The 514,222-nt window shown below is 49.1% G+C and overlaps 15 protein-coding genes and 2 long non-coding RNA genes across 74 annotated transcripts; 7 read left to right on the top strand and 10 right to left on the bottom strand.

The window, feature by feature from the left end:
* Positions 1–35,310: 35,310 nt before the first annotated feature.
* On the bottom strand, positions 35,311–44,797 carry RHOD (ras homolog family member D). Its single transcript, XM_061407134.1, has 5 exons — positions 44,587–44,797; positions 39,868–39,955; positions 38,906–39,015; positions 36,399–36,533; positions 35,311–35,885 (listed from the first exon to the last, which is right to left on the bottom strand). Exons 1-5 carry the CDS (start codon positions 44,716–44,718, stop codon positions 35,718–35,720), a joined length of 633 nt encoding a protein of 210 aa, XP_061263118.1. The 5' UTR covers positions 44,719–44,797; the 3' UTR covers positions 35,311–35,717.
* Positions 44,798–51,062: 6,265 nt separating this feature from the next.
* SYT12 (synaptotagmin 12) lies at positions 51,063–74,448 on the bottom strand. Its single transcript, XM_061407133.1, has 8 exons — positions 73,847–74,448; positions 67,401–67,457; positions 62,551–62,744; positions 60,471–60,863; positions 57,216–57,431; positions 55,934–56,054; positions 54,714–54,847; positions 51,063–53,412 (listed from the first exon to the last, which is right to left on the bottom strand). The coding sequence occupies exons 2-8, from the start codon at positions 67,432–67,434 to the stop codon at positions 53,239–53,241; spliced, it is 1,266 nt and encodes a 421-aa protein (XP_061263117.1). The 5' UTR covers positions 67,435–67,457; positions 73,847–74,448; the 3' UTR covers positions 51,063–53,238.
* Positions 74,449–102,522: 28,074 nt separating this feature from the next.
* Positions 102,523–105,702, bottom strand: C29H11orf86 (chromosome 29 C11orf86 homolog). Of its 2 annotated transcripts, none has more exons than XM_061407132.1 (2): positions 105,333–105,702; positions 102,523–104,779 (listed from the first exon to the last, which is right to left on the bottom strand). In XM_061407132.1, exons 1-2 carry the CDS (start codon positions 105,600–105,602, stop codon positions 104,684–104,686), a joined length of 366 nt encoding a protein of 121 aa, XP_061263116.1. In that variant the 5' UTR covers positions 105,603–105,702; the 3' UTR covers positions 102,523–104,683. The 2 variants fall into 2 exon arrangements, with proteins under 2 accessions (XP_061263116.1, XP_061263115.1); XM_061407131.1 differs by having other exon boundaries at positions 102,523–104,782; positions 105,333–105,699.
* A 13,616-nt stretch (positions 105,703–119,318) lies between these two features.
* PC (pyruvate carboxylase) lies at positions 119,319–222,148 on the top strand. 10 transcript variants are annotated; one of them, XM_061407095.1, is made up of 23 exons: positions 119,319–119,407; positions 123,825–123,862; positions 188,912–189,096; positions 200,554–200,689; positions 200,791–200,975; positions 201,353–201,518; positions 201,605–201,750; positions 201,865–201,982; positions 202,250–202,401; positions 203,843–203,961; positions 206,167–206,329; positions 208,302–208,484; positions 217,218–217,362; positions 217,736–217,825; positions 217,913–218,134; positions 218,747–218,903; positions 219,410–219,650; positions 219,775–220,024; positions 220,187–220,431; positions 220,513–220,692; positions 220,779–221,027; positions 221,301–221,441; positions 221,519–222,148. In XM_061407095.1, exons 4-23 carry the CDS (start codon positions 200,554–200,556, stop codon positions 221,765–221,767), a joined length of 3,537 nt encoding a protein of 1,178 aa, XP_061263079.1. In that variant the 5' UTR covers positions 119,319–119,407; positions 123,825–123,862; positions 188,912–189,096; the 3' UTR covers positions 221,768–222,148. The 10 variants fall into 10 exon arrangements, with proteins under 10 accessions (XP_061263079.1, XP_061263075.1, XP_061263080.1 ...); XM_061407096.1 differs by lacking the exon at positions 119,319–119,407 and adding an exon at positions 119,835–119,938; XM_061407097.1 differs by lacking the exon at positions 119,319–119,407 and adding an exon at positions 120,953–121,060.
* On the bottom strand, positions 210,422–213,735 carry LRFN4 (leucine rich repeat and fibronectin type III domain containing 4). Of its 2 annotated transcripts, XM_061407120.1 has the most exons (3): positions 213,645–213,735; positions 211,852–213,210; positions 210,422–211,244 (listed from the first exon to the last, which is right to left on the bottom strand). In XM_061407120.1, exons 2-3 carry the CDS (start codon positions 213,198–213,200, stop codon positions 210,683–210,685), a joined length of 1,911 nt encoding a protein of 636 aa, XP_061263104.1. In that variant the 5' UTR covers positions 213,201–213,210; positions 213,645–213,735; the 3' UTR covers positions 210,422–210,682. The 2 variants fall into 2 exon arrangements, with proteins under 2 accessions (XP_061263104.1, XP_061263103.1); XM_061407119.1 differs by lacking the exon at positions 213,645–213,735 and having other exon boundaries at positions 211,852–213,625.
* A 1,897-nt stretch (positions 222,149–224,045) lies between the features above and the next one.
* Positions 224,046–332,049, bottom strand: RCE1 (Ras converting CAAX endopeptidase 1). Of its 18 annotated transcripts, none has more exons than XM_061407105.1 (22): positions 314,808–314,923; positions 312,301–312,442; positions 303,664–303,717; positions 267,472–267,581; positions 259,954–260,037; positions 257,433–257,488; positions 256,461–256,532; positions 254,800–254,994; positions 251,957–252,108; positions 249,776–249,925; positions 245,198–245,319; positions 243,443–243,553; positions 241,616–241,714; positions 232,830–232,908; positions 227,473–227,654; positions 226,686–226,788; positions 226,510–226,589; positions 226,174–226,252; positions 225,516–225,683; positions 225,321–225,392; positions 225,001–225,063; positions 224,046–224,707 (listed from the first exon to the last, which is right to left on the bottom strand). In XM_061407105.1, the coding sequence occupies exons 1-22, from the start codon at positions 314,808–314,810 to the stop codon at positions 224,472–224,474; spliced, it is 2,412 nt and encodes an 803-aa protein (XP_061263089.1). In that variant the 5' UTR covers positions 314,811–314,923; the 3' UTR covers positions 224,046–224,471. The 18 variants fall into 18 exon arrangements, with proteins under 18 accessions (XP_061263089.1, XP_061263088.1, XP_061263083.1 ...); XM_061407104.1 differs by lacking the exon at positions 314,808–314,923 and adding an exon at positions 313,422–314,795 and having other exon boundaries at positions 225,321–225,366; XM_061407099.1 differs by lacking the exon at positions 314,808–314,923 and adding an exon at positions 313,422–314,791.
* Positions 254,877–257,555, top strand: LOC133241515 (uncharacterized). Its single transcript, XR_009734620.1, has 3 exons — positions 254,877–254,965; positions 256,211–256,255; positions 256,344–257,555. It is a non-coding gene; the product is annotated as an uncharacterized LOC133241515 (long non-coding RNA).
* On the top strand, positions 331,466–372,969 carry SPTBN2 (spectrin beta, non-erythrocytic 2). Of its 4 annotated transcripts, none has more exons than XM_061407086.1 (37): positions 331,466–331,845; positions 338,927–339,105; positions 344,243–344,394; positions 344,827–345,000; positions 346,061–346,152; positions 346,296–346,376; positions 346,689–346,804; positions 349,113–349,225; positions 349,347–349,534; positions 350,948–351,065; positions 351,661–351,819; positions 352,141–352,443; positions 353,597–353,750; positions 353,958–354,828; positions 356,894–357,031; positions 357,598–358,354; positions 358,936–359,138; positions 359,697–359,787; positions 360,029–360,175; positions 362,422–362,685; positions 364,091–364,315; positions 364,611–364,700; positions 365,213–365,473; positions 365,563–365,693; positions 365,946–366,150; positions 366,711–367,085; positions 367,961–368,205; positions 368,301–368,439; positions 368,876–368,960; positions 369,224–369,420; positions 369,751–369,893; positions 369,983–370,043; positions 370,127–370,177; positions 370,395–370,615; positions 371,114–371,287; positions 371,771–371,813; positions 372,122–372,969. In XM_061407086.1, exons 2-37 carry the CDS (start codon positions 338,949–338,951, stop codon positions 372,353–372,355), a joined length of 7,158 nt encoding a protein of 2,385 aa, XP_061263070.1. In that variant the 5' UTR covers positions 331,466–331,845; positions 338,927–338,948; the 3' UTR covers positions 372,356–372,969. The 4 variants fall into 4 exon arrangements, with proteins under 4 accessions (XP_061263070.1, XP_061263072.1, XP_061263069.1 ...); XM_061407088.1 differs by lacking the exon at positions 331,466–331,845 and adding an exon at positions 332,494–332,511; XM_061407085.1 differs by lacking the exon at positions 331,466–331,845 and adding an exon at positions 334,587–334,677.
* On the bottom strand, positions 368,434–383,555 carry LOC133241514 (uncharacterized). Of its 7 annotated transcripts, none has more exons than XR_009734619.1 (3): positions 373,509–375,251; positions 368,710–373,405; positions 368,434–368,602 (listed from the first exon to the last, which is right to left on the bottom strand). It is a non-coding gene; the product is annotated as an uncharacterized LOC133241514 (long non-coding RNA). The 7 variants fall into 7 exon arrangements; XR_009734614.1 differs by adding an exon at positions 383,332–383,555 and having other exon boundaries at positions 368,583–373,405; positions 373,509–374,857; XR_009734618.1 differs by having other exon boundaries at positions 368,583–373,405; positions 373,509–373,678; positions 374,042–380,270.
* A 92-nt stretch (positions 383,556–383,647) lies between these two features.
* Positions 383,648–393,551, top strand: LOC133241512 (RNA-binding protein 4B). Of its 12 annotated transcripts, none has more exons than XR_009734611.1 (5): positions 384,190–384,209; positions 384,574–384,997; positions 389,854–390,530; positions 392,081–392,302; positions 392,959–393,551. XR_009734611.1 is itself a non-coding variant. In XM_061407124.1 (4 exons), the coding sequence occupies exons 2-3, from the start codon at positions 384,586–384,588 to the stop codon at positions 390,519–390,521; spliced, it is 1,080 nt and encodes a 359-aa protein (XP_061263108.1). In that variant the 5' UTR covers positions 383,648–383,762; positions 384,574–384,585; the 3' UTR covers positions 390,522–390,530; positions 392,081–393,551. The 12 variants fall into 12 exon arrangements, 9 of the variants coding, with proteins under 9 accessions (XP_061263108.1, XP_061263107.1, XP_061263109.1 ...); XR_009734610.1 differs by having other exon boundaries at positions 392,878–393,551; XM_061407124.1 differs by lacking the exon at positions 384,190–384,209 and adding an exon at positions 383,648–383,762 and having other exon boundaries at positions 392,081–393,551.
* Positions 393,552–408,154: 14,603 nt separating this feature from the next.
* Positions 408,155–415,957, bottom strand: RBM4 (RNA binding motif protein 4). 2 transcript variants are annotated; one of them, XM_061407082.1, is made up of 5 exons: positions 415,873–415,957; positions 414,385–414,808; positions 410,423–411,107; positions 410,093–410,257; positions 408,155–408,572 (listed from the first exon to the last, which is right to left on the bottom strand). In XM_061407082.1, exons 2-3 carry the CDS (start codon positions 414,794–414,796, stop codon positions 410,431–410,433), a joined length of 1,089 nt encoding a protein of 362 aa, XP_061263066.1. In that variant the 5' UTR covers positions 414,797–414,808; positions 415,873–415,957; the 3' UTR covers positions 408,155–408,572; positions 410,093–410,257; positions 410,423–410,430. The 2 variants fall into 2 exon arrangements, with proteins under 2 accessions (XP_061263066.1, XP_061263067.1); XM_061407083.1 differs by lacking the exons at positions 410,093–410,257; positions 410,423–411,107.
* A 22-nt stretch (positions 415,958–415,979) lies between these two features.
* Positions 415,980–432,005, bottom strand: RBM14 (RNA binding motif protein 14). 4 transcript variants are annotated; one of them, XM_061407080.1, is made up of 3 exons: positions 431,544–432,004; positions 425,750–425,860; positions 422,740–423,621 (listed from the first exon to the last, which is right to left on the bottom strand). In XM_061407080.1, exons 1-3 carry the CDS (start codon positions 431,878–431,880, stop codon positions 423,599–423,601), a joined length of 471 nt encoding a protein of 156 aa, XP_061263064.1. In that variant the 5' UTR covers positions 431,881–432,004; the 3' UTR covers positions 422,740–423,598. The 4 variants fall into 4 exon arrangements, with proteins under 4 accessions (XP_061263065.1, XP_061263064.1, XP_061263062.1 ...); XM_061407078.1 differs by having other exon boundaries at positions 424,396–425,860; positions 431,544–432,000; XM_061407079.1 differs by lacking the exon at positions 431,544–432,004 and adding an exon at positions 431,050–431,451 and having other exon boundaries at positions 424,396–425,860.
* Positions 432,006–443,347: 11,342 nt separating this feature from the next.
* Positions 443,348–457,104, bottom strand: CCS (copper chaperone for superoxide dismutase). 2 transcript variants are annotated; one of them, XM_061407075.1, is made up of 8 exons: positions 456,962–457,090; positions 456,533–456,605; positions 449,290–449,427; positions 448,898–449,075; positions 448,266–448,326; positions 444,043–444,120; positions 443,868–443,971; positions 443,348–443,744 (listed from the first exon to the last, which is right to left on the bottom strand). In XM_061407075.1, the coding sequence occupies exons 1-8, from the start codon at positions 456,998–457,000 to the stop codon at positions 443,363–443,365; spliced, it is 1,053 nt and encodes a 350-aa protein (XP_061263059.1). In that variant the 5' UTR covers positions 457,001–457,090; the 3' UTR covers positions 443,348–443,362. The 2 variants fall into 2 exon arrangements, with proteins under 2 accessions (XP_061263059.1, XP_061263060.1); XM_061407076.1 differs by having other exon boundaries at positions 443,464–443,787; positions 456,962–457,104.
* Positions 457,105–457,159: 55 nt separating this feature from the next.
* Positions 457,160–460,365, top strand: CCDC87 (coiled-coil domain containing 87). The gene has a single exon (XM_061407074.1). The coding sequence runs from the start codon at positions 457,253–457,255 to the stop codon at positions 459,824–459,826; it is 2,574 nt and encodes an 857-aa protein (XP_061263058.1). The 5' UTR covers positions 457,160–457,252; the 3' UTR covers positions 459,827–460,365.
* A 22,927-nt stretch (positions 460,366–483,292) lies between these two features.
* Positions 483,293–488,901, top strand: CTSF (cathepsin F). Of its 2 annotated transcripts, none has more exons than XM_061407067.1 (14): positions 483,293–483,648; positions 483,858–483,956; positions 484,250–484,334; positions 484,426–484,487; positions 484,619–484,694; positions 485,731–485,844; positions 485,964–486,109; positions 486,197–486,293; positions 486,377–486,457; positions 487,268–487,387; positions 487,474–487,538; positions 487,802–487,892; positions 488,254–488,312; positions 488,394–488,901. In XM_061407067.1, the coding sequence occupies exons 1-14, from the start codon at positions 483,436–483,438 to the stop codon at positions 488,466–488,468; spliced, it is 1,383 nt and encodes a 460-aa protein (XP_061263051.1). In that variant the 5' UTR covers positions 483,293–483,435; the 3' UTR covers positions 488,469–488,901. The 2 variants fall into 2 exon arrangements, with proteins under 2 accessions (XP_061263051.1, XP_061263052.1); XM_061407068.1 differs by having other exon boundaries at positions 483,318–483,648; positions 485,734–485,844.
* Positions 488,902–489,039: 138 nt separating this feature from the next.
* Positions 489,040–500,812, bottom strand: ACTN3 (actinin alpha 3). Of its 2 annotated transcripts, XM_061407059.1 has the most exons (21): positions 500,609–500,811; positions 497,075–497,189; positions 496,779–496,898; positions 496,398–496,484; positions 496,231–496,318; positions 495,674–495,752; positions 495,511–495,592; positions 494,692–494,777; positions 494,297–494,389; positions 493,630–493,860; positions 493,358–493,505; positions 492,788–492,938; positions 492,160–492,268; positions 491,924–492,064; positions 491,479–491,661; positions 490,893–491,027; positions 490,623–490,802; positions 490,215–490,361; positions 490,053–490,118; positions 489,415–489,573; positions 489,040–489,328 (listed from the first exon to the last, which is right to left on the bottom strand). In XM_061407059.1, the coding sequence occupies exons 1-21, from the start codon at positions 500,753–500,755 to the stop codon at positions 489,170–489,172; spliced, it is 2,706 nt and encodes a 901-aa protein (XP_061263043.1). In that variant the 5' UTR covers positions 500,756–500,811; the 3' UTR covers positions 489,040–489,169. The 2 variants fall into 2 exon arrangements, with proteins under 2 accessions (XP_061263043.1, XP_061263042.1); XM_061407058.1 differs by having other exon boundaries at positions 490,053–490,361; positions 500,609–500,812.
* Positions 500,813–501,611: 799 nt separating this feature from the next.
* On the top strand, positions 501,612–512,848 carry ZDHHC24 (zinc finger DHHC-type containing 24). 3 transcript variants are annotated; one of them, XM_061407073.1, is made up of 3 exons: positions 501,612–501,973; positions 503,215–503,492; positions 512,509–512,848. In XM_061407073.1, exons 1-3 carry the CDS (start codon positions 501,693–501,695, stop codon positions 512,634–512,636), a joined length of 687 nt encoding a protein of 228 aa, XP_061263057.1. In that variant the 5' UTR covers positions 501,612–501,692; the 3' UTR covers positions 512,637–512,848. The 3 variants fall into 3 exon arrangements, with proteins under 3 accessions (XP_061263057.1, XP_061263055.1, XP_061263056.1); XM_061407071.1 differs by lacking the exon at positions 512,509–512,848 and adding an exon at positions 507,461–512,163 and having other exon boundaries at positions 501,622–501,973; XM_061407072.1 differs by lacking the exon at positions 512,509–512,848 and adding an exon at positions 507,461–512,163 and having other exon boundaries at positions 501,652–502,175.
* Positions 512,849–514,222: the final 1,374 nt, after the last annotated feature.

Below are 514,222 nucleotides of genomic sequence, written 5' to 3'. Positions count from 1 at the left end.
CTGGGGGACATGACGTTTAAGCAGATACCCACAATGGTTTCTCCACAGGCTGGCTTTGTTAATATTCCAAGGCAGATGTGCAGGGTGAGATAAGAGATAAGCAGATGGCTAGTGATTCCCCCTACAATCACAGTGGCTCTGGTTGGCAAGGGCATATCACGAGGCTAACTGCTTTGCCCCAAAAGAGCCATTTTCAAGGAGAACAGAGCTTGGGGATTCCCCAGGAAAGCCGCTAGAACTGTGAACAGCCAGCTATATGTATTCGGCTTCAGGGAGAGGGCAAGAGTAGTAGATGGAGAGAAAAGAAAGAAAAATTCCTTTTAGAGGCATTAAGAAGAGACTCTCTGACTGGAATAAACTGGTGTCTTGGTAAGATATTAACAAATATTTGCTTTCTTAAGCAAAGCTGGTGGTTTAGTCGCTAAGTCATGTCCAACTTGTTACCCCATGGACTGTAGCCTGCTGCGTTCCTCTGTCCATGGGATTCTCCAGGCAAGAATGTTGGAGTGATTTGCCATTTCCTTCATCCAGGGCATCTTCCCAACCCAGGGACTGAACCTGAGTCTCCTGCACTGCAAGCAGACTCTTTACCAAGTGAGCTACCAGGTTATATTAAGCAAAGCTAAGACCCAACAAATACTGAGAACCAAAATCTGTATCACCTTCAAAAAGAGAACCCTGTAATCTGATCAACTAAGTTAAGCTATTTCCAATGTCATTTCACTCCCTAAATATTAAGGAGGAAGTAGGGATAAGGAAATGACAACCCACTCCAGTATTCTTGCCTGGAGAATCCCAGGGACAGAGGAGCCTGGTGGGCTGCCGTCTACGGGGTCTCACAGAGTCGGACATGACTGAAGTGACTTAGCAGCAGCAGGGATGTCCTAAATAGTATAGATCTAAACCAAAATAGAAAAGTTGGTCTTGAAGATCTCCTAAGAGTTAGCATGCATGTGTTTTCAGTTGTGTCCGTGGACTGTAGCCCACTAAGCGCCTCTGTCCGTGGGGTTCTCCAGGCAAGAATACTGGATTGGGTTGCTATTTTCTCCTCCAGGGGATCTTCCTGACCCAGGGATCAAACTCAAGTCCTGAATTGATAGGCAGAGTCTTTACCACTGAGCCACCTGATAAGCCCACAGGAGGTAGTGTAGCCAGTGATTTAAAAGCTTTAGCATCAGAGACTGAAGTTGTACTCTTCGGACTACCAGCTACTTGGTCCTGATGAACGCCTCAAAGCCTAGGTTTTTCTTCTATACAGTGGGGAAAATACCTAACGCTCAGGATGAAATGAATAGTGTCTAAAAACCCAATGTCTGGCACATAATAGCCACAGATTATGAGCATTTACTATGTTTCTGACCTCCAGTTTTAAGGAGAGATGGCTTGAGTGTTTAAGCAGATTTACGTATCATGTAAGGAGTGACTTATTCATAGGTTTTCCTCTTTCCTTTCCTTAATCCTAGTCTCTCCTCTTCAACCCCTGACTCTGATCTCTATTTTTCTATCATCCCTGACTCTGCCTCTCCCTGATCATCACTCAAGCATACTAAAGTCTCTTTCTTTTCATCTTTCTCTCCATTCTTCCACTAATCACCTATTGTGTTCATTCCTCTCTCCAGGCATGCTCATGTCATCCACTTTCTCATCATCAAAGTAGACCTTGCTTGCCCATTTCCCACTACTCATTTTTGGTGCGCTCTAATCATGTGTGCTCTCTGGTTTTGTAACAATCACTTCCTGAACATCTTTCTCCACCCCCTCTACTGGACTGTAAGTTCCTTGAAGGCAGGGGCCAGGCCCCATCTGTATCCCTCAAAAGACCTTCCAAAGTTAGTATCAGGTACTTACTGTGTCAACCTTCAGTTCAGTTCAGTCACTCAGTCGTGTCTGACTCTTTGCAACCCCATGGATTGCAGCACGCCAGGCCTTGTCCATCACCAACTCCTGGAGTTTACTCAGATTGATGTCCATTGAGTTGGTGATGCCATCCAACCATCTCATCCTCTGTCATCCCCTTCTCCTCTCACCTTCAATCTTTCCCAGCTTCAGGATCTTTTCCAATGAGTCAGCTCTTCGCATCAGGTGGCCAAAGTATTGGAGTTTCAGCTTCAACATCAGTCCTTCCAATGAACAGTCAGGACTGATTTCCTTTAGGATAGACTGGTTAGATCTCCTTTCAGTCCAAGGAACTCTCAAGAGTCTTCTCCAACACCACAGTTCAAAAGCATCAGTTCTTCTGTGCTCAGCTTTCTTTATAGTCCAACTCTACTTAGGAAGAATAAAAATTAGGTGTTAGGTGATTATGGATCTTAAAGGATAGAAAGTTCTCAGTCTGAAAGTAAAATCTTAATTGATCAAGAAAAGAAAGGAAGACAGAAATGCCCTGCAAATTTTTGTATCGTTGAACATTGATAACGTGAGACTCTTTTACGTTTCGTGGAACACGGTTGACCCTTTCCTTGGGACTATGGGACCAAAACCCTCCCTGGCCCAGTCTCCCCTTGCTGCCATTTTCCCCAGGCATTTGGCCTGCCTTTGCGCAGACCCACCTCTCGTGAATGGTGGGGTTGACTTCGGCTGTGGGACAGCTGCAGCAGTATCTGGGATCCACCTGCTCTTTTAGCGGTCTTAGCTTTGCCTGGGGGCCAGGCCACCCTCACTTCCACATCTGAAAGGGAGAGACTTCCTGCTCTTCCTGAGTGGGACTGAAAGAGGCTGAGCCCTATGTCTCATGACACCTATGTTTAGTAGGGGGAAGTTTGTGTCACCCTAGGGTTCTGTTTGCAACCCTATGCTTGTTGGCTGGCTCAGCTGGTGATGGCTTAGATAACTGTGAGGTGCCCCAGCCACATCCCCAAAGGACTAGTTGCCTAAAACTTGGGCCTGTTCCTGGATCCTCCCAGAGGGTCTACTCTTTGCACATCTTCTTCAAGCTATTCACTGCCTTTTGTCAACTTCAGAGTCTGGTGCTCTTTCAGCTGTTTTGTGAGGGGGCTTACCAGCTGTGTGTTATTAGTCCAGTCCCTTAGCCTATGAGAAACTTCTCTCTTTTATAAAACAGATATCATGACTCCTTGCTCCGTTTCCTCCTAGGATTGTTGTGGAGTCAAATGGACTAATCAACAATGTCCTATGGAAGCTGGAAGACAATATATTTAGAAAGGATTGCTGGTTCTCTTATTTCTTTTTATTTATTCTCCTATAAGAAAGATTTGTTTTGTTACCGAGTACCTTGTGCTTAACACTAAATTAAGTGTTTGGACGGAAAAGGAGATTTGAAAAATTAGAAAGCATGGATTTTACTCTTGAAGACTTTGCATCATGGAAGAGATGCCAGGAAGACGTGACATACTAAGATAGTGGTGGTCATGACAATGAATTGCTGGAAAATAATGTAGGCAAGAAGAACTGGATATAGAATTCCACTCGGCTGTAGGCCCCATGGGACAGGAAGTTTTGTTCCTTTTTTTATGTTTGCTGATGCCATGCTGGGAGCCTAGAACAGTGCCAGGCGGAGTTGGCCCTCACACACTCATTGGTGTTTATTGAACCAGTGAAGATCAGTGATGCTTTGAAGGACAAAGAAGCATGAAGGCTGGAGGGCTTTGAACGCTTGCAAAGTTTGATTTTGACAGAGTAAGAAAGGCACATATGTTCTGCAGCAAAGGTTTGATATAATAGCGATTTTTCCAGGTAAACTATTCTTGCACCTGTCACTTCAGCTAGAGTAGAGGTGATAGAAACTAAAGTCCTTACTACTGCAAACCATACCGTGAGGTAAGTTTGCAAATTTTAGGCCAAGTACATCATTCTATTGTAGCTTCTCTTGTGATCTGGTCTTTCTGCTCCACTTGTCTCTGCCGTCTGCAGTTTCTGGGTGTCGTCTGTAGAGTCCATATCAGAGCACAGCTTTTGATATGACATTATAAAGTTAATATCACCAGCCAACTTTTTTTCAAAATGCCTCTTTAATTATACTAATGTTCTTTATCTTTGGAGTGTTTAATTTTGAAATGACAGTCTCCTTTTTTCCCCAAATGCTTGCTAAATATTTAAACTCTGAAATGTATTCAGTCTTCTTTTTCTTCCTGGCTAAATCTATTTTTGTACCCTCTGGGGGACTGCAAAAAAATATTGACTGCAGTTAAGGTGAGATTTCCACATTATGGTTTTTTTTTGAAAATATACTTGATTTGCCACAGCTTGCAGTTCATGTTTTGATTTGGTTGTAATTACTCAATCTGCTTCTATTGTTGATCTAATTATCTTCTTATTGGTAAACTACGTATCCTTAGTTAATTTTCAATTCGTCTATAATTTTATTGGTATAAGGAATATAAGAGATGTAAGATCTATACCTTAGTCCTTTGTTATTGAAACTGCTTACAAGATGTACACATCTATTGGGAATTCCTTCGTCGTCCTCTGGTTAGGACTCTTGAATTTCCACTACAGGGATGTGGGTTCAGTCCCTTCTGGGGGAACTAAGATCCCACATACTGAGAGGTACAGCCAAAAACAAAGATTGACACATCGATGTTTTTAATGCACATTTTATACTGGTGAAGGCTTATGTTTTGTATATATGTTAATATTTTTATGATATATTTAAAATGTTTCTATTTCATTTCAGTATTTAGTGCTTATTTACTATTTGCTATATCTTGTGCGTTATAGTCGACAAATTCAGAAAAGTGGGCAAATTGAATTCTCAGTTCTGGATTGCTGGAAGATAAATGTTGACTTGGCAGAAGTTTGCTTATTCTGAATTCACATTATTCCTCTTGAAGGGACCATATTCCTCTCTATATGCATTTAAGTTGCTCCTTAATACACAGGCCTGTAATTCTGAAAGCTATTGATACTAAAACAATATACTACTAATTTCCAGTGCTTTCTCTTCATTCTCTGGTGTATTTCTGATTGTCTGCAAACGTCTGTCTCACACTTGACTGGATCTCTCTATGACCATTATCCTCATCAACCACAAAATGCATGCCAATTTTTGACTGCCGGCTGGGTCTTCAAGATTTAAAGTATAAGACTTGGACCCTGCCCTCAAAGAGCTTACTATTTAGAGAAGAAAAAAAAATGACCACTTTGAAAATGCCAATTTTCATAGACAAGCAGCAGCATAGCAGAGTTGGGAAGGGAGAAGTAAAGAGGATTCCCACGGAGCCCCAGGGGAGGTAGGAGTACCCCCCCCCCACCTTCATGCTGCGTTTCTCAGTGTCACATTAACTTTCTCCGTACAGTGCCTACTAGGTCCTCCTCTATTTAAAGGGGATATTAGTGTGAATTACAGAATCTTAGAGTTGGTTGGATGGAACTCAGAGGTCATTTACCCCGACCTGCTCAGTTAAAATCTGGCAGTCTGAGTCCCAGAGATGTTAAGCAGTTTGGCTGAGGTCATGCAACTAGTTTAGTAATGAAATTGGAACCATAAACCATGTCTTCTCATAGCTGCTTTTCCTGCTGCTCCTCAAACTGATGACATTTTTCACCATCAGATCAAATGTTTAATCATTCATTCCTTCCTCCAAGAGAGCACCTGCCTGTTTGAGACAGTGTGCTTGGCACAGGGGTTGCAAGGTGAGTGCCAGTGAGACATCATTGGGGTGGGGCAGGTGACTGTACAAATTAGCCTCCAAACTGAGACCCTTTGAAACAACAAAAGGGTCTAATAATAACTATACGCACATCAAGTGTAAACCAAGACAAGCATTGCAATGGACACCAGGTCTATGCAGGATAGATAGGAGGTCTGTATGGGATACTGTGGAAGGCTTCCATAGTGACTCAGCGGGAAAGAATCTGCAATGCAGGTGACACAGATTTGATCCCTGGGTCAGGAAAGTCCCCTGTAGAAGGAAACGGCAGCCAACTCCAGTATTCTTGCCTGAGAAATCCCATGAACAGAGGAGCCTGATGGTCTATGGTCCATGGGGGGGTCACAAAAAGAGTTGGACAGGACTTAGCGGCTAAACAACAGCAAGGACAGGATACTATGAGGACGCAAAGGTGGGAGGGGCCAATTCTGCTGTGGGGGAGGGGTGTCCAGGCAGGGAAGGTGTCATGGAGGAGGTGATGCTTAAAGTTACTGAGGTTTTGAGGTTCACCAAGAAGATGGTGGAGGAAGCGTGCTTCCCATACCTGGTGTGCTCTGGACACAGCAGGACAGCTGACAAGGACTCAGCCTACAGAGGTAACCCTAGCCTAGAGAACCTCTCCCACCATATTCAGCAAGTGGATGGGGATTTGTCCTTTGTAAGGGAATGGGTGTTTGGTTATCCAGGTAGAAAATACCAAGTATCTACTAGGTAGCAGGCACTGCTGTAGGCACTGCGAACGCTGTGAACAAGACAGATGCTTTGGGAGGCAACATGGTGTAAGGGTCCAGCTGGGACCCTCTCAGTGAGCACGGCACCCTTCTTGAGCCATAGAGCTCCAGTTTCAGATTCCTCATTTGTAAAAAGGATTAAGAATTCCTCCTCGTGGCCTTTGTTATAGGATCTGACTTCGAGTTTAACATTCACAGGGTTAGAACAGCACCTGGAACATAGTAGATGCTTATAGACAAGTTTGTGAAATAAACTGAGCTTGCAGTCAGTTGGGAGCCCCATAGCAAATTTATTACATAAAGTCTATAAAGAAAATAGGAAAGCTTCTGTGAGAAGGTGACATTGGAGTTGAGACTGTATGACAAAAAAGGAACATTCCAGGGAGAGACAACAACTTGACCAGAGCCCTCAGTGGGAATGGGCATCGGTATGTTCAAAAAGCAGGCCAGAGTGGCTGAGGTGGCAAGGCCGGTCAGACAAAGCTGAGAGTGTCCTCCCAAGGCGGGGGCAACCCACGATGGTCATGGAAGCAGGAGAATGACAAGGTGAAATTTAGGTTTCAGAAAGAACTCTGAAGTGGGAAATCCAGGTGGGTTAAGAGATGGGATCAAGGCTGAGAGGCTCTGTAAAGACTGTGGTGGAGAGCAGTCTGCACCCAATTTGGAGATCCAAGAATCAGCAGCACCAGGTTAATCCCATGAAAGGAACAAGATGGCCCATGGAAAGTGTAGAAGGAATCTGGAACTCCAGGGACAGCTCCGTCTGGGAGGAACGTGCCTGGCCCATTGCCGGCGCTCAGTTACTGCTCGAAGAATGAATGGGTGCAGGACGCAGCACCCAGGGGAAGAGGAGCCCGTGGAAACAGCTGAGAAGGAAAGACCAGAGAGGTAGGACAGAGGATGAAAGCAGCGTGGAGGAGAGCTTCAGCCGGAGGGAGGAGTTGAGAGGTGAAGTGAGACAGGAGGACCAGCCCTGGATGAGGAGCCGCTGTGATGTCCCTGGCAACCTTTGGCAGCAGCGGCAGCGCAGCTGGGAGCGGCGGAGTCACAACGCAACCAGCCAAGAATGACTGGGAAGGTAGAAAAGAGGGGGCGCCTACACCCTTCTTTCAAGAAACAGGCTGTTACCAATACAATATTGTAAAATAAAATAAAATTTAAAAAAATAAAAATCATGTCAGAATCCGCAAAAAAAAATAAAAAAAGAAACAGGCTGTGAAGAGAAGAGCAGAAGGAAAGAAACATGCTTGTGTGTAGCCTACAAGAAGATGCCAGGAGAGAGAAAGGGCTTGAAAACGGAACCTGGAAATAGGGATAAGGGAGTGGGGGACAGTCAGGGTGGCCGACTGGCCCCGAGATGAGTGCCAGCTGAGAGAAGACACGCCTTCCTCTGACCCCGGAGAGAGGTCGTCAGGGAGATCATTGGCAGGTATGGCAGCAAGAGGCAGGATGAGTTTACACTTGAAAACCAGGGTGAAGGAGACAGTTGCTGTCGGCTTTGAATTTCAACCCCTTCCTGCCTAACAGAAGCCACGCCTTAGTGCTCTTTGCTTCCCTGGAGAGAGAAGCAGTGCCAGTGATAGAGGGAAGCCCACTTCCTGTGACCACAAGTCAAGACAGAGGTCAGTGAGGACCCAGGCAGGTGCCCTGCACAAAAACGGAGAGCCTCGAGTCGGGAGCAGGGCACGATGCCCAGCTGACAGATAATCAGAGCCTCTGCCGGCACCACCTGGCCAGCAGCTTCCCCATCAGAGCTTCCCCTGGACTCCCCTGTGAGGGTGAGGACGCCTACCTGATCCTCCTCTCCAGTCAGGCTTTGCTCTGATCCTCCTGCGCCCTGCTGTGCCCCCCAAACCTGGGCACCAGGCCGTCCCTGCTGCCCCCTGGGAATTCCCACAGCACCCACCCACCTGGATGGGCATATTTTTACTGCATGCCCTCTTGGTGCTAAAAGTCTCCAGGGTATCTGATTCTTCCCTCCAGGGGAGGAAGCCCCCTGAAGGCTGCATGTACTCGTTTCCTCCACTGTGTCTGGAATCAGGCCTGGAAAATAGCCATTTTTGATACATGTATACTGAGTATGGCTGAGTCCTTTCATTGTTTAGCTGATGTTATCACAACATTGCTGATCGGCTATACCCCAATACAAAGTAAAAAGTTAAAAAAAATAAAGGTGAAAAAATAAACGAAGCCATTTTCTCACTCACTCAATGTTAGTGAAGATAATGTGAGAGCAGGACCCCAGTAGATGAGAAGGATTGCCAGGAAAGAGGTGGAATTGGCAAGAGTAACCATCAATTATCAAAAGTAACTCCAAGGAGGTGGGGGATGTTGAGTAACTTTGGAAGGACCCAGCCAAGTGGGTGGGGTTAGAAGCAAGAGGGCCTGAGGAGAAGGAGCTGGTGGCAAATTTAGCTCTGGGTGGGAATGGGTTAGTCACTGATAGGCACAAAAGATTTAGAGAGAACTTTATCCTGTGCTCCAGGCAAGAGCTGGGAAAAGCAGCTTTGGCAACAGCACCAGGCAGGCAGCAGGCCATTCATTGCTGGAGGCTGGATTCCTGCAGCAAAACTCACATAGTCAGTGCTTTGCCCTGTGAGCGGGAGAGAAGGAACAAGGAGAACCTGGGGAAGGGATTTCCCACTGGACAGTGGCTAGGACTCCACACTCCCGAGGCCGGGGGCTCGGGTTTGATCCCTGGTCAGGGAACCAGATCTAAGAGTTTGTATGCTACAACTAAAGATCCTGATGGCTGAAACTAAGACTCGGCACAACCAAATAAAATTTGAAAAAAGCAAAGCTGGTGAACATTGCATTTACTAGTGGTCCCCCTCCAACCCTATTCAAAGACATTGTTCCTAAAGGTACCCCAGGCTCTCTATCTTGGAGACCCCTCGTCGGTGGTCTCCTCTCTGCGGAAACTGAAGGGGCCAGGCCCTCAGCCCCTCACCTCGTGCAGCTAGGGGTGGCTTGTGTCGTAGGTTTGACCCAGCAGGCCCTCTCTTGCACGATGTTGACACCCAAGCAGGAGACTTTAGGACGTGGGGGAAAGCGGAGATCATTCCTACTAAGTCACTGGCAATGGGGGTCACAGAGCTCCAGAGCTTCCTACCAACCCAAACCTGGTCCCTCAGCCCCCAGTCCATTCTGGGAGCCACGGCTACCACCACCTCCAGTACCCTTGCACATGCTCACAGCCATGAAATTCCTCTCTGCTTTGGTTAGCTGGAGTCAATCTCTATGGTTTGCACCCAGGAACTCTGACAAGCTGAGGGTTTCATCCTGTTAATTAAAGGCTGAGAACGCTGTCAGGCTCCCATGCAGATGCGGAATCCGTGGATGAATTTGGAAGGATTGCACTACGGTTCTTAGTGCCAGGTGCTGTAGTGAGCACTGGGCGTAGAAAGACAAGCACAGCCAGCCCTGGTCTTCACGTAAGCAACTGTGTCTGTCTTAGTTTGAGTTCATGCTAAGTTGATTGATTCATATCCGACTCTTTGTGACCCTATGGTCGCCAGGCTCCTCTGTCCATGGGATTTTCCAGGCAAAAATTCTGGAGTGGGTTGCCATTCCCTTCTCCAGGGGATCTTCCTGACCCAGGTATAGAACTCACGTCTCTTACGTCTCCTGCATTGGCAGGCGGGTTTTTTACCACTAGCAACACCTGAGTTTGAGTTCATCTGGAAGCACACCTTGAGACAAAGATTCAAGTATAAGTTTATTTGGGAAGTGGTCCTGGGGAGCCCAGACAGGGGAGGAGGATGAATAGACAAGGAAGGAAAGAAGACCCTTAATAGAGGGCCTGTCATCAAAACCACCACACAGGGGATGTCTCTAGTGGCCCAGTGGTTAAGAATCTGCCTGCCAATGTAGGGGACATGGGTTCAATCCCTGGTCTGGGAAGATTCCATATCCCCTGGGGTTACTGGCTGCATGGTGCTGGAGCGACTGTGAGGAGATACCCCATGTCCAAGGGCAAAGGAGAAGCCCCAGCAAGATGGTAGGAGGGGCGAAATCATGTTTAGAATCAAACCCCATACCCGCCAGAGACGCTCAGAGGGCTCAAACAAACCTTGTGCACACCAGGACCCAGAGGCCCCATAGAGACTGAGACAGAACTGTGTTTGAGTATCTCCTATGGAGGTAGGGGTCAGCAGTGAACTGCTCCAGAGGCAGGGGCTCTGGGCGCAGCAGACTTGGGTATGGCATAAGCCCTCTTGGAGGAGGTCGCCATCAACCCCACAGTAGAGCTGCCAGAACTTACCCAGGACTGGGGAAATAGACTGTTGGAGGGCACAAACAGAACTTTGTGTGCACCAGGGCCCAGGAGAGGATCCGTGATCCCACAAGAGACTGATCCAGACTTGTCCATGAGTGTCCGGGAGTCTCCAGCGGAGGCGTGGGTCGGTGGTGGCCTGCTGCAGGGTCAGGGGCACTGAGTATAGCAGTGCATGCATGGGACCTTTTGAAGGAGGTCACCATTATCTTCATTACCTCCATTATAGTTTGGCCCCAGGTAAATGAGAGGGAGGGAACACAGCCCCACCCATCAACAGAAAATTGGGTTAAAGATTTACTGAGCATGGCCCCATCCATCACAACAAGACCCAGTTTCCCTCTCAGTCAGTCTCTGCCATCAGGAAGCTTCCATAAGCCTCCTATCCTTCTCCATAGAGTGCAGACAGACTGAAAACCACAATCACAGAAAATTAACCATTCTGATCACATGGACCACAGCCTTGTCTAACTCGATGAAACTATGAGCCATGCCATGTAGGGCCACCCAAGATGGACAGGTCATGGTGGAGAGTTCTGACAAAATAGGATCCACTGGGGAAGGGAATGGCCAACCACTTCAGTATTCTTGCCTTGAGAACCCCATGAACAGTATGAAAAAGCAAAAAGATAGGACACTGAAAGATGAACTCCCCAGGTTGGTAGGTGCCCAATATGCTGCTGGAGGTCAGTGGAGAAATAACTCTAGAAAGACTGAAGAGACAGAGCCAAAGCAAAACCAATCCCCAGTTGTAGATGTATCTGGTGATGGAAGTAAAGTCTGATGCTGTAAAGAGCAATATTGCATAGGAACCTGGAATGTCAGTTCCATGAATCAAGGCAAATTGGAAGTGTTCAAACAGGAGATGGCAAGAGTGAACATCGACATTTTAGGAGTCAACAAACTAAAATGGAGTGGAATGGATGAATTTAACTCAGAGACCATTAAATCTACTACTGTGGGCAAGAATCCCTTAGAAGAAATGGAGTAGCCATCATAGTCAACAAAAGAGTCTGAAATGCAGTACTTGGATGCAATCTCAAAAATGACAGAATGATCTCTGTTCGTTTCCAAGGCAAACCATTCAATATTACAGTAATCCAAGTCTATACCCTGACCAGTAATGCTGAAGAAGCTGAAGTTGAACGGTTCTATGAAGACCTATAAGACCTTCTAGAACTAACACCCAAAAAAGATGTCCTTTTCATTATAGAGGACTGGAATGCAAAAGTAAGAAGTCAAGAAATACCTGGAGTGACAGGCAAACTTGGCCTTGGAGTACAGAATGAAGCAGGGCAAAGGCTAATAGAGTTTTGCCAAGAGAACACACTGGTCATAGCAAACACCCTCTTCCCACAACACAAGAGAAGACTCTACACATGGATATTACCAGATGATCAATACCGAAACAGATCAATTATATTCTTTGCAGCCAAAGATGGAGAAGCTCTATACAGTCAGCAAAAACAAGACCGGGAGCTGACTGTGGCTCAGATCATGAACTTCTTAATGCCAAATTCAGATTTAAATTGAAGAAAGTAGGGAAAACCACTAGACCATTCAGGTATGACCTTAATCAAATGCCTTAGGATTATACAGTGGAAGTGAGAAATAGATTCAAGGAATTAGATCTGATAGACAGAGTGCCTGAGGAACTATGGATGGAGATTCCTGACATTGTACTGGAGGCGGGGATCAAGACCATCCCCAAGAAAAAGAAATGCAAAAAGGCAAAACAGTTGTCTGAGGAGATCTTACAAATAGCTGTGAAAACAAGAGAAGTGAAAGGCAAAGGAGAAAGGGAAAGATATACCCATTTGAATACAGATTTACAAAGAATGGCAAGAAGAGATAAGAAAGCCTTCCTCAGTGATTAACGCAAAGAAATAGAGGAAAGTAATAGAATGGGAAAGACTAGAGATCTCTTCAAGAAAATTAAATTTATATGCAGAGTACATCATGAGAAATGCTGGACTGGAAGAAACACAAGCTGAAATCAAGAGTGCCTGGAGAAATATCAATAACCTCAGATATGCAGATGACACCACCCTTATGGCAGAAAGTGAAGAGGAACTAAAAAGCCTCTTGATGAAAGTGAAAGTGGAGAGTGAAAAAGTTGGCTTAAAGCTCAACATTCAGAAAACGAAGATCATGGCATCTGGTCCCATCACTTCATGGCAAATAGATGGGGAAACGGTGGAAACAGTGTCAGACTTTATTTTTGGGGCTCCAAAATCACTGCAGATGGTGACTGCAGCCATGAAATTAAAAGACGCCTACTCCTTGTGTTAGGTAGGTAGAATAGGGAAAAGGAGTCCAAAATGGCGGTGGCTAAAAGACAAGGAAGGTCAAAGAAAGGTCCGACGACCACAGTGAAAACTTCAGGCAGAACAAACAGCACTCCTGGCTAAGCCCAATTTGCATAGGGCAGGCCCAGGTGGAAGAAAAAACATATAAAAGGAGGAGCCAAAGCGCTTTCTCTGGGACTCTCTCTCCCGCGTGCATGCACGGGCTTGCGCTCTCTCTCTCTCTTTCTCTCTCTCTCTCTCTCTTGTGACGAGACAAAGAACCGAGGAACATACACTTGCGTGACACTTGGAAGGAAAGTTATGACTAACCTAGACAGCATATTGAAAAGCAGAGACATTACTTTGTCAACAAAGGTCTGGCTAGTCAAGGCTATGGTTTTTCCTGTGGTCATGTATGGATGTGAGAGTTGGACTGTGAAGAAGGCTGAGCGCCGAAGAATTGATGCTTTTGAAATGTGGTGTTGGAGAAGACTCTTGAAGAGTCCCTTGGACTGCAAGGAGGTCCAACCAGTCCATTCTGAAGGAGATCAGCCCTGGGATTTCTTTGGAAGGAATGATGCTAAAGCTGAAACTCCAATACTTTGGCCACCTCATGCAAAGAGTTGACTCATTGGAAAAGACTCTGATGCTGGGAGGGATTGGGGGCAAGAGGAGAAGGAGACGTCAGAGGATGAGATGCCTGGATGGCATCACTGACTTGATGGACGTGAGTCTCAGTGAACTCCAGGAGTTGGTGATGGACAGGGAGGCCTGGCGTGCTGCAATTCATGGGGTCGCAAAGAGTAGGACATGACTGAGCGACTGAACTGAACTGAACTGACTGAGGGAACATTTCATGCAAAGATGGGCAAAATAAAGGACAGAAATGGCATGGACCTAACAGAAGCAGAAGATATTAAGAAAAAGTGGAAAGAATACACAGAAGAACTATGCAAAAAAGATCTTCATGACCCAGATAATCACAATGGAATGATCACTCGCCTAGAACCAGACATCCTGGAATGCGAAGTCAAGGGGGCCTTAGGAAGCATCACTATGAACAAAGCTAGTGGAGGTGATGGAATTCCAGTTGAGCTATTTCAAATCCTAAAAGATTTGTGAAAGTGCTGCACTCAATATGCCAGCAAATTTGGAAAACTCAGCAGTACCCACAGGACTGGAAAAGGTCAGTTTTCATCCAAATCCCAAAGAAAGGCAATGCCAAAGAATGCTCAACTACCGCACAATTGCACTCATCTCACATGCTAGCAAAGTGATGCTCAAAATTCTCCAAGCCAGGCTTCAACAGTACATGAACTGTGAACTTCCAAATGTTCAAGCTGGTTTTAGAAAAGGCAGAGGAACCACAGATCAAGTTGCCAGCATCTGTTGGATCATTGAAAAAGCAAGAGAGTTCCAGAAAAACATCTACTTATGCTTTATTGACTATGCCAAAGCCTTTGACTGCGTGGATCACAACAAACTGGAAAATTCTGAAAGAGATGGGAATACCAGACCACCTGACCTGCCTCTTGAGAAATCTGTATGCAACAGATTAGAACTGGACATGGAACAACAGACTGGTTCCTAATCAGGAAAGGAGTACGTCAAGGCTGTATATTGTCACCTTGCTTATTTAACTTATATGCAGAGTACATCATGAGAAATGCTGGCCTGGATGAAGCACAAGCTGGAATCAAGATTGCTGGGAGAAATATCAAAACCTCAAATATGCAGATGACACCACCCTTATGGCAGAAAGTGAAGAACTAAAGAGTCTCTTGATGAAAGTGAAAAAGGAGAGTGAAAATGCTGGCTTAAAACTCAACGTGCAGAAAACTAAGATCATGGCATCTGGTTCCATCACTTCATGGCAAATAGATGGGGAGTCAGTAGAAACAGTGACAGATTTTATTTTTGGGGGCTCCAAAATCACTGCAGATGGTGACTGTAGCCATGAAATTAAAAGACGCTTGCTCCTTGGAAGAAAAGTTATGACCAACCTAGACAGCGTATTAAAAAGCATAGACATTGCTTTGCCAACAAAGGTCTGTTTAGTCAAAGCTATGGTTTTTCCAGTAGTCATGTATGGATGTGAGAGTTGGACTATAAATAAAGCTGAGCACTTAAGAATAGATACTTTTGAACTGTGGTGCTAGAGAAGACTCTTGAGAGTCCCTTGGACTGCAAGGAGATCCAACCAGTCTATCCTAAAGAAAATCAGTCCTGAATATTCATTGGAAGGACTGATGCTGGAGCTGCAGCTCCAATACTTTGGCCACCTAATGCAAAGAGCTGACTCATTTGAAAAGACCCTAATGCTGGGAAAGATTGAAGGCGGGAGAAGAAGGGGACGACCAAGGATGAGATGGTTGGATGGCATCAATGACACAATGGACATGAGTGAGTAAACTCCAGGAGTTGGTGAGGGACAGTGAGGCCCGGCGTGCTGCAGTCCATGGGGTCGCAGAGTCAGACACAACTGAGTGAATGGAACTGTGGGGCTGCTGAGGCAGCGTGCCCTAGAGCCTGTGCTCTGTAACAAGAGAAAGCACGGCAAGAGAAGCCCACACACCGCAACGAAGAGTAGCCCCCACTGTTGCAACTGGAGAAAACACATGTGCAGCCACGGAGGCCCAGTGCAGCCACAAATAAATTAAAAAACAACAGCAACAAAAAAACTACCACAGAGGGCCACGGAGCTCAGCCTGGCTGCGGCCTGTGGGAGATGGTAGCCCAGGCCTCATAGTGTCACCTACCCACCAGCTGCCCCCTGTCATTGGCTGAGCGCTGCCTCCAGGGGCAGTTCGCAGCCTGGGCAGCCCCCCAGGCAGAGGTACAGAATGGGGACTGCCAGGGGCTGTGGGCGGGTGCCCTGTCCAGGACAGCAGAATGCAGTGGAGAGAAAGTTCTAGGAGAGAGAGAACTAGGGCAGGCGGCACCTGAGGAGAGCTGTCAGTTCCCAAAAGAAAGTGTCATCAGACAAGCAATGTCCTTCGCTAAGGCTTTCTAGGCATGAGGGGCTGCAGGGGTCTGCAGGTGTGTCAAGACATGTCCTCTGGAGAGAAAACCCGCCCCAGGGTCCCACCCCAAAAGGAGCCAGCCTGGCTGGAGGCACCCGCTGAGCTCTGACGAGAGTGAGTGGAGGCCCGAGGGTGGCAGCATCTCACAAGACCCCCTGTTCCCAGAGGACCCCCCGCTGCCACCATCTGGTCCTCACCAGCTGCTAGAGATGCTCTCTAAACCATTCGCGTGTACTGAGGGCCCAGCCCTGTTCCAGTCTTCACGCTGATCCTAAACTCCCCATGAGGAGGTGTGACGTTTACTCTGCTTCAGAGACTGAAGGACAAGCACTTGGTCTTACCTAAGGTCACATGGCTTGAACAGACAGAACTAGCGTTTGAACCCAGATAACAGGGTTCCCAGGCCCGTGTTCCCCAGGCCAGCCTCCCCAGAAGGATGTACCGACCAGGCGGCACAGTGGTAAAGAGTCCGCCTGCCAATGCAGGAGACACAGGGTCAGGAAGTTCCCCTGGAGAAGAGAATGGCAACCCATTCCAGTATTCTTGCCTGGGAAATCCCATGGACAGAGGAGACTGGCGGGCTACAGTCTATGGGGTTGCAAAGAGTCGGACACAACTTAGCAACTAACACCACACTTCCCAGAAGGATTATTTAAACGTACAACCAGGGCTTCCCTGGTGTCCAGTGGCTGAGAGTCCAGGTTCCCAATGCAGGGGGCCCAGGTGCGGTCTCTGGTCAGGGAACTAGATCCCACGTGCTGCAACTGAAAAAAGATCCTACATGCCTCAACTAAAGGTTCTATGTGTTTCAACTAAAAGCCAGTGCAGCGAAAACAACGAAAAACGTAAGAGAGCATGCTCCCGCTCTGTTAATACACAGATGGCTGAGTGTGCAGTGAAGGACAAGTGAGGTAAAATGAAGTTCTCAGAGGGCGGGTGGCTGCTTTGATGGCTACAGAGCGATGGTCAGGCACGGGTGGAGTGTGGGGCATTGTGAGGAGCATTCACCGTCAGACCCCCAGCATGCACGAAGTTTGCAAAGGCCAAGGAAGGCCCTGCCTGGCGTCTCTTTTAAACAGAACCACAGACCAGTGGAGGAGATCAAAAAGGCCACAACAAATGCCAGAGGGAGGTGACAGCTGCCACGCAGGGCATGACAGCAGCCTGGGAGGGGAGGAGGACCCGGGAAGCAGGAGGGCGGTATGGTATGAGTCCTCCTCCAGAAAAGCAGGCCCTGCTCCCCGCCCTCCCCCTCCATATACCCGCTCCATCCTGCCTGCCAGCTTCTGTCCACCCAGCCCGCAGGCTAAAGGCACCTGCCCCCTCCAGGCCCAGTAACCACAGTTGCCTGCCCCCCACCCACTCCGTGCAAGTTTCAGCAGGCTGCAGGTGACACGAGAGCACTACAGTTAGCAGCTGGAAAATGCCCCCACGCCCCACCACCCGGATGTCCTCGGATCAATGCTGGGCATGGGGATGTTGAGTTTCAGGCAAGGGGCCAGCAGCAGCATGCTCTCAGGTGCCCAGCCGCGACCTCAAAGCTCACAGTTTTGTGACAAGTCTGAGGACACCAATCCCTGGGATGAAGTCCTGAGCCTTTGCAGCTTAGCTGTGCCTGGGTGACACTATGGCTCTGTGGGTGCTGAGGTGACGCACTCACAAAGCTGAGCCTGGTGGGGCGATCTTCTGGAGCTACTTCCAACTGCCCAGCTCAAGCTTACTTTCCTCTTGAGGTTCTCCAGGGTAGGCATGAGGCAATGCTGCTAAACTGAAGTTCTGCTTCCTTCTGAGAGAGAGAACGAGAGCTCAGCCAGGGGCTAAGGTACCTTGAGCTCCTGCAGCAATTGTGGTGGGATGGGTGGTGGGTTTGCAGGGGCTGCAGCCACAGGCCGGCAGCAGAAGGGGGCCTCCGCTGTGAGAAGCTGCTCCCTGCCTAGGACATACGACTCTCTGCAGTGGCCCCTGCACCTGAGGGACTGGAGCGGAAGCTGCCTCTAAGGGAGGAGAGGAAGGAGGTGGGGCAACAGGGCAGGCTTGTCTTCGAGTCTCAGGCAGCTTATGTGACTGGAGCAGATGCCCCAAAGGGGGTTCAGGGAGTTCCCTTTGGTCCAGTGGTTAAAAATCCACCTTCCAATGCAGGCGACGCAGGTTCAATCTCTGGTCAGGGAGCTGAGATCCCACGTGCTGCGGGGCAACAAACCTGCGCCCTGGAACTAAGCCTGCGTGCTCTGGAGCCCACACGCAGCAACTAGAGAGAAGCCAGAGCACCGCAACAAAAGATCCCGCAAGCCGTAGCAAAGACCTGATGCAACCAAATCCATAGATGTATCATCGTCATTGTTCAGTCGCTAAGTCATGTCTGACTCTTGTCGTGCCCGTGGACTGCAGCGAGCCACAGGCTCCTCTGTCCTTCACTATCTCCTGGAGCTTGCTCAAACTCATGTCCACTGAGTCGCTGGTGCTTTCTAACACTCTCATCCTCTGCTGCCCCCTTCTCCTGTTGCCTTCCATCTTTCCCAGCAACAGGGCTCGTTTCCCATGAGTCAGCTCTTCGCATCAGATGACCAAAGTAATGGAGCTTCAGCTTCAACATCAGTTAAAGATATACATATATATATATATATTTAAATTAATCAAAGTTGATGCCTGGATAAATCCTCAGAGTTGGCTGCCGCCGCCTTGTTGCTTCAGTCACGGACTGAAGCATGGACTGCAGTCCGCCAGGCTCCTCTACTGGAGTGGGCTAGCCATTTCCTTCTCCAGGGGATCTTCCCCACCCAGGGATCAAACCTGAGTCTCCTGCATTGCAGGCAGATTCTTTACCGTGTGAGCCACTAGGGAAGCCCTGGACTTGCTGGATACTCTATTACCGATGCCAGGGCGGGGGACCCATATTCTTTCAGCGGAGAGCCCCTAAAGACTAACCATCAGGGTCTGAGCAAACCCCCCTGTCCAACCTAGATGGCAAAATGGCTGAGGGCAGGTCCCAGAGGCTTGGTGACACCCCTGGTGACATCCCTCAGTACAAACAATATTTATTGAATGCCTGTGGACTGTCTAAAGCCCGAACTGCTCTACTTTCAGGCAAGACAGATAAGATGGGTGTAATTCACACATACTTGTGAAATTCAAGTTCCCAACTGCAGCAAAGACCCAAATGAACCCGCAAGAGACCTCCTGAAGTTTAAACAAACAGACACTGGCTTCAGACAATGGAGAGGTAAACAACCCCTAATGGGTTTGCTCACACATTCTCACTCTCGCTGTGCCAGGTCTGCCAGAGCCCAAGTTCCCTTGGCCCAGGAGTCAGGGTCAGTCAGTTATCCAAACACAGTTTGGAATCACATCTAAGCCCTTGGTCCCAGTGAACTCAATTCGGAGTCCCAGGGCACGGCCCCGCCCCTGGGCTGACGGCCTGCCTGAGTGACCCTGGTTTTTAAGGGCCCAGGACACCAGTTCACTCCTCCCAGGGTCTCTGGGTGTCCAGCGGAGCTGCTCCCAAGGCTCTTCCAGCTCACTGGCCCCTCTTCACACCCCATAGCGGGCCTCCTCAGCAGAAAGGATTATGCAGGTATCAAAGGCCTGCCAGGGCAGGGCACAAACTGCAGGGCTCCTGTCAGGGAGGCCAGGGCATCTGCTGGGGACAAGACAATAAGACACAGCTATCCACCGGCCAGAAGCGGCCCTGATCCCCGGACCACCTGGCTACAGCCTCCCTATTTGTTGTTCAGTCGCTAAGTTGTGTCCGACTCTTTGCAACCCCCACGGACTGACACCAGGCTTCCCTGTCCTTCACTATATCCCAGAGTTTCCTAAAACTCGTGTCCATCGAGTCAGTGATGCCATCCAACCATCTTATCTTCTGCCACTCCCTTCTCATGCCTTCAATCTTTCCCAGCATCAGGGTCTTTTCTAATGAATTGGCTCTTCGTATCAGGTGGCCAAAGTATTAGAGCTTCAGCTTCAGCATCAGTTCTACCAATGAATATTCAGGGTTGATTTCCTTTAGGATTGACTGGTTAGATCTCCTTGCTATCCAAGGGGCTCTCAAGAGTCTTCTCCAGAACCACAATTAGCCTCCTTCTGCCTCTGGCCAAAATTCTATCCAGATCAGCCTTACGGGGCAGTGGTCTCTGGTCACCTGTGCATGAGGCTGGGCCCTGGCATGGGGCATTGTGGTGGAGGTGAGAGAAGAATTTCAGGCAAAGCCAGGTAGGATGGGGGAACCCTGGAGAATTTCTGCAGCTGGGCTGAAGACGGAGCGGGGCAATGCAAGAGCCACTGGTGGGATGGTCTCTGTTGCGGCATTCGGGATGGGCTTCTCTCCACTTGTGGCAAGCAGGCTCCAGAGTGTTAGGGCTCAGTAGTTGTGCCACTTGGGCCTAGTTGCCCCATGGCACGAGGAATCTTAGTTCCCCAACCACTGATTGAACCCGTGTCCCCTGCGTTGGAAGGCGGATTCTTAACCACTGGACCATCAGGGATGTCCTGGACTAATTTTTAAATAACCTTTTTATTTTAGAAACTGTATGTTATATTAACAAAGAATAAGATCATACAGAGAATTTTATTTACACTTGCATCTTGTTTTCCCCCGTTAGCACCTTATATTTGTCTGTACAAATATAAGGTGCATTTGTTACATTTGGTGGCTCAGACGGTAAAGCATCTGTCTGCAATGCAGGAGACCCGGGTTCGATCCCTGGGTTGGGAAGATCCCCTGGAGAAGGAAATGGCAGCCCACTCCAGTATTCTTGCCTGGAAAATCCCATGGACGGCATAGCCTGGTAGGCTACAGTCCATGGGGTTGCAAAGAGTCGGACACGACTGAGCAACTTCACTTCACTTCAATGAACCAACACTGATACATTAGCAGATTTCCTTAGTTTTACCTAATATCTAATACCTAATATAGGAGATGGAGAAGGCAATGGCAACCCACTCCAGTATTCTTGCCTGGAAAATCCCATGGACGGAGGAGCTTGGTAGGCTGCAGTCCATGGGGTCGCTAAAAGTCAGACATGACTGAGCGACTTCACTTTCACTTTTCACTTTCATGCATTGGAGAAGGAAATGGCAACCCACTCCAGAGTTCTTGCCTGGAGAATCCAAGGGACGGGGGAGCCTGGTGGGCTGCCGTCTATGGGGTCTCACAGAGTCGGAAACAACTGAAGTGACTTAGCAGCAATATAGGAGAAGGCAATGGCACCCCACTCCAGTACTCTTGCCTGGAAAATCCCATGGACAGAAGAGCCTGGTGGGCTGCAGTCCATGGGGTCGCTAAGAGTCGGACATGACTGAGCGACTTCACTTTCACTTTTCACTTTCCTGCATTGGAGAAGGAAATGGCAACCCACTCCAGAGTTCTTGCCTGGAGAATCCAAGGGACGGGGGAGCCTGGTGGGCTGCCGTCTATGGGGTCGCACAGAGTCCGACACGACCGAAGCGATTTAGCAGCAGCAGCAGCAATACCTAATATATCAGTTTTTACCTTTTCTTTTTATCTTTTTCTATCCCAGGGTCTCATCCAGCACACCACACGTTTGGCTTGCTTTTTTTTTTTTTTTTGGCCACGCTGTGCACTTTGCAGTTTATGAGATCTTAGTTCCCCAACCAGGGACTGAACCTGGGTCCTTGGCAGTAAAATCGTGGAGTCCTAACCACTGGATTGCCAGGGAATTCTTGGTTTTCCTATCTCCTTGGGCTCCTCTGTGTTGCAGTTTCTCAGAGTTTCCTCATTTTTGATGACCTTGGCAGTTTTGAGGACAACCTCTCAGATAGCTTATGAAATATCTGTCCACTGGGGTTTTTTCTCATGATTAGGTTAGGGAAGGAAGATCATGGAGGCAAAGTGCTTTGATTAATTTTTGTTATAAAAATAAAATTATTTCCCAAATTGTTCATTCTCTCTCGCTTCCCTCCCTTCCTTCCCTATTTCCTTCCTTTCCTTTTTCACCCTGGTGCCTCTGCTTTGCTGCTCCCGCCCCCCTCCCCCCCTCCCCCCCCTCCCCCGCACCGAGTGCTTCCTCTGTTGGTCAGTGAGCCCTGAGCCTGGCAGCACAGCTCAGATGTTGAGAGGCGGGGCACTCAGTGGACCGGAGAGCTCCAGGAAGGCTGCTGGGGGCAGAAAGGGGGTTGGTGTATTGCAGCAGTTGAGATCATGGAATTCCTGGAGATTTGAATCCCAAGGAGCTTTGCATTCCTCACTTCTCTGTTAAGAGAACCCTTGAAAAGTGAAAGTGAAATTTGCCCAGTCCTGTCTGACTCTGCGACCCCATGGACTATAGCCTGGCAGGTTCCTCTGTCCATGGAATTCTCCAGGCCAGAATACTGAAGTGGGTAGCCATTCCCTTCTCCAGGGATCTTCCCAACCCAGGGATTGAACCCAGCGCTACTGCATTGCAGGTGGATTCTTTACCATCTGAGCCACCAGGGAAGCCCAAATATGGAATTCTTTAGGCAAGAATACTGGAGTGGGATGCCATTCCCTTCTCCAGGGGATCTTCCCAACCCAGGGATCGAACCCAGGGCTCCCACATTGCAGACGGATTCTTTACTCTCTGAGCCATTAGGGTTGCTGGGAGCACTGGGAGCTGGTAGAGAGTGGCCCCCCAAAGGGGGTGTTCAAGGTGAGCCCTAAACAGTCCTGGGTGACTGGAGTGGTGGGAGACATGGAGCAGCATTCCCACCCACAAAGATCCCTCAGTAGCTGGTGTTAAGTGATGCTACAAGCTCAGCTTCTCTGTGCACCCGTGCTGAATCAAATCTCAGGGTCGGGGTTTTGGGTGAAGTAGAAAAGGATAACTTTATTGCATTGCCAGGCAAAGGATGACACAGTGGGCTCATGCCCTTTAAATATCCCCACTTGGGGAAGATAGTGACAAGTTTTATAGAAATTGTTCTAAGAGGGTGTGATCAGCTCCTGGACACTCTTCTGATGGCTTGGTGGTGAGGTCAGCAGGAGTCCGCATTTTCAACCTTCAGATCCACCTGGTTGGGATCTACATCCTTGTGGGCAGTTAGTCAGTTCGGTTGCTCAGTCGTGTCCGACTCTTTGGAACCCCATGGACAGCAGCACGCCAGGCTTCCCTGTTGTTCACCAACTCCTGGAGCTTGCTCAAAACTCATGTCCATTGAATCAGTGATGCCATCCAACCATCTCATCTTCTGTCATCCCCTTCTCCTCCCGCCTTCAATCCTTCCCAGCATCAGGGTCTTTTCCAATGAGTCAGTTCTCTGCATCAGGTGGCCAAAGTATTGGAGCTTTAGTTTGAGCATCAGTCCTTCCAATGAATATTCAGGACTGATTTCCTTTAGGATTGACGGGTTGGATCTCCTTGCAGTCCAAGGGACTCTCAAGGGTCTTCTCTAACACCACAGTTCAAAAGCATCAGTTCTTTGGCACTCAGCTTTCTTTATGGTCCAACTCTCAAATCCATACATGATTACTGGAAAAAACATAGCTTTGACTAGATGGACTTGGTCAGCAAAGTAATGTCTCTGCTTTTGAATATGCTGTCTAGGTTGATCATAGCTTTTCTTCCAAAGAACAAGCGTCTTTTAATTTCATGGCTGCAGTCACCATCTGCAGTGATTTTGGAGCCCAAGGAAATGAAGTCTTTCACTATTTTCCACTGTTTCCCCATCTATTTGCCATGATGTGATGGGACCAGATGTCGTGATCTTCATTTTTTAAATGTTGAGTTTTAAGACAGCTTTTTCACTTTCCTCTTTCACTTTCATCAAGAGGCTTTTTAGTTCCTCTTCCCTTCCTGCCTTAAGGTTGTGTCATCTACATACTTGTGGGCAGTATATCATCATTAATCATTAACTTCTCCCATCCCTTCTTGACCTTTTGGCTAAAATCAAGTGTAGTATGAAGGCTTTCCAGGTTGCACAATGGTAAAGAACCCGCCTGCCAATGCAGGAGATGCAAGAAAGGCAGGTTTGATCTCTGGGTTGGGACGATTCCCCTGGAGTGGGGAATGGGAACCTACTTCAGTATTCTTGCCTGAAAAATTTCAAGGACAGAGGAGCCTGGTGGGCTACAGTCCTTGGGGTCGAAAAGACTTGGACTTGACTGAGCATACACATACCTGGAGGGGGTTTCAGTATCTGCAAAATAGCTCAAAGACATTGTTGTGTGTATCCTTTGATGCAGAAACAAGATCTTACCCCAAGGCTGCTCTTGACTGTTTCTACCCCAACCCCTCCCTTCCCTGATTAACAACTGCTTGGATCTGCCCATCAGAACTCAGGGAAGGTCATGGAGGCTGAATGAAGGCTGTTCCCTATAATCAAAGACATGGGGGACACAGAAAGGTCCTGTGCCCAGGAGCCCCACAGGGCCCTCCACAGTGTCATAAGCTCTGCAGCAGAGCTGCCCTCTGGGTTGGCTCTGGCCTGCAAGATGCCAATAATGATGTCACTAATCACACCCACTGGGCTCATCTGCTGCACAGTCACTAGGCTGGGAGTTATGACCCCTTCCAACCTGTGAGCCAGCAATGGTATTACCACTGCCCCTTCACAGAAGAGGAAGCCCAGGCATCACCCATTTAGTTAGTCACTGTTACTAATCTTGATCTGACAATGAATCAATGTATCTGAAACCAAGAGTGTCATAGAATAATCCAGAAAGAGTTCGTTTACTGATTCCTGGATCCCCGTTAACAATTCTGAATAAAAACCTCGCTAGCACTTTGATGGAACAGAGCTTCAGTCTGAGGAGTCACCCCAGTCCTTCAGGAAGACCTGTGTCCTGTTGGTACTGTGTGATCTTGGGCAGGTGTCCTCACTTCTCTTCCTTATTAGCACACTGGGGTGTGTGCATGGGTGTGTGGGGAGTGGTTCAGAGCCCTTGATTGATTAACTGCTGTCGTTCAGTCCATCAGTCATGTCCAACTCTTGGCGACCCCATGGACTGCAGCACGCCAGGCTTCCCCGTCCTTCACCATCTCTTTGAGCTTGCTCAAACTCATGCCCATTGAGTCAGTGATGCCATCCAACCATCTCATCCTCTGTCTTCCCCTTCTCCTCCTGCCTTCAATCTTTCCTAGCATCAGGTCTTTTCTCATGAGCTGGCTCTTGGCCACATCAGGTGGCCAAAGTATTGGAGCTTCAGTTTCAGTATCAGTCCTTCCAATGAATATTCAGGGTTGGTTTCCTTTAGGATTGATTGGTTTGATCTCCTCACTGTCCAAGGGACTCTCAAGAGTCTTCTCCAACACCACAGTTCAAAAGCATCAATTCTTCAGCCCTCAGCCTTCTTTACGGTCCAACTCTTACATCCATACATGACTACTGGAAAAGCTATGGCTTTGACTATACAGACTTTGATTGGCAAAGTGATGTCTCTGTTTTTTAATATGCTATCTAGGTTTGTCATAGCTTTTCTTTCAAGGAGCAAGTGTCTTTTAATTATGTGGCTGCAGTCATTGTTCGCAGTGATTTTGTAGCCCAAGAAAATAAAATCGGTCACTGCTTTCATTTCTTCCCCTTCTATTTGCCATTAAGTGATAGAACTGGATGCCATGACCTTAGTTTTCTGATTGTTGAGTTTTAAGCCAGCTTTTTAATGCTCCTCTTTCACTTTCATCAAGAGGCTCTTTGGTTCCTCTTCACTTTCTGCCATTAGAGTGGTAGCATCTGCCTATCTGAGGTTGTTGATGTTTTTCCTGGCAGTCTTGGTTCCAGCTTGTGATTCATTCAGCTTGGCATTTAGCATGGTGTACCCTGCACAAAATAAGCAGGGTGACATACAGCCTTGACTTATTCATTTCCCAGTTTTGAACCAGTCCTTCACATGACTTAACGCCTTCAGCTAGGAGGGGATCCGGAAGAAGAGAGTCAGCAACTCCACTGTCTTTCCTCAGCGCTGTCCCACCCCCTCACAGGGTCTGGGTCTCCTTGTGGGCTGGTTCTCCAGCAGGAAGGACCCCAGGAGGACCCCAGTTCCTCTGGATTCTCCCCTTCCCTCCTCCTCTGGCCAGCCCCCAGGCTGTTCTGACTGCAGAGGTGGGGAGGGCATGCCCCCACCTCCTGACTCACAGCACCTTACTTTCTGGCAGCACTCCCTTGTGCTACCTTGGCATTCTTAAGGATTTTAAAAAGATATTTATTGATTGATTTGGTTGCTCTGGGTCTTGGTTGCAGAATGCCAGATCTTCGATCTTTATTTCACCATGAGGGATCTAGTTCCCTGACCAGAGGATCAAACCTGGTCTCCCTGCTTTGGGAGTGTGGAGTCTTAGTCACTGTACCAACAGGGAAGTCCCAACATTCTTAAGTATTTTAATCATCTCCTGAACTATAAATTCTGGGTTGGGATCAGGGGTGAGGAGGGCAGACAGGAGACCCCTCAGTTCCAAGCTGCCTCCCCAGGGGTATCACAGAGGAGATTAAATGGGGCTGGGTTACATGTCCCCATGGGAAACACGTTGCTTCGACCTCACTCCAGCGCATGCACTCAACTATAATCCTGTGAGCAGGATCGGAATTTGAATCCTAGGTTCCGACCCTAGAACCATGACAGACTCCAGACAGCATCATTTTCATTCTAGTTCTGCTCAGATTGGCCAAATGCTCAAGTCACATGGCCTGTCTGAGCTTATCTTTTCTTCACTGAAATGTTAGGATCCGTCCTGTTCGGTGGGCGGTGGCTGGAGGGAGCGGTGTGCCCCGAGGCAGGAGCGGATGAAAGGTAGCTCTCCGCACCTGGCCTGCCCTGCGGACTAGTCTCCTCTCCCTGGGCCCTGCTGCCCTCTGCTGGTCGAGGTCCAGCTGCCTGGCCAGTGCCCAAGGGGTGGTAAGGAGCCAGGGCTGGGAGGTCCCATTCTATCCTGCCCCGTGTCCAAGTGCCCAGCTCTGCCACTCACTGCTGTGGGTCCCTCTTTCCAACTTCCTGAAAGTGTTTCCTCAGCTGCAAAGCGTGGGCTTGGAAGTGCTGACCGGGGGAGGACGTGCGGTATGTCACGTACAGCGCCTGGCCAGACAGGACTCTGTGATGCTGATCTGGTGGGCAGACAGGAGCAGGAGTTCCAGAACAACAGTGCAGCAGAGGCGTGGGTGCAAGAGGGGAGCTCTAGTGTCTTTCGTTCATTGATGCCCCACCCCCGCCCTGGAATCCCCAGCTCCCTTCCTGTTTATCTCAATGGCAGGTGCACTCTGCTCGGCAAACTTGGGACACTCCCCTCCCCTGCTGCTTGTGTCCACACTAGAGTTCCCGTATCCCGCTCACTCCCTCACCCTCCTCTTGGTGTGCAATGGCTGGAACGGGGCCTCATGTAGTAGACAACCAGTATTTCCTAATCCAGAAAAGCTATGACAAACCTAGACAGCGTATTCAAAAGCAGAGACATCCATTTGCTGACAAAGGTCCATAGAGTCAAAACCATGGTTTTTCCAGTAATGTATGGATGTGAGAGTTGGACCATATGGAAGGCTGAGTGCCAAAGAATTGATGCTTTTGTATTGTGGTGCTAGAGAAGACACTTGAGAGTCCCTTGGACTGCAAGGAGATCAAACCAGTCAATCCTAAAGGAAATCAACCCTGAATATTCATTGGAAGGACTGATACTGATGCTGAAGCTCCAGTACTTTGGGCACCTGATGTGAAGAGCTGACTCATTGGAAAAGACCCTGATGCTGGGAAAGATTGAGGGCAAGAGAAAGGGGCGGCAGAGGATGAGATGGTTGGATGGATGGCATCATCAACTACTCAACAGACATAAGTTCGAGCCAACTCTGTGAGATAGTGAAGGAGAGGGAAGCCTGGTGTGCCACAGGTTGCAAAGATGGAACATGACTTTGCAACTGAACAGCAACAATCCAACACATGGAGCGTGTGCCCTGCGCTCAGTCCTGGACCAGGCTCAGTGTCCCCTCAGCAAACATGAGCCAAGGAGGAAATTCTAACCTATCTTCGGGGCTCCCCTCCGAGGGTCCAGCCTGCCCTGCCGAGAGCCGTCTGCCGCGTACACCACGTCCACTCCCCTCTGAGGCTGCCTGTCCTTGGCATCGGGATCCCTCTCAGGCCTGGGATCACACTGAGAAGAGGGGACAGACACCCATCTAACACTTCCATGCTTGCCCCTGCTTTACAGCCTCTGCAACAATGTTGTATAGCAAATAACCCCCATGAGTGCGTGCTAAGTCGCTTCAGTTGTGTCTGACTCTTCGTGACGTCATGGATGGTAGTCCACCAGGCTCCTCTGTCCACGGGTGGGTTTTCATTTCTTTCTCCAGGGGATCTTCCCAACCCAGGGGTTGAACCCATGTCTGTCATGTCCCCTGCATTGGCAGGCAGATTCTTTACCACGAGTGCCACCGATCACTCTAGTTAGTAGTTAACACTGACTACTGAGTGAGTAGGCAACAGCTGAGCGACTTCACTTTCACTTTTCACTTTCCTGCATTGGAGAAGGAAATGGCAACCCACTCCAGTGTTCTTGCCTGGAGAATCCCAGGTACAGAGGAGCCTAGTGGGCTGCTGTCTATGGGGTCGCACAGAGTCGGACACAACTGAAGCGACTTAGCAGCAGCAGCAGCAACATTAACTCATATAATCCACCTCCCGGGGGGAGGACCTCCTCTGCCCTTCATTTTGTTCTTCACTTGTCTAGTCGTGTCTGACTCTGTGGGACCCCATGGACTGCAGATGGCAGCTGGCCCTGTCCTTCACTATCTCCCGGAGTTTGCATAAACTCCTTTTACAGATAAGGAAACTGACACAGAGACAGCCCTGGTGACTCCTCCAAGGTCACAGAACTGGTAAATCACAGAATCAGAATTGAAAACAAGGGAAATCCCTGGCTTTCCACAATCTGACCGATTTATTAGAGGCATGGAGCTTGGAGATCAAGCCCAGGAATGTAGGGTGGGTGGTCAGCTCTTCCACTCTGCTTTGGATCTCTCTGCCCCTCTGTCTGGTCTCAGGCTCTGTTGGAGCCCTAGCTAGTGGCTTCGGGGTGACTCCCGGGGAACTGTGAGTTTTCGATCCTCCAAAGGAGGGGCCCCCAAGAGCAGGAGGCAGGAGAGAGCAAAGAGGGTGGCCTGAAGTGGCTGATCAGCCAGCCACCAACCCCCTCCCACGCCCAGATGTGGGGCCCCGGGGGCGTGTCTTGGGGGGGAGCGGAGAGTAAAGCTACGTGACTCAGAGAGTGTGCCCCACCCTCCCTGCCCAGGGATGCCAGGGAGTGGCCCCTCCCAGGGAATATGACTTGGGGTCCCCACCCCTTCCCCTCGCCTTCCCGGCAGACACCCCCAAGGCTGGGTGGAGGCAGGGTAGAAAAATGAAGACACTTGATTGTCTATGGCTCCTGGCCCCAGCTGGCCTCCGGGCTGCACCTTCCCCAGGCTCCCACTCGTCTGGCCGCGCCCACCCTGCCAGGCGGGTTGGGAGGAATTGAAAGCCTGGCTTGATGGGTGAGGAGGAGAAAGAGGCAGACAACCCACAACAACAACCCCGGCTCCAGGGATGCCCCGCACCCTGCCCCCACCCCGGGACCCCTGAGATGGCTGGCAGGCTGAAGCTAGAAACCAGCCACCCGATGGTTCCCACCTCTGGTGGTTCCCACCTCTGGCAGCCGCGCAGGCGTCTCAAGCTGAGGCTGAGGCCTGCATTCTTCCCTAGCTCTCAGCATCCCCACCCTCCCCGTGGTCCACCCTCCTGGCAGCCATGGCTTCCCAGCCCAAAAGTCCCCCGGCCTTGACTTGTGGTGGCTTGTTCCTCGTGTCTGGGTGTCTGCAGCTGCCCAACTGGGTCCTGCTCCCGCCTCCGCCCTCCCGGCCACCCTGCCTGGTCCCGCCACCAACTGCAGGATCCTAAGGCATCCAATCTGGCCTCTCCCACTGCATGGGGAATGAAGACCCAGTTCCTTCACCCAGGGGCCCACGCACAGACAGCACACGCTCTGGTGTGCAGGCGGGTTCGTTTGAGTGCAGTGAAGCAGGAACCGGGAAGCCAGCAGGTCCACCGGTGTTCTGCAGAAGGTGGCCTCTGAGCCGGACTCTGAAGGATCTGGGGGTAGAGGGGGGCTTGGAACAAGCAGTGACCGGGAAGAAGGGTGGGCCAGGGTGGGGAAAGCGCTCCAGCAGGAGACTTCGAGGCTGGGCCAGCTATCGGGGTGCGACTGGAGCGTCAGGTGGGGAGGGTGGGCTTCGGTCGGGTGCAAGCAACCTCCCACGTCCCCACCTGGGAAGTTAGACCTCCTCTGGGCAGGGGTGTGCAGAAGGCTCAAGCGACTGGATCCGTGCTTTGGAAGGTGTGTGGTGGTGAGGAGGATGAAGGAGGCTGAGAGCCTGGAGGCTGGGAGACGGGAGAGGTCCAGGCAGGAGCAGCTGAGGTCCCGAAGTGGGGCATTGCTTCGCGGCATCCGTCCATTCATTCATCATAGATTTCTTCAGTGCTTCCTCTATGTGAGCGCTGGTGTTTTTTACTTTTTTTGAAGTTTCTTGGCTGTCGCTGGGTCTTTGTTGCCGCGGGAGGGCTTCTTGGGGGTCTCTCATTGCAGGGTGCAGGCTTAGTTACAGGCTTAGGATCTTGAGGGCTTCTGAGGTGGTGCTAGTGGTAAAGAACCTGCCTGCCAAGGGAGGAGACAAGAGACGTGGGTTTGATCCTTGGGTGGGGAAGATCCCCTGGAGGAGGGCATGGCAACCCACTCCAATATTTGCACCTGAAAAATCCCCATGGGCAGAGAAGCCTGGTAGGCTCACAGTCCATAGGGTTAAAGAGATTTGGACATGACTGAAGCGATTTAACACACACACAAACACGTGGGATCTTAGTTCACTGACCAGGGATAGAATTCACGTCCCCTGCACTGGAAGGTGGATTCTTAACCACCTGACCTCCAGCAAAGTCTCCTTGTAAGGCATTGTTTGAGGCACTGCATTGTGCTGAGTCGTTCAGTCGTGTCCAGCTCTTTGCGACACCATGGATTGTAACCTGCCAGGCTCCTCTGAACCGTGAACTTCCTGATGTGCAAGCTGGTTTTAGAAAAGGCAGAGGAACCAGAGATCAAATTGCCAACATCCACTGGATCATGGAAAAAGCAAGAGAGTTCCAGAAAAACATCTACTTATGGTTTATTGACTATGCCAAAGCCTTTGACTGTGTGGATCACAATAAACTGTGGAAAATTCTGAAAGAGATGGGAATACCAGAACACCTGACCTGCCTCTTGAGAAATTTGTATGCAGGTCAGGAAGCAACAGTTAGAACTGGACATGGAACAACAGACTGGTTCCAAATAGGAAAAGGAATATGTCAAGGCTGTATATTGTCACCCTGTTTATTTAACTTATATGCAGAGTACATCATGAGAAACGCTGGGCTGGAGGAAGCACAGGCTGGAATCAAGATTGCCGGGAGAAATATCAATAACCTCAGATATGCAGATGACACCACCCTTATGGCAGAAAGTGAAGAGGAACTACAAAGCCTCTTGATGAAAGTGAAAGTGGAGAGTGAAAAAGTTGGCTTAAAGCTCAACATTCAGAAAACGAAGATCATGGCATCCCGTCCCACCACTTCAGGGAAATAGATGGGGAAACAATGGAAACAGTGTCAGACTTTATTTTTCTGGGCTCCAAAATCACTGCAGATGGTGACTGCAGCCATGAAATGAAAAGACGCTTACTCCTTGGAAGGAAAGTTATGACCAACCTAGGTAGCATATTCAAAAGCAGAGACATTACTTTGCCAACAAAGGTCCAGACGTCTAGTCAAGGCTATGGTTTTTCCTGTGGTCATGTATGGATGTGAGAGTTGGACTGTGAAGAAGGCGGAGCGCAGAAGAATTGATGCTTTTGAACTGTGATGTTGGAGAAGACTCTTGAAGAGTCCCTTGGACTGCAAGGAGATCCAACCAGTCCGTTCTGAAGGAGATCAGCCCTGGGATTTCTTTGGAAGGAATGATGCTAAAGCTGAAACTCCAATACTTTGGCCACCTCATGCAAAGAGTTGACTCATTGGAAAAGACACTGATGCTGGGAGAGATTGGGGGCAAGAGGAGAAGGGGACGACAGAGGATGAGACGGCTGGATGGTATCACTGACTTGATGGATGTGAGTCTCAGTGAACTCCGGGAATTGGTGTTGGACAGGGAGGCCTGGCGTGCTGCGATTCATGGGGTTGCAAAGAGTCGGACACGACTGAACGACTGATCTGATCTGAGGCTCCTCTGTCCATGGAGTTCTCCAGGCAAGAATACTGGAATGGGTTGCCATGCCCTCCTTCAGGGGATCTTCCCAACCCAGGGATTGAGCCCATGCATTGCAGGTAGATTTGGTACCATCTGAGTCAGCAGGGAAGCCCATTGGAGGCACAGAGGATCCCAACAAATCCAGCCTGTGCTCTCCAGGAGCTGGCAATTCAGTGAGAGACCCGATTGCATCAGTGACGAGCTCTCCAAGAACACAAGGGAGTGCAACCCAGGGTAGGGGGTTGGGGTCTGGCTGGAGAGAAGTGGGTGTATGGGCTCTGGACCAAACTGCTCCCTGGCAGGGACCCTCCTCCCCAGTGGCCCCATCAGACCAGGCACGTGCCCTCTCCCCTCTCTCATCAGGCCAGGAATGTGCCCGCTCCCCCCCTCTCATCAGGCCAGGTACGTGCCCACTCCCCACTCTCATCAGACCAGGCACGTGCCCGCTTCCCCCTCTCATTAGGCCAGGAACGTGCCTGCTCCCCCCCCCCAACAGGCCAGGTACGTGCCCACTCCCCCCTTTCATCAGGCCAGGCATGTGCCCGCTCCCCGCTTTCATCAGGCCAGGCACGTGCCTGCTCCCCGCTTTCATCAGGCCAGGCACGTGCCCGCTCCCCACTCTGTGTGGTGTGGCCCCAGGAGCCCTTCCCCTGCCTCTGCACACCTGTGGCTCTCCCACCTCCTTGACCCCATTCTGCTTCCGCTCTGCCTACGGAAAGCAGTTCTTCCCAGACCTTGGCCTCCCAGGCCATGTCCTGGGCGAAGTGCAGCAATGGTCTGAGATGAACTTCAGTCCTCTTCTGGCCATGTGACCCTTTTCTTCAGGAAACCTCAACGTTTGAAGGCCTTCCACTGATTGGATGAGGCCCACACAGGTTATGCAAAGTAATCTATTTTACTCAAAATCTACTAATTGAAAAGTAATCACATTGAATAAATACCTTCACAGCCTCTAGACTGGCATTTGACCCAACAACCAAGCCCTGTTAACCTCATCAAGTGGACATTTAAATTTTTGCTTTCTGGGTGCACCGAGCAACATGCGAGATCTTCATCCCCTGACAAGGGGTCACGCCCGGGACCACAGCAGTGAAAGCGCCGAGTCCTAACCACTGGACCGCCAGGGAAGTCCCAACACTGATTATTTAAAACGTTTTTTAAATTGTATTAATTTTCGACTGTGCTGGGTGTTCGTCATTGCTCAGAGTGAATCTCTACGCTGGGTCTTAGCTGTGGCCTGAGGGGTCTATTCTCCTGACCAGAGATCGAACCCAGGCCCCTGCATTGCGAGCGCTGAGTCTTATCCACTGGGCCACCAAGGATGTCCTAACAAGGCAGAATTTATTCTTCCTATTTATCAGGTGAGAAGGTTGACTCTCCAGGACCAAGCCCATCAGTCCATCATCTTCTTTTTAATACTCTCAGCCTCCTTGTCCTGAGTCTCTTGTCTGCCTTGTAAAACTTCACACAGCATCTGATGGACTCTCAAGGGACCACGAGGCACTCATTGCCTCCATGCTCACTGGGCAGTCTCTCTTTCCAGGGAAGTGCCTTCTCTCTCTTGGTAGCTTCCCAACCACCCTGCATGCTGGAGTTAAGATCCCATCCTCCATGGCATTGCACACAGACTTGGCTTTAAGGGCACAAACTGTGGGTTCCCTGTTACACCCGTAGTTCTTGTCATGGTGCTGGGTACCTCATAGAGCTCCCTGGACACCAGGCTGTTGAAGGCATGGATGATGGAGCCTCTGGTTATCCGAGGGAGGGAGCATGATCCAGACATCTTGTTCAGTATCTCGCTGTCCCGTAAAGAATATACTGGGCAGCCCCGCCCTACTCCACACGATCAGTCCATGTTTCCTCATTTCTCCTTTATTCCTGGCACTGTGCTAGGCATCTGACAAGCATTTTGCCACTTCACCCCCACAGCAACCCTCTAGGGTGGGCAGGATGCTCTCTGGCTGCCAGATGGAATTGTTAAGGCTGGAGGAGTGTCACGCTTATAAAATCACCTGGCTCTGGAAAATGACGGAACTAGGATTCAAACCCAGATCTGAGACTGACTCCAGAGACAGAGCACTCTGCCCGTCTGCAATGCCAAGGGGCCAAGCCACATCCCCAAGAAAGGGATGAGGGAGACAGACAGCCTTCTTCAGGGATGCCCAGGTCTGGTGCAAAAAGTCAGGGTGACAAGCTTCTTTGCAAAATAACTACCAAGGGTTGCAGGGACTCACATTTCGGGAAATCAGAAATGTGTGACCTGGGCTTAGCTCACTGGGTTGGGGAGGGCAGGAAGGGGAGAAGAGAAAGAACATTCTGGGCTGGAGTGGGCTTGGGGGAGGAGCAACCAGGCCAGAAATCTAGGCCAGGAACAGTTGTTTCCCACCCCTGAGCAGCTTATGTTAAGACCCTGGAGTAGAGCCTGTAATCCAGGTGGGGTTTTCTGAGCAGATCCCTAACATCACTCCCCCTGTCTCAGCTCAGCTCTGTAACCTGAGCCAGGAGCCCTCACCTGGAGGAAGCAGTCCCACCCCTGGAGCTGTTTCTAATGAAACTGAGCGAGTGGGTGTTAGTGGCTGGTTCTGTGTGGGTGGACCGCACACAATCAGTCAAAGGTCTTAGAAGGTCTTAAGAGAAGAAACTGAGGTTTCCCAAGGAAGAAGGAATTCTGCCTCAGGTCAGCAACACAGAAACCCTGCCTGAAATTTCCAGCCTGCTGCCCTTCAGAATTCAGACTCAGGACAGCAACATCCAACATCGACCTCCAACCTGTCCTACAGGTTTCGGACTTGTCAGTCCTCAAAATTGTGTTTTTAAGCCGATTCCTTAAAATCACTCTCTGAATATATATCCCATTGGTTCTGTTTCTCTGGAGAACTCTGTACAATATTATAGACTGTACTATGTACATTACACCCATGGAATAATATCTATTGTATTTATCATAAATAAAAGCGATACTTGTGAACCTTTTGTGAGCACCCTCTGTGTGCCAGGCACCCGCCTCTTTCACAGGCAAGAGGCCCAGGTAACTTGCCCAAGGTCCTAAAGTGATAGCCTGGTTTGGATCCAGGTAGTCATACTGGACCCAGTGCCTACACAGGGTGTGTTTTTATCCCCCACATGGAACACGTGTGTAAAGGCATTTCAAAACAAGAGGCATGACGCAATGGACAAGTGATGTCATCTGAACGTGTTTACCGCTGGGATGGGCAGGGTGAAGGGCGGGGGAGGTGGTACAGCCCTAAGAAGAGCCACAAGGTGGCGCCAGGGCACACAGGCGGCTCCAGGATGTGTGGTCCAGGGCTGGGAGATGGGAGTGAGTCAGGGGTCTCCAGGACCAGCCCTCCGTAGGACTGGTGAGCCTGGGACCCCCCTTCCTCAGGCCTCAGAGGGGTTTTGCTGCAATCCAGGATCCCAGCCCCAGGGTCAGGGGGGCTGGCCTCAGGGGTGCCCATCTGTTTGAGGTACAGTTCGGTGGTCACAGCCTGGGGACTGGGTCCGGCCCAGCCAACTGGGCAGAAGGTCAGCAACCAGCTCCTTCCTGTGCTGCTAGGGCAGTCGGGCGGGGAGGGCCCCAGGCCCTCAGGTCACCACACAAAAGCTCCGGGTGATCCGCCTCCAGAAGTTGCGACCGCGGCTGCTGAGGGCCACCTCGGCTGCCTCCTGGAAGACGGCGTGGACGTTCTCCTGGAGCAGAGCCGAGCATTCGAGGTAGGCCACGGCGCCCACGGCCCGCGCCATCTCCTGGCCCTAGCAGAGAGTGAGACAGGGCTGCTGTCAGCTGGCCACTGCCGGGGGCCTCGCGTCCAGCCACCCCCTCCCCCACCGGGCCCCTTGCCACCCCAGACGTGCTCTCTTAGGGCGCCCTCAGCTCCTGCCCCCTGGCCTGACCAAGCACCCTGATGGGTTCACACAGTTTCCTGCCTCAGTTCTCGGCCAGATCTCTGCCTCTCCAGGTACCAACTAATTACCTTCCCAGCCTGACCCAGGCGTACCACAGAGACGGGCCTGCAGACTAAAGAGTTGGAGGGGTCCCCCTGGCTGTGAAGTAGGGGGGCAGGACCATCTGATGTGCACTCCACTTGCTCTCCATCCTCACTGGAAACTTCCAAGCCTGGCAGTTCTTGACCACGTCTGCTTCCCAAACACCCCCCACCCTGCTCCACATCCTGTGTGTGCTGAGAGGCTGGGCCAGAGTGGCATCCTCCCAGGGGTGCCCTCTCCTGCCCCCCACCCCACCCCACCCTAGGCTGCGTCTCCTACCCTGTGGTAGGTCACAGGTTCCAACCCGTTTTTCCGCAGCTTCTTCACCAGCATCTTGTCCTTGCGCAGGTCGGTCTTGCAGCCCACGACGATGATGGGCACCTCCTTGCAGAAGTGATTCACCTCTGGGTACCACTGTGGGGAGAGGGGTGGTGAGGACACGTGTGTTAGCCATCAGGGGAGTGGGCTGCTGTCCTGAACTCCAGGTAAACTCTGACAACGATACTTAGCACAGCCAGCTTAGGGAGTACTCTTGGCGCTAGTGGTAATGCAGTGCCGATGCAGGAGACATGGGTTCAATCCCTGGGTCAGGGAAGATCCCCTGAAGAAGGAAATGGCAACCTGCTCCAGTATTCTTGCCTGGAGAATTCCATGGACAGAGGACACTGGCGGGTTACAGTCCATGGGGCTGCAAAGAGTCAGACATGACTGAGCGACTGAGCAAGGGAACAACTCACTGGCACTAAGAAGACAAGGTACTCCAAGCCAGGCTAAGACTTTACACATAATGAGCACACGAAGCCCCTGTCTCTGTGAGGCAAGTTCTATCATCAGTCCCACTGCACAGATGCACTCACTGAGGCGCAGAGAGGCTCTGTAACTTGGCCTTGGTCACAAGACCGGAAGTGTTAGAATCTGAACCCAGAGGTTGGCGCCCAGAGCCCTGTCCCCACCTACTCTAGAATCCTACCTCTGCAAGGTAAGGGGTCCCAGGACCGTCTCCCCAGTGGGGCAACATTCATAAATAAATAGTGAGGCTCTAAAACTAAAGCAGCTCACGAAATGCTTGCAGCAGCTGTTGGCCTTTCGGAGGGGGCACTCCCGTCCTGCCAGCTGCTCTCTGGAATGCGAGGCCTCACGGCTGGGTTATTTCAGTCTGGACTATAACCCAGGAGCCTGGAACCAGCAGCGCACGCCAGCTCAGTTTCGGGGAAAACCGGCATCAAACTGTCTGGCTTCTGGAGACATATGGGGCCTGTGTGGGGTCCCAGCGACCCTCCCATCCACAAAACTGCCCTTGACAAGGGTCTTCTCTCTGACGCTGCTTTGCTAAGTCCAACAGGGCATCTCATCAGACCTCATCCTAGCTAAGCCCTGGCATCAGCGATCATTCCATCCTCTGAAAGCTGGTGGGCATGGTGCCCCAGGGCCCCACACTCCTGGTTGTCCTCAGGTCTCCAGGTGACAGCTCCCCTCCGCCTCCCACCCCCAATCCACAGCTCTTCCCCACCAGCAGCTCCTAAATGGATCTGCCCAGCCCTGTCCTCTCTCAGGAACCGCAGACTCAGACTTCTGCCTGCCCCTCCACCGGGATGTCCAAGGGGCCTCCACTGCCCACCTCCCTGCCCTCAGCCTGCTCCTCCTCGTCTTGGGAAACGGCAAGTCTACCTTCCAGGCGCTCTGAGCAAATGTCTCTCTCCCACCCATGTCCAATCCATCTGCAAACCCTGGTGGTTTGGTTCTACCTTCCAGATTCGGTACCCACTCACCTCTCACCATCCCCTCTGCCGGTACCCTGGTCCCAGCCTTGGTGCCTAGAACAGTCCTGGCACATAGAGGTACCTTCCAAATGCATACCAGTCTGCATGGAGCAGACTGGTTCAAGTCCCAGGGTTACCACGTTAATAGATGCGTATCTTGGAGCAAGGGCCCCGCTCTGGGAACGATAGTATCTGCTCCGTAAATTGTTTGTTTTTGTTTTTTTCCACTTTCTGGTTATACTGTGGGGTATGCAGGATCTAAGTTCCCCAACCAGGGATTGAACCTGCGCCCTCTGCAGTAGAAGTGCAGAGTGTTAATCACGAGACCACCAGGGAAGCTCCTCTATAACATTTCTAGGTTAGCTAAGTAAGTATGTCAGTGCCCAGAACTGTACCTGCCCGTATTAAGTCCTCAGTAAACACTGCCATCGTTGTGGTTATTGTTACTACAGCTGTCACTGGTTGTGCTCTGACGGACCCTGCAGCACGCCCTTCACACACGCCTGGAGGCGCTGGCGGTAGGAGCTGCTGGCTGGAACAGAGGAACTCCAGGGACCATGTCCCCACCACCTGTGAGCAGCCCTGGGGACCTCTACCATGATCAGCGGATGTCCTGGGCGGCCACTGGGAGCCAGCGGCCACGTTGCGGGAGGCTGGCAGTTCCTGTGACCTCGGACAGGCCGGGGCTGGGGAGAGGCAGGGGTCTCTGGGTCGCCCTGCATCCTTAGGCAGAGTCATGGTGGAAAGGCCTCAGCATTCTGAGTCTGCAGCATGGGCAGGCAGGAAGTACTGGATGGGGACCAGAGTCTCGTCCAGACCCTGCCACCAGATCCCTGTGGGACCTTGGGTAAGCCGCTCTGGACCTCCGTTTCCCCACGGTTACGCCAAACACATTGGACCACACATCATCCAGGGCCTGCCAGGTTCTGACAGTCAGCTGGATCCAGGGCAGGGGCGGAGCGGAGTGGCCTGGCTATGGGGCTTTGCCTCCCTGTCCATCCCCACCTCCACCCCGCTGCCACCTACCCGGTTAGAGATGTTGTCGAAGCTGTGTGGACTGGTGACATCAAAGCAGAGGAGCAGGACGCTGGCATCAGGGTAGAACAGGGGCCGCAGGCGGTCATAGTCCACTTGCCCTGGTAGGGTGGGGGGCGGTCACTCCCTCCAGATCTCCTGCCCACTGTCAGCACGTCCCCAACATCAGAGAGGTCACCCCAACCAAGACCAGGGGAGGGTGTGAGCTGAGCAGGTGAACTAGACCAGGGCCTAGTTCCGTGCCTCAGAGTCCAGCCCGTGAATGATCCCCTTGGGGCCGTGTCCCCCTGGCCGGCCTGTGGGATGTGCCAGCCCCCACCTGGGTGAGACCACTTGCTGAGAGAGCCCTGCTCTGGCAGGAGTAGGGGGTTTCTGAGGCCCCCACTCAGAAACCTGCTTTGCCCTAGGCTTGGGGGAGCTGGGGGATGAGAAGAAAGAGGCAGGCGGGACCTGGGCCAAGATGTCACAGCCCAACAAGGTAAGGGGGTTGTGGGATTCCCTGAGTTTGGCTTTGAATTCTTTTTTTTTTTTTTTTGACCTGTGGGATCTTAGTTCCCTGACCAGGGATCAAACCCAGGCCCTGCAGTGGAAGGCACAGTCGTTAACTACTGGCCTGCCAGGGAAGTCTCCTAGCTTTGAGTTCTGATGTACTTGACTCTGAACCTTCTTGTGGGCAAGGTCAGGAGGCTGGGGGTCAGAAGTCAAGGTCGAACAATCTTATAGGAGCTAAAGCCAGGGTGGAACGCTCAGGAGGCCAGAAACAGTCTGCCTCTTGAGAGCCAAGAGTTCCGCCTCGTCTCCAGGACCCCGTTGGCTGCTCTGGGTCAGGGGGCTACAGTGAGGAGGGTTCAGGCCAACACCCGTCCCCTGGAGACTGCTTGGCCTCCCTGGTTCAGAAGGAAGGGGGTAGGGTCCCTCCTCCCACCCTGCCCCTCCCCCAGCCCTGCACCCACCTGCCGTGTCCCAGATTTGGAGGTGGACGGGTTTGCCCTTCACCTGCAGATTCACGCCGAGCCGCTCAAACACCGTGGGGGTGTAGCTCTGGGGAAGAAGGGGTTGGGGGTGGTTAAGAGGGCAGCTTCTGAAGGGCGGTGGTCCTGGCAACCAGGTCAGAGCCCACGAATGCGCACGGCACAGCCCCTTTGGCAGTCAGCAGAGCGGATGGTTTCTGGGAGGGAGCTGGCTGGTGGCGTTGCGGCCACTTTGCAGCTGTGTGCCCCCTGCCCCGTCGAGGCACTGAACCTCCCTGGGCCCCTCCGAGACTGTAGAGTGGGTCTCCTGGAGCACCCACCGCAGGTGCTGCTGTAAGGAGCTTCACATGGAGCCCCGAGCCCAGGGCCTGGTACAGACTAACATTCTACAGGTGCCAGGACCGCTATTTTTATCTTTGTCCTCATCCAGACTATCCCATTTCTGAGCCTTCCTTCCTGCTGTCCCTGCCTCCTAGAATGACATTAACCTACGTTTGTTCATTCACTTATTCATTCATTCATTCACGAGCACCTTCTCCGGGTCTGATTCTGGACATTCAGGAACAAGTAATAGAGACTCACTGCCTAGCCTGGGGAGCTCCTAGCTTTCGGGGGTGGGGGAGGTCCCCTCTTTTGCCTCTCAACCTCTCATAATCCAACCAGGATGCTCCCATTTCTGTCTCTCTTACCTGCCCTGCCTTGCCTCAGGTGGAGGTCACCCAGCCAGGGGCCCCTCCACCCCAGGCCCGCTAAGCCTGAGCTCGCCCCCTCTCCACAAAGGCCAGATGAGTGGGAGCAGGAGGGGCTTTTACATAAGTGCAGGAAGGAAGAGGGGAGCTTGTGCAGAGGGGAGCCGAGCAACAGGGGGCAGGTTTTCACACCACAAGCCCTTTGCACTAAGCGGCATGCTGGCCCCCTTGCCTTCTGGGTAGCCAAGTCTTGCCCCCTTGCTCAGGGCTGGGCAGTGGGACCATAGCCCGGGGGGACCCTGTTTTTCCCTCTTCCCATGCCAGGTGGGGCCCCCACCTGCCCGTGACTCAGGAGGACTTCAAGGCTGCCTGCGTGCTGGTCCTCTGAGTCAGGACCTGGCCACTGGGAAGGGCAGTCCCTCAGCAGAGGGTCAGCAACGTCCTTCAAGGGCACTTAGGAAGCGGCGGTGGGGAGGGTGGGGAGAAAGGTGGGTCACAGAGCAGGCAACCAGGCAGGATGGAGAAGTCAAGGGTGGCCCTGGGGTCAGCCACCCTGGACTCTAGTCACTGGCACTTCCTCTACTCAGACTAGGGCTGCCCCCTCCTTCCCATGCCCCCTCCTTGCCCCCTCCTCTCAGGCCTGGTAGGGGACAGTGTGACATGTGCCATGGTGGCTATGAACGCTGGCTTTCTTTTTTTTTGGCTGTGCCACACAGCATGTAGAATCTTAGTTCCCCAACGAGGGATCAAACCTGCACCTCCTGTGATGGAAGAGTAGAGTCTTAACCACTGGACCACCAGAGAAGTCCAAGGAGCACAGGCTTTGGAATGAGATGCACCTGGCTTAGGACGGGCTCTGGCACTCACTGTGTGACCTTGGGCCAGTGCCCTCGCTGGTTAAAGGAGGCGAGTATCTGTGTGTGACAGCGAAGGCCGGCTGGCAGGCGAGGTCAAACGCCCACCGCTTAGGAAACTGGGCGCCAGGGGCAGCATCCACCCCTCCAGGAGGTGCCCCTTCCCCAGCCCCTCCCCAGCCTGTCACCGTGGAGGTGCTGACATCTGTAGAGCTCCCAGCTGGGCTGCCCACCGTGGCAGGACCCCTCCTGATCTGAGGCGCAGGGCGACCTGCCGTGAAGTTCTTGGGAGCCACACTTCTGGACTCTGCAAGTGTCTGTGGAGATAACACCGTCACCCACATTCTCGAGGGATCTGCTCTGCGAGGCTCTTTACCTGCACCATCTCTGATCCTGGTAACCTTAGAAAGTCGACACTATCCCCATTTTCTCTTTTTTGGCCTCACTCCACATGTGGGATCTTAGTTCCTTGACCAAGGATTGAACCTGCGTCTCCCGCAGTGACAGCGTGTGGTTCTAACCACTGGACCGCCAGGGAAGTTCCCCTCACCGCATTTTCCTGTTGAAGACACTGAGGCCCAGAGAGGGGAAGTGACTGGCCCACGGTAACATACTAGACAGATGGCTGAGGATGGGGCCAGGTCTCTCAGGCTCCAGGAGCTAGGCTCTGACCCTCCTCACCTGTCTCTCCTGAGGTCACCCACTCTAGCCCCTGGCACCAGAGCTGAGCAGGAAAGCCCCATTCACGGAGTGGGACTGGGTTCTCCCCTCTGGAATGTCATCCCGCAGACTCCATCGACACCTTCTGTCTTGTTCTTTGGACCCCCCCCAGGCAGGGTCACTCTCTGCCTGCAGGACCAATAAGCACCTAATCTTATCTGCGGCGTCCTCCTGCAGAAAGACAGGCTGGACCCAGCTAGACCAGGGCAGATGACTCATGCTTGGGTCTGACCGCACAGCGCTCACAGACAGACAGATGGACCATTATAGCATGGGAGACACAGCTCCAGAGAGGAGACCCAGGAGTTTCCCCGGGGAAGCACACTCATGGGAGTCCCTGCCGGGGGCCAGGAGGAACTCGGCTGGCCCTGGAAGGTCAGCTGGCGTGCCCTGCCCTGTTCCACCCTGACCTGCTGTGGGGGCCCTGGGCTTCTGGCCCTGTGGTTGTGGTTGTTGCCCTAAGTGTCAGGGGCCAGTGCCCAGCTAGGAGTCCCCCTGCCTCGGGAGCTTTCTCTCTACTCTCCAGCCCTGAACTCAAGGTCAGGCCACAGCCAGACAAGGCTCACTGAAGCCCTCCAGACCCCTGAGGCCCTCCAGATCCCAGCCTGCTCTTCACTGCAGGCAGGAGGCCTGGCATGTGGGATCCCAAGTCTCCTAGCTGTTGGCTCCCCGGGCTTGCAGGGCTGTCAAGAGGAGGCGTCCAAGGCCAGGACAGGAGGAGGCTGCTCTGGCTCGCAAAGCTCTGGGCTGCGGAGGATATCCTGGTCACGGCCAGGAAGACCTGGGTTCTAGGCCAGGGCTCTCACAGGCGGGCCCTGTGCCCCGAGGCCAGACTCTTCTCTCCGGCCACTGTCTTTCCAGCTATAAACTGAAAGCCTTTTCCGCTCTCAGATCTTGTGCTTCTTTAAATGAAGTGTCTCTCTTGTGCCTGGAGGCAGACGGGTCCCTGGGAATGCGGGTCTCCAAACGGGAGGACCGGTGGCAGGCCGGCCCCCTGGTGACAGGCGTGTGCTCCCTTTCCCTGGCTATCCCGAGTGTCCTTCACCCTTCAACACACACTTCGTTCACATCAGCCAGAAACGCCTATTTCCACACTGCAGCCTCTGCAGTCGGGATGGGTCTCACCCTTGAGGATGTCTCAGAGCCCAGGACAGTGGCAATGAGGTACCCCCACCCCCTCACCCCCATCCATCCAGGCCCCTGTCACAGGCCCCTTTCCCAGGCCTCAGGTCGCCCAGCTTCTCTGTGGAGCTCCCCGCAACTCTGCCATAATTGTTGGGTTTGGGTTCTCACAGGCAGCATCTGGGGGCCCGGAAACACATCCCTCCCCCCAACTAAAAAAAAAAAGTGAGTGGCCAAAGGACATGACGTCAGCTCCCAAAACCACAAAGCAAGAGTTGGCTTGATGCTGCCACAGTGGAAAGAAAGGCTGACTCCGTTAGCAGGCCCGGTCTCCCCAGCCTCCCCCATCCAACTCCCACCCCCGCCCCCCCGTCCCCCCGGGTCGGAGGGTGCAGGGATCCACTGGAGGGGGCGGTGGTGCTGCAAGGGGACCCATGGGCTCCAGGGGAACTGGGCTGAGGGGGCGCACAGTGGGTGGGTCTCACCCTGCCCCGGGGCTGACAAATCCTCCTGGACAGGCGGTGGGCATGCTGGTGGGGGAAAGACAGTCCACGTGCCCAGGCATCGACGACATGCCAGGTACCACCCGGGGCCATGTCTTAGCCTTGCCTTAATGCTACCTCACCACCACCCTTGGGTCTCTCCACCCAGGGAGGTCTCATGAGGGATCGGAGGCTCACAGAGGCTGAGCAAGGCACGGTGGCCCCCAGCTGGGGGAGACTGAGGTGCCAACCCAGCTGTCTGACGAGGTGGTTGTGTTCTGACCCTCTAAGGCTGAGCCCACAGGACAGCCATCATAGGGGCAAGAGCTGGGTGAAGACGCGATGTCTCCCAAGAAGAACGTTTGCCACTTTTCAGTGGGTCCTTCCTGCTGCAGCTCAGCCCCTGACTTGTGTGAACTCACTCATCGCTGCGACCCTGAGAGCTGGGCACCACAGCTATTCCTATTATGCAGTTGAGCCAACAGGCACAGAGAGGGTAAGGGGCCTGCCTGAGGGCACACAGCTGTGAGTCCCGAAGCCAGGATTTGAAGCCAGGAGATCTAGCTTCACCAACCCAGAGTGGTCAGTCCTCTTAGCCAAGGGGTGCCACCGAGGGTTCTCTTAGGACCCACAACGTCCCCAGGCCGCCCAAGTCAGTGCCCCGGCACACCTCCCCCGGGTAGGTGCCGTTCTTGGCACTTTACAGACGATGCCACTGAGTCACTCCTGGGGGCACGGTGAGAGCTGCCTTGGATCCCAGGCTCTGCGGGGAGGCAGGATGGGCGCCTGTCCCTCCCTCCTCGGGGGGCAGGAGGCGCCGGGGGCCGCACTCACCTCGGGGAAGGCCCCCTCCGCGAAGACCATCAGCAGTGACGTCTTCCCGCAGCCGCCGTCGCCCACGAGGACCACCTTGACCGACCGCGCGCCGCCCGGCGCCTCCTCGCTCGGGGCCTGGGCCGCCTTCATCGCGGGGCGCGGAGGGACGGAGGGAGGGAGGGAGGCAGGGCCGGGGCGCGCGGAGCGGCGGCCGCGGGGCCGGCGGGGCAGGAATGTGGAAGGGGCGGGGCGGCGGGAGGAAGTGCGGGCGGCAGGCGGCCCAGGTGAGGGGCCGGCCGGGCACATTCCGCGGCCCTGCCCCTCCCGTCCCACGGCCTGGGACCCAGGCGGCCCGAGACAAACTCTTCTTGAATCTCTGCTCTGTGGGGCGCTCAGGGTGCAGGAAGTGGAGGACCCAGATCGGCCTAGGTCCCTCAGGAGGGCACCCCGGTCTGATGCGGAGAAGACTCGTAGTTGGGCAGTGACCCCATGGACGGGGACAGACGAGGCTCCTGGCCCACTTCTCGCCGAGCAGGGAGGTGGGGGTCAGCCCTGTTGGCCCACCAGCTTGGTGGGGGGCAGGGACGGGGTCCCTAGTGCCTAGTCTCTGCGGGCCCGGAGCAGGAACTGGTGACTTTTGGTGGATGAATGAATGAGTGAATGAATGAATATGCATCCCTTCCCCCCATCTCCCTGGAGACAGAACACCCCACAGCCCTCCTGCAGGTGTTCCAGGAAAGGTGGGAAGGGGGTGACCCGGGCAGGCCCTTATGGGCGAGTCCGTGGCACTGCCAGCTGGACCTCCCCTCCCCCAGCCAGTACCAGGAAGTCTCACTAGCAGTGGGTCTCCCCTCTGCCTGGGGCATGGCCTGGTGAAAGCGATGGAACCTTCCATCTGTAAAGTGCTTAGAGCAGGGTCCGGTACATGGTGGTGATGCCATGTATAATTCTTGCTATTTCCTGTGCTCAAGGGCTTGGGGACCCTGAACTGCAGAAGCTCAAGTCTCTCACAGGGACTTCCCTGGTGGTTCAGTGATTGAGAATCTGCCTTCCAATGCTAGGGATGTGAGTTCAATCCCTGGGTGGGGAACTTAAGATCCCACATGTGGGGCGACTAAGCCCCTCGCGCCACAACGAAAGACCCTGCATGCTGCAACTAAGACGTGATGCAGACAAAAAAAAAAAACGTCTCTCACAGCCTAGAACGGGAGACAAGCGGGACATATCGGTGTGATGAGAGCTCCAGCCGTGGCAGGGACAGGCAGTGGACGAGAGACAGGAAGAGGGCCCCACACTCAGGCTGGGGGTGGTTCGAGAGAGGGGCCAGAGTCTTGAGGAAAAAGCGAAATGCAGTTAGATGGGGGAAGAGAAGAGGGTTCCAAACTGAGCGGACAGCATGTGTAAGGTATAGAGGTGTGTGTGGGGGGTTGTTTGCAGTGGCGGGGGCGGGGGGCGGGGGGTGCTGCAGTTCTTCCCTATGATGAAGGGTGAGGTTGGATGAGGGAGCTGGTCCTGGGGGTGAATCTGAGGATTAAATGGGGCCTGGATAGTGGAGCACTTTGGGTGCCAGGAATTAATACCGAATTGAACTGGAAACTCCCTGTCACCTGACCGCCTACTCCAGTTACGCGTGCTCAGTCACTCGATCGTGTGAACCCATGGACTGTGGCCCGCCAGGCTCCTCTGTCCATGGAATTTTTCAGGCAAGAATACTGGAGTGGGTTGCCATTTTCCTCCTCTGAGGGACCTTTCTGACCCAGGAATCCAACTGCGTCGTCTTCTGGATTGGCAGGTAGATTCTTTACCACTAGTGACATCTGGGAAGGCCTCCTACTCCTATTAGCAGCCAGAATTGAAATATATATTTATAAGATGGGCACAAAGGCCGCCCCAGATCATGGACTGTTTCCACTGAAGCTCAGAGAAACAGAGGGCAGGAGTCTCGGGGTTTTTCACCTTCCCCCACACAGGTCATGACATCATTCCTCAAGCAGTTCAAAGCCAGGAGGTGAAAAACCACTCTCAGCCCCCTTAAACCTCACCATGGCCCAAAGAGGCAGCTAGGTCAAGAGTCACCACCCCTCTGCTGAGCAGCAGAGTCCAGGCCGCTGACTCCTGTTCCAGGCTCAGCCAGGGCCACAGTCAGCAGGCCGAATGAAGCCTCACCTGGATGGAGGGAGCACCCCAGGACTTCCCCTCCCACCCGTCAGTTGCCCCTTCCTCCCCGAAACTGCCAAAGGGCTGGGCAGTGACTTGGCACCGGACTGGGTGTGTAGCCACTGATCAGGGCTCCCCGCCCCAAGGAGTGGTGGGGAGGAACCCCACCCCCAACAATCAGCTGTCGGCCTCGTCATCCCCTAGGCTCCCCTGATGACTGCTGTCATCAGGCGTTGGGTGGCAAGGCTGGGAGGCAGGTGGGGCCAGACTAGGGGTGGAGGGAGCTAAGAGTCAGGCAGAGGTGTTTGGCTTTTGTTGCTATGGGGATAATCACTCTAATGACATTCTTGATGTGTGTCATGCTTTAGAGTTTCACTGAACATTTCCTAATAGTAACAGCGCCCATCAATGGACTGCCGACCATGTGGAGGCTCTTCTGTCCCCTAGCAGGTGGGGAGTGTTAGCCCCATTTTACAGATGGGGCACTTGAGGCCCAAAGAGGTTTAAGCTCTTGTCTAAGATCCACAGCCAGCGTGAGGCAGTGCTGTAACTGGAACCCGGTTCTGACTGCAGAGCCGGGCTTTCTCCCAACATCACACCTCATATGCATCATTTCCTCTAGTGCTCAGACTGTGAGCTGGGCAGAGTGAGGGATTGGATTCCCCCATTCTGCAGATCTGGGAACTGAAGCTCAGAGAAAGGCAGTGGCTTGTGTCAGGCTAGCACGATCCTGAGCCAAGATTTCAACCCACGTCCCCTGATGTTAAACCCAGGGGTTCACTCTCACTCTATGCTCCTGCTTCTGCCAGAGGGAGATTTAGTCACTGGCCAGAGAGTCTGCCCTGCTGCCAGGGAATTTCCCCAAATCTCAGACATTGCTGGGCCCAGGATGGTGCTGTTTTCTTGGGGCTTGTTTTGGATGAAGAGGTGGCCCAGGTCACAGTTGGCCTGAAAAGGGTACTGTTTGCTGTTTTACAGTTTTCTGTGGCTGCTGTTCACCACCAGCTTGTGGGTGACAGCCCTTTGAGGCCCAGCAGTCCCAGGCCCAGAATCCTCCAGCACCCTGCTCAGTGGGTCATTGACCTGCAGACCCCAGGTCCTCGGCCTGAGGTGGAAGTCCTTCCTTCAAATGTAATAGCCAAGCAGGCTCTCCCAGCCGAGCCCTGAGCACCTCAGTGGCAGGGACTGAGGCCCACCCACCTCTGTCCCCTAGATGGGAGTCCTGCCCCAGACTGGAACCTAGCCGTGGCTCAGGATGTTATGTCCAGTTGACTGGCTGGACAAACAGGGAAAAGGAAGGCAAGTGAAGGAGCAAGGGAGAGACAAAGAAAGGAAGATGGGCTGATGCAAAAGAATAAACCAAAGAAATAAATGAAGAAACAACAGTTGCTTGGCTGAGTGAATTCAGAACATGACCTGAGCGCGGGGTCAGCAGACAGGTGATTACCCTCCGGCCCCCATCTGCTCCAAGGACCCCCCATGGCCCTGGCCCATCTGCCCCATTTTCCGACGGCCCACCCCCGGCCTCAGTGAGACCGGAACTCCCTGCTGTCGGGGCCGAGTCTCTGCTGCCCCCGTGTGGCCACTCTGCTCCCTGCACCGACAATACGCAGGGCTGCGGGCACTGCTTGGTGTTCCTGGCTTGCAGTGTGGGGCGTTCATGGAGCCGGGTGGAGGCACCTGGAGTGGGTGTCAGAGGAGGTGGAACTTCAGAGGCGTGGTCCTGCGTCCTGCCCTTTGGGATGTCTTGGCAGGGGACACAGATGCTTTGCTCTTCAAACCTCCCAATGTACCCCCCGCAAGTCCTTTTCATCCCAAACACCAGATCCCAGAGCTCCAGGACCCCTCCACCCAAAGCCTTGGTCTCAACGTTTACTGAGCACCCACTGTGTGCCAGACACTTGACCTGTCGCATTTCATGAGCTTCCTATGTGGCTCAGCTGGTAAAGAATCCTCCTGCAACGCAGGAGACCTGGATTCGATCCCTGGGTTGGGAAGATTCCCTGGAGAAAGGAAAGGCTATCCACTCTAGTATTCTGGCTTGGAGAATTCCTATGAAATGTGTTTAATTCCTATCCTCCTTTGATGAATGAGGAAACTGAGGCCCAAAGGAGACAGATAATTTGCCCAAGATCCCACAACTGGTATGTGGGGGTGCGGGTGCCTTCAGAGACCTTCTTGACCAATATGCCCATTCTTCAGATGGGGAAATTGAGGCTCTTGAGGGGAAGGAATTTGTCTCACAACAAGTAAGCAGCAGACTCAGTCTGTGGCACGTGGAACCCAGAAGGGCTTCTTGTCCTAAGTTTCCTTGGGTCTGGCCTCCCCAGACCCACACAATTCCGGTCGCCATTTAACTGGAGCTCAGGGCTGGAGGCACAGGCCTCTCGTCCCTGCTTTGCTATTACTGATCCCTCTGGCTGGGACGGGAAGGTTGATAGTGGGGTGGGAGGGGTGGAGAGTGAGGCAGCCCTGTGGCCCAGCCTGAGTGTGCATTTGGCTTTTTGGTCTGCCCTTCAGGTGTCTGCAGGCGTAGGCGACAGGGCGGAGAGAGGAAGGGAGAGTCTGAGCCGCTGTCACCCGTGGCTGCTGCCGGCTCCTCCCGCCCCTCCCACGTGCAGGCCTGGCCCCCCACTGCCGCTGTCAGGCGGGCGACCTGCACACCTGGCCTCTTGGGTGGGGCTCGGCCTATCCCTGAGGGCTCCCAGACAGAGGGGGCTTGGCACCCTTGAGGCCTGGGGCTGGAGGAGCAGGGGAAGGCGGGGTGGGAGGGGAGGAAGGGGCAGGAAGAGACAGGAGGATCATGGTTTGGGCCCTGCTGAATGACCTAAAAGCAGTGGGGAGAGCAGGGCTTGCTCACATTCCTCTTCATGACCCCCAAAGCTGCTTAGGGTGCCCCGCCCCCGCCCCTGGTCTCCTTCCCTCTGGCCCGCTCCCGCCCAGGACCTCACTGCCAGCTGGCCAAGGACATTCAGACTCACCCTGGACAGGAAGCCTCCCCAGCTCAGCCCCACCTGGCCTTTCCAGCCCCAGCTGGCCGTCTGGCTCCCCAGACACCTGCGCAGGTGGTTTCCCTGCCTTGAGGCTCTCTCCCTCCTCCACGCGCTCAGTCCTTCCCACTCTGCCGTCTCCTCCAGGAAGTCTTCCCTGATTTCACTCTTTCTGAGCTCCTGCAGGGCCTGTTACCACTGTCTACTGGGCGTGGGGGGGTGGGGGGCAGGAATTCTACAGAAGCTCTTCACTTAGGCCCTGAGGTGGGCAGGCCTCCTGGGAACCCTCCCCCAGTGCCCCCCTTCTGCTCCCTGGCCCAGATTCTCCTTCTCCCATGCTTGCTGTGATCTTCCAGGACAGGAGAGGGGGAAACCAGAGCAGCCTGGGATCCGGAGGGGCGTCTCTGCTGCCCCTCAACCCCGCCCTTGAGAAGCTGGGGAAGGAGGCAGTGTGGTTTAGTAGTTGAGTCCTAAGTTCAAGAGCCAGAGAGCTTGAGCTCGAACCCCAGCTCTGAGATGCTCTGGCTGTGTGACCTTGGGCTAGTTACCTAACCTCTCTGAGTTTCAGTTTCCACATCTGCAAAAAAAAAAAGAAGAAGAAGAAGCAGACAACAGTCCCTGCCTCTTGAGTCTGCAGGGTTGCAGGCCGGGCACCGGCGCTCACTGAATGCACCTGGCCCATCTCCCCTCCAAGCCCTTGCTCTGGTTCCCTTCTCCCCATTCTCCCTGAGTTTGCTCTAGCAAGGCTGATAAGTTGACCAAGGTTTTTCCACTCCTGCCCTTTTCCATATGCTGTTTCTACTACCAGGAAGGCTCTTTGGGTCTTATCCACCTTTTTTTGGCCTTATTTCTCTTGCCAGGTGGTGCTGGTGGTAAAGAAGAACTCGCCGGCCAGTGCAGGAGACATAAGAGATGTAAGCTTGATTCCTGGGTCAGGAAGATCCTGTGGAGAAGAAAATGGCAACCCACTCCAGAATCCTTGTCTGGAGAATCCCATGGACAGAGGAGCCTGGCAGGCTACAGTCCATGGGGTCGCAAAGAGTCAGACACGAGTGGAGTGACTTGTCCCTCTTGCCCTGAGGGACTTGTGCCCTCTTGCCTTGATCTTGCTGAGACAGCTTAGCGACACTCCTGAGTGGCCTTCCTTGAGACTCCTGACGGCCATTCTCCCGGCCAGGGGGGCTCAGGGCCCCTTCTCAGAGCCGCCCTGACAGCCTGAGGGCATTGGTCCTTGGGATGACCTCCCCACGGGGGAGCCTCCTGCTCCTCTGGCGTCCAAGCAGCAGGGGAAGGCGTGCTTTCAGCAACCCTCACGGAGGCCTGAGCGCCTGATTTCCCGAGACAAAGGTGATTTGGGGCGAGCGGGGCTCCCTGGCAGCCCCCTCCTTCCTGCCCCAGCTTTATTTTGGTTCTAGAATCATTCCAGTCGACATACTTGGTCCCCACCACGCCCATCCAGGTGCAGAGTCAGCATTTCATGCAGTTAGGGGAGGGGCGGAGGGGGTCCAGAAGGGGGGGTACATGACACGGCCTGCAAGGCAGAGCCACTGGGTTGAATAGTGGAGGGTCTCCCAGGCTGCAGGGGCTGGCCAGCTGCGTGTCCCCAGGCCCTGGGCTGGCCTGGGGCACGCAGACCTCCACCCAGTGGACGGCCTGGCCTCAGGGCTGGGCCACAGCCGTGTCAGGTGGGGAGAGACACTGTCTGGCCTCCAGTCCTGTGACCACCCCGGGGCCCCCCAGCCTCACTGGGGGCCCCTCAACCTACTTGGGTGAGCCTGGGTCTCCAGAGGCAGCCAGCCAGAGAACCCACCTCTCACCCGAGGGTGGGCCCGGGGGCATGTTTCCTCCCCCTCCATCCCTGTGGCCTGGGGGCCCCTCCTCACCCCTCAGGGCAAGAGGCGCACCCCCGCCTGCTTCTCTGGGGCTGCCTTGGTGACGCCTGGAAGGCACGCCTCCCCTCCAGCTAGGGTAGGGTAGGGTAGGAGCTAAAGACTCCTGTGAGCCTGTAACAGCTCCACCCTGGCATCCAGGCTGGAGCCCCCTGGGGTGCCATCCACACAGCAGAGCACCCCCTCCCCACAGGGCTGAAGCTGGGCTCCCCTGAAGCCACAGCCTGCCGGCCTCTTCTCTTGCCCCAGAGCTCCATCCTGGCCTTAAATGTTTCTCCTGATGGCTCTCCCCGTCAACCCCTTGCCTGAGAATCTCAGGGTCTGCTTCTGGAGCTCAGCCTCGGACATCTGGTGTTCTGATGGTTTGAACTGGGCTCCAGAGCCACCTCCTTCCTTCCCTGGGCTTCAAACCTGTCCCCACACTCCATCCTGACCCCCCTCAACGTCCTCCCCGACCACCGCTCCTGCCACCCCTTCTCTAAGGTCCCGCCCCGGGGACTCCACCTCGTCCTCCCAGGAACCTGTGCCCACAGAGGCCTTGCCCAGGCCCCCAACAGTCTGTATTCTGTCCACCCCATTGCCCCCCAGCCCCCCTCAGCTGAGGCGTCTCTTTTCCCCACAGGGCCTGGCCTGGAGGGACGCCAACCAACATGGTGGAGCCAGTGCCTGATTTGTGTGGGGCTAGACACAGATCTTGGGTTGCAAAGAGTCGGACACGACTGAGCGACTGATCTGATCTGATCTGAAACACAGATCTGGGTTGAAAAGAGTGGAGGGTGTCCCAGGCTGCAGGGGCTGGCCAGCTGCGTGTCCCCTGGCCCTGGGCTGGCCTGGGCTGGGGCTGGGCCTCTTTGGACTACTGGGCCTTAAGAGGGTTATGGTTATAGGGATTAGATTTCACAGAGAATGAGGCTGGAGGCGCTGTCCCAGGTGGCCTGCGGGCCACCGCTTGGCCTGGTCCCTTGGTCCCTCCTTCTGCCCAGAGAGAGGCCCTTGTGTCCATGGCAGCAGGTGGAGGACTGCGTTTGTGGCGCGGTCACAATCCTACCCAGCTAGGCCAAGGCTGGGCTGTGGCCCCGGACTCAGCTCTCTCCCTGGCCCTCCTAGTGCAGCTCCCATGTTGCCCCCCACTCCCCCCGGTCCCTCTGAGCCCTCCACAGGTCCTGGTGGCAGGGCCGCCATCTGCACCGAGCAGATCACCGGGGCAGGGGGATCTCGTTCACGTCACCCCAGCCTGTGCCTCGCACAGCATCTGGCCCCCAAGACTCACAGGGTCCCTGTGCACGGCTTCCCAGCAGGGGTGGGGTGTGGGGAGCTCTGAGAGGCCAAGGCCCCCGCAGGCCGAGGGACAGACCTGCTGGGGATCTGAAAATGGGAGCACAGGAGGCCGATGCCTGGCTGTGCTCCCAGGGTCCCTGCCCAGCCACAGCCGGTCCTCAGTGGGAGACAGCCCTGGGTCCCCTGACATCCAGCCAGGCCTGTTCCTCCACCGCAGCCTGCACAGAGGGATCATGATGGCTCACGGGGACTCCACCGGGGACCCCAGCGTTCATAGTTCCAGCCAGATGACAGAGAAGGGTGTCAGAGCTCGGCTCGTGCCGGTCTCCAGTGCCTGCCCTGGCCCTGCCTGGCTGTTAGTTTCGCCGGACGGGGTGCCACATGGACACGGGCCTGCGCAGCGTGGCCAGCATCTGGTTCCAGTGGGTGGTGCCCATGCCACTGGCTGACGGCCCGATGATGACATGGCCCACGTTGTCCCCACGGCCGTCACTGCCGCTCTCAGCCACCGTCACACGGAGAGACAGGTCCTGGGGAGGAAGTGACATGGGTGCTGGGGACCAGAGGCGATGCCAGAGGTCCCCCATGGCCCCCAGACCCCAGCCAGGTGCCAGGCACGGCTCCCCTGAATCTTCACCTCTGACCTGTCTGACCCCACAGCCCCGCCCCAATGCCTGCTTGGTGGGTGACCTTGGGTAATGACTTGGGCTCTTTCTACCTCAGTTTCCCCATCTCTAAAACGGTGGTAATCATAGTTCCTATCCGTTCCAGGAACAAAACGAGTTAAAAGTGTACAGTCAGAGCGTTATGGATGTCTGATGTTGTGCCTGAGATAATATGTTGGACTCATAATTTAGGAAGGGAGGAAAGAAGTTGCTTGAGATCAAAGTAGTGAAGCTGAGACTGGAACCCAGCCAGACTTTTCTCCTTCCTCTCCCCCAGCCCTCAGCACCCCCTCACCCCGCTTTGTCCCAAGAGTCAGCCCGCTCCAAGAGGCTGTGAAGCAGGAGAAGTGTCAGGATGACCTCCCAGGGGAAGCAGGGGGCAGAGGGGTGGCCTGCCCCAGGAGAGTGGAGGGGAGGACCAGCCAGGGACGCTGAGATGTCTGCCTGGATTTGAAACACCCAGAGTGAGGCAGAGTTCTGGGTTTTCAAATTCAGACAGTGTCCCAGGAAGGGAGACCAGGGGATTTCTGTATAGCCCCAGGGCCAAGGGGCAGGTTTGGGCTTAAGGCACAAAAAAAGACGGATGGAAGGAAAGAGTAAGAGAAGGTGATGAGCTCCCCGTCCTCTGCGGCAGGCAAGCCAGCTTACCAGCATGGCCCAGGCCACATCCTCTGCAGTCCTCCCACCCTTGGTCTGGGATATCTGTGCTGGGAAGGGGGTCTCCCTGGAGAATATTGCCTTCTGAAGGCCAAGGGCCTCTGGGGAGGTCAGCCAGGCCTCGGTAGTCTCCCCTCAGGAGACTGGGGGCCTGACCTCCGGGCCTTGGCCCAGCCCTGGCTCATCCCTAGGGCTCCCTGGGAACCGTCTTCCCCCAGATCTCAGCTTAGCTATCCCCACCTGCCAAGCCGAGCCTGACTGCCAAGGTCTGGGTGTTCCTCGTGGGCTGGCACTGTCTGGGGACTTCCCTGCTTATCCGCTGTGAGCTCCCAGGAAGCTGTGCCCGTATCCCCGGCACCCACCAGAGGGCAGGTACCTAGCGGGTGCTCAGTACATGCTGCTCGACTAGAAAGGGGATGACTTAGGGCCAACCATCACCGCCTGCAAGAGGCCTGAGGATCGAGGCTGGAGGGAGTGGAGGGCCCCTCCCCTGTGCTATCCCCCCTCACCTGGAGCACAATGGCTGGCACAGAGAAGATCATGGCTTCATTGAACACTGGGTTAGGGTCGTCCCTCTTCACAGCTGTCTTCTTTTTGCTCATCTTCCTCCCATCCTGCAGCAGGTACACCTTGACAAAGGGATCTGTGGGTAGGGAGGGGGTGGGGTGAGGGCCAGTGGCACACTCACTTGGCATAGACCTGCCCAGTCACGGCAATGCACTGGTTCCAAACTCCCCAAGCATTCACCATTTTTTTTTTAAACAAAGCTCTTTGGCTGTGCCAGATCTTAGTTGCAGCAGGCACGATCTTCAGTTTTCTTTGTGGCCTGTGAACTCTGAGTTGCGACATGTAGGACCTAGTTCCCTGACCAGGGATCGAACCTAGACCGCCTGGATTGGGAATTCAGAATAGTAGCTGCTGGACCACCAGGGGAGTCCCCCCAAACCTTCACCATCACCATTCTCTCCTGAAGTTCTGCCATCAGTCCTTGATTTCTTTCCTATTTTACAGATGAGAAAACTGAGGCTCACACGCACGTCAAGAGAGGAGCTGAGCTTTGGACTCTGGCAGCCTGCATCCCAGCCCATGTGCACGCTCCCCTCGCATGATGCTGGGGGAGCTCCGCAGAGCCATCATTTTTCACTCTATAAATGGCCCAAACGCAAACGTCAGCTCTGAGTCACCCGGCGCCCAATCAGTGGAGCCTGACTCAAGGACGTGCGGCTCTGGAATAACGAGTCGCTATCTGCTCGTCACTTACCACCCACTGGGTGTCCTTGCTACACCTGCCGGGACCAAGGGTCCCCCAGGCTCCCAGTCAGGCTCCTGCAGCCCCCAGTCTTCAGGTGCCCGGGGCAGACCTGAGACGTCAGGCCCCGCCTGATACCCACACCAACTCAGTGGCCCTGGTCCCCGTTTGGGATCTGGGATGCAGTCCAGCCTCTGGGATTGCCCACTGTGGTTTCACAACCAGTGCCCCAGCCTCCTGCTCTCAGAGTCACATCCCTCCCCCAGGAGCTCCCTGTCCCTGTCCATGGGTCCCATGTTTCCTCAGCTAGATTAATCTTCCCACCATGCAGAGCTCCTGAGCCCAGCCTAGGCCAGGGATGGTGAGCCTGGCGCTGGGCCCTACACCTGCTGATGCCCCCAGGTGCCCAGGGCTTAGCAGCTAGGGTGCAGCTCCCACCTGCCACACAGAGGAGAAGCCAGGCAGCCAGCGGGGCCTTACCTGCCGTGGTCTTGTCGTTGGCCCAGATGAGATTCTTGGCTTTCACCACAACCACGGTAAGGCGCTCGGCTGTTGGGAGGTAGCTGAGGGACAACAGGATCTCGCCCACAGCGTCAGCAGCCTGAGGACGAGTGTGTGGCTCAGAGGGCTTCCGCCCTTCCTTCTCCATTGAGAAGTTGCTGCTCTTGGGGCTCTTTACCCCAGGGCACCAAGCTGGTGGGATTGAGAGAGGGACCCCTCCCCTACTGCATGGCACCCTCCCCACCTCCCACAGGGTGTGGTCCGGCCTTGGAAGGAGGACCAGAGGTTGCCTGTCAAATGTAGCAACAAACGCATTCCCTCATTCCAGACCGAAGAAATCATTCTGTGGTGGTAGCGCTTAGAGGGTCCCAGTGGACTAGAATGAGCAGATCCTTTGCTTCAATATTGGCTCAGATGGTAAAGAATCTGCCTGCAAGGCAGGAGGCCTGGGTTCGATCCGTGGGTCAGGAAGACCCCCTGGAGAAGGGAGTGGCAACCCACACCAGTATTCTTGTCTGGAGAATTTCATGGACAGAGGAGCCTGGCGGGCTACAGTCGATGGGGTCGCAAAAACTGAGCGACGAACGCTATCACATTCACTTGCTTGAATAACAGTGATGCTCACCAAGCACTGCTACACTTAGGAAGTTGAACTTCAGCTTGGCCTGCGTCTGAAATAACTCACTGGAGGGCCAGAGAGCTACTTCCCAAACAGAACCTCTACACGAGTAGAGCTTCTTAAGGTTTGGTGGTAGGAGCAGCAGAAGAGCTGTAAGCAGTGGTCAGGGAGCCATTCATGTGCACGCAGTAACCTGAGTTTCTTTGAATGTTGCTCTCTTTCTCTAATCTCCTAAAAGTGAAAGTCTCTCAGTCGTGTCCAACTCTTTCCGATCCCACGGACTATATAGTCCATGGAATTCTCTCGGCCAGAATACTGGAGTGGGTAGCCTTTCCCTTCTGCAGGGGATCTTCCCAACCCAGGGATCGAATCCAGGTCTCCCGCACTGCAGGCAAATTCTTTACCAGCTGAGCCACAAGGGAAGCCCAAGAATACTGGAGTGGGTAACCTATTCCTTCTCCAGCGGATCTTCCTGACCTAGGAATTGAACTGGGGTCTCCTGTGTTGCAGGCAGATTCTTTACCAACTGACCTAATCTCCTAAAGATGCTGGCCACTCAGGCTGTTTTGAGGACAGTGGATTCCCTCATCTAAAGTATACACCCGTGATGCCATCCTGGCACATGCAGGTGGGCAGACCAACCTTGTTCTGGTCCTGCAGGTAGAGCCAGCCGCTGAAGGGCTGTAGCGGGAGGTCGAGGACAGACAGCTTCAGCTCCACCACCCCCGTGCTCACATTCCTCTCATCTTCATCGATGCCAAACACTGAAAACCGCAGGCTCTTCTCCTCCAGGGCTGCGGGGTCCAACGGGATGGAGAACTTCTCATCGAAGAAGATGGAGTAGGCATTCCTCTGGATCTGCAGAGAGGAAGGGTGGTGGAAGGAGGTCTGATGCTGGGGAAGAGGCGGCAGAAGATGCCAGAGGGGCCATGGTAGGGAGAGAGCACTGGATGGGGGAGTCCGGAGACCTGGGCTACCATCAGGCTCTGTTGACCCCACACCTCATTGTCGATCCTTTCTTTGGTGGCTCAGCCCTGATGATATAAAAGCCCCCTGTCTTCCTCTCAGAGGTGGGCATCTCGTGGGCTGGCATTCAAAGCTTGACAAGCTGACCCCAACTAATTCCCCTCCTCAGTGCCCATGGCTCCACAGAACCCTTGCCAAGTGCCAGCTGAGATGGCCATCTTTTTGGCACATGTTCAAGTCCAGCCCTGGGGCCAGGCATACAGTGAGGAGGGATAACTGTGAAGCTGAGAGCCTTAGATGTCCAGCCCCCATGGGGCCTGGCCCAGGACGGTCTGAATGTCATGGGGCAGATGGATGGATGGAATGATGAGGCCAGGCTGGGAAGACTCTGTTTCTAAGCCTAGTCCTGCCTGGTGGGCGCCACTGGCCTCCTCCCAGGAAGCCGTGGGAAGTCCCCCGGGCAGATGCATGAGCAGGCCCTGCTCCCCACTCCGTGGGGGGCTGCCTTAGTCACTGCCTGGCGATATTTTAAGAGAGGAGCTGTCATCCCTGGTACCTCGCCTGAAGCCGGGGAGCTGCTCCTCTATTCACTGGGATTGGCTGGGCTGGGGTGCTAAGGCGCCTGCATTTCTGGGAATAAACCTGTCGGCACCTCCAAGTGTCCTAAGCCACACTCTCCGGTCACGCTCTGGGCTGAGGATAGGCTCTTACACCGCCCTGGGAGCTACATCCCTGACCCGGTCACCTGCTCAAGCATCAAGGGCTCCTCCCCAGTCAGACAAAGCCCACCTCCTGATCCTGACCCTGGCATTCAGGCTCTCCATGATCTTCAGCCCTAAATTCCTTCCTCTGGCCAAACCAGCCTCTTGATTGTCCCCTGCCCATAGGAGTGCAGGCTCCCTGATCACCCATGTACTCTATGGGAATGTAGATGGAGAATTCTGGGGTCGAGTTCTGGATCTCCAGCTCACTTGCTGGGGTTCTCGTGGGCAAAGGACTTCCATGAGCCTCAGTTTCCTCATCTGTAAGATGCCCTCAATCCATCCCCCATCCCTGGGGCTAATGAGAGGGATGCAGATGGGCCGGGTGCTGTGGACTAGGTTCTCAGTGCACATCAGGCTGTGGCGGCAGCTGTCAACCTGTCCCCTCAAGGGATGGACCCAGAACCACCCAGGGTCCTCCAGGCAGCTGAGGCCACAGGCAGCATGGCTCTGGGCTCAAGAGAAACACTTCACGGTCCTGACAGACAATCCATGGAGAGCTGACCAAGGACTGGGCTCATATATATATATATATATATGAGAAGGAAATGACAACCCACTCCAGTATTCTTGCTTGGAAAATCCCATGGACAGAGGAGCCTGGCAGGCTACCGTCCATAGGGTCGCAAAGAGTCAGACACAACTGAAGTGACTTAGCATGCAGCATATATATATATTTATAATATAGATATCTATATATTTATATATATGTATATAGGATTTCCCTGGTAGCTCAGCTGACAAAGAATCCGCCTGCAATGCAGGAGACCTAGGCTTGATCTCTGGGTTCGGAAGGTCCCCTGGAGGAGGGCATGGCAACCCATTCCAGTATTCTTGCCTGGAGTATCCCCTGGACAGAAGAGCCTGGCAGGCTATAGTCCATGGGGTCGAAAAGAGTCGGACATGACTAAGCACTGTATATATTTGGCTGTGCTGGGTCTTAGTTGCAGCGTGTGGGATCTAGTTCCCTGCTGTCAAACCCAGGCCCCTGCTTTGGGAGCACAATCGTAGCTGCTGGACCACCAGGGAAGTCCCAGGACTTTGCAGATATTAATGCATTCCTTCCTCAAACATGATGATGCCCATCTGACAGATGGGGAAACTGAGTCACAGAGTGTTGAAGTGACTCACTCCAAGTCACACTTCAAGGAAGCAGAGAAGCAGGATTTGAACCTAGGCAGTCAGGCTCCAGGGCGCTGCTCCTAACCATCCCCTGGACTGCCTCTTTGAAGCCGGCCTCCCCTTCTCAGCCCTACGTTGGTTCTAGACCCTGCTGGAGTGAGGGGGCAGGGTGGGACAGGAGGGGAACGACAGTCTTCACCGCTGAGCACGGGAAGCAGGACTGGACACTGGGCCCTGGACCTCAGACTCCTGCTGTGGTCAGAGGCCGTGCTGGGCTGACCTTGTCCGCTGGTGCCGGGCAGTATGGCGGCTCGTGTAGACCTCGCTCTCTCTTGGCAAGGCAGGGTGCCATCTGGAGCGGAAGCCTGGAGCAGGTTGCTGGGCCCCTCTTCGTGCCCTTTCCAGCTTACTCTGCACCCTCCCCCCCCACTGCTTTCAGCCCCAGGAGCTGACCTCCCAGGGCTACATCGGCAGGCTCCCTTGGGGTTGGCCAGGAGGGGTCACTGGAGGGAAAACAGAAGCTGGAGGGAGGTCAGGGTGCTTATTCCCCCAGTCCTTCTCGGCAGGATGGCTACGAGTTGACCACGCCCCTTAACCAAAGGACATAGTCCTTATCCAGATGGCCCTCGGCACACAGTGGGCTCTGGGTAACTTCCCCTGCCCCATCCCCTCGGACCAGGGTACCACGCCATCCGGGGTCGCCCTACATACCACCACAGCTTTATAACAGTCCTGTTACCAAACCCTCCCCAAATGAGCCAGCATGAACCTGTCATCCCTTCCCTGCCAGGACCTGAAGCTGACACAATTGACAAATGGACAATTACACTGGATTCCTGTGGTAGGTTTGCTGGAGGCCCCAGACTCTCCGGTCTGTCCTCCCTATAGCCAGCACCTTCCACTCTCGGATCAGCGTCCAAACTCTCTAGCGCCCTCCTCAGATCCTGCCTGGCCCAGCAGCCCTGCCTGCCTGGGCCCGACTCCTGCGAGCCGGGGGCACACCCCGCCCCGCCCCCACCCTTTGCCCCGCCCCCAAGCCTCCACTCACCCGGGAAATGCCCACGATCTGCTCGTCCGGCAGCAGGCTGACTCGCATGAAACAAGACTCGAAGCTGGCTTCCTCCCGCTCCAGGAGGTCCTTGCCTTGCAGCACAGCCACGTGGAGGGTGTGGGAGGCGGCGTCGTAGTCCATGCTCACCTCCACCTGGCCCAGCGTGAAGTCCTGCCCGAAGTTGTTACTCACGGAGGAGACGGAGTTCAGGGAGTCGGCCGACTGGGATTTCCGGAGGGTGCCGTAGGGGGCCAGGTCCAGCTCCCGGCCCATCAGCTCCAGGGGCCCCAGCTCGCTGATGCTTTCAAAGGTGTCCTCGATGCTGAGGCTGCCTTTGCGACTGGGGGGCCCCCTAGAGCTGGCGCGCTGCGCATTCCAGGCCGGCACTCTCTAGGGCGAGAAAGGGCATGGGAGCATCAGAGGGCAATAGGCTTGGTCTTGAAGACATGTGGTTAGTCCCATTCACGCAAGACACCTCCTAGCTCTCCTTTTGCAAAAACGGGGCAAGCCTTAGAAACATCCTTCTTTAATATTACTTCATGTTACTTAGTTTTCTCTCTCTATCCAAGATACAAGAGAGCCTTTTCTCAAAATGTTTATTTATTATATGAACTGAATTTCATTAATAAAGATGTTCACTGAGATGATGTGTATGAAAAGGAAAAATAATTAGCAATCTAAGTGTCCAGCAGAGGGGAATGGAGAAGAAAACTAGACACAGACACTCAACAGACAATGGAGCAGCCTCCAAGGAAGCTGAGAAAAAGTCCACCATAAGAGAAAGCTTTCATGCTGGATAACACTAACTCTAATAGACAAATTTTTCTTTTCTCTAAATTGATCTTGGGATTTGAGAAAACAAAAGCTTGTGTACAGTAAGTATCTCCCTTGGTGGTGATCCTCGTTACCGTATTTTTTAATGGCTCCATTAATTTGCTGTTAAGTGGATAGCCATAGTTTATTTACTATTCCCCTACTGCTGGACATTTATCTTGTGTTTCACAGACGTAAACCAGGAAGCATTGAATAGCTTTCTTAAAATCTCAACTTAAAGGACACAGTCCCTTTGACAGCTTTTGACACATGTTTCCAAAACGCTCTTTGAAAAATTGTGCCAATTTACAGTCCTCCCAACAGAGTAAGAGAACATTCCTTCCAAAACCTCAAATGAGTGAAGCATGAGGGGCCCTTGTCTGGTAACAGGTTCTGGCTGTGCTTTCTGGAACTCTCCATGATGTTAGCAAAATCCTCTGCCAAGTGTCAAGTGATGAAATGTTTAGCAATATGTAGAAAGCCCTAAAAATGTTTACACTCCCTGATACAGTAATTTCACATCTGGGCATCTTTTCAAAGTACATAATTCCACACGAAGACAAAGTTTTACATATAAACCACTTACTGTATTATTTATGGTGGCATTTAGTAAATCATGGCACATACATAAAAAAGAATCTTATGCAGTCATTAAAATGATGTTTTTGATCAACAATATGAGAAAGTGCTTCAACTTTAAGTGAGATGAAAAGAGTAGGGTGTTAAATTCTATGGAGAAATGACATCCATTGTATAAAAACTATGCATGGAAAAAAGATTGGGGCGGGGCCTAGATTTAAAATATTGGAAAATAATTCACAGTAGCTTGCCTCTGGGTTGCAGCTTTTGGGGAGGTTTTTCTTGTTTTTATTTTCCTGTATTTTTCACAGGATGGTGGGGAGGATTTGTTTGTTTGGGGTTTTTTTGCTTTGCTTTTAAAATTTGGCCACACCGCATCACTTGCGGGATCCCAGATTACCCAGTTTACGCAGGCACGCAGGCTGGGGGAGTGAAGGCACAAACTCCTAACCCCTGGCCCACAAGGGAATTCCCAGGGGTGTTTTAAATGGAAAGCATTCATTCATTCACCAAGTATTCATTGATTACCTAGCTGGGCTCTGTTGGAGATGTGGAGGAGGACAAAGGACCCTGTCACAGGAGGAAATTAACCAGCAGCGAGTTGGGGAGGGAGTGAGGTCAATCCTGAGAGTGGATGGTGGAGGCGGGGGCGGGGGCTGTGCACCCATGAGCACAGAAGCCTCACCTTCTGCCTGGCCTCCGCGTAGGTCTCGCCATACTTCTGCTGAAGGTATCTGTAGTCATAGTTTGGGAACGGGGAGGGGCTGGGGAAGCTCCCCGACGTCCAGAGCTTCCACAGGCTCACGGCTGCAATTCCCAGCAGAGCCAGTGCCCCAGCGGCGTAGACACCCACCTCCCAGTCAGGGGGGCTCTTGATGACTGAAGGCAAGAGCAGAGTAGTCTCTCATTAATGGGCCTTGGGGCCTCTCAATCATTGTACATCCCCACCCAGGGAGTCCCCAGTTCAGCACTGACTTGCTTATTCATTGAATAAATATATATATATATATATATATATATATATATTTAGTCTTTATTGAATTTGTTATGACGTTACTTCTGTTTTATGGTTTGGTTTTTTGGCTTTGAGGCATGTGGGATCTTTGCTCCCCAGCCAGGGATTGAACCTGAACCCCTGCAGGTGAAGTCTTAACGACCAGGAAAGTCCCTGAATAAATATTTATTTATTCAGGTTTCGTGCTGGCTGCTGGGGGTCCGGTGTTGAACGAGATATACACTCTCTAATTTCTGCTTTTGACCACTTTCCACAAAAACACGTTTCTAGCAGGAGCGACACTTGGTTAGAGCAGGTGAAGAGCTGCGAACAATAGTTAAATATTCCTTAGGCTTTACACGGATAGGGTTGTTCTTGCCTCTCTGAGTTCTCTCAGCCTTCAGAGGACTGCTGCTTCTGGATAATCAAAGCAGACTTTTGGGATCTGGGGGGAAGCGGAAGGGAGCTTGGGGGAGAAAAAGAAATGATCCCCCTTTATGCCTCAACCTTCATCAAGAAGAACCCAATGTCCATCAGTCGATGAATGGAAAAATAAAATGTAGTACCTTCTTACAGTGGAATATTATTCATCAATAAACAGGAATGAAGTACTGATACATGCTACAACATGGATGAACCTTGAAAACATGCTGAGTGAAGGGAGCTAGTCCCAAAAGACCTATGTTGTATGATTCTATTCCTATGAAATGTCCAAAATAGGGAAATCTCTACAGACAGAGAGTAAATTAGTGTCAGGGGCTGGTGGGGGATGGTGGGGGGTGTGGAGTATGGGGATTCTTTTCGGGGTGATGAATATATTCTAAAAATTGATTGTGCTCATGCTTGCACAATAGACTAACTACAGCCCACTGAACTGTACCTTTTAAGTGAGTGAGTGTACGGCATGTGAGTTTCATCTCCATAAAACTATTACTGGAAAACAAACAACATACGAATACAAACACTCCAGCCAGAAGTGAGAGGTGGCTGTAGGCTGTGCAGGGCTTGGGGACAAATCTAGATGCTCAGATGCTTTTTGTGCACTGGTGAGTCAATAACTTTCTTATCTGAGCCTCACTGTCCCCAAATGGTAATTAACCACCCCCTCAGCTGTGCTGGGCAGGTCCTCACCTAGCACAGTGAAGTTCTGCCCATGGCAGAACCATAAATGTTAAGTCACTCTACTGGGAAACCTGGCTCTTCAATCCCCCAGAGAAGTCAATGAGATAGTAAGGTTCATTTTGCAAAAGACTGAACTGTTGGCAAACACAATCCTCTAAAGCATTCTCAGTGTTGCCTCTACACTGGATTCGACTGGGGACACCCAGGCACACAAGAACTTGCCCAAGGTCACAGAACCAGGAAGGGGTGATGCTGGGACTCCAGTTCTGGCAGCCAGACTCCAGAGCAAGCATGGGTAACCACTGCCCACCCGGCCTCTGCCTGCACAGGTCCCCAGCAGCAGGGTGCAGAGACGTGAGGAGGGTGTTTCAGGAGTGGAGGTTTCTCATCACACAGCCGTTGAGCACTTACTATGTGCGAGCACCCCCTGGAGCCCCAGGCTCAGTCCCTTAAGTGGGTCACAGTCCCCGGGGTGGGCAAATCCATACAGGACAGTGATGGGTGTCATGATGAGAACAGCCCAGGAGGGTTTTGCAAAGAGGGACGCCCAAGCTGGGACATGCAGGAGCAGCAAGGAGTGTGCAGCCAAGGGACTTCCCTGGTGCTCCAGTGGCTAAGCCTCTCCGCTCTCAATGCAGGGTGCCGGGGTTCGATCCCTGGTTGGGGAGGAGGCCCGTGTGCAAAGCTCAGAGAGTTCAGAGCACCGGGTTAACAGTGAAGGAAGGAGGCATTTGGGGCGGAATCATGCAGCGCTGGGAGGCCCCAGCCCACCCCCGCTGTGCTGAAACCAGCCAGCTCCACCAGAATTTACAACACTCACTCCAGAGAAGGGCAGGGCCCAGCCTTCAGCCCTGGCATTTATCCAGCTCTCAGCACCCTACAGGGTCCCGTCCTCCACTTTGGGGATCTTCCTGACCCAGGGATTGAACCCAGGTCTCCTGCACTGCGGTCTGATTCTTTACCATCTGAGCCACCTGGGAAGTCTCTAGAGGGGAACTGAGGCTAACAGAAGCTAAAGAACACATCTATTAATATTTCTGGGCTCAAGGCCACTGGGGTGAGAAATGGAGAGTCTGGTGTAGGTGCCTCGGCTCCCGGAGGCCACCTCGCCTCCCTGGCTCCTGTCTCCTCATCCAGAAAGAGGGCATGACACCAAAATCACCCACCATCTGGTGCATCCGGTGGTCCCCCTTGGGGGTGGGGGCATGGTTATTCTAAGGGAAAAATCTCAACAAGTTTCCTGTCTGCAGTGAGTCAGCGAGTCTGTATTTATAACAGCAGAAATCTGAAAACAGCCCCAAGGTCTGACCGAGGGGGCCAGTGGGGGCCAGTTGCGCTGTCTCAGGAGGGACTGTCACTGGGCTTTGAGAATGACAATTGAGGTCATCAAGACATCGCCGTGGCAATGCAGAGAACTGTCTCAGGCATTGTTAAGAGAAGAAAAAAAAATCAATCCCCAACACGGTATAACCACATGATTTTGATGTAAAAATCACACAGCGTGTAGGCAAGGGCTGGGCAGACCAGAGAGAGGAGAGAAGAGGCAGAAGAAACGCAGATGGAGAGACAGCGAGCAAGCCTGTGTGCTCCTGACTTCTGTTGTGAGAATGCAATTTGTGGGATAAATAAAACCACAACAAGGAGCTACGGAGGGCCCAGAGCGGGCCAGGCTCTCAGGGAGTCCAGTGAATGGGGGAAGGGAAGGGGCCGGACCTGGTGACTGGAGGGTGAGGGGTGTGTGTGTGTGTTGGGGCGGGTAGCGGGGGGCGGGTCTCCCACGCAGACGCACAGGCAGCCCAGCAGGCTCACTGGGGCCTGGGTGCTGGCAGGGGGCGGACACAGTCCACACAGGCAGTGGACATGGCAAGGGGGCTAAGCATCACCAGGCTCCCCTGAGAGTGAGGATCCCGGGGGCTGAGGGCCTGAAGCCAGCACCCTGGTTGGCACAAATGGGGGGCAGGACAGACAAATCCCCAGGAAGCTGACATGAAACTATGACAGTTAATGCTCATTTATTTATTCATTTTATTGCGTACCAGGACTGTATGGGAAGAATTCCCCTGGTGAAGTGAGGTCTGAGCTGAGACCAGGAATGAAGAGAAGCAGCCTTAGGAATAATTGTTCCCTCACTTTGCCAGGCTCTGTTCCAAATACTTTCTGTATATTAACCCACTGAGTCCTCAGAACAACCCTGAGAGGATGGTTCTATTATTATCCCTATTTTACAGACTGGGAAGCTGAGAGATAGACAACCTGGCTCCAGCTCTGTGCTCGTAATCTCATACGGGTCTTGAGCACTCAGCCAGGCAGAAGCAGCGAGCGCTCCAGGTGAAGGCACAGCATGTGGGGCGAGAGCTGTGTTTGCACAGTTGGGCACTTCACACATGTTAGCTCACAGAGGCTGGCAGCATCACCCCCAGTTTACAGATGAGTAAGTAGAGGCTCAGAGAGGTTTCATCACTCACCGAAGGCCACTCCAGGGCCTGGGCCAAGGCCTGTGAGCCTGCAGGTGGAAAGTGAAAATTCCTGGCTGGGAGTTGGGAGAGGTGGTCTGCCCTTCAGCTCTGCCCTGGGCTGGCTGGGGACTGAGCTAGGGGCTGAGCTAGGGAAGGAGGTGGAGGGATAGGGAGCTGTGGCCTGGGAGACCTGGGTCCATGTCCTGGGTCTGTTACTTGGTCACTGTCCCTTTCCTTAGCCTCCCTTCTCCCATCTGTAAACGGGCAGGGGAACAGAAGGAGAAAATATGGCGAGTGCATTTCCGCTGTGACACTATCCGCCATCAGCCTGAGTGCGTCTGGTGTCTTGAGGCTGTTCCCAAGGGAGCTGCCTTTGCTCGACAGCAGACTAGACTGGACGACCACTGAGTTCAGTATCCTATGCATCTAATATCAGCCTTCCTGGTTTTCCCTGCATTTGGCTCCAGAAACGGCCCTAGGGCAGTGGGTTCCACATGGCAGGCTCAACCTTAGGGAGCAGCAGGACAGGGGCCTCCTGGGGGATGCCCTCAAGTCCTTCCACAGGAAGGCAAGCTACTGGAACAGACAGAAGAGACCTCAGACTGGTCCCAATCTAGTGTGAAAGCGATAGTGTCAGTTGCTCTGTCGTGTCCGACTCTTTGCAACCCCGTCGACTGTAGCCTGTTAGGCCCCTCCATCCATGGAATTCTCCAGGCAAGAATACTGGAGTGGGTGGCCCTTTCCCTTCTCCAGGGCATCTTCCCGACTCAGGGATCGAACCCAGGTCTCCCACATGGCGGGCAGATTCTTTACCATCTGAGCCCCCAGGGCTGTGTGACCTCGGGCAACTCTCTGACTATCCTTATCAGTAGAACGGGGCTGTTACTGGGGTCCCACTGACACCCCTACCTCGGGCCTGGCGGGAGGGTCCTGTGAGATGGCTCACTGGCCGCTGGGACTCACCGCTCAAGTGATACTCTGCCACGTCCACGGCCATGCCGCCTGCCGCCGGGGGTGAGACTGGAAGGGAGAAGAGAGTCAGTGGAGGGGGCTTCAGAGGGTCACCACCCCCCCGCGACGCCACACATGCCCAGCATCCAGTGCTCACACTCAGGTGGAGGGGGCCTGGGCAAATGTAGTGGGCTTTTATTTATTTTCAACTTTTTATTTTGTATTAGGGTATAGCTGATGAGCAAACAATGTTGTAATAGATGCAGGTGAACAATGAGGGGACTCAGCCATACATGTACATGGATCCATTCTCCCCCAAACCTCTGTCCTATCCAGGCTGCCACATCACACTGAGCAGAGTTCCATGTGCTATACAGTAAGACCTTGTTTGTTATCCATTTAAAATACAGCAGTGTGTACATGCCCATCCCAAACTCCCTAACTATCCCTTCCCCCGATCCTTCCACCCCCTGGCAACAATAAGCTCCTTCTCAGCAATGGCAACCCATTCCAGTACTCTTGCCTGGAGAATCCCACGGATGGGGGAGCCTGGTGGGCTGCTGTCTCTGGGGTTGCACAGAGTTGGACACGACTGAAGTGACTTAGCAGCAGCAAAGTCTATGAGTCTGTTTCTCTTTTGTAAATAAGTTCATTTGTATCATTTAAAAGTAGAAGCTTTTTAAAATAGCATTTTATTTCTTTTTGGCCACTCCGTGTGGCTTTTCAGATCTTAGTTTCCAGACCATGGACGGAACCTGGGCCCTCCTCAGTGAAAATGTGGAGTCCTAACAAACCACCGGACTTCCAAGGATGTCTCTAACAAATAGCATAGAAAATGTACCTTAAAAAAAAAAAAAAAGTAGTGTTTAAAGTACTTTTCAAGCACTCTGAAACCTCATTTCAGAGTTCTTGTTGTTCAGTCGCTAAGTTGTGTCTGACTCTGCGATCCCATGGACTGCAGCACGCCAGGCTTCCCTGTCCCTCACTATCTCTTGGAGTTTGCCCAAGTTCATGTCCATTGAATCGGTGATGCTCTCCAACCATCTCATCTTCTGCCACCCTCTTCTCCATTTCAGGGCTGCCAGACGCAAAAAATGTAAGATGCCCAGGGACATGTCAATTTCTGATTGATTGTTGGTAAAAGTATGTCTAAATAGTGCATGGGACATGCTTATACTAAAAAAAAAAAAATTCCCTATTTATCTGAAACTCAAAAGCCACCAGCATCCCATATTTGTATTTGCTAAATCTGGCAACCCTATTTCATTTCCATCCTACCAACAACAGGCTGACCATCAGCGACTTGGTTACTCATTACAGCGGCCCCCTCAGGTGTTCCCCAGGACTGAGTTCAAATGCTTTTGTTTAAATGGAACCGGAAATACTACATTTCTGCAATATTCTGTTATCAGTCCTTTCTCTGCTTAGGACAGTTTCCTCCCCATCCTTTACTCTCAAGTTTTACGAACCACTGAAGGTTTGATTAAGTTATTCTAGAAAGGTCTAGAAGCTCATACAACCCATTACCTGAAGCCAGGCAACTGATCATGGTTTTATTACTGTGTTTGCTAACAAGTAAACTGGCTCGCAGACAGGTTCTAAATGGGGTGGGGGTTTGGTAAAGGAAGGCTGGGGTGATCTGTAAGGATCTCAACTCAAGGGACACGGAGGACAGGATAGTTTCCACCCTCTGCGTTCCTTTGGGGTTCTGAGAGGTGGTTACAAGCAGGTGAGTTGGGGTGCCTGCGGGTCGGGGGGTGCTGATGAGGTGGGTGGTCAGACCTTCAGAGTGTCTGTCTACCCAAGGGCAGCTGCTTTTCTGTTCCCACAGGAAAGCCAATCTAGCCTGGCTAGATCTTCTGAAAAGCCAGATAATGGTATTTGTTTAACGTGCAGTTTCTTGATTTTTAAATGTTGCAAACAATTCACAAAAAATCTAAACACCATTCAGTAGAAAGTAAAAGCTCCTGGGTGGTAACCTGTTTACAACTCCTCAAGGATGCTGTGGGCTCCCGTTGGGACTGGGGTCCAATCAGGGAGTGAGCATTTTCTAGAATCCTAGGGTTCTCCCCAATTTGTAGCTTTGAAGTCAAGAAGCGGGGTGCCTTGATCCAGACAGGGTATTCCAGCACATGTGGAAGTGCAATGGGTCCCAGGGCAGGAGGCCTAGAGAAGTCGGGGAGGATAGGGCTCTGGGGCGAAGCCTGCCCAGGTCCACAGACAGCTCCTTGGTCCCTCCCAGTTCCCTGACGATGTCCCTACTCCCATGGTGAGATGTAAGTTGTCATGGTGATGGGAGGGCCATAGTAACCAGGAAGGGCTTCACCCATGCCAGTTCAAGTGGAAGCTCATTCCTGGAACCTGGGCTGGAGATGGTGATAAGGACCTTGCCAAGTACTTCTTAAACTCAAGCGGTAAGCACTTTGCATATACATTACCTCATTTAATCCTCTAACAACCCCTTGAGGTAAGTACTATTATTATCTCTGGTTTGCAGAAGAGAGCCCTGAGGTAGGAAAGTGAAGTCATTTGCCTAGGCAACACAGCTAGGAAACTGTTCAGTGCAGGCCATTCTGTTCCGCACTTGCTCCCTAACCCCTGTGCCTTGCTGCAGGAGGGCATATTCTTTCAAAAGGTGTCTGAGAACCTGCCGGCCAAACCCGGCACTGTGTACACGCCTGAGGTACACAAGAATTAGGTACACGCCCTAATTCCTGGCAGAAGGGGTTCTGGGTATGTTGAAACACACATGTTAATATGAACACTCATGTCCCGGCCTGCCTCTGTCTTGCTGGGAATCTGATCATATTATCGGCTTTAGTTCCCGCTTACCTGGCCCAAGCTGACTTCCTGCACTGGGACAGCCCATGCCAGCAGCATATTAGAGTGAGCTGAGGACATCTTAGTGGCAAGTTCCTATAGTTGGGGACAGAACCCTGTATCTGCCATATTGGGCGTCTGACTGTCAAGAAGAAGTCTTTCTGAGGCTCCCACATAGCCCACCCTTCCCCCTCCCCTCATCACAACACCCCGGGAGCTGTGCATTCACTGAAGGCACCAATGACTCTAGGCTCAGCCAGGCCAGAAGGTCACACAGAGAACCCCTGTGAAGGGGCGGAGGCCAAAGCACCTCTGCCTGAGAGGAGGGAGGAGAGGAAACAGAGAGGCTGAGGTTCTTGGGAGGAGGGCAGCCTGAGAAAGCTTTGAACCCCAGATTTTCCCCCTCACTAGCTCTGAGCCTCAGTTGTCCCATCTATAAAATGGGGTTTATGACTGCCTTATCAGGGTGTCAAGAGGGAGGAAGGAGAAGGAAGTGAGGTGGGGTCTGGCAAACCTTAGCTGCTGTGATTATTAGCCTGTAAATCGTCCAGTGAAAGTGAAAGTGTTAGTTGCTCAGTTGCGTCCGACTCTTTGCGACCTCGTGGACTGTAGCCCACCAGGCTCCTCTGTCCATGGCATTCTCCAGGTAAGAATACTGGACTGGGTAGCCTTTCCTTTCCTCAGGGGATTGAACCCGGGTCTCCTGCACTGCAGGCAGATTCTTTACCATCTGAGCCACCAGGGTCCAGAAGGCCCCCAAGCCCCCTACTTTGAGCAGTGGAATCGTGTGGGCAGCACTACCAGCCTGCAGATGGGGTATGTTTGTCTCAAAGTGAGTTGGCAGCATTCAAACACTGGGGAGAGTTCCCATTGAAAAATGGGTTTGTTTACAAGAAAATAGATTTTCAGCTTCCCTTTAAAAGTTAGATTTAGGAATAATGGGTCTCAGCCTCCCCCACCCCAGAGCCAGAGCCGGAGCTGAGTAGGCTGCGCCCTTCAGATGGGGCATCTGCTCTTTGGACCTGGCATCTTCTACCCTCGCATTCACTTCCAGAACTTGCTGGCCCCTGGAAGCATCTCAGTTCATGAGCGTGGTAAGCAGGCTTTTGGATGAGTTAGGGAAGGTTCAGAAAGGTTAAGTGACTTTCCCAAAGCTGCACAGCCAAGAGGGATGGAGCTGTGCCTGCCATGCCGTCCAGCACCTTGTCTATTAGTAGCCACAGCCCTGTATGGACTTCAAAGATGCCCTCCCCATGGCCTTGCTCAAGACCCCTAGGGAGCAGAGCCTGTCCTCATTCCCACTCCACAGAGGATGAAAATGAGGCTCAGAGAAGGTCAGTGACTCTGCCCAAGGTCACCAACCAGTAAGCAGAGAGCTGAGACCGAGCCAAAGCTGGCTCTGCAGCCAGCGCCCTTCTTAATGGCTTTACTTACCACTCCCAAGACCCTCTGACCCCATCCCACCCACTACGACAACCTCAGCAGACTCCTGCTGGCAGCCTGGAGGTTTGTCAGGCAGAGGGGCTGCGGCTCCAGCTTGGAACAAGATGCTGACACGGCACACCCGAGGCTAGGGCAGCCCGTGACTAGAGCTGCCCTGAGTTCTGACACGCAGGAAATGGGGCACAGCGGGGGTGGGTCAGAGCCATTCCAAACCTTCATCTGAACCTCGTCCTGACACACTTCGTCACTCCATCCAACTCTCCAAAACATAAATTGCAGGGAGCTTGCTCACTGAAAACCCCTCTAGGTTCAAATGCAGTCTTAATCGTACCTACCCAGCAACACCTACCTTTTGCTGTAAGAATCAGACATAGTCCATGCTAACTGCCTCCCATGGTGCCTGGCTCGTCGTATGCAAGTGATATAAACCTGACCACTGAATGGGTAAACGGATCTCCCTTTGACAGATGAGGAAGCCAGGCTGGAGTCACTCAGCCTACGAGTAGCAACACTGGGACTGACTCCAAGGTGCGATGGATCTGGGCCTGGGCTCCTGGCCACCATGCCACCTCCTGAGCAGGCCTTTCAGGGGTGGAGATGGGTGGGAAGACCTACCACGAGACTTACTGGAATCTGACCACGAGTTGAGGACCCCTCCTGGGCTTATCAAGATGTGGCTTTCCAGGAATTTGGTGACTCTGGCAGGGGAGGGGCTCCCCCTCACCCCATGTCCTTGCTCAGTGCCCTGAGCTAGCAAGCTTTTGGCTCCCTTCACCCGGAAGCCAGCAGGCAATGGGAAGGATCAGGGGGTGGGGACAGGGGAGCCCTCAATCTCTAAGACTGGGAGCCTCTTTAGGAGCTCCAGGTTTGAGATTCTTTTCAGGGGCTCCCTCCCACTTTCTGGAATAACCATATCCTGCCACCGTCCCCTCCCTAAAGCCCACAAAACCACAGTACAAACAGGAGAGGGTGGTGGGAGCTGGCATTTCCTGGGCACATTTGTGTGCTGAGTTCTGTACCAAGGGCTCACCAGGTGTTATTTCAGCACACCCTCCCTGCTGCCCTCTGAGAGGGCTGCTCCTCTGCCCAAGGCACTGGTAAGAGCACTGAAGGGCAGGACGCTACTTGCCCGTCGTCACGAGCGCTGGGAGGGTCCAAGCTGGAACCCCAGGCTGGGAGACCCCACTCTCCCCAAGTTGCTTGGGGAAGGCTTCAGATTTCAGGATGGGGAGGCCGGGGACTTGGGTCTTGACCCTTCTCCAGACTGGCTGTGTTTCTTTTGGTGAGTCTCATGCCCTCTCTGAGCCTCAGTTTCCCTACTTCTAGTAAGAGGCATAGCTGCTGCTGCTGCGGCTGTCCAACCTGTTACCCACTCCCTAGCTTCGGGAAAAGGTGCACATTCCAGGGTACAGACTTGCCAGGTGCTTTGTGGGGAGGGTAGCCTCATTGGCTGAGGCGGGGGGCACCGAGTCCCTCTGCAGCCCATGGAAGAGGGGTCACTAGGATGGCTGGCTAAGGGATCCTCCACCCACAGGCCTGGCTCCAGGTACCCCTGTTTGGCCCCAGCTCGCCCCCACCTTCAGCCCAAATCTACAGCCCCAGGACCTCGAGACTGGCAGGCTTCCTCTCCCAAAATGCAATGGCATCAAAGGTTGGCAGAGAGACCCTGGACAGCTCCTCACCCAGGCTGGTGATAGCAGACAGAGGCCGAGGATCCTCTTGGTTCCCCGGGGGCCTCCTGGCAATGGGGTGCGACATGGGGCATTTCCTGAAAACCCAGCACCTATGCTGCGGGGACCCCCAGGATATTTGGGGACCGAAGTGTTGGGGGGGTGACCCTGGAGCTGGGAAGGAGGTGCGAGGCGGGGCCGGGGCAGCGGGGGCATGCAAGGCGCTGGGAGCGTGAGAGGTGTGCGTGCAGCGCGGGCGCCGGGGAGGCGTGTAAATGGCCGAGAGAGTGGCGTGTGTGCACACGCGGGGCGGGCGTGCGGGGCGCGAGGCGATGCGCAGTGCGCGGAGTGGCCGGGCCGGGGAAGGGCGCCCGGCGTGCGCTGTGCCGGCCGGGTGTGTGTGCAAGCGCGGCGCGGGTGTGCGATCCGCGCAAGTGTGCAGATGACCGGGGCGCGCGGAGTCCGGGGGGTCCCCGGCGCTGCGAGGGGGCACTGCGTTCATCCGCGCTCGGGGCGCGTACTCACCCGGGCTCCGCGGAGGGGCCGCCGCTCCGGTTCGGGTTCAGGCTCGGGCTCCGGGCTGCCGGCTCCCGCCGGCCTCCCGCAGCGCGCACGCACCGGCGCCAAGCCCGGCGGTCGCCGGCGGAGCCACCCCTGCAGTGTCGCCCCGCGCCCGCCTGGGAGGAGCGCGGCGCGGGCCGGGGGCTCGGCCGGGCCGGGGCGGCAGTCGGGAACTGCGCCGCAGTCCGGGCACGCTCCCAGGAGCCCGTCGCGCGCTCCCTGGCGCTCGCCCGCCCGCTCTCTCTTTAATTTAAAGTGACAACCCCGAGCGCTCTCTCCGCTCCCGGGAGCTGCGCGGCGCTTCCGGGGTCTGAGCCGAAGATCCCCAAGCGCTCCCCGGATCCCAGGGGTCGTGCGAGGCCGAGACCAGCCCCGCGCTCCCAGGCCCAGGATGAGTCGGAGTCGGGGCTGGGGATGTGCTGACCGTGAGCTCCGGGAGCACTGGGCTCCGAGTCCACAGGCCCCGGTTCTAGCCAGAGCGGCCGCACCCCCAGTTATCCTGTTCCCTTTCTAGGGCCTCAGTTTCTTTTTCTGTAAATAGGACTTGATACTGTGCGCCTCCTAAGTACCGGTCAGAAAACAGGAAGCTGCAGGTGGCCCCTTCTCTGAATGGTAAAACGTCATCTCACTCCTCACAATGACCTAATGGGGTCGTGGTCATTCCTCTCTCTCTCTCTCTTTTCCCCCTTTTTTAGCAGAAAGAAACAGCCTCAGAGAGGTGAGATGACCTTCCCAAGGTCACAGAGCCAAGAGTCAGCTAAGATTTTAACCTAGGTGGATGTGACTTCAAAGTCCATACTCTTAGGACATACCACTTAGGGGTCTGTGCTTTCTTTCCAAAGGAATGAATGAATCATTCAGGAGATATTTAGGACGCCCCCGCTGGATGCTAGGCACAGTGCCAGGTGTGGGCGATCTTCCATCTTCCGGGAACAGGGGGACAGGTCCCTCTCTGCCGGCGCAGTCTGGCAGGGAGGCGCACACGCATTAGAAAGGGCTGGGATGTGCGCTGGAAGGTGCCACGTGCTGTGGGTGCAGTAACCCTGAGAGCAGGCTGGGTGCGTCACTGGTGGGGCTTCTCAGGGGATCTGTAGGATCTGGGGTGGGATGGGGTGGGGAGGGGGCAAGGTTCTCAGGTGGCAAGCCAGAGTGCTAAGGCAGGAGTGGTTTCTGGATCATCTACCCTCTGGGACTTAGAGACTGAGAGCAACCTGTGGGGTCCAGGAGCTGGGTCTGTGCTGGTTTGGGGGCAGGGAGGGGACACCCTTGATCTAGAAGGCAGGAGGACCCCGGGAAGCCAGGGAGGCAGTTTCACTCTCACTCACAGGGGGCACCCCCTTTTCAGTTCATTTTATGGATTCTGAAGAAAAAGGAGACAAAGGGCATTCATTATGCTCCTTGGAAGGAGGAAGGGCCATGGGCTCTCACTGACATTTCTCATTTAACTTAATCTTCATAGCCAGCCACCTGCAGTTCGGGATGACTGACCCATTTTCCACATGAGGACACTGAGCCACTAAAGGGTTCCCGATTCAGGAGGGAGCATTGAATTAAACACACCATCAGCACAGAAAATGGTATACCCTGATACTAGCTTCTGTTGGAGCAGCAAAAAGGTGAGATTGGTCAACAACAACAACAAAAAATCCAAATAACCCAATTGAAAAATGGGCAGAAGACATTATTAGACATTTCTCCAAAGAAAACATACAGATGGTGACCAGAAGACGCATGAAAAGATGCTCAACATTGCTAATTATTAGAGAAATGCAAGTCAAAACTACAGTGAGGTACTACCAATACCTCACACCAGTCAGAATGGCCATCATTAAAATAAGTCTACAAATAACAGATGCTGGAGAAGGTGTAGAGAAAAGGGACCCTCCTACACTGTTGGTAGGGAGTGCAAGTTGGTACAGCTACTATGAAAAGCAGTATGGAGGTTCCTCAGAAAACTAAAAATAAAACTACCATATGACCCTGAAGTCTTACTCCTGAGCATATACCTGAACAAAACTATAACTCAAAAAGATGCAGGCACCCCTATGTTCATAGCAACATTATTCACAATAGCCAAGACAGGGAAACACCTAAAAGTCCATTGACAGACAAATGGATGAAAAAGCTATGGTACGTATATACAATGGAATACTATTCAGCCTTAAAAAAGAATGAAATAATGGTATTTGCAGCAATATGGATGCAACTAGAGATTATCATATTGAATGAAGTAAGTCATAAAGAGAAAGACAAATACCCTATGATATGACTTATCTGTGGAATCTGAAATACGGCAGAAATGAACCTATCTAAGAAACAGGAACAGACTCACAGACACAGAGAACAGACTTGTGGGTTGCAAAGAGAGTGGGGAGGGAGAAGGATGGACTGAGAGTTTGGGCTTAGAAGATGAAAATTATTACATTTAGAATGGATAAACAACAAGATCCTACTGTATAGCACAGGGAACTATATCTAATCTCCTGGGATAAACCATAGCAGCCAAGAATGTTAAAAAAGAATGTATACATGTGTATATCTGAGTCACTTTGCTGTAGAGCAGAAATTAGCGCAACATTGTAAATCAACTACACTTCAATAAAAAGAAAATGTTTGAAAAAGATGAAGGGGCTTCCCTGGTGGTAGAGTGGTTAAGAATTCGCCTTGCCATGCCTGGGACACCGGCTCAATCCCTGGTACAGGAAGATCCCACGTGCTTCCAGGCAACTGAGCCCGTGCTTCACAGCTACTGAAGTCCGAGTGCCCTAGGGCCCGTGCTCCGAAACAAGAGAAGCCACCGCAACGAGAAGCCTGCACACCACACCTAGAGAGTAGCCTCCACTCACCAAAAGTATGCACGCAGTAATGAAGACCCAGCACAGCCAAAAATTTAAAAAATAACAAAAGGTGAGGTTGAAGCTGGTCTGCTTCTGGTGTCAGTGTGGCGGGCTGATGTGGGAACTGGAGTCTGGAGTGAAGTTGAAAGGAGGTCTTGTCAATTTCATGTTAAAAAAAACCTTTCAGTGACCAGAAAAAAACAGAAGTACAGGCACCAAAGACAGGGGTTACAGGTGCCTGCCCACAGGTGAGCATCTAAGTGTGCGGTGGGACAGCCACGGCGATGCACTGCACAGCAAAGAGAGCCACCACCATCTGCAATGGGTGGATGAGTGTTACTTGTAATGTTGAGTGAAAGAAACCAGTCACGGGAGATCACATGGTGTATGGTTCCATTCACAGAGAGCTCAAAAAGCAGGCAGAACTACCCTCTGCTGTTAAAAGTCAGCATGGAGGTTACCCCGGGGGTGGTGGTGCCTGGACGGGGGATTCCAGGGTGCTGCTCATGTTCTGGTTTTGATCTCAGAGCTGGTTCCACACCCCCATCCCCCACTCCTGCTCTGTTGTGTGTGTTTGTGTGTGTGAAAATTTGTGGCACTGCACACTTCTGATTAGTATGCATTTCTTTCTTTTTAAAAATATTTATTTATCTGGCTTTGCCAGGCCTTAGTTGCGGCCTGCAGGATTCCTCTGGGGCATGAGGTGTCTTTAGTTGCAGCGTGTGGGACCTAGTTCCCTGACCAGTGATCAAACCCAAACCCCCTGAATTGGGAACACGGAGTCTTCGACACTGGACCACCAGGGAAGTCCCTGATCCATGTACTTTTCGACATGTGTGATACACTCCAGTACGACTTACAGAAACACCCGAAAACCTTGTGTGGCTGCCCATCACACTGGAATAAAAGCCAAACTCCTTTCTGTGGTTTACAAGGTCCTGCCGCGCTCTCCTCACCCTCCGATCTCCTGCCTCTCCGCCTTCTGCTGCTCCCAACACCTGCCAAGCCGTTGCCACTTCAGGGATTCTCACTTGCTGGCCTCTCTGCCTGGAAAGCACTTTCCTTGCTCTTGCCAAGACTGTTTCCTCCTCCGTTGGCACCCCAAAGAAATCACCTCCTCGGAGAGACCCTCCTGACCACCCCACCTACTCCTCCACCCACAGCACACCGTTTATTCCCTGCAGAACACCAGCCATAATTGGCAATTATTTTATTTGTTTACAGTTCATTTTATGCATCTACCATGAGACTAATAACCACAAACACGCAGCACACTTACCATGAGCCAAGTGCTTTTCGAGCGTTGTATTAAGGCATCGAATCTTCACCCCAACTCCATGGGGAGATACTATTCTTAGCCCTATTTTACAGCTGAGGCAATTGGGGCTTGTAATACTTGTTCATGGTCACACAGCTGGAAAGTAGCAGAGCCAGGGCTTGAACCCCCTGGCTCCAGAGTCCTTTCTTTTAACTCTACACTTTGACAGATCTGTTTTATTCCCCTGTAGTATATCTGATACAGTACCTGGCACACAGTAGGTACTTAATAAATGTGTGGAGTGGTCCAGTGGTTAATGATCCGCCTTCTAATGCAGGGGACATGGGTTCGATCCCTGGCCGGGGAAGATTCCACATGCCTCGGAGCAACAAGCCTGTGTTTGTCGGAGCCTACATATGCTGAAACAGGAGAAGCCTGCGTGCCACAACGAACACCCAGCAGCAGCCAAAAGAAGATGTTCTGTGCATGAATGAGTGAATGGAGTGCTAGGGAGAGGCGGTGGCGGAGGGACGGGTGGATCCCGGCGTGGGTGTTGAGGGGAGGGGTCGTGTCACAGAATCCGGAGTCCCAGTAGCAAGATAACCGGGGAACTGACAGCAGGCGGAGGTTCCCAGACAGCTGGAATTAACTGCAAGCAGCAGTCAGGGCCCATGTCTTACCTGGGTCTGGACACATCTCCTGCTCAAGGGCAGCCCACCTTCAGCCCCCACTATAAACCCTACGAGACATATAGTCATTCATGGAGCGGGGTCTGCCTTGAGGGCATACACCTTATCTGGGGTCCCTTGCAAGATGTAAGCCCCCCAGTGAGTGATGACCCACCAGGTGCCCGGGCTGGGGTGGCCCTGGGGAGAGGGACACAGCTCACATAAATCACCTGCCTCTGGCCGGAAACTCTCTGGACCTTAGAACCTCCCCAGGAATGAGAAGGTCCTGTGTGACTCAGAATCTAAGGTATGGCTACGGGGCCAGTTGGTGAAGGCCACATACTGCTTCATCCTCCCTTTGCACATCACCCTAAAGAGGTCACCTCCCTTGAGCCTGTCATGAAGTCCCTGTACCCTAGTAACTGGAGCCAGCTGCATCACTGGTTCCCCACCATCTTCTCCACTACCGGGTCCTGAAGGAACTGTCATGGCTGTGGGCTTGCTCACCCTGTCTCCCAGCAGGGACCCTCCACATTCTTCATCAGCCCCTCGGACAATTGTGACCACTTCCTGAAGATCCAAGGGCGTCTTAGTTGAGGAATCACCCTGAGGTCAGTTTGGCCCAAAGGATGCTGCACCTCTGGGATGTTGTGTGTGGAGTCAGCCCGTCTACAGATCAACGAGCTAAGACCCAGAGAAAGGAAGGACTGACCCAGGCTGCCCGGTGGGGGAGCTTCGGAGACAAGTTGGAAACCTGGGCCCCGAGGCCAGTGCTCCGGCGGCAACTCCACATTCTCCAGGCCCTGGCCAGGAGCTTGTCTGCTCTGCGTCTTGAGGCTTGTTCCACCTGCAGGCCCAACTCTTCTGTGTTTGGAGGCTCAGCCTAAGTCTCGTAGGCATGAGCTCTGAGGTCAGGCAGAATTGAACCTGAATTTCCATCCCTGACAAGTGGTTTCACATCTCTGAGCAAAATGTCCTGGTCAGTAAAATAGGGATGAAGCTGCTCTCAGCTCACAAGCTTTGTTGTTGTTCAGTCGTTCAGTCATGTCTGACACTTTGCGACCCCATGGACTGCAGCACACCAGGCTTCCTTCACGATCTCCTGGAGCTTACTCAAACTCATGTCCATTGAGTCGATGATGCCATCCAACCATCTCATCCTCTGTTGCCCCCTTCTCCTCCTACCTTCAATCTTTCCCAGCATCAGGGTCTTTTTCAGCTCTTTGTATCAGGTGGCCAAAGTATTGGAGCTCCAGCGTTAGCCCCAGTCCTTCCAATGAATATTCAGGGTTGATTTCCTTTAGGATGGACTGGTTTGTTCTCCTTGGTCTCCAAGGGACTCTCAAGAGTCTTCTCCAGCTCCACTATTTGAAAGCATCAACTCTTCGGTGCTCAGCCTTCTTTATGGTCCAACTCTCACATCCAGACATGACAACTCACAAGCTTGGAGGAGTATTAAAGGAGCTGGTGGCCGCTGCACAGCAAGTCCTCAGCGAACGGGAGCTGCCTCTACTACCCACTCTTTCTCGAGCTCTCTGTTCAGGCCTTCCCTCTTCTGCCTTCACACTGTTGTTCTCCAGCCGTGAGCTCTCTGGCCTCCCTTTGGTCTGTCCCCACCCAGCTCCCTTCTCCTCCCACCCTCTAGAGGTCCAGAGCCCTTCTTGCCAGCAAAGGAGGTCGGGACCACTGGACACTTCTGTGTTCACAGTTCTTTTTTTTCCTGGTGACGTACAGGAAGGGACTTTTTAAAGATCAGAACATTAGACACAAAGGGATTCTAGCAGCAAAGCCACACAGCTGAGATCTGTCAGGCGTGTTCCAAAACCTCTTTATATTCATTATCCCCGTTGATCCTGCCAGGCTGCTGCTGCTATTGTTTTGCTGATGAGGAAATTCAAGTCCAGGAGAGCTGAAATCATGGGCCATGTCGAGCCCACGAGTCCTGGCCCCAAATCCCAAGCTCTTTCTGTCTCCAAGGAGCCCTTTAACTTCTCTTTGCTTCCAGTGGGGACTCCCATCACCCCATCACCTGAGGGCACCCACGTTGCCTCATCCTACCTGCCTCCCTGATCTATGCCAGGTAAGGAAGTGGCCCCTTGAGCAATTGCTACCAACACAGTTCCTTGGAGAGTTGTCAACTGAGATGCGGAGAGCAAGAGGCAAGAGGCTGGGCAAGTGTTGATGAGGGTGATCTTGTGGGGTGCCTCGTTGTTGTTCAGCCACTAAGTCATGTTCAACTCTTTGTGACCCCATGGACTGTAGCATGTCAGGCTCTCCTGTCCTTCACCATCTCCCAGAGTTTGCTCAGATTCATGTCCATTGATTAGTGATGCTATCTAACCACCTCATCCTCTGTCGTCCCCTTTTCCTCCTGCCTTCAATCTTTCCTAGCATCAGGGGGTTTTCCAATGAGTCAGTTCTTTGCATCCGATGGCAGAAATATTGGAACTTCAGCTTCAGTCCTTTCAGTGAATATTCAGGGTTGATTCCCTTTAGGATTGACTGGTTTGATCTCCTTGCTGTCCAAGGGACTCGTAAGAGTTTTCTCTAGCACCACAATTTGAAAGCATCAATTCTTCGGGGCTCAACCTTCTCTATGGTCCAGCTGGGCTGCCTCCTTCCCCTGCAACTAAGAGCTCCTTGCTTGCGGAGGAAGCTGCCACTGGCATTAGGGCAGAGGAAACCTCAGAAGGAGCTGTAGCTCTGGATGGAGGGGCCCCCGCCCAGCACATGCTCAGGGCGACCTGTCTGCCAGCCCCTTCTCTGCTTCTGGGTCTCAACCTGTCCACCTACCCCTGAGGCTCAGACGCCCAGGGGTGCTGGGATTGTCCCCACCTGACTGTCAGGCCCATCAGTTCTCCGGGTCCACATTCAAGGGCTGAGACGGTCCCTCCATTGCTCCCATCACTGCCTTTGGCAGTCCCAGCCTCCAGGGAATGCCGGGAGGCCACGAGGATCCCAGCTGCCTGTGGGGGCCAGGAGAGGACACTACCCGCATCCGCGTCCTGAGACTCCCAGATCAAAAGCCTTGTTGCTGCCGCCCCCCATCCTCTCCCCTCCCCCACCCCCTGCTGTAATTCTCCAGCCTGGGTGCTGCCCACAAGGCCCCAGGTTCTCACCAGGTCCCAGTTGCTGGGGGCCAGGCTGAGCTCACAGCTCAGCCTCAGTGCTTAGACACAGGGCAGCCAGGCCTTTCCTCAGTCCTCTCCAGAGAGGCTGGTGCTGCGGGAGGCAGGGATGCTGGCCTGCGGTATCTGTGGTCCCCTTTCATCCACTCCATCCGCCGAGCCCCCCAGGCATCTGTTCTGGGCATACTGTTTGTACCCCCAGTCACTGAGTCCTGTAACCAACACCTTTTCTGTTTCAATGAGTATTTTCTGTGGAGATGTGTAGGTGAGCTTGACACCGTCGCTGACCCCTGATGGGATGACGTGGTGGGATGAATTGTGTCCCCTCCGAAGAATACCCAAAATATATCCAAGTCCTTATCCTGGTACCTGTGACGGCAACCTTATTTGGAAAAATAAGGAAATATATTTTCTGAGGTAATTAAGGACCTCAAGGTGAGATCACATTGGATACAGTTACTGTTGTCCAGTGGCTCAGTCCTGTCTGACTCTTTGTGACCCCAGGGACTGCAACACGCCAGGCTTCCCTGTCCTTCACCATCTCCCGGAGTTTGCCCAAACTCATATCCACTGAATCAATGATACCATCCAACTCTCTTATCCTCTACCACCCCTTCTCCTCCTGCCCTCAATCTTTCCCAGCATCAGGGTCTTTTCCAACAAGTCGGCTCTTCGCATCAGGTGGCCAAAAAATTGGAGCTTCAGCATCAGTCCTTCCAATGACTATTAAGGGTTGATTTCCTTGAGGAAATCACAGTCTGGTAGAGGAGGTCGACTTATGACCAACTTACAAGATGATGTGATGAAGGGAGTACAGAGCACTGTAGGAACTCAAAAGAAGAGTGGCTCATCCAGTCTGAGTAGGGAGGGCTTCCTGGAGGAGGTGACCTTTTAAGTCAAAACCTGAAAGATGACCAGGTATAGGCTAGGCAAAGGGGGCTAGAGAAGGCATCCCAAGCGGGAGAAACCGAAGATACCAAGGAGCTGCAGCTTGGTAGGCGGTAAACTCCAGAAAAGCAGGGAGGGCATCTGATCTGACCAACCTTGCATGTCCAGCACCCGGGAGGTGCCCATAAATACTTGCTGAGGGAATGAAATTCACTTGGGGAGGGAAAGGAGCCACGTGGGTTTGCGGAGGAGGGGAAGGGCCAAGCAGGGTCTTGTGGGTCCCAGAGTTCGGACTTTATCTCGAGGGCTTAAATGCAAGTCGGAAGTGTTTCTTCTGCTGGGGTGAGACGGTGGAAGCAGAGGGGTGTGGGAAGGAGATCTGGGGGCTTTGCCACCCGCATGGGTCCCTGGGCCTCAGGTCCACGCTCCTAGCCTGCTGACCTGTCCAGCCCTGGGGCCTCCTTCCCGGGGCCCAGGCTTCCCCCCAGCCCGTTCTGTCCCTGAAACTCTGTGCCCTTCCGGTGCTGCGCCCACCCCTCAGCACAACCCCAGACCCCGAGCCTCTGTCCCTACTGTCAGCCCTGCTGCTGAGGCAGTGCGGGCTCCCTCTGTCTTTTGCAATAGGTTTCTTTCTTCTTCTTCTTCAATATTTTTTGTTTGTTTGCTTTTGCTATTGTCACTCTCTGTAAATCCATGAAAGTGTTTATAAGCAATTATTTATTTACATATCTTTGTGCTGAACTTCGTTGCTTCGCACGGGCTTTCTCGAGTTGGGCCGAGTGGGGGCTACTCTTCACCGCGGTGCACCGGCTTTCCATCGCGGTGGCTTCTCTTGTAGTGAAGCACAGGCTCTAGGCGTATGGACTCTGGTAGTCATTAATGCTTGGGTTCTAGAACTCAAACAGTGGTTGCAGCCCACGGGCTTTAGTTACTCAGAGGCATGTGGGATCTTCCTGGACCAGGGATTGAACCCGTGTCCTCTGCATTGGCAGGCAGATTCTTATCCACTGTACTGCCAGGGAAGTCCTGTAATAAATGTCTTGTCACTAGGGATCTGACCTAAGAACCTCAGTGTTCCCATCTGTACAATGGGTGTTCCCCGTCCTGTCTCTCTCACAGGCTCAGCACGAGGAGCAGTGAGACGGTGCATCTGAAATGAACGGAAGCACAGACTACACAAGGTTTTCATTTTTCCCCTCTCACCATTGGAGCAGTCAGACATGTTCATGAGAGAAAAATCCTAAAACGCTAGTAAACACGAAAACAAAACCAAACGTGATTCCCTGAAGTCCTGTTACCCAAGCAGAACATCTTGGTTTCTGCCTCGAGTGTGTGTTGTGACCATTCTGAAGGGGGACCCAGCCCCGGGAAAGCATGGGGCAGGTCAGGCCAGCCCTCCCAGCCCCGGGTCAGGTTCTCCCCATCTCTAGACCTTCTTCCAGGAGGAAAGGGTACAGGGAAGCCAGGCAAAGTGCATGTACTAAGCACCCACTGTGTGCTGCGTTAGACTGGGAGACAAGTCCCTCATTTTTAGTGAGAATGTTGACTTCCCAGGTTTGTCACTAAGGGTGGGATTGTGCCAGGGGCCACTGGGAAGCTCAGAGCGGGAGGCTCCAGAAGGCTGAGGGGTTGGGAGCTTCTTTGAGAGGCTCTTCAAAAACAGCCTGGGTTGGTACTTCCCTGGAGGGGCAGTGGTTAAGACTCTGTGTTTCCACTGCAGGAGGCATGGGTTCAGTCCCTGGTCAGGGGACTAAGATCTGGCATGCTGCACAGAGAAACCAAAAAGATAGGGAAAAAAAAAAAGCCTATTGCCTCCAACCTAGTTTGGCAAGGGCCCTACAACATCTGACACCTGGGAAAATTACTCCCTTCAAAATAAGGAAAGAAAATCGAAGCTAATATTTGATCTCACAGAAATATTTTGTCAACTAGTAAACTGCAGGTCAATATAACATGATAAAGAATTCTATTTACTGTCAAGAGTAGACCCATTTTGTATGATGTGTTGGTATGTGGCCTTCAGGAGAAACAGGCCCTGGGGCCTAAAGTCTTAAATGGGCCTGGTCCTCAAACTCCTTCCCACTGCCCCAGGCCTGGAATTGTCTTGGCTCAGCCTCTTCTGAGGCTTCCCTCATAGCTTCTTCCCTCATAGCTCAGCTGGTAAAGAATCCGCCTGCAATGCAGGAGACCTGGGTTCGATCCCTGGGTTGGGAAGATCCCCTGGAGAAGGGAAAGGCTACCCACTTCAGTATTCTGGCCTGGAGAATTCCATGGACTGTATAGTCCATGGGTTGCAAAGAGTCAGACAGACTGAGTGACTTTCACTTTCACAGCCTCTTCTAGGGATTGAGACCAGAAAAACATGGGCACCATTGCCAAGAAGTCCCTGCTAATGCAGGGCAAAAGAGGAAATTCTCTGGCGGTCCACTGGTTAGGGCTCTGCACTTTCAGTGCAGGGGGCATGGGTTCGATCCCAAGTCCTGGAACTCAGATCCCACAAGCTGTGCAGCAGAGCCAAAAAAGAAAAGAAAAGAAAAAATAGGGCAGAAGAACCACAGGAATGCATCTCTTGATCACTGCTCCCCCCCACCCCCAGGGCCCTGAGATGCAGCCAAGGCTGCCCTCCCCAGGGAACACCCGGTGAGGGGCATAGGGGCCTTATGGAAGTGAGCAGGGTGTGGGGTAGCTGCGGAAAGCCTTTGGAGGTGGTGGCAGGTGTCACCAGGGGGATACTGGGCAGAAGCCAACAGAGAACTGGAACCGCCCTGGTGAGACGAAAGGGGATGAGCTCAGTGTTGGGCACGGAGCCCAGGAAGGGCTGGACACTCACTGTCCACCTCCAGCTCCATCACAAAACCTCCTGTCTTGACACTGGCTCCCACTCCCCACTTTGCTATAACCTGTCCTGCCCACCCCTCAGAGACCAGCAGTCAGAGCTCCAAAACTATGCCATGCCCTCCCCCTCAAGGCAGCCTGGGATAGAGCTGGCATGGATGCTTCCATGGAGGAGGAATGAATGACTGAAGATTCTTCCTCAGGGTAATTCTTAAGACTTTGCTCTTTCTTTTTTTAGCCTGGGAGGTGGCGGAGTATTTTCTCTAAATATCTCAGTCAGGCAGAAATCAGGTCAGATATTTTCATTGTATTTTCTCACCCATCATTTCAGCCTCTTGTCTAGTCCTCATCATCCCCTCAGGCCACACACTAAGCTTCATCCATGATGCCCTACTATTTCCCAAACACACCAAGGCCTTTCTTGATTCCAAGCTTTTGCTCAATCCAATTCCTTTTCCCTGAAATGCCCTCTATTTGCTTTGCTCCATGTGAACTCCTCTTCATCCTTCAAAACCCTGTCCTGTGAAGCCTTCTATGATTGTGCCAGCAGGTCAGTCAGTCTCCTTGCCCACAGTGCCTGGACCCTCCCTCCACCACATCACATAGAGTGCCTTTCCTGGAAGTATCTCTTTCCATGCCTGTCCCTGCTGGATGCTGGCCACTGTAAGAGTAGAAGCCATTTCTTAGTCATCTCTCAATCCTTCAGGCCCAGCCTATAACCCTAACCCTAACTCTTGTCAATATTTAAAAATCAAGAACTCATATTTTCTAAAACATGTTTTGATGTGGACCATTTTTAAGGTCGTTATTGATTTTGTTAAACAATATTGCTTTCTATTTATGTTTTGTTGTTGTTGTTGTTGTTTTGGCTGCAAGGCATATCCATATCTTAGCTCCCCCAACAGGGATCTAACTCACACTCCTTGCATTACAAGGTGAAGCCTTAACCAGTGGGCCACCAGGAAGTCCCAAGAACCCACATTAAAGAAGGTCTCCAGCGCCAGGCACAGGTTTTGGTGCATTACACGTGTCTACTCATTTAAGCTTCCAGCACCCCTACAGGGAGCTTCCCGGGTGGTGTTAGTGGTAAAGAATCCACCTGCCAATACAGGAGGTGCAAGAGACATGGGTTCTGTCCTTGGGCCTAGAAGACCCCTTGGAAGTAGGCATAAGGAGTGGGAGCAACCACTCCAGTATTCCTGCCTGGAAAATTCCATGGACAGAAAATCCTGGTGGGCTACAGTCCATGGGGTCGCAAAGAGTTGGACACAACTGAGTGACTGAGCACAGAACTCCCCTACAATAAGGACTACTTTAGCAGTCCCAACTCAGTGTATTCAGAAACATAGGCATAGAGAGGTTAAGAAATGTGGCCAGCAAGATATGGAAATAAGCTAAGTGTTTGCCAAGGGATAAATGATTAAAAATGTGATAGCTATATACAATGGAATGTTATTCAACCATGAAAAGGAAGGAAATCCTGCCATTTGTGACAACACGTATGAAATCCAAGGGCATTATGCTAAGTGAAATGAGTCAGACAGAGAAAGACAAACACTTTATGGTACCACCACGTGTGGAATTAAAATAGTCAGACTCATAGAAGCAGAGAATACAGTGCTGATTACCAGGGCCTGGGGGAAGGTGGGGATGAGCGGGAGATGTTGGTCAAAGGGTACACACTTTTGGCTACAGATGAGTAAGTTCTGGGGAGTCTAATGCACAACATGGTGATTATAGCTAATACTACTGTATTCTATACTTGAAAGCTGCTGTGAGAATAAATCTTCAACATTCTCACCACAAAAAAGAAATGGTAATTACCTGATGTGATGGAGTTGTCAGCTAACTTTGTGGATCACTGGCAATACATGAGTGTATTAAATCAACACCTTAAATTTACACAATGTTATATGTCAATTATACTTCAGTAAAGCTGGGGAAAAGCTATTTTTAAAGAAACAGAATGGTTTCTGACAAATATAAATGAGACCTGATGAAGGCGTTCATGTATTTGATGCTCCTATAATTAGATTCTACTTTTATCTGGTGGGGGGTGCTAATACAATAATTTTTCTACCAAAAGAAAGAAAGGAAGGAAGAAATAAATATGACCAAGAACAAACACTAGCAAGAGGCAGAGGTGGGATTTCAAAGAGTAACAAGTTGCAATAATATTACAATAAGTCACGAGTTGATGAATGAACACACGGAGTAAACGGACTGAAAGCAGGAGAAAATCAAACAGGAGGCTGTCCTCAGGATCGGGCGAAGCAGTCCCCTTCAGACATGCAGAGAAACCTTCTGATCCAAATCCTTTAATAAAGAAATATATTCTTCCTTCTCTGACTCCCTCCTATTATTGCCTCCCACTCCGGAACTGAGAACTCTCATGTAAAAATAGCAAACCTGAAGGAGTGTGAAGGAACTGCTCAGCAGAACACCCCACCAGGAACTCCACTCTCCTATCATGTCATCCACTCCCTACTTCTTGCTCAACCTTCAGGGCTGAGCTGAATACTTCCCCCTCCTCTGTGAAGCCTTTCCCAGAAAGTAACAGAAACTCAAGAAAACTACTGGAAAGCAAAAGAGGGGAATTTAAGAAAAAGATCCAGCGTTTCAAGGCATCTCAGGGCATCAGTGGTACCAGAAGTCCATAAAGAACAAGAATCAGAGACGGAAACACTTCTCACAAGCCCTAATGGCTCCCCTCTGTGGCTCAGCATCCGTCTTCCTCTTCTTTCTTTTCTCAGCCTATTTATGGGTGAGAAGACCCACCCACACCTACCTGGTTAACAGAATCTTTAGAATTTCTATCTGGGCCACAGTCTCAGGGAAGAGCTCTGATTGGCTGTTGTGGATCAGGTGATCAGCCCTACTCCAATCCCTTTGGCCAGGAGTGCCGTCACATGGTACAAATATGGCGGCTGGAGGCCTGCCCTCAGAGACTGAGGGGAGGAGCCAAGGGTGTTGAGGACATCTCACGGAGGTGTCTCTGCTGCCTGCTCACTCATCACCCTCACTCTTCCTGAGGAATTACTCTCTCTCTGACTGTGCTTCCTGCACTTCCTCTGTAATTCCATTTAAGCTCTGATCACGTTCTTCTGCTTGCTGAGTTGGTGCGTGTGTAGCTGTCTCTGTGTAAAAACCCACAGGAAGGTGCCAGCATGCAGTGTAGGCTGATCCTCCACCCCTGTGTTACTTTAAGGCCTCCATGCTGATCCTCTCTTCAGGCCCAACTTCATGGGTGTATAACCTGTGCCTGGTATAATATCCAGCTTTTGCCCTCTTGAAATGCTCAATAACTTTTTTTTTTTTTTTGCACGATAATTTTTGAATTGAGTCCAGGGTTTTCGTGTTACATAAGGCCCTGCAAATTAAGTTGCTGGGACTGTGTCTCTTCTTGCCCCACCTTGAGCTCTTGCTCCCAATCCATCTAAGTCTCCTTGGGCTGCAATAATAAAATGCCACAGACTGGGTGACTTAAACAACAAAAATTGACTTTGTCATATGTCTGGAGATGTTAAGTTCAAACCGAAGTGTTGGCAGGGTTGGTTTCTGGTGAAACTCCTCTTTCTAGCATGTTTAGAGCTGCCTTCTAGCTATGTCCTTAGTGGCCTTGTGCCTATAGAGAGACAGTATGTGCTAGTGTCTTATAAAGGTGCCAGAGACTTTCCTGGCAGTCAAGTGGCTAAGACTCCACACTCCCAATTCAGGGGTTCATGGTTGACCCCTGCCCCAATCAGGGAACTAGATTCCACATGCTGCAACTGAGTTTGCATGCTGCAAGTAAAGATCCTGTATGCTGCCAATAAGACCTAGCACAGCCAAATAAATAAGTAGATATTAAATATTAGCTACTATATTGAAGGTTTCCAGCCTCTCGGATTAGGGTCCACCCTAGTGACCTCATTTAACTTTAGTTACCTCGGAATACAGTCACACTGGGGGATTAGAGCTTCTGCATATGACTTGTTGGGAGACCCCGTTTTCTAACACAACCTTCTGACGCGTCTAACACGGAGCTTCTTGCGTCCTGGTCCCTTTGCCCGAGCACAGCCTCATGCCTGTTCCTTGGACCTGCTTAGTGACACTGTCCCTTGGAGTTGGCTCTGGCTTTCCTCTTTAGTGATGGCCCACCTTCTCTTGGATTCCTCACCCTGGGACAGCACCGTGCCCTATCCAGTCTATTCCTTTTTTTGGACCTACCAAGTAGGCTCTTAGTTCCCCAACCAGGGATGGCACCCATGCCACCCTGCATTGGAAGTGTGGAGTCCTACCCACTGGATCTCCAGGAAGGTCCCTTTATTTTCAGCCTACTCCTGATCTTGTCTGTTACCACGCTTTAGGGCCAGGGGATTCCCCAGGCCTGGAGGAAGGTGGAGTCGGACAGTCTACTCCACCAGGTGGGGGGCACACACACCCTTCAGAGACTTAGTCAACTGCCTGGATGGTGCTTTCCTACTTGCCTAACTCATGCGCAACCTTCAGAATGTGCCGAGAGCCCTCCTGTTCTTGCATGCTATTTCTGCCCACCTCCCTCGGTCCCCATGGCTGGGATCTGATTGGAGTTCAGACCCCATTGGAGTTCCCACCATGTCGCATCACAGTGGTCAATACCTATCAGTCCCTTTCAGGTGTCTTGGCAGTGACAGGGACTCTTGTCATCATCTTCACCCTGGTGCCTTGCACAGGTTGGCACAGAGTGGGTACAATAAATGATAAGCTCCACTGAAGGCAAGGCTTAGGCTTGTCACCTTGGATGGTTTTCCCCCAGATCCTTTCTGACTGTACCCAGGAGGTGTGTAGGAAGGATCACGTGCTGGAACAGAGAGGCAGTTGGCCACTTCTAGGTCAGATGAGAGACTGATCTTTTGGATTCTCAATCATTTGGCTTTTAAAAAACTCAATCAGTCAAAACCCCAGATAATCTAAAGACTTTGGTCCTTTTTTCTTTTTATTTCCAGTCATGATAGCCTTTAAGAAATACATGCGTTGTTTTTTTTTTAATTAAGGAAGACATATAATCAAATCCTCCCTGTACAAAAATCAAACAAATGGCTGTAGTTTAAGATCTGAAGGGACTTCTCTGGTGGTCCAGTGGCTAAGACTTCGCAATGCAGATCCCAATGCAGGGGCCCCAGGTTTGATCCCTGGTCAGAGAACTAGAGCCTGCATGCTGCAACTAAGAGTTTGCCAGCTACAACTAAAGCTCCTACATGCTGCAATGAAGCTTGAAGATCTCACATGCCTCAACTAAGACCTCTGGTGCGGTTAAATAAATAAATATATATTTTAAAAAGTATTTGAAAATTGGAATTTGGAAAATTTGTACCAGTTGAAAATTGGTACAAAAAAACTCTGTAATAACTGAACTCAGTTCCCTAGCCCACAATTCTGATCAGTAGCAGCAAAATCCCCAATAGTGTCAAGTTTACCACTGGGCACTTTCCATGTACACAAGTTTGTCATCTTTGAGAAAAGTTTCTCTACTATCTTTGACCTTGGTCAACAGTAGGAAACTCATTGCACTTTGGAACCCAGTGCAACGTTGGATCAATAATCAGGAGCAAAAGTTTCATAAGATAAAACCTGATCAGAGGGATGGTATGGGGAGGGAGAAGGGAGGAGGGTTCAGAATGCGGAACACATGTATACCTGTGGCGGATTCATTTTGATATATGGCAAAACCAATACAATATTGTAAAGTTAAAATAAAATAAAATTAAATTAAAAAAAAAACCTGATTTGGTACTCTCTGATATTTTCTATCCTGTTTCTATTTTCTATTCCATTCTGTGTTGTTTTATTTGATTCTAGTCTGTTGTCTGACTTACTGAATTTTAAGAACCACTGATGGGTAATAAGCCAGTTTCTCCCCCTGTCTTTTTCCTCTTCTTCTAGTGTTTCCTGAAAACCAAGTTTGCCTCTTGATGGGGATTGAATCAAAAGACACAGCCAAGCCAAAGATCAGGAGAAGGAAGGATTTATCACTTGCACCAAATGATGAGAACACGAGAGATCTTTTCCAAAGCAGTATCTCCCTGAACAGCAAAATTAGGGAAGTTGTAAGCTAAGCATATATACATATTCATGAAGGGGGGCTTGAATGATGTATGCATATTCATGAAAGTATTTGAATAGAGGAGAATTCAATACAGAATTGAGGCAAAGGTTGACAGAGTCCAAGTCTTAGTTGACTGTTGGAAGGTCAATGTCATCATTCTTTAGGTTCCCAACAGTCTGGTGTCTGGGGTATTAGCGTGTAGTTCACAACTCGAAGATGTGTATCAGAGTGTTGCTTTTCTTTCTTTTTTGTTTTGATTAAAGTACGATTGATCTACAATGTTGTGTTAATTTCTGCTGTACAGCAAAGTGATTGAGTTTTATAAATAAACATATAATCTTTTATATATTCTTTCCCAGTACGGTTTATCACAGGATATTGTATATAGTTCCCTGCGCTATACAGGAGTATGTATTGAGGAAGGAGACAGACGCCCCCCATCCCCCAGGGTAAAGGGATTGGAGGTTCGTTCCCTGTGGATTGAAACTCCAAGATGAGAATGCTGCTGCTGCTGCTAAGTCGATTCAGTCGTGTCCGACTCTCCGCGACCCCATAGACGGCAGCCCACCAGGCTCCCCTGTCGCTGGGATTCTCCAGGCAAGATCACTGGAGTGGGTTGCCATTTCCTTCTCCAAGATGAGAATAGCAGAACAATTAAGACAGGAGGCTAGGCCTTGCCCAAACCACATATTTTTCATTCCTGAAGTCAGGAGAACTCCCCGACTACACATGCACAGAAAGGCTTCTTGAGGGTCAAAGGGCAGTGATGTTAACTAATGCCAGGCTACCCACAGGCCTCTTCCGTAGAATCCATCTTGGCTAAGAGATGCCTGTGCACCATGGGAGGATCCTGAGTTATACCAAGTATGGACTGTGAACCAGGCAAATCAAAATTATTGGCCAAAGGAAACAGGGAAGAAATATCTCATAAAAGTAGTTCAAACTGCCATGAAGGCGCGACTCAGCAACTCTCTCTCCCCGAGTCTTCGTGTGTCTATACACACGTACTGTACTTTTTTCCTTATAACAAATACTTCACTTGTCTCACTACTTTCCATCTTTGTGGTAACTCTTTTCCACAAAGCCAAAGGGCCAGGATCTTTGTCACTGACCACTGGCCTAGTGGCTAGGATCTGGTGTTCTCACAGCCACCACCTGGCCTCAATGGCTGGCTGGAAGCCCAAGTCCCGCTCCAAGCTGCTGCAGGCCCAGGTCACCTGAGGTCAGTGTCAGATTGTTCTGTGTAGCCCTTAGGAAGGAGCTGCTGCTGCTGCTGCTGCTAAGTCGCTTCAGTCGTGTCTGACTCTGTGCGACCCCATAGATGGCGGCCCACCAGGCTCCCCCGTCCCTGGGATTCTCCAGGCAAGAACACTGGAGTGGGTTGCCATTTCCTTCTCCAATGCATGAAAGGCAAAAGTGAAAGTGAAGTCGCTCAGTCGTGTCTGACTCTTCGAGACCCCATGGTCTGCAGCCTACCAGGCTCCTCCATCCATGGGATTTTCCAGGCAAGAGTACTGGAGTGGGGTGCTATTGCCTTCTCCAAGGAAGGAACTGGGACCCTTTAATCGCTGAACTGTTGTTTCTTGACTGCTTTGACTGCTTTTCCTCCGTTTCTGCATTCCTTGGTTCCCGTAAGATCAGTAATTACTGAGAGTTGCTCAAGGGCAAGCACTGTGGCCAGGTTTAGACTGCAAAATGTCTTAGGCCAAAATTGGCTTCTCTTATGTCAAGAAAGCCATGACTGGTTCTCTTTCCCTGGGGACCCTCTGTCCTATCTGCTTACACCAGGGCAGAGCGAAGCTCTGGGTTTGGGTATGGCGCCAAAGCCAGGAAAAGTATGCCAGGTCCCCACTTGGCGCTCTTCTCTCTCCACCTGAGGGAGGCTTGCCCCGCATCTCCTGGACCTCGGCCGCTGTCTACTGTTAGCTGCCGCTGACCAGGCCTCTGTCAAGGGGCCCAGGGGCTCAGGCCAACCTCCTTGCTGGTCTCGTGCATGTGTGCATGCTAAGTGGCTTCATTCATGTCTGATTCTTTGAGACCCTATGGACCGCAACCCGCCAGGCTCCTCCGTCCATGGAATTCTCCAGGCAAGAATACTGGAGTGGGTTGCCATGTCCTCCCTCAGGGGATCTTCCCGACCCAGGGGTCCAACCTGAGTTTCTTTTGTCTTCTGCGTTGGCAGGTGGGTTCTTTACCACTTGCACCACCTGGGAAACCTGGGAAGCCCCCTGGTCTCACCTGAGGCCTCACAGCTCTCCTGGGAGGCGGGGATGGGGGGCAGGTGCTGGGGAGGTGGGCAGCAATGGAGGTGTGTGTGGGGTTGGGGCCTGTCTCAGGCCCCTAGATCTGCTCTTTCTACCTGCTGGGCACATGGGAAACCCCCAGGCCCCTCTTTCCCACTGCAGAAAACTTTACTGTGAGTCCTCCAAGGCCTGAAGCCCTTCTTTTCTCAACAAACCTCTTCTCCCACAGAAAGCTCCACAATAGAAAGCCCCTTCGGGGAGATGCTTGTATTATTTCTGTTGTGAGTTTTGAAAAGTCTAATTTGAAACCTAAAGCTGATCGAGGATTTCTTTGTTCCTCTGCACCCACCTCCCAGCCCCCACACCCACCCCCACCCCCACCAGGAATCGGTGCCAAGGAGCCAATTCCAGAGGTCAGTGTGGAGGTGGTGGGAGGGGGGAGGGAAGAGTTAAATGAAAGGGAAAACAAAAACCACTGCAGGATCAAATACACTCTACTACACAGATGGAGTGGATGCCTCCCCCGCCCATCCCCCACGCTGCTGTCTGAAGGTAAGTATCTCCATCAAGTGTTGTTTATATGTTTGCATATACATATATGCACAGGCTTCCCAGGTGGCTCTAGTGGTAGAGAACCTGCCTGCCAGTGCAGAAGACATAAGAGGCACGGCTTCCATCCCTGGAGGAGGGTGTGGCAACCCACTCCAGAATTCTTGCCTGGAGAGTCCCACAGACAGATGAGCCTGGTGGGCTACAGTCTATGGGTTGCAAAGAGTCAAAATGACTTAGCATGCACACATGCACTTATGCACACAGATTTGTGACTGTACATGTATATTTTGCTGTTATTTTTGTCATTTAGAGCCAGCCTGCTTGGATGCAAATCCTCATTCTGCTATTTCCTCAAGTGTTACCTTGAGGAAGTTACTTAATCTCTCTGTGACTCAATTTCCTCATCTGTAAAATGGGAATAGCATTATAATTAACCCAGATGACATTTAAGAGAGTCAAATATGCGATGAACTACACAGTGACTATTACACTCAATGTGCAATTGGTCTACTTCATGCTTTTTCTTTTAAAAAAAAAAACAACAAACATTTATTTATTTGTCTGGCTGCGCTGGGTTCTTAGTTGTGGCTTGTGGGATCTTAGTTATCTGATCAGGGATCCAACCCAAGCCCCCTGCACTAGAAGTGAAGAGTCTTAACCATTGGCCCACCAGGGAAATTCCCACACTTTTTCTTTATTGCAGAATATTCCATTGTGTGGGTGCACCATGTTGCTGTTGCTTCTAAGTTGCTTCAGTCGTGTCCGACTCTGTGCACCATAGTCTCCTATTAAAGGGTCAAATTTATTCTTAAGTTTCGTTATTACGAATAATGTTACAGTGAACCCACTCAGCACCGGCATTTTTATTTTAAAAGTTACAGCCCGAGGGACTTCCCTGGTGGTCCAGCGGTTGAGACTGTGCTTCCAGTGAAGGGGGCCCAGGTTTGATCCCTGATCAGAAAACTAAGATCCCACATGCCTCAAGTAAATGTGCGTGCTGCAAGTAGAGAGCATGTGTACTGCAGAGAAGAGCCCTCACTCTGCAATGAAGATCCAGTGCAGCCAAATCAATAAATAAAAAGTTACAGCCCAATTGCCTGCACCAAAGCTTGTACCAATTTATACTCTGGCCAGCACCACGCGTTTCCCTACACTCTCATCAACACCGGGCACCATCTGTTTGATAGGTGAGAGGATGACGTGGTATTGGGCAGGCTTCTCCACTGCCGAGTTACTTTTTGTTTCCACATCTCTTGTGGCATCTCTTGTAGCACTGGAGGTAAAGAGCCCACCTGCCAATGCAGGAGATGTAAGATCCCTGGGCTGCGACGATCCCCTGGAGCAGAAAATGGCAACCCACTCCAGTATTTTCACCTGGAGAATCCCATGGACAGGGGACCCTGGTGGGTTATAGTCCACGGAGTCACAAACAGCCGGACACGACTGAGACTGAGCACACTCTTGTACGTGAGCGGTGTTTATGGTGCCGTCCATGGGGTCGCTAAGAGTCGGACACGACTGAGCGACTTCACTTTCACTTTTCACTTTCATGCATTGGAGAAGGAAATGGCAACCCACTCCTGTGTTCTTGCCTGGAGAATCCCAGGGATGGGGGAGCCTGGTGGGCTGCTGTGTGTGGGGTCGCACAGAGTTGGACACGACTGAAGTGACTTAGTAGTAGTAGTAGTATAGATATGTAGCAAGCATTCCTGGAGCCCTTAGCCCATCCTAAGAGCTTCTGCAGGTCACCTCCCCGATTTCTGAGAACAAACTGTCACGCTGGCCCCCTTATTGTCTCCATTTCATGGATGAGAAAGCAGAATCATCCCTGCAATGAGCCCCACTGGATTGCCATGCCCTCCTCCAGGGGGTCTTCCCAACCCAGGGATCGAGAACCCTTGTCTCAGGCATCTCCTGCATTGGTGGGTGGGTTCTTTACCACTAGTGCCACCTGGGAAGACCACACCAGAGCGAGCAAGTGGCAAAACCAGGATTCCTACCTGATCTGTCTGACCTGCACATAACTGCTTAGATGTAGAAACTGAGGTCCCGGGGGGGACGCTTAACTGAGGCCACCCAGCAAGTCGGTGGCGCTGCCCAGGCCCTCCCACACCGCCTAAGCCACTTCCGACCCCACCAAGTCTGCGACTGTTTCACACCCACCACGCCCTGCCCTGGCCTCAGCCCACCCCACGCTGCCAACTCTAGACCCACCTCCAGTTTGTGTTCTTTGGCTACTGTGGCTTCTAGCACCCCCAGAGGAAGGGACCCAGACTTCCCCGCAAATAAACACCGCCCACAGATTTCCAAATATACAGAGATAAGTGGTCCCTCCTGCCTTGGCCAGGACGGTCTGGAAGTCCACACATCCGGCCCTTCTCTTCTGCTCCTCCTGGTGTCAGGTTCAGGGTCTCAGTCCTAGTGGGAAGTAGCACGTGTCTTCCACCGTGTGGGGGAGGGGAGGCCTGTACCAAGCCTGTACCTCGGGCATCACCGTCATCAACAATAGCAGAGTAGCTAACAGTCACATCCTGCTTTGGATACATTTTCCAACGTTCACATTTTATGAAACACTTGGGAACAGAGTCTCCCCAAACATCTTGGACAACAGCGTCTTTGTCACCAGACATAGCCCTTTTGAGAGCCATCTACCAGGCTGTCACTAGCACCCTGCCCCCAGCCTCACATCCAGGAGGGTAAATTGGGGTCCAGAGCTGTTCAGGTACGTTAACCATCTCCATGTGGTCACCACTTACACAGAGGACTGCTTTTCAAAAACTTGATTATAAAGACTCTTGCAATATACAAAATTAAGCAGAACGCCCACCATCACCAGTCCCCATCACCCCGATTCACAATTATCAGCTCAGGGCTGATTTTGCTTCACCTTCATTCCAGTCCACTTCCCTCACCTTTAAAGTAAGTAATGTATCATTTTATCCACAAAAGGTAAGAGTAATCTTAAAGATGGAAAGTCTTTTGTCAGTATATCTATAGTATCATTTTCACTGCCAAAAAAGGAATTGTTCTCAATGTCATTAAAAATGTGGTCAATATTCAAAGTTCCAGATACTTCATAAATCTTTTCTTTCTGTATAGTTTGGATTAGTATCCAAATAAAGTGAATATGGGACTTCCCAAGTGGCTCAGTGGCAAAGAATCTGGTTGAAAAGGGCTTATGAAAAATAACAAAAGATGCTCCTAACACCTCTATCACTCAGGAAATTCCTAGGGTTTTAGGAGCTCTGTGCCAGGAAATAGGGACAGAGACCAAATATATATTTCTTATTCCACACCATCAAATTCAGGGAACGTTACAAAGATGGCATTCTATTATGTAGTATCTTGACCGTACTCCAAATTTGCCAATTGTCCTGTGTTACTTTTTAAAGTGATTTTAGGGAATTCCCTGGCAGTCCAGTAGTTAGGACTCTAGGGCTCAGGTTCAATCTGTGGTCAAAAGAGAAATCTACATTAAATATATTTTTTCATTTATTTCAGTTTTTAAAAATTATTGAAGCAATAAATGTACTTAGTTCAAAAAATAGAAGTCTACACTTATGAAGAGAGTTGGACCATAAAGAAGGCTGAGCGCTGAAGAACTGATGCTTTTTTTTTAAATTTTATTTTATTTTTAAACTTTACAATATTGTATTAGTTTTGCCAAATATCGAAATGAATCTGCTACAGGTATACCTGTGTTCCCCATCCTGAACCCTCCTCCCTCCTCCCTCCCCATACCCTCCCTCTGGGTCGTCCCAGTGCACTAGCCCCAAGCATCCAGTATCGTGCATCGAACCTGGACTGGCGACTCGTTTCATACATGATATTATACATGTTTCACTGCTATTCTCCCAAATCTCCCCACCCTCTCCCTCTCCCACAGAGTCCGTAAGACTGATCTATACATCGGTGTCTCTTTTGCTGTCTCGTACACAGGGTTATTGTTACCATCTTTCTAAATTCCATATATATGCGTTAGTATACTGTATTGGTGTTTTTCTTTCTGGCTTACTTTACTCTGTATAATAGGTTCCAGTTTCATCCATCTCATTAGAACTGATTCAAATGTATTCTTTTTAATGGCTGAGTAATACTCCATTGTGTATATGTACCACAGCTTTCTTATCCATTCATCTGCTGATGGGCATCTAGGTTGCTTCCAGGTCCTGGCTATTATAAACAGTGCTGCAATGAACATTGGAGTACACGTGTCTCTTTCCCTTCTGGTTTCCTCAGTGTGTATGCCCAGCAGTGGGATTGCTGGATCATAAGGCAGTTCTATTTCCAGTTTTTTAAGGAATCTCCACACTGTTCTCCATAGTGGCTGTACTAGTTTGCATTCCCACCAACAGTGTAAGAGAGTTCCCTTTTCTCCACACCCTCTCCAGCATTTATTGCTTGTAGACTTATGGATCGCAGCCATTCTGACTGGCGTGAAATGGTACCTCATAGTGGTTTTGATTTGCATTTCTCTGATAATGAGTGATGTTGAGCATCTTTTCATGTGTTTGTTAGCCATCTGTATGTCTTCTTTGGAGAAATGTCTATTTAGTTCTTTGGCCCATTTTTTGATTGGGTCATTTATTTTTCTGGAGTTGAGCTGTAGGAGTTGCTTGTATATTTTTGAGATTAGTTGTTTGTCCGTTGCTTAATTTGCTATTATTTTCTCCCATTCTGAAGGCTGCCTTTTCACCTTGCTAATAGTTCCCTTTGTTGTGCAGAAGCTTTTAAGTTTAATTAGGTCCCATTTGTTTATTTTTGCTTTTATTTCCAATATTCTGGGAGGTGGGTCATAGAGGATCCTGCTGTGATGTATGTCGGAGAGTGTTTTGCCTATGTTCTCCTCTAGGAGTTTTATAGTTTCTGGTCTTACGTTGAGATCAGAACTGATGCTTTTGAACTGTGGTGTTGGAGAAGACTCTTGAGAGTAGAGTCCCTTGGACAGCAAGGAGATCAAACCACTTAATCCTAAGGGAAATCAACCCTGAATATTCATTGGAAGGACTGATGCTGAAGTTGAAGCTCCAACCCTTTGGCTATCTGATGCAGAGTCAACTCACTGGAAGAGACCCTGATGCTGGGAAAGATTGAGGGCAGGAGGAGAAGAGGGTGGCAGAGGATGTGATGGTTAGATAGCATCACTGACTCATTGGATATGAATTTGAGCAAACTCTGGGAGATGGTGAAGCACAGGGAAGCCTGACATGCCGTAGTCCTTGGGGTCACAAAGAGTTGGACACGACTGAGTGACTGAACAACAAGCTTATGAGGATTCGAGCATTCCTTTGCTTTCTCCCACTCCACTCCCCAACCCCACCCCCACCCCCACCCCCGCCGCCACACACACACACACACACACAGCTTCAGCTTGGGTAGGTGTTTCCTCTGGGATTTACCTCTGGATTTCTAGATAATATGCTTTTCTGGCAATTTCTTGGTTTTTCAAGTGTAGACATCATCCCTGGGCTTTCTACAATGGAAGAGAAGCCCTTCTTGATCACCTCTCAACCACCCTCCCAATAGAGTTAGACCAGGCGAACTGTGGTTAGATGTGCATTGATTACATTGTTTTTATTTTGTAACACTTCTTTATTTATTTGGCTGTGCTGCGGGGTCTTTGGTTGCAGCACGTGGAAACTTCGATCTTCGTTGCAGCCTGCAGAATCTTTAGTTTCGGCATGCGAACTCTGAGTTATGGCTTGTAGGATCTAATTCCCTAAAACCCAGACCCCCTGCGTTGGGAGCGCCGAGCTGTAGCCACTGGACTCCCGGGTAAGTCCTGGTTACATTGTGTTGACTCTGTCAATACTGTCCACGTCTGAGCCACCTCCCTCCCTCCAACACCCCTGAGATTCTAAGCTGTAATGTGGGAATATTTGGTCTGCTCGCCTCCGCATCCTCCCAGGATCACAGGGAATGTCTCTATGTTATAGAAGCCGGTCCCGGCTCCCTGGGGCTCCTCAGGTGGAGTGCCATCCCAGGTCCTTTGAGCCCTCTGCCTTGTCTGTCTGTTCTCACCTCCCCGACCCCTTTTTGTCCCCAGCAAAACTGAGTCATGCCTTGATCTCCAAACGCTCCATCTGGTCCAGGTCTCCATGCCTCACATGTGCTGTTCCCTCTTCCTGGCACGCCTTGTCCAACCCTCCACGGGGGTGAACCACACTCAGCTCTTCTGTCCCCTATTCAGGAAGCCGGCTCTGATGCCCACCTGCCAACAGCTAACCTCGCCTTTCTCTGGGCACTTCTGCTCCCTAGCTGGCTCTGGAGTGCTGGATCACTGCCGACTGTCACCCCGGGGGGCATGGAGGGCGATGCGTGTCATCCTTTCCGAAGTCCTCGCAGGAGCAGGGCTCCGAGTGAGCCTTGCTGAGTGTTGGTTGAATGGATTGCTTGTCCCTGGTGCTCAGAGCTGAGAGCCACAGCCTGGCAGTGGGTGGGGGCAGGAAGAGTTCAGCAACAGCCACAGTAGCGGGTGGGGTGCAGTGTGCAAGGAGACAGGGCCTCCTCCCACGCCCATCTCAGCCCTGGCGCTAAAGGAGAGCCCACCTCCTGGGAGGCCCCAGGACGGCCGTCTGGTCTGCGGTCGGGCCCACGTTCCTGGATCCTGACGCCGGCGGGCCTGCCAAGGTCCGTCTCAGCCAAGGTGAGCTGAGGATACGCCAGGCTCCGTGGACTCTCATGGAGAGGGTGCTTCTGTGGCACGGCCCTGGGCTCAGGGTGTGTGTGCTTTGACCCATCTCTTCCCCAAGACACCTTGAACCAGATGCTATTATTAGCATCCTCATTTCCCAGAGGAGACTGCTGAGGCTCAGAAAAGGGACCTGCCAAGGGTCACACTGGAAGAATGTCCTGGAACTTGCTACTAAGAACCAAGGGCTACCTGCCCCAAGTGCTTTACATGCATTAACTTGGGTAAGGGGGGACCGTTACTATTTCTGTGGAACAGATGAGGAAACCAAAGCACAGAGAGGTTAAGTCACTTGCCCAAGGTCACACCAGTATCACGTGGCAGAACTCGGGCATTTAGCCACAGAGCGTTTACACGCTTTGCTCTCAGCCTGACGATGAGGGTGCTGAGCAGGAGGGTGATGCTGGCATTCCCTCTCAGGACACGACACACTCCAGTTTGCAAAGATTTTGCACACTTGCCACCTCCCTGCCATTCAGCCCAAAGAAAGGCACAGCGATCATCATCCGCATTTTGCAGAGGAGAAAATCAAGGCCAGAGGAGGACTGGAGTAAGGTCACAGAGGAAGTTAGTTGCTGGATAGGGGCTTGGGTCCCAGGTTTGACACCAAGGCCTGGGCCTTCCCTGGCCCCCTGACTGGTTGGACACACTGAGTTTGGAGACCCTGACGAAGGGGATTTGGAGCACAAAGGGCAGGTGGGTGCAGAATTCCCACCTGGGAGTTCTAGAGGGGAACCTAAGTCTGGCCTCCAGCTTGCTGCGGGGTCCCTCGGTTTCCTCATCTGTAAAGTAAACAGCCTGGACCTCTGTGCCCCCGAGACCTTTCCAGCCTGAATTCGCTGCCTTCGCTCTGAGAGGTGCCTGGGGATACAGTGTCCCCTGCTTTCCCCATTAGTGCAGTGGCCGCCCCATTTTAGCTGCAGGGTAATCTTTCCCGCCTGCTTGCAGCCTCCTCCCATCTGGTGTGGCTGCAGGCCTCAGGAAGCTGAGGGAGAGACGTCCGGCCAAGCCCAGAGCGCTTCACACTGGTTCAGGAATCAGGGCCTCCTGCTCAACCTGCCTCACCACCCAGCCCAGGGAGCACTTACTCAGCTCTGCTTTGAAGCAGAGTAGCCAGTCTCTGTCTGTTTCCCTCTGCCGCAGGACTGCGAGCCCCTTGAGGGCAGAGGTCACGTGGAGAGAGCAGAGCTTGACAAGCAATGAGCCTTCCAGTTCTGGGAGCAGGCACAGAGAGGCTGCGTGTGGCAGGGATGTTGAACAGGAAAGGGAATGGAGCTGGGTGTAGAGGTGAAGGAAATCAGGCCCCTTCAGTTCCAGGCTCGGGCTCTGAGACCCCTGTGAGCATGGGAGAGGCCTGGAGGCTCTGCCCTCTGGGGGCAGCGGGAACAGAACAAAGAAGCATGAAATTGACTCAGCAAGGATGTCTTTTATTTTTTTCCCATGTAAAATTTCCATATTGTATTTATTTATTTATTTATTTATTAAAAAATTTTTTTTAACTTTATTTGACTGCTTCCAGTCTTTGTTACATTGTGCAAGATCTTTTGTTATGGCACGTGGGCTTAGCTGCTCCAAGGCTTGTGGGGTCTTAGTTCCCAGACGAGGGGCTGAACCCACATCACCTTGCAATGCCCTGGACCACCAGGAAAGGCCCTCGGTGAGGATGACTTTCTGTGATCTTTGGGCAGATGCTGGCCTAAGGATGGATAGACTCGGAGCCCCTGGGCTTCTGCCCTTCTGGAGTCCCCTCTCTGCTTGGGCCACGTTGACTGCCCATGTCGGGAGGGCTCCCTGGGGAGCCACATCCCTCCATGAATACCCATGATGTGGGCAACGTCCTCTGGGGTCTGCTTGCCAATGGCCTGCCCAGCTCGTGATAGTGAAGGCTTCTGTGCTGATGAAACCAGGATGGGCAAGGCCTGGTACGTCAGGGGAGACAGGCAGACGGGGAGGCCGGGGTGGGTGTTCGTTGCTCAGTCGTGTCCGACCCCATGGACCACAGCCCGCCAGGCTCTTCTATCCGTGGAATTTTCCTGGCAAGAATACTGGAGTGGGTTGCCATGGAGGGGGACCATTTGCTGTAAATACGTGTAGAGCCGAAGCCAGGGGCACCTGCTGTGTCCTGGCCCATTCACATGGTCTAACCCTCTGACCGTGAGGCCTTCGCCCAGCCCTCTTCCTCCATGGAAACACTCATGCCCTCTCTTGTCTGGGCTAACTCCTACTCATCCTCCAGGTGTCCGTTTCATAATCTGACAACTGCTTCATGAGACCTACAATAAGGTGTAGCTGTTGGCGGTGAGTGAATAGTCCTGCCTTCTCCGAGTTTCCAGGAGATGCTAATAGGCGTGACGGTAACAAGTGGCCTCCAAATCAGTGGCTTAACCCAGTGAAGGTTTATTTTGCATTCATATCACAGTCCAAATGAGTGGTAAGGGGGCTCTACTTCAGTGCCACTGCCACCCCGAGCCTTGGCTGGGGTCCCATTGGACGCTCAGCATCAGGCCGGCCGATGAGGAAAGATGGAGAGCTTGGAGGCTTGGTCTGGAAAGGCGGGACTCTCTGGGACAAAATTTTGCCAGGACCGTTCTTGTTCCTGAATGGCCCTGCAGGGTTCCGGGCTCTGGGGAACAAGGAAGCCTCCCCTCTGTCACTTGGGCCCTCAGGTCCCCCCTCCACCCCAGGACACACCCAGGCTGCTTACAGCTGCTCCCTCACCTTGGACCTTGGGTCTACTTGACCTGGGAGAGCCCCAGGGACCCCACAGGAAGTACCAGTGTCTCTCAAGGAGCTTAGGCCCTTTGGGGTCAGACCCTCCCCTCGGTGTGGCCCTGAGTGGGCCCCTTGCCCTCTCTGATCCTCAAGGTGAGCCCTGCCTCGGGGGTGAGCGCAAAGACAGGGAGCTGGCGAGATCTAGGCCCTCCGAAGCTGGCCTGAGGTCAGCACAGGGAGAATCAGGTTAAGACAAGTAGCAGCTGAGGCCCAGCCTCCTGGAGACCACCCCTCCCCCGCCACTCCCACCCCCCAGGGCTTCTGCTCTATCCTCTGGGAAGCTCTGGACACCACCTGCCCCCAGGGGGTTGGGAGAGCACTGGGGGCCAGTTCGTCAGCAGAAAATCATTTACTTCAGCTCGGCAACCTTTATTCCTGTGTTCAACGCAGTGTTGGGCATTGGGTGCGGGTGTGGCCCGAGATGCCAATGGCAGCAATCCCTTCCCCTATCCGGGCCTTAGTTCTCCCCTGTCAAGCAGGGAGGGACTTCCTTCATCAGGAGACTGTGAGGAGAGCGACAACACGCGACAAGACACAGGCCAGACGTGGTCCTTGCCCTGGGGAAGGGCTCATCGTTGGGGAGGGAGGCCCAGGCCCCACCCACCACTGGCAGCTGCTGAGAAGGGTGGGTCGGGCATGGCCCAGTGACCAGGCGATGTGCCAGAGCTGCTCAGCCATGAGTCTGGCTTCACCGAGCTCTGTCCTGGTGGCGGAGGCCTGGGCGTGCCACTAGGGAAGGCGGGAACAGTCCACAGAGAGGTGGTCACCCCATCCACACAGTCCAGAGGGCCACGGAGAGGTAGGGCAGCAGGCATGCCATCTCATCTGGGTGCAGCGAGGGTCCCCACCGCTCGTGGCCTCCTTAGCTGGTGGTGCCCAGCGGGGGCTGTGGGGAGGCTGACCGGCTCAGGGTCACGTTGGGGAAGCTGGTGACAAAGCTCTCCCACCTTCTCCTGATCTTCTGGAAGACAGAGGAGGGGTTGCAATCAGAGCCCACCTGAGGGGTGGGCTTCAGGTGCTGTTCCACCTATAGCCAGGAGGGGGTGGTAGACCCCAGAGACAGAAGCCCCTTCACTAGGCACCCTTTCTCCCGGAAGGCAGGAGCCCAGCGGGCAGGACCCCCACTCAGGGGTCCTGATCCTCTCTTTTCTGGGGTTAGAAGGGACCACAAGGTGTAACCCTGGGGAAGCTGTACTGACTCATCTCGTGCCTCCAGCAAAATCCACCGTCCAACACACTGACAGACTGGTCATCTCAGAACAGCTTTGACTATATCACCCATCAGCTCCAAAACCTTCCCTGACTCCCCAGTGCCCACGGGATAAATCCCAAATACCTTCAGGCCCCTCTGGAATACCTCCCTCTGCAGCCGCTGCCCCGACAGCTCTCTGTCTTCTTGGTCTATAGCCCCATCCGTTTCTCCCTCTGAGCCTTTGCTCCCCTGGGTCCCTCTGCTTGGGATCTTGCCCCTTCCCTGTCGTACCCCTCCACCCACCAGCCCTCAGCCAAACCTGCTGATACTGCCTCAGCCACCTCTGGCTGCCTTCTTGCTCCGCTTGGATCAGCTGCTCCGTGTCCCCCAGGCTCCCAGGCAGCCGCTCCTGACTGAGGGTGTCCAGCCGTTCTGGGCCTCCATCTGAGGACCGGGACTTCTCACGGCCCTGCCTGAGGCTCAGCGCCCGGCGCAGTCGGCCTTCCTTGGGCCTCCCCCAGGGCTCCTGGAGCTTGCCGTAGGAGGGCCGTGGTCCTCGCAAGGACTGACTGTGTAGCCCTGTCCCCATGGTTCTGGAGGCTGCAGGTGCGTCTGCTTCACCCTTCGGTGAGCCACTGGCCTTCTGAGATGGCCTGGTGCCCCCACCCACCTGACGGGAGCTCCCTTGGGGACAAAGGTTGGTGCTGGTGAGGTGGCTGTCATAATCCAAAGGGCAGGCCACCAGAGTCAAGCATCCCTGAGTCACCCACGCAGCACACTCTCCACCTCCCAGGGAAGCGGGTACAGGCTTCCTCTCCTCCTTCCCCCTCTTCCTCCTCCAGGCAGCCTTTCCTGACTAACCCATCCTAAAGATCTTAGCCTCTCCTGAACTCTTGTAGCCCTGGCTGTCCAAACATTTTGTTGACAGTGAGAACAGATGGCCCAACAGCAAAACAGACACGGGCTTTTAAGAAACAGGACAGCTCCAACCTAGAATGGTCAAATTCACAGAGACAGAAAGTAGCATGGTGGTCGCCAGGGCCTGGTGGGGTGGGGAGGTGGGAGGATTGGGGGAATGGGGGCGGTGGTAGGTTGTTTAATGGCTCCAGGGCATCAGTTTTGCTAGGTGAGAAACTTCCGGAGTTTGGCTGTACAGCAATCTGAATGAATATAACACTCCCGAATTGTACATGTAAAAATCTAAGGTGGTACATTTTATGTTTCTGTATATTTTTACTACAATCAGAAATTTAAAAAAAGAAAGAAAAAAAAGAGGCTAGTTCTGGGGCTGAAAGTTCGGAGTGTGAGGTGTTTTCCAGGTCTAACTCTGCCCATAATTTTCTACGAGAGAATAGGGTTAACAGCTCAGGCTCTGAGGACCAGCTGCTCCTAGGAAAACACTGGTTCCATCACCCACAGCTGTGCAACGCTGGGCGCCTCCCCCCGCCTGGTTTCCTTGTCTGTAACAGGGACGGATAACTCATGTGTTGTCAGGAGGACTAAATGCAATGACGCTGTGCCAAGCCCAGGGCTTGGCCTGCAGCAAGTGCTCAATAAAAGTAAGCCAGTGTTAGTCAGTACTCGAGGCAAATCCTTTCCCCTCTTTGTCAGTCTTCTCATCTGTAAAGTGGGTTGTTGTGAACAGTAAATGAAATCGTGAATGCAGGTCCCTCCAAGGGCAAGACTACCAGGAGCAGCTCTTTCTCCTAAGATTGGTGGGGAGGAGAAAGGTACTTGGGCTGGGCCAGCCAATCCTTCGCATCCTAGAATTTCAGGGTTGTGAGGGACCTCACACATCTGGTCCATGCTCCTTTTTGCTTTTACCACTATTTTTTCAGCATTTTTACTGGTTCTGGAGCTAATTCCTCCCTATATTTCCTTTAAACCTTATGATAGTCCTACAAAATGGGAATCATTATCTTCATTTGCTAGCTCCCCATTTTGTAGGTTGGCAAACTGAGGCTCAGATTAAGCACACCCAGTAGGCAGCAGAGCTGGGCCTCCTGCTCTGGCCAGCCTGGCTTTAGAGCCTGTGCTCCAACCACTCTGCTCTCCTGTCCTTGTGTTGGTAGCAGGGGCAGATGTCCTGCGTCCTCTGTGTCTGGGGTGATGCTGGGGTGCCCTGTCTGAGGTCAGGGAAGTGCTGGCTGCAAGAGCTCTTGTTGGCGCATCCCATACCCCTGGTCTTGCTCCTTCTCCTCTCTCAGAATTTCTAGGCCTTCCTTGCGTTCAGGATCTCTTGCTGTCTGCCAGGCTCGCTCCCCACCTTCCCCCCCACTCCCCGCCAGAGGAGCCAAGGTAGGGCCAATGTGAAGAAGGGAATTCATGAAAGGGACCCTGACCCTCTGCCCAGCCTGTCTTAGAGGTGGACTGTGACCATCACTGCAACCCTACCCACACCTCTAGCGCCTGAGCCACAGAGCAACCCTGACCCTGGTTAAAAAGCAACGGAACCATTACACAATCATCAACACCTTCCCTGCAGCACAGTTAGGTCGGATCCTCCTGTTCACCCCAGTCTGGGCTGGGAAGAGCTTGCCGATGACTCACAGGCTTCTGAGACGTGTCAGGGTGAATCACACGCTCTTGCGTCACGCCTATAGCTGCCAGATACCCTCTTGCCAAGTGTGTAATCTTACAACAATTTCCCAAATCCACAAATCCGTGGAGGACCAGGAGAAAATATATTCTCTTCCTTCCCTCCCCCCTGCCTCCCTGCCTCTGTCACCGGGTGGGTGAGCTCTCACCTTTCCAGAACCTGCTGGTTGGCAGCTCCCTGGAAGCGGGCCTGACCCTTCAGCTGGGTTAGGGAGGCAGCCCCCTTTCTGGCCCTCCCAGTACACATGGTAGCAGCAGTCACACCCTGCCACGCTTGATATCCTTTGACAGCTAGGACAACATCTCTTTTATCTCTGCCCCAAGACATGATAGAGTCAATGCTTGGCCTTCAATATCAGAGATTATTATGCGTCTATTGCTCTGTAACTATCTACCCCCAAACGTGGCGGCTTAAAGCAGCACTCAGGTATGACCTCACTTCCTGTAGGTCTGGGATCCAGGCACGGCTTAGCGGGGGCCTCCGACCCAGGGTCCCTCGCAGGCTTCAGTCAGGAGGCTACAGTCACGTCCAGGTTTGACTGAGGGTGGATATACTTCTTTGTGAGTTGTCGTACTGAGGGTCTTAGTTTCTTGCTGATTGTTGGCAGTTACCAAGGATAACTCATATCACAGCAGCTGGCTTCAGTGGGAGCCAGCAAGTGAGAGGGCTAGAGATGGCAGGTGGGCAGAGGTCGGATTCTTTGCAGAATTTAAAACTTGGAAATAACCTCCCATCACTTTTGCCGTGTTCTGCTCCTCCAAGGCAACTCACCAAGTCCAGCTGGTACCCAAGGGAGGCGACCCACAAGGGCATGAACACAAGGGGAGGCTGGGTCATGGGGGTCATCATAGTGGCTGTGACAGCTATGTGCTTTTTTACAAAACTGTTTATTTATTTGGCTGTGTTAGATCTTAGTTGCGATACATGGACTCTTCCTTGAGGCACAGGGGCTGAGTTGCCCTTGGCATGTTGGATCTTGGTTCCCCAACTAGGGGTCAAACTCACGTCCCTTGCATTTGAAGGCAGATTCTTAACCACTGGACCACCAGGGAAGTCCTGCTAGGTGCTTTGAGTGAGCAGCTTAACCTCATGCGCCTAGACTTACTCAGCTATTAAAAGGGATGCTATTTTATCTCATCAAATCTAAGATGGTGTTGATGGAAAGGTGGCATTATTTTATACATCAGTAAGAAAGGATATCCACTGCCCATTCATTGAAGATGTAGCCCCGTTTTAGAGGTCGAAGTCTGTGTGTACTGGCGGGGGGTGGTACAGAATGTATGCCTTAACATGAAACACAGTCTTCCCTAAGGTGGTCTGAGACTTAAATGTCTGGTGTCATTTGAGGTTGCTGTGAGGTTTAGATACACGCAAGGCTGCAAACTGGGGCAGGCTGCCTAGTTCTTTCTTACTACTGATCTAGTGAAATTGCTCCAAACCCACACACTGTGAGCAAGATCTTGTTTTGATGATGTCTAGGCTAGAAGGGAGGCCAAGGGGAGCAGGGTAGAACTTCCACCCCCAGAAAAGGAGGAATTCTCATGTACATCAAGGAAGGTACCTTAAAACAGACACCCAGTGCTGAGGGAGCACAGAAGAGAATGGGAGACCCTATCTGGTTTGGGAGAATCCCGGCAGGCTCCCTGGAGGAGGTGGCGATGGAGCCCAGCCTCAAGGGCGTGGAGGACTGTTGCAGTAGAGATGCGGGCAGGCTCCTGTGGGTGACCAAAGCCTGGGAACAGAAGAAAGAGTTACCCTTTGAATGGGAAAAGCCTGGAAAGGCAGACTGGCTGCTGCTCTTCCTTCCAGGGCCAGGAAGAAGAATCTAACTGATCCTGAAGACAATGGGGATGGAGTGGGCCCTCCACTCCGGGAGCCTTACCTCTGTGATCACGGTTTCAGATGAAATAACAGAGGCTCAGAGAGGTGAAGAAACTTACCCAGTGAGACACAGTCAGTAGTGGGCCCTGAATGCAGTCCTGCAGAGTCAGGTCAGCAAACAGAGTCCTCAGCAAATGTGCGTTCCACCCCCATCGGCCCCCATTTTTCACCCCAGTCTTCATGCACCCTTCAGGATGATCAGACAGAACCGTGAGCCTAATGGTTAGTGCCACTAGACTTTTCCTTGAAAATGTGATGCCCACCAGAAACAGGGCAGGGGGCTGTGCAGGTATACATTTGTTGTTTGCTTGTTGTTTTAGTCGCTAAGCCCTGTCCGACTCTTTTGCGACCCCATGGATTATAGCCTGCCAGGCTCCTCTGTCCATGGGATTTCCCAGACAAGAAGAATTAGAAGGAATACATTTCCTTCTCCAAGGGCATCTTCTTGACCCAGGGACCAAACTGTGACGTCTGCACTGGCAGGCGAATTCTTTACCACTGAGCCACCTGGGAAGCCCACAGATATACATATTTAATTTTAAGTGTTTGCGTGTGTTTCAACTGATAATATAAATTATTTCTTTGCCTGAGCAGGTCTTGTAATACAGTACATTTGGGGTGGGGACTAGTTCTTTTACTTCAGAACAATGGTCTATTGTTTTGGTCTTCATTTCTCCAGAGGAAGCTGGAATGCCAGGGTGTTAGGTTCAACAAGAGATTTTGGTCAATTTAACACTTGGAGAAATCAGAGAAAGGGAAGGATAAATATTAGCTTGGCCAAAAAGTTCATTCGGGATTCTCCATGCCATCTTGCTGCTGCTGTGGCTAAGTCGCTTCAGTTGTGTCCGACTCTGTGTGACACCATAGACGGCAGCCCACCAGTCTCCCCCGTCCCTGGGATTCTCCAGGCAAGAACACTGGAGTGGGTTGCCATTTCCTTCTCTAATGCATGAAAGTGAAAAGTGAAAGTGAAGTCGCTCAGTCGTGTCCGACTCTTAGCGACCCCATGGACTGCAGCCTACCAGGCTCCTCCATCCATGGGATTTTCCAGGCAAGAGTACTGGAGTGGGGTGCCACTGCCTTCTCCCCGTACCATCTTACCCAACAGTAAAAACGCTTGCAAAACCTCCCGCACTCTGAGCCAGGCATGGCGCTTAGGGCTTTGTGTATGTGGTCCTGGCCTCATGCCGAGGAATCAGGGGAGGATTAATCTCAGTTTACAATTTTATTTATTTATTTTGTCTGTGCTGGGTCTTCATCGCTGGGTAAGCTTTTCCCTAGTTGTGGCGAGCAGGGGCTACTCTCTGGCTGCAGGGCATTTGCTCACGGTGGTGGCTTCTCTTGGTGCAGAGCACGGGCTCTGGAACGCGCGGGCTCAGAAGCTGCGGATCCCGAGCACTGAGCGCAGGCTGAGTGGTGGAGCACAGCCTTAGTTGCTCTGCAGTGGGGGGTCTTCCCAGATCAGGATGGTACCTGTGTCTCCTGCATTGCCAGGTGGATTCTTTACCACTGAGCCACCAGGGAAGCCCCTAGTCTTAGTTTAGACAAAGCATGTATCAATAATTGCAGGGTCCCAGCGCTGGTCACATGGGTGCTCTTGCATTTTTTTCCTCCAAATATGCAGGACCTGATGACTATCAGTGGTGGGTCTGCCCCTTCTCCTGTCTGAGCCTGTCTCCTGGTCTGTAAAATGGAGCTGGGCGGGTCTAGCTAGGGTACCTCAGACTTTCCTTGTTAAAAAAATACCAGTTGCTGAGCCCCATCACAAGCCCCTGGCATAGACAGGTCTGGGCAGTGGCCTGAAAAGCTGTCTGTACAATCACATTCCAGGAGATCTGTTTCTCCTGGGAAGTCTTGGAAATATTATTGCTCAAGGCCCTCCCACCTCTGAGGACTGTGATCTTACGAGTCAAATTTCAAACCAAAGTTCTTCCTCTGAAATCTGAAGTCTAAACATTTTTGTCTTCTGTTTTATACCGAGGTGGCCAGTGGAGCAGAAAGAATACAATCTGGGGGTCAGTGAACTGGAGGTTCCATCCCAGCTCTGCCTCTGAATAACTCTGTGATCCAGAGAGGCATCGGTTTGTTTCTCCCAGCCTCAGTATCCACACCTGCTTTAAAATGGGTACAGCCTACCTGTTCAGGGATGGTGGGAGGTCCAGGGGAGTATGGCTCAGAGCTAGGAGGAGGACCTTACCCTTCTCTGCCTCAGCCTATGGGCAGAGCCCTTGATATGGACCTGGAGAGGCGCTAGACCTGGAACTACCTTGGCAGGTGGAAGGTCTGACCGACTTGTAGAGACCCTGTAGAGACCGACTTGTAGAATCCCCCTGTCTGGGGGATTCATCACAAAAGCGTGGGTGGAGTGGCCTGGGCCCCTTGAGGATGTGGGGGTGGTGAGGTGAGGGAAACTTACAAAGAAGAACAGAAGAGCTACTCCTAAACCATCCCCGGCCCATTGAGGGTTCCCTGCTGCCTAGAAAGAAGACACCATCCAGCCTGCAGAGAAGGGCTGTTCTTCAGGCAATGAGGGGGCACGTTCATCACAGCCTAACGCCCCACCCTGTCTTTCCATCAGTAAGAGTTTATCCTGAGATCTCACCAGCCGTGAGGCTGGGTTTCAGCTCGAACTGCTAGAATTTAATTAAAAAAAAAAAAAAAAGTGATTTTCTTGTGTCATCTCAGGACAAGAGATCTGGGACATCCAGGTTGTCCTTGTGAGCTCTCAGGGCAAATCTGGCTTTCTGAATAGAAAACACAGAGGGGTGGGCTGTTTCTGGGTTTATAGTGACTGCTACAGTTTGAGGGGTTCATGGCTTTATCTGGGAGCCCCCACTGACCCGGATGCTTCTGCTTACCCAAGCCTTCTCAGTCCTTCTCTTGGCCTTCCCCACAGACCCTCTCAGGTTGCACTTGCTGGCGAGCTGTCCTCGCTGACCCTCTCCATGCCTTGACCCCAACATGCTGCCCCTCACCTTTGCTTGGGCGATGTGTGGGGTCCTTTTTATCAATATCTTCATCTGATAAAAGCTTGGTTTATGTGTGTATGTATCTGTCTAGCTATCAACTTTGCCTCCCCCAGGAAGTCCTCCAAGCCTCCTCTCATGGAGTAAGGAGTTCTTTGGACGGTCAGAGCACTCTGACCATTATCTCTAGCATAGCACCAGACTGTTTTGAAATGGAGTGCTTTGGGTTTTGTGTGCCTTCACTGGTCTGGGAGCAGCCAGGGGACGGGAAAGTACCTTGTTCTCACTGTATGTCTCTTGGTGCAGCTAAAATGACTGTGGAGTGAAGGAATCGCACTGTCCCCATCACCTCATTTTCCTTCCTGGCCCTGTTGACAACCCCCTCCTCCATGTTAGCCCGTGCCTCCCTCTCTCTAACTTTCCCCTTCCCCTTAAGAGTGGTGCCGTCTGGACTCCCCTCTCTACCGGACTCTACTCGGCCTCTGGAGATGGTCCCATTCCCTCTGTAGTTTCAAACACTACGTGTGGGCTGATGATTTCCATTCCTTCATTTGCAAACTATATATTAAGCATCTACAGTGTGCCAAACTCATCTTTTGTAGAAGTGATGTTCGAGCGTGAGGAGGGGATGGGAGTACAGAAGATAAAAACCAAGAACTTTCCCAAAAGTAAGTTACTTAGGAACACTAAAGCAAGCGATTTCCTGGTGGTTCGCTGGTTAAGAATCTGCCTGCCAATGCCAGGGACATGGGTTCGATCCTTGATCCAGGAAGATCCCACATGTAGGGAGCAACTAAGCCTGTGCCCCTAGAGTCCATGCAACAAGAGAAAGCACTGCAAAAAGAAACCCATGCACTGCAACGAGAGAAAGCCCCTGCAGCAGTGAAGACCAGCACAGCCATAAATTAATAAAAAAATAATTTTTAAATTAAAAACAAACAAACGCCGGAGCAGACATGCTCCCAGACTAATAGAAGCCTTGAGCTGCTCTGCAGTTGCCCCGGGACCACTCCCTCCAGAGGCCTGTGCGCCTCCCGGCCAGCCCTCCACAGGCTGGTCTCAGCCTGTCTCTCCCACATCATCTTCCCCTGCATCTCCCAGGAACTCAGCCAAGTTCCCCAAGCTTCCTGGGCCTCAAGAATCAATTTCACAGGTTGTGGTTTGTTTAAAAAAATAAACTAAATAGATTCTTGGGGCCCACCCTGTGACTCAGAATCCAGAGAGGCCTGGGGTCCAGGAATCCCTTTCATTTTTAAAGAGCCCCAGGGGATTCTTATCACTAGGGAAGTCTGGGTAATAACTTCTCTAGGTCTCTCTGCGAGTCTCAACACTGACCCACATTAGAGCCATTTGGAGAGCTTCTAATACTAGCAATGCAATATAGAGGATTCCATTCCCTAGAGAGGGACTTAAGTGGTGTCAACTACAGACTGGCGCTTGCCAAGGGCATTTTCCATCTGCTTCGGAGACTGAATCCCGTGTGGCTGCAGCTGCTGACCATCGACGTGCCCTGAAAGGAGTCCAGTGTGGAGAAGGAGGCACTTTGTGCTCCAGGGAAACTGGTGTAACAGGTCTTTCAGCTCAGTTCAGTTCAGTCGCTCAGTCGTGTCTGACAATTTGTGACCCTATGGACTGCAGCACACCAGGCTTCCCTGTCCATCACCAATTCCCAGAGCTTACTCACACTCATGCCCATTGAGTCGTGATGCCATCCAGCCATCTCATCCTCTGTCGTCCCCTTCTCCTCCTGCCTTCAATCTTTCCCAGGGTTTTTTCAAATGAGTCAGTTCTTCGAATCAGGTGGCCAAAGTACTGGAGTTTCAGCTTTAGCATTAGTCCTTCCAATGAATATTCAGGACCGATTTCCTTTAGGATGGACTGGTTTGATCTTCTTGCTGTCCAAGGGACTCTCAAGAGTTTTCTCCAACACCGAAGTTCAAAAGTATCAATTCTTCAGCACTCAACTTTCTTCACAGTCCAACTCTCACATCCATACATGACTACTGGAAAAACCATAGCCTTGCCTAGATGGACCTTTGTTGGCAAAGTAATGTCTCTGCTTTTTAATATGCTGTCTAGGTTGGTCATAACTTTTCTTCCAAGGAGCAAGCATCTTAATTTCATGGCTGCAGTCACCATCTGCAGTGATTTTGGAGCCCCCAAAAATAAAGTCTGACACTGTTTCCACTGTTTCCCCATCTATTTGCCATGAAGTGATGGAACCAGATGCCATGATCTTAGTTTCCTGAATGTTGAGTTTTACGCCAACTTTTTCACTCTCCTCTTTCACTTTCATCAAGAGACTCTTTAGTTCTTCTCTTTCTGCCATTAAGAGTGGTGTCATCTGCATATCTGAGGTTATTGATTTCTCCTGGCAACCTTGATTCCAGTTTGTGCTTCATCCAGTCCAGCATTTCTCATGATGTACTCTGCATATAAGTTTAATGAGCAGGGTGACAAAATACAGCCTTGACGTACTCCTATCCGATTTGGAACCAGTCTGTTGTTCCATGTCCAGTTCTAACTGTTGCTTCTTGACCTCCAAACAGATTTCTCAGGAGGCAGGTCAGGTGGTCTGGTATTCCCATCTCTTTCAGAATTTTCCACAGTTCGTTGTGATCCACACAAAGGCTTTGGCATAGTCAATAAAGCAGAAGTCGATGTTTTTCTTGTATTCTCTTGCTTTTTCGATGATCAAGCGGATGTTGGCAATTTGATCTCTGGCTCCTCTGCCTTTTCTAAATCCAGCTTGAATGTCTGGAAATTCATGGTTCATGTACTGTTGCAGCCTGGCTTGGAGAATTTTGAGCATTACTTTACTAGCATGTGAGATGAGTGCAATTGTGTGGTAGTTTGAGCATTCTTTGGCATTGCCTTTCTTAGCAATTGGAATGAAAACTGACCTTTTCCGGTCCTGTAGCCACTGCTGATTTTTTCAAATTTGCTGGCATATTGAGTGCAGCACCTTCACAGCATCATCTTTTAAGATTTGAGATAACTCAACTGGAATTCCAGCACCTCCAACTAGTTTTGTTTGTAGTGATGCTTCTTAGGGCCCACTTGACTTCACATTCCAGGATGTCTGGCTCTAGGTGACTGATCACACCATCATGATTATCTGGGTCGTGAAGATCTTTTTTGTATAGTTCTTCTGTGTATTCTTGCCACCTCTTCTTAATATCTTCTTTCTGTTAGGTCCATGCCATTTCTGTCCTTTATTGTGCCCATCTTTGCATGAAATATTCCCTTGGTATCTCTAATTTTCTTGAAGAGATCTGTAGTCTTTCCCATTCTATTATTTTCCTCTATTTCTTTGCATTGATCACTGAGTAAGGCTTTCTTATCTCTCCTTGCTATTCTTTGGAACTCTGCATTCAAATGGATATATCTTTCCTTTTCTCCTTTGCCTTTTGATTCTCTTCTTTTCACAGTTATTTGTAAGGCCTCCTCAGACAACCATTTTGCCTTTTTGCATTTCTTTTTCTTGGGGATGGTCTTGATCCCTGCCTCCTGTACAATGTCACAAACCTCTATCCATAGTTCTTCAGGCACTCTATCAGATCTAATAAACAGGTCTTTAGATAGATACTGTCAGGAAGTGATTTCATGACCCCAATCCTTGCATCTCCTCATATCTGTGTGTGTTGGTCACTCAGCTGTGTCTGACTTTTTGTAACCCCATGGACTGTCGCACACCAGAATCTTCTGTCCATGGGATTCTCCAGGCAAGAATACGGGATGGGTAGTCATTGCCCCCTCCAGGGGATCTTCCCAACAGGGATCAAACCAAGGTTTCCTGCATTGCAGGCAGATTCTTTACTGTCTGAGCCACCAGGGGAGCTTATCATATCTAGAAAAGCACTAAATCCCTTCATGATGACATCAGCTCTTCATGACAAGCAGAAAACTTTTTGTAAGGTAAGTGCTTGATTGCATTGAACTTTATTTGGGGCAAAATGAGGACTGGAGCCCGGGAGGCAGCATCTCACATAGCTCTGAGAGACTGCTCCAAAGCGGCAGTGGGGGAAAGTCAAAATATAAGGTTTTGGTGAAGATACCATGAAGCACTCAATTTACAAAAGGTTTTTTGTTAGTCATGAGGATCTGATGTCACCATGAAGGGATTTAGTGCTTCTCTAGATATGAGGAGATGCAAGGATTGAGGTCATTAAATCTGTTTCTAAAAACATCCAACTATCTAAAGACCTGTCCACCAGATTCCCTGGAGCACAGAGTGCCTGACTCCACCCTGAACTCCCTTGGGGGTTATTGAAGGTCAACAGTTATAGCAGCAAGGGATTCAATCTTGTAGAGGCAGATGGCAAATGCCTTTGTTGTTCAGTCATTGGCAGTGTTCTTGGTAAGTGGCAATTTGTAGTTGACACTTATATATTGACCTCCCCCCACTAATTCTTTGGAGCAGTTTCTCAGAGCTATCTGGGGTGCTGTCTCCTGGGCTGCAGTCCTCATTTTGCCCCAAATAAAACTTCACATGCAACTCTCACTCTGTGCATCTTTTTTCAGTTGACAGTAATATTGTGCTGGAGATTCTAAGACCTCTGAGTTGGTGGATAATATGCGTAAGAACAGTTTGGGGTGGGAGGGAAGGTGGGGGTTCAGCAGTCTGTGTTTCCCACCAGCACCTTGTCCAAATTAGATTCTGTCTCTAGTATTACAGATGCCCGCACGGAGGAATGCATTTTCTAGCCACGTTGGACTCCCCACTCAGGCTTTTGCCTGGGCAGTATTCTCTATCTGGGGTAGAACACCCCTTCCAACTTTGGCCTCCAGGGGAACTCAACCTGGAGGTAGGAGAGAGCCTGGATGGAGGAATGTCTTGCTTCCTAACCAGACTTCAACTCATTTATATGTCTGAGCTAACTGTCCAAAATCCATACTACTTTTGTTCACAGCAGTCCATTTTCTGAAAATGGTGCTTTCCTGGGGGCTCAGATGGTAAGGAGAAGGCAATGGCAACCCACTCCAGTACTCTTGCCTGGAAAATCCCATGGACGGAGGAGCCTGGTGGGCTACAGTCCATGGGGTCGCTAGGAGTCGGACACGACTGAGCGACTTCACTTTCACTTTTCATTTTCATGGATTGGAGAAGGAAATGGCAACCCACTACAGTACTCTTGCCTGGAGAATCCCAGGGACAGAGGAGCCTGGTAGGCTGCCGTCTATGGGGTCGCACAGAGTCGGACACGACTGAAGCGACTTAGCAGCAGCAGCAGCAGCAGCAGCAGATGGTAAAGAATCTAGCCTACGCGGCAGGAAACTGGGTTCAATCCCTGGGTCGGGAAGATCCCCCTGGAGAAGGGAATGGCAACCCACTCCAGTATTCTTGCTTGGAGAATTCCAGAGGAGCCTGGCAGGCTACAGTCCACGGGGTCGCAGAGTCAGACACGACTGAGCAACTAACACTTTCACTTTGTTCACAGCGGTCCATATCTAGTTCTCAATTAGTTTCTTTGTTCAGACCTCCACCTGGTGGTATTGACATGAGATTCACCTGAACCTGAGCGAAGCCATCAGACTCAGAATTTCACAGGGACCAGCCAGCACTGAGCCCATGTTCCCTGAAAACGGGGTCCATCTCTTGGTTCAGCCAAAAGATCTGGAGAAGGAAGAATTTATTACTTGCAGCAAGAACACTGGGGATTTTTCTCAGAGTGAGTGATGTATCCCTGAACAGCAAAATTGGGAAAGCTTTAAGCTAAGGGTACCTACATATTCATGAACTGGCTTGGGTCGTATATGCCTGTTCATGAAGGGGCTTGAATGGAGGGGAATTCACCATAGAACTGGGGCAAAGGTTGACAGCTTCCAGTTGATCTATTGGTTGAGCACCTGGGGTGGTGAGGTGGGGCAGCGGTGAGGTGTTAAATCCTGCAAAATAGCTCGGGAAAGTGCTTTAGGCTAATCTTTATCATTGAAACAAAAGTGGAAGTTTACAACTGATTTATTATCTTTGCAGTTGTTAATTCTCTTACCTGATAACAGTGTTTGCGCCCTTAAGAGCATTATTGCTGAGACCTGTTCAGGGCCGCACTTTTTTTTTAAGTCATCTATCTTCTCTCACTGGCAGTAATTTTGGTTTGTTTTGGTCACTTCTGCATCCTCTGGTTGGCACAGAGCCCCATTTTGGAAACTTTCCGTTCAACCAAGCCTTCTAAACTCTCTAGGTCCTGAGTGGCCTCGATTTACAGACTAGGAAACTGAGGTTCAGAGAAGGGAAGTCACTTGTCCAAGGTCACACCGAGATTCCTCCCCATCGCCATCACCCCCCCCCCCCCCACCACCACAGCTGCTAAAAGACACAATCACATCAAGTCGTGTGGCACAAGCGCCATTTCCTTCCTCCTGCCCTTCGCAAACCCTTTTTCTCCGACTTCTCCTCCACCCACTAGCGCATATCTGAGTGTACCCGAACCCAGAGCCGGGTTGCTATCTGTTATGCTTGCGGCTTTGGGAGACACGTGCTACTCGAGTGAATGAATCGCATGGCCCCACCCCCGCCGACAGCCAATCACAGCCTGTCAAAGCACGGCCACTTCCGCCTATTGCGGGACGCGGCTGGGGCCTTGCGGCCCACGTGGGGCTCTGGAGACAAGGGAGTAGGCGGTGGTGTACCAGAGGCGGGCTCCCCCAGCCTCATCACCAATCAAGTGGCCCGCCGGGGACGCGAGGGGCGGGGCTAACGTGGGGCGCCAAGGCTTAAACGTGACGGGCGGGCGGGCGTAGGGAGGAGTCCTGGGCAGGGAGCGGTGAGTGACGGAGGATGCTGTCCAATAGCAGGAGGGGTTGGGCTGCCTGAGCCAATAGGAAGTCCGTAAGGCGGGACTGGGACTGCAGCAAGTTCGGTTGCGCGGAGACCGCAGCTGTTCCCTGTCAGTGGAGGCAGCGGCCGTAGAGGCGGTGGCGACGACTTGCGGCGGCAGCGAGGAGGTGAGTGCCGCCGGCGCTGTGCATCTCCCGCTTCCCGCAGCGGGTCGGAGCGGGTGGGCGTGCGCCGGCGCTGCCGCGGGGGACGCTTATGTAAGGGTCGCGCGCGCCAAGGCGGCTCGGGCTCCACGAGTGACGGCTGGAGGAGACGGCGGCGGGCGGCGCGCGACGCGGCGCGACGTGCGCCGCCCCTCCCCTCCCCCTCCGGCGGGGGACTGCCTGCGCGAGCCCTCCGCCCAGCCCTGGGACCCCTCCTCGCGGATCCCTCGCCCCAGTCCTCCAGGCTCGCCAGCCGGCGAGCATCTTCCCCGCGCGGGCACCGCCCGGCCTTGTCCGCCCCGCGCCCAGGGGGGCCGCTGGCGGCCTTATTCCTGCTCTCGGGCCCATTTTGCAGATGGAGAAGCTGAGGGCACGGAGCCTTCAGATGCCTCGCGCGAGGTCCCTGAGGGTTCGAACCCAGGTCTGTCAGAGTCCGGAGCCCAAGTGTCCCCCATCATACTGGAAGTTGCTCAGCTCTGAAGAAAGCCGCGGCGTGTAAGGAGAGGGTTTTCCGTGTTCCGAGTGCCTGCACTCTGCTTCCCGTAGGATCCTCCTAGTAACCCCTGGGGGGCATTCTTAGAATTCCACTTAGTTGCAGAGGTGGAGGCCTGGGGCGCCCAGGAGAGGTGATTAGGAGGAGGTGGGGCTGGGCTCAGTCCGTTATTTCTACAGCTTTTAGCAGTTTACGAAGTGCAGTGAGTAGCAGCTGGGCCTGGGGAAATGCCCTCCTGGGCATGCAGGCTGAAGCCCCGTCTGGGAGGACCTCCCATACAGGTTTCTCCCAGCTTGTCTTGAATTGTGTACTCTGAGTGAGTTCTTTCACTTCTGGGGATTCCTTTCCTCATTTCACAAGTGCTGGGGCCAGGTCAGGTCCCTCGGCCCCTGGCACCTTTGAAATTCTTACAAATCTGATTTTTAAGAGAGAAAGAGTAGGCCAGGAATCCCCATTCTTTAGCTGAGAAAACTGAGGCTCACAGAGGTGCCAATATTTGCCAGATCATAACCAGAGCCTCCCCAGTCTTTACCAAGAGGTCAACCTTCCGCTTGCTCCCTCAGCCCCTGCACCCACAGCCTTGGCTTCCCCCTCACTCTTCCCCTGCCTGTGTTGCAAACACTTACTCTGGGATGGATGTGCTCAGCATTTCTATCTGCTCGCAGCTACGGCTTTTCTGCTTGCCTGCTCTTCATCTAAACTCTTGAACCCTTGCTCGCATTCTCTGCACACTTGTCATGTTCAGAGCCCTAGACTGGGTGCTGCATGAACCAAGACCTGGGAGATGAGGTGCCCCAGGACTGCCAACAAACTGGTTGGGGGAGAGGAAAAGAAACAGAACGTAAGCAGCCAATCAGCATGCCGTAGATGTTTGTGGAGAGTGGGTGTGGGCGAGGTATGGCCCAAGGAGGACGTGGAGGAGGAAGTTTTGTAGAGGCTGGCACACCAGGGTGAGAGATACCAAGGCCAGGGAGAGGATAACTGGACTGGCTGGGGGCTGGATGGGCATGGATTGGGGAAGGCTCCATGGAAGAGGTGAATTGCGAGCCTTTTGATTCCACTGGGGCCAGCAGTGAAGAAGCAGTGATGGATTCGAGCGGCCAGGGTTTTACGGTGAAGTAGAGGTGAGTTTTAAGTAACTAGAGCCTACCAGAGGAAGGCTGAGGAAGGTGGAAGGAGAATGTGGAAGAAACAGGTTCCCAGTAGAGTGAGATGTTTGGTTGGTCCCCGAGCAGAGACCTCTGCAGGAGACGGAACAAGGCGAGGGCGCTCCCTAAGTCAGAAGTGAGGTTGGGTCCAGAGGCGCCAGGGGGCTTGGCTGGGCTCTGAGGGCCCAGAAGCAGCAGGCCTGAGCTACAGTTTGCTATGTTTGTATTCTGATAAGCAACCTGTGAGCAGGCGTCCTTGTGAGAAGTTTCTTAGTGGCTGCTCGGCCTGTCCTGAAGGAAAGGGCTTTGCTCACTGTAGTTGCTCAATATCTGTTGTTTAAATTAGGCATCCATTCAGACTTTCCCCAGCTTGCCCCAAGTCCCCTCTGCACCTTATGTCTCTCTCTTTCTCTACTGAAGCCTGCTGCAGCTCGATCGACTCTCACCGCCAGCATCACCCCTCAGAGGGGTTTGCCGTGGGGTTGTGAGCCCAGTGGATCCCTCCTGCCTTTGATGCACCTGTACAGGCGGCTTGCCTTTTTCTTTCTTTCTGGTCCGCTGCCTTATTTTCTTCTGTCTCACTTCCAGAGCCCTGGGTGCTGTGCTAGGTGTCTGTCCTGACACTGGCGTGGGGAGTAGGGCTCTGCGGGACTGCAGACCGAGGTCTCGTTCCAAGTTGCAGCCCATTCTGGTGCTGCAAGAATGATTGTCACAAATCGGAGGATCTGGGCGGAGGGCCTGGGCAGCCCAGGGCCGTCCACATCCCTCTCCAGCACCCTTCTGTGTGAGCGGGACACCTCACGCACCTCGGCGTTGCCCTTGAGGATAGATGGGCCTTCTCTCTGGCTGCCTCCCAGGAGCACCTTACTCTTCTGAGCGGGGCCTCCTCCCCCCCATCCGGAAAGTGTGCCTGTTCGGGGGCTACTTTCTCTCCTGGAGACGTCCTTCACAGAAGTGGGGCGTTTTGCCTGCTCTCTTGAAGCTTCACCTGGGCCCGCTTGACCCTGTCTTCCCCTCTGTCCTAACTGCCTCTAGTCTCAGCTGTGGAAACTTTGCCAAACTGTCAAAGGAGTGGGGCCTGATAGTGGAGGGTGGGAAGATGACGAAAAGAGGAAACCATGTCCTCTTACTGAAGGGAAAGGTGGGACCCCACCTCCTGGGCTTTTTCTTCCACTTGGCCCGCAGGTACCCTCTTCTGCCTCAGCCTCATCTGAGACGACTCGCTGTTGCCCCCTCTTCTGCTTTTATTCCTCGTGACCTTGTTCTCTGCAGGCCTTTTCCTCTTATCTTGTCCTGGCAAAATTACTCTTCAGACTTTTCTGCATTAAGCCTTGCTGAATCTGTTGAGTTGGACCTGGGTTCTCTCTTTTAATCATAAAGATGATAAATAATGATTTCTCGTCATAGTAAAAGCCAGCCTTTGTTGAGCTCTTACTACGAGGTGGCAGGGACCTTGCTAAGCCCCTTTTATGAGTTATTTATCACAACAACCCTACAACAAAAGTACTGTTAGCTCCTTGTTTACAGATGAGGAGCTGTGGGTGCATAGCTCCCCCAGAGCCACACAGCTAGCAGAGAGCGCAGCTGGGGTCCACTGCACACCGTCAGGCTCAGGGTACCTGCTTGGGTCCCTCTCGTGTGTTATCCTGTTGTTAACCTCTCTTAGCTCGCCTCCAACAACCTGCTTTTTGGCGCTTGGGGAGCAGAGCCTGTGCCTTCTGGCACGGTGCCTATGCAGGGTATGTGCTCAAGAAGTATTTTAATAAATTGAATGGCCCAAATATTCATTTTCAGTCTTGACCTAATCTACCAAGGCAATTGCTTTTCTCGGAATACGGACTTAGTTCATCTGATGGTGCATTGGCCTGTGTCTCCATTTTGCTCTTTCCTGGCTGGTAGTTAAAGCTGACGGACAGGTGTGGTCATTCAAAATCAAGCAGTCAGTCTGTAAACTCCAGAAAGTGGTCAGGAGCCACTGTCTGGGCTCCCATGGGCCCGAGCACAGAGTGTGCTCTTCGTGTGTGTGGAGTGGGCGGGGGAGGGGTGCTGCTCTCTGCAGGAAAGGATCTGAGGACCTAGTCAGTGAAATAGGAGACGTGATGGCTTCTTCCTTTGGGTGTCAGGTTGCAGAGAAGACAGGAACCAGGCTCAGAGAACCAGACAGGAGGCAGTGCCTAGGGGTTGGAGAAGGCTCTGCAGAGAAGATAGGCCTGGGGCTAGATGGAGTGGGCAGGAGGACCAGGCACTTCAGATCAAAGAAGAGAAGTTTCTGGAACTTCTTCTTCTTGTGTAGGGGGTGCCAGAAAACTTGCTTAAATGCTTCTTACTGGGCCCATCGGCTAAGATCTGAGCACGTCCTCTGTACCAGGCAGGGTGCCAGCCCTTGGAGCGTGTGTGGCCTCCTCAGCAACCCTCTGGCCTGGGTGGAGGTGTCGCTCCTATTTCACGGAGGAGGAGACAAGCCTTGAGTGGTCCTGGGAGTGGGTGGCCAAGCAGCGGAGCCCAGGCAGTTGTATGGCAGAGCGTGGGTGCTCTCGGCCATGTGTGGCCTGGTGTTCCCCCCAACTCCGCCCGCCCCCAGGTACCCCTCCCTGAGATCAGGGGGCAGGCCCGGGGCGGGGGGGCAGAAGCACAGCAGCAGGTCTGCTGTGGGTTCTAAGTGTGTGCTTCTGTCTCGCCTGGGTTCTCTGGGGAGCACTTGGAGAGAAACGAGGTAACACTGTCTTCTTCTTTTATTTAGATAGTGCCTGCCTCCCAAGAGCCGACAAAACACTGAGGGTAAGTCTGTGCCTGGATCCAGGTCAGTGGGATGTGCGTGGGTCGTCTCCAGGAGCAGCCGCTGTAGATGTTAGCAGCCCTGGCACGTCAGTGATCAAGCTCAATCAATAAAAAAGGCCAAGCAGTCCGATTTTTGGAAAATATAAGCAGTCTTTGTCTGTTCCCAGCGCTCTTGGTTTTCACAAGACCGTGGTGTCTGGCTCCCTGCTGGCCCCAGTTGGCAGCTAGCCTGCCTCAGCAGGAGGCCCAACTTCTGGAAGGGTGTGGCTTGGGAGGCCTGTCAGGGGGAGATGGGTGTGGCTCCTCAGGACCTCAGGAAGCCCCCCTGTAGGGCCAGGCAGCCTCTGAGGAGACCCCTTGAGTCCATGTGGAGGGCAGGCAGCTGGGCAGAGGGACCTGGGGAGGCTGCAGCCAAGCACAGGGGTGGCTCTGTTGGCTGGCTGAAGCAGCACTGGACGCGTGTCCCCAAAACGATGTAGGCGGGGGCGGTGGACTTGTCCCCTTCCCCCGGTGGCCCTCCGTGTGGCAGCGCAGCCCTTGACAGCCTCCTGCTCTTGAGGTTGCCCCCCCTGCAGGAAACGCCACTGATTGCACCGACCCTGGCGCCTCTCCTCAGCCTGAATTCCGAGGCCCCTGATGGTCTGAGAGCGCGCCCTGGCCGGGCATGGTCCTGGCTCCGTGCAGCGGCCCGCCTGCATTTCAGACGCTGATATGCCTCCCTGCTCCACCCAGAGGCCGGCCAGCCGCTGCCCCCGTTTCGCAGCCAGGTTCCTGGCTCAGGGACTGCGTTGCCCAGAGCTCAGGCCAGTGCTCAGCATGGGGATTCCTTTGCCCGGGGATTTTTCTCAGATGACCCTTCAAGACCCATAAGCTCTTCTCCATCCTGAGATTTTTCCATGTCCTCACATATCCTAGGTCTTGGGCCAGCAGTGGCTGTTTTCCACCCCGAGATGGCATTTGCTTGGGAAAGCAGGCCGAGTGTAAAGGCAGATGGCATGAGTGGAAATGCCCCTGGACCTTTGACAGACTCCACCCTCCTCAGACTCCATGGTCTGTCCTCTCTGCTCTCAGCCTCCCGTCTTGGCTGACAGAGTGAATGTTGTCACTCTTACTGGCATCCCTGTGGGAGAAGAGGGGCAGCTGGGTGACGGTCCCAAACCACCTCCCTTATGGAACTGAGAAACTGGGGCCCAGAGGAAGCTAATGAGCAAAATCCAAGATTCCGACCCCTTTCCTCTCCCTCCCAAACCCCCACCAGACTGTCATCTTTTATTGTGTGTCTTCCCTAAATCCATCCGTTGGAAAGGAAAGTTAGTCGCCAGGAAGGGCCTTCTCCCAGATCATCTAATTTGTTAAAGCTTGCTTGGCTTCTCAGTCCCTGCATCCTTCCTGAGTCCCCAGAGCTTTGCTTAATTACCGTAACTAAGACTCTGCCATTGAAGGTTCCTGCCCTCCCCTGTCCTCCTCCTCTCTGTCTCCTTGGTGATCTGGAGGGAGGTGGATGTGGCTTTTTTTTTTTTAATGCCAGAAGGCATAACTCCTGGTCATCTCCACATGCCACATTGCTGCCATTGCTCACCCCTCATCCTGATTTGCCTGCAGGCCAGGGGCAGGCTGGGGCAGGCTGGGGTGTCCAGGGCTGCTTTAAGTACATGTCCACCAGCTGTGTGTTGCAGGGGCCAGATGCCATGCCGCAGCTCCTCTCCTTATTGACATCCTGGCTGACGCCTGGGGAAAATTCCACGGTCTGGCCGTGCTGAGTCATTGCTGAGTCATGCTTTGTCTCTGAGGATGTGAGCGTCACCTCCTGCAATGCCTGTCACTGGTCAGCCCAGGATCTGGCTGCAGTTACTATATACTGAGATCCGTGTTGCTAATCTTTTCGATTTGCCCATCACTGTATGCTTCTCCAAGTGCTTTTTCTAACGTGCTGTTTTATCAATACAAAATTTATTAATCTTAAATCATTCATAATAAGTAGATTCTTTATCCTGGAAAACATTCCTCTCATAAATGAGGAAACTGAGGTTTGGAGAGACTAAGTGACTTGGTTAGTTTTGGGTGATTGGTGAGTGGCATGTTGGGGTGAGTTTTTTTTATCCCCTTACCCTGGATTTCCGTGTAATGCAAAGATTTTTCAGAAGTAACTTTGGTTGAAAAAATTGAGTTTCAGTTTGTTTAAGTCACAGACTCAAAAATCTCATTCTTCCTTTAAGGGCCAGTCTTTTACATCTAACTTTGAAGTGTAGCCTACAAATCTTTCTGTTCTATTTGTGATTCTAGAAAATGTTCACAATCATTTTAAGGGGCCTTTGGGTTAACACTTGATCCATTTGCAATCTTAACTCATATGAAGATTTTAAATTGAGTTTATGAATTATATTCAGCGTCCTTTAGTTACTGCAGTTTTCTGATTAACAAAATCTTCCATAGTCCTGTAAATCTAATAAACTGACTCTTAAATTTTCTTATACATTCCTATATTGTCTTGTCTTATTCTTTTTACACAGCTTGATTGAGGTATTTTTAACATAAAAATTGCACATTTGAAGTGTATGATTTATATTTTGACATATGCATGCTCTTGTGAAATCATGAGCACAGTTAAGATAGTGATTGTCCAAAAGTGTCCCTTGGTTATCCCTCCCACTCACTCCTCTCTGCTTCCACCATCTCCAAGTAATCACTAATTGCTTTCTGTTGTTATAAATTAGTTGGCACTTTTTGGAATGTTGTGTAAGTGAACTCGTATGGTATGTATTCCATTTTTGTCTGGCTTCATTCACTCAGCATAATTATTTTGAGCTTTGCCCGTGTTGCGTGTTTCCACAGTTCTTTCAACGGCTGAGTAATATTCCGTTAGTGGACATCCCACGATTTGTCTGTTTACCTGTTGTTGGTCATTTTAGTTGTTTCCAGTTTTTGGCAATTTTAAATAAAGCTGCTCTGACTCTCTGTGTACAAGTCTTTGTATGGTCATATACTCCTTTTCTCCTGGGCGCAGGCGTAGGAGTGGAGTGGCCGGATGGTGTGGTAGGTGTGTTTAACTTAGACTGCCGAGCCGTTTTCCAAAGCGCTCGTGTCATTTTACAGTCCTGCCTGCAGCGAGTGAGCTGGTACCTCCATCCTCACCAACTCTGGAGATGGTCAGTGTTTTGCATTTTAGCCATTTTAAAAGGTATGTAGTAGTATCTCATGGTGGTTTCAATTTGAATTTCTCTGGTGACTAATGATGTTGAGCATCTTTTCATATGCTTACTTGTCATCTGCTAATACTGATTTTAAACAGTAAAATTCCAACTTAAGAGAGGAAAATGTGCTCCACTACAGGGCAGGGCATTAAGTGGCAGAGGATAGTTGACACCTAAGCCTTAAAAAATACATTTGACATGGCAATTTCAGCTCTAAAAATGTCACCTAAGCTATAATGGGACAAGCACACAGACATACCCGGCTGTTCGGACCAGCACTTTTATGGCAAAAAGAAATGTGAAACTGGTACTTCCCTGGTGGTCCAGTGGTTAAGATACTGCACTTCCAGTGCAGGGGTTGCAGGTTCAAACCCTGGTTGGTTTGAACAACCAACATGCCATGCAGCCAAAAAAAAAAAAAAAAAGACTCTTTAAGGGCTTCCCTGGTGGCTCAGTGGTTAAGAATCTGCCTGCAGGTGACAAGGGACACCAGTTCAACCCCTGGTTCTGGAAGATTCCACATGCTATGGAGCAATTAAGCCTGTGTGCCACAACCACTGAGCCCACCCCAATGAGAAGCCTAGAGAGTAGTCCTTGCTCCCCACAACTAGAGAAAGCCCAAGTGCAGCAGTGAAGACCCAGTACAGCCCATAAATAAATAACTCTTTTTAAAAAAAGTAAAACCACCAAAAGGTACACGAGAAAAGAATTGCAACATGTAATCTTTTATTGCCTCATACAGTGCAGCTTTAGAAATAGCCCACATACCTTATCAAACTGTGACTCTGATCTGTTCCCACAGAACAGGAGCCATGATGCTTTTACTCGAGAAAGGTAAAACAAGGTGTATAACACCTTACTTTTGGTTATCTGGGAATGTCAACACCTCATTTGTTACTTGGAAATGTTATTCCAGTTTTTTTTTCTGGATGCTGGGATTATAAAATTATGTGTTTAAAAAAATTTTGCTGTGTCTTTTAAATCAGAGTTTTGAAAAATTTAGAGCAATGTGGCATTTATAACACTATTTGGAGCTTAAGATCAAGTATAGAGTATTTAAGTATCAGCCTTCTTTTACCCATATATATTTCAAAAAGTTGTTTGTGGGGACGAAAACCTCTTTAAATGCCATATGAGATTTAGATTCCTGGGGAATGGTGTAATAAGGACTTCTGAAAGATACTCCTCTGTATAAGAAAAGAAAACTGGCAATTACTGGCAAAATCAACTTGTTCAGAACTCTGTAAATTAACCAAAGGCTTGCAGCAACCCAAGGTACATTTATTCAAGAAAAATGGCTGAATCTTGTTTTCAACAAAAAATTATGAGGCATGTAAAAACAAGAAAGAATGGCATGTACAACTGGAAAAGATGCAATCAGTAGAAACCATCCCTTGAGGAAACTCAGACCTTGGACTTTAAGCAGAAGATTTTAAATCATCTGCTGAAAAATATGTTTAAAGAACTAAAAAAAGTATGAGAACAGTACCTCATCAAATATGATCAGTAAGTGATAGAAATAAAATTCTGGAGTTGAAAATTATGGTAACTAACGTGAAAAAAGTCACTAGAGAAGCTCAACAGCACAGTTGGGCAAGTGGAAGAAATGGCAAACTTTGTTTTGCCCTTTTTTTTGTTTTCTTTCTTAAAGGCCTTGCCATGCAGCTTGTGGGATCTTGGTTCCCTGACCAGGGACTGAACCCACACCCTTAGCAGTGAAAGTGTGGAGTCCTAACCACTGGACCGCCAGGGAACTCTCAGGATCAGCAAACTTGAAGATAGGTGTATTGAGATTAAACACTGAGGAACAAAAGGGAAAAAAAGTGAAGGAAAACAAACAGAGCCTCAGACATCTGCAACATACACATGATGGGAGTCCTAGAAAGAGGGTAGAGAAAAAGGAGAAGAATGAAGTTTGAAGAAATAATAGCCCCAAACTTCTCAAATTTGATGAAAAATAATAATTTAGGTACCCAAGAAGCTCAGTGAACTCCAAGTAGGATAAAATTAAAGAGATTCACACACAGACACGCCATGATCAAAGAATCTTGAAAGCAGAAATAGATAAGCAATTCATCAGAAGGGTTGTTTTTTTTTTTTAAATGATACAACCACTTTAATTAAAAAACATTTTGTCGTCATTCCACAGCTTGTGGGACCTTAGTTTCCTGACCAAGGAACATGTCAATATAGTCCCTGAATGACAATTACTCAAGCTACTTTCATACTTAACCTGTAGGAATTCTTTTACCAAGTTCTCTCTGCAAGTACTTTTAGAAATACCTAAGGAGTGCTTTGGAGAAGGCAATGGCACCCCACTCCAGCACTCTTGCCTGGAAAATCCCATGGATGGAGGAGCCTGGTGGGCTGCAGTCCATGGGGTCGCTAAGAGTCGGACAAGACTCAGTGACTTCACTTTCTCTTTTCACTTCAGGCATTGGAGAAGGAATTGGCAACCCACTCCAGTGTCCTTGCCTGGAGAATCCCAGGGACGGGGGAGCCTGGTGGGCTGCCGTCTGTGGGGTCGCACAGAGTCAGACACAACTGACTCGACTTGGCAGCAGCAGCAAGGAGTGCTTGTTGTGTGTCCCACCAAACCTGGACATAGTTGGGGCTCAAAAAATATTTGTTGAATGAAATCTACCTGGATTACTTATTTTCCTGGCCAGCTGTCTATTTACTCTTCTTCATGTAACCTAGTTCTACCCGTCTCAGCTGTGTCCTCTTTCCTCATACTGTTGATATTTTGCGTTCAGATCTACGCAAACAGATCTATCACATAACTTCTCAAAGTACATCTTTTGAAAATACTATCAGATATTTCACAAAGTTTTACTGAATGCTTGGGAATAGCAGAATGGAATTACAACACAGGAAAGAAAACAAAAGTTTGTTTTTTTTTTCCCGTAAAGGTGAATTCAACCTTTACCTCTAGAAAAACGGAACAACTACTATCATATGCTAATAACAGCCTCACTTCTACCCGTTGGCCATCAAGTTTCAACAAACACTGGGGTCTAATCTCAGCGTACCCCAGGATGCTATGGAACCAACTGCTGATGTTCTGTTGCTTTTGTTGTTAATAATATTCCTTATAGTTTTATTCTTTATTGGACATTTCTCCCTGGGACAGGTGAAGGTCATGATTTCATTGTCAGGGATGATGGATCAGAGGTTCGGAGGGGTCCAGAGACTTATGTAAGAGGCAGAGCCATGTTTCAGTTCAGTTGTTCAGTCATGTCCGACCCTTTGTGGCCCCATGAATCGCAGCACGCCAGGCCTCCCTGTCCATCACCAACTCCCGGAGTTCACTCAGACTTACGTCCATCGAGTCAGTGATGCCATCCAGCCATCTCATCCTCTGTCGTCCCCTTCTCCTCCTGCCCCCAGTCCCTCCCAGTATCAGAGTCTTTTCCGCTGAGTCAACTCTTCGCACGAGGTGGCCCAAGTACTGGAGTTTCAGCTTTAGCATCATTCCTTCCAAAGAAATCCCAGGGCTGATCTCTTTCAGAATGGACTGGTTGGATCTCCTTGCAGTCCAAGGGACTCTCACGAGTCTTCTCCAACACCACAGTTCAAAAGCATCGATTCTTCGGCGCTCAGCTTTCTTCACAGTCTAACTCTCACATCCATACGTGACCACTGGAAAAACCATAGCTCTGACTAGACGGACCTTTGTTGGCAAAGTAATGTTTGGGAAGCAGCAATTCTGATTCCTGGCCTTGAGTTCTTCCTGCTGTCCCAACAGAATATCAGAGCATGATGTCTCAGTGTCCCTGCGCACAGGTCTGAAAAGACCAACCTGAAACTCTCCGACTTCCTATTTGATCTCCTGATTGGTGATCACTTGGGCTGTCACTTGGGCTTGTGGGAGTCTTCACTCAGGGCAGGGCTCTCCCCCCTGCCATGTTGCCTAAGACCTTACGGCTTTCCTCAGCCTTTCTGGATTTTGACTGTTTTATTCTAGTCGGTTGCTAAACAGCTGTTTTTGTTTTTGCTGATCTGAACCATCTTTCCATCCCTTTTTACTTCTGGTATTCTTAAATGGCAGTTTCAGTATTTGGCAGAATAAATCTCCCGTGATCTAATCCTGACTTTTTGCAACTGACTGAATGGTTTAAGAAAGGCGGAAGTTGCTACTGTGCATTATTCCAAGGAACCGTTTGTCCCCTCCTCGAGCCTTTGCTGAGCATCTGTGGCAGGCACAGCTGCTGGATGCTGTGAAGCCACAGAGCATCTGACGACATGGCCCCGGCCGAGGTGGCTTGTCCTGTGGTTGAGACAAGGATGTGTGTGCCGAAACAGAACTCATGCTCACTCTCGTGGTGACTGGTTGAGGAGAACAGTCACAGTTGCCATTTACTGAGCATGGTTTCTGTGGCCAGTGAGATGCTCCACGCAAAGATGAGTGTAGAAAATTACCAGGGAGGTGGTATAGCCATAGTTGAGTCAGGGAGCTCGGGCTTAGCCTTTTACCACTTAGCCTGTCACTTCTGGCAAGTTCCGTAGGCTCTGCGAGCCTTGGTTTCCTCATCTGTAAAATAGGGGCAGTAAGACCTTCCTCAAGGGCTGTTGGTGGGAATGTAAATTGGTACAACCACTATGGAAAACAGTATGGAGATTCCTTAGAAAACTAAAAATCGAGTTACGATACGACCCTGCAGTCCCACTCCTGGGCACATGTATCTGGAGAAAATCATGATCCGAAAGGATACGTGTACCCCGCTGTTGATTGCAGCACTGTTTTACGATAGCCGAGAAATGGAAGCAGCCTAAAATGTCATTGACAGAGGAATGGATAAAGACGATGTGACACGTAAATACACAGTAGAATACTACCCATTAAAAAGAATGAAATAATGCCATTTGCAGCAACTCGGATGGACCTAGAGAGTGTCATACTGAGTCCAGTAAGTCAGAAAGAGAAGGAGAAATATATGACATCCCTTATATGTGGAATCTAAAAAAAAATGATGCAAATAAACTTACGAAACAGAAAGAAACTCAGACTTAGAAAACGAACTTATGGTTGCCAAGAGAAGGGATAGTTAGGAGGTTTGGGAAGGTCATGTACACACTGCTGTATTCAAAATGGATAACCAACAAGGACCTAGTGGATAGCACAGAGAACTCTGCTGAGTGTTATGTACCAGCCTGGATGGGAGGGGGATTTCGGGGAGAATGGATACATGTATATGTACGGCTGAGTCCCTTCGCTGTTCACCTGAAACTACCACAGCATTGTGAATCAGCTATTTCCCAAAACAAAACGAAAAGTTTAAAACTTGAGAAAAAAAAAAAAGACCTTCCTCCGGGGGCTTATTGGAGGGATATAGTGAAGTAATGTGAACCGGCACTTAGTGGACGCGTCCTGGTGGTGGCTATGGGGATGGGGCCCGTGGGGGACAGTTCTGGGAGGATTCACTGTGGAGAGCAGAACACGTGAGGCCAGGGGCCTGTGGGTTGCAGGGACTGGGTGGGAGGAGGACTGGTCAGGAAGGATGTCTTGGGAGAATTGGCCCAGAGTCACATCTGGGTTGGTGGAGAGGCAGACACGGCACCTAGGCAGTGGCGCAGGGAGCAAAGTCATGTGCTGAGAAAAGCCAGGCTTTGAAGGGGTGATGCTCCCAGCCTCACTGGCAGGAGGCAGGCGATGGATGATCTATGAGGATGGAGATTTGTGTCTGCTTTGTTTTCCGCTGAACCCACAGGACCCTGGCACTTAGTTGATAGAACGGATACTGTTGGGGAGTAGTGAGCATCAGGGCTGGGGGTTCTGTGTGTGTCTAGCTGCCTGTTGGCATTTTAGGCGAGAAGCCGTGGAGATGCTTAAGCTGGTGACCACTGCCCACCCCCACCCCCCGCCAAAGGTGAACGGGGTTTTGAGAAAACTCTGGCGGCAGTGTACTGGTTGACTTGGCATAGGGAGAGGCAAGAGGTCGGCGAGGGAGGGGGGAACCAGTTCTGAGAGGCCATTGCTGCAATGCAAACCTGCTGTTGCTGCGTGCATGGACCAGGGAAGGGGTGGCGATGGGAAGGAGGAAGCGAACACAAAAGAATGGTTGTCGTGGGGCAGAGTGGAGAAAGGACTTGGAGAGCTCTAATTTGCAACTCTGCCTCCATCCTGAAATGCTAAGCAGGAAAAGCAACCCATTCATACAGTCAAAGGACTGACGTCAGGGGAAGTGGTCATTGCTGTTGTTCAGTCACTCAGTCATGTTCAACTCTTTGCTACCCCGTGGAATGCAGCACACCAGGCTTCCCTCTCCTTCACTGTCTCCTGGAGTTTGCTCGAACTCATGTCCATTGAGTCGGTGATGCCCTCCAACCGTCTCATCCTCTGCAGGGGAAGTGGAAAGGCATAGAAATAGGGAGTTGGAATGGGGTGCCATCTTTGGAGATGAGCTATTAAGCCCAACTCAGAATTCCCTGAGCAGACTGAGTTTTCTTGAGACTAAGTTAATCTTGAGAAAACTCACCTGGAGAAAACACTAGAATAGACCAGGGTGGGGAGTGGCATGCGTGCTGATGAGAGGGAAGTGCACGGAGCCTGAAGTCACGAGTTAGAAAAGGTCTGGGTCTAGTCCTGTGGTTGGCCTGTCTCTGTAGTTTTTACAACCCCAGTCAGTTTTCTTTCCCTTCATGGCTCGCTTCTCCAGCTGGAGAGCGCACACAGCTTAAAGAGGCTTTCTCTCCGGTGGGCGGATGAAGGACGTTTCTGGGGCAGAGGGTTTTGGGTTTGGAATGTAGCTGTTTCTAGCAGCCGCATGGCCCCAGAGGGACGATTCAGTCACTGCCTTTTTGAAATTTTTGTCCCAGATCAGCCAGCTCAGCAGAGTAAACCCAAGTGGCTGATGGGATCCCAGTCAGGGATCTTTGATGGTTTTTAACCTACAACATTTCAGACACCAAATGTGTGCTGTTTTTTCCAAAGCCAACAAATTCTCTGACATCAACTGGGTGATCTGTACTTGAGTTTGGTTCTGATACTAACCACCTGGAGTTAGTGCAGATACCACAGGTTAAGGGTTCAGTCCCACAAGACTGTCCCTACTTCAGCCACCTGTATAGTAGCTACTACCTGTATTTCTGACCAACTGGTTATAAATAGGGGATTCCCACCTAGGTTTGATAATTTGCTATAATGGCTCACCAATTCAGTTCAGTCACTCAGTTGTCTCCGACTCTTTGCAACCCCATGGACTGCAGCATGCCAGGCTTCCCTGTCCATCACCAACTCCCCGAGCTTGCTCGGACTCATGTCCATCGAGTCAGTGATGCTGTTGTAGCCACACGTTCCGGGAAACAAACTCACTCAGCAGGACAATGCAGATAGTGGAGTGCAGTTTATTACACCGGCGGGCCCAAGGCAGTCTCCTCTTAGCCAAGGATCCTGACCAGTTTTTGTGAAAACTTTATATACCCTAAGTGTACTTGCTCAAACGCATCTCCCCAGATTGCTTGAAACTAGTCTGGACAAGGTAAAAGAGAGATATGATCAAAGTTAACCCATGATTGATGTGTCACAAGACTAGGTAAACAGTGGATATTTATCAATAGGCCTGTGGTCATATCCCGATAAACATAATGGAATTTATGACTTTGTTCTGTTACAGAGATAATTAGCATATTCTTTTAGGCAAGAATAAAGGAGAGTCCAAGTCCAAGTCCTGAGGTTCTTTTATCTGGGGTTTTGATTTTCCATTGGTATGCCATTTCTATAGACACCGGGCACAAAGTTCAGAGTCCGCTGGGAGGGTGACCATGTGTGTAGCCTAATGTTCGCAGCCTGGCCTACGATGGAGTCCAGCTCTGTCTGTTTCCTCCTTCAATGCCATTCAACCATCTCATCCTCTGTCGTCCCCTTCTCCTCTGTAATGGCTCATAGAACTCAGAAAAGCACCTTACTTATATTTACTGATTTAATTTAAAGGTTACAAATAAACTGCCAGATACAGGGGTACTTTAGGTGAGCTCTGGAAGGATCCAGGAATAGGATTTTCTGTCCCCATGGAGCTGGGGTGCCTCACCCTTCTGGCAGTCACCAACCAGGAAGTTCCTAGAACCCTGTTGTTTAGGGTATCTATGGAGATTCCATTGTGTGGGCATCATGGCCATTGGTGCTTAACTCAATCTCCAGTTCCTCTCCCTTTCCTAGAAGTCTGGCGAGAAGGGCGGAAAATTCTAGTCCTCTAGTCACGTGGTTGCTTCCTCTGGCAACCTGCCTGCATCCTGAAGCTGTATCTAGGGGCTCACCTAGAGTCAGTGTGTTACCATAAATGCAGGTGGTTGAAAAGGAGTTTTGAGAATAGCAAAAGATGCTCCTCTCACCTCATCATGCAGGAAATTCCAAGGGTTTTAGAAACTCTTGCGCCAGGAACCTAGGACAAAGACCAAACATGTATTTCTTATTATATCACAACATCACAGGATCTTTGTAGGATTCTGGGTTTGGATGGGCTGGAATTGTACCCTTGCCATGAAATCTTGTGAGATGACAGAGGACCTTCCACTCTGAAACCTGAGATTTGGTGAAACAGTTACTGATAAGGCGAAGGAAGCTCAGGTGTGACCCAGGGAACAGCTTTAGAGGCACCACGCGTGGACCTGGTAGTGTTTTAACCGGTTCCCAAGCAGCAACCCAAAGGATTAGGACTTGACTTTAAAAAGTTACATATTTTAGCTCAGTACTACTTGCGCCTGGTACAAATGTCTAAATGTAGAATAATCTTTTGCTTTCTCTATCTTATAACCTGGTTCAGCTCCTTAGAGCTGGTTAAAGTGTCGTATCCTTTTAGAGATAATGTGGCCATTTAAAATAGAGTATATTTCTGTTCTTTTTTCCCTCCTGCGTCCTCTCTGCGTGTGTGCTTTTCATTAATCAGTGTGTCTTGGAGATCTTCCCGTATCAGGACAGATGTCTGCCTCACTCTTTAACAGCTGTGTAGCATTCCATAGTTTTTTTTTCTTTTTGTCGTATGTTTATTGCAAAATATATCACACAGAAGACTTTTTTTTTTTTTTTGGCCATACCACTGGGCAAGTGGGATCTTGGTTCCCCAAATAGGGATGGAACCCACATCCCTTGCATTGGAAATACACAGAGTCTTAAGCACCAGACCACCAGGGAAGTCCCCAGAAGACATATGTTAAACAAGTACACACACACACAACAAAATGATACAATGAACATATATGTTCCCTTCCTCCAAGTTAAGGAATAAAAGGTTATGACCACAGAAGTCCCCTGAGTGCCCTGACCCCCGAGACTGTTCTGCTTTTGTAGTAATCATTCTTTTGATCTTCTCGCTAGTTCTGCCACTCATGAACAATTTCTAGATAATGTATTATTTAGCTGTACCTGGCTTTGAACATCATAGACCTGGAGTTGTGCTGTAGTTTTCGCGTTGCATTTGGATTCCCGTCCAGGAACACGTGTGACTCCTTTGGTTTTCACGGCCATGCAGCTTTCCTGAGTGAGTGCACTGCGTGCGCCCATCCTTCTGCTGCCGGGAAGCCTGTCGGCCGCTCCCATGGGTTTGCTCTTAGGAGTAACCCTGCTGTGCACATTCTTATGTGGTTTCTCCAAGTTGTAAACCGGAAGTGGAATTTCTGCCATGTCTAACTCTTCCTGGTTATGCAAAACTCTATTTGTGGTTGTACTAATTTATGCTTCTTCCCACCAACAGTATAGAGCATTGTTTTCTGACCACCTGTGTGGTGGGAATTTGAACCACAAATCTGTGATGGTTGTCTTGTGATTGCAACTTCTTAGGGTGAGTTTTTTTGTTTCTCCAACTGCTCAGTGCCCAAGAGAGAGACACTTGATTTTTCATGCAGGTAGCTTTTGGGGGTGAGGAGGAGTAGGTCAGATTTATTTCTGCTTGCCTCATTTTCTGAGGGAGCACCCTTGGCAGTCCCAGCTTCACTGGCGTAAGGTCTTCTTTGACTTCCCACCTTGGGTGGGCTCTGGGCTCTGCCCATGTACCCTTTGACACTTTGAAAGCTGAATCACAGGTTTGCCTTGATTCTGCCAGTGCCCTCAGGGCAAACTATCAATGTTTACTTGCCTGTCTGGGTTTCTGTCTCTGTTCAGATTTTGGTCCAAGTGGTGTTCCTTAGGTTCTTGCTCTTGTCTATGCTTTTAAGAAATAAAAATTAAATGTATATATATAAAGGTATTTTAGATACCTTTAGATAAAAGGTATTTTATCTAGCATTTTTAGTTGTTTTTAGCAGGAGAGATGAATGGTTATCTAGCCCAGGTAGAACATCTCTTGTTTAAAGTAGTGGTTCTGAGATGGAGTCCCTAGGGATATGGCTTCCATTCCCATGGGTCTTCGGGTTTCACATTTGAGAATAAGACCACCAGCATCACAGTGATATTTTGGAGGTGGTTTGGGCTGTTTCATCAGAATTGCAGTACATTGATGCTGGGGTCCGGCCAGGTAATCTGACTCACTCGTTTCAAACTCACATGACATTGATTTGTCCAAGAGGCCACTTTGTGAGTTTATAATGGACGATGGAATCCCTGGGGTCTGCCCCTCCTGGTTTTGTAGACATTTGAACCAGAGATCAAATTGTCAACATCCGTTCGATCATAGAAAAAGCAAGAGGATTCCAGAAAAACATCTACTTCTGCTTCATTGACTACACTAAAGCCTTTGACTGTGGATCACAACAATCTGTGGAAAATTCTTCTTCTTCTTCATTCTCTAAAGAGGTGGGAATACCAGACCACCTTACCTGCCTGCTGAGAAACCTAGATGCAGGTCAAGAAGCAACAGTTAGAACCGGACATGGAACAACAGACTGGTTCAAAATTGGGAAGGAGTACATTAAGGCTGTATATTGTTACCCTGCTTATTTAACTTATATGCAAAGTACATCATGAGAAACACTGGGCTGGATGGAGCGTAAGTCAAAATCAACATTGCCGGGAGAAATATCAATAACCTTAGATATACAGATAACACCACCCTTATGGCAGAAAGTGAAGAGGAACTAAAGAGCCTTGAAGAAGGTGGAAGAGAGGAGTGAAAAAGCTGGCTTAAAACTCAACATTCAAAAAACAAAGATCATGGCATCTGGTCCCATCACTTCATGGCAAATAGATGGGGAAATATTGGAAACAGTGACAGACTTTATTTTCTTGGGCTGCAAAATCACTGCAGAAGGTGACTGCAGCTATGAAATTAAAAGACGCTTACTCCTTGGAAGAAAGCTATGACCAACCTAGACAGCATATTAAAAAAGCAGAGATATTACTTTGCCAACAAAGGTCTGTCTAGTCAAAGCTTTGGTTTTTCCCGGTAGTCATGTATAGATGTGAGAGTTGGACCATAAAGAAGGCTGAGGGCTGAAGAATTGATGCTTTTGAACTGTGGTGTTGAAGACTCTTGAGAGTCCCTTGGACTGCAAGGAGATCAAAACAGTCAATCTGAAAAGGAAATCAACCCTGAATACTCATTGGAAGGACTGATACTGAAGCTCCAATACTTTGGCCACCTGATGCCAAGAGTCTACTCATTGGAAAAGACCTTGATGCTGGGAAAGATTGAAAGCAGGAGGAAAATGGGACGACAGAGGATGAGATGGTTGGATGGCATCACCGATTCCATGGGCGTGAGTTTGAGCAAGCTCCGGGAGCTGGTGATGGACAGGGAACCCTGGCGTGCTGCAGTCCATGGTGTTGCAAAGAGTCGGATACGACTGAGCAACTGAACAACAGCATCTGTACCAGGTGGGTCTTGCCAGGGGCTAGGTCCACTCTAGCATTCACTATGTAGATAGAGCTGCTTTTGATAGCAGGATAGCACAGTTATTAATGGCACAATGTATTCAGTGATTTTCAAAATGAAATTATCCTATTTCAGTCCCCAGTCCCCTTTGACTCTGGCTGCAGATTCCTACTTTCACATAGATCTTTTTCTAACTATTTTGGCCTTCCCATTTCTGAAATTGCCCATAGTTCACACATTTTTTGCATTCCTGGGGAGACTGAATATCCTGCTGTCATTCTGCAACTGCCAAATTGATCTTTCAGGCTGACCTCAGTCTTGTTTGTTTTTGTATTTCTTAAAAACTTTTTAATATTGTCCTTTTGTTGCCTGGGGTTTCTCTGATGGCTCAGATGGTAAAGAATTTGCTTGCAGTGCGGGATACCTGGGTTTGATCTCTGGGTCAGGAAGATCCCGTGGAGAAGGAAATGGCAACCCACTCTAGTATTCTTACCTGGAGAATTCCACGGACAGCCAGACAGTCCATGGGGTCGCAAAGTCAGACGTGACTGGGGGACTAACACACACAATGTTGTCTGAATAAGGCTACTTATTTATTTTTCCTTTTTTTTTTTATTGTGGTAAAATACATACAAACTTTCTCCTCCCACCCATTTTTAAGTATAAAGTTCAGTGGTATTAAGTCCATTTCACATTGTTGTGCAACCGACCTCACAATCTCTCCCCATTAACTCTTTTCCTCTTGTAAAACAGAAACTCTCTCCATTAAACAGTAACTTTCATTTTCCCCTCCCTGCCAGGCCCTGACAACTGTCATTATACTTTCCATCTTTTCATGTGCTCATTGGCCATTTATGCATCTACTTTGAGTAGATGTGTATCCAAGTCCTTTACCCATTTTTGAATTGACTTGTTTGTTTTTTGTCGTTGAGTTTTAGGAGTTTCTCTCTGTATTCTGGTTGCATGCGTGCCCAGTCATGTCTCTTTGAGACCACATGAATTGCAGCTTGCAGGCTCCTTGGTCCATGGAATTTTCCTGGCAAAAATACTGGAGTGAGTTGCCGTTTCCTACTCCAGGGGATCTTCCTGACCCAGGGATCTAACCCACGTCTTCTGTGTCTCCTGCATTGGCAGGCGGATTCTTTACCACCCAACCACCTGATTATTAACCCTTTATCAGATATATGATTTGCAAATATTGTCTACCTTTCTGTGGGTTGCCTTTTTATTCTGTGAATAATGTCTTCTGATACACAAAATTTTAAAATTTTCATGAAGTTGAATTTGTTTTTTCTTTTGTTATTTGTGAGTTTGATGTCATATCAGAGAATCCAATGTCCAAAGTCATGAAGCTTTTGTCCTGTTTTCTTCTAAGAGTTTTGTTGTTGTGGGTTTTACATTTAGGTCCTTGATCCATATATGGTATGGGTAGGGGTCTAACTTCATCCTCTGGGATATGGATATCCAGTTTTCCTCACACTATTAGTTGAAAAGACTGTCCTTTCCGTGATTAACACTCTTGGGACAGCCTTGTCAAAAATCTTTTGACCATACATGTGAGAATTTATTTCTGGGCTCTCTATTCCCTTCCATTGGTCTGTATGTCTGTCTATATGCCAGTGCTGCTGCTGCTACTGCTAAGTCACTTCAGTCATGTCCGACTCTGTGTGACCCCAGAGACGGCAGCCCACCAGGCTCTCCCGTCCCTGGGATTCTCCAGGCAAGAACACTGGAGTGGGTTGCCATTTCCTTCTCCAGTAACACACTGTAATTGGTTACTATAGCTTTGTGATAGGCCAGTTTTATTCTTCTTTTTCAAGATTGTGTTGTCTATTTGTGGTCACTTGAGATACCATTAGGATGGGTTTTTCTATTTTTACCAAAAAATATGCCATTAGGACTTTGATAGGGATTGCTTTGAATATGTAGATTGCTTTGGGTAGTATTGACATTTTAACAATATTAAGTCTTGAGAATGAGACGGTTGGGTGGCATCACCGATTCAGTGGACATAAGCTGAGCAAACTCCAGGAGATGGCGAAGGACAGGGAAGCCTGGTGTGTTGCTGTCCTTGGAGTCACAGAGTCGGACACAACTGAGCAACTGAACGACAACAACAAAAGTCTTTCAATCCATGAACATGGGATGAGTTTCCATTTATTTATGTCTTCTTTAATTTCTTTCAGCAGTGTTTTATAGTTTCCATTGTACCAGTCTTTCACCTCCTTGGTTAATTCCTAAGTGTTTTATTCTTCTGGATGCTATTGTAAATGGAGTTGGTTTTGTAATTTTCTTTTTAGATTATTAATTGTTCATGTATACAAATACAGCTGTCTTTTGTGTGCTGACTTTGTAAGCTGAATTCATTTATTAGCTCTAACAGTTTTTTGGTAGAACCTTTTGAATTTTTATATGTAAGATCATATCTGCAAACAGATCTTCTTCCTTTCCAGTTTGGAGGCCTTTAATTTTCCTTTCTTTCCTAAATGCTGTGGCTAGAACTCCTAGTAACTATGTTGAATAGGGTGGAGAAAGTGGCATCCTTCTTGATTTTAGGAAAAGCTTTAAGTCTTCACCATTGTGTATGGTATTTGTTGTGGTTTTGTCATGAATAGATTTTATTATGTGGTGGTATTTTACTTCTATTACTATTTTGTTGAGTGTTTTTTACTCTGAAAGGGTACTGAGTTTTAGTAAATGCTTTTTTGCATCAATTGAGATGATCGTGTGGCTTTTCTTCCTTTTTGTTAATGTGGCATATCACATTGATATATCTTTATATATGCTGAGCCATCCTTACATTCCAGGAGTAAATCCTACTGTGTTCTGGTGTATAATCCTTTTAATATGCCTCTAAATTCTGTTTGTTAATATTTTTCTAGGATTTTTACATGAGTGTTCATAAGGGATATTGATCTGTAGTTTTCTTGTAGGGTCTTTTTCTGACTTTGTTTTTAGGATTGCGCTAGCCTCATAGAATGAGTTAGGAAGTGTCCCCTCCTCTTCAATTTTTTGGAAAGTTTTAGGAGGATTGGTATTCCTTCTTTAAATGTTTGGTAGAATTCACCAGTAAAGCCATCAGATCTAGGATTTTTTTTTGTTGGAGATTTTTGAATACTGAGTCAATCTCTTACTAGTTATAGGTCAATGCAGATTTTCTATTTTTTTGTGATTTAATCTTGATGATTTTATGTTTCTAGGAATTTATCCATGTCATCTAGGTGATTCAGTTTGTTGGTGTACTATTGTTCATAGTTATCTGTCACAATCCTCTTTATTTCTGTAGGATTGGTAGTAATGTCCCCCTTTTCATTTCCGATTTCAAATAATTTGAGTTTTTTTACTTTTTCTCAGTTCATCTAGCTAAAGGTTTGTTAATTTTGTTGATCTTTTTCTAGGAAGCAACTTTTTGTTTCATTGATTTTCTTTATTGTTTTTCTGTTATCAATTTCATTTATCTCTGCTCTTAATCTTTATTATTTTCTTCCTTCTGCTGCTTTGGGCTTAGCTGCTCTTCTCTTTTTTTTTGTTCCATAAGTTATACAGTTGGAGAAGGCAATGGCAACCCACTCCAGTACTCTTGCCTGGAAAATCCCATGGACAGGGGAGCCTGGTGGGCTGCACTCCATGGGATCGCTAAGAGTCGGACACGACTAAAGTGACTTAGCAGCAGCAGCAGCAAGTTATGCAGTTAGGTTGTTGATTGAGGTCTTTCTTGTTTTGTTTTTTTTTGAAATAATTTTGTTTATTTATTTTTGGCTGTGCTGGGTCTTCCTTGCTGCACTCGGGCTTCTCTCTCTTTAGAGCAAGCAGGACCTGCTCTCTGCTGCAGTGCACAGACCTCTCTCTGCGGTGTGTTTCTTATTGTAGAGCGCGGGCTCTAGGGGCTGGGGCTTCATTACTTTCAGTACGTGGCCTCAGCAGTTGAGGTTCCCAGCCTCAGTTGTTATGGTACACGGGCTTAGTTGCTTCGTGGCATGTGGGCTCTTCCTGGATCAGGGATTGAACCGAGGTCTCTTGTGTTGGCGGCTGGATTCTCTGCCACTGAGCTACCAGGGAAGCTGGTCTTTCTTGTTTTTTAATGTAAGCATTTGTAGCTATACATTCCCCCCAGTCCTGCTTTCACTGCATCACGTAAGTTTTGGTATGTCATGTTTTTGGTTTCATTTGTCTCTGCACATTTTATTTCCCTTGTGATTTCGTCTTTGAATAATGGATTGTTTAAAAGTATGTGGTTTAATTTCCATAAATTTGTGAGTTTTCCAGTTTCCCTTTTGTTATTTTTAACTTCCATCTTGTTATGGTAGGAGAAAATAACTTTGTATGAGTTATTAACTGAGTATAAACCAGTTGAGACTTAATCAGTGTCATAATACGTGGTGTGTCCTGGAAGATGTCCCACGTACACTTGAGAGAAATGGGTATTATGTCGTTGTTGGGTAGTGTGATTTTTATGTCTGTTCCATCTGCCTGGTTTATTGTGTTGCGTAAGTCCTCTATGTCCTCTGTTTGGTTGTTTTATCTCTTGCTGGTACTGAAGTCTCTAACTATTATTGTAGAACTCTCTACATCTCTCTTCAGTTTTGTCAGTTTTTGCTTCACATATTTTGATGGTCTCTTATTAGCTGTGTAAATGTTTACAATTGTTATATTTCCTTGCTATATTGAACTTTTTATTAACATATAATATCCTTCTTTGTCTTTTAACTTTTTTTAAAATTTAGAGTCTGTTTTGTCTGATATTAGAATAGCTACTTCCGTTCTGTTTTGGTTACTATACATGAAATATCTTGTTCCCATCCTGTCACTTTGAACATGTTTGTGTCTTTGGATCTCAAGTGACTCTCTTATAGGCTGCATACAGTTGGATCATGTGTTTTTAATCCATTCTGCCAATTCCAGTCTTTTGATTGAAGAGTTTAATCCATGTACATTTAAAGAAATTACTCATAAGGAGGGACTTAAATTTCTATCATTGTGCTATCTGTTCTCTATATGACTTATAACTTTTTTGCCCCTCATTTCCTGTGTTACTGTTTTCTTAGTATTTAGTAGCTTTTTGGTAGTGAAATGTTGAAATTCCTAACTCATTTGCTTTTGTGTGTATTCTGTATCTATTTTCCTTATGGTTACCATGGAGATTACATTTAAAATCTGAAAGTTGTAACATTAATTTGAATTTATACCAGTTTAACTTCAACACCATACAAAAACTGCTCCTTTATAGCTCCCTTCCTACCACTTTTTAGTTGGTTTGTCATAAGATTACATTTTTATATGTTGTGTGCCCCCAAACTTAAACTAATAATTTTGTAATTGAATTTGTCTACTAAATTATGTAGAAAACAAGATTTGATGTTACAGAGTTACAGTAATACTAGTTTTTCTCACTAATAATTTTCTTTCTTAAAATGTATTACAGTTGACCCTTGAACAGTACAGAGATTAACCTGTGTGTAACTTAAAGCTGGCCCTTTGTATCTCTGGTTCCTTTGTATCCATGATTCAACCAACCATGGACTGTGTAATATTGTAGTTTTTACTATGGAAAAATATTTTTATATAACTGGACCCATACAGTTCAAACCCATGTTGTTCAGGGTCCATTGTAGTCTCTTAAATCATGTAGAAAAAGAAAATTATAGTCACAAACTATTGTTAGGATAGTACTAGATTTATAATTGCCAGTGTTCTTAACTTTATTGAGATCTTGATTTCTTCATATGACTTTGAGTTACTGTCTAGTATACTTTTATTTCATCTTGTAGGATTTCCTTGAGCATTTCTTAAAAGGCAACTCCAGTGGTCACAGACTTTTTCAGCTTTCATTTATCTGGGAATATCTTAGTTTCCCCCTCATTTTCTAAGGACAGTTTTTCTGGATATAGAATTTATGGTTGATAGGTTTGTTTTGTTTTTTTTTTAGCTCTTTGAATGTATTGAACCACTGCCTTTGGCGCCCAGAGTTTCTGTGTGAGAAATCTGCAGTTCATCTTATTGATGATGCTTTGTATGTGACAGTTTGCTTGTCTTGCTGCTTTCAGAGTTTTCTTTGCTTTTTGAAAGTTTGATTACAGTGAGTCTTGGTATGGGTCTCTGACTTCTTCATCTTATTTGGAGCTTGTTGAGCTTCTTGAATGTTTATGTCTTTCACCAAGTGTAGGACATTTACAGATATTATTCTTCAGATGTTCTCTCTGTCCTTTTCTCTCTTTTCCGTCTGAGATGCCTACAGGGTGTATATTGGTATGCTTGAGGGGGTCCCACAGCTCCCTTAGCCTCTGTTCACCTTTATTCAGCCTTTATTTATTCTTCCTGTTCATCAGGCTTGATAATTTCCTTTGCCTTACCTTCAATTTCAGATTCTGTCCTCTGCTGAAATCTACTTTGGATTCCTCTAGTGAGTTTTTCATTTCAGTTATGGTGCTTTTCAGCTCCAGACTTCTTTTGTTTATTTCTTTTAAGGTTTTCTGTCTTTCTTGATATGGTATTTTCATTTAATTTTTGGCTTTCTCCACATATTCTATTAGTTCTTTGAGCATCTTTAAGACACTTGTTTTAAAGTCTTTGTCTAGTTTGTATGTACATATGTACATCTTTTTCAGGGACAGGTTTTATTAGTTTTTTCCCCTTTGAATGGGTCATACTTTCTTCTTTCTTTGTATGCCTTGTGATTTTTTTGTTGAACACCAGACAGTTGATTCTAATAATGTAGTAACTCTGGAAATCATTCTCTCCTTTTCCCAGGGTTTTCTGTTTTTATTTGTTTGATTGTTGTGGGCTGTCTCTGTGCCAAGCATCAGCCTTAGGTGTAAACCAAAAGTCTTTCCAGATATTTTCCCTGGAAAAGCCCTTTCCCTGGGCATGCACAATCACTTTCTATTTTTTTCTGTAACTACAATTTAAAAAATTTCCTAGTCTTGAATGTCTGGCTCCCAAAAGAAGAAAGAACCAAAAATGAAGTAGGGGAAAAGACGGTGCGGGCTCTTTAAAATTCCCTGGCAGTCATTTCAGCTGGAGGAGGAGGGCCTTGTAGCAGTGGGGCAGGGTTGAGGGGAGTGGGGGAGTGGGGGGGAGTGGGGGGGTGGGATGCAACGGCAATGGCTGTCTGCTGCTTAGCCTGCACCTCTATGATAAGAAGCAGCAATCGTAATTGTCCTGTCCTCAGTATTTGGAGGACAGAGTGCTTTCTACCCACCCTGACTCCATAAGCTCTGTGCAAGGTACTGCAAGAACAATGGCATAGTTGCCTGCTTTGGGGTGGGTAGATACTACTGTGCTAGGAGCTGAAATTCACCACAGTTGGGCTTTCCCGATGGCTCAAGAGTCGGACACGATCTGATCTGATCTGATCTGATGGCTCAGCAAAGACCAACATCTATTGGATTATAGAAAAGCTAGAGAATTCCAGAAAAACATCTGCTTCATTGACTACGCTTTAGCTTTTGTCTTTGTGGATCACAACAAACTATGAAAAATTCTTAAGGAGTTGGGAATACCAGACCACCTTACCTGCCTCTTGCAAAACCTGTATGCAGGTCAAGAAGCAACAGTTAGAACTGGACATGGAACATGGACTGGTTCCACATTGGGAAAGGAGTACTTCAAGGCTCTATGTTGTCACCCTGCTTATTTAATTTACATGCAGAGTACATCATGTGAAATGCTGGGCTGGATGATGCATATGCTGAAATCAAGATTGCCGGGAGAAATATCAATAATCTCAGATATGCAGATAACACCACCCTTACGACAGAAAGTGAAGAGGAACTAAAGAGCCTCTTGATGAAGGTGAAAGAGGAGAGTGAAAAAGCTGGCTTGGCGTCCGGTCCCATCACTTCATGGCAAATAGATGGGGTAAAAATGGAAACAGTGACAGACTTTTATTTACTTGAGGTCCAAAATCACTGTGGACAGTAGATGCAGCCATGAAATTAAAGGACGCTGTTCCTTAGAAGAAAAGCAATGACAAACGTAGACATCGTATTAAAAAGCAGAGACATTACTTTGCTGACAAATGTCCGTATAGTCAAAGCTGTGGTTTTTTTCAGTAGTCACATACAGATGTGAGAGCTGGACAGCAAAAAAGGCTGAGTGCCGAAGAATTGATGCCTTCAAACTGTGGTGCTGGAGAAGACTCTTGAGAGTCCCTTGGACAGCAAGGAGATCCAACCAGTCAATCCTAAAAGAAATCAACCTTGAATATTCATTGGATACTGAAGCTGAAGCTCCAGTACTTTGACCACCTGATGCAAAAAGCTGACTCATTGGAAAAGACCCTGATGCTGGGAAAAATTGAGGGCAGGAGAAGGGAGTAACAGAGAAGGAGATGGTTGAATGGAATCACCAGTTCAATGGACATGAGTTTGAGAAAACCCTGGGAGATAGTGAACGACAGGGAAGCCTGGCATGCTGCAGTCCATGGAGTCACAATGAGCTGGACATGATGAGCAGCCAAACAACAATAGGAGATTCGGTTCAACCCCCGGGTCAGGAAGATCCCCTGGAGGAGGAAATGGCTACCCACTCAATAATTTTGCCTGGAAAAAAATCCATGGACAGAGGAGCCTGGTAGACTACAGTCCATGGGAGTCTCAAAGAGTCAGGCATGACTGAGCAGCTAAGCACACATGCAGCATGCGTATGATCGAGTCTAACCACAATTGACCAAATCTAACTGCAGTTTACCCTGTATGTATACAAAATAAAATAAGTAGGAGGATCCTGGGAAGGTTCCCATCTCTCAATGGTGCGTTCATAAGTATACAGGTATTATTTCCCACGTTTATATTACTTTCTGTAGAACTCCGTTTTATAATTACATAAAAAAAGTAAAAGACAACTTTCCTCTGAAATACCTGTTTCTTTTTCATCTTCTCCTTTATTCATGCTCCTTTATCCACCTCCCACTTTCTTCACATGAATTTTGCATTTTTTATTGCCTCAGTTCTATAAATTGCCTTCCGAGTTTCGCAGTTGTAGCATCACATTTCTGGCATGTTCCGGGCTGTGGAGCGTTGCCTTTTTCAGTCATCGGTTGCCCTCTCCCTTGTCCTGCCTGCAGGGGGTCTCATTCCCCCACTGGGTCTTAGCTCTCCAGCTCCCTCCCCTCTGGCAGGGAGAGGCCCCAGAAGCTCTCATGCCTCCTCTGTGGTTCTGTCCCTCTCCAGGTGGTCCTCTTTGGTCCCTCTGATGTCTGCCTGTCGTGCTGTGCTCACCACAGGCCATCAGTCTGTTCTCTGGGCCATTGTGGACATAGGTCCTTATGTTTGTTGTCATTCTCTTAGACTTTCCCCTTCCTGTTTCTTCACGTAACTTTCTTCTGTTCTTTCTGAGTCCTAATTCTACAAACATTTCTATTTTTTCATGCTCTGGTTTTCCTGCCTTCCTCACCACTCTTTCATCTTAAGTAGGTTTGACATCATCCAACTCTTCCAAATGGGCAGAGCAGAACCCAAAGTTAGCACCCTAAATTCTATACTTTATTATGAACAGATGAGCCTTCACTGAAAGCCTGTTGTGTGCTGGAGGTTGAGGAAGCACTTGCCCACCTGTCAGTCCTTGTTTCATTTAGCAGCATGAATACGCATCACAGCATCATTGTTTCATCAGAGGACCTAAAAGGTCAGCCCATGGAGTTTACCACTGATTATCTGTAAACTCCATTCTGCTGGGTCGTGGGGACAGGAAGGAGTGCAGTCAAGTGGTTTTCTATCCATGCTGTGGTTCTTCACGTTTGTAGATCGTTGACAATGGCTTTTAAATTTCCGAGGCTTTCCTCTGCCAGCTAGCCCATTTCTGGATTGCTGTTACCTTCCAGATCAGAGAATGAAAATGAAGGAGTACAGTGGTGTGATTGGGAGCCAAACTCTGGAGTGACTATAGGGTTCAAGTTCTTGACTAATTAAAGCATAACTAGGGAGGCCAGCCTGGATGGTTAAAATGTCTTTAAAATGTATTTTAAAATGTCACATATGCATGAACGTTCAAAGTAGTATTATTCATAGTAGCCCCAAAGTGGAAACAGCCTGGATGTGTATCAGGTGAGGAGTGGATAAACAAATGTGGTCTATCCAGAACTGATGGAATGGTATTCAGCCAGAAAAAGGAATGATACATGTTACAGCCATGATGAACATGAAAACATTATGCTGCATTAAAGAGGTCAGACACAAAAGGCTGCACACTGTATGAGACTTACACGAAATGTCCAGAATAGGCAGGTTTATAGAGACAGCAAGGAGACTGGTGGTTGCTAGGAGGCGGGGAGGTGGGGAAAATGGGGTAAAAGGTACCAGATGTCTTGGTGGGTGATGAATGCGTTCTGGTTGCACAGCCTTTTGAATATACTAAAAACCACTGAGGTGTGTACTTTAAAGTGGTTAAAATAGGGACAGAAAACTAAGGAACGGTTGTAAAGTAGCAAAATGAAAGCCTACTCCCATCACACTGGACTGACCCCTGCTGTTTGGCAGTGCGCCTGTACGCTTTACACGCGCTTGTACTCACTTTTTATGTACATTTTCAGGCCCACGTGCTAAACAGTTCTCTTTGGTCATGTGCTGTCTCTGACCATTTCAATTTACCATGATTCAATACAATTTTTAAAAAAAATTCTACTTCCCCTACCTTGCCAGGCACTTAAGAAGTATGCTATAAATATTTGTTGAATTACCTATGCTTGCTATTCCCACTTCATTAGTGTGGGCAGTTGCACGTTAGCTATAATTACCTATTGTTCCAGATTGTTTCAAAATATAATATCCCCTAAAGTATGCACCTTTGAGTAAGAGCTCTACATGTTACATTTGTAAGCTGTGTATATTCTTTTTTCCTGGCTTGCCTTTTCTAATCACAAAGGTAGTATCTAATGATAAGAAATTCATATCATGGTCTTGCCTGGACTGTGGCCTTTAGCTTTTAGAGGCCTCCAAACAATTCCATATATCTGCAAAGGAGCTGCTGCTTTTTAAAAAAATGTTATTGATTTATTTATTTATGGCTGTGCTCGTCTTCACTGCTGTGCAGGCTTTGCTCTGGTTGCGCTGAGCCGGGCCTGCTCTCTCGCTGAGGCCCACGGGCTTCCCTTGGCTTCTCCTGTCGTGGAGCACGGGCTCCAGGTGCGTCGGCTTCAGTAGCTGGAGCACCCGGCTCAGTAGCTGTGGCTCCTGGGCCCTAGGGCACGGACTCAGTAGTTGCAGCGCGTGGGCTTAGTTGCTCCACAGCGTGTGGGATCTTTCTGGACCAGAGATCAAACCCGGGCCTCCTGCATCGGCAGGACGATTCTTTACCACTGAGCCACCGGGGAAGCCCAGGAGCTTCGACTTGAAGTCTCTTTGCCCTGTCGTTTTCATCTTCTTCCCCGCATCTGGAGTTTGCTTGGTTTCATCATTTCCTGCCAAAACTTCTCGCTCACCTTCTCCAGGGCAGGAGCCTAGGATGCATCTTGCCCGAATACCTTGTCTATCTTGTTTGCAAATAAGAAGGGAGAAGAGTGTTAGCTTTTCTCCAGCTAAGTCAACATCCCTTTAATTCCTAACTTTTTTCTTTCTGTCTCTCTCTCACTTTTTTTTTGGCCTCGTCATTTTCTGAATTCCAAAACTGTGTGCTTTTCTGTGACCCATGTAAAACCTTCACCTGTGACACAGCTCTTGCAGAAAGGAAGTGGGAGGCTTCTAAGACGCCTCCTTTTCTCTCTGTGCACGGCAGAGACGCTCACCGGTCTGCCTTCGCAGTGGCAGCCGGTCCTCTTGCCCCGTTGCCCCGTAGCCCAGCAGCCTCGAGCTGAGACCTGGTAGCAGTGATTGGCCATTCTGTCTATGCAGCTAATGCCATTGACCTGTGCCTTGCTTTTCTCTTGGGAGTTATTTTCTAGGAGTGAGGATGCTGTCATACTCTCTGCATCCTTGTCTGAAACGCCCTTTGTAGATAACAGCAAACTTGGGCAGGACAGTTCTTCAGAGTGAGGGGAGAACCCAGGACCTGGAGTGAAACTAACAAGTCTCAGTGATGGAGAGGCCAGTGGCTCTCGGCTCCCTGGGGACAGCAGATGATTCATGCCCATGTCACCTGCAGCCAGGTGGGAATGTGGGCCGGAGACGGGAGGTGAAAGGGTGGAGCAGAGACCAGGCATTTCTCCCTGGGGGTGTGGATGCAGGGGCCGCAGAGCTGATGGCCACTGCTCTTCCTGCCTGAGCTGGTGAGCAAGAGGACGTTTTAATCGTCGGATGAAGCAGTTGTGTTTTGAATGAAAATACATCTCTCTATAGCCGCCTCTTTGTCCTTCTTATCATTATTTTGTTTATTTAGATTTCAAGCCCCAAAGCCTATTTCTGTCCTCTCCCCTCTGAGTTAAATTAATACTGTCTGAGGTCCTTTTTCTTCAGAAAGTCTGTTCTGGGGTTGTAGATGCTGGGTGGGCTTTATGCAGACGAAAGGACCCCCAACCTCATTCACAAGCACAGAGAAATTATAATTAAGAAGATGGTGGGTCTCTTTTTTTCCTATTTAACTGAGCTGGGGGTTAGGGAACAACCCCCTTTGTGAGTGATGTAGAGGGGGGTAACTTTCTCTTTGTGGAGCCTTGTCAGGCTAAAACTCTCAGGGAGAGTTCCTAAGTGTGGGCAAAATGAGGTCAGAATTCTTGGGTGATTTGTATCTGCGGGTTTATTGTTTTTCCTCATTTAGAACTTAATTTATATAAAAGAATACAACAGTGAAATAGTAATGGCAACTCCATTCATTCCGCTCTGCTCTGCTCTCTTCTGGAGGTAGAAGGTGTTACCTTCAGGAAACTGGGGCTCCAGGGGGTGAACTACTTGCCCAAAGTTGTCCAGCCACGAAGCGGCAGAGCCCAGGTTCAGACTCGCCTCTCTGCCCGTTACCCAAGCCGTGCCCTGGCGCTGGGCACTGCCAGCAGGACACAGCACTCCCTGCCGTGGCGTGCTGCGCGTGGTATGTTCCCCTTGATCGTTGCTGTGCTTTGAGTCCTTCGCAAAGCCTGTGGCTTCCTTTTATTTTCCCTCCCCCAATGCCCCAGCCTCTGAGTGATGCCTGGGGTCCTAAAGCAGGGTTCTCTGCTCAAACATCTTGGTTCTCATCTCTTTTACAAGATCATCCTTGGCCTCTGTTCTCTTTTGCTTTTGTCTCCTTTCTGGAATACTTCTTTTAGGCCATAACAAAGATAAAGATAATCCTGCCCAAGGGCTTGAAGAAATGGAGGGGAGAAATTTTCTTAGCAAGCAGCTGAGGTTTCCAGCTAGGTTCGTGGTGGCCACAGTCCTCGATGCCCTGGGGGTCGTCTTCCTCAGAAGCAGAGCAGACAGGTGTATAAATGGACGCAGGTGGGGGCCAGTCGTGCCAAGGACTCAGTACGAGGCATCCTGCCCACACTTCCTCTATCTCATTTCTCTGCACTGAGCAAAGCAAATGTGAGCCCAAGGCTGTTCCCTGAGGAGGTCAGAATTCTGACCCAGGTAGAAGGAAGACAGCCAGTTGGGCGAGGCTACCTACAGGACGGTGGGATGAAGACAGGAGGGGCTCTGAGAGGCCCGGGATTGACAGGAAGCCGTCGCTTAGAGCAGCCCTGTGCCTTTTCTGAAGTTGGAAGACAGGCCTTCTGGTGACTGCCACTTTTATGCACGCGGTTTTAGGTCCGTGCCATTTCTGCCAGGCCCTTGTACTTGTCCCAGCCCCATATTCCCAGAGCTGGGGCTGATGGCCCTGCTGGTGTGCAGCTGGGCACCTCTCTTCAGGGCGTCTCCTGAGCCAGCTGGGGTTCACCTTGTTGGCAGGTAGAGCCCACAAGCACCTCTCCCTTGCGTTTCCCCCTCCTCCTCCCCTTCACTCTGTGTCCCAGCTGCGGGCCTAGGGACGTGGGGGGTCCTGGCTCCATGGTAAAATAAGCTTAGTTGTCCCTGATAATTCTGCATACACACCCTCTTTCTGCCTCTGCTGCTCTGACTATTCCAGACAGAACCAGCCTCAATCCGAATTCATTCCCCACATGGTATTCATTCAACCAGCGCCAGGCACTGTGGTAACCTACGTCCTCACGGCTGTATCTGATGTGGTCAATCCAGTATCACATGCGGAAGTTTGTGTCACCGATCTGCCTTTGACCTAATGCCTGTTTTATAAACTCATTTTCCTCGTGAGTGACACAGTCCTTCTTCCCCAAAGGGCTGAGGCCTAGATTTCAATTTTGACCTCAACTCCAGGGGGAGCAGGGACCAGGCCCCTTGCTGCCAAGTCTCATTGTTTTCTCGGTGATGGGAGTTAGGGCCTCCTTCATCTGTCTCCTTTTCCTAGCAGTAATCCTCAGGATCGGCTGTGCACTGCCTCTGGCCAGGAGCCCATTGGGCTGTTGTCGCTACCTTGTCCCCCCGCCCCTCGCTCCTCCCCCCGGGCAACGGCTCCTCCTTCCTTCCCACCTTGTCCAGCTGTTGGAGGTCTCTGGAGAGTCCCTGACTGAGCACAGGAAGACTCATCCAGGGTTCTGCACAGATGCCCTTGAAGGGTGTGAGTGAAGGGGAATCTGAAAATAGGAAAAGCATCTGCATGTATTTACCTGTTGAAGGGCTAGCGGTTTTGTTTTTGTTTTGGCTGCGCCGCGTGTTAGCTGGGGCACACAGGATCTTCACTGCGCATGTGGGGTCTAGTGTCCCACCCAGGAACAGAACCCAGGCCCCTGCACTGGGAGCACAGAGTCTTAACCACTGGACCACTGGGGAAGTCCCGCCATTCATTTATTTTACCTGGTGGCTTGAAACAGTCCACTCCACTGCCAGCCTTGTCTGAGTCTTTCGCAGGGACTCTCCTGAAGTTCTCTGGTTTCTGTGGGTGCTGGAGGCCCATGTGGGTGCTGGAGGCTTGCGGGGCTCGGCCTCGCTCCTCTCTGAACTGCTGTGTTAGAGGCGCTTCTGGACTGGAGAGCTTGTCCTGGGCGCTCTCCACGTGGTGGGGGCTCTGCTCTGAGGCCAGGGTGAGCAGATCATGTGGAGCCTTAGGGGGCCGGGAAGGCTTTTATTCATACTCTTATTTATTTGTTCTTTTGCCTCTCATCTTCTCACCCATCACATCTCTCCATCCCCGAAAGAGACTAGAAGTATTAGCATCAGAGCAGGCTTTTGTAGACTCAGGCCTGGTGGTTTATTTACCTCCCTTCTACAGGAACTGCAGGTGGAAACAGGAGTTCTGATTGCCTTACGAGAATTTTCCTTTAATGGAGAAGTACTCAGGAGGAGGAAAGAAGATTTTACTTGCTGTTTTCCTTAACCACCTAGAGAGCTCACAGGCTTTAGAGACTGGGACATTTTGACTCAAGATTTTTCAGAGGAGGCTGGGCACTCACAGGCGGACAGGAACACGTGCTAACTTAGGGGAGAGCTGCCAGGATTCCTGTTTCTCCTCTCCCTGTAGCAAGAGGTCCTCAGACCGTCCCAGGCTCTAGGCAGCCCTTCCACCGACCTTCCCCACCTCCTGCCCTGGGCTGTGAGTACTGCTGTTGCCTGGAAGGTTGAGGTGGGGGTGAGGGTGGGGGCTGAGGTGCCCCAGGTCACCCAAGTTCAGGCCAAAAAATCATCTTTCCCTGGTTATACAGAATGCCAACAGCTTTCCGGACCCTTTCCCTTTGTCAGCAGCTTCCTTATTTCAGAGCAGCTGACGTGAATTTATGTAGGTGTTAGATTACTCTGAAGCTTAGGTCTAGCTTAGGCAAAACACAGACATACCAGACAAAGCCCGAGAACAATGTACAAAGCAGCAAACACATCAACCACTAGAAAATGTGATCAGCCCTTGCAGGCCTGGTTCCTGTTTTCCTTGCAGCTTACTTCTGGAATTTCAGACCTGACCTCTTTTCTTGGCTTATCAATTTTCCACATCCTGGAACTCCTTATCCCAGGTAGGAAAGGGGGAGGGGCCATCTCTGGAAATCTACACTGGTTTGAGTTGGCCTTTACTATAAGCAGGGGACCCATGACATTCCTCAGGGGGTCAGGGAGCTCATCTTGCAGATGGTTTGCCCGAGGTCACAAAGAACCGGGCCTGGGACCCTGGTGCTCTGCCACCATGTCTTCCGTACATTCGGAGTGCCGTGTTCTCTTCTTTCAGGGTTTATTTGTTCTCTAAACATTTAGCCAGTGCCTGCCCGGGTTCCTGCCCTGCTGGGCTTGGGATGCCAAGATTAGTAAGCCATGGTCTCAGGCCTGGCTGTGTAGGGAGCTACTCGCTGCCCATGACCAGCCACATCAGTTGGGGTGTCAGGCTTCACTGAACCGTCTTTGGAGCACAGACTGCATGAATAAATGTGCTTGGCAACCAGCAGAACAAGTGCTCCATCCGTAGCCATGAACCTGGCCTGCCCATCGCCAGGGAAAGACAGTGGGCTGGGTGGGGTGGTGCAGGCACTCAGGAAGGATTCAGTGAATGAGATCTGGGTGCCTTCCCTGGAAAGCGGGGCCCATGCACAGAAAGCCTAGGGGCTGACGGGAGAGCGAAGGAGGCGGTCTGGGCCCCTCAGAAAGCTCATTGGTTTTAGCCTGTCCCACCGGCCGTAGGGGGAGTTCTAGCAGAATCTATTGGTGGCTAAAAGCAGTGCTGGTTGATGTGTTAGTTTAGGGGATGAGGAACAGGAGCGACTGGAGCAGAGGTGGATGGCTACTGGTATGAGAGCATCTGGGAGAGACTGAGCTGCTATGGGGAGGAAGGGTGGTTAGCACTTAGCTTGAAATGCTGAAAGATGAAGCAATAGCTGGTGCCTAGGCGAGGGCCGAGAAAGGAGAGTGAGCTGAATCTGGGGTCTCGGTGGCCCAGAACCATCCTTACCCCTCCCCTGTGCTCGCGTCTGAAGGTCAGGAAATCCCACCTGATCACTCACATCAGTATATTTGTCACGGAAAGCCTCAGAACCTGGCCGGTGCCTCTCGAAGAACTGTTCCCCACGAGGCCAGCTGAGGCCTACTGCCCTTTCCCACCAGCCCCCATGGAGGGGAGGACCCCTGCACTGGGCCCTGAGTTGTCAGCAGCCAGCCCCAGCTGCAGGGGCCACTGTGTAGCTGAGAGACTTGCACTTGCTACCCAGCGGTTTACCGAGTGCTCACCCTCTCCTTGGCCCCTTGCTGCTTGCTGGAGTCACAGCAGGGAACCAGAAAGACGACCCTGATCTCCTGTCCTCAGGGAGACAGACAAGAGGGCCAGGAGAAGCCTCCCCCGCTGTGCTGTTATCTGCTTCCCAGCAGGCAGCCTCTGGGTGTGGATCTTCCCAGAACACTGTGGGCAGGTTTCATGGCTCAAACTCTCAGTGAACCGGAGTGGGGGTTCACTGTGGCAGCCACACCCTCCTTGGCTGGAGCCACGCCCCATCTCTGTCTAACCGATCTGTCTTCCAGGTGAGCCCCTTACCTTCCCGCGCACCCTAGGACCCCGGGTTACTGCTTCTAAGCAGCCCACGGTATTGCCATGGTATCGGGTGAAGGTCCTCTCCTTACATCAGGGCTGCAGTTACGCAGCAGCTGGCCTTCTGTCTGTCTCCCTGAGGACAGGAGATCAGGGTCGTCTTTCTGGTTCCCTGCTGTGACTCCAGCAAGGAGCAAGGGGCCATTCCACCTGATGGTCTTCTCCAGTCCTTTAGCAGAGACTTTGGGATATTTGTCACGGAAGCCTTAGTACTTGGCTTAGTGCCTCTCAAGGAATTGTTCTCCGTGAGGTAACATTCCGAACCCAGACTGGGATCCACATCAGTCCCTTTGTGGTGCTGTCAACCCTCTACCCTGTGCAGGGACAACCAGATGTCCTGTGGGGTTGTCCCTGGGCCCAAAGTCCAGTCTCCATTCCAGGAGGGCAGCTTCCACTGCTGACCACAGTATTTCATATGTAGGATTGTGTTAGGTTGCGTGGCCAAAATAGTTTTGACATACTCCTTTTGAGTGACTCAAGTTTTTTTATATAGTGTGGGGAATTTCCCCTGCCCCCTCTCCACCCCCGCCCCCAAGTATTTGCCTCGGACTCCACGTATCCTAGGGCAGCTGGGGGCTTCCCCTCAGGGCTTCCAGCTCTGCCTAGCTGCTCTCAGCCTGGATTGGAAAATAGGATAAAGGCCTATTGTTTGTCCCTTGGGCCTGAATGGCACTGTTTTCTTCTTTCAGCTCCCAGGCCAGCAGCTTTTCTGCCGCTGCAGTTCTAACAGTCTAGTCACAAATGAGAAATCCGTTCCCACCCTGACATCACATTGTTTTACTGGGATCCTGGGAGGATAAGGCTTTGAGCCAACATGCCGTCTTGTGTTGGTTGCTGCTGGGTGGGAGCTGATAGCTAAGGTGCTGAGAGGGGGGCCTTTCCTACCAAGAGACCTTAGTTTGCAGAAAGGAAAAGGGGGAAAACCCTTCTGTTCACATTGACCTAAGGGGCTGGTTGGTAGGAATCTGGGCTAGCTCTGACTGGCAGGAAGGGGCTGGGAGGGAATGCAGAGAACTGGTAGGAAGGCCCCCCTGCCAGGTGAACTGGGACCGAGGGCAGCTGGGCAGAGTCATGGTGATGCATTTGCTGCCCTCTTGTCTTTCTTCTTTGCCTCCTGCCATCCTTCCCCAGCCGCACGCATCCTGCTTCACCCAGTCTAGTGCTGAGCTGGAGAACAATCCTAAGACTGAAGGCACCTCTTTTGTGTCGAGGGCAAAGGAATGAAAAAGTGGCATGGGGCCGAGAGAAAACAAGCAGAGAGTTTGTCTATGAGACTTTGAAATCACAGGAAGCGATCTGCTCAGCTGCAATGCTTTGGCCCTTTAAGCCTGTCAAATAAAAGGTACTGAGGTCAGCCCGCCTGCCCTGACCCAGTGCGGGAATCACAGCACTGCGCTGACCTCTGCTACCTCCTCTGTCACAAAGTGAAGAATCCTGTTTGCTTGATTTTAAAGTTGTTTTTCCTTCTCTCAGTCCACAGGGAGTGGCCTCCTAGACCTAGTTCCTCAAGTGGGGTCCCCGGGTCCCTGCTGGTCCTCAGAGGGGCCCCTGAGTCAGATTTTCATATAATACTAGGAAATTACGTGCCTTTTTCACTGTGTTCACGTTTGCACCAATGGTGCATAAGAAATGGTGGGCAAATGGCTGGCGGCTTGAGAAGAATTGGGGTGGATCTCTTCACCTCCACACACTTGCAGTTCAAAAGAGCCAGCTTATGGGACTTCCCTGGCGATCCAGTGGTTAAGGCTTTGCATTTTCAATGCAGAGGGTGCGGGTTTGATCACTGGTCAGAGAACTAAGATCCCGCATGCAATGTGGCGTGGCCAAAAAAAAGCCAGCTTCAGTTAAGACTGGTCTTGATGAAGCAGTAAAATGAACACATTTTATTACCTCTGTATGCTTTTGTGCAGGTCTTTGACATTCTGTGTGTTGAGATGGGAAGTAAATGAACTGTATTCGTTGGCTCAAGGGAAAGCACTTCTGGGGTTTTTGAGTTACAAGCTGAAAACTTGTAACTTTAGTTCAGCTTGTAACTCAAAACCCCCTTTTCCCAGGAGATGCTATTTTTACTTGCAAATAACTAGTAGCCATGGTTATTCAGACTTGGGTACTTGACAAAACTTTCTCTTGAAAATGAATGTAGTGAGTCTGTTGCTTCAAAGAAAACAACTAACAGTATTTGTTGCCAATGGTAAAATTAGAGCTTTCAAGCCAAAATTAGAATTTTGGAAAGCTTATATCCATTCTCTTGAGCTTGACAGCTTCTCAATACTTAAAAGTTTTCTGATGAGATTGGTGATATGACACCTATGACATCTTGGCATTTTATTATAAAGTGTGTCAACATCTTGAAGATCAGCATAATTCAGTAAACTGATATTTTCCAAATGACCAGGATATGAATTTACAAAATTATGTTGGGAAGAGGCCCGCTTGGAATTTAAGAAAAGCCAGTGGATTTTAACATAACAGTAAAGTTCATAGGGTTTCATATTTCACACTATAATTTAGTATTTGTCAAGTTTTGATATAGTACCAAACATTGGTATCCACAATTGTCTGAAAAAGCTATGAAAATATTGCTGTTGTTATTCAGTCGCTCAGTGATGTCCTACTCTTGGTGACCCCATGGACTGCAGCATGCCAGGCTTCCCTGTCCTTCATCATATCCCAGAGCTTGCTCAAACTCACGTCCATTGAGTCGGTGAAGCCATCCAACCATCTCATCCTCTGTCATCCCTTTCTCCTGACTTCAATCGTTCCCAGCATCAGGGTCATTTCTAATGAGTTGGCTCATTAGCATAGTCAGTGAAGCAGAAGTAGATGTTTTTTGGAATTCTCTTGCTTTTTCTATGATCCAGCGGATGTTGGCAATTTGATCTCTGGTTTCTCTGCCTTTTCTAAATCCAGCTTGAACACCTGGGAGTTCTCAGTTCACTTTCTGTTGAAGCCTAGCTTGGAGAATTTTGATCATTACCTTGCTAGTATGCGAAATGAGTGCAATTGTACCATAGTTTGAGCATTCTTTAGCATTGCTTTTCTTTGGAATTGGAATGAAAACTGACCTTTTCGAGTCCTGTGGCCACTGATAAGTTTTCCAAATTTGCTGGCTTGTTGAGTGCTAATTTCCAAATTAGCACGTTCACAGCGTCATCTTTTACAATTTGACATAACTCAGCTGGAATTCCATCATCTCCAGTAGCTTTGTTTATAGTGATGCTCCCTGAAGCCCACTTGACTTCGTACTCCAAGATGTCTGGCTCTAGGTGAGTAATCACACCATCGTGGTTATCTGGGTCATGAAGATCTTTTTTGTGTAGTGTGTAGTTCTTCTGTGTGTTCTTGCCACTTCTTAATCTCTTCTGCTTCTGTTAGGTCCATACCGTTTCTGTCCTTTATTGTGTCCGTCTTTGCATGAAATGTTCCATGGTATCTCTAATTTTCATGAAGAGATGTCTAGTCTTTCCCATTCTATTGTTGTCCTCTATTTCTTTGCATTCTTCACTTAGGAAGGCTTTCTTATCTATCTTTGTTATTCTTTGGAACTCTCTGTTCAGATGGATATGTCTTCCCTTTTCTCCTTTGCCTTTGGCTTCTCTTCTTTTCTCAGCTATTTGTAAGGCCTCCTCAGACAACCATGTTGCCCTTTTGCATTTCTTTTTCTTGGGAATGGTTTTGATCACCACCTCCTGTACAGTGTTATGAACCTTTGTCCATAGTTCTTCAGGCACTCTATCATATCTAATCCCTTGAATCTATTTGTCACTTCACTATATAATCGTAAGGGATTTGATTTAGGTCATACCTGAATGGGCTAGTGGTATTCCCTACTTTCTTCAATTTAAGTCTGAATTTTGCAATAACGAGTTCATGATCTGAGCCACAGTCAGCTCCCAATCTTGTTTTTGCTGACTGTATAGAGCTTCTCCGTCTTCAGCTGCAAAGAATATAATCAGTATGATTTCAGTCTGATTTCACCTGTATTGATTATCTGGTGATATCCATGTGTAGAGTCATCTCTTGTGTTGTTGGAAGAGGGTGTTTGCTACGACTAACGTGTTGTCTTGGCAAAATCTCTGTTAGCCTTTGTCCTGCTTCATTTTGTACTCCAGGGCCAAACTTGCCTGTTACTCCAGGTATGTCTGGCCTTCCTGCTTCTGCATTCCAGTTCCCCTTTTATGAAAAGGACATCTTTTTTTGATGTTAGTTCTAAAATATGAAAATATTACTTCCTAAAAAAGGAAATTACTTCCATTTGCATTTTCTTAAGACTAATTATATTAAGCATCTTTTCTCATGCTTACCGCCCATTTGTACGTCTTCTTTGGAGAAATGTATATTCAAATCTGTTGCCCACTTTTAGTTGTGTTGTTTTTGTTTTGAGTTATGAGAGTTCTTTATATATCCTGGATATCAGACCCTTATCCGATTATGTGATTTATAAAACTATTCTCCCATTCTGTGGTTTGTCTTTTTCACTTTCTCGCTGGGGTCCTTGAAAGCACACAAAAGTTTCATTTTGACAAAGCCAGTTTATCTTTTTTTTTTTTTTTTGATTGCTTGTGCTTTTGATGTCATAGCTAAGAAACCATTGCTTAATCCAAAGCCACAAGGATTTATATTTGTTTCTAAGATTTTTACAGTTTTAGACCTTAAATTTAAGTCTTTGATTCATTTTGTGTGAGTTTCTGTAGATGGTGTTAGATAGGGGTGCAGTTTCATTCTTTTGCATCTGTATATCTAGGTGTTTTCCAGCACCATTTGTTGAATTGTCTTGATGCCCTGTTGAAGATCAGTTGACTATAAATGTGAGAGTTTTCTGGACCCTCATTTCCGCTCCACTGATCTCTGTCCATATCCCAGTTCCACACTGTTTTCGATTACTGTAACCTTGTAGTGGGTTTTGAAATTGGCAAGTATGAGTCCTTCAACTGTGTGCGTTTTCATTATTATTATTATTTTTTTTTTTTGCTGTTCTAGTTCCTTTGCATTTAAATGTGGATTTTATTTTTTTTAAGAGTTTTTTTATGTGGACCATTTGAGCCATTTAAAATCTTAAAAGATGATGCTGTGAAAGTGCTGCACGCAATATGCCAGCAAATTTGGAAAACTCAGTGATGGCCACAGGACTGGGAAAGGTCCATTTTCATCCCCATCGCAAAGAAAAGCAATGCCAAAGAATGTTCAAACTATATACAATCGCACTCATTTCACATGATAGCAAGGTAATACTCAAAATCCTTCAAGTTAGGCATCAGCAGTACATGAACTGAGAACTACCAGATGTTCAAGCTGAATTTAGAAGGGGCAGAGGAGCCAGAGATCAAATTGCCAACATCTGTTGGATCGTAGAAAAAGGAAGGGAATCACAGAAAAACATCTAGTTCTATTTCATTGACTATGCTAAAGCATTCAACAGTGTGGATCACAACAAACTGTGGAAAATCCTTAAAGAGATGGGGATACCAGACCTCCTTATCTGTCTCCTGAGAAACCTGTATGCAGGTCAAGAAGCAACAGTTAGAACCAGACATGGAACAATGGACTGGTTCCAAATTGGGAACAGAGTACATCACATCTCTATATTGTCTCCCTGCTTAGTTAACTTTTATGCAGAATATATCATGCAAAATGCTGGGCTGGATGAATCACAAGCTGGAATCAAGGTTGCTGGGAGAAATATCGACAACCTCAGAAATGCAGATGATACCTCTCTAAGGGAATCAAGCAAAGGAGGAGCTAAAGAGACTTGATGAGGGTGAAAGGAGAGTGAAAAAGCTGGCTTAAAACTCAACATTCAAAAAACTAAGATCATGGCAACCAGTCCCATCACTTCATTGCAAAAAGATGGGGGGAAAGTGGAAACAGTGGCAAATCTTATTTTCTTGGGCTCCAAAATCACTGCAGGTGGTGACTTAAGCCATGAAATTAAGACACTTGCTCCTTGGAAGAAAAGCTATGACAAACCCAGTCAATGTATTAAAAAGTAGAGACATTACTTTGCTGACAAAGGTCTGTATGGTCCTTTGGTTTTTCCAGTAGTCATGTATGGATGTGAGAGTTGGACAATAAAGAAGGCTGAACATCAAAGAATTGATGCTTTTGAACTGTGGAGTTGGAGAAGACTCTTGAGAGTTCCTTGGACTGCAAGGAGAACAAACCAGTCAATCCTAAAGGAAATTAACTCTAAATATTCATTGGAAGGACTAATGCTGAAGCTGAAGCTCCAGTATTTTGGCCACCTGATTTGAAGAGCTGATTCATTGGAAAATACCCTGATGTTGGGAAAAATTGAGGGCAGGAGAAGGGGGCAACAGAGGATGAGATGGTTGGATGGCATCACTGATTCAATGGACATGAGTTTGAGCAAACTCAGGGAGATAGTGAAGGATAGGGAAGCCTGGCATGCTGCAGTCTGTGGGGTCACAAAAAGAGTCAGACATGACTTAGAAATTGAACAATGACAGTTTTTTTAAAGACTTGATTTGAATTTGTTACAATATTGGTTTTGTTTTTTATTTTTTGGCCAAGCAGCATGTGGGATCCTAGCTTCCCAACCAGGGATCAAACTCTTACACTCCCTGTGTTGGAAGGCGAAGTCTTAACCACTGGACCACCAGGGAAGTCCCCTCATGTAGATTTTCTAATCATCTTGTCAGTTTCCAGTAAAGTCAGCTGTTGTTTTGGATAGAGATGGCAGGCATTGAAACTGTAGATCAATGCGGGGAGTATTGCCATTTTAACACTTAAGTCTCTGATCCATGAACGTGATGAGTTTTTCCTTTTGATTAGGTCTCTACAGACATTCAATGATACTTTTGTAGTTTTCAGCAAACCAGCCTGCATTTCTTTCATTACATTTGTTCCTCTGAATTTTATTCTTTTTGATACTTGTCTTACTGTGTATTGATTTACCTTTATCTTGCTTACCCTCATCCCCACTCTCTCCTCTCAACTAGGCTGAGTCTCCATAGGGCCTGGCACTTGGGTAGCACAGTGCACTGCAGTAAAGGTTTTATGGTTTATTATTTTTTAAAATCCACACTGCCTTTGTGAAGGAGGCGTGGTTATTACTATCCCTGGCCTAATTGGTTGAAGAAACTGAAGCCCGGTATGCAGTGACTCTCAGCCCAACACTGTTAAGGGTAGCAGAGGGAGGACCAGGGTTGTTCTGACTCACAACTCCTTCCAGTCATCATCCTGCGTGAGACTGATGCTCTATTCTTGGCTCCCAGGCTTGTTTCTGTGTCACTGCCTCTTTTATCTTGAGCCCAGGATGTAATGAGAAGAGAGAAGGATTAACTCTGATATTATAAGGACTGACCCTTGGGATCACTTTTCTGGTCATCTCTAATGTGCCAGGCTCTAGGCATTTCAAAAACCCATGACCTCATTAAGCCCTCAGAGTAGCTTTATAAGATGACTCAGAACATTCTGCGTTTTATAGATGAGGAAACTAAGGCTCGAAGGGTCATGTCAACTTTTAAGCCAAAGTGGGAATTACGTGCTGGAGCTGCAGCTCAGCACAGTTCCCAGAGCTCAGGGTGCGGCGCTGGGTGAGGGGAGGTGTGGTGCTGGATGGTGTGTGCAGTGGAGGAGGAGGAGAATGCGGGTTTCATGGAAATTGTGAGGCTCTTTAACACTAGTGTTGGGTTAGGTCCATCCAGAAACATTTGCTCATTGGCCTAGAACTGACATCTCAAAGTGGTGGGTTTGTCGAATCCTTCCGAGGGTGTGAAGAGCTCACAGAGGCCTGGAGACAGCCCCTGGGACCTTACGCCCTGTGGTGTAATCCATGGTGATTAACTGGTGGTGGAAGCTCGTTTGCCACGTCTAGGTCTTGTCTCTACCTTCCGCATGGTGAATTCTTAAAGTGCAGGGGTCATCACCTTCTGTCTTGGTTTCTCCATAGCACGTAGCACTGTTTCTGTTACCTGGTGGGCATTCCTTATTAGCTCTCTCTCTTTTTTTCTTTCAAACTTTAAACTTTTTGTTTTGTGTTGGGGTATAGCCAATTAACTATGTCGTGGTAGTTTTAGGTGAACAGCAAAGGGACTCACGTGTATCCATTCTCCCCCAAACTTCCCTTCCAGCCAAACTGCCACAGAACAGTGAGCAGAGTTACTGGATACTGCGCTATCCAGTAGGTCCCTGTTGTTATCCATTTTGAAAATAGCAGTGTGTACATGACCCGACCTTCCTCTTTGCATAAATGGAAGACAGTCTGTCTGCTTGCTTTTGCTCCATAGACGTCGCAGACTTGCAGTGCCTCTGTGGCTGGATTTGGTAGAGAACAGGGGACCAAGGCCATTAGCCATACAGGGGCCCAGCCGCTCTGGTGGTACGAGACAAGAGGCTTGGGACGGAAGCAGGATCTGCCTCTTGTTGCCCACCTTTCCGCATCCAGGGAGCCGAGTGCAGACCAGTGTCTTTCCTCTGTAGAGTCCCTGGTGGGAAGTCTGTCTGTCACACCGTGGTCAACAGCGTTGTTTCCATGTCCGAGCAACCCTTATGAACCAGAGCAGCAGTGAGTAACTTTGCCATCAGTTTACCTGAGGCAGACCCTTCCTCCCCTCCTCCACTTCCGTTTCCTAAGTTAAAGAAAACAGCCATGAAGAAGTAGTAATTGGTGGCCTTGGTGGTGTTTCACAACTGCATAGGAAGTTAGTTGCTGCAATTTCCAGTGCTGGAAGTTCTGTTCCGCTTAGACTGAAAACAGCAGGAAGGATGATTTCGTGTCTCTGTGATGCAGGTGAGGTTGGGGGAAGCCCGCCTTTCTCTCCAGCCTTGTTGTGGCAACTGGTGTCCCTGCCACACCAAGCCTCGCGTGGCTTGTGAACTCGCAAGGCCAGGTGGCCTCCCCGTCACAATTCTCCCTCTTCCCGGAACACTTCTTCCTGCTTCCCTACCAGGCCACCTGTCAGCCTCTTCCTTATCCTCCAGGGTTAGCTCTGGATCCCTTTCCTGCTGCTGTTGAATAGAACGTGGCTATTCATAATAACCAGATCCTTTGAGCTCCCACAAACAACTGTGCAAGGTATGTGTTGTAATCCCCGTTTTACAGATGACGAACCATTTTTCTGTTCCCAGACAGAGCCTTTCACTGGAATGTCATTCTGGCCTCATCTCCCAGGATCTCCAGCTGCCTATAATTTGCAGGGTCTAGGAGTGGTTCTCACCCTGCCTTGGTGGCCCGGAGGGGAGTCACGAGGCTACTTGTTGTCAGCTCTGGAGAAAGATGGAGAAGAGGTGGAAACAGAAGTACCTGTGTGGGTCAGGATCTGGATCCTAGAGGAGTGAGCAAGCTCCCTGCCTCTCTGTGCTTTCACTTAATTTGTGGGCTCCTGGAGGCTCCTGCGATGTGGACCTCTGCCTGACGTAGGGGCCAGCGTGTCCCCATTTCATTAGCAGGCTCAGCACACCACGTTAGCTGGGCACCACTCGCCATGACACGTGGAGTCAGAGAAAGCCCTCTCTGACTAATTAACCTTGGGTTCTGGACACTAAGCAAAGTGTTAGGACAGTGAGTTATTGACTCCGCTTCCTCCAAGAACGCGGCAGGGCTGAGGCCGGTTTGTCTGTTGTTTTGGTGGTAGCGGGTGGCGCCCAGGGGGTGGGCGCTCTGTTCCTGTTCTTGATTGGCCTGGTCTTGGGAGAATAGTACCTTAAATGGACTGGCCTGGGTGGGCTCAGTAGTGTGGGCAAGCATTTTAAAACCTTGCTAAGGGAGTTCCCTGGTTGCCTAGTGGTTAGGATTCGGTGCTTTCACTGCTGTTGCCCAGGTTCAATCCCTGGTCGGGGGCAAGCTGCACGGTGTGGCCAAAAATTAAATTTAAAAATTAAAACCCTTGCTCACACCAGGTCAACAGCCCGTAAGAGCCACGAGGTTGACATATGCCCTTGCGAGAAATCCAGTCTCTTGGCCACATGATGTCACCTGTTCCCAGGGGACAGCCTGAGACATCCCGAGGACTCAGCAGGAGGAGAAGGACATTAGATGCCTCAGTTTTTCTTCTCCCGGGGGATCCTCTGCCTCTTTTCTTAGGCCAGAAGGTCCCTCTCCTGCCCAGCTCTCCATCCCTGGCCTGCTCCTCCGCCCCCTGTAAAACCCAAACACACTGCCCTTTAATCCTTCCGCCAGAACCCTCGGGCAGCGGCTTTTCACCGCCTCCTCCCAGCTCACCCCTGACCTGATTTTGTGTTTTTTGCCTTTTCTCAAACAGTCTGTTCAAGGTCTAGTCGTGAGCTGGAGGTTGGCTCATAAGCAGCCTCTCTCTCCCCTGAGCTGTAAGGGAGGGGGCAATTCTGGAAAGTCATTGACAGAGGCTTAACCCAGAACGTCACTTATAAACAGGCAGCGGGCAGAGGGCCCAGACTTGGGTGTTCGCTCCGGCACCGAGGACAGTGTGGCCTCCCTGGGCCCTGCGGACCAGCTGCCGCGGTAAGGGGACCACCCTCAGCACCTCCAGGTTGCTCTCCTGGGGGGGCGTGCATGCACTGTGGCCGCCGTTTCTCTCCTCGCTAGAAGTTGGCAGCCTTCTCATACTTGGGAAAGGAGACGGCAGGTGGGTTCTGGGGCAGGAACCCGGGAGGGCTGGGCTAGACCGGTGGGGACACTGGTCAGGGGTGGGCAAAACAGAGGAGCCCGAGGAAGACAAACCCTACCGACGGTCAGAAGGGGTTCTGCCCAAGACCTAGGGACAGAGGAAGATGGACCATGGGCCCTGGAGCTCTGGGCTAGAACGCCTTTGTGTGGTGGCTGCATTTAGGGGAAAGGCCACCTGGTTCCTTTGCCTGTGTCCCTTGCGGAGATGGTGCAGCTGGCGGCAGTCAGGGGAAGCGTCCGCTCTGAGCACAGCACCAGGCCAGGGGCCTGAAGCGGACACGTGCTGAGATGCACGTCCTTGGCTCACTCGGGTCTGGATGAAGAGCGCTGGAGCCCCGAGCCGGAAGGCCTGGCTCTCCCTTAGGAGCCTGGGAAAGATCAACTCTCCTCTGGACGTGAGTCTGTGATTGTATCCTAGACAGCAGTGAATGGAAAGCAGGTGGCACCGCCTCCTGGGAGGCCAGCTTTCTGGCGTTTGAGCAGACTCACAGTTTAGGTGTAAGCAGGGAGGACTTCTCCCATTTGCTTAGAAGAAAACCTTTCCCTCAGTTTACGGGGAGGAAAAACAGAAACGGGCCCCAGATGGCTTCTGGTTCTTATCTTCAACTGCAAACAAGCCAATCTCTCCTCCAGGTCACAGGGTAAAGACTCATGGAGAAGGGAGAGACTGGCTGTGTGTGGTGTGTTTGTGTTTCAAGGAATAGATGAAGGGGACGGACATGCAGTTCCCTTTGTTTTGTCCCGAACTTCCCAGGAGCAGAAGTGAATAAGGAATGTGCCTTTTCTCCCTAGTGTCCTGGACCAGGGATGCAGGGATGTGGTTCCTCTGACTTTATTCTTGGTCAGGCAACTTGAAGAGATGCCTGTCATGAGGAGGAATCAGAGATGAGGCCGTCAGTACTTACTAATCTGGATGGATCTGGAACAATCTTGTTTGTGTATTTGGTCTCCTGACTGGAATGAAGTGTCAGTTTCATGATGGCAGGGACCTCTTCTCTCTGTCCAAGTGCCTGCTGCTACTGCTGCTGCTAAGTCGCTTCAGTCGTGTCCGACTCTTTGCGACTCCATAGGCGGCAGCCCACCAGGCTCCCCCGTCCCTGGGATTCTCCAGGCAAGAACACTGGAGTGGGTTGCCATTTCCTTCTCCAATGCATGAAAGTGAAAAGTGAAAGTGAAGTCGCTCAGTCGTGTCCGACTCTCAGCAGCCTCATGGACTGCAGCACACCAGGCTCCTCCATCCATGGGACTCTCCAGGCAAGAGTACTGGAGTGGGGTGCCATTGCCTTCGGCGTGTTACAAACTCTCAATCAATAGCGAATGAATGAATGAATGAATGAATGAGTGCCTTTTCTTTGCTTCTCATTTCACTGAACCTCTCCAACTTCATTTTCTGTCGATTCCATGCCAGACTTTTCACTTGATCAGCATCTACTTGGTGATGCCTGACCCTGACCCTAAACTAGTCAGGCTTGCAGGAAGAGGAGGCCCACCAACACCCCAGGTGCCAGGTGCTGCAACCTGCCAGGACCTCTCGAGTGGATCCTTCCTCTGAGCACGAGTCAAATCCCCTCCCCTGTGGCACCGTACCCAGCTCTCCTCAGCTGCCTTCCGCCACCTCCTTTGCGTACACCAGTGTTAAATAGTTCTTATATTTCAAACGTACTGGTCTTGTCTCCTCGCCAGACAGAAAGTTTCTTGAAGATACAGGTCATGTTCTGTATTATCCTCTGTCCATCGAGTATGTGTTACAGGCAATCAGTGCTTGATAAACACTTGATGGCTCTGGTTGTATGAAATCTAATCATTGAGGACATTTCGCAGTTTACACTTTATGAAACCGAAGTGATGGCCTGCAGTTTCAGATACAACAGGTCACTCACTCATCAGCCTTCTGTGTTGGGCAGATTGTTGTTGTTCGGTTGCTCAGTCGTGATCGACTCTTTGCGACCCCATGGACTGCAGCATGCCAGGCTTCCCATCCTTCACCATCTCCCAGAGCTTGCTCAAGCTCACGTCCATTGAGTCAATGAAGCCATCCAACCATCTTATCCTCTGTCATCCCCTTCTCCTCCTGCCTTCAATCTTTCCTGGCATCAGGGTCTTTTCTATGTGAGTCTGCTCTTGGTTGGGCAGGTAAGCTTGCTTTATAGGTGGACTGACGGGTGTGAACTGCTTTTCACTCATAACACTTCTGACATTGAATATGTGGGGTTCTCCCCCGTACTAACCAGTTCTCCAGTTCTCTGCAGACATCGACTAGGTATCCTCCCATTCAGTTCAGTTCTGACACCGTATCAGTTCTGACACTGAGAGTTGGTGCCGGTGCCACAGGCAGTCGCACATGAAGCCCCTGCTTCAGACACTAATTGTAAGAGCTGGCCTCCTGGATGTCCAGCCAGCCAGCTGTGCATCAGATTCCCCTGACTCCTCCTCAGGTTCCGTAATTTGCTAGAACTGCTCACAGAATTGAGAAGAGTACTTTGCTATTAGCAGTTTTACTATAAAGGATGCCGTGAACAGTCTGTCTGAGGTGCACAGGATGTACATAGGGCAAGATCTGAAAGGATGCGGGGTGCAGGGGCTTCCGTCCCACAGATGGGGGTGCACCACCTCTTGGCACACGGGTGGATTCACCAACCTGGAAGTTCTCTGGAAGTCCATGGCTTGGAGTTTTTATGGAGGTTCCCTTACACAGGTCTGGTAGGCCAGTCCCGCCCCTCCCTGTAGGGGAGTAGGGCTGAAAGTTCCCTTCTAATCACAGGGTTGATTCCTCTGGCAACCAGCCCCCATCCTGAAGCTGTCTAGGGGCTCCCCAGGAGTCACCGCATTAGCATAATCCCAGGTGTGATTGAAAGGGGCTAATTATGAATGAGAAAAGTTGCTTCTGTCTCCCCTGCCACTCAGGAAATTCCAGGGGCTTTAGGAGCTCTGCCCTCTGGAACCTGGAAAAAACAACAAACAAAAAAACACCCAGGTTATATGACTCTTATAGATTACAGTATCACACAGGTGCTGAGAGGTCGATTGATCCTCAAGGTTATATGGTGGCAAAGCTGGAAATTGAACCTGAGTTTTCTGACTGTCAGACCTTGCCCTTTGCGTGGAATCAGGTGGTGCTGGGTCCACAGCTGGTGTATGAGGGTGTGTGGGCCCCGCCTTCACTTTACCAGGGCTCTGCCCTCAATGCGGGGAGGCTTCTGCCTGACTTCACCCAACTGTCACCTACTCCCCCTCGCCCCCAGATCCTGGCTGTTTTTCCCCTTTATCTTGCCAAAGCTCCAGCTCCCGAGGTGCTGGCGCAGTGAGCAGAAATGGTAAGTGGGCTTCAGGACAGAACACAGAGGCGGTGCTGGAGTGAGGGGGCAGATGGGGCCAGAAAGGCCATTCTCCTTGACTCGAAAATGAAACTGTGAAGATGCTGCTGGCCATTCGGCTAGTCAAGGTTCCTGTTAGTAGCAAATGAGAGCGTCTGAAAGTGAAAGTTGCTTATTCATGTCCGACTCTTTGCGATCCCATGGACTGTACTGGACTGTACGGTCCATGGAATTCTTCAGGCCAGAATACTGGAGTAGGTAGCCTTTCCCTTCTCCAGGGGATCTTTCCAACCCAGGGATCGAACCCAGGTTTCCCACGTTGCAGGCAGATTCTTTACCAGCTGAGCCACCAGGGAAGCCCAATGGGAGTGTCCATTAAAGTACTTTAGGAGCTCGCCTGGTGGCCCAGCGGTTAAGGCTTCACCTTCCGAAAGGGGTGTCGGGTAGATCCCATGTGCTTCGCAGCCAAGAAACCAAACCACAAAGCAAACGATATTGTAACACACTCAATAAAGGCCTAAAATATCGCCCACATCAAAAAATAATCTTAAAAAAGATAAAGCACTTTATAAACTGCAGAGAGCTATAAGAATGTTGTTAAATGTGATTATAGTATGCAAGCTGCTGAACAACAGCAACAAAGTTGCCACTCAGTAACGTTCAGGTGGGATAAGGCCCACCTCCTAAGGTTCGGGAGACCTGGCTGCTGCCTCGTCCGGACCTGGCACTTGTGCGTGCTTAGTCGCGTCCAACTCTTTGCAACCCCATGGACTGTAGCCCGCCGGCTCCTCTGTCCATGGGATTTTTCAGGCAAGAATACTGGAGCGGGTTGCCGTTTCCTCCTCCAGGGGATCTTCCTGACTCAGGGGTCAAAATGTGTCTCCTGCGTCTCCAGCATTAATCCATTGGCAGGTCGGCTCCTTACCCTTTTGCCACCTGGGAAGCCCAGCAGACACTTGTAGCTATTATTATTATTGTTTTTGTAATTATCGTAAGACATGACGTCTTCCCTCAGAGAGGGATGGGGGGCACTGAGAGGGCCTCCAGGAGAAGGACCTTTAGGCTGGGACTGAGAAGGTGGGAAAGGCAGTCTGTCGCCCAGGTTTTCGTAATTCATTTACTACCTTAGGTCCCCAAACTTTTTCCATGAAGTCTAAAGTCCTCAGCTGGAATGCTTCTTCCTCCCTGGAGGATTTTCAGCAGTCTAACTTCTCGATGTTGAAGGAGACACTGTTATCTTCAAGGGATCACGCCTGCTGCTGTTGGAGGGCAGAGAGGGAGTCTTGGTTCCTCAGAACCTGCCCAGTAGGCAAAAGGGCCTGCGGTTGTAGGGGACCAGCTGGCGGCCGCCCTGCCCCCTCCCCTCCCCGGGCGTGCCCTGCAGGGTAAAGGCCGGTGTGTGGCTGTGAGCCTGTGGCCATCGCTGCAAAACTTCAAAACAACCCGGGGGAGGTTTCCTGCTCTGCTCAGCTGGGTGCTCAGTCAGGCTTTCACCACCAATGGGCACAGGACCAGTGGGCACAGTTCGCCTGCGGGAGAAGCTGTGCTGGAGGGACGACGCGTGGGTGTGATGCTGGCCCGGCTGGTGGGGGAAGCAGCCCTACCTGCCCACAGTGAGGGAAGCGTGATGGTCAGGGAGGAACAGTTTGGGGGTGGCAGGCAGGGGCGAGAGAGGGTGGTGACGGATAATCTAGGGAGGATGGTAGATCTTTTTACAAAATATTTTATTTTCATTATTTTTTATTTGGCTGTGCTGAGTCTCAGTTGAGGCATACAGGATCTTTAGGTGCGGCATGTGGGATCTGGTTCCCTGACCAGGTATTGAATCCTGGCCCCCTGCGCTGGGAGTGCAGAGCCTTAGCCACTGGACCGCCAGGGAAATCCCAGGATGGTAGACCTTAAATCTGTCCACAGCAGACTCCTGGGGAGCAGGGCCACGACTGAGACACGGCTTAGGATGATGGAAAGAATGGAAGGCGAGCGCCTTTGAGCTTGGAGACCATGGCCAACCTACTGAATCTTGAGTTTCTGTTCCCTTACTTACATAGCTGGGGCTCTACTACTCACTCTACAAGGTTCTCAGTGGTTAAATGAGGTAACCTGAAGCTCTTAGTGCCATGGCTGGCACTCGGCAGCAAGCCTGCACAAACGGTATCTGTGCTCCTGACGCTTTGCCAGGTGACTGTGGTCATTAGCATTAAACCAGCAGTAGCGGATGCCTAGGACTTGGTCTCTGGGAAGCCTCTGGACAGTTTTTGTGCTCAAATTCCAAAGCAGAGTGAAAGGTCAGATCAAGGGGCCGCAAAGGAATATCTTTTCTAGGGAATCAAGAAAAAGGAGAGAAAGCAGCAGCAGCCATAGTCAAGGTCATGTCCTGTCTGGGTTGCTGTTCACTTTCCTCCTTCCAGGAACGGAAGCTTTTTGCCACAGAATTCCCTCACCATCTCCTCAGCTCGTGGAGCCTGCATGTTGGTGATCAGTTTACCAGGGAACCAGGTTTTAACACTGAGCGAGGTTCTGGGCCTCCCTCTGTAGGGATGTTTAGGGTGTGGGTGTTTAGCAGAATAGCAGTAAAGGCTGCCGGGAATGGTTGATGGTCATGCATTGATTCTGAGAAACTGAATTAATCAGCCAAGACAATCAGGAACCCAACAAGGGAGGTTGAGGCACCCAGGGACGAGCCACAGTGGGAAGTCATTGCAACCTCTAGGCTTGGTGGGGTCGGAGAGGAAATCGTGAGTGTTTCCTCCAGCCTCCAGGGCGGGTTGACAGTGTGGAGGCAAGAGCGCCCAGCCGGGACTGCCAGAGCAGCTGGATGCATCCCGAGTCAGGACTGTGGCATCAAGGGCAGTAAAGACTGGGGAAGATCAGAACCCATGTTTCTCTGCTCCCAGGCTCCTTTCTCCTTCAGGCCTCCCATTGGCTGAACCTGCAGGATGCCAGCCAGTGGGGGGACCCAGGTGCCTCCATCCACAGGCCTCAGCTTCCCTGGCTTGGAGCAGAGAAGGGGGATACAGGGAGGTGAGAGGAGAGGAACCAACCAGGAAACCTCCCAAAGGCTCGTTCCTGCTGGAAACAAATCAACAGGTGTGACAAGCAGAGTGTGGCCCTCCTAAGGGTCATGGCAGCTGCTGCCCTTTGGGCAGAGGCTGTCTCCAAATCAAAATTAGTCACCAGTTCAGATTTAGTCATTAAGGGCAATTAGGAAAGATAATGAAATGAAAGGCATACAGATTGGCAAGGAAGGAGTAAAAATATCTTTACAGCTGACACAATCTTATATAGGAAAATCTAAGGAAGTCACTAAAATCTTTTAAAGCTAATAAAGGAGTTCAGCAAGGTTGCAGGACACAAGGTCAATACACAGAAGTCAATTGTATTTCTATATAGAGACAGTCAATGGGAAAGGAGGAAAATTCCATTTATAGTATCATCAAAAAGAATAAAATATTCAGGAATAAATTTAACAAGTGAAAAACTTCTAAGCATATAAAACATTGTTGAAAAATGAAAGAAAACAAATAAATAAATGGACTCCCTATGTTCATGATGAGAAGGCTTAATATTGTTAAGATAGCGACATTCCTTAAATTGATCTACAGATTCAATGTCATATTTTTCACAGTTCCAGCTGCCTTTACTTGCAGATGACAGAATGTGCCGAAAATTCACATGGAAATGCAAGGGAACCAGACAGCCAAAAAAATCTTGAAAGAGAACGTAGAGAACTCACAGAAAGCTTACCACAAAGCTACAGTAATCAAGGCACTGTGGCAGTCACATAAGGACTGACATACAGATCGATGGACTAGAATTGAGAGCTCAGGAACAAACCCTTAGGTTTATAGCCAGCTGAGCTCTAACAAGAGCCCAATTAATGCCAAGATAATTTAAAATAGGGAAAGAATAGTCTTTTCAACAAATGGTGCTGAAACAGCTGGACATCCAGATGCAAAAGAATGAAGCTGAACCCCAACCTCATACCACACATGAAATTCAAGGTGGATCAAAGTCAAATGTAAGAGCTAAAGGTATAAAACTCTCAGAAGAAAACACACTCATAAATCTTTGTGATATTGGGTTAGGCAGTGGTTTCTTAGATACGACAGCAAAAACACACACAATAAAATTTTAAAAATAGATAAATGAGGCTTCATCAATATTAAAAACGTTTGTGCAGCAAAGAACAGTATCAAAGTGAAAAGGCAGTTCAAAGAATGGGAGAAAGTTTTTGCGAACCATGTATCTGATCGGCACTCGTGTCTAGAATATGTATTTTTTTAAACTCTTACAGCTCAACAAGAGAGATATAAATAATCCAAACCCAGGGACTCAGAGTAGACATTTTGCCAAAGGAGATGTCCACATGGCCAGTGTGCTCAACATCATTGGTCATCAGGGAAATGTAGATTAAAACCACACTGAGATATCACTTCATACCCACTGGAATGGCTGATCACAAAGACAGATGACAACAAGTTTTGGCGAGGATGTAGAGTTGGAGCACCTACATGTTGCTGGTGAAATAGAAAATGGAGCCCCAACTGTGGAGAACAGTCTGCCTGTTCCTCAAGTGGTTAATCATAGAGTTACCATACCATCCAGCAGTATATACCCAAGAGAGGGAAACACACGTGCGCTTGAAGCTTGTACACCAGTGCTCACCACGGTGTTATTCATAATAGCCAAAAAGCAGGAACAACCGAATGTCTACTCAATGGGTTGGCAAAACGTGGTGTGTCTGTACAGTGGGATGTTCTTTGGCAATTAAATGGACTCCTGTTACCCATGACAACACGGGTCAACCTTGGGAACATTGAAAGAAGCAGTCACGGAGGAGCACATACTTTAGTATTCCCGTGTCAGTTAGGGGCAAGGCCTCGGGCCTCAGGTGTCCCTCATGCTGCCTTCATCACAGGTTCACCCAGAGGCCGAGTCCCATCAGTGGGCATACTGGCTCCGTTCTCCTTCAGGGCCCCTGGAGGAAGCGGCCCCGGAAGCAGCTCTGAGTAGTCCACGCCTCACTTGGTGCCCCCTCTATGTGCTGCGCTGCGGGCACCTCTGCCTTCCTCTTCTCACAGCTCCTGCTCCCTTCCGGCCTGTTCGCCCCTTGTTTGGGGTGGGGGCTCATCCACAGTAGCTCCTTGAGAAGCATCACCTGGAGGTCAGTCGTAGCAGCCCTGTTCTTTCTTTTTATTTCACCTTCACACATAATTGATGGTTCTGCTGGATGGAGAGTTTCAGGCTGGAAATCATTTTCCCTTTGCAGTTTTGAAGACTGCTTTGTACCTTTCTATCTTCCCAAGTTGCTGTTGAGAAATCCCAAACCTTGCTGATTTCGGGTTCTTTGTGCCCGCTTTCCCCCACTTTCTGAAAGCTTACAGCGTCTGACACGTCACGCCTTGCGTGGTGTGGGTCTGCATGCGTCCATCCTGTTGGCTCAATGCATACTTGCGTGTGGAAACGTGACCTCCTGTCCTGGGGGTGTGTTGAATTATTTCTTCCCCTGTGTTTTCCCTGTCCTCTCTTTCTGAAACTGTTATTTAATTTTTGGATCTCTTGAATGGCCTCACATTTTTTCCCCTTTCTTGCCTACTTTCCATTTCTTTGTCCTTTGGTTTCAGTCTCTAGGAGATTTCCTTAACTTAATCTTCCAACCCTTCTATTGATTTTTTTTTTTTTTTTGTCTTTCCCATCATATTTTTTCTTTCCAAGAGCTTTTCTTGCTCTCTGACTAGGTCTTTAAAAATATATGCAAGCATCCTATTGTCTCACCTGTGTAATCTCTTGCTTCTTTGAGGATATTAGTACTGTGTTTAAGTTTTTTCCTCCTTGCATTAACTGTTTCCTCCAAATTGCTTTTTTTCTGCTGCTTTTCTTTGGTCTCTGTCTTTGAAGGAATCTGTTCTCAGCTGCACAGGGATCTTTGGTTGCCTGCTCACAATTAGTAGTAGGGGCTAAAAACTGCCTGGGAGTCCAGCTTCCCACGTGCACAGTGGTGATGAGGCATGCTGTTTGTTGGGGAACCTCAGTGGCAGTATCCTGAGGTCTTCCCTCTTGGGCTGGGTCAGGTATTGGAGGAGGGGAAGGGCTGGTTGCTTGTGCTCTAGGGGCTGAGGGGGCGAGGGGACGGGATGAACAGGCTCACTTAACCTTCCCCTCCTGTTTCTGACAGAGTACCCCGGCCCTCAGATGTGCGTTGCACCCCCAGTGCAGACCCTGAGCTTTGCTCTCTCCAGAGAGCAGACCTCTGTTCTTCAGGAGAGGGCAGGGGAGGGTGGTCTCCAGCAGCGTGAGGATCTAGGGACTAACTGCTTCTCAGAAGCTCTCACCAGCTTCCACTGTACGTATCAGTCCGTTCATCCCAGGACCTGGCTCACAGTTCCCTGCCCTTTCTTGGATTCTGTGGTGGACACTGGTAGATGATCAGCCTTCCCACTGCCAGGTAGGGCCGTGATGTTCCTGTGGTCTCCCCTCCTGGTCTCCCTGTCTTTGGGGATTGACAGCTTAAAAGACAAAAACCTGTTGGGACTTCCCTGGTTGGCCATTGGTTAAGACTTTGCCTCCTGATGCAGCGGGTGTGTGGGTTCAGTCCCTGGTTGGGGAGCCAAGATCCACCATACCTCAGAGCCAATAAACCAAAACATAAAACAGAAGCAATATTGTAACAAATTCAGTAAAGACTTGGAAAAACAAGTGGTCCAATTAAAAAAATCTAAAAACAAAAATCTCTTTTACTCAGTCCATCCTAAAGGAAATCAACCCTAAATATTCATTGGAAGGACTGATGCTGAAGCTGAGGCTCCAATTTGGCCACCTGATGTGAAGAACAGACTTATTGGAAAAGACCCTGATGCTGGGAAAGATTGAGGGCAAAAGGAGAAGAGGGCGGCAGAGGATATGGACATGAATGTGAGCACACTCTGGGAGATAGTGAAGGACGGAGAAACCTGGTGGGCTACAATCCATGGGGTTGCAAAGAGTCAGAAACGACTTAGCAACAACAAAGTTTTGGTGGGATTTTGGGCAGGAGAGAAAAAAAAAATTACCCAGACAGGAGCAGGCTTTGTGCAGAGAAAAGGGCGTCCAGGTGGGGAGCGTCTCAGGGGAGGGAGTGCTCTGATGGGAGACGGGAGCGTGCTTGGACCACTTGGGAACGAGGAGGAGGCAGTTTGGCTGGTGTTAGGACCCCAGAGGCTGAGGGATGGTGGGAAGTGAGGCTTGATAGGCAGGTGGGACTAATGACGGGAGGCAAGATTCTTACCGGTGGGCAATAAAGGTCATAGCAGGGTTTTTTAAAAAGAGAGTGAAAAGAATCCTGCATTTGGGGTGTTCTCCCTGGTATACAGCGTGAATTGCTAGCTAAAGCCAGCCAGTGGCAATGAATGGTCATGGATAGGGGGCTTTTACAGTAGTTCAGGTAGTCAAAAGGGTGCCATCAGGGTGGGTTAGTGGAAATGAAAGGAAGGAGGATGTGAGTGACTTCAGAGGAAGAACTGTTGGGCCTTCTTGACCGGATGTAGGAAAGGGAAGGGCAAAAGTGACCCCAGACTGAAGCCCTAGTTCTCTGGGGACAGAGGACAAGGGGTATTGGGTTTTGGGAGTGTGTCATCTGGGATGGGGGAGGGACAGGGTAAGCTCTGTTACAGAATCGACATTTGACGTGTATGTCCAACAGCTGATTTCATTTCAACCTGCAAATGCCTCTGCTGCTTAAGAGAGAGAGGAAGGGGGGGTGGGGGTGGGGAGGGAAAAGATATCAAGGTTATGTGAACCAGGAGGTCAGTTCCCTAAAAAGCAAGGACTCATTTTCACATTGTTAAATGAGATTACCAAAAGAATCTTTATCGTGATGTTCTCACAGTTTCATTAGTGTTGCAGAATGGTTTCTGAACTGCCTTGAGTGTAGGGAGAGTTTCTGATTCATTTCTTCCTTAGCTCATCCTCATGTTTTGACCGAATTAAGCACTCTGTACAAGAGACTTTTACAACAGACACAGAGGCCTCTTTTTATATTTATATATGTATATATTGGAGTATAGTTGATTTGGGCTTCCCAGGAGACTCAGAGGTAAAGAATCAGCCTGCCAAGCAGGAGATGCACGTTCAGTCACTGGGTTGGGAAGATCCCCTGGAGAAGGAAATGACAACCCACTCCAGTATTCTTGCCTAGGAAGTCTTGTCCAGGCTCCTGGCCAGAGGAGCCTGGGGGCTGCAGTTCCTGGGGTTACAAACAGCTGGACACACCTCCGCTGCGAAACAGCAGCGCAGCTGATTTACCATGCTGTGTTAATTTCAGGTGTTCAGGAAGGTGATTCAGTTATACACGTACATCATCCACTCCTTCTAGCTTCTTTTCCCCCATAGGTTATTACCAAATGTTGAGTAGAGTTTCCTGTATTGTACAGTAGGTCCTTGTTGATGGTCTAGTTTACATATAATAGTGTGTCCTGTGTTAGTCCCAGATCCCTGATTTGTCCCTCCCCGCGGCCTTCCCCTTGGTAACCGTGAGTTCGTTTTCTGTTTTGTACATAGATCACTTGTATCATTTTTTCAGATCCCACATATAACCAGTATCACATGATATTTGTCTGACTTACTTCACTCAGTGTGACCTCTCTAGGCCCAGCCATGTTGCTGCAGATGGCGTCACTTCACTCTTCTTACGGCTGAGTAGTATTCCCTGGTGTATCTGCGCTGCGTCCCTTTCGTCCGTTCCTTGGCAGATGGGCATTTGGGTTGTTTCCGTGTCCTGGCCGTTGAAAGCAGTGCTGCAGTGGACGCTGGGGTGCACGCGTCTTTTTGAATTGCGGTTTTCTGCAGATGAATACCCAGCAGCGGGACTGCCGAATCGTCTGGCAGCTCCGCGTTTCGTTTTTTAAGGACCCTCCGTAGTGTTTTCCATCGTGGCTCTGCCAGTTTACGTTCCCACCCCCAGGGTAGGAGGGTGGCCTTTTCTCCATACCCTCTCTAGCTATGGTTTCTAGATTTTCTGATGATGGCCATTTTGACCAGTGTTAGGAGGCATCTCACTGTAGTTTTGATTTGCATTTCTCTGGTAATTAGCATGATGGACAGGGAAGCCTGGTGTTGCTGCAGTCCATGGGGTCTCAAAGAGTCGGATATGACTGGGTGACTGAACTGAACTGATGATTAGTGATGTTGAGCATCTTTTCATGTGCTTTTTGGTCACCTGTACATCTTATTTGAAGAAATATTTAGATCTTCTGGCTTCCCTGTGGCTCAGATGGTAAAGAATCTGTCTGCAATGTGGGAGACCAGGGTTCGATCCCAGGGTTGGGGGATCCCCTGGAGGAGGGCATGGTGACCCACACAAGTATTCTTACCTGGAGAATCCCCATGGACAGAGGAGGGTGGCGGGCTACCGTCCATGGGGTCACAGAGTCAGACACAACTGAGTGACTAAGCACAGCACAGCACACAGCCAATTTTATGATGGGATTTTTTTATATTGAGCTGCATGAACTGTTTGTGTATTTTGGAGATTAATCCTTTATTGGTAGCTTCGTTTGCAAATATTTTCTCCCATTCTGTGGGCTTTTTAGTTTGTTTATGGTTTCCTTTGCTGTGCAAAAGCTTTTAAGTTTAACTAGATCCCATTTGTTTGTTGTTATTTTCATTATTCTAGGAGGTGGATCTGAAAAGATATTGCTGTGATTTATGTCTAAGAGTGTTCTGCCTACGTTTTCCTCTAAGAGTTTTACAGTATCTGATCTTATATTTGGGTCTTTAATACATCTTGAGTGTTTTTGTGTGTATACAGTACTGGAGACTGTTCTAATTTATTCTTTTCCAGCTAATTGTCCAGTTTTCCCAGCACCACTGATTGAAGAGACTTTCTTTTCTCCATTGTATACTTTTGTCTCCTTTGTTGTAGATTAATTGACCATAGGTGGTGGTGGTTGTTCAGTCGCTAAGTCGTGTCTGACACTTTGCAACCGCACGGACTGCAGCTCGCTGAGCTCCTCTGTCCTCCATTGTCTCCCAGAGGTTGCTCAAATTCGTGTCCATTGAGTCAGTGATGCTATCTAACCATCTCATCCACTGCTGCCGTCTTCTCCTTTTGCCTTCAATCTTTCCCAGCATCAGGGTCTTTTCCAATGAGTAGGCTCTTTGCATCAGGTGGCCAAAGCATTGGAGCCTCAGCTTCAGCATCAGTCCTTCCAATGAATATTCAGAGTTGATTTCAACTCTTCTCTAAATATTTGATAGAATTCACCTGTGAAGCCATCTGGTCCTGGACTTCTGTTTGTGGAAGTTTGAAAATCACGGTTTCAGTTACAGTACTTGTGACTGGTCTGTTCATATTTTATATTTCTTCTTAGTTCAGACTTGGAAGACTATACTTTTCTAAGAATTTGTCCATTTCTTCTAGGCTGTCCATTTTATTGGCATACAGTTTCTTGCAGTGTTCTCTTATGATCCTCTGTATTCTGTGGTGTCACCTGTAACTTCTCCTTTTTCATTTCTAATTTTATTGATTTGAGCCCTCCCCCCCTTTTTATGGCTAAAGGCTTATCAATTTTGCTTATCTTTTCAAAGAGCTAGCTTTTCGTTTCATCAACCTTTTCTATTGTTACCTTTTCTATTATTTTTCATCTCTATTTCATTTATTTTTACTCTAATCTTTATAATTTCTTTCCTTCTACTAACTTTGAGTTTTGTTTGTTCTTCTTTCTCTAATTGCTTTAGGTGTGAGTTAGACTGCTTATCTGAGAGTTTTCTTGTTTCCTGAAGTAAGACTGTATCGCTATCAACTTCCCCCAGAAGCCTCTTTATTTGAGTTCTGTAGCCTAAAGGGAAAGTGGAGAAGGGTACCCCTCACCCAGGCCACGCTTAATGCCTTTCTTTAGGTCACTGTGGGATGCTTAGCCCGTCTGGGTGTTCTTTGAACTGTGGGTCCCAGAGAGGTGAGGAAAGGGCCCTAGTTGTAGCATTTGCCGATTTCTGTCATGTACAGACGCCCACTGGGGTCAGTTTCACGTTGCCAGTTCACTGTTACCGAGCCCAGCGTTGGAAAGGGCAGCGCCAGGGAGCCCGTAGGGCCAGCAGCACCTGTGTGGGCGGCTCACAGGTCTTCACCCAGAGGATGTGCCTGAGTGGGATGACCTCATTTCTTAGGTGGTCCAGCTTGCTTTGACTGAGGAGGCTATGGGGGTCTGGTTGTGCTTCAAAGCATCGTCTTCACAAACAAGGTGCTTCTTGCATAGCCCGGCCTCACTCGGCTGCCTCTGGTGCCCCTTCACGACCCCAGCCCCGCCTACCTCTGCCCATCAGAAGCAGGGCCAGTCCCCACTTCAGCCTCTGTACTGCTGATACTGAAAACTGACATTTATAATAAAGGCCAATTTATGTGCCAGACACTCTTCTGAGCCGCTACACACATTAACCCGTTTGATCTTTGCACGCAGGCTGTGCACATGACTGTCATTAATGCTGATTTTACAGATGAAGAAATCAAGGCCTGGAGGTTATGCAGCCTGCCCAGAGCTAGGTGGGCTTGGTGGAGCCCCGATCGGAACCCAGGCTGGTGGACCCCTGAGGTCTTCTTGCTGTGTTCTCCCTGCCCTGTTAGGTCACATCTGGGAATTCTCTTCACATGTTTTTTTCTCAGATCCAGTCAGGGTCTCAGCACTGCTGGTGCACTGGGGTTGCCAGATAAAATACAGGCTAGCTAATTAAGTTCAAATTTCAGGTAAACCAGTAACTTAATACTGTAAGTATGTGCCGTATATTGCATGGGATATACTTGTACATTTTTCTAAGAATGCAGTTTAGTTGAAATTCAAATTCTCACTAAACAGTTTGCATTTCAGTTGGCTGAATCTGGAGGCCCTTAGCTCAGTGGCTTTATCTTGGTTGAGAAGAGAGTCAGGTGCCCAGGAGGAGACTGAAGTAATCAGTCTTGCCACTCACATTTCTCTGCCAAGGTTGTGCTAAGAACTACCAGTCTCTGACTCACGTACACTTTATTTAAATTATTATTATTTTTAATTTTTTGGCAATGCACACGGGATCCTGGTTACCCAATGAGGGATCGAACCCATGCCCCCTGCAGGGGAAGCATGGAGGGAAGTCTGTCATGGCACATCTTAAACTGAAATACATTCGTGCTTCAGGTGTGTCCAACTCTGTGTGACCCCAGGAACCGCAGCCCACCAAGCTCCGCTGTTCATAGGATTTCCCAGGCATGAATACTGGAGTGGGTTGCCATTCCCTTTTCAGGGGGATCTTCCTACCCAGGGATTGAACCTGTGTCTCCTGCATTGGCAGGCAGATTCTTTACCACCACACCACCAGGGAAGCCCAAAGTAAAATATACTTAATATCTAAATTCCAAATATATCTAACTTTTGCTTTTCTTCTTTAAAGAAAGAATATTAACACAACCTGTTATAGGAAGACGCCAAGATACAGCTAAATCACAAGAGAAACTTAAGAAATCTCGTGGTGTGTGTGTGCTCAGGTGCTCAGTTGTCGGCTACAACTGTGGACATCTCTTAAGTTTCCTGTATTAGCAGGCAGATTCTTTACCCCTGGTGTCACCTGAGAAGCCCAAGAAATCGCATAAATCAGTCTAATGTTTTGTTATTCCAGAAGACGCACTTGACCTAAATCAACTCATTCAGAAAAAAGTTTTAAACCTCCTCAGAGGGAAATGTCATTTCTTTTTCTAATCAGTCTCTTTTGCTGACCTGACCAGCCAGCTATTTTTCTTAAAGCTTATCTCATCCTGTCTTTATTAAAAAGACTTTCTTAAAGTCTCATCCTGTCTCTCGGAGCAGCCGTGGCTAACCAGGAGTTCGGGTGTGAACAAGGAGCACACTTCAGGTCCAACTGCAGGTCCACCGTCCCTGGGCTGCTCCTTCCCTGGCTGTGCCTCTCAGGATGTGATGTCTTAGCCTAGAGAGCTGGGACACAGAAGCCACTGGTCCTTTCAGCCCTTGGCGGGGTCAGTGCCTCAGATGGTCCCCTGGGTCCCAACCAGCCACACCCTCCTGGCTGCCCACGGCCGTCACCGGGTTGTTCTACACTGGGACTCAGAGCAGGGGGCGCTGTTCATCCAGTTCAAGGCCCGTCTTTCACCTGAGCGGAACTCCTGGGGGTGCTCCGTCCTTTAACTCCTCGTAGCCCACCCTCCTGTCTCCATACAGCATTGGCTCTATTTCCTGAGCTCCTCCTCTGCAGGGTATGCTGCTGCTGCTCAGTCACTTCAATCGTGTCTGACTCTGTGTGACCCCATAGACGGCAGCCACCAGGCTCCCCCATCCCTGGGATTCTCCAGGCAAGAACACTGGAGTGGGTTGCCATTTCCTTCTCCAATGCAGGAAAGTGAAAAATGAAAGTGAAGTCGCTCAGTCATGTCCGACTCTTAGTGACCCCATGGACTGCAGCCTACCAGGCCCTCCGTCCGTGGGGTTCTCCAGGCAGGAGTACTGGAGTTGGGTGCCGCAAGGTATAGCCTGCTTTTACTCCCACCCCCACAGCTCATTTTCCCCGCCCCACTCCTTCCCGCATGGTCATGTAACCATTTTAAAGTACACTTTCAGTTTTAACCTTATTAAAATGAAGTAAATTTTGACCATTGAGACCACTGAGTGTGTACATGATAACACTTCCCTGTACAACTTCTGTTTCCCTGAGTTACTTTTTACCTCATTCCTTCTTCCCCAGACCAGCTGTAACTTGCCACCTCCTCCCTGTTCTTTCAGAGGTATCAGGTAATCCAGCCTTTTGGTCTGGTGTAGAGCCCCCATCCCCCTTGGAGGAGCCGCACGCCAGGAAGCTTCCTGGCCTGTGCTGTTGTCTGGAGCAGCCGTTCCCGCAGCCGCCGGGGCCTGCGTCATCCCCTGAGGACCCCGGCTTCCTTCCATGCCCCCCAGGCCTCTCGTCTTGGTTTGTGTACTCCCTTGGTTCATCAGCACGCGTCCCCCAGGGACTTCCTGGACAGACGCACACGCGGGTGGGAAGACTTCCTTGGCCAAGTCCTGTCTGAACACACCTTTGTTTTGCCCCCACACTTGATTGACAGTCTAACTGGGTAGAAAATTCTAGGTTGGAGAGTGTGTCAACTTTAAAAAGATGCGTATTGTGAGAACTGTGAGTTAAATTTTCTCTGGAGCAAAATGCGGACTGCAGCCCTGGAGACAGCACCTCAGGTGGCCCTGAGACTGCCATGAAGAGTTGGGGGGAAAGTGTGATTTTGGTGAAGGGGGATTACATGCAATGAGGCACATACTTTCCAGAAGGTTTCTACTGTCTCATAAAGCTTTGCTAGTCAGGAGAAACAGTCGTCACCATGAAGGATATTAGCCCTTTTCCAGATATGGGGAGAATTGGGTTCATAAAATCAGCTCCTGAAAATATCTAACTGTCTGAAGACCTGTCCTGCCAGTTTCTCCTGGAGCACAGAATGCCTCATTCCTGTTCTGCACCTGAACTCCTTTCAGGACATGTTGAAGGTCACCAGCTGCAGCAGCACACGATTTCATCCTTGTAGAGGTAGATGACAAATGCCCGTGGCAAGTGCCAGTTTGTAGTTGATAAGAGTTTCCCTCAGAAGTGTCTCCGTGCCACCACGACCTCCTCCTTGTCTTCGGGAGTCTAGTGTGCTGCATGGTGGCCCCTAGAGATGTCCAGGTCATCACCCGTGGCACATTAGCAAGGAGAAGGGTCTTTGCAGAAATGACCAAGTGAAGGACTCTGACAGGGGAGGTGACCCTGGCTTATCCGGGGACCATAAATGCCGTCTCAGTTGTCCTCAAAAGAGAGGTGCGGTTCTAGGAGACACACTGCGGTTCTAGAAGTGATGACAGAGGCAGAGACAGGAGTGATGCAGCCACAAGCAGAGGTGGCCCGGAAGCTGGAGGGGGCGAGGAAAGACACTGCCCTGCAGCCTCCGGAGTGGGTGTGACTGCCTGCGCCTCGGTCTGGGCCCAACGGAGCAGATGCGGAACGTCCGGCCTCCAGAAGTGAACATCTCGGTTATTTTAAGCCACCGAGAATGAATACAGGAAGCTAACAGGATGCCCCAATCTTACTTGGAGGCAGCACTCTTCGCGTCGGCTGGGGCTCAGAGGGTCTGCGCCACCCAAGGGTGCGTCCCTCGGCTCCAGGAGGCGCTGCCGGCTGACTCTGCCCTGCATCCCCCATCAGGGGCTCCCCGAGAGTGGGCTCCCTGGACTCAGTCTCCCATTTTCTCACCTCACCTCCGATTTGCCACGTGTCAGTCTTTTTGTAATACTTTCTGGGTGATGTCCTCGACTGTCTCCTGATTCTTCTATTTATTATGTTTAAAAATGTCTGCGATGCTATTTTTAATCCCCTAGAGCTCTTTCTCGTTGCCTTTTTAAAATAGCTGCCGCCTCTTAATGCAATAGCTTCTCTTACTTCTCTGAGATTAATTATAGTTGTTTTTTTTTTTTTTTCCCACTCCTCTAAGTATCTGCTCTCTCTATTACTTTCTCTTCAGAGTTCCGTGTTTTTATTCCCAATTTGTTTTCGGGGGTTATTCAGCTCTGTCCTCAGACATCTGATGACTTGGGCTGTCCCTTCATGCTAAAGCCGATTGGAAAGTCTGGGCACGGTGGGGCTTGTGGACCAGTGGTCCTTACCCTGAGAGAAGGCTGCAGGCCACCCTTTCTTCGGGCACCCAGTGCATGACAGTAGCCACGGGACGTCCACCCTGGGCTGGTGGGCTCCTGGAGAGGAGCCCTCAGGGTGCTCCCTGGCCATCCGTGTGAGAGCCGCTTTGTAGAGTGAGGACTCTGTGGTCTCCCCTGCTATCCTCGTCCCTGTGAGGTACCCTTCTGGGTCGCGTGCCACGGGGGTGCCTTTCCAGGGACCCAGTCTCTCTTCTTCTGAAAGGCATCAGTGCCTGGTGGGTCAGGAGTAGGGCTCTGGATGCCTGTGACCACTCCACCCAGCTCTGAACTTCCTAGCAGCACGCCCTGGGCACGTGACTCCATCTGTCCTGCCTGAGTCCCAGTGTCCACAACTCTAGACCGGGGAACGCAGGTGGACAGTCGCAGGGGTCGATGCGAGGATTCAGGGAGTGACTGTCCCAGACTCAGCAGGGCTGAGGCCGTTTGCTGTTCCTGTGGCTCTGCTGGCACTTGGTGGGGAGGGGGGTTCGGGCCCCTCAGCCCCTTAGATTATAGCTGCATGTGAAAGGGAAAGTCGCTCAGCCGTGTCTGACTCTGCGACCCCATGGACTATACAGTCCGTGGAATTCTCCAGCCCAGAATGCTGGAGTGGGCAGCCTTTTCTTTCTCCAGGGCATCTTCCCAACCCAGGGAATGAACCCAGGTCTCCCGCATTACAGGTGGATTCTTTACCAGCTGAGCCACAAGGGAAGCCCGAGAATACTGGAGTGGGTAGCCTATCCCTTCTCCAGCAGATCTTCCTGACCCAGGAATCGAACCAGGGTCTCCTGCATTGCAGGTGGATTCTTTACCAACTGAGCTACCAGGGAAGCCCTTCGACCCAGTGAATCCTGAGCCTCCCAGGCGGCTGCGGCTCACATTCGCTCGTGCTGTGACTGCCTCTGCATGCTCCCCACCCCCTAGCTCATTGTCACTTGCCCACATGCCGTGCATCGTCCAGTTTCACGGCCTCTCTTATCTGCTGCCCTGGGCTTTCCCATTCTTTATCCTTGAGGGTTTGTACTGTTTAAAGAAAGATCCTTTGGGGACTTTCCTGGCGGTCCAGTGGTTAGGACTCCACGCTTTCACTGCCGAGGGCCCAGGTCTGATCCCTAGTCGAGGAACTTAATTTCCCACCAGCCGCACAATGCAGCCAACAACAACAAAAAGATCCTTCCGCTGATGGGCTTCTCTGAAGGCTCAGCTGGTAAAGAATCCGCCTGCACTGCGGGAGACCTGGGTTCGATCCCTGGGTTGGGACGATCCCCTGGAGAAGGAAAAGCTACCCACTCCAGTATTCTGGCCTGGAGAATTCCGTGGACTGTATAGTCCATGTGGTCGCAAAGAGTCGGACACGACCCAGCGACTTTCCCTTTCACTGATGTTTTAGTGGGATTGCAGAAGGGTAGAAATGAACCCCTGTGTTTGATTCATACATTCACCAGACCTAACTGTTACCACAGAACTTTAAGTCAGTGAAGGGATAACAGTTTATTCTGGGGTTATCGGTCTTATATTACTGGCTATATTGTCTGTATTTTCCAAATGTTTCATAAAAGAAAGAAAAAAAAAGAAGGAAAGAAAGTGTCTCTTGATCCTAGTACCCTCTAGCTCATCCTGCACCTCTCTTCTTATTTCCACCTTCCTAACATGTTTGTCCAGACATTCAGTTCAGTTCAGTTGCTCAGTTGTGTCCCACTCTTTGCGACCCCATGGACTGCAACATGCAAGGCTTCCCTGTCCATCACCAACTCCTGGAGTTTACTCAAACTCATGTCCATTGAGTTGGTGATGGCATCCACCCATCTCATCCTCTGTCATCCCCTTCTCCTCCCACCTTCAATCTTTCCCAGCATCAGGGACTTTTCCAATGAGTCAGTTCTTCGAATCAGGTGGCCAAAGTATTGGAGTTTCAGCTTTAATATCAGTCCTTCCAATGAATATTCAGGACTGATTTTCTTTTGGACAGACTGGTTGGATCTCCTTGCAGTCCAAGGGACTCTCAAGAGTCTTCTCCAACATCACAGTTCAAAACCACAGTCCAGACATTGAGGGTTTGCAATGGACACCACCTCACCTCCCACTGACTCTTGTTGCCTTAGACACTGAACGTTCCACGGAACCCCAGCTCTCGCGACACCTCCGTGGCCCTGGCTGGTCCCGGTTAGCGGGTGTTTCTGGCCACCCCATCCGTCCATCCTGCTCTCTTCTACCAGCAGGAGGGCCCAGACCTTCTCCTGCTCAGGACGTGGCAGACTCACGCCTAGCAGCCTCTTTGGCTTCCCCAGCTGAAGAGCTCGCGGTTAATTCCAGCTCATCAGGGTCAAAGTGGAAGTTGCGTGCCTCTGCCTACTTCTGCGTCTATGTTCCTTAACTTGGCATCGCCCCTGTTCACCCCTCCCCTTAAACAGGAATCGAGAGCCATCCTCGCCGGTGGCCTCTTCACTGTTGTTTGACAGGTCCAGAGGCGATACCCTCAGTGTGTTTCTTGCCCTCATTTTCTCTTGCCTGTGTTAGAATGGCTTCCCTGGGGGCTCAGACGGCACAGAACCTGCCTGTGATGCAGGAGACCCAGGTTCAATCCCTGGGTTGAGAAGATCCCCTGGAGAAGGAAATGGCAATCCACTCCAGTATTCTTGCCTGGAAAATTCCATGGGCAGACGAGCCTGGTGGGCTACAGTCCATGGGCTCGCAAAGAATCGGACATGACTTAGCCACTATCATGCGTGTTAGAACATCTTCCTTGTTCCTCCTCCACCTCTAGTCTTTCCTCCTCAAATTCAGGCTCCTCAGAGCGGCCCCTCTAAACTGCAAATCCCTCCTCCCCTGCCTGGCCTCCTGGGTCGTATTCCCTGACATTGAGGGTGAGTCTGCGCCCCTTGCTATACATGCAGGCTGGTGACCTGGAGTCCAAGTGTCTGCCCTTCATCTCCTGGGCAGCTCACTCCCTGCCTCTGGCCTCAGTGGACGCTTGCCAGGCTGTTTGCTCCTTTGCCTTTGCTCCTGATGTCCCCATGCCTGACCTGCCTCCTTCCTTATCCTTTGGTTTATCCCCTTGGTGTCTTTCTTCAGGAGGTCTTCCTGCCGAGTCTGCCCACTCTCAATGCAGCTGTATGTTGGCATCGGCACCGTTCAGCACAGACTCGTTTTTGCTGCCACCCACTCGGCCTTCCCTGTCCCAGAGGGGGTGCTGATCACAGTCCTAGATAGCTCCACGCTCTGAAGGCCCCTGCTGTGACCTGCTTGAAACTGAGCAGGTGAGAGAAGGGTTGTTTTTTATTTTTTGGCTGTGTACCTGTCAGCTTGTGGGACCTTAATTCCCTGACAGGGGTGGAACCCGTTCCCGCTGCGGTGGAAGCCCCGAGTCCTCACTGCTGGACCTCCGGGGAAGCCCAAGGGGGCATTTTTAACACAGCGTGCTCCCCAGTCCCTAGTTTTAGGGTCTCTGCAGGTTCCAGTCTTTTGTGGGCAACACGGGTCTGTTTGTTTCCCTGGGCTGCCTTAGCAAAGTACCAAACCTGGGATGGCTTCCACCAGCAGAGATGTGTGGTCTAAGTCTGGAGACCGGAAGTCCAAAGTCAAGGTGTCTGCAGCGCCACGCTCCCTCTGACAGTTCTAGGGGAGGATCTTTCCTTATCTCTTCCAGCTTCCGGTGTTTCCCGCAGCCCTTGGCATTCTCTCCAGGCACGAGGCTATCTTCTCGCTGAGTCTCCACGTCTTCACCTGTGTCTCTCTGTGTTCACATTTCCTCTTTTATAAGGGCACCGAGCAGACTGAATGAGGCCCACCCTAACGACCTCATTGTTGCGGATTACATTTCCAGCGAGTCACCTTCTGAAGCTCTGGGCTTGGCACTCTCACATATTTCGGGGGGAACAAAAATTCAGCCCAAACGCTGGTGTCTACTTTCCTCCACCTTGAAACTGGGGTGACCTGGGTGAGCGAGGGGGGACAGAGGGGGTCCTCTGTGACTCTCCAGCTGGGGTGAGTGTGCCATGGAGGTGTTGGGGAGTTTTCTGGACCACCTGTACGCCTGCTGTGCTTAGGTGTCTCCCTGCAGAGCATTGTCCAGCCATGTTTAGAATCTAGGCTTTAGTGCCTGTCACCCCACTCAGCCCTGAAACACTGTCCTGGTTTCCACTGTCCGTCTGGGAGCTATTTTGTTTGCTGACCTTGTCCCTTTGACCTTCCTTGTCAACACTTTGGGCTCTTATCTGTGTCAGGGACAGTCCCAGTGGCTTGCATGTACTGCTCCCAGGAGGGGCCATGCCTTATTTATCTTCATCTAGGCGCTCACATTACTCTGCAAGTTCGTGTGGCCTGGAGTACTCGTTCATTCATTCACTCATTCATTTCCCAGACAGCTCATTTTGGTGTCGGGCACTGAACAGGGTGCTAGGGAGACAGTGAGGGGCAAAATAGAGAATCCCGTCCAGGAAGTCCTCACAGCATCTGGTGAGACGGTCAGTGAATTGTTGGAGCATCAAGTTCCCAGACACAACCTCGCCGAGAACGCACACAAGCCAGAGGACAGTGGATTGTGGCAGGGAGAGTGACCGAGCTTTGCTCAAGACGAATGGCCGCCTGAAGAAGGGTATCTGAGCTGTCTGGGGAGGTGGGGGTGTGCAGGAAGGCCTTCCTGTGTGGTCTGGAAGCATGTGGAGAATTTCAGGCGACTGCCTTCCCTCCGTGAGCCAGCCGGCGTTCGGGTGCCTGTGCAGGTCGGCAGTAGCGCTCCTTTCGCACCAGGGGGCAGTGTTTTCCCTGCAAGTCTGCATGTGTGCGTGGTGACTCTCCAGCTGTGTCTGACTTTGTGACCGCATGGACTATTGCCCACCAGGCTCCTCTGTCCCTGGGATTCTCCAGGCAAGAATACTGGGGCGGGTGGCCATGCCCTCCTCTCAGGGATTTTCCTGACCCAGGGGTTGAACCCGCGTCTCTTACGTCTCCTGCATTGGCAGGCAGGTTCTTTACCACTAGCACCACCTGGTCTCCCTACCCACATATGAGGCTGGGACGGGGCAGCCTCTGCTGTGCCCACAAGCCCTCTCCTCACCCTCGCCTGCCTGCCGGGATCCTCACAACCTCTCCCTGAACCTCCCCGCTTCCCCGTCCACAGGCCCCTTTGGCCCAGACGGGGCCCGTGGTTGCAGTTGTCACTGTACGGCCCTCTCCCCTCTGCCTGCCCCCTGACTCAAAGATTGACCAGGGCGATACGGAGACACGGTGGCGGGGCAGCTTGGAACTGCCTCTCGGGGTGGGGGCTGGGCCGTGCTGCCCCGGGCCCTGTGCGTTTCCGCTCCGCGTCTGCTCCTGCCTTTGGCATCCCCACGCCCCTTTCTTCTTCTGTCACCTTCCCTGTTTCTCGGATCCTCCCTTCAACTGCCCCTACTCCGAAATCGCAGCCTCGGTCTGTCCTCTCACGGGTGCTTTGATGTCAGCTGCTGCAGCCTGGCAGCTCAGGCGGTCTTCCCCTTGTATCTGTCCCGCTGGCCGCCAGCCCGGGGCCTCCATCGGACACAGTTAGGACAGCACGGAGCTGCTTGGAAGGAAGGCTCCCAAGAGCGGGCCCCATCCGTCAGCGGCTCGCTTCTGCCACAGCGTGGAGCCCTCTGCCAAGAACTCTTTTTCTGGTTCTGACCTGCTTTTTTGCTGGCAGCCAGCCACTGGGGGCCTCTGGGGGCCGGGGACAGAGCCCGGTGGGGGTGCCGGTGTAGGGGGCAGGGGGTAGGAAGTCACTGTGTGGGAAGGCGCCTCCTTAATTAATTTTGAGATTCCGGGGTCTGTTTCTGACCCACTCTCCCCTCTGCCCCCTCCCCACCTCCCGTCTGGCGCCTCCAGCCCCTGTCTGAGGTGGATACGCCGAAGGACTTGTGGCCTGGGGGTGGGCAGGGCAGGCTGTGGGCTTCCAAAGCTGACACACCAGCTAGTCACCCCCGGAGCAGGCCTGTGGCTCTCCTTTCCTCTGTCTGCCGCCCACAGTTGCCCACGGCGTCTGCAGGAGATGCTGTGTGAAGAACAGGGGTATTTAGGGCGGAAGTAATACAACCTCTCTGAGGAGCACTCCTGGGCCCGCCACTTGGCCACAGCGGTCATTCAGGTGGCCGCTGACCCTGACCCCAGCGTGGCTGCCCTAGCCCCGCGGCCGTATTGTCTGGACCACCATTTGGGTGGTGATGGCTCAACAGCGGAATTTTGCACTGCTCCTGGTTGCAAGAGGCAGCCTGGGAGATGTAGTTTAGGTCACGACATAGTGGGACTTCTAGAGACATCTTGATGATTTATTGGACAAATTGAAACTGCCCTAGCTCAGCAGGGACACACAGTTGCCAGCGCCGTTAGCCTGCTGTCTGGTGGGAAGTGCTGAGACCACTGGGATTCCTGCCCAAGTTGAGGCAGTGACACGTTTTCATCAGGAGTGGGCTTTTGGCTTTTGGTTTTCAAGTGCCTGCAGGCTGTGCTTCTGATGAAAGCCACGACTTCCTCCCTTAGTGAGGTGAGGACTCCCTCTGCCCTGACACAGCGGTCCCCAGTGTGTTCGGCACCAGGGACCGGTTTCATGGAAGACAGTTTTTCCATGGACGGGGGTGTCGGGGGCTGGTTTCAGGATGATTCATGTATCGTGCACCTTATTTCTATTAAGTCCACTTTACCTCAGATCATCAGGCATCCGAGCCCGGAGGTTGGGGACCCCTGCCCTAAAGAGTCAGCACTCTTGCTCTGGAGGGAGGCGTACACAGATCGGGGTCAGAACTGGCCTTGCTGGGTGACCTGGAGCGTGACTTGACCTCACGATGTCTGGTTCCTTCTATTAAAGCTGTGAGGACGACCTGAGTACATGCAGATCCCAGGGCCTGGGAAAGAGTAGAGACCCTTCCAGCTGTGCTGATCCCCGCGCCGCCTGGCACAGATAGAGGTGGAGCTTGGCCAGCGTTGGAGGCCGTAGAAGCCGCAGGGGCAGGTCAGCGCAGCGCAGGTCAGCAGGCCGGCCCGCGAGGTCGAGACCTCCCCCGCCTCGAGCCGCAGGTTGTTGTCCGCACGCTCCTGACCGGACCGTCGGATGGATTGTCGCCGTTGTTCCTTCTGGAAGGAGAACACTGAGCTGATCCACCCAGTGCCGGGGAGGGACTGAGCTGGAAGCAAAGCCGACTGTCTGGGGAGTCACGCTGAGCGGAGCAGGGGAGAGACGGGTGCTCCCAGCTCCCCGCTGCTCTTGCTGGTCCCAAGTGAGAGTCAAAGCCGCCTCCCTCCCTGTCTCTAACTTACACGCCCGGGGCCAAGGAAAGGGATCTGTCAGCTGGCATTTGCAAAAATAGCAGACGGGCCGCTCTGGGCCTGTCGCCTCTCTGGAACGGCAGCCAGGTAAGGGATCTTGGGGCCGTGGCTGTGGCCTTCTCTTGCTTGTCACTCTCCCACCTCTGAGATCAGAAAGGGAGATTTTTCACTCAGGTGTATCCCCAGCACTAACCGAGGCCACGTGGTGTCCCTGCGGCAGGTGACCTGAGGCTGGCTGGTCCCTGGCCACCCCTGAGGGTCCTCTCCCCGCCGAGAGACCCAGCCCGTGAGGGAGTCCCATCTGCAGCAGCCTGGGGAGGGTCCACTGACGCAATGGAACACCAGGGCTTCCCGAGGCGTCAAGTTTGGTTAACGGGGGCCTCGGAGTTTTTTTTTTTTTTTTAATTTTAATTGGAGGCTAATTACTTTACAATATTGTATTGGTTTTGCCATACATCAACATGAATCCGCCACTGGTGTACATGTGTTCCCAATCCTGAACCCCCTCCCACCTCCCTCCCCACTTGGAGTTTTTTAAGGACAATTCTCCACTAAACTGTCAACGACCTTGAGGACTTTTGGGTTCCCATCCTGTAACCAAAACCCCAAAGCAAGGTGCCGTGTGGCTCTGCAGTGAGCGCCTGGCCCTGCCCACACCGCCCTTCTGTGACGGGGGCCGCCACCGGGTCCCTACCCTGTGGTGAGGTGATGAGGATGCTCTCGGAGCGGTGCTCGAGGGGAGGCCGGCGCGCTGAGAAAGTGGCGCTGTGAGGAGAGCCTGGTACCAGGTCCCTCCAGGGTGCCAGAGCCTGATCTCAGTCTGGGAGCCCCTCTGAACACCAGAGGCAGCTCCTGCCTCTAGAACTAGGGGAAGGGAGTCGGTGCCCTGAGGCCTTCCCCACTGTTCCCTCCCCCGCAGGCCTTGTTTCCATGCGGGTCTCACCAGGTGTTGAGTCTCAGCAGGTGCCTGGCTTCCTGCCTTGCCACCCTGAGCTCTGTCCACCCGGCTCCTCCTGTCAGCCCAACCCACACCCCCAGACTCAGCACACCCCGAGTGAACCATCACACGCTCAACCCACGAGGGCCCCACTTCCCAGAAGGGAGACCTCTGGGGCGGCCCAGTCTGTCCTGAGGTTTTCTCCCAGCTGGAGCTGGTTTAGGAAAGGCCTTCGGAGGCGCCGGGCAGCCGGACCTCCTGGGCCTCAGGTCTGGGAGGCGAGGGGGATTTGACGCAGGAGAAGGCTGGGTGCTGGGTTGACCAAGTTCTGAGATGTTCTGGGAACACAGAGGTGGTTTTAGTCACTGTTGTGTCCTCAAGACCCAGGCCTGGCTTTGCCGGTCGGGGGTGGGGTCGCGTGTGGCTGAGCCGGGAACCGAGCTGCAGGGCTGCGTCCAGGCTGCGAGGGGCTGTGACCCATGCCCTCTGTCGTCCACGAGAGCCCCGTCCGGCCAGCCGCCCAGACCTGCTCCGCCTGCAGGCTGACCCCCACCACTAGCCTCGGGATGCCTCCTCCTTGGTCTGTCCGGGTCCCTGGGGATAGAGGAGCTGGGCCTTGGGCTGCGAAGCTCCTGCTGCCCGCGTGACCCAGCCTCCCTACCTCCCCTGTGCTCCCAGGCATCTGACACCCCTGCTCCGGGCGCCCCTTCCCCCAGTTTCAGCCTTGGCAGCTGCCCCAGCCTCCGGCAGCCTGGGCAGGAGAACTTTGTATTCTGGGCCAGTGACCACCTCAGGCAGAGCAGAAGCAGCACCAGGTCCTGGCTGGTGAGGGGTGAGTGCTCCGGGCCCGCTTGTCGGCTGGCGGTCTTCCATGTGTCTGCGTGTATGCCCTTGTCCAGCGAGACCCCCTGGGCCGGTGCTGCCTTGCTGGTCTGGATGGGAATGAGCACCCTGCAGGGTGGGCAACAGAGGGCCTTCCTTCACGCACCCCACACTCGTCTGGGAGGAAGGACCAGGGGGGAGATGGTGATGGCAGCCCCTGTCAGTGACCCCCAGGTCGACCTGCCCAGTCTGGGGGTGGTGTCGCCCTCTTTCACAGAGGACGAATTGGGGTGCCTGGGTCTCCCAAGGTCAGATGGCACGGGGGCAGGCCCAGCTCGCTGACCCCGGGTTCACGCTGCGTTGCCGCCGGTGGACGTGGCTGCCCCCTGCCCACTCTCAACCACCACTCTGACTTCAGCGAACGATCGTGACCTTTCCCCTTCTGCAAACATCTGCCTGCCTGCCCCCGAACCCCAGGTCAAGTCCAGGCCTGTGCTTGCTTCCCTCTGCACGGGACACGGGGCGCCAGGGCGTTCAGAGGCCCCCCACCTCCAGTGCCCAGAACCCAGGTTCTTGATTTGTAAAGCAGGACGCCAAGGAAATCCTTGCTGTCTAGAGCACGTGTGAGGGTCAAATGCAAAGAGTATGAGAGTCTTGGGCTGGATGGTTCGTGTTTCCTGACTGAGCTGGGGAGGCTCTTGGTCCTCCCTCCCCACCCCCACCCTCTGACCAGAGCCTCTAGGGATCTCTCTTTTCATTGGAAAAGGGATCAGGAAGTGTGTGGGTAGGGGTGGGGAGAGAATATGACCTATTTACTCATAAGACATGCGTAAGTGCCTGATGGTCCGAAGGGATAAACCCACCCACGTGGAAGAAAAGAGCAGGCCTCCCTGCCCAGGATGACATGTCCCTGGGGGTGGAGAGTCTCTGTGCCAGTGGAACCCGCTGTGAGGCTGCTCACCTGCAGACAGGGAGGAAGACCTGTAGCAGGCTTCCCTGGCCAACCGGTGAGGAAGATGCAGTGGGCGGTGGGATGAGCCTTCTGGGAGGCCGGCCCCCCCAGAAGGGGTTGTTTCACAGGATGGAAGCCAAAGCCAGTCACCTCACTGAGAGGGATGCTTCAGGAACTCCTCTTGGCTTTTTTCTGTAAAGGTCTTCTGTTTCCTCTATATATTTCTTTCTTTTCTGATTATAAATAATAATCCCCACTGGAGAAAATACAGAACGTATCAGTTCGGTTCAGTTATTAAGTCGTGTCCAACTCTTTGCGACCCCATGGACTACAGCACGCCGGGCTTCCCTGTCCACTATCTCCTGGAGTTTGCTCAAACTCACGTCCGTTGAATCAGTGATGCCATCCAACCATCTCATCCTCTGCTGTCCCCTTCTCCTCCTGCTTTCAGTCTTTCCCAGCATCAGGGTCTTTTCCAGTGAGTCGGCTCTTCGCATCAGGTGACCAAAGTATTTGAGCTTTAGCTTCAGCATCAGTCCTTTCAATGAGTGTTCAGGACTGATTTCCTTTAGGATTGACTGGTTTGATCTCCTTACAGTCCAAAGGACTCTCAAGAGTCTTCTCCAACACCACAGTTCAAAAGCATTGATTCTTTAGCACTCAGCCTTCTTTATGGTCCAACTCTTGCATCCTTTGGAGAAGACAATGGCACCCCACTCCAGTACTCTTGCCTGGAAAATCCCATGGATGGAGGAGCCTGGAAGGCTGCAGTCCATGAGGCCGCGAAGAGTCAGACATGACTTAGCGACTTCACTTTCACCTTTCACTTTCATGCATTGGAGAAGGACATGGCAACCCACTCCAGTGTTCTTGCCCGGAGAGTCGCAGGGACGGGGGAGCCTGGTGGGCTGCCGTCTATGGGGTCGCACAGAGTCGGACATGACTGAAGCGACTTAGCAGCGGCAGCTTGCATCCTTATATGACTACTGGAAAAACCGTAGCATAGAACATGTAGAGAAAGAGAAGGAATAAGGAAGAAAAGAAATACCTTGCCAATTCTAGAACAGGAGTGAGTGAATGCTGAGTTCCTGCTAGTTATTTTTCTTGCTCTAAATAAAACTTCATGAGATCGTATTATTTGTCTTTTTTTAAAAGCATCATATTATATCATAAGCATTTCCCATGTCATCAAAACTCTGCCACCATTTTCCATGGTTATATAATGTCCGTTTGTATTGATGCCCTAATATTGGCTCTTTAAGTGGCTTCTAGTCATTTGCTATTGTAAATAATGCTGATCTGAACATCTTTCTGCATCCATCTTGGTTCCCATTTTAGAATATTTTGGGATTGGATTCCTAGATTGGTAATGGCCTGACCAAGGGGCATACATATTTTAAAGGCTCTTGGTAGGTTCTGTGAATTGCTTTCAGAGAGCTGCCCTGATCTCTAGACCTCGCCTGTGGGCCTGCTTCCCAGTGGGCTGTTGTTGTTGTTCAGCTGCTAAGTTGTGTCCGACTCTTTGCTACCCCGTGGACGGCAGCACACCAGACTCCTCTCTCCTCCACTATCTCCCAGAGTTTGCTCAGATTCGTGTCCATTGAGTCAGTGATGCTATCTAACCATCTCATCCTGTCGTCCCCTTCTCTTCCTGCCTTCAGTCTTTCCCAGCATCAGGGTCTTTTCCAGTGAGTCAGCTCTTCGAATCAGGTGGCCAAAGTATTGGAGCTTCAACTTCGACGTCAGTCCTTCCAATGAATATTCAGGGTTGATTTCCTTTAGGATTGAGTGGTTTGATCTCCTTGCAGTCCAAGGGACTCTCAAGAGTCTTCTCCCCACCATAGTTTGAAAGCATCGATTCTTCATCACTCAGCCTTCTTTATGGCCCAACTCTCACGTCCGTACATGACTCTTGGAAAAAGCATAGTTTTGAGTAGATGGACCTTTGTTGGCAAAGTAGTGTCTCTGTTTTTAATACACTTTGTAGGTTTGTCACAGCTTTCCTTCCGAGAAGCAGGCATCTTTTAATTTCATGGCTGCAGTCACTGTCCACAGTGATTTCTTGAAGCCCAAGAAAATAAGGCCCAGAGGCCTTAGCAGCACTAAATCTGATTGTTCACAGCTCTGTTGCTAGTTTCATAGGCACAAGCAACACCCCCTGTTCCCCTTTGAACGTGGTGATTTCTGGTGAGGTGGGACTGTCAACAGTTCGCTAGCCACTTGTATCTGCTGTTCACGCTTGTCCCGGAGAACACTTTGCCTTTCTTCACTTGACCCTCATGGCCATTTGGGCTCTTTCTGCTCTGCCTCGTCCCACAGATTCCTGCCTGCAGCCCTGAGCAGAGCAGGCATCTGGTGCCCAGGATGGGGGCAAGATCCATCCCCACACTGGCTCCCTGGGGTGTGCGCCATTGACCACCAGGGCCTGCCCGCTCCAGGCTGCTCTGCCGGGAAAGCACTTCCCTCCAGCTGGGTGGGCAGCTGAAGCCGGAAGCTGGTGCAGCCGGTGCTGCTGGTAGACCTGTGAGGGGGAGCTGACAGGAGAGCGTTGGAAGCTCAGTGGTTTTCAGGAAGGTGTGGAAGTCACATGTCCGAGGCCCAGCTGGTACTTTGGCACTGACTGTGAGCAGATCCTGGGGGCTCCCGCTGTGATCTCCTCCACTGGTGTCAGCTGGACCTTGGCTTATTTCCCTCGGACCCACAGACAGGTTGAAGAGGCGGCCCTCGAGTCCTTGGCCGTGGCTGTTACTCTCCTGGGGTGCGTGCCCTGCAGCTCAGATCTGGACGTGGCTGCTGCTTCCCCCGTTCAGGTTCCTGCCCAGTAATTCGCCAAAAAATTACCTGTTTTCTTGCCCATGAGGCACTAATCGTGATCTGAAAGGACCTATTTCTGTCTGGTTTTGCCCTTTTCTCCTTCCCGGGGTCAGCCTCCTGTGAGAGCTGAGACGTTCCTGCCCTGGCCTGGTGCTGTGCCTGGCGCGGTTGATGCTTGAAGGGCTGCCTTCTCTCCCCCTGGTTGAAGGGCTTCCCTCTTTTTCTCTTTCTTCTATTTATCTCATTTCTTTTCTCCTCTTTTCTTTCTACTTGGTCTTTATTTCCCCTTCTCCGTCTTGTTGGCCACGATATGACACTGTGAGGTTTTAGCAGTATCTGATTTATTGAATAGATTTTTATGTTCTTTGGTGGTGATTTAGTTGCTCGGTTGTGTCCGACTCTTTTGTGACCCCATGGACTGTAGCCTGCCAGGCTCCTATGTCCATGGGAGTTCTCCTGGCAAGAATACTGGAGTGGGTTGCCATTTCCTTCTCCAGAGGTCTTCCCAACCCAGGCATCAAACCTGCATCTCTTATGTCTCCTGCATTGCATTACAGGTGGAGTCTTTACTACCTGAGCTACCAGGGTTGCTTATTGCGTTTCTTACTTAAAATGGATGAGTCAGGCATTTAAACTTTGTGAAGAAATAGATGACAGGCTTAGCTGGGTGGAGACCCTGGAGCAGGCGAAAAGGACCGAATGCCAGTTTGGGCTCTGCTGTAAAAGCTGTGTGACTCTGACCACATCTTTTAAAGCTTTTCCGGGCCTTGGTTTTCTTCATTTGTGAAATGAGGGGTATGGTCGATCTCTGAAGATGTTTTGCATTCTGGGAGGGAGATTGCCCTGTTGGCTTTTTAAAAATTCTTTTCATTCTGAAAAAATGTGTGTGATGTAATTTGCTCTCGTAACTGATTTTAAGTGTATAGTTAGGCCAGTGGCGTTACATCCACTCACATCTTTGTGCAACCGTCACCTCTGGCCATTTCCAGAACTTCTAAATCTCACAGAATGGAAACTCTGTCCCCTTTATTATTTTTTAATGAATGAATTAATTAATCTGTGGCTGCGCTAGGTCTTCTTCGCTGCGCGTGGGCCCTTTCCAGTTGAGGTGAGAGGGGGGCTCTGCGTGCGGTGCGTGGGCTTCTCATTGAGGTGGCTTCTCTTGTTGCCGGCGCGGGCTCTAGAGCGCGTGGACTTCAGGAGCGGCAGAGCGCGGGCTCAGCGGGTGTGGCGCTTGGGCCTAGCTGTCCTGCGGCACTGAAACCCTGTCCCCTTTAAACACTAACTCCCCCACCGCCCGCCCCTGGCCCCCACCCTCCCGCTGTCTGCCTCTGTGAATGTGGTGACTCTGGGAACCTCATCTAAGTGGAATCACGCAGTATTTGTCTTTTTGTGACTGGCCGGTTTCACTGGCCCTCAGCTGGCTTTCATGACTAATTTACTGAGTAGCCCTTGTAGAAAGGACAGTTCCTGCAGTTTGAAGAAATCTGCATTTTATCTGAGCAGAGGCTGCGCTTCCGGAGGGCACATTGTTGCAGCTTCTCTCCTGGGGAGCTCCACTGTCACCCTCCCTGCCCAGCCAGACAGACCTTGAGGGAGGGCCGAAGGGGTCAGCGTAGGGCCGGAGGTTCTAAAGCCCGGGGCAGCCTGGACTGACACTAGCCTTACACACTGCAGTCACGCAGGGCTGCTTGCTGGCCTCTGAAATTGTTGTAAAAGTTTGAAGTGTGGTGCTTTAGGATTCAGAGTATGAGAGTATGAGGGTGAGCTTGGGATGCCAGTTGGGGATGACTCTCTTCCCTTCGCTATAGCCGGTCAGCCTTCAGGGAATGCTGGGTCTGGCCAGGAACTGAGGCAGCGGTGGTGCTGGCCGCCGTGGGGCTGCTCTAAGCAGGCTCTGACCTCCCTCCCTAGATGCTGAAGTTTCAGACTGTCCGGGGGAGCCTGAGGCTCCTGGCTATCCGCCGGACCTCCACCGCAACCGCTGCCTCTCCCAATGTCCGGCGCCTGGAGTACAAGCCCATCAAGAAGGTCATGGTGGCCAACAGAGGTGAGCACGGGGGGAGCCTGCCCTAGCTTCCTGCCCCTGTTGCTGCGTCTCTTGGGACCCCAGGATCACTTCTTGTCCTGTTACCCTGTGCCCACCCCCAGGCGAGATCGCCATCCGTGTGTTCCGGGCCTGCACGGAGCTGGGCATCCGCACGGTGGCTGTCTACTCGGAGCAGGACACGGGCCAAATGCACCGACAGAAAGCTGACGAAGCCTACCTCATCGGCCGGGGTCTCGCCCCGGTGCAGGCCTATCTGCACATTCCAGACATCATTAAGGTCGCCAAGGTGAGGGGGCTAGGTGGGGATGGGGAACTCTTGAGAGCTGAGACTGGGTCCTGTGCCTGCCCGGCTCTCCCTCCCATTTCCAGTGCTCCCTGGCCGAAAGTCCCTGTGAAAAGGTGAATGAATGAGTGAATGAATGTGTGAGTGACTACATGAATGAGTGACTGAGTGAATGAATGACTGACTGCGTGCATGGGTGACTAAGCAAATGAATGAGCAAACGAGGGACTGAATGAGTGAGGAATGAATGAGTGAATGAGTAAATGAGCGAGTGAATGGAGCGAGTGAGGTGAGGCAGGTGGGAGGGCCACAGGGCTGGGGGGCTGTGTGAAGGGCTTTGAGGGGTGCTCATCCCTCTGACCACCCCCGCCCGCCACCAGGAAAACAACGTGGACGCTGTGCACCCGGGCTACGGGTTCCTGTCGGAGCGGGCCGACTTTGCCCAGGCCTGCCAGGATGCTGGGGTCCGGTTCATTGGGCCAAGCCCCGAGGTGGTCCGCAAGATGGGCGACAAGGTGGAGGCCCGGGCCATCGCCATCGCCGCAGGTGAGGGTGGGGGCTGCCTAGCTCCCGCGAGGGGCTGTCTGGGTGGGGCTGGCAGGCTGTGGCCTGACCTGCCTGTGTGCCAACAGGAGTGCCCGTGGTGCCCGGCACGGATGCCCCCATCACTTCCCTGCACGAGGCCCACGAGTTCTCCAACACCTACGGCTTCCCCATCATCTTCAAGGCCGCCTACGGGGGCGGGGGCCGCGGCATGAGGGTCGTGCACAGCTACGAGGTGAGCGGAAGCTGAGGCTGGGCGGCCACCTGCAGAGGGACCAGGGGGAGGGGTGCTGGGGGGAAGGCAGAGCTCAGGCCCCACCGTCTCCTGGGCCCCCGCCTGCCCTCCCAGGAGCTGGAGGAGAACTACACCCGGGCCTACTCGGAGGCTCTGGCCGCCTTCGGGAACGGGGCGCTGTTCGTGGAGAAGTTCATCGAGAAGCCACGCCACATCGAGGTGCAGATCCTGGGTGAGTAGGGCGTCCGGGGGCGGCAGCATGAGGCAGTGGGGGCCCTGGTCTTCCTGGGCTTTGGGAAAGCTACCGGAGCTCTCCCTCTGTGGGACCTTTCTCAGGAAGGTGGGCTGCGGGTGCCGGGCTGGTCAGACCTGAGGCCTGGTGTGCTGTTTGGAGCCACTGCTGAGCCACCCTGGGAGCAGTGCTGAACAGCCATGGTGCTCGTCTGGAGATTGGGGTGTCCAGACCCCCCGGGGCTGAGCCCGGCTTACCGCATCCCAGGGGACCAGTACGGGAACATCCTTCACCTCTACGAGCGGGACTGCTCCATCCAGCGGCGGCACCAGAAAGTGGTGGAGATCGCCCCGGCTGCCCACTTGGACCCCCAGCTGCGCACCCGGCTCACTAGCGACTCCGTCAAGCTTGCAAAGCAGGTGAGGGGCAGGGGACAGAGCTGAGAGCCACGGCGCAGTGGCCTTCTCCCCACGTGGAGACAAGGAGCCCGCTCCTGGCTCGCTTTGAGCTCCCGCGGACACAGCCTCACACCTGGCGGTCACGGGGGCCCAGGGTGGCCAGCTGCTGCAGGGCAGGGAGGCCCAGGGTGACCGACTCCGGAAGGACAGGAGGTGGAGGGCTGATGCCAGGCCCTTGGGATCTGTGCTGTGCGGTCGCGGAGGCACTGGGTCCAGAGGCCAGGCCTGGAGACTGGAAGGGCCGTGAGGAGGAGGGAGAGAGAGAGAGCCGCTGGCCTTGCCTCAGCGCCCTTCAGCACAGACCGAGCTTCCGGGGGGCAGCAGGGGCTTCCGTCAGGATTAAGGAACAGTGTTCAGGCGTTTCTTCCTCACTCATGCCCAACCGTCCCCGGCATCCTGTCTCCTGCACCCCGTTCACGCCCCAAGGCCGCCGCCTCCTGTCTGCACTCTGGGGGCTGCGGAGTGAGCGCCCATGGGCTGGCCAGGCTGGAGCAGGGGCCCTGCTCTCTCTTCTTCTGGTACCCCTGACCCCAGCCCTACTCAGAGGCCAGGCACCCTGCCCCAGCCTCGGCCTCCCAGAGCCCTGAGGGGGCGTATTTTCAGGTCCGCCGTCCCCTCCGCCTGGCGGGCCCCTGGGCCTCTCTCCTCCAGGGCTGAGCCCCCTCAGGCTCCCGGGAAGCCCAGGCCCCAGACTACAGACGCTGCTGGGACCTTCCCCAAACAGAGAGCCAGTGAGGCTCCAGTCATGGCTAACATGAGGCGTTGATTAGGGTCTGATTATAGTTGAGGTTTTGCTTCCTTCATAGGAGTTTTCTTGCCTTGAGTTTGGTCTTATTGGTTTATGAAGTGTCTCATTCTAGAACAGATTTGAGGGAGTGAAGTCTAGGGTGTGGTTTTGGTGGGACTGGAAGTGAAGCTAGAATGAGGCGTGCGTTTTGAGGTACAGCCTCATCTGTCGATGAGGTCCCTCTCAGATGGTGTCTCTGGGTAGTAACCAGAGGCGATGGCGGAGTAAAGCTGAGGGGAGCTTTCTGAAGACCCTCTAAGCGTCAGGAAGATCCAGGAGAGGCCAGGGTACACACGGGTGGGGCCCATGTCCCAAAGCTGAGGAACCGCTGGGGGCGAGGGTAGCGTCTGGGCCGGTGGGAGCTCTGCTCAGGTCTCACCTGGACAAGCTGGGCGCAGCCTTCAGAGGCTCCCAGGAGGCCTGGGGAGACGTCCAGGCCGGGCCCAGCTGCGGGGGCTGGGCGCTCACCCCCCGGGGGCAGGGCTGGCCCTCTGCCTGCCGTCGGGTGGGGTGGGGTTGGCCAGTCTGTTTTACTATGGAAGCAGCCCAGTGGGTGAGCCTGCGCCCCCACTGGGCGCTCACCACAGACCCCTGCTTAACGAGGCCGCCCCACAGGTGGGCTACGAGAACGCGGGCACCGTGGAGTTCCTGGTGGACAGGCACGGCAAGCACTACTTCATCGAGGTCAACTCGCGCCTGCAAGTGGAGCACACGGTGACCGAGGAGATCACAGAGTGAGCAGGGGCGTGGCCGGCGGGGCGGGCGGGGCGGCCTCCGGGCCAGGGCGGGTGTGGGAAGGGCGTCTCCCACATCTTGTGTAAGACCCGGTCGCGGGTTCCTGGGGAGCTCACTGTCCACTGATGGAGAATAGTTAGGGACCCGTGTACTTTGTTTTTTATGAAAAGTATTATTATACAAGCATCACATGCCATTGTGAGAGTTTGTACAAGGGAGCAAACGAACAGGCCTCAGGCCCCACTGCTCAGAACCAGGACGCTGGGAGGCTCCCAGTGGGCGGCTCTGTGTGCTGCGCATCCCCAAGGCATCAGTCAGCCCCAATTTCAGATGACAAAACCGGGGCTCAGAGAGGTTAAGAGAGTGGCCCGAGGTCGCACAGCTGGTCCTCTCAAGCCCTGTGCTGTATCTCCTAAGCCCACGCTAAGTCGTTTGGTTTCTTTCCATCTTTATTTACTTACCTGTATAAGTAGTTTGACACAATTGAGATGTTTTGTATATGACTTTTATTCTACGTTTCAAATGTCATATTTGTCTAAGGCATTCCCATTATTTTTTCAATTCTTGGAAGTGGCTGCACACTGTTCCATCTTCTGGGAGGTTTCCAACTGATCTCCATAGTCCTCTATTTTTAAACAATCAGGTGGTTTTTTACTTTTGTGGCTTTTAAGGGTGTGTCACTTAACATCTTTGGGCCTAAATCTTTGCCCACCTCTCTGAAGAGTTCTGAGGACACGCATCTTTAGTAGGATTACCTGAGCGATAAATAAGCAACATCTCACCTAGAGAGAGAGTGAAGGAGAGGGAAGCCTGGCACACTGCAGTTCATGGGGTCACAGAGAGTGACCAACTAGTGGACACTACTTAGCAACTGAACAACACCACCACCTAAAGAGCTTTCTAGATCACCTGTACCGATTGGTCCTCCCACAAGCATTGCGTAGAGACATTTCCCCAAAAAACCTGCCCATTTTATAAACAATTAATATGGCCTCTCTTCGTTTCAAAATACGTATGTTGAGTCGTCGAAGTGTTATGCCCTGGCCTTGGGCCAGTCCCTCCCACCATGGAACTTTCCTGACAGCTCCTTCTTCAACCTCTGATCCAACCTGAGACTGAGGATGCTGCTGGGGCACCTGCCCTCACCTGGTAGGTGTGAGAGCCCCCAGAGTCCTCCCTGTCTCCAGGTCAGGGCTGATTGACCACATGCTCCAGCCTCACCCTCTGGCCCTGTGAGACTTTCCCCTTCACGATGCTGGAAATTTTTCGTCAATCTTGAGCCTGCCCTGAGTCGGTCCTGCTAAGGGTCGAGCTCTTTGCTTGCTCCCAAGCAGAGGTTCTTCTGTGTCAGAGAGACACAGACTCGGGCGCAGGTTCCTCCCAGGTCACAAGCCGCGTAGAGCTTGGTTGGGCTGCAGCCTCTCTGACCCTCGGGCTCGTCCTCTGATGGGATGTTGGCGGCTCTCAGAGCATTTCTGTGGAGGTGAAGCTTGGGAAGGGCACAGCCACAGTCCACGGCGTGGACGCGTAGCGATGCAGTGATCATCATCGCTGCTGACGTACAAACACTGAGGAAGGTCTGCCAACGGCGTTTCCCGGCTGTCCTTACCACAAGCCTCAGTGACAATAAATTTACAACCCGGACTTTTTTAACAGCTGTTCCACTTGAATTTGTTGCTGTCCTTAGGAGCATGGCAGTCAGGGAGGGTGTGCTTAGAAAACCAGGCTCGTGTGGAGGTTGTATTCTGAGATCTTCTCTGGGGCAGGGTGGGGGGTCTTGGGGACAAGCCTAGCTGCAACGCAGGTCCTAGGAGGGTGGCACCTGACCACAATGGTCACAAGTGTGGAGCCTCCATTAGCTGCGGCCCCATTCATTCATTACAGACCTGTTCTCTGGCAAACCGACCCCCACCCCACCCACCACATACAGAGTAGCAGTACCGCTCTGAGAGGGAGGGTCTGACCTCGGGAGGGTCTGGGGGAGGCAGGGGGACAGGGAGGGCTCAGGGCAGAGTTGGGGGAGGAGCTGGGGGGCAAGCCCAGGGCGCTGCTAACATCTCAGCTGCTCTTCCAGCCACTGTCCTCCTCAGGCGGACCCTGCAGGGCTCCCAGCCGGGCATGGTCAGGAGGAGGCTGGTGAGGGCCAGCAGGCAGGGCCAGGGGCCTCATGCTGGCCCCCTCCCCGTCCCTCTCCCCACCTGCAGTGTGGACCTGGTCCACGCCCAGATCCACGTGGCCGAGGGCCGGAGCCTGCCTGACCTGGGCCTCCGGCAGGAGAACATCCGCATCAACGGCTGTGCCATCCAGTGCCGGGTTACCACCGAGGACCCCGCGCGCAGCTTCCAGCCCGACACCGGCCGCATCGAGGTAGGCTGCCTCCGCCGGAGCCCGCTGCCTGGCTCGGTCTGCGCGAAGGCGCTTCTCTGGGGGGCACGAGGGAGCCTGTGGGCCCAGCAGTGAAGGAGGCGCCTCACTGGAGCTGATCGGAAGCTGACTTAGAATACGCGGGAGCCAGGCGCTGTCCAGCACTAAAGGGTAGAGTATTCCTGGGAGAGGCTGCCATGGAGGCCAGAAAGGCCACCGGCTGGGACAGGGAGGTCAGCTGGGTGGAGCCAAGTGCGGGATCCCTGGGAACAGAGCCCAGGGTCCTCGACTCGTCTCACAAGGACCCAAAGCTTCGCTGCCCACTGAGCAGTCCCGCTGGCTTCGGCCTTCAGCCTGGCGGAGGAGCCAGGCGCACGAGGGATGATGACCCGGAGGTCTCAGCGGAGGGGCTGGGCTGGGCCAGGGGACCCGTCAGGGATGCATGCGGGAGTCCGGGAGATGGTGGGGACAGGGAGGAGACCGAGCAGGGGCATGGGGGGCCAGGGGCTGAGAGAGGGCCTGGGGGGCTCCCCCCACCCCCGCCTCTGGGCTGGCTGGGGCCCCTGGCCCCTGGCCCCTGGCCCTGCCTCACGCCCCGGCTAACAATACCTCTGGCCCCAAGTCAGCACTCTGCGGCCCTCCCGCTGCCCCCTCTGCCCAGGCCTCTGGGGAAGCAGACCGGCGGGGGGACAGGAGGGTGATTCTCAGTCACTGAGCCCGAGAGGAGAGACTGGGGCGGCCGGGTGGGGTGGGGCGGGGCGGGGAGCAATCTGGTTCTGAGAGTCGCATCAGCTGCTCAGCTTGAGGCAGAGCTGCTGCCAAGGCTGTTTCTGGAAGGATCCAGGTCCACAGGTTGGGGCCAGCTCCCAGGCCAGAGCGCTGTCCAGCGGGCGCCCGCATCGAGCCTGCCCTCGGCGGGCAGGGGCAGCCCCGCTCCAGCTCCACCTCCGAGGCCTGGCTCCTCCGAGCCTGGTTTACCACAGAATATTTTTAGCTGACAGTTCCTGCTCACAGCTGAGTGTTCACGCTTAAATATTTTATTAAGTTCCTTTTTATCGAGCACAGGCTGTGTCCCTTAGACACGGAAACGCGGTGCAGTGCGTGTCCCCAGGCCCCCTGCTTGTCCCTCCCGCTCCCCGTCTCCCTGGCTGGTGCTGCTCACGAGGCCCCCACCCCAGGCATTCACAGCCAAAGCCCCTTCCCCCACCCTGAGTCTCTACTGTGGGACTCCCGGGAGCCCCTGAACGTGCCCTGAGCCGCCCTCGCTTCCCTGTCGGCCTGTGGGCTCACTTGCGTCTCCTTGCGTCTGGTCCCAGCGTTTCTCATCGGCTCACTGCTCCTCCGTCTCCCTCTTGACAGGGAGGGGAGGCGGGGGACCCCGAGGCCTTCCCTGTCACTGGATGTTAAGGGCCCCCTCGGCCTGCCTCCCCTGCCTGGCTCCGTCCTGCCGCACCCTGGTCACTCGTCTGTGTATTTCCTCCTTCATCTGTCCCCTCGACCCGCAGGCTGGGAGCCCTGCTCAAGCAGGGCCTCTGTTTTAGCTGCTGTGTCCCCAGTGCCTGGCGTGAGGTGGGCACACGCGCTGTGGACTGAATGAATGAAAAAATGAATCTGAAAGGCAAGAGGGCTGGTCAAGCAGGCGGGTGGCAGGTCTGGCCCATCCGTGTCCTGCTGGCTCCGCGTCAGCCCTGTGAGCGGGGCCTCGAGCCTGGGGCTGGCGGGGCCCATGCTCCCCACCCTGCCAGCTCTCTCAGAGAGGAGGAAACCGTGACTGTGGCCCTTAGAGCCGGTGGGGTGCCCCTCGGTGGGGTGCTGGCAGAAATGAAGCAGAACTCCTCAAACCAGAGTTGGGGGTCACCTGTGCGTGACTCTTGGCGCCCTGCTGGCCCATGCTGGTCCAGCCTGGGGCCACGGGGGTGCCGCATCTCGACTCCGGCTTCAGACCTGGACCTGACTGGGCCACCTCTGCCCGCAGGTGTTCCGGAGCGGGGAGGGCATGGGCATCCGCCTGGACAACGCCTCTGCCTTCCAAGGCGCCGTCATCTCCCCCCACTACGACTCCCTGCTGGTCAAGGTCATCGCTCACGGCAAGGACCACCCCACGGCCGCCACCAAGATGAGCAGAGCCCTGGCCGAGTTCCGAGTCCGAGGCGTGAAGGTGAGCGGCTGCAGGCCCGAGATGCCCCTGGCCTCTGGGTCGTCCTTGCCACTCGCGTCCATAGCTGGAGGTGAAGTCACTGTGCAGGCTGTCTGTGTCCGAGGCCAGTGCCTCCGCATAGCCGTGGGCCTGCCCTGGGCATACGCCACTTTAGACCTGCTGCAGGGCCGGGGGCAGGGAACCACACTGTCCAGCCCACGGTGGGGGAGCTGCCCCCCAAGTCCCCACACTGCACACGGCACCCCGCAGCCCCTGCCTTCTCAGCGGCTCCCGCTCTGCTGGGTCCAGGCTGGGTGCCGGGTCTGGGCCACGTGGGCAGCGCTGTCCTCGCTCAGCCCTGCTCCATCCCCTTCACCTTTTCAAAAAGCAGGCGGGAGGGAGGAGCCCACGGGGCAGTGGCTCCTCTCAGCCCGCCTCACAGGACAGGGCTGTCTCCCGGCGCTGGGGCACCTGTGCTTCCGTGAGGAGCCTTGGGGCACCCGGTCAGGGGCTGTTTCCTGCACATGTGGCCAGGATGTGGCATGGTGGCAGGCCGCATCTGGGGCTGCTCCGGGCCAGGTGACTGGTGAGTGGGGGGCCCGGCCACCCCACCCCTCGCCTGCCCACCCCTGTGGTCTTGTCCTGCTGGTGACCCCGGGCCAGAGGACTGTCCACCCATCCGACAGGCTAGGGGGCTCCCAAGCTCCCACTGCCTTCGCGCCAGAAGGTGGAGGAGGGAGCCAGGGCCACAGAGGCCAAGGAAGGTGGGAGGCTGGCAGCAAGCTGGGGCCCCAGTGCCCCCCCAGTGCGTGCCCAGACCGGGCACCGGCCCTGCCGCCCTCCGCACTGCCCTGGCACGGCTCATGCTCTCCTGCTCCTCTTGGCTGAAGCCCTTGTTTCACTTCATTTAAACCAGGATCTCTCTTGGGCCACATCCAGGTATGTGTTCCGGGGCTGGGCGGGCAGGCACACGTGTGTCTCAGCGCCACGCACACGTGTGTGAGCTCAGCCGGCACACGCGTACACGCGTACACGCGCACCTTACCATACCAGCTCTCACCAGGCTCCCCATCAGAGGCACAGCAGGCCTTAGGCAGAAAGGTGCACCACCCCTCAGCACAGGTACAGCCCCGTGGGCTGGGGTGCCACACCCCCCTCCACAGCGGGGCCCGGGCACCTGCATGCTCTCAAAGCGCCTGGGTGCTCCTGGCACCAGCGGAGAACCACGCATGCCTGGGGTGTGTCTGCAGCTTCCTCCCAGCCGACGCTTGGGAGCAGTGGTTGTTTGAAGGCTGCTCCCAGAGGAGGCCGTCTGGGCCATGGGCTGGTGGGGACGTGGGCCCGGAGAGGGTGGGACAGGGCAGGGCACGCCGCCCCGAGCCTGGTTCCTCGAGGTGGGGACCAGAGCTGTGGCCATGGGGGCCTGGTACCCCCTGGTATTTGCCCCGGGGTGTCCAGCAAAGGGGCGTCGGGAGCAGCTGAGAGCCAAGGCCCCACTTGGGGCCTGCACCCCTGACAGGAGCCCTCCGGGGGTCCCAGACCGAGAGCAGGGCGGTACGATTCCAGCCCCTTTGGTTTGACATTACAAATCCTGAAGGCACCTTGGCCAATGGGGAAAGATGCTGTCACCAGCAGGGGCCAGTGGGGACTTTCTGAGTTACCAGCCCAGGTCCCGTTGCCCGGAAGAGCTGGGCCGTCCCCCACGGGCTCCCGCTGCTGCCCTGCACGCTCTGATGCCCACGCCAGGCGAGCGTCCTGGCTGCACGCTCCAGGAAGGGGCGTCCTCTGCATATAGATGTGGGCACATAGCCGCCTGCTCTCTGGGGCACCCTAGGGCCCGCGGGCACCCAGGCTGCTGGGCCGCCTCCACAGGGCTGGGAGCCCCTGCCTGACCCCGCTTGTCTGTGCTTCCACAGGCCCCTCAGGGAGCCGGGCAGGACAAGACCGGAGACTAGCACTGAGGTGACCCCAATAATTTTATTATAAAGACAAACAAGACTTCCACTTGGCGGCTGCAGCCCCCGCTTGGAGGCCGTGAGCACCTGTCACAGAGACCTGTCCTGTTTTGCCTGACTGGAGGCCAGAACCAGGGCAAGGGCCCCTGTCCTGCCTGAGGCACCGAGGGGAGGGCCGGGGGGGGGGCTCTCTGGCCACGCTGACCCACCAGGCCAGGAGGCCGCCCGCCTGTACCTTCCGCCCCCGAGGCGGTCTCCCAGCCCTCAGACCACGCTCTCCTCCAGCCGCTCAGCGCTGCCCCCCGCCCCCCGGCCCCCGGCCCCGAGCAGCCCCCCGTGCACAGAGTGGCTCCGTCGGGCCCAGGCCCCTCCGAGGCGCCTGGCATAACCGTAGCACCCGCCGCTGTCCCCCAGGTCCAGGGAGCAGCTGCGCTGGGGGCGAGGCGGCGGGCTGCGTGGGGGGTGCGCCTTGGGTGTGGGGCTGGGGCCTCCGTTGGTCTGCGACTGCACGTGGCTGAGCTTGAGGGGGAGACGGCCGTTCCCGGCCCCCCGGCCCCGAACCAGCAAGGCCACAGTGAAGACCAGTAAGGCAGCCACCAGCACGCCCCCCACGGCCACAGTCAGGGTCCCGCCCAGCACGTGGGCCTGCAGGGCGTGGCACAGGGGTGTGGCTGGCAGCGTGGAGAAGTGGGCACAGCCCAGCAGCCGGGTGGCAGTGAGGTCAGAGGGCCCAGCGGCGGGTGACAGCGCCAGCAGACAGAGGTCGTAGTCGGCACCCGGGACCAGGTGCTTCAGCAGGAAGTGATGGCTGGAGGCTGGGACGATCCTGCAGGCAAGGGCAGGGGATCAGAGAGCAGGCCTGGGGTCCAAGCCCCCGTCCCCGCCCCCTCCCCCTGCCAAGGGCCACAAGGCCTTGAAGCTCCCTTCACAGCCCACTGCCCTCCCCCAAGCACACGCCCCCAGGTCCCAGCTCTGAAGAGCCTCTTCCCTAGGCCCACAGGAGCCTGTGTGTTCACTTCAGAAGGCAGAGAAAACAGACAGGCACGTGTGGCCCTGGAGATGGTGCAGGGCAGACAGGTGTGCCCGTCAACACCCAGGCCTACCCCGGGCCGGCCTCAGAGGCTGTGGAGAATCACACAGCAGTGCCCGAGTGGCTAAGCCCGCGCGCCTAAAACACAGACGCCAGCACCCTGGGCCCCGCCTGCCAGCCTCGCCTGAGACCATGCAGGGCACAGCCTCCCCCTTTCCCCCCTCCCCTCCCCCTGCAGCCCCCACGACCCCCAGGCAGCTCGGAAGCTGAGAAGGGGTGCACGGAAGCCCCAGGAGAGAGCAGAGGCAGGAGAGGTGGCCAGCCCTCCCTGGAGGGGGCAGAGCCAGCTCAGAGGAGGGCAGTTCCCAAGCTGGGGGCCCCGGACTGCAGAGCACCCCCTCACCGGTAGATGAGGGTCTCATCCTCGCTGCTGTTGTACTGGAGCTGGAACATCCACACGGGGTCCGCTGGCCGCCCCGGCCCCCAGCTCACCAGCCCCGAGGTGGCGGTCACCTCCGTCACCTGCACGGCCGGCTCCGACTCGGGCGTGCCCTCGCCCTCCGCGGCCGTGCGGGCTGAGGCCGCGATGTCCGAGGGCCCCGGGCGGCCCCCCTCGGTGCTGCCGTTCCCTCCGTGGGGCAGAGCCAGCACCCGCAGTTCAACACGGGCCGTGGCCTCACCGGCCGGGTTGGTAGCAATGCAGGTATAGGCCCCCGCGTCCCCGGAGCCCGTCACCCCGATCTCCAGGGTCCCGTTGGGAAAAGCCCGGGCCCGGGAGGAGTTGCCCACCAGCCGGTCATCGGGGCCAACCCAGTGCATGGTGGGCACTGGGTCACCAAGGGCCCGGCACCGCAGCGTGGCCCGCTGGCCCTCCAGCACCCAGAGGCGCTGCGTGTGGCGGGCGATGAGGGGCGGCTCACAGGAGAACTCGCCCTCGGGCACCGTCCAGAAGTAGCGGCCAGCCAGGCCGGGCGGGGAGGCACAGGTCTCCAGGTCGTCGGGCCGTGCCAGCCGCCGCAGCCAAAGCAGCTCGCAGTTGCAGTGCAGGGGGTTCCCACTGAAGCTCAGCACCAGCGGCGCGGGCGAGGCCTCAGCGTGGCGGCCCCGGGAGAAGAGCGGGTCAGGTGCCAGCGTGGCCAGGCGGTTGGAGGTGAGGTCAAGGCGGGAGAGCTGGCTGAGCTGGGCAAAGGCGCCCGGGGGCAGCGCGTCGATGAGGTTGTGGTCCAGGTTGAGGGTGTGCAGGGCGGGCATGGCGCCGATGCCGGCCCAGGGCACCTGCCGCAGGTTGTTGTAGGACAGGTCCAGGTCCTCCAAGCTGCCCAGGAAGTCGTCGAAGGCGCCCGGCGCGATGCGGCCCAGCTGGTTGCCGCTGAGGATGAGGTGCTGCAGGTTGGCGGGGCCCCGCAGGCTGCCCGCGCCCAGCTCCGCCAGCCTGTTGCCGTCCAGGTGCAGGGAGCGCAGGCTCTCCAGGTCCCCGAAGGCGCGGGCCCCGATGCGGGTGATGGCGTTGCGGGACAGCGTCAGGTCCACCAGCCCGGTCATGTTGCGGAAGTCCGGCGGCCCCAGGGCCTGGATGAAGTTGTCGGCCAGCCGCAGCTCCACCGTGCGCCGGTCCACGTTGGGCGGCACGAACAGCAGGCCTCGGTGGGCACAGAGGGTGCTGAGCGACTCCGACAGGTTCTGGCAGATGCAGGGCAGTGGGCAGGCGGCCGCTCCACTGGCCAGCAGCAGCAGCAGGAGTGGCGGGGCCATGGCGAGCGCCCTGTAGGAAGGGCCACAGCCCAGGCACAGGTGGGGCTGGCACCACTGCCCACTTGCCCCCAGGCCGATCTTGGGTGGGGGGGCAGCTTCCAGAGCCTGGCCTGGGGGTGGGGTCAGGGTCAAAGGCCCAAGGGGTCCCCCAAAGCTGAGATCAGGCTGGGGCCTGCAGAGCCAGGCCCCCCGAATAAAGGTCACATTTCCCGAGCCGTGAGAGGGAACCCAGGCTCTGGGGACAAGGTGAGGCGTGAGCAGGAAGCGGAGGTGGCCGGGAGCGCAGGGAGGGTCCCGGAACTTCCTTCCCCTGGCGTCCCCTGGACTCGCCAGCATCCCTTCGGCGCCATCCCCTCCCCCGCCGGCTAAGGCGCCTCCCCAAGCCCTCCCGGGGCCCCCGCCCCTCCCCGGCCGCTCCCCACACTTCCCCCCACGGCCCCTCACCTGGTGTCCGTAGCTCAGGGGGCGCGGGCCGGCCTCCCCGTGGGCCCGGCCGGCCCCTGCCGACTCCAGGCGGCTCTCCCGCGGGGATGAGGCCCGGGGCTGACCAGCCGCGCTCCGCGCGCCTTCCGGCCCATGGCGCTCGGGCCCGCGGCCCCGGCTCACTCGGTTCCCGGCACCTTTTCCCGGAGCGATTCGCGGCGGCGGCGGCAGCGACAGGCAGGCGGGTGCGCGCCAACGAGCACGCGCACCGCGGACACGCACGTGGAGAGCGGACGGGGAGGGGCGCGCGGGGATCCACCCGGGTCCAGGCCGGCTCCCGAGGTCACCCGGACACGCGGCCACTGCAGCGCCCACGGGTGGCTCCTGGTCACGCCCGAGGCCCGGGCCGGCGCGGACCCGCAGCGCAGCCCCCCGGTGCTGCCGCAGCGCACTCACCCGGGCACAGGCGCGCGCGCCCCCGGCCACCCTGGTGCCCCGGCATCCTGCACCGCACGGGCGCCTGCTGCCGCTGCGCGAACCGTCGCTCTGCAGACGGGCAGACAAAGCGCCAGCTCGCGGGCCCCTTCACCATCTCCCAGAGACGAGAGTCTTTGTCACATGTCGCTGGGCACCCTCCCCAACACACCCACACATGCCCACACTCCCACACATCCCCGCACCCACCGGCAGGGCCGGGTGCAAACCCGCACTGTTGCTGGGACCCTCGCGTTCACAGACACACGGTGAAGGTCATAACCGTTCTGCATCACCAAGTCACGTGGAGGGTCCCCAACAGGCACGGGCCCTGCGGGGGGAGGGGTGGGCTGGGCGATGCCCCCCGGCCGGGCTCCCGCGGGGTGGGGCGGAGAGGGCTCGGCCTCGGGCTGGCGCCGCGCCCCGCCCCCGCTGCCGGCCCCTCCCTCCTCGTCCCTGGCTCCCCGCCCCACCGGGCGAGCTCGGGAACCAACCGGTCTCCGCCTCCGGCCCGATTGGTCTGCGCGGCGCGCTTTCCCGGCAGGCCGGCGGTGGCACGCCGTTTGAAGCTGTGCGTCAGGGGTCCTGGCCTGGCCCGCGGCCCCTCCTTCCCCTTCTGTTCCTACCGGGCCATTTCCGTGGAAGAGTGGCCCGGAACGAGACGGGGCTCCCGCGGTGTGTCGGGGGCGGGGTCGAGTTCCCCGCTTTTTGCCTCCGAGATCGGGCTCGGCTGGGAGCGCTGAGAGCTCTGAAGCAGAACGCGCACCCTCGTCTTTCGTCTGGGCCCAGCAGGGAAACAAGGAAGTTACCACCTCCCCCAAGTGTCTCCTAGCCCTCAGGCTACTCAGGGAAACAGGGGTGGTGGTTTAGTCGCTAAGTCGTGTGCAGCTCTTGCGACCCCATGGACTGTACCCCGCCAGGGTTCCCTGTCCATGGGATTTCCCAGGCAAGAATACTGGAGTGGGTTTCCATTTGCTTGGATTTCTAATCGTGCCTGGTACACCCGGTCACCTTGGGCAAGTTCTTTAACCACTGAGCCAGTTTTCTTATTCAGGCTAAGGAGTGTTGATTGTTGGTGCTTCATGGGGTGAGAGGGGAAGAGAGGAGGTGACCTGTGAGGGGCTCAGGCAGCTGGAAAGCATGCTTTTTGTTGCCACTCCTCAGACCTCCCCGGCTGTTGAATTTGTAAAATGAAGGCGCTGGATCCTTGCCCAGGTCACCTCTTGCTCAGTGGCATCAGATACTCCCTTGTCCTTCTCCCCATCAAGAACGTTTTTATTCACTCTCAACACGTTAATGGCATCCACCACGTGCCGCTCGGCGGGGAGCTAGGATAGATCTGGAACCAGAGGGGTCTGCCTGCCCGCATGGAGCTTACTCCCCCACGGAGGACGGATGGCGTGACATCCTCCAGAAATTACAGAGGAGGAGGGGTCTACCCAAGGGAAACGCAGGGTGGGACGTGGAGGCCTCTTAGCATCCTTGCCACCCCTAGGATGCGCTAGGTTCTTTAGCTGGTTGAACTGGTTTTCTTGTCTCAGATTCCATGCCTTGGCACAGCTGAAATGTCCCCATTTTAGGAGGAGCACAGACTAGTCTCAGGGACAGATAGGCAGGCTGGTCACACCCGGCAGGCATGAGGCAATGTTGGCCAGCCCCAATCTGCGGTGGCTGCCACGGATGCTGGTAGGGGAGGAGACGAGAGCCCTGGGGACAGGAAGAATCTCTCAGAGCAGCCTCAGGGCCTGGGGCCTGCTGGGCCTGGGCTTCCTATCGAAGGTGCCAGAGGATCGCGCGTGTGCAACCCACAAAGTTGCCTTCTCTGAAGTGACAGCCAGGCCACAGCCGCAGGCACACACACATTGAAGTCACGTCCACTAACCTCGAAGTCATGTCCTGGGGCAGCTCCCGCGGCGCGGGCTCCCAGGCGCTCCCACCCCACCCCTGCTTGGCCTCTAGGTAGGGCTCAGCCCTGCCATGGCTTCACGCTGTCACCCAGCTGTTTAATGAGCAGAATGGAGGGCCCTTGTGCGCAGAGCACGTGGGCATCAGCCCCTCAGACGGCACCCCTGCCTCTAAAGCGCTCCCGGGTCTGAGAGCATTGCAAATGACGAGGCTGAGCGAGGCTTTCCCACAGCTGGTCCTGTGGAGTCCTAGAAAGGGAGTGTCCGGCTCCACGTGAGGGCGGGAGATGAGGACCGGGAAGGTCTTTGAGTTCAGGCCTCCAGGAGGAGCTCAGCTAGCAGGCGGGGCGGTGTGAGCGCACAGAGCAAGTCTGGAGTGACCAGAGGTGGCCATGCCGGCAGAGCCCGGCAGAAGGCACGGCCTGAGGCCGAGGGGACACGGAGTCCAGAGATGGCTGTGATATGGTCGTCTGGTGCCCAGTGGCACAGGAGTGGTGAAGGCGATGAGCGCAGGTGTTGGGAACCAGGTGGGTGGTGAGGCACGCAGCGGAAGGTAGGGGAGGCCTGGGGGAGACAGGCCAACTTGGGACTGGAAGAGCTTGTGTGAGGAGCACTCGGGAAGAGGTGCCCAGGAGGCACTTCCACGTGGGGTCTGGAGCTGGTGGCCAGGACAGGCCACCCCGGGACAGAGTGCTGGGTGAGGAGGAGGGGCCGAGTGACAGCCCCCGTCTTGCAGGGGTGGGAGGAGCCCCAGGGGAACCAGGGAGGAGGCAGAGGGGAGCGAAAAGTCTTGGAAGCTCAGGGAGAAGGCATCCCGGCGGGTGTGGCTGGCAGGAGGAAGGTGGATTTAACTGGAAGCGGGGACGCGTGCTGCGTGCGGTGGTGGGGTCCCTGGAGGTTGGGGCCCCTTTGAGGAAGCATGGCGGGGAGGGGTGGTGCTGCAGGAAAGGCTGAATCCAAGGATCCCTGAGGAGTGGGGACCTGGGACTCAGCACAGGCTCCAAGGCGAGCAGGGTAAGGGGGTGGGCTCAGGCCCCTGACGGCCTGGGGGCTCCGCCAGGAGCGGGGTGGGGTGGTGAGGCGGGGCAGGACCGCCACTTCACGGGGAGGCTTGCGCCGCAGCCTGGGGAGCCCTGCCCCCGGGGCGGCACGTCCAGCCCCTCCTGTCCCTGGCCAAACTGCATGGTGACACCCTCCCACCCGCTCTGTCCTGCAGACCAACATCCCCTTCCTGCAGAATGTGCTCAACAACCAGCAGTTCCTGGCAGGCACCGTGGACACGCAGTTCATCGACGAGAACCCAGAGCTGTTCCAGCTGCGGCCCGCACAGAACCGGGCCCAGAAGCTGCTGCACTACCTCGGTCCGCCCGAGTCTCCCTTCTCTCCCCGCCAGATGCCTTGCTTCCGCCCCCACCCAGAGAGCCGCCTGGCCGCCCCACCCCATCCTCAGCCTGGCCACGCGCCTCCTCTTTTGCTTCACACCCCGACCCCGACCCCGACCCCGACCCCTCGCCCCTGCTCCTGATCTCAGAGGCTGCTTCTCTATCCGTGTGGCTGTCACTAGGTCCCCACTGCCTTGACCCAGGAGGCCCTGGCTCTGGAGAGGACAGGGGCCAGCTGGAAGACCCGGGGTCCTGGAGGAGTGCCCCCAGCCCCAGGCCCAGCCACTCTAACTTCTGCCCTTGACTCAGGCTTGGGCCAGCCTGCCCTGACCCTCGCCCACTCTCTCCCCAGGACACGTCATGGTGAATGGCCCAACTACTCCGATCCCCGTCAAGGCCAGCCCCAGCCCCACGGACCCCATCGTCCCTGTGGTGCCCATAGGTAGGTGAGATCCCTTCTGCCACCTCACAGCGGTGACACGGAGGCCGCCACTTGCAGGGTGGGTGCTAATGCCCCGCTCTGCCCTAGGCCCACCCCCAACGGGTTTCAGAGACATCCTGCTACGGGAGGGGCCCGAGGGCTTTGCTCGAGCGGTGCGGAACCATGAGGGGCTGCTGCTGATGGACACGACCTTCAGGGACGCCCACCAGTCACTGCTGGCCACTCGAGTGCGCACCCACGATCTCAAAAAGATCTCCCCCTATGTTGCCCACAGCTTCAACAAACTCTTCAGCATAGAGAACTGGGGAGGTAGGCTGGAAGAGGGAGGGGTGTGGGCCCCACAGTGCAGGCGGGTCACTCTCTGGGACAAGCTGGAGGTGGGAACCCTGGGGGAATCCGTGGGAACTGAACAAGGCAAGGCGTTCGCGGGTTTAGCAAATGGTGACCCGTGTCCCTTCTCCCGGACCTGGTGCCGGACCTGAGGTCGCAGAGCTGAAACCCTGGCAGCTCAGGGTGAGAGAGGAGATGCCAGCCTGTTGGCACGCTGTGGCACAGAGAAGGGGGGTAAGGGCTGTGAGGGGGGCGCAGAGAGGACACTGTGAGCCCGAGTGGTCCCAAGGGGCCAGCAAAGGAAAGTCTGCAGGGGTCAGGGCCAGGATGTGAGGGACCCTGATGGGCAGGGCGCTGTTAAGACCGGAGTCGCAGGCTGCGGGGCGTGGCGGGGCCCCCAGGACGCGAGGGACCCTGATGGGCAGGGTGCTGTCAGGACGGGAGGCCCAGGCTGCGGGGCATGGCAGGGCCCCCAGGATGTGAGGGACCCTGATGGGCAGGGCGCTGTCAGGACTGGAGGCCTAGGCCTCGGGGCGTGGCGGGGCCCCCGGGACGAGAGGGGCTGACCTGGGCCTCTTGGTCTCGGTGCAGGAGCCACCTTTGACGTCGCCATGCGCTTCCTGTACGAGTGCCCCTGGCGACGGCTGCAGGAGCTCCGGGAGCTCGTCCCCAACATCCCATTCCAGATGCTGCTGCGGGGGGCCAACGCCGTGGGCTACACCAACTACCCCGACAATGTGGTCTTCAAGTGAGCCTGGGCGGGGTGTGTCGTTCGGGCCCCGGTGCGAGGCCTGTGCACCCCACAGTGGGCCGGAAACCAAGCCTCTCAGTAGCTGTGCCCAGCCAGGGCGGCAAACGAGAGAACTGGGAGGGCTCCAGGGAGGCCCCCGGAGGGCAGACGAGCCCCAGCGCACGTGTGCAGAGCTGCGGCTGGAACCCAGGCCTCCGTCTCCTCAGCCTGCCATGCTTTGGCAAAGCAAACAATCCCCAGCAGTCCTTCTGACTCGGGCAGACGGAGCTGCACTGCACGTGACTGGCACCGGGTGGCTCTGCTGCTTGCCGGATGCTGCTGGGGTGACCCCTCCTGGCCCAGGCTGCCCCAGAGAGGCTTATCCACGCCATGGACACACCCTGGTGCCCCCGCCAGACCCGGCCCTTATCTCACTCCCCAGGGCCTGCAAGAGGGCCAGGAGCCGGCAAAGGATGTGCTGAGGGGGTGGGCTGGCGCTAACCCTGAGCACTCCTACCACTCAGGTTCTGCGAGGTGGCCAAGGAGAATGGCATGGACATCTTCCGGGTCTTTGACTCCCTCAACTACCTGCCCAACCTGCTGCTGGGCATGGAGGCGGCGGGCAGTGCTGGTGGCGTGGTGGAGGCCGCCATCTCCTACACGGGTGACGTGTCCGACCCCAGCCGCACCAAGTACTCGCTGCAGTACTACATGGGCTTGGCCGAGGAGCTGGTGCGAGCCGGCACCCACATCCTGTGCATCAAGGTGCCCGCCCAGCCCACCCCTGGGAGCCTGCCCCCTGCCCCGCCTCCCCACTGTGACGCTCCTCACCCCCGCTGGGCACACTGCGTGCCCGCCCCTCACTGTCTCTCCTCCCCGCTCCCCTCAGGACATGGCTGGGCTGCTGAAGCCCACGGCCTGCACCATGCTGGTCAGCTCCCTCCGGGACCGCTTCCCTGACCTCCCGCTGCACATCCACACCCACGACACGTCAGGGGCGGGCGTGGCAGCCATGCTGGCCTGTGCTCACGCAGGGGCTGACGTGGTGGATGTGGCGGCTGACTCCATGTCTGGAATGACATCACAGCCCAGCATGGGGGCCCTGGTGGCCTGTACCCGAGGGACGCCCCTGGACACAGGTAGGCACAGCCACAGCCCTGCCCATCCTGGAGGTCAGGGTGGCCTCTTCAGGCCAGGCCTTCCATCACCCACGTCCGCGATGAGGCCTGATTGACCTGGGGCCCCAGGAGGGGCCTCTGAGACTCAGCACACCCGAGCCTCCCCCTCTGGTGTCCCTGCAGGCGTGCCCCTGGAGCGTGTGTTCGACTACAGCGAGTACTGGGAGGGGGCCCGGGGGCTGTACGCGGCCTTTGACTGCACGGCCACCATGAAGTCTGGCAACTCGGACGTGTACGAGAACGAGATCCCAGGGGGCCAGTACACCAACCTGCACTTCCAGGCGCACAGCATGGGGCTCGGCTCCAAGTTCAAGGAGGTCAAGAAGGCCTACGTGGAGGCCAACCAGATGCTGGGCGACCTCATCAAGGTGAGCCAGGCGCGCCCACCCTTGCCGCGGGGTCTCCGTAAGGTGCCTGGCACCCTAAACCCAGGGGTCCCCTCTCCTCAGGTGACGCCCTCCTCCAAGATCGTGGGGGACCTGGCCCAGTTCATGGTGCAGAACGGGCTGACCCGAGCCGAGGCCGAAGCACAGGCAGAGGAGCTGTCCTTCCCCCGCTCGGTGGTGGAGTTCCTGCAGGGCTACATCGGCATCCCCCACGGGGGCTTCCCAGAGCCCCTTCGCTCCAAGGTCAGGAAGGCCCGGCTCCATGGTGGGGGGCGGCGCAGTGCAAGGGCGTCTGGGAGCCAGGCCTGACCATCCGCTCTGCATCCCAGGTGCTGAAAGACCTGCCGAGGGTGGAGGGCCGGCCAGGAGCCTCCCTCCCACCCCTGGACCTGCAGGCGCTGGAGAAGGAGCTGACGGAACGGCACGGGGAGGAGGTGACCCCGGAGGACGTGCTCTCAGCCGCCATGTACCCCGACGTCTTTGCCCACTTCAAGGACTTCACTGCCACCTTCGGCCCCCTGGACAGCCTCAATACGCGCCTCTTCCTGCAGGGACCCAAGATTGCAGAGGAGTTTGAGGTCAGTGGCTCTGGCACCTACCTGCGCTGCACAGCGGCCACCCCTAGGGACCCCAGCACTTCCAGGGTGCCAGGGCTCTGATGTGCCTGTCCCCTGGCCTCGTGAGCTGGGGGTTCACATAGTACCCTTAAGAGACTGGGGAGCTAGGTCTTTACAAGTGTGGAGCTGAGACTCGGGGAGGTGGGCGGCCTGCCTGGGACTGGGTCAGGGGCTGCTCTCCTCGCCCGCCCCTCGTCCCGCCCAGCTCTGAGCCTCCCGGCGGTCTCCCTGCAGGTGGAGCTGGAGCGAGGCAAGACGCTGCACATCAAAGCCTTGGCCATAAGTGACCTCAACCGGGCGGGCCAGAGGCAGGTCTTCTTCGAGCTCAACGGACAGCTGCGGTCCATCCTGGTCAAGGACACCCAGGCCATGAAGGTACAGCTGCCCCGGGCCAGCCAGGTGGTGGGGACGGGCAGGGCTGAGGCCTCACGTGCTGTCCGCCCTGCCTGCAGGAGATGCACTTCCACCCCAAGGCCCTGAAGGACGTCAAGGGCCAGATTGGGGCACCCATGCCCGGGAAGGTGATAGACATCAAGGTGGCAGCAGGGGCCAAGGTGACCAAGGGCCAACCCCTGTGTGTGCTCAGCGCCATGAAGATGGAGACTGTAGTGACCTCGCCCGTGGAGGGCACTGTCCGCAAGGTCCACGTGACTAAGGACATGACGCTGGAGGGTGACGACCTCATCCTGGAGATCGAGTGACCACGCTGAGACTGGCAGCCTGACCATCCCCGCCCCTGCCTTCAGGACACTGTGCTTCCAGGGCAGGCCCAGGCCGGCCAGTGCCCGAGGCCAGGAAGGCCTGGCCCTGCAGCTCCTGTCCGCGGCTCTTCACGGCAGGACAGACTGCCTGTGGCGGTCCATTCCCACCTCCCACCATCTGTCCTTTCCCTGCGGTCGACAGTCGCTCACGTATTCATCTCCTGCCAAATAAGGGTCCCCTCCTTGCTGGAGACTGCAGGTGGGCGTGCAGGTGGGCCTGGGGCCCGTGGGAGCAGACCTAGGGGTGCTACCTCCTGCAGGGGAGACCTGAGGCCCAGGTTGAAGAACTTTGCTCAATAAAACTGGCTTCCCCGCCCTCCACTCTGGGTCTTAGTGCCACTGAGCACAGGCAGCAGGGCTGCCCCAGACGCGAGTGGGGGGCCGTCCCCTCCTCCTAGGAAGGCGCCGAGGACACCAGTGACGACTGTCAGCCGCTCAGTCATGTCTGCCTCTGACCCCACAGACCGTAGCCCACCAGCCTCCTCTGTCCATGGGATTCTCCAGGCAAGAATACTGGAGTGGGTTGCCATTACCTTCTCCAGGGGATCTTCCCCACCCAGGGATCAAACCCTGGCCTTGAATCAGGTCTCCTGCACTGCAGGTGGATTCTTAAGTGCCTGTTGTATACACACCCCAAATGGGGTGTTAGCTAGTTACTAAGAGCCTGGGCTGGGCAAGGGGTTGTTCTACATACTTAACACCTATTAACTCAAGGAGTCAACTTTTGCCCATTTTATAGACGCAGAAATGGAATCACAGGCAGGTTAAATAACTTGTCCAGGACCCATAGCTGGTAAGAGGCAGCGTTCAAGCCCAGGCTGTTGGTAGACTTGCTTCTCAACTACACACTGCTTTATTCCCCTGGGAAGCAGGGACTAACTTCCCATCCGATTCAGAATTAGATGCAGATGCGCCTTCTGGAGACAGACAAGACCCTTGGGTGTGGGAAGCTCAGGAGCACTGGATTGAGCCCTAGGGTCTAGCCCTGTCCACACCCCCCACAACCAGGCCTCAGGAGACCCCCGAGCCTATCCCACAGTGCCCTCACCTGGGGGGGGACAGCAGCCCCGCCTGCCTGGGTCACTAATGTGCCCCCTACAGGGAGGTCAGGAAGCGAGTCGTGGTGGGGTGGGGCCCGGGCAGTTCCTGAGCAGACGTGGAAGGACGTGGAGGGACAGCCCCAGCCTGACCTCAGGGCCCGGCCCCTGCCAGCACCTGCCAAGAGTGCTGAGGGCTGCTCCGAGGCTCCGGGCTGGGCCTGAACTGCCTCTTCTGGACTCTCAGATCCCAAACATGCCCTCTGAAACCCGCCTGTGCACAATTCCTTGGCTTCCTTGACAATGGTTACACAGGCTTGGGGAGAGAAAAATTCACCAGCGAGGTCAGTACACGCCTGTCACAAGGCCCGTTCAGCGCCAGTATAGTCATAGCCAACCTGGGGGCACCCTGGGGAGTGACGTACATCCGAATCCTTTTCTTCAACTGCCAGCCTCAGGGAAGGGGACTCACGACAACCTCAAGTCTAGAATGGGACCTAAAGAGATAATACTCTATCACGAATGTTTTTACAAAGTGTGTGTGGCGGGGAGAGGTGTCCTAGAGGCAGAGGAATGAGAACATAAGGACCATTCTAAAAACAAGAGGAAGAGCAAATAAAATACTGCCAGGTTCTAGAAAGAGCCCTGAGTTACAGCGTTGCTGGGCAGGGCTGCGCATGCTCTCTGGGCCTTTGCTCTGGGTTCCTCCAGGGGCCAAAGGAGCACAGCGCGTGGCAGAGTGAGGTGGAGAGCGCCAGAAGGGCCACCCCTCCCCGCTGCCTGGGCGGACTCCTCTTCGGGTTAGAGTTGCTTCCTCTGTGGCATGAGGCTGGCAGATGCCGGGAGGTCCTGGTGGAAGGCCCGCAGTGGACGATCCACCCTCTGAGGCTGGAGGCTCCATCGCTGGGGGCAGGGCACGGGCCCAACTCTGACCCGGGTAGAAGGCAGTGGCCCAGATGAGCTGAGCCTGCACGTGCCACCTAGTCCCGCATGGTGAGGACCTGGGGCCTGGCTCAGGAAGCACACTGCAGACTGAGGGCAGCCAGAGGCCCCCATCCTGTCCAGGGCTCCAGGGACCCAGGCACAGGCGGACCTGCCTAGAGGTTAGTGTTCAGGGCAGGCTGGGGGCATGGGGCATATTCCCAAGACTCCACACAGACTAATCCCCAAAGGTCCAAGGCCATGTTACCCAAGTTAAATCTCTTTAATATCCCAATACAAAGTCCTGATGCAAAAAGACAATGAGAAAACCCTGGGAAGTTGGGGGGTTTCTGTAAATTCCACCCCCGAGCAGCTTTTCAGAGGCAGGGGGGACAGAGCAGCTCAGGGAAGCAGCAGTCCCAGGTGAGGCAGGAGTGCTCGGGTCCGGGGCCCAGCCCCGTGGCCCCTCACTCCCGGCTGCTCCTCGACCCTTTCAGGAGGGGCCACATCCTGGGATGTCTGCTCCTTTCTCTTGGTCCCTGGGATTCAACTAGCTCTGGCTTCAATCCCCTACAAAAATTCCTGAGTTCTCGGGGCCTCCCGCCAGCTCCTCCCCTGAAGTACCCCTTGACCGGGAGGGGCTGGGAAGCCTGTGAGAGTTCATAGGAGTGTGTACGGAGCGTGGGTCAGGAGCACAGGGGAGCCTCTGAGTCCCCTGCCCGCTCCAAAAGCACACAAAGGGGAAGGCTGCCGTAGAGCTTAGGGTCCGTGAGGGGCTGGAGCAGAAGCAGGAAGAGTCCCACACCCAGGGCATAGCCTGCCAGCAGGGGCCGCCTCTGCGGATGCTCCAGGGCTGCACACACGGCAGGAAAGCCCATGTAATTGCAGAAGGAGTGGCAGAGAACCGGCCCAATCAGGTGTCCTGGGAAGGGGAGACAGAGAAGCTCATGGAGCAGCCCCACTACCTCCCCAGGCCCTTCCAGGGCTAAGACCCTCATCCCCCGAAACAGGAGATCAACAGCCACCCATCCACCCTCACACACGGCCTCTGCTTCCACCTCTCAAACCGCACCAGGCAGAGGACCTTGGCTCAGCCTGTCTCAAGGACTGTGGGAGAAGAAAACTTGTTGCTCCTGGAACAAACAGATTCCCGTTTTCCCACCCACTCCTGTGGGCCCTTGAGCCCCAGGGGACCCGTGAGAGACTGAGACCAACCTGTGCGGATGAAGAGGAAAGCAGTGTAGGCACCGAAGACAGCTGTGTAGGAGAACTGGAACGCTGGAGACGGGGAGGCCTCGAGTGACCACACCTGCATGCCCTTCCTGCCCCAGCACTGCACACCCATCAGCCAGAGACACCCCCTTCCCCTGGCTGCCTGCCCCAACACCTAGGCTGTTCTTTACACCCCAAGCCCGTGGTCAGCAGCCCTCCAAAACTAGAGCCCTCAGTTCCCAACTCTTCCTCCAGAGTGACTATCAGGGGCACCCTCACACACCCAACCCAGGACTGCCCCAGGCCAGCTCTCTAGGACTCACCTGCAGACAGAAAGATGCTCCCCACACTGCTCTGGCGGAAACGAAGCTGCTCAAAAATGTGGTGAAAATGGGCTGAGAGGAAGATGAGAACCAGGTCACACTCCTCCTGCTGGACAGGCGCTCCCCTGGCCCCCATTTCCCATTCTTGGTTCCCTGCTAGGACCATCTCAACAGGACCAGGCACAACAAACTCACCAACTCCAAAGAAGAGTGGGCAGGTGAACACAGCAGGGCCCAGGCCTGTGCACGGCGCTAACATGGGCAGCATGCAGGCCCGGAACACCAGCTCCTCTGTCAGGGGGGCGATCACTTGGTTTCGCAGCCAACGCATATCTGTGAGGCAGCGGGCCCAGGAGCGAGGGGCTAGGGAGGGGATTCAAGACAAGCCATGAGAGACTAGCTGTTGAACCAAGTGACCCAGAGGCCTCAAGGGCCCCTCTCCCACAACCTTCCCTGGCCATAAATACTTGGGAGAACAGATTAAGATTCAAACTTTATCAGACCTAGTATAAAACAATATCTCAAGGAAAATTAAAGGGAAAAGCAATAGTAGCTGAGGCAAAGTGTCCTGACAGTAAATTCTGGAACCATCAAAATTTGCCCAAGACCAGCTCTCTTTTAGGAAACCAAGGTCAAGGGAAGCAACGGACAACCTTTCTTGTCCATCCCAAATACTGCTAGGGGTTCCTACAGGCTTCACTGGACATTAGGAACTAACTCCTAGAGGCCACCTGATATGTGTTCCCATTTTACTGGTGAGAAACAGAACATCTCAGGTCCCACCATAGTGCACTGATCCCTTCTCCTCATTATCCTGGACTGCCTACTTTTTCCCTTGGCCCTGAGGACTCACCTAGGACAACCTTCAGGCCATCTGCCAGGTCACAGGGGCAATCCATGGAAAGCTGCATCAGTGGGCCCAAGAAAAGGATCTGAGGACAGAAAAACAGGAGCGATCAAAGGAAAGGCTCATAATCCACTGCCCTTGTGGATTGTCCAGACACAGCCTCAGATTTCAAGCTTCCTGTTTTCTGCCAGGATTTCCCACCTATGCATACCCGAGGGCCCTGGGCCATCTCACAATTCTTGTCTCTCATCAATCAACAGCTGGGCACAATCAGGATTAGGAAAAAAAGGAGGGTCTCACTAACGAAGAGCAGAGAAGGAAAGATACAGCACGAGCACTCACCATGGTCAGCAGCAGGGGCAGCAGCGCTGCTGGGAAAATGCCCTCCAGCCTGAATCCCATCAGGGTGAGCAGGGATGTGCCTGGCTGAGCCACAGGAAAGGGGGCATCAGTCTCGCTCCCTCCCCTAGAGTCCCGAGATCGCTCGCCCGCCGCCCTCTGCCCCGCCTCCCTCGCACCTGGATGCCTGTAAGTTCCCTCCAGAGTAGCACGCAGAGGGGCGAGAGACTTGACACCACCAGGACACTGGTGAAGCGCCGCTTTATGACTGCAGGATGGTCCCTAAGAAGGAGGCAGTAAGTTCAGGGGACCCACGGCCTCCCGTGAAGGCGCGGCCCCGCCCTCTGTCCACCAAGTCCCGCCCACAGCCCCGCCCCGTGGAGGCGCGGATTCCGGCAGCGCGCGCAGCCCCCGCACCTGGGCAGCTCGCTCTTCCAGACGTAGAGGCTGCCCACGTAGGAGCAGGCGAGGCTGAGACAAGAGAACACAGACACCCAGCAGCACAGCCCGGGGCCTGGACCGCCCAGAGCCGCCGACTCGGGCTGCCGCTCTGGCCGCGACACCGACAGCAGGCGAAACCCGTCCCCGCCCAGCGCCGCCATCGCGCCTGGACCCGCGGCGCGCCGCAGTGACGCGATCCCGCGCCTGCCGGAAGCGTGGCTGAGGTCATCCGACGGCGCGGTCCCCGGCCCCGCCCCCGACTCCGCCCCCACACTGAAGCAGAAGCTGCGCGTGCGGAGCAGGTTTATTGAAAAACAGAACAGGCGACCCGGGTGGCGGCTGGGTGGGCGTGGAAGCGCGGGGAAGGGGGCAGGTTCAGGGCCCAGGCCCAGAACTCAGCCATTCGGACAGATTGGAAATTTCCTGCAGCCATAGCGCGTCCTGCAGGAGGAAAGGGGACCCGGGTGAGGACCCCTCGGCCGTGGCCGGGTCCCCGCCCTCCCGACTCGACCTTAGCTCGGTTACCTCCAGGCCACTCCCGGAGCCCGTCCTGCTTCTGCTAAAGGTCAGCGGGGCCGCGGTGGGCTCGGCGCGGCGCGAGGCGGCCTCTGAAGGGTTCAAGGCCCCAGCAGAGCGGAAGGCCCGCGTCGCCTCCATGCCTTGGCTGCCTCTCTTAAGCCTCTTGTTTTCTGTTTGCTCGCCGGTCCCTAGGAGAAAACAAACCCGCTCATCTCACTCCCCTGTCCTGTGCTTGGGGAAACCTGGGAGAAAGGGAGGAGTTAGATTCAGACTCTTTTAGCTCTCCCACCTCAGAACCCTTTCATCTGGTCCTGTCCGCATTAAAACTTGGCAGCACCGGGTCTACAGGATCAGGCTGAGGCTGCACATTGGCTTCGGGTCTCCCTGTCCCCACAGAGCTGGGCCTGGGAAGACATCTGGGATTGAACCAAGCCCTTACTTGGGGCTCGCGCCAAGTCGGTCACTTGACACGTTCCTCGTGGAGTCTGCACCATCCAGCTCCTCCCTACTTGCCGGAAAGCCTGGCCTCACCTCTCTCCCTCTTTGTTGCTCAGGCTTCAGTTGGCAGTGCAAACTTTAAGTTTGCATCTATAGCGTTTGGATCTATAGCTTCTTCCTGAGCAGGTCCTGGGAACGTAGATCAACAAGCTGTTCCCTAGGTGCAGCTCACAGGTACTAGGAAGGGTGCAGTAGCGTGTACAAAGTCCAGGGGGTAAAACAGAAAGAAGCTGTTAACCATCTCTGTAAGTGAAGAATGGTTTCCTTGAGGAGATGTCTGAGCTGGGTTTTGAAGGATGAAGAGAAATACACTGGACTGACAAGTAGAGGAAGGGAATTGGCTGAAAGAGGCAAACACGCAAATGCATTAAGCAGTATCCTACATAAAATGCAAGATGGGCATTCAAGGAGATGAATCTGAATGGGTCAGTGGGAATCAGGGCAGGCTAAGAAATGGATTTTTATTTATAGGAAACTGGAAGGCAGTGAAGACTTTTAAACATGAGGTACATTGTTAATTTTGTATTTCAGAATGATCATTTGTCAAACATGTGGCTTAGAGTCAAGTTAGAGGAGGGAAGACCTTAAGAGCCCAGAAGTGAAGGCAGTGAGGATGGAGGAGTCAGAAGTATTCATAAGGCTGAATCGACAGGCCTTGGTGGTAGACTGGATGTGAATCATTAGAATGAGGGCCATCTCACATGAATCTCAGGATTCTAATGTGAAAAACTAGATATGTCGACTGTGGTGCTACTAATCCTGACACAGACTAAAGAAAGAAGAACTGATCTTGGGTGTGTGTGCAGAGGGCAAGATACCAGGAGAGAGGAAGTTGACCATATGGGCCACCATATGGAGCAGACAGGTCTCCATCTAAGGCTCAGGAGAGACCTGGACTTGTCATACCAACTGATGAGCCTCGTTCCCAGAGGCAGCCGTCAGTGCCTGGGATGGAAGAGAGCAGCTAGGGAGGGGGGGCGGTGTGAGCACTGTTTGGGGGTGGCCAGAGGAAGCTAGTCAAAGAGAAAAGGTAAGCGATGAGGAGAACCTGGTGCATCACAGTCTCACAGTGCCAAGTGCTGCAAATAGTCCAGGTATGATACAGATAAATGCACAATCAATTTGGTAATTAAGAGGCCTTCCCAAACGAGAGCCGTGCAGTTCAGAGGCACAGGAAAAGCAGTGCCCTGGCTTAGAGAGGGAACAAAAGAGAGAGACGGAAACGGAATGCAGCTTGCTCCTTTGAGAATCCTGATTGCGGTGTGAGGGGATGGTGGGAGAAGGTCAAGATCAGGGCGATGTCCTTCTGAAGATGGACCTCCTGATGGAGAGAACTCAGAAAAGGAGCTGAAGGTGCCGAAGGAATAACTGATGGCACCAAGAAAATAGGAGTAATGCCCCCTGGAGGGGTGGGCCCTGTGCTGATAAGGGTCTGGCAGTGGGCGAAATACAAGTTGGGTGAGTTTCATGCAAAGATGGGTTCGATAAAGGACAGAAATGGTATGGACCTAACAGAAGCAGAAGATATTAAGAAGAGATGGCAAGAATACACAGAAGAACTGTACAAAAAAGATCTTCACGACACAGATAATCACGATGGTGTGATCACTGACCTAGAGCCAGACATCCTGGAATGTGAAGTCAAGTGGGCCTTAGAAAGCATCACTACGAACAAAGCTAGTGGAGGTGATGGAATTCCAGTTGAGCTATTCCAAATCCTGAAAGATGATGCTGTGAAAGTGCTGCACTCAATATGCCAGCAAATTTGGAAAACTCAGCAGTGGCCACAGGACTGCAAAAGGTCAGTTTTCATTCTAATCCCAAAGAAAGGCAATGCCAAAGAATGCTCAAGCTACTGCACAATTGCACTCATCTCACACGCTAGTAAAGTAATGCTCAAAATTCTCCAAGCCAGGCTTCAGCAATACGTGAACCGTGAACTTCCAGATGTTCAAGCTGGTTTTAGAAAAGGCAGAGGAACCAGAGATCAAATTGCCAACATCCGCTGGATCATCAAAAAAGCGAGAAAGTTCCAGAAAAACATCTATTTCTGCTTTATTGACTATGCCAAAGCCTTTAACTGTGTGGATCACAATAAACTGTGGGAAATTCTGAAAGAGATGGGAATACCAGACCACCTGATCTGCCTCTTGAGAAATTTGTATGCAGGTCAGGAAGCAACAGTTAGAACTGGACATGGAACAACAGATTGGTTCCAAATAGGAAAGGGAGTATGTCAAGGCTGTATATTGTCGCCCTGTTTATTTAACTTATATGCAGAGTACATCATGAGAAACGCTGGACTGGAAGAAACACAAGCTGGAATCAAGATTGCCGGGAGAAATATCAATAACCTCAGATATGCAGATGACACCACCCTTATGGCAGAAAGTGAAGAGGAACTAAAAAGCCTCTTGATGAAAGTGAAAGTGGAGAGTGAAAAAGTTGGCTTAAAGCTCAACATTCAGAAAATGAAGATCATGGCATCCGGTCCCATCACTTCATGGGAAATAGATGGGGAAACAGTGGAAACAGTGTCAGACTTTATTTTTGGGGGCTCCAAAATCACTGCAGATTGTGACTGCAGCCATGAAATTAAAAGATGCTTACTCCTTGGAAGGAAAGTTATGACCAACCTAGACAGCATATTCAAAAGCAGAGACATTAGTTTGCCAACAAAGGTCCGTCTAGTCAAGGCTATGGTTTTTCCTGTGGTCATGTATGGATGTGAGAGTTGGACTGTGAAGAAGGCTGAGCGCTGAAGAATTGATGCTTTTGAACTGTGGTGTTGGAGAAGACTCTTGAGAGTCCCTTGAACTGCAAGGAGATCCAACCAGTCCATTCTGAAGGAGATCAGCCCTGGGATTTCTTTGGAAGGAATGATGCTAAAGCCGAAACTCCAGTACTTTGGCCACCTCATGTGAAGAGTCGACTCATTGGAAAAGACTCTGATGCTGGGAGGATTGGGGGCAAGAGGAGAAGGGGACGACAGAGGATGAGATGGCTGGATGGCATCACTGACTCAATGGATGTGAGTCTGAGTGAACTCCGGGAGTTGGTGAAGGACAGGGAGGCCTGGCGTGCTGTGATTCATGGGGTCGCAAAGGGTTGGACACGACTGAGCGACTGATCTGATCTGATGGAAAAAAGAGATTAGTAAGTGAAGTAGGAGGCTAAGTGAGGAGGTTGGGTAGAGGCTGGGTAGATTTTTAAAAGAATGGAGGAGCCACTGAGGAGAAAGCCAGGAAGACTGGGAAGCACTGACAAACTGAAGGCTCTTCAGGGAATGGACCTGAGGCATCACACACTGTTGATCTTCTTCAGCATAGCTGCCAACGTGGGACACAGGACTCACGGCAACTAGAGTTGAAGCTCTGTAAGGCAGAGCAGCTCAAACACTCTTCTGGGTGGGTCCACCAGAGCATAAATACTCAGTAGAGAAAGCATGGGCTTTAAGGGCAGCAGGCTGAAATTCAGATCTTCCTCCTGCTAAGTACATCAGTGTTCCCCACCGCAAAGCGTCACTGTGAAAGACTGGTAACTAAAAGCTTCGCATCTCCCTGGGTCCACAGAAGGTACTGAATTAAATGTTAATTTCTTTCTTCTAAAGAAAGTGAAAGTGTTGCTCAGTCGTGTCCCACTCTGAGACCCCATGGACTGTAGCCCGCCAGGCTCCTCTGTCCATTGGATTCTCCAGGCAACAGTACTGGAGTGAGTTGCCATTTCCTCCTCCCTGGGATCTTCCTGACCCAGGGATTGAACCCGGATCTCCCAAATTGCAGGCAGATTCTTTACCATCTGAGCCACCAGGGAAGCCCTCTTTCTTCTAAGGAAACTTACTCTTTTATCTTTTCACTGCACAAATACTGAATTGTATGTGGTGAATACTAAATTGTGTTTGGTGATACACTTCCATTCTTTTAAATTGCCAAATCTAAATTTATACAAGCCTTCACTGCACAGTTCTTTTCAGGAGGAATAGCCCCCACATTTAAAATATAATTCAATAGAATGATTCAGAAACACATCTTAAGACCTTAGCATAGACACCATGCAGCATGTTGCTGTTAGCCTGGCAAGTTTCACCAACAAAGCACGATGCTGAAACCAGTCCCCCAGCTCCCTCAAGCCTAGGCACTGTTTCGTCTGACAGTACATCCCCACGGGTCTGGCTCTGTTAGCCAGACTAGGCTGGCTGGGTTCGAGTTCTGGCTCTGTCATTTACAAGCTGTGCGAACTCAGGTAGGTACTGACATCTCTGGGCCTCAGCTTCCTCATCTGTAAAATGAGGATAATAATAGTACCATAGTATCATTTTGAGAATTAAGAGCATTACTATATATAATACTTTCAGAATTCAGACTAGTGCCTGGCTCCTGCACCATACAGGTTCAGGCACCAGTGGCTAGGATTCTTTTCACAAGCACACCTGCTGCTGCAGGCCCTGAGGGGTAAAGACAGTAGAATCACTGCTACATCACACACACGCTCACCTCCCCCATAACATTCATGGAGGTTGACGGGGTGTCTGCACTCAGGAGCAGATTCCATAGCCCTAAACAGAGTAGTAACCCAACCAGGGAGAGCCACAGTATCAACACGAATGACTGAGAAAAGACACAAAAGAACTGACTGCATTGAGGGCCTCACCCCATCATGTGCAGCTATCTGTAACTATGCCAACAAATTTCCAGACCTATTGTACCAGCTTTCGGTACAATAGCCGCTGCCCCAAAATACCCTACTTGTGGGAGCCAGCCATGTCCTGGAAGACATGTGGTGTAAGGCACAGTCTGAAATTCTGAAGTCACGTTTTTTACTTCCCAGCTTTGATCCAGGGCTCCCCTGAAAAGCTGGAATCCTACCTGCAAGGAGCTCCAGGCTGCTGTTCTCATGTGCCTCGTCTGTGTTCTGCTCTGCCTCATTTTTCTCTGGGAGCAGCTGCTTAAAAAATTAGAAGTCCTAGGTGAGTTCTGCAGAAGCATGAACAAGCCCCAGTGAGGCCTGGTGGCTTTGTGGACCCCAGGGGCTTTCCTCCCTCACCTGGACCCTCTCTTCCTCCTGGCTCGTGAACCCCCTCCCCAGCTCCCGCCATCAAGGCTCCCTCCTTCCTTCCGAGCTCTCGCAGCTGACTCCAGGCAGTTCCTTCCTCCCTGAGGCCCAGTCGCTCATCTACTATCTGCTCTGCTCCTTGGGCTCTGAGATAGGCACTGCATGCCCCCTTTCATCATTTTACGTGTTCATGTCCATTTTCTACATCTTAAATTCCTTGAAGAGTAAGGAAGTGGCACCCCACTCCAGTACTTTTGCCTGGAAAATCCCATGGACGGAAGAGCCTGGTAGGCTACAGTCCATGGGGTCGCAGAGTCAGACACGACTGGGCGACTCCACTTTCATCACCTCTGTATCTCTTAACGCTAGCATAGTGCCTTGCACAGGCCAAGTGATAAACAAATGACTGACTGAGGTCAAACACGGGAAGCCACAGGGCACATTTTATAGTCTTGTATAGCCTGCAGTGCAGGAGACCTGGGCTCGATTCCTGGGTCGGGAAGATCCCCTGGAGAAGGAACTGGCAACCCACTCCAGTATTCTTGCCTAGAGAATACCCATGGACAGAGGAGGCTGGCAGGCTGCAGTCCACGGGGTCGCAAGAGTCAGACACGACTCAGCGACTAAACCACCACCACCACCATAGCCTTTCAGAGCCCTGCTATTTGGTTCAATTTGGACAGGGAAACAAAGGTCAGAACCCAATCCTCTGAGCTACTTGTTTTTCAATACAAGTATATAAAAACAGGTATCCTCTGCATCAAAATTAAAAACTTTTGTGCTTCAAGGGACACTTAAAGGGAAGTGAAAAGTCAACACACAAGAATGGGAGAAAATATTTGAAGATCATATCTGATAAGGGACTTGTATCCAGAATAAAGAACTCCTAGTTCAACTGTAAAATAACAACCTAATTTAAAAATGGGTTTGACAAAATTTGAATAGACATTTCTCCAAAGAGAGGTAAATGGCCAATAAGCACATGAAAAGATGCTCAGCATTATTGTTCTTTAGGAATATGCAGATCAAAGCCACTATGAGGTACCACTTCACACCCAGTGTGATGGTAGTAATAGTAATAAATAATAACTATTGATAAGGATGTGGAAAAATTGGAACCATTATACAGTGCTGGTGGGAAAGTAAAGTAACGCAGCCAGTTTGGAAAACAGTTTTGAGTTATCATGAAAAAGTGAAAAAAGTGTTAGTTGCTCAGTTGTGTCTTGACTCTTTGCAACTGCATGAACTGTGGCCCGCCAGGCTCCTTGGTCCATGGAATTCTCCAGGCAAGAATACTGGAGTGGGTAGCCATTTCCTTCTCCAGGGGATCTTCCCGACCCAGGGATCAAACCCAACGTCTCCTGCACTGCAGGCAGATTCTTTATTGTCTGAGCCACCAGGTTATATCATATGACCCGGCAATTCTCCTCCTAGCTATCTGCTAAACAATTATAAACATATGTCTACACACAAAAAATGTTACAGCAGCATTATTCATAATAGCCAAAAAGTGGAAATAACATGTCCATCAGCTGATAAATGGATTTTAAAATGTGGTATGGACTATTACTAAAATGAGTAATGGACTATTACTCAATTGTAAAAAGGAACGAAGTACTATTACCTTTTATAACGTGGATGATGAGCCTTGAAAACATTACACTAAGTGAAAAAAGCCAGACACAAAAATCCACTCATTGTACAATTCCATTTATATGAAATACCCAGTATAGGCAAATCCATTGAGAGAAAAGTAAATTAGTGGTTCCCAGGGGACAAGAGATAGGAGAACTGAGACTGACTACAAATTAGGTACAGTTTATATATATTTTTTTGGTATGATGGAGATGTTCTGGAATTTAGTGGTGATGGCTGGAAAACACAGTGAATATACTTAAAATAACTGAACTACTGAATTTGTATAAATGGTAAATTTTATAGTATGTGAATTATAGCTCAATGCATTCCATCATATATTGTTTACTAAAGCCAGTTTTAATTTTTAAGTAATTATACTCTAAGGAACATAGAAGAGTTAAAGATGGCCTTAAAGGTTTGAAAAAAAGAAATAGTATTAGGAAAATTTCCAAACATTTTTTTCCTTCTTTGAAAGAAAGCTTATTCTACTTCACTCCAGCCTAGAAAATCTCATGTAATAGACAAACCTTTACCTTATCTTGAAACTGGTAACACCAAAGAAATATCTAAATTCAGATATAAATCTCAGAGTTCCAGGGGAATCTTGCACACCCCCCATTCATCATCAGTTCCCCAGGTGAGGCAGCCCTCTCCACAGGATAGACCTCCTTGAATTTAACACTCTATCAGACATTATTCTGATCTACCACCAGGAAATGATACCTTTCCTTAGAAAGTTCTTCCTGCTACTGCTCCTACTTATTCTGGATTTAAGTTTTTAGTCCCCACACTCAAATGTGACAGTTAGCCCAAGATTACTGTCTTGTCTCATGGCCAACTGTCCTCTGTTCCAACACCGAGGCTTAAAATCTCCACTCCTGGAGTGACCTTTCCACAAGTATCTTCTATAAGACTCTAAATATTCTTTGATTTCTTCCATTTCTCCATAAACGACACAATAACCATAGACGGTTTCATTCTGTATTACTCAGAGGTCAGCTCTTCTACTTCGCCTGCTTAGAAGTGGAAACTGAGGGACTGGTCCAGAGGTAAAAGAACTGGACCTAGCATCATCGTTCTTGTAGTTCTTAGCCATAGCCACTAGGTGCCACTCGTGTGCCAGTAACAAGCTGTCACTAAATGGCCATTATCAGAGGGAGCAGGTAATGATCGTGAGTAAAGTAGTATGGATTCTACTTGATGCCTTTGGTCACTGTTCATCTTCCCAGGCTTGTGATCCAGTCCCATATGGTAAAAATGTTACTAGGCTTCAGATCTAGGAGCCCTCATTATAAATCCTAGACTTGTCACTTACTGACTGTGTGATTCTGGGCAAATTAAAGAAGTTGTCTAACCAGTTTCTTCATCTATAAAATGGGAAAACTACAACCTACCTCATAGGATTTTTGTGGAGACTAAAGTGGAAATCTTGGCACAGATTAGGGATTCAATGTTTCCTCCTTCCAAGACCTATGACTACTGTGTAAGACTAGCCATCTGCCAAGTTTACTGGGCTATAAATGGCCCTGAGGCTATGAGCCATCACTATAGCAACACAAAGGGGCAAAGGAGGTCAGATCATCTCCTTTTCAGATCTCACTGGGTTATCAGAGAGACCCAAGCAAAAGGACTTCCCAGGCTGGAACACTTTTAGATCTTGCCCGTTTCCCAGGTCCCGTGATAATGCCATACACCTTACCCTCGATCTATGCCTAGAAACTTGAAGCTGTGGATGGCTGTAGTGAATTGAGTAGTGGCTCCCCCAAAGATATGTTCAGGTCTTGACCACCAGTACTTGTGAATGTGACCTTATTTGGGAAAAGGGTCTTTGACATAATTAAGGATCTCAAGATAGGATCATTGTGGATTTACAGAGGGCCCCAAGTCCAATGACAGGTGTCCTTACCAGAGAAAGGCGGAGGGATGTTTGAGAGACAAAGAGGAACAGCCATATGGAGTTGTGTGACCACAAGTCAAGGAACAGCTGGGGCCACCAGGGCTGGAAGGGGTAAGGAAGGATTCTCCCCTTGAGCCAGTGGAGGGAGCGTGGTCCTGCCAACACCTTGTTTCACACTTCTGGACTCCAGACTGAGAGATAATAAATTCCTTTTGTTTTTAAGTTCCCAAATTTATGGTAATTTGTTACAATATCCATGGGAAACTGATAGAATGGGTAATAGCCTTTATTTGCTCAGGTTGTGGGCAGCAGTTTCCCAAGTTGCAGGGAAACCAGAAAGAGTATTTGCAGTGAACCAACTGATGCTTTCCTAGGAAGGTGCTTCGAGCCGGGATGTACAGCCAAGAAAACCCAGTGTGGTGAAGGTGGCACTTAGAGGGGCTTCCCTGTTACAAAGCAGAGGAGGGTGGGCAAACCCATGAGATGCTGCGGTCTCTGGGTGTCTCGGTGTCTAAACCTCCCCATCCGATCGGGCAAACAGGAGAGGGAGAGAAGCAGAAGAGGTGTTACTCTCTCAGAAACGGTGTCTGTAATTTTTTTACAGCAACTCTACTGAGATATAACTTGCATACAAATAATAAATTACATGTTTATAAAATACAATTTGATAGGTTCTGGCATATGTATTAATACATGTGAAACATCACTATATCAAGATAATGAGCATATCCATCACCCTGAAAAGTTTCTTCTGCTCTTCATAACTCCTCACTCCTTCCAACTCCTATACCTCCCATCTGTAAACAACCACTGGTCTGTAACTATACAGTAACAGGCATTTTATAGAATTGTGTATAAATTCAGTCAAGCACTATGTACTCTTGTATTTTCAGGTTTTCTCATTCAGCATGGCTGTTTAGAGATTCATCCAGCCTACTGTATATCAAAAGTTCATTCCTTTTATTGCTGAGTAGTATTCCATTGAATGGATATGCCACAGTTTGTTTATTCATTTACCTGTTGACACTGGGTTGTTCCCCGTTTGGGGCTATTACAGAAATGGTAGACGTGCCATAAACGCTGGTGCAGACACTTCTGTGTGGACACGCGCTCTCATCTCTCTTGGGTGAACACCCAGCAGCAGAACGGCTAGGCTGTGTGGTGAGTTACATAAACCTTTTCAAGAAACTGCCAACTGTTCTTCAAAGTGGTGGTACCATTTTTCATTCCTACAATTAGGGTATAACAGTTCCAGTTCCTGTTCCTGCACATTCTTGCCAGCACCTGGTATGGTTAGTCTTCTTACTCTAAGTACATGTGAAATGTTACTCAATTGTAGATTTGATTTGCACGTCCCTAATGACTAATAATGGCACCCCACTCCAGTACTCTTGCCTGGAAAATCCCACGGACAGAGGAGCCTGGTGGGCTGCAGTCCACGGGGTTGCGAAGAGTCGGACACGACTGAGCGACTTCACTTTCACTTTTCACTTTCATGCATTGGAGAAGGAAATGGCAACCCACTCCAGTGTTCTTGCCTGGAGAATCCCAGGGACGGGGGAGCCTGGTGGGCTGACTTCTATGGGGTCGCACAGAGTCGGACATGACTGAAGCGACTTAGCAGCAGCAGCAGCAGCAATGACTAATAATGTTGAGCATATTTTTGTATGTTTATTTGCTGTGATATATCTTCTTTTGTAAAATGTGTGTTCAAATATTTTGCCAATTAAACAAACTGGGTTGTTTATTTTCTTACTAGTGAGCTTTGAGAGTTTTAAAATAATCTGAATATGATGGTAAGATTTTTAACTAAAAATTCAATTTCTTTAATAGTATAAAGCTACCAGGTATAGAAGCTTTTTCTTCTTGTGTGAACTTTGGTAATTTATGTCTTTCAAGGAAATTTCCCTTTAATCTAAATTGTCAAATTTATTGTAATATTCATAATATTCCCTGATAATTCTTTTAATATTTGATGCCACTTCTCTAATTTGCGATATTAGTGGCAGTTTGTGTCTTCTCTCTTATTAATCATCTTTCTCAATGAATCACCTTTATGTTTCATTGATTTTTTTTCTCTATTGTTTTTCTATTTTACTGACTTCCAACTCTAATCTTTTATTATTTCATGCTTCTCTTTATGTTTAATTTGCTCTTCTTATTCTAGTTGGAAGCTTCACTGTATGTCATTGTTTTTATTTGTTTTTAAGGACACTTATTTGTTTTTTTTCATATTTGATTTTTGGGACACTTTTGTTGGATAAAGAATCCTAGGTTGACAGGTTATTTTTTTCAGTATTATAACTCCATTTTCTTCTAGCTTATACAGTTTATGACAAGAAACTTGCTATAACCCTTATCTTTGTAACAAAAGAAGGGTTTTGGTGTTTTGTTCTTGTTGGGGTTTTTCTGGTCTCTGTTTTTAAGATTTTCTTTTTACCACTGGTTTTAACCAATTTAATTATGATGTACCTTGGTGTAGTTTTCCTTGTTTCTTGGGCTTGGTTTAAGATTCTTTGATCTGTATAATTTATACATTCCATCGAATTTGGAAACATTTCCACCATTATTTCTTCAAACATGTTTTCTACCTCTGCTGCTTCTTCAGATTCTCTAACTATACATGGGTTAGGCTATGCAAAGTTACCCTACAGCTCGCAGAGGCTTAGTGCTCTATTATTGTTATTTTAACCTCTGTGTCCAGTTTCAGTTTCTACTGCTATATGTTTTCCTTAAGTAATGTGCCGCTGATGCTAGTGGTGTAGTCAGTATAATTTTCACCTTGGAGACATTAGCTTTCACTTTAGAATTTGTTTGGGGCCTTTTTTATACCATTCATATCTCTAACTAATATGTTGAACCTTTTATCTAGCTTCCTGAGGTCTAACTAATATGTTCAACCTTTTATCTAGCTTCCGATCATATGGAATACAATTTTAAGAATAAATGTTTTTTTACTAATTTTATCTTGCATGTCAGTTCTGGATCAGTTTTGACTGACTGATCAATCCACTGAGTTTTCTCTTCATGTGGGCTGTATTTTCCGGCTTCATAGCATGCTTGTGAATTTTTTTATCAGATTCAAGGCGGTATGAACATTATCTTGGTGGGTGCTGGATATTTTTGTATTCTTATATTCTTTAAGAATACATTCATTTGGCTGCGTCGGGTCCTCGTTGCGGCGCGTGGGATCTCCCTGTGGGACATGGGCTCCAGTGCACACGGGCCTCAGCAGGTGCAGCGCTTGTGCTCTCTAGTCGTGGCACAGGCTCTGGAGCACATGTGGGCTTGACAGCTGCAGCAGGGCGTTATCTGCTCTGTGGCTTGAGGGTTCTGAGTTCCCTGACCAGGGACTGAACCCGTGTCCCCGCATGGCAAGGCAGATTCTTAACCACTGGACCATCAGGGAAGTTCCCCCTTATAAATATTTTTGAACTTTTCTCTGAAATGCCACTGAATTAGTTGGAAACCACTTTATCCTTTTAGGTCTTGCTTCTGCTTTTGAGCTTTGTTAAGCAGAACCAAGGAGTGCTTATTGTGGATGTAATTTCTCTCCATTTCTGAGGCAAGACTATTCTTGGCATTTTACCTGTGTGCTAAGTTGCTTCAGTTGTGTCCAACTCTTTGTGACCCCATGGATTGTAGCTGCCAGGCTCCTCTGTCCATAGGATTTCCCAGACAAGAATACTGGAGTGGGTCGCCACGCCCTTCTCCAGGGGGCTTTCTCAACCCAGCCATCTCCTGTGAGAGAACCCACATCTTCTGTGTCTCCTGCACTGCAGGCAGTGTTCTTTACCACTGAGCCACCAGGGAAGCCCAGTATCTTACCTGGTGCTTATAAATTATAAGACTTTCCTCTCTGGTTGATGGCAATAAGCACTATTCCTGGCCCTGTGTAAACTTTGCTTATTGTTCCCTTTAATCCTTCTGAGTGGTTCTTAACCTGGACAGTTTTTTCACATGAATGGACTGACCAGTATTCAACTGAATACTCAAGAGAGGAACCTCAGTGAGCTCTCTCTTCTCTGCTACTCTGCCCTGAAAACTTGAGCTGCACTGGCATCCCTGGATCCCCAGCTTCATCTACTCAATTCAGGGAGACCATTGGGCTCTGCCTGGATTCCCTCTCCCTGTTCCACGGCCTCTGTGCTTTCTCTAGGTGGTGTGTGAGGGCAATCATAAAGCTCAATTCATTTGCTTTCTGTCTCTCAAGAATGACTATCCCATCCATTTTCTGAGGTCCAATGTCTTCAGAACCATTGTTTCATATGTTGTACTTTTTGTTACTGTCCAGATTTTTGGTTGTTTCAGGCAAGAGGGTAAATCTGGTCCCTGTTACTCTATCTTGGCCAAATGCCACAGCATAATAATTTCCCCCTTAATCTCTTTTATTTACTCATCTTATACTTCAATTCCAAAAAAGTCAATACTGCTGATTATTGCCAAGAAAGTCAGAAAGGTGGGCTTCAGCTTGAACACTATTAGTACCTACACCTAGAATCAGGAAACATAAAATATCCCAAATATGATTTCTCTTCACTCAGTAGAGAAGCCGGTAACTATTTGACCCCCCTGAGGGCAGAGACGCCAACTAATATAATTCTATATCTCTGGTATCCAAAAAGGTGAACAGATAAAAGTATGTTTTTTATTTGGCAAAACTAAACATAAGAATTCCATCATATCATCATCATCATAAAAGTAGCTATGTGCTGGTAGTTCACATAATTCTCTTATTCAGACCTTACAACAATCACTTTAGGTATGCATCATTTTTATTTTACTGCTACAGAAACTGAGAGTTGGAATAAATAGCTTCTATATTAATACCATGCAAACTAGGTAGTGGCAGAAATGGAATTCAAGTGACATTGCTAATCATGCTCTTAACCTCTATGTAATACTATGTTCTATGAAGTTTTTCTAAACCACAGGCTTCCTTACTGAAAGGCTACCCTCAGACTGTGCAGTCTAAAGCAGTACACCTAACCCCTGTGTATTCAGGTTTCTCATATATCAAATGGGAGATTTGCACCAAAGTACTGATTATTACTTTAGACTTACCTGCTTCACCGCCTGTGAGCAGTGGTAAACAAATCGGTGCTGGGTGACCTCATGAAATGATTTATGCAGCTTGGTCCCAAATTCCTGTGTGTCAGCTGCCTAAAAAGGGCCAGAAATAGAACATGCTGAGTTCCACTACTGGCAACCAAAGGGTGAGTACCCACAGGAAGTTTATACGGGGAGAGGACGAGACAGATAGAAAGGCAAACCAATGACATCCTCATGTTGTGTTAGAAGTTTCCCTAGTTCCTGTGGACACAGGGTAAGCAGAAGGAAGGTTGGGGATACTTGACATGGGACAGGCAGTTGTGGCTCCTATATATCTTCCAGATTCTGTTACCTAAGCGAGATCGATCACACAAGGTCTTTGTTCTCCTATCTCTATAGGAGATTATATATCCCAGAGAGCCATCTGTCTGTGAAGAGGTTATATAAACTGCTTTCCTCTAAAACAAGTTCCAAGAGAGCAAAGGTATCTCCTGAACAATGAAGGCTGATATAGGAACTTTTTCCCCCAGATAAATCTTTCAGGGAGGAAAGGAACAGTAATAAGTTTGCATCTATAAGGAATGGGTAACAACCTCAACTTTAGTATAGAATTGTAAGATATTAAAGGGGACCTGAGTAGTCTCCTAATACAACACACTGTAATAGATGAGAAAACTGAAATTCAAACAGGAGAGGTGACCTACTTAAGATCTCATAGCCAGTTAGTATGAAAGTTAGGGCTAACTTTAGGATTGCCAGTATAGTGTCCTTCTTAATACCTTGTGCTACCCACATGACCCAGAAAGGTGAAGCTGTGAGAAGAATCACTAGATTATAAAGGTGTTATACACTTTGACCCATTAACTCCATTTATAGAAATTTTTTCTAGGAGATGATTCAAAAGAAGTAAGATATCACATACAGGTATTAACTGAACTATTTATTGGCAGAAAGAATGTAAACAGCTTAAATATCTGTCAGTAGGGGAATGGTTTATTAAGATATTAAACCAACACAGTGGAATAGTGGTTAACCAGTATTTAAGACTGTTGAAACAAGGGAAAAGGTCAAATTATATATTAATATAGAATACTTTGGCTATAATTATATAATATATATGAGATAAATATGCAAAAGTTAAGTGATAAATTTTATTAATTATATTACACTATTTTCTCAAGAGAAAAGTACACAAAATGAAGCAACTGACACGGAATGAATGTGTTACCCCACTGATAATACCAGTTGGTCAACACACATTGGAAGGGAGGAAGGGAGGAAAGAAACCAACATTTATTAAAGAATCTACCATGTGTTACACACATTCACATTTAGCCCTCAACTTCATAATAGCCCTGTGACATACTACTATTTTTTCTAATTTGTAGATGAACCACAGAAAAGTCCACATAGCTAATAAGTAAATGAGTCAAGATTTGAACTCAGGCCTCTGATTCCAAACCTTGTTACATTATTCCAAACTGCCAAACATATGTAATGCTTATCGTTGCTCAGTTATTTCCAATGTATTCTGTCACCATGATGTAACAGAACACTCTTCAGTAAGAAACTGGGACTCATGACCTAATCCTAGCTCTGCTTGTAACTATCTGTATGACCTAAAGGAAACAGAAATCCTAAATAACTTGTTTTCTCATTTATAAAATAGTATATACATCCCTCTCTATTCAATGAACACATCATAAAACACTTACTTAGGTAGAATCATAGTAGGATCAAAGTAAATAGTGTTTCTAAGAGCACTGCACATATTACGAAGAGAGGCAGCAGAATGTCATTAAAACCCCACACCTTTAAGCATCTCCAATCCTTACCAACCTGAAGCGTCTGGAGGCAGGTCTTCCGGAAGGTGCTATTTGTGCTTCCAGTCATAATACTCATGATGGAATCCACAGCCACTGACAGTGAGGCCTGTAGTTTCTGATGAGCCTAGGGAACGAAACAAGAAGGGGGAAACCATAGTTTATAATAATCCAAAACTGCTGGTTCAGAGAATCCTAAAGGGACCAAATATTTGAGTCAGAGCAGGATTTCAATAATGCTTCCCCTTCCACCAACAATACTTACTAAGATCGTGACATAAAGGACACTTAAGGAATTTAAATACATTAAAAATGTTATCTCCTTTCACAGAGGTGACTTATTGACATAGATACATTCAGAAAAGACAAGCAGTAAGACACTGAGCAATAAAGCAGATATACTTACCATTAAAAAATACAACGCTTCAAGCTTTACTCTTAGTGTGGTTGTTTTTTGCTTGAAAAGGAGGGAATGTTAAGTAATAAATGTGTTACCAAAAGTATACAAGATGGAGGAATTCAGAAAGCCAGATATGAAGACAAAGTGATGCTATAAAGGATTAGCAAATGGAGGGAGAATTTAAGATTTACTGAAACAGTAGCTCTAGAAGCATGTGTGAGAAGGGGAAATATAGATAAGAGAGGTGCATTGATGTAAACTTTTATGTATAGAATAGATAAATAACGAGGTCCTACTATATAACCCAGAGAATGATATTCAATATCCTGTGATAAACCATAATGGAATAGGATTTTTCTTTAAAAAAGCATGTATATGTATGTATAACTGAATCATTCTGCTGTACAGCAGTAATACAACCTTATAAATTAACTATACTTCAGTTAAATTTCAGGCTAAGTGCATGCATGTGCTATCAATTTGTCTAGAACTTATGGTTAGAATAAAGCACTTTGGTGTGTGAAAGAGAGAAGACATTAATGGCACTATAAATTAATATACAATGACAGTTCAATGTGTAGAACTACCTAAAATAAATATTCTAGGGCCCCTCTGGTAGTTTAGACAGTAAAGAATCTGCCTGCAATGCAGGAGACTTGGATTCAATCTCTGAGTTGGGAAGATCCCCTGGAGAAGGAAATGGCAACCCACTCCAGTATTCTTGCCTGGAGAATTCCATGGATAGAGGAGCCTGGGAGGCCACAGTCCTTGGGGTCACAAAGAGTTGGACATGACTGAGTGACTTTCACTTCACTAAGGTTAGAATAATAAAGCACCTCAGTGTGTGAGAGAGAAGACATTAATGGCACTGGAAGTTAATATACAAGTTAGTTCAATGTGTAAAACTACCTCGAATTAATATAGAGTCCTGAGTTCAGTGTGTACTGTTCCTCCGTTATGTTTTCCTGTCCCCTGGCATATAGGAGTGCTGAAAACCAACTGACAGGCAGGCAGAACCAAGCCCGTTCTGCTTGTGAAGAAACACAATGAAGTCAGTCACATGTTCCAAAAAGAACATAAAACTTGCTCTCAAAAAAAAAAGAGGTTTATTGTCAGTCATTTTCCCCGTCTATTATTTTGCCCCTCTTTACTCAAATTCACCTACAAGGAGGTAAGACTAAGCAAGTGGTTACAGTGATCGGTCTAGACTAAAGCCTGAGTTCCAAGGCTAGAGGCAGTTTATAAGATCAGCCCAGGTGACAGACGAGGAAGAAGCATTAAGGGAGGAAGGGCTCTCAGCCCCTGTCTGCCAGATACTCTATCTTTCTCTGAGAGAGAGGAGGAGAAAGGGAGCTGTGAATTTCTTATTACCTTGACAGCCTGGTGATGCTGCTCCAAGGCCCGGTCCACAGCGGCCTGGATGCAACCCTGAACCACGCTGTGGCTCTCCCTGAGGATGGCCCTGAGATGAGTTGAGAGCAAAGTGTGGACTCCTAAGGAGAGGGAGAATGTTGGTAACCTTGAGTGAGAATGACCACTTCAAGACTGCTGTTCATGTGCTCTGAGTCAGGGCTAAGGATGGGAAAGAGGCCTCTTGACAGAAGAGGCCACTTCCACCCATACACAAATAATTCCTTTTTTAGACACACACACACACACACAAAACCCCAAAACTTACAAACCTACCCAATTTCCACTTACAAAGGACAGAAAGTTCACTAAAAGTGCAGAATATTATGTTTGAAGAATCAGACGAAGGATCCTCTTTAATTCACATCAGAAACAGAAATATACACCACATACTCTAAACAGTGATACCACTGACTCCGAAAGGAAAGGCAAAGCCTCCCGGAGAGTATGTCAATTCTATTTAGAGTGTCGCTGCTGGTGAGCACCACTGTCACTGTCAGGGTATCAAAGATGACTCTGAGAACTGCCGGTATAGTCTTTTTACTTTTTTGTTTGTTTGTTTGTTTGTTTTCAGCTGGGTCATCACTGATGCGCTGCTTTTTCTCTAGCTGTGCTGAGTGGGGGCTACTCTTCGTTGCGGTGCACCAGCTCTAGGCACAGGCTTCAGTGGTCGCAGCACATGGGCTCTGTAGTTGTGGCTCCCAGGCTCCAGGGCACAGGCTCAGTAGTCGTGGAGCATGGGCTCAGTTGCTCCACAGCAAGTGGGATCTTCCCCAACCAGGGATCAAACCTGTGTCCCCTGCATTGGCAGGCAGATTTTTAACCACTGGACCACCAGGGAAGTTCTGGTATAGTCTTTTTAAATGGTGGATTATCTCTGATAAAGTAACCACAGGCACCATTGCTCAGCATCCTTCAGAAAAGCTAACACGTGAGGTTGATGGGCAAAATACATCATTAAACAATACTTTAGCATTGATGATCCTGATATAGAGGAAGAATATAATAGAGGAAGACAAATTTACTTTTCAGGGTATCTGGAGAAAATGCTTCTTAATCTTCCTTTTTTGGTGCTTTTCTACTCTCTGGATGGTCTGCTCAAAGGTAAGGCTGGCGTGCTTTTCTCAGGGCTGTGTTTAAAATGGAAGTCAGAAGGAACATTTGCTACCACAAGGCACCGTGATGCTTTTCTGGAGGGGAAGGTAGTATGTGCTCTGCTCCAAAGGGGTCTGGAACTAGAGTCAACACAGACTCCATGGTCGATTCTACCACCAACTAATAGTGACCACGTCACTTCAAATGTTTCTCATTTTATTGCAGAAAGTGGCTTTTACCACTTGCTATCATGGGTATTCTGTGCAGATAAACTGGGATAATACATAGCAAGTGTTTTGGGATGTACATTGCAATACTCAGAAAATATCACTATTGCTATGACGGTATCATTTGGATTACTATTTTCTATAGTTTGGTCCTAAGAATAGCCTTAAGAAATCAGTTAGACCTCCTTTGAAAGCAGTCATTTAATTGAAAAGCTATAGTTTCATTCCTAAAACTGCTTATACCACCAGATGCCTTTAACACTGTGGCAAAATAATGAGTTAATCATAGAAAAGTTACCATGACAAGGTAGGCAGAAGGCCAATTCAGGGATTTTTTTTAAGATACATGGAAACAGACTGTAGTTCTGCACAATCTGTTTCCTAAAAGGAGCTCTGGAGAAAGCTTTCAAGGATATGAAAAAGAAGAGGGGGAAAAGAAAATAAAATCACTACATAATCTATAAAATTACTACATGTGTCTATATCTACCTACCCTTACAGTGCATCTTCTTCAAAAGCTAGTCCTAAACTCTCAGATGTCTAAGGAAATTTTATTTATTTTTAAAAATTTATTTTTTGCTGCACCCCATGGCATGCAGAACTTCCCTGACCAGGGACTGAACCCCAATCTGCTGCAGTGGAAGCACAGCATCTGAACCACTGGACCAGCAGGGAAGCCCCAGGAATTTTAAGATAATAACTGCTCTGTTTACCGATGCAGTGATGAATTTCAATTTAATCTAATACTTAGTACAACTACCTGAAATGCTGCAGGCCTTCAGAGTCAAGCTAAACAGAGGTGTGCAAACCAGTACAGTTCTAGAAGAATGATAGGTAACCCTGGTTTCTGAGGAAATATGTTTAATAGGATTCAGAATGGGGTACCAGGACTTTATGTCATCCTAGGGAAGGCTGAACATAGCAGACCTAAAAAAAAAAAAAAAAGCCTAAAAATACTAGATCTTACATCTTAAGAGGGTCTTTAGACTTGGAAGTGCTTTGATAGCACCTCGCCCAACAATCTCATGTTAAATATATGAAAAGGATCAGATAATTCATGTGACTTGCTTCCCAAAAGTCATTAAGGAATTTGATAGCAGAACTAAAAATTAACCCCAGGTCTCTTGATTGTACCCTGAAGTCCTTTCCACCATACTTAGCTGCTTCTTTTAAGAGCCTCTGTCCAGGCGAGCAGAAGCAGGTAACCAACAGCCCTAGGCATTTTCACGTTTGACCTCCTAGTTGTAAGCCTCACAGACTGCTCTCTTCTATGTTTCCATTCCAGCATCTTAATGAATGGAACAGTGGGGCACCAGGGAACACAAACTCTTCAAAGAGCTGCAAGCCGAAGCCCAGGAAAGCAGTGCTTCTCTCCTAATGAATATCTACATGGTGGGGAAAAGTAGGAGAGGCATGGAAGCTTGGCAGCAGGAAGAATCCCACAGGTTCAACAAATAACTGGCACCAGTCAATGTCAGCTCTTTTGATCTGGGGTTGTAAGCTGTCTCATTTCTCTTATGACTCAGTGGGAACAGGGCCACACCAAGCAGCACTGGAATGCCTAGAGAGTAAAGTCTTAAGAAAAAACACTGGCCCACAAAGGAAGGATAACACAGAAACAAGTCAGGAGCCCTGAAAGGGAGGCTCGTGAACATTTCCCCAGACATTCAGAAGCTCCACTTCTTGCTACTTCCTTCAGAGTTTCCGAGGGCACTGAGGAACACTTAACTTTATGTCTCAGATACTGGATTCAAATGCATAAGCCACTCTTATTTGTTCAGTCACTAAGTCATGTCCGACTCTTTGCAACCCCATGGACTACAGCACGCCAGGTTTCTCTGTCCTTCACTATCTCCCAGAGTTCGCTCAAACTCATGTCCACTGAGTTACTGATGCCATCCAATCATCTCACACTCTGTCGTCCCCTTCGCCTCCTGCCCTCAATCTTTCCTAGCATCAGGGTCTTTTCCAATGAGCTGGCTCTTCACATCAGGCAGCCAAAGTACTGGAGCTTCAGCTTCAGCATCAGTCCTTCCAATGAGTATTCAGGGTTGATTTCCTTTAGAATTGACTGGTTTGATCTCCTTGCAGCCCAAGGTACTCTCAAGAGTTCTCCAGCACCACAATTCAAAAGCATCAACTCTTATATTCAGTGGTTTTCAAATTGTACCATGTTTAGGAATCACCTGAGAATTTTGTTAAAAACATATTCCTGAGCCATACAGATATTTACATTAGCAAAACTGAGTAAATCCTTGCCCAGGAAGCTGCACATTTTCAAATACTCCAGGTGATTCTGATGCACGTGTTTCATGGAGCACAAAACAGGATGTATATCACAGCTTTAACAGAGAGAACCTTCTGATAGCAGGTTATTACCTATCTGTTAGATAAATGCCAAAGGCATCTGTATGCCTGAACAAGGACTCTTTGTCCTATTCCAGAAGTCGATGTGGCAATCCCACAAAGCCATTCATACCAATGCACTCCCACACCTCCTTGTGCTGAATTTGAGATGTTGCGTTAAGGCCAAGACTGATAGCTTTTCTTGATTGTACTTGGGAAAGCAGGAGGATGGTGAATAGTACTCCAACCTGAGAAGCTTTAAAAACATACTGAAACCTGAAGCCCACTTCAGTCCAAGGAAACCCAAATCTCTAGGGATGAGACGTGGGCATTTTTTAGAAGCTCCTCAGGTAATATATTGTGCAGCTGAGGTTGAGAACTACCCGTCTAAGGTAATACACTCTGTAGGGACCAACAGGAAGTGTCTGCTGATTTCTGGTCAACCAAATCTGGGACTGTCATCATCTAGGTGATGCTTCAAGATATAGATCTTTCTCACAGAGCATATAATTTAACTTATTTAAGTTTTTCACTGAAATGTGTTATTCTACAGAAGCACATCTATTCAGATTTATGCTTCATGTAAAGTCTCCTTTCTTTTAAAAATATTTTTATTGATTTATTTGGCTGCACCAGGTCTTAGCTGCAGCACATGGGATCTTTGATCTTTGTTGTGGGATCTTTAGTCATAGCATGTGAACTCTTAGTTGACATATGTGGGATCTAGTTCCCCAACCAGGGATTGCACTGGAGAGTTTAGGAGCATCGAGTCTTAGCCACTGGACCACCAGGGAAGTCCCCAAGTCTCTTTTATTTATTCTCTTAACATTTAAGCACATCCAAGGTGGCAGCCCCATTCTTCTATACCTACCCCAGAGTTCCATTTTCTGGCCTGGAAATTCTCTGTGGAAATCCACAAAGAGAAAAAGCAGCACAGTTTGTCCCTGGGAGCCCATATCCTGAGACTGATCTTCTCCCTCACTGGATTCCACCTGATAACTCACATCTGGAAGCACCGAACCTAGAGGATGAGATATTACAGAATATCCTAAGATAGGTAAAGCCCTCAAAAAGCTAAGTGAATAAACAACCCATGCTTCAAACAAAGAGGGGCCTGAGACAGATCTAAATTTGAACACTCCCTTCTCCTCCTGAATCTGTTTCTCTACCCACATGATGGAAGCAAATAATAGTGACTCACAAGAAGAACATCAAAATAACAACTGGGTGTGTAAAATGCAAACCGAACAGCATTCCTTAGAATTTACTGAGAAGCATTATATAATCAATTCATTCATTCCTCAAGTTACTTTCTAAGGTAGGTATCAGCAGTAACAGGCTGGTAAGATGTGGGTATCACTAGTAAAAGAGCTAACTTGTATTGAATGCCGACTTCATGCCATGTACCACATGAAATTGGCGTGAACTATCTCAACATTTAGATTTCACCACACTATAGTATGGGACCTAGTCTTAGGTTCTTTTACGGACAAGAAAAGAGGCACAGATAGGTTAAATACATTGCCCAACATGAGACAGTAGGTGATGGAACTGTTTAGACTAATCCCCAAATCTCTGCTCTTAACCACAATGCTATCTGATATTTGTATTCCCGTGTAATCTGATCCCTACAGTCACTTTCTAGCACCTTAATCTTTTAAAGTACAATCCAGGTGGTCCAATTCAGTTTAAATAAAAACATTAACAGACAATAACACATGTCATTCATTCACTTGCCTCACTTTCAGAGGAACATGAATCACCATTCAAGTTACTAAGACCCCCTAACAAGGGTCAAAGCCAGGAAGAGAAAATGGAATTTGGACTCGGGTACCAAGACAGCAGAGAAAACCCTTCACCCCCACTGATGGCGTTATATAAGTGCTGCCAGAGGTCTGAGTTAGTGACAGAGGCCATCGTTGTCATTTCTTGGCCAGTTAAACATAATGTCTTCCTCAACGCCTGGGCACCTAATCTTCACCTCCACTGTTAGCTCAGTGTCTGTGGCCTTTCTTAATATAAAAAACAAGAGCCAGCCCACAATTGTGGCCACAGCCTTATTAAGACCAAACATTCTTTCCTCACGAAACCACTTACCTACAGGAGTCCAAGGATACCTCCTTTCATGCCACCCTCTGGAAAAACTACCTACTCAAGAGAAAAGAGCCTCACCATGAGGCCTTCTTCCTAGATGAAGATTCTTTCTCTCAGAGATACATCCCTGTATCAGGAAGCTTCAATCTTCTCATACCAGTTATAACTCTAGAATAACTCCTCCCTGAATACCTCTTCCCTACTGGTGAAATTCCTCAGGATCCAGTTGAACAGACTGTCTTTTAAATATCAAAGGATTCTGGCTAACAACAGTCAAGTTCAAGAATATAAAGCTCCTAGACATCAGCTTATGGTTGCATATTCCTACTTCTCAGTTTCATTTGCTGGTCGAATTATTAAGCATCCAATTTTCAGCATGGTTCACCCAAAGCCAATGTGGTTAGGCTCTATATGAATAGGACAGTCAGTTTCCCAGGTATATTACTATACGGCTGATACTTCTGCCTTGCCTTTATGTATTATTATATTTTTTCTAAGTAATTTTATATGGATTTTTCTGATTTCATTGGGAAATGTTTCTCTTCCACAATAGGTCAAAGATGTGACTGCAACTTTAATAACCTTTTTAAAACTCCAGAGTTGACAGATTAAGGTACAACAGAAACCTTCTGAACAAATCCCTAGAAAGTAAAGGCCCATTGCCTACTTCAAGGAGACCAGGAATAGAGGAGGCAGTAGAAATGAGAGGGGAACCAGCATTAACACGTAATACCAAAACAGTTAGGCTCTGGTGGGGCTTTGCCTGTTGACACCTGTATGACTCACTTCACATGGACTCTCAGACTTAGCCAGACTCCTACCTGTACCCTCAACCTAAGCCATCAGATCACTAGGTCCTATTCTTATATATATTTGCTATTTATATTTTCTTGCATTTCTCTAATATTTTACAGAGTTCTTTATTCCTATGCAAACAAAGACAGAGAGAGAGATTTACCCCTGTCTAAACTGAGATCCCAATTGGGCACCATACACAAGTGGTGTTTCTTCCAGTCAATGAAATAAGAGGCGTCTTTGAAGACAGGAGTAGTTGGCTGCTCTGAATTTGGAAATATCAGAGGCAGACCTGAAGGTCCATACAGAAATATGTATAGTGGCTAAAGAAAACTCCAAAATGTTAGTTTTTTGTGATTATGTATTCATTTGCAAAAAACAAATGCAACACTGACCTGGTTCACACTCTCAGAAATAAACTAGCAAGTTAGGCAATTACATATTAAGCCCTTTCCACATTAAGGATAGATGTGAGTCACCAAAGATTGAACCACTAGAATCTTCAGAAATCTATTCCACGTTTAACGAGTGTGAGGTACCAGTACAGTATTGGGACAATTTGTTTATTTATTGATCCTACTCATTAAATCATAGGTTTGAATGGTATTAATAACACAGGCTAAACACAATACTATACTAAATTCTGGGGATACAAACATGAATATACAGATTTAACACCTACCTTCAAGTCAGATTTACAGTATGGGAGATACACATAAAAACCAATAAACTGTAATACTATGTGATGCATCCTAGATTAAAAACATATACCAAAGAATATTTTCCAGTGAGTATGAGTATTTTCAGATTGAGAAGGAAATGCTTCACCTTCTCCAACCTACTCTCTAACCAGGACTAAGAAAGACAGGCCCCTAAAATGGTTTCCTGCCCTTGACTTTCCAGTCCCACCCACACCCTCCCTATAACCCAGTGTTTCTCGACCTTGGCACACTGACACTCTGGGCCGGATGCTTCTTTACTGCGGGGCTGTCCCGTGCACTACAGGATGCTCAAGCAGCATCCCTGGCTTCTACCCACTCCCACTAGATGCCAGTATCACCTCTGCCTCCACTCATAAGGATCAAAATGTCTCCAGACATTGCCAGATGTCCTCTGAGGGCAAAAGTACCCAGTTAGGAACCACTGCAGAAGCTTTTTTTGTCCCCCTGGACCAAAGCTAATAAGCCCAGAATATATATTTTCTTTCATCTTTCTGTTTTAATCCTCTTTTTAATAAGGTAAACAGGAGGCACTAAGTGTGAAGATTAAAATCCAGTGGGCACGGGGACATTATTGAAAGTCACAACAGAGCAAAGGGAGGCAGTGTCTATAAGTGAAGTCTCCGTCACAAACTCAAGAAGGCGTTAACGCACGAGCTGAGGCCAACACATTCGCTGTTTAGAGCCAGGGAGCTTTGAAGTGTTGCAAACTAAGAATAAGGGTGGCGTATCTGAAGAGTCAGGATGTGTGAATGTCTTTTAATTAATTGGGTTGTTTAAACTATTTACATTTAATATGAATTCTGTTATGGTTGCATTTAAATCTATCATCTTGTTATGTATTTTCTGTTTGTTCCTTGTATTTTATTTCCTTTTTCTTCTTTTCTATTTTTGGATTCTATTTTTGCTTGGGTATTTTTAATAATTCCATTTTATCCCCCTTTTTGACTTACTAGTTGTAACTCTTTATGGTATTAACTTAGGGATTGCTTTAGGTTTTATAGTACACAACTACACCTTATCCAGTCTGCCTTCAAGGAAAAGAAAATAAAATACAAGGAATAAGCAGAACACAGGTAAGGAGATAGATTTAAACTCAACCATAACAGTATTCATAGTAAATGTAAATATCACTTAAAGTTCACACACATATAGTGTGAGAATCCTTCAAACAATATACTTGTTTACTCCTGTGTCATTCTAGCCATAGCATATACTATACCATAATCACTCACCTATGGAAAAAACACTGAGGCTCTATATCTCTAAAAATCTGACCACTTCCAAATTCCAGACCAAAATTTCTATATGGCTATTTTTAAAACATGTTCTGCAGGCAACATAAATGCAACATATGTAAAGCTAAACTAATCTTCTTTACTCCTCAGATCTGCTATTTATAATTTTCATCTTGTTGCCAGCATCATTATTCTGTCAGCCATCCATGGAAATCTTTTCCAACAGCTTTACTGAGATTTAATTTACATATCATACAAATCACCCATTTAAAGCATACAATTAAATTGGTTTCAGTATATTCAAAAAGTTGTGCAACCATCACCACCATCAGTTTTAGGATATTTTTTATCACCCCCAAAAGAATCCTTCCCCATCTATTTTCTGTTTCCATATATCTATATCTCCATATATCTATATCCACCCTGTATCTTCTACATATAGGGCTGTTGACAGCAACTTTAGCTACTTCTTGCCCCTAATCTCTCCCTAGCCAAAACGGGGAACTGGTTACCTCGTTTTGTTGATTCCTTCCAGTGATAACCTCTCCTTTCCATGCTCATCACACCTTTAGTTCATGCACTTAATATCTCTCACCCAGTTCACTTACTTATGTACTTAGTGATTACTGACTTTTCTCTCCCACCCACCCTGTACAAGGCTGCTGGCGATTCCTAAAACATTAACTGGTTTCCCATTATACACACAATAAAATTCACATTCCTTAGTGTGGCACTCAAGATGCAAAATATTCAACTCCAAACTACTTTTCCAGCCTCATGCTCCTACTTGCATCATTCACTCCTGCTCCCGTCACACTGGACCATATGAAAACCGGGTGGCACATGGGTCATATTTTATAGTTTTCAGTTTCTTGAACAAATTTGCAAGCTTAGCTTTCATATTGGATTTTTGTTTTTATACAAATCATACCAGCTTCTACATACAGAGTTTATATTCTAGCAGCTTTCCTAGGATTGAAATATAAAAATCCATTTTCAAAGACAAGGAATTTGAAAATTTTCATGGACTCTGTCATCAAAAGGATATGGAAACGGAAGAGATCCTGTTCAGCTGGTTGGAAAAGACCTTCGGGCAAGGACACAGAGCCACGGCTGGAGTCAGCGTCAGCTCTCCCAACAAGCCCATTCCCACCACATCATCAGGGATGAAGAGCATCACTGGGTGTCCCAGCACAGGATGGATTCTGCTGCAGGGTAATTCAGTTGTGTCAAATTTTGGTGTACTGTCAAAAAAAAAGCAGATAAGACAAATTTCGCCTTTTTCCCTCTTAAGAAATTATTTTAAAGGGAATTCAAGATTCTTTTTATAACCTCTAGCATATGCATAACCATATAATCCACCACATAAATTTTGCTGGAATAAGTAACTTGTGTCCCACTCAGTGAATCACAGGCAATGGAAAAAGTAGACAAATTGGCATTTCAGGAATTGCAGCGTGGCTCCTGCTTTTGCTCAAAAGTCTATTTCCTCTACTAAAACTACTCTGTGGTTCTGAGCAGAAGTTTCCAAGATAATTCAAAGATCAGCATGGTGGAGGTGGGGTATGGGTCAGCGGTCCCTGAATCACAAATGGCCTAAAACTGGCCTCGTGATTCTTAGATGTCTGCTTTTACATATGCTGCACTTTCCCCTGAAGAAGTCTTAGGTTACTATTTGGTAGGAGTGATGAGAAAAAACTGGAACATCTTCCACTCCTAGAAAGAATCTTGTGAAATCTGGTATTTGTTTACTTTCTGAGAGCTCTTTTATAAACAGAAAAGAAATATTAATAAACCTTTCCCCCTTTCTCTAATCAGGTCACCCAGGGAAATATGTCCACAAACACTGGCTTAGAGGCTTAAACTCTTTCAGTAAATCTATGATAGCAAGCTGTCTACCTGCAGGGATTGTACGATGCTAGAAGATTACTAAAGAAAGATATGGGATGAGGGTTTTATTTCCTGCAAATATTAAAGAATAAACATATTCTAATTGGAGAGGTAATTTTGAGCAAGAGTAAGAAAACAGATTGAGAAACCACAGGCAGCCTCTTCAAGCCTTAAGATCCTGTGGCTACCAGTATTGATTCAGGGGATAAAGCAGAGGCAGAAACTACTGAAGTAAGAATAAATTAGCTGGACTTAAACGTAAGTTAGGCTTAGTCTTGCTATAAATTGGACAGCACAGGAAGGCAAAGCACAGGGTTCTATTCCATTTATTTTCCACCTCCTCCATGAATTTTTCCTTTTTTTTTAGTAGTCTGAAAAAGGTGGAGGTGGGAAGAAAGATGATTTCTAAGCCTATGTAAAATGCTAACACACAAACAATAATATACAAAGAATTCCTTTGTATTCATAGTATCTCTCTACCCAAGAGTGCAAGTAACCTTTTAAAGTAATTTCTCTCTTCTCATGCCTAAATGGAATTGGAATTAGCAGTTTGTTTTGATTTATTCACAGAAGAAACTAAGGCTTGGAGAGAAGAAGGAACATGCATGCCCTCAGGTAAATAAGAATACATTCAAGGAGCCAGGAATAATAATAATTTTCAATACAGATGGCTTAAATTTTTTTACTTTCACTTTTCTTACAGAGATTCTGACACTTGGCACTAAGAATTGACAACTGAGACCATTTTCAATTTCTTCCCACATTCATACTCATAATAAGAGTAAAACATGGAGCGGGACAACAAGGCTTTCCCCCTCACCTCAGGTAATGCTGACAGTTTACGACAAGAGCAATTCCATTCGACAGGTTCAAAGTAGGTTCCTTCTCTGCCCTGCAAAGTAAAGAAAAGCTAAGCCATATATTAAAGACTCTAAGACCAATTTCTGCCTGATACAAATTTAGGTGCATTAGTACCAATTCCAGAGATGACTGAAATTTGGTAACCAATTAACCAAGGGGAAGGAGCTTCCCTGATAGCTCAATTGGTAAAGAATCTGCCTGCAATGCAGGAGACCCTGGTTTGATTCCTGGGTCAGGAAGATCCCCTGGAGGAGGGATAGGCTACCCACTCCAGTATTCTTGGGCTTCCCTTATGGCTCAACTGGTAAAGAATCCGCCTGCAGTGCGAGAGACCTGGGTTCAATCCCTGGGTTGGGAAGATCCCCTGGAGAAGGGAAAGGCTGCCCATTCCAGTATTCTGGCCTAGAGAATTCCATGGACTGCATAGTCCATGGGGTTGCAAAGAGTTGGACACAACTGAGTGACTTTCACTTCACTAACCAAGGGGAATGGCGCAGTGGTCTGCCAATGCAGGAGACTCAAGAGATACAGGTTCAATCCCTGGGTCAGGAAGATTCCCTGGAATAGGAAATGGCAACCCACTCCAGTATTCTCGCCTGGGAAATTCCATGTACAACAAGTTTGGCTGGCTACAGTCCATGAGGTCACAAAGAGTTGGACACAACTGAGTGACTGAGCGCACACAACCAAGAGGAAATGGTTATTTTTAAGTTTACTCATTCCAGTGACAGGGAAAGGCATGAAAGGTTTAATCTACTTATTCATTAAAAAACTAATCTAGAAAATAAGAAAATGTGGGGGTCTTGGAAAATAAGTTTCAAAGTGACTTTGAGTCAAGAAATCAAACTGTGAACCCACTGGAAATAGGACAATAATAACAGAAAAACTGTAGAACCATTGCATAAACTTAAGTCAGGGATTAAGGACTTACCCAAAGATCTCCATGGAGAGGATTCCATTTACCTTTACACTGAAATTAAATCTAATCTGCAAAATAAATGGGGTGTGATATTTAACATGAACCAGAACAAGGATTAAAAGCTTCCATACTCAATTCCTAAAGAAGATACTCTTTATATCATCTTCCCCTCCTCCACTGCAATTTCCCTAAACATAGTTAACACCTGTCTGTGTTCAAATTCTGAATCCTAAATACACTGAGTTCTACCTTAGAATTCTAATTAGTCACAGATTATGTACATCATGCAAAATGCTGGGCTGGATGAAGAACAAGCTGGAATTAAGACTGCTGGGAGAAATATCAATAACCTCAGATATGCAGATGACACCACCCTTAAGGCAGAAAGTGAGGAAGAACTAAAGAGCCTCTTGATGAAAGTGAAAGAGGACAGTGAAGAAGTTGGCTTAAAACTCAACATTCAGAAAACTAAGATCATGGCATCCGGCCCCATCACTTTATGGCAAAGAGATGGGGAAACAACAGAAACAGTGAGAAACTTTATTTTCAGATCAGATCAGTCACTCAGTCGTGTCTGACTCTTTGCGTCCCCATGAATCTCAGCACGCCAGGCCTCCCTGTCCATCACCAACTCCCAGAGTTCACCCAGACTCAGTCCATCGAGTCAGCGATGCTATCCAGTAGTCATCCTCTGTTGTCCAATCAGCATCAGAGTCTTTTCCAATGAGTCAACTATGAGGTGGCCAAAGTACTAGTTTCAGCTTTAGCATCATTCCTTCCAAAGAAATCCCAGGGCTGATCTCCTTCAGTATGGATGTGAGAGTTGGACTATGAAGAGTAACAGTTCAAAGCATGAGCGTCCAACTCTCACATCCATACATGACCGCAGGAAAAATCATAGCCTTGACTAGACGAACCTTTGTTGGCAAAGTAATGTCTCTGCTTTTAAACATGCTATCTAGGTTGGTCATAACTTTATTTTGGGGGGCTCCAAAATCACTGCAGATGGTGACTGCAGCCATGAAATTAAAAGACGCTTGCTCCTTGGAAAAAAGCTATGACCAACCTAGACAGCATATTAAAAAGCAGAGACAATACTTTGCCAACAAAGGTCCATCTAGTCAAAGCTATGGTTTATCCAGTAGTCATGTATGGATGTGAGAGTTGGACTATAAAGAAAGCTGAGCGCTGAAGAATTAATGCTTTCAAACTGTGGGGTTAGAGAAGACTCTTTAGAGTCCCTTGAACTGCAAGGAAATCCAACCAGTCCATCCTAAAGGATATCAGTCCTGAATATTCATTGGAGGGACTGATGCTGAAGCTGAAACTCCAATACTTTGGCCACCTGGCCAACTGATGCAAAGAGCTGACTCATTTGAAAAGATCCTGATGCTGGGAAAGACTCAAGGCGGGAGGAGAAGGGGATGATAGAGGATGAGATGGTTGGATGGCATCACCAACTCGACGGACATGAGTTTGAGTAAGCTCCAGGAGCTGGTGATAGACAGGGAAGTCTGGCGTGCTGCAGTCCGTAGGGCTGCACAATTGAACTATTGAACTCAACTGATGAGGAAATATTACCCTTTGTCCTCTGCTGTTCTCCTAATGTATTTCTTCTCCCCTTCGTAAAGAACTATCCGTTTCTCTCTCTACTGCTTCCATTGTTTTCATATATGGAAATTCCATGCTTTTTTCTTTGTTTTTTTTCTCCTATCCCCATCAGACTCTTATGTTCTCCCTCCAGTTTACTTTACTGTTGTAATTATTTTCTACCTTCAACCTATACTTTTTCTTTCTACATAATATCATGGGTAATAAGAGACTCTAGAGCCAGACTGTATCCTTTCAAATTGTGGCTCTGCAAGTTATTTAACTTCAGCACCACGGTTTCCTGGGCTGTAAAATGGGGATGATGATGATAAAACCTACTTCACAAGGGGTACTGGGAGAGCTGAATGAATGAATATGTGGTGAACACTTGGAATAGAGACTGGCTAACAATAAATACTGAATCTTGCTTAAGACAGAAATAGTAGGAAACCTGCAAGAAAAACCGGGAAAGTTATACAGCATACTTTATTGCTGTGACTTTATGAACATTTCTAACTACAGGTAATAATAAAAATTTTAGCTCTCCTGAGTTTAAAGTCAGAATTTCCTTATTTACTCTTATAGTCACTTTAGAAAAGGAGGAGATAATCAGCAGTTTATTATCCAGGTTTAAAAGAAAAAAGAAGCACAGAGGAGGGAAATGAGGTATTCAAAGTGATACAATAAAACAGTAAGGCAGTGAAAATATGAATCTAAAACAAAGTTCTCTCTATATCCACAGGCTCTCAAAGATGTCACATGGCCAATACCAAGCCTGCCTTAGAGATACAGGAACCAAACCAATTCAATATTAAAACTTTTAATCACTGTCATAAAAAGAAAGAGAACCAATCAGATGTTCCCATGCCCTACAGAGTAGAGGTCTCTTAAAAACACATGACTTAAACAAGAGAATCATTATTGTGCAGAAAGAACAGCTTACCTTGGGGAGCACAGTGATGACTTTGCGTAAAAAATTCTTTATAACCAGACTATCTGTCATCAAAGTCCTGGGCTTTACATCAGCCTATAACAAAAACATCCACCACATAAGCACAAACTCAAGGGCACAAATGAATTAAATTATGATATTTCTTCTTATAAAAATAACTACACCTCAGACATCCAGGGGGAAAAAAGTAATTTAGATTGGAGCTGAGAAGAGTAATCCTAGCTTAACTCTACTATCCTAATGAGGGTCAATCTGTATTAAGAATTTCAGTGGGGCTTTCCTGGAGGCTCAGTGGTAAAGAATCCACCTGCCAGTGCAGAAGACATGGGTTCAATCCCTGATCCGGGAATATCCCACATGCCATGGAGCAATAAGCCTGTGCACCACAACTGTTGAGCCTGTGCTCTAGAGCCCAGGCACTGCCACTACTGAAGCTCATGTGCTTCAGAGCCTGTGCTCCACTCCAACAGAAGTCACCGCAGTTAGCCCACGCACCACAGCTAGAGAGTAGCCCCTGTTTGCAACTACTAGAGAAAAGCCCATATCAGCAATGAAGACTCAGCACAGCCAAAAGTAAATAAATAAAATTTAAAAAACCAAAGAATCTCAATGGAGTCAAAGGAGCAGACATTAAAAAGACCCTATTTTTAAACCTTAATCTGTTCATCCATTTATTTTTAAGGAAAAGCTGTAAAGCAGAAGCTCATAAGTCAGAAGGTCTGTGTTCTGTGAAAGTGAATGAAACTGGGATTGAACCAGGTCTCCCACGCATAGAAGATGGATTCTTTACCAGTTGAGCCACAAGGGAAGCCCTCCATAATAAAAAAAAAAAAAAAAAGGTTCAAAGAGATTAAACAACCTTGCCAAGGTCTTGCTGATCTGGCTCCAAAGCTTTAGCTTTAACCACTTTCCTACACTACAAGCCAGTGATCAAATTCGGGTCTCCCACATTGCAGGTGGATTCTTTACCAGCTGAGCCACAAGGGAAGACCAAGAACACTGGAGAGGGTATCCTATCCCTTCTCCAGAAGATCTTCCTGACCCAAGAATTGAACTGGGGTCTCCTGCCTTGCAGGTGGATTCTTTACCAACTGAGCTATCAGGGAAGCTCTTTACATTTAATATAATGTCCTTAAAACCATAGTTAGAAGGTGTCTCCTAAAAACTAGAGAAGTTAATGAAGAGGAAATAGAGTCAGAAATCAGTAAGTTTTTATTAGTGGCTCAGAGAATACAAACTCATGTACTAGGTACATATTAAAGGAGAAAAAAGGTCCCAAATCTCAAAATCTCAACACAATAAAGAAAAAACATGTAAATAGCTAATAAAGAAGAATAAATTATTATAATACTTTTTTATAAGTTCACTGAAAAAAGATCAATAACTGTGCAATGGGTGGGGATGATTAGAATAACTATTATAAAAATATTTTAAAATATTAGAAAAATGGATGGGGATTATTAGAAAATTTGGAAGCAAATCTAGGATTATTAACATGTGTAAGTAGTAGTAAGTAAACACTAACTGTAGCATACATATCAGTCATATCCTTATTTTTAAAATGTTTATTATAAAATGTTCAAATGCAGAAAAGCAATGGTCTCTTTAAAGCATTTTCCATACTTAACACTTCAAAAACAACTTCTTGGAACAGTTTCAAACTTCTGTAACCTTAGTGATTATAGGGTGTATCATATAAAGGGCTTAATTATATCTAGCAGTAAGGCAACCAAACAAGTGAAAGTTCCTTGAAAAGCTACCAGGGAGGGTCTACCATTAATAATGATGGGAACTATCATTTACTGAACACCTGCTACATGCCAAGCAGTTTACATACAAGTAGAAGATATCCCCATTTTATGGGTGAGGATAATGAGACTAAAGAAGCTAATTAATTTGTCCAAGGTCACACATAGCTAATTAGCTCACAGAATTGGGATTCAAACCTAGATCTGAGAACTCCAAAGCCCACCTTTCACTATACAATGCTACCTCTCCAAGAAAGCTCATTTTCTGTACATAGCTATCTGAATCAGATATGATGTAATCTATCATTATTTCTTATGGAACCTTATGGGCAGTGCTTACATATGATTACTGAATATGTATATGTATTTACTCATTGATAAAACACTTAATGTTTATTATGTGCCTAGGTTTACAGAGATAAGTAAAACCATCTCTAAATTTGAAGAGGTTACACTTAAGTAGAAGAGAAAGAGGAAATAAATAATTTATATGATAATGTGAAGAAGCTTTATGATTTAAACATATAAGAGAAGCTAAAAAAATACACAGGAATGATTGGCACCTAATCCAGACTGAGAATATAAAGTGAAATAATGTCAGGTCAGCAGAGGATAGTTAACACAAAACAAATAGCTCCTTTTAAGACCTACTGATAAATTATTGAAAGAGAGAGATGGGGGGAGGGAGGAAGAGACACTACACAATCTTTTACAGCCAGTACCCAGGCCTAATGTACCTTCAGAAACAGTGAACTTATATGTTATCAGGAAAAAAATATGCTGCCAGTCCTGGGCAGCAGAAATTACCACTGAATCATATGTTTCAGTCATTATCCTTAAATACAAGTCTAATCATATGATAGATTATGGGAGGGATTTTATATTTTTAAATATAAACTTATGCAGTTATGGGCTCTATATGACTTTGTAAGAGAATATCAGTGTCTCTTTCTTTGCTTAAATAGGTAAGTACCCAGATGATGGATAATAAGAGAAACACAGAGATAGATGTTTTTATGTCTACATGTATATCTCTAGTCATTGTATCATTTACTATTATAACAAAAATGAATACAAAAATGGATAAATCTGTCAAGATCTTGCAAAATCAAATTGTTTTTTGAAGGACATATCACCCAGCCTAATGGACTCCAAGGTGCAGGACTGAGCATAAACACAAACCCAGCAACCTTTTTTTTGGCCACCTGGCACTGCATGTGGGATCTCAGTTTCCAGCCCAGGGATTCAATGCACGGCCCCTGCAGTGGGAGCACTGGAAGTGCAGCATTTTAACCACTGGACCACCAGGGAAGTCCCACCAGCATCTCTCTTAAATGAAGTTTTCCCTCAGTCTTCCCTGGAATTAGCTTTCCCCACATGCCCAAAGCAGTGGATCACTTGTTACTGCCTTTTCACGGATGTCTCCATTCACTAGCCTTTGCTGTAAACCTTGCTACCTGGCCCTTCTCCCCACCTGAAGTGTACACGTATGATGAAATCTTTTCACAACCTCCCCTTTTCCTCTCCCCATTCTCTTCATTCAAGTATCAAAGACCATCAGATATAACAGAACAAATGCTTTCAGAAATCCTTGTTCCTCTGAGGTTATACTACTCTTACCTCTCCCCACCTATCACCAACTGATTACCTGGCACTAAGCACAGCTGTCCTCTGTACTCTAAGTCCTGTCATCATCTTGGTTGACTTCCACATCCAAGCAGATGACCAGTCTAAGTGAGGACTTGGTCCCAAAATTCTCTGACCTTCTCAACTCCAATGACCTTGACCTCTACTTATTTCCAATCACCAATTTCCACAGCCAGACTGGAGGTGTACTGTTCTGGAAACCTTAAACTGAAACATCCCATTCTTATGTGAAAAGATATGAACCCAGACATGCACCTTGATTAAGTCAAATTATCGGTGCTCTCAATGTACACTTTGACTTGCTTGAGAGAAACACTGCTTTTGCAATAGGGAAAAAAAAGAAATTTTATCACTCTGATGATAATTTTTTATTCTTTCATGAACTCCTTATACCCAGAAAAATCTCTATTACACTGTATTGTAATTATTTGTTTACTTATCTATCATTTCCTTGATATTCCAAGATTGCAAGTTCCTTGGGATCAAGTAACATCTTGGGACTCTTTCTAGGACAGTGAAGCTATCGTGAACAAACAGAGGTATCTAACGGAATGAATAAATATTGAAACAGCACTAATCAATATGAGTAAGGCTTTGATTCAGATTCTGTCACTTAACTATGGAATGACCTTGGGAAAGACAGTCAAATTCTCTGAAATTCTTGTCCTAGCCACTTCACAGAGTTGTCAGGAGGCTTAAATAATACATATGCTAGGTGTAAGAATGATCACTTTTTGTTCAGACTGAGTAAAACACATGATTTCCTTTTCTAGCACTGTTTTCCTTGGTTCACTGGAATCAAGTGGCTTTTTTGGGTTTGTTTTTTTTTTTGCTACCTGACAATAATGGTTTTATAACTGTTGTTGTTCTTCTTCAGTAGCTAAGTCCCCTCCGATTCTTTGCAACCCCATGGACTGCATCATGCCAGGTTCCTCTGTCCTCCACTATCTCCCAGAATTTGCTCAGATTCAAGAAATGCAATAAGGCAAAGTGGTTTTCTGAGGAGGCCTTACAAACAGCTGAGAAAAGAAGAGAATCGAAATGCAAAGGAGAAAGGGAAAGATATACTCATGTGAATGCAGAGTTCCAAAGAATAGCAAGGAGAGATAAAAAGCCTTCTTAAGTGAAGAGTCCAAAGAAATAGAGGAAAACAATAGAATGGGAAAGACTAGAGATCTCTTCAAGAAAATTACAGATACCAAGGGAATATTTCATGCAAATATGGGCACAAAAAAGGACAGGAACATCAAGGACCTGACAGAAACAGAAGATATTAAGAGGTGACAAGAAAACACAGAAGAACAGTACAAAAAAGGTCTTAATGACTTGGATGACTACGATGGTGTGGTCATTCACCTGCAGTGTGAGGTCAAGCAGGCCTTAGGAAGCATCACTACAAACAAAGCTAGTGGAGGTGATGGAATTCCAGCTGAGATATTTCAAATCCTAAAAGATGACACTGCTAAAGTGCTACACTCAATATGCTAGCAAGTTTGGAAAACTAAGCAGTGGCCACTGGACTGAAAAGGTCAGTTTTCATTCCACTCCCAAAGAAGGACAATGCCAAAGAATGTTCAAGCGAAAGTGACAGTGAAAGTCCCTGACTCTGCGACCCCATGGACTATACAGTCCATGGAATTCTCCAGGCCGGAATACTGGAGCAGTAGCCTTTACCTTCTCCAGGGGATCGTCCCAACCCAGGGATCGAACCCAGGTCTCCCTCACTGCAGGTGGATTCTTCACCAGCTGAGTCACAAGGGAAACCCAAGAATGTTTGAACTACTGTACACTGTGCTCATTTCACATGCTAGCAAGGTAATGCTCAAAATCCTTCAAGCTAGGCTTCAACAGTACATGAACTGAGAGCTTCTAGATGTACAAGCTGGATTTAGAAAAGGCAGAGGAACCAGAGATCAAATTGCCAACATCTGTTGGATCATAGAAAAATCGAGGGAATTCCAGAAAAACATCTACTTCTGCTTCATTGACTATGCTAAAGACTATGCTAAATCACAACAAACTGGAACATTTTTAAAGAGATGGGAATACCAGACCACCTTACCTGTCTCCTGAGAAACCTGTATTTGGGTCAAGAAGCAACAGTTCGAACCAGACATGGAACACTGGACTGGTTCAAATTGGGAAAGGAGTATGTCAAGACTGTATATTGTCATCCTGCTTATTTAACTTACATGCAGAGGATATCATGTGAAATGCGGGGCTGGATGAATCACAAGCTGGAATCAAGATCGCCAGGAGAAATACCAACAACCTCAGATATGCAGATAACACCACCCTAATGGCAGAAAGTGAAAAGGAACTAAAGAGCCTCTTGATGAAAGTGAAAGAGGAGAGTGAAAAAGGTGGCTTAAAACTCAATATTCAAAAAATGAAGATCATGGCATCCAGTCCCATCACTTTATGGCAAATAGATGGGGAAACAACGGAAACAGTGATAGACTTTATTTCCTTGGGCTCCAAAATCACTGCAGATGGTGACTGCAGCCCTGAAATTAAAAGCTCCTTGGAAGAAGAGCTATGACAAATCTATACAGTGTACTAAAAAGCAGAGACATCACTTTGCCAACAAAGGTCCATATAGGCAAAGCAATGGTTTTTCCAATAGTCATGTATGTATGTGACAGTTGGACCATAAAAAAGTCTGAGCTGATACTTTTGAACTGTGGTGCTGGAGAAGACTCTTGCGAGTCTCTTGGACAGCAAGATCAAGCCAGTCAATCCTAAAGGAAATCAAGCCTGAATATGCATTGGAAGGACTGATGCTGAAGCTCCAATATTTTGGCCACCTGATGGGAAGAACTGACTCACTGAAAAAGACCCTGATGCTGGGAAAGACTGAAAGCAGGAGAAGAAGGGGCGACAGAGGATGAGATGGTTGGATGGCATCACTGACTCAGTGGACATGAGTTTGAGCAAACTCCAGGAGGAAGTGAAGGAGAGAGAAGCCTGGAATGCTGCAGTCCATGGGATTGCAAAGAGTTGGACTGGACAACAACATGTCCACTGAGTCGGTGATGCTAGTCAATCATCTCATCCTCTGCTGCCCCCTTCTCCTTTTGCCTCTGTTTGACTAACCATTAACTGCTCCAAATTGTTTACCCTTCATTCCCCTAAACAAGATATGGCACAGCCAAGGATATCTATTGTCCTGATTCCATGTTCATTTCCTTTTAGAAGAAGGATATAATTGTTCCAACATGGAGAATAGCCTCCCATGTGCTTTTTGGGAGAGTGTTTAACATATTCTTTGTCTCCACCAGTTCAAAGAAAGGAAAGATCAGAGAATTGATAATGGGAATGGAGGACTCAATTGTCACTCTCACAAATCAGGGCTACAAACAAATCAATAAAAATCTTTAAACCAACCTAATAAAAATATTTAAATAGGATCTGCACTGGGCATCCATTCTTGCTTTCTTCTTCAGGAGGTCCAAAATCAAATAGTGGTTTATTTCAGTGGTTCTCAAATTCACCTGCACATTAGGAATTATCTGGGATTCTAAAAATATCCCAAAGCCCAGGCCACACCTCTATGGACCAGATTATATTCCCCCAAATTGATCTGTTGCAGCCTTAGCCACCATTTTGATTTATTTGGAGACAGGGCCTTAGGGATGTCATAAGGTTAAATGAGGTCATAAGTGTGGACCTCTAATCTGATAGGACTGTCCATGTAAGAAGAGGAAGAGATACCAGAAAGCTCTCTCTCCACATACATACAGAGGAAAGATCATGTGAGCAAATGGTGACAAGATACCTTGAACTTGGACTTCTAACTTCATAAAGAAGCATGAGAAAATAAGTTTCTGTTGTTTAAGCCACCCAACATGTGGTATTTTTTTTTTTATGGCAGCCCAAGCAGACTAATCCAACACCCAAGACCAATTAAATGACAACCTCTTAGAGTAAAACACAAACATCACTATTTTCAAAGCTTCCAAGTGATTTAAAATCTGTTCAGGGAAGTCTGGGAACCAATACCTTATTTCAACTTTATTCTATAAAGGACCTACGCTTTTATTTTCTGTTATTACATTTGTAGAAAAATAAGAATCAAAACATCATTAATTTATAGAACCACAGCAAAACTTGCCTCAAAAATCATCTGGAAGGGTCTTAGCCCTGATGTGTCCTGAGAATGGCTGGCCTCCTCTGAAGTCCAGTTCAGGTTTGCAAAGAATCCAGGCAGTACGGATTGCATATCTGTATGAGAAGAAATGGCAACAACAGAGAACAAGCAGTTTGGATAAGCACCAGAGTTTCTGGAGTTGTCCGTTAAACTGATGAGCCAAGTAGGCTTTTCCCTGATGAAAAGATTATCTGCAGAATTTTAAATACAACTGGAAATGGCTATGAATCAGCAAATTGATTGAACATTTAGAATTACTTTATGGGGTTAAGACATTTAATCTCATGTTTTCAATTTTACACAAATTGAAAATTCACTAAATCAGTTTGTATTTTCAGTTCATTTCCACAAGGTCATATCCAATGCCAGAAATCTGAGCTGCTAGTTCTAACTGATAGTCTTATACTTTTTAATAAATCAGTTCAGTTCAGTTGCTCAGTCGTGTCCGACTCTTTGTGACCTCATGAATTGCAGCATGCCAGGCCTCCCTGTCCATCACCAACTCTCGGAGTTCACCCAGACTCATGTCCATCGGGTCAATGATGCCATCCAGCCATCTCATCCTCTGTCGTTCCCTTCTCCTCCTGCCCCGAATCCCTCCCAGCATCAGGGTCTTTTACAAAATAAGTCAACTCTTCGCATGAGGTGGCCAAAGTACTGGAGTTTCAGCTTCAGCATCAGTCCTTCCAATGAATACCCAGGACTGATGTCCTTTAGGATGGACTGGTTGGATCTCCTTGCAGTCCAAGGGACTCTCAAGAGTCTCTCCAACACCACGGTTCAAAAGCATCAATTCTTCGGTGCTCAGCTTTCTTCACAGTCCAACTCTCACATCCATACATGACCACTGGAAAAACCATAGCCTTGACTAGACATCTGGACCTTTGTTGGCAAAGTAATATCTCTGCTTTTGAATATGCTATCTAGGTTGGTCATAACTTTCCTTCCAAGGAGTAAGTGTCTTTTAATTTCATGGGTGCAATCACCATCTGCAATGATTTTGGAGCCCCCCAAAAATAAAGTCTGACACTGTTTCCACTGTTTCCCCATCTATGTCCCATCAAGTGATGGGACCAGATGCCATAATCTTCGTTTTCTGAATGCTGAGCTTTAAGCCAACTTTTTCACTCTCCTCTTTCACTGTTCTTCCTCACTTTCTGCCAAAAGGGTGGTGTCATCTGCATATCTGAGGTTATTGATATTTCTCCCGGCAATCTTGATACCAGCTTGTGCTTCTTCCAGCCCAGCGTTTCTCATGATATACGCTGCATTGCGGGGAGCGAGCTCCGCCTCTGGCAAAGGTCATGAGGAAGGAGGCTTGGCATACGCAAAGGCGGGATCAAGCCTCAGGAGTCTCCCTGGAAATTCTCGAGCAATCTACCCCCAAAACCAGAGTCTGCCTACTTTCTGCTTTGTGCTTTCACCTACACCTCTGACTTTACGGGGGGCTGTCCCCCACTACCTCTCTGAAAAAAGAGTTAGCTTATAGCTCCAGTTAATAATTCCTGGGTGTGACAGTGTTTCAACCTACAAACTCCCTTGGAAGTCCTCTAGCCTGCCTGAATAGGTTTTTCCAGCCACATGTGATTGCTCAGAGCCTCCAAACTGTGAGAGGCATGAGATGTTCTAAACTGTCTAAATACAGATTCCTTTGAGCAGTTAAAAGATTGATTAGAAATTGTATTGGTGAAGGGATTTTCACTTGTTGGGCCAATATTTGCTGCTAAGTCTCCATATCCCTTACCTGCTGTGTCCCTGGCAGTGTATTGATTAATATAATTGGTGTAAATAGTAGCTTTAATGTTTGTAACCTGGGACCCTTGAGTTAATTCTTTTTCTTGTTATAGCCCACCACACCTTTGCTCTGTAGGAATGCAACTTTATCTAATGCTTTTTGGAGGCTGGCGCCTGACTTGAGAATAATCACCTTTAGAGAAAAAGGCCTCCAGGCCAGAAGATGATGCAAATCACCTAAACTTTTGCATATGATAAGTTTGCAGGAAGAAAGCCTGGCTTACTGCAGGACTCTACCCCTTCCCCCATTATCCTCTATGCATAACTTAAGGTATAAAAACTACTTTGGAAAATAAAGTGCGGGCCTTGTTCACCGAAACTTGGTCTCACCATGTCGTTCTTTCTCTTACCTTCTGGCTGAATTATTCAGCCTCTTTTCTCCACTGAATTTCCTCACTGAGCTATCCTTATTTCAGCCTCTTTTCTCCACTGAATTTCTTCACTGAGCTATCCTCATTCTATTACTCTTTATATCCTTAATTAACGTTTAATTAAGCAGTTGTTTCCTGATCCTCGCCGACGCCGTCCCCGCTTCGAATACCCTGGATCAGCCGGGGCTGGTCCCCGGCACTGCATGTAAGTTAAATAAGCAGGGTGACAATATACAGCCTTGACGTACTCCCTTTCCTATTTGGAACCAGTCTGTTGTTCCATGTCCAGTTTTAACTGCATATAGGTTTCTCAAGAGGCAGATCAGTTGGTCTGGTATTCCCATCTCTTTCAGAATTTTCCACAGTTTATTGTGGTCCACACAGTCAAAGGCTTTGGCATAGTCAACGAAGCAGAAATAGATGTTTTTCTGGAACTCTCTCGCTTTTTTGATGATCCACCAGATGTTGGCAATTTGATCTCTGGTTCCTCTGCCTTTTCTAATCCAGCTTGAACATCTGGAACTTCACAGTTCACGTACTGCTGAAGCCTGGCTTGAAGAATTTTGAGCATTACTTTACTAGCGTGTGAGATGAGTGCAATTGTGCGGTAGCTTGAGCATTCTTTGGCATTGCCTTTCCTTGGGATTAGAATGAAAACTGATCTTTTCCAGTCCTGTGGCCACTGCTGAGTTTTCCAAATTTGCTGGCATATAGAGTGCAGCACTTTCACAGCATCATCTTTCAGGATTTGAAACAGCTCAACTGGAATTCCGTCACCTCCACTAGCTTTGTTCATAGTGATGCTTTCTAAGGCCCACTCGACTTCACATGCCAGGATGCCTGGCTCTAGGTGAGTGATCACACCATCATGATTATCTGGGTCGTGAAGATCTTTTTTGTACAGTTCTTCTGTGTATTCTTGCCACCTCTTCTTAATATCTTCTGCTTCTTTTAGGTCCATACCATTTCTGTCCCTTATCGAGCCCATCTTTGCATGAAATGTTCCCTAATTTTCTTATCTCTAATTTTCTTGAAGAGATCTCTAGTCTTTTCCATTCTGTTGTTTTCCTCTATTTCTTTGCATTGATCGCTGAGGAAGGTTTTCTTATCTCTCCTTGCTATTCTTTGGAACTCTGCATTCAGATGCTTATATCTTTCCTTTTCTCCTTTGCTTTTCGCTTCTCTTCTTTTCACAGCTATCTGTAAGGCCTCCTCAGACAGCCATGTTGCTTTTTTGCATTTCTTTTCCATGGGGATGGTCTTGATCACTGTCTCCTGTACAATGTCAAGAACCTCTTTCCATAGTTCATCAGGCACTCTGTCTATCAGATCTATTTCTCACTTCACTGTTTAATAATACAAATCCAGGAAGTGAGCTAACTTAGAACTTAAAGCAGAAAAATTCAAGAATAGCACTTTCAGGCATTGATCTAATACTGTATGGTCTGTCCTTTAAGAGGTAGTCTTTAATAAAGAAAAGCAAACTCTCGCTAATTTGTCAATTAACTACTTGGTATATTTATATACATCAATTTAGAACTCTTTACACAAAGCATCAGTGTGTCCTGGATCATAGTCAACAAACAGAACCTCAAAGTATTCACTATCTTTCCTACTTTCTGTACTCTGGCAGTAATATTATAAAGGGGGAAAAAAACCAAATTTTTCATTTTATAAAATGCTATCCCTTAGTCCCCCTCTACAATAGTGTTAAATGGAAAATTAAATATGAATAAAGATATATCAGTCTCTACAAGTTCTACCTTATAAATGAGGCTGACAGTGTTGATACTACACAAGAATTCAAAATATATCCTATAATAATGGCACAACTTTTTTCTAAAGCATTCATACTGTGTATCTAATAAAGTTTTAACCATCTCAGAAAGTATGAACTTTACCAAGATCAAGTTCTAGCTACCAGTCTTAATGGGTACTATTTTTCTTGCCATTAGTTTGTTTTTCAAGGACAATTCAGTCACAAAGCCCAAGATAATATGGCAGCAAGGTTATGCTGCACTGAAGTTTAATGAAGTTGGCACTAAACCAGGATGAGTTGCATCAGTCCTCGGTTTTACCACTGACTCACTTTCTGACCTAGGGCAATGCCCTTTTTTTTTTTTTCCTGTGATTCAATTACCTTTCTGTGAAATAATAAAAAATTTTCCTGAATCCTATAAAGTAGTAATACAATACAGAATGGGGAAAACAAATGTAGATACATGAGAAAAAGTTTTGTCAATAAATTGGAATTCTCTAGAAATCTTAACAATTTCCTTCAAGAATGAGTAGCTATTTGGGGGGAAATCAATTTTAATTAATCAAACCAGTCAATCTTCAAGGAAATCAGTCCTGAATTTTCATGGCTGCAGTCACCATCTACAGTGATTTTGGAGCCCAGGAAAATAAAATCTGTCATTGTTTCCCCATCTATTTGCCATGAAGTGATGGGACTGGATGCCATGATCTTAGTTTTTTGAATGTTGAGTTTTAAGCCAGCCTTTCACTTTCCTCTTTCACCTTCATCAAGAGGCTCTTTAGTTCCTCTTCACTTTCTGCCATTAGGGTGGTATCATCTGCATATCTGAGGTTACTGATATTTCTCCTGGCAATCTTGATTTCAGCTTGTGATTCATCCAGCCTGGCATTTCACATGATGTACTCTGCATATAAGTTAAATAAGCAGGGTACAATATACAGCCTTGACATACTCTTTTCCCAGTTTGAACCAGCCCGTTGTTCCATGTCCTGTTCTAACTGTTGCTTCTTGACCCAAATACAGGTTTCTCAGGAGACAGGTAAGGTGGTCTAGTATTCCCATCTCTTTAAGAATTTTCCACAGTTTGTTGTGGTCCACACAGTCAAAGGCTTTAGCATAGTCAATGAAGCTGATGTTTTTCTGGAATTCCCTCGATTTTTCTATGATCCAACGGATGTTGGCAATTTGATCTCTGGTTCCTCTGCCTTTTCTAAATCCAGCTTGAACATCTGAAAGTTCTCAGTTCACGTATGGTTGAAGCCTGGTTTGGAGAATTTTGAGCATTACTTTGTTAGTGTGTGAAATCAGCACAGTTGTACGGCAGTTTGAACATTCTTTGGCATTGTCCTTCTTTGGAAGTGGAATGAAAACTGACCTTTTCCAGTCCCATGGCCACTGCTGAGTTTTCCAAACTTGCTGGTATATTGAGTGCAGCACTTTAAGAGCATCATCTTTTAGGATTTGAAATAGCTCGGCTGGAATTCCATCACCCCCACCTGCTTTGTTTGTAGTAATGCTTCCTAAGGCCCACTTGACTTCACGCTCCAAGATGTCTGGCTCTTGGTGAGTGATCACATCATTGTGGTTATCTGGGTCATTAACATCTTTTCTGTATAGTTCTTCTCTGTGTCCTTGCCACCTCTTCTTAATCTCTTTTGTTTCTATTAGGTCCATACCGTTTCTGTCCTTAATTGTGCCCATCTTTGCATGAAATGTTCCCTTGGTATCTTTAATTTTCTTGAAGAGATCTCTGCATTGTTCATTTAGGAAGGCTTTCTTATCTCTCCTTGCTATTGTTTGGAATGCTGCATTCAGATGGGTATATCTTTCCTTTTTCCTTTGCCTTTAGTTTCTCTTCTTTTCTCAGCTATTTGTAAGGCCTCCTCAGACAACCATTTTGCCTTGTTGCATTTCTTTTTCTTTGGGATGGTTTGATCATTGCCTCCTGTGTAATGTTACAAACCTCCATACATAGTTCTTCAGGCACTCTGCCTATCAGATCTAATCCCTTGAATCTATTTGTCATTTCCACTGCATAATCATAAGGGATTTGATTTAAGTCATACCTGAATGGTCTACTGGTTTTCCCTACTTTCTTCAATTTAAGTCTGAATTTGGCAATAAGGAGTTCATGATCTGAGCCACAGTCAGCTCCCGGTCTTGTTTTTGCTGACCATATAGAGCTTCTCCATCTTTGGCTACAAAGAACAGAATCAATCTGGTTTTGGTACTGACCATCTGGTGATGTCCATGTGTACAGTCATCTCTTATGTTGCTGGAAGAGGGTGTTTGCTATGACCAGTGTATTCTCTTCACAAAACTCTGTTAGCCTTTGCCCTGCTTCATTTTGTATTCCAAGATATACATTTGTACTTCATTTTGTACTCCGTTTTGTATTCTTCCCTGATCTTCAGAAATGAAAAAGAGAGTCCACAGTGGTAAGTAAGGACAAGAGATGTCCCATGTTTGGGGCACGGACTGGAAAAAAAAAACATAGGCCCAATATTGCAACAACAGGTTTAAAAGCAAGAGCTACAGAGGCCACAGATAGAACAAAACATGAACAAAAGCCAAAGATTTGGTACCTGTCTACCTGAGGGTTGGTTACAAGTCAAGTGATGCAGGATAAGCGCCTTAGAGCCAAGGAATGTAAATGCAGATGAGACTCAGAACAGTATATTCTATTAAGATACAAGAGCTTTTTTATCTTGCCACTTAAGCAAAGTTTTAGTCCAAGATATATGCCCTGCCAATAAGGGCTCAGCAATCCAGAGAACCTCCTACTGGAAGGCTGCAATGTAGGATGTGTCCAGGACAAAAGGATCATGGAAAATCAGCTCTTAACTAAAAATTACCAACCAACAAAGACCAATAACGTGAAAAATATGACATATATCAACCAAAAGAGGATATACCAGAGGAAACAGAATTAATAAAACAACCTGAAAGGAACTTTAAAATAAGTGCTCTAGGACTTGCCTGATGGTATAGTGGATAGGAGTTCATCTGCCATTGCAGGGGACATAGGTTTGATCCCTTGTCCAAGAAGATTCCACTTGCCGCAGAGCAAGTAAGCCCATGAGCCACAACAACTGAGTCCTCATGCCCTAGAGTCCATGACTTTTTGTTAAAAATAGCCCTCGCGTGGGATGATTTGAGAGAATAGCATTGAAACATGTATATTATCATATGTGAAATAGATTGCCAGTCCAGGTTCGATGCATGAGACAGGGTAGGGTGCTCAGGGCTGGTGCACTGGGATGACCCAGAGGGATGGGATGGGGAGAGAGGTGGGAGGGGGATTCAGGATGGGGAACACATGTATACCCATGGCTGATTCATGTGAATGTATGGCAAAAACCACCACAATATTGTAAAGTAATTAGCCTCCAATTAAAATAAAAAAGAAAAGTAGCACTCACTCACTACAATCAAAGAAAGTCCATGCGCAGCAACAAAGACCCAGCATGCCAAAAATAAATAAATATATATATATATTTTTTAAAATAGCTGCTCTATATTTTATATCCTCAAATAGAAAAAGAAGTCATGAAATAAGAATACACTGCCATTGATTAAACAGAAATCAATGGCAAAAAAACTCTATTAGAAATCTTGGAAATTAAAGATAGTGTTTGAAATGAAAACCCTATGGATGGCAGATACTCTAAGAGCATATTTAAAAGGGAGAAGGAAACAGCAACCCACTCCAGTGTTCCTGCCTGGAGAATCCCAGGGACGGCGGAGCCTAGTGGGCTGCCATCTACGGGGTCGCACAGAGTCAGACACGACTAAAGTGACTTAGCAGCAGTTGAAAGTTCATAGAAGCATGACTCATAATAGGAAAAAGTGGAAACAACCTAAATGTCCAACAAATGATGAACAGATTAACAAAACATAGAATATTATTCAGCCATAGGAAAAAATGAAGTACTGTTACATGCTACATACTAACATGAATGAATCTTGAAAACATTATGCTTCATTAAGCCAGACACAAAAGGCCGCATATCATATTATTTTGTTTATATGAAATATCTAGAATAGGCAAATCCATAAAGACTGAAAGTAGATTAGTATTTGCCAAAGGACAGGGGGTAAGGGTAAGAGGAATGACTGCTAATGGGTACAGGATTTCTTTTGGGGATGATGAAAATGTAATGTTATGAATAGCAATGATAGTTGTACAACTTTGTGCATATACTTAAAACCTCTGAACTGTACTCTTTAAAATGGTATGTTTTATGACATCTGAATTATATATCAATTAAAAGAAGGAAAAGATAAAAGACATTAAGAATAGATTTTTAAAAGACAAAAACACTAAAAAAATTAAAAAAATTTCAGAATAATGACTGAATCACACAGCTACACATATCACAATGAAACCCAGAATAACAAGGATAAAGAGGAAACCTTAAAAGCTACAAAAGAGAATCAAATTAGCCAAAAGAAACATGAGTTGGACTTCTCATCAACAATGCCAGATGCCAGAGGATAACTGAGTACTATTTTCAAACATCTGAAGGAAATTAATTTTGAATCTGGACTTTTAGAGAGCCAAACTACTATTAAAGACTGAGAAACTTAAAATGTTTCTATTCCATCAGTTCAGTTCAGTCGCTCAGTCATGTCCGACTCTTTGCATAAGCCTTTGCTTAAAGAACTACTAAATAAACCAGCATGCCCTTTGAAAAAATGAGTTTACACTTGCACCACTTTGCTAAGATAGGAAGGACATAGAGGGGAAAGAATGACATAATCATTAACATCAAACTACCTCTTGATACAACTGTTCAATTATTAAAGAAAAGTAGATAGAAAATTTTCAATCTTGTGGCACTGTGAACATACATCAAAATCATATATTGGGACTTCTTCTTCCAATGATGAAATAACAGTACCAAATAAGTCCTCCCACCAAAAACTATTATAAAACTGGAGGAAATACACTAGGCACTGGATAATAAATAGCACAGGACTGTGACCCTTGAGAGAAGGGAAACTCATGAGATGAACCTCTGGATGTCTGCCTGGGGAAATTTTCCTCCTCATGGAGGACAGACCTGGAGCTCAGGCAGAGCACAGTGGTTTCATGAAGCTGAGGAGACGGGGAATAGAGTTCATGGTTGTGAGAGTACCTGAAATCTGCAAGGCAGGGCACTGGAGAGGAAGGAGCTACACAGAATTGGGTACCAAAAGTTGGTGTGGAAGTTCCCTGTGTTCTCCATGAGCCCTTGACCAAGGGCTGGGCTATGCATGCGCAGGTGACCACAATGGGGTGGTCAGTTACCTTCAGCCAGACATCCTGGAGTGTGATGTGGGCCTTAGGAAGCATTACTGCAAACCAAGTTAGTGGAGGTCATGGAATTCCAGCTGGGCTGTTTCAAGTCCTAAAAGATGATGCTGTGAAAGTGCTGCACTCAATATGCCAGCAAATCTGGAAAACTCAGCAGTGGCCACAGGACTGGAAAAGGTCAGTTTTCATTCCAATCCCAAAGAAGGGCGATGCCAAAGAACGTTCAAACTACCATACAATTGTGCTCATTTCAGACATCAGCAAGGTTATGCTCAAAATCCTTCAAGCTAGGCTTCAGCAATATGTGAACTGAGAACTTGCAGATGTATAGGCTGGGTTTAGAAAAGGCAGAGGAACCAGAGATCAAATTGCCAACATTTGCCAGATCATGGAGAAAGCAAGGGAATTCCAGAAAAACATGTGCTTCATTGACTATGCTAAAGCCTTTGACTGTGTGGATCACAACAAACTGTGGAAAATTCTTAGAGATGAGAATACCAGACCACCTTACCTGTCTCCTGAGAAACCTGTATTTGGGTCAAGAAGCAACAGTTAGAACCAGACATGGAACAACGGGCTGGTTCAAATTGGGGAAAGAGTATGTCCAGGCTGTATATTGTACCCTGCTTATTTAACTTATATGCAGAGTACATCATGTGAAATGCCAGGCTGGATGATCACAAGCTGAAATCAAGATTGCCAGGAGAAATATCAACAATATCAATATGCAGATGACATCACCCTAACGGCAAAAAGTGAAGAGGAACTAAAGAGCCTCTTGATGAAAGAGAAAGAGGACAGTGAAAAAGGTAGCTTAAAACTGAACACTCAAAAAAACTAAGATCATGGCGTCTGGTCCCATCACTTCATGGCAAATAGATGGGAAAACGATGGAAATAGTGACAGACTTTATTTTCTTGGGCTTTAAAATCACTGCAGATGGTGACTGCAGCCATGAAATTAAAAGATGCTTGCTCCTTGGAAGAAAAGCTATGACAAACCCAGTTCAGTTCAGTTCAGTCACTCAGTCACATCCGACTCTTTGCGACCCCATGAATCACAGCATGCCAGGCCTCCCTGTCCATCACCATCTCCCAGAGTTCACTCAAACTCACATCCATCAAGTCGGTGATGCCATCCAGCCATATCATCCTCTGTTGTCCCCTTTTCCTCCTGCCCCCAATCCCTCCCAGAATCAGAGTCTTTTCCAATGAGTCAACTCTTCGCATGAGGTGGCCAAAGTACTGGAGTTTCAGCTTTAGTATCATTCCTTCCAAAGAAATCCCAGGGCTGATCTCCTTCAGAATGGACTGGTTGGATCTCCTTGCAGTCCGAGGGACTCTCAAGAGTCTTCTCCAACACCACAGTTCAAAAGCATCAGTTCTTCAGCACTCAGCTTTCTTCACAGTCCAACTCTCACATCCATACATGACAAACCCAGACAGGGTATTAAAAAGCAGAGACATCACTTTGCCAACAAAGGTCCATATAGTCAAAGATATGGTTTTTCCAGTAGTCGTGTACGGATGTGAGAGCTGGACCATAAAGAAGGTTGAGTGCCAAAGAATTGATGCTTTTGAACTGTGGTGTTAGAGAAGACTCTTGACAGTCCCTTGCACAGCAAGGAGATCAACCAGTCAATCACAAAGGAAATAAACCCTAAATATTCATTGGAAGGACTGATGTTGAAGCTGAAGCTCCAATACTTTGGCCATCTGATGCAAAGAGCCGATTCATTGGAAAAGTTGGGAAAGATTAAGGGCAGGAAGAGAAGGGGGCAAGAGAGTATGAGATGGTTGGATGCATCACAAAATCAATGGACATGAGTTTGAGCAACTCCCAGGAGACAGTGAAGGACAGGGAAGCCTGGTGTGCTGCAGTCCGTGGGGTCACAAAGAATCAGACAGGACTGAGCAACTGAACAACAACAATAAAACCATTCTCCCTAAATTGACCTATGGAGTCAACACAATCATAATATCAGGAGACTTTTTGTAGATATTAGCAAACTGGTTTAAAAAATTTACATGAACTAATAAGCCGTTATAGCAAGCTTGCAGGACACAAGGTTAATACACAGAAGTCAACTGGCTTCCTATATGCAAGCAATGAACAAGTGGAATTTTAAATTAGAAACACATTACCATTTACATTAGCACTGTTAAAAACCAAAATATTAATACTTAGATATAAGGCAAAAAAAAAAAAAAACAAACCCAAAACCTATGTGTAAGAGCTATATGACGAAAACTATAAAGCTCTGATGAAAGAGAGTAGAACTGAATGGAGAGATGTTCCATGTCATGGATAGGAAGATTAAATAAATATTGTCAAGATGTCAGTCTTCGCAACTTGATCTTTAGATATAGTTCAGTTCAGTTCAGTCGCTCTGTCGTGTCCGACTCTTCACGACCCCATGAATCACAGCACACCAGGCCTCCCTGTCCATCACCAACTCCCGGAGTTCACCCAGATTCACGTTCATCGAGTCAGTGATGCCATCCAGCCATCTCATCCTCTGTCATCCCCTTCTCCTCCTGCCCCCAATCCCTCCCAGCATCAGAGTCTTTTCCAATGAGTCAACTCTTCACATGAGGTGGCCAAAGTATTGGAGTTTCAGCTTTAGCGTCATTCCTTCCAAAGAAATCCCAGGGCTGATCTCCTTCAGAATGGACTGGTTGGATCTCCTTGCAGTCCAAGGGACTCTTCAAGAGTCTTCTCCAACACCACAGTTCAAAAGCATCAATTCTTCTGCGCTCAGCCTTCTTCACAGTCCAACTCTCACATCCATACATGACCACTGGAAAAACCATAGCCTTGACTAGACAGAACTTTGTTGGCAAAGTAATGTCTCTGCTTTGGAATATGCTATCTAGGTTGGTCATAACTTTCCTTCCAAGGAGTAAGCGTCTTTTAATTTCATGGCTGCAGTCACCATCTGCAGTGATTTTGGAGCCCCCAAAAATAAAGTCTGACACTGTTTCCACTGTTTCCCCATCTATTTCCCATGAAGTGATGGGGCCAGATGCCATGATCTTCGTTTTCTGAATGTTGAGCTTTAAGCCAACTTTTTCACTCTCCACTTTCACTTTCATCAAGAGGCTTTTTAGTTCCTCTTCACTTTCTGCCATAAGGGTAGTGTCATCTGCACATCTGAGGTTATTGATATTTCTCCCGGCAATCTTGATTCCAGCTTGTGTTTCTTCCAGTCCAGCGTTTATGATGTACTCTGCATATAAGTTAAATAAGCAGGGTGACAATATACAGCCTTGACGTACTCCTTTTCCTATTTGGAACCAATCTGTTGTTCCATGTCCAGTTCTAACTGTTGCTTTCTGACCTACATACAAATTTCTCAAGAGGCAGATCAGGTGGTCTGGTATTCCTATCTCTTTCAGAATTTTCCACAGTTTATTGTGATCCACACAGTCAAAGGCTTTGGCATAGTCAACAAAGCAGGAATAGATGTTTTTCTGGAACTCCCTTGCTTTTTCCATGATCCAGCGGATGTTGGCAATTTGATCTCTGGTTCCTCTGCCTTTTCTAAAACCAGCTTGAACATCTGGAAGTTCACGGTTCACGTATTGCTGAAGCCTGGCTTGGAGAATTTTGAGCATTACTTTACTAGTGTGTGAGATGAGTGCAATTGTGCAGTAGCTTGAGCATTCTTTGGCATTGCCTTTCTTTGGAATTGGAATGAAAACTGACCTTTTCCAGTCCTGTGGCCACTGCTGAGTTTTCCAAATTTGCTGGCATATTGAGTGCAGTACTTTCACAGCATCATCTTTCAGGATTTGAAATAGCTCAACTGGAATTCCATCACCTCCACTAGCTTTGTTTGTAGTGATGCTTTCTAAGGCCCACTTGACTTCACATTCCAGGATGTCTGGCTCTAGGTGAGTGATCACAATCCAAATAAAAATTCCAGCAAGTTATTTTGTGAATATCAACCAGCTGACTCTGAAGTTTATGTGGAGCAGCAGAAGAACCAAAGTAGCCAAAGTCAGAAGACCAACACTATTTGACATAAAGACTTTTAAATCTACAGTAATCAGGACAGTGTGGTGTTGGTGAAAAAACAGAGAAATAGATCAATGGAACAGAATAACATGTTAGCTACAACATCAAAGGCATGATCCATGAAAGAAATAATTCATAAACTGAGCCTCAGTAAAATTAAAAAGTTCTGCTCTATGGAAGACAATCTCAGGGCAAGTCAGAGTGGAAATATTTGCAAAAGATGTATCTGATAAAGTACTTATCTAAAATATACAAAGAGCTCTTAAAATTCAACAATAAGAAAACACCCCAGTTTTTAAAAAATGAGTAGAAGACTTGAACAGGCACCTCACCAAAGAAGATATACAGAGGGCAAGTAAGCAAATGAAAAAATGCTTCCCATTATTATGTCATTAGACACATGCAAGTTAAAACAGGGTACCACTGCACATCTATCAGAATGGCCAAAACCCACTGATGACATTGACAACAAATGCTGACAAAGATGTGGAGCAATAGGAACTCTCACTCACTGCTGCAACCACTATGGAAAACAGTTTTGCATTTTTATATGAAAATACATGATCCAATAATCATGCTTCTTGGTACTTACCCAAATGAATTGAAAACTTAAGTCCCAAAATGGGAATATGGGCTTATGAGAATCCTTGGTACTTCCCCTCAACTTTCCTCTCAAACCACTTGAGAAAATAATGGTTATTTTTCAAAAAATAGGACAATATATGGTAATGAGAAGGAGTCAGAAATAGGTTCACACTTAACATGGTCATTTGTTTTTTTTAAATAAAAGCAAGAAAAGAATCCAATGAGGAAAAGAAAATCTCCAAAAAAATGTTCCTAGAATGACCAGATGTCTATAAAGGAAGAAAATGAATCTTGACATCTCCGATAGATCCCACACAAAAATTAGAGATGGAAGATAGACCTAAAAATAAAAGCTAAGAAGATTCTTAAAGAAAACAAAGGAGAATATCCTTTAACCTAAGAGCAGGGGAAGATCTTAGGGCATAGAAATAAGTAACTATAAAAGAAAAAATTTTATAAACTTCATCAAATTAAAAAAAAAAAAAAAACTTTTGCTCATCAAAAGACTGTTAAGAAATGAGTAACTTAGCCAGGCTGTAAGAAAATACTTGTAAAACATGTAAGGCAACAGGATTTCATCCTTAATATAAAAACAGCTTTAAATCTTCATAATAAAAATCATCCTGATTTAGAAAAAAGACAAGGAGGGCCAAACATTACACAGCTACTAGGATGGTGATGATGATGATGATGATGGTGATGGGAGGAGGATGGGAAGTGGGTGGAATAAGTGAAGGGGATTAAGAAATACAAGCCTTACTTATAAGATAAGTCACAGGAATGTAATGCACAGCATAGGAAATATAGTTAAAGTATTGTAATAACTTTTTATGGTAACAGAATATTAGTAGACTTATTGTGATCAATTTGTAATGTATATAAATTCAAATCACTATGTTGTATGCCTGAAAGTAATAACTGTATGTCAACTATCCTTCAGTGAAATAATAATGAAAATAGCAAAGGTTGACAAGTATGTGGTAAAACTAGAACCTCTGAACGTTGTTGATGGGAATGTAAAATAATGGAAAAAAGTTTGAGTTCCTCAAAAAGCTAAACATAGAATTGCCATACAACAATTTCACTTCTATGGATATGCCTAAAGGAGTTGAAAGCAGAGATTTAAAATAGACACTTGTACACCAATTTTCATTGCAGCATTATTCACAGTAATCCAACAGTGGAAGCAACCCAGTGTCCATCAACTTATGAATAAATAAACAAACTGTGATATGCCTTTTCAGCTGCTTCAGTCATGTCCAACTCTTTGTGATCCCATGGACTGACTGCAGCCCACCAGGCTCCTGTCCGTGGGGTTTTCCCGGCAAGAATACTAGAGTGAGATACCATGCCCTCCTCCAGGGGATATTTCTGACCCAGGGATCAAACTTGCATCTCCTGCATTGCAGCTGCTGCTGCTGCTGCTAAATCACTTCAGTCATGTCCGACTCTGTGTGACCCCATGGATGGCAGCCAACCAGGCTCCCCCGTCCCTGGGATTCTCCAGGCAAGAACACTGGAGTGGGTTGCCATTTCCTTCTCCAATGCATGAAAGTGAAAAGTGAAAGTGAAGTCGCTCAAGTCGTGTCCAACTCTTTGCAATTCCATGGACTGCAGCCTACCAGGCTCCTCCGTCCATGGGATTTTCCAGGCAAGAGTATATGGACTCTTTACTAATGAGCCACTAGGGAAGCCTGTGATATATATGTGAATTTTATTCAGCCATGAAAAGGAATGAAGTTCTGATATGTGTTATAACGTGGATCAACCTTGAAAACATTATGCTAAGTGAAATATGCCATATAAAGGACCAATATTATAGGATTCTACAAATAGGAACTATCTAGACTAGGCAAGTTCATAGCAACAGAAAGTGGATTAGAGGTTACCAGAGAATGGTTGCAGAGTTTCCGTTTGGAATGATGAAGTTTTAGAAATAATGGTGTTGGTTGTACAACCTTGTGAGTATAATTAGTGACGCTGAATTGTATACTTTAAGACAGTTAAAGTGGCAAATTTTATGTCAGATGTGTATTTTACCACAACTTAAAAACTAATAATATACCCCCAAACCACTGAATTGTGTATTATAAATGAATAAATTGTATGAAACATGAATTAGATTTCAATAAAGCTGTTTTTTTCTTAGTGGGCCAAAGACTTGAATAGATACTTCACAAAAGAAGATATCTGAGTGGCCATTAAGCACATGAAGAAGTGCTTAACATCATCAGTCACCAGAGAATGTAAATTAAATTCACAATCCACCAGAATAGTTAAAATTAAAAAACACCAGATGTTAGTTAGCAAAGATACAGAACAATCAGAACTCTGATATAATGCTGGTGGGAGTGTAAAATGGTACAACCACTTTGGAAAATTGACAGCTTCTTATGAAACTGTCATAAGAAACCCATGACATAGGTCATACCTATGCCATGACCCATCGATTTCATTTTACAGGTATTTACCCAAGAGAAATGAAAGTATGTGTCCAAAACAAGATTTACAACAGCTGTTCATAGCAGCTTTATTACAAATAGACAAAAACTGGAAAAATCCAAATGTCCAACAACAGAATGGATAAGAAGAGTGTATACATGTAATGGAATGCTAGTCAGATATAAAAAGAAATTAATTACAGGCATACCTTGGATATTTTGCAAGTTTGGTTTCAGAAAACGCCAATTAAAAAAATCTCAATAAGTGAGTCACATAAATTTTTTGCCTTCCTGTGTATAAAAATTCTATTTACACTAAGTGTTAGTCACTCAGTCACGTCTGACTCTTTACGACCCCATGGACTATATATATATATAGCCTGCCAGGCTCCTGTGTCCATGGACTTCTCCAGGCAAGAATACTGGAGTAGGTAGCCATTCCCTTATCCAGGGGATCTTCCTGATCCAGGGATCAAACCTGGGGCTTCCACACTGCAGGTGGGTTCTTTACTATCTCAGCCACCAGTTGTTATAGTTGTTCAGTCGCTCAGTTGTGTCCGATTCTTTGTGACCCCATGGACTGCAGCACATTAGGCTTCCCTGCTCTTCAAGATCTCCCGGAGTTTGCTCAAACTCATTTCCATTGAGTCAATGATGCCATCCAGCCATCTCATACTCTGTCACCCCCTTCTCCTCCCGCCTTCAATCTTTTCCAGCATCAGTTGTTGTTTGGTTGCTCAGCCGTGTCTGACTCTCTGTGACCCCATGGACTGCAGACCAATAGGCTCCTTTGTCCATGGAATTCTCCAGGCAAGAATACTGGAGTGGGTTGCCATTTTCTTCTCCAGGGGATCTTTGGGACCCAGGGATTGAACCCATGTGTCTTATGTGTCCTGCATCGGCAGGCAGATTATTTACCCACTGAACCACCTGGGAAGCCCTGTATGAGGGTCTTTTCCAATGAGTTGGCTCTTCACATCAGGTGGCCAAAGTATTGGAGCTTCAGCTTCAACATCAGTCCTTCCAATGCACATTCAAGGTTGATTTCATTTAGGAGTGACTGGTTTGATCTCCTTACTCTGCAAGGGACTCTCAAAAGTCTTCTCCAGCACCACAGTTCAAAAGCATCAGTTCTTCAGTGCTCAGCCTTCTTTATGGTCCAACTCTTACATCTGTGCATGCTGCTGTTGCTGCTAAGTCGCTTCAGTCGTGTCCAACTCTGCGCGACCCCATAGACGGCAGCCCACCAGGCTCCTCCATCCCTGGGATTCTCCAGGCAAGAACACTGGAGTGGGTTGCCATTTCCTTCTCCAATGCATGAAAGTGAAAAGTGAAAGTGAAGTCGCTCAGTCGTGTCTGACTCTTAGCAACCCCAGGGACTGTAGCCTACCAGGCTCCTCCGTCCATGGGATTTTCCAGGCAAGAGTACTGGAGTGGGTTGCCATTTCCTTCTCCACATCTGTGCATGACTACTGGAAAACCCATAGCTTTGAACGGACATTTGTCAGCAAAGTGATGTCTCTGCTTTTAATACCCTGTCTAGGTTTGTCATAATTTGTCTTCCAAGGAGCAAGCATCTTTTAACTTCATGGCTGCAGTCACTGTCTGCACTGATTTTGGAGCCCAAGAAAATAAAATCTGTCACTGTTTCCATTTTTTCCCCAAGTCACTGTTTCCATTTTTTCCATTTTTCATAAAATGATAGGACCAGATGCCATGATTTTCATTTTTTCAATGTTGAGTTTTAAGCCAGTTTTTTCATTCTCCTCTTTCACCTTTATCAAGCTCTTTAATTTCTCTTTGCTTTGCCATAAGGGTGGTGTCATCTGCATATCTGAGGTTATTGATATTTCCCTTGGCAATCTTGATTCCCACTTGTGATTCATCCAGTCTGGCATTTTGCATGATGTACTCTGCATATAAGTTAAATAAGCAGAGTGACAGTATACAGCCTTGACATACTCCTTCCAGATTTGAACCAGTCCAGTGTTTCACATCTGGTTCTAACTGTTGCTTCTTGACCCGCATACAGGTTTCTCAGGAGGCAGGTAAGGTGGTCTGGTACTCCCATCTCTTCAAGAATTTTCCAGTTTGTTGAGATCCACACAGTCAAAGGCTTTAGCATAGTCAATGAAGCAAATGTTTTTCTGGAATTATCTTGCTTTTTCTATGATCCAACGGATGCTGACAATTTAATTTCTGGTTCCTCTGCCTTTTCTAAATCCAGTTTGTATATCTGGAAGTTCTCAGTTCAAGTACTGTTGAAGCCTAGCCTGAAGGATTTTGAGCAGTATCTTGCTACCATGTGAAATGAGCACAACAGTATGGTAGTCTGAACATTCTTTGGCACTGCTCTTCTTTGGGATTGAAATGAAAACTGAAAACTGACCTTTTCCAGTCCTGTGGCCACTGCTGAGTTTTCCAAATTCACTAGCATATTGAGAACAGTTTTAAGAGCATCATCTTTTTGGATCTGAAATGGCTCAGCTAGAATTCCATCATCTTCATTAGCTTTTTTTGTAGTAAGGCCCACTTGACTTCACACTCCAGGATGTCTGGCTCTAGGTAAGTGACCACACCATTGTAGTTAACCAAGTCATTAAGACCTTTTTTGTACAGTTTTGTGTATTCTTGCCACCTCTTCTTAATCTCTTCTGCTTCTGTTAGGTCCTTAATGCTTTTGTCCTTTATTGTGCATATCTTTGCATGAAATGTTCCCTTGGTATCTTTAATTTTCATGAAGAGATCTCTAGACTTTCCCACTCTGTTGTTTTCCTCTATTTCTTTGCATTGTTCACTTAAGGCAGAAGGTTTTTATCTCTCCTTGCTATTCTTTGGAATTTTGCATTCAACTGGATGTATCTTTCCCTTTCTCCTTTGCCTGACATCTTAGCAGTATTGAACTATCCAATCTATAAACATGATATATCTCTCCAAATACTGTTTAATTTCTCTTGGCAATGTTTTACAGTTCTCAGCAGAGATCTTTTATTTTTTTATGTTAAATCTATCCCTATGTGTTTCATGTATTTTGATACTATTACAAACAGAACTATTTTAAATAGTGTGTAAAAGTTGAGATTTAAGACTAGGGCTGGCTGACTCTAAAGCTTTTGTTTTTAATCACTATATATGCCTATTTAGAGTTAATTAAATTCTATGAATATTATATGTAGAGAGAGACATTCAGTATATATGTATAGACAGTTTTCATTTGGAAAAGAACATCATCAAACAAATAGCTGTTGTTTAAAGCAGGGGTCCCCAACCTCGAGGATCTAATAATGTCTGATGATCTGAGGTGGTGCTGATATAATAATAAGAGAAATAAAGTACATAATAAGTGTAATGCATGTGAATCATCCTGAAACCATCTCCCCACCCCTGGTCCATGGAAAAACTGTCTTTCATGAAACCAGTCCCTGGTGCCAAAAAGGCTGGGGACCACTGATTTAAAGGACATTTTTAGATAATATTCCGATTCTTGAAGAACATCCACAGTGATATTCATGTATCAGTAAAGTATTAGAAGAAAATGAGATTCAGGAAGTCATTACATTAGCTCTATCATTCCATAGCCAACTGTGCAAAACGGCATTATAACAGTGAATCTGAATCATTTGTACAGTATGGTATCAAGCCTAAAAATACAACTTACACAGTATCTTATTCCATTTGTGCTGCTATAATGAAATACCACAGACTGAATGGCTTATAAACAACAAAAATTTATTTCTCACAGTTCTGGAGTCTGGAAGTCCAAGATCATAGTGCCAGCATGGCCAGGTTCTGGGCTCTCATTTTTGGATTGCAGACTTCTCATTGTATTCTTATATGGAAAAAGAACCTAGGGAATTCTATCAAGTCTTTTTTCTAAGTGCACTAATCCAATTTGTGAGGGCTCCACTCTCATGACTTAAGCTACTCCCATAGGTCCCGTCTCCTAATACCATCACACTGGCCATTAGGATTTCAAAAATGAATTTAAGGGGGACACAAACATTCAAACCGTAGCACACAGACAATGACTAAATTTATTTTAAACTAGAAGTTTTTCCCTGAAAATATGGGAAAAGTTCAGAAAAAAAGAAAGAATAGATAGTAAACACATAAAAAGTTTCAAAAAATATACAAATTAAAACTACAGGGATTTCTCTGATGGTCCAGTAGCTAAGACTCTGCACTCCCAATGCAGGGAGCCTGTGTTCGATCCCTGGTCAGGGAACTACATCCCACATGCCCCAACTAAAATATCCTGCATGCCTCAACTAAGATGTGGCACAGCCAAACAAGTATTTCACAAAAACTATATACTTGTTCATTAACTAGTAAACTGGCTGAAATAGTTTTAAGTCATTGAAATTCCTAATGCTAGCAAAGTACAGGAAGTTAATGTCTCATATTGCTGTTGTTTAGTTGCTAAGTTATGTTGGACTCTTTTGTGACCCTATGAACTGTAGCCCACCAAGCTCTTCTGTCCATGGAATTTCCCAGGCAAGAATACTGGAGTGGATTGCCAGTTCCTTCTCTAGGAAATCTCCCCAACCCAGGGATCAAACCCACGTCTCCTGCATTACAGGCAGATTCTTTACCACTGAGATACTGGGGAAGCCCAGTATCTCATTTACAAACGCTATTACATGATGCAACCCTTTTAAAAGCCATTTCAAGAGCCATAAAAATATAGACTTTGATCAAATTAAATCTACTTTGGGAAATTAATCCTAAATTTTTCAATTAAGCAAAAAGCTGTATGCATTAAGATGCTTATCCCAGGGACATTAACATTAATTATCACTTATTGAAAACTATTTACTCAGAATAATCACTATGCTACATGCATTATGTGTATTATCTCATGTAATCCTCAAAACAGCTTTATGAGGTAGGTACTTTCAAAGATCAAATAACTTGTTCAAGGACATACAGTATCAGTTCTTAATCACTACAATATACAGATATTCATAGTAATGGTAAAAAAGAAAGAAGCCTAAAAGCTTAAATATAAAATGGTTAATTAATTTATGATTTATCTTCTTACGGACAACTTATCCATTAAAAATAATTACTAGGAGACTGTCATAACATGAAAAATGCTCACATGTTAAGTGGAAAAAAGTAGTAGGACAAAATTGTGTATGTATTGTGATGACAGCTATATTAAAAATGCATGCGATGGAAGTTTATGAGAAGTTTTTACCTCTTCCCTATTTTCCCCTAATTTTCTAAAATGGGCTATGTTGCTCTGTAACAAAAAGTTCCACTTAAAAATAATTTCTCTGATGATGGCAAAAGTTAAGATTTGGTTGTTTATCATCGTTATTTCCCAAGAGACACAGCAGACAAATTAACTATTTGGTTTTCTTGCCTTTAACCAGTGAACAAAGTAGTAATACCAAGCATTTTAAAGAAATGAGGTGAATTAAGCCAAAAGATGAAAATTTCTTTGGTTGACTCTGTGGCTTGTTGTCATTAGTTAAATTGGCTAATTATTTCCACATTGAGAAACAATTCCAAACATGCTTTAAAGAAGGAAATAGAAAGCAGGACATTTTAACAGAGAATCAGCAAACTTTCAGAAATAGTGTCAAATCTTCATTAACTCCCTCAAAAAGCAGAGATGAAGAGCTGTCACTGCATAACCTGTTGGCTCAGCAGCAAGCAAATGAGTCAACAAGGATGTGCTCACTAAAGTCCCTAACAAAGGAATATGCACCCAAGCCTCACACTACTCCAAACAAAAAGATGCAGACTGAAAATGGGAGGAAAACACGATCTTCTTCCAAGCTTACACATGCCTCTTCACATAACCTTGAACCACCAAATACGACCAAAGCTGTAGATTTCTTCAAGTGGTATGAGAATGAAGTGAGAATTTGTCAAAGGAAAAAAGAAATTAATATCTAATCATTTGTTGAGCATAAACAGAGTTGATTATATGAAAAGCTAATATAGTAGTCAAACTTCTAGCAAAACAGTATACTGTAAAATAGACCAAAATACTACAGAACAGTGCCTAAGACAAAGCCTCTGGACCCAGTCTGTCTAGGCTCATATATCCCACTCAATCACTTACTAGATTTGTGACTTTGAACAGGTCTTGAAATATTTGCTATTAGTGTTATATTATCACCATCAAGAGAAAGAGAAGGCAAAAAACTCACAAAAACCAAGATAAGAACCCCAAAGAGATGAGTACAAATATTTTTAAATAAAAAAGGAATACTATGAATAACTTAATATCAATTAATTTGAAAATTAAGATGAAATACCTAACATATAGCAGGTGCTCAATAAATATGTACTGAATGAATGAATAATGAATGAAAAGAATAGAATAGAATATGTGTGTGCAAGCATGCATTTTTAAAAAGAAATATATATACAGTTGATCATTGAACAACATGCATTTGAACTGTGTGGGCCCACTTACACACCTTTTTTTTTCAATAACTATAGTATCTGCATTTTCATTTTACAGGTCTTTACTTAAGTGTAGGGGAAAGTCTGCATCTGATTAGCAATTGCAATATGTGAAATCAGAAGAACTAGGGTTTGAGTCCTAATTTTATCTAAACTGTTTCAGCTTCCTGTCCTTGGATGAGTCATTTATCCATTCATCTGTTTTTGAAGCAGAGATAATAGTATGAAGATTTTCAATTGTGTGGGGGGTTGGCACAAAAACCTCCACATTGTTCAAGGATACACCCAAAACTGACTCTGGGAGAAATAGAAAACTTAACATGAAAACTGGAGAAGGCAATGGCAACCCACTCCAGTACTCTTGCCTGGAAAATCCTATGGACAGAGGAGCCTGGTGGGCTGCAGTCTATGGGGTTGCTACAAGTAGGACATGACTGAGTGACTTCACTTTCATTTTTCACTTTCACGCATTGGAGAAGGAAATGGTAACCCACTCCAGTGTTCTTACCTGGAGAATCCCAGTGACGGAGGAGCCTGGTGGGCTGCCGTATACGGGATCGCACAGAGTCGGACACGACTGAAGTAACTTAGCAGCAACATGAAAACACGCTCCTTATCAAAAAGAATTCCTTTCTTGCCTCTACCCACCCTCAAAATACCAGGTTCAAATTTTTTTTTTTACAGGGTTCAGTTCAGTTCAGTCACTCAGTCGTGTCCGACTCTTTGCGACCCCATGAATCACAGCACACCAGGCCTCCCTGTCCATCACCAACTCCCGGAGTTCACCCAGATTCACGTCCATCGAGTCCGTGATGCCATCCAGCCATCTCATCCTCTGTCGTCCCCTTCTCCTCTTGCCCCCAATCCCTCCCAGCATCAGAGTCTTTTCCAATGAGTCAACTCTTCGCCTGAGGTGGCCAAAGTACTGGAGTTTCAGCTTTAGCATCATTCCTTCCAAAGAACACCCAGGGCTGATCTCCTTTAGAATGGACTGGTTGGATCTCCTTGCAGTCCAAGGGACTCTGAAGAGTCTTCTCCAACACCACAGTTCAAAAGCATCAATTCTTTGCTGCTCAGCCTGCTTCAGAGTCCAACTCTCACGTCCATACATGACCACTGGAAAAACCATAGCCTTGACTAGACGGACCTTTGTTGGCAAAGTAATGTCTCTGCTTTGGAATATGCTATCTAGATTGGTCATAACTTTCCTTCCAAGGCGTAAGCGTCTTTTAATTTCACGGCTGCAATCACCATCTGCAGTGATTTTGGAGCCCCCAAAAATAAAGTCTGAGACTGTTTCCACTGTTTCCCCACCTATTTCCCATGAAGTGATGGGACCAGGTGCCATGATCTTCATTTTCTGAATGTTGAGCTTTAAGCCAACTTTTTCACTCTCTTTCACTTTCAAGAGGCTTTTTAGTTCCTCTTCACTTTCTGCCATAAGGGTGGTGTCATCTGCATATCTGAGGTTATTGATACTTCTCCTGGCAATCTTGATTCCAGCTTGTGCTTCTTCCAGCCCAGCGTTTCTCATGATGTACTCTGCATATAAGTTAAATAAGCAGGGTGACAATATACAGCCTTGACGTACTCCTTTTCCTATTTGGAACCAGTCTGTTGTTCCATGTCCAGTTCTAACTGTTGCTTCCTGACCTGCATATAGGTTTCTCAAGAGGCAGATCAGGTGGTCCGGTATTCCCATCTCTTTCAGAATTTTCCAGTTTATTGTGGTCCACACAGTCAAAGGCTTTGGCATAGTCAATAAAGCAGAAGTAGATGTTTTTCTGGAATTCTCTTGCTTTTTCCATGATGCAGCGGATGTTGGCAATTTGATCTCTGGTTCCTCTGCTTTTTCTAAATCCAGCTTGAACATCTGGAAGTTCACGGTTCACGTATTGCTGAAGCCTGACTTGGAGAATTTTGAGCATTACTTTACTAGCGTGTGAGATGAGTGCAACTGTGCGATAGCTTGAGCATTCTTTGGCATTGCCTTTCTTTGGGATTGGAATGAAAATTGACCTTTTCCAGTCCTGTGGCCACTGCTGAGTTTTCCAAATTTGCTGGCATATTGAGTGCAGCACTTTCACAGCATCATCTTTCAGGATTTGAAATAGCTCAACTGGAATTCCATCACCACTACTAGCTTTGTTTGTAGTGATGCTTTCTAAGGACACTTGACTTCACATTCCAGGATATCTGGCTCTAGGTGAGTGATCACACCATCGTGATTATCTGGGTCATGAAGATCTTTTTTGTACAATTCTGTGTATTCTTGCCACCTCTTCTTAATATCTTCTGCTTCTGTTAGGTCCATACGATTTCTGTCCTTTACAGAGCCCATCTTTGCATGAAATGTTCCTTTGGTATCTCTAATTTTCTTGAAGAGATCTCTAGTCTTTCCCATTCTGTTGTTTCCCTCTATTTCTTTGCATTGATGGCTGAGGAAGGCTTTCTTATCTCTCCTTGCTATTCTTTGGAACTCTGCATTCAGATGCTTATATCTTTCCCTTTCTCCTTTGCTTTTCGCTTCTCTTCTTTTCATAGCTATCTGTAAGGCCTCCTCAGACAGCCATTTTGCTTTTTTGCATTTCTTTTCCATGGGGATGGTCTTGATCCTTGTCTCCTGTACAATGTCACGAACCTCCGTCCATAGTTCATCAGGCACTCTATCTATCAGATCTAGTCCCTTAAATCTATTTCTCACTTCCACTGTATAATCATAAGGGATTTGATTTAGGTCATACCTGAATGGCCTAGTGGTTTTCCCCACTTTCTTCATTTTAAGTCTGAATTTGGCAATAAGGAGTTCATGATCTGAGCCACGGTTCAGCTCCCGGTCTTGTTTTTGCTGACCGTATAGAGCTTCTCCATCTTTGGCTGAAAAGAATATAATCAATCTGATTTCGGTGTTGACCATCTGGTGATGTCCATGTGTAGAGTCTTCTCTTATGTTGTTGGAAGAGTGTGTTTGCTATGACCAGTGTGTTCTCTTGGCAAAACCCTATTAGCCTTTGTCCTGCTTCATTCTGTATTCCAAGGCTAAATTTGCCTGTTACCCCAGGTGTTTCTTGACTTCCTACTTTTGCATTCCAGTCCCCTATAATGAAAAGGACATCTTTTTGGGGTGTTAGTTCTAAAAGGTCTTGTAGGTCTTCATAGAACCATTCCACTTCAGCTTCTTTAGCGTTACTGGTTGGGGCATAGACTTGGATTACTGTGATATTGAATGGTTTACCTTGGAAACGAACAGAGATCATTCTGTTGTTTTTGAGACTGCATCCAAGTACTGCATTTCAGACTCTTTTGTTGACCATGATGGCTACTCCATTTGTGCTGCTGCTGCTGCTAAGTCACTTCAGTCATGTCTGACTCTGTGCGACCCCATAGACGGCAGCCCACCAAGCTCCCCCATCCCTGGGATCCTCCAGGCAAGAACACTGGAGTGGGTTGCCATTTCCTTCTCCAGTGCATGAAAGTGATATGTGAAAGTGAAGTTGCTCAGTCGTGTCCAACTCTTAGCAACCCCACGGACTGCAGCCTACCAGGCTCCTGCGTCCATGGGATTCTCCACACAAGAGTACTAGAGTGGGGTCCCATTGCGTTCTCCTCATTTGTGCTACTACTTCCATTACTATCTCGCTAATAGAGACACCATCATCTCCTTTTACAGGGTAGTTTTACCAAATTTTCACAAAACAGATACAAAAGGTTTGATAACAGAAATGGATAAATCTATCCAACTCATTTTACAAAGCTAGTATAATCTTGATACCAAAATAGGCAAGGACAGTATAAACCAATCTCACCAGGAATACAAATACAAAAGCTAAATCTAGGATATGTAATAATTATATGATAAAATTGTTATACAACCCACAAGACTTTTTTATCAGAAAGTCTATCACCATAATCATAATTAGTAGATTAAAGATTTGTGAAGTAAGCCAGAAGGAAAAACACCAATACAGTATACTAACGCATATATATGGAATTTAGAAAGATGCTAACAATAACCCTGTGTACGAGACAGCAAAAGTGACGCTGATGTATGGAACAGTCTTATGGACTCTGTGGGAGAGGGAGAGGGTGGGAAGATTTGGGAGAATGGCATTGAAACATGTAAAATATCACGTATGAAACGAGATGCCAGTCCAGGTTCAATGCACGATACTGGATGCTTGGGGCTGGTGCACTGGGATGACCTGGAGGGATGGTATGGGGAGGGAGAAGGGAGGAGGGTTCAGGAGGGGGAGCACATGTATACCTGTGATGGATTCATTTTGATGTTTGGCAAAACTAATACAATTACGTAAAGTTTAAAAATAAAATAAAATTAAAAAAAAAAAGATTTAAAATACCATATCATAATCCCAAAAGATGTAGAAAAAGCACTTTAAAAATACAATGCTCATTTCTAACAAACACTATTGACAAATTAAAAATAGAAGACAAATTCCTTAACCTGACAAGGAGCAAATACCAAGAAACTATATAAAATCATACTTAATAATAGAATTTTAAGTAATCTCATTAAAGAAAGGCAAGACACAGATGCCTAATATCACCTGTGCCCTTCTACCCAGTACTAATATTGTTCTATCTAATGCAATAAGACAACAAAAAGAAATGTCATACGAGAAGTTAAAATGAAAAGGAAAAAACAGTAAGAATTCAGAGATGCACTGATTGTCCTTACAGAAAATCCAAGAGAACCTACAGATAAATTATCAAGATTTGTAACAGCTGAAGTCATCAATACTGAAAAAATGAATACCACTCACAATAGCAACAAAAACTATAAGACGTTAGGAATAAATACAACAAAAGATGTCTAGGACTTACGAAAAGAATTACAAGGTGTTAACATAAAAGTGAAGTGTTAGTTGCTCAGTCCTGTCCAACTCTTTGTGACCCCGTGGACTGTAGCCTGCCAGGCTTCTCGGTCCTTGGAATTCTCCAGGCAAGAATACTGAAGTGGGTAGCCACTCCCTCTCCAGGGGATCTCCCCCACCCAGGGATTGAACCCAGGTCTCCTGAACTGCAAGTGGATTCTTTACTGTCTGAGCCACCAGGGAAGTTAACATTAAAAAAGCTCTAAATAGGATTGATGTCTGCAAGATGGCAGAAGAGCATGTCTCAGGCTCTCAGTCCCGCCTGGAGATACCAAACTTAACAACAATATCAAATCGCCTTTTTGAGACCTCTAGAAACTAATTAAGAGGTTGCAGCACACCAGGCAAAACAAAAAGGAGCCACCCTAAAGCAGGATCCAGGCTAAAGAAGCACATTCCATTGTAGACATCCTAGCCTCATGGTGGAAGAAAAGGAGCTATGACACTGGCTCTTAAATCTTCTCCCAGGAGGTGGTACACATTACTTCCACTCACATTTCACTGGCCCAAGCAAGTTACATGGCCCAGCTTTATATCAATGGGGCAAGAAGTGTAATTCTTTCATAGGGAGAGCAGAAAAATACTTTAAGCAAATAATAACATCTAGCAAAATGGCCTCTGGAATCGGGTAGGCTTTGGCTTTACTAGCCAGGTGCTCCTGGGAAAGTCCCTTATTCTCCTATAGAACCTATATACTGGAGATGATAGTGCCTACCTCCCAGTTGTGACAAAGTTAAATAACATTTTTTAAAAAAGAAGATCTAAATAAGTGATAAGGTATACCAACTCAGACAGAAACACTTAGTACTATAAAAATGCTAACTGCTACCAAATTAACCTAAAAATTCAGAATATGTGTGTGTGTGCTAAGTCACTTCAGTCACATCTGACTCTGCGACCCTACGGACTGTAGCCCACCAGGCTTGTGTCCATGGGATTCTCCAGGAAAGAAAACTGGAATGGGCTGTCATGACCTCCTCCATGGGCTCTTCCTGACCCAGTCACTGAACCTGCATCTCTTATTCTCCTGCATTGGCAGAGGGGGTTCTTTACCATTAGCACCAGCTGGGAAGCCCCAAAATTCAAAATAACAACAATCAAGATCACAATAAGATTTTTCATAAAAATTAATTTTAAAGTTCACAGGCAAGACACTGGTTTTAAAAAACAAAGACAATTTTGGAAAAGAACAAAAACAGTGCTCTGTGCCAACCTAGAGGGACAAGGTGGGGAGGGGGTGGCAGGGAGGTTCAAGAGGGAGGAGACATGTATACTTATGGCTGATTCACGTACTGTACGGCAGAAACCAACACAACACTGTAAAGCAATTATCCTCCAATTAAAAATTTTAAAAAAGAATAGAAGTAAAAAAAGAACAAGGAGGGGGAATTGGCTCTACCATAGAACAAGATTAATTCTAAAGCTTTAGGAAATAAGGATTCTATGATACTGGCCTCAGTTCAGTTCAGTTGCTCAGTCGTGTCCGACTCTTTGCAACCCCATGAATTGCAGCACGCCAGGCCTCCCTGTCCATCACCAACTCTCGGAGTTCACCCAGACTCATGTCCATTGAGTCAGTGATGTTATCCAGCCATCTCATCCTCTGTCATCCCCTTCTCTTCCTGCCCCCAATCCCTCCCAGCATCAGGGTCTTTTACAATGAGCCAACTCTTCGCATGAGGTGGCCAAAGTATTGGAGTTTCAGCTTCAGCATCAGTCCTTCCAATGAACACCCAGGACTGGTCTCCTTTAGGATGGACTGGTTGGATCTCCTCGCAGTCCAAGGGACTCTCAAGAGTCTTCTCCAACACCACAGTTCAAAAGCATCAATTCTTCGGTGCTCAGCTTTCTTCACAGTCCAACTCTCACATCCATATATGATCACTGGAAAAACCATAGCCTTGACTAGACAGACCTTTGTTGGCAAAGTTATATCTCTGCTTTTGAATATGCTATCTAGGTTGGTCATAACTTTCCTTCCAAGGAGCAAGCGTCTTTTAATTTCATGGCTGCAATCACCATCTGCAGTGATTTTGGAGCCCCCCAAAAAAATAAAGTCTGACACTGTTTCCCCATCTATTTCCCATGAAGTGATGGGACCAGATGCCATGATCTTAGTTTTCTGAATGTTGAGCTTTAAGCCAACTTTTTCACTCTCCTCTTTCACTTTCATCAAGAGGCTTATTAGTTCCTCTTCACTTTCTGTCATAAGGGTGGTATCATCTGCATATCTGAGGTTATTGATATTTCTCCCTAGGGACAGACATAAACACTAGAACACCCAGAAACAAATCCAAGCATATACAGAGCCCTGGTTTGTGACAGAAAAATAACACAAATTATTGGGGAAAGGAAAAGATTTAAATTAGATTCCTAACTTGTATGATGAATAAAAATAAACTCCAGATTAATCATAATAATAATAAAAAATAGAATTTTAAAACTTTGGAACTATTTAAAAGAGTATCATGACTTCAGTGTAAAAAGCAATTGTCTCAAATCAATGATTACAGCTTCCACTTTAAAAAAACTAGCAACAGAAAAGCAAAAGAAATCCAAAACAAGCAGAAGAAAGGAAAGAATAAAAGATCAGAGTGAAAATCAATGAAATAGAGCAGAAAGAATATGGTTCTAGCCAGACTGGCTAAGAAAAGAGGAAGCGAGGAAGAGAGAGAACAAAAATAAAATACCAACACCAGAAGTAAGAGAGGTGATATTCTACAAGTGTTAGAAGGATAGAAGGATAATAAGGGTATATCATGAACAATTTTATGCCAATAAATATAACAACTTAGATGAAATGAGCAAATTCCTTGAAAGGTAAACACTACCCACACTGACTCAAAATAAATAAATAACCTCCATAGACCTGGAATTATCTAAGAAATTGAATTTGTAGTTAAAATATTTCCCACAAATGAAAAATCAAGCTCAGATAGCTTCATTTGATGAATTGCACCAAATATTTAAAGAAGAAATAATACTTTCCACACAAATTCTTCTAGACAATTGAAGACCAGAAAATAAATCTCAACTGACTCCATGAAGTCATTATTACTCTGATACCAAAATAAGACAAAGTCATTACAAGAAGACTATAAGTATCTCTTATGAACACAGATGGAAAAATTATTTTTAAAATGTCAGCAAATCAAATCCAACAATACATGAAAAGGATACATAATGCATCATGGCCAACTGGGATGTATCCCAGAAATGCAAAGTTGGTTTAACATTTGAAAATCAACGTAATTCAGCATATTAACACTCTAGAAGAAAAATCATATGATCTTCTCAATAAATGCAAAAAAATATTTGATAAAGGCCCACATCCATTCCTAATAAAAACTCAGCAAGCTAGGACTAAAAGAGAACTTCCTCAAGCCAATTAAAGGGCATATTTAAATATTAAAGAAACAGGAGAAATTCATTTATTCTAACTTCTTTTGATCTTCAATCTTCTCTTTATAAAATCTTGCCATGTGTTATGCAAATTTAGCATCAAGAGACTATTTAGAATGTATCAAAAACTTACAGATTAAGTGTGGACTCACAGGATAAACAATGACCTAAGTCCACAAACCCTTCCCTGACTTCTAAACTTAATATCAGAGACTGAGGTAAGTCGCAGTTTCCTCATCTCTGAAATAGAAATGGTGACAACTTATGTCTGACCTGTCTCTCAAGAATGAGGTCATGTCTACAGAACACATATGTGGGAGAAAAAGTGTTAGATAAGTAGTGAGATTTAGAGCTGTTGACCTTGTAAGATATAACATTATAATAGACTTTAAATTTTTGAATATGAGAATCTTGGATTTTAAAAATATACACCGAACCAGACATTTAAGAGTTCACCACTCTGAGTTTCTCACTCAACACTGAGCAAGCCTGGACACATCAGCATCTCTAATGTATGAAAAGCACAACTCCTCACCTCCATTCCCAACAAATTAACAAAAGAAGACAAAACTGAAGTCTTCTCCCTGATGCCCAAATGGGGGAATGCAGGAAAAGAGGCAAAAACTGAACTATCATAACCATATAATCATACAGCAACAGCAAAGTCATCTTCCCTGCTTTCAAGGGCTGGTATTCCTATCTAGTCTTTTGAAGGGGAAAGGAAAAAAAAAAAAAACAGCTGTAAATTTTCTTATTTGGGAAAAATATACGAACATTTTTTAAAAATAACTGGCCAAACTATATTTTAGCAAAGAGCTAAATTATGTCAATAAACATGAGAGTGATGAAATATTTAAAATAAGATTAAAAAACAAGTAAAAATAATATGCTTAGAAGAGACAGTGAAATAAAGACCTTTTATATGCCTTTTTTCATATTCCTCCATCTCATCACTTTCTTCTACCTTTCTTTTCCTTCTTTTCTTCACTAAGGACATGTTAGGAAGTAGTTTCTAGATTCTGGGCAAGAATAAGTTAAAACTATCATGTTTCACAAAATAGATATCTATGATAGAATTAATTCTACATACATGGATAAGTATACTCATAAAGGAATATGTAAATGATTTCTACATAAATGGATAACTATGAAGAATAGTAGTACATATATTGATATGAAAGGATATGAATTTTTAAACACATAAGAATTTATCTTAATGAGCATCATCCTTCAAAGTACAGAAGATTATTCTAATTAACAGAGAACCTCAAATAGAGTCTGAGGTGTTTTATTTTAATAAGCAATTGGGAGTCATTAAGAGAGGAACATGGGGCTTTCCTGATGGCTCAGCAGTAAAGAATCTGCCTACAATGCAGAAGACACAGGAGATGTGGGTTTGATCCCTGGGTCAGGAAGATCCCCTGGAAAAGGAAATGGCTACCCACTCCAATATTCTTTCCTGAAAAATCCCATGGACAGAGGAGCCTGGCAAGCTACAGTCCAAAGGATCACAAAGACACTGACTGAGCAATTGGGCACAGAACAGCACAAGGGAGGGACATAAAGCTATGTTTAAATTAATATATAATTTAATAAATAATGCTACACTATAAAAGCAGAACCAAAAATTCAATTATGTTAGATAATGGACAAAAGAAAAGGAGAAGCCTCCCCCTCCCCTCAAAAACAAAAAGCTGAAAATTTTAAGCCTGGAGAATCATGAAAATGTTAGTATCACTGGAGATACTAACATCAATGGAGATTACACAGCAAGTGAAACAAAATGAACCCTGTTTTAGATACGCTGCATATGATATTTCAGAGGAACCCTCAAACGGAATAATTTAATTGACAGTCAAAGCTGGAAACACATTAGAGACACAGAAAAAATAAGCCTTGTCAACACAGAAATGACAGTTAAAGCCTTAAAAGTAGAAGATTATCTGAAGTAAACGTAGAATAATGACGAAGAATAATAAAGGGAAGAAAGGCATATTGGTGACTAAACTTTAGGGAATACCCTCTGTGTTACCAAAGAAGAACTACATAGTACTTATCACACAATATTTTATTTTCACACTGTATTTTGTTATAATGTCCTTGTGGCAAGGCAGAGATTCAATAAAGGTTTACTGGACAAAAGTACAGATCATTAGGGACAGAGAAGAAAGAAAATTTTAAAAGAACATAAACTATTAGAGAGGTAGGAACCAGGGAGATTATCTTGGTCATAGTTTATTGCTGTTGCTCAGTCACTAAGCTGCGTCCGATTCTTTGCAACCCCATGGACTGCAGCATATCAGGCTCCTCTGTCTTCCACTATCTCCTGGAGCTTGCTCAAATTCATGTCCATTGAGTCAGTGATGCTATCTAATCATCTCATCTGTTGTTTATTAATCCAGCATAAAGAAAACACCCAGAAATAGGAGCCTGTTTGTATAGGAATTGATCTAATGTATTCAAGAGCCAGAGAAAAAGTTCCCCTAGAGAGAGGGGAGACCTTATTTTTGGACACTGAAAGAAATCATCTGAGCAATGAAAAGGATTTAACAGCTAACAAATTGAATTTGGAGGCATACTATTAATTTTGTACAGGTATGTGATTCTTTATCACCAGGAAATCTGATGGTTAATCCATCAGCCACCAGAGACATACTGATGAAGTTAATTAATAGTGAAAAGATTTGTGAAAGGACCAATTTAAAGCAGTTTGCTAATGTTATAGTAATGTTAAATAACAATAGTAATAAAGGCATAATTAATGGTACATAAACCAGAGAGCTAAGGGATTCAAATCTTAATCTTAGACCATTTCCTTTGTGAGCTTCACTGAGTTATTTTTGTTACTAATTAGTAAGAATAAATAGCATTATCGAGTGGAAGCTAATATTATGAGGCCTAACAGCTGCAGAGAAGACAGGCTACAGTTGGCCACTAAATGTGATGACGGTGAGCAAATGACTCAACTTTTATTGTGTACTTGATGTGCAGTGCTTCCTTTTTATACAAACGTTAGCCACCTCAACTTTATCACAAGGATATGAAAATAGTTTAAATAAATATGCACAAAATTTGTTAAAATAACAAATTTAAATAAAAAAGACACAAACTGTCTAAAGTTTGTATTAGCATAATAAATAGATGGTTATTCCATAAACTATACTCAACACCTTCTCCCGAATGTTAACAATTACCATAAAACCATTTCCTTGTACTTAGATGGCTCTTCACTTTTTTCAAAGCACTTTCACAAATATTAGTCAAAGATTAGTCAAAGATCATACATTATGTATGATCTAACCACTCGTGCCATTCAGGTTTATGTTGCAGGAAACAGTCTTTCTCCTCTCTGGTGTTAATGACATATTCTCTTTTATTTTTATGAATTTTCATTTCTTTCAAAGCACTTTCACACACTTAAATGGAGCAGCAGCATTAAGAATGATCTTTCCACTCTTTGCATCATCTCAATGGCATAATCCAAAAAAGCAGAGAACTAAAAGACTGATAAATGGACTGGATGATTTTGAGGCAGTCAATTCATGATTCTTAAAGTTGAATTTAGATTTCCTAAAAGTCTTAGAATTGCAGCAAACTCTCCAGGACAGTAAGCCAATCCTCTCTTTCTTCCAGGCATTGGCTTTGGAAGGCAGTATAATTAAATAATTAAGATATCTTAAATGTGGGATTAAGGGGAGAAACCAAATATATCATGTTTACCAGTGTAACCCCTCTATGTCAAGCACATAGCTAAGTAAACAGTAAGTACTCAATAAATCATCATTTTGATTGTCACTACAGGGAGAAAAATCTACCCAAGCTCCCACAGAATATCTCCTATAGAGTGAAGAACAAAAATCTCAATTTATTTTTTTATTACATTTCCTTAATAATTACTGCTTTTAAATGTGTGCACATCAAGCAGAATATAAACAAATTAAAACCACAGAGCAAAAAGCTGAAGTCTATTAGAGATTCAGGGTACAGACAGGTGGAAAATATCAATAGATTCAGAGGGCCAAGAAAATTTCAAAGGCAAGTGGGAATACACCTGATGACCCTGAAATTAACAAACAAGCACTTTAAAATCCCCATGGTTAAACTAAAAATTACTTCAAAAAAGAATTTCAAAAGGCAGAATGTTTCCTATATGTTTATGTCTTTATATTTTTTTTTCTTTGATATGACCAAGATAAAGGCAGGTACTTTGGTTTTAGCAATTGAATTACTGGAAATCTAGGTATAAATTAAAATTTTAAATTGATTGTATTTTAAAAAGTATTAAGAAACCATGCCATTTTAAAAAGTCCAATGGTGATACATTTCACAAACATTTATTTTATAACATTATACCCTTCTAATGTAGCTTTTTGGTTGTTTCTACATTTAATACATGGCATATTTTCTTAAAGAAAGACAACATAAGTTTAAAAAAACACTACAATCTACTCATACTTCAAATTTAATTGGGAAGAGTTTCTTTTAAAAAATTATTTTGTAAAAGTTGTAAATTTAGCACTCAGGAAAAGACAGGCCCATTGGATAATAGTTACAAACCACACAGCCAGAAAAGATAAAAAGGAAAGCACAGTGGTTCTCAAATCATTCTGGTCTCCTTAAACTAATGCATGAACTTTGGTTGCAGATTATTCTCAAGTCAAAGGAAAAAAAACTTCTAAAATCAAGGTCACTGAAAATGCCTAAACCATACCAACTTTGACATGTGTAAAACAGTGTTAAAACTGGCCAAAATGATTTATAGTAAAAGTATTTTCCATATACTATTTCTCTGAGATAGATGGAAACAAATACTTAAGATTGTATTTCATATCTGGGAAAACTTTGCTTGAGGGTGTACAGAAAGTATTCAGAGAACAGTGACCTAGGTATCTTGCCTTAGCCTAGACAATTTTTTTCCTGTATCTATACAATTTTATAGATCATCTTTCAGTAGGATTCTAGATAAACTACAGGATAAACTATTGCATAAAACATATGTATACTAAAAAGGTATTTACTGTTCATCTGAAATTCCAATATAAGTGGGAGTCAGTTTTATTTGCTGTATCTGACAACCCTATCTTTCAGTATATATTGTTTGTTTCAGAAAATACCAAATTTATTGACTGGAAGAGACTTAATCTTGTGGAAGCTGGGTATAATTCTTTACCTTTAAGGAACTTCTTGAGGACCAAACCACCATCAATGCTTCCTGCAGCAGCAACTGCAAGAAACAGAACACAAAGTATCACAAATGAAGCAATTAAATGGATTTTATCTAAAGAATCATATGGGAGCCTGAAATCACTGCTGATAGATACAGAATATCTAAAAGTTGGTCACTAATAATGAGCATCATAGAGATCATAGAGAAAGCGAGGAATTCCCAAAAAACATCTACTTCTGCTTCACTGACTACACTAAAGCTTTTGTGTGAATCACAACTGTGGAAAATTCTTAATAGACATAGGACTATTAGACCACCTTATCTGTCTCCTGAGAAACTAATATTTGGGCCAAGAAGCAACAGTTAGAACAGGACATGGAACAACTGGTTCAAAATTGAGAAAGGAGTACGTCAAGGCTGTGTATTGTCATCCTGCTTATTTAACTTCTTTGCAGAGTACATCATGCAAAATGCTGGCCTGGATGACTCACAAGCTAGAATCAAGATTGCTGGGAGAAATATCAACAACCTCAGATATGCAGATGATACCACTCTAATGGCAGGAAGTGAAGAGAAACTAAAGAGCCTCTTGATGAGGCTGAAAGAGGAGTGAAAAGGCTGGTTAAAACTGAATATTCAAAAAACTAAGATCCCGGCATCAGGTCCTGTCTTGCTGTATCTCACTGTTCGCTGAGGCATGAGCCGGGAAGCTGCAAGAAAACTCAAGGAGCCGTAGGAACTGCAGACATGTTTATTCTCTCCTGACTGGCACGGCAGCCATAGCAGCAGCAGACATGCTGTAGTCGCTCATGACCCAGTGGACACACCATAACTCAGCCACAACACAGCCATAATGCGGACACAATGGTGTTTCAGGTGGAGCTTATGTATGTTTACAGAACAAAAGTGGCCTGTGTGGCCAAGCCGGTACATTGTGACGTGCATGCACAGAGCTCTTACAAGTGATCTCAGCTGTTACATAACCAGGTATTTACAGAACGTGGGGTGAGAGCATGAGAGTCCATGGGGCGAGAGAGCTTGACCATCGCTCTCTTGGCTAATTCATCGCTTTCTTGGCTAATTTGCTCTTTCCCTACAGGTCCCACCATTTCATGGCAAACAGAAGGGGGAAAAGTGGAAACCGTGACAGATTTTCTTGGGCTCCAAAGTCATTGCAGACAATGACTGCAGCTGTGAAATTAAAAGACGCTTGCTCCTTGCAAGAAAAGCTGTAACAAACCTAGATAGTGTATTAAAAAGCAAAGATATCACTTTGTTGACAAAGGTCCATATAGTCAAAGCTATAGTTTTTCCAGTAGTCAAGTATGGATGTTGAGAGTTGGACCAAAAGAAGACTGAATGCTGAAGAACTGATGCTTTCAAATTGTGGTGCTGGAAAAGACTCTTGAGGGTCCCTTAGGATTGCAAGGAAATCAAACCAGTCAATCCGAAAGGAAATCAATCCTGAATGTTCATTGGAAGGGCTGAAGCTGAAGCTCCAATACTCTGGTCAGCTGAGGCGAAGAGCTGACTCATTGGAAAATACCCTGATGCTGGGAAAGATTGAAGGCAAAAGGAGAAGGAGGCAGCAGAGGATAAGATGGTTAGATGGCATCACCGACTCAATAGATATGAATCTGAGCAAACATTGGGAGATAGTGAAGGACAGGGAAGCCTGGCTTGCTGCAGTCCATGGGGTCAAAAAGAGTTGGCCACGACTTAGTGACTGAACAACAACTAACAAAAAGCACCAAAGAAGTACTGGAGGCTCCAACTGTTCAGGGGCAGAATAACTTCATCAAGAGGAGAACCAAACAGCAACTCCTTTACCCATATTAAATACCAGGGCTGCCTCTTGGATATTACTATTCCTGATAGAAAAAAAATCACAGGAAGACTGCAAACTGTGGCTAATAACCAGAGTATCTCATGCCAATAAGTCATATTCCAGTATAAGATTCAATTAACATTTTTGGTCTTTCTTTTAACCAATTCAGTCTTTAGTAAATTTATTCCTTACCAGACTATCAGGTAAGAATCTTCTGTATGCAGAGTTCTAAATCAGAACATTAGAACACCTAGAACAATAATTCTTCAGGGAAAGAGGGTAAGTGAGGAAACAGGCCCCTAAGAGGGTGGGGAAGATCTCAACCACCTGGATGCTTTTTTCCCCAAATAGAACGTGCCTTCCCCCAGAGTGATGTGACCCCATAGTTAAGAATCTAAGAATCACTGCCGTAAGAACCAATGGAAACGTGTCTATACCTCAAGAAATATGTATTCTTCTGGCAGGGAAAAAAGGTTGAGAATCTAGATCTAGAGTAAGAGGCAATATCATTCTCCAAATGTGTGCTGTCCAATACAGTAGCTGTGCGTGCGGGCATGCTAAGTCACTCAGTCATGTCCAACTCTTTGCAACCGTATGGACTGCAGCCCACCAGGCTCCTCTGTCCATGGGATTCTCCAGGCGAGAAGACTGGAGTGGGTTGCTGTGCCCTCCTCCAAAGGATCTTCTCAACCCAGGGATCAAATCCAGCGGCTTAAGCCTCCTGCTAGTTTTTTATCACTAGCGCCACCTGGGAAGCCCAATACAGTAGCTACTAGCCATTAATACATGAGGCTATTTCAATTTAGTTAAATGAAAAATTCCTTTAACAAAAATTTAACAGTTTTTTAATTTAACAAAAAGCATTTTTAAACTTAGTGTTCTTCACAGGCATACACTAGTTCTGACCTAAAGGAATAGGTGACTTGCCACTGGGACAGGGATTGGGACGCTGCTGGCAGGCTGACACTGGAGATCAATGAGGAGCTAGAATGTTTACAAGAAACAAACCACAACCTGTGTGTCCCACAGTGTGTCCATGATGCTTCTCAACTGCACATCTCACACTGTTTCCTCTAACATCCTTTCTTAGTTTTTACAAGTATCCTATCAACAAATTGTTGGAAATAGATCACCTGGGGTGAACACGTGCAGGGAAAACAATCATCCTGCCTGCTTCACAGATTTTCAGCTATGCTTCCAATCTTTCTGTACTAAAGTAATAAAGTGCTATCCTTCAAATGCAAAGATGACAGAACAGGTATTTTTAAGTAACAACATTGCCCAAATTCTCTTTACAGAACAGAAGATGACTTAAGGGCTTCCCTGGTGGTTCAGTGGTAAAGAATCCACCTGCCAATGCAGAACACACAGGTTCAATCCCTGATCTGGGAAAATCCCACCTGGCTTGGAGCAACTAAGCCTATGCTCCACACCTATTGAGCCTGTGCTCTAGAGCCTGGCAGCTGCAACTACTGAGCTCATTACTGACGCCTGCACACCCTAAAGCCCATGCTCCACAACAAAAGAAGCCAATGCAATGAGAAGCCTGTGTACTGCAACTGGAGAGTAACCTCCGCTTTCTGCAACTAGAGAAAAGCCCACGCAGCAATGAAGACCCAGAGCATCAAAAAATTAAATAAAGAAAACTTTTTTTAAAAGTCAGGTTATAAAAACAAACAAAAAAAGATAATTAAAAAAAAAAACTACAAGGTTACATATGTTTGGGAAATGCTATGTACTACAGCCCATTTTTAAAGATTCACAGTCCATGCTGGCATATTAAAAGTTCGGAGATCTAAAATGACAAAATTCATTTGATTTTAACCAGAAACCCCCAAGTTTAGATGACTGCATAACTCCTTTCTCAAAATTCATATAAACATCCTGTAACACACATTTTGGAAAACACTGGAATTGTTAAAGCCTTCAACAATGATAGGAAAAATTATATATAGTCATTTCTCAGCCTCTCACAGATGGATCATTCCAGCAATAAAATTTTCTGATTTGTTGTGAGTTGCATTATGTACCTCTGAAAGAGACTGTGAAGACCTAAGACCCAACACTTGTGAATATGACCTTATTTGGACATAGGGTCTTCATGCTGCTGCTAAGTCACTTCAGTTGTGTCCGACTCTGTGCGACCCCATAGACGGCAACCCACCAGGCTCCCCTGTCCCTGGGATTCTCCAGGCAAGAACACTGGAGTGGGTTTCCATTTCCTTCTCCAGTGCATGAAAGTGAAAAGTGAAAGTGAAGTCGCTCAGTCGTGTCAGACTCTTAGCGACCCCATGGACTACAGCCTACCAGGCTCCTCTGTCCATAGGATTTTCCAGGCAAGAGTACTGGAGTGGGGTGAGGACCTTCATAGACGTTATCAAGTTAAGATGAAGTCATACTGGATTAAGGTGGCTCTAAATCCAACTGGTGTCCTTATAAGAAGGCCATGTGAAGACACATATACACAAGGGAGAACATTATATGAAGACAGAGATGGAGGCTGGAGCAATATATCTGCAAGTCAAGGAACACCAAGGCCTTGTTGGCAACTACAAGAAGGTAGGAGGAAACTAAGGAATCGATTTCTCCCTCAGAGCCTCCAGAAGGAACCAACCCTACTGATGTCTTGACTGTGGACTTCTGGCCTTCATAACTATAAGAGAATAAATTTACTTTAAACCACCCAGTTTGTGGTACTTTGTTACAGCAACACTAGGTAATGAATATGTCATTCTTCATCATCAGAGATTTCAGGCCAATGACATCACTCACTTTCAGATAAAGATGGCAGATTGAACATACATATCTACTTTCACTCCCTCCTGAAATCTCAATAAAACAATAGAAAAGGAATATTTTTAGAAGTAGTAAACCCACAAAGATACAGAATAAGAGAGATGACTTTAATAAAATTGTATTAGGTTGGTGCAAAAGCTACTGCAGGTTTGCATTGTTGCCATTTGATACTGGAAAAGAAAAAAAAGTGAAAATGTTAGTCGCTCAGTCATATCCAACAATCCTTTGCGACCCCACAGATGTAGCCCACCAGGCTTCTCTGTCCATAGAATTTTCCAGGCAAGAATACTGGATTGGTAGCCATTCCCTTCTCCAGGGAATCTTCTGGACCCAGGAATCAACCTGAGTCTTCTGCACTGCAGGCAGATTCTTTACCATCTGATATTGGGATACATTTTTAAATAAATGAAGTTATGTTATACATTGTTTTAATGCTCATTTCTTGGTTTGGTTTTTTCCTAATGACATTACTTGCTGTTTATTTTATATTTATTTGAGACTATGGAAATGATGTTAGACAAAAAGCAAATTCAAGCGATTTTCTTGAGTTCAAAATGGATTGTAAAGCAATGAAGACAACTCACGACATCAACAATGCATGTGGCCCAGGAACTGCAAACGAACGGACTGTGCAGTGGTGGTTCCAGAAGTTTTGCAAAGGAGACAAGAGCCTTGAAGAAAAGGACTACAGTAGCCGGCCATCAGAAGTTGACAACAACCAATTGAGAGTCATCATCAAAGCTGATCCTCTTACAACTACAGAAGTTGCCAAAGAACTCAATGTCATCCTTTCTATGATTGCTTGGCAACTGAAGCAAATTGGAACAAAGAAGAAGCTTGATAAGTGGGTGCTTCATGAGCTGACCAAAAATCAAAAAAATTGTCATTTTGAAGGGTCGTCTTCTCTTATTCTATGCAACAATGAATCATTTCTCGATCAGATTGTGATGTGCAATGAAAACTGGATTTTATATGACAACCAGCTCAGTGTCTGAACTGAGAAGCTCCAAAGCACTTCCCAAAGCTAAACTTGCAACAAAAAAAGGTCTCGGTCACTGGTGGTCTGCTGCCGATCTGATCCACTGCAGCTTTCCTGGGGCTTCCCAGGTGGTGCTAGTGGTAAAGAATCCGCCTGTCAATGAAGGAGATGTTAAGAGACATTGGTTTGATCCCTGGGTTGGGACAAACCCTTCTGAACCCCAGCAAAAACCATTACATCTGAGAAGTACGCTCAGCAAATCGATGAGATGCACAGAAAACTGCAACACCTGCAGCCCGCGTTGGTCACCAAAAAGGGCCCAATTCTCCACGACAACGCCTGACTGCACGTCTCACAACAAATACTTCAAAAGGTGAATGACTGGACCACCACATTTTGCCTCATCCACCATATTCACCTGATGCTGCTAAGTCGCTCCAGTCGTGTCCAACTCTGTGAGACCCCATAGACGGCAGCCCACCAGGCCCTGCCATCCCTGGGCCTTCTCCAGTGCATGAAAGTGAAAAGTGAAAGTGAAGTCGCTCAGTCACGTCCGACTCTTCGCAACCCCATGGACTGCAGCCCACCAGGCTCCTCTGTCCATGGGATTCTCCAGGCAAGAGTACTGGACTGGGCTGCCATATTCACCTGACCTCTTGCCAATCAACTACCACTTCTTCAAGCATCTTGACAAGTTTTTGCAGGGAAAACGCCTCCACAACCAGCAGGAGGAAGAAAATGCTTTCCAAGAGTTCATCGAAGCCTGAAGCACAGATTTTTACACTATAGGAATAAACAAACTTATTTCTCATTTGGCAGAAATCTGTTGATTGTAATGGTTCCGATTTCTATTAATAAAGATGTGTTTGAGCCTAGTTGTAAGGATTTAAAATTCATGGTCCAAAACTGCAATTAGATTTGCACCAACCAAATAGAAACAGAAAAGCCAGAGAACTAGTGGGAAAGAATTTAGGTCTTAAGAACCAAAAAACTGACTTATAAGCCAAAAAAGGCAAAGGTAAAGAAACAATACCAAATATACAAAAAAATCCCCCCAAACTAAAAACTGGCAGTATCAGGAAACTCTGGAAGTAGAGGTGGGATCCAAAATAAGGAGTCAGGTGAAAAAATGAATTTAAGAAGTAGGCAAATCTTTAAATTCCCTTCTCCACTCAGCCTTCTAAGGACTGGTCCCTCCTAAATTTGGTAAGGGGTTGGGGAGAAGTCATTCTGTGAAAAGATAGAAGCACGGGCTGGGAACTTAAGTTGTACATTAAAAACAAATGGACTGAGTGAACATAAACACTGAATGCTAAGATACAACCTCCCACCCCCGATCTCTCAAATTCCAGAATGCTGGCAATCTGCTTTTTATCCGCTTGGTGAGAGACTCTGAACATATGCATAGAAAAATCTAGAAGAATATATACTGCATGTTAATCATTATCTCATGCGGTAAGATTACTGAAGAGTCTCACTTTCCATAATACAAAGTGAAGTCAAAGTCATTCAGTCATGTCTGACTCTTTGCGATCCCATGGACTATACAGTCCATGGAATTCTCCAGGCCGGACTACTGGAGTGAGTAGCCTTTCCGTTCTCCAGGGAATCTTCCCAACCCAGGGATCAAACCCAGGTCTCCCGTACTTCGGGCAGATTCTTTACCAGCTGAACCACAAGGAGAGCCCAAGAGTACTGGCGTGGGTAGCCTATCCCTTCTCCAGTGGATCTTCCCAACCCAGGAATCGAACTGGAGTCTCCTGCATTGCAGGTGGATTCTCTACCAACTGAGCTATGAGGGAAGCCCCCATCCATAGAATATGTTTCTAAAATGTTATAATGTTTCATGACAAGCACATATCACCTTTCTTCCTGCCAAAAAGAATAAAAATATAAAGATCAGAGAGAATAAACAGAAGAGAAATGCTCCTTATACTAGATGGACTGAAGCGGTCCATTAGGCTCAAAATGTCTATGTAATTCAGTTTCTTGCCAAAAGCTGTGTGGCTCAAGTCCTTTGCTTGGAGTGAAATCACCCTGCCACTCTGACCGCAGTTTATTGGATCATGATCAGTGCACAAGCTAATACAACCATATGCAGAAAAGCGTCACTCTCGCCGTGTAGCTAACTACCTCTCTCAGGAATGGTGGGAACTCTGTCCAGTCAGAAGGGAGTTCACACAGAGTTAACAGCAAACCAAACTATCACACCCTCTTGAAGATGTTTACTGCTAGGTACACAAAGAGAAGACAGGTCATTCAGTTCAAGTGTGACATGTCTTATAGAGCCTAACCTACTATCCAGTCTCAACTGGGACTCAGGGTGACTCCTCTAAGGCTAACAGGACAACTTCACTCCAAAATATCCTTCAATAAACTTATACACACACACCAAAAAAGCAAGACAAAAAAGTTTTCACTTCACAAATTCAAGAAAATTAGTTATCAGGGCCACTCAATGCATCAGCTTTCCAAGAATACAGGCAAAAAATGACAAAATAATAAGAGCCAAATGGAAGAAATATATATTTTCAAATTAACTGCAAATTAAATGACAAAATAATAAGAGCCAAATGGAAGAAACATGTATTTTCAAATTAATCATCAAAGTATGCACCATTCATCATTTCATTTCTTTTCATTTTTTGGTTCTTTTCCAACTACCAAAGGCTGGGTATAAAAGAGATAAAATTCAATGTAATGTAATTTAGCTGTGAAAAAGGAAGTTAAAACCAAGAGCAAAAGTTAGATGGTTTCTGAGTAATCGGAATTTAAACCAGTAAAATAAATAATCTTCTGATAAGTCATTCTACTCACCTTTCCTGTATGACAGATTTGTAAATCTATTACCAGATACTTATTTCATAATCATTTAAGTTTAATTATGGAACAATTTAAGTTTAATTATGGAACAATTTAAGTTTAATTATGGAATAATTCTGAAGATGATAAAACACTAATTGAAACTTTTCAATAAAATATAACATAAAACATGACAAAACAGATTGAAATTAATATTTTTTCTTCCTCCACTTACTAGTTGTTACACAGTGAAGAGTATTTGCTTGGTGCTTAGAATTTAATGCTTCTATGGAAATCACTAGCTGTCCTTCTAGCAATGCTCCCTTTGATACTCCTGCTGTTTCACACCTCTGGTAAATTATTAAATATTTCAAAATCTGGAAAGGGCACAATTCAAAGAAACCACAATCGTCTTTAAAAATCATGGTAACAATAAATTTGTATGATACAGTTAATAATTCTCATTTCCAAAAAATAATATTCTTGCTTGCAAAATGTCAGATTTACATTTGTTAAGAACAAAGCATTGTGTCTAAACAGAAGACATAGCTAGGTGAGTGACATAAAAAGGAGACAGTGAAATTCAAAACAATGTCCAAAACAGGAAATGAAGACAACAAATTGCTTTATTCAAAGGATAAATTCATCTGGAAATAGTAAGTTGGAAAAATTAAGTGGGAGTCTGTTTTTCCTGTTTCTTTTTTTCTTTCCAAACAAAAGTCAACATGAAGATTATGAATAATAATGGCATCTGCTTGTGAATCTTTACTTTTCATTGTATCAACATTTCCCAGGGTTAGAATACTAGTTAAGAGCACTGACTTTGGAAGCAGATACCTGGGTTTGAAACCCTGATGAGTCAAATACTAGCACGTGACCCTGTGCAAGTTGCTTAACTTCTCTGTAGCACTGCTTCCTCACTTATAAAAGTGAGGGCAAATCTACCACATACGATGGCTGCCGAACGTAAGCAAAACAATACGTTCAAAATGTTTAACACGGTGCCTGGCAGATAGTAAATGCTTAATAAATATTAGCTATTATTTCTAATAAAGTCATCTGCACACAATATTCTAAGTTGAACAGGTCTCCAAGGTATCTTGGTAAAACATTCAATCTTGATAATTTTAAAATAAAATATATTGTATTTAATTTCCATGATTATTTATGAAAGTAGACTCCCACTTCCACACTGAGGTACCTGCAGCAAAAATTATTAACCCCCCTTTTTTTAAAGGCAGAAAGAACTCAGCATGAGAACATGGGAACTAAGATCCTAATTTGTACCAGTTTGTAAGGATGGTTTTCAGGCTTTTCTACAGTCTAACACTTTCCCTCACATATCCTCTGACTTACTGTGCTCCCTCTGTTCAGATTTTTCCGCAGTTTCTTTATCCATAATGAGAGAGCAGTAGGGAAAAGCAGTAGGGAAAAAGCCTGTGAGTCAGAAGCTCTGGGTTCTATCCTAGGTTCTGTCATCTGTAAAATCTAAACCTCCAACTTTCTTTGACAACAAAGGCAAGAAAATTGGGAAAACTCGAGGTGACTTCAGGTCAACTTCTTGTAGCCTATGGTTCTATTTGATCTGTCTCTGTGGTAAAGAATCTGCCTGCCAATGCAGGAGACCTGGGTTCCACCCATGGGTCAGGAAGATCCCCTGAAGGAAGACATGGCAACCCACTTCAGTATTCTTGCCTGGGAAATTCCATAGACAGAGGAGCCTGGCCGGCCACAGTCCATAGGGTCGCAAGAGAGTCCGACATGACTCAGTGATTAAACAACAAACAAGTAATTAAGTACTAGCTAGCAGTGGTTTTCCCAATCTTCCTGGATTCTTTGTCAAAGAAAGTTGGAGGTTTAGATTTTACAGACAACAGAATCTAGGATAGAACCCAGAGCTTATGAGTTCTGCTTCTATGAAGAACCGACTCATTGGAATAAGACCCTGATGCTGGGAAAGAGCGAAGGCAGGAGGAGAAGGGGACGACAGAGGATGAGATGGTTGGACAGCATCACCGACTCGATGGACGTGAGTTTCAGCAAGCTCCGTGACTTGGCGGTGGACAGGGAGGCCTGGCGTGCTGCAGTCCACGGGTCGCAGAGTCGGACACGACTGAGCGACCGAACTGAATGCCTAGTAATTAATCCGTCTACGGTTTACAGTTAACTACGAGGTCAGTAGTTAAGAATTCAATCAGGTAAGGCTGTGAAAACTCTGTCACGAATGAACGAAAGCGGCCACTCTGTGCGAGGTGTTCAGTCCCGCCCTCCAGAGCATCTCGGGTCCACGGTGGCCTGAACTGGGTTACTGAGGCGTCCGAACCGCAGGTTCTCATCACCCCGCTGCTCTGGGCCCTGACCCAGGAATCCCCTTCACACCTCTGGTGACCCGCGGGTCTGACCCGGCTTTCCCTCGCCCCCACTTTAGCACAAGTTGGCCTCGACTCCCCCCGCCCAGCGCGCCCATCCCTGCTGTCCGTGCGCTCTCCCGGCACAGGCTGCCATCCGAGCTCGAACCCTAGCGTCCTCTGAGGTGTGGCAAACCCTTGAGCTTCCTTAGCAGCTTTCTTAGGCGTCAGATGGGGGCGACACCCGCGCTCAGCGGACAGCCATGCCCCTCCCCACACACACTAAATACTTCTGAGCGCCCCCAGGTTTGACTGCCCAGGCGCTCCCACGCCTCGCGTCTCATCTGTACCTCACAACCCCGCGAGGGACAGGCTGACTTGAACCGAATCCTACCATTCCCGAACCTTCCTTCTCCCTCAGGCAACGCCAGACCCCTCTGCCCAAACTTCTCGGCCTCCTCACAAGACCCGTCTCCTCAGAGTGTCCTCCTTTGCTTTCTCTCCCTTCCCGGCATCACCTCGCAAACTGCCACGGCCGGCCCCTCCATTCCGCACCCGGAGCAGCAACCACGCCCAGTGGCGGGGCGCCCACTGGGGCTACGACCTCCGCCTGCGCCCACGCCCACGCCCTCGTCGGGCCGCCCAACGCCGTCCCTTCCCCTTCCCCCGCCCCCGCGCGCGCGCGCCCCGCCCACCGGCCCACCGCGCCTGCGCACTCGGCCTCCCTCCCCCAGACACGGAGCGCAGCCGGGACCTGCCTGACGTGGCGGGGAGGGCCCCGCAGTGGCGGCGGCGGCCCGTGGGCGGATGGCTGGGCGCGCGGCGGCGATGGGGAGAGCCCGCGGGTGGCAGCCGAGGCTGTGGGCGAGCAGGAATGAGGCCAGGCCACGACTCCTCCATCCTCCCGAAAGAACTTTCCCACGGTCCCGCCGCGAGGTGCAGCCCTCAGCCCTTTGCCTCCGCCTGGAGAGGGGCTGAAGTGCCGGACGCGGGATACCCAAGCCGGTGCCTGACCTCCGAACAAACAGTCTCACCTTCTGGTGGGGCTGCTCCAGGTGCCCCAAGCCAGCCTCTGGTTCCCAGACTTTAGCAAATAAAAAGGAGTTACATGTTAATTTCAGGTTTTAAACATATTTTAATCATACCTGTATCCTATGCAACATTTGGGACATATATGTACTAAAAAGGGCTTCCCTGGTGGCTCAGAGATTAAAGCGTCTGCCTGGAATGTGGGAGACCTGGGTTCGATCCCTGGGTCGGGAAGATCCCCTGGAGAAGGAAATGGCAACCCACTCCAGTACTCTTGCCTGGAGAATCCCATGGAGGGAGGAGGCTGGCAGGCTACAGTCTGAAATTCAAAACTGGACTTTTGAAATTCAAGACTTGTATTTTGTCTGGCAACCTGTCCCGAGCAGGTCCCCAGCTTAATCCCGGGGTGCCAGCAAGCGATAGTCAGGATCTGGAAAGGAACAAGCCCCCCACGTTTGTGCATTAAATATGCCAATGACAGGACCAGGGTTTCTTAGTCTCTAGCTCACAAGAGAAGCTTCGGGAGAGCATTCCCAGCTGATGGAAAAGAAGGTAGTCCTCCAGACTGGCCGGTGAGCTCAGGGCTGGTCAGGGAGGGGCAGGTAAGAGGGGCTTGAGCCCAAACTGTCAGTTTGGCAGCTGGTTCCTCAGACATCCAAAAGAAAACTAGTGAGAGAGAGTCCTGCCTGGCAGAGTTGCCCAAGGAGGAGGGTGGGGCAGGGTGTTGGCTGCTTTCCTTCAGGGAAAATTCTTCCACCCCAGCTCCAAGAAGCCAGGACTGGGCAAAACAGGCAGGGGAGCTGGCAGAGTGCCTGTCCCATACACAGCTTTGGTCCTGCTCCAGAGTATATGTCTACTGAGACCTGGGTCATAGCCTTCTTCCTGTTTGTTCAGTGCTGTGGACCACCCTCCCCACCTCTGTTGCTCACAGGTAGACCTAGTAGAGAAAAATGGCTTTTATTATATTTATGGAAAGTTCATCATAATACCATCTGGGATTTGCTAAGAGAGCTGACATTTGGGAAATCATTGGTGCCTTCCTCTCCCTCACTCTCTTCTCTCTCAGGTGTCCCCTTTAGGAAGGTGATTGCAAGGGGAAGGCAGCTAAGATTGAATGACTGACAGCCTGTTGTCAGATAGCACTGGCTCTTTACATAATGTTTATCTTACTCTCGCAAGTACCTTGTGAGATCGTTGTTATCTTCACTATTTGATGGGTGAGAAACCAAGATACTGAAGACGGCTATTTAAAATATTTCCTATGGCAAGATGGCTATTTAAAATATTCCCTATGGCAAGTGTTGGCTCAGCAGAAAATGCCCCACCTTGAGAATGACACTGGGGTTCTCAGGAAGGGTGGAGAACCAGTGCCAGTGTAGAAGTGCTTCAGATGAGTTGGTCTTCAAGCCCTTGTCCTTGGGGTGAACTTCAGGGGTGGACAGGCACTGGAACATCAAGCATCATCCTAGAGTTAACGAATGCCTAACAGAGGTAGCCAGGGACCAGACACAGGCAGACGTGAGGAAGGGAGCCTGTGATCTGAGGGCCTGCCATCAGGATTGCCGCCATATAAACCACTGTAGTCAGCAGAGTTTGATGGGGACTTGCTGTGCTAATTGGCCTTCACCTTGCATTTATCTTAAGTAGTCCTCCCAACCTTATAAGGGAGGTATTGTTGTAGTTGTTTTACAAATGATGAAACTGAAGTTCAAAGAGGAGGTTGTATGACACTGAGTTTGTAAATGGCAGAGCCAGAATATGAAATAATAAACTCTTTATTTGCTGCATTGGGTCTTAGTTGCATCACCCATGGCATGTGGACTCTTAGTTCCTCAACCAGGGGTTGCACCTGCATCCCCTGCATTGCAAAGCAGATTTTTAACCACTGGACCACCGGGGAAGCCCCTGAAATAAAAATCTCTTAACCACTCCTTCCACTTCTATACAGCTATGCAGTGCATCTCTCACATGGTTGTGACCTGCCTAACTGCTTGTCTCAGGATTCTGCAGTATAGGGACATCAACATGACCAGGAGAAGCCAACCCCTCCGTGCAAAAGCTGAGGTAATGACCTCAGATACATTCATCTCCCTACAAACTAAGGCTTGAATGAGCCACAGCTCCCACCCTTATTTCACCCATCAGTGTGTGTCCCCAGTCTGTTTGGGGTCTAGAACCTTATATACTATTGGACTGACTCCACTTTATTAAAACTGTATTTACTCAGAGCCCATCCTCAAACTAGTGGAGTGTTAGAGCCAAAAAGGATTATAGAGGTTATCAGTGATACCCAATAGATGAAAAAATTGAGGCCCAAAGAAATGAAATGATCTTTGTGAGGTTAAGTTCATTTTAGTCAACCAGGTCAATGAAGGAGCTTTTGGATGCTGCTCCGAACATGTTCAGTCTTATGAGCAGTGTCTTCAGGGGGCCAGTTCTCCCCAGTCTTTAGTTGTTGTTGTCTTTAAGTGGCTAAGTCGTGTCCAACTCTTTGCAGCCCCATGGCCTGCAGCACACCAGGCTCCTCTGTCCTTCACTATCTCCTGGAGTTTGCTCAAATTCATGTCCATTGAGTAGGTGATGCCATCCAACCATCTCATCTTCTGCCCACCCCTCTTCTCCTTTTGCCTTCAATCTTTCCAGTGTCAGGGTCTTTTCCAGTGAGTCAGCTCTTTGAATCAGATGACCAAAGTATTGGAGCTTCAGTTTCAGCATCAGTCCTTTTAATGAATATTCAGGATTGATTTCCTTTAGGATTGACAGATTGGATCTCCTTGCAGTTCAAGGGACTCTCAAGAGTCTTCATCAGCACAATTTGAAAGCACTGATTTTCAGCACTCAGTCTTCTTTATGGTCCAGCAACAACCAGTCCTTAGACTTAGTGGCATATTGACTGCTTGCATTCATCTACTTACCTCAGGATTTGGGTCACTGTTTGGGCACTGCATGCCCACTTTACACATGCTGTTTATTCTGAGAAGAAATCCCCAGTCTGGCCAAAGAGACCCCATCTGAAGAGCCCCAGATTGATTCTGACCCAAACCCAAGGGTTTGAGTAGAACCAGAACACCCAAGGAAATGCTACCAGGTGGACAGTGATATTTCAGGAACTGTGGAACTGCCTTTCCCTTTTGAGTGTGCCCTCTCTGGGTATATCATTCCTGGATACTTAGGAACTAACTTGTTCCCACCCTCTTGAATAGCATCACCAACTCAATGGACATGAGTTAGAGCAAACTCCAGGAGATAGCAAAGGATGAGGAAGGCTCGCGTGCTGAAGTCCATGGGGTCGCAAAGAATCAGACATGACTTATGGACCGAACAGCAACCACCTTGTTCCCAGGCTCCCCTAGAGCATTCAAAGGCCCTGAAGGAATGACCCTGGGCGCTTAAATGCAAAATATCCTCCTTCTCAGGCTGTTGCAAAACTAACCCCCCTTGAGCAGTTTCTTTCCCCCAGGGAAACAGTTAAGAGAGCCTATTTCTCATGCAGGCAATAGAGAAGGGTTAACTGCTTCTCTTGGGTCCTGAGTCAAGTCTGTGTCCCACCAGTTCCCATAACCGGGTTTCCTGAAATGGAGCAGGTCCCAGGTGCCTCTCCACTAATCACTTCCTTGGAAATGGGGCCAGAAAGCTCAGATTAGCTCATCCCTTCACCTTCTTGAGGCCTTCTCCACCCGGAGCACAGAATCTGGGGCAGCTTCACGACTCACCTCCCTCTGCTTCCCTCTCAGGGGTCACACAGGGATGTTCTTGCAGAGGCAGGTTAGGTTATGGAGGGCACTGGAGGCCATAGGCATGCTGCCTTTTGTGCCAATTCTTGGACTACAGCAAAGGAAAGATTATCCCCCCAGGACAGTATCAGTGTTTGTATAACTAGAGTATTTCTTCACCCCCACCCCCATGTTTTCTTCCTCTCCTTCTTAGAATAACTGATGACACCAGGTAGCTTCCTGCTTTTCCTGGCTGACAATCACCCTTTGCACTGATTTCTCATCTACTAGTAGCAGGTTCTGTGGCCATCCCAGGAGGTAGCATTCCATTCCTGTTAGTGTCCAGTTTCTCCACTTCCTAGGTAACCAATGAAATCTATGTCACAAAGTAGTTCTCCTCTCATAACTGGCTTTTTACTTTCTCTCTAGGCAGGGCTGCCTTTGTCCTGCCAGCTGGTGTCCACCGCAAGGGAAGTAGTCTTTATATAACAGAAGACTTGGGAATGAAAACAGCTGTGTGATCTGGGCACATATGGCCAAAGTAAACTTATTGGTTCAAAGCCCAGATGATCAGCTTTATTTGAAAGACACGTAGGTTGACTAGGTCAAAGATTCTTCTTCTAGGCGCTTCATTAAAAAAGGACACTGATTCCATACGTTCAGTCTTGGTTTAGTTGTACGATTACGGATGTCGTTCAGTCGCTCAGTCATGTTCGACTCTGCGACCCCAGGGACTGCACATCTGTACATGACTACTGCAGAAACTACGGCTTTGACCATATGGCCCTTTGTCAGCAAGTGACATCTCTGCTCTTTAATATGCTGTCTAGGTTGGTCATAGCTTTCCTTCCAAGGAGCAAACGTCTTTTAATTTCATGGCTGCAATCCCCATCTGCAGTGAGTTTGGAGCCCAAGAAAATAAAGTCTGTCGCTGTTTCCATTTTTTCCCCATATGTTGCCACAAAGTGATGGGACCAGATGCCATGATCTTAGTTTTTTGAATGTTGAGTTTTCAGCCAGCTTTTTCACTCTCCTCATTCACCTTCATCAAGAGGCTCTTTAGTTCCTCTTCACTGTCTGCCATAAGGGTGGTATCATCTGCATACCTGAGGTTATTGCTATTTCTCCTGGCAACCTTGGTTCCAGCTTGTGCTTCATCCAGCCCAGCATTCCACATGATGTTCTCTGTATATAAGTTAAATAAACAGGGTGACAATATACAGCCTTGATATACTCCTTTTCTGATTTTGAACCAGTCCATTGTTTCATGTCTAGTTCTACCTGTTGCTTCTTGACCTGCATACAGATTTCTCAAGAGGCAGGTAAGATGGCCTGGTATTCCCATCTCTTTAAGAATTTTTCACTGTTTGTTGTGATCCACACAGTCAAAGGCTTTGGCATAGTCAATGAAACAGAAGTAGATGCTTTTCTGAAATTCTCTTGCTTTTTCTATGATCCAACAGATGTTGGCAATTTGATCTCTGGTTCCTCTGCCTTTTCCAAGCTCAGCTTGTACATCTGGACACACTCAGTTCACATACTGCTGAAGCCTAGCTTGAAGGCTTTTGAGCATTACCTTGCTAGCATGTGAAATGAGTACGATTATCCAGTAGTTTGAACATTTTTTGGCGTTGCCTTTCTTTGGTATTGGAACAAAAACTGACCTTTTCCAGTCCTGTGACCACTGCTGAGTTTTGCAAATTTATTGACCTATTGAATGCAGCACTTTAACATCATAATTTTTTAGAATTTGAAATAGCTCAGCTGGAATTACATCACCTCTACTAGTTTTGTTCCCAGGTGGTTCAGTTGGTAAAGCATTCGCCTGCCAATGCAAGAGACACGGGTTCAACCCCTGGGTCAGGAAGATCTCCTAGAGAAGGAAATGGCAACCCACTCCGGTATTCTTGCCTGGGAAATCCCATGGACAGAGGAGCCTGGCGGGCTACAGTCCTATGGGGATCACAAAGAGTCGGACACGACTTAGCAACTGAACAACAGCAATGCTTAAGGCCCTCTTGACTTCACACTCCAGGATGTCTGGCTCCAGATGAGTGATTACACCAACATGTTTATCTAGGTCATTAAGAATTTTTTGTACAGTTCTTCTGTGTATTCTGCCACTTCTTAATCTCTTCTGCTTCTGTTAGGTGCTTGCCACTTCTGTCCTTTGTTGTGCATATTTTTGCATCAAATGTTCTCTTGGTATCTCCAGTTTTCTTGAGGAAATCTCTAGTCTTTACCATTCTATTGTTAGCCTCTATTTCTTTGCATTGTTCACTTAAGAAGGCTGATTATAGTACTCTGAAGTATTTTTCCAGGAATGGTGCTATACCTTTAAAGCTAGTAATATGGAAACTTGATTGAGCTTATTTTTCACTGCGCTCCAAGTTGACTTGATTTTCACCCTTTCTAGCTTTAAGACCACTTTTATCTTCTGTTTACCCAACTCTCATTCTCATAGCTGAGAAAAGGCTGTGAGATCAAAAATCAAAAAATCGGGATATCTTAATTCTTTTCCCATTTTACCACTTACTTTAGGTGTTATGTTCTAGTTTTCCACGACTAAAATAGGAAAATTCTCCCAGGAATATGGTTAAAATAGCATCTGTGAAACAATTTGGGGGCTTCCCAGGTGGCGCCAGTGGTACAGAATCCACCTGCCAGTGAGAGACTTGGGTTCAATCCCTGGGTCAGGAAGATCCCCTGGAGTAGGAAATGGCAACCTACTCCAGTATTCTTGACTGGAAAATTCCATGGACAAAGAAGCCTGGCAGGTTACAGTCCATAGGGCCACAGAGAATCAGACATGACTGAGTGACTGAACAGTAAGTGAAACAGCAGTGAAATAATTTGAGAGTTTCAAAATCTTTAAGTTAGAAGAAATCTTAGAAGTCATTTAATCTAGTACTTCCAAACCAGAGGAGCAATATTTTTTCCAGCTCATTTCCTTTATCTCCACCCCTCCTCCCAAACAGCCTCTCTCTACCTCCTTCCTCAACCTATTCCTGGTATTCAAGGCAGAGAGTCAATCTATTAATAGTTGCATATTTTGAGTGTTTAGGATTAGGAAACACCTCCCTAATATCATGCAATAGTCTTTCCAACTGTCCTGACAAGTTAATATCTAGTTTTTACTTGAAATGTTGAATTTACTTGAACAGATGAATTTGCATGAATTGTTGGAAATATGCCACCTTAGAGACAGTCCATTCGGGTTTTGGACAGCAGTAGTTTGGTAGTGTTCCTATATATTGAACTGAAACCTGCCCTGCTGTGTCTTCGACCCATTGTTCCCAGCCTTGCCCTTTGAAATCACTGAGAATTCATCTAATCCTTTTATAAAGGGTAGAGGGACATACCCACAGCTGTTACTGTTAACTTGACATAGTGGTTCAGACCTGTCCTGAGTGATTGTATATTACAGATGTCCTTTGCCTTGTACACTATGTTCCTCAAATGTATAAACTCTGTTTTGTGTGAATCAAATCATTTTAAACATACTGGCACGAGGTAGGGGGAGGAACTGAGAGAGTCAGACTGACATATACACACCACCATGTGTAAATGGATCATTAGTGGGTACCTGCTGTATAGCACAGGGGACTCAGCTCCGTGCTCCGCAATGACCCAGTGAATGGCATGAGGAGGGGTGGGAGGGAGGCTCAAGAGGGAAAGGATATGTGTGTACGTATAGCTGATTCAGTAAAGCAATTATACTCCAATAAAAAATAAATAAAAATTATTTTTAAAAGTTAAAAAGATAAACATACTGGGAAATGGACTGCCTGAAAGAAATCCTGTTATTAGTTCTTTCATTAACTGAAGAATCCTTTTGTAATGCAAACAACCCCCATTTAACCTTTTTTGCAAATCTAGATTTTCATACATTATGTTTTACTTAAGGCAAGATTTGCCTACATACAAAACAAGTAAAATAATGATCGCAGCAATAGCTAACATTTATTAAGTCCTTATCCGGCACCAGCTGTCACAAACCTGACATGCATTGTTTCATTTCTCATCACAACTTCATTTAAAGGTATCCCCTATTTTCAGGGGAATCTAGGCTTAGAGAAATTAAATAACTTGTCCAAGGTCACACAATTGGAAAGCGATGGCCTAGAATTTCAACAAGGTCGCAAGACTCCAGGACCTTGGGTCCTGATCACCAGAAAGTCTCAGGTTGCCAATACTAATTGAAATGACTAGCTCCTAGCTATGTGTCACAGCACAGGTAAGTCAGGCTCCAATATAGAAAACTGACCTGAGATCTATAACTTCAGAGATGGATGTAGAATCTACCCTTTTTGAGTTCTGGCACTGTCGGTTTCCCCACACAACTCACATTTTCCAGTGCAATTTGATCAAGGAGCCCCAAAGATATCCCTTCAGTTATTAGCACTAAGCACATGCTGCAAATTTTATTTCAGGTATACGGGTATCATCAGACATTTTTCTCACGGCCTATTCCCAGGAGTTTGTGGCATAAGCTTCTTAGAAGAAAAAGGTAGTTCATTATTGACAAGTAAGTGTTTCCCAGGTGGCTCGGTGATGAAGAATCTGCCTGGCAGTGCAGGAAACACAGGAGTTCGATCCCTGGGTCAGGAAGATTCCCTGGAGGAGGAAGATTCCCTGGAAGAAATCCCTGCTCCGATATTCTTGCTTGGAAGATCCCATGGACAGAGGAGCCTGGCAGGCTACAGTTCGTGGGGTTGCAAAGAGTCAGACATGACTGGGCACTCACGCACTATACATATTGACGGGTAAGATCAAAAATATTGAGAATCATGGTTGATCCCAGCCTGTTCCTAGGTGAGCTGGAATCATTCAAATGTGTTTTTAGGCCCAGTTTTTAATGGTGCTTAGGTTTGCAAGTTAAAAATAGTTTGGGACGGATGGTCCATAAATAAGTACTGTTTTGAATCCAAACTGGACAAAGATAAATGGATGTAATACTTCTATGTCCTCAAATCAGTTCCAGTTTCTCCAGTTTAGTCAGCACGCACGTAAGGGCATTGCTCAGCTCAGAACACATCCTGCGAGGCTCCTAGAACCCCAGACTCTTCCACACTGTAGAAGGGAGCTCCAGGTAGGGCTCCTCCCTCCTCCGCACCCCTCCTCTACCCACAGCCATCAGATGCCCTATTTGACTTTATCTTGGCTCATCGGCAGACCTTTGCTTTCAATTACATGATCTTTGCAAATTATGTCTGAGTTGGTGTTACAACTCTGAGTTGGCCTCCAACTCAGTCTCGAGAAATCAGGTCATTCCTTGCAAGGTGCTGGAGCTCCCCTCACAAGCCCACCGTTCTGACCTTTCCTTGTACAGCAGGCTTGTTTACAACCTCAGGTCACAGACTTAGGTGAGGAAATACATTATTTTCTTTATTTCTCAACCTGGTTCTTCAGCCTCCATTTCTACTAATGGCAGATAAATAATAAACCATGCCAATTCACGACAACGCAATCATTTCAAGTTTTAAACTCACTCTCTTAGGACTCTCCTCCCAGTCTTCTTCTCGCGGTGTTCTGTGTTGAGGTTTATGTATTATTCGGATACCAGGGAAGGGGCTTCAAGGTCAAGTGTCATCTTCTGTCTCTCTTGCCTAACTGCCAACTTGGTTTTAGCCATTGGGCACTGCAGCTACTGCAGTCGCTGTTCTCTGGTGGGTGGAAGCTGTGGTCTTGGTATAAACAGACAGCAGTGATTGCTTCATAGGAAGCTCAGTGGCTCCCACTTCAGCTCTTCCTGGTATACTGAGCCCCCAGTGGGTCACTGACTTGGGTCACAGACTCCTCAGCATCTACCGTGGGGTTCTTACCACTCCCCCACCCCACAGCAGTCCCCAAAATCACCCAGTTCTCAGCTCGCTCCCACACTCCTCTCAGGGGCTGGGCACCAGGGAACTTTCCCGAATCCCTCCAAAGGTCAAGGCGCCAAGAAGACTTGGACTTAGGGGATGAGAAGGCTGGGGGTGGTGAGGAGATGAAGTCTATATCAGGCCTACTTTACCTACACAGGTGACTGTACCACTTCTGCTGTGCCAGTTGCTCTTGTTAGCACAGGGGACTTCAGTTTTATTTATTCTGGGCCATGCTAGGTCTTGGTTGCTGCGAAGGGCTTTTCTCTAGTTGCGCCGAGCGGGGGCCACTCTCTAGTTGCGATGCTTGGGCTTCTCATTGCAGTGGCTTCTCTTGTTGCAGAGCACGGGCTCTGGAGTGCGAGGGCTTCAGTAATTGCAGCACGTGGGCTCAGTGAGTTGCGGCTCCTAGGCTCTAGAGCACAGGCTCAATAGTTGCAGCAATCGGGCTTAGTCGCCCAAGGCATGTGGGATCTTCCCCAGTCAGGGATCAAGCCCATGTCTCTTGCATTGGCAGGTAGATTCTTGACCACTGAGCCACCAGGGAAGCCCCAGCACAGGGTGCTTTGAAAGGCTGTGTCTTCTCAGAGTTCCAGTAATGAAGTGGATTATGAGCCTCTTCCGTCCCCTATTGTTTGGTGGTGGGAACAGAAAACGAAGTCCCACAGTTGCATCTGAATTCTCTTGCTCTCCTTTCCCAATCTGTTTCAATTTTGCTCCAAGCTCAAAAAGGATTATATCTTCTGTGTGGAAGGAAAATTCACGTATGCTTTCCAATTAGACAGTTGATGGCATAAACTCCAAACTCTAGGTTCATTGGGTTCTGTCTCTTGAGATTTAAGGGGAAGAAAAAAAACTAAAAAAGAAAAAAGAAATCCCTGTCAAGAATCTGGCTCTCACAATGTTTTTAAAAGACTGCAGCTTTCAAAAACATCTTCTCTGCAACAGATTTGAAAAGATCTAATTAAGAGTCAAAAACCAAGACTTTCATCTTCTGTATCATTTTTCTGCAGAGGACAGTATCCAGAAAGCACTTGCTGTTGCTCAAGTGATGGGAGATAGATCAGGGATAGAAGAAATTTAAAACACATTGTTTGGTATGAAAACATCTTAGTTGCTTCTGTTTACAACAAGGAATCACCTTCTCCCTCAAGGTCTTTTCTGTTATTCACTAATTTATTGCACAGATATCTACATGTCTGCTCTGCTGGGGATACAACTATGAACTGGACTTCCAGTGGTTAAGACGCCATGCTTCTACTACAAAAGGTGTGGGTTCAATCCCTGGTCAGGGAACTAAGATTCCGCATGCCACACAAGCTATGGGCGGTGACAGTGCAGTGATGCCAGAAGGTCCCTGCCCCAGATTTGGAACCCAGGGAAGGCTTTGTGTAGGAAGAACAGCAGGAAGTTTAGGCTTTATCCCAAAGATGTTGGGGAGCCATTGAAGGGTTTTCAGCAAAGTGATCTGTCAGATTGTTGTGTTAAGAAAAAAAAAAAAAAAAACACTCTAGGGGATTTCTCTGGTGCCTCAGTGGTGAAGAATCTGCCTGCCAATGTAGGAGACATGAGTTCTATCCCTGGTCCAGGAAGATCCCACATGCCACAGAGCAACTAAACCGCCACACCATAACTATTAAGCCTGTACCCTAGAGCACGGGAGCTGCAGCTACTGAAGCCCCTGGGCCCCAGAGCCCATGCTCAGCAGCAAGAGAAGCCACTGCAATGAGAAGCTTGCACATCACAGCTAGAGAGTAGCCCCTCTTCTCTGCGACTAGAGAAAAGCACGCGGGCAGCCAAGAAGACCCAGCAGAGCCAAAAATAAATAAGTAAGGGGAGAAAATGAAAAGACCATGTCAGCTGCAGCGTGGTAGATAAAATGGCCCAGGAAGATGAGGGAAGGGCCCAGAGCAGAACACCGTCACCAACAATAACAACAAAACTACCTGACAAACAGAAAGGAACTCACAAAAGAAACAAAGGAGGGACCGCAAGGGTTGACGGAAAAGCAGGAGAGGGTGGCAGCCCTAAACCAAAGGAAGAACACTTCAAGAAGCAGGTACAACTAGAGTCCAGTGCTGCCAAGAGAGATAAGATAGCAATTGGAAGTCGACACTGCATTGAACAGTAGGATTACTGACAACCCGGTTGAAAGCAGCTTTAGAGGAGCAGAAGTTACGTTTATATTAAATCAGTTGCACCAATGCTTATCTATCCCCTGCACTTACTGTCTGTCCCTACACTAACTTCTTCCAAATGCACATCTTCAGTCCAGACCTTCTCTTTGAGCTCCACACCCAGATACAGTTGATGACTCAATATCTCCAAGACCAGCACTCTCTTCACCCAAACCTCATCTCAGCAAATGGTACCTCCCTCCCTTCCTCCAGTTGCACAGTCCATCCACAGCAAATCCTTTTTCCTCACCACCGCCCCTAGATCTAACCCATCACCACATCTTGTCAGTCCTTTATCCCTGTGTGTTCCTCTGTCTCCATTGCCCAGTTCAGGCTACCATCTTCTCTCTCAACTGAACCATGGTGGTAGGCTTCTAACTGGTTCTCACATCAAACTGAATACCCACTCCAACATGTTCCCCACACAGCAGCTGGAATAATCTTTTTTTTTTTGGAATAATCTTTAAAAAAAAAAAAAAGTAATTTAAAGCTGCCGTGTCTTAGTTGGAGCACCCGGGATCTTTGATCTTTGATGGGACATGTGGGATCTAGTTCCCTGACCAGGGATTGAACCTGGGCCCCCCGCACTGGGAGTGCAGAGTCTTGGCCACTGGATCACCAGAAAAGTCCGCTGGAGTAATCTTTTAAAAATACAAAGTTGATCACTTCACTTCCTTGTTTGAAATCCTTCAGTAGCTGCCAGGATTCTAAAGGTAGAAACCAAAATTCTTTCAATGACCTCATAAGCCGTGTGTGGTTTAACCATTGCCTCTCTCCCAGTCACAATGCACCACATGTTTCCTCTGTTTTCCCTCCACTGGACTTCTGTTTCTCACATGCAGCCTGCAGCATCAGGCTTGCTGTCCGCCAAGACCTTGGGCAAGGCACTGCATCTCTAAATGCTTCCATTTCCACTTCTGTAAACTGGGGTTAATACATACCTCCAGATTTGATACAGAATTAAATGAAATGTTATGCATAAAGAATACAAACAGGGAACTCCCTGGCAGTCCAGTGGTTAGGACTCTACCCCTTCACTGTCAGAGCCCCAGGTTTGATACCTGGTCAGGGAACTAAGATCCCACAAGCAAACCACTTTGGCACGGCCAAATAAATGAATATAGAAATATAGTCCCCAGTTAACATTGGTAACTGCTAATATTATTCCCCATTCTCTACCTGGTTAACATTTCTCATATTTCAGATTTCAGCTCAAATTATTTGAGGGACATCTCCCTTGAACCCCCACCACCCCCCAACTCCCTGAGCAGGCTATGACTCTTAAATTCTCACAGAGCATCCTGAACTTTTCATTCATTCTACAGTTCTTTGTGATTATATATCTGAGGGTTATTTTGTTAATGTCTGTCAACCCCGCCAGCCTGTAAGCTCCAAGAGGACAGAGATAGTGTTCATTCTACTCGTGATTAGAGATCCCCAGATCCCAGCACGGTGCCTGGCATATAAACCAGGTTGGTTTTGAATGAATGTTTGATTGAAAAAGAGGCAAGAGAAGTGGAGCCAATGAGCTCTGATGGCTCAAGAAGACTGTCATTGTAAAGATTAAGGGCAAGACATGGAGAAGGATCCAGATTTCTGACTTGTTTTTTTAAGCTGGCAGATACTTGAGCATGTTTAAATGTTGATGGGAAGGAGCCAGAAGAGAGGGAACTCACCAGAAGGAATGAGAGTCATGGGGCTTCGTGCAGGAGGGAATGGGACTTGGGGCAGGCGCCAGAAGAATCAGTCTCAGAGGAGGGACGTTTTCGATGGCACAGGAACGAAAGCTGAGACTTCAGTCATGTCTGTATGTTTGGTGGCGGGAAGTCATACCAAGACCTTTCAGGAATCTTGGTAACATTAAGTCGCAAATCTGGATTCTCCAAGAAGCTCAGCATATATAGTAGACATCATTCCATTCATTTTCACCACTCATGTAAAAAGGAAGCAGGCATTTTCTTCATCATTGACTGTACTGACGCACTGCAGAGCAAAATAGCAAGTTTCCAAAGCAACTCAGTAACAGAGCTGAGACCAGCGATCTCAGTGTTCTCTTTATTGAACATGCCTCCTCCCCGTATGGTAAAAATGACAATACAGTAAAATAATAGCTGGCACTGAGTGCTTACTATGCACGGGCACTGTTCTAGTACTTCATCTGCAATAACTCATTTGATCCCCACATTATGATATATTTTAAGATAGGAAGCTGAATTCCAGGGAGGTTAAGTAGTTTGCCCAAGGCAGAGATGGCCAAAGTAGATTTTAAACCCAGAAGTCTGACTCCAAAACTGATGCTTTTTAAAGATATATATTTTTTTTATTGACATATAGTTGATTTTCAATGTTGTGTTAAGTTCTGATGTACAGAAAAGTGATTCAGTTATACATATATATTCTTTCTCATTTTCCTTTCCATTACGGTTTATTACAGGATATTAAATATAGTTCTCTGTGTTATATAGTAGGACCTTGTTGTTTATCCATTCTACATATAATATTTTGTATCTATTAATCCCAAACTTTAAAAAAAAAGTCTTTATTGAACTTGTTACAGCACTGCTTCTGTTTCATGGTTTGGTTTGGTTTTTTGGCCCCAAGCCTGTGAGATCTTAGCTGCCCGACCAGAGATCAAACCTGTACCCTCTGGACTGGAAAGTGAAATCTTAACCACTGGACCACCAGGGAAGTCCCCTCAAACTGATGCTTTTAAACCACTCTCCTATACTCCTTCGCTGCTGCTACTGCTGCTGCTAAGTCGCTTCAGTCGTGTCCGACTCTGTGCGACTCCTGCTCTAGCAAAAGGGAAAGAACATACACGGAATCAGAAGACTTGGTGTCTCTATCATGAACTGACTCTATGTGCTTGGCTTTCACTTAGGTGTCTAAACATCAGTTTGCTCATCAATAAAATGAGAATGAGAATGTTCACTTATGAGGCTTTTAAAAGAATGATGAAATGTTGAAAAGGGGAAACCACTATACGCATGCGTGCTAAGTCGTTTCATTCATTTCTGACTCTCTTCTCTGTCCATGGGATTCTCCAGGCAAGAATACTGGAGTTACTGGTTGCCATTTCCTTCTCCAGGAGATCTTCCCGACCCAGGGATCAAGCCTGCATCTCATTCCGTCGCCCACATTAGCAGGCAAGTTCTTTACCACTAGCACCACCTGGGAAACCCAAATCGCTATATACAAGATATTATCGTCTTGCTCATTGGTTCGATTCCTGGGTGGGGAAGATTGGCTGGAGAAGGGATAGGCTACCCACTCCAGTATTCTTGGGCTTCCCCTCGTGGCTCAGCTGGTAAAGAATCTGCCCGCAATGCGGGAGACCTGGGTTCGATCCCTGGGTTGAGAAGATACCCTGGAAAAGGGAAGGCTACCCACTCCAGTCTTCTGGCCTGGAGAATTCCATGGACTGTACAGTCTGTGGGGTCACAAAGAGTCGAACATGACTTAGCCACAGCTAAGATCGACACAGTCAAATTAAAAAAATAAAATAAAAGCCTGAAATTACAGCTAATGGTGAAGTATACCCCAGAAGGCCAAGTTACAGTTTGGTGGTAGAATACTGATTCCAGTTTACTGATGGAATCTGACTATCAGAGCTGGGAGAGAACTTCAAGCTCTTTTTTTAGTGCAACTCACACACCAAGCCCTCTCCCAACCCATTTGATAGTCTAGGAAGACGGAGGCCAAGTAGGTGAGATGACACAACTAGTTTGGATTAGTAGCAGGACTCTTTTTTTAAACCTTGAAATTGTTTTCAAGTGGGTTTAACACAAACGATTTCACTTTACCAAAATCTTATCCGGAAAGTACTTCAATTACTTACACATTTGTTTCACTATGTATACCTTTACCTAAAGGAGCAAAATCCTAAAATGCCATTACCCATAAATAAACAAAGCCTTAAACCAATAATTCACACAAAGCCCATTCTTCACATTGCCCTTATTTGGCCATTTCAGGCATATCCCAGGTAGAGACAGGCCCACATGTTCAGGGGCAATAAAATTGAATAGTTATATCCAGACTGCTCTGTGCAAAGTTCAACTGACTGTTATTAGTTTATCTCTGAGCTTCGATTTCAAGTCAGAAAGAACTGTACGCTACCTCTTAGAGCTGGGGAGGGGGTGGCAGTTGGGGAGGGAATCACCCGAGAAAATTCACTTTTAGCACCTACCTGGCACTCTTTACTATTTGGGTATAATTCTTTTCTCTCTTAGGAGATAGCAGTTCACCTTGGTTAATGACCTCAGATCATTAGACCACTCGGATGCCACTAAACCAAGGAGAAACCCAGCTGTGCCAGGCCTAGACATGTCCGTCCCCACCCCCATTCCCTTTTAAGACAGTGAGTAGGCCGGAATTCTGGTTGATAAATGAGAGGAGCTGAGAAGGAGCTGAGAGGAGCTGCAGTGATGACTGTTCTGAGAATCTGATCTGCGAGGAGACGAATCTCCACCACATGGTACCATGGAGATGCTTTGGGAAAGAGAGCCGGCCTCCCTGACCGAAGGAGGACCAGAGAGGGAAGGGATGGATGAAAGAAATGCTTAAAGGGAGATGGACTGACCGGAGGTGCCCAAAGAGGAAAAAATCGGGACGGAAAAGAGGCTGAATACTGGGAAACCTTCTGGGCGGTGAGTGTCGTTAAAGGAAAGATCGCATGTTCCGGGGATGTAGATTTTGTGCGAAAAGCGGAGCAGGGACAAAGGTGGGGTACTCAAACAGCGGAGACAGCCCCGCAAGCGGTGGGGGGTACCCAGACGGCCAGAGGGTGACCAGGGCCGGCGAGGAACGGAAGGCGGGGCTCTGGGGGCACTCACGGGGTAGGCGGTGGGGGGTCGGGAGCCGGCGGAGGAGCCGACGCCGCGTTCGCCCCGGGGAAGGTCAGCGACCCCGGGCCGGGGAGCTAAGCAGAGACCCGAGAGGGGCCGTGGTTGCCATGGCGCCGGGCGGGGAGGGGGTGACTCGTGCCCCGCCTGGAGCCCCGCGGGGCCGCCGGCTCCAGATGGTCCCCGGCCTCCCGCGGGAGCCGGCGGCCTGCGGCAGGGGGAGGCTATTGTCCTCCTTCCGCGGCGCCGCAGTCCCGCCGCTCGCGCCCGCGCACCTCCACGCGCCCCACCGCCGCCGGCCCCGCGCGCCCCCCGTGCGGCTCGCGCCCCGTGACAGCGCCCGCCCGCCGCCTGCCGTGCGCCCGGCCGCCGCCCGCAACCGCCCCACGCGGCCGGGCTGCGGGCGCGGCGACTCCCGGTGCGCCCCCGCCCGCCGCCCTCCCGCCTGTCGGGCCAGCGCTCCGCACCCAGGTAGGTGCCGGCGCCGGGGCGCGCTTTGTCCCGGCCGGCTGGGCGGTGCGCTTTGTGCAGACGTGCGCGGGCGGCGAGGTCGGGGTTGGGGTCCGGACGGGTCGGGGGAGCCGGGGCGGGAGGATGCGGCCCCGGGTGCTCGCACCCTCAGGGTCCCTGGGACTGGATGGAGAGTCAAGCGCCAGCCAACCAGGTACCCGTGTGCGGCCGGTGGGGATCGTGGCGTGCGGGACGCGGGCCTCTCCGGAGCCCAGAGAAGAGTCTGGAAGAGTTGGGGCTGACAAACGCGTTAGGGGAGCAGGTCGCCGGGCTCTGCGCGTGTGTGACAGTGCCCGCTGTTCGCGTCGCGGAGGCGGGCCGGCCGGCGCCGGTCCAGGCGCTGCGGGCGCGCTCGGCGGTCCCTGCCCCGAGGCTGCCAGCGCCCGACTCCCTCCCGCTAGCCGGCCGGGGGCTCCCTGGGGAGCCGGGTGGGCTTCTCCTCGCCTCTTTGGTAGCTAGCTCCACGCTCTCCTTTATGCTCCCCCACAGTGTGTGAGAGAAGGGGACACGGTTGGCCGTGGTGAGCGGAACGCTGCCAGAGGAAGAAAGGAGAATGAAACCCCTGCGGGTGGCGGGGAAGTGGCAGCGAAAGGTGTCCCTGTGGCCAAGATGTGTGCGTTCGGCTTGGAGTCCGTGGGCGCAGAGCTAGCGGGCAAGGCCTCCTTCTGGGGTGTTCCAGCGCCAGCGCCACAATCGGGCCTTTGCCATCCCTTCTGGCTCGGAACGACTTCAGCCCATTAACCCCGTGGCATTGCATGCTTGTCTGAGCTGCAGGCTTGCCCCGGTCCTAACCTGCTACATGCTGTCTCCATGGGTAGTTTCTCAGCGGCCCTCCTCCCCTCCGAGGGCAGCTACAATTCCAGCGCTAGTCGGTTCAGGCACCGGCAGGGTATCTACAAACCAGTTTTCCTTGAGGGTGAAGGGGGCAGAGTGAGTCCCAAATCTGTGTCTCAGCTTGAGGTGCGGGGCAACCTCTTGGCATATTCAGAAGAGCAAAGGAGTAAGGAGGAAAAAGCTAATAGGGATCTTAAATTTGTTCCTTAGGGAAACTGATGTAACCCATGGGTTACAGACTTGGGGGAGGGGCGTAGCAAGGGAGTGAAAAGTAGTCTGAATAATTCTGCCCTGAGTGGAGGATTCTGAAGGACAAGATGAAGCAAAAATCCATTCCCACTCTCCAGCCCAATTCTTAAGTTCCTTGGAGGAGAGTTCCCGGTGCTTTATCAAGCCTATTCCCTTGAGGGAATAGGCTGGGGTTTTGTCTCTTGCTTGTCTTGTCTCCCTGTGTGCATCTTCCTTTTGCTATCTTAGCAGCCCTGAGTTTGTGATTTCTTTCTCCTTTTATCTCTTTGCTCGTCCATTCATACTTTGAGTCCCAGAAGATTTTTACTTTGCCAAAGTCCCCACTCCTTCTCATCTGTTATCCCTCCTGCTGTCATTGGTTCAACTCCGCCTCCTAGCCCTGTCTCCAGCCATATCGCCCTCCTTCCGGGCCTCTGATTCGCCTGTGTCCGGCCATCAGCTCTATTTGTCTCATTAGATCTCAAACCCACTCCATCTTCATTTTCCTCTCTCCTTGCCTGAGGCTTCCGGCTCTTTGTGGGTCTTGGGGTTTCTCGGGGGAAGTTGTATTTGAATTTAGCATGGGATAGAGACTAAACAGACCCAGAAGCTAACCTCAGGTCACACTCACTCCTAAAACGTTGTGTCTTCTCTGCTCTCGTAGCTTTTCTAATTCTAACTGCTCCTCATCTTTGGACAGCAGTGGTCCTCAAAATGTGGTCTCTAGGCCAGTAGATTTAGTGTGCCCTGGGAACAGTTTAGAAATGCAGATTCCCAGGCCCCACCCCCAGATCTCTTGCATCAGAAGCTCTGGGGAACAGGGCCCACTGGTCTGTGTTTTAATAGCCCTCCAAGTAACTGTTATTCATGCAAGTTTGAGAATAATCCTGAACTTTAGAGATGAGGAGCAGAGGCTCTTCTCTGATGCCATTTTCATTCTTTCCTTGTGTTTTTTCTCTAGACCTAAAAAAAAAAGAAATGCATTTGATGAGAGTGGGGAGGAATGCTAGCCCATTCATTCAATATCTCTTTATTGAATAGCTATCATACTAGGAAAATACAAAGGTGAGTAAAACCCAACCCTTGTCCTCAATGGGTTAAAAAGGGAGCAGGCAGAGAGACACATAAACAACTAACTGTAATACAATGTGATAAGCGTAATAATAGCAGCATCCTGAAGTGCTGTGGGAGCACAGAGGAGGGAATGATCAACTGTCTCTGAGGGAGGTAGAGAATTAATCAGGAGGAGGATGTGGCGAGAGAGGGAATTAGGGTACAAGACAGACTCTAGCCAGAGGGATTGGATTTCTAGCTTTACATGCCAGCAAAACGGAGGGAAGGGGAGGGGGCAGCTGCCCTGGAAGACAGGCACTAGGCTGAGCAGTGCTTGGGCGGAGAACCTAGCAGGACCCCAAGCTTGCAGCTGGCGAGAGTTGGCTTTCTCGTAGCATGAACAATGTAAGCTACTCAGGTCTGGCCTCCAGGTCAGCGGCTAAGAATAAGGCGTTGGTGAAACTGTAATCTGGATTAGCTGCTGTACTGTCCTCTTGCCAGAGTCCAGGAATCCATGGAGAACAATCAGGTAGATGATTCTCCAGCAAAGAGAGAGACGTAGGTGAGCATGAGGCTAGGGGTACAGGCTGACTAAGGAAATAAGTACGGAGACCCAGATCACAAGCAAGGAATGATAAATCAGAGAAAAGAAACCAGGGTGGGATCTATCTAAAGAAACAGAAATCTATAGGACTCCGAAGATGGTAGCAGGGAACACAGCATATTGTCCAAAAGGCCAGGGGGCTCCAGAGCCCAAATGCTTGGAAACCAAAACTCAGAGGCCCTCAGAACTGCTGTGCTTAAGGACACCAGAAAGCACCCTATGGGGACCTGTGATCTAAGGACACCAGTGCCATCTTGGTTCCTTATCCATACAATGGCAGGCATCCCTGGAAACTCAGGGATGAAAAGCATGTATGTTTCGAATTGGATTTGGCCAGAGGGCCATTTTATCTGGGAGAAGGGGAGGCTCCAGCTTCACATTTTCTCCCCCAAGTTATAGGAGCAGCTCTAACAGCTGGACCTCACTGAGAGGTCTGGATCCCACACCTCAGTCCCATCAGGGGGACCAAGTTGGATTAGCAAAAAGAAGCCAATACATGTTTGGTTTTGTGCAGCTTCCAGGGGTCCTGGGGACACACAGTTTGGAAACGGGGTCACAGTCTGCTGCTTTGCGTTTCTGCTTTCTGTGGAGTACAAAGACGAAGCAGGGTTTGAAAACCTCAGAGGCCTTCAGGGACCAAGTAGGTAATAAAAATGTGTGACAAGGCTGGGAAGGAGCCAACAGGGAGTGGCGGGGTCTGGAGAGAAATGGCAAGCATAGGCCCACCTGAAGAATCCCAAATTAGTGGGGTTTTTTTTTTTTTGGTTGCACCGCACGGCTTACATGAACTTACCCCCACCAGGGATTGAACCTGGGTCATGGCAGCGAAAGCCCAGAATCCTAACTGCTAGGCCACCAGGGAGCTCCCCCAAATTAGTTCTTTTACAACAGCTCACTGGCCATACCCCTGGAGACTGGTTTTAGGAGGTTTGTGATTTCTGATAAAAGAAAAAAAGGGTCACAGAATAGAAGGGGAGCATCATATATGGCAGGGGTCCCCAACTTTCAGGATCTAATACCTGATGATCTGAGGTGGAATTGATGTAATAATAATAGAAATAAAGTGTATAATAAATGCTTGAATCATCCCCAAACCATCCCCTCCACCCCCAGTCCATGGAAAAATTGTCTTCCACGAAACTGGTCCCTGGTGCCCAAAAGGTTGGGGACTTCTGGTATATAGGGATTTTTTCAGGCAGGTCTATGCAGGGAGGGGCTTCCCAGGAGGCACTGGTGGTAAAGAACCTGCCTGCCAATGCAGGAGCCATTAGAGACTAGGGTTCGATCCCTGGGAAGGGAAGATCCCCTAGAGGAGAGCATGGCAACCCACTCCAGTATTCTTGCCTGGAGAATCCCATGGACAGAGGAGCCTGGTGGGCTGCAGTCCAATGGTCTCAAAGAGCGTGGTCACACACACTATGCAGAGAGAGCGGGCGTGCTGGGAATGTCCATCCCAGAGCTAAGTGTTTGCATGGCTGCTGGTGGGGAAGCCCTAAGCTGAGGGGCCCAGAGACACGGAATTCGAATTGGTCCTGGGCTTTGGACTGCTTCCCTGTCCCATGGTTGAGAGTGTTAGGGGACTCTAGCTCAGGTCGCACCTTGCCTACAGCATTCTCTCCTCAGGATGCCCTGACTCTGCCCTAGAATTTATTTTTATATAAATATTTACAGAGCAAATTGAAAGACTCTGCTGGGGATTAGGGGAAAGGATGGATTTTAAATGAGAAAGGAGTCCTAAGCTTAGTGGAAATGAAGCTCTCTTTCCTACTGGTGGTGGTTTAGTTGCTAAGTCGTGTCCCACTCTTGTGACCCCATGGACTATAGCCTGCCAGGCTCCTCTGTTCATGGGATTCTCCAGGCAAGAATACTGGAGTGGGTTGCTAGTTCCTTCTCCAGGGGATCTTCCTAATGCAGGAATTGAACTGGGGTCTCCTGCATTGCAGGCAGATTCTTTATCGACTGAGCTATGAGGGAAGCCCCTCTTTCCTATTACAGGGAATGAAAAGCCCAAATCTAGGAACCTGAGACCTGAGCTCCCAGGGAAATCCTCGCTGTTTTCCCTTTGGGAGAAAGGGGAGGGGTAGGCAGTCCTGGCCTTCAGGTGCCTCAGGTTCCGCTTCGTGGAACCACTTAATGACAGAAGCCAAGTTCTGCCCTGTGCACCCATGGGAACACATCTCCCTCCCCACCCACATCTCACCACCCATTCTTTCTTCTGTCCCCCCAAACCACACAGGAGGTAAGGTACTTCCTTTCCAGAACAAGAGACTGCCAAGGTCATAGCCTCAACCCTCTGAAGTGGCGCTAAGGATTAAAATAATCTTTGTATTTGAGAGGCACTAGGAAAATGAGAAATGCAGAATTTGGGGTTCAGTTACAGAGCCAGCCCCCTCCATGCTCTTGAATGAGTGCTGAAATCCTCGAGAACTTTGAACTGTAGAGTTTTGTTTAAAAAAAAAAAAAATCCCTAGAAACTAATCTGAAGCTCATTTGTTAGTTTTGAGAAGGACAGGGTTGTTTGTGTAACACAGAGCCGTGAGTTGTGCTGGCAAGCATCCATGGTCCCAGTTTCCCCAGCCTGAGCCCTGGAAGGGAGGGATGGCTGTTGATCTCTCTCAGGGAGCTCTGAGGGCTCCAGGAAGTTCGAGGAACATGTAAATATTGTGATTAACAGCTTGTCCTCCAGGGACTTCCTTGGTGGTCCAGCGGTTAAGACTCTGCACTTCCAATGCTGGGATGCGCAGGTTTGATCCCTAGTTGGGGAACTAGGATCCCACATGCTGCCCAGGGAGGCAAAAAAAAAAAAAGCTTGTCCTCCAGCGTCAGAAAGAATCCTGCTTCAAAACCTAACTCTACTCCTTCCAGTGACCTTGAACCCTGGTTTAACTTTTACGGAGCAACCTCCTCATCTATGAAATAGGGATGATAGTGGTCCCTCGCCCCACAGAGGTGATGCATGTAAGTGACGAGGACACATATCACAACTGATACTCATCGAGCACCTATTAAGTATTCTCTGTCCCAAACAAAAGAAAGAAACCGGGGAGAGAACCATTCTGTGTCCTCCGTAAAACTCCTGGGCTCTGTATCCATACTTGCTAGCAGTGCATCAGGCTTGGCCTGAGAGCAGGATCTGGGTCTTTCCATCTTAAATCGCTTCCAGGGTACAGGAAGCCACCTTGTGGGAGGCAGTAGGGGAGGTGCAGGGCTCTGAACAGTTTGTGGAACCAGGAATGAAAGGACTCTGGCTTGTACTCCCTATTGCCCATGGGGTCCCAGGCCTGCTTCTCGCATTGCCCTGGAGTTTACACACTGCTGTCCAGAGCCACCCCGATGGCCATCGCCACCTTCAGCTCCCTGCCTCCTGCCCGTCTCTGGCCTGAGGCTCTGGAGCCCTTTGTCTCCACTATGTCACTCTGAGACACCGCCGCCTTCCGACCTCACTCCATATGTGTCTGTTGTGTTCCTGTCTCTCAGCTTCTCCACCATGGCTTCTCCTCTCCCACCGGGGGTGATTTCCACTGGCAAAGAAAGCAGCCACAGTCTTTGGTCATCAGTAGAGTGGAGCAGATCTAGGGCGGGAGGAGAGGAAGACATGTTGCGTGGTGGGCTCAGTGGCTTCGAGATGCCCCTTACCAGCCCCATTTCCCCTTGCAGGAGCAGGAGGCCACCCACCACCATGAGCAGCACCCTGTCGCCCACAGACTTTGACAGCTTGGAGATCCAGGGCCAGTACAGTGACATCAACAACCGCTGGGACCTGCCCGACTCGGACTGGGACAATGACAGCAGCTCTGCCCGCCTCTTTGAGAGGTCCCGAATTAAGGCGCTGGCAGGTGAGGTCAGGGGAGGGCTGGGGGAAATGTTGAGGATGCCGGGGAGGGAAGCTTGTCTTGAAGAGTCCTTCAACTTCATGGGAAGACCGACGCTCTTTCTAAGCTACTGCACTAGAGTGGGAAATCCAGATCACTCTACCAAGCCCTACTCCGCAATGCCAGCCTCAAGAACAAACCACATGCAATCCACAAAGTGCCCCGGCTTCCTTCCCCCCAAGCAGGGAGAAGCCGTGCTGATGCTGAGACTCAGCCATGCTCCGCTCTGCGCTCAGCTGACTGCCTGGCCCCTGTCCCTGAGTCACGTTCCTTAATTCTTTTGCATTCTTAGTCTTGCTGTTCTATTTCCACCCACCTCTCCCTCCCTTTCATCCTCTCCTGTCTTCCTTGATTCTCACTGTCATCTCTCACACCTGTTACCCCTCCCTGTTCAGTAGCCGCTCCTCTCCCTCCCCACCTGTTCCTTCCACCTGCCTGCCGCCTGTTCCTCCCTTTAGTTCATCTACCCGTTCCCTGAAGCAGGTTCCTTCCACCCACCCTGGTTTCCACCGCCCATCCTCCTGGGTTGCTCTCCACCCACCTCAGCCCCTGCCTTCCCCTATGGCCTGGGTTCTCCCCTTCAAGCTCCTCTGAGCACCAGCAAACCCGTTCGACGGGCCTCCCTGCGTTCTGGGGAGGAGTTGCCATGGCAACAAGAGTGCAGCTGCCAGCTGACACCACCGGCGGCTGGCGTGGGGCTGAGTCACCCACACACCCCAAGGCCACCCACCCTGTTTGGTTTCCCTCCTCCACGCCACCCTCATCTTTTCCACTGACCTGCTGGCCTCCCAGCCCAGTGCAGTGGAAGAGGTCACAGCTACTCCTCCCCGAGAGGCAGTGCTCCCAGCGTGGTTGGGGTGGCCTCCTGGATGAAGGGAGACACTGGCGGGGGGCGGTTCCCAACCTTGGCTGCACTTTTGACAGGATCACTCAGGGATATTTCCACAAATACAGGTTCTCAAACCCCTTTCTGGACACAATGAATTAGAGTCTTTGGACCTATGGTCCAGAACTCAGGGTTTAAAGCTCTTCGGGTAATTCCATTACTTCTGGGAATCCCTCATCATTTTCTCCTGTGCTCCCCTGTCCTTCTGGTTAGGGCTACACTCAGGCTTGTGAAACACTCATCACTGTTTCTATCGCTGAGCGAAGGCAGAAGACGTGGGTCATAGAGAATACTAAGTCTTTGGGATACTTTGGTACCCTGATTTTGGGTAGGAGTAGCCTCTAGAATGTCATGACAGCTGTGTGCACATGACGTGTGATACCCAGGACTATTTCGATGTGTGCTCAATGCATGCCAACCCAGGCTGACGGTAGGCGTTTATCTGTACCACTAAACCGGGCTCTTCTGAGGAGGCCTTGCTGTATGGGCTTTACCCAGCCCTGCGCCTTGCACCAGCAGGTGCCAGAAAATACTGAATGAAGGAGGATGGGAGGGGACAGGAGTGGGCTGTAAGTGACAAGGGCTGAAGCCCACAGAAAGGTGGGACGGGAAGGCTTCCCTGGTGGTCCAGTGGCTAAGACTCTGCTCTCCCAAGGGGGAGAACCAGGGAGAACCTGGCTCTCCCAAGGAAGAGTCGGGGGACCTGGGTTCAATCCCTCATCAGGGAACAAGATCCCCAACTCAAGATCCCACTGCAGTAACTAAGACCCAGAGCAGCCAAATATATATACATATATATATATATATATATATATGGAGAAGGCAATGGCACCCCACTCCAGTACCCTTGCCTGGAAAATCCCATGGACAGAGAAGCCTGGTAAGCTGCAGTCCATGGGGTCGCTATATATATATATTTAAGTGGGAAGGGAGTCAGGTAGATGTGCCCAGCTGTGGGTGTACTGGGGGCCTGGGATGGCCTGGCCCCAGGACGGCCTGATGGGCCCCAGGGCCGCCTGATGGGCCCCAGGGCAGGGAAGGATCTGGAACTGGAGGTGAGAATGACAAACAAGGGAGGAAGATAACACCATCTATTTCACAAATGAAGGAAAGTAAGCAACCAGTATAGCCCCGTGCCTGGCTAGTACTGAGCTGGCTTGGCCCTTCCCGGGATTTCTCTTTCTCGGGGCTCTCGGAGCTGGGGATCAAAGCCCACGTCCTGAGCGGGACCTCCCAGAGTCACAGCCAGGGGGCATCCTCAACACCCCTGCAAACCTTCGGAAGCAGGACTTGACCTGGGGCGCGGGGGAGGCGAGGGATGCGGGTGGGGACCGGCCCTCTTGGGTCTGGTGCACTCCGAGGCAACTCCAGGCCAGACCGGCAGGTCTCGAGGGCGCTGGCGGTTCCCTCCTCCGGCCCGGGGGCCCAGCCCTGCCCCAGCCGGCCGGCTCCGCCCCGCCCCTCCCCCGTCACTGTCCGACCTGTTTGTCTGGAGCTGCCTCCGTCTCCTCTCGCCGCACCAGGTGCGCTCTGCCGACGGGTGCCGGAGCGCTCGGGGGCTCGGACCTCCCGCCGCTCCTTTTTCACCCAACTCCTCGAAACTTCCACCGCCCTCGGGCCACACGGCCTGCTAGCCGGGACCCCCGGCTCGCGGGGGAGCGGATCCTCGACGCCCCGCCCCGGCGCGGGCAGAGCATGGACTCTGGGCCGCGGGCGATCGAGAGGCAGCGGCACCATGAATGGGCACGGGGTGGGCAGGGCGCCCGGGTACGGCCTGAACGGGGCCGGCGAGTTTTACTGTGAGGCGGTGGAGGGGGCTCAGAACCCCGGGGGGCTCCTGCTCTCGCCCGCTGCCTTCATCAACCCGGCTCAGTACGCCAGCGTGCTGGAGGGACGCTTCAAGCAGCTTCAAGGTGGGCTCCGGGGGTGGGGTGGTGGGCTCCGAGAGGAGGGCTCGGGGGGCGGGGGCCACGGCTGGAGCCGCCCGGAGAGGGGGCCCCCACGGAGAGAGCGGCTGGGGGCGTGGGAGAGGAGCCGGAGCCAGGCCCCCGGGGTGGGGGGAGCATCTTCTGTGACTCAGACGGTTTGTGTTGGGAGACAAAGTGCCGGGGGAATAATTACAAGTGGCCGGGAAATCCGCGGACGCTGACAGAGCCGGAGAGGCTTGGACCCTCTGGAGTGGCGGCGGTGCCCCGCTGGGCGTGTGTCCCCGGGGGCGCGGAGCGCGGAGGCGCGGCCCGGTCTCCCTGAGACTCTCGGGGGTTGGGGAGGACGCGCCTGCCGGGGTGGTCCGGGAAGGAGGCAGGGGACTGAACCAACGGGGGAGGGGCCCAGGGCGTTTTGCTGCCCTGGATTTCTGAATGGGTGTTTGAGTGTGTGGAAACCGGGGAGTGTGTCAAAGGGATCTGGTGCAGACGGGTTCAAGTATGGGTCTGAGGCGGCTGTGTTCACTCTAGCACGCATAGGCCAGTGTGTTTCTCCTGGGGGCCGTGGTGTTCTGTGTGCCTGCGGATGTTTTGGACACCTGGTAAAGTTACGCTCTGTCTCTGGTGGTCGGCTTTGCACATTTTTTTTTTTTCCTAGCTGCCCCCTGTTTCCACATCTTACCCCTTTTGTGCTGCCTGTGAGCCAAAATGGCCTCAGCCTCGTGTGTCTGGCATGAGGGCAGACTCCCTGGATCCAGTCGTGGCTGGTGATCAGGTGGTCCCTGGCTCCCGCAGGGCCTGTGGATCCTAAGAGGAGGCCCACAGGGCATCAGGCCCTCTGAGCACTTGGTAGGACGCTGAGGTTGTCCCAGGTCCCCTGTTGGAGGTAAGAAAGACAGGAACAGACATGGGTGTGTCGCTGTGTTTTATGGGTGAGGTGCATAGGAATGTGAGATTAAGGGGTGAGTCTTTTCGGTTTCTGAGATGCTGGTGCTAAGAAAAGACAAGTGAGTCTTCAGCCCTGGCCACTTGGGTTGGGTCCTTGCACTGGGCCTCTCCAGGGGGGGCATGAGGAAATCCCAGTGGCCAGAGCAGCTTCCAATGGGCTGAGCCTCTTCCCTCACTTTGTCATTTGTATTTTTTCTTTTTTTTTTACTGGAAGAAATTAATTTATCAGTCGTGGATATTACCATAAATAATGAGGCAAGAGTATACTGAATACTCATATACTGAAACCCAGGCTATAAAAATGTCGGGTCCAAGGCTTAACGCTCCTGTCCAATTCAACAAACCTTTGTAAACGTCTCCAATGTGTCAGGGTCAGTGGTATTCTCGATGTCATTTATAATAATTTCAATTTTTGTTTTTCTGGGAAATGTAACAGCATCCCGTCTCTCAGCAGCAGCTCCCCCTGTGGACAGGCAGTGGGCATCTCGTCACTTTTTGTGAGATTGACACTGAACTCTGCCTGGCTTTCCCCTGCCCCACCCTGTGTTTCCTGGGTTCACTTTTTACCTGTTTCCAACTTCCACGATGATGTATTCACTCTTGACTTTGGAATGTTGGTGTCCTGGGACAGGATCCTCTTGCAACCAGTTGAATGAACCAGCCCAGAAGTAGAGGAGCCCGTCTTTTCTTTAAATTATCCCAGGAGGGCAAGCTGACTCAGGAGACCCGCAGGCTCTATAATGTCACATCCTTCTAATGACCACTTGGAAGAGCTGCTGCTGTAATTGAAGTCCATACCCTCTCCTTTGCCCACTACCAAATGGGAACAGCCATAGCTCCTGCTGGACCGACCGGAGCAACTCTTACTCTTTCCTTCGGGTTAGATCATGCCTGAATAACAGTAACTCATCCAGGAGACATTTCATGCGGCATCTTACATGCGGTGTCTCAGTCAACACCATGACTTGTTGAAAGAGAAAGTAATGTGCCCATTTTACAGATAAGGAAAGTGAGGCCTTAATGGATTAAACAACAGGATTTCACCACTGATACACAGCAGAGCGCTGATCCCAGGCCTTCCCTGCATGTCCCCTGCTGTAATTTCTTTCATCCTTCCTTCTCAAAGCCTGTTTTCCGTCTCTGTCTCTCATTTTTGTTCTTGACCCTGGTCATGAACTCATTCCAATTTATTTCCCGACTTTTCAAGTTATGGGTTTTCCCCTCGGCTATATTCCTTCCCTTCCTCCTCCCCAGACCTCACTTCCCCAACCCCACCAACTGATGTTTAGAAGCAGGCTCCCGGTTCTTGAAGGGCAGAAATGACCCCATGTTGCCGCCACAGATGAGCGAGAAGCTGTGCAGAAGAAAACCTTCACCAAGTGGGTCAACTCGCATCTGGCCCGGGTGACGTGCCGGGTGGGCGACCTGTACAGCGACCTCCGGGACGGACGGAACCTCCTGAGGCTCCTTGAGGTGCTCTCAGGGGAGACGCTGGTGAGCTGGGGTCGCCAGGGAGGAGGTGGCCTGAGAGACAGTGGCCAGGGGGACAAGCCCTGGGGGTGGCCCTGAGCGAGAAGAGTGACACCACGGAGCAGAAAGCAGTGGCTGCCTTCTGCTCAGAGGATGGTTTCAGTTTGAGAGGCTTTGCTGTGTGGATTAAACCAGGAACATTGCTTCAGGGAGACAGGAACAGTGGCCCCATTGAAAACATTTTTTTTCCCCACTCACTCTGGGTGCAATTAATTCCCTTGGGAATCTTAATCTGCTCCAAGCCTCATCTGCAACTCAGCTTTAGCTTCCCCGGGCAGTGCCTGTGTTCCTGAGGGAGGTCATGGGGAAGCCGTAGGAAGCAGGGCCCCGGGAAAGCTAGGAGGGAAGGAGGAGGAGGCCCACAGGCCCACGGCTTTGTGTCCCCTCCCTCCATAGCCAAAGCCCACGAAGGGCCGCATGCGGATCCACTGCCTGGAGAATGTGGACAAGGCGCTGCAGTTCCTGAAGGAGCAAAAAGTGCATTTGGAAAACATGGGCTCACATGACATCGTGGACGGGAACCACCGCCTGACCCTTGGGCTGGTGTGGACCATCATCCTTCGATTCCAGGTACCCGCATGGTGTCAACTGGCGTGTGCCCTGCACACCAGTGCAGCATCTCCCATGGTCACTGCACACATGGGGGGCCCAGAACCTCACACACTGGGGCAGGGGACGCTCATCACTAAACAGCACAGAGGCCAGCGTGGGTGTTGTCAAACTGCTATGGCAAATTCCCTGTGGCCTGGTCCGATGCTGCTGCTGCTGCTGCTGCTGAGTCGCTTCAGTCGTGTCCGACTCTGCGACGCCATAGACGGCAGCCCACCAGGCTCCCCCGTCCCTGGGATTCTCCAGGCAAGAACACTGGAGTGGGTTGCCATTTTCTTCTCCGGTGCGTGAAAGTGAAAAGTGAAAGTGAAGTCGCTCAGTCGTGTCCGACTCTTAGCGACCCCGTGGACTGAAGCCCACCAGGCTCCTCCGCCCAGGGGATTTTCCAGGCAAGAGGACTGGAGTCGGATACCATTACCTAGTCCACTGGAGGACCACATTTGGGGGCACAAAAAACCACAGAGAGTGTTAGAACTGCATTTGGGGTCTGGTTACCAGTCCACTCCTCTACCTCAAACTCTGCTCGCCTCTGTCAAAAGAATAGCCACCCAGCTCCTTCTTATGCTCTGAGCATCGCCAGTCCAGAGTCCTAATGCCATCACAGCTCTCCTGATCGCCTGCTTACACCCTGAGTGTAACTCCCTGCTCCTTCCAGCCCTAAGCAGAGCTCCATCAGCTTCACCTTTGAAGCCCAGCTCTCAGGAAATGTTCACTTCTCCACCTGTAGTTTTCCCCTCAGCAAGAACCAGCATCTTTGCCTTCAAGGCACTTCCTCTTCTGAATTCCCACCCCTTTCTGCTGCCTCAAATCCTTTTGACCTGGAGTTCTGTGGTCATTAGTCCGAGAAGAAAGGCCCTAGGCTGTATCCCTAGGCCCCTAATTGAGGAGTCTAAGGAGCTTCTGAGCATCTCTGATAACTCCAGGACATCTCTGATAACTGAGCATCTCTGATAACTCCAGGAGCTATTGGAAAGGAAGCTGTTCAGAAAGTGAGGGCCTTCCTTCCTTCCTTCCCTCTTAGATCCAAGACATAAGTGTGGAAACAGAAGACAACAAGGAGAAGAAGTCAGCCAAGGATGCCTTGCTACTCTGGTGCCAGATGAAGACTGCTGGGTGAGGCTGCCAGAGAACATGGCCTTGGAGGGCTGGATGCACCAAGGCTGTGCAGTAGGAAGGAAGGACGGGGGCCCAGGAACTATGAGCTGTGGATCCATCCTGGAGACCTACTCACTGTCTATCCCGGCTTCTGTTTATAGGTACCCCAATGTCAACGTGAACAACTTCACCACCAGCTGGAGAGATGGGCTGGCCTTCAACGCCATCGTGCATAAACACCGGTGAGAAGACAGGGGTTGGCCATCCTGTCTGAGCTGCTGGATGGGTTGATGACCCAGGGGCCCGCACACACACGTAGACAAAGCAGTGAGACAAGCTGAGCTCCACGGCAGTCAGGAGGCGTGAATGTTCAGAGAAGAGCCCAGAATGTGGGGGTGCTTCCTGCACAGAGGTCTTGCGATGGGAAGTCGAGGTGGGGAGGTGCAGTGGGGGTGGAGGGCTTGGGAACTTAGAGATCAAGATGGGGTGGCTTTCCTTTTCCTCTTTAGGCTCTCATGTGCCCTTGATTCCTTCTCTATTCCCTCCCCACCCAGGCCAGACCTGCTAGATTTCGAGTCCCTGAAGAAGTGTAATGCACACTACAATCTGCAGAATGCCTTCAATCTGGCTGAGAAGGAGCTGGGACTTACGAAGCTGCTGGATCCTGAAGGTGGGACAGAGCTATGTGAAAGAGCGGCTGTGGGCTAGAGACAGAAGGTGGATGACGGATGCCAAGAGCTGAGGGCGGGGAGAACGGAAGTCCCTGCTGGAGGTTTACCTGGTTTCTTTGGGGGGGGCGGTGATGGAAATGATCTGGAATTAGATCACGGTGATGGTTGCACAACCCTGTGAATATACAAAAATCCACGGAACGGTGTACTTTAAAAAGGTGAATTTTATGGCATAAAAATTCTATTTCAGTGTAGGAAGAAAGGCAGCCCTGTGTGGGGTTTGGTTCTATCCCAGCCCTCCACGAAGCAGCTCTGTAACACAGAGCTGGTTGCTTGGCCTCTCTGTGGCTCAGTTTCCTCACCTCTAAAATGAGAATATTTTAAAAAAATAAAAATAAAAAAGGACTTCACTGGCAGTCCAGCAGTTAAGACTCCACACTCCCAACGCAAGGGGCATGAAGAACTAAGATCCTGCAATGCCCCATGGGGTGGCCAAAACATTAATCTTAGTCTACAAGGTCTCTAAGGGCCCCAGAATTCTAGGGTTCTAAATTAAGCTCTGTGACCTTGAGATCTCACCAAGCACTGGTATCATGGTCAGTTGACCCTGCTGGTTGGTCCCTATGGTTCTGATCTAATGCCCATGAGACTGGGAATGGCCACCGGGCTTTGTTCTGTACCTGACATTGCGCTTGCGTGCTAAGCCACTTCAGTCGTGTCCGACTCTTTGCGACCCTATGGACTGAAGCCCACCAGGCTCTTCTGTCCATGGGGATTCTCCAGGCAAGAGGACTGGAGTGGGTTGCCATTTCCTCCTCCAGGGGATCTTCCTGACCCAGGGATCAAACCCACCTGTCTTAAATCTCCTACATCTGCAGGCGTGTTCTTTACCACTAGTGCCACCTACTTGACATGCTTTAACTAACTGAATTCTCACAACACCCCTCTTTGAAATCAATTTCATCATTACACCATTTATGGAAGAAAAGACAGGATTCTGTAAAGGTTATGTGACTCCCCCAAGGTCACACTGCTGAAGGAGCTGAGATTTGAATTCAGGCAGCCTAGCTCTAGAGCCTGTTTCCTGAGCTGGCTTCCTGGGAGAGCAGAGAACAGTCTTGGTACAGAAAAGAGCAGGACAGAAGGGCCAAGGAAATTTCCAGCATTTCCTTGTTGGAAATGCTCCTTCTGAGGTTCCCTGGGCAGATTTGGGACTTGGCTGTTTTCTCCCTGTTTTCCATCCCACCAGTAGCCCCTTTTCCCATGCCCTCTTAGTCCAAAATGACAAATATCAGCTTAACAATGATTGAAGCAGGCCAAACACAAGTCTCCTTGGAGAGCATTTGAGAAGCATAGTGATGATAAAGAACGTGGAAGTAAAACTTAGTGTCCTAAAAAAAAAAAAAAAAAACTTAGTGTCCTGTAACTTTCTGAGGTGATTTCCACAGCTCCCACCTGGCTGTGGGTCGGCCAAGGTGGTCAGGAGGGCTTCTAGTCTCAGTCTTCCCTGGAGGTAGGATACAATCTGGCCTAATTAAGAGAACCTGGGGATTTCAAGTCATAGTCAGCCTTGCTGTCCTCGAGGTAGACGCTAGTATGGCTTGAAGGACACTCACGTCCTGGGCCCACAACTGAACTTTGAGAGTGGGGTTAGAAATAGCCATGCTGGGGCCTTCCCTGGTGGTCCAGTGGTTAAGGTTCTTCTTCTATTGCAGAGGGTGAGGGTTCGACCCCTGATCAGGGAAGCTCCGCATGCTGTGAGGTGCAGCCAAAAATAATTTTTTTAATTAAAAAAGAAGAAATAGCCATGCCTGTGTCCTGAGATGGCCCTGAGAATTGGCCTCTGTCCCTGCTCCCAGGGCTCCCTGGGTCCATCCCTCTGGACATCCCAGGCTTCATTCATGCCTTCTGTCTTGGTGCCCCTAAACTGCATGACTTCTTGGACATTTTTCCAGCCCACAAGCCCACAATCCATCCCCAAGTAGGAATGCTGTTTCTTGTCTCTCTTCCTCCAAGCAACTCCTTTTGGTCTCCCCATTGGGAAAACTGGGTAAAAGCCTCTTTGGGCATCTGGGTTTTATTCTCTGCTTGTTTCTTAGAGGAAAGAAGTTAGCTTTTCATGCCCTTTTAGTCCAAATGGTTAATCTGTCATTTTTCCTCTGAAGGGAGCTGGAGAGATAACCTCGTGGAGCTGGGAGGGGAGTAAGTGATTGGGATTGGGACTGGAGTAAGTGATTCAGATTGTGGGCCTACTTCTGGGAGGCAGGATTCTAATCTTTGTCTGACCTGAGTGATCCTTTTTCTCAGATGTGAATGTGGACCAACCAGATGAGAAATCAATTATTACCTATGTGGCTACTTACTACCACTACTTCTCCAAGATGAAAGCCCTGGCCGTGGAAGGCAAAAGAATTGGCAAGGTACACTCCAGCATGGGGTTGATGGGCGTACAGTCCAGAGGAGGCCTGACCTGGGGTCCTGTTCCCCTGAAGCAGGGGCAGGGGAGGACTGGGCCGGTGACCCCACGTCGCGGTCTCACAGGTGCTGGACCACGCCATGGAGGCAGAGCGCCTGGTGGAGAAGTATGAATCCCTGGCCTCCGAGCTGCTCCAGTGGATCGAGCAGACCATCGTGACCCTCAATGACCGGCAGCTGGCCAACTCCCTGAGCGGAGTCCAGAACCAGCTCCAGTCCTTTAATTCCTACCGCACTGTGGAGAAGCCACCCAAGTAGGTGTCCCTGGGCGTCACCCAGCCTCGGCTGGCCTGCCCTGAGCTGTGCTCACACACAGGAAGCCTAAATTAGGGGGGCCTTTTGGGAGAGAAATTTGGCAGCACAGAAATTCAGTGGCTGCTCATTCCCCCAGCTCAGAGTGCCAGGAGCAGCACCAAAGCAATTTTTAAAAAAAAATAATTATCCATTACACGAAATCATGCTATGGAAATGATTGCTGTAGTACATAGAGCTGGTGCAGTCCGCTCAGATAAGATTGGTCTGGGTGTTGCAACAACCCAATCCTAGTTTAAGGACAGGGCATTGGACCTGACAGGTGGTCACTGCTGGCAATACAGGTGTGTGGCTTGTCACTTCCGTGCTGCACAGCTTCTTATCATTTATGTATTTTAGCAGTCGACTGTTGAAGTGTGGCTTGACTGTTGGGCAGTTCTACACAGAACATGCTAAAACTTCGATTTTTTATTTGTGACCTCTTTCGGAGTTAACGTGTTTTGGCTCCAAAACTAGTATTATTCCAGAAACACCCTTTTCTGCGCTTTCCGGGGAATGATTTGAGGTGTGCCCTTTGACCCAGAAAGTCCTCTTCTGGGCATTAAACAAAAATGTAGCTTTAAGGATTTTCACAAAGGTGACCTTTGTAAAAGAAAAATAAGTCATGGGACAGCCACTGAAAACAATATTGAAGAAACGTGTTTATTGACCTGAAAAGATGTCCATGGAACATAATAGAAGACAGCAGAGAGCAAAGGGTTAAGCGACCAAGGTTCAGAGTACCTGAGTTCAAATCTTAGCTCTGCCATCTAGCCCTGGTGAGCATTGGGCATCTTATTTAGCCTGCTTGTGCCTCGGTTTTCTCATCGGGAAAATGAGGGTTATGGGAGCATGTAGTGAGAACTAAGAGTTAGTGTATGCAAAGCCCTGAAAGCAGGGCCTGGCGGTCAGCGAGCGAGTCCTCAACAAATGTTAGTCATGGTTCTCATATGATCCCGTCTGCAGACTTGCCTGCCCAGGGTGACAGTGCTTGCGTCTGTGTAGTTTTCAGTTGTTTCAAAATTAGGTTCTTGGGACTTCCCTGGTGGTCCTAGGACTTGGCAGTCCCAATGCTGGGGGCCTGGTTCTATCCCTGGTCAGGGAACTGGATCCCAGATGCCACAACTAAGAGTTCGAATACCGCAGCTAAAGAACTGGAGTCCAGCACGGTCCAATCAATTAATTAAAGTAAATCCTTAAAAAATAATAAATAAAATTAGGTTCTTTTTAAACGAGGATTTTGCCAGGATTTTCTGGCTTTCCCACAAAGCTTTTCCGAGAAGAAAAGCAACACGAGACACTTCATTTTGAAACATAATGAGACCCCAGGCCCCTCAAGGGCTTTGCCTCTGACCCGACTCGGCCTCCTGCCTCAGGTTCACCGAGAAAGGCAACTTGGAAGTGCTGCTCTTCACCATCCAGAGCAAGCTGCGGGCCAACAACCAGAAGGTCTACACGCCCCGCGAGGGCCGGCTCATCTCCGACATCAACAAGGTCCACAGCCTCCCTTCTGTGTCCCGGTCGACCCACCCTCAGCCGCAGCCCCTCCTGTCCCCGCCTGAACCCTCAGCCCGGCTGCCCCCCATGGAACTCCTGTGGTCATGGACTCCCATGACCTCTCCCAGTCCCGCACGTCCTCCCCTCTGCCTCCATCTGTCTCTCTACGCAAATTAGATCCCAGTCCCTTATCTTGCTCAGCATGTCCCCAGATCTCTGGCCCTACTTTTATTTCTTTTTTTTTTTTTCACAAACAATGTAAGATTAACAGAAGTAACAGACTTCACCCCCCAGTCCCACCACCGCAGACAAGTCCAGCGATTTCCACTCGTCCCCACGCCCCTCCCATCTCTGTCCCCAGCAGACGTGTTTCTCACGTGGTTCTGTGGCACAGCCGCCACCTGCCCGGCTCCTCACACTTCCCTGCACAGGCATCTGATCGCATTCCACAGACCCACTAGACCAAGCTGCCCTGGGACCCACCCTGCGCCACCCCCCCGCCCCCGCCAATCCCCCTCAGCCCTCCCCACCCTCACTTCCTGAGCCCTGGTTCCTGGGCGCTAACCTGGTCTCCACGGTCTCCACCTTGCAGGCCTGGGAGCGGCTAGAGAAAGCCGAGCACGAGCGCGAGCTAGCCCTGCGCACAGAGCTCATCCGCCAGGAGAAGCTGGAGCAGCTGGCCGCCCGCTTCGACCGCAAGGCCGCCATGCGGGAGACCTGGCTCAGTGAGAACCAGCGCTTGGTGTCCCAGGTAGGACGCAGGGGGCTCCTGGCCCACCCAGGCAGGTCTGGAGACACGGGGAGTTAGAGAGACAGAGGTGGATAAGGAGCCCTGCCGCGTGGGGAGCTAATGAAACAAGAACTCCATGGCTCAGATGAGCAGACCAAGAACCCGGGAACTGGAGGCTTGAACGGGAATAGGGCTGATGAGCCAGGATGGGGTGGGACAGATGGGACGCCTAGAAACACCCCCTGGAGCTGGCGTCTTGCAGCAGAAGTGCTCTAGGGCGGGCAGGGGGTGAGCAGAGCGGTGGCCCCCAGCCCCCAGACCTCCCTCCCTGGCCCGCCCCAGGACAACTTCGGCCTGGAGCTGGCCGCCGTGGAGGCAGCGGTGCGGAAGCACGAAGCCATCGAGACGGACATCGTGGCCTACAGCGGCCGGGTGCAGGCGGTGGACGCCGTGGCCGCAGAGCTGGCCGCTGAGCGCTACCACGACATCAAGCGCATCGCCGCACGGCAGCACAACGTATCGCGGCTCTGGGACTTCCTGCGGCAGATGGTGGCAGCCCGGCGGGAGCGGCTCCTCCTCAACCTGGAGCTGCAGAAGGTGTTCCAGGACCTGCTCTACCTCATGGACTGGATGGAAGAGATGAAGGTACCCGCAGATGCTGCGGTCGGGCCGAGATGGTCGGGACCGTGCTGGGGGGTGGCGATGAGCAGGTTCCCTCAGCTGCTCAGCCAGGTCTTTGCAGAGTGTACACCAGTTTGGGGCCCTGTCCTCGGTTCAGATAAGCAGACTGCTCCCTGTCCTCGTGGGGCTCACGTTCCAGGGGGAGGAGACTGATGATAAAACCCTTGGCCCGTCCATAAACAATATAGCAGCTGGGTGTGAAACCTATGAGGAAACAGCAACAGGCCATGTGATGGAGTGGTCCAGGAAGGCCTCCCTGAAAAATGCCTTTTATGCTGAGAGCAGAGTGGAGCTCTGAGGAAAGAATGTTCCAGGCCAAAGGAACAGAAAGGCCCTGGGCCTGCTCATGTGTGGCACGTTCCAGTGAGAAGGGAGGCCCTCGGGGACAGTAAGAACAGGCACCGGGGGGGTGGGGCACAGGGGATAAGGTCAGAGAGGAAGTAGCCAGCTCACTTAAGGCACACAGGCCTGGTCAAGGAGTTTGGGTGTTACTCAGAGTAATGTGGAGCACTGAAGGTGCTTAGAAGGTTTTGAAAAGGGAGAGAGACATGATTCTGCATTTTCACATTTTTTTAAAATGTCACTTTGGCTGCTATTTGAAGAAGGGCTGTGGGCAGCCAGAGTAGGAGCTGAGAGACCAGTCCGAGGCTGTTGCAGTGATCCAGGCGAGAGATGGGGACGCGGATAGGCCAGGAGAGACAATGACGTTCTCTGGGGGGCTGGGGATGGAGCCACGACCATAGGAGGGTGGGGATAATTCTGGGGCTGAGAAAATGAGTCAGCGCAGAGATTCCTGGAGCAGGATTTAGTAAGAAAGTCGTTCCGCAGGAGGGGAGTTGAGTGCAGAGGCCAGGGTGCCAGGACAGAGCTCAGGGGTCCCTATGTGTGTGAGTGAAGGCTGACGGACAGACGGAAGCAGGCTTGCTCACGTGGGTGTGATCAAGTGGAGCTGCCCAAAGAGTCAGGTTGTGTGGTTGATCCTTGGAAGACAGGGCGAGGGGTGTGTGTGTGTGTGTGTGTGTGTGCGCGCGCGCGCGTGGGGCGGGGCAAGAGCCTTGGCTCAGAGGGAACTGTGCAGCTCTCAGACGGGCATCGACATGCCCGGCGTGCCCCACAGGGCCGGCTGCAGTCCCAGGACCTGGGCAAACACCTGACGGGAGTGGAGGACCTGCTGCAGCTGCACGAGCTGGTGGAAGCCGACATCGCCGTGCAGGCCGAGAGGGTGCGGGCGGTCAGCGCCTCTGCACTGCGCTTCTGCGACCCCGGGAAAGGTGACAGCCGGGGAAGGGACTGGGAAAGGGAGGGGCTGGAAGGAGGACAGTAAGAGCCGAAGCAGCAAGATGGGAAGAACCTGGGGACAGGAAAGGCGGTGGGTGGCAGAGTGAGAAGTGTGGGGTGAGGGGGTTAGAACTGGGGGGCACACACAAGAGGCGGAGGGCTGGGCCACAGCTCTTGGCCCTCTGGTGTGACCTTTGCAGAGTACAAACCCTGTGACCCCCAGCTGGTGTCGGAGCGGGTGGCTGCCCTGGAGAAGAGCTATGAGTCGCTGTGCGAACTGGCAGCGGCTCGCAGGGCCCGGCTGGAAGAGTCCCGGCGGCTCTGGCGCTTCCTCTGGGAGGTGGGAGAGGCCGAGGCCTGGGTGCGGGAACAGCAGCACCTCCTGGCCTCGGCAGAAACCGGCCGGGACCTGACCGGCGTCCTCCGCCTGCTCAACAAGCACACTGCCCTGCGGGGCGAGATGAGCGGCCGCCTGGGGCCCCTGAAGCTCACCCTGGAGCAGGGCCAGCAGTTAGTGGCTGAGGGCCACCCTGGGGCCGGCCAGGCAGCCGCCCGCACCGCCGAGCTCCAAGCCCAGTGGGAGCGGCTGGAAGCCCTGGCGGAGGAGCGGGCCCAGCGGCTCGCCCAGGCCGCCAGCCTCTACCAGTTCCAGGCGGACGCCAACGACATGGAGGCCTGGCTGGTGGACGCGCTACGCCTGGTGTCCAGCCCTGAGCTGGGGCACGACGAGTTCTCCACGCAGGCCCTGGCCCGGCAGCACCGGGCCCTGGAGGAAGAGATCCGGGGCCACCGGCCCACGCTGGACGCTCTGAGGGAGCAGGCGGCCGCCCTGCCGCTCGCGCTGAGCCGCGCGCCCGAGGTGCAGGGCCGCGTGCCCGCCCTGCAGCGGCACTACGAGGAGCTGCGGGCCCGGGCGGGCGAGCGTGCCCGCGCCCTGGAGGCCGCCCTGGCGCTCTACACCATGCTCAGCGAGGCCGGGGCCTGCGGGCTCTGGGTGGAGGAGAAGGAGCAGTGGCTCAATGGGCTCGCCCTGCCCGAGCGCCTGGAGGACCTGGAGGTCGTGCAGCAGAGGTAGGCGCCCTGCCCCCTGCCCCCCGCCCCCCATTCCCGCCTCCAGACTGGCCTTGTGAGCTGGGGGCCAGCGTGTGGGGTGAGGTCCCGCCATAACCCGCCTGCTCCTGCTACCCTACTTTGAGTCTTAGCAGGCGTCTGTTTTTGGTTTTAATGAAAAATGTTAAACATACTCATAAATAGAAACCTTATTCAACAGACTCAGCCAGATTCAATAATCATCAGCATCATGCTCTGTTAGACTGATTTTCCTTTTCAAAAGCAAATCCCCAATGGGAACATTTCACCCCTGTACTTTCCAGGAACATAGAAGTTTGTGATATGAGTAAATTGTTTTATCACTGCCTGTGCAGACTTAAAATAGCTAAGCCTTTGAAGTTATAAGCCTTTTAGACAGAGACACGGATTAATCTCTCATAAAGTAGCTTTATTTACAGAATAAGAAATCTTAAAATTTAGAAAGCATGTTTTTCTCATATAACCACCCACAATACCATTATCAGATAAAACAAAATTAGGAATTCCGTGATGTCATCTACTACTCAAACTGTAGTCAGATTTTTTGGTGGTTTTTAAAATATAATGAAAGATTTTTTTTTCTTGTTTTCAAGATATCCAACGACAGGAGTCAGGAAAGTACCACCCCTGTGTCAAATTGAGCCTCAGCCTGTTTTTATAAATAAAGCTTTATCAGAACATGGCTATACCCATTCATTTACATATCATCCCTTAGCGTTAAAGGATGCATTAAGGATGCCTTAGCATTAAAACAGCCTGGCTGAATACATGTGAGAAAGATCAAATGGTTCACCAAACCTAAAATATTTACTTCCTGACCCAGGGATCAAAACTGGGTCTCTCGCATTGCAGGCAGATTCCTTACCATCTGAGCCACCAGGAAAGCCCCAAAATATTTACTGTCTGACCCATTTGCAGAATCTGCTCTAGGAAAATATGAAATGTTTCTGGGGAAAGATATGCTTCACTTACTTATCACTTAAATTTTTTTAGTCCTCGGTTCAGTTCGGTTCAGTCGCTCAGTCGTGTCCGACTCTTTGCGACCCCATGAATCTCAGCATGCCAGGCCTCCCTGTCCATCACCAACCCCAGAGTTCACTCAGACTCACGTCCATCGAGTCAGTGATGCCATCCAGCCATCTCATCCTCTGTCGTCCCCTTCTCCTCCTGCCCCCAATCCCTCCCAGCATCAGAGTCTTTTCCAATGAGTCAACTCTTCACATGAGGTGGCCAAAGTACTGGAGTTTCAGCTTTAGCATCATTCCTTCCAAAGAAATCCCAGGGCTGATCTCCTTCAGAATGGACTGGTTGGATCTCCTTGCAGTCCAAGGGACTCTCAACAGTCTTCTCCAACACCACAGTTCAAAAGCATCAATTCTTAGGTGCTCAGCTTTCTTCACAGTCCAACTCTCACATCCATACATGACCACAGGAAAAACCATAGCCTTGACTAGATGGACCTCTGTTGGCAAAGTAATGTCTCTGCTTTGGAATATGCTATCTAGGCTGGTCATAACTTTTCTTCCAAGGAGTAAGCGTCTTTTAATTTCATGGCTACAGTCACCATCTGCAGTGATTTTGGAGCCCCCAAAAATAAAGTCTGACACTGTTTCCACTGTTTCCCCATCTATTTCCCATGAAGTGATGGGACCGGATGCCATGATCAGTTCATCTTTTAACACATATTAGTAAGGTGGGACCCACGTAGGCAGCTAAGGGGTAAGTCCCAGGAGGAATAAGGGAGCTTGTGCTGAAGGGTGAGGTCCGCTGCTAGGGATTAGTTTGACTTGTTGTCCAGCTGTTCCTGACCTTTAATTTTCACCACGTTTTTGAGCAGCTCTAGAGGTAACAGTTTTTCTAGTTGATTAGCAGGAGTGGGGGGCTCCCCCTTGATCCACAGATGCTGTGAACCATGTAGGGAAGAGATACAAAGGCCCCTATAAATAAGCCTCATGTTGACAGAGAGGAGTTCTCTTGGGCACCTAAGGGAGGTGGCCCAGTGCACCGCTGCCTCCTGCCGCTCACCTCCAGCTCTTCCACCCATCAGGTTTGAGACCCTGGAGCCCGAAATGAACGCACTTGCTGCACGAATTACTGCCGTGAATGATATCGCAGAACAGTTGCTGAAGGCCAACCCGCCAGGGAAGGACAGCATTGTCAACACCCAGAAGCAGCTCAACCACAGGTGGGGTGAGAAAGCACGCAGCAGACAGGATGGCAGCCGGAAGGGAGTCGGTAGGGATGAGATGGAGGCTAAAGACGAGGAGAGAAAGCCATCTGGAATATGTCCAGGGGAAGGGGGCTGGAGATGAAAGAGATGGAAATGGGTTAAAGGTTGCCTGGGGCTTCCCTGGCAGCTCAGTGGTAAAGAATTCACCTGCCAATGCAGGAGATGCAGGTTCGATCCCTGGGTCAGGAAGATCCCCTGGAGAAGGAAATGGCAACCCACTCTGGTATTCTTGCCTGGGAAGTCCCATGGGCTGGGGAGCCTGGCAGGCTATACAGTCCATAGCGTCGCAAAGAGCCAGACATGACAGCGATTAAACAGAAACACCAAAAAAAGGTCGTTTGAAGAGGCTTGGGCCTGGACTGGGGGCAGACAAGGAGTTGAGGGCAGACGAGTGGGGAGCAGCCTCTGCAAACAGCAGGTGGTAGCATAAATCAAGGGAGAGAGAAGCAGGAAGAGGCTGCAGAATATACCTGGAAAGGGCGGGGAAGCTGAGCAACTCCAGACACCCCCTCGGCCCTCAGGTGGCAGCAGTTTCGGTCTCTGGCGGATGGCAAGAAGGCAGCCCTGACGTCAGCCCTGAGCATCCAGAACTACCACCTAGAGTGCACGGAGACACAGGCTTGGATGAGAGAAAAGACCAAGGTCATCGAGTCCACCCAGGGCCTGGGTAATGACCTGGCTGGCGTGCTGGCGCTGCAGCGCAAGCTGGCCGGCACTGAGCGGGACCTGGAGGCCATCGCCGCCCGGGTGGGCGAACTGACCCGAGAGGCAAATGCCCTGGCTGCTGGCCACCCTGCCCAAGCCCCTGCCATCAACGCCCGGCTTGGAGAGGTGCAGGCCGGCTGGGAGGACCTCAGGGCCACCATGCGGCGGCGAGAGGAGTCACTGGGTGAGGCGCGGCGGCTGCAGGACTTCCTGCGCAGCTTGGATGACTTCCAGGCCTGGCTCGGCCGCACGCAGACCTCCGTGGCCTCTGAAGAAGGACCTGCCACCCTGCCTGAAGCCGAGGCCCTCCTGGCCCAACACGCAGCCCTGCGGGGAGAGGTGGAACGGGCCCGGAGCGAGTACAGCCAGCTGCGGGCTGTGGGTGAGGAGGTGACCCGGGACCAGGCTGATCCCCAGTGCCTCTTCCTGCGGCAGCGACTGGAAGCACTGGGAACTGGCTGGGAGGAGCTGGGCCGCATGTGGGAGAGCCGGCAAGGCCGCCTGGCCCAGGCCCACGGTTTCCAGGGCTTCTTGCGGGATGCTCGCCAGGCCGAAGGCGTACTCAGCAGTCAGGTAAGAGTCCGGGGGGCAGCGTCCGAACCAGGAAGAAGTGGGTCAGGGGAATGTGAGGGACTGATGGATGGGGAGAGAAATGGCAGCAGGTAGAATAGCTGAGCAAACAGGATGAGCAGGGGGAACACAGCCAAAAGGGTGAGGGACTCCCCTGGCAGCTCAGTGGTTAAGACTCTGCACTTTTGCTGCAAGGGGCACAGGTTTGATCTTTGGTCAGGAAAGTTCCACATGCCATGAGGTGTGGCCCCCACCAAAAAAAAAGGAATGAAAAAAAAAAAAGAGAGATGTAAATGTAACTTGACCAAACTGACATAAGAAGAAATAGAAAACCTAGCTTGTCGTAACTCTTAAGGAAATGTAAACAGCAGCTATAAATAAGATGGGGCAGGATTTGGAGCATTGAAGGCACTCCAGCCCAGCTCCCTTTTAACCTGAGATTTCCACATAGTCAGTACCATCCCTCTGTCTCTGAGCCAGAGTCTCCTGTCCCACCCTGGGCAGCGTCCATGTCTCAGATGGCCGCCCTTCGAAGATTCCTTCTGGGAAGCTGGGCAGTGAGCTCAGTGTCTCCCCTCCCACAGGAATATGTCTTGTCTCACACGGAGATGCCAGGGACCCTCCAGGCAGCCGATGCCACCATTAAAAAACTGGAAGACTTCATGAGCACCATGGAGGCGAACGGTGAGCGGATCCGTGGTCTTCTGGAAGCCGGACGCCAGCTGGTGTCAGAAGGCAACGTCCATGCAGAGAAGATCCAGGAGAAGGCAGACTCGGTGGAGAGGAGGTACCATGAGGACGGTGGGCAGGTGGGGGACCCTAAAGGGAACCAGGTGAAAACGGGATGAACACGGCACTCAGATCCACAGACGGGGGTCAGGAGCTGACCAAACCTAGAGAGGGAGGAACCAAGTGGTTGCAGAGCTTCTGGGTGGAGAAGTTCTGCCTCCCCGACACTGGGGTGAAATGAAGCCCCTAAGGTAGCCAGACACTGGACCTCAGGATTCCTGGGTTGTCACGTGGTTCTCCTGGAAGGTATTGTCCCCATAGGAGGAGGACCGAAAGCATCTAGGTTAGATAGAACAGGGGTTCCCAACCTCCAGGATCTGATGCCTGATGATCTGAGGTGCAGCAATGCAATAATAATAGAAATAAAGTGCAGAGTAAATGTAACGTGTTTAAATCATTCCCAAACCATCCCCCACACCCACCCTGGCCCATGGAAAAAAAATTGTCTTTCACAAAAACAATCCCTGGTGCCAAAAAAGGTTGGGGACTGCTGAATTAGAGGGTTGTAACCCTTTCAGAGCAAGTTCAAGGGCTCCACAAAGGCCTGTCATTACAGACACAAGAAGAATCAAGAAGCAGTGCAGCAGCTTTTGGGCCGTCTTCGGGACAACCGAGAGCAGCAGCACTTCTTACAAGACTGTCACGAGGTGAAGCTCCCTGCCCCCGCGTCACCTCTGACACTGCCTGGCCACCCCTTTCCCACAGCACTCTCACTCTCTGAGCCTAGAATAAGGCCCCTGTAGTGTCAGCTGAGCAAGTGAACCCCTGCCTGGCTTCTCCCCGCGTCCCCCAGCTCCCCCGATGCACCCTCGCCCCTTCTAGCCTCACGCTACCCTCCCTCTGAAATGCTCTCTGCCCTCCTCCATCCCTGCTCGCCACCCTGTCCAGCTGAAGCTCTGGATTGATGAGAAGATGCTGACGGCGCAGGACGTGTCCTATGACGAGGCCCGCAACCTGCACACCAAGTGGCAGAAGCACCAGGCGTTCATGGCCGAGCTGGCCGCCAACAAAGACTGGCTGGACAAGGTGGACAAGGTGAGCGAGGGGACGGCAGCAGCAAGAAGGGAGCGTCCGGGGCCTCCTGCCGTCAGCATCCCAGCCTCTGTGCAGGGGAGGGTCCCGGCTTCAGGATCAGGCTTAGAGATCATGGAGCCCTAGAAGCCAAACCTCCAAGGTCTAGAGGACAAATGTCTTAGGCCTATGGGCCAGTGACTCCAAAACTTTGAAAAAGGACAAATCAGCAGGGAGCCAGCCTGCAGCTTGGGCTTCCCAGGTGGCACTAGTAGTAAAGAATCGCCTGCCAATGCAAGAGACGTGAGAGACACAGGTTCTGTCCCTGGGTCAGGAAGATCCCCTGGAGGAGGGCACAGCAACCCCCTCCAGTAGTCTTGCCTGGAGAATCCCATGGACAGTGGATGGCCTGTGGTCCATAGGATCACAACGAGTCAGACACTACTATGCAACTTAGCACACATGCGGCCTGCAGCTTTGGGTCAGCATGATATCTATTCTTGGTCCAGAAGAGGATGATACTCTTCAACAGGGTCAGCAAACTTCTGTAAAAGGGGCAGGAAGTAAATATTTTAGGTTGTATGGGCCACACAGTTTCTGTTGAAACTACTTGACTCTGCCAGTGTCACAAAGCAGCCAAAGAGAATACATAGATGAATGAGCGCAGCTGAGTTCCAATAAAACTTTATTTATAAAGACAAGTGGTGGGCCAGATTTGGCCCTTGGGCCGCAGTTTGTCAACGGTGCTTTAGAGTCTTGCCTTCCTGGCACTTGGTCTCCACACCCAGCTCTTCTTCAAGAGCTGAGCACAGGTAAAACTTAATTTCCACTCAGTGAGTATTCCTGGACAACATCCTGTGTGCTCAGCGCTCTGCTAGGTACTGCAAGGTACATAAAAAGACTCTTTCCTTCCCTCAAGGGCGTGACGGTTGGGAAGAGGAGGAGACCAGTGTGGATCTGGTTTCTTCATTTGTTCGGCAAATATTTACTCGGTGCTAGGCCTGGTGCAAGGCCTGGTGTTCGCCGCTGAATGGGGAACAAAGGTGATTCCACTGCGTGCTCCACCCTCAAGGGATGACGCTGGAGCCAGGATCTGAGACATGCACATAAACTGCCAAATTCAGCCCAAAGCAGAACATGAGGAATGTAATCAGAGAGAGCCCAATAAGCTAAGGAGAGAGGAGATGTGGGAATCCTGGAAGCAGGAGCCTGCAGGGAAGTTCATGAAGGATGGGTAGAATTTGTACAGGCAGAGATGTTGGGGGAAAGATGTTTCTTGGTAGAGAAACCGGAAACCAGGGGTGTGGACATGGGGCACCTGTATGGGGGCAAGGATGCAAGTCCTTTTGGCAGGAGCACAGGATGTGTGAAGGGGCTATGGGGGTGAAAGTGGGCTGGGACATGAAAAACCCGGATCACCACATAAGGACTGCACAAGAGGGTGTGTGAAGTTACCCAGCTGAGCTTGGCTCTGGCGCTCTTCGTCCTGGCAGCATATGGAAAACGGCCTGAAGGCAGTGTCTCGGTTCTGTTTACCTAGTAGCAAGGCTTCCAGCGCAAGCCGCTTCCATGGGAGGTAATCCAGGGGAGCCAGTAGGGGGTGGGGAGACGAGGTGGAGAAGGGAAGGCGGTCAGCGAAGGGTCCACTACCATGCCGGTGACCCAGGGGGCACCTGGCGCTCAGTCGTCATGGGACACCTGGGAGACCGTGTGGAACAGACATAGTTATCCCCGCCAAAGCAAGCACGCCCAGTATTCATCCACCAATTTCCTGTCGCTGGTTGAGGGCGGCTTCAGGGGGCAGTAACTCCTTGGCACATCCAGGCCACCTGGCATGCAGACCACACCATGCTGGCCTCACCGTCCCAGAAACCAGAGTCCCCACGCAGAAAGGATGGGAGTGGGGAAACCAGGCGAGACTCGCTCGGTGAAGGGGGATGAGCTGAGAAATGTGAAATGATGGCCAGTGACGTGTGACCGTGTGCAGTGTGCCCCTGGGCACCACAAGCACCACGAGACACCAGAACTCACAATAAGGAGAGAGTGCAATGGCCTCTGAACCAAGATAAGTTCTGACCTTGAAGAAGCCCGGAGGGTTTACTCAGCAGCGAGGGCAGGGAAGTTCAGGAAGCTTGGAGAACACCCGAGAACTTGGTGTGGTTGCCCTCACTTCAGGTCTCTGCTGTCCTTTGGATCTCGTTCTGCTACTGGCCCGTGAAGTCCAGTGGCATCTAATTCTGACACTGACCCCTTCCTTGTCGCACACCCAGGAAGGGCGGGAGCTGACTCTGGAAAAGCCTGAGCTGAAAGCTCTGGTGTGGGAGAAGCTGGAGGACCTGCACCGGCGCTGGGACGAGCTGGAGACCACCACCCAGGCCAAAGCCCGCAGCCTCTTTGATGCCAACCGAGCTGAGCTGTTTGCCCAGAGCTGCTCCGCCCTGGAGAGCTGGCTGGAGAGCTTGCAGGCCCAGCTGCACTCGGACGACTACGGCAAGGACCTCACCAGCGTCAACATCCTGCTCAAGAAGCAGCAGGTACGCCGCGGGCCTTTGGTGGGGCTGGTGAGCGGGAAATGAGGAGATGGGAGTCAGCAGCTCTGAGATTCACGAGGCCGTGCCCAGGCCTCACAGACGTCTTAACTGGCATCTCTCAAAGCAATTTCCATGGGTCACCAGTGTTGGAATCTCTAGGAATGTGTGTCAGTCAGAGTAAAGTTGGGAGATGGACAGCACATTCTAACTTGAACAAGGAAATTTTAGGGGAAAGAACTCTTAATTAATAAAAGGCGGTTACCTCCCAATGGGGTAAAAAGTACTCCAAAGCAAGGATCAGAAAAAAACTTTTCTGTAAATGGCCAAATGATATTGGGTTGGCCAAAAAGTTCATCCTGCTTTCTCTAAGATGTTGTGGAAAAATCCAAACAAATCCAGTATTTTGAGTTTTAAGGGTCATATAGTCTCTGTCGGATAAGATGGTTAGATGGCATCACCGACTCAGTGGACATGAACTTGAGCAAACCCCGGAGATGGTGAAGGACAGGGAAGCCTGGCATGCTGCAGTCCATGGGGTTGCAAAGAGTCAGACATGACTTAGTGATTTAACAACAGCAACAGTCTCTGTCGTAACTGTTCAACTCTGTCCTTGTAGGGTAAAAGCAGCCACAGGTGATGTGTAAGAAAGAATAGTGTGGTGTGTGCCAATAAAACTTTATTTACAAAAACAGGCAAGGGACAGGGTTTGCTGACCCCTGCTCTAATGAATACAGGAATAGCAAATGTAGGGAAGAGTTAGGTCCCTAGGACTGGGGAGGGGGTCCCCAGGAAGGACTGAGATGCCCTCTCCCTACCCCAAGGCTGAGTTTCAGACCTTGTTAGAGAAGGCACAGGCCTGCTGGATGGCATAGAAATTTGCTGGGGTATCACAAACCAGAGAGGTCTGAAGCTGGCAGGCCAAGGCTGGACGGCATGGCACTGGGATGCCAGCAAAACTTGGTGTAGGATAAGAGCCACCACGTCTCCTATAGGAGCTAGAAGAAAAACAGGCTGGAACCATAAATAGAAGCCCATGCCTCGCCTTTTCATAGTGGTGTCCCTCCAGCGCCCTCTGTGGACAAGTCCTAGTATTGCACCAGCGGACCAAGGAAAAGTCTTTACAGGGTCAGGTTCCAAGACTCAAAATGGGCAAAGGTGTACTTGAAACTGAGATGGATTGGAGAAGACCAAGAGACCATAAGTTGATTACTGGCACAGATAGCACACCCCCTGGATTCTTAGATATATTGAAGTTTGAGATCCATTGATGTAGGCGAGGAAGAGATACTCTCCCTGGGTTGAGCTGTATGGATAAGAATTCATGATCAGCTTGATATAGACTAGTGTCTCTGCTGACTTTGAAGGTGGAAGCACGGTGCTAACATCTGCTTCCTCTTCCGGTTGGCAGATGCTGGAAAGGGAGATGGCTGTTCGAGAGAAGGAGGTGGAGGCGATCCAGGCGCAGGCAAAAGCACTGGCCCAGGAAGACCAGGGTGCGGGGGAGGTGGAGAGGACTTCGAGGGCAGTGGAGGAGAAGTTCAGGGCCTTGTGCCAGCCCATGGAGGAGCGCTGCCGGCGCCTGCAGGCCTCCCGCGAGCAGCACCAGTTCCACCGGGACGTGGAGGATGAGATCGTGAGTCTCTGGGACCTGGGACAGGGTTAGAGTCTGCATCGGGGTAAATGGCCCCCGGCCTTTGGCTTTCTGTCTCCTTCCTGGGTGCTGGGGGTGGATGCCAGCAGGGCTCTGTTGTCTCTTCCCTTGGGCATTGGAAGTCAACTCTCTGGCAACACCCAGGGATACCCTCTAGGCCCCTTGCCCCCAGAACCAGAGCCCTGGAAAACGTTCCACCAGGAACCCCTTCCCAGCCAACCCCTGGCTCTTACTTTGCCCTCCGGACCTCCACGGACCCCTCCTCTTTCTCATCCAGTTGTGGGTGACGGAGCGGCTACCCATGGCTAGCTCCATGGAACACGGCAAGGACCTGCCCAGTGTCCAGCTCCTCATGAAGAAGAACCAGGTGAGGCAGAGCTTAAAGGCAAAAGAAGGGGTCCCAAGAGCCTCCCCAGACTTGAATGTTTGTTTGTTTGGCTGCCCTGGGGTCTTAGTTGCAGCACGAGGGATCTTTTAACTCTTAGTTGCAGTATGTAGGATGTAGTTCCCTGACCAGGGATTGAACCCAGGCGCCCTGCATTAGGAGCACTGAGGCTTAGCCACTGGACCACCAGGGAAGTCCGAAAAGTTTGTTTTCTTGAGACCTGGAGTTTCCCTGGCTGCCCCTGATGCTGGGCATAATCCGAGACTTCAGTGGGTCTCCTTTCCTCGCCTCAGGAGGGTGGGTTCCCCTAGTAGTAGATCCTGAGGATTGAAGGGGCACCTTCGTCACATCCTTGGGCCAGAAAAGAGGGGAAGTGAAGAGGACTCAGGGAGGACGAGAAGCAGAAGTGTGAAGGGGGGCTTGTGTGGAGTAAGTGTAGGGTGAGGGGGTTCCCTCAGCAAGCCTTTCAGCGTCTCCTCTGTTGCTGTGGACAGACCCTGCAGAAGGAGATCCAGGGCCACGAGCCCCGCATTGCGGACCTGACGGAGCGGCAGCGCACTCTGGGCGTGGCAGCAGCAGGCCCTGAGCTGGCGGAGCTCCAGGAAATGTGGAAGCGCCTGGGCCACGAGCTGGAGCTGCGAGGAAAGCGACTGGAGGAGGCCCTGCGGGCTCAACAGTTCTACCGCGATGCTGCAGAGGCTGAGGCCTGGATGGGCGAGCAGGAGTTACACATGATGGGCCAGGAGAAGGCCAAGGTGAGAGCCAGGACAGAGCTCAGGCTGAGTCTTCCCCCCACCCCCCCACCCCGACCCTTACCCCCTGCTGCCCCTGTCCCCTTCCTCAGGACGAGCTGAGCGCCCAGGCGGAGGTGAAGAAGCATCAGGTATTGGAACAAGCCCTGGCTGACTATGCCCAGACCATCCACCAGCTGGCAGCCAGCAGCCAAGACATGATTGACCACGAGCATCCAGAGAAGTGAGTCCAGCAGGCAGCAAGGGGGCCAGTCCCGGGGGCTGCAGGGGGGAGGGGTAGGGAGTAGGGGGAGGGGGAGGGGCAGCCAGGTTCAGGAAGGCCAGGAGACTGCAGAGCCCTCTGACCTGTGTGTGTACAGAACCATCTAGAAAGCTGGGGAAGCGGGACGGGGCAAGTCGTTGGGGGGCCAAGAGGGCCAGGACTCCACGGCCTAGGCCGGGGGTCAGAGCGGTGTGTCCTCTCCACGCCCCGCAGCACCCGGCTGTCGATCCGCCAAGCCCAGGTGGACAAGCTGTACGCCGGCCTGAAGGAGCTGGCGGGCGAGCGGCGGGAGCGTCTGCAGGAGCACCTCCGGCTGTGCCAGCTGCGCCGGGAGCTGGACGACCTGGAGCAGTGGATCCAGGAGCGTGAGGTGGTGGCCGCCTCTCACGAGCTGGGCCAGGACTACGAGCACGTGACCGTGAGTGCGGGGAGGACGGTAGCCACACGTGGGCTTCCGGGGTGAGGGCTAGCACCTCATCCTGGGTGGAGCCCCAAGGGGCAGGGGTGCAAGACCAGGGGCTGCAGATGCTGTTCGTTGAATTTCGAGGTGTTTTGTTGAAAGAATTGTGCAGAGAGGAGGAGGCAGGACTGCACATAGACGTGGGCAAGAGAAGAGTGACCAGTCACTCTTTTCCAACAGAACTCAGCAGTATAGGGGGCATGAGGTTCCCCTCCGTGGTTTGGGGGTGGGGGTTTGGACCCTCACTGGTGCAGAAATATAGACCGTACTTAGGGTACCCTTATCGGAAGACTAAAGGTTCCAAGCACCCCTTTACTGGGGGCTGGAGGCTGGGGGTGTGTCAAAGACAGGGTCAGTGGGAACCAGTTGCTTTTGCTCACCAACTTGGCCCTGCTGAAGTGGCCCAGGGCAAGAAATGGGTTCTCAGTGTGAAAGGACTTGCCCCCCCGCCGCCCCCGAGGTAGGTACCACACTCTCCAGCCTCACAGCACTGTCCGGGCAATGGCTTCCTCCACCAGATGCTCCGGGACAAATTCCGCGAGTTCTCGAGGGACACGAGCACCATCGGCCAGGAGCGCGTGGATGGTGCCAATGCACTGGCCAACGGGCTCATCGCTGGGGGCCACGCCGCCCGGGCCACGGTGGCCGAGTGGAAGGACAGCCTCAACGAGGCCTGGGCTGACCTGCTGGAGCTGCTGGACACGCGGGGCCAGGTGCTGGCGGCCGCACACGAGCTGCAGCGCTTCCTGCACGGGGCGCGCCAAGCACTGGCGCGCGTGCAGCACAAGCAGCAGCAGCTTCCCGATGGGACCGGCCGGGACCTCAACGCCGCCGAGGCCCTGCAGCGCCGACACTGTGCCTTCGAGCACGACATCCAGGCCCTCAGCGCCCAGGTCTGACCCAAGCGTGGGTGGGGGCGACGGTGTCTGAGGACACTCAGTGGGGAATGCAGCGGGGGGACTGGAGGGTGGGCATGCCCTGCAGGGCCACATAAGCATGCGCTTAGAGTGCTTCCAGGGAACCATCTCTGGCCAGGGGACATCTAGCCACTGTGTCCACACCCAGAATGACAAGGCTCTTTGAGGGCCCGTGACATTTTCTTTTTTTAAGTTTATTTTTATTTTGGGCTGCACTGGGTCTTGGTTGCTGCGTGCGGGCTTTCTCTAGTTGTGGCAAATGGGGGCTGCTCTTCGTTGCAGAGCACGGCATGTGGGGCCTTCCCAGACCAGGGGTGGAACCCAGGTGGATTCTTAACCACCAGGGAAGTCCAGCCCCATGACATTTTCAAATGGTTCCAGGAGCTAGAAGATTCTTCCCTTTGTACTAAAATCCATCTATTGCTCCCACTCAGACATTAGCCCTACGAAAAATAAGCATAGTTCCTTCTTCCAGCCATTTAAACCCAGGAGGGCCCCCCCACCCTAGTCCCTTCTTCAGGCTGAAAATCTCCTTCTAGCAATCTCTGAGGTCCTCCACGTGCTGGACAGGCTTCTGAAAGCTCAGCCAGCTAGTGGCCCTTTTAAAGCATTGACCCCCAGGCTAAGCCCAGGCCCCCCAGTAGGGCTCCACAGGGCAGCGTGTGACAGGGCTGACTCTGAGTACCAGCCCCCATCTTTCCCAGTGGCCCCCTCACCCCCATCCCACTTCTCCCCCTGCTTCCCCGGCTGGTGAACTGGGCAGGAGGTGAAGAGCAGGGGCCAGGACCGAGGGAGGCTGCAGCCCCTCGGAGTCTCCTGGCTCACCTTAACTTTGCCCTGGGCCCCTGCAGGTCCAGCAGGTGCAGGACGACGGCCACCGGCTCCAGAAGGCCTACGCCGGCGACAAGGCCGAGGAGATCGGCCGCCACATGCAGGCCGTGGCCGAGGCCTGGGCGCAGCTTCAGGGGAGCTCTGCTGCCCGCCGCCAGCTGCTGCTGGACACCACGGACAAGTTCCGCTTCTTCAAGGCCGTCCGGGAGCTGATGCTGTGGATGGACGGGGTGAACCTGCAGATGGACGCCCAGGAGCGGCCCCGGTGAGACCCACAGTGCCTGGTGGCCTCCAAGGGCTACAGGTTCGTGGCTGGGAGAGGGTGGTGGGCAGCGGGTGATTCGGTTTCTGTGCCCCCAGGGACGTGTCTTCCGCAGACCTGGTCATCAAGAACCACCAAGGCATCAAGGCCGAGATTGAGGCCAGGGCCGACCGCTTCTCCTCCTGTGTCGATATGGGGCAGGGGCTGCTGGCCAGGAGCCACTACGCGGCAGAGGAGGTGGGTGAGGCCAGGGCAGAGCCAGTCATCCTCACCGGGGAGGCCTGAATGCTGGGTTCTCCTCGGAGTCTTCCTGCTTCTTCTCATTCTTTCTGTGCTGAAACCTTTCACCGTCCCCTCAGGGTCGTTCAGGGATTTCCCCATTTGATTTTTCTGTCTGCCTCTTGAAATAAAAAAACTACCAGTGAGGACTTACTATACGGCACGTGGAATTCTGGTCAACGTTGTGCGGTGGCCTGGATGGGAGCGGGGTTGGGGGAGAATGGATACCCGTTTATATATGGCTGAGTCCCGTCGTCGTTCACCTGAAGCTGTCACAACACCGTTCATCAGCTATACCCCAATACAAAATAAATAGTTTAAAAAAAAAGATATCGTTAGTAAGACCCCCTGGAAAGGCCCTGCTGAGTGCTCATTCGCATCTCTGCCTCCCCAGATCTCAGAGAAGCTGTCTCAGCTTCAGGCACGGCGCCAAGAGACAGCTGACAAGTGGCAGGAGAAGATGGACTGGCTGCAGCTTGGTGAGCCGCTGTAGAAAAACCACCAGGGGCTCCGGGCCCTGGGGGGCGCACCGGGGGCCTTGTACCCTGTAGTTTCCAGAGTAGGTGAGACCAGGAATCCTGGGTGTGGAACCCAAGACCTCTGCCCTGGGCTGCCTGGCTCTGCGCTGAGCTCCTGCTCTGGGGCGGTGTCCTTCTCGGTGTCCCTGTTCCCAAAGTGGCCATAGTGCCCTGCCGTTGCCCACTCTGACTTGCCACCTCTCTGCAACCCGCCCCCCCTGCAGTTTTGGAGGTGCTGGTGTTCGGGAGAGACGCAGGTGTGGCGGAGGCTTGGCTGTGTAGTCAGGAACCGCTGGTGCGAAGCGCTGAGCTGGGCTGCACCGTCGATGAAGTCGAGAGCCTCATCAAGCGGCACGAGGCCTTCCAGAAGTCCGCGGTGGCCTGGGAGGAGCGGTTCAGCGCACTGGAGAAGCTCACGGCGGTGAGGGCAACCAGGACCCCAGGAACACCAGCCCCCTCCCTCTGCCCCAGGCCCCGCACACTCTCCTGCATGAGGAGGACATTTCTCTTCCCATTGCTCCAGGCTCTCCTAGATGTGAGCCAAAGGTACCCTGTGGTCACCTCACCTCTGGGAGCCATCATTTTCCCTGGGTGGCGCTAAGAGACAGCATCTCCCCCATGGCTCCTCATCCCCACCTTCTTCTGGTTTTCTCTTCTCATCCTTCCTGTTTCGTCAGACCAGAGCTGAGACACTTCAGCTTTCCCCAGCACCCCGGACCTTCTATGTTCTGACCTCAGAATTTCTTGGCAGCTGGAGGAACAGGAGAAGGAGCGGAAAAGAAAGAGGGAGGAAGAGGAACGGAGGAAGCTGCCCCCTCCTCCAGAACCCCCAGCCAGTCCTCCCGAAGGGCACCTGGTGGACAGCCGCACGGCCCCTGCCACTGCCCAGGACGGGTGAGAGCTGGGACACCTTGGGGAGGAAAAGGAGGCTGAGCCAGAGCCACCCCACCACTTAGCGTTCTCTGTCGCCCCTGCCATTCCAGAGTGCACCCCCGCCTACCGGCCAGTGTGAACGGCGTCTGCACAGATGCAGAGGGCCCCCAGGTGAGTCCTCCCATCCGAGCACCCTGTCAGAATCTTAGGCCCTCCCCCTCTTGCATCTGCTTAACAGCATCTTGTCCTTGCAGCCCCTGATGGAACAGCAGAGACTTGAGCAGGGCGGCCTCCCAGAAGGGCCTGTGAGTTACTCCTGGGGGTGTGGGTGTTGATAACTAGGAGATAAGGGACGCAAAGGGGTGTGAGCCGGGCGGTGGGGACACTGGGGTCAGGAGAGGGCAGAGGCTCACAGGAAACATGGGGGTGGGAAGACCCGCTCCTGGACTTCAAGCTTCACACCCTTCAAGCCAGATGTCTCCCGTCTCACCTTTTGTGACACAGGCACCACTGTTTTCACAGGGGTCCAGTGCTGGGGACGAGGCCAACGGGCCACGGGGAGAGAAGCAGGCCCGGACACAGGGCCCAACCCCTCCGATAATGCCCCAGAGCAGGTCATCCGAGTCCGCCCGGGTCGCCACCTTGCCCACTCGAGGCCCGGAGCTCTCCGCCCAGGAACAGATGGAGGGGTTGCTGTGCCGCAAACAGGAGATGGAGGCCTTTGGCAAGAAGGCCGCCAACAGGTATTGGGTCTGGCCACACCACGCAGAGGCCCTTTCGGCTCCTGGTTCTAGACAGGCTTGCCCAGAACCTCTTCCTAGACTGGGGGAAGGGGTAGGACTCAGGAGCAGTGTGGGGCCTCGGTGGGGGCAGGAGGGCCGGGAAACTATAAACAAGATGGGCTAAGGTGGCGCTAGTGGTAAAGAACCCGCCTGCCAGTGCAGGAGACGTAAGAGAGGCGGGTTCGATCCCTGGGTCAGGAAGATCCCCTGGAGGAAGGCATGGCAACCCACTCCAGTATTCTTGCCTGGAGAATCCCCTTGGACAGAGGAGCCTGGTGGGCTACAGTCCATAGGGTTGCAAAGAGTCACACACGACTGAAGCAACTTAGCAATGACAGCAGTGGCCCTGGGAGTCCTGGGACCACCAGGCTGTTCCCAGGGTGGCTGGCCCCTCAAAGGCCGGCCAGGCACCTGCGTTTCCTCCTCACCTGCACCACGTTCCCCACCCCCCACCCCCAGGTCGTGGCAGAATGTGTACTGTGTCCTGCGGCGCGGGAGCCTTGGCTTTTACAAGGATGCGAAGGCAGCCAGTGCAGGAGTGCCGTACCATGGAGAAGTGCCTGTCAGCCTGGCCAGGGCCCAGGGCAGCGTGGCCTTTGATTATCGAAAGCGCAAGCATGTCTTCAAGCTGGGGTAGGAATGGACAGGAGGGAGGCTCCCAGTGATACAGCCGCGAGGGCACTGGGCCAGGCATTTGGGAATAGCAACATCGACGAGGGAGAGGCGGGGGCTCTGGTTGTGCTCACACGCAGGGTAGCAGGAGCACCACAGCGCAAGCCTGTCAAGCTGAGCAATATACAGCAGGGGAGAGTTGTCAGCAGGATGTGGGCACTGCCCTGTCTCCGAGGCCCCCGCGGGCCTGCCCCTGCCTGCGAGCCACCGGGGGCAGAAGTGAGCGTGCCCTCGTCCTCGGCAGCCAATCAGGAAGGAGCTGCTTTGGCCCCACCCCCGGTCCTGAGACTCGGAAGAAGGTGCAGAAAGGGTCTAGACGAGTTGGCTCTGAGCATCTGAGGCTGTTCTCCTGTCTGGTCTCTGGAGGATAAGGCCGTCTTGCCAGCCCTGAGCTGGCCGGTCAGAGTCTCAGCTCTGCCCTGAGTTTTCTCTCTTTCCCAACAGCTTACAAGATGGGAAGGAATATCTGTTCCAGGCCAAGGATGAGGTGAGCTGTCCCCTTCCCTCCGTGCTGCCTTGGAGCCCTTCAGATGTACTCTTTGTTTCCTCACCTCTCTCTCGTTTTGCTTGTCTGAAGTGTTTCCTTCTTTGATGTCGGACAACCCACATTGTGCCAACTGGATGTTTGTGAAGGCTGCACCAAAACATGTTCCCTCCCTTAAAGGGGTCTTTTTCTCCAGAGAGATGGGGCAGGCATCTCTGCCTCCTCTCTTACCCTTCCCCACTGAGTGCGAGCCACAGCCGCCAGTAGCACAGCCTCCAAGCTGACCAGGTGTCTTTCCGCGCCCCTTGCAGGCAGAGATGAGCTCGTGGCTGAGGGTGGTGAATGCAGCCATTGCCACCGCGTCCTCCGCCTCCGGAGAGCCTGAAGAGCCAGCGGTGCCCAGTGCCACGCGGGGCATGACCCGGGCCATGACCATGCCCCCGGTGTCACCGGCCGGGGCTGAGGGACCTGTCGTGCTTCGCAGCAAGGATGGCAGAGAACGAGAGCGAGAAAAGCGCTTCAGCTTCTTCAAGAAGAACAAGTAGTTGGGGGCGAGACTCCCAGGCCAACTGCCTCCCTCTGTCCAGGAAACTGCCAGGGACCGTGGACAAGGATCACCCTCTTGTCAGGACAACTGCCTGCTGCTAGGGTCTGTTGCCAAGGTCAACCCATCACCAGGAACTGTCTCTGGGGACAAGTCAGTGTTCCCAAAGGCAACCCTTCTTTTCTGCTATTTAATTCTAGACTGGTGGTGGGGCGCAGGCAACCCCCAATTCCACTCCTCCCCCTCCCCTCTTTCCCCAGCCTTACGCCTCTGTCCCCACCACGGGCGCAGGCAGTGCCACACCCTCTACGAGGCCATGTGGGGAATGGCTCCCCTGCCCAGGGTCCTTCTCCCACCACAGCTAGGGCATGCCATCCAGTCCTCGCCCCTGGGGACCAGCCAGGAACCTCTCAGAGCGGAAGCAGGACCTGGGGGCTAGATTGCCAGATGACGGGTCAGAAACTCCGAAGCTGCCCCTTCCCATCCTCCCTCGTCCTCTGACTCAAGCAGCCCCTCTATCTCCGGCAACTCTCGACAGCTTCCAAGTGTGAGTTGTTTGGGGCCAACCACAGCCTTGAGTCTGGCCAAGGAGGTGATTAAACAGCTCAGCTTCTCTTACTGCCTCTGGGTGTCTTTGATTTCCTGACCACAGACCTCTCTAGCCGTGCCCAAGTCCTTCCCTCTGGCCCAGATCTCCTGTGTGTCAGGTGTCCACCAGCATCCAAGCCCACCAAGAACCATATTAGTCTGTGAGCCTCCCTACCATGGTCTCATTTCCCCATGGTAATGGCCGCCACTTTGCTGGGTTGACCAGTGTCAAGCCTCTTTTTAGACCAGAGAAGTTCTCCATGACGTTAACAAGCAGTATCCACGTTAGAAGGCACTGCAGGACCGCTGCTGTGGTGCACAACTTTCTTCACTCATGATCCTCCCAACTGTTTTCAAAAATGGAAGGCGGCGGACTTCCCTAGTGGGTCAGTAGCGAAGGTGCCATGCTCCCGATGCATGGGGCCTGGGTTTGGTCCCTGGTCAGGGAACTAGATCCCATATGCTGCAACAAAGATTGAATATCCCATGTGTCACAAGTAAGACCTAGCACAGCCAAATAAGTAAATATTAAAAAAAAAATGGAAGGCAGTAGAGCCCTGTCACACCTAGTATCAGCCACGGCTCCGCCTGACGGTGGAAAGTGGATACAGGCAGTGATTACTGGCCCCGCCTTCTGTCTCTATGGAGAGGACCCCAATAAGGGGTCAAGGGAGTTCAGGTTCTCAATCCACTGACCAATAGAATGGTATCACCCTGGGAAGCCATGAGGCACGTCCTAAGTGCAAAACAAACACACAGGAAAGTGTATTCTAGATCCAGTGAGGTATTAAAGTCGATGACTTTCCCCGTGGTCTCTGGCTCGGCCACTGAAGGTTTCAGGGCAATAGTATTTGCCTTGGTGGCCTCCTATAGGAAAAGCTTTGCTCTTTCATTGTTTCCCATCTATACACAAACAACCATTTTCGGGGCTCCGAGATCTTTCCAGGAAAGCAAGCCCCATCATTAGCATAGTAGGCCAAGGGCCCTAGCTGAGCAGACCCTCCCATCAGCCATGATAAAGACAGGGTCAGGTGTGTGCAGGCCCAGAAAGTTCCCAAACATGAGCTGTAGTAGATTAGACAGCTCACAGAATAATTACCACTTTCTCTCAAGAAGAGCAGACTCAGTACTTAAAAGCAGACATGTGATAACATAACTGGAACACTCTGTCGTGAGACATCAGCACTACACGGATACCTTCTTTTGTTCTCCAGGTATAACTGAGATCTCCACTGTAGGAAGAGAAAGTCACACATTGTGGGGTGCTCGGGGAGGCTGGGTGGATGCACTCCTTGGTGGCAAGCCTAGGCATTGGGAGAGAAAGCAATAATTGGAGATTTTAGAAGGGAAAAAACGTGTATTAGGGTGAGAAAACAGTGGAGAAATTAGCGTTTTAACTCGTAAACAGGGCAGCCAAATGAAGCAGTCCTGCAGAATGCAGTCAGACACAGTGAGTGGAGATGTAATAAAAATATGGTTTGAGCATTTACATACACACGGTAGCTGAAGCTACCTGAGTCCACGAATCGTTAAGGACAGGACGTAGAAGAGGATAAGCATAAAGTCAGGAAGTTAAGTCTCGTAAGGGAGACACCTTCGGAAACGAGTGGACGAAAGTTCCAGGAAGGATGAGAGAATGGAATGGAGCAGTGGTGGATATGAAGCAGATTAGAGCACAAAAATACAATAACGCAGGCTCCACGAATCAATGGGGAAATAGGGACAGACAAAAATGGATTAATTATTTAGAGGAAAATGTTTGCATTCTTACCTAAGCCCACTTCCAAGGGCAAACTCGAGATATGTGCTGACCAGTGTGGCAGGCATGAGTCACGTGCAGCCACTGAGCGTGTGAAATCTGGCTAGTCCCACTGAGGTGTGCTCTAAGTGTAGAATGCTTTCTGGATTTTGAAGACTGAAAAGGAAAAAAGAATTTAAAACATCTCAATAATTTGTATTTGATGATACATTGCAATATTTTAGCTATATTGGATCTCAAAAATATTAAAGTCAATTTCAACTATTTCCTTTTGTTTCTTAAATGTGTTTACTAGAAAATTTTGTATATGTTTCTCACATTATATTTCTATTTGGATAGCACTGCTCTAAATGGACTACATACAGACCTGAATGTGAAAGGTAAAAACATTAATGTTAATAGAAGAAAATGTAGGAGAATATACTTATGACCCAAGGGGACAGAAAAGGCCATTCTGTACAAAACTTCAAAAGCACACACTTTAAGGCAAAAATTGATTGTCAATCACATAAACAAATTAAGGATTTCTGTTCAATGAAGGACTCCATGGACAAAATTAATAATTAGATAGGATGAGAGAAGATACTTGAAACTGACCTCTGGTGACCTCAGCCTGCAGCAGCTTGGAGTGGGGCTTGGGTTCCCAGCCAGAGACTGAGGCTGGATCGCAGTGGTGAGAACACCAAATCCTAGCCGCTAGACCAATGGTCAGTGACAAGGGCCCTGGCCCTTCAGCTTTGCAGAAAAGAATTCCCACAAAGACAGAAAGTAATGAAAAAGGTAACGTGTTTCTATTAGGAGGAAAAGGGTACAATACATGGCAGAAAGCGAAGAACTAAAGAGCCTCTTGATGAAAGTGAAAGAGGAGAGTGAAAAAGTTGGCTTAAAACTCAATATTCAAATAACGAAGATCATGGTATCCGGTCCCATCACTTCATGGCAAATAGATGAGGAAACAATGGAAAGTGATAGACTTTATTTTCTTGGGCTCCAAAATCACTGCAGATGATGACTTCAGCCATAAAATTAAAAGACGCTTGCTCCTTGGAAGAAAAGCTATGACCAACCTAGACAGCATATTAAAAAGCAGAGACATTACTTTGCCAACAAAGGTCTGTCTAGTCAAAGCTATGGTTTGTCCAGTAGTCATGTATGGATGTGAGAGTTGGACTATAAAGAAAGCTGAGCGCCAAAGAATTGATGCTTTTGAACTGTGGTGTTGGAGAAGACTCTTGAGAGTCCCTTGGACTGCAAGGAGATCCAATCAGTCCATCCTAAAGGAAATAAGTTCTGAATATTCATTGGAAGGACTGATGCTGAAGCTGAAGCTGCAATACCTTGGCCACCTGGTGTGAAGAACTGACTCATTGGAAAAGACCCTGATGCTGGGAAAGATTGAAGGTGGGAGGAGAGGGGACAACAGAGGGTGAGATGGTTGGATGGCATCACCGACTCAATGGACATGAGTTTGAGTAAGCTCCATAACTCAGTAACCCTAACTTGAGTAAGTTGGTGACGGACAGGGAAGCCTGGTGTGCTGCAGTCCATGGAGTCGCAAAGAATCAGACACAGTTGAGCGCCTGAACTGACTGACAACGGACACACAAGTGGACTCAGAGACCATGTTGCTGAGTCGCATCCTTGTGGCAGTTTGAATTACTTTTATGGGACATTTCCTTCAGATTTCCTTTGGCCAGTCATTCTGATTTGCCTGGTTCACAGTCCATATTTTGTGCATCTCAGGATCCTCCCATGGATTCTACCGCAAAGGCCTGTGGGTAGAGCATCCCTTGACATCACTCCCCTTTGACCTCCAAGGAGCCTTTCTGCGTGTGTGTGGTCATAGAGGTCTCCTGTCTTCGAAAATGAGAAACATGTGTTCTGCGCAGGGCCCAGCCTTCTCCCTTAATTGTCCTGCTAGTCTTGTCTTGGAGTTTCAGTCCACAGGGAATGAATCCCCTATCACTTTACTACGGAGAGATCCATCTACCTCCTGCCTCAAAACGAGTAATATCTAGAGTAATATCTAGAATATCTAGAATAGACAAGAAAATCCTGCAAATCAGCAACAAAAAAGAGACTGTAACCTGACAAGAAACATGGGGAAAAGATATAAACAGGAAAGTTACAGAAGAGTAAACCTCCCAAACTCAAGAGAAACAAGAGATGTTTAGGATCATTAGTAATGAGAGAAATGCAAATTAAAGCAACAATGATACAGCATTTTATACCTGGCAAAAATTAGAAAACTGGATCATGTCCAACACTGGCAGAGACACTGAGATGCAGGATCCCTCGGGTGGGAGGTAGACTGGTTTCCAGAGGACAACCTGACACTACTTAGTCAAGTTAGCTCTGAGACAGTCCTGGGATCCCGGACCTTTTGCTGCAGTGCTACAGTGCTTGTGCCTGGACACAACTCTCCTCAGATGACACTAAAAATAACTGCGTGCAGGCACAATTTGGGCAAATTCTGGGCCAAAAAGATACAAAGAGACCAAAAAACCCAACTGCCACTTTTGAGGCGCCTGAAGCAAAAAGCAAAAGCAGGATACTGCGCATGCTCCCTGCACTCAACACCACCTGCTGCTAAGTCGCTTCAGTCGTGTCCGACTCTGTGTGACCCCATAGACGGCAGCCCACCAGGCTCCGCCATCCCTGGGATTCTCCACGCAAGAACACTGGAGTGGGTTGCCATTTCCTTCTCCAATGCATGAAAGTGAAAAGTGAAAGTGAAGTCGCTCATTCATGTCCAACTCCCAACGACCCCATGGACTGCAGCCCACCAGGCTCCTCCATCCATGGGATTTTCCAGGCAAGAGTACTGGAGTGGGGCGCCATTGCACCACCTAAGGAGGGGGCAAAACACCTAAGCCATCCCTCCAACCCAACCCCTGGACACACCCCTACCCTCACCCCATATAAAGAACAAGCTTGCGCCTCCCTGGGGAGCAAGCCAGCAAGGGGACCTGTTTGTTCTCACTTCCCCTTGCTGCAACAGGGGCCCCAGTAAAGTCTTGCCTGAATTTCTTGTCTGACCTCTGATCAATTTCTATTAACCGGAGAAAGCCAAGAACCCTGGTTGGTAACAGTTTAATGTATACCCTATGACTCAGCAACCCAGAAATTCCATCCCAGTCCTAACTCCCCTCAAATTTTCACACCAATCTATTAGGGTACACATAATTAACATAAGGATGTCAACTGCAAGCTTATTTATAACAAGAATAAGGATTTAGAGGCAACGTGAGTGTCCTATGCTGGGAGATAGACAGATGAAATATGGTAGCTGCACACTGTAGAGTATTGCTCAGTAGTTAGATACCACACAATAATACAGGGCTTCCCTGGTGGCTCAGTGGTAAACAATCTGCCTGCCAATGAAGGAGACATGGGTTTGATCCCTCGGTTAGGAAGATCCCCTTGGAGAAGGAGGTGGTAACCTGCTCCAGTATTCTTGCCTGGAAAATCCCATGTACAGAGGAGCTTGGCAGGCTACAGTCCATGGGGTCGCTAAGAGTCAGACATGACTGAGTGACTTCACTTTCACTTTTCACTTTCATGCATTGGAGAAGGAAATGGCAACCCACTCCAGTGTTCTTGCCTGGAGAATCCCAGAGACAGAGGAGCCTGGTGGGCTTCCATCTATGGGGTTGCGCAGAGTCGGACACGACTGACACGACTTAGCAGCAGCAGTAGCAGCAGCTGCATAGATTTACCCAAATAAAATTTACCTAAATGAACAAGGGTGGACTTTGTTTAGATCCATATTAGGAGAAACCAGATGTAAAAACAGATACTTGGGACAATCCAGTAGAAATTTAAATATAAGGATCAGATGATATTAGCGTAAAAAATTAGAGCTAATTTTTTAGAGACAGTTAGTGAAAAACTTATAGGTGACTATATGACTGGAATTTGCCTTTAAAAAAACTCTAGCTCACCTGCCCCCAACACACACACACACAAAGCAAAGGGGCTGCATGAAATCAGATGAGCAAATGTTGATAATTGTCAAAGCTGAGTAAGGGGCCCAGGAGATTTCATAATATTCTCTATTTGTGCCTTTTTGAAAATGTCCACAATGAAACATTGTTTGTAATGGAAAAAGCAAATGTGCATTAAAAAGACGTGTCTTACAGAAAACAAACTTATAGTTACCAAAGAGGAAGGTAGGGGAGGGAAAATTAGGAGTTTGGGAATGGCAGATGCAAACTGCTACATATAAAGTAGACAAACAACAAGGTTCTAAGGGACAGCACAGGTGACTATATTCAATATCTTGTAGGGACCTTCCTGATGGTCCAGTGATTGAGATTCCGAGCTTCCAATGAGGGGGCCTGGGTTCCATTCCTGGCCAGGGAACGAGATCCTACATGCTGCAACTAAATGTTTCCATGCCCCACTAAAAAGATCCTTCATGCCACACCTAAGACAAATGAACAAAGAGCTTGTAATAACCTGAGGTGGAAAAGAATATGAAAATGAGTAAATGTATACGTACAACTGAATCACTTTGCTGTATACCAGAAACTAACACATGGTAAATATACTTTAATTTTTAAAAAAATACGTATCTTGCAAGAACACAAAATAATACATTCTGAATTCATTTAACGCTTGCCTATGAGGCTTTGATCCTTGAGTTGGGAAGATCCCCTGGAGAAGGGAACGGCTACCCACTTCAGTATTCTGGCCTGGAGAATTCCATGGACTGTATAGTCCATGGGGTTGCAAACAGTCGGACATGACTGAGCGGCTTTCACTTTCAAAAAATGAGGGAAAGGGAAGGGGAGGTAAAAGGGAATAGATAAGAATAGGGAAATACATGGGGAGAAGATGGAATGGTATGGTCAGAGCTATGAGGAGAAACAGTATAAAATATAAAAACACAGGAGGAAAGGATGGTGAACGAACGAAAAATTTTAGAGGGGTGCAAACTGTTAAAAGGATATAGTTTTGGTAACCTCAGAAAACTTGCTCAATTGGAGAGGAAGACAGAAACCAAAACACAGGCATAAAGGTGGGCAACAGCTGGTTCACACTGTTTGCAAAAATCCATCCTGAAACACTAGGAAGAAATCCAAGCTAGAAATCATTCATAGCAAAGATGAGTAAAAACTATTTCAGAAATGGGCAAAGGGGTCCCTCGCTGGTGTTTTAAAAGTCTGACTATAGAGAGAAACTGGAAATGATCAAGAGAAGAAGGGAAGATCAGATCAGATCAGATCAGTCGCTCAGTCGTGTCCAACTCTTCTCGACCCCATGAATCGTAGCACGCCAGGCCTCCCTGTCCATCACCAACCCCCAGAGTTCACTCAGACTCACGTCCATCAAGTCAGTGATGCCATCCAGCCATCTCATCCTCTGTCGTCCCCTTCTCCTCCTGCCCCCAATCCCTCCCAGCATCAGAGTCTTTTCCAATGAGTCAACTCTTCACATGAGGTGGCCAAAGTACTGGAGTTTCAGCTTTAGCATCATTCCTTCCAAAGAAATCCCAGGGCTGATCTCCTTCAGAATGGACTGGTTGGATCTCCTTGCAGTCCAAGGGACTCTCAAGAGTCTTCTCCAACACCACGGTTCAAAAGCATCAATTCTTAGGTGCTCAGCCTTCTTCACAGTCCAACTCTCACATCCATACATGACCACAGGAAAAACCATAGCCTTGACTAGACGGATCTTTGTTGGCAAAGTAATGTCTCTGCTTTTGAATATGCTGTCTAGGTTGGTCATAACTTTCCTTCCAAGGAGTAAGCGTCTTTTCATTTCATGGCTGCAGTCACCATCTGCAGTGATTTTGGAGCCCAGAAAAATAAAGTCTGACACTGTTTCCACTGTTTCCCCATCTATTTCCCATGAAGTGATGGGACCAGATGCCATGATCTTCGTTTTCTGAATGTTGAGCTTTAAGCCAACTTTTTCACTCTCCACTTTCACCTTCATCAACAGGCTTTTTAGTTCCTCTTCACTTTCTGCCATAAGGGTGGTGTCATCTGCATATCTGAGGTTATTGATATTTCTCCCGGCAATCTTGATTCCAGGTTGTGTTTCTTCCAGTCCAGCGTTTCTCATCATGTACTCTGCATATAAGTTAAATAAGCAGGGTGACAATATACAGCCTTGACGTACTCCCTTTCCTATTTGGAACCAGTCTGTTGTTCCATGTCCAGTTCTAACTGTTGCTTCCTGACCTGCATACAAATATCTCAAGAGGCAGATCAGGTGGTCTGGTATTCCCATCTCTTTCAGAATTTCCCACAGTTTATTGTGATCCACACAGTCAAAGGCTTTGGCATAGTCAATAAAGCAGAAATAGATGTTTTTCTGGAACTCTCTTGCTTTTTCTATGATCCAGCGGATGTTGGCAATTTGATCTCTGGTTCCTCTGCCTTTTGTAAAACCAGCTTGAACATCTGGAAGTTCACGGTTCACGTATTGCTGAAGCCTGGCTTGGAGAATTTTAAGCATTACCTTACTAGCGTGTGAGATGAGTGCAATTGTGCAGTAGTTTGAGCATTCTTTGGCATTGCCTTTCTTTGGGATTGGAATGAAAACTGACCTTTTCCAGTCCTGTGGCCACTGCTGAGCTTTCCAAATTTGCTGGCATATTGAGTGCAGCACTTTCACAGCATCATCTTTCAGGACCTGGAACAGCTCAACTGGAATTCCATCACCTCCACTAGCTTTGTTCGTAGTGATGCTTTCTAAGGCCCACTTGACTTCACATTCCAGGATGTCTGGCTCTAGGTCAGTGATCACACCATCATGATTATCTGGGTCGTGAAGATCTTTTTTGTACAGTTCTTCTGTGTATTCTTAATATCTTCTTAATCTCTTCTTAATATCTTCTGCTTCTGTTAGGTCCATACCATTTCTGTCCTTTACAGAGCCCATCTTTGCATGAAATGTTCCTTTGGTATCTCTGATTTTCTTGAAGAGATCTCTAGTCTTTCCCATTCTGTTGTTCTCCTCTATTTCTTTGCATTGATCGCTGAAGAAAGCTTTCTTATCTCTTCTTGCTATTCTTTGGAACTCTGCATTCAGATGTTTATATCTTTCCTTTTCTCCTTTGCTTTTCGCTTCTCTTCTTTTCACAGCTATTTGTAAGGCCTCCTCAGACAGCCATTTTGCTTTTTTGCATTTCTTTTCCATGGGGATGGTCTTGATCCCTGTCTCATGTACAATGTCACAAACCTCATTCCATAGCTCATCAGGCAGTCCATCTATCAGATCTAGGCCCTTAAATCTATTTCTCACTTCCACTGTATAATCATAAGGGATTTGATTTAGGTCATACCTGAATGGTCTAGTGTTTTTCCCTACTTTCTTCAATTTAAGTCTGAATTTGGCAATAAGGAGTTCATGGTCTGAGCCACAGTCAGCTCCTGGTCTTGTTTTTGCTGACTGTATAGAGCTTCTCCATCTTTGGCTGGAAAGAATATAATCAATCTGATTTCGGTGTTGACCATCTGGTGATGTCCATGTGTAGAGTCTTCTCTTGTGTTGTTGGAAGAGGATGTTTGTTATGACCAGTGCATTTTCTTGGCAAAACTCTATTAGTCTTTGCCCTGCTTCATTCCGTATTCCACGGCCAAATTTGCCTGTTACTCCAGGTGTTTCTTGACTTCCTACTTTTGCATTCCAGTCCGCTATAATGAAAAGGACATCTCTTTGGGGTGTTAGTTCTAAAAGGTCTTGTAGGTCTTCATAGAACCGTTCAACTTCAGCTTCTTCAGCGTTACTGGTTGGGGCATAGACTTGGATTACTGTGATATTGAATGGTTTGCCTTGGAAACGAACAGAGATCATTCTGTCGTTTTTGAGATTGCATCCAAGTACTGCATTTCGGACTCTTTTGTTGACCATGATGGCTACTCAAGGGGAGGGTTAAATAGAATTAGGTGGGAGATAAGCATGAATGTTATCAGAATTGGAAGAACAGTGCCTCTTCTGAAATTGGTGGAAAACAAAGAATTCAGTAAAAGAAATGTAACCGAGTAGCTGGAGAGGAAGAGGACAGCATGCAGTTTGTGCCTGATACTATCAGAAAAGATACCAAGGAGGAATGGTGACTGGACAAACATCTTGGCATGCTCTACTTGGAGATAAGCTAAATCCATCAATCTCCATAAACGTCTATTCTTTGTCCAAAGGTGTCAGTGAGTAATCCCCCTTAGTAACTTCCTTTTTGCCAGCAGGAGGTGCCCTTGGACCACAGTTGAATTCTGAAAGCTGGAAAATGCCCCGGTCAGTTGCCCTGTCCTCCAGCAGCTTGGTCTGGAGGTGGAGACCCTGGCCTGTCCCCAAAACAAGAAACCTCTCTGATTCTCTTATACCAAGCATTCGTTGGTGTGCTCACCACGAATCAGGAACTGTTAAGGACACATAATTAGAGCTTAATTCTCTAGCTAGGGAGAGAAAACCAGCCTTCGTGTATGTGACAAACAAAACCCAACTGATTTGAGAGTAGCCTGGATAGAATGCCTCTACGAGCTATCTCAGCTCTGCCATCTTCGGTTCTGTTTCCTCACCAATGAAGTACATGTTTGCAATTAAAATTTTTTGAATTATCTTACAAAGCTCTACCAAAAAAAAAAAAAAAAGCCAGGTTTGCTTGAAATGTGGCCCACCTGTATTCCTAAAATGTTGCCCCAAGCTACCATACAGGCTGGCCGATTGCTAAGAAAACCCGCTTATCGGGGACTCAGTGGGATAACCCTTTGTCATCAGCGGCGGCCGTCCTTCCCCACCTCCGCCCCCCCGACACGGCCCAATAGCACGATCCATTGTGAATAGATCCATTATGATCGACTATGACTCCCGGGCTTCCGATTTCACCAAGGCAGTGGTTGCGCCCAGAGCCTTCTGACGCGTGAGCGCCGACCCCCACCCACACCACCGTCCAAGGTGTTGATTGGCTAGCCGGGCCAGGGGGCGGGCTGACCTCCGCTCCGCCGCGCCGACAGCAGCGGGCCCCGCCCCGTATCGGGGCGACTGGGAGCCGAGCCCGGGGCAGCCATTTGTACGCGGCCGCGGGATTGGTCGCCTGGCTCCCGCGAGGGTGAGGAGGGGGTGGGCAGCGCGCACTCGCGCGTGCGTCAGGTGGCGCGCGAGAAAGGCCCGGTCGCGCCGAGGTTTGAGCGGCCGTCGCCATTTTGTAGGGTTCTCTCTGACGCGGGAGCCGCCGCCAGCGCTGCTGCCACCCGGAGGTGCGCAAGGTTCTTGTGGGTGTGTGGGGAGCCTGAGAGCCGGGCCGCCGGGCCTCTGGCGGACGGGGATGGCCCAGGGTTTGGGTTTCTTCTCTTGGTGCCGGAGGTCCGGGGAAGACAACGGGAGGAGGCGGGGCCGGGTCTCCGGAGGGGGCGGGGCAGGGGTCGAGTCGAGTCTTTGTTGGGGAGAAGGCACTGGAGTTGGGTCGCCAGGGCGGGGGTGGGGGTTCCCAGTTGGGGCAGAGGGGGCCTTTTTATTCTTAAAAGTATTTTGAACGGTGATGCTTCACGGAAGAGAGGTACACAGATTTCCCTCCAAAACCTCGTTACGAGGGACAGTTAGATATATGTATGCCTTTTCCCCACATTTGGATTCTTCTCTTACCTGCCCCAAAACAGGAGTATTTCAAGCTAACCCTGTTACTTAAAATGCGCCTTATTCCACGAGGGACTATGCAATGCATGCTGACAACCGACCCGTTCGCGTGTTACACACAGCTCACACTACTCCTTAAGAGCTAACCTTTCTCCCGCTACTGAAAAAAGAAGGAACGTCTGTGTGAGCATCTTGAAGGTGCCAAGAACTTAGGAGGATTAATCCAAAATGCAGTGCATTGAAACTTTCGCCTCTAACTTCTGAAAATCTCCTTTCTTCTCTTTCAGGCTCTTGTCAGGATGGTGAAGCTGTTCATCGGAAACCTGCCCCGGGAGGCCACAGAGCAGGAGATCCGCTCTCTCTTCGAGCAGTATGGGAAGGTGCTGGAATGTGACATCATTAAGAACTACGGCTTTGTGCACATAGAGGACAAGACGGCGGCCGAGGATGCCATCCGCAACCTGCACCACTACAAGCTGCACGGGGTGAACATCAACGTGGAAGCCAGCAAGAATAAGAGCAAAGCTTCAACCAAGTTGCATGTAGGCAACATCAGTCCTACTTGTACCAACCAAGAGCTCCGGGCCAAGTTTGAGGAGTACGGTCCAGTCATCGAATGTGACATCGTGAAAGATTATGCCTTTGTACACATGGAGCGGGCTGAGGATGCAGTGGAGGCCATCAGGGGCCTTGACAACACAGAGTTTCAAGGTGAACTGCTCTGGGGCCTGGGTGCAAAACCGAGTGGGGTCTAGGTGTAGACAGAGGCAAGAACACAGGACCATGGGGCTGGCAGGTGGTGTCTTCCATTCTACTTTAGCTGGAAATAATAGAACGATTGTATGTTTACTATGCTTAAACACAACTTAACTCTTGGAGAAGCAAACACTTCTCCTTTTCAGATTTGCCAAGATGTTTCTCAACAACTTTGTAGAATCACAAACGGTAGGTCACTTTTTTCTGCAAGCGTCATTCATTTGGGTGCTGTTGGAAGTTTAATCTGCAAATGGGAGAAGAGGATAAAGGTCTGTGGCTTACTTGCTGCTTTTGTTAGGATGAGGAAGCCTTATATATTTGAGAGTTTAAATGCATAGGGCTTATACTCCTTACTGCCCTGGGCAATGGGCCCTGATGGGAAAGAACAAAGACATCTTTAAGAATCTCTGTATTATAAATCTGGGTGGTGAATCTGATTTGGGGGGGTTATCTTTTGAGTACTCAAATTTGTTCAGTATGTGATGAACTATATGAGCAGAGTCAAAAACTGTGCTATGTATTCTGCTCCACATACTATTATTTAATCCTAAAGGGAAAAAAGGACGTTTCTAAAAATGTTAGGTTGAATGGGAATTACGGTTCTGCCTCTGAGAAGATTCCTATTAGAGTGTCATATCGAATTATTTATATCATTAATAAAAGTACATACGTTGTCATTAGTACTACAGGAGGTTGAAGACTCTCTGGAACTGTGCTGATATGGTAGCCACTAGCCCCGTGTAGCTATTAAGTTGAAATTAAATAAATTTTAAAGTTCCGTTTCTCGGTTGTGCTGCACACATTTCAAGTACTCAGAAGCCATACAGGCTAGTGGTGACTGTATCGGTGCAGATACAGAACATTTACATCATCACAGGAAGTTCTGTCGTACAGCGCTGTTCTACAAGCTTTTTGTTGATAGTGTCATCTTAGACCACATGTTTACATCCACTTTTCAGGTTTATAAATTAAGATCATTTTTTTTCTCTGAGTACCCTTAAAAGGGTTGTAAAGACGTACTTAAGGGTCCTCTACTAAACCTAGAGAACAGAAAAGAAATGGAGAAGAGGAAAAGTTGACCAGAAAAGGGTAAGAAAGTTTGCAGATAGTAGAGATTGCAAATAATACATCAGATATTTCTGGCTTCAGCCAGTGGTGTCCTGGCTTTTAGCTGCTCTTTAAAGCACAGGGCAAAAATTGTAGACTTGCTACCATTTACTTGTCATATGATCTTGGACAAGCGTTTTAACCTCTTTGTGCTTCATTTTCCCCACTTGTAAAATAGAGTTATAATGATCCCTGCCGTACCTCCCTCACAGGACGGTAGTGAGGCTAGAATGAGGCAATAGATGTGAAAGTGCTTTGACAGTAAAGCACTGTGTGATAAAAGGTGAGTGGTGTTCGCAACAACAAATGTTTCTATGATGGTTAGAAGCTTTAAAATGTAATACCTTTCCTCATTTATATTTGGTTTTCTTTTATTATTTTGGAAAGCTGTTGCGCTTCAGATACCTTTAAAAATACCCTGAATTATTTTCATTGGATGAAGGAGGGCATCATGAATGGACAGTGTTGGAGGAAATGGGAGTTCTCTCTTGATAGGTAACAAGTAAAATGTGAAAGAATGCAGTTAAAGTCTGGTACAAACTGCAGCGATGTTCTAGTATAATACTGCTTGTCTTTACCTTTTTAATATGCTATTGAGTAAAAGAATAGGATCAGAAATAGGTATATGGACGTCAGTTAATTGAGAGGGGGTTGGCTTGAAAGAAATGTGTTTTAATACAGTGGGTTTCATTCAGGATGTAATAACACAATGATCCATGAGATTTTTTTAAACATCATTATTGGGGGGAAAAAAAGTATCCTTTATTTGGTTTTCATGTTCTTAGCCTGGGCCCTCTAGAGAAAGCACCCAACTTTTCGTTATGTTTTACGTACAGACATTTTTATAACCAGCTCTGTTTTTTTTCCAGATGACAAGAGAAAGTTTAGCATTGGATAATAAGTTGCAGTCTTACAGAAAATACAATCTAGATACCAATTTGTCACATTTTTTTCATAAAGCCTTTTTACTCATCTCCTAATAAAGGGGACCTCTTAAGAGTGCCACTTTGGTCATCTTTTGAACCTTTATATGTTAATGGCTGCTACTGAGGCGTCCTGACTTGTACGACTTAAAAAGAAAGGAGCAAAATCTGAGTTTACCTGAGTCTCTGGGGATCTGTTTCCTCCCTATAAACAGCAGTGAACTGAACCGCTACTGACTTAGCAAGCAGTTTGCATTGAAAGACCCTGAAGAAGCTATTCCCAAGTAATAACTCAGGCAGCTGAGCTGGGAAGCTGGTTATATGAGTTTATGTGTTTTGTTTTTAACTAATGTGTAAATAAACATTAAATTGGAGTACAGTTGTATATCAAGCTATATCCCTAATCTCTGGGTCCTGTTACTTGGTAGGAGCTCAGCATTGAGGATCTCAGGTTGCCCACCTCTTTCTTTCAAAAAAAAACACTTGTGGGCGGTGGAGGCTGGTTTTCTGGGAAATGTTGGCAACATACCTCAGTAATTTTTTTGGAGATTTCAGAAAATTTTTAAGCTTTTGGCCTCTCCAAGTGTAGTAGAGTAGTAGAATTTAATCTTCTTTCAGTTTTCTTTGCATTAGTTCCTTAAGGTAATAAAGAAGCACAGTATATTTCAATTATCATAAGAATTTTAGGAAATTTAAATTAAATGCCTGGTTACCACCTTTGGAAAGATCATGTGAAAAAAATCTATCACTTCTGTTGTAGATCTTTTTTAAAGAGTTGTTTACCTGAATCCTTTTTACAGCTACTACAGATGTTTATAAACTTCTGAATTCCACTCTAAAAGCAGTGGTGGAGATTGTATGTAGTAATAGAAACATCAAGGGGGAAAAAATCACTGGGTTTTGTTTCTCAAAAAAAATGGACCCATAATCTGTAAAGGACTAAGTTACATATTTTCCTTGAAAATGTACTTCTAGGTCTCTGGATTGGCTGCTTTTTAGATTGGCATGGTTACACTGACTTCAGAATTGAAACAGTTTGTGTCTATCACACAAGTTTAATGTCACCATGCATGTTTGAAAGCCAAGTAGCTTGTAATCCCTCCAGTACAAATTATAGGGAGTTCTACATTTGGGATATAAGTTGGGGCAAAACTCCGTGTGCTTCTGTTCTAAGCACAGTTAGCATTTGACCTGTAATAACTTCTAAGAATGGGAGTATCTGTATCTGAAAATAATGGGATGGCTAAATGCTGCTTTCATATTAAATTGCTGTTTGGTATCTTGCTGACTTATCAGTGTTTATGGTGGGTGCTGCCTCTCTACTAGCAGCTGGAAGTAAAAACCTGAGCACCTTTGTTTCTGCTAAAGAAAGGGTTTTAAGTTTGAGGCAGCAGCTACTAGAAACTGGGGTGGTAGGAATGTTGGACGTCGGGCAGAACTGAGTTTGACTAAAGTGATGTTACCGCACTAACCCGCTCCCCTCTCAGGGTCAGTGCATGGCGCTGTTCTGGCTGCCGTCCTGAATCGGGCTGTTTCCAACAGGATGGTGGAGCACGAGGCCTCCTACCGCATAGCTGCATCCAGAACAAGGTCTGTTATAGAGAGAGCAACCTGCTGATCGCGGAGGGGGGATTTGTCCTGAGCAGCCCTTTAGTGATGCAAAGCCCCAGTTCCTCTCCATCTGTACTGGCTGCTTTTGGCTATGATCTGTAAAGCATTGACTTGATCTCCAAAGTCTTAGGCAGTTCAGCACCACATGCTGCCAAGAATATGCCTTTTCTCAAACTGCTTTTAAAGACCTCGGATGCTTTCATTAGCAAGGGTCCCTGGGCTTGGTTGTACACAAGCCCAGGCAAAGATGGTTTCTTCTCTTAGCTGTTCCTGTGCTGGTCATTTCCTGCAAGTATGGATGTGGCTTGTTTGTACGGGTGCCCTGAAGCCTTTAGCCCAGTGCTGCATTTTTCTAACAAGTAGACAATTCCCTGTAAAGAACTGTTTACAGGTTTATGTAGTTTACTGCATAACAGGATGAAATGCCAATCATTCCATTATATGAAAACACACTGTCCCTAAGAAACCAGTACCGCTTCAAGAACCATCTCTTGCTGCTGAGAGACCTGGGTAGATGGTTTTCTTTCCACAGCAGGCGTGGATTCACCTTTGCTTAAAAAGCAATGTGGGGGTGGGGTTGAAGTCTGGAAGGTCTTACAGCTAACTCTTAAGAGGTCCTGGAGTTGAAGCAGATGATGCGCCAGGTATGATTTGTGTACCCAGCATAGCCTTCTGGTGACACTTACAAAAACGGCTGGAAGAAACAAGACAGACAGCGTATGCTGTGGTTTTTTAAGCTGCAGTACATGGTTAGGCCTTATGTGGCCCTGAGTACATCAGTGAGAGGTTGGTAAGATGCTTTACTACGCAGACCATAACTGAGGTGGTGTTGGATATTTGATTTGGAAAAATTGTCAGGTTTTGATAATAGTATTGAAAAGTGGAAACTCTCAATTGCTGTGCTGGGGAGAAGAAAGTCTTGGAGACGGAAGTAGGAGGGAATCCTGGTCTACTGGTGTAAGTAGAAAGTATTGACTGGTTTCTGAGGACTCAGATTTTCTAAGTCTCCTCTGTTAAAACTTCAGCTTCTTTTTTGGAGGGGATTGTTGAAATAGGGTTGTAGGAGTGTGTGTTTGTATGTTTGTGTGTCTTTTGCCAACTAGTTGATTTTGGGGAAGACAAGGAAGGTTAATGAGTTATAATAAATCTTCTTACATCTATTTCCTAAAGGCAAACGAATGCACGTGCAGTTGTCCACCAGCCGGCTTCGCACCGCCCCTGGGATGGGAGACCAGAGCGGCTGCTATCGGTGTGGGAAAGAGGGGCACTGGTCCAAAGAGTGTCCAGTAGATCGTTCGGGCCGTGTGGCGGACTTTACTGAGCAGTATAATGAACAGTATGGAGCGGTGCGCACACCTTACACCATGGGCTACGGGGAATCCGTGTATTACAACGACGCATACGGAGCACTTGACTACTATAAGCGTTACCGAGTCCGCTCTTACGAGGCAGTGGCAGCAGCAGCAGCAGCTTCCGCGTACAACTATGCAGAGCAGACCATGTCTCATCTGCCTCAAGTCCAGAACACAGCTGTGACCAGTCACCTCAACTCCACTTCCGTTGATCCCTACGACAGACACCTGTTGCCAAACTCAGGCGCTGCTGCCACCTCGGCTGCTATGGCTGCTGCCGCTGCCACCACTTCCTCCTATTACGGAAGGGACAGGAGCCCCCTGCGTCGTGGTGCAGCTGTACTCCCCACGGTCGGAGAGGGCTACGGTTATGGGCCAGAGAGCGAGCTGTCTCAGGCTTCAGCAGCTGCACGGAATTCTCTGTATGACATGGCCCGGTATGAACGGGAGCAGTATGTGGACCGAGCACGGTACTCAGCCTTTTAAAAACTGGAGGTGAGAGTGGGGTGGGTGTGGTTAAGAGAGTCCACTTAGTTCCCCAGAAAGGAGACCTTGCCACATAGAGGAGGCTAAAGCCACCTGTTTGCTGTCAGGACAGTATCCAAAAGGTAGTCACTGCATTTTAGTCTTAAATATTTCTCTAGGCCAGAGCTTCATTTGGCCTGTTGAGGTCTTCGTTGACAACTCCAACCAACTTGTCCATCCCGGGAAAACAACAACTCAGATTATTAGGATATTGTTCTTTAATCAAATGTAAGCAGATCCAGGTTACAGGAAACATAGCTGAAGAGAACACTTGAGTACTCTTTGCACATACATCGTCCAATGATACAGCGAGGTTTTAAGACACTTCCTTTTATGGAGAAAGGAACCTAAGGCCCAGAGAGGTTAAGTGCTTTGTCTGATGTCATCTGGTGATTGAGAGGTAAAGCCAGAATTCATAGTCAGGCCTACCTGAGTCCAAAACCACTTTCTCTTTCCACCACAAAAGTCACTGTGATGTACGTGGAAGAGTACGGGTTCAGAAGTTAATAATTAATGTCACCAATGAGGATTTAAAGTAAGTTCAGATTTCCAATTTGCTAATAAAACTACTACTTAGCTCATGAGCCTTTATCAGAAAAAACTCTTCTAATATATAAGCCAAATAAAATCCTCTGAGTTTTAGGCATTTAGTTCCAAGACACTTGCTGGAAAGCAATGTTTTGATGCCACTGTCTGCTCTGGATTCCGTGGGTCCCTTCCTTAATAGTAAGCATCTTGTTCTCCATGGGCACTTAGCTGTATTTCTGCATGGCTTATGATGCTACTCTCAAGAGCCTGACACTTCCCATTGCTTCCAGCAAATTTGGGGGATTTTTTTGTTTGAGAACATGTAAAGAACTAGATTAAACAGGTACTTTTCTGAAGTGTATGAAATCCCATTGATGGTAACCCTGGCAGTTTAATTTTCCCTCCTTCAGGTAATGTAAGCAAAGATGTTGGAATGTCAAGAATAATTGGAGTATCTAGAGATTGATACTTAGTACCTTGAAATTGAGCATCAGCAGAACTGGAGGCCCAGTAGGAAAGTTAAACTGAGTTACCACCGAGTTTCCAGGGTTCTTAACAGACCTCTTTGATGTATGAGTAGAAGAAAACCAAGTGACAGGAATTTTCCCTTTTGCTTAGTGAGAAGCAAATGTATGAACCTGTGATGTTATATCCTGTGTGACTGTGACAAGACAGGGATGCGCTGTGACTCCTGTGTAGCAGTGAGTGTCCATGTGCACCAAGTAGATAGTCTTAACAACTAGTGTAGTCTGCCATTCATCTCTTAATGCTGCTGGTCTTCCATGAAGTGAGGATATGCCTCTAGAGTAAGGTGGTGTCTTCTAGATAACTGTACATTTCTCTCAACTGTGTTCCAAAGTTGAACATTAAATAGTATATATTGTGGTCTGTAAAATATTACTAAGGTATGTTTACGTGGTTTTTGACTGCTAGCAGTGGTTGTTCAACTAACCTCTTTTTAGTGATGACTGTTAAAGAAACTTACCTTCCAGGTATGAACCTCATATGGACTGAATAACCCTGAGTTGGTTGCAGTCCCAGGAGCCTGATGTTAATGAGGCTGCCAGGATGAAATACTCCAGAACTGTTGGGGATCCAAATTCGGGTCTCACCCTAGCAGAACTGATTCAAGAACGTCACAACTTTTGAAGTCGATTGGCACAGATCAAGACCAAGATTTGGCCCTTTGTCTGTAATAAGTAGAGGAACTTGGTGTGAGTTAACTTTTTTTTTCCCCCAGCCATTGGTGTCTGGCGTTCCCATCACCAATGGAAGAATTAGAGAATTTAGGATTTCTTCTCTTGTTTTGGTAAGGGAGATTTGGTCAACTAAAGGAACTGCTGTAACTGTGACTCTAAATCTGTGACAGTGTGATAATGCAGGTGTGTTGGAGGATGAATGAACCACTCCTTGAAACCCTTTATGATTGTCACTTCTGAAAACGTGTTTATATGAAAGATTAAAATGAGACATATTTAGAATAGTATAACTGACCATATTTGAGACCTAGCATCTTCTGATTTTTTGAAACCAAAAATTAAATTATGGTTCTTGGTATCTGTATGCCCTTGGTTTCAGTGACAGTAGTTTTACCTAAAAGATGGGTAAACAAATGAGAAAGATACATTCCTCACCAATACAGCAGTCTTCCAGACAGATTGCTTCTTGTTCTGTATATAAGTAGACTCCTATATATAGCCATAGTAGAAAGGTAATTACATGAGATGTAACTTTGACCCAGTCTGACTTGGTTTTGTTTTGTTCTGTTCTTTTTCCCCCTGGAATACAGGACGGGACCAGGGCCCTTGTACTCGGAGCCAAGCTGCTCTCCAGGCATTGTGTAAGCCTCTTGTGTTGTGCTCTCTTTCAGGTAGGATAATTGCGGACTGAACCCTCGGGCTGCGGTCATATATGAGAACTTGCTCCGCGCGGTCCCCTTTGCCGGGATGTTTCCATTGCTTCATGTTTCAGTAAACAAAGGAGTTTGTGACCAACTATGTTTTCTTTCTTAATTTAATTCTTCTACATTCACTTTTCTCTCCTCCTGGTACTAGTTTCTGTAGCCTTTCTGTTCCTCTCGTTCCCAGCCTCTGAGCAGCCCTAGGTAAGGATTATGTTGGCGTCCCCTTTCTCCTGTACAGTGGGATCCCTCTTATCTTGCTTTCCTTAGGAGTTGACCCCTTCTCCCTGTCTACCTGCAACATCTCCTTTCCCTTCCACGTAGAGGCAAGCAACCTTTTACTCTTCTCTGTTAGCTCTGGACTCTTAACACTGAAGCTAATCTTCTGAAATTGCTAGGACCATTGGGGTTTTGGTTGTTGTTTTGTTTGTTTTGTTTTGTTTTATGTCTGACCTGTGATCGTGGTACAGCAGTAGCTGAAATTTAGCCTTGTTTTACTCCACTTCTCCCACTTTTTTTTTTTTATATATATATTTTGACAAATAAACGTTTCTAACACTTAAGTATCTTTTTGTATTTGTATGACTTAATTTACCACAAATGTCTTCTGGTTCTTTCTCAGTTGTGCTCAAACTACAAACTTCAGTGGAAGAACAGAAATCTGAAATTTTAAGTATTTAGTGAGATAAGTACTACAGCCTCAGCACTGAGTGGAGATGAATTAGCCAGCATCTTGAGACATTAGTAAGTATGCTACACCTAGAGGTCAGGCTCCTCCTCTGTAAATAACCAGTGCTGCTTTTTCCCGTTCATACACCAGCAAACCCAGGTTAGTAGTGATAAAAGCCCCACAGGAGAACCCTGTGTCAGGAAAAGGTTGAGTCAGAACAGGGACCTGTCATATTGACTCAGTTTGACTTCACAGTATATGTTCATTTAAATTCACAATTTAAACTAGAATTAGACTTTGGCTAAAATGAATAAAATAGTTATGATGATGTGGGGATATTTATATATATGGCGTCTTAGCCAGTGGGACACTAGGGAAGTCAAAACATAGCAACTTAACATGTCTTGATTCCGTATCACTGGCAGAAAAAGCCAGAAAAAAATGATTCAGTACAGTTCTACATCAGCACTGTCCAGTACAACTTTTGGCATTGTTGAACGTGTTCTATATCTGTGGTCCAATTTATAGCTACTAGATACATGTGGCTATTAAAAGTACTTGAAACGTGCCCAGTGAAGCTGAGAAACTGAAGTCTTTAAATTAGCTTCGTGTGACTAGTGGTTACTGTACTGCACAGCACAGTCTAACCTGAAGGACGGACCTCCCGGGGGTCCAGTGGTTAAACCGCCATCCCTGTACTGCGGGGGACTCAGGTTTGATCCCTGGTTGGGGAACTAAGTTCCTGCATGCTGCATGTTGTGGCCAAAAAAATTAATTTAAAAAAAAAGGTAAAGGAGAAAAAGCCTTGAAGAATCATATAAAATACTTTTCCCCTAGAAAATCCTTTCACTCTCCCCAAAACAGATGACACTGGAAAGGGGTTAGTTTTCAGACAACATAAGAGGACTGTTGAAACAGGTTTATTTCTAAACCTCAGTTTAAAAACTCCATGTGGGGGTACATAATTCCTTTTATCCACCAAGACCAAATTCTCATTATAGACCATTTTAAAGTGCCACAAGGCATCTCACACTAAAAGTTCCTGAACTGATTCATCAGTGATTTGAATTCCAAACCAGGATTTTGATGAATGAGATGTGATTTTCGCTGTAAGCACTGCAGAGGGACGAGTACAGGGTACTTTGAAAACGTAAATAGTGGCTGACTTTAGGGGCTGGGTGGAGCGGGGCAACTGCTATTCCAAGTTGAGGAAACCGCATATGTAAAGGCCCCTGATCAGCAAAAGTGTGGTAACCATTAGGAAGCAAAGTCTATACAACAGAAATCTGAAGAGGTAAGTTCCAGCACAGTTACAAGCGCCTTATGGGCTATGTTAAGGAATTTCATCTTTAACTGGAAACTGGAGAAGGAAATAGCGTCCCAATCCACTATTCTTGCCTGGGAAATCCAAGGACAGAGGAGCCTGGTGGGCTACAGTGCGTAGGGCCACAAGAGAGACGTAGTGACTAAAGAACAACAACAATGACTAACGATAGTGAGCACCTTTTCTTGTACTTACGGACCATTTGTATATTTTTTCAATGAAATGTCTGGTTCAAGTCTGCATATTTTTAAAAAATGAGTTGTGAAAACCACCCAAATGTTTGTCAACTGATGAATGAATAAGTACAATGTGATAACATCTGTATAACCCATTAATTATCTAATAACAGAATGAAGTACTAATATATGCTACAACATGGATAATGCTGAAAACCTAATTGAAAGACACCAGACACACAAGGACCACATGCTGCCTGACGCTGTGCACATGAGACGTCCAGAATACGTAGATCTACAGGGACAGTGACAGGCGCTCAGTCACGTCTGGCTCTTTGTGACCCCATGGACTATATGGTCCATGGAATTCTCCAGGCCAGAGTACTGCAATGGGTAGCCTTTCCCCTCTCTAGGGGATCTTCCCAACCCAGGCCTCCCACGTTGTGGACAAATTCTTCACCAACTGAGCCACAAGGGAAACCCAAGAATGCTGGAGTGGGTAGGGTAGCCTTTCCCTCAGGGGCTCTTCCTGACCCAGGAATCGAACTGGGGTCTCCTGCATTGCAGGCAGATTCTTTACCAACTGAGATATCAGGGAAGCCCACTCATCTACTTACCATCACAGGGATAGTAAGTATATGAGTGGTTGCCTAGGCCTAGAGAAGGGTGTGTGTTGGGGGTGGCGGGGGGGACAGGGGGTTGGGGGTAGACAACCAAAATGAGCAAGATTTCTTTTTGGATTTATGTACATGTGCTCTAGAATAAGTTGAGGATGGATGTACAGCTTTGTGAATATACTAAGAGCCACTGAATTATTATTAAATGGGTGAATTGGGAACTTCAGAGCACATGCAATTCAGAGGATATGGGTTTGATCCCTGGTCAGGGAACTAAGATTCCCCCAAGTCCTAAAGCAACTAAGCCCATGGTGCTGCAACTGCTGAGCCCACTCAGCACTACTAGAAAGTGTGTGCACCACAATGAAAGCCTCTGCATAATGCAACGAAGATCTGGCATGCTGCAACCAAGACCTCATGAAGCCAAGTAAATATTTTTTAAATGGGTAAATTGTACGGCATGTGAATTACATCTCAATAAAGCTGTTAGACATGAAAAAAAATTGTGTATAGTCATAGGCTGGCTAAGGAGAAAAAAATCTGGAAGCTATAAAAGGGCTTTAAGTTTGAGGATAATAGGATCAGATTCATTTTTCATGAAAGATCACTATGACTGGACAGGAATAAAAGGGAGTAGCATTATACTTCAGTGTTCACAACAGCATTATCTACAGTTATTATACCAAGGTATGGAAGCAACCTGTGTCCATCAACAGATGAATGGACAAAGATGATGTGTGGAGTGTGTGTGTGTGTAGATGGTGGTATTCCTATAACACTACTCTGCCATAAAAAAACAGATTTTGCCATTTGCAGCAATATAGATGAACTTTATGACTAAGTGAGGCCTTCCCTAGTGGCTCAGAAAATGAATCTGCCTGCAATGCAGGGAACCTGGGTTCAATCCCTGGATCAGGAGAAAGATCCCCTGGAGAAAGAAATGGCTACCCACTCCAGTATTCTTGCCTGGAGAATTCCATGGACAGAGGAGCCTGGTGAGAGTCAGACACAACAGTGACTAACACTTTCACTTCACTGTCATGCTAAGTGAAATAAGAAAACAAATACTGTATGATATCACTTACATGTTGAATCTAAAACTACAACTGAGTGACTAAAATAAGAAGACTTATATAGAAAAGCCAACTGGTGGTTACCAGTGGGGAGACAGAAGCTGGAGGGGCAGCACAGGGGTAGGGGGAAAAAAGTTACAGGATTATATGAAATTGTGTGACTCTCTTGAAAACTGTAAAGCACTACAGAATTTAAAGAATCATCCAAAATTTTAAATATTTTTTAAAAGTTTAAAAGAGAATAGTGAGATTTGCCTGGTACATGATAGAGGTCTCTCACCTAATCATGAAGCCAACAGAGTTCATGTTTTGTTTTAAAGGAAGAAAAAATACTTCACAGAAAAATAACCACACATACACAATTCCAGGGCACAGGGTTTAACTCCCTGAGGATGACTGGTCAAGCCTTTGCCACGGATGGGCTGTGCCTCTCCACTCTACCACCACCGAGCACCTGCTCCAGGCCAGGCCCTACCTAAAGGCTGTACACCAGGCACTGCTGAGTGCTGAGGGGCAAGGGAGATGAGGTCAGTCTCAGAGATCTTAAGAGAGGAGAAAGTATGACTACAACGGTAATTGCTATAAGAAATGTAACAGCACTGTAAGAGTTCAGAGAAGAATTATTTGTGCAATTCTACCAACAAAATTGACTCATCTCACACGTTAGCAAAGTAATGCTCAAAATTCTCCAAGTGAGACTTCAACAGAACGTGAACCGAGAACTTCCAGATGTTCAAACTGGGTTTAGAAAAGGCAGAGGAACCAAAGATCAAATTGCCAGCGTCCATTGGATCATTGAAAAAGCAAGAGAGTTCCAGAAAAACAAAGCCTTTGGGTGGATCACAACAAACTGGAAAATTCAAGAGATGGGAGTACCAGACTACATTACCTGACTACTGAGAAATGTGTATGCAGGTCAAGAAGCAACAAACCAGACGTGGAACAATGGACTGGTTCCAAATTGGGAAAGGAATATGTCAAGACTGTATACTGTCACCCTGCTTATTTAGCTTATATGCAGAGTACATCATGCAAAATGCTGGGCTGGATGAAGCACAAGCTGGAATCAAGATTGCCAGGAGAAATATCAATTACCTGATACACAGATGACATCTGATACACAGATGATACCACCTTATGGCAGAAAGCAAAGAGGACTAAAGAGTGTTGTGATGAAAGTGAAAGGAGAGTGAAAAAGCTGGCTTAAAACTCAACATTCAAAAAACAAAGATCATGGCATCCAGTCCCATCACTTCATGGCAAATAGATGGGGAAACAATAGAAACAATGACAGACTATTTTCCTGGGCTCCAAAATCACTACAGATGGTAACTGCAGCCATGAAATTAAAAGATGCTTGCTCCTTGGAAGAAAAGCTATGACCAACCTAGACAGCATATTCAAAAGCTGAGACATTACTTTGCTGACAAATGCCATCTAGTCAAAGCTATGGTTTTTCCAGTGGTAACGTATGTATGTGAGAGTTGGACCATAAAGAGAGCTGAGCACCAAAGAATTGAATCTTTTGAACTGTGGTGTTGAAGACTCTTGAGAGTCCCTTGGACTACAAGGAGATCAAACCAGTCAGTCCTAAAGGAAATCAGTCCTGAATATTCATTGGAAGTACTGATGCTGAAGCTGAAGCTCCAATAGTTTGGTCACCTGATGCGAAGAACTGACTCTGAAAAAGACCCTGATGCTGGGAAAGATTGAAGGCAGGAGGAGAGGGGGACGACAGAGGATGAGACAGCTGGATGATATCACCGACTCAATGGACATGAGTTTGAGCAAGCTCCAGGAGTTGGTGATGGACAGGGAAGCCTGGCATGCTGCAGTTCATGGGGTTGCAAAGAGTTGGACATAACTGAACAACTCAACTGACTGACCAAAACTCTATAGCTTATTTTTTGTGCTTTTTTTTTTTTTTTTTGAATAGTACATAGAGGTTTTTTATTTTTATTTTTTATTTTTTTTTTGCATTGATTGATTTTATTTTTAAACTTTACATAATTGTATTAGTTTTGCCAAATATCAAAATGAATCCGCCACAGGTGCTTTAAGATTAAAACTTTAAGAATATTTCTTTCCTTTGAAATGAAAATATACTCATCAGGAGTCCACAAAGTGAGTGAAATGTTTGTGAGGGATGAAGGCCGAGAACATGTCCCTAACCCAGTTTGGAGAAAAGAAAAAGGAAGGATAATACCCAAGGCCTTCCGTTTCCATAAATTTCTTCCTGAGCAGTCAGCTATCTGAGGTGGAGTTTCTAGGCACCACTCAAGCAAGGCCCAGCCATAACAGCAGCACCTTAAGGTACTTCAAGTACAAGGCAAAAGAACCCCAGCCTAACTGAAATACTACAGCCGGAGAAAAGCACGCAGATTCCCCTCAGATGTTGTCTCAGAACCCCCTGGGTTTTATTCCTAGGGTGGTGGGGGAGATAAACTATTGAGCCACAGCTCCAACTTAGCAAAAGCTTAGACTTCTGCAGCCCAAGCCCCGCCTTTCAGGCCTGGGGCAGACTCAGATCTACCATTTCCTCTAATTTCTGGCCACACAATGAAGTTAGTGTGGCATAAAAGATGTAAGGTCCTCTGGGGACTCAAGGCACTGCTCAGAGGTTGTCCAAGGGTAGGAAAAGGTTTCCTGGCTGCAAAGTAGCCCAGAAAAGGGAAGGAACTAGCCTAAGATTGGCCTCATGGCCTTTGGCTCACAAATCTGGGCCTCAGAGATGAAGTGTCTCTGGGACATTTGGGAGGAAGAAGATAAAAATACATTCCTAGGAAGAGTTGTCAGTTTTGTCAGAAGACTCCATCTCAAGGCTTTCTTAAGATGAGGGCTATTTCTATTGCCAAGAGAACTGAAGAGCAAGAAATTACAGTTCAGTCCCAGGAACCCACAAAGGAAGAGGAACGGCCCGGCAGGATGATTTCAAATAGTAGTATCTTAGATTTGCAGATCCTTTGAGGATCCAGGCCAAATTTAAACTGCACAGTGGCCCAGGTTTAATGACTCATCCATCATCTGTGCTAATCCACAAGAACTCAATGAGGCAGTAATCAAAGCAAGTACGGTTTAAAAAGGGGCTTCTTTGGTAGCTCAGTTATTTGATAAAGAATCTGCCTGTAAGGCAAGAGCCATAGGAAACTCAGGTTCAATCCCTGGGTCAGATCCCCTGGAAAAGGGCATGGCAACCCACCCCAATATCCCTGCCTGGAGAATCCTATGGACAGTGGAGATTGGCGGGTCACAGTCCATAGTGTTGCAAAGAACTGAAGCGACTTAGCACACACACCATGTATGCAGGGTTTAAAAAGGTTAAATAGGACTTCCCTGGTGGTCCAGTGGATAACAGTCCATCTGCCAATGTAGGAGACATGGGTTTGATCCCTGGTCAGGGAAGATCCCACATGCTGAGGGGCAACCAACCTGTGTACCACAACTACCAAAGCCCAGGTGCCCAGAGCCCGTGTTCCCCAACAAGAGAAGCCACCACGGTGAGGAGGCCTGAGCACAGGACAGCAGCCCCCACTTGCTGCGACTAGAAAGCCCTCACACAGCAGCGAAGACCCAGTGCAGCCAAAACTCAATGAAATAAAAACACCCGCCCCACAGACACACAACAGTGAGGAAAAAGACCCCCAACTCCTACTTGTTCACCACGGGAGAAAGCCAAAGAAAGCAGCTACCGAAATGAAGAGGAACAGCTGGCAAAGGCACCAGCAGCCCTAAGGCCAGACGCGAGGTCTACCCTGCATGGAACGAGTGTGGTGAGGGGGCAAGTTCCCTCTGCACTGGGCGAGGTGAACTAACTTCCAGTGACCGTGGCCCTGCCCACCCTTGGCTCTGGTGTCCTAGAGGAAGGACAGGGGCTATGAGAATTAGGAAAATGAGTGGTTAGGGGAAAAGACCCTCCCCACCCTAAGTGCCATTATATTTCCTCCAAGTTGGGGCACAGCCGGTACGCTTCAGTGGCCATGTTTGTGAATCATGTGTCCACGTTTGCGCCTCTCCATAGAGACACAATGAGGCATTTGTGCCAATATCCTTAGCAGAGCAACTGGCCAACAATCCAGAGACCAGGCCACCGCTGCCACAGGCCCCCTTCCACCCCTCACCTGGAACCACACCGTACTGGACAAGGTGAACCAAGTTCAAGACGGGCAAGTGCAGGGCTGGCCAGAAGAGGCTCAAAGGTCTGGACGCTGCAGCAAAGACAGAACCTTGAGTGCAACTGAGAAAGGAGCTCACAGTGCCACAGGTCTCAGGACAGACTGACCAGACTAAAGGTTGAAATTCATGCTCCAGAGCTGGGTTGCCAGAACTTAAATCCATGCTCTTGCTATAGTCCTAGACTTGCTACTTAACCTCTCTGAGACTGCTGCCTCATAGTAAGCTTCCTCTTAAAGAGCTGTCTGGAGTAAATGCAAAGCACTCAATTGGTTATCATCACAGAGAACTGTGATGTGTACAAGCAAAAGAGACGTTCCACCCTATCCATGAAGGGAGCTAGAGGGAGAGCAGTCATCACTTCCTCTTCAGTCTTAAGGGATTCCAGCTCCCCTTTTCTTGCCCAGCTGTGGAATGCTGGGCACCCAGCATGGCACCCAGACGTGGAACCCAGACACAAACCTGCTCAAGCTCTGCCCCGAGGGTTCATCAGGTCTCAAAGCTAAAGGGCTTTCCTAAGTTATCAGTTTCACTGTTTGTCTTTGCTGACTTACGGGATGGGGCATAACACCAACCCTAACGGGCCATCCAGGAATCCTCTGGTCCTGCCCGAGTCTGGTCCTAAGCTGGCACTCAGCTTCTTGAATGACTGGTGACTGCTAAGGCAAGAAATGAATGGGGACAAGGGCAGAGGGTAGTAAGTTTCCAAGAAGAGCACATCATTCAAATGCAAGCTTACACATATCAGGTCTGTGAGTGTGTGCTCAGTCACATCCAACTCTTTGCGACCCCATGGACTGCAGCCCACCAGGCTCCTCTGTTCATAGAATTTTCTAGCTAAGAATAGTGGAGTGGGTTGCCATTTCCTCCTCCAGGGGATCATCTCAACCCAGGAATTAAACCTGCATCTCCTGTGTCTTCTGCATTGGCAGGCAGATTCTTTATCCCTGAGCCATCCGGGAAACCCACACATATACACATGTATTATTAAACGCCTGTTTACATGTCAGGCACTGTTGCTAGGCACTGGGGCAGTTTCCTAGCCTCCTAACTTACCATTTTGTGAGGCAAAAATTCAATAAATGAGTAAGCAAAGACACTGAGATAAGTACCACAAAATATACAAACTGGGCACAATGGTGGGAAGAACGGGGTCGGGGAGGGCCCTCTAACGCTTGATCCTGAACCTAAGACCTGAAGGTAAGAAATTAGCCCTAAAGTGGTCAAGGGAAAGGCCCTTCCAGGTAGAAAGGCCGAGAGGCAGGAAAGTCTTTGGTGAATAGGATCTGAAAGAAGGGCCCATGTGGTTAGAAAAATGTGTATGAGGGGAAAGGGCCTGAGACAGGGAGCGCGTTGAACTGAGTTGTGATGGTGTCTGATTTCCATTTTAAAAGGATCAATCTGGCTGTTATATTAACTGGATGGTAGAAGCAGGCACATTATTTAGTAAAGAACTTAGGAAATCCAGGTGAGAGTTGCTTGATGCTGGCTCTGACTTGAGAGTACTACTGGGAATTCTGAGTAGACCCAAGACTGATAGGCTGAATGCGGGTAGAACCATCATTACAACCTCCATTTTCAGCCAGGTGCATCACATCATGATACTCCTCTGCTTAAGAACGATGAAAGACTCCTTTCAGAGTAAAGGCCAAAAGGACCCCTCAGATTATCATTTAACTGTCTCACCTCTTCTACCTCCCCCACCACTCTGGCCTCCTTACTGTTACAATCTGACCTTGAGGCCCTTGCTCAAGCTGTTCTCTTTACTTGAAGTACTAGAGGACTGTCTGGCCAACTTCTGCCTCGTTCAAGACTGCTTAAATCTCAATGTCAGTATTCTTCACACATACACAATGCTCTCGCTCTCCCAATCCTTACTCAACCCTACCCTCTTTAATACAAAGCTCTTATTTCCTAACATACTATTTGCTTATTTACTATGTTTACTGTCTCGGGCTGGAGTGGAAGTTCCAGAATGTGGAGCCTCCATTAGCTTGGGTGATGAGATGAGACTAATAGAGAGGAGAAACCAGCATACAACAATAAGGGAAAAGTAGCAGAGCCTTCACCTTTTAAGTTTAAAAAAAAAAATCATTTTGGAAAAAAGTAAATTTCTTCAGTCAAAAAACAAAAAAGATCCTTTCGTGATTTAGCATGAAATCACTAGCAACATTCCTATGGAATGGTAGGGGTGAATGCCTGATTAAAAGTTTAAGAGGAAATGAAAAGCAATCATTACATAGGGACAGAAACCATATAAAACATTTTTGAGTTTTGTACAAAAGAAGTGTAGAAATAAAGTGATAACCAGCAGGGAAAACAAAGCTATTTTTTATTATTTTTTTTGTAGAGGTGCTGAGGATTGAAGACATGTTAAAAATGGGAATAACAGAATGTTTGTAATGCAAATAGGACTGACTTAATAAGGAAAAATGGATGACCTAAGAGGAAAAGGTCATCCTCCACAAGAGCAAGAGGCTGGGCGCTCACGCATGCGCAGAACCACCACCCTCAGACAAATGCAGCTAACTGGGCTGCTGGAAGGTGGGCAGGTGTGCTGATTAATTCTCTTCGGACTGCTTCAGTTTCTTCTGCAAGGTATGAAGCAGGTCATTCATTATATGAATAAGCAAGACAGGAGAGGAACTGAATGGGAAGGCAAATGGACCAAGGATCTATTTTCCAATTCTGCCTGGCAGAATTAGAATTATGGGTCTACACAAGATATGAGGTTTGTAGTAACTTATTTAAAATGAAAGCAGTCACTGAGATTGTTTTTCTCCAGTAACCTTCAGCCTCATCAGTCAGACAAATGAATAGATGAATTGTATTTAACCTGGGAAGTTTTTCCAAGTATAACAGAGCCTTGGGGCTTGCAAGAAAAATGGTGCAGCAAAGAAGTGAGTGACTGGCACAGTTTTCAAGTTGGATAAGGAGGTGAAACAGCAGAGGGTGAAGGACACTGAAAAGTAAAATCAACAGATGGTTAAGTTCCAATGAGTCAAAAGGGTTGGCATACTAAACAAAGCAATCTGGAAAGACAGACGATGGCTGATTTGACAGTAAGAAATAAATTACAAAAGATTAAAAGGATGGCATTTTTGAAGGGCTGTCTCCAAACCACAACAAACCCCCTCCCGGCACTTCCATTTCATCTGGTGTTTTAGTACACCATGGAGGTGCTTTACCCATTCCCTCTTGGTGAAAACACTACTAGTCAATTTCTTATCCATGTTATCTTAAAGAGACATTCAACACTAAAACCTAAAGAAATTTGCTTAGAGAAATCGTTTTATGACAAATCTATGACTGGCTTTTGAGGATGCCCAGGTACTATTTATATTCATTCTTTACTTTGGTAAAGCAAATCAGTATGGTTCTAAACAAGACTCAAAATCCGAAGTTTTAGGAAGTACCTAAGAGTTCATCTCTGATGAAAAACTGGATCAAACAGTAGAAATGCCTGTCTACATATACCAAGTCAAATATGAAATCAGGGGTTTTAAAAAAAAAACAACCTATAGCTTGACCTACACAACCATCACAGAAAACCAGTTGGGTAAGTCTTCCACCCAGTAGAAAACATGGGGAAGATCTCTGCTGAGGCCAACATAGTGGCCCCATAACTTGTTAAGTCTAAGGTATGTCCTGCAGCCAGGGAACTACACATTCTTGGCCACCGGACCACCAGGGAGTCCCTCATATAGTAAGCTTTAAACTCAGTCTGAGTCATTCCATTCTAGAACTCAACCTTCTCCTGTTTCAGCCTAGAGTACCGTTCTCCAAACCCAAGTAGAAAAGCAGTGCTGGGAACTCCTAGCACAAGACCACACGGAGAATTCTAGTATTAAGTAACCTTTAGGAATTTGCACCAGAATGTAATACTATGTAATGCAAATGGTCTACCTCTCATGATTCCATCCCCCTAGAATCTAACTTATTGCTGACATCACTCTGGAATAAGGACCTCGGTTTAATTAAGCATTCACCCAATTCAACCCCAATTTTGAGGGTGTCTGGAAGACTTTTGGAGAAGGCAATGGCACCCCACTCCAGTACTCTTGCCTGGAGAATCCCAGGGACGGGGGAGCCTGGTGGGCTGCCGTCTCTGGGGTCGCACAGTCAGACGTGACTGAAGTGACTTAACAGCAGGAAGACTTTTAAGTCAAAGTTACTTAGTCTGACACCAAATCAATATCCTGAAAACTGCATTCCTAAGTCCTCTGACCTCCAGAATCAGGCTGGGTCAAATATGTGGCAACAGAAGTGTAGCCACCCCCATCCCCACCTATCTCACAATGAAACTGCCAAAGCAGAAAGCTGCCTGTGGAGGTAGAGAGTTAGGACATAAAATTAAAAAAATAAAAAAAAAATTAACTGGAAAAAAAAAAAAATAGAGTGCAGAGGTATAGTAAAAAAAGAAAAATAAAGTAAAATTTAAAAAATTAAAAAAAAATTAACTGGAGAGTTAGGACAGGCACCCATTCCTCTTTGTATTCTCCACATGGTACTTACACATAGTAGGCAACCAGTGAGTACATCACGAAGTGCAAAGCAAACTCTCAGGTGAATGCTAACCAGTTTACTGAACAGGATAAAAAGTGGAAGGCTACATGGGAGCTCCCCAGTGGTCCAGTGGTTAGGACTTGGTGCTCTCACCCCTGAGGGCCCAGGTTCAATCCCTGGGCAGGAAATAAAAATCCAAGATACAAGGCACAGCCCCCCCCCAAAAAAAAGGCGAAAGGCTACAGAAAGCCAGTGTATTAAAGTTTCACTTTAAAAAAAACTATTGTACAACTACTGAGTCTAAGTGACGACAGTGTAACTTTGTTAATTACACAGAGCAGAGACTATGATGTGGCCTCAACTCAGATACACCTGATTTTAAGTTTACACAAAAATAATTTCAAACAATGTAAGGCTGAAATATTAGCAAGTTAAAATCAATCATTTCAAAAGACTTTTTTTTTTTTTTCCCCCAAAAGACTTAAGGTTGGTTTCAGAACTTGGGTCTTTTCCCACTGCTTTTTTCTTCCTTTTAACAGTGGTTTTTAAAAAACCACTCTAGGAATGCAGCAGTAAACCAGCAGATTCAGTCATGAAAAACTACTTGTCTGTTGTAGGGAGATTGTGTTCTCAAATGGAGAAAGACTCCCTTTTCAAGTTTAACCAGACAGCATGCTTTATAATGCAAAACTATATTACCCCCCACACTCCAGTATGACATCACCATCTTTGCTGACCATTCCCACGTAAATAAAATTCTCTACTTGACACTCTTAGAACACAAGTTCTAGAACTACACCTAGGTACCTTTCAGAGTATCACTTAAAATGTTTTATTTGTTCAATCAAGAAAGTTAGCTTCCATCTTTTGAAGTTTGCCAACCCCATCCATCAGACCAAGGGGTATGTTTGATTAAAAACAGACCAAAGCAGGCAAACCCTCCAAGTGGCAGAAATCCAACCCAGCCAGGGAAGATAAAGACAGATGCAAAGAAAGGACCTAGCCTAGATGTAATAATCCTCTTTGTTGATCACTTATCTGTAGGAGCTAACAGTTTTAAGTTTTCCTGGAACTGCTGTCTTTTTTTCTCACAACTTCCATATTCAATAAAATGGTGGCTGGGAGATAACACATAGAACACCTCACAGGGTTTCAGCAAGCAAATATGCAATAAATTACAAGCTGTACTGATAGTTACTCCCATCTCAGGCTTCTGTGAATTAGAAACTAGTAGGAAAACCTGAGATTACCAAAAATTAGCTCGTTACTCCCATCTCAGGCTTCTGTGAATTAGAAACTAGTAGGAAAACCTGAGATTACCAAAAATTAGCTCGTTTTTCTTACCTCCCAGTACCACAATTCACGTTTCCTAAAACCATAATGATTGGCATAGACTGAAATATTAGTCACTTAGTCATGCCCAGCTCTGAGACCCCCATGGACTATAGCCTGCCAGGCTCCTCTGTCCATGAAATGATCTGGACAATTATACTGGAATGGATAGCCATTCCCTTCTCCAGGGGATCTTCCCCATCTAGAGATTGAACTGGGGTCTCCAGCGTTGCAGGTAGATTCTTTGCCAACTAAGCCACCAGGGAAGCCCATAATGCTTGGCAGTTAGGTGCTCATGATTCTTCAAATGATGCTAGGAAATGCCCTAACCAGACACAACCCCACTGTATTTACGCTAAAACTGGAGCAAGAAGGTATAGACAAAAAGTATCTTCAAGACAGTCTATTTTGATAGATGCACAGAACTAAGAGGCAGCGGCTCTTCCTCGTACCCTGCCCCCTCTACTCATCCTTGTTGTTAAATAATCTAAAGCTCACTTCTGGGTCCTTCTGTGCCTATCATTCTAAAGACAATGAGGTACTAGTGGGACCACTGAGGTATTCCTTGAATTCCAACAGAACTATACATTTTGGGGCTGCTCTGGTAACTCAAATGGTAAATAATCCATCCCCAAGGCAGGAGGATTTGGGTTCAATTACTGGATTGGGAAGATCCCCTGAAGAAGGGAATGGCTACCCACTCAGGTATTCTTGCCTGGAGAATTTAATGGACAGGGAAGGCTGGTGGGCAACAGCCCATGGGGTCACAAAGTCAGACACGACTGAGTGACTAAGCACACACATACAGATGGTGAAAGGCATCAAAAAGCTTTACTTGCTAACCTACAAAATAAAGCCACAGCTTAATTTTCCACATGTCATGAAGTGAAAGCTAACCTCCTGGTCCCTCAAACCCTTCATTTTCCTAGACCTATCCCTTGGAAAATAAGTCAAGCTAGATGTAGTGACTGGGCAGTTTGAATGGTAGTACTAAGGGGTGGATGAGGATTGTTTTGCAAGCATGGAAAAGTCCCACATTTCAAAACTGCTAGTAGGTACATGGTTTTCTAACAACGGTGTGATCAAGTGAAGGCAGTCTTTAATGGAGTAAGGCTGCCTGCCTGGGTTCTTCCACATAACCCCTCTCTTTCCTTTGGCACCTATAAATTCTATGATAAAGTAATGGCAGTGATGTTCACCCAGAACTGAATGTCAGACTCTACCCACTCCCCTTCTCTTCTAGGGACAAATAAAGAACCCAGACACAAGTCTAAGTAAGAATTCTCTCAAAGCACACATTTCCTAAGTTGAAAAACCATTTATTTCACCGGAAAGAAAAAAGTGATTCAACTCTATGTGTCCACCCGCTACAAGCCTTTGGGTCAAAAAGACTCAGGAGCGGTGACACTCTCACAACACCCACTGGAAGCAGGAGGTGGGGCGACAGCACAACCCCTACCCGTTTCTGCACACAATGAGGCCTGCTGGGAGAAAAGAACATAACGGGGAGCTACAGAAGTACTGAAGGACAGAAAGAAATGGGAAACGGGCAGGAGAGAGGAGAGGAAGAGGTGGTCTGAACTTTTCAAGATAAATTTTAAGGTCCACGTTTCCTGAGGGACTGAACGCACAGAGCCGTCCCGGAGATGGGGTACCACGAAGGGTGTATTCTCATGCACAACCGCAGCTCGGAATTTCAGCCCACACACATCCCACCTGAAAGAGAGCAAAATACAGGGGCTTTACAGCAAAGCTCACAAGGGCGTTTCCACTTAACCCTTCAAAGAACATCCATAAAGTATGGTAACTTGACACTCTTTTAAAATTTACTTGTATCCATCCACAGTATCACAATAATCTCTCAAAGTGAAAAAGAGCCTGAAGGCCAGAGTAACTGGGAAGGTCAAGTAACCCCAGATTGGGCTCTTTTCTCTCAATTAACTGGCAAATTTTCTTTTATGACAGTAGATAAGACATTGCATTTCTCTTGATGTTAACGTATCAGCATTCCTCAAAGAAGGTAATTTCCACATTTAAAAACTGTCATTGAAGGGCAGGAAAAAGGAAAAGGTTCCAATTAGCTCTCTGGGAAAAAAAATATGTTTGAATCTTGGGGCTGCAAGTTAAAAAGCATTTAAAGTCCAGGAAAAAGTAACATCAATTTGAGTAAGTTGTAAGACCTGAGGGCATCCAACTCTGCCTAGGGAATAAAAGAATGTACTGGAGAGCGTGTGTAAGCTAAACATAAAGTCTCTCAAGTTTCTTTTCCACTAGTTTTATTCCCTATCCCAAAACCCTGGGCAAGTCACGTATTTTCTGCCCTAATGGGAAAAGGTGGCAGTACCACCCATCCTGTTACCTCAGGATCATGGATCAGTGGGAATGTCTGGGCCACAATGAGAGCTACTCAAGACAAAGGGTGTTGTGAAACACCCCTAAATACAACAGCAATCTCATACACCTAGAGCCCAAAGCTGGCAAGCGTCAGAAGAGAATACAGTCAAGTAGAGCCAAATGGATCATGAGGCTCAAACTGTATAGGAAAAAGCCAGAGGACTCAAGGCACAGCTGGTGGTTCAAGAGTGTTAACTGCCCAAACCTGGTGAGAAGATGAAGGGAGTGATCCGCTTAAGGCAAAGCTCCCAACCTTGGATTTCAACATTACTGAAGAGTAGAACTGGCAGGGGTGCATACATTATTTGCATTATTATGTACCTTAAAGAGATGGAGAGGATGTCAAATCTAACACTGTGGGGACAGTGGGGAAAAAAAAACTAGACAAAGTAAACAGGCTCTCACAGAACAGATTCAAAGATAAAGCAATGGAGTGGGCATCCTATTCAGCTCAGAGAATGAATGTGAACTGAGGAGAGAAGTTGAATTTGAGTCTATGCCCCAGACTCCGTGTTGAAATTAACTTCATAAATTGAAAGATCTTTTTCTACTCCTCTCTACCCCAACTTACCATCAAGTAAGTTTTTTCTCTAAAGCTCATAGGGGATTAGCTTCAGAAATGTCAGAAACACACTGCTTCAAGATTAAGATGATACCATTGGGTAGTCTTCATAGAAACTGGAACTTGAGCAGTGATGACCAATTATAACTACAATTACAGATTTTAACTGTGCAGGTCCTAGCAGACCTTTCACATAGCATGAAGCAGAAGAGGAACCCTGCAAACATTAATAATGTCACACACCTAGGAATTCCAACAAAGGCTCTGAGAAACGACACACCTGGGTCTGATGTCCGGGTTCCAGGTTCAGTTCAATTACAGCACACAGGTGTGACCCGAGATTCATCACGTCACACTGTTTGCTTTTCCAGACACAAATGGAATCAGGTTGACTCCTGGGACTAGGAGTCCTGGAAAAACAGCCATGGTGGCTAAAGATGTTTGTCTATTTCAGAAAAATTAAATAATTAGGACTTCTCCCTAATCCCCTGAACCATTAGCATCCTTACCCTAACCCTGCAAAAGCAAGCAAGCAGGGCAGCCTAATTGGAGCCTTTAGGCTGCAGGAGGGACGGCAAAACCAGAACCAGGGACACCCCACCGCTCTCACCTCAAGCTTTAAAAGGCTGAATACCGCGCCCGATCCGCATACTGCTCCCGCTCATACCGGGCCATGTCGTACAGGGAATTCCGCGCAGCCGACGAACCTTGGGACAACTCACTCTCATGCCCGTAACCGTAGCCCTCTCCAACAGTAGGGACTGGGCCTGTAGCGCGACGCAGGGGGCTCCGATCCCGCCCGTAATATGAAGAGGAAGCTGCAGTAACAGCAGCAGCAGCTGCTGCAGCAGCAGCAGCAGCAGCTCCCGAGGTCGGCAACAGGTGTCTATCGTAGGGGTCGAGAGAGGTGGAGGTGAGGTGACTGGCCATGGCTGTGTTCTGGACTTGTGGCAGCTGGGACAAGGTCTGCTCTGCGTAATTATACGCAGAGGCAGCTGCAGCAGCCACCGCCTCATAGGACCGGGCAGCACGGCAGCGCTTGTAGTAGGCATCGAGCGCTCCGTACGCGTTGTTGTAATACAATGAATCCCCGTAGCCCATGGTGTAAGGTGTACGCACTGCTCCGTATTGCTCATTATATTGCTCGGTAAAGTCTGCCACGCGGCCCGAACGATCTACTGGACACTCTTTGGACCAGTGCCCCTCTTTCCCGCACCGATAGCAGCCGCTCTGGTCTCCCATCCCGGGCGCAGTCCTAAGCCGGCTGGTGGACAACTGCACGTGCATTCTTTTGCCTTGAAGAAACAGACGCAAGAAGGGTTGCTATACTCTTAGTCATAGCCCCAGCCCCTACCCCAGACACTGGTCATAGCTGGCTTTACCTAGACAACTGTAATGCAGGACTCACTGCCATTTTAAAATGGTTTTTTAAAGGTCCAGTATAAATTCAGTATGATGACCTGACTTCAGGCAAAGATAAATGAAGAAATGTTTCCGCTCAAACATCAGTCTAATGCTTAAGAAAAACTACTCTCATTCAAAAATAGGCATTTCATTTTTTGCCAAGTAACTACGGACACAAACTGCTCTGAACAGGGGCCCAATGTCAGAAGACACCACAATTAAGAGTGCTCTACAACATTCTGACACCTCCAATCTTCACTATTAAGACTCCTGACTTCATTAAGCAGGAAAATGCAAAGGTCAGTCCTCCGCATCACCCCAAAATCAAAGAGAATAGAGCAAGACACTGAAGTTACCACTGATAGTGATCCAGACTTGATCCATGGCTGAATGCTGTAGGGAAGTTTCAAGATTTTTTGGTGGGGGGGGGGGAACCTCACGAATGCGTGAAGAGGGGCAAAATACAAGTTGACAGGCTGCTTTATCCTTAACTGGGTCCTTTAAATTGCTAGTTCTGATATTCATTATAACAAGAATTACTTAAAATCTTCAGCGACCTCTTAAAGTAGGGGGTCAAAGAAAACAGGGCAGGCAGTTCACAAGATGGCTGAATTTTCAAAAAGGGTATTACGAAAAATGTGGAAGAAAGGGGGAAGGATGAGAAAAGTGGAGAATGAATACTTATGTTAGTGGATCAAACTGTTCATTTCAGCAAGATTAAAGTACTTTTCCTCAAAAAACCCAAGATCCCAACAACATGTACTTAACACTGTTTTTTTGCTGAAAATTAGAACTTGTATTCTGGAAATGGAAAAATATTACTTTTGAAAATCTAACGGAAGAAACATTTCTTAGAAAGTTTAAGTTTTAAACCTTCTCACAGAAGCAGTGTCCACCTAACATGATCTACCATTTTAACAGTAAGCAAAATTCCAGCAAAACCTTTCCAATACAACTGGTTATCATGCCCCCAAGCATGCAAATGGCAAAGAACAGTGGCCCCATGCTTAAAAATGCTTAATCAGGGGGGTAAACAGAGAGGTCGGGTCATCTATGCACCTAACATTACAGAAGGTGGTACAATTTCACCTACAAAGTTCAAGGTAAATTCTTAAAGACTAGAAAAGGGATAGGGGATGGAAGGATCAAACTATCAAAAAAAAGTTCTGGTTCAAACAAACTTTCTGGTAGGTGCAGATTGCCAGTTAAGAGATAGGATATGCAATTAAGTACTTTTAAGTGCTAACCCACGTTCCTTGCATTTGCCCAAGTGGCCACTTTGGCACCTAACAAAACCAGACATAACAAGAGCAATTAAGGAACCAATCATGTACCTTCAAGGCATGAAGGTCACTAATAAATGTCCTGATCTAAAAATTCTCCAGGAAAAAAAAAAATCCGCAAAAGTAACTAAGCATCAAAGAGCCTACAGTTCAGAAGCCAAGAGTCATGGTCCAAGGATTTATCCTGTATTAGCTCACACTGTCCTTCCCTTACATGTGGTAGCAAGGAGACACCACCACCTCTTCTGTAACTTGGTTAAAGTGTAGAAGAGTATTAAAACCTCCACAAGAGCAGCCTTTGCACCCAATTACACTGTTGACACAAGGTAATTCTCAACTTACCAATTAAAAAAGGAAAATGAGACCTGAGAGACCTGTGACATTTGTCTTTAATAATGCACAGTAACACCCATGACACAAGGCACCCATTAACTTAGGGGGAATGATGATCAGACTTCCAGATCTAAGAAAGTTCAATTTATATAAACATCAAAGATAGCCAAAATGATTCTTAAGAGGAGTGCTCAGGAAAAGCAGCAGCCACTACCTTGTTTGGCTGAAAAAGTGGAATATAGGTTAAAAATATAGCAAGGAGTTATGGGAATAACCTATAATTTAGAAGCAGCTACACCAAAGGTGAAAGGCTCATTACTGACTTCCATACTGGGAACCCAAAGCAGATGGGAGAAGACTAAGGTTAGCAACTCACCATGGTTACCATCCCCTTCATGACTGCCACTCTTGCCACAGAAGCTCAGATCATAAACCACCAAAATATACTCCAAATAAACTATCATCCATAGCATACTGCCTTCCAGGCACACTATTACTCTAGTCAAGGCTCCAAGATATCACCCATCTAAGTGGTCTTTCCACCAAAGATGTGAGAGCCCACTCCTCAAACCAGCAAAAGGCATCAACTTTATCGCCCCCTCCCTGATGACTCCCCCTCCCCTGCAAATCCCCATACCTTCTCCTCAGACACTCCTGAAACTATCCTTTAATCCCACAGTGCCCTCATCCTCCAAACTGAACCTCTGGTGCATGCATAATAAAAAAGTAGTAAGAGATAAAGCCCTTTAAACACACTAGCTCTCTAAAGACTTGTTTAACAATGAATTATATTTACTAAGAAGCTATGAGTTGGGATGAAGTTGGGAAGCTTAACTGGTATTTTGCTTCTGAACGGGTGGCTTAAGGCAGCTTTTGCCAGGTCCTTCATATGCAACATGGTGTGCTGAGGCAATAAATTTCAGAGTGAAATACCATTCTGCGCTTTACTACTACCGTTACTACTACTGCTGCTACTGCTAAGTCGCTTCAGTCATGTCCGACTGTGCGACCCCATAGACGGCAGCCCAACAGGCTGCCCCTTCTCTGGGATTCTCCAGGCAAGAACACTGGAGTGGGTTGCCATTTCCTTCACCAGTGCATGAAAGTGAAAAGTGAAAGTGAAGTCGCTCAGTCGTGTCCGACTCTTAGCAACCCCATGGACTGCAGCCCACCAGGCTCCTCTGTCCATGGGATTTTCCAGGCAAGAGTACTGGAGTGGGGTGCCATTGCCTTCTCCCTTACTACTACTACTGCCAAAAAAAAAAAAAAGAACAAACAAATCTTCAGTGGAAAGATTTCTGCACTAATAGATAAAAATGCCTAGGGGTTCCAATCTAAAGCCAAGTGATTTTTCTCCCAAACTTGATTTGCCTGAGGTAAAGCCTCTAAATCCCATGCATTCTCCATTTAAGTTCATCATCCACTCTTAATCCTCACCATCCATCAGCCAACCAACAGCTGTCTCTACCCATGACCCCTCCCTTCTACTTATCCAATCTATTCTCTACACAAGCCTTGTGTTCAGCCCTCTTTCCCAAAAAGGATGGTTCACCTTGAAACTCTGTGTTGTCAAGGCCCCTGATGGCCTCCACTGCATCCTCAGCCCGCTCCATGTGTACAAAGGCATAATCTTTCACGATGTCACATTCGATAACTGGACCGTACTCCTCAAACTTGGCTCGGAGCTCTTTGTTGGTACAAGTAGGGCTGATATTGCCTACATGTAACTTTGTAGAGGTTTTGCTCTTATTCTTGCTGGCTTCCACGTTGATGTTCACCCCGTGCAGCTTGTAGTGGTGCAGGTTGCGGATGGCATCCTCGGCCGCCGTCTTGTCCTCTATGTGCACAAAGCCGTAGTTCTTAATGATGTCACATTCCAGCACCTTCCCATACTGCTCGAAGAGAGAGCGGATCTCCTGCTCTGTGGCCTCCCGGGGCAGGTTTCCGATGAACAGCTTCACCATCTCGGACACAGCCTGGGCGAAAAGAAACAAAATTTCTAACGAAAGATCTCAGGCCCACATCAGCTTTAAAAAAAAACCCAATACCGCCATCTCCTTTCTGTCTGGCAAATATTTCCAGTTTTCTCTCACGTCCCACACGCACACTTCTACACAATTATCAAAGGGAATTGGGAATAAGAAGGCCCGCTACAGAACCAACAGATACAAGAAAGCATCTGTAATAAAAATCCTTGGTAGTCAAATACGGTTTGATAAGACTTGAATAATTTTAAACGGTAATGGAAATGAAAGTGAGGGCATAAATGTAGCCGAGAGAATAGTGGACTTTCTAACTACTATAAAGACAATTAGGGGGACTTCCTTGGTGGGTCCAGTGGTTCGGACTCCACGCTTGAACCGCAGAGAGCTCAGGTTCAATTCCCGGCCGGGAACTAAGATCCGCAAGACGTGCGGTAGAGCCGCCAAAATATTTTTTTAAAAGAAAACAAAGGTCTAACTGGATTGACCGTCTGAAACTATGCACTGTCTCTTCCTCTCGTAACCGAAGAATCAGCCACCATTTCCGGAAAGGTGGACCTTAAAAGTAGGTTTTAGGGTTTCCTTTAGAAGCAGTGAACCGCTGACTTAGGCCGGAGAGTCAGGCGTTCCAAGAGTATGTAAGTGTAGAACTGGGAACGCCTCTCTTGGGGTGCCGTCCTACGAATTCCTGGAGAATTGGAAAAATGCATGGTTGGAAAAGGGGGCTTGAACCTCATCGGCCTGACAACCAAGTCTCAGGGCCTAAGAGATCCTTAAAACGTGGTTAATTCCTAAATCTAACGGAAGCGCGGTTACTCGATGGAAACCTCGAGGCAGTGGGCCGAGCCTAGTCGGGCAGAGGGCAGGGTGGGGAGAAAGTATATTCTCAGGGGAGGTTGTGGGGGAAGGGCTGCTTCAGGCTTACCGCGCAACGCCGAGCAGAGGTCGGCTCTCAGTGACGGGTGTGGAGGCCACTACCCCACAAGGATACCCTTGAAGCCCAAGGAATGAGATTTAACAAGGCAAAAGAAACAGTGAAAAGGCTCGGAGTCTCTCACCCGCACGAAAAGCAGCAGATGCTCTTCCTCGCGGCGCGGACGCTTCTGACAAAACGCTAAAATGGCGACGGCCGCAGTAGTGACTCTGGGTAGAGAAGGGGAGGAGAACCTACCACCGGATTGGCCGTTCAACAAAATAAAAGGCAGGCGTTCCTGTAGATGCTCTTCCTGATTGGTTATCACGAACGCCAATTACCTGAGGCCGGGAAGAGGTGGAAACGTCAGTAACCTCGGAGCGTTTACGCGAAAGCCAATGAGCAACACCCTCATGAAGCCGAGGTCATTGATTGGGTAGGAGGTCGGCATGACGGCGGGCCTACCAACGTAAGCTTCGCAGGCGGGGTTCCGCCCGCCATTAGGCGGAGCGAGTTAGGACTCCGGTGTAGCGGTCGGTGTTTAGCGTCATGGCGCCAACTTTTGTTAAGTCTCCGCTTCTCGCCAATCCACGTGCGTTCCATTTTGCCTTCTACTCCGAACTTCTCCCTCTAAATTCCCAAACGCCACCCCTTCGCAGCTCGGATGCTGCGAAGGACGCTTACGCAGACCCAGAAGCCAGGTAAGAAAAACAGCGAAGCGTCCCATCTGAAGAAACCAACCTCCTTCGGCCGAGTCCACAGTGGCGCCCTGGAAGTCCCAGAGCTACCCTCCAATTGAAACTGCTCTCATAGGTGGTGAAAGGACTCTCAAAACGGTTAATGGGCTCAGCTTCAATTAGGCTATAAAGGTCCACGAATTCGACTCGGTTGAGGGTTCCCTCAAGAAACCACCCTCCTGGGATTCAAGATGAGGAAAAGGTTTCTCTGTGGAGGTTGAGAAAACACCCCCACCCTGCCCTGAGAAAAAAACTAGAGCAGCGAAGTTTTTTGTTTTATTTTATTAGGCGCCATCAGTCAGAGATGTTAGGTTTAAACTAGAACCGACCTTAAAAGGGAATAAAGAACCTAATAAATCACAACCAGCTAAACAAGCAAAAATACAATCCAAAACAGAGTCCTCCAGGGCGTCCATTTGGCTTTTTAAAAAATCATCCTTTGGTTTCTTCACATTAATCCCATATTATGAATATGACCCTTTTGCAGGCAGTTCTTGAAAAGGGAGTTTAAAGGGGAGAATGGAAGAACTTAAAAACATGATAAAAGCAGTGGTTTGAGGAAAGGGATCCTCAGGAGTGGAGATAATACAAATAGAACACAGCACCAGTTCAAAGGAGCTCACCACCCCCACCCCCCGCCAAAAGGGGTGGGGATCATAGCGAGAAAAGCGAAGTCAAAGTAGAAACATTTTTAAAACCTGACGACTCAGAAATAAATGGTGGTCAAGAATTTATGCTAGGGTTCAGTTCGGTCATGTCCTACTCTTTGCGACCCCCATATGGACTGCAGCACACCAGGCTTACTCTAGGGTAGTAAAAGATAATCTAAAAAATGTGAAAATGTTGTATTTACAAATGGGATCACTAATCGTGGTCCATTTTCATTGTGCATCCTGATGCTGACACTCCAGCTGTGAGTAAAGGGCAAAGGATCAGTGATGGAAAAAAAACAACTGCGTGTTAGTCTGCTGCAAGTTGGAGGCAGTCACAACTCCATTTGGGCAGGGAAACACATCCGGTCTAGAAATCCTTTAAGCTCCTTTGATCTTCCAAAATTTTTGCCCTGAGTGGCCTTGGAGATAAACCTTTCAAAATACCAAAGCATATGAGGTCAGCTTACTCTACCGGCAATCTCTCCCAAGTCCAAAGGTGAAAAACTGGGAATATAATTCTCAGGATCACAGTTCAGGCCAGTTTGCAGACCACCAACCACACCCGCTCCCTAATCGGATTTACCTTTTGAAAGCCCTCTATATTGAGTTGTATTTGATTTTGCTCCAACTGAGCAAACCACATTAAATCATTTAATCAAATCCATCACATCATGGGTTTTAAATTAAAACCCATGGCAACTGGAAAAGCTTCAATGCACACTACCCAACCTGGATTTCCAAAATCTCCAATCTCTTTAACAGTGCTCCTACCACCCCCACACACACCCCACACCCCACCCCCACTCCCACTAGGCTCCTGCACAGTAGCCTATGTCCCAAGCTCATTCAGGCTGAATGAAATGTTCTTTTTCTCCAGGTCCTAAGCTGGTCACCCCATCTAGACATCTCCCCACTCCAACCCTACATACACCTTGGAGTTCTACCCCATGAACTCCACAGTAGTTTTCCAAATACTTACCACCACTTGAAATCCTACTTGTTGATTCATTTTCTCACTTCCTCCTACCCCCTGCCCCCAGCAAATACTCGTTCTACAAGGGCAAGGACATTTTCTTACTGCCTACTAATTTAGCTGCTAAGCCATGTACGGCTCTTTTGCAACCCCATGGTAGCCCGCCAGGCTCCTCTATCCATAGGATTTTCCAGGCAAGATTACTGAAGAACGCCGTCATTCCCTTCTCCAGGGGATCTTCCAGACCCAGGGATCGAACCCAGGTCTCCTACTTTGCAGGCAGATTCTTTACCATCTGAGCCTAAATCTCATCAAAGGAAAATGAATTTTAGAAACAATGTGTGCCCTTCTGCACTAGGCATTTTGAGAGAATGGGTATGTGAGTATGCAGATTATTTCTCCTTCCTAATGTATTTATCCTGTGTTAAAACCGTACCTGGTACATGGCAAGCACTCAAGTATTTGTTAACAAATGGACAAATGAACACATGAGTTAAATTCTTGATAACCAAGAGGAAAGAAATAACTTTGGATTTTTAGTCAACACCAGCTTGAAAACATGGACACTTAGTACTAACAAGCAGATGCTCAAAAGCCAGGGGGAAACATTCTCTGGGAGTGTTCAGAGGGAGCCACTAGGCCTCCAACATCACTGCCAGCTACACCCTCTAGTTTCAGTTCAGTCGCGTCTGACTCTTTGCGACCCCATGAACTGCAGCACACCAGGCCTCCCAGTTCATCACCAACTCCCAGAGTTTACTCAAACTCACATCCATTCAGTCGGTGATGCCCTCTAAGCCTCCCATTAATGTCTGGGGAGGTCCTCTTATCTTCATGGTTCCCAGCCTTTTTGGCACCAGGGACCAGTTCCATGGAAGACAGTTTTTCCACAGACCACGGCTTGGGGATGGATTTGGATTCAGGATGATTCAAGTGCGGTACACTCACTGTGCACTTTTTTTTTTTTTTCACTTTTTTTCTATCATTACATCAGCTCCACTTCAGATCATCAGACATTAGATCCTGGAGGTTGGGAACCTCTGCCCTACCCCATACCTTTCTTCTCCATACCTAGAAGAATCTGATCCCCAGGATACAACAGTGTTGTCTGAAACCAGAGGTGACCAAAACTGGTACGGTCCAGTGGCCTACATCACACAGGTACCACTTACTACAGAAGTTTCCTTCCTTCACTGTTACTCACATGCTGCACTCACACCCATATCCAAAGTCCTTTCCTCAGCTGTGTGCTTTCAGTAGGCCATCCCAACCTCCCCAAAATGTTCTAACTCCTTATTTCTGAGATGGCTAGCAGTGACTATATATGAGGCCCTATACCTGATACATGCTATTTGCTCCTTCCAACAGTATTACAAGCAAAATCCTGGATGGCTCAAAATGGCTGATTCAATTCCTTGATCCACTACTTTTCAGCCTTGTGAAGTTACTTAACCTACACACTCAATTTCCCAATTAATCAAAGGTTTATAAGTACCTAATACATTTGAGTTGCAATAAAGTTATGTTCAGTAGATGTGAGCTATTATCCCCATTTTATAGATGAAAATACTGAGGTAGAATTCCTGACATGTCCAAGACCACACGGATACATGGCAGAACCAAGATCCAAACTCAGAAAGTCTTTTTTTTTTTTTTTTTTTAATATTTATTTGGCTGTGTCAAGTTACATGGGCCCTCTAGTTGGGGCACGCAGGCTTAGTTGTCCCACAGCATGTGGGATTTTACTTTCCCAACTATCAATCAAAGCCACGTCCCCTGCATTTCAAGGCAGACTCTTAACTACTGGACCACCAGTGAAGTCCCAGGAAGTCTGACTTTAGAGCCAGCACCCTCAGTAATTCTCTCTGCCAAGTCAGTTTCAAAGCAAACAAATTCTAGCTCCAGTTTTTTCTAATGGGACTGCACCATCCTCGCTCCTCCTTTACCTACAACCTCCCTAGTGTTATTTTGTCTCCCAGCACATACAGGGATCTTAGTTCCCCCACTAGGGATCAGATCCACACTGCTCTGCAGCAGAAGTGCAGTGCAAACCACTGGACTGCCAGGGAAGGCCTGGCACTGCTATTAACTGTATGTAACTAGGTCATCGAGGCAGGTCCTGCCTCCCCTGGGCTACCCATTCCCCAAGATCAGCCCAAGGGTGATCACTGCATTTCATCTCAGCTGCCTCAACACTATTTCCAACAATACAGACACACCGTATTTCTAATGATTTACAGACTTGAAATCATTTTAAGAACTTTTTTCCTGGAAAACTAGATTCTACCCTTAATGATCTCTTAAAGGCACCTAAAGAAAGAAAGAAGGTAAGTATTTCCCACCTATCCTATCCATCTTATCATTATTACCCAAACCTCCTATTAAATACATTACACACTGGTCCATAAATCTAGGAAATTTATTTTCATTATGACATTATAGTCAACTTACTTGGCTTAATAGGACAAAATGACTGGAACCAACCATCTGTGTACAGACTTTGGCAGAGCTTAACTAATGGACAATGACTAGAAAGGCAGCCTACTATAGAGGCTGACCACTCAGTGAGTCCCATTACCGCCAGTACAAGGGTAGCAGCCCCAGACCCACCCCAGACAATCTGAAACAAGGTCCAAACCTCAGAGAACAGACTGATGAGGTGAGAAGACTTTAGTCTTGTTCCAGGAATACATCATTTAAAACTTCTCCAATGAAGGTCAAGTTAGAGCTGACAGATCAAGCTACAAGGACCTGAAGGATATTGTGAGCCCATATTCCCACCCCCTTTTCCCAAAACACACATTAAATGTCTATCCTCCCATTCACTCAACCCAACCATCTTCAAGTTATAGGACCCTGGAAATCAGAAACCCACAAAAAGCAAAGTAGGAGAAGCTGGCTATAGGATTAACACAGGTAGCATAATTTAAATAAAAAAGGGGAAGAGAATTTTAAAACAATCTGCAAGGAAGAGGAAAATGACAAGTGATTTGGCTTTAGAGCTCTTCAGAGCTTAAACCAGAAGCCTGGCAGCAGAGGCAGCAAGGGCATCAGTACCTAGAGATGACAAGTTGGGTGATCATCTCGGCCAGGTTGCTCTGAAGAACTAAAGCTGTAATAAAGAAATATCAATACTGGCCCTGAGAGCACATTAGGCTATTTTTCACACGAACTGTGGGACTGGGACAGTGGCTGAACGCTCACTGTAGAGAAAGATGACAGAAAATCACACTGACAAAGAAAGAAGTAATTACAAATACACAGGCCACAATCACAGCACTACAATTAAACAACCCTTGATTTTCCAGGGAAATAACCAGAGCTAAGTCTGTTAGGTTGGCCCTGTGATAACCCCACTCTCACTGCAGAAAACTGACAAGAAACCTATTAGATTCCCCCTCTTCCCAGTCCTTAAAAGAAACGGAAAGCAGCAGCAAAGCAGTGAGCAGAAAGAAAAGTGAGAGAGCCATGGCCTCAGCACCCCTGAGATCACTCCAGTTTGCATCCGCAAGTAGTTCATACTTAATACAGAGCCTGTGCTTTTGGCCCACTGGGCAGAGGGAAGAGAACACCTGGGGCAAACTACTGTGTCATAAGCAAGTTCGCAAGAAACCAGTGGAGGCAGAAGAGAACCAACCTGAACTCCACTTGACAACACACCTCCCCAAAATCACCGTGCCCAAAGACTCCCAAATCAAATCTCTAAAGCCCCTTTCCCAAAGGAATGTTAGGAGGTTTCCCGTTACCACCCTACCCAACCAGTCTTCCATTCACCCATCAGGAAGGCCAAGCTTCCATCTTGTCATGGCTAGAATCATCTTATTTTGTGCCCAGGTCCTCTGAACCCCTAGTCCCAGAGTAAAAGTATAGAAAAACTCAATTCCTTACCCTGTCCCAGCGCCCTTCTTAGTTATGTTTGCACCTTGCCCCCTTCCCATGGTCTACCGTAACACCTTCAAATATAAACCCAGCCAGAAAACATCTGGAAACCCTAACAGATGGAGAGAAGGAATTTGCAGTCGCCGGTGACTATGATGGCAGGGGTTGGCAGGACGCAGGCAGGACACTCCAGGATGATGTTCAACAGGCAAAATACCAGGTCTATGGCCAGAATCCCCCCATATTGGCTTCCAAATGTCCCAACCACAGAGACACCGCCACAGTTAACGTGACCGCCTGAACCCAACTGACCCTTTTCCAGGTCCCAGCCCCAGTACTCACTGGAGCCCACTGCCTGAAGGCCCTACTAGTCTTCTAAGCACCAAAGGAGCCCATTCCCCACTTCTCACCTGAGAAGTCAAACCCCAGAACCACCCTGCTGGAGTCCAGGTTGTTTCTGAACTGGAGACAAGTCAAGGAAACAGCCAAGCATGGGCGAGGAAAATGGGCAATAAATTTACTGCATTTTGGTGTGATTAACCCAAGTCGAAGCAACTTTGTCCAGATTCTCCAGTCCTTAAGATGGCAGACTAGCAGAGAAAGGAGTTAAATCCCTCTGGCAGCAGGGAAATCATTCTAATTCCCAGGTTCAGATCCCTTTCCTCATCTGCCCTGGGTCCTCTGGCCACCTTCCCTTCAGCTGTCATGTATTCCTGGATGTCAAACTGGCTTCTCTGAAACTGAGTGCAATCAAGACAATGACAACCAGGTTTCCAAACTGCAAATCGCCCCAAGTTTTATTTGTAGTCCATACAAAAGGGAAAAAAAAATTAAGGTTTTCTAACACCACCTACTTGGGGAGATGGGGAAGTGCACTGTGGCGCACAGCATCAGCTAGAACGTCAGGGGTCAGTAGGGACTGGACAGGTACCAACCGACTGTCCCAACAGGAACTCAGTCTCAACACAGTCTATAGAGGGACACAGTCAGGGCCCCCTGGACACCTGGCACAGCTTGGCGCATAGGAAATGGTTAAGCTAACCCTTTCCTGGCCTCCCTCACATCTAAAAAGAAAAAGGCGCCGCCGACCTCAGCTGCAGGTTGCTTCCCCATCCAGACGACCTTAAATATCGCGCACAAAAATAAAAGGGAGCCAGGAAAAAAAATCAAAACATAAAAGAGATTCCCATCCTAGGGAGATGGGGCAGGGGAGAGGGGAACCGCAGATCTAGAGCCAGTAGCAAGATTTGCTGCTGAGGCGAAGGAACAAAGTAGGTTACTGCCGAACACTCAAAAGGATAGTCTCCTGGGGAAGGCCCACATGGTAGAGGGGATGAAAAACCACCAACAGGAGAGGTATGGGCCAGCAGTTATAACCTGGATCTGCACCCGACCCCATCTCTCCTCTCCTTCCCTCCCTGTGGTGCCCCATCCCAGGACGGCCCTACATGCGGCGCTGGTAGCCAGAGTGCATCTGAGCTGCCCGCAGGTAATCATTATAGGAGCCCGAATAGCGTGCGTAATCGGAATGGGCATCGGGCAGGCGACGGTAATCCAGCGAGGACTTTGTCGGCGAGCGGCGGAACGAAAGCTGCGACTCTGATAAACGGCGGTAATCAGAGAGCTCGGCTAAACGCCGGTCGGAACCATACCTAGTCGAGAGAAGAAGACAGTTGGTGAATGAGACAATCGAGGGGAGGGCTCCAGGTGGGCACTGGGGAAATGCCAATGGGGGCAGGGAGGGCGTAATCAGACTGGTCTCCAACAAACAAGATTTTTCAGAAGGCTCATCACCTTATCCAGGGCAAGAAATCAAGCCTGGTCCAACTGTGGGAAACCAAGCCCACCACTGAAGCCCTCCCTTCTGAACTGGCCAAGGTGGACGCTGGCCTACATTCCCAAACCACAAACAAATTATCCCCACCCCTGGGCCCTGCAGAGAAAAGACCTTGGTTGTTTACCAACAGAACGGCGGACGAAAGCAAGGTCCCCAATTTCCCAAAGAGTGGACGCACCACATACACCCTGCCTTCAGCCAGTGAGTGCCAAAGGGACTACTCTTTCAAACCCACCCCCACCAAAGGCCAGGACAACCACGTTAACAGGCTTAGGGATCCTTGAGACAGTGGGAGAGGCTATGGGCCACAATCTTGCAGGCAATAGCTCCAATAGCACTTGGGCTAGTCTAGACAGGTGACACTCCTCCCAGCCTGACTAGCTGGTACCACCCCAGGCTGAGCACGAAGCTCCACCTGAACCCTGGTGACCAGGAAGTTCACAGACATCACCCACTTCGGCCTCTGGACATCCCACAGGAGTAGAGAAGGCCAAGGGAGGGGCCGATGGCTCCAGTTTCCCTCCCATGCCAACCTCAGCCCCTTGCCCTGAGCCCCAGCTGGGGGCAGAGGCGGGGGGGCATACAGTACCTTTTCGACATGGCGACAGCCTTTTTGTACGGATCGTCGTAGCTGGCCCGGGGTGGGGAGAGGCGGGTACGCTCATAGGGCGGCGGGGTGCTGTTGGCGTTGGCAACGGCCCCCTGGGACATGGACAGGTAGGCTGCAGACGGCTGACCTGTCCCGTCGTAGGCATTGCCCGGCTGGCCACGGTAGGAGGCAGCAGCCTGGGGATGCTGCTGTGCAGCATAGGAAGCAGCCAATGAGGCTGACGACTGAGTGCGGTAAGGAGCTGCCAGGGTGGCAGAAGGTTGGGCCCCATAGGCAGCTGCAGCGCCATAGGAGCCGGTGGCCGCAGCAGCTGACTGAGCCCCATAGGAGCCTGACAGGCCCATCGATGCTTGGGCCCCATAACTATTCAGCTGGGTCTGAACAACTGGCTGGGCCCCATAGGAGCCAGCCATCGGGGTGGTGGCTTGTGCGGCATAGGCAGCTGGCTGGCTCGCGTAAGCAGCAGCTGTAGCTGGTTGTGCCACATAGGCAGCAGGTTGGGAAGAATAGGAAGCAGCCTGCTGTGCAGCATATGGGGCAGACTGGGCATTATAAGAGGCTGAAGGCTGGGCATTGTAAGAAGCTGCCTGGGCCCCATAAGCTAGTGATGAAGCTGCAGACTGGGCCCCATAGGAGGCTGCCTGGGCCCCATAGGAGCCTAGGGAGTTAGCTGCTCCCTGGGTGTTGTAGGAGGATGCAGCTGCACGAACCCCGTAGGAAGAAGCAGCCTGTGCCCCGTAAGAGGATGGTTGGTTACCATAGGAGGCAAGGGAGGAGCCCTGAGCCCCATAGGAGTTGAGCGAAGAAGCCGCAGCTGGCTGACCCCCATAAGAGGAGAGGGCCGAGGCCGAGGGCTGGGCTCCACCGTATGGGCCAAGCGAGGAAGCTGCGGCCGATTGGGAGCTAGGGCTAGCCAGCTGGCCCCTGTATGGGGCCCCAAGGGAAACAGAGGGCTGAGCGCGGTAAGAGGCTGCCTGGGCTGTCATGGGCTGAGTCCGATAGCCGACACCCAAGGAGGCAGAAGGCTGGGCCCTGTAGGCAGCGCCCAGTGACACTGAGGGCTGGGCCCGGTAGGTGGCTGGCTGGGCCGTCAGAGGAGCCACATACGAGGCTCGGGGAGGTGAACGGCGCAGGGGGCTGCGGTCGCGACCAAAGAAGGGTGGTGTGGGCTGACGGGCTTGCCCATCAAAGCCACCAGTGCTGTTGCCAAAAGCCTGCTGGTAGTCGAAGGTGGCAGAGAAGCCACCAGTTCCAGGGAATGCCGTATCCCCAGCCCCTGGTTTCTTGGTCTTGTCCCCAGACTGGATAGCCAGGCCAGGCCCCTTCTTCTGACCCTTGGTTGAGAGTTCCACGTTGATGCGCTTGCCCTTCACTTCTTTGCCGTTGAGCTGCGCGATGGCGGCTTTGGCATCTGCTTCCTTCTCCATGTGAACAAACGCGTAGTCTGATAAAGCAGCAGACAGAGGGTTAGCAATTAGGGGGGCAGGGCACGCTACCTGTTGGGTCCCAAACTGGACACACCAACAGCACCCAGCTGTTGCCAGCTACCTCCAGGCCTCCAAACCCTCCTCTCCAGGAGTAGGTCATAAAATGTAATTCCCATATAACAAAGCTTCTGACTGTCCCAAATAGCTTTGCCTATGGCTTTCTTCCTCTTCTCCCCAATTCCCCTGCCACCTCACCCAATTGCCTGCTCAGAAAAGAAAGAGCAAAGATGAACTGCAACAGAGGATAAAAATCTTCACTAATCTTCATCTTCTATTAAGTACAAATCCGCAGACAAAAATGCAGACAGCATTCCTGGATCACTCAATTATTCAGTATTCTCTAACCCAAGACCACCAAACACTTCTGTTCACCTTTGAGGCTTAACTCTCAAACACTGGAAATGACCATTTATGTCTCGACATGACCCATGTCTCAGCCCAGGGTCCAATTAAGGCAGAGCTACATAGCAATACACGATCTGTGACAGTCCTCCAATATGATCTCCCCTCAGTACTTCCCAATTCTCAAAGCATTCCATGCACAAGATCCCATCTGAGCCTCACAACAATCCCAGGAGGCAGGCAGAGCAAAGGATCATTATCCCCATTTTACAGGTGGGCAAACCCACTCAAGAGAATTTATATGGCTTGCCCCAAATTCACTTGTGAGAGCCAGAAACAGAATCCCAGCTCTCCATGCCTCTTCACGACACCAGTCTATCCCTAAAAAGTCAATGTATAAGGCAGGATTGTGTATTAAGACTAGACACTTAAGCTGAGAAAGGGAGACGCTGGACCCCATGTAAGCCAATGAAATGTGGGAATGGAAACTGAGCTGCCCAGTCTAAGCCAGGCCCTACTCAGTTCAGGCACAAGCCACTCCCCACTCCTAGGCCACGTTACCTTCTCCACTGATACTTGTATCAAGAGACATCCCTTACTCCTTGGGCTTCTGTTCAGAGAAAAGATTTAGTTTCTCAGCTTCATGGAAGAAGCTGCAATTCCTGCAGCTACCAGGCTCTGCTAAGAGGTTATCCCACAGGCCCTCAATTAGGATCTGAATGAGCTGTGGGAGGACAGGCTCTAAGACAGGATGTTGATCTCAAAGTCCTACTCATCAACTACACAGAACAGGAAACCTTCAAGAAAGGAATAGGAAGAAATTCTTGTCCAAATCCAATCTCACAAATCACAATAGTGCAAGCAGAATCTGAAAAACAATGAGATCATGCCTGTGGTAACGCGGGATCATGTACTTACCACCACTTGGACCTGAGGCTACTTTTAAAGTTCAAGTATCAGAACCCCATCTTTCTTACATCACTTTAGGAAATGAAAAATTACCTACATGAAATTACTAAGGTTCCATTCTTGATTTTAAAAAATCCTTTTAAATGTCCTCTAAACAAGTGTCCTAATATTCAGAAACTTCCACACTGGGACTGGCTCTATAGCTACTTCTATAAAGCAAGTAATTTTCCTGGATGTAACGCAATGCAACCGAAGTGACTCTTACAAAAATGAGAATAAAGATATAATCAACAGGTAGAAGTCAGAAGTGTGGTATGGCAAAAGAATTCTGGAACTAGCTGCTAAAATTTAGCCTCAATTGAAGATTCAGATCACTGACTTGCTTTATTAAGTTCTTACAGAACTTAAAATTTATTTCTCCCCTCTTCCTGCCCACCTCAGAGTTTCAAGATTCAACAAATGTGTTTAGGCACTCAGTCATGTCCAACTCTTTGCAACCCCATGGACTGTAGCCTGCCAGGATCCTCTCTGTTCATGGAATTCTCCAGGCGAGAATACTGGAGTGGGTTGCCATTTCCTTCTCCAGGGGATGTTCCTGACCCAGGGAATGAACCCAGGTCTCTTGCATTACAGGTGGATTCTTTACCATCTGAGCCACCAGGCAAGCCCAAATCATTCAAATGAGATGATAAAAATGCCTTATAAAGTATAAATATGGAGAGGGAAATGGCAACCTACTCCAGTATTCTTGCCTGAGAAATTCCACAGACAAAAGAGCCTGGGGGCACAACCCACAGGGGTAGCAAAGAGTCAGACACAACTTAGTGATTGAACAACAGCTGAAAGTACAAATACCTCTATGATAAAAATCATGATACTTATTCAAGCCTAGGAATAACCATAGGCTTATTTCCTTACAGGATATGATCCTTCATTTCTAATAAAACACAAGAGACACAATGCCATCTGTAAATGCAACTTTGGAACTTGCCAGAGATGATAAAGAAACAAGATGAACTATCACAACTGTCTTCACTCTCTTACGGCCCAAACCTGATTCATCTACCAATTGTGAAAAGCAAAAGTGTTCTTTAGACCTAGCCACAGGGCACTAAAACTGTCCTCTGATCTCTCACCTCCACTCTGGGTAGAGTGAGCTAAAAATCAATGCTGGTAGTCCCAGATTTCTTCAAAAGAAAAGACTGAGTTGAGCCTAGCACCAGGGGAATGCAATGGTAAGTAGAAAGCAAGTTTGTAGGCAGATTAAAGGGAATTACCAAAAAAAAAAAGCCTCCAGGAACTACAAGGGAATCATACTATATTCCTGGTTAACCTATCCACAAATTTCTAGGACTATATGAAACTAGGGAAAAAAACACCCAACAAAAATGTTTCAATGGGTTTACAAGAGCAATAGGATATCACATTGTCTATTTCCTACTTAGCTAGGTTTTATTTAGAGACCAACTTGTGAAACTTGAAAACCGAAATTTCATAGGTACAATTCAATTGACCACACAGATGAACTATATAACTGACAGAAAGCCATGAGATACAATTATAACCAATTTATATCAGGAAGTTTCTAAGCCTGATACTGGAGGGAAGTGTGAAAAGGTTGTCCAGTTGACTCAAACACCTGAGGCCTAGCCAACCCTGAGCAGCTAAACCCAGGCCTAGCCCTATCAAAGACACCCAGGAACCCAACTCCTCTTAGGATGATTTCAACAACAACAACAACAAAGAACTAGCAAACTCCAGGGACTCACTGGCCTGAATTGAATTAGTTCAAGGAAACTGACTTCTGAAGTAATTCATCTCATTTAAAAGGACTACCAGGCAATGATTTACAGAGATCCCCTAATGATCTGGCATCACAATTCCTCCAATACCCAACTTAACAGAATGTGGAAACATGAGTTTTCCTATTCTCAGAGTAAAAACTTCTAAAGTGAAACTACAGAGCTATACATAGAAGGAAAGAATGGCCACCCACAACATAGGAAACAGTTTCCTCTTCTGCCTTTCAGACTTCTGAAATCTGACTGGTTCCTAAAGCTGTCAGCAACACTTGAGACTTCATCCTTTAACACCCAATAGAATTTAACTGTGGAGAGTGGCTACAATCTGCTGTTGCTATGGAGATTTTTACTCTCTCCAAATCAAATCATATCTAAGGTCCCGGAACCAAGCAACTAAATTTTCCCCCTGTGAAATAAAACAGAACTGGCTGCCCTGTGCAATACTAAGCTTCTGTGCTTTTCAAAGACCTGACAATCAACATAAGACACCTCAAATGTCCTTTCCCAGACCAAGAAATAAGTAAGCTATTTATAGAGCCAAAGCCAGTCTCCTCTACTACAGTCCTAACTTAAAAACCTCATTTTCCTTCACTCTAAATAGAAAGGCATGGGGGGGGGGGGGGGGCGCCGCATACGATCCTCAAACCTTTCTCAGAGTCCTTTGTATCAAAATATTATCCTGAGCTCACATATCAGCATAACTATAAATAACAGCTAACCACCACTCCCTGAAGAAGTCAAAGCACTTGGCAAATCAAATGTTCACAAAGGGACAAAATGCACAAAACTTTCACAAGGAAACAAAATTTCTAAAAACCAGACCCAGTTACACAGTTCACCCCACTCCACCCCCACATCCACTGTCACTGTGTCAGTCCCAAGCAATTCAAGCAAATATTCAGCTCTCTCTACCACCCCAAAGGAGGCTCCTTGACCAATGAGTTCCATAGACAGTCCCCTCAGATGCAAGTTTCAGAACTCTCAATCTAGTAGACTGCCTGCTTAAAGAACTACACACAAAAACGTAGTAGGTCAAAACACAGAACTCTCGTATACCCCTATCCAATTCCTGGCCAGGAGCCCAATCTGGGGCCTTTCCCATTCTTTCACTCTAAATAAAAGCAAAAATCCATGCACCATACAGCCTGCCTGGATAGTCATGAACTTGTACAGCCTGAGTTGAGGAAAATAGAACGCAGTATTAATGCAGAAGAAGGAATTACTCCTAATGGTGACTACCAGCCTTTACACTTCCCCCAGTAGAAAGGCTAAGGAATGACCCAAAAGATGCGCCTTTCAAGGACAGCAAATGATGCATCTTGGAGGAAATGAATAAAGCACCTGCCCCCAAATTTATTTACTATCCTCACAACTTCTTACACAGGTTATGAGCAGGTACGAATTCAAAACCAGCAGCCAGGAACCAGATACTTACTCCTAGGTTGCATCCTTGAAGATACAGCAAGGCAAAGTTAACTCTCATCTGTTTCCAAGTGGAACACAGACTGGACACACACAAAGACTGTATTCCTGATCTTGCCAACAAAACAGAAAAAGAGCCTAAGGGGTAAGAACCCAGACTATGAAAAGAAGTCACCTGGGTCCAAAAAAGGAAGTCAGGCCTAAACTATGATGATACATTCTTCTCAGGATCTACCCCGATCATGAAGCCTACTCAAGCAAAGACGACTACTAAGTCCCCATGTTTCCTCAGCCACAGAGTGTGCCCCCTTGCAAAATCACCGTGTTTAGAAAAGAAGGACATTGCTCCGGGGCACCGGCTTGACAAGTTAGCGGCTCAGAAGAGGCCTTTTCATAAAACAAGCCTTCTTCCACAGGTCAAAGGTCGGGGCTTCCAGTTTACGGATGTAAAATCGGTCTCAAAGCGGGGGGTGGGGGAAGGGACAAGTTTGAGGGAGCTGGAAAGCGCAGAGTTGCCAGGCCTAACCCACCTAACAATACTGAAAGGCCAAAGTAGTTCGGAAGCCCTCGCCTCCCGCCCGGTACCCAGGAGTTAACTATGCCCATGAGCAGACCCACGCCACACAGTACTAAAAGATCCCAGCCCGAAAAACTTCCAAGGGCCCCGTTACCTTCCGCTCGGGAGCATTCACCGGGAGGGAACACGAGGATGGCTTTTGGTGGGGGGCGGGGGGATCAGCCCCCACCTTTTCCCTTGCTCTGACAGACGTCTGGAGAGGAAGTGGGGAAGTGGCAAAAGCTTCCCCGCTCCATGATCCGGCTTGCGCCCGTCACTTCCCAATTTCCGCTCGGTGCCAGGCCCAGGAGACCAGTAGAAGGCGCGCCCCCGGTATACTCCCAAGTATCTCAGGCGCGTCCCCGGCCCCGTAGCTCGGCTCTCAGTGGCCGCCGCACCCACCCTGAGCCGCTTCCTCCCATTTGGTTAATGGTGCCTGGACCGCACGGGAGGACGGTGGCTCTACCCAACGCGCCCCCAACACCTCCGGCCTCACTCCCGCGGACTTCGCCCCACCCCCGCCCCACCAACCGCGCTGTGACCGGCCCCCGGGAAAGGGGCGTGGCTAACAAGCAGAGTGCCCCGAGCGCGCCCCCGCCTGCACGTTACCTTTTACCACGTCACACTCGATGACGCGTCCGCGGCGCTCGAAGAGGCTGCGCAATTCCTGGCTCGTGCACGCTGCCGATACATTGCCCACGAATATCTTCCAAGTGTTAAGAGGCCGTGGGCGCGACATCTCCACCACGAGCGCGCGCCCCGGCCGCAGCTCGTGGCCATGCAGGGCCTCGATGGCGCGCACCGCGCCCGCGTTCTCGCGCATGTGCACGAAGGCGAACTGTTTCATGACGGCGCAGCTCATGACCGTGCCGTAGGGCGCGAAGAGAGCTGCCAGTTCCTCCGGCGTCGTATCGGCCCCATCAACGTTTCCCACAAATATCTTCATTTTGCCGCCGCAGCCGCCTTCCCGGAGAGCCGGGACCTCTCCTCCAGCAACAGGCGAAACGTCCGAACGGCCGGCAGTCCTCCCTAGGAATGGCTGGCGACCGAGAACCCCGCCGCGCAGGCGCCCTGACCTAGCCAATCGGAGCCCGGATCCCGCGCGTCATGCAGCCAATCAGAGAGGCTGAGAGAAAATGCTCTCAGACGCAGCCAATCCCAGAGGGTCTGGAGCCCGCTCGTTAGCGGAGGGGGTGGGAGAGGGACGACGGCACGCGACCAACCGCCACTGCCGGGGGGAGGGGAAGAAAAGGGGTTACGCGCGCAGGGAGCGCCGGGGCAGCTGAGAGGCCTAGGGAGCTAGGCGGCCTCTGGCCAGGGTGGGGCGGGATCGGCAGGCCCAGAGGAAAAACTTAGTTCAGTCGTAAGTCAGAGCCTCTCCCATTCTGGCCGCCTAGGCCAAACCCGCGCCTAGCTAGGGGTAGCAGCGAGAGTGTCCACGGGAAGACCTGGCCTGGCGGGAGAAACCAGGACAAACGCCTTCCTTCAGCAGAAGACTCCCGGGACTGGCTCCCAGGACTGCCGCTTGTGCTGGGCCGTCTGAGGGGGCCCTGAGCGGCATCTGCCCCATAGAAACCCTCGTGCTATTAATTTCTTTGGAAACACATTCCTTGAGGTTGCTGAGGTCCAGGCAGACGCTGGAGACACTGAAAAGCCAATCAGACCCCACCTCTGCCTTTATGGACATTAAAAACAAGGAATAAGATATATCAATCTTGATATATGTTTGAAATTTTCCACAACAAAAAGTTTAATAAAATCGGAAATTGAGTCAAAAGAACAGTCCTTGAGGGGATGAAAGTTGAGCCTTTAAAAAAGAGGAAAAGATTTTGCATGGCAGAAGATGTCAAAAATGTAAGAACATGTGACAAGTTCAGGAAAATGTTTGCAAGTTCATTCTACAAATTTTATTCAGCGCCCACCCTGTTGGGACAAGACCAAAAATAAAGCAGTGAACAAAAAGTGACAAAAATCCCGACCTTGGAGCTTGTATTACTGTGGAGAGAGGCAGATAATAAGTAAAACATAATAGCCTGTTAGGTAGTGATAAAGACTTGAAATAACTGAGGGAGCCATGCTATGGGGGAATCATTCCAGCCTGTAAGAACATGTCAGAAAGTCCTGGGGCAGGAGTGTGTCTGTCCAAAGAATCACAAGAGCTAGTATGGCTGGAGGGTGGAACACAGTGAATAATAGATCAGGACAGGGAGGAGGTATAGCACCTGGTGGGCCATTTAAATAATTTTGGCTTTCAGTCTTAGTGAGGCTGAAAGTCTATAGAGAGAAGAGGGGTTCGCCTGATAGGACTTAGCTTTCATAGTTTTATAAGTATCATTCTGGCGGCTCTTGAAATGGGCAAAAACAGAAGATAGTCATTTGCTCAGAACAGTTATCACTGCAGCAAAAATCCAGGAGAAAGGGACCTGCCTGGCAGTCCAGTGATGAGGACTCTGCATGTCCACTGCAGGGGGTAGGGGTTTAATCTTTGGTCTGCTGCAGGGCGCTGTCAAAAAAAAATCCAGGCGAGAAGTGAGAGTGGATTAGGGTGGCTGTAGTAAAATTCAGCAGAAGTGCTTAGATTTGGATATACTTTGACTGTAGAGCCAACACAGTATGTGATAGGATGTGAATTGTGAGAGAAAGAAGTCAAAGATGACACCAGGAAAAGGGAAGCATAAAGTTGCCATTTATTGATATGGGGAACATTGTAGATGGCCAGAAATTTATTTTTGGACATAAAAATTTGGGGGCTTGTTTTGTTTACTTGTTTCTTTGTTTTTGGCGGTTCATTGCCACTTTCAGGATCTTAGCTCCACAACCAGGGATAGATGGAACCCAGGCCCGCAGTAGTGGGCACAGAGTCCTAACCACTGGACTGCCAAGGAGTTCCCTGGACATGATAAGTTTGAGATGCCTGCAAGTCATCAAATGGAGGTACCAATGGACAATTAGATATGTCTGGAGTTCAGGGAGAAGTCTGGACTGAAGATATTGATACAAATTTGTGAATCTATAGAGTTAATATCTATGGGGCTTCCCTGATAGCTCAGTTGGTAAAGAATCTGCCTGCCACGCAAGACACCTGGATTCAGTCCCTTGGTTGGGAAGATCCACTGGAGAAGGGAAAGATTACCCACTCCAATATTCTGGCCTGGAGAATTCGGTGAACTGTATAGTCCATGGGGTCGCAAAGAGTCAGACATGACTGAGCAAATATCTGTACTGTACAAGAACTCCTACAAATTGATAGGGGGGAAAAGATGAGATAAATAGGCCAAGGATGCTAACTGGTAATTCTATAGGAAAAGAAGTACAAATAATAAAAAGAAACTTCATTGCTAATCAGGGAAATGCAATTTTGTGAGAAAATGAGAACATTTTCATGTCTCATATTTGCAAAAAAAAAAAGATTTATATCTGTTGGTCTTATGGGTGTGAGGAAATTACACTTACAGATTGTATGTATGAGTTACATATGTAGTGTGATCTCTATATCCTTCCTGGTAAGTATTCTGGCAATATCAAAACTTTAAATGTAGTGAGCCTTTAACATGGTAATCCTGCTTTGGAAATCTAGCTTACAGAAAACTAATCAATAAGGATATTGATATAAATTTATTTATTGTAGCATTATTTGTAGTAGCAAGTAATGGAAGCAACCTGAATGTCCATAAATAAGGGAATATTGGATGGAATATCATGTTGCTATTAAAGGTATGTCAGAGGGTACTTCCCTGCCGGTCCAGTGGTTAAGAAGTCTCCATGCAATGCAAGGGATTGCATGTACCCTTTGATGGGAACTACGATCACATGCCTCAGAGCAACTAACCCTGTGAGTTGCAGCTACTGAACCTGCTCACCACAATTAGAGTCCATATGTTTCGTGAAAGATCCCACATGATGCAACAAAGTCCTGCCTGCCACAGCTAACACCTGATGCAGGCAAATAAATTATTTAAATAAATAAAATAGGTCAAGGGACTTCCCTGTCAGTCCAGTGGTTAAGACTCTAAAAACTAAAAATAGGTCAGAATTGATGAGGAAGGATGATGTGGAAGGAGGACCATAATTTAAGAGGGAAAAAATGTGATTATATAACATTACCTATTTCTAAGATATAGATTAAAAAAAAAAACTTTATATGATACACATGTTTTTCAGCAGAGGAAAAATAATATGGATTACCTCAAGGGAATGAGATGGGGTTTAATGTTTTTTTTTACTTTTCCATATCATTAGACTTTCAGCAATGAGCATCTAATTCTTTTATAATTTAAAAAAGTACATTATAAGGAGGAAAAGAGGGGCATCACTTTGATACCACTCTGATATCTCCACAAATCCAAACTGCTGGCAGTACTCTCAGAGCAGGGTATCAGCAGGCCTCTAGACACCCAGGGCACATAGCCATTTAAAAGGTATCATGTGCATGAGACAGGGTGCTCAGGGTTGGTGCCCTTACTGGGATGACCCTGAGGGATGGGATTGGAAGGGAGGTGGGAGGGAGGTTCAGGATGGGGAACACATGTACACCCATGGCTGATTCATGTGAATGTATGGCAAAAACAACCACAATGTTGTAAAGTGATTAGCCTCCAATTAAATAAATTAAAAAAAATAAAGGTATCGTGGTGGCACTTCCCTGGTGGTCCAGTGATTAAGACTTCACCTTCCGATGCAGGGAGTACAGGTTCAATCCCTGCTTAGGGAGCTAAGAACCGGCATGCTCAAGTCAAAACTATTAAGACCCAAGGCTACAGCTAAAGAAAGCCTTCACATGGCTCGGCAAGGAAGACCCAGTGCAGCCAAAATTTAAAAATAAATGAAATTTTAAAAGTAGAAAAACTCTTGAAACTTGACTTTCAGATCAGTCGCTCAGTTGTGTCCGACTCTTTGCGACCCCATGAATTGCAGCACGCCAGGCCTCCCTGTCCATAACCAACTCCCAGAGTTCACTCAGACTCACGTCCATCGAGTCAGTGATACCATCCAGCCATCTCATCCTCTGTCGTCCCCTTCTCCTCTTGCCCCCAGTCCCTCCCAGCATCAGAGTCTTTTCCAATGAGTCAACTCTTCGCATGAGGTGGCCAAAGTACTGGAGTTTCAGCTTTAGCATCATTCCTTCCAAAGAAATCCCAAGGCTGATCTCCTTCAGAATGGACTGGTTGGATCTCCTTGCAGTCCAAGGGACTCTCAAGAGTCTTCTCCAACACCACAGTTCAAAAGCATCAATTCTTCGGCGCTCAGCCTTCTTCACAGTCCAACTCTCACATCCATACATGACCACTGGAAAAACCATAGCCTTGACTAGACGGACCTTTGTTGGCAAAGTAATGTCTCTGCTTTTGAATATGCCATCTAGGTTGGTCATAACTTTCCTTCCAAGGAGTAAGCGTCTTTTCATTTCATGGCTGCAGTCACCATCTGCAGTGATTTTGGAGCCCAGAAAAATAAAGTCTGACACTGTTTCCACTGTTTCCCCATCTATTTCCCATGAAGTGATGGGACCGGATGCCATGATCTTCATTTTCTGAATGTTGAGCTTTAAGCCAACTTTTTCACTCTCCACTTTCACCTTCACCAACAGGCTTTTTAGTTCCTCTTCACTTTCTGCCATAAGGGTGGTGTCATCTGCATATCTGAGGTTATTGATATTTCTCCCGGCAATCTTGATTCCAGCTTTTGTTTCCTCCAGTCCAGCATTTCTCATGATGTACTGTACAAAGAAGTTCAGTAAGCAGGGTGACAATATACAGCCTTGACGTACTCCCTTTCCTATTTGGAACCAGTCTGTTGTTCCATGTCCAGTTCTAACTGTTGCTTCCTGACCTGCATACAGATTTCTCAAGACACAAGTCAGATGGTCTGGTATTCCCATCTCTTTCAGAATTTTCCACAGTTTATTGTGATCCACCCAGTCAAAGACTTTGGCATAGTCAATAAAGCAGAAATAGATGTTTTTCTGGAACTCTCTTGCTTTTTCCATGATGCAGCGGATGTTGGCAATTTGATCTCTGGTTCCTCTGCCTTTTCTAAACCCAACTTGAACATCTGGAAGTTAACGGTTCACATATTGCTGAAGCCTGGCTTGGAGAATTTTGAGCCGTACTTTACTAGAGTGTGAGATGAGGGCAATTGTGCAGTAGTTCGAGCATTATTTGGCATTGCCTTTCTTTGGGATTGGAATGAAAACTGACCTTTTCCAGTCCTGTGGCCACTGCTGAGTTTCCCAAATTTGCTGGCATATTGAGTGCAGCACTTTCACAGCATCATCCTTCAGGATTTGGAATAGCTCAACTGGAATTCCATCACCTCCACTAGCTTTGTTCGTAGTGATGCTTTCTAAGGCCCACTTGACTTCACATTCCAGGATGTCTGGCTTTAGGTCAGTGATCACACCATCGTGATTATCTGGGTCGTGAAGATCTTTTTTGTACAGTTCTTCTGTTATTCTTGCCATCTCTTCTTAATATCTTCTGCTTCTGTTAGGTCCATACCATTTCTGTCCTTTACAGAGCCCATCTTTGCATGAAATGTTCCTTTGGTATCTCTGATTTTCTTGAAGAGATCTCTAGTCTTTCCCATTCTGTTGTTTTCCTCTATTTCTTTGCATTGATCACTGAAGAAGGCTTTCTTATCTCTTCTTGCTATTCTTTGGAACTCTGCCTTCAGATGTTTGTATCTTTCCTTTTCTCCTTTGCTTTTCGCTTCTCTTCTTTTCACAGCTATTTGTAAGGCCTCCTCAGACAGCCATTTTGCTTTTTTGCATTTCTTTTCCATGGGGATGGTCTTGATCCCTGTCTCATGTACAATGTCACGAACCTCATTCCATAGTTCATCAGGCAGTCCATCTATCAGATCTAGGCCCTTAAATCTATTTCTCACTTCCACTCTATAATCATAAGGGATTTGATTTAGGTCATACCTGAATGGTCTAGTGGTTTTCCCTACTTTCTTCAATTTAAGTCTGAATTTGGCAATAAGGAGTTCATGGTCTGAGCCACAGTCACCTCCTGGTCTTGTTTTTGCTGACTGTATAGAGCTTCTCCATCTTTGGCTGCAAAGAATATAATCAATCTGATTTCGGTGTTGACCATCTGGTGATGTCCATGCATAGAGTCTTCTCTTGTGTTGTTGGAAGAGGGTGTTTGTTATGACCAGTGGGTTGCAATTTTTAGCTAAAATGTATAATTTTTGTTAAGTCTATAAACAGTTATAGAGTTATTTCACTGTATAAGACTTATCAGGAAGTTTGTTGTGAAGTTTACATTTAGGTCAGGGGTCTGTGGTAGTTAAGAATATTAAACAAATATACAAATGCAACTTTTTTAAAGTTTGAGGGAATTTAAGTTGCAAATGGGTATGATTTTAGGAGTCCAATGTAGTCTGCCAGCATTTATCAAAGAAAAGGTGAAGATAATAACTCTTATTTTACTAGATTTATAAACAGATCAATAAACCTTGTAGAGTTAAAGCCTTAAGGAAACTAGGCTTTAAGTGTGTTACTTTAATGTGATTGAATAGTAACTGTATTAGTTTCCCGTGGATGCTGTAACAAAACCTGGGTCGGTTAAAACAATAGAATGTGATGTGGCAAGGGCTTCCTGGTGGCTCAGCGCTAAAGAATCCACCTGACAATGCGGGAGACACCGGTTTGACCCTAGTCTGGGAAGATCCTACACAGCAAGGAGCAACGAAGCCCATGAACCACAGCTACTGAGTCTGTGCTCTAGAAGCTGGGGACTGTGACCACTGAGCCCATGCACCCTACAGCACTCAGCAACATGCAGGAGAAGCCCCCGCTCGCTGCGATAGAGAAAAGCCCATGTGGCAACGAAGACCCAGTACAGCCAGTAAATAAATTATATGTCAAAAAAAGCTATTCTTTCACAGTTCTGCAGGCTGAAAGTCCAAAATTAGTAGCACTGGGCTGAAATCAAGTGTCAGCAGGCCCTTGTTCCTTTAAGACTAAGAGAGAAACCATTGCTCGATTCTTCCAGCTGTTGTAGCTTCCGGTGGTTGCTGGCATCCTTAGCAATCCCTCTAGTCTCCAGGGTCAACATCATTAAATTTCTCTCAGGACTTCCCTAGTGGTCTAATGGTTAAGGCTCCACGCTTCCATTGCAGGGGGTGAGAGTTCAATCTCTGCTCAGGGAGCTAAGATCCTACATGCTCTGCAGTGGGGGGAAAAAAAAAACAACTTGCTAGGCCTTCTTGTAAGAATACAGGTGCTTACATTTAGGGCCTATCCAGATCATCCAGGATAACCTCATCTCAAAATCTGTAATTCAGCCATATCTGCCAAGATCCTTTTCTCCAATAAGGTAATATAGCATCCAGAGATTAAGACCTGATAATCTGGAGGGCCATTATGAGCCAATCGCAGTAACTTGACAAAAAAGCATAATCACAGTCTCTTCATGTCCACTAAAACCACTAAAATGCATAATAGACACAGTGACAGGATTCTATCCTGCTGATATTGTTAGTTGTATTATTAAGCAATTAGACCCAGGAACCCAGAGCACTTTCCTCTTTGCCTCAAAGCTGAGCCCTCTCTCTGTATTGGTGCTTCCCTCATCTGAATTTTTAGTTATTATCTGCTCTTTCTCTCTGGCTAAGACACCTCAAGTCCTTTTCGGAAATAGGTGCCTTGTATGTATTTAAATTAGAGGGGAAGGGACTTCCCTGATGGTTCAGTGGCTGAGACGCCATGCTCACAAAGCAAGGGGCTGGGGTTCGATCCCTGGTCAGGGAACTAGATCCCATGTGTCACAACTAAAGATCCCAAGTTCCCCAACTAAATAAATCCAGTGCAGCAACCACATAAATAAATAAAAAGCTAACAGCAGTAGCAATTCCCGGTAACTAGAAAAATTCTTTACAGTAAATAAAAACTAGAGGTGAAGATTTGGGGGGCTAGAGGATGGTTCTGACCTCTACTGCAACACATCATTCCAATTTTTTTTTAGGGGGGTGGGTGTGCCCTGGGGCATGCAAGATCTTAGTTCCTGAACCAGGGATTGAACCTGGGCCATGACAGTGAAAGTGCCGAGTCCTAATCACTGTACCACCAGGGAATATCCCGAGCTAACCAGTTTTTATAACTTGCAACTAGTAGTTCTCAAACTTTAGTGTGCTTCAAAATCACATACAAGGCATTAAAAATTTTTTTATTGAAGTTCAGTTGCTTTATAATGTTGTATTATTAATAGTTTGTGCTGTGCAGCAAAGTGAATCCGTTATACATGCGGATGCATACATGCTCAATTGTTCAGTCCTGTTTGACTCTTTTCGACCCCGTGGACTGTAGCCCTCCAGGCTCCTCTGTTCATGGGATTCTCCAGGCAAGAATACTGGAGTGGGTTGCCATTCCCTTCTCTAGGGGATCTTCCCAACCCAGGGATTGAACCTGCTTCTTCTGCATTGGCAGGCAGACCTAACCACCGGACCTCCAAGGAATTCCCTGCAAACTTATAACAAGTGACTCTTGCTTTTCATACTTTATAATGAGAACCAATATAGCCTTAACGCCAGAGTACCTGGGTCTGAATCTAGATCTGGCCATGTCACTAGCTGTGTGATCTTGGGCAAGTTGCATAATCACTCTGTGTTTCTCTTTTCTCATCTGTAACTTGGGACAATAACAGAACCTACTAGGAATTCCCTGGCGGTCCACTGGTTAGGACTCCACCCTTTCATTGCTAAGATCCCATAAGCCGTAAGGTGTGGCTAAGAAAAATAAAGAAGATTTATTATTATTATTATTTATTTATTATTATTAAGAAAATATAGCAGAATCTACCTTGTGGTTTTGTCATGAGGATTCAATGAATTACCGCATGTAAAGTGTTCAGGATAGAACCTGGCACTTAATCATCATTATATAGGTATTAGCTAATATGACTAAGTTTTCTTTTCTTTTTTGTGAGGTAAGAAGTGGATTTATTTAGAGAGAAACACACTTCCCACACGGAGTACAGGCCATCTCAGAAGGTAAGAGGTCAAACTTTAACCCCACTTGGACTTGAACCCCACAGTCTTTTTAAAATTAGAATCACTCACCTGGGGTAAATTTTCCTTTTAAAGTAAGTTTAAAAGTAAGTTAAAGAACAGTATTTGGTTAATGATAGAACAGATGGTTTGTGAACACAGCAGAAGTTGGGAGATAACACAAAAATGCCTGAATTTGGCAAAGATTTTCCAACTGGACCAGGAAGCTGGAAGCCTCCCTGGTGGCTCAGACAGTAAAGAACCTGCCTGCAATGCAGGAGAGCATTGGTTTGGGAATCAATCCCTGGTTTGGGAAGATCCCCTGGAGAAGGAAATGGCAACACACTCCAGTATTCTTGCCTGGAGAATCCCATGGACAGAGGAGCCTGGACGGCCAGTCCATGGGGTTGCAGAGAGTCAGACATGACTGATTAACACTTTCACTTTCCAGCTGTGCTCCCTAGAGCTCCAGGGCTTTGGGGGAGCTTAGTCACAACTAAGCAGCTTTGGTTGTAGTTCCACTTCTGCTTTACAGATGCGGTTTCAAGGTATTTGAACAGTATTCTGTGATTTAAAAACAAAGTTCAAAGTTTGAAAACCACACAGCTGAGAATTTCAAGGAGAGAAAAGCTAATGGGAATACTGATCCCTTAGGAGTAGAAACAGAGTGGCAGGGGATGGTGAGCAGCTTAGCCATAAATGGGTGAAACTAGCTAGAATTCCAGATGAAGGTGAGAGGAGGCCAGGGGTTGGCTGTGGGCAGAGTCCAGGAGGACATTCTGCAATGATTCTGAGGTGGAGAAACACAGCCTGGGCCTAGGCTTAAAAGGACTTGGTTCCCCAGGAACCAAAGAAAGCTGGAAAGCAACCAATGTAGATTTGATGAGAAAGAACAGGGCTAGAGGCAGAGCCAGCAGCCTTGATGGGGAAACAGGCAGGGCCTGGGGAATGGGAGCAGAGCCAGGCACATCTAAGCCAAGGCCAACAGACTGTGAAACCACCCACCCAGCTCCAAGCAGTCCGTGTAAGGGGCAAAGTTTGCACCCTGCCAGCCTAGCTACCTGGGCACGAAAGCAGCTTTGTCATGGATAAGCAAGAGAGACACAGTCCAGTGGGGGCAGGTGGGCAGAACAGATGAGTGGGGAGCCCCAGAGTTCCTGGCCTCATACACCGGTCCTTGGATGTTGGCCATCTGTGTGAGACAGGAGCTTGGCTCAGTCTGCCTCTAGGCACCCCACGGAGCCTCAGATTCACCACCACTGCTCCCTTAACCTACCGTGTGCTAGGCCCTGTGCCAAGCACTTTATTTATTCCATTAATTAAGAGTCTTTTACTCGTGAATAAAGAAATCAACTCAAGCCAGATTTTAAAAAAATAGGTGGTGATGCATTGGAAGGGATACAGAACTGTCTCTTGACTTCCAGGTAGCTGGCCTCAGGGAAGGACCAGACTGGGGACTCTGGAGCATCTGGCATTCTCCTGCGATTCTTAGGTTCTTCCTGTGAATCTGCCTTATTCCTCCTCCCCAGCAGATCAATCAGCTTTTTCTGATATTCAGTCCCTAAGGCAGGGAGAAGGAATGAAGCGACTGGGCCAAAGCGGAAACAATGCTCAATTGTGAATGTGTCTGGTGGTGACAGTAAAGTCTGATGCTGTAAAGAACAATATTGCATAGGGACCTGGAATGTTAGGTCCATGAATCAAGGTAAATTGGATGTGGTCAAGCAGATGGCCAGCATGAACATCAACATCTTAGGGAATCAGTGAACTAAGCTCCAGTACTTTAGCCACTTGATACAAAGAGCCGACTCATTGGAAAAGACCCTGATGCTGAGAGATTGACAGCAAAAGGAAAAGAGGGCTGCAGAGGATGAGATAGCTGTTGTCTCATCGACATCATAGCATAGATATGCATAGATAGCATCATCGACTCAATGGACATAAATCTGAGCAAACTCCAGGAGATAGTGAAGGGCAGGGGAGACCTGGCATGCTGCAGTCCATGGGGTCACAAAGAGTCAGACGTGACTTGGGACTGAACAGTGACAAAGGCAGGGAGAAAAGGCCCACCCACAGCTCCCACACGCTCAGGGGGAAACTAAAGCTGGATCTGCTTTGATTTCTTCAGGAAAGCAAGGCCCTGAATGGGTCAGGTGTCCATCTTGGTTCCAACTGGCCATAGTGAAGGGAGAGGGGTCAGGCCACAAACAGAAATACGTCTGCTATGGTCTTTCGCTGTTACCCTGAGGAAAAGGAAGTGGCCCTCAGGAACTGTGTGGATTTTCTCTTCTTTTCTTTTTGGCCGTTCCATGCGCATGCAAACTTCCCTGACCAGGAATCAAAACCATGCCCCCTGCAGTGGAAGCATGGAGTCTTAACCACTGGACCACTGGGTAGTCCCAGAACTGTGTGGATTTGAATCCAGTTTTCTTTGCCTACAAAGCCAAGAGGTGGCCCTCAACAGGGAGGACAGAGGCAGAGGGACTGTGTTTACTAAGCCCATTAAGGGAGGAGGGGACACAGACAAAACGCAAAGTTCCACGTGAAAATAAAACTTTAATTTGCCAAGGGAAGAGCAAGCAACCCTTTGAGATCAAACATAGCCTGCACACTGGTTCTCCCAGGACTGGGTGAGCAGGGCCTCCCCCTGGAAGTGGACGGTGCTCAGCAGGGAGGACGGTGACAGACCCGAGGCGGAGGCTGCGCTCAGAGGTGGGCAGGGGGCTGGGCAGGCTCCTTCCGTCCCTGGCCAGCGATGGGCCGGCCCCGCTCCTCCCAGATGGTGAGGCCATCACAGGAGCAGATCTGCTTGGGGTTCTGGAAGAGGCCAGCAGAGCGTGCGATGATGCCACAGGCCAACCTGCAGAAGAGCGTGGGGTCGAACTGAGCACCCACCAGGACCCTCCAGGTCTCTGTGTACACCGCGGGCAGAGCACTCACCTCTCTCCTGAGTTTCCTGTGATCCTGGACAAGGGATGCCCGCCCCGGCCCAGGTCATCTTCTCCCTCGTCGATGACCAGGCTTCGGCCAATCACATCCCACACCTTTGAGGGGAGACAACAGCCTCAGACATTGGATCTGTTAGGAAAGGTCCCTGCCTTCTCCTCCACCTCACCTTCAGCTGCTCGTCCTCAATCCTGAAGACAGCTCGGCCATCCTCATCGGCACGGACATTCCCCAGGTCTCCGAGGTGCTGCAGTGAGAGCCGGGGGAAGAGGGCATGTGGGACACGGCAGCTGACTTCTGGCTTCCCAGTGTCTGATTCCCCGTCCCCAGGGTACCAGTGTCCTCCTACAGGTTCAGTCTGGTAGGATGAAGGGACAGCCCAGGACACACAGAAGGCAACTGGACTCTCTCCCCCTGGAACTAAAATCCTGGGTCGGGTGATGGCACACTGGACATAGCCAGTGGCCCTCTTCCTAGGAAGTCACGCCACTACCCAGCCTGCTTTCCCCTAGGAGGCATCTGCCCATTGTGCATCCCAGCCTCAGAATGCTTCCTGCTTCTTTGTAAGCCCAGTTCTCCAGCCTCCCGATGACTCTGTCAGCCCCTGGCAGTCTGCAGTTCCCCTGCACTTAAGTTGGCCAAGCTTGGCTTCTTGACCATCAGAGGCAGCCAGCATCCCTTCCCTGATGTCCAGCCTCCAGGAACAGAGAGAAGAAACACAGGAGCAGAGGGCATATCCTGCCCCCAAGACTGTTTCTGCCCACCTTTCCTCTTGAAGGTATAAAAATGTGCTAACACAGCTACTGGGGGCTTCCCTGGTGGCTCAGTGGTGAAGAATCCGCCTCCCAGCGAAGGAGAAATGGGTTCGATCCTTGGGTTGGCAAGATCTCCTGGAGAAGGAAATGGCAACTGATTCCAGTATTCTTGCCTGGGAAATCCCATGGACAGAGGAGCCTGGCGGGCTACAGTTTGTACAAAGAGTCGGTCTCGACTTAGTGACTAAAATAACAACAACACAGCTACTGAGCACCTCCTACGTCAGACACCCTCTGCCAGGTGGGATTTGGGGGTTGGGGATGCGTACGTGGTCAAACACCCTCAGGGGTCTGGAACACTGTGGGGAGCCAGACATGGAGCAGACTAGTGGCTGCAAAGCACAGGGTTACAACAGTGAGTGTGCTTCCCTGTGACAAGACTACTGGAGAGTCACAGTAGGATCTGTGCAAATAAATCGTCCCCAACCTGACACTTTGGGCAGAAGGATCCCTGCCAACATGGACTGGTACTCATGGCCTTGCCTTGGGCTGGTCACAAAGGATGTTGCCACGTGATGGGGCTGATGAGCAAGCGGCGAGAAGAGCCACCTCTGCTTTATCTTGTTTCCCTGGGGGACCTCTGTTGCCGACACCTGGCACTTTTTGCTGCACCTGGTGTTGGGGCCTTTTGTGGTGGGAAGGTAAAGGATGGGGAGGAGTTTATAGGACCAGACAGAGGATGCGAGCGCCCGGCGTGTGGCTCAGAGGTATCATCAGGCAGTGGTGGCACCGAATGTCACACCACGCAGCCACGTGGGATCTGTACCCTCGGGGACTGGGGAGCCAAGAAGGGTTTCAGGAGGGGTGTGACATGGTTACCCCATGCTTTGGAGCAATTTCTCAAATGCAGCGCACGGAGAGGGAGGGGAAGGACTGGAGCGGGGCAGGGGGAGGGCGGAAGGAAGCATGGAAACCAGCTAGGAGACGTGCAAAGGGACAACCAGGCTTGGATATAAATCCCCTCACTGAATTCACTTCCATTTGGGCAAAACCAGATGCTGAAATCCCAAAGGAACATGCCAGTCACCATGGTGGCTTGGTTATGGAGCCCTTGCTCAAGTTTTCCTCCGTCTGTACAAGGGCTTGGGTACAATGGAGCAGCTGGCACCAGACCCTTCAGATGCCCTACCCCTAGCAGGCCCAGGCCAAGGCAAGGTAGTCTCTTGCCCTTCGAACTCCACTTCCTCCCAGAACCCAGTCTCGAGGGTTCATGCCTCCGGGGCTCGCTCTGTGGGCGGCCCCGTGCTGAGCCTCTGCTCCCACTCTCCCCACTTCACCTGCTCAGCACCTTTCAAGGCTCATGAGGAAGACAGCCTTGAAGGAGCGCCCCCGGATTCACACCTGCTGAGTGTGGGCTGGACCAGGCATCACCTCCGAGCTGAGGTTTCAAAAGGAGTGTGGCTGGGGTCTTGGACGCCTTCTCTCTCTGGCTCTGAGGACAGGCAGCTGCAGTGCTGTGTGCTGCCCTAGGGAAAGGCTCATGGGGCACAGGACTGAGGTCTCTGGCCGACACCCAGCGAGGCCTGCCAATAGCAACATGCACAAGTGTGGAAGTGGGTCTTCCCCAAATCAAGCCTTGAGAGACACTCAGCCAGAAGCTCCAACTAGGCTGTGTCCAGATTCCTGCCCCAGAGAAACTGTGAGATGACAAATGCTTGCTGTTTTAAACCCCTAAATTTGGGGAGTCCCTGGCGGTCCAGTGGTTAGGACTTGGTGCTTTCACTGCCAAGGGCCCCAGTTTAATCCCTGGTTGGGGAATTAAGATCCTGCAAGCCTCGCGCCACTAACAAAAAACCAAAACTCTTATGTTTAAAGTAATTTGATTCTCAGCAATAGATAACTGACGCAGGGAACACAAGCATGGCGCTATGCAATGGACCCCATAGAAAGGCTTCCTCAGCTCCCTAGGGGGTGGCGGGTGAGAAGTAAAAACTTTTGACTGTTAGAAATGTAACAGAGCAGTCAGAAGTCCAAAAAAGAGAGAATTATCACTTACATGAATTAAGAAACACACACCACATTTTCACTTGTTTGCCCTGGTACTGAATTCGCAAGGAGGGGAACACACCACCACAAGTGGAAGAGATGGAATTAGGCGTATGTCGATGGGCCATTAAGAAATATCCCCAGGTGGCAGGAGGAGGAGAGAAAGCTATCGAGTCAGCGAGGAGTAAAGCTGAGCCTGACCTCACCCGCTCCCAGAGGACCACCTCCTGAGACAGAGCTCTTTTTCCCCCTTCTTCTTCTTTCTCCAAGCTCCCCTCCTTCCCTCCCTCCCTGCCCAGTAAGTAAAAAAAAAAAAAGAAATATCCCCAGGAGAGAAGGCGGTCCTCCTGGACAACACCCAGGACCTCTCTTAACATTCACTAAGCACTCTAACAAAGATAAGCAGGCCGCAGTCCCTCGTAGGTGTTTAATGACACTGTTTTTCTTTTTTTGGTCACACTGAATGGTTTGCAGGATCTTAGTTCCCCAACCAGGGATCGAACCCATGCCCCCTGAAGCAGAAATGTAGAGTCCTAACAACTGGACCGTCAGGGAATTCCCCTGATGACACTTTTAAGGTCTGCACTGATTTATTTTTACAAGGATCCTTCTCTTGGAGCTAGAAGTACTGGTTTCTGTGGCAGTATCGTTTCTTGTTCAAAATAAATCTACTTGAATTACATGAATGACGTCTTGATTTTCTTCAAAATAATGGAGAAGGGCCAGGGGTGTAGATGGAATGGGGACTGGCCACAAGCTGGCAACTGTTAAAGCTGGGTGACAGGGACACAGGGGTTTGGGACCCTAGTCTGTCCACTTCAGAACATGTTTGAAATCATGTTCCGTGATAGATTAAAATGTTAAAAATAAATTAAATTTATTTAAGGGGGAAAAAAATCAGCCAGTTTAAATCAAAACATTGAGTAACTAGCAGAACAAGAAGGACTCAGATAAGGCAAAAATCATTAAGGTGGCATGTGACTCACAGCCGAGGGGGGCCAATTCTCTGGTGTAAAATGAAAGTCCAGGGCCAGGAGCTGCAGAGTCAGGAATGGCCTTTTTAAAAAATTATTATTATTTGGCTGTGCCAGGTCTTAGTTGCAGCACGAGGGATTTTTAGTTGCATCATGTGAGATCTGGTTCCCTGACCGGGATTGAACCCAAGCCCCCTGCATTGGGAGCCCGGAATCTTAGCCCTTGGACATCCAGGAAAGTCCCAGGAACAGCCGTTTTACTTAAGGTAAAACCTTTAACTTCCACACCATCACCTTCTCTGGGAAGCTCTCTCCCACAGCCTGTGCCCTTCAGACTGGATCTGGAGCTTGCTCTGGGTTCCCAGGGCCTCCCGGAGGCTCCTGCAAAGATGTTCTGGCTATGCTGCAACCACAGAGTTCTAAGTGTCTCCCTCGCCAGGCTGTGAGACGGGGTCAGGCCTTGAGCACAGGAAGTGCCTATAAATGTTTCTAACCCGAACAAGATAAAGTGAGGGAGAAAGACTCCCCCCAAATGGAATTACACTCTCAGGCTCCAAGAGCTGCCTGCCCTGCCTCTGAGATCTCGGGTTCTCTCCCAGCCCAAGATCAACACTTACCCGTTCAGAGTCCTGGGGGCCCCCATGGGACATTCCATCAGGGTTAAAGTGGTCCCCACAGCTAAGAAGAAAAGATAGCAGGTAGGCAGTGAAACAGCTCACGGACCAGGTGATCCATCCTTTTACTTTAACTACATTTGTTCCATTCATTGACTCATTCATTCATTCATCCACTCATTCAACAAATGGACCCACTCTGTACCAGGCTCTGGGTTGAGATCAGTAAGAAGAATCAGTCATGGGACCTGTCCTCAGCAGGCCTCCAGGGTAAACATGGGTGAGTAAATACTAATTGCAGCATGATAAACACCATGACACTCGCGGAGAACTGATCCTCCCATGTTCAGGAGTCACCTTCCATTTGGGAGCTAGGAGCAGGAGTGTCAAGGTCAGATTTTGGTTCAAATTCCCACTCTGTCATTTACATGCTCTAGGGCTTTTGACAAGTCATGTAACCTTTCTGAGCCTCAGTTTTCTCATGTGTAGACTGGGCTTGTGTGTATACGCCTCCCAGGGTACTTGTGAGGACCATATGTGAATGTATGTGTAAAAAGCTGAGTACAGCCCCCTGTGCACAGTGGGTGCACAACCAGGGCAATGAGGATGCTCCAGGGAGGTTCCAGAGGACTCACCTGTTGCAGTTTCTCGTGAGGTCCCCGAACTGATGGACGTGGAGTCCATGCAGCCCAGGCTGCAGGCCATCAATGGTCCCCTCGATTAGGCAGCACTCAGGGGTCAGCTGCAGGAAGCGCACCACTCCCTGCACAGGGCCAGGCCCCCCGAGAATGGCCACGGCTGCCCCTAAATTCTCTGTAAGGTATCAGACACCAGGGCTGGCTTGCCACCTCACCCAGCCCCACCCGTTCATCAGCTTGGAAAGGGCAGGGAGAGAGCCCCATGTAACCTTCACATGGTCCCCAAAGCCTCTCCAACCCAAAGCCCCCAGATCCTATGGTTGGTTAGAGCTGTACCACACCCAGGCCACCTCCCTCCCAGAGAGTCCAAGGCCATAGTGGTTACTCACGCAACAGGCCACTGCCCATGCCCTTGAGGACCGCCTGCCTCCCAGTGCCTTCTAGAAGGGCCTGCACCTCCTGGCTGGGCAGGGTGGTCTGCACCAGGACCATCTGGTTCTCCAACTGCACCTCCACACTTTGGATGCCTAGAAGACAGGGGGCAGAGGGCAGCAGAGGGCTAGCACCCCTCTGCTGGGAGCAGGGAAGAAAGAAACAGACGGTGATTCACCATCTCCATCTTCATCACCTTTTTGTGGCCAGAGGCAAGCTCTGAAGCCGCCTTCTAGCTGTAAGGCCCTTAACCTCTCTCTTTTATTTTCCCGGCTGTGCCAAGCAGCATATGGGGTCTTAGCTGCCCAATCAGGGATCAAACCCTCGGGTCCTGCAGTGGAAGATTCAAATCTTAGCCACTGGACCCCCAGGGAAGTCCAGGCCCTTAAACTCTCTGAGCTTGTTTCTTTACAAAGTGAGGATAAAGTCACATTGCCCCCAGGACTGTTGTGAGTTCTTATTTTGTGCCAAGAGTTATTCATCTATGTTTGAAGCATAGATGCATGTGATCATGCTCAGTCATTTCATTTGTATCCAACTCTTTGCAACCCTATGAACTGTGGCCCATCAGGCTCCTCTGTCCATGGGATTCTCCAGGCAAGAATACTGGAGTGGGTTGCCATGCCCTCCTCTAGAAGATCTTCCCAACCCAAGGGATCGCACTGGCATCTCCTCTATCTCCTGCATTGCAGGTGGATTCTTTACCCACTGAGCCACCTGGGTAGCCCTTTGAAACATAGATAGTTCTTTTAAAAATATTTGAACACAATATCATAAATCAACTGTACTTCAATTTTGAAAAAATAAATGATGAAAAAATGTTTACATAAAAGTGGGCTATCAGGCTTCCCTGGTAGTCCAGTAGTTAAGAATATGCCTTCAATGCAAGGTACACTGGCTTGGTCCCTGGTCTGGGAGGATCCCACATGCCGCAGAGCAACTAAGCCTCTGTGCCACGACTACTGAGCCCACGTGCTCCAACTGCTGAAGCCCAAGCACCTAGAGCCTATGCTCTGCAACAAGAGAAGCCTCTGCAATAAGAAGCCCAAGTACCACAAGAAAGAGTAGCCCACACTCATTGCAACTAGAGAAAGCCTGCAGGCAGCAACAAAGACCCACCACAGCCAAAAAAGAAATCTTAAAAAGAGTTGGCTATCCATAGTCACAATATTCATGATAGTCAAAAGGTGAAAACAACTCAAAAGCCCATCAAATGATGAATGAATAAACCAAATGTACAGCCATACGATGGTAGACGTTCAGCCATAAAAAGGAATGAAGCACTGATACCTGCCGTGATGTGGATGAACCTTAAAAACATTAAGTGAAAGCCAGTTACCAAGACTACATATTGGATGATGTCACTGTGGATAAAATATCCAGAATGGGTAAATCTACAGAGACTGAAAGTAGATGAGGGGGCAGGAGAACAGGAGGGTGATAGTCGAAGGGTATAATTTCTTTTTTTTTTAAGATTTATTTATTGTATTTTTGGCTGTACTGGGTCTTCAGTGCTGCGCTCGGGCTTTCGCTAGTTGTAGTGAGAGGGGCCGCTCTCTAGTCGTGGCGCACGGGCGTGGTGCATTGCGGCGGCTGCACTTGTGAAATGCAGGCTCTATGTATCTGGGCTTCAGGTAATTGCGAGCTGTAGGCACCTGGGCTTTAGTAACTGCAGAACGTTGTCTCAATAGTTGTGGCTCATGGGCTTAGTTGCTAAGTGGCATGTGGGATGTTCCCACAGGGACTGAACCCGTGTCCCCTGCATTGTCAGGCAGATTCTTAACCCCTGCACCACCAGGGAAGCCCCTGAAGGGTACACTTTCTTCATGAGGTGATGAAATACAAAAATTGTTAGTGGTAATGGCTGCACAACTCTGTGAATATACTAAAAACCACTGAATTGTATACTTTAATGGATGAATTTTATAACACAGGAATTATATCTCAATAAAGCCGGCACACATTAAAAAAAAAGATGGGGCTATCACCATCATTATGAAAGCTAACATTCACTGAGCATGCACTGTGGGCTTTCTCATACTGTACCTGTATTAACACAAGTAACCTTAGGAGTTGAGCACTGTTATCCCCACTTTACAGGTGAGAAAACTGAGCCACAGCGAAGTTAAGAACTTCAAGTTCAGTTAAGAACGCTCCAAGTTCAGTTCAGTTCAGTCATGTCCAACTCTTTGAGACCCCATGTTTCAGCACGCCAGGTCTCCCTGTCCATCACCAACTCACAGATCTTGCTCAAACTCATTGCACTGTAGTAAATGGAGGGACTCGAACTCATCCCAGGCAGCCTAGCTCCAGCTTCCAAGCACTTCGCCTGGACACTGCTCACCCTGAGAAGCAGCTCCAGCCTCCAGCTTTGGGGCCCCCTCCCCCGTCCTCCTGCGGCAGCTCCCACTTCCCCCACATAACTCAAGTTGTGTGGACTGCAATCCTCTGTGTGGCCCACAAGCGTCAGGTTCAAAAGTCAGTGGCTCTCAACTGCCCTCCAAATCCCTGAGTCACCCTGCTGTGCACACAGCCTGCAGGGTGATTCTGACACACACTCAGCTTAGAGGGCTGTCGGGCCAAGAGAAGGACAAGAAGGGGCTTCTCTTCCATTCAGATCTTCAGGGCTCACAAACCTTTCAAGAGGACATTTGAATTCTGAACCAGAATACAGGGGATGGTTGGGAACTCTGAATGTTGACCTCACCTGTGGAACTTACAAACATCCTGCTCTGATCTTAGTGTGTTTGCTGTTCTGGGTGAGAGTAAAGCCCACCGGAGCCAGAAGCCCTGGGCAGCCCAGCAAACGCAGGTTAAACGAGGCATTTCCCTCTGCTGAGCCAGCGCTCTGTGGACTGAAGGCTAAGCCATCCAATTTCCCTCCATCCTTGGTTTCCCTCTCTCCCCTGCCAGCAAGGGTATAATCATCCCTGAGGCACAGACAAGGAACGTCAGCTGTTCAGATTCCCTCCAACTCGAAGCAACACGGAAATGGTACTGGGAAGAGGCAGCATCCAAGAGGCAGGACTATCTGGCCTGTGTTACAAAAGGTCCCATGGGCTTGCGTCCATAGATCCCAGCCGCATCGGTTGGGGGAGGGGCCGGATTTGTAAACAGACACACCTATATCCTCCCCAGCAAGTACAGGGCAATTCTGCCAGAAGAAAATTCTCCAAAGAACCCAAATGCCATCACTTCACACAACATCTCATACTGGGCCACCTGGCGTGAAGCCTTGGCGCTCTGGGTTCACCCAGAGGTGCTTCTGGGTGCCAAGGGGCTGTAGGGAGAATGGCAGGGAACTCCTGGGGCCTGAGCCTCTAGGGAATGCCACAAACTGTGTGCTCCGCTTTACACACATCAGGATGGTGATACTGGCCTCCGTGGGCAAGTGAAATGAGGCAGGGGGGTTACGCAGCTGGCTCGAGATCACAAAGCTCAGAAGGCAGCCGGTCCAACCCCAAAGCTGACTGTTTGGTCCCTTCGTCCCACAGGAAGTAGAACTGGGCCCCAAAGGACTGACCGTCTGAGGCTCCCAGGGCTCAAAGAAACATGAAGTGCAAGGGATTCACATGCCTATTCAGTCATTTAACAAATGTACACTAAGCACCTCTCATGCGCCCTGTTCAGGGCAGCAGGGATGCAGCAGGGAACAAGTCAGGTGATGTCCCTGCCCCACAGAGCAGCATGTATTCCAGGGCAGGAGCATGCATATCAAACACACGCTCAGGGAGATTCGGGTAGTGCAATGTGTGCTCAATGAAGCAGGTCTGAGGGAACAACTCGGGGATGAACACTTAGACAGGCTTGGTCAAGGAAGGTGCAGGGAAAAAGCAAACTAGCCAAGATGGCGTGGTCAGGCCCTTTTGTGAATAATGATTATGTAACAGCTGAGATCACTAACAGCACTGCGCACGTGCGTCACAAGGTACTCGCTTGGCCACGGGCTACTTTTGTTCTGTAAGCATACATAAGCTCCAACTGGAAAGTCCTTGTTGGGGAGGTTATGTTACGTTAGGCTATGTTATCTTATGTCTGCTGCTACAGTTGCAGCACCAGCCAGGAGAGAATAAACACGTCTGCAGTTCCTTCAGCTCCTTGAGTTTTCTTCCAGCTTCCCTACATGCACCTTGCCTACCATGGGTTCAGTGAACAGCACGCACAGTGAGATACAGAGGGACAGAAGGTCTCTCTGAGCCTTGAAGCAAATGCCTGAATGTAGTCAGGGAAGAACATTCCAGCAGAGGACACAGTCTGGGCAAAGACCCTGAGACAGGAACGACATCTATGTGTCTGAGAAAGGCCAGAGTGGCTGCAGCTGGAGTAAAGATGTAAAGGTACAAGTGGAGACCAATCAAACAAAGCCCTGCAGACAACAGGGAAGAATCTGGATTTAATTTTAATGCAGGGGAGGCCGCTGGGAGAGGCCACGGAGTATAGTGGTTGAGGGTATGGGCTCTGGAGTTGAAATCCTGAGTCTGCCATGTACTAGCTGTGTGGCCTTAAGACAACTTACTCAACCTTTCTGTGTTGAGTTTTCTTTTCAGCTTCTGTATCTGCAAATGGAGATGATAATACAACCTATTTCAGAGGGCTACTGAAGGCCTAAATGAGTCATCTCACACAGAGCACTTAGAACAGTGCCTGGCCTATGGGAAGCTCTCAATATTATTACTGTTTGAGGATTTTAAGCAGAGCAATGACATCTCTTAAGAGCTGCTTTTCTGCATTGGAAGGGAAGGGCCCCGGTGAGAAGCTCCCTGTGACTGTACATTTCCTGAACTTTTGACGTGGGTCTGAACCAGGAGGGCTGGCTCCCTAGCAGAGTAGCAGTTCAGTCTGGCTGGTGTGGAGTGTGGCCAGGCCCGTATCTGTTTAGCTCAGAGAGGGAGAAAAAACAAGGCCATAGGGGGCTCTAGGGTAGTGATGATAAGGATTCAAGGGAGTGAGCCTTGGGCTGGGAGGGCCTCCCACTTACCCCTAGGAGGAAAGCAGAGCCTTCGTCCCCAAACCCAGGCCTCCTGGAGAGAGCAAATCAACCAACCCATCTCCCTCTCTCCTCTGCATTCTGGGGAGCCAGCCCATGAGAAAGCCAAGCTGATTCCAGTTACCCAGGCTAGGAAACAGAGAGTCACTGGAAGTCTTTATCTGGTCACTAAGAAATCTGCTAACAGCTAGAAACTGCCCTATGTTCAGCAGAAGTCCAGCTGTCTGTTTTCCCAGCAAGAATGTTTTACAGGAGGTAGAGAGCCTAACAGCCTTGGAAATCTGTGGTCAGAACACTCTACTCACAGTGGAATGGTTCGGTTTTCTTGGACCCTCACCCACCACCCTCAAACACACAGTCTAAGCAAACCCAGCTTTAGGATCTCTACCCTCTGTGAAAGTGGCGCTGGGAGCCGCCATGGAGCACTCTGGGGGCTGAGGGCAGACAGCGCCTGGGCACTCTGTTCTCCATGCGTAAATTCACAGGCAAACACACATGACGAACAACAGGAAATGGTGTTGGAACAATGAGAATCAGCATATTTGCACAGGAAGCTTTGGGAGACGTCATTTCCTATAGTCTGCCTGGAGTGGGGACAAAATTGAACAAACAAGAGGAGTCTGGTGCTGTGGAAAGTGTGAAAGTTGCTAGTTCTCCTCCATCAGGAGAAGTTACTTAAATGAATGAAGCTCCTGCAGAAAATCCAGGACTTGTCAACAGATGCTGTTATGAAGATGGTTGGCTGATCAAGATCACATTCAGTAACCCTTCAGAACTAGATGAACTAATGAGTGAAGAAGCCTATGAGAAATACATAAAATCTATATTGAGTGAAAATGGAACCCCAAAGTAAACCAATTTGAATAACTTTAAACAAAGACGTGTCCCCTCATTCCCCTGCCCAACCAGCTTACCCCCTATAAGCCCTTCCTCTCACAGGTCCTAAGATTCAATGGGCTCTCACTATATGCCAAAGTCCTTTTCTAAAGTGCTTTTACACATATTAACTAATTTACTCTTCTTGATGATTTTCTGGGGTAGCTTCCATTATCTTGCACATATGCCTGAAGAAACAGGCATAAAAAGTAACATGTGGGACTTCCCTGGGGGTCCAGTGGTTAAGAATCCCCCTTCCAGTGCAGGGGACGTGGGTTCAATCCCTGGTCAGGGAACTAAGATTCCACATGCCATAAAGCAACTAAGCTAATGAGCCGCAACGAAAAATCCTGCATGCCGCAACAAAGATCTGAGGCAGTCAGATAAATAAATATTAAAAAAAAAAAAAAAGATAAAGGTCTAAGACTTCCATTTTGGAAAAAAAGAAAAAAAAAGTAACATGCATGAGGCCTTAGTGCCATTAAATGGCAAAGGCGGGATTTGAATCTGAACAGTCTGACTCTGGAACACATACCCCTAACGCCAGCGACATACAACCGCCTGATACAGAGCCAAGCGCCATCAGTCTCAGCTTCAGAAGCAGGAGTTCTTCAAGAACTGCTCTTCCCAGCACAACGCTCAAGTGCTCATTTTACCTGAGGGCAGGGGCTGTGCCTGAAACTCTTGTGAACCCTTCTCCCTAAAAAGCTCCCAGGGTCTGGTCTATACCTGCTGAATCACTGAATAAACCTTTAACAGACTCAAAGACAGGCAGTTCTCCAGGCCATGTTGGTGGCCTTGCCTTCTCAGAGCTTGCTGATCATGCCAGATCAAGGACCTTCCTCATGGTCCAGTGGTTGAGACTCCGCACTTCCACTGCTGGTAACACAGGTTTGATACCTGATTGGGAAAGTTCCACATACCGGGCAGTGTGGGGGAAAAAAAAAATCCAGGGCTACCTGGATAGAACATGGCCAGGGCTGCTGTTTGCTTTGTCAAGATTATGCTGCTTTTCAAGCAAGAACTAACTGTCTATTTTCCAGGGAACACCCTGTAGAGGGACTACTCTCTGCCTACCTCCTTACTTTTCAGGCACCTGAGGTTAAGACACCAGAAAGGCAGGAAGTTAGGGCCAGTAGAAAAATCTGGCAGAGCAGGCCTGAGACCTGCATACTAGACTCCATTTCTGGGTCTCAGTGTGACTCTGAGAACATTCTTTCCTCTCTCCAGGTTTTCATTTCTGTTTCTGTAAACGGGAGCGGGGTAGGCCTAAGAGATTTGCCAACCCCTCCCCGAGGTCTCCGGTTTACTTTCACAAAAGTTCATCTGGTTCTTACCTGCAATCCCTTGCAGGGACGTGCGCACCGCGTCCACGCAGCTCTGACAGGTCATCTGCACCGCGAACTCCAGCTGCAAGGGTGGCAGGGACGGGCTGATAGGAGCTGGGGAAACTTCTTGCGTGACCCTGTTTCACTACCTCCCCTAGGACCACCCCTAAAGGCCTATAGTAACGCCCCATGTGACCCCTCCTCAAGCGCCTTCTTCACTGTCGCTCACGATCATTCCAGGAGCAACACCCCGTAACATTAACGCCAAGCGTCCTGCTACTCTCACAGTCCAGCCCTGGCCCCAGGCCCTAGTCCAGCCCTGGCCCCAGGCCCCAGCCCAGGTGTCTGCTCCTTCCCTCATTCTCAAGTTAACGATCGCTCTCCAGGGGCCGAAGCTCTCTGCCCTGCGAGGCTCCCACACGAGGCCTCGGCCCTCACCGTGCAGGCAGTCCCGCGGTCCTCCGAGTCCGAAGCCATCCAGGATCCAGCTATCGCCCGAGGGCAGAAACTGAAGAGCCAGCCCAGAGCCGCGCCGTGGGAGGGGGAGGCGGAGCCCCGGAAGCCACTCCTTGCCCCGCCTTCCGGTGCGCGCGCACGCAAGGCTCTGCTCCTTCCCGCATCCACGCGACGGTGGGCAGGGATTGCGCAGGCGCACTTGGGCCCGCTGGCCCCTCGTTACCTTAGTAACCGCTAGAGCCGCCGGCGCTGTCGGCACCGCCTAGTCTTAAGATGGAGCCGTATAAGCTGGACCCCGAATTCCAGCGGATTTACCACCGGTTGCTGCGTCCGTTGTCGCTCTTCCCCCGCAGGACGACACGCACAGCGTCTCAGGAGCACCTCTCGCAGGAGGTCCCGATGCTACTGCCTTTACCGGTTCCACGGCTAACGGCGGAGTTGGTCTGCCGCCAGGTAGCCGAGCGGCTGACCAAAAGCGGCCTGGAGGCGCGGGCGCCTCACAAGGTACGGCTCCGTTTCACCGAGGTCATCCTGGACGAGCTAAAGTGCAGCTGGCAGGAGCCCCCCACCGAACTTGGCATGAGTCACCTGAACAATCAGAGGCTACGAAAGCGGCTCCTGATCTACGTGCTGCTCAGCTGCGAGCAGCTCTTCGTACGCTACCTGCACCTCCAGAAGCTCATGTCGACCTCCGCAGTTGTCTTCACTGAATCAGCCACGCTTACCCGCTTGGCCGCCAGCCTCGCCAGGGACTGCACAGTTTTCCTCACCGGCCCCGACGTCTACCGGAGCCTGCTCTCTGACTTCCTTGCCCTGCTCAAAGAAGAGCAGGCCCGAGTCTCCGCGCCCAGAGTGCGCGCCGCTGGCCTTGGGGCTTACAGGCTCTTCCAGGTCCCATGGCATCACATCACTGGCGTCACCCAAGTGCCGCATTTCAACCTCAGCCTGAACTACCTCATCCAACTCAGCCGCCCGCGAGACCTTGTCAGTGAGCCTGAAAAGGATCCAATGAAGGAACTGAAGTCCATTCCCCAGCTGAAGAAGAAGAAGCCTCTGCGCTGGCTGTCCTCCATGCAAAAGAGGAGAGAAAGCACCTTCACTTCACAGATTGCATCACTGCCTGGGACCTCTGTGGCTCCCCGCAGCCGGGCTCCCCCCACCTCGCACTTGCCCCTCTACTCCCAGCTCCAGAGGGGCCAGTCCATGCCCTCTCTGCGTGAGGGTTGGAGGCTAGCAGATGAGCTGGGCCTTCCTCCACTCAGTCCTCGCCCCTTAACCCCACTGGTCCTGGTGGCAGAGAGCAAACCAGAGCTGGCAAGGGACACGGTGGCTGAGGACCTGAAGCAGATGATGAAGCATATGCAGCTGGGGTGGTCTCAGTACTCACCGCTGGACTCAGGGCTGCCCCCACTCCTGGGGGCCCTGACCTACCGCCCAGCTACTACCCATCACCTAGAAGAGCTGCAGAGAAAGTTGAACAGCCTCGAGGAGCAAGAGGCCTCGGAACATCGGGGCCTCCAATCCCCTAAACCCCCTCCACTTGAACCACAGCCAGTGACTGTTACTTTGAAGCTAAAAAATCAGATGGTCCAGATAGCTGCTGTACAGGTCTCAGGAAGAAATTTTTTGGATTCCTTCCACATTGAGCCGGCTGGTGTGCTATACAACCACCTGGCTGGTGAACTGGAACCCAAACTTATCGAGCAAATGGATATAGATCGCACTTTTGGCAGTAGCATCAGGGAAGTCTACAAGGAGCTGATGAGCCGTGTCTCTAACAACCACTTCACTTTTGACCAGGGGCCCCTGGTTGAGCCTGCAGCCAATAAAGACTGGTCAGCCTTCCTGTCCTCAGCCTTCCTACGTCAAGAAAAACAGCATCGTATCATCAACACCAAGCTGGCTGAACTTTATCCCCAGAAAGCAAGCACTTTACAGTCCAATGCAGATAAGATATCCTCCTTCACATCACTCCAAGCAAGTAAAAGCTGGGACAGGTGGTCAAACAGGGCCAGATGGCTGAACTGGTGGAAAAGCACTTTGTCTGTGGGTGACTACTTTAAGTACCTCACCACCCAGGAGACAGATTTCCTCCATGTCATCTTCCAAATGTATGAAGAGGAGGGTCCTGTGGAGACCGTGGCCCCTATCAAAGAGTCCATAAAGATCCAACACCCACCCCCCTTGCTAGAAGATGACGAACCAGATTTTGTGCCAGGAGAGTGGGATTGGGACACGGTGCTGGAACACAGGCTAGAAACTAAGAGCAGCCTCCTGGAAGATTCTCACAAAATCCTGAGCCTGCAGAAGCGTCTAGAGCGGGTTTGGTCCATGCTTGACGTTCCAGAGAAGGACCGGCTGGACATGGCCATCAAATACAGCTCCAACGCCCGCCTGAGGCAGCTGCCGGCACTGGTGAGTGCCTGGGAGCGGGCCTTGCAGCCCATCCAGCTGCGGGAGATACTGCTGGGGAGACTGGAGTGGTTTGAGCGGCAAGCCTCTGACCCTAACCGCTTCTTCCAAAAGACTGATGTGGGCCTGAGTCGCTTCCTGGAGGAGAATCAGATCCGCGGCCGTCTCCAAAGGAAGCTCAGTATGGTGGAGGCTCCTTTGGTTCCCCTCCTGGAGGAGATCGAATTAGTCTTTGGTGAGCCGGTGACCTTCAAGGGGCGGCGCTACCTGGACAAGATGAAGCACGACAAAGTGGAGATGCTCTACTGGCTGCAGCAGCAGCGGCGGGTCCGCCACCTAACCCGGGCCAAAAGGGCCTCCCATCAGTCAGTCCTGTCCAGGAAGCTCAGCAGCCAGCCTTTAGTAGCCCCGGGGAATACTCCCATTACTCTTTGACCGGATCAAGCGCCCTCGGATCTCTCTGTCACCCCCATACACACAGCAACTCATCCAGACCTCTTGACTCCTTTGAAAGAAGAAATATCTGGGAGGGTAGAGTTCAGGAAACCTGCATTCCAGCTACCAAGGGACTGACATTAACACTGTATTTTGACCAAGAAGTTCTCATAAAAGAAGCCCCAAGCCCAGTAGTCCCATTTCTGTCAAACCATGCACATTACAGCCAAAGTCTCATGTATCAAAAGAACTAAGACCATCCCTTGAAGTTCATTGTAATAGGAAATGTTAGACAGACAGAAACCATGCCCCGTGAAACACCTCAGCTCAGCGTTTCTATCACGAGCCATTAGATTGACTGATTAGAAAACCAAGCCAAGAGGCTCAATGGCATGATGACTAAGAGCTAATGCTCTGGGTTAGTAGATGTGGATTTAAGTCCTGCCTGTGTAACCTTGGGCAAAGTACCTAACTGCTGTATATCTGGACCTTCCTGTGTCAGATAAAGGAGTTGGCTGTCACTTCTTCCAGGTCTAGCACACCCTTGGCAGAGCTAAAATTTTCCATTAAATTTATTTACCAATTCATACAAGCACCTGGTACAAATTACACAAGGGTGTGCACTGAAAAGTATTTCTTCCCATCCTTCCCTTCAGTAACCCCATTCTCCTTGTGGTGACAACTGTTGCCAGTTGCTTGTGTATCTTTCCATTCCCTTATTCAAAAGCAGATATTTACTGAGCACCAGCTAGGTACTCAGGCTGGGTCTTTATCACTGAACAAAACCAAGACCCTTACCCTTTGTAAAGTTTACATTCTCCTGAGGGAACACAGACTGTAGACCATAAACACAGTACGGAAGCACATTGAATAATAGAATGGAGGATGATGATACGTACTCTGGAAAAAAGAAAAGGCAGAGGAGGGCAAGAGGAAACAGGGTGAAGGATGTGATTTTACTGGGGTAGTCCACGCAGGCCTCGCCGGGAAGGGGAGATTTGAGCAGAGGCTTGAAGGAGGGGAAGAAGTGAGCCCTGTGGACATCCGGGACAACAGTGTTCCTGCCAGCTAAGGCAGGCGGATGCTTGGGGTGTTCCAGAAAGGCAAAGTGGCCAGTGTGGGTGGAGCAGAGCGAGGAGGAGAAAGACATGAGTCAGAGGGGTCATGGCAAGGAAGGGGGGCAGGTTGGATTGTGTGAAAATCATTTCAGAGAGAGCCGATGTGTGTATGAACACGCGTGAATATATTGTTCATCCTTGTGTCCGCAGCGGCACCAGCGGTAGCATTGTCTCCTGTTTCGCCCCTTTCAGTTTTATCCTAATTTGCCCCAAGCTCATTCCACATTGATACACATAGAGCTGCTTTATTTGTTTTGGTTGCTATAGAATATCCTACTGTGTGTATTTTTATTTTGCTTAATCAGCCCCTTATTACAAACAAAGACATGGGCTTCTTTGGCTGTCCAGTGATTCAGACTGAGCTTCCAATGCAAGGGGCGCAGGTTTTATTCCTGATCAGAGAACTAAGATCTTACACACACACACACACACACAGACAATGCTCTAAAAAAATCCTTGTTCGTTTATTTACTATGTGCAGCTGTTTCTATGGTTTAAAGTTTCTCGAAGTGGAATTATATCTAAGCATAAGTATATATATATTTTTTTTTTTTTTTCTTCTATTTGGCCATGCCATGCGGCATGTGGGATCTTAGTTCCCCCACCAGGGAGCCAACCTCACCCCCTGCTTTGGAAATGCAGCGTCTTAACCACTGGACTGCCGGGAAAGTCCCAGCATTTGTAGTTTTGATAGGTATTACTGAGGCTACACAAAGGCTGTAAGCATTTGCATTATCAGCCACACTGCTGATAATTCCCCACTCTCACTAGAAGTATTATCAGAAAGTTTCATCTTTGTCATGTAATAAGTGAAAAAATAGGATCTCATTTGAGTTGTGTTCTCACCTCTCTCTGAGTGAAGTTGCATCTTTTTTAAGTTTAAAGGCGTTTTTTCTCTTCTAAGTACTTTATTGTTTGGCTGTGCTGGGTTTCTCTAGTTTCGGCAAGCAGGGGCTCATCTGATTGTGGAGTGCGGGCTTCTCCTTGTGGTGGCTTCTCTTGAGCACAGGCTTTAGGGTGCTAAGGCTTCAGTAGTTGTGCCACTCGGGCCCTAGAGCACAGGCTCAATGGTTGCAGCACGCGGGCTTCGTTGTTCCTTGCGTGTAGGATCTTCCTGCGCCAGAGATCGAATCCATGTCTCCTGCATTGGCTGGCAGATTTTTTTACCACTGAATCACCAGGGAAGCCCTAGTTGGTTGGTTGGTTGGTTTTTTTCTGTAAAATACTCAAGCCCTTTGCCTACTTTTCTATTGTTTTTGACTATTTTGCTTTCTTGATTTTTCTGAGCTCTTTACCTATTCAGGAAATTTAGCTGACATGTTAGTAGTGAGTTAGCACTTACTGAGTTCAGTGAGAACACTCTCTCTGCACAATCTCTTAGACTTCTCGTGAAGCATGTATTTTAATCACCATTTTACCCCTGAGAAAATGAAGGCTCAGTTAGATAACGTGACTAACCCAAGATCATAAAGATAGTTAATGGGAGACCAGGCTCCAAGCCCAGGTCTGCCTTGGTGCACTGATTCTGTGAGTTATGGTAAGAAAGCTCTTACACACAGCCTGCCTCACCTGCCTGCACAAGTACGGTAAAGCCCCTGGTCCAGAAGTTCTCCATTCATTCTTTGCTGATATGGATGCATGCACTTCTACTTTGTTTTCCTAACAAAGCAGCACTTCTCAAACTTTTCCACCCAGGTAACTCTTAGAATTGAGGAACAGAAGCAAGCATCTTGGTCAGGTATGAGGGATTGGGGTGGAGGCCGAGAGCAGGGAGGGTAAAGCAGTGCTGGCCTGAGAAATTTGAAGTTTTTATTTTTGAAATCTGTGCAAGATTTCTTCTGTGTAATATGTACTTTTTTTTTTTTTTTTGGCCACACCTTATGGCTTGCAGGATCTTAATTCCCCTACCAGGAATCTTGGCCCCAGCAGTGAAAGCCCTGAATCCTAACCACTGGACCACCAGGGAATTCCCTGTCCATGTTTTGTTTTTGTATTTTTTTAAAATATAAACCGTGAAGTGAAGTCACTCAGTTGTGTCTGACTCTTTGCGACCCCACGGACCGTAGCCCACCAGGCTCCTCTGTCCATGGGATTTTTCAGGCAATAGTACTGGAGTGGATTGCCATTTGGTGCTTTGAATGAAACTGGCCCTCCAGGCAGATACGCTATAGTCAGCCTTTGTAGTATGGTTTCCCTCCTGGTCTGCTGTTGTGTTCTCTAGAGGTTACACAGAACCCAGGTGAGCAACACTAGAGCAGGGGTCCACAAGCTTTTTAAAGGGCCAGACAGTACCAACTATTTTAGGCTTTGTGAGTGATATGGTTTCTGTCCCAAGGCTCAACTTTGATTTTGTTGTGTGAAAGCAATTATAACAGTATATAAGTAAATGAGCAGGCTGCTGCTAAGCTGCTAAGTCGCTTCAGTCGTGTCCGACTCTGTGCGACTCCAGAGACGGCAGCCCACCAGGCTCCCCTGTCCCTGGGATTCTCCAGGCAGGAACACTGGACTGGGTTGCCATTTCCTTCTCCAGTGCATGAAAGTGAAAAGGGAAAGTGAAGTTGCTCTGTCGTGCCCGACTCTTAGTGACCCCATGGACTGCAGCCTACCAGGTTCCTCCATCCATGGGATTTTCCAGGCAAGAGTTCTGGAGTGGGTTGCCATTGCCTTCTCCGATGAGCAGGCTGTGTTCCATCAAAACTTTATTTACAAAAACAGGCAGCTGCCTCAGGGTGTAGTTTGCTAATTGAAGCTCTACAGTATCGGCCCCTTTAAGAAGCAAACACACAGGAGGAGGAAGCCAACAGGCTTAGTGCAGCATTTCCCAAAGTGTGTGCCAAGTAAGCTAGTCCTGAGTGATAGTCCTGGGAAAAGGGTTCCACGGTCAGATAACCTAGGGGAACATTACATACTGCATTCCTGAAATTCCTCAGAGTTTCACAGTACATAGGAGCGCATTGGGAGCTTGGATGGGTCTTACAAAAAATACAAAGAATGCTTTTATTCCTTCATGGCCATTATGGTCATTGGGAAGTTAATTTTGGGAAACAGCTCACATGAATTAGTCCTTGGAAATCACCACTGATCGTCTGGATGGGAATAGTACACAGAGATAGGACGGGGAGGGTATAGTCCTAGACACACAGGTACAGTTGGGATATCTGGGCCTCAGGGGACGTGAAAGGACATCATGAAGCCCTGGACAGGCTCAAGAAGGAGCCACAGGAGACCTGGAGACTCTTGCAGCTGCCTCAAAACACTGCCTCTCGGATCCTCCCTTTCATCCTAGTCCCTGGATCTGAGACTCTGAAGGCCTAGGACTGACTTTCCTGAAGTTCCAGGCCTAAATCCATGGCTTAGTGACCCCTCCCTGCTGATCCTATATATAGATTTGGTGAATTATTACCATTATTACATATATGTGAGTATTACATATGGAATAATAATAATGATAACTAATAATGATGATAATTCATATTAATCCTTGTTCTACTGATTAAAAAGTGCTGTTTACGGTCATTCTACTGAGAATCAGTCGAATGTAACTTCCCTCTGAACTGGTAGAATTGTGACTTAAACCCAGATCTGGAGTAAGTCCTTTGTCTGGAGGGTCTGGTTGCCAGTGGGGGCTCCTGCTCGGTGCCAGGCCTCCATGCAGCTGGAGTTTCCAGGTCCCATGCCAGCAAACTCCAACTCTGTTGAGAACCAGTTACACTGAAGTGCTTTAAGGATATTATTTCCTTTAATCTTCATGGCAACCTTGCAGAGAAAGAGAGGGCAGTGATACCTCCCTCTGGGGAAACTGGACTCTAGGATAATTGGACAAAATTAATTCTCTAAATTACTGAGGATTTTTGTGGAAGTTTTAGTTTTGGGCCTTCCCCAAACCCAAAGGCCATCAGAAAAATACTTTAAAATCTGGGCTGTGATCATTTGCTGCAGCCCTTTCGTTGTCAAGGCAGGGCTAGGGTCTAAACCCATGAAAGTCCAATATGTTCTGTATTCATTATTACATTAAAGGGATGGATCATTCATTTGCACATTTTAATATATAGAGAGAATATATTTTATAATATATTTATTATATATGAATATTTGTTATTTATTTATTTATTTATATTTGTTATTTAATGCTGGGACTTCCCTGGTGATCCAGTCAGTAAGAATCCACCTTCCAATGCAGGGGGCACAGGTTCGATCCCTGCTTGGGGAACTAAGATCCCACATGCCACAGGGTAACAAAGGAACTAGAGAAGCCTGCGTGCCGCAGCTGAGACCTGACACAGCCAGATAAATTGACAAACATTTTTAAAAAATAAATAAACACGAATCCCATTATACGTTTACAGAGATAATGTATTTTATGAAAAATGACTTTAAGTGGTGAAGGGTGGCCATTTTACTGTCTTGCAAATCTTCTGAGTGTCTGGCTTAATAGAAGACAGCCAGATTTTCATTTATGTTTCTGCTGCATCTGTTGCAATGTCGGACTTCACACAGCCTGTGGAAAACACACTACTCAGGAGACAGTGAAGGGAGAAAAGGCAGATAACATGTTGGCAGTATTACCAAAAATGGTTTGGACATCATGAAAACCCCAGAAAGGGTCTGGGGGGCCCTATTTGTATTTTTTGCATGAAGGGACAGAGGTGGGGGCAAAGACAGTAGTGGGGATGGAGGCAGAGACAGTGAGACTTGAGTCAGGGGTGGGCCGGGGCTGGGGCAAGGGCAGTAAACAAGGCGGAAGGGTTTGTTGACCAGCTTGTTTGCTTATAAAATGTCAAGGGCAAAGCCAGAGGCAAAACCGCAACTTAAAAACAGTCGGCAGCTCAGCACATTGGTCATCCAGCTGCAGACAAGCTGACGGGCTTGGGGTGACCCGGTCACTCTGGGAAACTGAGACCCACAGGACGGAGCCAAGATCCGATGGTTCACAGGTGCTGATGGAAGCTGGATTTGGGCCCATGTACTTCTGATTCCACTAAGCCTACAGTCCCACCCCTCTTGGTCTTGGGGTTTCTGTGTTTGGTCCACCTCTTCCTTGTACTGTTGTTTGCCAAATGATTTTTTTTGGCCACACTGTGGGTACGCAGGATCTTAGTTTTTTGACAAGGGATTGAAACCATGCTCCCTGCATTCGGAGCGAGGAGTCTTAACCATTGGTCTGTCAGGGAAGGCCCCAAACAATTTTCTTTATATTGACTCATTGTAAAAAAAATTTTTATTGAAGTATATTTGATGTACAATGTTATGTTAATATCTGCTGTACAGCAAAGTGACTCAGTTATACATACATATATTCATATTCTTTCCCTTTATAGTTCACCATGATATTGAATATAGTTCCGTGTGCTGCAAGTACTTTGTTCTTTATCCATCCTATATACCCTAGTTTGCATCTGCAAATCCCAAACTCCCAATCCTCCCCTCCCCCGCCTTCCTTCACCCTCGACAACCACAAGTCTGTTGTCTATGTCTCTGCGTGAGTATATTGACTCACTTTTCTTCTGGCTGAGCCAACTGGCTGCTGCTGCTGCTGCTAAGTCGCTTCAGTCTTGTCTGACTCTGTGCGACCCCATAGACAGCAGCCTACCAGGCTCCCCGTCCCTGGGATTCTCCAGGCAAGAACACTGGAGTGGGTTGCCATTTCCTTCTCGCAGATGGATCTTAATTCCCAATCAGGGATCGAACCTGCGCCCCCTGCAGTAGCAGTGTGGAGTCTTAACCACTGGACTGCAAGCGAAGTCCTGAAAGTGACTCACTTTTAAAACTTATTTTAAAAGGCTATTTTAATCACACTGATGCTGCTTCTGCTGCTAAGTCACTTCAGTCGTGTCCGACTCTGTGCGACCTCATAGATGGCAGCCCACCAGGCTCCCCCGTCCCTGGGATTCTCCAGGCAAGAACACTGGAATGGGTTGCCATTTCCTTCTCCAATGCTTGAAAGTGAAAAGTGAAAGTGAAGTCGCCCAGTCGTGTCCGACTCTAGCTAATACTGTATGATTATTAAGTGCCAGGCTCCATTCTAAACACTTTTCACGCAGTAATTCATTTAGTCCTTATAGAATGTGGTGAGGTAGAGGTAGGTACTATGATCATTTCATGGTCCAGATGAGGAAACTGAGGCACAAGTGGTTATATAACCTGCTCAAGTCACACCGCTAGGAACATTTCAGAGTCTCGATTCTGACCCAGACGTCTTGACACCAAGTACATGCTCTTAAGCGTTTTACTGTTTCTCGTCACAAATACCAAAAACAAGTCTGCCCAGTTGAGGCCCTTGGGAAGAAGCTGAATATGATCACATTCTTGGCTTTCATCATCACTTGGACCTGAGGGAACTCAGGCCTTGGGCACAGCCCACTTGATTCCCAGCAGTGACTCAGGCCACATCATTCTTCTTCCAGGCCCAGAGCACTTTCCCTGAACTCCTCCCAAGTGCCAGACACAGCTGGGGGGTTGGTTGGGGGGTGGAGTGGGGAGGGCAGAGCCAGAGGAAACCAAAGAGAACCAGTCCCTGTTGCTGAGGAATTTTAGGTTTACTAAGGAAGATAATTTCAATCATATGGCATGTGAAGGGTACAGTGGGAGCCCACAAAAGGAATATTCAACAGAGCCCAGGAGAGGAGGAGGAGAGGGAGGGTGATCAGGGAGAGCTTCCTGGAAGAGGCCACACTCAAGCAGTCTAAAGTCTAGAAGGTTGAGTGGGAGTCATCAGGCACGTGGTGGCAGAGGAGAAGAGAACTTTCTCAGCCCAGCATGAGCAGAAGTATGGGAGAGGAGCATAGTGTATGTGGGAGAACTACAAGCACTTTGGCATTAACCAGCCTTTAAAAAGCCTGGAAGGGAGTGGGGTTGGAGGGGGAGGGAGGGCCAGGTCCAGCATGGGCTTTATTCCGTAGTATTCATCAGCAGAGTCCTACTGAATAGTATAGTTAGTAAGTGACAGATAAAAATTTAGAACTTGCGCATCCATGGACTCTGTCGAGAAAATGGAAGACACCCCACAGGTTACTTCATGTAACTTGTTTAAATTATGATTTGAGGGGCTTTCCTGGTGGCACAGACAGTAAAGAATCTGCCTGCAGTGAGGGAGACCTGGGTTCGATCCCTGGGTCGGGAAGATCCCCTGGAGAAGGAATTGGCAGCCCACTCCAGTATTTTTGCCTGGAGGATCCCATGGGCAGAGGAGCCTGGCGAGCTACAGTCCGTGGGGTCACAAAGAGTCAGACACAACTGAACGACTAAAAGACGCACAGAAAAAAATTTTTAAAAAGAAACAAAAATACTCAAAAAAAAAAAAAAAAAAAAAAACCCCAAAGCTCTTACAAAAAAAAAATTATGATTTACTGTGATGTTTTTAAACAATCAGCCTGTATACACCAGATGGGCTTGGGTTGAGAAACTCTAACTCATAAATCCTTCTCAGTTGTACCAAAATTTTTGTGAATATTGAATTTAATAATAAAGTCAACGAGATGACTTCAGGCATTTAATTAAATATGTAGCAAAGTCCATTAAAATTTTTTTTGGACTCAATAAAAGTTTTTTTCCAGACTCTAACATTTTCACAGCCTCTGAAGAGCTCAGAAGTCTCTGGTGTCTAGGGGGAGAAAATGGCCCTGAGGGTCCGGCATATCAGGGCTAGAAACACCGCAATAAGACAGTCAAGGTCCCTGCTCTCAGAAGTTTACACAGCCCAGTGGGAATAAGCGGAATAAGGACAGAGTGTGATGGGTGCTGACAAATATAGTGCTTTGAGGAAGCAGGAGGGTCCTTACTCCGAAGAAACAGTATTTAGGCTGACTGGACCGCTGGGTAGGAGCCTGCCCCCTACAGAGCAGGCGGAGTCTCTCCAGGCAGAAGGAACAGCCAGTGCAAAAGCCCTGAACCTGAAAATCACTTGCCTTGTGGCCAGGAAGAGGATCATTGTGGTGGGGGCTTAGTGCGGGGCAGCGAGAGAGCATGAGGTGAGTTCAGATAGGGGGACAGGGACCAGGCGATGCCCAGCCTTATGGAGATGAGATTTTATTCTAAGTGGACGGTGCCGGTTGGGTTGTGTTCCCTGGGGAGCAGATTTGGAGAGAGTGACTGGCGGGCGGGAAGTCTGCTGGGAGCACTCTGAGGATCAACAGCCGGGGAAGAGAAGGGAAGGAGGCGAGGCTGGGCAGCGGGAGAGTTTTCGCTGCCCTGCAATCTCAAGGGACACCTCTTCCCACCCAGCAGGGAGCTCTGAAGCTGGGATGACCCTTCAGATTTGTCATTAGATGCAGCTGCCTGAGGAAGTGGGCATGACTCGGCAGCCGAGGCAGTCCTCGAGGGGCTGACAGCGGAGGGCGGCATTCCCAGCCGCTGGACACCGAGTCCATCCCTGACCCTGAAAGGGGCTCTGCTCTGTGGATCCCCTGGGAGTGGCCAGGACCGAGCTTCAACAGCGCCATCGTGTGGCGATAATAAGTCACAACAGCAGTGAACTCAGGACTTCCGGTTACCTTGCTCGGTGGAGAAAGCGATTAAGGCCACAGGCAGTAGCCTCAGAAACTAGCCTCACCGCACCTCTTTGGGACTGAGTAAATCACTGCGGATTTTGGACAACTCAGAATGGGAGGGACATGCGGAGCCTCAAAAGAAAGAGCTAGCTAGGCATCGGAGTTTGAGGACTTATTTGAGAAAGATAGAACAGTGTTATTGCCTCTTGTGTCATCAAGGAATCAGTCAACATAATAATGTCCACCACAGCTGCCGTTCAGTGAGCAGATAGGAGGAACTGCATGATCTTAGGTAATCTAACGCATCAATACAAAGAGGCTCAGAGCGGGGAAAAGACACGTCCCAGGTATGGAGTCCTGTACCAAGGTCACAGGTGCAAGGCCTGTACCAAGGCCACAGACGCAGAGCCCAAAACCAAAGTCACTTCCAGAACTTACCGAGCCCCACTGTAACTGTTGCCAAAAGTCCCCCGAGCCTTACCAGCCAGCTTCATGACCCTAAATTAGGCAAAAATGCCCATCCCAGTAATCACCCTAGAGCACCCTAACCACTCACCTAATGCCACCCTTCCAGCAGGAATTTCCTTTGTCTTGGCTATAACAATTGGCTACTAGCCCAAGAAAAGCACAGATCTCCCTTGAGCTGGTCCATTGTTCTAACAGCATCCGGACGCCTCTCCCTGGCCAGGCCGGAGGTCAGCCCGCTGTGCCTGCAGCGCCCACATTATCTCTGCTCTTTGTTCTTAATAAACTCATTCCTTTCTGAAATACTCTATGTCTGGAAATTCTTTTCCAACTCACTCTCAGGCTGACATGACACCAGATTACATAATAGTAGACTGTGGTGGAATTAGGATTAAAACCCAGATGGGCCTATCAGTGGATCTCACCTCTGTCAGGCCCAACATGCCGTTTTAACAGTAAATATTTTACAATGCCCTCTTTACATCCCCAGCATCTGGACTGTGCCTGATCAATAGTTGTGCACTCCATCAATAGTTGTTAAATGAATGAGATGAAGTTCATGGATAATATCCTACCTACCAACATAATTTTTAAAGTCAAGGAAAAAAAAAAAGTCACGGAAAAAGAAAATTAAAGCAGTTTATGCTAAATAAATCTGCAGTTCCACATGGACATGCTCAGTCAGGATCACAGTGAAAGCTGTAACAAAGTGATTATTATGAACTGTGGTGGTTTAATCTCTAGGTTGTGTCTGACTCTTTTGCAACCTCACGGACTGGAGCCCACCAGGCTCCCCTGTCAACGGGATTTTCCAGGTAAGAATACTGGAGTGGGTTGCCATTTCCTCCTCTAAGTGATCCTCCCAACCCAGGGGTTGAACCTGCATCTCTTATGTCTCATGCATTGGCAGGTGGGTTCTTTACCACTTAGCGCCACCTGGGAACCCCACTGTGAACAGAGATCACCCCAAATACTGATCTTTAGAGATGTGATCTTCTGAAATGGTGAATATCCTTCATAAAGATCTGAACTCATACAAAGAAAATTCCCCCCGGATTTTCATTTTAGTAGACTTCCTGGAAAACTGTTTACATATACAACAGAGTTAAGGGTTCTTGGTGCAGATAACTATAAACAGATTTTTCCTCTTTTAGAAATTGTAAGGCGAGCGCGCAGAAAAAGAGCAAGCTGGGCATTCAGGCAGAGAAAGATTTATTATAGGAAGAAAGAAAGAAAGTGACAGGCTTTAGAGAGAAAAAACCAGTGCTCTCTTTTTACAGCTAACCCTTCTTATATCCTATCGATGGGAAATTGTGCCCCGGAGGGAGGGGGCCTCAGTTTATCTTTAGCCCACAGCTGGGGTCTTGCGGTCACATAGTCGAAGGGGTCTTACGGTTGGGTGGTCATGTAGTCTTGAGAAACTGGCACCAGCAGGGAAAAACAGGATATCTCCTTAAGGAAAACACAGGATGCCCACCAGAGCAACGTGGCCACTGTGACCTCATCCCTTGTTTGTCAGGTCACCACAGGGGGCCATTTTTAACTACATGGTATGAGCCCCTTGTAAACCCCAACAGAAATAATCAGTGGCACATTAGACAGCTGTGCAGGACATGGAACTATTCTCAGTAACGTGGGACTGTCTTGAACATTGAAGAATGTCTAGCACTGCTGGCCCCTGTCTACTAAGGACCAGAAGAGCTCCTGCTAAGTCACTTCAGTCGTGTCCGACTCTGTGCGACCCCATAGATGGCAGCCCACCAGGCTCCCCGTCCCTGGGATTCTCCAGGCAAGGACACTGGAGTGGGTTGCCATTTCCTTCTCCAATGCATGAAAGTGAAAATTGAAAGTGAAGTCGCTCAGTCGTGTCCGACCCTCAGCGACCCCATGGACTGCAAGCCTACCAGGCTCCTCCGTCCATGGGGTTTTCTAGGCAAGAGTATTGGAGTGGGGTGCCATTGCCTTCTCCAAAGATCTCCTATCAATGTGATAAACAAAAATGCCCCTACAAACGTCCAAATTCAAATTTCCAGGGATGGTAGATCTCCTTTTGAGACCTTTGGTGTATGTGAAAGCCTAGCCATCTAAGCTCTGCTTTATTGGCCTTCTCTTTCTGAGTTCCCCTTCTCCACCAAACACCTGGGCTTTCACACTCTCTCATTCCACCGTTTAGGACTCTCTCTGTAAATATTCGTTTGCTGCTAGAAGGTTAGAACTGATGTGATAAATGAGGTGCATTTCTATCTTCTTCCTATGTCTACAAAAAGGCTCAGGGGGGATTCTAGTAAAAGATAGCAGAGTAGATGGACGTGTGCTCATTTCCTCCTGCAAGAGCACCAAAATCACAACTAGCTGTTGAACAACCATCGACAGGACACTGGAAGCCACCAAAAAAAGATACTCCAGGTCCAAAGAGAAAGAAGAAGCGAGACGGTAGGAGGGGCACAATCACAACAAAATCAAATCCCAGTCCTGCCGGGTGGGTGACCCACAAACTGGAGAACAGTAATACCAAGAAGTCCTCGCACTGTTGTGAAGGTTCTGAGCCCCACATTACTTTGCCAACAAAGGTCCATCTATCAAAGCTAGACAGAGATAAAATATTAAAAGCAACAAAGGGAAAACAACAAATAACATACAAGGTAACTACCATCAGATTTCTCAACAGAAACTCTACATGCCAGAAGGAAATGGCATAATATATTTAAAGTGATGAAAGGGAAGAAACTTCAACTAAGAATACTCTACCCAGCAAGACTCTACTTCAGATTTGATGGAGAAATCAAAAGCTTTCCAGACAAGCAAAAGTTAAGAGAATTCAGCACCACCAAATCAGCTTTACACCAAATGCTAAAGGAACTTCTCTAGGCAGAAAACAAGAGAAGGAAAAGACCTACCTACAGAAAATAAACCCAAAGCAATTAAGAAACTGGTAATAGGATCATATGCGGGGAGCGAGCTCCGCCTGTGGCAACGGTCATGAGGAAGGAGGCTCGGCACACGCAAAGCTGGGATCGAGCCTCAGGAGTCCCCCTGGAAATTCTAGAGCAGCTACCCCCAAAACCAGAGTCTGCCTACTTTCTGCTTTGTGCTTTCACCTACACCTCTGACTTTACGGGGGGCTGTCTCCCACTACCTCTCTCTGAAAAAAGAGTTAGCTTACTGCTCCAGTTAATAATTCCTGGGTGTGACAGTGTTTCAACCTACAAACTCCTTTGGAAATCCTCTAGCCTGCCTGAATAGGTTTTTCCGGCCACATGTGATTGTTCAGAGCCTCCCAACTGTGAGAGGCAGGAGATGTTCTAAACTGTCTAAACACAGATTCCTTTGAGTAGTTAAAAGATTGATTAGAAATTGTATTGGTGAAGGGTTTTTCACTTATTGAGCCAATGTTTGCTGCTAAGTCTCCATACCCCTTACCTACTGTGTCCTTGGCAGTGTATTGATTAATATAATTGGTGTAAGTAGTAGCTTTAATGTTTGTAACCTGGGACCCTTGAGTTAATTCTTTTTCTTGTTGTAGCCCACCACACCTTTGCTCTGTAGGAATGCAACTTTATCTAATGCTTTTGGAGGGTGGCTCCTGACCAGTCACCTTTAGAAAAAAATAAGTTTTCTGAAGAAAGGGTCTTAAAATGTTAACAGGCCTCCGGGCCAGAAGATGATGCAAATCACCTAAGCTTTTGCATATGATAAGTTTGCAGGAAGAAAGCCTGGCTTGCTGCACGACTCTACCCCTTCCCCCATTATCCTCTATGCATAACTTAAGGTATAAAAACTACTTGGGAAAATAAAGTGTGGGCCTTGTTCACCGAAACTTGGTCTCCCCATGTCGCTCTCTCTCCCAAATTCTGGCTGAGTCTCCATCTGGAGCGCGGAACCCACCATGCTTGCTAATTATGCCTGGGCTTCTAAGATCCGACCCGGGAGGCCTCAGTGTCTCCTCTCCTTCGGGAGAACGGAAGGACGCCTGTGGTCTACGTAAGTGGTGCAAACTTCTTGTCTTGAAGTTTTATTGGTCTCCCGCGTAAACCAAGCTACTCAGCCTCTTTTCTCCACTGAATTTTCCTACTGAGCTATCCTCATCCTATTACTCTTTATATCTTTGATAAAATATTTAAATAAATAGGTCGCCGACGCCGTCCCCGCTTCGAATACCCTGGATCAGCCGGGGCTGGTCCCCGGCAATCATACATATTGATAACTATCTTAAATGTAAATGGATTAAATGCACCAACCAAGAAGCATGGACTGACTAAGCAGATGAAAACATGTGCATGTAGGCACTTCCACTAACCGCATCACTCTGCCTGACCCCTCAGATTGTATGTAATTATCTTATATTGTTAGGTTAATCATGTTCCTGTTATGGCTTGCAGTTGTAATTATCTTTTATTTTTTGTCTGGCTGTTGATTGTGAAAACTGATGAACATTCGTCACTGTTATATTATGTAACTATTACTTAATACCACAGTATCATGATTAGTCAACACAAAAATAAAAGAATTCTATATCACCAAAACTATCATTTAATAGAAAAACCTGTAATCACTTTAAAAAATCTAGATGCATATCAGAATTATCTTGGAATGTTTTGAAAAATACAATGCCCAGGTATTGCTTTTTTTTCTCCAAAGCACCAGGTATGTTTCTAACGAGCAGCCCTGTTTAAAAATACTGGACTGTGTGCGGATCTTTTACTTTTCTCTAGTCGGTTTCACTTTTTCTACTTCATATTCAGTCGTCTCACTTCATTTAGTTTATGTTTCCCAATTTCTCCATCTCTTCTTTTTTTTTATATATTCTTTCTCAAGCCTTTCTCAAGCATAGTAGAAAAACTTGTATACATGTATACAAAAATAATATGTACTATATATATATAAGAAAACTTATGAATTTTTGCCAAACTAAAAAATTTATGACATTTTTATTCCACTTGTTTGACTTAGTATGAATATAAGGCTAGATTTCTAATTAAAAAAAGATATACAACAAGCAACAAAGATTTATTGTATAACATAGGGGACTATAGTCAATATCTTATAATAACCTATAATGAAAAATAATCGGAAAAATAATATATTGTATATGTATAACTCAATCATACAAAAAAAGAATTCTACTTTTTGATATTTAGTAATGTCTATCTTTCTGCCAGCTTTTCTAATGTCCTATGGATATCTAATAACAATGCATGAGATACAAATTTTTAAATATACTTGTGTAGGATATAAGCTTAATATAAATTAATATAGAGATCTATTATATTTAACTTGTTAATGACATCATTCAAGATGCTCCTATTTTTATTTTTCTGCACTTGATAAAATATTTTCAGAGAAATGTTAATATGTCTATGATTATATATACATTTCTTCTGATTTTTGCTTTATGTATCTTTGTTTCTTTGTTGTTAAATGTCTAACTGAAAGTTGCTCAGTCATGTCTGACTCTTTGTGACCCCATGGACTAGTCCATGGAATTTTCCAGGCTAGAATACTGGAGTGGGTAGCTGTTCCCTTCTCCAGGGGATCTTCCCAACCCAGGAATCAAACCCAGGTCTCCCGCATTGCAGGTGGATTCTTTATCAGCTGAGCTACTAAGCCTGGTTTTGATGGTTTGGAAACAGATGGGGAAACAGTGTCAGACTTTATTTTTCTGGGCTCCAAAATCACTGCAGATGGTGACTGCAGCCATGAAATTAAAACACGCTTACTCCTTGGAAGGAAAGTTGTGACCAACTTAGATAGCATATTGAAAAGCAGAGATATTACTTTACCAACAAAGGTCTGTCTAGTCAAGGCTATGGTTTTTCCTGTAGTCATGTGTGGATGTGAGAGTTGGACTGTGAAGAAAGCTGAGCACCGAAGAACTGATGCTTTTGAACTGTGGTGTTGGAGAAGACTCTTGAGAGTCCCTTGGATTGCAAGGAGATCCAACCAGTCCATTCTGAAGGAGATCAGTCCTGGGTATTCTTTGGAAGGACTGATGTTGAAGCTGAAATTCCAATACTTTGGCCACCTCATGCAAAGAGTTGACTCACTGGGAAAGACTCTGATGCTGGGAGGGATTGGGGGCAGGAAGAGAAGGGGACGACAGAGGATGAGATGGCTGGATGGCATCACCAACTCGATGGATGTGAATCTGAGTGAACTCCAGGAGTTGGTGATGGACAGGGAGGCCTGGCGTGCTGCGATTCATGGGGTCGCAAAGAGTCGGACACGACAGAGTGGCTGAACTGAACTGAACTGATGTCTATCTTCTTTGTGAATTGTACTTTTTATCATTAAAAATATTCATCTTTGCAGCATTTTAAAATACATAATTTAATAAATTGAAAAAAAAGACTCACAGGGGCTCCCCTGGTGTCTCAGTGGTAAAGAATCTGCCTGCCAGTGCAGGAGACTCGGGTTCGATCCCTGTTCCAGGAAGATCCCACATGCCCTGGAGCAATTAAGCCCGTGGGCCACAACTACTGAGCCCACGTGTGGCAACTACTGAAGCCCACTCACCCTAAAGTTCGTGCTCCACAGTAAGAGAAGCCACTGAAATAAGAAGACCTCGCACGGCAAGCAGAGAGTAGCCCCACTTGCTGCAACTAGATAAAAGCCCACAAGCAACGGAGACCCAGCATAATAAAAAATAAAATAAAGTAAAACCTTCTCAAAAAGGCTCAGAGAGGTAATTTTCTCATAGTCTCACAGCCAATTTGAAGTGGCCAAGCCAGAACTAAAAGCTGGTCAGTCAGTCTGAACCAAAAATCTATGCTTTGCCCTCTTTCCTCCTCACTGTCTCCTACCTCTCAGGCTTGGGGAAACAAGTCTTATGAAACTGAAGTATTTCACTTACTGGGTAAAATTTTGATAAGTTGCCCACCATTCCTGAAGGTCAGGAGGTGAGTTGGTGATATCTGGAAATGAGTCAGATCATACAGTTGTCAACTACCATTTTCATAAATCAGGTGAAATTCCCAGAAGGAAACCCTGCTGTTTGCCTCACCTTGTCCTAGAAAGTCCAGTTCCATCCCACCATGTCCTGGCTATTGGGGCATCCCCTGGACACTTTCATTTCTGGGCAGCATTTGCTTCAGTGTAAACGCAGACTTTCTCAAACCCTAGTGGCACAAGAAGGTAACATCCACCCCTTATCCTGGGACTTAGGGATGAGCGGCCATTCACTGAAAATTCGGGTCTTTCAAGACGTGTCGTGGGAATGCTCTGGCAGTCCAGGGTTAGGACTCCGTGCTTTCACTGCCGTGGTTCAATCCCTGGTTGGGGAACAAAGATCCTGCAAGCTACATAGCGTGGCCAAAAAAAAAAAAAGTGCTACAAATTTTGCACGCCATTCCTAACATCTGGGGGATGTTCAAAGAGAAAATAAATAAACTTCATCTCAGTGTAGACATTGACATAAAAGGGCATACTTTTCCTGCAAAAGTATTCCAAAGATTCACCCACATATCCCAAGATCCTTACCTAGACCTACTGAAGCAGAAGCCGGGACCATGCATGGTCAGCTACCCCCCACCTCTCACTCTAGACCCCGGGCCACTGGCGATCGATCACTTTAGTTCATGAGTGTGCCTGGAGGAACAACACTCTGTTTATCCTGACTTTCAGTGGCACCCCTCTTGTACTCCAGGGTCGGCAGAGGCCATTTGAGAAACAGAATCTCTGTCTCCATTAGAACTGGATTCAAATCCTGTTTCCAACTTCACCCTTTCTGCAACTTGGGCAAGTAACTGAATCTCTTGTTTTATTTTAAATTAATTTGGCTGCACTGGGTCTTAGCACGAGGTATCTTTGTTGTTGTTGTTTTAAGATTTACTTATTGATATATTTTTCACTTTTGGCTCCATGAGCCCTGCATTGAGAGCCCACAGTCTTAGCCATTGGACCACCAGGGAAGTCCTTGAATCTTTTGTTGTCTTAGTTTCCTTATCTGCATCATAGCTGTGGGGTGGTTTTGTGGGGCGGTTGTGGGGTTCAACGGGCTGATACATGTACATGGGCTGCAAATGCTGAGTGTGCCTAGCATGTAGATATGCTGTGCTGACCTCAGTCACTTCAGTTGTGTCCGACTCTTTGCGACCCTATGGACTGTAGTCCACAAGGCTCCTCTGTCCATGAGACTCTCCAGGCAAGAATACTAGAGTGGGTTGCTATGCCCTCCTCCAGGAGATCTTCCCAACCCAGGGATCGAACCTGGATCTCTTAAGTCTCCTGTATTGCAGGTGGATTCTTTACCACTGAGCCACCGGGGAAGCCAAGCATGTATTATTTTTACTGTTGTTAATATTTTGAGGTACTGGGAGCACACCTGGGGAACACTCGTGGCAGACAGACTCCTGAGGTGACCCCCATGACCCCCACCTCCTGATGGCCACATCTTTGTATACTCCCCTTCCCACCCCTTGTGTATGGAGAGACCCATGACTTGCTTCTAACCAACAGAATTCAGCAGAGGTGATGGGTACATGTGATCACGTGTGTGACTGTATTAGACAAGATTTTAATAGCCTCGCTTTCCCTCACCTGCTTTGGGGAAGCAAGCAGCCATGGCGGGAAGATCCACATGGTGAGGAGCTAAGGGTGGCAGACAGCCACCAGCCAGGAAACAGCTGAGGCACCAGACTGAGGTCCCATGAGGGACTGAGTGCTGCCAGCAGCCGCACTGGGGCAGGAGATTGATGGGTCCCGGGGCAGACAGTTGGAGTTTAGTTTCTGTGGACTGATATTTCAAGATGAAAACAGCAGGACGATCGGGGGAGGAGGTCGGGCTCTGCCCAGACAGAAGATAAGAGACCCCATATTTCTCATCCTTGAAGTCAGGAGACCTCTCCGACTACACATGTGCAGAAAGACTCCTTGGAGGTCATAAGGGGAGTGATGCCAAGTGACGCTAACTACCCATAGACCTCCTGGGTAGAATCCATCTTGGCTAAGGGATGTGTATGCACACATGGGAGGATCCTCAGTTATACCAAATATGGACTCTGAACCAGGTAAATCAAAATGACTGGCCAAAGGAAACGTGGAAGAAACATCCCACAAAGCTACGAGGGCATGACTCTGTCTTTCTCTTGAGTCCACCCATGTGTCTATCCACATGTACTATACTCTCTTTCCTCCTAATGAACACTTTACTTGTTTCTCTACTGCAGGGAGCCGGCGGGAGGACCTCCACCCATGGCAAAGGTCATGAGGAAGGAGGCTCAACATACGCAAAGGCGGGATCGAGCCTCAGGAGTCCCCCTGAAAATTCTCGAGCATCTACCCCCATAACCAGAGCCTGCCTACTTTACTACTTTGTGCTCTCACCTACACCTCTGACTTTACGGGGGGTTGTCCCCCACCACCTCTTTCGGAGAAGGAGTTAACCTAGAGCTCCAGTTAATAATAATTCCTGGGCGTGACAGGAGTGTTCCAAACTTACAAACTCCTCTGATGGTTCTCTAGCCTGCCTGACAGGCTTGTCCAGCCACATGTGATTGCTCACAGCCTCCCAACCGTGAGAGGCATGAGATGCTTTAAACCTTCTAAAAACATGTTCCTTAGAAAAGTTAGAAAACCATTAGTATAAGTATAGTGGGCTGATTAGAAATTGTATTGGTGAAGGGTTTTTCATTTGTTGAGCCAATGTTTGTTGCTAAGTCTCCACATCCCCTGCCCTTACACACATTAATGAATATATAGAAGAAATAAGTATTAATCTTTGATATAAATCACGTTAGACCTTAGGCTAAGTAAATTCTTTCCTTAACTAAAACCCACTACACCCTCACCCTATAGGAATGTAACTTTATTTGGGTGGCATCTGTTTCAAAAATAATCACCCCTGGAGAAATAAGTGTTCTGGTTGACTGACCGCTGTCACAAGGAGAGGGTCATAAATTGTCAACAGGCCCCCCTGGCCAGAAGATGATGTGACACCCCTAAGACCTCTGTATACATTTGTATGAAGCACCTGACTTTAATAAAATTCAGGACTGCTGTCCCCACGTGACTTTTGCATAACATCTCAGTGTATAAAAGTAGACCATGGAAAATAAAGAATTGGCATCAGTTCCTCGAAAGACTGGTCTCCCCGTGTCTCTCTCTCTCTCAAACTCTGGCTGAGTCTCCATCTGGAGCGCAGAGCCCGCCATGCTTGCTAATTATGCCTGGGCTTCTAAGATCCGACTGGGGAAACCTTGGTGTCTCCTCTCCTTCGGGAGAACGGAAGGATGCCGGCGGCCTATGTAAGTGGTGCAAGCTTCTTGTCTTGAAGTTTTATTGGTTTCCCGCATAAACCAAGCTACTCAGCCTCTTTTCTCCACTGAATTTTCCTGCTGAGCTATCCTCATTCTATTACTCTTTATATCTTTGATGAATATTTAAATTAATCACCGAAGCCGTCTCCCCTTCGAATACCCTGGATCAGCCGGGGCTGGACCCCGGCACTCTACTTGCTGTCTTTATGGGAATTCTTTTCTGCAAAGCCAAAGGGCCAGGGCCTTGTCACTGACCGCTGATCTGGTAGCGGGATTTGGTGCTCTCATCACCCCTACCCAACCTCAGTCTCTGGCCAGGAACTGAACCCTTACTTCAAACCGCTGCAGGCCAAGCTACCCAGGATCAACATGAGCTTGGAAGCAGATCCTTCCTCAGTCCAGCCTTCAATGAGACTGCAGCCCTAACCATTCATTTTGTGGCAGTGTTCCACACAGCAGTAGAGAACTACCACCCCTCTCCTTTCAAGTTCTTCATTCCTATAATTCTCCCCTTTCTCTCTTGAATCATCAATATCTCCCTTCCTATTTCATTAAGTCATAAGCATGCTCTAGGGTCTCTCATCTTAAAAACACTTTTTTTTTTTTTTTTACTGTGCCCTGTGGCATGCAGGATCTTAGTTCCCTGATCACAGATAGAACTTGTGTCGCCTGCAGTGGAAGTGCAGGGTCTTAACCACTGGACAGCCAGGGAAGTCCCCCAAATACTCTAGAGATGTCCCATGCCCCGCCCCCGAGTACTGTATTTCTCTACTCTCCTCCATGGCAAAAATTATTGAAATCTTTGTCTCCATTCATGCCCATATTTCTCATATTATCTCCTCTTCTTCTTCTTTCTTTTTTTTTTTTTGCTGCACAATATGGCTTATAGGATCCTAGTTCCCCTAACAGAGATTGAATCCGGGCCTCTGAGTGGAAGCTCAGAGTCTCAACCACTGGACTACTAGGGAAGTCTCAACCCGACACTCTTTAAAAAAAAATTTTGTTTTAAATTTAGTTGTTTATTTCATTTTTGGCTGTGTTGGGTCTTTGTTGCTGTGCATGACTTTCTCTAGTTGTAGTGAGCAGGGGCTACTCTCCAGCTGCGGTTCTTGGGCTTCTCATTGCACTGACATCTCTTGCTGTGGAGCACGGGCTCCAGGACACACAGACTTCAGGAGTTGTGGTGCCAGACTTAGTTGCTCCTTTGCATGTGGAATCTTCCTGCACCAGGGATCGAACCTGTGTCCCCTGCATTGGCACACAGGTTCTTAACCACTGGACAGTCAGGAAAGTCCCCAGTCAAGCACTGTTAATGAGGTCCCCAGTGACCTACCTGTTGCCCGATCCCCTCATCTTGTCCTCTCCGTGGCATTCAACGCAACCAGCCACTTCCTCTTTCTTGAAACCCACTCTCTTCCTCTACTTTCTTGACATCACTCTTTCTTCATCTTCCTCCTCGCGCAGTGTCCATTTCTTCCCAGTCTCCTCTGCTGTCTCCCTCTTTTCAGCTCAGCTTCAGGAGGCCTAGGTTTGATCCCTGGGTCGGGAAAATCCCCTGGAGAAGGAAATGGCAACCCACTCCAGTGTTTACTTGCCTGGAAAATTCCAGGGACAGCGGAGCCTGGCAGGCTATGTCCATGGGGTTGTAAAGAGTCAGACACGACTGAGTGACTAACACTCACTTTTTATGAATGTTGACACATCCCTGGTTCACTTTCCTCATGCGTAATCATACAGTTTCTCTCTTGAAGGCTGTTGTGAGAATTGCCTGAGATGCCATACATGTGGCTTAAAAAAAATTCCTCCTTTCCTTCCATGAATTATAAGTACGCTGTCTTCCCTTATTCTGATGAGATGAGCCACCCTTTCCTCTAGACACTTGTCAGGTGTCTCCAGTGACCAAGAAACAGACTTTGGGGAAGATGACTGTTTCCCATGAGGGTGAACTATGACACCAATCTCTGGAAACTCAGATCTAAGAAAAGTCTCACTGCTTCTGCTGGGCCTAAGAAATTCCTGTTTTACATTCATTTGGCTTTAGATCTTTCAGAAGGAGGAAGTTCACGGGGCTAGGAGTCTAGGAGTACAGAGACAGTGCCATTGAGCTTAGTCAGGGGCAATGGGCGTGAGTCAGGAAAGCCTCCCTGAGAGCAGCAAAGTGTCTAGGAGTTTGAGCAGTGTGAAGGTTCCAGGGTGTGCAAGAGCTTGAATTTCTGCAAATAGAGTGTCACTGGAGTGTCAAGTGCACAGCACAGGATAAGGTCTAAGGTCTGACTGGAGCTTGAAGGGCCTTGGAAGTGAAAGTGTTAGTTGCTCAGTCATGTCCCACTCTTTGCAACCCCATAGACTGTAGCCCTCCAGGTTCCTCTGTCCATGGGATTTCCCAGACAAGAAAATTGGAGTGGGTTGCCAAAAACTCTCTTCTGTTTCCCCTCCCACAGTTGGTAACACCTTGGAGGAAAATTCCTTTTTCTCATCTGTCTCTCCACTAGACTGTGAGCTGCTAGCAGGCAGTATTATGCCCAGAGTATCTGCTCATGCTTCCTGTTGCTACGCCCTGGAACACAGCAGTGAATGCTTGAAGGAATGAAAGAAGGGTCCCAACCCTGTGCACTGTTGACATGTTTGTGTTTGATCTGCGCAACAGCCTGTGACACTGCCAGTCCAGGGAATATTAGCTGCCATTCTGCTGATAAGAGGGGCCTCAAAGAGGTGATGGAGCTGTGAGCTCAAGCTCTGAAGTCCACTCCCTGTGTTCAAGTCCAGCCCTTTTACTTAGCAGATGTTTGACAAGCCACTTAGTTTCTCTAAACCTATATTTCCTCAATTACTAGATGGGGATAATAACATTTATTACTTCACAGGATTGCTACAAAGATTAAAGGGAGAGGGCATATAACCTGCAACATAATAGTAGGTATGCAATAAGTGGTAGTTGTTTTAATTCTCTGGCCAGTATTGTTTCCTCTCCTCAAACAGCAGTTCCCAGACCTAAGAAGATCATTTCAAGGTCGGGGATCGGGCCACGTCTCCCCAGATGACGCTGGTTTTGCAAGACTGCCTACGGTCGAAACTGGGTCCAGCCCGCCAGTCTTGCACAGCCAGCGCACCCACGTGCCTGGCGTAAATAAGCGAGCGCGCAGGCGCCCCCGGCCGGCGCCCATTGGCCGGCGCCCCGCCGGAGCTTGGGGAGGACTAGGGCCCCCCAGCCGCCGGCTGCTACGCCCCGTCGGTTGGTCCGCGCGTCCGTCCGTGCGTGAGTCCGGGCCGCCAGCTTCGCCCTCGCCATGGCACCCTGGCTGCAGCTGCTGTTGCTGCTGGGGCTGCTCCCGGCCGCCGCTCCGGCCTCCAGCAAGCCCCCGGCGGCCGGCGCGCAGGCCTGGGAGCTGGCGTCCCCGGAGCTGCGGGAGCCCTTCCGCTTCGCCTTGGAGATGTACAACCGCGGCCGGGCTGCCGGGACGAGGGCCGCGCTGGGGGCCGTGCGCGGTCGCGTCCGCCGGGTGAGGATGCGCTCGGGGCGGGGCTCCTGGGTCCGCAGTGAGCGGGGTTCTAGTCCGAGGGTTGGGAACTTTGGGCCTGACTTGGGGCGGGGACGTTGGACTTCTAGTAATGGGGAAGGGGGAAGAGGGCACGGTGGGGCTGCGGGCCCCATGAAGGCTGGACAGATGAGAGGGTGGCCGTGCCGTCACTCACTCGCCCTTCCGTCCAGGCGGGCCGGGGGTCCCTGTACTCGCTGAAGGCGACCCTGGTAGAGCCGCCCTGCAACGACCCCACGGTGTGCCAGCTCCCGGTGTCCAAGAAGACCCTGGTGAGTGATGGGGTTCCTGCCATTTTCCCTTGCCCCCAGATTGAGTCTGGCTGTAGTTGGGAGATCTGTCAAGTCAAGGGGGCGGGATCTGAGGCCGCATGTACCCCACCCTGTCACTACCCAGGCCTGGAAGGATAAAGGGAGGGGGTCTGGATTCTCGCTCCTGGACGGTGCCTCGCTTTCCACTGTGGGCGAGATTGCCTTAGAGATTGTCCTCATCTGAAGACCCTCCTCCATCTTGCCTTGCTCTCCTCGCAGCCCCCTGACTGGCATCCTCCTTCCTTTTCCTGCAGCTCTGCAGCTTCGAAGTCCTAGACGAGCTAGGAAAACACATGCTACTGAGGCGGGACTGTGGCCCAGTCGACACCAAGACTACAGGTGCTGGGAGGGCCCCGGGGTGCTGGGATGGTTCAGATCAGACTTCACTCAGGGTTCAGTCCTGCTTCTCCTCTCTTCCAACTCTCTCCAGATGACAGAAATGAGACTTTCAGTTCATTCCTTCCGCTGCTGAACAAGGACCCCCTCCCCCAGGTGAGGAGCCTTGTCTGTCTGGGGAACTGGCTGCACGTTTGGTTCACTCTCTTCCCTCCACCCTGGCCTGGGGCTCCCACGTCTGTCTGAGAAGGACTGCTTGTAAAGACTCCCTCTCTCTGTCTTTCCAGGACTTTTCTGTGAAGATGGCTTCGATCTTCAAGGACTTTGTCACCACCTATAACCGGACATATGATTCGCAGGAAGGTGAGGACCTAGCCTTGGCTGGATGTGTCCTGATCAGATCAGGACCTCCCCTCCAACTTGGCACCTTAGTGTTGGAGTAGGGAAAGGGCAGAGGGACCCCTAAGTTCCCCCATGTTCTTGTTTAGCCTCCAAGGACTTGGCAGTCACCTCAGGGAGCTGGCGCTTCTCCCATCTGATTTTCCTAGTCAGAAACCATAGATCTCCATCATTCTGGGTAGAGTGGGATGGGGCAAAGGCCATATTTTCTCTGCTGGCAGACCCTTGGCTTGGTGGCCTTTTCCCATGACCTTCTGTCTTTGGAGCCCTGAGCCCTGGGTTGGGAAGATCCCCTGGAGAAGGAAATGGCAATCCACTGCAGTACTACTGCCTGGAAAATCCCATGGACAGAGGAGCCTGGTGGGCTACAGTCTGTGGGGTCACAAAGAGTCGGACTCGACTGAGCAGTTTCACTTTTCATACCTGGGGAGTCATCGCCCCATTTTGGCCTCACTCTTATCACTTGCAGATCTGCTCCTAACACCCACTCCAGGGTTCTGCCCTTTTCTCTTTAAAAAAAAATATTTTTTATTTATTTAATAATAAATAAATATTATATAAATAATAAAATATAATACATTATTAACATAATATATCGATAATAAACATGTTTACAGTATTAAGTATTATAAATATTTAACTACTTATTTTATAAATAAAATTAAATATTAAATTATAGTATTTAAATATAATAATTTAACTATTATTATAAATAGTAAAGGTCTGGCTGCACCAGGTCTTAGCTGCAGCATGCAGGATCTTTAAAGTGTGGAATACGGGATTTAGTTCCCTGACCAGGGATTGAATTCAGGCCTCCTCCTTGGGAGCATGGCATCTTAGCCACTAGACCACAGGGACGTCCCTTGCCCTTCTTGAAATAAGCTTCAGACATGATGCAGGGCCACTGTTCCCCACGGAAACCTCTGCCTCTTATCCCCAAGCACCTCTCCTCTATGATCTGCCTGGGGTCCAAGCCTCACTTCTGCTTGTTGGTCCTCAGAAGCCAGTTGGCGCATGTCCGTCTTTGCCAATAATATGGTGCGAGCGCAGAAGATCCAGGCCCTGGACCGTGGCACAGCTCGGTATGGGGTCACCAAGTTCAGTGACCTGACAGGTAGGGGTGGTGGCCAGAGCCCTCACGGTGCCTGGAAGAGACAGGGCCTGCTCCCAAGGCCCCTGGGTAGGACTGGCTTCGAATACTCTTTTCCCACCCCCACCCACCTCTGTCCACAGAGGAGGAGTTCCGCACCATCTACCTGAATCCCCTCCTGAAAGATGCGCCTGGCAGGAACATGCGCCCGGCCCAGCCTGTCACCGACGTTCCTCCGCCTCAGTGGGACTGGAGGAATAAGGGGGCTGTCACCAACGTCAAGAACCAGGTTGGACCCCGAAGAGGTGAGGGTGGGATGAGCGGGCTGCACTGGCCTTTGAGAGGGACCCAGCCCTGACCTGCCTGTCTCTTGCAGGGTATGTGCGGCTCCTGCTGGGCCTTCTCAGTCACAGGCAACGTGGAGGGCCAGTGGTTCCTCAAACGGGGGACCCTGCTCTCCCTGTCTGAGCAGGGTGAGCATCCCGCTGTGCCCCCTCCCCCGTCCCCAGCCCAGCCTCTCCGGAGGGCTCCTTGGGACCAGTCTTCTGTCTCCTAGAGCTCTTGGACTGTGACAAGACTGACAAGGCCTGCCTGGGCGGCTTGCCCTCTAACGCCTACTCGGCCATACGGACTCTGGGTATGCATTCACAGGGCTTCAGGAGCAGGGCAGGAGCACAGCTCCCTCCCCCGGAAGTCACTTTGTGAGGGAGGGAGACGAGCATGGCAGTCCTGTGACCTGGGTTCAAGTCTTAATGCTGACCCCTAACTGGCTGAAGACCTTGGGCAGGTCAGCTCTTTCAGAGCCTCACTTATCTCACCTGTGAAATGGGCTTCCTCGGACTCACTTGGTAGGATTGTCTTGAGGGTCAAGTGAGGGGAAGGTATGTCACGTTCCTGGTGCATAGCAGGGGTCTTGCTATTTTCACTGCTTGGAGGCCTGTATTTCTAGTGCTGCTAAACTGAAGAGCAGAACAGCGCCCCCTTGAGGGGAGGTGTTGACCTAACCTGGCAGTTCTGTTGAGCAGTGGGCTGCAGTGGCGGGAAGAGGAGGGCTGAGGGATTGAGGTGGCCTACAAAGACTGGGGAGGGAGCCTGGCAGGGGTCTGGGCCAGACTGGGAGCAGATGGTCAGGGCAGGACAAGAAAGCCAAGATCAGGAGTCCTAGGAACACTGAGGGGAGTCAGGACTCAGAAGTTGGGAGCTGGGTTCCCTCTCTGCCACACGTCTCACTGGAGGCTGCCCCATGCCTGTGGGCCTCAGCTGAGCCATCTCGAGAAAGAGGCCCCTTTCAGAGAGGATGGCCTGTGGCCTGGGGTAGATGGAGAACATGAGGCCTTGTGTACGAGGGGCTCAGCACAGCCCCTGGCCAGGAGCAGACAAGTACGGAGAGTAGAGCCCAGCTTTCCTCTAACTTCTGATCTGCCGGCCCCCCTCCCCACAATCCCAGGAGGGCTGGAGACGGAGGATGACTACAGCTACCGAGGCCGCTTGCAGACCTGCAGCTTCTCTGCAGAGAAGGCCAAGGTCTACATCAACGACTCAGTGGAGCTGAGCAAGAATGAGCAAAGTAAGGAAGGCCGGGGGGTGAGGAGAGGCCTGGGTCGGGAGGCTGGGGCCTGGATGCCCCCTGACGCTGGCCCTCCCCCGTCTCAGAGCTGGCGGCCTGGCTGGCCAAGAACGGCCCCGTCTCCATTGCCATCAACGCCTTTGGCATGCAGGTAGGGCTCCAGCCTTGTTGCTCCGGCTCTGACTGACTCTTCCCCTACTTCTTGGAGCTGGCCCGATTTTTTTTTTTTTTTTAATGATTTTATTTATTTACTTTTGGCTGTGCTGGGTCTTCGTTGCTGTGTAGACTTCTCTAGTTGTAGCACACGGACTTCCCGTTGCAGTGGCTTCTCTTGTTGCGGAGCATGGGCTCTAGGCGCTCGGGCTGCAGTAATTGCAGCACGTTGGCCCCCCTGCTCTTACTCTCCCCCCTCAGTTCTACCGCCACGGGATCTCCCATCCCCTGCGCCCCCTCTGCAGCCCTTGGCTCATCGACCATGCCGTGCTGCTCGTGGGCTATGGCAACCGTGAGTTCTGCTTGCCCCTCTGCCCATCCAGCCCGGGCCACAGCATCTCAGGAACCTTGTCCTACCCCCTGTCTCCGGCTGTGGGCCAGGCAGGATCACCCATCCTCTCTGTGAATGGGAGAGCCAAGGGGGTGGGAGGTGTGAGCAGTTGTGGATGGGTGGGCGTCTTCCCCAAGCCCCAGAGCTGCTCCCGGTTTCTGGGAGCGTGGTAGGTGGGCCTGTCTTGCTTTCTGCTCTTCCCCTAGTACCTGTCGCCCAGTAGGCCCACAGCAGACAGTGAAGAGTGCCTAGTGCCTGGGGCCCTGGCTGGAGACTCGGGGGGCCCTGACTCTCCCTGCGCTCCGCACTGCCCTGCCCCCAGGCTCTGCCATTCCCTTCTGGGCCATCAAGAACAGCTGGGGCACTGACTGGGGTGAGGAGGTGAGTCTTGGCTGCTTGGCCCCTAGCCCTCCAGCCCCCGTCCTGCCCTGGCGCCCTCACCGACGCCCCTCTCCCCCCCAGGGTTACTACTACTTGCACCGTGGCTCCGGGGCCTGTGGCGTGAACATCATGGCCAGCTCAGCGGTGATAAACTGAGGCGCACCAGTGCAGGATCTGGTGCGGACCAGAACGGCCCCTCCCCAGGAGGCACAGCTGGCCAAGGGACGGGCACCGGGGACCCCAGGGTGAGCAAAGGCCACAGGGACACAGGCCCTCCCCCCACTCCCACCCTGAAGTTCCCCAACAGCACCTTTGTTGAATGGCGGTAGCTAGGAGGACTGGGGTGAAGGATGATGTCTTGGCAGCCGAAGCTGGGGCAAGAACCCTAGGCTTGGGCAAGGAGCAGGTGGGAAGAAAATACTCTGGTCTTAAAGCCAGCTCTGTCCTCAGCAGGCTCTGTCTTCCCACCCCAGTTTTCCTCTGAAGCTGTAAATTTTCTGGTTCCCCTGGACTGGGGGACCACGTTGCCTTCTACATCTAGAGAAACTTGTCACCGACCTTTTCTAACACAATAAAGAGGTGTCCTGGACCCCAGCGTGGTGTGAATGCTCAGACCCTGAGGGCCAGGAAGGGTGCTGGGGAACCCCTGGAGGGTCAACGTGGGGCAGCTGATCCTGCTCAAAAACCTGAGGGCCCAAGCTTCTGCCTTAGGAATCAATCGGAGATGGAGAGGGGCCCACGATGGATCTTTATTGAGAAACACTCGGCTCTGTGGCCATGGCTCCAAGGGATGGGTGGGATCAGCCAGAGGGAGCACCCTCTCTCCGGACTTGAGTAGGGAAGCTCTGGGGTCAAGGTCAGAGGTCACTCTCCCCGTAGAGGGCACTGGAGAAGGCCACGTAGTCCAGGGCTCCAGCTGGAGCCCCAGCCCCCTTGTAGGGCGCCATGCGGCGGATGCAGTACTCAGCCTGCTCCGCCGGGAGTTCCCGCCGTAGCTCCTCGGCGGTGATGTAGTTCTGGGGGAGAAGAGGGTTTGAGGGCCCCCAGGTCCCAGTCCCCACCCTCCACCCACCAGCTCCCCCCACCCCCGCCAGGGACTCACCTTGTCTCCCGCCAGGATCTTGAACGAGGCCACAACCTGCTCAGCCGTGTCCGTCTCGGCTGTCTCTCGGGTCATAAAGTCGATGAAGGCTTGGAAGGTCACAACCCCAGCTGCGTTGGGGTCCACCATGGTCATGATGCGAGCGAACTCCACCTCCCCCTGCAGGGTTAAAGGCCAGGCACCGTGCCCGGGCGGTGCTTAAGCCAGGAGGGTTCCTGGTGTCCCCCTGGCTTGACGACCCCTGTGACAAGGCAGCCCCCTTTTTCCGTGGACGGTCCACTGCAGCCTTAGCTCTGGCTCTGGGAAGTCCTTTCCACTGGGCTGAACTCTGCTTCCTGCCCATGGCGATGCCCTGCTCCTGCTGGTCCTGACCTCTTCCCCACACCCCTGTAGTGCTCTCTCTCTGAGGTGGACATGTTGCAAGCTCAGGCTCTGGAGTCACACAGAACCAGCTCCACATTAATTTACCTCTTTGAACTTTTGTTAGGTGCCCCCCTAGGAAATGGGATAATTCTCCCCAGCCCCAGGAGGTGGATGAGGAGGAAATGAAGATGTGAAGGTGGGAGGGACACAGTGGGTGATCAATATGTAGGAAGGGCCACGGAGGGAACCCCTGGACAGGGCTGGAGGACACTTACCAGGTCATAGCCCATGGAGATGAGGCAGGCCCGGAAGTCATCAGGCTCCATCATGCCATTCCGCTTCTGTAGTTGGGGAGCAGATGTCAGGCTCTGGCCCCGATCTCCGCCTCCCAGCCAGCCCCCAAGTCTACCACCCCACAGGGCGAGGCCCCTGCTGACCCGGTCAAAGTGGTTGAAAGATGCCCGGAACTCATTGAGCTGCTCCTGACTCAGGCCCTTGGCGTCTCGGGTCAGTACCTGGTTCTCCACCTCGTTGATGGTGCGTGCGATGGAGGTGAGCAGCTGCTCCCAGCCCACGCGGATGTGCTATGAAAGCAGGAGACAGGCCGGGTCAGTGGGCGGCCAGTGCCTGGCCACGAGCTCTGGCTCCACCCCCAATTCACCGTCTGACCCCGGGCAAGTCCTCCCCCTTGCTGGACCCCATCGGGAGGTTCCACTGAGTGACATCCAGCGGCCCTTCCTGCCATAAAGTTTGATGATTTATTACGTATTGATCAACCAGCCATGGCCGCCCCAGGCTTGCCCACAGCACCGCCTTCCCCTCGGTCCTAAGCGGCGTGGTCCCACCTCCATGCTGTAGACCGTGTGCTTGTTGTCAAACACCAGACTCTCCTGCAGCAGCTGGTGGTCTCCCTCCAGCCGGTCAATGTTGCTCTTGTAGTTGATGATATTTTGCTCCTGCTGCCGCAGGCCCGCCATCTGCTCCTCCAGAGAGCCGGCCATACCCGCGGCTAGGCGCCCCACTTCCTACAGGGGGACCGGGCAGGATGAAGGCTTCCAGCCCCTGGTGGCCCCCGGCCCCCGTCTCCCAGGTTGGCTCCCTGATCCAAGCCTTACCTCCACCTTCCCCTGGATCCAGGGCCCGATGGCGTTGGCCTGGGCTGCAAACTGCCGCCGGAGCCTCTCGTTCACCTGCTGCCGCGTCAGCTCCTCCTGCAGCATCTGGTCACGGCTGGGTACCAGCTTTCGGACCTGGAGGGAGGGTGGTGGTGTCAGGGGCAGCTCAGGAGTGAGGGGTGGGCTCCAGCCCCTCACAGGGCTCCTTACTCTGAGCCTGGGGCTCTGCGGAGGGGGCAAGCTCTGAGCAGGTCACTCAGCCTCTCTCTGCTCATTTCCTGGCTGTAAATGAGGGCCCATGCCGACACTCTTAACACACTTAGATTGTTCTGTACAACAATCTGGCCCCCACACCAGATCTAATTCTGCTTCAATCAGGCCCAACAGGAAAATGCCGTTACGGCCATTTTACAGAGAGGGCCAAGTCAGGCAAGGGGACCTGTCCAATGCCACGTACAGTCTGTGGCAGACCACAGATCCGGAGGCGGACTTGATCCTCTGTGTCTCAGACACCTGAGATTCTCAGGGTGGTTTAGAAGGTGTCTGAGCAGGAGGGAGGCGGGGAAAGGCCACTGGCGGCACTGACCGTGTCCCACTTGGTGTTGATGTCCTGCGGGGTGAGGGCGATGTAGGGGTTGGTGGAGCTGGGCCGCAGTCCGTACGTTTGGCAGATCTTCTGGATCTCACCCTGGATGCCCAGGATGGCACCCCTCTCTCGGTCGGCCTCGGGCAGTGTTGCCTTGAACTGGTCGTGTGCTGTCACCAAGCTCTGGGGACGACAGGCAGGAAGCATCAATCAGCGCCCCTACCTCCCGCAGGCAACAAAGGATGGCCAGGGGCTCTGGGCCATTCACCGGGGGCCAGGGCAGCACTGGCCAGAGAACCCAGGCCTCCTGACTCCTGGCACTCTAGAGCTGGGCTTCTCCTCTGGCCCCCCATTCCCCAGGAGCCCAAAGGGGTGGCCGACAGAAGACAGGCCACTTCCTTGTCATCCCATCCAACCCTGGCACACCTGGAGCCCCCGCACCCACCTGGGTCTCCTCCACCGAGTGCACCAGCCACACGTCCTGCAGGTCCTCCACGGCGCCGTCCAGCCAGTTGTTGAAGGGCGCTGCCCGCCGGGCAAACTCCAGCTGTAGCTGATCGATGGTCTCCAGGAGCTTCTCCATCCGCTGGGGGCCACAGGGATGGCCAGTTAGCAGCCCGCCCAGCAGGCCCCTCACCCTCCTCCAGCGTCCAGCCTTCACCTCCGGGTCCCCAGCTTCACCTCCAGTGCATCCCGCCTCTTCTGGGTCAGCGTGCCCAGGTTGTCCCACTGGTCACAGATGGCCTGGCAGCGGCTGTTCACCGAGGCTGCCTCGTGGTAGTCCAGCTCACTGGGAATGGGAAGGGGGTTGTTCGCGGAGCCAGATTCCAGCCCAGATTTCTGCCTGACTGTCCCTTCAGGTAGGACTCTGGGCCCAGGGGTGGTGAAGGCATAAAGGAGCCAGGGTAGATGGGGGTGAAACAGGGCTTTCCTAGAGCAGGGCCTTCTCAGTGCGTGCCTAGGAGAAGGGGGTCCTCAGCTCCAGTCCCTGGAAAAGTTTGGGAGGAGGGGCGGGGCCTGGAGTTTCCCGGACAGGTTTACAGGAAGGACGTGGCAGGAGGCCAAGGCTATGGTGAAGGCCTGGCCGGCCCAAAGCTGCAAGGAGACGCCAGCTTAGGGGACAGGGTTACAGGAGGAGGGCAGAGCAAGTGGTGCTGGGAAGGACAGGGGTACCAAGGTAGGGTTATTAAAGAGTGAAAGGTCTGGAGGGCTTTGGGAGCAGGGGCGGGGCTTGAGGCCGAGGGGCGGGGCTTGAGGCCGAGGGGTGTCGTTCCCTGCCCGCGGTGGGCCCAGCAGACTCCATGCCTACTTGAGCTCCTGGGCCAGCGCAGCGATGTGCTCCACGCGGTCCTGGTGCGCCGCCAGGTCGCTCTCGAAGGCCTCGTGGCGCCGCAGCAAGGCCCGCACCTCCTGCAGCGAAGCCGTCTCGTAGTCCCTCTGGCTCAGCATGTCCTCCTTTCCTGCATGGAGAGAAGCCCGGCTTGCGTCACCCAGGGACGGATACGCAGGAGCAGGGGGTCCGAACCCCGTGTGTGACACTGGAGATTTCCCATCCGTGAACGTAGGTGATCATTCCTGCCCAGCCTACACCTAGGGGTCTGCTCTGAGACGCCAGTGAGATAAAGTGAAGGGACGCTCCTGTTCCAGGGCATGGCTCCTGCGTGACGTCAGGGTCCTTGAGCTTACATGATCTGGAGTGGCCCTTGGTTCCCTTCCGGTATTATTTGATTGCAAATACCAGAAGGGACTAGAAAACAGGTCTCCAGCTTCCTTGCAGAACCCCTACCCCTGACCTGTGCCTTCTACCAGGACCCCGTCCCCCTCCCACCAGGCTCCCCGCAATCTGCACAGGACACATTCAGGCCCCAGAGCCACCTACCCCGGGTCCAGGCTTCATGCAGGGAGGCCTTCTGCTGGAACTTCTCCGCCAGGTGCTGCAGCCGCTGTAGGCGCCGGATCTCGGAGAGCAGCCAATCCTCATAGCCCTTCTCTGCCTGCTCCAGGCCCCGCCATGCGTTGGCGATGTCCTGCAGGTCAAGCAGAGAGAGGCGCCCTCCATCATGGTTCACCCATTATACAGATGGGAACAGAGAGTCCAAGGGGATGTAGGCAGGGCCGGGGGTCCCCCTCTGCCCCCCTGCCCCGGCTCACCGAGACCAGCTTGCCCTCAGATGGCATGAAGGCTGGCCGGTGGCTCAGCCGCAGCTTGGTCTGCAGCGTGTTGAAGTTAATCTCCAGCTGGCACTTCTCCTGCACGCGGGGCGGCTTGTGCAGGCGCCGGTAGTCCCGGAAGTCTTCCAGCTTGCGCTGCATGGCGCTCATGCTGGGCTCGCCCACGCGGTTCTCCAGCCACGGCACGGTCCGGCGGATCCATTCCAGCAGCTAAGGGGTCCAGGCAGGGGCAGAGCACAGAGGGCTGAGCGGGCCTGCTCACCTTGCCTGTCTCTAGCCACGCCCAGGCTGTGGCCAACAGGCTGGGCCTTGAGCAGAGGAGGGGTCCCCAGTAGTCAGAGAAGGAGCAGGATGGTTATATTCTGAGTCCAGGGGCCAGCGTAGTTGGCCCAGAGCAAAGGGCCGTGAGACTGTCTAGAGATGAGTGACTGAATGGATGAATGAGTGGATGGCAGGAGCCTGGATGGGCAGAAGGGGGCAGGAGGTGGGTAAAGATGGCAGGAGGAGGCTGGAGGAGGCCAAGGCTACTCTGAGGAGAAGTGGGCTCTGCAGTCCAGGCTGGGGGTCAGCTGGGATGGGAGGAACAGCAGGGCTGGGATGGGGGAGCAAGGGCGGGAGGGGGAGAGCCCTCTGTGGCCTGTCTTACCTCACTGGCCAGCTTTTCATATTCCTCCATCAGCTTCTCGTTCTCTTGGTTCACGGCCAGCACTTTGCAGATCCTGTTGGCGGCTGTCTCTGCCTTTGGTGGGAATGGGCAGAAAAGCTGGTATTAAAACAGGACACCCCCGACCCAGACTCCCTCTGCAACCCCTAAACCCTGAGTCCATGCAAACCGAGAGGATGAAGGCCTCATGCCTTGTAGGGTGAGGAGGGAGCTTCCAGGCCAGAGGCTTCTGCGCCTGAGTGCCCCAGGGGTCAAGTATGTGCAGCTGGGACAGTGGTGCCCCAGTGGGGCCTGGCACCTCCAAATGTTGAGGGGCTGCCAAGGGTGGGCCCCTGGGCCACACGCCCAGCCCAGGTGGCAACTGTTGAGCCCATTACCTGCTCTGCCCCGGCGAAGGCGTGGTAGAAGCAGGAGACATAGGTCATGATGGCCTTCTCATCAGGCTTTGGGGTGTTCACAATGTCTGTGGAATGGCAGCCAGGTATCAGTTGGGCAAAGCCAGGGGTGGGGAGTGGGCTCATGCGCCCACCCAGGCAGAGAGCTCCCTCGGGATGGGAAGGGGCAGAGACATCTAATCATGGCCACCAGCTGCCCCAAAGCCAGCTCTTCCCTGGAGCCTTCTCGGATCACCCCAGGCTCCAGCGACCTCCTCCTCGGTGGGGTGAGGACAGTATCAAGGTGTGGCTAAGTGAGCAGACCCTGTAGCCCTCATGAACTGCCAGCGTCCACTGCCTGCTGTCTCTAAACAGGCCATGCCTCTGGCTGGCTGGCTGGCTGGCTTTCCTCCAAGTTCACATCCAGGGTACCAGGCACAGTACCAGAAAAGGTTTGCTGGTTCAACTACTAAAGCCTTTATGGGCACAGGGACAGGAGGCAGGACTCCCCTCAAAGGAGCTCCCAGCATGAGTGACTATCATGTCACCAAGTGACCCAGGTAACTGGGATGTGAGGGTAGAGCCATTACATAAGGGCCAAGGCGGGAGGGGCTGGTTCCACTGGATGAGAGGGACAGGGGACCAGATAAGGGCTCCTGGAGAAGGGGAACTGTTGGCAGGAAGGGTTCTGCCCAGGGAGCAGGGGGAGGGGTGGGGCGGAGCATCCCGGGAGGAGGGAGGAGCAGGGACAAAGGGGCGGAGGTGGGACAGTGCTGCCTGGTGTGGAAGTGGAGTCCTCGCCCGGGTGAGGCTTACTCTCACCTTCTGCATCCAGCATCTTAGGGATGTCCAGGTACTTCTCGGCCACCTCAAAGGCGGTGTTCAAGTTGCCGATGGGGTCGTCCTAGGTGGTGTGAGGGGAGAGAGGTGAAAGGTCATCTGGGACAGAGACTGGGGAGTCGGGGCTGGGACTAGGGGGGCCTACCTTGCGCAGTTTGGCATAGTCAATGAGGTCGGGGCGGTGTCGGTGGATGAGAGCACAGAGGGCCAGCCCATCCTTCCAGCTGGACAGAGAGAAGGGGGGTCAGGCCTGGGTTCAGGCCAGGGCCCTGCCCTACCCTGGTCCCAGGAGCCCTCCTATCTGGATGGCCTCATCTGTGAAATGGAGTCAGGTTCTAATTCCTTGCTTGGCATTTAAGGCCCTGATTACCAGCCATGGACCATTTCCTCCAAGCTCATCATGATTCCCTTACCCTGGGCTTATGCTACACCACTTTCTAGGAATTTTTGGCCTCTGGGTCTTTGCTCACAAGGCTCCCTCTGGCTGGAACACCCTTCCTGGGATGTCTCCGGTGCTCCCTCCTCCAGGAATTCCCCCTCACCCTCCTGGATTCAGTTCAGCATTGACTGAGTCCTGCCATTCTCAGACGCTGCTGCAGGAGCTTGGCTGTGACCTCTCCCCTCCCTGGCTCTCCGGGGCCAGACTCCAGCTCTCTGGCCCAGACCCCAGCAGAGGCCCCACATGCTGGCTGGAGGGCGGACCTGGTGTGGAAGTTCTGCACGTTGACGTTGCGGTACGGCGCCGTCTTCCGCTGACACCACAGGAGCAAGCCTTCCTTGGCCGAGGTTTCTGGGCAGGGATGGGGGTGAGTGTTGGTTGGGGAGGGGTTGGGGCCAGTCCTCATCCTCCCCACCTCCCCACCACTCACCTTCCACGGAGATGTCCTGGATGGCAAAGCGAAGGATGATGGTCCAGATCATGCCCAGGGTCATCTTCAGGTTCCCGTCAACAATCTCTGCGGGGTGGGGGGGTGGGGACATGCTCCACCTGACCACCAGGCCTCAGCCCCCCTCCCCCTTGCCCTGCCCTCTGGCCCCTTGTCTGCATTTCAAGGCTGGCACCGACTTGGTAGATGCTCAATCATTTTACTTCAAAAGGATTCACTGAACACCTCCTGGGTGCCAGGGCCAGCACTGTGGGTACCTTTGCTCCTTACAGTTGCTCCTGTGAGGTGCAGATGGTTGTCCCTGTGGTTGAGATGAGGAACCGCGCCCCCAGCCCCACCTGCCACCTCCTGCCACCTCCTCACCTTCAGCACCGATGGACACCAGCTTCACCCCCTTGCTGGCAATGAAATCCAGGGCCTTGTTGACATTGGCGATCTTGTGGAAGCGCATCTTGCCTTTGTCTGGTCTGGGCAGCCTCTCTCCTGGGTGTGAGAGGAGAGGTCAAGGGTCAAAGGTCACAAGAGGAAGCTGAAGACACGGTCCTCAAACTTCCCCCTCCCTCAGCACATCCCCTCCAGCACTCAGCTGGCACTGCTCCCCCAGCTCTCTGGGTTCCCCTGGGTCCTGGGGTCCCTGTGCGCTGATTTGCACCCCTCACCTGAAATAACCTCCAGGAGCAACATGAGTTTGAGGCCATTGCGGAAATCCTCCTCGATGTTCTCGATCTGGGTGCCAGCCTTGCGCAGGTGTGAGTTGCACCAGGCAGTGAAGGTCTGGGGGCAGAGGACAGTACTCAGACCCTAGTGCTGAGGACAGGGCTCTGGCTCCTTGGTCAGGGTAGATCTCAGAGCCCGAGGCCCTGGATGCAAGTTCCAGCTCAGCCACTCACTTGCTGTGCATCTGGGACCAGCCCCTGTCCCTCTCTGAGCTTTAATTCTCCTGAAAATGGGGAGAAATGGGGTCTGGGTCCCATTCAGATCCCAGTGTGGATGCTGCCAGGACAACAACAGCTTTGGCCAGTCTCCAGCCAGTGTGGGGCCCCCTGAGACACCAGGGACACTGCCTTACTAAAATCGGAAACATTTCAGGTCTCAGCACAGATGGCTTGGTGGGTTTTGTCTGAGGGACTGTGCATCTGTGTTATTATCGTCTCAGCCCCACCGACCTCCTAAGGCTATTGTGAATTGGCCCCCAAGCAGACCATGAGGCTGCCGGAGCTTTGCAGGCCCTCGAGGAACAGCGGGACACTGAGGCGCAGCCTGACCTGGTTTCTGGAGGAGACTATCCGCCCTCTCCGGCCAGGGCGTGCTTCAGCCTCAGCCTCTGTCTGAGATGGGAGGGGTGATATATGCTGTGTGCCTTTGGGGGATGGCAGTGCTTTAGAGCCTGGTATACAAGTTTCTACAACCTCCCAAGGCCTCAGGCCCCCGATTCTGCCCTCAGCTGGCAGTCCTTGGTAGAATCCATACTCGGACTCCCACCCCAACTGAGCTACTGTGACCTGGGATGTGCCCCTCGCCCTCTCCTGGGCTCAGTCTCTCTGTACAATTACAGTTCAGAGTCAATGATGTCTCAGGTTCTTCCTCCCCTGATCTTGCAGGATCCTGGAATTCAAAGCATTTCCCCCTCCCATCCCCCCTCCAAAGCAGACACCCCAAGGAAGTTATTTGGAATTCTTTCCCTCAGGTGTATAAGTGGGTGCTGAGCACTGATTGATGCCACCCCAAGCACAGGAGAGTGCTGTTGGATTCTCTGTAGATCCTGGAGTCTCAGATGCTCTGGTCCAGACAGGGCAGGGCGAAAGGCAGGTCTGGGCGAGGCCTCCATAGTGATGGAAGCAGATTCCCTCAGAGGACAAACATGACTTTTAATGAGATTTGGTTCCTACCCTAAAGGAACTTACAGGCAATCAAAGAGTCCTGTGGGCCTGCGAAGTGCTAGGAGAGACTAGCATTGAGGAGCTTAGGGGAGGTGTTCTTCAAACCTCTTGGGGAAAGTGAGTAACAGATCAGAACTGTGATGGAAGAGCAGGAGTTACTCAGACAGGGAAGGACGGGCAAGGGCATTCCAGGCAGGGATAGCCGCAAGGGCTTGGTGATGAGCAACAGTTGCTAGGATTGTAGGGCTACAGCTATCTGGGCACCGCTCTGGGGATGTTGGGGTATAAATGGTGAGAGGCGGGCCGGAGGGGCGGCAGAGGCCAGGTCATGCATGATCTTGAGTGTTAAGCCAGGGAGTGTGAACTTGATCCTGAGGGCAACAGGGAGGGAGAGGGGCAGAACTGTGTTTTAGAAAGTTCATTCTTGTTGCAGAGAATGGCTTGGCAGAGCAGAAGGGAGAAGTGAGGAGGTGGCGACTGAGACCGGGGTGAGGGAGGGTGTCAGTGAGTGGGACGGGTCAGGAGCGAGGGGGTGAGATGGAAACATTTGTCCTTGCTAGACTCTAAGCTCTCTGAAGCAGGGGCTTTATTTCATCCCCTGCTGAATTTCTGACACCTGACACAGTGCCTGGCACATACCAGGACCTCCCTAAGAAATATTAAACAACTGTTTTCAAATGAGGCTGAATAAAGAGGACTCTGGTGTCAGATGGGAGGAGACAGGAGTGCTCTAAGATATGGGGGAAAAGCAGGGATGGGGCGGGGCTAAATTTGAGCACAGAGATGTTCATTACATTGTAATAAACACTGCTGGATGAGAAACAACTGGTTCAGGGAACACTAATGAATTTACAGAGTGTCTACACGGGTGCAATCACTGAGTAAGTGGATAAAGTGGGTGGCTGTAAGTTGGGTTGGAAGGATGTTCCTGATACTTTGATGAAAGCGAGGTACAGACTAGCCTGTGTCTTATGAGGAGCCTGTGAGCCTGGATCTGGGAGAGTCCTGGGTGGATGGGGGTGGGGTGGGGAGAGGAGTTGCAGAGCAGGTGGCAGCGGGAGCCAGGGGCAGGGATGACATCACTGGGAGACTGCTGGACCCGAGGACCACAGCCCTGCTTGGAGACAGGTGCAGAAGGAGCCTGGGGGGAGGCGGATCACCCGGCGCACCCTAGCCGAGTCAGCTGAGCCTTCCAGCCCCTGGGGTCACCTCCTGTCATCTAACTCAGAGGAAGTGCTCTGATTCTAAATCCAGGATTCTCTAAATCCTGCAAATTCCACCAAGCACCCCTGTTCCCCGCCCTTTCCTGCGGTCACACACCGTTGGCAAGTGATGAGTCTAATGACCTCACAGTACCCCCCTACCCCCAGCCTGCCACTCCCCAGCGTTTCCTCACTCCAGGCCCAGATCACTTTCTCTTCTGGGTCCCCAGGTGTCATGCTCCCTCCATCTGGGAAAGTCTAGGAGTGAAAATAGATCGGGGAGGGGAGGCCTGAGTGCCCTACAAGGCTGGACCTGGGCAGCAGCTGCCCTTTCAGCTCCTCCAAGGCGCTGCCTCAGCACAAAGTGTCCATCTGGCCTGAGAGTCAGGTTACCTACCGCGAAAGGGAACCCAGGGCTCCCCTCCTTCCCGACCTTGTGGCCTTTTCAGCAGATTCAGGGCCCCTGGGGTGGGGAGGGGTATCTTGGGAAAGAATGGGGGAGGGACAAGCAATGGGCAAAGACCCCCAGGTTGCCTAGGGAGGGGGACTGTTTTCTGACAGTATATGATGTGGGTCCTACCTCAGCCTCAGTTTCCTCACCTGACAATTGGGATAGAGTGGCCATGGACATCACGCTGGACAGAATATAGCGAGGGTGGGTAGGAAGTCTGGGATGGTTACCACCTCCCCCATACTCTTAAGTCCACTAGTTGCCTAGCTGCATGTCCTCAGGTGGGGTCTGGGAATATTTCAGAAAAGGGGGGCGGTGTGTGGAGAAAGGTTGATTTTTCCCGACCCCACCCCACCCAAACTTGGATCCCCAGGGCTTTACCCAAACCATATTCTTTAGCAAAAATGGGTCCAGGTGAATGAACCCTTGCGGGGGTGGGGATCCCAGAAATCTTTCTTGTCATCCTAAACCCCTCATGAGGGTCCCGAGCTCTCTCGTCGGGCTCTGGTGGACAGCAGAGGATTGATGGCCAGAGCCCGGGCTAGGAAGTGGCACTGAGGGTAAGACAGGCTTTTGCCCCTGACCTACTGAGATGCCAAGAACAAACCGCCTGGCTTCTCAGGCCTCAGTTTTGCCATCAGGAAATGGGCTAGCACTCACTTTCCGCTGCTGCTTCTCCCAGGCCGGGTCCAACAGCAGGTCGCGGTCCCAGTCCTCCTCCTGTTCCATGTATTCGCCGCCCCCACGGCCGCCCGCGAAGGGCCCCTCCCCGGTCCCCAGACCCTCGGGCTGCAGAACCATCATCATCTTGTTCGGGCTCCTGGCTCCGCTCTGCTCGGCGCGCTCCAGAACACGGGGGCCGCGTTAAGTATCGCCCGGCCCAGCCCCGGATCGGATTCGCGCTAAATATGGGGGAGGAGGGTGGGGCCGGATCGGGGCGAGGGCGCTCGGGTCGGGACCAGGCAGAAGTTTGGCCTGGGGCTAAGAGACTGCCGAATTTTGAGGCTCTGGGATGGATCCCGTGGCGGAGATCCGGGGTTCGCGTTCTGGCTCCGCCGCTTGGGCGCTGTGTTGACTTTGAGAAAGCCACGGGCCCTTTCTGAGTCTCTTTCCCTATGTGTACAATGAAGATGACGAGAATAATCGTGGTTGCAGATCGCTCTAGAAGCTGCCTTTTGGACCTCCTCCTGACCCTTTTCCTGAGCCGCGCTGGTGGGAAACAGGGACCACTATTCCCATTTCACAGTCAGAAACACCGAAGCGCCGAGCTGTTTTGAATGTTTTCTGGGGTGATGAAGGGAGACAACTCGAGCATGAAGAGGGATTCCAAGCCAGCTGGATGGGCCGAGGCAGGGCTATTAATATCGGGGCTACTGGGGGAAGAGGGGGAATGTGCTGAGCCGGGAATCCCCGACGCCACCAAGGCTGCAACTCAATCCTGGCTTGCTGGCCACCTCTGCCAGCTTGCCCGGTGGCCGCGGGCGGGCTGGACGTCCGCGGGAGGGGCGGGGCTATACCAGCGCTCTACCCGGCTCCAGCGCCAATGAGATTCCAAGCGTCTCTTTGGTTCGTTCGGCCGTCCAATCACATCTCCGTACCTGTGGGCCCGCCCAGTAAACCGGAACGCTCACGAGCCCCTTCCGAGCTTCTATTGGTTGTAGCAGACGTCCGTTTGCCACTATCCCTGCCTCAATACGGAAGCGGCGGGGTACTAGGGGGCTCCTACCGCTAGTGGGTGCAGGCCATGGGGCAGCCCTGGGCGGTGGGGACCGCGGAGGCGAGTCCCGCGCGGCTGCCCCTCGTGCTCACCGCGCTTTGGGCCGCGGCGGTGGGCCTGGAGCTGGCTTACGTGTTAGTGCTAGGCCCCGGGCCACCTCCGCTGGGACCCTTGGCCCGGACCCTGCAGGTTGCGCTGGCAGCCTTCCAGCTGCTCAACCTACTGGGCAACGTGGGGCTGTTCCTGCGCTCGGACCCCAGCATCCGGGGTGTGATGCTGGCCGGCCGTGGTCTGGGCCAGGGCTGGGCGTGAGTGGGGCTCGGGATCTGGCGCGGGGGAGAAGCGGGAGCTTGGCGCAGGGGGAGGGCCCTAGAACCTGAAGATGTTTGAGCCGCTTGTTAGAACCAGAGAACTCTTTTACAACCAGAAGGCAGAACGAGTTTCATTCATTCACTTACGAATATTGTTGAGTACATTATTATGTGCAGGGTACTATTCCAGGCACTGGAGGTACAATAAAACGTATTCCTGATTTCAGTGGGGGAGGGGACAGATGATAAACTTCAGGCTCGTAAATAAATAATGTAGAATGTTAGAAGGTGTTGGTGGTCAGGAAACAGAAAGAGTGCAGTCTCAAATAGGGTGGTCAAGGTAGGCTTCATAGAGAAGGTGGCGTTTGAGCAAAGACTTGAAGGAGAGGGGAAAGTTAGCCTTATTCATCTGGGGTAAGAATGTGCCAGGCAGCAGGGACAGGCAATGCAAAGGCTCTGAGGCAGTTGTATACCCAGCATGTTCAGGGAACAGTAAGACAGCCAGTGTGGCTGAGGTGGTGTGTGGGGGCCGGGGGAGGAGGTGGGGGGGGCGGTGGAGAAGAGAGATTAGAGATATAAAGACTTTGTAAACAGACTTTGAAGGCTTTGCTTTTTACCAGAAGTAAAATGGAGAGCCATCTCGGGGTTTTGAGCAGAGGAGGCATATGATTTAGATTTTATTTTATTATTTCTTTTTCTTGGTCTCCCTGCCAGGCTTGTGGGATTTTACTTCCTGGACCAGGAATGGGCCAGTAGTTGCCGCCCATCGAACCCAGGCCCTCAGCAATGAAAGCGAGGAGTCCTAACCATTGGATTGCCAGGGAATTCCCGATTTAGATTTTTAACAGATCAGTCTGGCTGCTGGGGCAAGACTACAGTAGAGGGGATAAAGGTGGAATCAGGGAGACCGACCAGTCAAGAGGCTGTTGCAATAATTCAGGGCAGAGTTCATGGTGACTTGGACCAAGCTGGTAACAGTGGAAGACAAACATTTGCTCCCGGATGTTAGAAACCAGCCGAAGACCTCAGGACAGGGGTTGTCAGACCTGCTGTGCTAGAAGTGGAAAGGCTTGGGAAGTGATGTCCAGCCTGCATTTACTCCCCCGTGAGGGACCTGGGGCTTAGCGAGGGCAGAGGCTGTGCCTGGTTCTCCAGGATGTGCTCAGGGGCTGATCTGGGCACCATGAGGGGCTCTCCGAGCTGCTGGAGGGACTGACCCTGTGGTTCCTTCCCTGCAGTTACTGCTACCAGTGCCAAAGCCAGGTGCCGCCGCGCAGTGGGCACTGCTCCGCCTGCCGTATCTGCATCCTTCGCCGGGACCACCACTGCCGCCTGCTGGGCCGCTGCGTGGGCTTCCGCAACTACCGGCCCTTCCTGTGTCTCCTGCTCCACGGCGCGGGCGTCCTGCTGCACGCCTCTGTGCTGCTGGGCCCGGCCCTGTCGGCCCTGCTGCGAGCCCACACACCCCTCCATACCGCCGCCCTGCTCCTGCTGCCCTGGCTCATGTTGCTCACAGGTGGGGAGCCCTGGATGCGGGGGAGTGTGTGTGTATGGGGGTGGGGTCAGGGGGAACCTCCCCACAGAGGCCGAGGCCCATCCTGGCGGGCAGTGGAATTCCTGGAGGCTTCTCCAGGTAGTGCCCTAGAGACCCAGTCCCAAGGTCAGGGGCAGCTGGGTATTCACGTGGGTGTGCAGTCTGGTAAAACACAGGGCCTGGACGCAGGTACAGAGTTCTAGCTGAGAGTCAGGGGAGGAAATACTGGTGGGATTTCACTGGGCAGATGGGACGGTGAGGAAGTATTCTCAGTAGGGAGATGGCATTCATACCTACAGAAGCAGCGTGAACACAGGCTTGGAGGTTGGGAGCAGGGAAGACATTTGGTGGGAAACGTGAGGATTAAGGCTAGGATGGTCGATGAGGACTGGTGGTGGAGGGCCTTGAATGTGGCATGAGGATATGGCCCTCACTTGGCTGGGCAGTGGGGAGCCAGTGAAGGTTACAGGCAGGCGGAGGTCCAGTGTTTGGAAGTTGGGAAGGGACATCTTGGATCAGGAGGCTGCTTGAGAGGCTGTGTTCTGGATGAACACACTCTCCTCCAACACCACTGAAAACAGAAACCCCACTGGTTTTTCACGCTTTGTCCTCCACCCCGTGCGATGCTTCAGGCTTCCTCTCCCTGACCCTTTCCTCCTGAGCTGTCCACAGTCCTCTCTGTAACCTTGTCCTGCAGTTACTAAACTTCCAGACCACTCCGAACAGCGAGTATGTCTCCTTATCCTGTCCAGGCCCAGCTCTGTCCCCAGGACCCCCTCCTTGTGGCCCTGGGGAGACCTTGGGAGAAGGCCCAGTGGGGTGGTCAGGGCCTTCCTCTGCCGACCCTGGCTTCCTGCACTGCCCTCCTCAGTGACCTCCCTGCCTCCATGGACACTCAGGCCCTCAGCTGCTCCTCTCTGAACGCATGACCCCTCTTGGTCATCCACGGTCTTCCACTTGCTCCCCACAGTCACTGAAGACAGTCCAGCACCAAGTCTCTCTCAGCCCTGGGCCTTGTTGAGTGCATCGGCATCCGAAAGTCTGGGTGAATGGCCCCAGTGGCCCAATTTCTTATCTTCTCCTCCCACATCCCACCCCAGCCCATCAGAATCCAAAATGTGTCACCTCCCAAATCACCCCATCAGTCACCCCCTCTCTGCTCCCACCTCCTCTCCTACCCAGCTCTCACTCTTTACTCCGTGACATCCGCTCCAGAGCTCCTGGGCCTCACCTTCCTGTCCATCAGCAACTTCCACATTACCGCCCCAGGTACGTGGTACCTTCCACCAACCTCCTGCAGCATCTCCGGCCTCTCACCTCCATCTTCCTTCCGCTGTGCCTTCCTGGCTTCTCTGTGTCAGCCCTTGTGTCTGCTGAGAGCTGCCAGACATGCCTGGTCCTTCGTGACAGCTGACACCATGTCACGTCATGGCTGCTGACCTCAGCAGACCCTCAGTAGTTTCTGGTTGTCCTCCACTGCAGCTCAAACCTTCTCACTTTCCTGTCTTCCAAACCCCCATCTCTCTTAAAAATCCATCACAGAGCAAAGTAGTTCCGAATTGGCTGTCCTGTCCGGGGGTGGAAGCTGCCTGCCCCAGTGTCCCCGGGTGCCCGACCCCTCCTGCCCACTCGGAGGCCTCACACTGTGGGTCGCCTCTCCTCCGGCCGCTCCAGGCTCCCTCCCCGGGCTTCCTTTGGGTTTTCCACCTGGCACCAAGCCTCTGTCATCCCATGTCCTCCTCCTCCAGCTCACCCTTTCTGTCTTCCATTAGCTGCCAAGTCAAAGAACTCGCCTGGGCTCAGAGGCTACTTTTCCTTGCCTCTCCCCACCCCTGTTCTAAACTGGCCCTGCCCCACCCATTCTCCAAGATTGCCACAGTCCCCAGCCTCTGTCTCCACGAAACCCAGAGGAGGCTTCTGAGTTATCTTCTTGCTTCAAGAGACCTTTCAGCCTCATACCACTGATGGCCTTCTATCTCCTGAAAGGGCTCTACCTGGACGTCACCAACAGCTTGTACTTTGAGTTCCCTCCTTCCTTTCTGGTTTTCCTCTCTCTGGTCCCCAAGGACCTGGTTTCCTGGCTGAGGCACCGTTCTCATCTCTCTACACACTCTGCCGGGTCCAGAACTGCCTGGGTACCAACCACTCACAAATCTGCACATCCAAGCTGGGCTTCTCTCCTGAGCTTTCAGAACCATCCACTCACTTGTTTTGCAGACATCTCTCCATCCTGCCTCAGGACCTTCAAACAGAATATTTTCTTCCCTCTTCAGCTAGCAAATACCTCCTCAACTTTCAGTTGTTGTTCAGTCACTCAGCTGTGTCCCATAGACTGCAGCACGCCAGGCTTCACTGTCCTTCACTATCTTCCAGAGTTTGCTCAAACTCATGTCCATTGAGTCGGTGATGCCATCCAACCATCTCATCCTCTGTTGTCCCCTTCTCCTCCTGCCTTCAATCTTTCCCAGTAGCAGGGTCTTTTCCAGTGAGTCAGATCTTCGCATCAGGTGGCCAAAGGATTGGAGCTTCAGCTTCAGCATCAGTCCTTTTAATGAATATTCAGGATTGATTTCCTTTAGGATTGACTGGTTTGACAAAACATGGTCCACTGCAGAAGGGAATGGTGAATCACTTCAGCATTCTTGCCTTGAGAACCCCATGAACAGTATGAAAAGGCAAACTTCAGACACCTCCCGAAATAGACAACACTCTCAAAATAGATGAAGTTTATTTCCCTGAGCCTCTTAGTAAGTTTGCCTGTCATCTACCCACCCCACCAATAGGCTTTTTTATAAGCTAATTTTTGCGTTTTAATTCACTCACTCATTGTTTCTGGCTGCACTGGGTATTCTTTGCCTCAGCAGGCTCTCTAGTTGTGGTGAACAGCGGCTACTTTGTAGTTGCGTGTGGGCTTCTCATTGCAGTAGCTTCTCTCATTGCAGAGCAAAAGCTCTAGAGGGTACGAGCTTCAGCTGTTGCAGCGCCCAGGCTCTAGAGCACAGGCTTAGTTGCTCCATGACATGTGGAATCTTCCTGGACCAGGGATTGAACCCTGCATTGGCAGGGAGATTCTTTACCATTGAGTCACCAGAGAAGCCCAGCTCTATTTTTTTTTGAACTTTTTATTTTGTATTGAGCTATAGAAGATTACAATGTTGTGACAGTTTCAGGTGAACAGTGAAGCCAGCTCTTTTTTTTTACTGAAGGAAAATTCACATAGCATAATTGTAACTACAGTTACTAATTGTAACTACAATTACAATTACTCATAATTGTAACCATCCTCAACTGCACAATTGTCTCTAGTATACTCACAGTGTAGTCCAGCCATCACAACTGTCTAATTCTAGACCATTTTCATTGCCCTCAAAAGAAAGCCTCTACCCCTTAAGCAGTCACTCCCCAGCCCCTGGCAACCACTGATCTTCTATCTCCATGGATTGCCTGTTTGGGACATTTCATATAAATGGCACCGTACAATACATGACCTTTTGTGTCAGGCTTCTCTTGCTTGGCAAAACATTTCATGGCATCTTGCAGTTCATTGGTTCAGCTGATACTTATTACCTGTTATAGATGAGGATGGTCCAAGATGTTTTTTCTGTCGTCACGCCCATCACAGCTGTCATTAAGTAACTGAGACATGATCTCTTGAATCTCTTGTGAGTTCCCTGAGATCGGAGATGCTAGCCTGGCATTCGTGGGGGTGCTCACAAGGGTGTGGTGCAGGAGTGAAGGTGTGTCTAGGGCAGGGGGCCGTGTGTGTCCCGTTCACTGCTGTGTTCCCGTTAGCCAGCATGGGCTGGCCAGGGAGCAGCGACTCTGCAGGTTGCTGAGCAGAGGAACGCGCCCTGCTTCATAGAGGGAGGGAACGGGAGGAGGGCAGGAGCCGGCTCTGGGAGGGCTAGGCCTGCTGCTACTCCCTTACCCTCTCTGCTCTCTCCCTGCAGGCAGAGTGTCTCTGGCACAGTTCGCCCTGGCCTTCGTGACTGACACGTGTGTGGCGGGTGCGCTGTTGTGTGGGGCCGGACTGCTCTTCCACGGGATGCTGCTGCTCAGGGGCCAGACCACGTGGGAGTGGGCTCGGGGCCAGCATGCGTACGACCTGGGCCCCTGCCACAACCTGCAGGCAGCTCTGGGGCCCCGCTGGGTCCTCGTCTGGCTCTGGCCCTTCCTGGCCTCCCCGTTGCCGGGGGATGGCATCACCTTCCAGACCGCAGCCGATGTGGGACTCATGGCTTCCTGACTCCAGGAAGCGCCTGAGCTTGTACAAGCTGCACAAGGCGAGCAGGAGAGGGGACTCGTAACTCGTTTCAGGCCCACCCCCACCCCCACCCCCAGCTTCAGAGGGAGGCAGGTTGGTACTTGATGCCTGCTTTCGGCAACTCCCATTGCCACCCTTGGGGTTGCCCTTGCCCAGCTTGGACTCCTAGGGTCCAGGGCTTGGGCCCCGGGATTCGGCCTCTGCCAGTGGCCCCTGAGGACCATGAAAGGTCTGGGAAGGGGCTGCTTGGCCTGCCTGGCTGCCCCACTGCCAGGTTAATAAAGTGCCCACTTGGTTCTGGGACTCCCTCCAGCTTTGTGGGTTTTTGGTCCTCCTCGGTGGCCCAGGCTGCTGTTTTTCTTTCCTTTGACTGTCAGGCCTGGGAACCACAGAATGCCTGAGAGTGTGAGGATCCAGAGCTCTGCCTCCTGTGGCCTTGGGGCAGGGGGGCTGGGGAGTTGGGGTGCAGCAGGCTAAGGCAGAATGTGGTGATCCAGGGTATGAGAACCCACAATTCTTCCCCAGGTTGAGTGCTTTATAGTGAGGAGCTTTTCAACAGCCACAACCTCACTGAACTTGTCTCCCGCTAACCCGGTACCCTGGGCAGCAATTATGCCAGTGAAGAACTTAACGCTGTGAGAGTTGACATGATAAGATTTCACAGGGTAGTAAATGGAGGAGTCTGGATATGAACCCAGATCTTTGCACTTGGTACTTCACCCTTTTTTGCCTGACCAAAAAAATCAAAGGCAAGAAATCGGGGTGGTGGGGGGAGGGATGTTCAAGCATCTGTGCAGGATGGTGCCGAGATGGCTAAGCTCCTCTTCTCTGGTCTCTTCAGGAGCTCCTTGTTAATCACTTATTTAAATATAGTAAGTAGACACTTCCAGTTACATGTGGCAAGTTTAGCTTTGTGAGTTTACTTGTTTCCTCTTAAAATCTAAAATGATAAGGAAATGAAAAATGATGTAAATTCACAAAGAGAAAATAGGGAGACAGCAGTAGACCAAAAAACCTGACATTTTGAGAGATGAAAAGCGGATAGAGGCTCATTTATTTTCCTAGAGAACCAGACACTGCAATTAAGTGTTCCCCGAGGGAGGGGCTGAGAGGCCACCAAATCCCCCACCCCCCACCCTGAGCCCTGGAGAGGCTCTGGGGTTCCACCAGCACCATGGAAGGCGAGGTCGGGCTGACAAGAGGGACTGTGAGGAGCAGCTAGGATGTCCCTCCCCCCAGGACCCCCCTGACCCCTTGCAGCCAAGCAGCTACCCCACTGGGGTGGAGGTGTGGGCTTCTGAAGCAGCTTTGTGTCTTAGGGGAACTGGGGAGGGTGGGGGTGAGGGGCTGGACCAAAGGTGGGGTTAAGTGAAAATCTGCAAATGCTGCCGGGGCAGGGGGTAGCCCTCCAATGACATGGCAAGTTGCCTTCCAAGAACCCTCAGAGAAGCCCAAGGCTCTGCCCACGCCCCTGAAGGTTTGAGCTGCTAGGACTTCTTTGCTTTTCTAAACAGTGTGCACTATTACTATTTAACTCTGGTAGAACTTGGTGTAGCTGTCTCTTTGTACAAGCACTGGCAGACTTCCCGTTTCCTTCTCTGCTTTTCCCCCATCCTCTAGAATCTTTTCTTGTTCTTTTGGTTTTGAATTAAATAGTGAAGAGGTGCAAGGAAATATTTCAAGACAAACACCCTCCCTACCCCCATTTCAGAAATGGATACCTCGACTTGCCTGGCAGCCCGTGGTTAAGGCTCCACGCTCCCAATGGGTACCCTGGTGGTCCCTGCTGTGCCTCTCCCTGGTAGAGGACACGCTGTGCTGTCTCAATCATTCCCTTGCTTGCTCTGTGATTTTATTATAGATGTTTTGTTTTGCATGTTTCTTTTATATAAGTGAAACTATACCATGTTTATTTTACTGCAATTTGCTTTTTCCTTTAATACCATGTGTCTTGAGATTTATCCAAATTAACACGTGTAGCTCTAAGGCATTCCTTTTCCTTGCTGTATAGTGATCCATCGAATATACAATTTATTTTTCTCTTTTGTCCCACTGCTCATTTCATCTACCTGTGTGTGTTCCCCTAAGATCTATACTTGGCCCTTGCTCTTCCATATAAATTTTAGAATCAGCTTGTTACATCCTATCAATAAAAACCCCTTTGAAATTGTGATGGAACCCAACTGAATCTATATATGTTTGGGGAAAATCAACATCAGCATGAGATTGAAGTTTCCAGTCGTGAACATGGTGTATCTCTCCATTTAATGTTTTCAATAAAGTTGCTTTTTCTCATAAATTGGTTAAACTTAAGTACTTGATATTGTGCTGCTGTTATTCACGGCTTATGAAAATAATTTTTTTATGTCCAAGAAACCTAAAATTTATGATTTGCTTGAAAATTCTGAGTTTTCTGTATGTATAATCATCTCTATGAAAAGGTATTTTTTATATCTCTTATTTTTCTTGCCTCTCTCTGTCTGGGTGGAGGAAAGTGTGGGCACCCTTGACTTGTTTCTGACATTAGAGGGAATAATTTCAATATTTCACCATAAAATATATTTGCTGGTTTTTGTAAAAAAGTCTTTCATTAGGCTGAGAAATTTCCCTTCTATTCCAAATATGTCGAGTTTTTATCCTTTTATTTCATTCTCTGCCTCCTAAGAATGGCCTGAACATAGATTTTTACATGTTTTCTATTTGAAGTATTTAGTCACTTTTATCTATTTTAATTAAGTTATTGGATAAATTTCTACCCCTTTATTTTGTGCCATCACCTGTCTTTTCTAGTTTTTTACTTTTTTATTTAAAGTTATTTTTTGCTAGATGTAGAATTCCAGGCTAATAGTTATTTCCTGTCAATATATTGAAAACTTGGCTCTGTCTTCATGGTCTCCATTTTGTTGTCCTTACTGTTCCTTTCAAGATACTTTTTGTCTCCAACCGTTTTAAAGGTTTTTTCCTCTTTGGTATTCTGCAGGTTTACTGTGATGTGTCCCAGTGTGGTTTTCTTTGTGCTTATCTTAATGGGATTCCTTAGGTTTCCCGATTCTATGAATTGATGTCTTTCATCTGTTCTAGAAAACTGTCTTCTCTTCAATTCTCAATCATCTCTCTGTCCCCACTGGGACTCTGATTAGACCTTCCTACTCCATCCTCCTTGCCTCTTATATAACACATATTTTCTGTTTCTGGCATTCTGGATAATTTCTACAAATCTGTCTCCCAGTTAAGTCTTTCTTCAGCTTCTAAACCAGCCTACTGAAGTTTTTTTGTTTCTGTTTTTAGTGGTTGTACCCACTTATCTGTTGAGTTTTACATGTCAAATATTTTATCATTTCTAGAAATTGTTTGGTTCCTTTTCAGATTTATTTTATATACTCTTGCTGTCTTACATTTTAAGTTTCCTTTTTCTTTAAATATATTGAAAACACATATATTGTTTGGTAATTCCAGTACCTTAAGTTTTTGAGGCCTGATTATGCAGGTTTATTGTTTGCTCTTGCTCACAGTGCCATATTTTCTTGCAATTCATGAGTTTTGACTGTGAATTCATACTTTTTGGAATTTTATCAATGGGGATTTTTTGAGATTAAGAGTAAATTCCTCCGCAGAGGAAACATGTTTATCAGTTGCCTGATGACAAACCAACCCGGCACTTTAAATTCTCAACTAGGGGTGGTTTGGATCACCCAGGTATTGTCAATTCAGGTTGCAGACTTACTCAGGCAGGCATGTGGTTAAAAATTCTCAGGAGAGATTCCCCCAACCCTGCCACCCCCACCCTTCTACCCAGTACTAGACTTGGAAATAGGCAGTTTCTCTTGTTGATTCTATTAAGATTTCAAAGAACCAGCTTTTGGTTTTCATTGCTTTTTCTCTATTGATTTCCTATTTTCGATCTCATTGATTTCTGCTCTTTTTCTTTTATTTTGGATTTACTTTTGCTCTTCTTTTTCTAGCTTCCCATGGTGGAAATGTAGATTATTGATTTTAGGTCTTTCGTCTTTTCTAATGTATCCATTCAGTGCTATAAATTTCCCTCTAAGCAATGCTTTCACTGCACCCACAAATTTTGATAAGTTGTTTTCATTTCAATTTAGTTCAAAATATTTTAAAACTTGAGATTTCCTCTTTGACCCATGTGTTACTTAGAAGACTACTGTTTAATGTGCACGTATTTTTAAATTTTCCAATTATTTTTCTGTTACCGATTTACATTTTGGTGTGAGAGCAGACACTTCATGATTTCTATTAAATCTGTTAAAGTGTTTTTTATGGTCCAGAATATGATCTGTCTTGGTGAATGTTCTATGTGAGCTCCAAAAAATGTGTATTTTAGTGTTGCTGAAGTAGTCTGTAGATGTCAATTAAATCCAGTTGATTGATGGTGTTGAACTCAACTATGTCCTTGAAAAGGTACCATAATTAAAGACTGAACAGAGAACAAAAAGAGCTGAGAATTAAAATAACAGAGTTTTAGGGAATTCCCTGGTGGTCCAGCAGTTAAGACTCTGTGCTTCCACTAAAGAGGGTGCAGGTTCGATCCCCTGCTGGGGAACTGAGATATACATGCCATGTGGTGCAGCCAAAAAATAAAATAGAATTTTAAGAACCATTCCAGAGAAGAGCTGAAAGGTAAACACCTCTCAGAAAATAGAACCAAAAGATAATAGAAGACAGAAGAAAATCAGAGGATTCAGTTCTATTCTCTCTGGAATTATCATTTATCAGATGCTGGGTTTCATCAGGATTCCAGAGAGAACAGAGAAAATGGGAAGAAATCACTCAAGAAACAATTTTCTGGAATTGAAGGATGCAAGCCTCCACCCCGCAGCGTAACAACTAAAGACACACGGTAACGTGTCAGATGTTTCAGAACCTCAGAGCAAAGTCAGAAGCAAAAGTGCCATGGAACCTCTCAATGGCATTACCAAAAATCAGAATACAAGGGCGCACTACCTTAAAAATTACTTCCTTACATAAAAATGACTTTCACCTTCAAATTTTCGACCCAAACTATCACATACATGTATGAACTAAATAAAATCTTCAGACGAATGGTGTCTTAAAATTTTTAACTCTAGTGAGTTTTTTTAAAAAGATTCTTTTAAAAGAAATTATTTTTTGGCTGTGCTGGGTCTCTATTGCTGCGTGGCATTTCCCTAGTTGGAGCGAGCGGGGCTACTCTCGAGTTGCAGCGTGCAGGCTTCTCTCTGCGGTGGCTTCTCTTGTGGAACACAGGCTCTGGGGCATGCGGGATTCAGCACTTGCGGTTCGGGCTCTAGAGCGCAGGCTCAGTAGTTGTGGTGTGTGGGCTTAGTTGCTCTGTGGCATGTGGGATTCTCCCGGATCAGCGGTCAGACCCAGGTCTCCTGCATTTGCAGGCTGATTCTTTATCACTGAGCCACCAGGAAAGCCCAACTTTAGTGACTTTTTAGAGAAGGTACCCCTGGATGTGCTTCACCAGGTGAGGGGTAAAAGAACTACGAAAAAGGACAAAAGAACTACGAAAAAGGACACAGGGTCCAGGAATTAAGGAATCTGGCCCAGAACTTGGCAAACAGAATTCCCAGAAGTGCTTGCTGCAGTTCTAGTGAACAAATGGCACTCCCTTAAGCAGGGGATGAAGGGACGCACCCAGAGGACCTGTCAGACCCGGTCGGAGAAGAACCAGCAGTTGGTACACATAGAAACTAAGCAAAGGAGAAAAAAACAGGGCAACTATTAACTCCATGAAAAATAATACACTAAAAGGTAATTTAATTACAGCCCCATTCTTGGCTCTGCAGTGGACAGTCACGTAGTAATCTAAATAGTGAATATGGATTTACCTAACTGGGGACAAAAGGAGAGGGCAGGGTGCTGCCACAAGAGAGCTAAAGCCCCATCTATTATGACAGGGAGCCAACAAAGATTGTATAAGCATATTTACAGAATAGCTAACAGAGCAGGAAATGATTGTAGCAGGGCACAGTACTGAGGAATGGGAAGAGGCTGTTTCCTTGTTATAAATTGCCTGATTCCATAGTACCCAGTGGGGCTTCTCTGGTCGCTCAGACAGTAAAGAATCTGCCCACAGTGTGTGAGACCCAGGTTTGATCCCTGCATCGGGAAGGTTCTCTGGAGGAGGAAATGGCAACCCACTCCAGTATTCTTGCCTGGAGAATTCCATGGACAGAGGAACCTGGCAGACGACAGTCATGGGGTTGCGAAGAGTCAGACGTGACTTAGCGACTCAGTACAAATAGAGTACTAAGTAGGTACATGTTTTTTGACATTAAAAAAAGGCACCACTCTCCTCATCCTTAATGTCGTTTCTCAGAGCTCTAGCGAGGGCACTGGGATCGTGCAGTCTTCCTACTGCTTTATTTACACTGTCCACATCACGCGGTTCATGTGTTTTTAAGTAATAGGTCCGTCTAGTCAAAGCTATGGTTTTTCCAGT

Source organism: Bos javanicus, chromosome 29 (assembly GCF_032452875.1).
Source record: "Bos javanicus breed banteng chromosome 29, ARS-OSU_banteng_1.0, whole genome shotgun sequence".
NCBI lineage: Eukaryota > Metazoa > Chordata > Mammalia > Artiodactyla > Bovidae > Bos > Bos javanicus.
The sequence above is the reverse complement of the archived record's forward strand: the minus strand, read 5'-3'. Positions and strand labels throughout refer to the sequence as shown.

Bases quoted from the DNA above. Each gene is read 5' to 3' on its own strand.
- ZDHHC24 (XM_061407071.1), top strand. From the start codon at position 501,693: ATGGGGCAGCCCTGGGCGGTGGGGACCGCGGAGGCGAGTCCCGCGCGG. The intron at 501,974-503,214 runs GTGAGTGGGGCT...CCTTCCCTGCAG, and splicing joins GGTCTGGGCCAGGGCTGGGC to TTACTGCTACCAGTGCCAAA. The intron at 503,493-507,460 runs GTGGGGAGCCCT...CTCTCCCTGCAG, and splicing joins CTGGCTCATGTTGCTCACAG to GCAGAGTGTCTCTGGCACAG.
- SPTBN2 (XM_061407085.1), top strand. From the start codon at position 334,616: ATGCTAGCCCATTCATTCAATATCTCTTTATTGAATAGCTATCATACT. The intron at 346,377-346,688 runs GTGAGAAGACAG...CTCCCCACCCAG, and splicing joins GCCATCGTGCATAAACACCG to GCCAGACCTGCTAGATTTCG. The intron at 351,066-351,660 runs GTCCACAGCCTC...TCCACCTTGCAG, and splicing joins TCATCTCCGACATCAACAAG to GCCTGGGAGCGGCTAGAGAA.
- SYT12 (XM_061407133.1), bottom strand. From the start codon at position 67,434: ATGGCCGTGGACGTGGCAGAGTATCACTTGAGCG. The intron at 56,055-57,215 runs GTTGGTCTGCCC...ACTCGTCCTCAG, and splicing joins ACCTGCAGGACCAGAACAAG to GCTGCTGACGCTGTGGGCGA. The intron at 54,848-55,933 runs GTAAGGCCCCGC...CCCTACCCACAG, and splicing joins CAACGACAAGACCACGGCAG to ATCCCTTTGTCAAGGTGTAC.
- LRFN4 (XM_061407119.1), bottom strand. From the start codon at position 213,536: ATGCTGGCGAGTCCAGGGGACGCCAGGGGAAGGAAGTTCCGGGACCCT. The intron at 211,245-211,851 runs GTGAGGGGGTGC...CCTTGCCTGCAG, and splicing joins GATGAGACCCTCATCTACCG to GATCGTCCCAGCCTCCAGCC.
- PC (XM_061407089.1), top strand. From the start codon at position 123,599: ATGGCAGAGCGTGGGTGCTCTCGGCCATGTGTGGCCTGGTGTTCCCCC. The intron at 201,983-202,249 runs GTGAGTAGGGCG...ACCGCATCCCAG, and splicing joins CATCGAGGTGCAGATCCTGG to GGGACCAGTACGGGAACATC. The intron at 221,442-221,518 runs GTACAGCTGCCC...CCCTGCCTGCAG, and splicing joins AGGACACCCAGGCCATGAAG to GAGATGCACTTCCACCCCAA.
- CCS (XM_061407075.1), bottom strand. From the start codon at position 457,000: ATGGCTTCGGACTCGGAGGACCGCGGGACTGCCTGCACG. The intron at 449,428-456,532 runs GTAAGAACCAGA...CCTGTCTTCTAG, and splicing joins GTCCCTGCAAGGGATTGCAG to GCATCCAAAGTGTGGAGGTG. The intron at 449,076-449,289 runs GTGAGTAACCAC...GATACCTTACAG, and splicing joins CATGGGCAGTGGCCTGTTGC to AGAATTTAGGGGCAGCCGTG.
- RBM14 (XM_061407078.1), bottom strand. From the start codon at position 431,880: ATGAAGATATTTGTGGGAAACGTTGATGGGGCCGATACGACGCCGGAG. The intron at 425,861-431,543 runs GTAACGTGCAGG...CTGCTTTATCAG, and splicing joins CGAGTGTGACGTGGTAAAAG to ACTACGCGTTTGTTCACATG. The intron at 423,622-424,395 runs GTACTGTATGCC...TCTCTCGACTAG, and splicing joins GCTGTCGCCATGTCGAAAAG to GTATGGTTCCGACCGGCGTT.
- CCDC87 (XM_061407074.1), top strand. From the start codon at position 457,253: ATGGAGCCGTATAAGCTGGACCCCGAATTCCAGCGGATTTACCACCGG.
- RHOD (XM_061407134.1), bottom strand. From the start codon at position 44,718: ATGAAGGCGGCCCAGGCCCCGAGCGAGGAGGCGCCGGGCGGCGCGCGG. The intron at 39,956-44,586 runs GTGAGTGCGGCC...CTTCTTCCCCAG, and splicing joins CGGAGGGGGCCTTCCCCGAG to AGCTACACCCCCACGGTGTT. The intron at 39,016-39,867 runs GTGGGTGCAGGG...CCACCCTACCAG, and splicing joins CCAAATCTGGGACACGGCAG to GGCAAGTGGACTATGACCGC.
- CTSF (XM_061407067.1), top strand. From the start codon at position 483,436: ATGGCACCCTGGCTGCAGCTGCTGTTGCTGCTGGGGCTGCTCCCGGCC. The intron at 484,488-484,618 runs GTGAGGAGCCTT...CTGTCTTTCCAG, and splicing joins ACAAGGACCCCCTCCCCCAG to GACTTTTCTGTGAAGATGGC. The intron at 484,695-485,730 runs GTGAGGACCTAG...GTTGGTCCTCAG, and splicing joins GACATATGATTCGCAGGAAG to AAGCCAGTTGGCGCATGTCC.
- RBM4 (XM_061407082.1), bottom strand. From the start codon at position 414,796: ATGGTGAAGCTGTTCATCGGAAACCTGCCCCGGGAGGCCACAGAGCAG. The intron at 411,108-414,384 runs GTGAACCATCCT...TGTTTCTTCAAG, and splicing joins TGACAACACAGAGTTTCAAG to GCAAAAGAATGCACGTGCAG.
- LOC133241512 (XM_061407121.1), top strand. The intron at 384,998-389,853 runs GTGAACTGCTCT...TATTTCCTAAAG, and splicing joins TGACAACACAGAGTTTCAAG to GCAAACGAATGCACGTGCAG.
- C29H11orf86 (XM_061407131.1), bottom strand. From the start codon at position 105,602: ATGGGGACAGGGCTACACAGTCAGTCCTTGCGAGGACCACGGCCCTCC. The intron at 104,783-105,332 runs GTTTGGCTGAGG...TCTGTCTTCCAG, and splicing joins GGCTGAGGCAGTATCAGCAG to AAGATCAGGAGAAGGTGGGA.
- RCE1 (XM_061407099.1), bottom strand. From the start codon at position 313,544: ATGACAGAACCTAGGATAGAACCCAGAGCTTCTGACTCACAGGCTTTT. The intron at 252,109-254,799 runs CATATCCTTTTG...TTAGCCACTATA, and splicing joins AACAGGATCTCTTCCGTTTC to CATATTTCTGTATGGACCTT. The intron at 225,684-226,173 runs GTGAGTCCTCAG...TCCCCTCCCTAG, and splicing joins TGGCCTGAAGGTTGTCCTAG to CCCCTCGCTCCTGGGCCCGC.
- ACTN3 (XM_061407058.1), bottom strand. From the start codon at position 500,755: ATGATGATGGTTCTGCAGCCCGAGGGTCTGGGGACCGGGGAGGGGCCC. The intron at 491,028-491,478 runs GTCAGTGCCGCC...CCCTCCCTCCAG, and splicing joins TCAACACCAAGTGGGACACG to GTCCGAAAGCTGGTACCCAG. The intron at 490,803-490,892 runs GTAAGGCTTGGA...GTCCCCCTGTAG, and splicing joins GGATCCAGGGGAAGGTGGAG to GAAGTGGGGCGCCTAGCCGC.